Source organism: Phyllostomus discolor, chromosome 5, assembly GCF_004126475.2.
Source record: "Phyllostomus discolor isolate MPI-MPIP mPhyDis1 chromosome 5, mPhyDis1.pri.v3, whole genome shotgun sequence".
Classification (NCBI taxonomy): Eukaryota; Metazoa; Chordata; class Mammalia; order Chiroptera; family Phyllostomidae; genus Phyllostomus; species Phyllostomus discolor.
Genome location: NC_040907.2, coordinates 17,945,416 through 18,467,221, shown reverse-complemented (window position 1 = coordinate 18,467,221; position 521,806 = coordinate 17,945,416). Strand labels below are relative to the sequence as shown.

At 44.0% G+C, this 521,806-nt stretch overlaps 13 protein-coding genes, 3 long non-coding RNA genes, 9 other non-coding genes and 1 pseudogene across 48 annotated transcripts; 9 read left to right on the top strand and 17 right to left on the bottom strand.

Moving 5' to 3' along the window:
* Nucleotides 1-14,679: 14,679 nt before the first annotated feature.
* Nucleotides 14,680-46,556, bottom strand: OPRD1 (opioid receptor delta 1). Of its 2 annotated transcripts, none has more exons than XM_028513180.2 (3): nt 46,146-46,556; nt 18,167-18,516; nt 14,680-15,711 (listed from the first exon to the last, which is right to left on the bottom strand). In XM_028513180.2, exons 1-3 carry the CDS (start codon nt 46,370-46,372, stop codon nt 15,173-15,175), a joined length of 1,116 nt encoding a protein of 371 aa, XP_028368981.1. In that variant the 5' UTR covers nt 46,373-46,556; the 3' UTR covers nt 14,680-15,172. The 2 variants fall into 2 exon arrangements, with proteins under 2 accessions (XP_028368981.1, XP_035881518.1); XM_036025625.1 differs by lacking the exon at nt 46,146-46,556 and adding an exon at nt 20,055-20,166 and having other exon boundaries at nt 14,683-15,711.
* Nucleotides 46,557-78,780: 32,224 nt separating this feature from the next.
* YTHDF2 (YTH N6-methyladenosine RNA binding protein 2) lies at nt 78,781-107,712 on the bottom strand. Of its 2 annotated transcripts, XM_028511243.2 has the most exons (5): nt 107,433-107,695; nt 106,909-106,933; nt 106,282-106,361; nt 101,660-103,246; nt 78,781-79,893 (listed from the first exon to the last, which is right to left on the bottom strand). In XM_028511243.2, exons 1-5 carry the CDS (start codon nt 107,457-107,459, stop codon nt 79,870-79,872), a joined length of 1,743 nt encoding a protein of 580 aa, XP_028367044.1. In that variant the 5' UTR covers nt 107,460-107,695; the 3' UTR covers nt 78,781-79,869. The 2 variants fall into 2 exon arrangements, with proteins under 2 accessions (XP_028367044.1, XP_028367043.1); XM_028511242.2 differs by lacking the exon at nt 78,781-79,893 and having other exon boundaries at nt 101,594-103,246; nt 107,433-107,712.
* A 14,969-nt stretch (nt 107,713-122,681) lies between these two features.
* Nucleotides 122,682-150,801, bottom strand: GMEB1 (glucocorticoid modulatory element binding protein 1). 4 transcript variants are annotated; one of them, XM_036025623.1, is made up of 10 exons: nt 150,693-150,801; nt 142,724-142,878; nt 138,080-138,192; nt 137,268-137,392; nt 136,287-136,390; nt 133,321-133,478; nt 131,022-131,153; nt 129,895-130,032; nt 129,288-129,410; nt 122,682-126,061 (listed from the first exon to the last, which is right to left on the bottom strand). In XM_036025623.1, exons 2-10 carry the CDS (start codon nt 142,849-142,851, stop codon nt 125,361-125,363), a joined length of 1,722 nt encoding a protein of 573 aa, XP_035881516.1. In that variant the 5' UTR covers nt 142,852-142,878; nt 150,693-150,801; the 3' UTR covers nt 122,682-125,360. The 4 variants fall into 4 exon arrangements, with proteins under 4 accessions (XP_035881516.1, XP_035881515.1, XP_028367476.1 ...); XM_036025622.1 differs by having other exon boundaries at nt 142,724-142,881; nt 150,693-150,800; XM_028511675.2 differs by having other exon boundaries at nt 138,080-138,162; nt 142,724-142,881; nt 150,693-150,800.
* Nucleotides 150,802-156,961: 6,160 nt separating this feature from the next.
* Nucleotides 156,962-170,217, bottom strand: LOC118500551. The gene is made up of 3 exons (XR_004903117.1): nt 170,027-170,217; nt 158,023-158,143; nt 156,962-157,405 (listed from the first exon to the last, which is right to left on the bottom strand). It is a non-coding gene; the product is annotated as an uncharacterized LOC118500551 (long non-coding RNA).
* LOC114498332 lies at nt 167,288-167,421 on the bottom strand. Its single transcript, XR_003684760.1, has one exon. It is a non-coding gene; the product is annotated as a U11 spliceosomal RNA (small nuclear RNA).
* A 50-nt stretch (nt 170,218-170,267) lies between the features above and the next one.
* TAF12 (TATA-box binding protein associated factor 12) lies at nt 170,268-197,028 on the top strand. Of its 5 annotated transcripts, none has more exons than XM_028513357.1 (6): nt 170,268-170,385; nt 184,119-184,370; nt 186,344-186,421; nt 189,036-189,150; nt 194,527-194,615; nt 196,557-197,028. In XM_028513357.1, exons 2-6 carry the CDS (start codon nt 184,203-184,205, stop codon nt 196,590-196,592), a joined length of 486 nt encoding a protein of 161 aa, XP_028369158.1. In that variant the 5' UTR covers nt 170,268-170,385; nt 184,119-184,202; the 3' UTR covers nt 196,593-197,028. The 5 variants fall into 5 exon arrangements, with proteins under 5 accessions (XP_028369158.1, XP_035881512.1, XP_035881513.1 ...); XM_036025619.1 differs by having other exon boundaries at nt 170,273-170,385; nt 184,081-184,370; XM_036025620.1 differs by lacking the exon at nt 170,268-170,385 and adding an exon at nt 170,595-170,716.
* Nucleotides 197,029-201,007: 3,979 nt separating this feature from the next.
* Nucleotides 201,008-202,791, bottom strand: RAB42 (RAB42, member RAS oncogene family). 3 transcript variants are annotated; one of them, XM_036025618.1, is made up of 3 exons: nt 202,300-202,316; nt 201,950-202,022; nt 201,008-201,557 (listed from the first exon to the last, which is right to left on the bottom strand). In XM_036025618.1, coding segments are annotated over exons 2-3 (426 nt in total). In that variant the 5' UTR covers nt 201,952-202,022; nt 202,300-202,316; the 3' UTR covers nt 201,008-201,133. The 3 variants fall into 3 exon arrangements, with proteins under 3 accessions (XP_035881511.1, XP_028369175.1, XP_035881510.1); XM_028513374.2 differs by lacking the exon at nt 201,950-202,022 and having other exon boundaries at nt 202,300-202,791; XM_036025617.1 differs by lacking the exon at nt 202,300-202,316 and having other exon boundaries at nt 201,950-202,029.
* Nucleotides 202,792-208,997: 6,206 nt separating this feature from the next.
* On the top strand, nt 208,998-212,155 carry LOC118500550. The gene is made up of 5 exons (XR_004903116.1): nt 208,998-209,280; nt 210,621-210,718; nt 211,019-211,101; nt 211,426-211,475; nt 211,928-212,155. It is a non-coding gene; the product is annotated as an uncharacterized LOC118500550 (long non-coding RNA).
* On the top strand, nt 209,679-209,813 carry LOC114498291. Its single transcript, XR_003684727.1, has one exon. It is a non-coding gene; the product is annotated as a small nucleolar RNA SNORA16B/SNORA16A family (small nucleolar RNA).
* LOC114498306 lies at nt 210,772-210,902 on the top strand. The gene has a single exon (XR_003684739.1). It is a non-coding gene; the product is annotated as a small nucleolar RNA SNORA44 (small nucleolar RNA).
* LOC114498316 lies at nt 211,129-211,248 on the top strand. Its single transcript, XR_003684746.1, has one exon. It is a non-coding gene; the product is annotated as a small nucleolar RNA SNORA61 (small nucleolar RNA).
* Nucleotides 211,780-211,854, top strand: LOC114498345. Its single transcript, XR_003684769.1, has one exon. It is a non-coding gene; the product is annotated as a small nucleolar RNA SNORD99 (small nucleolar RNA).
* A 749-nt stretch (nt 212,156-212,904) lies between the features above and the next one.
* Nucleotides 212,905-233,364, bottom strand: LOC114496544 (tRNA selenocysteine 1 associated protein 1). 3 transcript variants are annotated; one of them, XM_028512099.2, is made up of 9 exons: nt 233,221-233,364; nt 232,582-232,679; nt 227,577-227,676; nt 226,853-226,905; nt 225,298-225,429; nt 224,175-224,294; nt 220,847-221,009; nt 220,595-220,628; nt 212,905-213,043 (listed from the first exon to the last, which is right to left on the bottom strand). In XM_028512099.2, the coding sequence occupies exons 1-9, from the start codon at nt 233,245-233,247 to the stop codon at nt 212,907-212,909; spliced, it is 864 nt and encodes a 287-aa protein (XP_028367900.1). In that variant the 5' UTR covers nt 233,248-233,364; the 3' UTR covers nt 212,905-212,906. The 3 variants fall into 3 exon arrangements, with proteins under 3 accessions (XP_028367900.1, XP_035881508.1, XP_035881509.1); XM_036025615.1 differs by lacking the exon at nt 224,175-224,294; XM_036025616.1 differs by lacking the exon at nt 225,298-225,429.
* A 2,073-nt stretch (nt 233,365-235,437) lies between these two features.
* RCC1 (regulator of chromosome condensation 1) lies at nt 235,438-249,861 on the bottom strand. Of its 3 annotated transcripts, none has more exons than XM_036025613.1 (11): nt 249,757-249,861; nt 243,322-243,403; nt 242,652-242,762; nt 241,622-241,809; nt 241,271-241,450; nt 239,976-240,072; nt 239,741-239,863; nt 239,098-239,253; nt 238,764-238,883; nt 238,276-238,428; nt 235,438-237,334 (listed from the first exon to the last, which is right to left on the bottom strand). In XM_036025613.1, exons 2-11 carry the CDS (start codon nt 243,392-243,394, stop codon nt 237,159-237,161), a joined length of 1,377 nt encoding a protein of 458 aa, XP_035881506.1. In that variant the 5' UTR covers nt 243,395-243,403; nt 249,757-249,861; the 3' UTR covers nt 235,438-237,158. The 3 variants fall into 3 exon arrangements, with proteins under 3 accessions (XP_035881506.1, XP_035881507.1, XP_028368630.1); XM_036025614.1 differs by having other exon boundaries at nt 242,694-242,762; XM_028512829.2 differs by lacking the exon at nt 242,652-242,762.
* A 5,142-nt stretch (nt 249,862-255,003) lies between these two features.
* Nucleotides 255,004-261,318, bottom strand: LOC118500549. The gene is made up of 5 exons (XR_004903115.1): nt 261,181-261,318; nt 260,086-260,119; nt 259,021-259,054; nt 257,680-257,712; nt 255,004-256,762 (listed from the first exon to the last, which is right to left on the bottom strand). It is a non-coding gene; the product is annotated as an uncharacterized LOC118500549 (long non-coding RNA).
* LOC114498275 lies at nt 256,798-257,002 on the bottom strand. The gene has a single exon (XR_003684713.1). It is a non-coding gene; the product is annotated as a small nucleolar RNA SNORA73 family (small nucleolar RNA).
* On the bottom strand, nt 258,108-258,311 carry LOC114498274. Its single transcript, XR_003684712.1, has one exon. It is a non-coding gene; the product is annotated as a small nucleolar RNA SNORA73 family (small nucleolar RNA).
* LOC114498273 lies at nt 259,206-259,409 on the bottom strand. Its single transcript, XR_003684711.1, has one exon. It is a non-coding gene; the product is annotated as a small nucleolar RNA SNORA73 family (small nucleolar RNA).
* On the bottom strand, nt 260,270-260,473 carry LOC114498272. Its single transcript, XR_003684710.1, has one exon. It is a non-coding gene; the product is annotated as a small nucleolar RNA SNORA73 family (small nucleolar RNA).
* A 4,954-nt stretch (nt 261,319-266,272) lies between the features above and the next one.
* On the bottom strand, nt 266,273-348,144 carry PHACTR4 (phosphatase and actin regulator 4). 5 transcript variants are annotated; one of them, XM_036025610.1, is made up of 14 exons: nt 347,983-348,144; nt 328,007-328,060; nt 291,072-291,248; nt 290,374-290,454; nt 288,373-288,537; nt 284,909-285,307; nt 280,741-281,326; nt 279,136-279,323; nt 278,243-278,396; nt 274,260-274,315; nt 273,061-273,122; nt 271,635-271,772; nt 270,719-270,795; nt 266,273-268,461 (listed from the first exon to the last, which is right to left on the bottom strand). In XM_036025610.1, the coding sequence occupies exons 2-14, from the start codon at nt 328,020-328,022 to the stop codon at nt 268,446-268,448; spliced, it is 2,115 nt and encodes a 704-aa protein (XP_035881503.1). In that variant the 5' UTR covers nt 328,023-328,060; nt 347,983-348,144; the 3' UTR covers nt 266,273-268,445. The 5 variants fall into 5 exon arrangements, with proteins under 5 accessions (XP_035881503.1, XP_035881501.1, XP_035881502.1 ...); XM_036025608.1 differs by lacking the exon at nt 347,983-348,144 and adding an exon at nt 304,966-305,266 and having other exon boundaries at nt 291,072-291,251; XM_036025609.1 differs by lacking the exon at nt 347,983-348,144 and adding an exon at nt 304,966-305,266.
* LOC114497214 lies at nt 331,999-332,857 on the top strand (annotated as a pseudogene).
* A 26,955-nt stretch (nt 348,145-375,099) lies between the features above and the next one.
* On the bottom strand, nt 375,100-380,254 carry MED18 (mediator complex subunit 18). Of its 3 annotated transcripts, none has more exons than XM_036025607.1 (3): nt 380,124-380,254; nt 379,264-379,404; nt 375,100-376,304 (listed from the first exon to the last, which is right to left on the bottom strand). In XM_036025607.1, exons 2-3 carry the CDS (start codon nt 379,334-379,336, stop codon nt 375,751-375,753), a joined length of 627 nt encoding a protein of 208 aa, XP_035881500.1. In that variant the 5' UTR covers nt 379,337-379,404; nt 380,124-380,254; the 3' UTR covers nt 375,100-375,750. The 3 variants fall into 3 exon arrangements, with proteins under 3 accessions (XP_035881500.1, XP_028368162.1, XP_035881499.1); XM_028512361.2 differs by having other exon boundaries at nt 379,264-379,405; nt 380,001-380,125; XM_036025606.1 differs by lacking the exon at nt 380,124-380,254 and adding an exon at nt 379,988-380,115 and having other exon boundaries at nt 379,264-379,405.
* Nucleotides 380,255-400,848: 20,594 nt separating this feature from the next.
* Nucleotides 400,849-419,094, bottom strand: SESN2 (sestrin 2). The gene is made up of 10 exons (XM_028513303.1): nt 418,616-419,094; nt 411,570-411,635; nt 409,276-409,473; nt 408,708-408,890; nt 408,386-408,598; nt 407,732-407,882; nt 407,097-407,215; nt 406,626-406,816; nt 403,282-403,426; nt 400,849-402,659 (listed from the first exon to the last, which is right to left on the bottom strand). The coding sequence occupies exons 1-10, from the start codon at nt 418,703-418,705 to the stop codon at nt 402,573-402,575; spliced, it is 1,443 nt and encodes a 480-aa protein (XP_028369104.1). The 5' UTR covers nt 418,706-419,094; the 3' UTR covers nt 400,849-402,572.
* Nucleotides 419,095-435,039: 15,945 nt separating this feature from the next.
* Nucleotides 435,040-437,072, bottom strand: ATP5IF1 (ATP synthase inhibitory factor subunit 1). Of its 3 annotated transcripts, none has more exons than XM_028513074.2 (3): nt 436,912-437,072; nt 436,741-436,820; nt 435,040-435,303 (listed from the first exon to the last, which is right to left on the bottom strand). In XM_028513074.2, the coding sequence occupies exons 1-3, from the start codon at nt 436,996-436,998 to the stop codon at nt 435,156-435,158; spliced, it is 315 nt and encodes a 104-aa protein (XP_028368875.1). In that variant the 5' UTR covers nt 436,999-437,072; the 3' UTR covers nt 435,040-435,155. The 3 variants fall into 3 exon arrangements, with proteins under 3 accessions (XP_028368875.1, XP_035881498.1, XP_028368876.1); XM_036025605.1 differs by having other exon boundaries at nt 436,741-436,815; nt 436,889-437,063; XM_028513075.2 differs by having other exon boundaries at nt 436,741-436,815; nt 436,904-437,062.
* A 2,146-nt stretch (nt 437,073-439,218) lies between these two features.
* On the top strand, nt 439,219-461,634 carry DNAJC8 (DnaJ heat shock protein family (Hsp40) member C8). The gene is made up of 9 exons (XM_028512252.2): nt 439,219-439,341; nt 441,758-441,859; nt 451,348-451,404; nt 453,824-453,890; nt 454,403-454,497; nt 456,051-456,122; nt 458,773-458,864; nt 459,743-459,818; nt 460,822-461,634. Exons 1-9 carry the CDS (start codon nt 439,264-439,266, stop codon nt 460,942-460,944), a joined length of 762 nt encoding a protein of 253 aa, XP_028368053.1. The 5' UTR covers nt 439,219-439,263; the 3' UTR covers nt 460,945-461,634.
* Nucleotides 461,635-476,048: 14,414 nt separating this feature from the next.
* On the top strand, nt 476,049-502,950 carry PTAFR (platelet activating factor receptor). Its single transcript, XM_036025604.1, has 2 exons — nt 476,049-476,393; nt 497,938-502,950. The coding sequence occupies exon 2, from the start codon at nt 497,986-497,988 to the stop codon at nt 499,012-499,014; it is 1,029 nt and encodes a 342-aa protein (XP_035881497.1). The 5' UTR covers nt 476,049-476,393; nt 497,938-497,985; the 3' UTR covers nt 499,015-502,950.
* The last annotated feature ends 18,856 nt before the right edge of the window (nt 502,951-521,806 follow it).

The following is a 521,806-nucleotide window of genomic DNA, read 5'->3' as shown; positions in this document are numbered from 1 at the left end:
AGAGAAGATTTAGCTCCTTTAACCAGAAATATGGACAGTTGAAACCCTGTCAGTTCCCAGCGCTGTGGACCCTGGGGAAAGCTGACATACACACCCAGGCTCCCAAGCATAGTGACACACCTTCCACCTGTCCACATTTTCACTTGCCCACCAGGTGACATTGCCCTGTGGTTAATTAAGGGCTTGGGATTTGGTGGCAGCTGAGTTTGGGCTCTCTGTTTTACCACCTTTGTGCCTTTGGGCAAGTCACTTCCTCTCTGGGGTAAAAGGACCAATAATAGCCTCAACTCCACATAGAGCTGTTGCATGAGAGTTATGTGAAAATACATATGCAAATACCCAGTAGTGGATCTATTACTATTTTTAATTGCTCCCATACGTATTCATGCACCCAGGAGAGAATGCCTCGATTTAGCCTCTGTAAACAGGGGTTTCCTCTCCAGCTCCCTGCATTCTGATTCTGGTCTTCAATCGAAGGGACGGGGCGGGGCGCGGAGAATCCCCGCAGGGGCCGGGATTACTACACTGAGGAGCACCGCAGGCCCCGCCCCCTCCCTGATTGGGGTGGGCTAGTGGCTCGGGCTGCGTTGGGCCGAGCTGCCTGTGGGTGACTCAGCAGGGCCAGCGCCTGCCCTGCCTGATAAGGATGTGTGCCTGCAAATATGTGTGCATGTTGAGGACGGCCAGGAAGGGCTCTGTCTCTGAGTTTGTGAGTGAGAAGCACATGTAGGAGTGTGTTTGTGATCTTGATGTGTGTATCTGTCATCTCTGTGTATTTGTGTGGATGGGAGTGCATCTGTGTGTGTGTGAAGGTGTGTCCATGTGTTGGTGAGTTTGCATACAGGGTGTGACTCTATTTGTGTCTGTCTCTGTGTGTCATATAAAAAGGTTTCCCCCAACCGTGATCCAGGCCCAGGGGACCCAGAGAGCTCTGCCCTGCCCCAGGGGCCTCTATGTCCAGGCAGCCTGTCTGTGTTTCTTGTGGAGGTGCCCTGTGTACTTGTAAGGGTGAATGTGGCCTTGTTGGCCACTGGAGAGGTGGGGGTGGGGGTCTGTCACCCCTGCCCCACTGCCTCTGCCTATGAAATCTCCACCTCCCTCCCCTGAATATTGGAGGCAATTTGCTACCTGAGATGCTCCCGGTGAAGGGAGACCTCCGGAGGATTTAGCGATCACTATTTTACATGCATTCTCTCATTTGATCCCATTGAATCCTTACGGCCAAAAAAAAAAAAAAAATTCTGAAGGAAGTGAGACTCAGAGCAGAAGTGACAGCAGGCCAAGGTCACAGAGCCCTTAAGTAATGGACGGCATGAAGATGGCAGGCAGATCTTCCCCTTGAGCTGCGCACCCAGTTTGCCTGCGGCCTGTGGGGGGCCTGATAAGCTTGGGGGGCAGGGAAAGGTGCCTGTTTGCGTCTCCCCCTCCTTCTCCTCTGAGTTGCCTGGGCCTTCAGCCAAATCCTTATCCTTCCAGAGCCTAGACACTGCCACCAGCTTCGACTGGGTGACTGAGTCTTGAGTTGGGTGATAAAGAGGCCAGGAGAGTGGCTGGGGTGGCGGGAGGAAAGGAATGAAATGGGACCATCTGTTCCTTCAATGAATCTTCATTTATCATGCAATTAAAAACCGACCACTACCCTGCTCAGTCTGAGGGGAGAAGAGTCACACGACCAGGCCACAAGGAATGGTAGAGACTGAGGGGGAGGCTCAGGCCTGAGGCTGGGGGTGTGGCTGGAATCTGTTACTGGTTTGAATCCTGATTTCATCATCTACAGGGCCTGTGACCTGGCCAGTCATATAATTCTCTCCCAGTCTCATCAGTCAAATGAGGTAACGGCGCTCATCCTGCCTGCCTTTCCTGACTCCAGGGCACCAGCAGGGAAAGTCATTTGTAAACCGAGAGCTGCTCTCCATGCTTAATGGACATTTCTGTTGTGGGAAGGCCCTAAAGCAGCGGTCTACCCAGAGCCCAGAGGGAGGAAATGATCCCCCGTGAGGGATGCGGGAAGGGTGAGTGCCTGGAGAAGGTGACCTTCAGCTAGACTACTTTTTAAATATAAAAATATGATATTCATTCTCAATTCTTATGTGTAACCCAGCTAGACCTTTAAGGATGAATTCACTATATGAAGAAGGAAGACGGTGTTCCAGGTGGAGGCGTGGCCTGCACACGGGCCCGGAAGTGGAATAGCGAGGATGGGGTCCCGCAGCAGACCGTGGACTGGAGCATCGTGAGACCAAATTGCAGAAGACTGACACTTGGGGGTAACCAGGGAGTCTTTGAGGCAGAGACAGCCGTGTTCTGGCTGGGGTGTAGCAGTCATGGGGGGTGGGAGGTATGGAAGAGGAGAGAGAGAATGGGTGGGCAGTTCCGAGAGCCCCCCCCCCCCCCGGAAGGATGTATCTGAAGCCTGGGGCAGGTCTGAGGGGTAACATTCAGGTGGGCAAGAGGCTGCAGAGCCCCCTTCAAGGGAGAGATGGGTGTTGGCAGGGGTGGAGAAAAGGCTGAGCCAGATGTCCCATTCCAAGGAGGGACCCATGCATGGGCACAGAGGGGGCTCACCAGTGAACATTTAAAGGCTCAGAAAGACCCCACCGTCCGGGAGTTCCTCTGGGTTTGCCTCTCCGTGCGGAGAGGTGGCCAGTCCCACAGGAGAACTCCTTCCCAGGGAAAGGGTCATCTCCAGAAGCCCCTGTTGAAACAGCAACGAGTGTCAATGACTGGCTCACTATGTATCTGTCGGTACCACTAATCGTTCCTATCAAATACCCCTATTTTATGAATGAGTAAAACGAGGCTGCGAGGGGCAGTGATTTGCTGGCCATCGCACAGCTAGTAAATCACAAGGCCAGGACTTGAAGGCAGAGCTCCGTATTTCCTGAGAGGGCAGGAGGTGCTGGGAAAGCTAAGATTCTGGCTGTATGGGGCCAGGAAACCGGGGAGGAACAGGCTCCGGGAGAAGGCCAGAAGGTGTCTGCCGCCACCTTGTGGTCATAGAGCCACAGAGCCCAAACGTTCTACCCCGGGAAGAGAGGTGCTGCCTTGAGTGCCTGTGTGCTGGCTCCGAGGCAGGGGGCAGTAACGAAAAGGGGGGCTGTCCGTGGGACTGTCTGTGAGACTGCAATCCCTGTGTGTGGGATTGCAGCTCCAACTCACCACAATATGTGAGACCCCAGGCAAGCCTCCTAATCTTGTTCCTCGTCTCTTCCCTTGGGACCTCTGGGAGGATTGAAAGAGGTAGTCTTTACTCCGGGCAAAGGACCTTCAGAGCCTTGATGCAAACTTCGCAGTTGGGAAAACCAAGGGCCCCCTGGTAAATTCCAGGATTGTGGCCCTGGAAGCTTATTTGGGGGCCTCTCTAAGAAAAAGAAAGCTAAGTATACAAAACACCTGTAGCCACTCAAGCTGGAATTTGTGGAAATCAGAGTGGAAAGAGACAGTGGTCTTAACGAACTGATGTGAACGTATTTTATTTTCACAAATTTCACAGAAACACATGACCTTGTGAACACAAGGCCAGGGTCTCTCTTGGGTCTATGCAAGTGCGAGGCTTTGGTTGACACATAAGCCTCATAGCGAGTTCACCAACAGGCTTGGTGGCATCAAGTATGAGGTCCCCCATGGGAGGTTTAGAGATTCTGGAGCCAGAGCCAGATCTGGATTCCAGTCTCCCAACCCCCCCAACCCCCCCCCCCCCCCCCCCCGCCAGGCATGCCTTTCACTCAGGACTCCCAGGGCTTCCTACCTAGAACTGAGTCCACACTCACCAATTCACCACACCATCTGTGTGGCCACCTCCTAACAGCGGGGCTGCTCCAGCCCAGGCCACTCAGGGATCCTCTGTTCCATCCAGTCGAACTCTTCTTTGCTTTCTAGGCTTCCAGCCCCATATCAGCCCCAGGAAGCCTTCTCTGCCTGCCTTTGCCTCCCCAGGCGGCGCCAGCATGCTACTTGGCACAGAGGCCTTTGGTCGGACAAGGCTGTTGTCTGGGCCCCTGCAGTGCTATCCGTCTGGCATTGCCTACATGTGGTCAGGCCAGAGGGACACATTCGGAGCCCCTTCTCTTGCAGCCAGACCTGGGGGCTGGGCAGTGGGACAGAGCACTCTGACCTAATCCCAGCCCTCTTCTAGCTCACAGTCTGGTGGTCAGATAATACAGGGACCAGATCTTAAAGCTTTTAGGGCCAGTAATAACATAGAGATCAAACTCTTCAAGAAGCCCGGGGTGGGAAACCAAGAGTAGTGAGCGTGCCAGGTGTGGGCAGGTCCGTGTGCTTGGCCTCTCCCAGCCCTTCTAAGGAACTAGGAGCTGGAAGCACTGTCCCATTTCATGCCCTTTGCTTTAACAGAGGCCAGCAAGGATAAGAGATGTGACCCAGGTCACAAAACACGTTAGTGGCTGAGGCTGGATTCAAACCTGGGTCTACCTGACTCCAGGTCTGAGGCTGTCTGCTCAACCTCAAGCATGAAGAGTTGGGGTGAACCATCCCTTCCCACCCTTGATTCCCAACTCTCTGCTCTCACTCCGGATCCACCATCCACTCAGCACAGCCAGAATGGCAAAGCGAAGTTCAGCGGGGTCCCAGGGGACCATGAGAGTTGGACTACAAGGAAGGGGCACTTTTGGAGCCCCCTGACCAAGATGAGGGCAGAGAATGGACTTTCGTCTGCCGCTTCACCTCCGTCCTCAATGTGAGCATCTAGCCTGCCGCACTATTTTCAGTATGTTCGGTAGTTGAATGAGTGACTTTGAAGTAGCAACTTAGGGCAAGGAACCTTCCTGGCTGGGGAAATCATCCCTCTGGTTTGACCTCATCCGCCTCTGGGTGCTGCTCCTGGCCCCCTGGGGGTGGGGACCAGGGCTGGGGACTGGGGCTGGGCTTCCTGTGAGTCCTATTAAGGATTTTCAGTTTCGCTGTATCTCCCCCCCCCTCCAGAACAACGTCCTGACTATCAGAGGAAGCTGTTTTGTGACTCTGGGAAAGTCACTTCCCCTATCGGAGCCTCTGCTTCCTCGTTTGTTAAAAATACTCCCTTTGTGGTGTTTTTAATTATTCAAATGAAATAGTTATTAGGACTTTTCATGCGCTGGGCGCTGCATAAGGCACATCGAGCTGAGGAATTGAATGAGGTGGTAGCTGTAAAGCACCACACTGCCTGACACGGAAGGGTGGTCAGTGAGCGGCGGGTCCCCACCCCCTCCAGCCCACACTCACCGAGTGTCTCCCAGCCGAATGCTTCCCTCATTCAAGACCCTCCTTCAGGAACCAGCTCCAGTCCACAGCTTCCAGGGATGCGGAGAGAGTGGGGCAGGTGGAGGGGCTAGGGACACTGGTCTAGGAGGAGTAGGGACTAAATAAGGGTGCTGGTGCCAGGTACAGCCAGTAGGTGGTAGAAGCGTCTGTGAAATGAGCTTGTCCTCAGGCAGCATCTGCTAAATTTCTCGTAGAGCCTCCTAAACTTTTGGGTGCTGGACCCAGGCCCCTGGCACCTCCAGCGCACCCCGCACCAAGGCACCTACGGACACACAGTGCATATCCTATTTCAGAGGGCTCTGGGATCACCTGTGGACCCCCTAGCGATGCCCCCGGGTACGGGAGCACACTCAGTGTTAACAGAATGGGGAACTATCGGTGATGTTTTCCCCTGCTTTTCAAGTTTATTGGGTTTCCCAGATTCTACATTGAGCATTCTATAATAACCATAAATGTTACTGAAGAAAACCCCTGCTCCTTCCTGGCAGTCTTTCCCTATCCCTTTAGGGTATGGTGCGGTTCCCATGCGTCTGGTGATGCTGTGGGGGCCGGCAACCAGCTGAGAGAGAGCAGGTCTTGCTCAGTGTGGGGGAGCAGCTGTGGGGGGGTCCAGCCAGGGCAAAGGGTCAGTACAGAGCAATCAGAGAAGGCTTCCTGGAGGCAGAGGAAGCCGAGCTGACCTGGAAGGGCAATGAAGGTGGCACATGACAGGAGTCTGCCCCGTCTACTCCAGGTGTCTGAAAATTGCCTGCCCTTGGGCGGCCCCCTTCCTGGAGAGGGTTCCCCCCTCCCACTGTGGGAACTTGAGGTTGCAGGAAGACAAGACTGAATTTAGAATCCGAGAATTCGCCACTGGGAATTGGGGCATGAGGGAAGGTCGTCTGTATTTTTCAAGCAGCTGCAGGCAGAAGGCAGAGTGTGTTTCCCTGAGGACAACAATGTCCCCTCGTTACCACACAAAACTGTCGTCTTGTTGGGTCCCCGGGAGAGCCCTGGAAAGTTGGTTACAATCATTGTCATCCAGTTTCACAAAAGAGGAAAGGGATGCCCAGGGAGATCGAACGGATACGCCTTTCCTCTGGGAACAAGAAGACGCCCCTGTGCTCACACGCTCTCGTTAACACGCAGGGGCCCGCCAGCATGCTGTGTGAACACCGTCCCTGACCTTCGGAGGTGTTCTTCCAGCCTCAGGGGGAGCGGGCCCTGGGCGGAGCGGCCAGGCCTCTGTGGGGTCTCCTTGGCCTGAGTCCCTCTCTGTGAGCAGCATCAGGCCGAGCAGTCAAGCCCACCCTGGGAACCTGCAGCCCTGCCCAGGCTGCGGCCCACACAATTCACAGCTGAGCGGGACTGGGGTTCCAGGCTGGGCAGCCCGTCACCTTGGTGCTCATCCCCTGGACGCAGCAGCGCCAGGGGGCAGCCCTGGGCCGAGGTTCTGGTTCTCTGAAGCAAGGTGGCCCTGGAAAGGGAAGGGGAGCTCTGTGCCCTGGTGCCCTCTCAAGGACCTGGTCACACGTGGTGCGGAGGCAGCCGCCAGACCAGGATGTTTTCCTTCCAGAGAGTTACTTATTAACCATCAGGACCAACAACTATTTGAGAAGGAGAACACGGAGGAGGTGGAGAAGGTTTCTTAGGACAACGGCCTCTAATTCCCACCCCCAGAGCAGCCTTGAGGGCACAGAGGTTTGGGACTTCTCTAGCCAAAGGCAAGGTCAGTGTGGGGTGGGCAGGGCTCTGGAGGACAAGGGACTTAGATGGGGGGCGGGGCCCACAGGGAAGAGAAGAACCAATTTGGAGGTGGGGGGAGGGGAAGGAGGCCCAGAGGCCGGGTGTGGTCTGGGGCAAACTCCAGAAGGAGCCACAGCTGCCTGGTGTTCCGTCTCTCCCATCAGATGGGGTTCTTAGGGACGGTGCTGTATTTACCTTCAAGGCAGGTCCTCAGGGGAGAGCCACACTTTTCCCTCAGTGTGAGCAGGAGGTCTATGTCACCTCCCAAACTGCCCCCCACACACGCAGACACGCACAGGGAGTCCCAGAAGGTGAGCAAAAGCAACAGCCAGAGATGTGGACACCGGGAACAGAGCTCACTTTATTGGGGAAACAGAAGGGTGGATCCTTGCTACCGAGATGGGACCTGGGATTGGCCGAAAGCTGGGTGTTTGAGTCCAGCTTCCTCTGTGACATGCCCGCTTCCTGCATCCCAAAGTGAAGCAGCTCCAGTACAAATTCTGGACCCCCAGGCATCCTTTTTCCTGCCTCCGGGCAGATGCCCAGGGGATTTTACCAGTAGGTGAATGTTTCTGGGGTCAAGGAACAAGAAGGAAACGTCCTTGTTCTCTCCCAGGATGGTAGAACCCCCAGAACCCATCAACTGCTGCCTCTATCCCTCCACTGTGTAGAAGCCCAGAGAGGGACAGAGACCTGCCCAAAGTCACACAGCAAGGAAGTGGAGGACAGAGAGTCAAACCCATATTCCCCGTCTCCTGGCTTGGGACCCACACCAAGAGAAGATTCTAGAAGATAAGCCCATCAGATGGATGTCACCTGCACTGATACCCCCCAGGGACTCCATCCCCATGACTCAAGTGTTCAGGCCACGAGGTCCAGGCCAGCGCCACCCAGGGACCTTTCTGCCCTCACAGGCTGTGCCCACCTCTTGGGTCCCTGGGAGGGCAGCACCGGTGAGGACACAAGGGCGCAGCCATGTACAAGGTACTTGGAGAGAAGAAAGCCTCTCAAAGATTTCTTCTCTGTTGCATTCTGTCCATCTCCTGGAGCTCGAGGAGATGGTTAAAAGGGGAAGTCCTTTGCTCCTGACCTACGGCACTGAGAGACCTGGCTCGGAGCGTGTGTGACCTGAAGCATAATATAAAACATTAAACTGCACAATATTAAATAGCTCCACGCGCTGAGCGCCTGCTATGCCCTGGGCACTTCGTCCATCCGCTGGGTGGACCACGACCGGGTGCAGCGCCACTGGCCGGGAACTCTTTCTTGACCGAAAACAGACAAGGTCCTTCACTCACAGCCTCTTTCTTAATCTTCACTACTTCCTACCAGGTAAGAGTTGTCACCATGGGTGAGGAAGCGGCCTCAGGGTGAAGTGGCGTGCCCAAAGTCGTGGCGGGCAGTCACAACACGACAGAACGGGCAGGTCTCCTGAGGCCGGGAGCCGTGGAAGGGCAGGGGAACCCGCCAAGGTCTCGGCGGTTTCTCGGGCAGCCTGCACGTGGCTCTGCTGCCCAGGTGACGAGACATGGAACCTGGCACTGAGAAGGCTCAGCTCATGCGTGTGAGCTGGACACAAGGTCTCCCCAGTGTCCCCTGAGCTGTCACTGAGTTCCCTCCTGGGACGCAGCAGGAGGAAAGCAGAGGAAGAGGACTCGGCAGGCCCAAGGTGGATCCTCAATGGCCTAGCTACCGACAGGCCGCGTGGCCTTGGACACATCACTCCCCTCTTTGGGCCTCAGTTTCCTCATCTGTAAAATCGGGGTAATAGTTCCTCCCTTACAGTCAACTGTGAAGATTAAATAAGTTACCCCACGTAAAGTGGCCAGAGCAATGATGAGCACTGCGTGCTGTGTGTTCCCTGTCGCGATCAGTCACACGGGTCTCCTTCTCACTGAGGTGGCTGCGCAGCAGCGCTCTGCACTCTGGGAAGAGCAGGGCCTCGGCTGGGGCTCATGGCCGCTGGAGATGACGGAGCTAGCACCCGGGCAAGCCCCCAGCCCCTGCTCCAGCAGGAGGTCCCTCTTGAAGGCCCCCACCGGCCCCATTTGCATCCCCAAGCTGCCCGCAGCCAGAACCACACGGCCAGCTGTCCTCATCGTCCGTCTTCTAACATCTGCCAGCTTGGAGTGGAGGGCCCAGGGCTGACTCCCTCCCATTACCACCCCTGGTTCCTAGCACTATGTGCTCACTGCCCAAAATGAAAGAAAGGAATAAATAATAATGAGTAAATCCATGACGAGAGAGGTATGTGTCTGTGTTCTGTGTGTGAGTGCGGGACCACCACCCAGGGGCTTCACTTCCTAGGGGCTTCCACGCTTCTGGAGCTGGTTCCAGGTGGATGTGCCGTGGCTGCCAAGCAGGGAAGGCGATCAGAGGCCAGGCCCTTGGCTAGGGAGCTGCCGCTGCAAACGGAGAGGGCAGGTCTCTGGTGTGAGATCTCCCAGGTGCCCAGCCTCGTCTGTGGCTCCTTCAAATTCTCTCAGGACGCTGGTGGCCCCTTTTCACCTTGAAGATCATTTTAAATTCCAACCCAGGCAAACCTCCTCAGATCGCTGCCTCTGGCACCCCCCACCCATGGTGGCAGAATACCCCTGTCTTGGGGTCTGCTCTGTGCCAGGCTCTCTGGTCAGCACCTCACTTGCATGATGCCTAGTCCTCAGAGGGGGATCTTAGCAGTAAACTGACTCGCCTAAGATCACACTGCCAGCAAGTGGCCGAGAACCCAGCAAAATTGGGACACTATGAGATTGAGGATCCTGTTAGAGACTGGCCCATTCCTTGGACCTAGGAAGACACAGAAGCCCAGAGAGGGCACATCCCTTGCCTAGGTCACATAGCCAGTTAGCTTCAGCGCTGAGCCTTGAATGCAGATTTGGGGCTGCCCAGGCCTTGCAGGAGACTGACCTTGAGGACTCTGGTTGATTCCCATCACCCTCCCACCCCGCTCACCCCCAACCTTTCTTATATGACGTTTGACAGTCTCCTTCACTCCCTCCCCCTGGGTACGCCCTCCTCCTCCAGTTTCCATGGCAGCACATCTCCCCATCCTCCTCCAGCTTCCTGGCAACTTCTCACTCTCCACAGTGGCTCCTGGGCCTAGAGGGATCCCCAAGCTGGGTGCTCAGCCTCCCCTCTCTCATGACTACCCCCTGGAAGCTCAGCTACTTTCCTTCGAGGTCTCAAGCTCTGACCTTGCACTGCAGCCCCACTGTTAAATAGTAACAGCGACTTACCACATGCTAAGAGCTTAGTTATGAGCCGGGCCCTATACAGCAGGTCCCTGAATAACGCTGTTGCGTTCAACATTGTTTCATTACGTTGATAAGGAAGAAAAGGATCCGCAGCTGGGGCCACTGTCTGTGTGGGGTTTGCACATTCTCCCACGTCTGTGTGGTTTTTTCTGGGTACTCTGACTTCCTCCCACATTCCAAAGATGAGCGTGTGAGGTGAACTGGCGTATCTCCATTGTCTCGGTCTGTGTGTGTGTGTGATATACGACCTGTGATAGAAGAACATCCTGTTCAGAGTGGGTCCCACCTTGCTCCCCCAGCTGCCTGGAGAGGCTCTGGGCACCTGCGACCCTGAACTGGAATAAGCGAGTTAGAAAATAATGATCTTATTTGGTTTTATTACTCTTTCTTAAATGTTTGTTAGCTCACATTGGTTTCAGTGTTTAATATTAGAACCATGCTGGGTCTCTATTTAGAAGCTGTGTGATGCTTTTGTGGCTAGAAATACCCCGCAGGAACTTAACTCTTGCTGACGTCAATTGGCCTGCGTAAAGTGCCTTCGTTATATATACATCGTGCCACTTAAAGTTGCACTGTCCGAGGAACTATAGATAATGTCAAGGGAGGACCGGCTGTGCATTAACTCAGCAAATCCTCACAGTCCCATGAAGGAAGTTCCTTCTAAATTTTTTTTATCCTCACCAAGGACATTTTTTCATTGCTGAGAGAGAGCGAGAGAGAGAGAGAGAGTGAGAGAGAGCGAGAGAGAGAGAGCGAGAGAGTGAGAGAGAGAGAAACATCGATTGAGAGAGAAGCATCAACTGGCTGCCTCCCACAAGTGCTGGGACTAGCCACTGTACGCACCCACACGGGGTATCGAAACCACAACCCAGGTATGTGCCCTGACCAGGAATCAAACCCGCAAACTTTCGGCTATGGGACAACATTCCAACCAACTGGCTAGGGTGGGAGTTCATTCTACAGATGAGGAAACCAAGGCACAGAAAGGAAAAGCCCAGATCTGACTCTAGCCTCCACCACTACTTCTATTGCAAGAGATATGAAATGGTAGGATATTTTGAAACCAGAGGCCAAAACTTCCTTCCCTCCCACCTTCTGAAGAGAGAGAAATGGAAATTTTAAAGGAAATCAGACATGCTCTAGGTCTGAGAGCCCTGTGATGCCCTGGAGCACCGGTGGCAAACACAAGGCCCGCGGGCCAAATCCAGCCTCCACCTTGTTGTATCCCGCCCGGCACCTTGTCTCGACTCAGCAGCAGCGCCGAGCTCTCGCTTAACTCTTAAGGAGTAGTTACATGTATATGGTCCTAAAGTTACATTCGGCCCTTTAAAAGCAACCAAGAGGCTGACGTGGCCCCCGGTGACAATGAGTCTGACACCACTCGCTGCTCTGGACTACACTGTCCATCTGGAGAACTAAAGCACACCGTGTGCAGCACATTTTAAAATGTGGAGAGTTAGAGAGTGCCAGGAGGAACAGAAGTCCCTGGAAAGTTTCCCTTTTCCTTCAGGTTTTTCCATTTGGTTGCGAGTCTCCAGAAGCCCCACCCCAGGGCTCCAGCTGCCCCGGCTCTCCCACGTCCCCGGGGCCTGGTGTTCATCACAGAGTTCCTGGAAACCGGGGTCCTGGTGTCCCACGGCCCCGAGTTCTGCCACCATGAATAAGTTCTGTGACTTAGGGGTGAGTGGCTGGACCTTTCCGAGCCTGACTTCTTGTCCAAAATAAGGGTAAAAGTACTACCTTTACCCCCCCCCCGCCCACCCCCCACACCATGTCCCTCCAGGAACGTCGTCAGAAGCGCTAAGTCCCGCGCTCCAGCTGCACACGACTTCTCAGGTTTGCCAAACGCTTGCACATTTCCCTGCTTTTGCACACGCCGTTCCCTCTTTTTGGCAGCCAACTCCTAGTCATCCATTAAGGCTCCCTGACCCTTTCCACCTCTTCCAGAATTGTCACAAATGCTTCAGTAAAAAGCTGGAAAAGGCATTTCCCTGTGACACCTTCCCTGGGGCTACTCATCACTGCACACATCACAGGGAGACGCAATGCTCTGTTCATGCTTTGTCTCCGAAAACAGGCTCCAGTGTTCTGAGGGCAGGGCTGTCCCTGACTCACTTCCAAGTCCCAGTGACCAGCGTGCACACAGCATGGCATAAAGTAGATTCCAATACAAACTTGCTTTACCTTAGCCCTGGCTGGTGTAGCTCAGTGTATTGAGCACAGGCCTACAAACCAAAAGGTTCCTGGTTCAAGTCCCAGTCAGGGCACATGCCTGGGTTGCAGGCCAGGTCCCCAGAGGAGGGTTCATGAGAGGCAACCACATATTGATGTTTCTCTCCCTCCCTTTCTCCTTCCCTTCCCTCTCTCTAAAAATAAGTAAAATCTTCTTTCAGAAATTTTCTTTACCTTAAAGACATGTGGTCTGGACCCAGCCACTGCTGACCCCAGGACAAATTCATGTATGAGAAGGGGTAAAAGGAAGCCAGTCCATTAAAGCCACAGAGCATGGCAGCAAGAGGACTTGGAGCAGCCTGGAGATAGACCTGCTCTAGGAGGGGTCGAAGGGGACACAGTTCTTGTAGGGAAAATAAATAGACCTGGTTCCAATGTCACCTCCTTCAGGAGCCTTCCTTGATTCCTCAACTGTCTGCTTCCTCTGACATCTCCCCAAGGCATCTGCAGAAGGGGTCCCAAGTGATGAGGAGTGCACAGGAGTGTTCCCGCCTTGCTGATGCTCACCCCCATTCAGACACAGAGATCTCTATGGTCACAGGCCCCATTTGGGTGGGGAAGGTGATCTAGGTGCGCTGGGGCTCCAGCAGGCTGCATCTGGGTGCTGGGCACAACCCTACGTCTTCCCAGGCCACTAGGGGGGCCTTTCCTGGAGGAGGAAAATTCCCAGGTCCACAGCTTCCAGGGGCCTCACCCTCTGAGGGGGACTGTGCTTTGCCTACTAAGAGAAGGCACCCAAAGCCCATCTCGGTGCCTAAGCCTCCACCCATCTCAGCCCCTGCTGGAGCGACAGCCTCCCAGGGAGAGGAAAGGCTTTTGTTCCCAGGAAACAGACTGTCAGAGGAAGAAGAGGCACATTGTTTCTTTTTCTTTTTCTTTTTGCTTCAGACAAAGACGTCAATTTCTTTCCATCTGTCCCGAAGAGGGAAGATTAAATTTGTTTTCACAGGGATGTCAGAACACTGCTTCAATAGGGAATCAGGCTGTAAGACAGGCTGTGTCTGTGGTGAGGAGGGGGGCGGGGTGAGAGATGAAACAAGGGGACGCACAGGGGACAAGGGCAGGCCCTAGCTTTGAGGGAGCAAAGGTCTGGGCTTGCCTGGATAAAATGACAAGCTAATGAGAAGTACTTCTCTGCCTAGCTCTGGGTGGACCTCCCCTCCCCAGCAGTTTGAAGGGGACAGCTGGAGCAGGTGCAGGGAAAAGGGGGATATGCACTGACGTTAGCATTGCAGCTACAGAAGCTTTCTCCCCTCCCACCCCCCAACAGTCCCTCCAGAGCCAGGCCCCTGTGTGGGCAGGCCCAGCTCACTGGGAACTGGACACAGTGCACGCGGCCAGATGTTGGGTGAAGGGAAGGAGGATTTCTTAGAGGTTCCTCTCAGAAAGCCTGCCCTGGTGCTTCAAACAGATGCCCCCCCCACCCCCACCCCGCAGTCGCTGGGGCACTTACCCCCCACTGCGCTCTAACCCATGGTTCTCTGTCCTCCAGCACCTGCGCCAGAAAAGCCAGGGTCCTAGAGACGCCCCCTCTGCCGTCAAAAAAAAGCTTCTGCCCTCTGGCTTCGGGATCTAACCTCAAAGCACAACTGACCCCCCCCCCCCCACACACACACACACACGCACACGCACACTTCCTGCCTCCTCAGCCCACCCACCATCACCTCTTGGTACAGAGGCCGACCTGCGGTTAGATTTGGGAACGGAAGTCCCCAGACCTTCTTAGGTCTTTTGAGCCCCGTTTGGGACTGGCAACTGAGGAGTCTGCCCCAGCTGCAGCCCCTTCCGCTGTCCTGTCCTGGAGCCACCCGCCTGCCCCAGTGTCCTGTCCCAACCCCCACTGAGATGCAGTGCTGGGGACACTGATTCGCTGCTGAGGGCACATGCCTGTCAAGGAGTGAAAAGGTATGTATGTAAATATATTTCTCTCTATATTTTATTTTCTTTTTATTTATAAAGATGGCAAGTTGGACCAGGACCTCGGCAAGTCCGGCCTTGAGCCCCACCTCCTGCTAGAGCTCAGGGCTGGGACTCTATCCCAAAGTTGAGGCCGCTAGCCCCTGCACAGGGGCCCTACCTACCTCTGGGGCCCAACCTTGAGCAGTAGCCACATCTCACTGTCCAGTCCTTGCAACTCGCCCGAGGAGAGGCCCCTCCTCACTACACAGAGACCCAACCTTGCAGCTCAGTTCCCAAGCCACCTTCCCCTCCACTGTCCCCCGTCCCCACCCCCCAGCCCGCCCCCCGGGGCCTGGGCCTGGAATCTTCAGGCCTCAGTAGGTAGGTATCTCCACTGACACGACCGGCTCAGGGTTCGAACTTGAAGCTGTCCCAAGGTGGAGCCCCTGCCCTACTGTAGAGGCCCTGTTTATCCGACCAGTTCTAGAGCCACTCACTGGTCCTACTCCCTGGGAGTCGCTAGCTCCTCCTCCCTCCCCCCAGCCCAGAGCCCTTCCCCACTTGGGCCAAAGGCACCGCCCCACCGTCTTGCCCTCCTCCCTGCCCCAGAGGTCCACCCACAGCTGGGGCCCCATCTCTTGGACCCCCGCCTGATCTCAAGCCCAACAAGTTTTCCAAAATAGAGGCTCTCTTATGCCCCCCTCCTTTTGCCCCACTACGCGTCACGGCCCCCACCCCCATTAGAACTCGGTCTGACGGCCAGGTCACTCCAGAGGGGTGCGCAGTGGGCCAGCCGAGCCTGGTCAGGCGGCAGCGCCGCCAGGACCTTCGGACGGGGTGCAGGCGGTGACCCGTTCGCGGACCGTCGCTTCGCGGGCGCGGCTGAAGCTGCCGGGCTCGGGGCGGCCGCAGGGCGAGCGGCAGAGCTGGCGGAAGCAGCGCTTGAAGTTCTCGTCGAGGAAGGCGTAGAGCAGGGGGTTGAGACTGCTGTTGGCATAGCCGAGCGCGATGCACAGGTGCAGCGCGGCCACCACGAGCGGGTCGCGGCGGTTGATGTCCACCAGCGTCCAGACGATGACGAAGATGTGGATGGGCGCCCAGCACACCACGAAGGCACCCACCACCACCAGCACCATGCGCGTGATGCGCCGCAGACTGCGGTCCTTCTCCTTGGAGCCTGAGAGCAGGCGCACACTGCGCAGGCGCAGCAGCATGAGGCCGTAGCACACCGTGATGATGAGGATGGGCACCACGAAGGCGAAGAGGAACACGCAGATCTTGGTGACCGTGTCCCAGTACCAGCTGGGGCTGGGGAACTGGAGCATGCACACCACTGCCCCGTCTGGGTCGAGGAAACAAAGAAAGACAGAGGGGGTAAGGGGCTTGGGGGCCTACGGGGCTCTGCCTGCCTGTTCACCGCACCCCCACTCCTGCCCTCCTCCAACTTGGGCAAGTCCCACTGCTCCTTCTGGCCTTTGCTCAAGGTGATTCCTCTCTCTGGAAAGTCCTCCTTCTCTTCTGCACTTGATGAACTCCTACTTATCCTTCAGTACCCCAGTAGGATTAGCCCGAAGGCATTCCTATATTCTCTCCCAAGTCCCTCCCTTCGTAAGACTCCAGTCCATGGGCAACAATAATAAAATTTAGCCCAAGACCACTAAATGCCAGTCGTTGTGATAACTCAAAACAGCTCACCATTTCCAAAGTGGCTTCAGTGGGCACAATATTGCTGACAGAGAGCCTGAGTTAAGAGTAGGACTCTGGGCCAACTAACTGTGTGGTGTGGCCTTGGGCAAATTATTCCAACTCCAAGAGCTTCCCTAAAGTGGGACTAATAACAGTACCTAAGCCTCACAGGGTTGTCGTGAGGATTAAACAGGCCAAGGCACATAAACCCTTTAGCACAGTGGGGTTTGAGCTCTTGGTGCATTCACAGGGCGGAGGGCAGATACATGTGGGAGTCCGGAGGTCAGGGCTGGGGCGGCAAATCTCAGCTTCTTAGCAAAAACTTTCTGACTGTCAGACTCGTCCCGAGATAAGAGGAGCTCCCAGGATGGAATGAGCTCCCTGTTCCTAGGCTGTGGGCTGGGGCAGCGCAAGCACCTCACGGAATGCTGTGAGGTACAAACACAGGGCTGGGCTGGCCCAAGCAACTCCCCTGGTCTTTGGGAATTCTGGGGTTTGAGGAGCTACTCAGTGGACTTGGAGCCTGAGAATTGTGAGGAGGGGCTGGGGACCACAGACAGCAAGCCCAGGCCATCAGTCTGTCAGGATCTACAGACACAGCAGAGGCTGAGGACTTCAGTGTACAGATGGTAGAACCGGGCCCACGAAAGAACAGCACTTGTCCAAGGTCACACAGCGAGTGGCATACAAGTGCTGATGGCACGCACTGGGGAAGTGAGTGAGTGTGTGTGTGTGTGTGTGTGTGTGTGGAGTGAGTTAGCCCATCTGGCCCAGCCCCCAGCAGGGCTGCAGCTAATGGCCTGTAAACTGAAGGCTGACAATGAGGAATGGGGCCCAGCTGCTGAGTCAAGACCAACAGCTCAGAGACTTTGTGAGGCCTCTACCCTTGTGCGTCAATGGAGGCCAAGAAGCCTCCCACCAAGCCTGTTCCCCTCTCCCAGGCCAGCACTCATGATCTGCAACCCTTCACAGCAGGGGCCAGAAGGAGCAACAGATATGGGGACAGGAGCCTTGGTTTCTAGGCCAAATTCCAGCAGATGTCTGGCTGCGTGAGCCTAAGTAAATCATCTCTCTGACTTCTGTGGTTCTCGGCTTTCTGAAAGTCCAATGGAAGTAGGAGTCCCTGCCTTGTCTCTCTCACAGGCTTAACCGTCCTAGTAGCTGCTACTTACTGGGCCTTGGCCATGAGTCAGGACCTGTCCTGGGTATTTAACACGTACAGCCTCATTTAGTTTTCTCCATGCCCCATGACAATATAGTGTGGCTCAGAGAGGTTAGTGACTAGCGGCTTTGGTGCCCTGCTGAACTACTTTTCCCACTGCTTCACATCAAGCTGGGGCCATGTGACCAGCTATCACTCAGAAGAGATGGGCCATAACATTTAAAAGTGGTTGTGCTTTCTCATCGTTCCCTCCCCACATCCATCTGTTGGCCAGATGCCAGCAGTGGAAGATTCCAAAACCATCCTGTGGAGCCTGGGTCCCTGAATGATCGTGTAGCATAGAGACCCTCTTCTTCTTGCCCATATTGAACTGTCATGTGAGTGAGAAATAAGCTTCTTCTGTGTTAAACCACTGAGCAGCTACCCTAACTGATATAGCTGGCTACTGTACCAATAATTACCATTTTACTCTGAGGAAATGCACCGATCTGTAATTCTCTGAAGGCCAGTCTCTAGGCCTTGCTTTGGTCACATGGGCCAATGATTTCAAATTGGGGCGGAAGGGAGTTGGGATAGGACTGAAGATCTTGTGGCCTCCACTGCTCACTGATCAGTTGACACCCTCACCCCACTGGCCATCCAGCTATCTCCTTACAGGTCAGTCGTTCACACACTTCTGGCCAGCGGCAACGTGCTCACAGATCAGCCATCCATAATCCCATTCATAATTTCTTCTGGCTAGCAACCCACAAGACCAGTCATTCATCCTCACTACAGTCAATCATTCACATTCCTAGTTGGCCAGCCATTCCCATTCCCATTGGTTGACTATCCATACTCTCCCTGGCCAGTCACCCACACTTTCATTGATCAGCAACCCACACCTCCACCCTGGTAAGTGACCTGCATACCCACAGAGGCCCGTGTGCTGCCTCCTGTGGTCACTCACCCCGGGGACGGGTCACGGCCATGATCATGATGGGGACACCGACGCCCGAGGCCAGGACCCAGATGCAGATGTTGATCAGCTTGGCCTTGGCGGGTGTGCGGAAGTCCAGGGCCTTGACAGGGTGGCAGACGGCAATGTAGCGGTCGACACTCATCATGGTGAGTGTGAAGATGCTCGTGAACATATTGTAGTAGTCAATGGAGAGCACAGCCTTGCAGAGCAGCTCTCCAAAGGGCCACGTCTCCATCAGGTACTTGGCGCTCTGGAAGGGCAGCGTGCTGGTGGCCAGTGCATCTGCCAAGGCCAGGTTGAAGATGTAGATGTTGGTGGCTGTCTTCATCTTAGTGTACCTTAAAAGGAAGTGCATGTATAACTGTTCCATTGCGCAGACTTCGGTTTCACGTGAAATTCAGGGGAGGTGAAATGACTGGTCCAAGGTCACACAAAAGGTCAGGGGCAGAGACGGGACTGGAACCCTGAGCTATCTGAGTGAGCAGCATTCCTTTCCGCTATAACAGAAGGGTGTTTCTCTGGCTGGGGGTAACTTTGGCAGAGAGTATTTTAGGGAAAACCCTTACCTTTTAAAAAGAAAGCTAAGCTCCAGAAGAAGATACCTGAGTGATTCTGGGCCAGTAACTTGAACTCTCTAAGCCTTGGTGTTCACAGATGTACAAAGAAGGAGACAGACACTCTTCCCAGCCTCATTGGGTTGTTATGAAATTTAATGAAATGATACAGCACTTAGCCCAGGGCCCAAAGCATGGTAAGTGCTCGTATATGAGAGCTGTTCTTACTCTTCATATACAAAGAATGAAGCTGGGGGCTTGACCAGAGTGACCTGTCCCTCTGCCACTGACCTGGCCTTTTGGGGATGTGATTGGGCAGCTTTGAGAGAGGGAGGGACTCTGCCTAGTGGCATGACTGGGGCCTGAGACCACCGGGGATGTCCTCCCTGGTAGACCGGGGCTGCCAGTCTTTCCTGCGGACCGTCCAGACCATCTTGCTCCCGTGAAGCTGGACTCGCCCAGCTGTAGGGAAGGGAAGCAGGGGGCAGTGTCAGACGTGTCAGAGCATGTGCCCAGGTGTCCGAGCCAGATGTCTGCAACCAAGCCCTGCACCTGAAACTCTGCACGCCCCTCCACGCTCCATGCTGCCGCACAGCTGCTTGCACCACAGCTGGCCCCTTGTCTGGCCGACACTCAGAGTCACGGCCCCTTCGGCACCAGGGCCTGGGCTGGGTACCAAGTAGCCTGGGGGAGGCCGCCGGCACTGAGACAGTCCCAGTGCCGTGTGATCACTGCCGAAACACATAGGTACACCAGCAGGGGGTGAGGACTGGCCTGGAGGGATCGGAGAAACCCAGACAAGAGCTGTATGAATGGCTGCTCCAAGTTCAGAGCAGAAGAGCCCTGAGAGGCTGAGGGGAAGTGATTTTACGAAAGGGTGGTCCACGGGCTGTCCTCAGAATCATTGGAAGAACCTGTAAGAAATGCAGATTCTTGGACGTAACCCCAGCCCTGCTAGATCTTAATCCCTGGAAATCATCTTTGACAAGAACTGCCCCCTGCACGTGATTCTTACAGACCCTGAAGCTTGAAAAGCACTATGTGTAGCCTAAAGCCCATATCCTGAAGAGATGGCGAAACTGAGCCAAGGCCGCACAGCCACAGCGGCAAAGCCAAGTCAAGAAACTGAATGCCTTCTCCCCACTCTACCCCTCTAGGCTAGCAACCCACGAGACCCCCCAAGCCCCACACACCATGCAGCGCCCCAGGCACCCAGGAGGAGCGCTCTCACCTGTTTTGAATGACTGAACAAACTATCAGTTAAGGCTGCTCCTTCATGAAGTCACCGATTTGTTTGTTAAAAAAAAAAGATTTTGACTCACTCATTGTCCTCCAGGGCCAGCATCTGTCCCACTCCCTCTCAAAATAGCTGTCATTTGCCCTGCGGCTGGAGAAACAAAAAGTTTTGCTCGGAGATAGCAGAACTGCTCGGGAAGTCTGTCTTCAGCGGGGCGGGCACGGGTTCACAGCTGTGTGGGAGGCAGGCTCAACCCCACAGCTGACTCGTCTAATTTTGCTTCTTTACGCAGAACAATTAGAGGCTGTTCTTTGCCTGCTATTTTGATTTGTGAAGGATCCTTCAATTCCCAGAGGGGGCTGGGATGCTGGGAAGTGGGTGATGAAGCTGCTGTAGTTGATCCAGGCAGGGCTGGGAAGCCCCGCGCCGACGGCCAGCCAGAGCCCCAGGAGCCCCCTCCTCACGGCCCCCCACCCCACAGCTACCCGGTGCCAAGCCCTGCCTTGTCGGCCTCCTCAGACAAATCACACTTCTCACCTGCCCTCAAGGCCCCAGTGGCTTCCCAAAGTTTCTCCACATTTTGCAAACTGGCCCCAGCCCCCTCTAGGGCCTCAGCTACCAGAACCTTCCCCCGATGGCTGTCCCCCACCCCCTGGCCTCTCCCCAGTTCCTTGGACACAACCAGCCCACTTCCTCCTCAGGGCCCCTGGGCTGCTTGCCGCTCTGTCTTCCCCGTGGTCTTGGTCCCACCCCCCAATTTTGTATGGTTTGCTCCTTCACTTAACTCAGGATTCTATTCAAATGTCACCTCCTCAGAGAGGCTGCCCTGGCCTCCCTACCTAAGGTACCCCTGCCCACTCCCCGTCACTCGAACTCCTAACACTGCCTCGCACTTTTTTAAAAAGATTTTATTTATTTATTTTTAAAGAGAGGGGAAGGGAGAGAGAAAAGAGAGGGAGAGAAATGACACCTCTACTGCCTCCCACACACCCCCAACTGGGGGCCTGGCCCCCCAACCCAGGCATGTCCCCTGACCAGGAGTTGAACGGGCAACCTTTCGGTTCACAGGCCGGCGCTCAATCCACTGAGCCACGCCAGCCAGGGCTCATTTTTCTTTACAGCATGAACTTCTGCCTGACTTTATATTTATCTTCTTTTCCCTCCGCCTGCTTCTCTCACTCATGTAAACTCCCCGAAGACAGGACTTGGTCCATTTTGTTCCCTGCTGTGTCTTTGGCCCTACTGGTAGTCCCTGGTAAACAGCAAGCTTTCCACAGCCGTTTGCTGTGTAGTTCAGGTCCTATGAGCTGTCTCGGGGACCGCCACAGCATCCTCCCCACCCTACAATTCATCATCCATAAGTTGGGGTGCTCACAATAAAAGGCAGATTCCCTCAGGGCACTCTCCTGCTTACAAGTCTTCTGTGGCTCCCCATGGCCACCTAGACCAAATCCAAACTCCTCAGACCGACGCCCCTTCTGCGTGGGCTCCTTCCCCACGGTGCCTTCCAGCCACATCTGTGGTTCCGCAGACATTCGGTCTCGCATACCCTCCCTCCTCAGAGGCAGCCACTGTGATGGTTTAGCGGGAACCCTTCCAAAGCACATACATGCATATAGCTTTTTATAAAACTTTATTTCTGCCAACACAATACCAGTACATAGTATAAAAAGTCACATAGTACTATAATCACAATAGGTGCCCCTCTGCCCCAGCCTTCTCCATTCCTCTGTCCTGCTCTCCAGAGGCCACCACTTTTCATGTTTTTAGTTATTCTTCTAAAGATTATCTCCATAACTCTAAACAATATGTTTAAATGGCTATTTATTCACTATTTGTGTATCTATTTTAGAGGAGGGAAGGGAGAGAGAAAAAGGAGAGAAACATCGATCCATTGCCTCTCACACGCCCCCAACCGAGCACCTGGCCCACAACCCAGGCACATGCCCTGACTGGCAATTGAACTGGCAGCGTTTCATTTTGCAGGATGACGCCCAACCCACTGAACCACTCCAGTCAGGGCTTAACTGGCCATTTCTTGATGTAGCAATTTTAGACAGTATTTGTTGAAGTTTGTATTCAATTAAACCAGACTATGCAGCAGTAACAATCGGAAAATCTCAGGGTTTAATACAACAAAGGTTTCTTTCTCACCCTTGTCGACTCCATTCAGTGCCTCAGGGACTAAACTCCAGGAGGCAGCTGGAGCCTGCTGCAATCCTGTGGCTCTGCCCCAGGCCTTCTCGATCACCGTGAGGGAGAAGAGGCTGCGGCAGGGTCAGCGAAGCTCCCTCCGGTCAAGCTGCAACACAGCCCTTCCACCCACAGCTCATGTGGAGAACTAGTCATGTGGCCCCGACCAGCAGCAAGGGACTGAGAAGTAGTCTTGTCTGTACCCAGAGGCAGGGACAACCAGGTATCACTGAACACTAGTAATGTCCCCACATTCTCCCCCACTACCCAACTCCACACCCCTTCTCCATCCTCCCAATATACTTTTACCACAATTCTTTAATTTCTAGTTAAAGTGATAATCAGGGTTTATACCCTTTATGGGGGGGGGGGGTTACATCCTTATGACTCTACATATTGTCTACTGCTGAGCCAAATGGTATGCTATAATTAGACTTATATTCTGGTACACATTTCCTGGAATTAATAACTGCCTCCTTTTTTTTTTTCATTTGCTGTGTACATATTGCTAACTTTCCTCAAACACCCCAGGCTTTTCCATGCAGTCACATAATCTTCCAGTTCCTTTTGTTTTCCTAGTGAACCCCCTCCCGGAGCCTCCCTTCTCCCCTTTTGGACGGGGTGTGGCTGGTTTCTAGAGCAGCTGTACGCCTGTCCTCCTGTGTCACAGCCCGTTTCATGGCTTGAGAGTCTGTCCTCTCTCGGTGCACGCCCTCATTTTAGCGGAGCACGTCCTTTAGTCACTTTCTGAGAAAGGACACAGAAAATAAAATGTTTACTCTCGCATGTCTGAAACTGCCTTTCCTCTATCCTCACTTCTGATTTCTTTGACTGTGTAAGGAATAGTAGGTTGGAAATAATTTTCCATCAGAATTTTTGAAGGTCTGGTTCCCTCATCTTCTGACTTGCATGTTGCCACTGAGGTATCTGAGCCATTCTGATTCCTGGTGATTTATATGTAAGTTGTCCTCCCCACCCCCAAAACTTTTAGTATTGCCTCTTGATCCCTAGCTTTCTGACATGTGTGATGATGTCCCTTCGGGTGGTTCTTTTTCATTTGTATAGGGCCCCCTCAGTCTGGAGGTTCACATCCTTCCCTACGAAATGTCCCCGTGTCATTTATGTAGTCACACCCCGGCTCTGTGTTGTCTGGGGCCCCGGACAATCCATCAGGCAGACATTGGGCCTCCTGGACTGACCTCTAATTTTACCTTCTCTCCATCTCTTTGTCTTTCTGGGACACCCTCTGAGAACTTTCCTTTTCATTATCTCTTACCCTTTTTATTGACTCTTTAAAAGTTAATGGCTCTTGTGTTTTATTTTCTCAGTACCCTTTCTTCTTATTGCTTTTTATACAACATCTTATTTCACAGATACGATGTCTTCTCTTACCTCTCTGAGGGTATAATAGTTTGGGGGTTTTGTATTTTCTTCTGCTCTCTGCATTGTCTTTTTGCTTCCAATGTTTGCATTTATTTGTCTGTTCTGGCCTTTCTCTTCTGTCCTGGAGACATCCTTTAAATGTCTGGTGATCTGTGACTACAGGTGGGTCTTCCAGTGACGCACTCAGTAACGGATTGGCAGGGAGTGGGGGGGCCTTCTGAACTGGTGGTCTGCACTGTAGGGGGACTGAGCAAAGACCTGGCTTTTCACTGGGCAACATCATCTAAATATCAGGGTCTGCGGTTCCCTTCTCTGGGGGCTTCAGAAAAGAACCCTCCCATCTCCCGTCTGGCTGTCAGCATTCCAGTGGCAGAGATAGAAAAGGTACCTGGGGATCCCTCCATTTTTCATTTGGTATCACACTCGGGCCCTTTCTGTGTCTGAGGGCCCTGAGATCCGAGTTTCTCCAGGTTAATGTCTCAGGAAAACCCTGACCTCCTGCAGAGGGGGGTAGGCACTTGGCTGTGCAGGGTCCAAGAGCGGGAGGCCTAAGCGCCTCACTGCTCCCTCTAGAGCCAATCAATCCCCTGCTGCTGTGTGCAGCCCCGCACCTCACCCCTACTCAGCCTGTTACTGCTTTTCCAATTGCTTTTCATCATTTGAATACACGTTGACATGTCTTAGGGAACACAAACTGAGGCATAAGAGGTAAAGGGACTTGGCCAAGTCACATGACCAGCAAGTGGCAGAACCAGTATTGAACTGAGACAGTCTAGTGCCAACACATCTGGTAATAACTTTGCAGTAATCACTCCCTCTTTCTCTCCTTCTCCCTTTCTCTCCCTCTCCCCTTGCCACGTGAGGACACAGTGAGACGGCAGCCATCTGCAAGCCAGGAAGACAGCTCCCGTCAGAAATGACCATGCTGACACCTTGATCTTGGACTGTGGCCTCCAAAACTAGGAGAAAAATAAATTTCCGTTGTTTAAGCCACCCAGTTTATGGTATTTTGTTATGGCAGTTCGAGCTAAGACAAAATTACATTCCTGCCAGGTTGGAAAGAACAAGGAGGAGTCAGCCGTGTGAAGACAGAGGGGTAGGCTGCCTCAGGCGGAGGGAACATGTGCAAAGACCCTGTGGCAGGAAAGAGCTTGATGAGCTGCAGGAATAGACAAAAATCCAGTGTGTTTAAAGGGTAGCGAACCAGACAGGGACCAGGGTTAGAACCAGACAGCAGAAGATACAGCAGGAGAAGTCAGCAGGGGTCAAATCATGCAGAGCCTCTGGGCCTGAGCAAGAAGTTTGGATTTCATTCTGAGTTCCAGGGGAAGTCATTGGAGATTTGAAGCAGTGGTGTGATACGGTCTGATTTACATGTGTTTCTTTCTCTTTTTTTTAATAAATGCATTTTGATTTTTTTAAAGGTTTTTATTTATTTATTTTTAGAGAGGGAAGGGAGGAAGAGAGAGAGAGAGAGAGAAACATCAATGTGCGGTTGCTGGGGGTCATGGCCTGCAACCCAGGCATGGACCCTGACTGGGAATCGAACCTGCGACACTACGTATGTTTCTTAAAAGATCACTCTGACTCCTTCCTGTACGGAGGCTGGATGGAGCACAGAACAAGAGTCCTGCCATTGGTCTCTAATTCTTTTTTTTCATTTTCCCCAGAAAGTTGCAGGTATGGCATTGGACTCCTGCTTTATACCACACTGAGTAATTAACTCAAGATGAATGGCAGACCGAAATGTAAGAGCTGAAACTATAAAACTCTTAGAAGAAAACAGGGGGAAAGCCTCGTGACACTGGATTTGGCCACGATTACTTGCATGTGACATCAAAAGTGTAGGCGACAAAAAACAAAAGAGACAAACTGAATCACAACAGAATTAAAAATGTTTGTGCCTCGAAGGGCACTGTTAATAGAGTGAAAAGGCCAACCACGGAATGGGGGTAAATACCCGCAAGTCACGGATCTGTTAAGGGACTGATATCCAAAACATACAAAGAACTCCTAGAACTCAACACTTTAAAAACAAGCAAAGGACCTGAGGAGACATTTCTCTAAAAAAAATACGAATGGCCGATAAGCACATGAAAAGATGCTCAACATCAGGGATCGGATCACTGGGGAAATGCAAATCAGAACCACAATGAGATACCCCCTCACAATGAGATACTGCCTACCAGGAGGGCTACTAGCAAAAAAATAAAAACAGAAAATAACTGGCATGGGAGAGGATGAGGAAGAGCGGAAACCCCTGAGCAGCGCTGACGGGAATGTAAAGTGTCCAGATGCTGCCGAGAACAGCGTGGCGATTCCTCAAGAAACTGACAGCAGAATTACCATCCGATCCCGCAATCCCACTGCTGGGTGTCCGCCCGAAACAACCAAAGTAGGACCTCAGATCTCTGTGCACCCATGTCCGCGGCAGCATTGTTCACAACAGCCAGTCCGAGGGTCCAAGGACAGGAGAGCGGGTAAATGAAAGGTGGTCTCTCCACTCAGTGGAATATTATTCAGCCTTAAAAAGGAAGGAGATTCTGACCCATGTTGCAACATGGATGCACCTTAAGGACATTGTGCCAAGTGAAATAGGCCAGACACAAAGACACAAAAAGACAAATACCATATGGCTCCACTTGCAGGAGGTCCCTAGAGTGGCCAGATTCATAGAGGCAGAGAGTCAAATGGCAGTTTCCAGGGCTGGGGTGGAGCTGGGGGGCGTTTGTTCATGAGGAGCGGGTTTAGGTTTGGGAGGGTGAGGAGAGTTCTGGAGACGGATGGGGCTGACATCCGCGTGACGATGGGAATGCACTTCATGTCGCTGAACCGGACGCTTAAACACTGACTAATATGGTACATGTTCTGTTATATGCATTTTATCACAATTTAAAAAAGGTCATGGATCATCAAGAGCTGTCACGGTCTGTTTTCTAAGCAGGAGAATGCGGTGAAGGGCCCCTCAGAGCCATGCAGATCTTGGCTCCTCCATACACGTAGCTGTGTGACCTTGGGTAAATTACTTCACCTCTCTGAGCCTATTTTCTTATTCATAATGTCAATGTAAATCATGTTTTTTAGAGGCCAAAACGTGCGAACATGTCTAGCTCACTAGGCAGCATGTAGACCAGAACTGGCAGCCCTTTCGGTTTGCTTTTTCCTCTGATATTTTTCTGCTTTTTTCTCATCAGTTCAGTTCTCATTCTCATCATTGGACCCAACCCTGGGGGTGAGAACATTAAGATCCAACAGAACCTCTGTTGACTCTGAGATGCATTGGGAAACCCTTTGCTTTCTTTCTAAGTCCAAATCCCCAAGAGCTCACCTGGAATGATGCAGCTGCTAGAGAATTTGCTCCCAAACATCTCCGTCTGGGGCAAGGCTGCCTTTATCTGAAGCACTGAGTTTCAGAGCTCTCAACCCATCCCGTCTTCTGTCACACAGCCCCATTTGTCAGGGAAGATCGTCACCACCTCTGTTAATTCTCCTTCAGTTTGAAGGAGATTGGCGTGCTCTGCGACTGCAGCGCAGCCAGGGCCCCATTAAATCCACACCCCCTACCTCCGGAGGCTCTGAAGGGCTGGGCTTCCCGGATGACAAGCAAGCTCCTTGTCAGAACTGTCTCCCCCAGGCGCACAGGGGCAGTCGGTTAGACTGGCTGGTGTCAGAGTGCCCGGCGCTCAGAAGAAAGTCAACACATTCCCTCCTCCGTGCAAGGCCTCGGAGGGACCGGTCTGACGGCTTCGGTCGGTTGTTCGTTTCCTTTCAGCAATGTCCTCTGAGCGTCTGTTCTTCGTGTGCCAGGCACTCCTCCAGAAGCAGCAAATGCACGATTTCACCGCATCCTCGCTGCAGCCCTGGTGTTAACACCGTCCTCACTCTACAAAGGAGGTGTTAGAGGGCTAGCCCAAAGGCATGCAGCTAGGAGGTGACAGTGACAGGAGCAACCTTAGCTTCACGCTTGTAACCCCTCGGGCCTGTGCTTTGTTGCTCGCTGTCCCCCAGCCTCCGCGCCACCTGCACTGCCTTATCAAACACTGGCCGTGGCGAGGAGCCCATTCCGGAGGCCAGAGGTAGGCTGACTCCACAACATCCATCTGGTTTCCACACAGTCCTCGCCCCTGCTGCGTCCGGGGGCCTGGAGACAACCTGCTCACAGTCCAGGTGGAGTTGGGAGGGGCAGACCCACACGCTTCAGAACAATGTCACAGGCACAAGGACAGGGCCTGATGGGGCAAGGAGGAGAGGCCAATGCAGCACTGGTCACGAGGGGGCTTTGTTTTTTTTTTAAGATATATTTATTTAGACAGAGGGGAAGAAAGGGAGATAGAGAGAGAGAGAAACATCAGTGTGTGGCTGCCTCTTGCACGACCCATATTGGAGACCTGGCCCACAACCCAGGCATGTGCCCTGACTGGCAATCGAACTGGTGACTCTTTGGTTCACAAGCCAGCACTCGATCCACTGAAACATACCAGCCAGGGCACAAACAGTATTTATAAACAACTATGTGCAAGCTGTTCTCAGGCATGATTGTATGCACTCCTTACACTGGGGTTCTTTTGTTCTTTAATAGATAATAAACACTGGTTGGATGCTGACTATGTGCCAGGCACTGGGGGAGCAATCTGCATCGTTCAACCCTCCCAGAGCCCCCTAAAGGGTAGACAGTGTTTATTATTCCCAATCTACACAGAACTTGCCCAAGGCTGCAGTCAGAAAGAGGCTGAGCAGAGAGTCGGTCCCAGGGCTCTTCCCTGAAACCCCTGTGCCTTCCTTTGACTTCGGTTTCAGCTTCTCTCCTGTGGACCCGAAGCACTCCGCGTGCCCCTCACACACTCTCTCTGACGGTTAAAGTGTGAGCTCCCCGAAAGCATGGTGTTTGTCTTGGTCACCACTTTGCACCTAGAACTTAGAGCAGTGCCTCTCACCAAGCAGGTGCTCCAGACACGTTTGGTGAATGAATGAAGGTCAGTGAGTCAGTCTTCCTCCAGACTGGGACGTCCTTCAGGCAGCCACCGCGTCCCCTTCGTGCTATACTGAGGGGACACGGTGTCTGCTGGAGGACTCCCTGTGGACAGAAGCCAGTAGCAAGGCACAGAGCGAAGAGTTCAAACTGGGACAGCCCTCCCCCTCCCTGCCCCTCCTCTGTCTTCCTTTACCCCCCCTCCCTCCTCTCCTCAGCTTGGACCGACCCAGGGCCCCTGAAGGACATCTGGGCCCGAGCCCGTCTGCCCTGCATCTGAAGTGACTCAGCTCTGCAGCCGCAGAGAGAAATATTGTCAGATCATTTATCCAAAGTAGCTCATTTGCTTTCAACTAAACTAAGGGGAATTTTTTTCCCCATTTATGCACAAAAGCCCGTGTGGGTCAAAGTCAGGGTAAGAGACCTAAAAACCCAAACAATAACAGCAACAGCAGCCAGCTGAGAGCACCAACCCCCTGTCCAACCGGCACTGGGACGGACACCTGAGCAACCCAGTCAAACCACACAGCTGCGGCCGAGACCAAAACTCATTTGGTCCCGAACAGCGTGGATCGCTGGAGTATTTAGAATTCATTTTATTCCCAAATGCTGTTGAGATCTCAAAATAACAGCTGCTCATTATAAAATGTTCTAACGACACAGAAACATTTGATGAAGAAAGCTTAAAAACAATCACTAATATTGCAGACCATCATTACAGATAACACACACACACACACACACACACACACACTGTTTCATGTCCCCGGGATCTTGCTCTAATGCTGGTACACAGCCTGCTTCTTCCAAGAGTAAGCTGTGTCCACCTTTTGATAACCATAGATACAGATTAATATAATTTTTGGTGACTGAACTAATTGTTATTCTCGTCCAGAGGACAAAAACCCTTTTTTTCTGTCGAGTCCGAGAGTAAACATTTTGGGCTTTCTGGGCCATGTAAGGTCTCTGCTGTGTATTCTTTGTTCTTTTTTTAATCCTCACCCAAGGACATGGTTGATTTTAGAGGGAAGGGAGGGAGAGGGGGAGGGAGAGAAACTTTGATGTCAGAGACAAACATCAACCGGTTGCCTCTCACACACATGGACTGGGGACAGAATCCGCACCCTGGGCTTGTGCCCTGACCGGGAATCGAACCCGCAACCATTCAATTTATGGGATGATGTTCCAACCAACTGAGCCACACCAGCCAGGGCTATTCTTTTTCTCCTTTCTAACAACCCTTTGAAAGTATAAAAACGGTTTTTCTCTCAAGGACCACACAAAAACAGACTTCGGGCTAAATCAAGTCTCACTCACAGATACGGAGACCCCTGAATATAGTTACTTAATAAATCCCCTGTTGAAACGTATATAGATTATTTCTGCTTTTGTTATCATAAATAACGCCGTCATAAACATCTTCATGCACACAGCTATCTGATGGGCTCCTAGAGAAAACTGTCCCCTGGAATCTGAGCAGAAGGAAACTTCATAGTGAGGGCCCTCCCTCCACGGCACTCCCTCCAAATGGCTGCGCGATTCTACTTGAGTGCGTGGGAGACAGGGAGCTCCCCACCTGCGGGCACAATCCATCCCATTGTTGGGGCAACTCACTGGATAGGCAAGTTCTTTTCTTTATTTTTCTTCTCTTTTTTTCCTTCCTTCATTCCTTCCTTTCTCTCTCCCCCTGCCCCCTCTCTCTTTTTGAGCTTGAGACCGCCTCCTTCTTACCTGGCACTGTTTTTCCTGGTTCTGCCCACGAAAACACAGAATCTAAAACTAACCCTGCTCCCTGCCATGTGTTGGAAAATGGAAATGTAACAGGACACAGCCCCATCCAGCTGTGGTGAGACCCTAGTCATACAAGTGCGCACTCGGTGCATGTTAGCTGTTACGGCTTTCTGGTTAGCTGCCTTCCCAGCACTGTGTGGCCATTCTCCGAGCCCCTCTTGATTTGTCCTCATGGATTAATTAATGTCACTATCTGAGAGACGATGACACCACCTCTTAGGTCAGAGGAGGCCCGGAGGTGATGCAGGTAAATCATGTCACGGGCACACAGAGGGTGCTCAGGCCTGGCCTTCTCCCATCTCGCCAGGCAAGTACTGAGACCAAATCCGTTTTCTGTGGGATCTGCAACCTCACTCACATGGACACACACCCCAGCCAGCACAGACGGCTTCCGAGGACAGGTTTCCAGGTTTCTGCCCCGTGGCTGGCCGCATCCTCCCATAACCAGATGTGGTTTCCATGTACTTCTCACCTGACTGGCCTCACCGCTGGTAGAACATCAGCCGAAGTTCCCTCCATCTCTTTCTCCCTCCCATCCCCATTCTCTAAACATAAATTTTAAAATATTTTATTTTTTTAAAGATACATCCGCATCCGAACCACCAATACCTATGAATGTGACCTTTTGGGAAAAAAGGGTCTTTACAGATGTAATTACATTCAGAATCCCCAGAGGACACGCCTCCCGGGCTATCTGGGTGGGTCTGGGCAGGCCCTAACGCCAATGACAGGTGTGCGTGTAAGAGAAACACAGGGAGAAGAGACAGCCGTTTGGAGACAGAAGCAGAGACCAGAGCGATGCAGCCGCAAACTGAGGGATGGAGCCACCAGCAGCTGGAAGGGGCGGGGAAGGGTTCTTCTCCCCAAGAGCCGTCAGAGGGCTGCAGCCCCGCAGACATGGTTTAGGCTTCTGGCCTCCAGACTGTGAGGGAACACACCCCTGCTGTCCTAGGCCATCGAGTGTGTGGTAATGGGTCAGAGCAGCCCTTAACCTAGAGAAGGTGTAAACCGGGGAGAAGCGCAGAGCTTGGCACGGGACACACCAGATTTAAGCCCCGGCTCGGCCCCTAACTAACAGTCTGATCTTGGGCGGGTTCTAACACCTCCGAGCCTCCGTTTGCTCCTCTGTGAAACAAACTGAGCATCATTTACAATCCCACATATTGAATGAGTTCACGCCTATGATGTCCTAGCACACTGCCAGGCACGCTCATAGGACCGCAGCCTCTCCCCTTGCCCAGATGAGGAAAACGGGCCCCGAGTGAACCTGCCGAGCTGCTCTGGAAACCCTAGGACCCCGGCTCCCCTGCTGGCCCTGGGTAACCTGCCACCGCTGGGGTGGCACACGGAGCCCTGTGCTGGAACTTCAGAAGCGGAAGATGCTCTCACCTGTAACAATGAATTCAAAACCTCTCTCCCACTTTACAGATGGGAAAACTGAGGCCTGGGGAGGGGAAGACGTAAGGTACAAGGTTACATAGAGCACTGGTTCTCCCGATGTCTGGGAGGCCAGGTTCTACCTCTCCAGGCTGCTCTCCCAAGAGCTAAGGCCCAGATGAGGGCTGAGATAGCCGAGGCCAGAGGAAGAGGGAGCTCCCGTCCCGTCCAAGGCTTCGGAGTCCCTGCCGTGGCCCTGGGCCCTGCGTAGATGCCTATATTCTAGGCCCCGTGTCCGGTGATGACCAAGGAAGGGCAGGTCCATGGGTGGAACCGTCTCCATCACTGTCACCATCTCTGCCACCATCTCCGTCACAGCAGCTACACAGACCCAGGGCTTAGACCGTCTGACATCTTCTCCTGAACTCGAGCATAACACTCCCACAGATGATCTCATTCCGTCCCCCCAACAACCCTACGAAATTGCTACCACCACCGTCCTCGCACACAGGAGAAAAGTGAGCCCTAAGAGGGTACTGGGTTGAATAGGTGCCCCCAAAACTCACGTCCACCCGGCACCTCACAATGTGACCTTCATTTGGAAACAGGGTCTCTGCAGACGAAATGCATTAAGATGAAGCCAGACTAGGTTCGGGTGGGCCCTGACTCCAGTCTGACCGGTGTCCTCACAAAAGGGAACACACAGACAGAGGAGCACGGGGCCATGCGAAGACAGAGGCAAACACCGGAGCGACGCAGCCGCGAGCCCAGGGAGGCCAAGCGCTGCCAGTGCGCACAGCCGCTGGGAAGGAGGGGCTCCTCCCAGGAGCCCCGGAGGGAGCATGGCCCTGCCTGGTGTCAGACCTCTAGCCTCCTCAGCTGTGAAGAATCCATTTCTTTAAGCCTCTCAGTGTACGTAACTTGTCGTGGCAGCCCGAGGAAGCTCCTATAGGGTGCTCACCATCTGGCCAGCCGAGGCCTAAAACACAGAAGCGATGTCTGTTAACACTGCTCCACTCCCCAGCTGTCCCAGCAAAAGGACTTTGGTCGTCAGGAACACAGACTGTTAGCACTGAAGGGAAAGGTGGCCACTGAGAGTGTTTACTGAGCACTTACCAGGTGCCCGCTGCCCCGCACAGCAAGTGCCACATGTGCGTTCTTCATGCCACTGGGTCTGCACGGCCACCATGGAGGGGACCGTTATAAACCCACTGTACAGGTGAGGAACACTGAGGCTGAGAGGGGTGAAGTAGCTCACCAAAAGTCCCTTGGCGGCGAGGAGTGGCAGGGCCTGGGTGGGGCCTCGGGTCCTCTGACTCCTAACTTCCACCACACCTTCTCTGCCCTGTATGTCAAGTTCAACCCCTTTGTTTTACAAATAAGAAAGTTGAGGCACCACTGGAGCAGCGATCACAAAGGCTCTGCCCACTGTGGGGAGCAGCTTAAATAGGGCAGCTGCCAGGCGGCCGGGGTTCAGGGCAGGGTTCCCCCTATTTGCAGACAAACGGTGGCTGCTCTTCGGACCGGCAAAAACGAGGCAGCCGGGCAGCACGGGCTGCGGGCTCCGTCCCCGCCCACCATTCAACAGGAGTGGCAAGTGGCCAGAAATTAATTAGCTGTCTCAGTTTTGGCAAAACCCGAGGAAGGAAAAGTGGTTAATTATAATGAGACCCAGTGAGTATGTCACTGGAGAAGATTAACAGCTGGACCACGGAAACACAGGGCCCCTGAGCGGAACAGGAGCAGGGAGGCCGCCAAGGTCAGCAGTAAACAGGGCAGACTCCTCATTCAAAAGCCACAATATGCTCGCGGAAGCAGGGAAGAGAAGCTCTTCTCCGTCACCCTGGCTCTGCTTCTGGCTTAAAGGGTGGCTGGACCGAGGGATGGGGCAGCCAGACATAGGAGAGGCCCCAAGAAAGCAGAGTTCCTCAAGTGTGACTTGTCACCCCATGGGTCTCTGGATTGAGGACATGCCCCCCCACCCCACAAACACCTACTGACGTGATGTCTTAAGTGTCAGCCCCCAGGGTGGGGCTCCAGCTATGAACAAAGGATTCTCCCCCAGCCCCACATGTACCCATTTCGGGGGGAGAGAGCCAGAGGAACAACCACGTATTTGAAAATGTGTGTGGTCCCTGCTCTGATGGGGGCCACATAGGGCACCGTGGGGACACAGAGGAGAAGGCTCAGAGAAGGCCCCTGGTGGAAAGATTCCCTAAGCTGAGAAGGGGTTGTTCTAGAGAGAACAGAGGCCTGACGTCCCTGCACATTTTATTTCCCTCTTGTCTGGTAGTTGGGGGATTTTTATTATAGATCCCAACTCAACAGAGCGAATCTCATGAATAACGTGTCAACCAGATATTTAAGAAATACTTAGTAATAACTCCTTAGGGCCAGCTGCTGAGCCGGAAAACAGGACAGAAGATGAATGGGACACAGTTCCTGCCCTCCAGGAGCAGCCAGTGCGAAAGGGAAGGCAATCGCAGGAACAAACAATTGTGCTGCAATTAGAAAACATGCCCTGGCTGATGTAGCTCAGTGGGTTGAGTGCCAGCCTGGGAATCAAAGGGTCACTGGTTCAATTCCCACTCAGGGCACATGCCTGGGTTGCGGGCCAGGCCCCCAGTAGGGGGCACACAAGAGGCACCCATACATTGATGTTTCTCTCCCTCTCTCCCTCCCTTCCCCTCTCTAAAAATAAAGAAAGAAAATCTTTAGAAAAAAGATATTCCCATAAAGAAAAGTTAAAAAAAGAAAACATTATTTCATAACCATGTACTTTTGTGTGCGTCTCCACTCTTTCTATGTAACAGGCGCTGGACAAACACACTGGATTTACATCATTTATTTAATCCTCGTAACAAATGCCTGTGGTAAGCGCTCTCACAGCATGTGGTGGGGGCCCGGGGGTCAGGGAGGCAGAGAGACTTGCCCAAGGTCACACAGCCTGCAGGTGGCAGTACCAGGACTGGAGCTGGGTCCCCCTGACCCTGTGATGGTTACTTTTATGCATCAATTTGGTGAGGCTACAGTAGCTGGTTATTTAGTCAAACACGAACCTAGGTGTTGCTGGGAAGATATTCTATAGATGAGGTTAAGATCTACAGTCAGCTGACTTCAAGTAAAGGAGAGTACCCTTGACAAAGAAGGTTGGCCTCTAGGACAAAAATGCGGTTTCCAAAGCCCTGGCTGGTGTAGCTCAGTGGATTGAGTTTGGGCTGCGAACCAAAGTGTCGCAGGTTCAATTCCCAGTCAGGGTACATGCCTGGGTTGCAGGCCATGACCCCCAGCAACTGCACACTGATGTTTCTCTCTCTCTCTATCTCCCTCCTTTCCCTCTCTAAAAATAAATAAATAAAATCTTAAAAAAGAGAGAAAGGATACTTTTTTAGAAATGCGATTTCCAGTGTAATTCAAAATAAAATTAAAATTACTGTGATTAACATGTTAAAAAAACCAAAACCTGAGGTCCCTAAGGAAAAAGAAATTCTGCCTGGGGACCACAGCCTCATTGCCACCCGAGGGTCCCAGGCCTGCCAGCCTGCCCTGCGGATTTCAGACCTGCGGAGCCAGACCCCACAGTCACACGAGCCGATTCCCCGAAACACACCCTAGTGGTTCTCGTCCTCTGGGAGGACCCTGACGGGCACAGACCCGAAGGCCCAGGCTCTCGGCTTAGGCTGCTGGTGCCACACGGTCCCCTCGCCTGGAGAAGGGCAGTGCCAACCACCGCCAGCTTGGGTCGTGGCTGGGGTCCAATGTGATGAGAGGCAGCGAGACAAAGCGGAGAGAAGGCAGACTCCTCTGCGGACAGACACTCACGCGGGTGTCCTTGGGCAAAAGTCTGACATCTCTGAGCCTCCGCTTCTTCGTCTGTAAAACAAGCACACTAAATTCTTCCCGCCGCCCAGTGTGTTGTAGGGACTAAACGAGATTTTCATGTCGGGTCTCCCGAGCGAAGTCTTGTGACATTATCACCAGAACGCATGCGCGTGCTGGCCATATTTCTAGTCCTTACCCTCGCCAAGGAAAGGCTCCAATCCCACAGTCCCATATAAAAACATTGCCCACAAGTTCATCATTTATAATGACCCTGTGTGGATGCTACCCGTGGCCTAACCTGTCCCCCAGCCCCAGGCACACTCTGAGGACAAAGGGGCCAAGCAGGCCCCCTGCAGAGCACTTCACACACATTCTCCACCCCCACACCCCCACCCCACCCCCACCGCTGACTCAACATCCTCCCTGGGAGTAGCTGTCAATCAATGCACACCCGATTTGTTCACAGAAGGAAGCTGACCCCAAGGGGAGAGGGGCCCGTCCGGGAGTGTAGAAAGGACAGGACCAGGATCCAAAGTCAGCTGTTCCGAAAAGCCCAGGTGTCCCACCCCTGGGCCTTTGGCCAGGCTGTGCATTACCCATCACTTCTCCCGCTGCCTGACACACCGCACAGCTTCGCTTTTGTTTTATTTATTAACAATTGATTATTTTAATAACTTTATAAACCAGTCTCCCTGCTCCATGGCCTCTCCCAATCTCTGGCTGTACGAAAAAGTCCTTTTGCTGCTGTTGGAATCAGAGGGTATCATGAGTTCGACCTTCTTCTCGGACATCGCTCCGTGGACACTTGGCTCGCGTGGATTCTGGGAGTCGAGGGGCCCTCGGAGCAAAGGCTGACTGCCTCTGCCCACTGTGGCCCTCGGCCAGTGAACCACCATCTCTGAGCCTCGGGGTCCTCATCTGCCAGGGGGAGAGGAGGATGGTGCCAACCTCCCAGAGTAGGGAGAATTAAGTGAGATCGTATACGAGGCACCCCACAGAGCTCCTACCACCTCGTCAGCACTCGGGAAAGGTCAGGGGTTCTGATTTGGTTGTGAAGTCTCGTGGAGTGAACATGCTATGCTTTGCTGTTGCACCCTCTCTTATCTGGGAGGACAAGGCAGAGCAGGTGGAGGGAGTGTCTGGGGGCTACCTGCCCCACCCCCGGCTCTGGGCAGGACAACCACCCCCCCACCCCCACCCCCACAGGAAGGAATGGAAAATCACTAGATGAGGGGCATTTCCTAGCACTTCAGGAGGATAAGCTCTTGTAACCAAGGGAAAGAGATATACCTCCATCTGTCCTGCAGGGGTATCTGGGCTGACCTGGAGAAGCGGCCTTTCTCCCCTGGTTTAACTCCTCTCCCCGGTGCCCCAGTGCTAGGCAACCGGCCAAAGGGCTTCATCATCACCAACAATTTCCTGTTACTGGCCCGGCCCTGCACTAAGGCCATATAGCTTCCCTCTTAACCTTTGACCTCACGGTACCCTCTACCAAAAACACTCCCCCCTCCCGCCCCGCCCCCGGCAACAGGCCTCCGCTTAGTGCCCCCTTCTCCTCAGCCCCACCGTGTGCACCCGCAGCCCCGCCGGGCTCTGTCCCCAGGCCTGTTTCAGTTGGCTTCACTGCCCACAGCCTTCACCTCACGTCTGGTTTGTCATCGTCTATCTCTTCCCCACGAGAACGTCACCTCCGTGAGGGCAGGGATGGGCCTTGCTCACCGCTGCCCGCCCCTCGCCTGGAAGTGTGCCTGGTACTTAGAGGGGCCGCGGCGTGGATGCTCACCACGACCCTGCCGTACAGGTGCTTTTATTTCCAATAAGTACCATTTTATTTTTTTAATTATATTATTTTTTCCATTACCATTCAGTCCCCTCATACCTCCCCCCAACCCCCTGCAATAGCCACCTGTTGTCCATGTCCATGAGTCCTTTCTCCTCTTTGTTCAATAGGTGTTTCTCTGTCGCCTCCGTTTCACAGATGAGAAAACGGGCTCAGGGAGGTGAGCCCAAGGGCGGACAGCTAGGAAGCAGCAGACCTGGATTTGAACCCCAGTCTCTCTGCCTCTGAAGAGTGTGGCTGCCGCGCCAGCTGCAGGCCCTGCGCCAGGAAACCCGGGGTTCTTTGGGGCCTATCAGGTGTTGTTGGTGGCCCTTAGGCCAGACCGCCTGTGCAGGAACCCACTTCTCCCGCTCCCGGGTACCACAATCTCCAGCCACCCTTGGCTCTCCCTTAGCCCAGGTAATTCCAAGCGTGGAAAGAGATGCAAGAAGAGGGGGCAAGGGGTTAGGAAAGGCAGGTTCCAGGCCTGACTTGGCCTCTAACTCAAAAGACACAGAACATCCCCAGGCCCCAAGGATTTCCTCCCTTGTAAATCAGATGGGCTGAACGTAACACACAAGGCAGCAGAAGCCAGGGCAGTGGTTGTGAGCGTGGGCTCTAAGGTCAGCCTGGCCTGACTTCAACCCGACTCTGAGACTTGGAGCATGTCACATCTCTTCTCTGAACCTCACCTTTCCCCATCTGTAAAATGGGGGTCACTTCACACAGGTATGAGGATTAAATAAAATACTCTAGGCAGGGCACGTGGCATAAAACAAGTGTTCAATAAAGAGAAGCATCATCCGTGATTCAAAATGCTATGCCTTGGTGAACGGCTGCTCCCGCAGAGAGAAATGTGAGGCTGTTTCCACCTCTTTTTGTGTGATGTTCGTTGAATAGGGCTCCGAGGACTCTGAAGTTTGAGTTCTTGCCATTTACCAAGAAAGATTCGGCAAGTGACAAAAGACACAATTCTTCCTCATACACCCACCCAGGCCAGAGACAAAGCTACTGATTTCTGCAGCTGCGCTGGGAGCTATAAATCAACAGAGCACAACCCAGACACCCCATCCCACCCCATGTCCCCCAGCTGGTAATAGGGCCGCTGAAGCCTGCATGATGTGCAATTACTCATTTAAGCCAGGCTTTCTGTCCTGCCCACCTCACGATTAGCCCTCTTCCTGGCATGTTATGATGTTCTGGGTAGCCAATTGGATTTAGAGGTCCCAGGACTCTGAGCTTAATGAAATCATGCCTTGCCCTTGCACGGCCCCCTTCCTCTCAAAGTCCAGGCATCATCTGCCAGGCAGGGAAGAAAAAGGATCTGAGATCACAGCGTCCCAGAAGCATTCTTCAAATCTCAGCCATAGTGAGAGGAGCCTGAAATTGTCTTATCTTTCCTCCACGCAAAGCTGCCCCCAGTGGTGGGCCAGTGTCCCCTCACATACCTCAGTGATGGGAAGCTCCCTATATTACACAGCGCCCATACCTTCTTGGACATCTTTGACAGTTGCAAAATTCCTTATAGAAATCATGAGATGTGCGCCCTGGCTGGTGTGGCTCAGTGGGCTGAGTGCTGGCCTGCAAACTAAAGGGTCACCGGTTCAATTCCCAGTCAAGGCATATGCCTGGGTTGCGGGCCAGGTCCCCAGTAGGGGGTGCTCGAGAGGCTACCACACATTGCTGTTTCTCTCCCTCTCTTTCTCCCTCCCACCCCCTCTGTCTAAAAATAAAATAAATTAAAAAAATTTTTAAAGAAATTATGAGATGTGTACAAACATAAGTGTTCAAGAATGTTCACAGATGCATTATTTAGACTGGCATAGTACTGGAAATAACATAAGTCCCCCCAAATAGAACACATTCATAAATATTGCAGCCATCAAAAAATCATGTTTTCAGAGAATGTTTGCTAACATAAGAATGTGCTCATGACATAATGTTAAGCAAAATGGCAGCTTACAAAATATATTTTATAAGATGCAACCATTATTTATAGTGTGATCCTCACATCATTAAAACACAAAGGGGCCTAAAAGAGAAAGAGAGAGAGAAGGAAATACACCAAAAAGACAAAGCTTTTCTCTGAAATAACTACTGTGTTACCTTTATAGTAAAGGGATGTTTCTAATATTGAACGGATAAAGTTTCCCTACAGTTTCCACCCAATAATTCTACTTCCTATGGGGCTCCATAAATATCGATCAGATGAATGAGAAGCAAGTCTCACTCCTCTTCTAATAGAAATAATAGGAAATGTTGATTGAATGCTCACTAAATGCCTGGCTCTGTGCCGAAGTCCTTCACGTCATGCCTCTCGAACTTCTCATAACCACCCTACATGGGTCTACTGCTACTCCCATTTCACAGATAAGAAAACTGAGGCTTAGAAAGGTTGTTGTATGTATGGCCCCACTTCATTCTTTTAGCAAGTGGCACAGCTGGGGATGCGATCCCAGGTCAGTCTGACTCCAACATGCAGGCTCTCAACAGCTGTGACCCCACGCAGAGGCCTCAGAGGTCTGCAGTCTGCCCTGTTCCTGCCTTCTCCAACGGATGCCCCCGCTCTCACCCCCATCCCCCTTGTGCCTTGTGGACGGCAGTAGCAGAGTCCAAGTGGAGTGGTTTTGGCATCGGGAAGACCTGGGTTTGCACCTGTCGGGCCTGAGTGGCACCTACACCCTCATCTGTACATGAGCATCTACAGCCCCAGTGGCAGAGCCGCCGTGAGGCTTGGACAAGCCTCTGGCATGTGGCAGAAGCTCAGGAGATGCTCCTCGGTGCCCTCTGTGACTCCTCTGGCCTCAGTCTCTGGTGTCTGAGTCACACACTCCTCAGGGAATGAACCCAAGGCCTGGGGAGTGTTGGCTCCGGGTCAAGGCCAGGAGACAGAGCAGGAACACCAGCCAGGGCTGCCGCTTGCTGTCCCTGCTCCTCCTCACCAGGGGTCATCTGGCCTAGCCTCCTGCCTTCTTACAAATCCAACAGCGTCTCAGGGGACAACAGAGGCCAGGGCCTCGGTGACCAGTCCAAGGTCACACGGCTCTCTTCCATCACCCTGAGCTGGCCTGTCTGGTTTCCCCACACCGGAGGCCCTCCCCATCCAATGCTCCTCACAGCCACCCACACCAAACTCATCCTCTCGAACCCCATTCGGGACAGACTGACGGCTCCAAAGTCCTTTCCCCCATGGCCTGTGACCCAAAGCTCCCCCATTTCCCAGCATGGCCACCTTACCGTGGGCCCCGAGGGCCTGTCCAGCCCATGCTCCCACTGTCCGGACTTGAAAGTGGAGCCTCAGTACAACCTCTGGCCCCTGACACAGCCCCACCAGACCGTCTCCTTCCTCAGTCCTCCCTCCAACTACCTGGGGCTGGTCCACGGAGTTCCTCTAACACGTGCGCCTCACCGGGAGTTTTGGGAGGCAGAGGCTATAGCTGGTGGATTCATCCCTGGCTCCAGAGCCCGGTCAAAGCTAAGCTCACAGCAGGCACCATGACAGCCGCAGTGAGGAGGACACCTGCTGGCAAGGCCTTTGCTGCTTTTGTCCCTGCACCCTCTCCCCTGTCACAGCCACCCAGCCCTGATACTCTCATCTCAGCCACAGTGAACCTTCCCACTCTCTGCAACTCTGGAACATCCACTGAACCTTTCTTTGCTCATGCTGTTCCCTGTGTGTGGAATGCTCCACCCCATGTAACTACCCAGGGGCTCCTGATGGGCACGGCTGGGTTAGGAGCCAGAGGCCACGCTGAGGCTTAAGGTGAGAGGCTGGGGGTGGGAGCTGGGGCTGGACAGGTCTGGCAGGGGTCAGCATCAGCAAATGCTTGTTGAGTGAGTAAATGTGCAGACGATGCAGGAAGAGCAGAGGGCCTGAGGTGGAGAACACAGTCAGGCCTCAGGGCCACCCGCTCTGCATGCCTGGAGCAGCTGCAGGGGTGCCGGCTCCCCGAGGGCTCACAGCGCCAGGTGCTGGGGCCTTTCACATGCATGAGGTCCCCAACCCTCCTGGTAATCTGCAACGATTACCCCAATTTTACCTTGAGGCTCAGGCAGTCAGGCTGTTTGCCCAGGACGTGACTGAACTGGGATTGAGATGGGGCACTACCTGAACTCCAGCTGTGACCTTTAGGACTGCACTGTGTCACCTCCCTGGGTGAGATCCCACACAGAGGCACTGGGGCACCGGGTCTGTGGACCCCGACCCAGGCCACAAGAGAGGGGAGGGAGACAAAAGGGAAGGAGTTTATGCTGGGCCCCCAAAATCAAGATGGGGACTCAGAGCCCCCAATTTAGAAATGTTGACACCTGAGCACCTCCCAGCAACCCGTGACACCTGGGTAGTAGACAGAGGGGACACCTGAACCTGTCACAATCTGCCCCAGCCCACGGTGCCTGGCTCAACCCTAACCCTCCCAGCTCTGAGCTGCAGTCGCCTGGGTTGGGAGGGAAAATATGATGCTTTACCAACATCATCTTATTTTTAGGGCAAAGGGCCTAGGAGGCAGGCACTAGAATCTACATTTTGTGGTTGAAGAAACTGGGGTACAGAGTGGCCATCCGACTTGCTCAAAGATGGCAGAGCCAGCGTTTGGTCCAGAGAGTCCTGAGCTGCGGGAGAGATGGAGGGGCAAAGAAGCCCAGAGCCTAACACAGAGAATCAGGAGGGATGCGGCAGGCGGGGGGGGGGGGGGGGGGGGGGCGGGGGGGCAGTGTTGGAGTGGTAAGAGAAATGAGAAATAGCGGGGTGCCAACCTGCCGAAACCAGGAGCAGGGAGAGGCGGAGGCCGGGAAACAGAGCAGGCCGCGGCACAGACAAGAGGCCAAGTGGAGAAGCACAGGCTCGGTTTACCCACCTGGACGCTGGGGCAGGCAGACCAGGAAGATCTGGGCCAGGCAGAGGGAAGACGGGGTGACCTGTCAGAAATGGGGGGTAAGCTCTTCACGCCCCATCTTGCCCAGAGGGCTGCCAAAGGGAACTCTGCAACGCCAGCCCCGTGCAGGGCACTGACAGGGGTTGCCCAGCATCTGTTCTGAGGACCCACAGGGTCACCGGCCGGCCGAACTCTGGTCACGGGACTAGGGAGTGACGCTCTGCTTGGGGAGCAGATGTCACCCCGAAAAATCCTGCTCACTCTTCAGGAACCACGGGCCGTTTCCCCAGAGGCCCCTGTCTGCATCCCGGAGGAGGAGTGGGCCCCTCAGGCAGGCCCCTGAGGTGGGGAAAGACGCGGCACACGGGAGGAAAAGGAGTGGAGGTGCTTCGTGAGGTCCGATTCCGAGAGCCCTGAGTTCCTGTCTTTCAGCACCTCGTCCACGTCCTCTTCCCACCAGAAGCCCCTCCCTCAGCTGTTCACTCAGTTACCCCTTCCCCATCCATCAGCCCCTCCGAGGCCTCCTCTGAGCTCCCCACCCGGGGGGGAGACCCCCATCGTGGGCTCCCAAGCCCCTGCAGACTCTTCCACAGCTACAAATTTAAGCTTGTTGGGTGCCTAGGCAATGAATGCGACCCTCCCACCAGACTCAAAGCTCCATAAGGGCAGCGGGTGTTTTTTTCCCCCATCTCCTCATCTCAGCACCCAGCACAGAGCAGCCATAGGATTTTCTCGAATTAGTTAACTCTCTCCATTCCTTCGCACAGACACCCTCCCTGTTCTCAAAGAGCTTGAAAGGCTCAGAGACAACATGCTATCATATTTAATGCTCACAACACAGGATGCGTTGCATTCCCACTTCACAGGCAAAGAAACGGGCTTCGGAGGTGAAGTCGCTAGCCCCAGTACACAGCGAGCATGTGGCTTCAAGCTCAGGATTTGAACTTAGAAGTCTGGCTTCAGAGCCCCAGCTGTGACACTATACCGCCCTGCTGTCCTGCCCCCAGGGTCCGCCAGATCTTCCCTCGCAAACCTTCCCTTCCCTTCCTCCACCCCCCAAACTGCCTAAGCTCAAGATTGACAAGCAGAATTCATTCATTCATTCATTCAGTCATCCGACCAATCAACTGACTCCCTTACTGGTTGTGCCAGGCCCCACATGCGGGGCCAGAGAGACAGATAGGGCAGAGGCTTCTCTCTGTCCTGGGCTCCCCTCTTCCCACTGCTCTTGGGACTTTGCCCGCAGACGCCGAGCCCCAGGCAGCCGCCCTGTCCCTAGTCTCCCAGTCAGTGGGGAAGGACTAACTTCGAGCCTCCCTCATCCCCCCCCACAAGGACAGCAGCCTAAAATACATGGGGCCAAACAATGTATAGGCTCACCATCCTCTGTCCCCATCACTCTCTGAGGGTTGGTTCTAGGACAAGAGGAGGGACAGGTTCGGCCTCCTCCTTCCATGCATTTCTTTGACTGTCCCCTATCCCAGGCAGCTCTGAGGAAAGTTCCGGACTTGGAGTCACAAGACCAGGGTTCAACCCCACATCTAGCTGGCGGTGGGCCTTTAGAACAAGTCACCCTGCCTCTCCCCGAACCACAGACTCCTCATCTGTAAAACAGGGACGATGACAAGGATTCTAATGCTTACCTGACAGGGAGGTAGGTGAGGACTGAGTCATCCAGACCCAGATATACGGTTATCACACAGACGGTCGGCCAGGGAAACGCCTTAGCAAAGTGGGCGCCCGGGGGTGCTTAGCTGCACTGCCGGCAAGATGCATTTGATGAGGCGATTTGGGGAAGGTCATTTGGGGGTACCCCGAGCAGGCTGAGCCCAGGGCCTTCCCTGAGCAGACCCTTGGAAATGAGAAGCCTCCCCCTAGTTCAAGGGCAGTGGGGGCGCTGAGCTCATCAGCCCACCAGCCACAGGCCCTGGGACTGGGGCTGCACACACTGACGCTCAGCTTTTCCCAGGCTAGAGCACCAAGGGCCCCCCAAGAGAGGGTATATGCCAGGACCCTGGAGCCCTCAGAACAGTAGCTACTGTCGGGCCCACCTTAGGGTGAGTGTCTCCCTCACTCTGGAAAACCCCTCCTCTTCATCACACAGACAGCTCCCCTGTGGGGTCCGGGCACCCGGCCAGCTGCATTATATATGCTCTTCCATCGACGCCGCACAAAAGCCCTGTTGAAGAAGGTCCTATTATTACCCCGTTCTACAGATGAAGACAGTGAGGCTCGAAGAGACTAAGTGACTTACCCAAGTCCCAAAGCCAGTGCACGGCAGAGCCGGGATTAATGCATTCACCGACTGGCCCAACTCTAACCCCTATACTATCCCCAAAGGCAAAGTGGAGAGAATCACTGACAGGAACACAAAGCAGAGATCGGCGCTGCCTGTGTTGGGGGAATTTGCCCACGGTAGCTGGGGATGAGTCACGGAAAACACAGGAAATTCTTGCATCTTCCACTCTTCCTGGGGGAGCAAAGATCCCCCAGAGATCACGGATGTCAAAGCCCCCTCAACACCCACACCCCCCTCCCCATACTGTACTCCAGCACTCTGTGCTCCGTCCTGCGGAGACGCTGTGCTTCCCAGCGGGGGAGACCAGTGTCTGTCCTTCAGGCAGAGAAACAGGGGCTGGTGGGAGGTGGGGCAGGGCGCGTTGCCCTCGCTCGGATGGGCAGCAGCGACTGCGCCGAGACTACAGTTCACATCTCCCACTTCTGGGTCCACAATCTCCCCCTGCCCTGCCCGGGGGCACCACGGCCCAGAGAGGTTTAGGGCTGTGCCCTCGATCACCCAGCACAGAGGACCCATCTTCAACGAGTGGTAAATACCAGGACATCTTTGTAGTTATAGGACTAGGAGTTTCCTTTCAATCCTTTTGACCTGGTCTGAACTAGCAGAGCTGGGTTGGGTGGGGGTGGGGGCTGCTTGTGGGGCAAGCCAATGGTGTTTCAGACTCCCCGAGAGGTTCACGGATACCGAGGAGAGAGCCTCACTTTCTGATGTGAAAGTACAAACTCCAGCCCAAGCAAACTGCTGCTGCCTTTGGTAAAAAAAAAAAAAAAAAAAAAAAAAAAAAAAAAAACCCTATGAGAGGAGAAAATGGGAAGGGCATGTGTGAAGAGGATCTGAGGCCTCTCGAAATCACATTCAGAGCTCCTGACCAGATGGCCACTGGAGACAGGAGTAAAAGCCAGACTGGCTGACCCCGAGCGGATGCCCTCTGTGCCCAGGAACCATGGGCTCTCCCTCCCCAAACACACACGAGTGCACAAACGTAAGTGTCCAAGGCCACTCTGGATGTCCCCCTCCCTCTAGGGTGTCAGGGGTTTGACAAGAAACCACACATAGTCACCTTCTCGTACAGAGAGAATCACAAACTGACAGTGTGGGACAAGCACACACCGGCACAGGGACCACCACAGATGATCACCAAGTGTGATTTGGTGAGCGCCCCTACAGCATGGAGCAGACACACACACACACACACACACACACACACTCCTGTCGCCCCAGCTGCAGAGACAGCCTGTACACAGCTGTCTCCCCAGAGGCCCGGGGCACCTCGGGCATCTCTGCCCACCCCTATGGGTTTCAGAGGTCCAAGCAAACAGAGTATTTGTACTGTCACAAACACAGATTCACCCACTCACAAACTGGCAGACACACAAACTGTTGCCAAAAAGTCCCACATAGCCTGATGCAGAGGCAAGGGAATGCCAACAGATGATCAAATGTTATTTAAACACACACACACACACAGCAAATTTCAGCGTTCTCCTTTCAATGGAAGTGGTCTTCGCGCTTGGCCCCCATGCGCCCCCTGCAGGAGGTACGGAGGCCCGGGAGGTGTTGGGGTCTGGGGTCCGAGGTCAGGGTCCCAAGTGTGCAGTCCCTACACTACCCCTGTCCAGGCCCGCGGCACCACTCGGCAGCGGACTCACCGGACGATGCCGAACATGACGAGCACGTTGCCCAGCAGCCCCACGGCGCACACCGCTGAGTACAACGCGGTGATGGCGATAGCCAGGGCGAGGGACGAGGCGCTGCGGGCGCCCGGCGGCCCCGACGCATTGGTGCCAGCGCTGGGCAAGGCGCTGGGGAAGGCGTCCGAAGCTGTGGCGAGGAGCGGGGACTGCAGCTCGGTGTCAGTGGAAGTGGCCGACTCCATGGCGGGCGGGCGGGCGGGCGGCCAGCGCCGTGTTCCTCTCCACCGTGCGCCCAGGGCGCAGAGACCAGGCGCGAAGAGAGCTCCAAGGGCCGAGGCAGAGGCCACGACGTCGCCGGCTGCAGCGCCCTGGCCGCTTCGCTCCCTCCGCGCCTCCTTAGCCCGCCTTGCCGCCCGCACCAAACCTTCCCCGGAGCTCTCCCGCCCGCTCTCCTCGCCCGGAGCGCTCTGAGCTGAGAGCCGGTGCGGGCTCCTCGGACGCGCCCGCCGCGCGCACCACGTGGCCCGGAGGCGGCCTCCAGTCTGCGCCCGAGACCGGGGGCGGGCGCTGCACCACCGGCTTGGAGCTGGGCCGAGGAAGCTCCCTAATCCCTCCCTAGAGACACTCCGCGGGCTCGGGTGTACCCCACCCCGGCCCTAACTCACCCCCCACTGTACCTCCGCCACCCTCACCCCACACACCACTTTAACGGCTGCTTTGGAGTCAGGAGGACCTGAAGGTGAATCACGCCTCTCACCCCAGCACTGACCAATAATGACCTTGAGTGAGTCACTTAACCTCTCTCAACTTCATTAGCTTCAACTGTAAAAGGGTAATCACACCACCTGGCTCAGAGGGTTGTTGGGGAGATTAAGATGATGCGAGTCAGGAACTGGCTCAGTGCCAGCACACAGTAAGTGCTTCGTGAATAAGCATTATTTCCCGGGGTTTTCTTGCACCCGATTCCTTCACTCAACAGATTTTGGAGGGGATGCTGAGTGTAAGAGCCAGGTACTATTGGGGATCTGCTAGTGCACAAAACCAGGTGTGGCCCCTGCCTCATGGGGCTCACAGCCCAGGAGGGGAGAGACAACAATCCTACAATCACACCAACGAAGATATAGTTACAAGCTGAAGAGAGTGAAGGAAAGCAAGGCTTTCCTGTGGGAGGGGGAAAAAAAAGCCAGAGATCCGGATGGCTTCCCAGAGGAAATGACACTCAGGGTGAGAGGTGAAGTGTGGGGAGCAACCGACTTAGAGAAGAAGTCAGGAAAGAGCATTCCAGACAAAGCAGCCACACGTCCACATGTGCAGAGACACGGTGGGCAGAGGGAGTGAGCGGAGGCCAGGAAGAGGGGAAGGGGGCAGGGAGCCGATGTGGAGAGAACGGGATGAGGTGGTGGACGGCGGCTCCACAGCCACTGGCAGAGGGTCATTGTGCATACTCCTCCCTTAATGCTGCCTGCCCACACCCAAAGCCATCCTCTGTCTTGGGGCTCCCGTCCTTGCCCAAACATTCTCTCCACTAACCATTTCTCTGTTCTGGGCACTGTGATAAGCACTTTATCCGTGCACCAGCACTTCGAAGTAGGTTCTGTGACGTGTCCCCATTTAACAGATGAGAAAACTAGACTAGACAATAAGTGATCCCATATGGCAATTATTTCTATCTGAGTTTGCTTCCTCCTTGGGGAAATGAGGCCTGGTTGATCCCTGCACCCAGTAAAGGGCTGGGGTCACAGGAGACGCTCAGAAAATGATGGTTAGAGGAATAAAGGTGGGTGATGGTTAGGCGAATGAAGGTGGATGCATGGAGTGGGACCGCACCGGGGTTCCTGAGCTCTCTCTAGGCTTCAGGGTGATGCTCTCGGCCCTGAGAGTGGCTGGGCAAGGACCCCTCACCCATGTCACTCTCTGGCTGGAGTCATCCATCCACGTGCAAGGCTCTTACCCTTTCCCAGAAAAAACAAAGGATTCCCAAGTTCACCCTCCCCTCCATTCTCTCTGCCCCCCCCCACCAGCTGCTGCCCAAGCCCCTTGATCAGCCGCAGTAGACTCCTCCCCGCAAGGCTTTCCCGTTTATCACCTAAGGACTCATCAGAGAGGTGGTTTTTGCTCTGTGGTCAGATGTGCTGCCGAATCTCTCTCCCCTGTACCGAAGGACTTGTACTCAGAGACTTTTCTGGTGCCAGGGGAAAGGAACTGGAACAGGAAAGAGGAGGGCGATGTTATAAGAGTTTGGCCCCCTCCCAACCCTCGCAACAAGCCGCATTTTCCCCTCCCTCAGGACAGTGGCGCACTCTATTTCTTCTGCTCGGAAGGCTCAGCCACGTCCCCAGGTCAGTGCTACTGTCCTTCAGGTTTCAGCTTAAATGTCACTTTGCTCACTGCCCCTCACCCCTCCAACCGGACCAGGGACTCTTGTCATTTGTTCTCATAGCATTGTGCGCCTCTTCTTCACAGAATGTCCCACGTATCACTTGGGTGGTCCCTGGGTTTCTGTGCGTCACCTTTACAACAGGTCCTGTGCATGCCTGTGCCCCCACCTTCGTACAGTGCTGGCACTCAGTGAGTGAGTGATTGACTAGGAAGCTCAATGTCAGCTTTGGTGAGCTCCCATTTTGGTGAAGGAGACAGAACAGGTACAGCTTCCTACAGACCTAGGAATTCTTCTAAGGAGCTAAACCCCTTTGCGTAAACTCTGCAATCACGTCTTCCTTGGAACTGAAATACCAGATCCCAGCTCCAGGCCTGCGCTTGGCTTTTGGCCATCACTGAGCGAGGCTATCCTCACTCCTTGGCCTTGCATTTGGGGCCCTCCAAGAGTGGTCCCGACCAGGGTTTATTTCTGTCCTCTTCCGACTCCGTACCCTATTCCCAACCCCAAAGGCATGCTCCAGCCACACTGGGCTGAAAGGAATTTTTTAAAACTGCATTTCACAATGTTTTGTGAGTCCCTCCTGGGTACAGAGATGCTATGTTGGAAACCTGTAGCTATGGGGGAGGCAAAAGGCAGAGAAAGATTCGCTTCACTTCCCTAAGCCTCAGGCGTCTCATGTATCAGGTAGAGAGAGGGGCGGGACCGGGTGAGGGGCGGGGGGAAGAGCCCATGCTCTGCCAACTGAGAAAGGCTGCCTCAGCATCATTGTCAAACCATGAGGACGAGTGACACCGCTGCTCTCTTAAAGGGGCTCACCATCAAGAAGCTGTGAAAGATATGGAAATGACCAAGTACATGAATGAAATATCATAATTGCCAAAAAACATGTATGTTGTTATGGACAGCCCCTTTTAAGAGTCTGCTCTGAAAAGAAGAAGGAGTCAGCCATCTGCAACCCAGAACAGAGCCCTCACTGGGACCCATCTATACTGGCGCCCTGATCCTGGCCTTTCAGGGTCCAGAACTGTGAGAAATAAATTTCTGTTGTGTATAAGCCACTCAGTGTATGGCGCTTCGTTATGCAGCCCAAGCTAAGACACATGCCAAGTGCATGTCCATTGCCCCCATTAGGACATTTCGGAAGAATGAGTGGAAACTTGAAGGGCATCTAAAGGGGATTCCGCCCTGACTGGTGTTGGCTCAGTGGACTGAGTGCAGGCCTGTGAACCAAAGGGTCACTGGTTCCATTCCCAGTCAGGGCGGGCCAGGTCCCCAGTAGGGGGTGTACTAGGGCAACCACACATTCATGTTTCCCTCTCTTTCTCTCTCCCTTCCCCTCTGTCTAAAAACAAATAAAATCTTTTTTTTTTTAAGATTTTATTTATTTATTTTTAGAGAGGGAAGGGAGGGAGAGAGAGAGAGAGAGAGAGAGAGAAACATCAATGTGCGGTTGCTGGGGGTTATGGCCTGCAACCCAGGAATGTACCCTGGCTGGGAATTGAACCTGGGACACTTTGGTTCCCAGCCCGCGCTCAATCCACTGAGCTACTCCAGCCAGGACAAAACAAATAAAATCTTTTAAAAACTAAATAAAATAAAGGGGATTCCCCAGTAGCCTCCCAAAGTGAGTACCTTGAAGAAATCAACCCTCGGATGTGAGCATTCTAGTCTATTTGGCTTTAAAAGACAGTCTCATTTTTGTGGTCACAACTCATAACGATCCTTTGGCTACCATCTATAGAGAGCTTGCTATGTACCAGGCACTGCGCCCAGCGCTTTGTGGGTTGTCTCCTTTAATCCTCATTGGTCCTAGAGGTGTAAGGACCTACTACTATTGTTCCGTTTTGCAGAGGTTACCTGCCCAAGCCACCGCTGCGATGCCACTCCAAAAGCCAGTCTCCCAACTACTGCACCATGTTGCCTCTCAGAGCAAAGACTAGGGAGTCACCCCCACAAAACACAAGAACTCATTGTTTCTGCTTCTGCTTCTGCTTCTGCTTGGCAGAGTTTTCCCCTTGAGTTCGCCCCTGCACCTGGCCAAGCACAGAGCAGACACAGCCCTTCACAGCTGGGTGACTGAATGGTAACCCAGGCTTGGCGTGGGGCTCGTCCTCATCCTTGATTTCAGGGGAAAAAACAAACACATGCACACATGGGAAATCCCGAGCCAACCAGGGGCATCAGAAGATGTCAGCGGTGGAGAAACAGAAATCGCAGAAGGAGTCGGAGCAGAAAGGAACTCCCTGGGGAAGCTATTAACAATTTAGTACGTGGGAACGTGGCTCCCACCTGCCAAAGAGACAGATCCGCCTGATGGAAAATACAGCAACTCCTCCGAGCGAGAGGGCAGCTCCCCTGGGTTGCCTTGCAGTCTGGCTCCATCTGCAAGCCCCAAGAGGGGGAGGACCTTAACAATAACCATAAAATAATAACCACTTACATTTGCAAAGCACTTTTGACTTTCCAAAGCACTTCCAGATTGATGACTTCATCCTAACTTGACGCCATCAGGATACACGGGGAGGTCGGGTTTCATTATCTTCCTACAGCTGGGAAGACAGGCATCTAGAGAGCCTGGCCGAGATCCCCGAGGACACACAGCAAACCGGGGAAAGAAATAGGGTTGATACCGTCCATCTAGTTCTGAAGCCAGAAATCTGAGAAACATTCTCGACTCCCCTCTAACTTTCCCCCTAATCCCTCACCTCTCACCAATCAGTAAGTCCTGTCCATTCTTCTTCCTAGATGACCCCCAAATCCTGCCACTGTCCTTTATTCTTACTGCTGTCTTCCAGAATAGCTACTGAAAGTGCCCTGAAGTGATCTCCCTGCGGCCAGGCTTGCCGCCTTCAAGCAGTGACGATGGCTGCGGGGTGCTCCACGCTGTATCTCTTTCTACCTCGCTAGCCCCTGGTACCAACTTTCCCTTCACACACTATGTTCCAACCAAAATAAACTGCTCATGGGTCTCCAGATAGCCTGCTTCCCTCACCTCCAGGTTAATCTAAGTGGTTCAGAGGGGGACTTTGGTATCAGACTGGTTGAATCTGAAATCCCAGCTCAGTCACTTACTGGTTGCATGTTACTCCTCTGAGTTTCATAAAATGGTGACAACAAAAGTATTTGCTTTATAGTGCCTGGCATACAGGTGGTGCTCAATATGTGTCAGTGGCCACTGTGATGATGGTTCCTCTCTGCCTGGAGCATGGCCCTGCAGGCTCCCCGGCCCCTTTGTCACCTGACCCACCCCTGTGCCCCCACCCTGTCCCAGATACGTCCTTGCCTCCTCCCCCAGATTAGCCCAGATGAGCTTCTATCACGCACCATCTGTTCCCTTAGAGTGTGTCTCCTTCCTGGAAGCACAGTCAGGTGCCCAGCTCCTGGAAAACCACCCCAACCGGATGCTGCTGGGAAACCTGAGTCTGTCAGGAGGAGGGAATGGAGCTGAAGAGGAAAGGTGGCCGAGGCAGGAGAGAGTTGGACTCCCAGAGAAGGGGAGGCCAGAGAAGGTTGCAAGTTCTTTGAGTGAAGACTTGGATGGGTAAGAAGAGCCTGAAATGTTCTGCAACAAGTTCAGGATCAAAGGAGCAAAGCTAGTTTCCCACTTTCTAATGGACCCTTGGGGTTTAGACAAAAACACCTCAGAGGTGACCTTGATGGGCCACGTGCCAAAGGTCTTTGCCCCATGTTTCCTGGATCATGCAAACCTCAGGGAGGAGGATCAGACCACCCTGCCCAGCCCCAGCCCCAGCCCCAGCCCCAGTGACTGTCACCGGATTCCCCAACCCTGGCAGATAGGGGCAGAGGCAGAGTTTATTTAATTTACTTATTTATTTTTAAGTTGCCTTTGCATCTTAGTTGCGTGGAGGAAATGCATGTACCCGCTGGAGGAGACGTCACAAGGCCCAGACCAGGCATCGAGTAAAGACAAATGAAAAAGGAAGGTGACCTGGGGAAACCGAAGCTGCCAAACCGCTCTCCCCCTCCCCGCGCCTGGGTCAGCCCGCTGCCCAGACACTGTCAGCCGTCTGCCCGACAACCACATCTTTGCCTTGTTCCATGTGGCTGTACCCCAGTCAGGGGTAGGGGTAGTCCCTTGATTTTGGGGGAAGGAAGCCTGTTCTCTACTTCAGGGGATGAGTTGGCCTAAATAACTCATGGTGATCTGTGGCAAAATAGTCACAGTTCTTCATCATTTTCTTTTTTATATATATTTTATTGATTATGCTATTGCAGTTGTCCCATTACCCCCCCTTCACTCCCCTCCTCCCTGTACACCCTCTCCCACCCACATTCCCCCCCTTTAGTTCATGTCCATGGGTCATAAGTTCTTTAGCTTCTACATTTCCCATACTATTCTTGCCCTCCCCGTGTCTATTTTCTACCTACCATCTATGCTACTTATTCTCTGTACTTTTCCCCCTCTCTCCTCCTCCCACTCCCCGGTTGCTAACCCTCCATGTGATCTCCATTTCTGTGGTTCTGTTCCTGTTCTAGTTGTTTGCTTGGTTTGCTTTTGTTTTTGTTTTAGGTGTGGTTGTTAATAATTGTGAGTTTGCTGTCATTTTACTATACATGTTTTTTATCTTCTTTTTCTTAGATAAGTCCCTTTAACATTTCATATAATAAGGGCTTGGTGATGACGAACTCCTTTAACTTGACCTTATCTGAGAAGCACTTTACCTGCCCTTCCATTCTAAATGAAAGCTTTGCTGGATAGAGCCATCTTGGATGTAGGTCCTTACTTTTCAGGACTTGGAATATTTCTTTCCAGCCCCTTCTTGCTTGTAGGGTCTCTTTTGAGAAATCAGCTGACAGTCTAATGGGAACTCCTTTGTAGGTTACTATCTCCTTATCTCTTGCTGCTTCTAGGGTTCGCTCCTTCATTTTTGCCTTGGCTAATGTAATTACGATGTGCCTTGGTGTGTTCCTTCTTGGGTCCAGCTTGTTTGGGACTCTCTGAGCTTCCTGGACTTCCTGGAAGTCTATTTCCTTTGCCAGATTGGGGAAGTTCTCCTTTATTACTTGTTCAAATAACTTTTCCACTTGTTGTTTTTCCTCTTCTCCTTCTGGTACCCCTATAATTCAGATGTTGGAACATTTAAAGATGTCCTGGAGGTTCCTAAGCCTCTCCTCATTTTTCTGAATTCTTATTTCTTCATTCTTTTCTGATTGTATGTTTTTTTCTTTCTTCTGATCCACTCCATTGATCTGAGACCCAATTTTCTTCTCATCAGTATTGGTTCCCTGTGCATTTTTTTTCATTTCACTTAGTGTAACCTTCATTTTTTCATCTAATTTGCAACCAAAATCAACCAATTCTGTGAGCATCCTGATCACCAGTGCTTTGAACTATGCATCTGATAGGTTGGCTGTCTCTTGGTTGATTAAAAGTATTGGCTCTGGGACATTGATTTGTTCTTCCATTTGAGCCATTTTTTGGGGGGAAGGGGGTCTGGTCATACCTGTTACATAGGAGGGGCGGAACCTTAGGTGTTCACCAGGGTGGGGCAATCGCATCACTGGGTTGTGACGCTGTATGTGGGGGTGGGGTCCGAGGGAGAATAATGGCACTTGCTCTGCTCTCCGTTGGACCTCAGTCCCTTTTGCTGCTTCCCCCAAGCAAAGGGGGTCCCTCTGGTGCCATTTCCCGAGTCGGTGGGCTTGTGCACATTCTAGGACCCTGTGGGTCTTTTCAACGACCTCTCCTGTGAGGTTGGGAATCTCTCCCTGAGCCTCAACCCCCACAGGTGTTTTCAGTCAGTGCCCCAAGGCTCTATTTCCCAGCACTGGGACCCTGGGTTGCACACAGTGCCTTGCTTCACAGTCACCACCTGGCTGGGTCTGCTGGTTGCTACCCTTTGGCCAGGGTCTGCCAGCTGCCACTTGCACACCCCAGATGCCTTACACTCCTGGTCCCAACCCTCTCTGCTCTCTGCGCTGAGACCCGTGCCCGGCTGCCCAACTCTGCCCCTCCTACTGGTCTGGATGAACATGTCTATTTTAACTCCTTGGTTGTATGACTTCCATACAATTCAATTTTCTGTCAGTTATGGTCGTTATTCTGTTTCTAAATTATTGTTGTCCCTATCTTGGTTGCGCAAGGAGGCAGAGGTTGTGTCTACCTATGCCTCCATCTTGGCCGGAAGTAAAGAGCTCTTCATTACTTTCTGCATCTACATCCTTCACAATATGACTTTGCAGCTTTTCCCATCAAGCAGTGGAGTCTATTTTCCCACCCCTCATACCTGGGTTGGCCTTGTGACTTGCTCAGGGATGGAAATGACAGTACCAGTTCAGAGTCCGGGCCTCAAGGGGCCTTGCATTCTTCCACCCAATCTCTTGGAACCCTGTCGCTGCCATGGAAATGAGTTTGGCCTAGCCTGCTGAATTAGAGACCCAATTACCTGGCATCCCAGTTGACAACCAGGCAACACCAGACATGTGAATGAGTGAGGCCATCCTAGAGCAGGCAACCGCCAACAGACCCAACAGCTGACCACAGGTGCATGAGCAAGCCCAGCCAAGATCAGCCAGGCCTGGCTCACATCACAGAACTACTCAGCTATCCATAGACAGCTGTCGTTTCAAGCCACTAGGTTTTGAGATGATTTAGTAAGCAGGAGCCATCATAATACATACTTTCCTACATCAGTGATTGGTCTGAGGGGATATGCAGCCAATGAAGTATAAAGAGAAATCTGCTGGCAGACTTTTTTTCTGTTATAAAAAGCAAAGTCCCATCAGAGGAAAGCTGTCTGACCAAACCCCTTGGGACACTGGTATGATGCCTAGAGCTGTAGCAGCCATCCTGAAATCAAGAAGCAATAAGCACGAGGATGAAAAACTAATGTGGTGCCCTGACTGGTGTGGCTCAGTGGGTTGGGCACCATCCTGCAAACCGAAAGATCACTGGTTCGATTCCCTCGCACACCCCTGGGTTGTGTGCAAGGTCCCCAACTGGAGGCATATGAGAGGCAATAGGGTGATGTTGCTCTCTCTCTCTCTCCCTCCCTTCCCATCTCTCTAAAAATAAATAAATAAATAAATTTTTTTAAAGAAAAACTGCCCTTGCTGGTGTAGCTCAGTGGATTGAGCTTGGGCTGAGAACCAAAGTGTCACAGGTTTGATTCCCAGTCAGGGCACATGCCTGGGTTGCAGGCCATGACCCCCAGCAACCGCACATTGATGTTTCTCTCTCTATCTCTTTCTCCCTCCCTTCCCTCTCTAAAAATAAATAAATAAGATCTTTAAAAAAAGAAAGAAAGAAAAACTAATGTGGTGAGGTTTTCTATAAAAAGACACAAAAGTCCTGAGTCTTTGGTGATGATGCTGAGCTCTTAGTGCACCAGCTCCGGACTGCCTGCTTCAAGACTTCTTGTTTAAGCCACTCCTTAATGGCTTGTCATTTTTTGTTGTTGTCATCACTTGCAGCTTAAAGGGCGTACCAGTGTCTGGGTAACATCCCAATAAGAGGGACCCAGGAATAAACACACATGGTTTATTGGCATGAATATGTCTTTGTTTTGAGACTGGGAGGTGGAATCTTGTGACTAAGAATATGGACCCTGGCCCCGGCCAGTGTGGCTCAGTTGGTGGAACATCGTCTCACAAACCAAAAGCTCATGGGTTCAATTCCCAGTCTGGGTACACGTCTGTGTTGGGAGTTCAGTCCCTGACTGGGATGTGTACAGGGGGCAACCAGTTATTATTTCTATGTCACAATGATGTTTCTCTCCCTCTGTTTCTCCCTCTTTCCCTCTCTGGAATCAATAAAAGAAAAATAATTGAGAGTATGGGCCCTGGGTTCGAGCACTGGGTCTGTCACATGCTAGTTATGTGACTCTGGATAAGTGTATCAACTTCACCAAGCTTCAGTTCCCTTACCTGCTAAGAGGACATGATAATAATACATATTTTATAGGATTGTGAAAGAGATGAATGAGGTGATGCAAATACAGAATTTGTTGTGCTGCCTGACCCGTTAGAAGCATTCAGTGAGCTCTTGTCTTAGCTGTTACTATTATTGCAATAACCATGTTTGTATCAACCTTTCTTCCTCCATCTTGTGAGGCAAAGTGATCCCAGATTTAGAGGAATCCACCCCTGGGATTTAGCCCATGCGGGGTATATGTACTGAATAGTGGTCTGGGTCCTGCCTGGAGGTAATTCACAAGGGTCAAATTGTAGGATTCGTTTGTTTGTTCCGAGTGGAAGGTAACAAGGGAGGAATTAGAAGGGACTTGAAACATGAGTGAGCAGCAGCAGGGGAGGGACAGTGGCTAGGAGGAGAGTGTGGGGCAGGCTCAAAGTTCCCCAGCCCAGTGCCAACTAGACCTGCATGAATAGAGGCCTAGGTGTCCAGGGAGAAAGCCAGGGGCCTCCGAGACGTGGGCCCCAGCAGCCCAGGTGGCCAAGGGTGACCCAGTGGGAGAAGGCCCTCTCCAGTGCTCCACTCTGAGTACCATGCACAGGGCGCCCCCCCGCACCAGCCTCCGGGAGGGCAGCGAGCCAACCACACAATGGCACAAGTGAACTCACTGCGCTCTGTCTCCTGTCTTTAATCAAGCTGTCATTTTCCTTAGACAAAGTTCAGTTCTTCCCTTTCCTCTCCCTCCTTTTTTTTTCTCTGTTTATTTCCTTCAGCTTCTCACTCCCTCCCCAACCTCCTCCTCCTCCTCCCCATTTGGAGTTCCCATTCCCTCCACTGGAGTCCCTAAGGCCGCCCACTTCCTTCTCTCCTCCTCCTTCCCCCTCAGTGATTACTCTCAGGAGCATGGCTACTGCCCATCTCTCATCTCCACACTCGGATGCAGAGGGTGTTAAAATTGCTTTCAGTTGACCTTGTCAGATGAGTACAGCCCCCTTCTTCAAGGTATCCTTCTCTCCTTGCCCATCCCTGTCCTCCCCAGCCCGTCCCCACGAAGCCTGGGCAGGACCCTGAACCAGAGGTGGGTGCTGGGAACACAGCCTCAGTGCTGCCAGCCCCACCCTCGTGGACCAGTCTGCCCTCAGAGGTCGGAGGCATCTCTCACTCTCTCCCTCTCCGGCAAAGGGCCATCAGGTTTGGCATGCTGGCTTCCTGGCTGGGTCTAGAGCCATTCTGGCAGGGTGGTCGGAGCCCTAGGACAGCAATCTGTCACCAACTGCACAGAATTCAGACCTGGGAAAGAAATTAGGCACCATCTCCTTTCAGTTACAGAAAAAGATGCTGAGAGCTAACGTGGTAAAGCCCGTTGGCAGCAGAGTCAAGGCCAGAACCCATGCCTCCTGAATCCGGCAACGATGCGCTGTCCCCCACATCGGGCAGGGCGACCTCAGGCAACTGCACCTCTTCAAATGACAGGCACTTCTGGAAGCACTTTTATGTGTGTGATTTGATTTGATCCTTCACCTAATTCTTTCAGGGAAGGAGGGTCATGATCCCCAGTTTACAGGTGAGGAATCCCGGTCTCAGAGCAGTTCAGGAGCTTGCCGCCTGTCATGCAGGGGCTGGCCTGGAACGCAGGTCTCTCTGACTCCAGAGACCCTCCTGACCAAGGCACAAAACCTCCTTGTCAAACACTAAGCACCTTGGGCCTCAGTTTCCTTGCCTGTGAAATGGAGGGATTGGGCTCCAAGGTCCCAAGACCCACCTGGGAGGCACTGAAAGGAATTTGGAGGAGAGGCAGGCTGTTTGAAAGTTGCCTGCATTATTGGGAGGATTTCTCTGTTTTCCCCGTTTGCTTCAAAACAGCTCGCCCCCAGGTTTACACTGAGAGGAGCCTAGGGAAGGTGCCATGGTAACCACAGCGGCTCCAGGCGAGAGCGGAATTCGCCTGACTTACCCAGACTGGCAAACCCGGTGACCTTAAGCCTGCTGTCCCCAAGGGAGTCAGGGCAGAGCCAGGGCCTGCCCAGAGGACCTGAATCAGACCACGGGGCACCCAGGGAGGGTTGAGCAGCCTGCACTCTGCCCCTGGGATCCTGCTGCTCAGGCAAAGAGCATGGGTTCGCGGCCTGGAAACAAGCCCCTGTGGCCGGATCTGCGGCATGTAGATTTGGGGATCTTGGGCAAATCACTTACTCTCTCTGCACCTGAAGAGCCTTTTTCTTCTTCTCACCTCGTATATAGAATATGTACAAAATAAATAGCAGCTGCTATTGTTGTTATTAGCATGACTAATATCTAAATTCTGAAGAGTTGGATGCCCAGCAGAAAATGAACTTGAGAATGCTTTCTGTACTGCAGCACCCCACAAGTGCAAGAGGTTATTGTCACCCACTAAGAATATTCACACTCCCCTGGTTGTCTAGAACCCTCCGTTACATGTAATAATCGAACCAAGCACTTTCCGTACAAAAGACATGTGTTTGGGGAGAAGTACAAAGACAAACTGTCCACGAATCTTTACAATCCAGAAGGAAACATGCCAGGTAGACGGGAGGAGGCAAAAAGTGTCGTAGGAGAGGGTCAGATGAAGTTGTTGGGAGTTGAGAGATAGAACCCGCATACCGAGCTGGGGAAGGGTTTCCTGGGGGCACAGCCAAGTGGGCAGGTCACATCCTCAGGTGCCCCTGCTGCACGCAGGACTGCAGACACCTCTGAGTGCACGCAGTTCCTGGGTCACCGTTATTGACAGGCATTGTCTCTATCAATTGGGACTCGCTGCAAGTAACAGAAACCCTCTGCAGCTCATGTAAGTGGACGAAGGGGATTTATTGCAAGGAAATGGGTGTCTGAGAATCCACACCAGTCAGGGGTGTAGTAGGTTGGCTTTGGGAAGGCCCCGGGGCCAAGATGAGAATCAGTCCCGGCACTCACTCTCTGTTCCCCAGCTCTCCTCCATTCTCCTCTCTGCAGACCAGCCTCCTCTTCTGCTGTAGCCACAGCAATGGGTCTGACCACCCGCAGCGACTAAATTCTCATCTTTAACACTCAGCCTGGCACATAGCACATAGTGCGACCACTACCCTGGTTTGCCTGGGACTCTTCTAGTTTCACCTCGTACACCTCTCAACTCTGGGACAATCGGGAGGGTTGGACACCCTAACACCAGCTGCTCAAACTACATTTGAGTTAATGTTCTAGCGCCAGCCGCAAGCAGGCATAGGGTTTGAATCCACACTCAGTGGCCCCGGGAGAAGGAAACGTGATTGGCCCTGCTTAAGTCACATGACCCTCCTGGTCCAAAGCGCCATGGCAGGATACTTGGCTCGAAGAGTACAAACACGCTTCCAGGGACCAGCAGCCCTGGAGGGCGCAAGTTCCTGGAGAAAGTAGGGATGGAGTCATTGGTTCGTGGTCCAGGTAGATTCCCCCAAAAGGGTGTCAGCTATAATTTCTGCCTCCCCCCAAAACAATGAACTCTTCAGGGGAAAGGACTATCCCTATTTATCTTTGTAGCCCCAGAACCTAGTGTATGCCTAACAGAATGTGCCTTGGCATTGCTGTTGCCTCTGCCTAGAAGGTTCTTCCCCGAGTCCCCATGTGTCTGGCTCCTCTAACCCGTTCAGGTCCCTCTTCAAACGCCGGCACTGAGCTCCAGTCTAAATTACGTCTCTCCCCCACCCCGGCACTATCTTTCACATCTGCCTATTTGCAACCTGTTATTACTTCCTGGCTTTCTTCCCAGCGCTTACCACCACCTGAAATTATCTTGTTCACGTACTGGCTTGAGTTGTATCTGTTTTCCCAATACTAGAATGTGAGATCCAGAAGGGCAGGCACCTTAACTCTCTTGCTCATCACGGTGTCCTCAATGCGAAGACAGTACCTGCCACCTCCTAGGTGCTTAAGAAATATTTGTCGAATAAAAAAGAAGAATGAAATGTAGAAGAGGGGGCGGTGCATCTCAGGTGTGATAACAGCACCAGGTGCAATGCGGAGGAGGGAATTAATTGCAGGGTCTGTGCTGGGAAGAGGAAGGAGCTCAGCGTGGCTGGAGCTGGAGGGGAGAGAGCACAAAGGGAACTGGACGAGGATGTGATGTGTAGATTAGTGGGTTAGGGCCTCATCTCCACACCAGAGTGCCCGGCCCTCAGCTGATTCATGCCTGCAAGGAGAAGGTTTTAGGTGAGGCTCCCCTTTTTGTAAAAGAGTAAATGTTCAGTTGGTTCAGGTCACACGGGAAGAGAACATTTCTGTCCAAAGACATACCCTTTAATAATGCCTGGCAGAAGCATTTTGTAATGACCCCAGGCATGCACGTAGACCTTTGCGGAATATAACGTGTGTGCAGGAGACTGTCTCCTGTGCTCTGACAACAGCCCCGGGGGCCGCACAGGGCTGGCTCTGGCCCCCATTCCAAGAAGGCGTGTGGTGGGGTGGAAAGAATAGCGGCCTGCACCGCCTTCAGAAGACCGGGCCTTGTGTTTGTCAGCCGTGTGATGGGGGCGAGACTCTCACCCTCCGAAAGTCCATTCATTTGTTCAGACGCTCCTTCCACAGAGAGTCTCCGTGCGACTGTTGTGACGGTTAAATTACATGTCATGGGCCACGGTGCATAGATATTCAGTCAAACATTGTTCTGGAGGTTTCTGGGAGCGTGATTTGGGGTGAGATTAGCATTTAATTTGGTGGACTTTGGGGAAAGCAGATTGCCCTCCAGAATGTGGGTGGGCCTCAGCCAATCCGCTGAAGAACCGAATAGAACAAAAGCCTGACCTCCCACAAGCAAGAGGGAACTCTCCAGCTTGACCCCCTTCGACTCGGATCACGTCAGCTCTTCCCCACAGATTTTGGACTTGTCAGCCTCCATAACCACATGAGCCAATTCTTAAAATAAATCTTTCCCTCTACATACACATATCCTATTGGCCCAGTTTCTCTGGAGAGCCCTGGCTAAGACAGCCTACTATGTGATTAATGCTGAAGACAGAGCAGTGAGCAAAACTGACATGGTCTGTGGCTTCGCTGAGTCCCCATTCTAGTGGGAGAAGGAGGCAACAAATAAAAAACAAATGCGACATAAAACACATTAATTAGAGACGTCTGCCAGGGCGTAGAACCCCAGGGGGTAGCTCCGACCGACCTGGAGGCCTGGCCAAGTGAACAGTGGGGCAGAGCAGCTTCAGGCCAGCGCCACAGCTGTCACTTCAGTTCCCTCTCCTGTAAAACGGGGAAGAGTATCAGCTCTGCTGTCACAGAGATTGTGTAGCATGAGCTCATTTTTGTTTAAGAAAAAAAAAAGAAAGAAAAGAAAAATGATGGATGCATCTAGCAGGATGGAAGGAGTTGTCTGTCCCCTTAACAGATGGCAGCAGGCTCCTTAGGGAGAGGACTGTCTCTCTTTAAGACAACACTCTGATGAACCACCTGAGACAGGCAATGCGCATGCTCTTCCCAGGGCATTTGCTCTCAGACCAGCCTATAAGAGAGATGCACGAGGAGAACCCGGGAGGCAGCCACAAGACAGAGAGGACAGGAAGCAAGGCAGGAGGTGCGGGCGAAGGACCCAGAGACTTTTCTTAACAGCGTGTCAACACTCAATGCTAAATGCTTTGTACTCTGGTCCCGTAACCCCATACTTTGTCCCTCCTACCTTAGGGGTGTTTGGAATACACACGTGACTTCCTGTGCATGGGGATGCTTCTGGAAATGGAGGAAAGGAGATAGATTCCAGGTCTCAGTTACCACCAGGCGTGTCGCTCCAGGCATTAGACACCAGAACAGCCACAGGATGCGGAGCAGAGACTAAGAATTCCACGGAGTCAGGAAGGAGGAGCCAGAGGTGACTGTGCCCACTTGCGCCCCCTGGACAAACTTCGTTTTGAGAAGGGAATTAGAATTTCCACTGGGCACAGACTAAAGCGTTCAAGACATTCTATCTCAACCTTCGGACTCCGGTTGAGTTCCAGGTGACCTGGATATGAATGCAGAAGAAAACAAAGTGAGGAAATCTCGACCCCAAAATGCTAACAGGAGCTATTTCTGGATGATGGAATAATGTGATTTTGTTTACTTTATATATATATTATATACATATATATATACTCTCTCACACACACATATATATATCCTTATGCAACTATAAATCCCTTACAATAAGCAGAAAAAACAATAACACTTCTTTCTTATAAATAAATAAATCTCCTGCTGCCAATCCTGCCGAAGTGGCCAAGACAGCAGGTCTCTCCTCGCCGGGAGGGGCCGTGGAGAGGGGCTGGGAAGGGCCAGCCAAGTCTCTGTCTTCCACTGCAGTTGGAAACGTGACTCATCTCCTCTTCAGACTTGCACGTTGCCCACCTCCCCACCTCTCTCCTCCATGAGACTGAGAGGCACCCAACTGTCCTGTTCTTCTCTCCAGAGAGCTCATTCCAGGCCACTTGCCTGCCAGACCCCGAGCTGCCTCCCACTCCCTGCAAGGCTAGGCAGGTTAACAAGGTGGGTGTTCATTTCCATCTCTCTCCTCCCAGCTGCATACCCAGGCCTGGGTTCCGGAGAAGGCTTCATCTCTCTGCAGCCTCCAGGGCCCCCTGAAGCCTCCAGCCTCTGCTGCCCACAGGCCCTGACGTCAGAGACGGCTGCAGGCCTCCCGGGAAGCCAGGGCTCCCCTCGCTCCCCGCTCCCGCTCCCGCTCCTGGAGGCCCCGCTCTAAGCCTGCAGCCTGGCAGCCCAGGTCACAGAGACTCCTCCTCACCTGCTCCCACAGGGCCAGCCTCCTCCAATGATGGTCCAGGCGAAATCGGGTTACGAAGAGCATTTGGGGAGGGGCAGGGTTGAGATAAAGGTAAGAAAAACAGAGTTAAATGCAGGAGTATTTTAGTAAGTGGTCCAAGTGACAAAAACTATTATCAAGATGAGAACAGTTGTAACCTGGCTCCCCCTTCCGCTGAACATCAGAACCACGCAGCTCGATCTCTCCCTCTGAGTGGGTGCAGGGAGGCTAGTCTTCCTGCCAACACTTCTGAGGGCTCCCGGAGGAGAGGGACTTTAATAATAATAATAATAATGATGATGATGATGATAATACCAACAGCAATAATAAAAGTAATAATGTTCTGTATTTACTGGTTCCTTATTAGGTTATACATGAATTTGCCTCTTTTAACCCTATTTGAACGCAAAACGGCAGTTTCAGGTGGTTGAACCGAAGTCTACGAGACAGGCTCTATACTGAGCGATATACAGACAGTATCTCGTCCCATCTGCATGGCAGCCCCATGAGGTAGAGACTGTTCTGCTCACGCACGGAACCGAGAGTAGAAGTGAGGCTCAGGGAGGGTGAGGTCACACAGCTTATAAGGTAGAGCCAGGAACCAAAACGAGACTGTCTAAACCCGAAACTCGTAGCTTACCCACAGTCACGCACCTCGTGTGCACGGCATCTGAACAGCTGCTTGGTGTCCTTCCTGGTGGCTCCTGGCTGCCCTGTGAGCACGTTCTCAGGCTGCTGTCACACTCCCGGTCACCTCCCGTCCCGAGAGGACAGGACCACTCGTCCTCTCTTCAGTGCCCCGGCAGCACCAGCCCCAGGCTGCCCCCCAGTTGTGGCAGCTAACGAGTGTTGCTCACAACTTGGGTAAGCCACGAAGAAATTGCAATTCGGTAAAGAAAACTCAAAATTGATGTCCCACCAGAACACACAAGCATAGACATCTTAAAGCCCTATGGTCGTGGCTCTCCGGCCCCTCGGGCTTCCCACAGTCCCACCACAGCCCCTGCCACCTCAGGGGGCCTTCCCTGTTCAGATCAGGCCTCCTGTCCCTGCTTTCTTCTTTGTGACCAAACCAGGCCCCCCAAAGAAAGGAAACAAGGACAGCATTTATAACCAAACGAAAGGAACAACAGCAACACAAAACAAGAAGCTACCCACCTTGTCACCCAAAGAAGACGTCCCCTTTGTCTCGGGTGCAAAGTGCTCAGTCAGCTCTCCTGGCCTCAGCTGTCCCTCCACATTCATTCCCAGACTCACTCTGCATCACCGGAAGCCAAGTAGGTGCGGTGGTCAGAAAACCGAAGTCTCCCACCAACATGAGGTCTGCCCGAGCACACGAAATGCTACCAGGCTACACTTATTGTTCTTATATATTTTTTAATTTTATTTATTTATTTTTAGGGAGGGGGAGGGAAGGAGAAAGAGAGGGAGAGAAACATCGATCCCTTGCCTCTCGCACACACCCAACAGGAGATGGAACTCCCACCCCAGGCATGTGCCCTGCCCGGCAATCCAACCGGCAACCTTTCCCTTTTCAGGATGACGCCCAACCAACTGAGCCACGCCGGCCAGGGCTCCGGTTTTCCTTCAGTTTCTATGAGCTATTTGATAGCCTCCCAGTCCATTCCTTGTCTGCTTAAGCTACCCAGAATTGGTTTCTGTTGCTTGCGATCAATAACCGTGACTGATACCCCCGCCTCCCTCCTAGATTGCTATCGAAGGAGAGGCTGTGTACACGGTGCTTTGTGAACAGCGAAGCCCGGCAGAAATGTGATTTATCATTCCACTCCGTAGGCCCCACCCGCCTCCTCCCCTCACCCAGCTGCCTCGGACAGAAAAGAACCAGCGAAACAACTCGCAATCACATTAGCCAAAAGGAATGAAGGGCCAGAAGAGCTAGCGAGGAGGCCCAAAAATAGATCACTCATGTTACACTTGATAATTACCTCCCCGAATATGACTTTTGCAATTATATAATTCCAAACGTTTTTTTTTTTTTGCACTGTAAACAGATGGCAAATAATCTCCAAAACCACTTACTGATGATTCCTGATTCCATTAAGGAAGTTTAAGTACTTTGTTTAGATCCTCCGTTACTGAGCCACCAAGAGAGAGAAAGTAGCCATTTCCTCCTGCAGTTCCCTCTCCAGGCCGGGCGGCCTCCGCTGTCCACTTAGCTAGAAGAAATCACTCCATCCTCTAAAGTCCTCTGACGCAATTCTTTTCCAATATAATTTACATACAGTAAAGTACACAAATCTTAAGTGAACTTTTGGATGAATTTTTATATATTTCGCCTGTGCCCAGGGGTCCATTACCCAGATTAAGACAGAGAACATTCCTAAAATCTCCCCCACGCCTCCTCTTAGCCAATGCCCCAGCAGAACCGTTGTTTTGATCTTTATCACCTTAGATTGGCAGTTCTAGGACTTTGTAAAAATGGAATCATGTCGTATGTACTCTTTTGCTTTTAGCTTCTTTCATTTAACAAGATTTTGAGTCCCCTGATTTTTTTCCCACTCATCTTTATCACATGGCACACGAAAGCTTCCTTCCTTATGTACATGCCCTTGTTGGACAGCTCCTCCCCCAGAGCCCTGCACAAATCAGATGCTCAATAAGTCCCCAAGTGAATTCGCCAGTGAGGATCAGAACCGCAGACCCAGTTTCTCTGTCCCTCCTATCGTCTCTGTCACGAGGCTGTGCATGTCACTGACAGCTGACTGTGTGCCAGGCTCCAGGCTAAGCTCTAGACGCACGTCAGCATCACATAGGTGCTCACAACCCTAGGTGCAGGTATGACTTTGTCCCCATTTTCCACTTGAGGAAGCTGAAGCTCAGAGATGTTACATCACTTCCACCAAGGTCAGCTGACTAAGAAGTGACAAAGTCAGGACTCAGACCTTGACCTGTCCGACCCAGAACCCAGGCCGCTAACCACTAACCCACAGTGCCTCGTGGTTAGCAAGGAAGCTAACATTCATGGTCCCTGTGTCCTTTGTGACAGCTTGTCACCCCTCCCATTAACCCAGCAGCGCACATATTTGTATGCCTGTCTTTCTTACAGATAGGAAGGCCGAGGGTCAGAAACGTTGAGTGACTTGTTCATGCAACTAACAAGTGGCCAAGGCTGGAAACTAGGATCCCTTTCAACACAAAGCCCCTGTTCTTTGTGGGACAGCACGGGCCGCCTTTCTGTAAGATGAGCGGGCTGCCTGAAAGGGCTCTAGCAGCAAGTCTCTGCAGCTTGGGTGTTTGCTTTATCTCAAACTAGGGAGCTGTTGCAATCAACAGTCTCCTTAAAAGCACAGTCCTGCAGCACGGTGGACTTGCCTGTGCAAGGCTATTACTAGGGTGGCTATGTCTGTGGCAGCATTCAAGACGTCATCCTCAAATGTTCTAAAAACAGATCCAAATGAAAATGACATGTCCTTTTATTCAACCAACACGAATTGAGTTAACGATATGAGTAATGCACGGTGCTGAGCATTGGGGAACAAAGTGGATCTGGTTTTCCACCTCTTGGAGCCTTGGGTCCAGCAAGGGGAACAGACATGAGTGATGAGGAGCAAGTTCAGGAGCATGAGAATCTATCACAGAGGATTTTATTTATTTACTTTTAGAGAGAGGGGAAGGGAAGGAGAAAGAGAGGGAAAGAAACATTAGTGTATGTGAGAGATACATCGATTGGTTGCTTCTCACACCCCCCCCCACTGGGGACTTGGCCAGCAACCCAGGCATGTGCCCTGACTGAGAATCGAACCAGCAGTCTTTCGGTTCACAGGCTGGTGCTCAATCCACTGAGCCACACCAGCCAGGTATCATGAAGTTTTCTAACTGAGCCTGAGAGGCATGGGAAAGCCTGAGAGAGGAAGTGAGATGTAATTTTGACCTGAATGATGACCCAGAATTAATAGTTGAGGGGAGTTGAATGTGTGTCTCAGGGCAGGGAGTTCAGGCAGAGGGAACAGATGTGAAAAGAGCCTGAATCGGGAAGAGAAAAGCCTAGAGAGGGGGCTTCATGAGGACAGAGGCATTCACATCATTCATACCAGGCACCCAGTGCTACCACACCTGGACAAACGAGGCACTCCACACACATCCAGTTGCCTGAATGAATGAATGAATGAATGAACGCTTCACTCAAATTCAAATCCAAACGCCCTAGCTGACGTAGGGTGGGGAAAAGAACAGCATGAGATGGAGCCTGAGAAGCGGGCATTAGCCAGATCATACAGGGTCTTAAAGATCAGAGTTAAAGGAATTGGATTTTATATAAGGGAAATGGGAGGGTATTTGAAGAATTTTCAGACATGTCACGAATACTTGCATTTGAGGAGAGAATGGCCTGCAGAAGGGGCAGCTCATGATGAAGGCAGGATGAAGGCAGGGGTGGGGAGGGAGAGCAGTGGAAAAATCCAGGAGACACTGGTGGAATGGAATGGTCAGGACATGAGTCAAAGATGACTCACACAGGCTTCTGGCTGAAAGTTGAGGGACATGGCCATTCGCCACCATAGGGACCCTGGAGGGAAAGCAGGTTCTGTGGAGGAAGATGAGCAGTTTTTATACATGTTGAGATTAAGATGCCCAAGAAACATCCAAGTGAAAACGTCAAGTAGGCTCTCGTTAGCTGTGGAGCCTGGAGCTCAGAGAGGGAGAACTATGGAGAGGACCCTTGGCACCCAGATGGTAACTGAAACCATGGGAAAGATTACCCAGAGAGAGACTAAAACAAGGAGAGGCTAGGGCCAAGGACTCAACCTTTCATGGCTCCGGAGAGCAATGAGAGAAGCTGGCAAATGAAACCAAGAAGAGGAGAGAGGCAGGTGGCAAACTGGGGAGCACAGGGTCACGCAAGTAGGAGGGAGAATGTTTCAAAAAGAAGCAGTTCTCAATTAAGTAAAAATGAGGGCTGAAATGTTTCCATTGGACTTGGCAATATTAAAGTGATGGATGACATCAGTTGCTATGAAAATGTAAGTTGTGATTTCTATTGTCTCAGCCCCAAGGAAGGAGGCCATGTGCTAGGTAGGGAGAGGAATCGGGAATTCTCTAATAAGGCTCTGGGTGTCAGGGACCTCACAGGTTACTACAATTCTTTCCCTTTTGGTGTCAGGATTTCCTGTCTTTGGGGAAAAGAAAAGCTGTCTGTGAAGATCTCCAGCCCTGGCTGGTGTGGCTCACTGGACTGAGCCCTGGCCTGGGAACCGAAGGGTCCCTGGTTCGGTTCTTAGTCACAGCACACGCCTGGGCTTCCAGCCAGGTCCCCAGTTGGGGGGCAGCCGATCATTGTTTTGCACATTGAGGTTTTTCTCCCTCCCTTCCCCTCGCTCTAGAAACGAATAAATAAAATCTTAAAAAAAAAAAAAAAAAAAAGATCTTCAGACACAGGGGGGAAAGAATCCTGGGAAACACATTTTTAAAAAATAATTTTATTTTTAGAGAGAGAGGAAGAGAGGGAGAAAGGGAGAGAAACATTGATGTGTGAAACACCGATGGGCCACCTCTCGTGCACCCCCAACTGGGAACTGCGACCCAGGCATGTGCCCTGACCGGGAATCGAACCTGTGACCTCTCGGTTCATAGGCTGGCGCTCAATCCCCTGAGCCACACCAGTCAGGGCAAAAAGCACATTTTAAAGCATCAGAAAGGACATGTGATTTGACAAAGAAATCATCTGGAGTTCTACGATTCATTCGTCTGACAACACATTTATTAAGCCTCTACTATTCACCCGATGTATAAATCTCAATCCATTAACTAGTTTTTGAGCCTCTGCTGTATGCGCTGCATTAGTTAATTTCCTAAACCCTTTGTCCCTTCATCAAAAATGTAAACTCTCAGAAAGCAACTTTTTTTTTTACCCTTTTATCTCCCACCAAACTGGGATAACCCAACCCCTTGGCAATTCACCATTCTCCCAATTTCCCATGAGTCCATTCCTTGTACCTAGAACATCCTCCAACTGCATAAATCTTCCTCATCTTCAAGGACCACTTCAAATGTCACTTCCTCTGTGATCTTTTCCCAAATGCCTCAAACTTAAAGCTCCCTTTTCAGGGTTCCTAAGGGTCAGAATGGCACCTGTCTTCCTATGTTCCCAACCTTTTGGGCACCAGGGACCGGTTTCATGGAAGACAATTTTCCCATGGACTTGGGTTGGGGGCTAGTTTCGGGATGATTTAAGTACATTACATTCAAGCTTACCTCTTGCTGTGCACAGCACAGTTCTTAACAGGTCCGGACCCACACAGGTCTGCAGCCAGGAGGTCGGAGACCCCTAGTGTTGATTTCCATGTGGGGTTGCTGTCTCCCTGGACTAACTGTGCCTCATCTTATAATCCCTGGTCCCTAAACCTGGAATACTTAGTTAAATTTGTCAAAAATCAGCTACTCCTCCCCTGGTCAAAACGGTTGAGCCCCAGACTGTGATCTGGATGAGTTGACAACTCAGGAAACGCTCTAGTGCCACCTCCTGGCTGTAAGGGGTATGACAGTCCCTGATTCGGGGCTTTCGTTGTTCTTGGAGTCCCTTCGCCTCAATGTACTCACCAGGCTCTGAGTATACTGGAGAGCAAGGCAGATTCAGGTCTTGGGAAGGTTAGTGCAGAAGACAGTCTCAGAACTGAAGTGTGATAGCAGCTGTGATATGAAAGGTTTTTAGGCCACAGGAAAGGGGATTTCTTTGCCTGTCCCGAAGGCTGCCATCCCCACAGGCCGTAACTGGCGCATGGCCTGAGTAGGAGGTTGCCCTCTTGTGGCTACTAGACTCTCACTGGGCAAGCACATCTGTGTCCAGAAGGTCCTCCACATTTCACCCTCTCACACGCTTCCCATCGCTTTTTGCTTTTTAAGCTTATTGATAACAACAAAGACAAACAGTACACCGCAACTACCAAACAAATCAGTGTCTCTCTCAGTGCCTACAAATGGCTGCGTCCTGGAATCCATCCTACGTTCTTGAAACCCTAACATTAGAACCACAGTGTTAGAGCTGGAAGAGACCTTCGTTCTTTCATTCATTCAGTCAGTCAATTATTGAGCACTACTAGGTCCAGGCATTGAGCGGTGAGATCGAGAAGGGTCATGGTACACATTCTCATGACGTTTATGTTCTCTCCGGGGAGAGGGGAAACAAAGCAAGTAAACAACTTTTAAATATTTACTTATTTATTTTTAATAGGTGGTACATTATGGGATTCAAAATACAAAAAGGTGCACAGTAAAAAACCTCCCACTCTTGCCACTACCTACCTAGTCCCCTCCATAGAGGCAAGGAATGTTACCAGTTTCTCCTGTACCCACCAGGAGACAGCATATGCGTGTGCATATACGAGCGGGTATATCACACACCCTCCCCCCAACACGCGAATGGCAGTATTCTACACGCTGTACTGCACCCTGGGTTTTTTTCACTTAACAATATATCTTAAGAAATTACTCTATAGCAATACATAGATTTCTATTCTTTTAACAGTTATATGGTGTCCCATTGTGTGAGTAGTGCATGATTTAAAATAATGTTATTGTGATGTTATGATGCAAACAGAAAATAAGTAGGGAGTTGGATTTTAAACTAAGGGAGATCTGGCTTTAGATAAGGTGGTTGGGAAAGGAAGTTCACACTCAGGAAATGACACTGAAGCTGAGTCCTAAAAAATAAGAAGGAATCCACCAGGGGAACACAAGGAGGAAGGGCGTTCGAGCAAAACAAAGGATTGCCAAGGCAGACGTGAACTTAACATGTTGGAGGGGCTGGAACCCACCATTGGCTGGAACCAGATGAGGCGGAGGAAGCGCAGAGCCAGATGGTGAGGGGCCTATCACCCAGGGTGAGGAGCACAGGGGTGATTCTGAGTGCAACGGGAAACACTGGAGTTCATGGGCACGCTCTGATTTACCACTTTTTTCTTTTTAAACTTCACTTGGGCAGCCATGTGGAGGGGGATTAAATGACTAGAGTGAAAGATCAGTAAGGAGGGTGATGCAGTAGCCTGAGCAAGAGAGAACAGCATGGAGAGCGGGTGGTGGCAGCTGGGATGAGAAACACTGTCAGCGCTGGGGTTTATTCTGGAAGTAGAGATGACAGGATCGCATGGACCATTCAGCCCAGTCCCCTCACTTCCCAAGCTGACCAAGCCGAGAGACTTGCTTGCCTCTGCCGCAGGTCATAGAGCTCCTTAGTGGTAGATCCAGGCCTACACTCCAAGGTTTCTGACTCCCAGGTCAATGGTCTATCACTCTAGGAAAGCAGGAGTTGGAATTCAAGAACAGAAACTGTATTTTTACAATTCTGTTAAGCAGTCATTACTGATATACTCAATATTGAAATTGTTTGACAACTTTCTATTAGCTTTCTTGACTCCCTACCTCAGAGTATAGACAGAACGGAATCTCAAGCCCACCACTGCCCACTGCAGGCGGGGAGCAAAGGGCACCGGCAGTGTGGGAGACAGGGATAGTGAATGTAAACCGGACAATCATGAGACCTCACAATAAAGTAACTCCAGCTGAAAAAACCTGGAGGCGGTGGCTTGAATGGGCCTTGCAGATACATGACAGAAGGATACTCCAGGTGGAAGACACTCCTGACATGTCTGAAGGCCTTCTCGAATGCCAAGGTGAGCGGAGTAGACAAGAACAGTGGAGAGGTGAGCAGAGAGAACAGTAAGATGACAGTGGGAACCGGGAGCAGGGTCAGGGGTCATATGGCATAAGGCTTTGTGAGCCATAGAAGGGACTGATTAGCCTTTACTGTGTGAGAAGGGAGCCAGGAGACGGTGTGAGCTAAGTGACAGGATTTGTACATTTTCAAGGATCCCTCTACTGTTGTCTAGAGCTCAGACTGTAGGAAGCAAAAGTGGAAGTAAAGACCAGCTGAAAGATCACTGCAGTCAACTAAGTGACAAGATGACTTGGCCCATAGATACGGCGAAAAGTGGTCAACCATTAAGATCTTCTGACAAATATGTGAGAGAAAGAGTCAAGCGTTACTCCCAGGATTGGGCCTGAGAAATGGGGAAGATAAATTTGTTAAGATGGGGCAGATGAGGAAGGAAGGGGTCTGGGTTTGAAAGGACTGGATTTGAGATGTTGGTGAGACATCCAGTGGAGAGGCTCAGCAGGCTGTTGAGCCTACCAGAGGTTGGGAGACAGATCTGGACTGGTTCTACATTTGGAAACCACTGGCACATGGACAGTGATTAAAGCCACAGGGCCAGATGAAATCTAGCATGTAGAGGGTCAAGACTGTGCCCTGGCTCACTTTGGGCATCAAGAGGACTAAGTAGAAAGAACCAGTGAAATAAGGGAAAAATCAAGAGGTGTGCTGTGCTAGAATCCAAGTGAAAAAAAAAATTGTACCAAGGAGGAAACAACAATGCCACATACTGTTTATAGGTCAAATAAGTTAAAACTGAGAATTAAAAATGTGTTATCAGCAGACCTTGACAGGACCAGTTCCACTGGAACTGAGAGGATGAAAGCTTGATTGGAGCGGGTTGGAGAGAATGGAAGAAGTGGGACCAGTAAATAACAGCTTCCTTCTTTGGAGTTGCATGCATGTTCAGATGGTGACAGAAATGACCCAAGAGCAGTAAAACTGGGGTGTGGAAGACAGGGATGGGGTCATGTTCTTGAGTTGGTGAGAGACTGAGATCTGCAGCACAAGTGGAGGGATTCCTTCTAGACGGAACCATGCAGTCTACAGACATGGTTTTTCAAGCTCTAGGGTTCATAGAATCACATGAAACTTACTAAAGCAGACTGCTGCCCACCCCTGGACCCATGTCCTTCACTAAGTCTGAAGTGGGTCCTAATCATTTGCATTTCTGACAAGCTCCTCAGTGGTGCTGATGCCACTGGCCAGGAGAAGCTTCAAAAAACACTGATCTACAATTATGTGAAGTGAGCAGACGTAGTGGAGGGTGTCCGTGATGTTTCTAATTGCTTCAATTTTCTCAGTCGAGTAGGAAATCAAGTCATTACCTGAAAGTAAAGATGGAATACGAGATGTTGGGGTTTTGGGAAAAGGGAACAGGGAAGAAATACTTGTCTCGAGAGCAGGAGAATGAATAGATGAAGGAAATGTTGATGATTTCCCTCCTGAGGCTAATGACCATTAATTTAAAATGAGACACTGGCTTAATGTTTTTCTCCAAGAGCCCAGATGCAAGTAGCTGATTTGCATGTAACCAGGATTGTGTTTTGTCAATTACACTAAGTGAAGTTAAGAGAAGGGGGAAAGGAAGATGAGGAGCAACACCAGGTGGGGAGGAGGATTATGGTACATCACAAAATTTAAGCTGGAAAAGGAGAGATATGAGGAATGGTGAAATAAAATGAAAAGGTGACACACTTCTCTCAAAAGCGGGTGCTCTTCTCAAAGCCTTACCCAACTTTGTCTTCATCTCTCACCTCTCTGGACCTGGCAGCACGACTCCCTTCCAGTCTCAAACCCTTGTTACTTTTCTCTATCGCATTCATTACTACCCAACAAACTTATTTCTCTCCCCACGAGTATTAGTCCCCTTGAAGGCAAGGGCTTTTAGTTTTCTGCTGCTGTGTGCCCGGGACTCTCGTCTGGATTGTAGCAGCCCTCCCCCACACTATCCACCCTGTCTACTCCTTGCCAGTTTACTTTTCAACCACAGGCCCAGGACATGGCCTATACTTCTGCAACAAAATGCCTTGACTTGGAATGGCATGCATCTAAAAACTGAGTGCCCAACTCTTCAAGCGGGGAGGCTTTGGGGAAGCAGAAATCTGGAAAAGTTTATGTTTCCATGCTTAAGAGGACAAGATCAGGACAGGCTTCTGCCAAACTACTTTTGATGACAAAGACCCAGGCCCTTGGGGCTCTCACTCCTCACACCAAAATCTTAAAAAGCCACCCATGTAAGATTGTCACAGAAGACCCAGGCCCTTCTTTGGCAAACCAAAATTTAAAATTCATGGAATCAGCCCTGGCTGGTGTGACTCAGTGGGCTGAGTGTCAGCCTGCAAACTAAAATTCATAGAATTGCAAGAAGGGGGCAGGGAACAAACACTTTGCAGATTATTTGGTATTATTCCACTTTTAAAAAATAGTTTTAAATTATGTGAATGTGTATTCAGGAATATACATATGCTATATACACTGACTTTACATATAGAACATAAAGCAAATCTTTAAAAAATGTTTAAAAGGATAGTAAACTTTTATCAAAGTGGAGACATTTTATATTCTATATGTTACTGTTTTGCTTTTCATTAGAAAAGCACTACTAGTTAAAATGAATTTAAATCCCTGTAAAAGTCACACAAATGGCTTCAGGGGTTATTTTCACTTTCCAATCAGCAGATATGTTACAGAGCAATCCCCAGACTTGCCCAACATTACACAACTCATTAATGATGGAGCAGAACTGCCTAGGAGAGCTGAAGCTGTAAGAGAGAGGAAAAGGTTAGGGGCTCACGTGGTTTCCATCAAGATAAGGAAATGCCAGGAGAAAAATCCAGTATCAAGAGGGCAATCTTGAGTTGATGCCCCTCTTCTCTTCTTATAAGCACCTTGTGTGTATCTCTGACAACTCCAAACTGGTTGACAGTGTAATCCTTAAACTGAATTCTGAAAGCACAAGCATCTTATTTCCTTTTCTTCGAGTGCCCAACAGCACCAACAGGGACTCACAAAATGCAGGCTAAATGACTAGACAGATAAGTACACTCTCATGCAAAACTGAACAAAGCAGCAAAATTGGGAGTTTCAGGCAATTTCCCCCAAAAGGGTAATTTTTTTTTTAGGACAATTCTTAACTTTTTCTTGGCACAAGAGCAGCGCCTATGGCCAGCAGATGGCGCCAGGGTAATCGCTTTCCAAACTTCAAGCAAGACACACGTGAGCATCAAAAAGTAGACTGAAAGCAGTAAGCCATACATGGCACAAATGACACTTTTGCCCCCCTAGATTAGTGCAAAATCCCATTTCCTACCTAGCTCACCTGTGAAGGTAAGGGGTTTGGCCCAAGGGAGGTTTTTTGTACAGGTGCAAAAGCAATGGTAGACACCATCTTGAACCCAGTGTTTCTCTCAGTGAAAGTATCCACCTGATTGGGACAGGAAAGAAGCATACTAAAATGAAATGATAAGCAGAGCAGGCCTGCAGGCTGCCAACAGCTAGAGCTGGCAGGGCTGCGTAAGTATGGAGAGAATCAGGTTAGCAGGAGAGTTCTGACCTCCAGCAAGCTCGAAGGTGCAGCCTGAACATGCAGCACCAACTGGACAGCATGTGCAGCTGTCCAGTTGGTGCTGGAAAGTGAAAGGGCAACCCTATGCTCCATATAGCCCATCCCCAACCCACAGGCGGGGCTACAGAACCAGTGCTGGAAATCTGGAAGCAGAGGCCTGCAGGCTTGTGGGACCTCCAGTGCACTTAATCTGGCTGTAGGTGGCTTATCTGCCTAGGAGAGCTGAAGCTATAAAGCTTTTGATGTGCAGAACCAGCGGCTGTAGTTAAGTATTACAGTTCCAAAGAAAGGCTTCTCAGGGGTAAGGAGTTTCACCAGCTGCCCAAACATCACTAGCAATGAGTTATAAGAAATTGGGTACTTCCTAAAGCTAAGAATAAGGACTATAAAATGACCTTATCAAATCTGAATCCTAGGGACACTTTAACTCATTTTCAGAAAGAAAGGTCCTATGTTCATGAGACCATATTTCACATAAATGATTTTTAAAACAAAGGTCAAAATAAGTGGCACTATTCTAGTGCTATATATTTCTTCCATAATGACCATTTACCTTCTCACAGATAGAAAAAGCTCTGAACCCTTAAAATAGTTTTGATGGGGTAGAAACCAGGGCTTTCAACATTTTGAGTTTCTATCTACCAGACTACAGCTAAGAATTACAAAATGGTACAAGCCAAAGCACACTCAGTGGGCCTCACTCTCGGTGAAGTATTATGCTAAGTTAAAGCTCTCTCCATAACTCCAGAAGATTCATATATAATAATGCTGTAAAAGAAAGAAAGCAGTTAGGTGTTTGGGTTAAGCTAAATAACCCTACCTCTATTAGTAATGAAACTCTACTTTAGTAATCTTGCAATTTACAGAATTGCTTTTAAAGAAAAATCAAGGAATGGTGCCTAAATATTTTCCAATAAAAGGAACCTTTGTTCCTTGGAGAAGTGAAGCTGGAGCAGGGAAAATACAGAACTATCCAAGAACATCTTGTAGTACCAGAAAAGGGCTCCAAAAAATGTTGGAGCAGTCAAAAAGAGAGCCAACTTGAAGGAACTCCCAATGGCCAAAGCTGAACAATTTGAGCAACAAAATAAATGGCAGCACTGACCCATGGAGTAAAAATATCCCTGAGTCCATACTGATACAACAACTGAATAAAATGGGAAGAGAGGACAGCTTCTCCTTACAAAATTCTAATTATATGAATATGGAGGGAATAATAGACAGTGAACTAACATTTGGCAAATGCCACTTGCTGTAAGTAATAACAATCCAAAGATGTCAAAATAGTGAACCAACGATTGATAGTTTTAAAGTATATGCTCCATGAGTTACTCATTATTTACAAAGGGAAAACCAGTAACTTTACAATGGAGAGACCCAGCAGTCACTACCTTAACCAAGTGACCAAAGTTAATATCACCAGTAATGAGACATAGACATCACGTATCCTCATATAATGCACTGAGAAAAGCACATGACTTTTGTGTAGTCTTCCCCCAAAATAACCTCAATCTAATAATGAAAAAATATCAGACAAATCCAAGGAGCATTCCATAAAAAAAAAAACTGGCCAGTACTCACTAAAATTGTCAAAATCACAAAAGGGGGCCATTAAAGAACTCACAGGCCAGAGGCCTGGGACAACTAAATGCATGTGGGATCTTGGATTGGATGCTGAGTTTAAAAAAAAACATTCCTTAGACAACTGGCACAATACAAATAAAATCTGTAGATTAGTAGTACTGTTTTTTGTAATTGTACTATGGTTATGTAAAATATTAACATTTGGAAGAAGCTGAGTAAAAGGTTGAGAAACTTTACATATTCTTTTTGCAAAAGTCTAAAATTATTCCAAAGAAAGATTTTACAAAACAGCCCTGGCCAGGTAGCTCAGTTGGTTAGTGTCGTCCCAATACGTCAAGGTTGCGGATTCAATCCCTGGTCAGGGCACATGCAAGAATCAACCAATGAATGCGTAACTCGTGAAACAACAAATTAATGTTTCTCTCTTCCTTCCTCTCTAAAATTGGTAATTTTTTAAAATTTTGAAAATTTTCAAAAAACGGAACATGCTGGGAAGATAGCCAATTAAATGTAACTAAGGTGAAATTCAGTGAATGTATAATACATTTTGTTTATATTAAAGGTCAAAATTCTTTGAATTGACACAGATCAAATATGGTGAGATTATTCAATTTTCCCTCATCTTACACGAAGAAAAGTAAACAAGCATGGCTATTCAAAGTTTTACATTCACAAATGACAACAGAACAAACCACTGAGGACAAATAGTCAAAAGTTAACAATTTCCACTGGCAAAAATTGTGGTTAGCAAGTTAAGAGCTGTGTTTGGAGTCTTCACCAAATCAATTTTTGGGCCAAACTCTTAAGAGTGAACAACATAGTCTTAACTTTTTACACTACAGAAAATGCCAGTATGGTTTTGGGTTTTTTTTTTTTCAAATACACAATCCAACATCCTGACGCACACCCTTGTCCCCCTCCCCCACAACCCAAACACTCAGGAAGAGCTGGGTAAGCAGCTTTGTTAGGGGCTCCAAATTCCTTTCAGTTTGCACCCAAAGCCATACTAGTTCTATGTGACATGAAAACAAAGACTGGGAAGCAATCAACTTGAATACAAGGTAGGGAAATCTAGGTAAAATTGCTTTTGTATTTGTTTTTCTCAGGATATTTTCCTTTTGAAGGTGAAATAGTAAGCCATGGGAGTCCTCTAAAAGCCACAAAAATAAGAACTAAAATTGATAATGCTGTTACATTTCTCATTTGGAGACTGGGCATCTTCAAACTGATGAAAGCACAAATGACTCCCCAGTTTCGGGGAAACTATTTCAAAAAACTTGGAAAAAGAGGATATGTAAGTATATTGTACTGTGCCTTAGATAGGCAGAGAAAAGTTCTCAACCTCAAGTGTCAACTGTAATGCTAATGACACACCTGCAGTTAATAATTTTATCACACCCCTGATCTAGGAGCCTGGACTGTGTACACTAGGGTGAGCAAATCATCTGAAAGCAAAACACAATCCAACAGTATTAAAACCCATTTTCAGAACCCTTTCTTATTATAGAAGTTTTCACACATTTAACTCCCCAACACAGGGATAGTATAAGGGCTAAAAATCTTTAAGGCAGAGAGGCCCCAACTCTTAGAAAATGTATAGGGGTACATCAAATATCATTAAGATTATATGGTTCACAAAGATCTAAACCCACTGAAATTTCTTATTCTTGGACCTGCATCCATGCGGAATGCTGTCTAAATAAGCCACATTTCAGATTAAACACTTACATCCTTGACACCAGGACTCAGTCTATTTCTCATGCAATTATCTGGCCAGGTGTCTACAGAGTAAGCACAGTGACTGGCACCTAATAAGCACTTACAATCAAATATTTATTGAATGACTTAGCAGTGGTTCTACCTTCTCTGGGAATTACGCAGAAACAAAGCATTATAAATTTTGGCCCAACTTGCTTTGCAGAGGTCATGGTTATCTAGCCCTGGGCACAAAAGCAAACCTGAACTATTTCATCTCAGCAGACTTTCTTAAAATAGTTGCCGTTTCATTTCTTCAAACTCCTTACACTCCAAATCTTTCACAAAATATACCAGACTCAAATAATACTAATAAATGGTACTAAAAGTGATGCTCAACAGGATCTCACGTTTATTGAGAAGTGATTAATGGTAAAAAGAAAGGCAATGCCCTTTCCTCATTGGCTGAACAAGAAACTGAAGAAACATTCACTACACGTTTTACAATATTTTTCTCTTCCAAAATGCATTTCTGTAAACAAGTTTTTACCACTGTTCTTAGCTGTGAAATGAAATTAATCCTGACTTAATCAGTTATAATGTACAATAACAGAACATTTCTTAGGACTCCTAGTATTTTACTCTGAGTAACAAAGGGTCAGAGAAAATGAACCACCCTTAAAGACACAACCTTGGGATAACACTGTTAAATTCTCCAAGGCAAAAATTCTTCATAAAAATGTTCTTCCAGTTCGGAAGGGAAAAACCAAATTTCCACTTTCTGGGTTGGAGGCCCATGCCTTTGAAACTCAGGTGTTCTCCAAGTGCAAATGTCAAAATGGGGGGAGGAAAGGGTTTAAAAATTAGAGAAAACTGTATGCACTTACGGACTTTAAAATCCGAAAAACATAGTAAAAAGACAAAAAAACCAAAGCATTATGCTCTGAAATCACAACCAAAGCCAAAATAAAAGGGACATTTTTCACCTAAACTACCTAGAGGGATTTTTTTAGTTTTTTCTTTTTCTTTTTTTTTCATTTTCCAGTTAAGTCCTATGTCTTTTGTGAAATTCCAATACTTAAACTGCAAGTCTGCAATCGTCTCTGAAGTCAATGAAATTAAGAAAAAAGTCCTAATTCTCTTGAAGGTCATTTTTTTCCTCTTAGGATATGCAGATGCAACCGTTGCTGTGGTCTGTGCAGAACTGCCTTTTATTTTCCACGACCTTGACGTTCCTAAAGGTTAAAAATAAATCAAAATGGTTAGTTAAAACTTATCTGAGTATGCTTAAGAATTAAAACTTCACACAATAACTCAATAAAAACTTAGTAACTTGTGCTAGATAGAATATTCTCCACCAATAAAAATTGACTTCTACTTCTTCCCCCCAAAATATGAGCCTAACAGAAACAATACACGTAAGTATAGTATAATAAAAAAGACCAAACAGTTCTAGAGTCATCCCATTCTAGGCCCAGAGCCTTAGATATATTTATAAGGCTCAATTTCCTTTTTTTTTTTTGTACAGTGAGGATATATATCTGTCACAGAGCTGTGGGGGAATTAATGAACCGACTTACAGAAGGCTCTTAGTTCACAAGATACGAGAAAATTATCCTCTTCTCCTAGAGTGACTAAAATCCAATTAAGAAATGGAGTTTGAAAACTGACTACGATACTGAAGTTTCCCCTAAAACAGCTCATTTTTTTTTAAGACTTATAAATTCTTAAAGAGAGGGGAAGAAAGGGAGAGAAACATCAATGTGTGAGAGAAACATCGAATCACTGCCTCTCACATGCCCCCAACTGGGGACCTAGCCTGCAACTCAGGCATGTGTCCTGACTGGTAACAGAATCTGCAACTTTTCAATTCACTGGCTAGTACTCAATCCACTGAGCCACACCAGTCATGGAAAAACGCTCATTTCTTATTAAGAATCATTCTTTATAAGCCTTTCATTAATCTATTCTAGACTGTTTTCCATGTCACATATTCATGTATTGAAATTTTTAAAAATATGACTCAAAAAAAAAAAAAGTGTTGCAGGCTCAATTCCCAGTCAGGGTACATGCCTGGGTTGCAGGCCATGACCCCCAGCAACCACACATTGATGTTTCTCTCCCTCCCTCCCTCTCCCTCCCTCTCTCCCTCCCTCTCTCTCTCTCTCTCTCCCCCTCCCCTCTCTAAAAATAAATAAAATCTTTAAAAAATATATATGACTCAATTCACATGCCTTTTAACAGCAAAAGCCTTAACTGGTTAAGAGCACAAGCCGACCTTACACTTGATTCCTCAATCTAACTTGGGTAGAGCTACTGGTTCCCTTTATGCTATGCTAATTATGGTTCTAAAGTTGAATATGATTCCTACTAAAGTGCCCAGCAACTAGCACTTATGGGCTTCCATGTTCTAGGCACTAAATAATGATATTCGTAACACCCCACAAAGATTATGTTATTCCTGCTTCAGAGGTCAGAAAACAAAAGCTCAGAAAAAAATACTTAACCAAGGTTACCGAACTAAGACCTCAGATTCAAACCTAGGGCTATATGGCTTTTTATATACTGTGTTATTACAAATATTTATGTTAAAGTCATAGTCAACAAAGCTAAGTGAGGCTTTGTGGTGAAATGACTCCCCTAAAACAAAAATGCTCCATGGATAAAAAAAAAAAAAACAGTAAAGCCCTGGCTGATGTGGCTCAGTGGATTGAGCGCCAGCTTCGGCACTCAAACCAGAAGATCACCGGTTCGATTCCCAGTCAGGGGGCACATGCCTGGGTTGCCAGCCAGCACCCCAGTTGGGAGCATGTGAGAGGCAACCAGTCAATCTCTCTCTCACACATTGATGTTCCTCTCCCTCTTCTTCTCCCTTTCCTTCTCTCTAAAACTAAGTAAACAAAGTCTTAAAAAAAAAACCAACAGTAAATTATTCAGAAAGAGTTCTCTTTTTTCATGTCTCACTTCACAAGGATAAACTCACCAACGTACCTCAATATGGAATATTGTTTTTTTAAATAAATTTTGAAACTTCAAATTCAATAAAATTTAAGAGCTCACCCACACACTGTCTCTCTGGAAATCAACCTCCATTCAATAAGAAGAAAAAAAGGTTCAGTCACACATAAGAGATTTCAAAAAAAAAATTTAAGATTTTATTTATATTTAGAGAGAGGGGAAGGGCGGAAGACAGGGAGAGAAACATCAATGTTTGGCGTGATCAATGTGTGGCAATCAATGTGTGGTTGCCTCTCATGTGCCCCCTTACTGGGAGCCTGGCCTGCAACCCAGGCATGTGCCCTGACTGGGAATCAAATCAGTGACCCCTTGGTTCGTAGGCTGGCACTCAACCCACTGAGCCACACCAGCCAGAGCAAATTTTTTTAATTTGTTGATTTTTAGTGGGGAAGTGGGGAGGGGGAGGGAAAGAGAGAGAAAAAGAAACACAAACAAACAAAAAAACATACACTTGTTGCTCCACCTATCCCATGCATGCACTGGTTGATTCCTTTATGTGCCCCAACAGGGGATCAGATCTGCAGCCCTGCTGCGTGGGAACAACGCTCCAATTAAATGAGCTTCCTGGCCGGGGCTCAAAAGTTTTAATATTCCTGGACTACAGTATTAGACGCTTTTCCCCCTTTCTATATGTTCACCCAAAGTTTTGATAATATATTATTAACAATAGAAAAATTACAATTTAAAAAGATCTCTAGAGTTGACCAAACTCAAACTTTCAATAGCACCTTGCTTCTCACATAAATTTTAAACTCATATACCTTGGGTTTTGTTGTTCATAACTTGGAGGGACACCATTCTCACCTCTCTTCTATTAATGATCAATATCTACCTGTGGCTTTAGGAAATCTAGATTCCGGTGTGTTTCTTGATTAAATTTTGTTCCTATGCTTTTATTACTCTTCAAGTCAAGAATGTCTGGCCTTCTGTCCTTCAATGTAAAGTTCAAAACATTCCCTTCTTTGAGACCTTCTTAACCCCTGAAGCTTTCAATGTCCTTTCAAATCTGCATCCACAATTGAAAATTAAATTGCATTGTCTTGTTTCGTGTAAAATTAGTCCCAATTCAATCAAAAGCTTCTTGAAAGCAAAGAACAGGTCTTCAACTAACCTCACTCACAAACTACTTATGAAATTAACAATGAATAATAGGCTACAATCAACTTTTAAATAAACTCTAGTTCCTATATATATAATATATATATATAATATATATATAATATATATATTATATATATATTATATATACATATAATATATATAATCATTATGTTGTGTACCTTAAATTAATACAATGTTATATATGTCAATTACATTCCAACAAAACTGGAAAAATAGTTTGCCTATTATCTTTTAATGTAATATAACCCCAGGGGTACCAATTAAATGTATATGCCCCAAACTGTACAGATAAAAAAAAGAAAACCCAGGCTCTGCCAAATCTGTTCCTACCTAAGAAACATGCTTATATTTTAAGATCAGCAAGATTAATAACAGCCATTGAGAACAGCTGGAAGAAATTCGAAAGAGCCTTGTGTAGTAATAACACATACTGCATTGACTCGTTTTAAAACAAAAATTTGTTCCTCTTTAGGGGCTACCAAGTCTACAACTACCTGTATTCATTTTGCCTCAAACATAACAATCATAAAACTATTTCTGAATCTTAACTACACAATGATACCATAAAGGCAGGTACAACCTGTGCCCTAATGTAAACTTGTATGCCAGACGTTTATTTTAAATTACGCAAATTACATACAAACAAATGGCATCAGCCACCTTAATCTCTTGCTCAACATCAAGAAAACATCACACTGGTACAATTCAGCAAGCTGACTAAACTGCTCTTCAAACCCTATGTATACTATATACTCTTCTAATACATAGGTACTTTTCACTCAAAGGAAGCATTTTATGGCTTCTCTTTGACATATCCAAATTGCCAACATCACTGTTCTTGCACTTTCGAGCCACTATTAAGTAAAATAAGGGTGACTTGAACGCAAGCACTGTGATACCGTGACGGCCGACTGTCTTGATCTTTTTTTAAACTTTATTTTTCTATTACAGTTAACATTCAATATTATTTTGTATTAGTTTTAGGTGTATGACACAGTGATAACATAATCATATACTTTACAAAGTGCTGCCCCCCAATTATTTCTAGTACGCACCTGGCACCATACTGTTATTCCCTATGCTGTACCTCCTCTGTGACTATTCCATAACTAGCAACCTGTACTTAATTCCTTTATCATTTTCACCGAGTCTTCCAGTCTCCTCTCCCCTCTGGCAACCATCAGTCTGTTCAATTTTGTTTTTATTTTGTTCTTTAGATTCCACATATAAGTGAAATCACATGGTATTTGTCTTTCTCTGACTGACTTACTTCACTTAGCATACACAATACCTCTGGGATCATCCATGCTGTGACAGTCAATTTTATAACCAAGTCAGCTATTAAGTGGCTAATGTGTGTGTTGGGTCTTAGCATACACAGTATGGATACCCTGAACAAAGGGATGATTCATATGCCCTCCAGGAAAGAGTGGAACAGCATGAGATTTCATCACACTACTCAGAACAGTGTTACGCAATCTGAAACATATATTTTTGTTTCTGGAATTTTCCATTTAATATTTTTGGACTGTAGCTGACTGCAGATAATGGAAACTATGGAAAAACAAAACCATAGCTATGAGGGGCTACTGTACAGTTTTGATGTATACACAAAATAAACTTCATTTAGAAAAAATAAATGTAACATTCATCTCAGAGATTATAAAGATACTTAAGTATTCACATCATACTATCTTGAAAGTAATATTTAGCACCCTTTAAAAAATGTACATGATTCACAAGATTTTAAATACTAGATTAAATTTATAAACATTTATTTTCATTCAAAAATATAAACTGGAAACAGGAATCAATAGGACCTGCTTGAAAGGCCTCCCACTGCCCAAATCTGTGACAATTTGAGCATTATATAACCCTTAATGATAAGTATACAACTATTATAGTGATATATGAAACAGGTAAGAATTAGCAATGGATGCTAAAACTAAAGGGTGAAAATGTGATAAGGAATGAGGCATTTATATATATAGTCTCGAACTATTTTCCTACTTGTTAAAAAATAGCTTCACAGTGAAGAACCTGGTGAACCCCTTAACCAAGAGATCAAAGTTAGTATTACCAATAATGGTGTAAACACATCTTAAACCTCCCTAGTGTGATTCACTGAGGAAAAAGTTACTTATGTATAGTATCCCTGCCAGAGAAGCGTATTCTGAATATACCTAATAAGAAAACCTTAGACAAATCGAAGGACATTCTACAAAAATAAATAGCATATACTCTACAGAAATTTCAATGTCAGAAACAAAAGAGGGCAGGATGTGGGTAATGTGTATAACCACTGCAAATTAAGAAACTAAAAAGACATGAAAACTAAAAAATCCTGTACTGGAACCTGGACCATGAAAATAACTGCTATCAAAAACATTAAGTCTACTGGTAAAATATGAACAAGATCTATTGGCTAGATAATAGTATTGTGTCAGTGATGAATGTTCTGATTTTAATAACTGCACTATGGTTATTATGTAGCATGTTCTTAGAAACACAGCAACATGTTTAGGAGAAAAGGGCATAATGTCTGGAACTTACTCTCGGATGGTTCAGAAAAAATTACACACACACATCCAAAAAGCAAATGTGGAAAACATTACTTTAGTAAATCTGGATGAAGACTACATGGAAGTTCTTTGCACTATTCTTGAAATTTCTGTTTAAAATTATTTCAAAACAGAAAGTTAATAAAATGGGGTATAACAGTTTTCAATTAATTCTTCTGCAAAAGCTGACTGTATTAAAAAGTTACCTTAGCCTTGGCTGGTGTGGCTCAGTGGATTAAGTGTTGGCCTGGGAACCAAAGGGTCGCTGGTTTGATTCCCAGTCAGGGCACATGCCTGGGTTGCAGGCCAGGTCCCCAGTAGGGGGCATGCGAGAAGCAACACACAATGACGTTTCTCTCCCCCTCTCTCTCCCTCCCTTCCCTTCTCCCTAAAAAAATGAATAAGTAAAATCTTTTTTAAAAAGTTATCTTTAAAGACAAGTTATTGGCCCTGGTTGGGTAGCTCAATTGGTTCGTACATCATCCCCATACACCAAGGTTGACAGTTCAATCCCTAGTTGGGACAAATCAACCAATGAATGCACAAGATAAGTGAAACAACAAATCAACATTGATTCACCCCATCCTTTCCTCACTCTCTAAAAATCAATAAAAATGTTAAGACATGAAAAGAGTTATCTTAAACAATTCATAAAACCTTAAAATGTGTTATTTCCTCAGACCTACATTAGAAGTCATAAAACACAAGGATGTTTTAGCAAAATAATTAAAGTACCTAGTAATGATTTCTTACAAGTCTTTTAGAATGAGAAAAGAATACAGAGAAGGTTCTAACACAAGGATCATTATTTTTAACCACTTTTGGACATTAAAACCTTGTAGATTTCTATGAAAGACTTACCTTATGGCAGATTTTCTTTCACAAAATTCCTGTTACCACTGGGAACAATTCTACTAAATACTTTGACAATTTATGGTCAGAGGGCTTCACCTATATAGGTCAGCTGTATGACATTTCTAATCAACCAGTCATATTTTGGTAAAATTTAATAAACAAAATGCGGGAAAGTGGAGGGAAGGGGAGAGGGAATGAGAATGATGATGAATATACAGTAAAGGGAAAAGAGCAGAATGACACATAAAAATAAACTTGGATCATTAATGGGTCCAAGTCCCAGCCAGAACTGCCATAAGCACAACATAATGTGTGTCTGTTGGACACTCCAGCTTTTATACATGAAGATGCTACTGACTCATCATCGTAGCAAGGGAAATAGTATGGCAAGCTGGACTCCCCTATAGTGTTGTCATGTGGAGCCCGCCTACCACTTTTTAACTAGTACTCCTAGAACCGTGTGCAAGGCAACTACAGTGAGGTCCGCAGTAGGAACAGGCAGAGTAGCCAGTCCAGGTTAAGCTCCTGCCACAGACTGGCTACTCACAGGTGCAAAGAGGTAAGCATAAGATCTTCAAGAGCAAACACAAAAACTGTAAGTCTTATTTGTTAACCAAAAAAACAGCCCAAATGCTAAAAAGAAGGGAAGATGTATGCATTCCTAAGGCTTGAGGATGTAATGGCATAAACAAAGAGGGGGAAATAGCAGAGCAAGACTTTACTCTCACATCCCATTCTAAAATTTCTAGTAGGACACTCATCCTAACCTTGAAATCAGCCCACGACCTCAAAAAGAACAGTAGAGAGATTAAATAAACAATCTTAAGAAATAAATATTTTAAGATATAAGAAACTATAAACAGGGGAGTTTCTAGCCCTCAATATGTGGTCCTCAGAGGTTAATACCTACACTATCCACCCACCCCGCCTCCCCATTTTATATCTGTAATTATAAAATACAAAACTTCTGTCTCTAGAGGAAATACCCTAAAAGCCACAAGGTGGCAATGTTACTCAGAAGTCTGCACATTTGAAATCTCTTCCTGTAATATGTACGCTGCTGGCCCTTGAACACAGGTGATTAGGGGAACCAACCCCCAACCCCAGTCAGTCAGCTGAAGATCAACCTAACTTTTTTATGTATGTATGACTTTATTTTTTTTATTGACCTGAGAGAAAGAAACATCAATTTGTTATTCCATTTATTCATATATTCACTGGTTGCTTCTCCTATGTGCCCTGGCTGGGGATGAAACCAACAACATTGGTATATTCAATGTATAATTTCTGACTCCCCCAAAACTTTATAGCCAAAAGAGTCAACACGTGTTATAGATTTTTCCTATTTAGCTTAATATATTCTTTCTCATTTCTACTACCACTCCTCCTCCCTCCACTAAGTGGGCCATAAAACACAACTGAGGCATATTTCTATTTATTTTGGGGGTATAATTTTATCAGCTTTACTGCTGATAAATCTGCTGTTAATCCCCTCATCCCCAAATTTACTTATATGGCCCTCAACTAATTTTTCCTATGTCCTCATGAACCTTGATAGAAAAGAACACAAGTTTCAGCACCCCTGGCTAAAAAATAAGAATGTTTAGATATGCTAATATGAAAAAAAATGGATTACATTAAAATCACTTTCATTGCTTTACTTGCTTTGTATGGCTTATGCAATCAATATTTATAGTCTCTGATGCTATAAACAGAAGTTAAATGAGTCAAAGAGCAGAAAGACAGAGTTATATATAATATTCTGCTTTCCACAGGCAGAATATTTTGTGAAGGAACAAAAATACTTTCCATCAGTTCTTCAATTTAAAGCAGGGCTATAATAGTTTATAAAAATTTCTTCTCATCCCTTTTGAATTTTTCTAGGTGCAGAAATGGACAGTTAGTTGGAATGAAGTTCTGGGAACTGAAGTAGGAGCACCAAGATGAAGTAAATGCATTAATTAATAACCTTTCCTACTATCCAATCCTTTTCCAAAACTGTTAATTAGTAGCTGAGCTTCTATATACATTTCACTAAAATAGTAAGAAGTAAAAACCCTGCATAAACCACTATTTTCAGTACTTAAATAATCTGACTAGTCACAGAACTAAGGATAAGACAGATACACATAGCCTTGACCAGTGTGGCTCACTTCGTTGGCTGTCTTCCCAAAAATCGAAAGGTCACTAATTCAATTTCCAGTCAGGGCATGTGCCTGGATGGTGGGTTCAGTCCCCAGGTGGAGGCAAATGGATCAATGTTTCTCTCACATCAATGTCTCTCTTTCTCCCCCCCTTCTCCTCTCTCTAAAAATAAGTAAAAGATGGGAAGGGAGGGAGAAAGAGAGGGAGGGAAACATCAATATGTGGTTGCCTCTCACACACCTGCTACTGGGGACCTGGCCTGCAACCCACACATGTGCCCTAACTGGGAATCGATCCAGAGACCCCTTGGTTCGCAGGCTGGCACTCAATCCACTGAGCCACATGAGCCAAGGCTAAATAAAATCTTGAAAAGAAAAGAAGATGCATTAACATTTTTTGGCTTAACTAAAAGTAAATTAGAAAACATTAGTTGTCAAACCATTTTATTTGGTTTGAAAGTTTGATTATTCTCTGAATCACTCCTTGGCTCTCCAGTAAGAACTACATTTAAACTAAACTAATTTCACAATAAAACCAATTTCTCAAAACACTTCAGTATACAATTAAACAAATATGGTTTTTAATAGCCTGTCAAGTCCCACCTACTCCCAGCATGAAGATTCTACATTTGTGCCCTGTTAAGTTTGTGCTAAGGGCTGGACCCAAAAATGGAAAACCAGCAGCACAATTAAGTACCAGGCCAAAAGTTATTGAAGAATTTGATGACTAATGACATACATAATGATCTAGGAGTTCTCAAACTTTAAATACAAGTGAATCATCACCTACAGAGCTGACAGAATGCAGATTCCAAGGCCTCACCTCCAAAGACCCTCATTCACTCGACAGGTGAGAGAGGACAAGACTGCAGAGTAAGTACTCCAAGATGATAACTTGTACAAACTGAGTTAACTTCTCTTCAGTCACTTCTAATCATGTTAAGAAATACCTAGGGAATTTACTAAATAAAATTTCTAGTTTAGTAAGTCTGGGGGCAGAGTCCAGTTATCAGTGTTTTTATAAATACATTTCAGATGACTCAAAGTTTGTTTTAAATCGTTGTTACCATTTTCTGCAGTATATACTATGAAGTGTTCCACCCTGTTCCCCTCCCCATCCCTTTGCAGGCTTAAGGAACTACAAGTAACATGGCATAAATGACTGAATTACCCAAGAATGTGCTTGGGTTCCAGTTCTAGTTCTGCCACTAAAGTGAGATAATCTTTGCAGTTTGTGTAAAAAAGTGAGAGTAGGGTAGACAAAGTCCTTCCCGCTCAATTGTATAACATTATCCAGAACCATTCGAGTTCCTCCTTACTCCTGCTGCCTTAACAGCAACTTTCACAAGGTTGGGTAGAATAGACCTAATTCACTCCATTTTGATACTTGTGATGAGGGCCTAGGATTAGACCTGAGTGATCAATTAATTATGTTCTCCTCATATATCCACAAATAGGTGACTGGCTACCAGCATCAGTAGGTAATAGAACATTGTTAACTATTGTAAATGATAAATGTGAAGATTCAGCAAGGTTTAACAACAAAAAAAGCTTTGAGGCAAAATAAATTTCAGCTCTTCTATAACCTATGTCTTGAAAAAGTTATTCCTTTTTGAATAACTCTAAACTGCTGTTCATACCACAGTCCTTATTCCTCAGTTCCCTACCTGTAAAATAAAAATAATCTTACTATTCTACAGAATTATAAGGGATTAAAGAAAAGTGCCTAATATACAGACGTCCAAAAATGGCTAAGTATGTGTAAATACCCGAAAAAGGAGAAAAGAGCAGGATAAAATACCTGCAAAATGTAATAACTGTATAAACCACTTGTGTAGATAAAGAAGAAAAATGCCAAAATGAGTAGAAAAATTATAGGTGACTTTTCTTTCATTTTCTACATGTTTTATAATTTGGTTGTATTTTATAATGAAAAACAAATGCAAAGACAAAATTTGAAATACAAAATTTAGAGTGCAAATAAACTTACAAGCAAGTACTTTAGAAGTTTTATGTGTTATCCATACTGATTACCAAAAAAGTTCACATGCAGCCAAAAGCTTATGTAAGTCCACCTTTTCTAAACGGCTTCATGATTACACAAGTGATACAGCCAAATGTTTAACTCTGACATATGTATAAGAGTACTAATTACCTCATAAGAACCACCAGATATTACAACAGCAGTTAAGTGCAAATGAGTTATAAAGAGCAACTGCCTACCTCTTCCCTTCCCCCTTCATAGCTAATAGTTCAAACTTGAGTTAGCCATTTTCTTCATTTTTCCACTATCTTTTCCTATCCATCCTTCGGACCCAACTCAAACTTAAACCCAGTCTTCCATAAAAGTATCTTGATTCCATCCAAACTGGTCTTGCTATTCTTCCTCTGCACTTCAGTCTCATACTGTAAAATTAGCACCTCAATACACACCAACCTATAATGTTTAATTTATGATATCATCTCATGAACTTGGTATCCTCTCCCTATGGCTAACTGGACTTAGTTCAATGAAGAACTTTTTATTCAGCAAGGGACAAAAACCATCAGGGCACTACTTATTAAGCTAGCTGTTATAACTACAAGAATTCGGTCCAGGAGAAGTGGTAGCAACATGCAAGTTTAAACTCTATTACCTGCTTCTGTGGAGAAAGGCAGAAGAAATAATCTGTGCTAACTACCACACTCAAGAGCCTTTCTCCTTGCTCATTTAAAGACACGCAGGATTCAATGGTAAAAGAGATCATTTTTGTTCATCTTAATTCAAGAAGCAGCTTTTTCTCCTCTGTATGAAACTCCTGAGCAGCTACAGGTTAAGAGTCCCTCATCATTATGTCCCTTAAACTAGGGCAGTCAAAGCCAATGCTATAGGCTCCCCACCTCCTGTAAGATGTATGTCTTCCTCACCCCTCTCCCTCCAGACTAAGTAAACCAACACATCTACATGAGATGCTGAGGCTGCAGGATCTCTACATTTCTTCAATTTCAAAAACAGATTTCCCATCCCTACTTGCATTTACCACTGCTCTATTTTAAAAAACATGTCATTGAGTAAGTTCCAAATTATGCTGCATAGGAAGAAGCTTGGGGGATCTTCCAGGGAGGAAAGGAGGCTAAGCATATAAAATCAACCATTCATTTGCTTCTGAGTAACATTTTGTTTGGGTGGGGTAGGGGAGAGGGGGAATTCCACTGCTCAAGTTTGAAGACTGTTAGAGGACTAATCTTAACTTCTGGCATGTAAGCAGAATGGCTTATTTCTGAGTAATTCTTGGTTTTAAACTATTCAAAGTAGACACTAAATGATTCTAGAGTTGCTAACTAACCCATCTCAAAATATTGACCTGTGGAAAAACAGCAAACATCCTGGATCAATTTTTAACCATATCAAAAACAGAATACTGCCACTTTTCATATCTAATTGTATTTCAGACATTTTTATATGGTCTAATTTACCAAAACAGCCCAGACTAAATAAATAAAAGCTGGTCGTCACTAAATCTCTTTAAGGCTCGGAATGGAACAGACAGCCTGAAAGACTATGGGTAGGGTGAGGTTGAAACAATAGAACAACAAATGCAGACTATTAACTGATGAGTGGCGACTACAACTTCAAACACTAAAAACAAAGCACTCTCATGTTACTTTTATTCAACAGATAGCCACAGGCATTTGCAGTCATCATCTATCTCTCCAGTTTGAATAAACTGATTATACCACTCCACTGCTTGAAATTCCATTCAAGATATAACCTTTTCCTTATTCTTTTTTTATTTTTTTAAGGATTTTATTTATTTTTAGAGACGGGAAGGGAGGGAAAAAGAGAAGGAAACATCAATGTATGGTTGCCTCCCACACACCCCTCACTGAGGACCTGACCTGCAACCCAGGGCATGTGCCCTGACTGGGAATCAAACCCGTGACCCTTTGGTTCACAGGCTGGCCCTCAATCCACTAAGCCACACCAACCAGGGCTTACTCTGTGTTTTTTTTTTTATGGAATTTACTGGAATGACATTGATTCATAAAATTAAATAGGTTTCATGCATACAATTCTATGATACATCATCTGTATATTGTATTATGTTCACCACCCCAAGTCAAGTCTTCACCCTTTATCCCCTCTTTATCCTCTTCTACCTCTTACTCTTTCTAAAGCTCAGACTACTCCATCTCAATCTTTCACTTGCTGCCTCTTTAACCATCCTTTAAATTTTGTGATTTCTGGGAGCTCTTTCTTTGGTCCTCCTCCTCTCAATGCATGCTGGCTCTAGAACAACACTGCAGAAGTAGAAACACCAGCTCTGCTTTCTTAGCTTGTGTGACTTTGCAAAGTTATTTCCTCTTTTCTGAGCTTGGGCTTCAGTGTCTTTATCTGTAAAGCTGAGAGATACTTGCATCTACCTGGCCATGATATGAGAAGTAAATGAAAACTTACATATGTATTCAGGACAGCTGTATGCTAAAACATGTAGAAAGTATTCAATAATTACAGCCATTATTTTTATTACCAGTATTCTTGAATAATCTTAAACTCTTACATGCCTTTACCTATATACTGAGGGCTGAAAACTCCCTAATTTCTATCAACACTCTTTCCTGAGCTCCAGATCCTAATTATCACCACACTGCCCCCAGGCACCTCAAACACTATTTCCAAAAGCCAACAAATGTCCAATCCTTATCTGCTAGCTCATCCCATATTATTTAATTTTTTAAAATAAGATATGGAAAATACATCTACCACATTCTTCAAATCCAACTTCCCCTTCTTCACTGTCTTGGTTCAGGGCCTCATTGGCCTTTTCTCCCAGACTATGGGTAAAAGCATCTCATTTGATCTTTGGTCACTTACACCTATCTCTCTTCATTTACTACATGAGTTTAAGTAAGTTGCTAACCTGAGTTTCCATTCCCCTATCTGTTAATATGGGATATTGCCTCCCAGGATTGATGTGAGGACTGAAGACTGTGCAAGTAACTAACAAAGTCAACGCCAGGTAAAGTATTTCATCCTTCCTATCCTCCAAACTGCCACTCCACATTAACTACCTTCCCTCTACAATCCAACCAAAACAAAAGTATAGGACAAAATCCAAGGTCCTTTATGTACTGGGCCCAACCAACCTGGTTCAGCTTTATCACTTACTTTTCCACATTCAACTTCTTATTCTGAAAACATAACCTAAGCATTCACCAGACCATGTTTTTGAACCTGCTGTCTCCTCTTCCTAGAATGTCCTCACTTTTCTATCTAACAAACTCCATATATCATACAGTGGTCCATGCCTTTGGGGCAAAACAGACTCTCTGGCACTTACAGTGTGGTTCCAAGCACATCTGTCTATTTTAAGTCAAAAGTGAAAAAAAAAACAGATGTGTCAGAACTTCACTGATTCATCAATGATGCTTTTAAATTTCCTTAAATTTTCCTGTTTTTCAAAATATATCAGAGCTACAGACATGACACATTTCAGTTCAATCTGCATAGTTAGTTTCTCCATCACTGTTAAGTCTAGACCACAGGTGGCGAACACAAAGCCCTTGGACCAGATTTGGCCTAGCACCTTGTTTCTACCGAGGACGCCAAGCTCCTGCTTAACTGTTATGGAGTAGTTACATTTATACAGTCCTAAAATTACAATCAGCCCTTTGAAGCCAACCGAAAGGCTGATGTGACCCCTGGTCTAGACAATCAACAAAAATCAAATCCTGATAGGTATATAGCGTTTGCCAATTTCCATGGTGTAAATAACATGGCTGGTTTCAAATACCAATTGTGGTATCACTGAATGTGGGGTTAAGAGGTGCATGTCAGTTTTACCTACTGTACTGAATGTAATAGATATAAATTATTTCAAATTTACCTTTAGTGATAACAATAATAATGGTATTTTAAGTTTATATAGCTTAATTGTAATTTATATTACAAATAATTTAGAATGTAATTTAATGTAACACCTTTTTAAAAAAAGATTTTTCTTTATTTATTTTTAGAGAGAGGGGAAGGGAGAGAAACACCTATGTGTGGTTGCTTCTCCCGCGCCCCCTACTGAGGACCTGGCCTGCAACCCTGGCATGTGCCCTGACTGGGAATTGAACTGGCAACCCTTTGGGTTCACAGGCCAGCACTCAATCCACTGGCCACACCAGCCAGGGCTAATGTAACACCTTTTAATACAATGTATTTAATATTAAGTTTATGTTTCATAATGACCTATTTAACAATCAGCTTGCTATTTTTTTATTATTATTTTTTTACTGATTCCAGAGAGAGGGAGAAAGGAAGGAGAAAGAAAGGGAGAGAAACATTGACATGAGACAGAAACATCAGTTGCTTCTTGCATGCACCCCAACTGGGAACCAAACCTGCAACCCGGGCAAGTGCCCTCACTGAGAACCCAACCTACCACCTTTTGGTTTGCAGAACAATGTCCAACCAACTGAGGTATACCAGCCAGGGGCAGAAAGAAACATTGACGTGAGAGAGAAACAGGTTGCCTCCCACATGTGACTTGACTGGGGATCAAACCTGAAACCTAGGCCTATGTGTATGCCCTGAGTGGGGAGTGAACCCACAACATATTGGTGTTCAGGATGAAGTTCCAACTGATCCTAAAATTCTTAAAAGCCAAACAGCTGGCCCACAGTTAGCCAGCTTCAGCACATGATCAAACTTCCACTGAAATACCAACTCCCCCACTTATTAGCTATGAGACCTCATATAAATAACTCTTTGAGCCCGCTTCCTCATCTGAAATATGAGAATGATATATTAGATGAGATAGCTAAACTTTAATGTGCACTATGTGCCAAGCACTTATTACATGTCAAACACGGTGCTATCATTTGTATGATTACTCATTCTATTTGACATGGTTCAAGTGTTATTTCCTCCATAAAGCTTTTCTTAATGTCCCCAAATTTATCACTCTTCTCCAGAAAGCCAAAACATTTCTTAATTCTCTACTACAATTCTTATCCCATATTTTATTCATTCTGTTGTTGCCCTAACAACACTGTCTGGTCTTAAGGCAAAGATGGTGTCTTGTTTATTTGTTCTAATCCAGCAATTAATAAAAACACTTATTGAAATATGGATACAAAAAAGGACATGATTCATAAAGATCCAAATTCAGTGTCATCTATTTTCTAGACCTCCTTTAGGAGGGTGGAGGCATTTTATCAGCCACAAAGCAAGGAAAGTAATGAGTAATACAAATAGAATTTCCTCAACCTTTTTGGCAATGAGACAAGCAAATTTATCTGCAAGACAGAAGTAGACAGACAGTCCTAGAATTTTACAAAGTTCATGTTTGTCATCCCAATTTAAACAGGATGTCCACTAACTAGTTGTGAAGAGGCAATTTAAAACAACAGTGGAGTAGCGAAATGCTAAATGGAAAGAAACAATACCCATGGTTATTTATTTCCTAAGGACTTAATAAGAAAACAATATAATTGGCTAAAGCGATGTTTTCTTCCTCTCTGACTTTTGTATCACTAAAACTTGGCTATTTTTAAATATTTTCTAAAGTAAAAATATGGGACCAAGGTGATTACTTCAAATGTTTCTCAGCAAGAGGCAAAATAACCAAGTTAAAGGGTTAGGGGGCAGAGAAATGGCTGTAAGAAAAAAAACATACTTCCTCAGAAGAAAAATTTTACTTGTACTAACACTATAGGAAAGCTGGATTTTAAAAAAAGAAAACATATCTCTGCAATAATCATGTTCAGCCTTGGCTGGTGTGGCTCAGTGGATTGAGCGCTGGCCTGCAAACTCACGGGTCGGCCGGTTTGATTCCCAGTCAGGGCACATGCCTGGGTTGCAGGCCAGGTCCCCAGTGTGGGGTGCCCAAGAGGCAACCACACACTGATGTTTCTCTCCCTCTCTTTCTCCCTCCCTTCCTCTAAAACTAAATAAAATCTTTAAAAAAATAATCACATTTAAATTCTTTTAATGTGTCTTTAGTATATTCTAGGTAAAAATTTTTTTAATACTTAGACAGTAAATGTATTAAAAATAACTACCCATATACCTAATTGGTACTAAGATTCACTGGGAATCAACCAATGCTTTTTGTCATCCATATCCTCTAGCCTTAAGTCCTTATTTTTTATATGTAGTAAGTATTTGGGTCAGAAATTATAGAACAGAAACAATGACTTTCCAAAATACTCATTTAGTGGCATCAATTCCTCTTCTATGAACCTCAAATGTTTTCTGGGATCAGCTAACCCTCTTATCCTAGGTTTCTCTGATCTAGATTAACCCATGTATTAATCTTCCCTACAAGATATCTAATAAAAGATCTGTTAGCCTCTTCTTGAAACCCTCCTGTGACCAAGAACTCCAATTTTAGAAAATTCTCCCTTTTATTTACAAAAATCTTCCTCCCTATAACTTCTATCCATTGGTTCTAGAGCTATGTTTGGTATAGAGAATAAACCTGCCAGAATTTTAAAAGCAGCTGATAACAGCTATTATGTTCCTCTTCTAAATTACTTCTTGTAAGCTGAACATTCCACCAAACACTATGATGACAAATAAGATAACATATATGAAACATATTATGGGAAGAAGTGAGAGATGCATTCAGTAATGATACCTATTATTATCATATACTGGTACACCTTAACTTCTGACAAGAGTCCCCATCTACCTTCTGTGCAAGGATCACATGAAGGAGCTCCTTTGCCACTGATTAAAATTAGACTTTACTCCTCATTCTTTTAAGTTCGAATAGTTTTTATTATCTATCTACCTATTTATTCTTAGAGAGAATGAAAGGGAGACAGAGAGAGAGAGAGAAACACTGACACACACCCCAACCGGGGACTGAACCCACAACCCAGGCATGTGCCCTGACCAGGAATCAAATCAGCAAACTTTAGCTTTGTAGGACAGCACCCAACCACTGAACCACACCCATCAGGGGTTAAGCTCTAACACTTTTTAAAGCCAACTTTGTACCTGTTTTAGTGGATTCCTTCTGTATCAAACTAATTGCATACACAATTCATTCAACTCCTTTTCACTAATTTAATCTCCAAACTTCCCTCTTGGGAAACATATTCCACAAATACCAATTAACCTTTCTTGAACTATACAGAAATTCCTGTTCAAATTATTACCTACACAGTGTCCCAGACTTTGTGCTGCGCTGAACCTATGTTCACTCTTCCCAAAACACCTAATTTCTATACATCTTTCAAGGTTCAGCTGAGAGATCACTTCTTCCAGGATTTTTTCTATGACCAATCCACCCACACCCCAGGCTGGGTTAGGCAATCTTTAAGCTTCCAAATTGGCACCCTGTGCATACCTTGAAAAAACACTTTCTGTTTTATGCTGTTACCTATCACTAATGTAAGGCTCCTTCACAGACACACTAGAGAAATTCATGGTCTAGCACACAGTCAAGTTGTTCAAAGAAAAAAGCTTCATTTCAATTCTTAAACAACATAATAAAATTTAAGTATATCTGAACACCCTCCAAGTCACCATTCTTAGGTATTCTGCTTGAAAATGTGAGAGGTTTTATGAAATCCTGCTATTCTCACCAAACAGCAAGGAATTTTTTAAAAACACACACCTTGAGCCCTGGCAGGTTGGAACATCATCCTATACACCAAATGTTATGGGTTTGAACTCCAGTCAGGGCAACCAATGTTTCTCCCTCTCCCCCCATTCCTCTCTAAATCAATAAACATATTTTTAAAATATACATATCACACAACACACACCTTGAGTTGTCACTAATCGTATCTTCTCTAGATCTTTCTCCCCACTCTGCCATTATTCAAAAAAATATTACGTACCCAAGTGCCTGGTTAACATTGGGCTAGGTTTTAAGAGAATTATGCAGTTCCCACTATTCTTATTTTTACCTACAGTCAAAAAGCTAGAAATTTAAGACAAAAACTAAACCAACTATTATGTTTACTAAAAAATTATCATTATTCCAAATAATGCCAGACTATTCCAAAATTGAGACAAAGGGAGTTAACTCACTGTTATCTTCATGTTATCAGCTAACAGTAATTCTCTCAACTTTTTCAGAAGGAAAAAGGCTCACATGGATATATCATGGCCAAACCTTCAAAAAGCATACATCCTTTGACTCAGTAGTAACACTAAAAGGCATATGTGAAGCAATCTTTACATCAAAGATTGTTCACTACAATGCTATTTTAGCTGGAAAAAAATTAAAAAGCTGACATATTCAACAATCAGGAATTGATAAATTACAATGTATCTATGATAAAATACTATGAAGTCATCAAAACTAATGTCACTGGAGAATATTTAACAATTAAGGAATGGTTCTAAGCAAATGCAGGCTACAAATTGTATCTGGAGCATACAACAAAGTAGAACATATATCTCCGATGTCAGAAGTTTCAAGACAGATAGCTCCAATGCATGAAGGATCTATGATACCGAATTACATCATACGACAGAACAAGTCAGTAATAATGGTAGGCAAAAACAGCTATAATTCTGCTTCAGCGTGTTCTGCCAAGATACATGCCTAATCTCAAAACTCTGCAACAGCTGTGACATCATTTTCAGGATGAAGTTTAAGTATTTCCCTATGTACTGAGTTACTGTGCCCATTTGGCATAAAAATTTTTTGCAGTCTTGTAAATACAAAAGTGCACACACAAACACCCAACCTAAGGAGGTCTCTCTACTGCCTCAACAAGCTATCGCTCCCATTCTCATAAAACTTGTTTTGTCTTGGAAGCCTAATAAAGACTGGAAGTTTACAGTCACTTATGTAAGGATATTAAGGATAACAGTGGGAAACAGAAGAGTAAGGTAATATACTGACTGAAATGGTAACTGAGTTTAGAAGTAATCACAGGGATCTTCCTGAAAGCCCAGCAAGCATTTCTTACAGAAGGTAAACTAAAAAGTAATCTGACAAAAGTATAATTGAAGCTTTTCTTTTCCGCTTGGTGGTTTTGTTACCTGCCTGAGAACAATTAAAATACTCAAAGATCTTTACAGAATAGTTTTAAGAAAGATCCATCAGTTAACAAAGACCAAAATATTATTTAAATCCACTTTATGAAAACATCATAGGACTAGTCAATTCCAAAATATAAATCTTATACCTACTTATGAAGTTCAATTATCATACACTAAACCACTCAAGTGACTTTAATACAAATACATACTTGACTAAAAGTTTACATAAATTAATAGTCCTCAAATTTGCTACTTCATTTTTAAACCAAAGTTTCCCCATGATTTCTAACACATACCAGTTTATCATAGCATCTACAGTTGTGCATCCCTAAAAATACTGCTGTCTCTTCCTTTCTGCTTTTAATCACAAGATGTAAGACAGAACTTTGCAGATGAAAGAAAGCATACTGATGATATGAGAGATTATCAAGCACCTGGACACCCTCCCACATATTAAAAATCTGCTATGCCACTACATGGTACCTAAAAGGTCATGTCTACCTTCCTTGTACTTCTAGTAACAGGAGCCTGTGAAGACATCTTTAGTGTGTTTGAGATGTATGGCAAAAATGACCAGTAAACAGTCTTTTTCTACAAGATTACAGAAGAATTTACATTAAACTGTTAAAACTTGGAGGAAGACGGGCGTTTCAAGGACTAAAAAAGGGGAAAATTTCTAACAGCCAACTTTTCAGTAATCTAGCTCTATATCCCCAATACTTTTGGCATCACTGACAAGTGTATCTCCATTTATTTGTCTGTACACACTAGAATATAAGGCTAAAACTATCCTACTTTAGTTGAACAACTATGCACCTCTGGTTCTGTGTTATGGAGGTGAAAAATCAACCAAAGACCCTCCTCTCACTGCTCAAAGGAGTAAGTTTTTATAGAGCCATAACAAACATCTCAGATTCTAGATCAAATATATAAGCTCTCTATGAATTCATAACAAATCTAACGAAAACATATTTACATAAACTTTTTAGGTTTGTTTGTTTTTTATTAAATTTATCAGGGGTGACATCGATTAATAAAATTGTATAGGTTTCAGGTACACAATTCTATTATACATCTTCAGTATACTGTATTATGTATTTACCACCCCAAGTCAAATCTCCTCACATCACCATTTACCCCTGCATTCCTCTTCTACCTTCCCACCACTGGGTTTGATTTTTATTTTACATTCAAGACTAACCATTCAGGGTTCTCTCAAATCATTTACAGATTTTTCTTTAATTTCCTCCTTGCCCATAATCGTTCCCCCTAATTCCTACATTTAAATATGTCTAAGTCCATCCCTGGCTGGTATGGCTCAGTGGACTGAGCGCCAGCCTGTGAACCAAAGGGCCATCAGTTTGATTCCCAGTCAGGGCACATGTCTGGATTTTGGGCCAGGTTCCCCCGGGGGCACTTGAGAGGCAACCACACATTTCTCTCTCTCTCTCTCTCTCTCTCTTCCCCCCTCTCAAAAAATAAAATCTTTGAAATCAAATAAGTACATCTAAGTCCTAGATAAAATATGATCTGCCCCAACTAGTATTTTATTGTTCTCTTATGGTTCTAAAGTTTATATTCACTCCACACACACAAGGATCAAGCATTACCAACTCTCAAATAAATTCAACTCTACCCAAGATCCCCACTTGGTGCAAAGAGAAAGCGACTCTTCAGGAATACAATAAAATACTAAGAGCAAGAGGTCAGCCTTTTCTTCTGATGATCCATTTTCTAAGTTTTATTTAATAAACATTTTACTTTTCCAATGGGAAAAAGGTTTTGAAAAAAAGAAAGAATACTAAGGATAGGAGCAAGAAAGTTCTTAAAAACATCCTTTTAACACTGCCAGTTGTCAAAAAGCAGGCTAAAAGATCATGTCAGAGCTTGGTGACATACCAACTCTTGGGAAAAAAACACAGTACCCATTAGGCCAAAAATTAATTCCTAACAAACTTGTATCTTTTCTCTCTGCCTTACTACAGCCTCAAACTTTTCCTACTTTAATTTCCCTGGTATTATCACTTCAATCATTCCCTTTCAATTTCTTTCAGACTCATTCTTCACCTCTTTCTGCATCATGTAAATTCATTTTCTCTACTTTTCCTTTAAGCCTACATTTGTATCCTCCATTAATGTTCCCACATTCTTTCACACTAAGGTTCATACAGTAGATCAATCACACTCCCACATAAAGGATTGAACTAATTCAGTGATATTTGTGTTATTTACAGAGCTTTTATTATTCAAAATAATACCTCTCCTGTTCTCTCTAGTTCCTTCCCCTCTTCCCCACTAAAAGTCTTAATGGTAAGCTGGTTACCTTTTTAACACTTTCTTCTTCCTCTTGGCGTTTCTCATAGTGTGAGAAGTCATCAAAAATGGACGTGGTGTGCTTGTAGCTGGCTATGATTTTCAACACCTGCTTAGCCTTTTCCAGAGGCACTTCCTGAGTGTCCCTGGAGTTGGTCACTGGTTTATTCTCGTTGTTCTCTAGGCGAATGTGTCGCAGCTGGCTATTGGGAACGTCCTTCACAAAAATCCACCGGACATCAAAACGCCCCTTCCACTTGTCCTGGGACCATACACCTGCACACGTGTTGTAGTCCACAGCTGATTTCATTTCTGCAACGCCACAGAAGTGTCCACTGCCGTTGACACTGAAAAGTAAGTAAACGGGGCCTTTCCCGTTCATGGAGCGATAGGCAGCATCCAGTCTCTTGTTACCATGCTCTGTGCTGCACCAGATATTATACTTAATGGAACGGTGGATATCGTCCTCAGAGTAGCTCTTAATGATGAAAACCCGGCCATGTTTCAGATTCCAGTCAAAATCCTTGGGGTTATAGTTATTAATGGACCGTAGCTTCTCCAACACTGGGTGAGGTTCTGAAGGAGTAGATCCAGATCCAGCCTGAGACTGTCCTACTCCATTACCATCCACCCCATTATGACCGAACCCACTGCCACGGTTCCGAGGTGCTACCCAGCGGGTTGGCTGAGCTGCCTGTTGCTGGACTGAGAGCTGGGCAGGCTGTGGTGGAGGTGGGGGCAATGGCTGTGTCTGTTGCCCTACTGATGCCTGAGCCACTGGTGGGCTAGTGTTAGCCTGCTGACCTACAGGTTGGGGAGACCCCTGGGTTGGCTGCTGACCTATGTTCTGAACCAAAGCCTGTGAGGGGGCTTTTGCCACAGGACCCTTGTTATCCCAAGTTCCAATATCCATGTTATGCTTTATTGGGGGTGGTGGAAGACTTGACCCTGCAATGCCATTCTTGGTCTTCAACTTAGGTTGTTGTTTAGCAGGCTTGCTAGCTATATCAGCCCAAGATGCTGGTTTTGGAGGAGCAATGGTAGCTGGAGGCAAACTATTAGAAGCCACGATGTTACTAGTAATGGACCCACTACCAACAGCAGAGCCTACAACTTTTGGAACACTGCTTGCAACTTCTGTGCTACCCAACTTCAGTGCTGCCATCCCTTGGTCTATAGTATTCATGCCAGGAGCTTTATTGAGGGTATCACTGGCAAAAGCTGACTGTCCATCAATCATGGCTCCACCTAAGGAGCTAGGTGCATAAGCATAATTGCTACTGTATCCAGAGCTCTGAGTAGACTGTCCCTGAGAACTGTTATTTCCCCAAGCTGAGAAGTCAATGCCACTGGGAAAGAAATTAAAACCATGCTGACCAAGAAATGGAGTGCTACCAAGGGCTCCTGGTTGTCCAAACATTGCATCTGGTAGGAAGTGAGGCTCTCCGTTGCTCAGTTGTCCATAAGATGTTAGATAGGGCATCGCTGTGTCACCCCCTGTAGACCAAGCAGCTTCACCCAAAGAATAGGAGAAGCCAATGGAGGGACTGTAGTAACTGGGTAAGTAGGAATCTGACATAGCAGTATATGCATTATTCTGTGGAAGGAAAAAAAAAAAGCAAATAAACACTACACATAAAAATAAATAAAACAATCAGGACATTTCTTCTCTCAATTATTCAAACAATTCAAATGCTTCATCCATTATTATAAAAAAGTAGAGTGACCATTTCAGATGGTCTTGTCCCATAAACTTGCTTCTTCTTTTAAGAAATTTTGGTTTAATTGTAATGTTTAAACATTTAAAGTTTAACTTACACATAGTTAATGTGGGCCTTAACTTTAGCACCACAATTCAGAAAAGGGAAAAATCCAGCACCTTGACAACAGTCTTGCTTTGTAAGTGTTGAGATGATGCTTTTATGAAAACCACTATCTTTGGACTTGAGAGGGAATTTTGGCAAAACAAAGGAGTGTTCAAGAAAGTTTCCTATTAAAACCATACTATAATAGATACAACAATAAAACAAACAAAACTGGAAATTTCAAATTATATCCCAAAAATCTGTGTAGCCGTCAACCATAAACCAAAAAGCCAAGTTCTACCACTGTATTTAAAGAACATAGCGTCTGTGTGTCAAGAAAACTTCTTAAATCTTATTATAGTTAACATTTATATGGCATGATTTTATGTATGTTCATAAATCTTTGCTATGTTAAAATACTGGTGTGTGAATTTATTTTCAATTATCAAAATATAAAAATACACAAAGACATTTTAGTATATGTCAAATATGATTATGTAAAAAAAAAAAACAAGGTTCACTACATCTAGTTTACAGTGGTAGCCTCTTGGCAAACTATCTGGGAACATCAACAGATGTCACTATTTAATTATAACCTAGAAAGGAAATATACAGTAGCCTCGAGAGGATTTAAAACTAGAAAAAATGTTGCTACCTGTTCTGCTTCTCCTATAAAACAAATGGCTACAAGCTAAAATGCACAACTAACTTTTCCATTAAAAACAGGACTATAATTCTAAAGACACCACACAGTCCATTACCTTTAAAAAAGGAATCATCGTGAAGAGTAACCAGAATTATAAACTCATATACAACTATTCTTCATGTTAAAAGGGAGATTACGCAGCAAAAATCCTCAATCATTCTTGACCTTACATTAGTTTGTGCTGAAGGTATTTTCACTTTTTTAATAAATCCTATAGCTCACAATATAGTCCCTTAAAATGAGAAGTTAGAGATATACAAAATTGGTCTCTATAGGTGTAGATGCAGCTCAACTTAACAGAATACTTTACCCTAACTTCAAAATAGCTCTGATATATAAGAAGCCATTAAAACTAATCAAAATACAGAATTTTATTTTTAAGAGACTTGGATGACCACCATTATCTTAGGCCTTAAATTTGTATTACCAAAGTTCAGTGCCTCTCCCTAGCCACTAAAACACATCTCGAAGATTAAATGTTTCCACTAATGTGATCTGAATAGCAGAGCTTTTCTCTGCCAATCTGAATTTTCCTTAAAACAAAACAAAAAAAAAACCTGTCTTTTCAAAGACTTCTCTTAAAATTAAGAGTATCTCTCAAAGACAGTGTTAATACCTTAACAAACCCAAATCCATTATGTATAAAAAATTCAATCTATAATGACTGGGTTAAGCCTGAAGGATTACTCCAACATAAAATGATGAAAAACTGATTAAAAAGTAGATGAATTACTCTTGAAGATAAAGTACCATGGACAAAGATTCTCAGGTTTTCTATTCAACCAGATTTCTATCCCCCCAATATTTTAAAAATAAAGACATTTAAGCTTTAGCTTATTTAAGAAAAAAATAAGCACTTAATACCACAGGTTATGCCATTATATAGCTGAATTCTACACCTGAATCAGCAGGTTCCCACATGCCTCTGAGCTCAAAAATCTCAATTACACAATGTTTCACAAGAACTACTTAGAATTATATTTCCAAATGCTCCAACTCTCCCTGTTATAAAGATTATGTAAGCAAACTACTTCAATAGCAGGAACCTATTAATAGTTCATTCCTCTACTTCCTTCCCTACTTTTCCTGATTAACTGGTTGTTTTCTGCAAAAACTTTTTTCCAATCATTGGTTTAAGTGGTTTCTATATATTCAATACAGAAAATTTTACACAAAGAATCTAAAAGTTTTATGTGAGAATTACATCCAAATATGGACATATACTAATACATCAAGTTATCCTACGCTGTTACACCTATCCTACAGCATCTGTTCAGAATTTATGTAAGTGTTCCATAAGCTGCTGCTTTTAGAAAATTTTGGTTGAGTTATTGCCTATTTTCCTTTTGGTTTATTAATCTGAGAGCTTTGCTGGCTACAACTTTGTAACTATGTCTTTGAGAAAGAAAATATTTATACAAAAGAACTGCCACATTAAAGTAGTTTCATATGTACCTCTAAGCAACTATCTTCACATTACAAGATAGACTACATTGCAAAAACCTCAATCATTCTGGATGTTAACCTGTGGTAAACAGTATTTTATTTTCTTTTAACTCCATTTTGTAAATCATATAGCTCCCTTACGTGAGAATCCAAAGGTTAACTACAAAGCTGGTCTCTATAAATGTAGATATAGTTCAACTTAAAAAACAAGTATATAACTCCAAAATAGTTCTAAGACTCCACTAACTTTAGTGACCACAAAGGAAGAATACCCAGTTCTGCAGTACTGAGTCCAGTTAAGGTGATTTTTTAATTAGTTTTTTCCATGACATGTGAAACCAATTTTCAGGGAGGGGGAAAAAAAGGTTTGGAGGATGAAAATTCAGAATATTTAAACTGGAAAGGATTAAGTTTGGCATTGTATATTCTTGGTAAAACAGAATTACTCAAACAGGTGTTAACACTAATGCACTGTAAAATGTCATCAGAACTAGTCTCAGAGCACAAATGTCTGCTGACAAAAGACGGAAATCTGAACAGTCTATTAACACTTGTAACAACTTTTTATAACACCCTACTAGAAGAAAGTCACCCCTGAAAATGCAACTTATTCATAGGGAAGAGAAAGAATGGTATATACCCTTTGATCAGGAATGTAAATGGTTAAGTACTCACGGGTCTTGCCTGTGGACTTAAGTAAGGTTCAAAATCATCATCATTTAATCCATCCTTTTGATGTACAGATCCATTTTGTACTAAAGGGAAAAATTAAAATTATGAGTGTCTCAATCATACAATCTCCCTCCCAAATTAATCAAATATATCATAACCAGAGAAACTAAGTTTGAATTTCGAAAGAGTAAGGATAAGAGTCAACAGTGTGCAGTATTAGTAAAAATGTCTCCCTCGCGCAGAGCAAGTTGGTCCAAAAAGGTCATTTTACTGGCTCCTCTAGATCTCAACGTCCTCCCGCTCCCCCCCAACCCCGGTCACATGTGAGTACTTCCAGAGTGTGATCCACGAGGATGAAAAACAAAGGCCTTCTAAGACATACAGGAAACTAAGGACCTGAGACATTTCAAAACAGAATCCACCCCCACCCTTAATGAATTACTCCTTGTTCGCTAAAAAGCTGATCGCCAGCTGCAAGAACACGCCGAAAGGGTCAAATACTTAAGTGTGAGGCACCTGCGAACCAAGGGCTTCCCAAAGATCCGCGCCTCCGGGCGCTTCCCGGAGACCCCGCCCCCACGGCTCGGCGCCCCCCGCCCGGCCCGGGGCCACCGGCCAAGCTGAGCTCACCTTTGTTTCCTTGACCTTTTGGTCTCTGCGGGCACAGGGAACGTCGCCGAGCAGCAATTGTCCGAGGAAGAAATGGGAAAGGGAAGACAAATTAAAGCCGGACCGAGAAGGGAATAAAGGAGCAGGCCCGAGGGTAGGCGTCAGGAATGGCAGTGAGAGGGGGAGACTGTAAACGGGAGGCGGGGAAGAGCGCTAGGCCGGCGGGGCTCGCGGGGAGAAAGCGGGGGGACGCGCCGGAGGCAACGCGAGGGCACCAGGGCTTCAAGGAAGGGGAAGGGAACAAGGGGAAAAACGAGGCCCGCCGAGAAGGACAGCCGGAGCGGGCGTTGGGCGCCGAGGGCCGGGAAGAAGCGGGAAGAGCGGGCTGAGGGCGAGGCGCAGGGCGCGGCCGGCCTGAGAGGCCCGAAACCTGGCCCGCGAGAGGCGCCGCCTCGGCTCGGCCCGACCGGGGGTGGCGGGCCCGGGCCTAGTCGGGCTCCCTCTCTCCTCACACAATGGCCGAGGCATGCGGGCCGGGCCTGTACCTGCTCCAAGAGGCTGCTAGCCGACATGGCTCTCGGATCCTCACAGGTAGCGACGGCGGCGGACTCTCTTCAGAGTGTCGGCGGCGGCGGATAAGCTCCGGCGGCGGGAGCAGGCGGCGCGACGGCGGCTTTTGTCCCTGACACTCGGGGGCCTCGGCGGACGCAGCGGAGACACAGCGCGCGGCTCGGGCTCCGGCTCCGACTCGGCGACGCTCTAGCCCCAGAACGCAACGCCCGTCTCTATGCCTTTACGCGCGCGCGCGCCCGCCCCTCGCAGCCGAAATAAGGGCGCGGAGCGGCGGCGGCGCACGGCGAGCGCGGCGCGACGCTGACTCTCACATTCACTCATCCACGCGGAAGGGTCCCGGCGCAAAGCACCTCGAGAAGGACGAGGCGGGGCCGCAGCGCCCTCTGGCGGGCTGGAGGAGCGGAAGCGGCTCCCACCCGCTCCCCGCCCCCACCGCCTCGGGGTTGGGGCCTAGGAAGGTGGGGACGGCTGGGTTGCACCACGAGGTTTTTAACTAACACCTGGAGAGAGTGACTTTAACTTCAGAAAATCCGCAGAAACTAGTCTTTCAAGTGAGGAAGAGACCCCTGAAGCCTGAGAGACCATAAAATAAACCTGCTTCCCAGCTGCAGATGGCACCCCACCCCCATCTAGGGAGGAACCCGAAAAGGGTCACAGAGCCTCCAGGAAAACTTCATGGGGGACATACCTCGGAAAGACACCCCCTCCCCAGGTGCCTGGTTATCCTCCTCTGTTAGCAGACTGCAAAAAAAATGTAATAATACTCAGAGAACAAAAACATCCACAAAAATTTGGTCACCTGCAAAAGATAGTCAACCTTTAGCATTGCAGGGAAAAGAATCTACAATTTTTTAGGTTAGCCACTGGCCCCCATAATACTCTGTTAAACTGTGGCCTTTATTTCCAAGAAGGACACACTCACACATCTAAACAAAATTTTTCATGTACTTTCAACAAGTCCAGAGAATCTATAAGTCTATGGACTTCAAAAGGAAATGTCCTTACCTGAGGAAGAAAGGAAATTAATGCTACTTGAACACCTGCTCTGTGTTAAGTTCTGTGTTTTCAAAGCCCTATTAAAGGTTTCCAGCATCTTCAAAATACCTGTTAGTTGCTACATTTTACAACCCAGGAAACAGAACTTAAGTACTGTGTCCAAGGTCACAAAGTTGTTAAATGTATCTGACACACACAAATGTCATAGTGTCGCTTGGCCCCCAAGAGAAAACCTGTTTTCAAGAACCAGAATCCAGAGGTGATTAAAGGACAGGCAAAGGCATTTTTAATCAGAGACAAACCAACTCAAGCAGGGATATTTGATCCTAGGACAGCCTATCTCCTAATAGCTTTTGGTATTGCAAATAGTAGTAAACAGATAAATAATGCACTGTTAAGTATCAGCCTGACCATCCACTCCCTGGATACAGGATGCTTTGGTGGACTCAGTAGTAAAATAAATGATAACACAACATACTGGGTTTTGCATCATAAATATGTATCGAGTGCTCGATTCATTTTTTTCTTCCCATAATTGCATTTAAGGTTGGAACGAATAAAGTCAGGCACCAAATGTGACGGGCTTCTGGAAAAGACAGTAAAATGTCAAGTCACAGACCACAGAGCCCACCACAGGAATAAAAGAAATCTAGTAAGCCTTCTTTTTTTTTTAATTTTATTTATTTATTTTAGAGAGGGAAGGGAAGGAGAGAGAGAGAGAGAGAGAAACATCAATGTGTGGTTGCTGGGGGCTGTGGCCTGCAACCCAGGCATGTGCCCTGACTGGGAATCGAACCTGCGATGCTTTGGTTCGCAGCCCTCACTCAATCTACTGAACTACACCAGCCAGGGCGTAAGCCTTCTTTATAGATACTCAGCCTGGCCCTGGTGAGGTGTCTCAGTTGATAGAAGGAGCATTGTTCCATGCACCAAAAGGGTGCAGGTTCGATTCCCAGTCAGGGCACATATCTAGGTTGCATGTTCAATCCCCAATCAGTACAGAAGGCAACCTATCAATGTTTCTCCTCTCCTCTCTCTGTAAAAATCAATAAATATATCCTTGGGTGAGGATTAATAATAAAAATGATAGCCAGTTAACCCATGTCCTACATTTATGTATAAACTAAACAGTTGCCTACACTTACTACAGGAAGCAGCATGAGATGATAAACAGAGGACTGACCTGGGAAGGGGTGGGACTAAGTACTGGTCTCCCCACCAGATTTGCAATGTTAAGTAAATTACTAAACTTGCCATTTGATAAGTAAGTAGCAAAGGGAATAATATCTTCTTAAAAGGCTTGTTGTGAAGATAAAGTTTTGGGTGTTTTTTTTTAAGATATTAAATAGCCCTGGTCAGCTAGCTTGGTTGGAACGTCATCCTGATATGCCAAGGTTGTGGGGTTCCATTCCTGGTCAGGGCATTTACAAGAAGCAACCAATCAGTGCATAAATAAGTGGGACAACAAATTGATGTCTCTATCTATATATCTATCAATAGATAAAAATTTAAAATAAATAACAAAAGGAAGATACTAAAGCAAGTCCAGTACATTGTAGATTCCTTCCCTACAATTCCATTAAGGCATGGTAGTGAAAATTCCATCCCTCCAATGATGAAATTTTTATTAGTTCCTTTGGGATTACTTTCTGTCATCTGGGAGTTGCTATTCTTAGGGGGAAAGGTAATCTCTAAACCTGGATTTTAGTTCACCAGAGTGGCTTTAATAGGCCCCTGAGCAGAACACAGAAGAGTGATGTATTTACACTGGAAAGAGGGAGAGGAAGTCTGGAGTGTGGGGTGTCATCTTATGTGACCCTCGTGGGTTGAGAAAACAAAACTGTGCTAGCAATGGGTCTGTGTTCTAGTTTCAGCTCTGCAACTGGGTAGATCAAGGATTCAATCCGTCTTTCAACCAGTATTTAGTGAGGGCCAGGCAATGTGCTGGAGAGAACATCTTAAGAGTTTACTTTCCCCTGAAGCTTATAGACTAGTCAGGGAAACCGACTGTAAGCAAATAATAATTCAATTACAGTTGTGCCAAGTACAGTGAGAAAGCACAGAGGGACCTGTCCTGGGGGATCCAGGGGGCAAAGGAAGTTTTCCCTGAGGTGGTGACCTTCAGCTAAAGCCTGAAGAATAACAAGAAGGTGAGGGTAAGGAGTGAGGAAACAGTAGGTGCAAAGGCCCCAAGCAGAGAAAGAGCCTGGCACTGGTGAGGAACTAAAAGAAAGCCAGCATGACTGGCACATCCTGAGAGAGATGGTGGCACCAGATAAGACTGGAGAGTTGGGCAGAAAGGAGAAGAATAGGAACCTTAGATTTAACTACAAACGATGATCGGCCAGTAAAGGGTTAATAGGATCATAGCATTCTCAGATTTATATTTAAGACATTGTTGTTCATTTGTTAACTCTGATTGCAGTGTGGGAAACAGATTTAGGGAGAAAAGAGAAGATTAGGAATTAGAAGAGTATTGCAGTAAGCCAAGGCAAAAGGTAATGGTCTAATATAGTAGTGGCAATGATGACAGTGAGAAATGGACATTTTAGGAGGTAAAATGAGGGGTCTTAGTGATCCACTGATTGATTGATTGGATTGGGGGGCACTAAAAAAAACCATTATCAAGGATGATACCTGGTTTGACCTGAGCAATTGTGTGAATGAGGTGCCATTTTCTAATGTGGGGAAAACTGGAAGAGATTTGTAGGGGTGGGGAAAAATTATAAATTTATCTTTGGCCCTGACTGGTGGGGCTCAGTGGTTTGGGCTTTGTCCCACAAAGCAAAAAGTCACCAGTTCAATTCCCAGGCAGGGCACATGCACAGGTTGCAGGCCAGGTCCCAGGTTAGGAAGCGTGCATGGGAGAGGCCATGGATCAATGTGTCTCATACATCAATGTTTCTCTCTCATTCTCCCTCCTTTCCCTTGTCCCTAAAAATAAATAAAATCCTTTAGAAAATGTATCTTTGGACATGCTGGGTTTCAGAAGATAAAACGTCAGATAGAAGTGTTCTGTAGACAATTAAAGGTTTTGGGGGTGTAAACAGAATGACAGGGCTGAGAATACAAGTCATGGATATAAGGATGTTGGGTGAAGCCAGAGGAGTCCATAAGCTTGCCTCAGAAGAGAGGGAGAAGAACAAAAGGCCCAGCACCAAACTGGAGAGGTAGAAGGGGAAACATGGAAAGTGAATCATTTCCTCGTTCAGGCTATTTCCAAGACTGTAAAATAAGGAAGTTAAACCAAAGTAACTTCTAAGTTTCCTTCTAGTTCCACAATTTTAGACTTCTGGAAGGTGGAAACCAAAAAGCTCTTTCTAGGGGCAGTGGGAATAAGAGAGAGAAAGGAGGACAGATTTTATGTACTCTTTTTTTCTTTTAAGATTTTATTTCTTTATTTAGAGAATGGGGATGGGAGGGAGAGAGAAAAAAAGAAAGGTCAATGTGTGGTTGCCTCTCTCATGCCCCTCCACTGGGGACCTGGCCCACAACCCAGGCATGTGCCCTGATTGGGAACTGAACCAGCAACCCTTTGATTCACAGGCCCGAGCTCACTCCACTGAGCTACACCTGGCCTGCAACCCAGGAATGTGCCCTGACTGGGAATTGAACCGACAACCCTTTGTTTCACAGGCTGGTGCTCAATTCACTAAACCACACCAGCCAAGGCAGGTTTTATGTACTCTTCAGGAACAGTAGATCTCATTGCCCATCACCCTCTTAGTAAGGCAGGGATAGGAGAGACCTTCTTGGAGAAATACTTATACACTTCACACAACTGATGGTGTAAAAACTTATTTTTTAAAGATTTCTCCCGGCTCTCTCTAGTCCATACAATGTACAAAGCTTGCCATCTCTGGCCCTGTATATTTCTCACTGTGTACTTTGTGCTCCAGCCACAATGAATTTTTTTCCCCCAAATACACATTTTTTTATGGAACCCATAATTTAGTATATGCCATTCTTTCTGCCTCAAATATCCTTGGCAATCTCTCCTACCCAACTTCTGATCACAAGACTATGATCAGTGAACGTTTATTCTACCCCCAAGCAGAAGGCGGGTGCTTGATTTTTTTGTTTGCCCATGATATTGGCATTATAGTAATTTATTTTGGTATATTAAATGTATTTGTTTACATCAATATTTCTTTTTGTTTTGCACACCTTGGACTCAGTTGAGACTCTAATGAGAGTAGTAATGAATCTTCTCAGAGAAATGCATATACACCCCAATGTTTCCTTACAATCTTATTAAACACCCCTGCCCCAAACCCATCCATCCCATGGACCCAGCTTAAGATAATCAACCCCTAGATTATATATTGCCTTTCCAATAAATCTATGACTGCTTAAGGGCAAGAATATTTTTATTATTAATTGTTGTAATCCAATACTAAGTAAATGTTTGTTGAATTAATTTAAATATCTCATTCATTTTCAAAATTCTCCCTAGTAATATGAAACCCCATTTTACTATTGAAAACCTGGTGGGCCCATTAGTGTTAAAAAGTTAAATGTGTAGACTTAACTAGCTTAATTGAATGCTAAAAGAAAATGTGAAAATCCCAAGATAAATTAATTATCAACTTTTTTAAAGTGCAGATGTTTGCCCTGGCCAGGTAGCTCAGTTAGTTGGAGCATCGTCTCGATACACCAAGGTTGTAGGTTCAATCCCTGGTCAGATCACATACAGAGAGCAACCAATGAATGCGTAAATAAGTGAAACAACAAATCGATCTCTCTCCCTCTCTCTCTCTCTCTCTCATCAATAAATAAAGTGCAGATGTGTTTTATGAATCACTGAATGGAGATGTGAAAAGAGCAACATGAGAATAGACTAAAGGAAGAAAAGACAGCTGGGCTAGGTGTCCTTAAAACACTAGTAATTCACAGCTGTGTATATCCAAGAGCAGCTGTTAGAGACATCAATGGCAGAAGAGAGTAAGAACCAAGAAAGAGCCAGCAGTAAAGGAAACTTGAAGATTCAACTTAGAGTCTAAGAGGTGAGAGCAGAATTTTTTAGGAGTCCTCGAGGGAGTGAGAAAGGTAATAATAGTGTAATTTGTTTTTCATAAAGCTAAACTTATTCAATGTAGAGAACTCTTCTTTATTCTAAGATTATTTCTCCCCTACCTTTTTGATGTAAAAATGCCCTTTCTTGCCCTGGCCAGGTAGTTCAGTTAGTTAGAGTGTCGTCTTGATATGCCAAGGTTGCAAGTGTGATCTCCAGTCAGGACACATAGAAGAATCAAACACTGAATGCATAAATAAGTGGAACATCAAATCAATATTTCTCTCTCTCAAAAATCAATATATTTTTTAAAATGCCCTTTCTGCTCTGGCTGGTGTGGCTCAGTGGATTGGGCACCAACCTGCGAACTGGAAGGTCATGGATTCGGTTCCCGGTCAGGGCACATGCCTGGGTTGCAGGCCAGGCCCCAGTTGTGGGTGTGTGGGAAGCAACTGATAGATGATTCTCTCCCATATGCTTCTCTCCCTCTCTTTCTCCTTCCCTTCCCCTCTCTTTAGAAATAAGTAAATTAAGTATTTTTTTATTTTTTCAATCATTGTTCAAGTACAGTTTTCTCCCTTTTACTCCCAATCCAGCCCACCTGTCCTAAATTAAATATTTTTTAAATGCCCTTTCTCTTCAAAGATGCTAATAAGGGTTGGTCATTAAAAATATATATACTGCCCTGGCTGGCGTAGCTCAGTGGATTGAGTGTGGGCTGGGAATTAAAGTGTCCCAGGTTCGATTTCCAGCCAGGGTACATTCCTGGGTTGCAGGCCATAACCCCCAGCAACCGCACATTGATGTCTCTCTCTCTCGCTCTCTCTCTCTCCCACTCCCTTCCCTCCCTAAAAATGGATGAATAAAAAAAAAAAAATATATATATATATATATATATATATATATATATACTTATTTGGTAAAATATAATATTGGGGATCTCATGTGGTTACTAAGACTTTGCGGGCAAGTCATTTCTTTTATTGATACGTGGATTCTAAAAGTCCAACTAGCACCGTGCAAAGGAACAGTTTACATTATGGTCTCAATCTAAGAAAACAGGAAGGGAAGGGAAAATGAAGCATAAATAAGATTTCTGGAAATAGTGCCAAAGGGAATTGCAGTTAGGGAATCCTGGAAGGCCTGGTGCAATTTTAATCTGTGCCAAGAAAAATAGTTAAACTGATGAATGCCAAACTATTTGTGACAATTTTTACAGATAAGTCCTTCCCTTTTGTTCCCAGGGTGGTTGCTACAGAGAACTTAAATAAGGCAAGAATATGAGAGGCCATGTCCAATTTTCTCTGAATGTCTCAGTCAATGGAAGTGTTAACATAGCATTTCTGAGACATAGTAGTTCCATTTTTGTTCCTGGAGCTAGAGAACGTTTGCTTTTTGCTCAGTTGGCAAAGGCTCTTTAATACTATCAATGTTCTACGGAGTAGGTTCCCTATGTAACAACTGGCACATGGGGTTGGGTTTAGCAAAGAAATTAAGGAGTTCTGCTCTTCCAGAAAGTGGCCAGAGGTGACCTCTGAAAATGCTTTGCTATTCAATTGACTCGGAAAACCCCACAAACATGCAAATCGAGAGGTTCAAATCTCCGTGTTCATTTTAAGAACACTGGTGAAACTGCCCAGGCCATCAAGGGTATGCATATTCAAAAAGCCACCAAGTTTCTGAAGAATGTCACTTTACAGAAGCAAGGCGTGCCACTCTGTCGTTACAATGGTGGGGTTGGTAGGTGTGCCCAGGCCAAACAGCAGGACTGGACACAGGGTCAGTTGCCCAAAAAGAGTGCTGAATTTTTGCTGCACGTGCTTAAATATGCAGAGAGTAAAGCCCTGGCCACGTAGCTCCATTTGTCACCAAGTTTGTGTCAATCCCTGGTCAGGGCACATATAAGAATCAACCAATGAATGCATAAATAAGTGGAACAACAAATCAGTCAGTCTCTCATCAATAAATTTTTTTAAAATGCAGAGAGTAATGCCGAACTTCAGGGTTTAGATGTAAATCCTTTGGTCATTGAGCACATCCAGGTGAACAAAGCTCCCAAGATGCATCACAGAAGTTACAGAGCTCATGGGTGGATTAACCCATACATGAGCTCTCCCTACCATGCTGAGATGATCCCTACTAAAAAAGAACAAGTTGTTCCTAAACTGAAAGAGGAGGTTGCACAGAAGAAAAAGATATTCTAAAAGAAACTGAAAAAAAAACCTTAAAATAAATTTAGCATAAAATAAATACTAATAAAAGTAAAAGCAGAAAAAAAATGGAATTCTAACCAGGGACATTGACATTATCTCAAACAGGGCCATTAACAGAGTGATAAATCAGTACTTTGTGTGACAGGCAGACAGATGATCTAGCTTCTAAAATCCTTCATCAGGTAAGTGGACTTTCCCAAGCTCCAGTACTGCCTCTCCAGCACTCCTGGGAGATGGTGAACGGGACTTCTTGCCCATCAGATAGCAAAATCTGATCAGCTTCCACTGCCCCAGATCTCTGAAATTCCAACTAATTGTATCATGATCTAAGCCCAGTCCTGAAACTAAAAAATTTAATATGCTAGAAGTTGAATATAAAGAAAACAACTTAAGGAGCAACTAAACATATTATCAAATAAAACATCATCATTAAACAATGATTTGTTGAAGGGTTCCTTTTAGTATTAAGCTTCTCTAGTATGTTTAAAGACTAATTAATTTGATGGGTACACTGTGCTTCAAATGTATCTATTATTTTGAGTAGAAGATAAATATATTCGTTTCCTCCTTGTAAAATGAAGTAAAATAATGCTGCCCATCACATGGAATTGCTGTGAGAACCAAATGGATTAATATATGCAAAGTGCTTAGAACAATGCTTGCTTGGTACATAGTTTCCCTTCAGTAAGTATTGGTTGTTGTTATTATTACTATGATTACTATTGCACCAAATATCTATCAAGTTCTACTACATGCCAGGCACTGTTCCAGGGACTGAAGAAACAGCAGTGACTAAGAAATAAGAAAGGTCCCTGTTCTCATGGAACTTCATTCTAGTTGGGGGAGAAAATATAAACTTATGCCAGGTGATAAGTAAAACGGAGAAAAATAAAGCAGGGTAAGGGAAAACAGGAAACATAGTTCAGGGGAAAGTTGTCATTTTTTATAGTGTGAGTGAGTGGTCAGGAAAGTCCTCTCTGACAAGGTAATGTGTGAGGAAATAAGCTTTGCAGTTATCTATGAATAGAATGTCCTAAGAGATTACTGAACTAAAAAAAAAAAGCTACTAAAATAAGTAGGCCTAAGTTTGTAATACATAATACGATACGGAGGCACAGGGTCTGTAAAGAAGCTACACCCCACCTAAAATAGGCCCTGATTCCAGTCTAGTGTTGGTATGAGGAAATGTTATCAGATCTTATCTTTTTTTCCTTCTCTTTCTTTTTCTGTTTTTTAAATCCTCACCCAAGGATATGTTTATTGATTTTTAGAAAGAAAGGAAGGGAGAAAGAGAAAAAGAGAAAAAAAGGGAGAGAGAAAAACACACATAAATGTGAGAGAGAAGTTATCGATCAGTTGCCTCCCATGCCTGTCCTGAGGATCAAACCCGAAACTGGGTTTGGTATACGGGACAACACCCCAACCAACTGAGCCACCTAGTCAGAGCTTTAATTTTTATTTGTTGATTTTAGAGAGAAGAGGGGGAGAGAGAGAAACATTGATTTGTTGTTTCATTGTTTATGCATTCATTGGTTGATTCTTGTATGTGCCGTGACTGGGGATCAAACCCACAACCTTGCCATAGAGGATGACCCTCTAACTAACTGAGCTACCTGGCTAGGGTCTGTATGTATGTGTATGTGTTTAAATTGTATCTTGTATTTTTCATGCGAATTGTCCTAATTTTAAAAGTCTACATAGGCATAAATACATATATATGTTCATCAAAAGACATGTGCAAGAGCCCTGGCCAGATGGCTCAGTTGATTAGAGCATCATCTCATACACCAAAGGATTGTGGGTTCGATTCCCAGTAAAAGCACATACTTAGGTTTGGATTTAATTCCCCAACAGGGTACAAGGCAAGAGAGCGATGCTTCTCTCTCACATTGATGTTTCTCTTCCTCTCTAACAATAAACATATCCTCAGGTGAGGATTAAAAAAAAAGACATGTGCAATAATGTTTTACAGTAGCCCTGAGTTGGAAACTACCCAGGTGCCCATCATTAGAATGGACCAGCTATCACTGGCTCAGTAGTTCAATTGCTTAGAGCGTCATCTGGATGTGTCAAGGTTTGGGGTTGAATCCTTGGTACACAGAAGAATCAATCAATGAATGCATCAATTGGTGGAACAAATCAATGTTCTCTCTCTCTTCCTCCCTCTAAAATCAATAAGAAAACAAAGTGGATCAGCTGTGGCATACTAACAGTTTCTACAGAGCAATGAGAAGGAACCAACTACAATTTCACATTACAGGTGAATCTCACAATATAAATGTTGAGTGAAAAAAAGGCAGTCACAAAAGAGTTCAAAAACAGGTAAAACTAAGCTATGGTGTTAGAGAGCTAGATAGTGGTTACTCTGGCTGGGTGACGTAGTGGTAAATTTTTTTTTCTTGATCTAGAAGCTGATTTTTATGGGTGTGTTCAGTTCGTTAAGTGTATCAAATTGCACGGTGATTTGTGACTTTCCTGTACGCATTTATACTTCAATTAAAAGTTAAAACAAACAAAAACATAAGCCAACCAAAATAAATCTTCAGGCTGAGCCACGACTGTGGAATTCTAGTTTGTTCTATAATGCATAGACTTCTTTAGAGAAAACATGACAGAAGTTTACCAAAAAACAAAACAAAACAAAAAAAAAACCTTACACTTTGAAATGCAGATATACCTCCCCTGGGCATGCTTTCCTTAGGGAGAAGCTCCTACAAAGCACAGTGAGGAACTTTATCTTCTGGGTCATTACCCAGCCTCACACTTACCCTTATATGTAATCCAATACAATTATTTATTCTTGTCCTCAAACTAGAAAAATAAATCCATGTATACCACATCACAAGCCATAACTATCAGTAAAGTACAGAAAGTGGAAAGCCTAGAATCAATTTCAAAAAAGGGTCTGGTCTACTTTAGGTTGAGAGAACACCAAATGTCTTTAGACTGAGAGGTTCATAAGACATAGCAAGAATAGGCAGTAGGAATCATAATGGGCTTAAAGAATTTAACCAGGCCCCGGTCAGGTAGCTCAGTTGGTTAGAGCATTGTCCTGATATGCCTAGATTGTGAGTTTGATATCCAACCAGGGCATATACAATACAAAAAGCAACAAATGAATGCATATATAAATAGAACAACAGGACCTGCTTGGAAGAATGGCACTGCCGGATGAGGATAAGACTTTCAGCCTTGACTGGTGTAGCTCAGTGGATTGAGCACAGGCTGCAAACCAAAGGGTCACCAGTTTGATTCCCAGTCAGGGCACATGCCTAGGTTGTGGGCCAGGTCCCCAGTGGGAGCCAGTGAGAGGCAACCACACATTGATGTTTCTCTCCCTCTCTTTTTCCCTCCCTTCCTATCTCTCTAAAAATAAATAAATAAAATCTTAAAAAAAAATACCTTGCCTCCTTGCACAACTACAGCAAAAATTATAACTAGACTACAAAACAAGTATTAGCCAGAAAAATCAGAAAATCAAGCTGTATGGAAGTCTGACAACCAAGGATTTAAAGAAGCCACGTTCATCCAGGCAGGTATTTTTCTATCATAGGCCATACTACTAAGACAGGGAGTCAAAGCAGCTCTGCCTAATATATGGAAACAAATACAGGGGGCAGCTAAAATGAGGAGACAAAGAAATATGGCTCAAATGAAAGAACAAAACTCCAGAAAAAGAACTAAACAAAATGGAGATAAGCAATCTATCATGTAGAGTTCAAAACACTGGTTATCAGGATGCTCAAGGAACTCACTGGGTACTTCAACAACAGAAAGACCCAGGCATAAATGAAGGTTACATAAGTGAAATAAAGAAAAATCTACAGAGAACCAACAGTGGAGGGGATGAAACTGACTATCAGTGATTTAGAACACAAGGAAGAAATAAAACATTCAATCAGTATAGCAAGGAGAAAAATGAATTCAAAAAACAAGGATAGGCTAAGGAGCCTCTGGGACATCGACAAATATACCAACATCTGAATCATAGGGGCGCCAGAAGGAGAAGAGAAAGAGCAAGAAATTGGAAATCTATTTGAAAAAATAATGAAAGAAAACTTCCCTAATTTGGTGAAGGAAACACACATACAAGTCCAGGAAGCACACAGAGTCCCAAACAAGATGGAGTCAAAGAGGACCACACCAAGACACACCATAATTAAAATGTCAAAGGTTAAAGATAAAGAGAGAATCTTAAAAGCAGCAAGAGAAAAGCAGATAGTTACCAACAAAGGATTTCCCATAAGACTATCAGCTGATTTCTCGAAAGAAACTTTGCAGGCTAGAAGGGACTGGCAAGAAGTATTCAAAGTGATGAAAAGCAAGGACCTACAACCTAGATTACTCTATCCAGCAAAGCTATCAATTTAGAATTGAAGGGCAGATAAAGTGCTTCCCATACAAGGTAAAACTAAAGTTTATCACCACTAAACCATTATTATATAAAATGTTAAAGGGAATTATATAAGAAAAAGAAGATCAAAACTACAAATATTAAATGGCAATAAATTTACAACTACCAACAACTTAATCTAAAAAACTAAGCAAACAAGCAGAACAGAAACAGAATCATAAATATGGAGATCATGTGGAGGGTTATCAGTTGGGAGGAAGGAGGGAAAGAATGGGGAAAAGGTGCAAGGATTAAGAAGTAAAAAATGAAAGGTACAGAATAGATAGGAGGAAGTATAGAACAGTATAGGAAATGGAGTAGCCAAAGAACTTATATGCATGACCCATGGACATTAACTAAGGAAGGGGAGAATGCTGGAGGGAATGGGGGTACTGGGTGGAAGGGGGCAAAGGGGGAAAAATTGGGACAACTGTATAGTATAATCAATAAAATATATTTTAAAAAGTAAAAAAGTAAGTGGAACAACTGATATTTCTCTGAAAAATCAAGGGAGGGAGAGGGGGAGAAGGGAGGGAGGGAGAGAACTTATCCAGGAAACAGGCATGACTTAGCCTGGGTCACCATAGGTAGAAAATCAATCAGGTATAAAAGACAGGTTTTAGATCTATGTGTGCTGGGGATCTTACCTACAGTCACTGCACATGTACATCCCAAAGGTGCTTCAATTCAGGTGATTGATGGAGTGAAGAAGGCTGTTTTAGGTAGTAAAGACAGCCGTGTCTGAATGTATGCCGAGTTTGGGTTCTTGGGGTGCCATGAGAAACGATGATCTAAAGCTGAGTTACTGACATGGCAGAATTGGGAACCAAATGTGTTTTAGTTAGGGCAACAGGAATATGAATAAGGAAGTTGTAGGAAAGTAGAACCTTCCAGAGGAAGTCAGATTGCATAGCTCAGGACAAAGAAAGATGTTCCAAAATTGAGGAGGAAACCTGGAAAGGACTCAGTTAGGGCTACCTAAGAAGAGAAATCCCAAGGACAAAGAGAGTCCAAATCCAGCAGAACTGATCCTGTGCAGTCCCTTATATAGCATAGCCACCTTGGTGGTTATTGTGGTACATTGCAGACCACATAAGAATTTCCCAGGAAGGAGGTATCCTAAGTGTGAGGGAACTGTACTAGATATTTGAAAATGCAGGGACAGGACTAGCATCTGAGTTTTTTCTCAGAAAGGACTATTTCCTCAGGAGTATGGCCCAAAATGAATCACCACCTCATGCCTATTTTCAGAATTCAACCTTTTCTTTATCCTTCCTACTTCCTTGACCTGGACCAGTTATAACTCAATAAACTAGTAATGTCATAGTTTATGCTTGATTTGCTATTTTTATAATCAAATGTTACCAATACAAATACTTCCTACCATACAAACTTACCTTTCATGCCTTTTATGAAAATGGGATAAAATGCCTCCACTAAAGAGTATCATTATTAACTGAACACAGTATTAACTTCCAAGGTATTGGGATTAACATTGCTTTTCCTTCCCTAACATGGACAAAGGTGTAAAAAGAAACAAACCCAAAACTGCAGTGAAGTGGCTTTGGATCCTAAAGTATTGTCCATTTTATACTTTAGAAAAACTGGGAGACTTTTTTGTTTTGTTTTGTGGGGTTTGGGTCAGGGAAGGAGGCTGAAATGGGGAAAAGAACAAGGTGAGGGCCAAACATGGACTTGGCCAAGGTGAGACAGTTGTAGAGCTCACTCTGAGGCCCTTGCAGATTCCGCATGACAGGAAGGTTTGGACATTTACTGCCCATCAGCTAAACTCCAGTCCTACATTGGATTCATCTCACTGAAACTCAAGAGAAGCTGACACACGATTTGGCTTTCTCCAGTAGGGTACTCTTAGGAGAAACTGCCTGTGCTACTGACTGCCTGGCTCTGGAGGCAAAAGCAGCAAGGCTAAGGACTTTTTTCCTCTTGTATAAATAAACACAACTACTTGAAAATAGAGTACAAAATAACCCTGCAAAACCTAGCTAAAATTGGTGTCTCCTAAAACAGTTTAAGGTCACACCTTCAGGAAGTACTCCCATATTTGCTGACCCCTGCCCCCAAACTGGAGGTGCTTGATCCTTTGTTTTCTTTTATTCCCCTTCACTTATTTTTTTTTAAGATTTTATTTTTTAGAGAGGGGAAGGGAGAGAGAGAAACATCAATGTGGTTACCTCTTGCACACCCCCTACTGGGGGCCAGGCCCACAACCCAGGAATGTGCCCTAGACTGGGAATCAAACCGGCGACCATTGATTTGTAGGCTGGCACTCAACCACTGAACCACGCCAGCCAGAGCCCCCCTAACTTATTTATTGATTGACTTGAGAGAGAGAGAGTGACATCAATTTGTTGTTCCACATTACTTTTATGCATTCATTGGTTGATTCTTGTATGTGCCCTGACCAGAGGTTGAACCCACAACCTTGGCATATGAGGACAATGCTCTAACCAACTGGGCTATCCAGCCAGGGCCCTTTGTTTTCTTAGCTCCCAGCCAAGAGCTCTATCATTGCATTTATTCCAATATGATGGTCTGTTTCAGTATCTCACTAGAAAAGGGTTTAACCTTTTTGTACCTGTGGTAGACCACTGACACCTATGGATCAATTCTCAGAATGATGCTTTTCAATGCATGAAATAAAATACATAGGATTACAAAGGAAACCAATTATATTCATATACAAATTCTAGACAGTCTCTAGAGTATGAACTTTTTGACGGCAGGGAATGTGTTTTCACCTCTGTACTGCCAGTGCCTAGCACAAAGCCTGGCACATAGATCATACTTATAAATGTTTATTGAATGGATGAACAGAAAGATGGCTACTGCCAAGTCAGCCTGAGGAATGATTCATTGCAAATGCTTCTGCACAGACAAATGGCTTGCATATATTTCCCCCATCTGAGATCATCTGGACTGGACCTGAAAGGGAACCCCCCAACTCAACAATGGGTGCCATAGCATGTAGCAATAATGACAGGCTATTGGAAGACCAGGAAAACAACAAAGCTTGTGTATTTCCACCAGCTGGAATATTCAGAAAGTAAAAGTAAACAGGCTCTGTCCTTAGGAGGAGATCTCTTGACTTCGGAAGCACGATGCTCATACTACATTAAAATACTACCAACAGCTCTGATGGAGGGGAGAAAGGAACCTAGCGTGTAGGTATTTTCCTCCTCTGTTCTGCATTGGGCCTCTTGTCTCTGGGAAAGAGAAAAGTGTCCCTAAAAACCACATTAGGAATGATATGCCTTTTTAGCTTCAAGTAACAGTTTTAGCCTTAGAGAGAAATACTGGTTTTGTTTATGTACCAACAGGAAACCTAAAAAAGCAAGAAATAAAAGCCACTTTCCTCACTAAAGATATATAAAGAGCCAAAGGTTTGTTTTAAGCTTACCACTATGTCTCTGAAATGTTTTGAAAAGAAAAATAAAGCCCCAATTTTAAAGCTGAAAATCACAACTCTATGGGGTTCAGAAATCTCACCCTTTAAGGCTTTTATGATTGACCCTCCAAGTTAGAGGGCTTCTCCAGCTATATACAGCTATCTGAGGGACAGAACTGTTTTCACTTGCTTGACAACAGGGTTTCCAACATCCGTTGGAAAAACATGGCTTCAAGTGGGTGGCTTCTTGAAAAAAAAAAAAAAAAAAGGAAACTACAGGTCAAAGTTTTGCTTTTAATTAAAAAACAAAACAAAAACTCCCACTCCTAAGGTATGTGCTTTCTTTTTTACCTATTTTTCCTTTAAACTGTCTGCGGTTTCCCTATATTTTTCCTAGTGCAGTAAACAATACAACCAAAAGAAAGAAAAAACAGGGTCCACTCTTGCCCCAAACACTGAAGATGGTCAAAGAGAAGGAATCACAACATAGAAAATGGCCCAGCTCTAAATATACAAACAGTAAAAAAAAAAAAGAAAGAAAGAAAGATACACCCTCCCACCCCAAAGACATTATTGTTGACATTCTTGGTACATTTCCTATAATATAATGTTGCAGACAATGCTTCTTTCCCAGGGAGTCCAGCTTGCTCAGGAGGAGACATCCACTCAGTGCCTCAGGATAGGCTGGGGGTATTTAGTCTTCCTCCCAAGCTAAGGGTTTGTTTTTTTTTTTTTTAATGAGTTCAATCTCACAGAAACATCTGTGGTACAAATGAACCTAAAAGGGGATGAAGGCAGGCACCTGTCACTGTTCTCCAAATCAGCCAAAGAGCTGAAGAGCGTGGGATCCAGGAGGAAGATGTCATTAACAGTTGAGAAACAGAGGGTAGAACAAGAGGAAGCACCAAATGAGTGGATGCTTTTGGTTTCAAAGCCAAAAAAGAGCCCCACCAAAAAGGGCAGCTGGTCTGGATGAGGAACTCCCCTGCTCCTGGAGTTATGCAATAAAAATGACGGCCTTGGAGGCCCAACCACCACAACAGCCATAGTCCAAGAGCAATTTACACCACATCACAGTTCACAAATAAATGGACTGATCCTAGTTTAGAAAGGTAAGTGCTTTGACAAAGTTGGGGCCAGGTAGGCTTGAATCCCAAAGCACGGCTGTGACATCCCTGGATTTCTATTTCTCCTGATGCTACTTGCTCCATGGCAATGTACCCTTCCACTTATCAGTGGCCTCCCCTCAGAATAGCACCCATAGTGGTAACCCTCAGAAATATCAAGAGGTATCAGTTGCACTTCGGGAAATAAGATAATTTCTTTGCCCCATCCTGGCCAAAGCACTTCCCTTTTTAAGCTGCTGCTCCAAGCAACAGAGTTCCCCTTCAAGCAGAATTCAACTTCCTTTGTTTCAGAGTTTTGCACTGGCCTCTGAGGGCCCATTCCAGGATACAAAATGAACTATCCTTCTGTATCCGTGTGTGAGTGGGTTGCCTTCCAGTATCAGGTCTGTGTTCCAGAGTTTGGTCAATGCATCTTTACAAGAATAAAACCACATGCATACACAGGTAGACTAGCCTGGAAAGGGTTTTCAGGATAGGGTTTCTGGTTATCTTGATGCCTCTCCTGAAAGAAATAACTTTCTTGGTGTAAGAGGATGAGGACATTGAGTAACCTACTCTCAACTTCTGGAAGGGCAGCTTGTTTTTGTCCATTCTTTCAATGAGGGGGTGGGAGGTACCCAACATTTTCAGTTACAGCAACAAGATTTTTTTTTTAAAGGATCCTATGTGGAAATGAGTGGGACAATGATAAAAGTAAACAAATAATTAAAATTTAAAACTGAAACATATCTCCTGGCCCCGATCTCCCCAGTTAATCCTCTAAGACCACAATTTCCACATTGTGGACTTGATGCTGATGTTCTTCCATCTCGGCCACAACTTTATCCTCAGTCCTCAGCTCTGTCTCCAAAATGACTGCTTTGCCCTCAGTGTCCTCAGCCTCTGGGTCTGGGGCTGGGTCAATCTCAATGATGGTCTGCCCATCCTCTGAGGTGCTTTCAACAGCCTGTATTGTCGAGGTCAGGCCGGACTCCATGGCCACCAACTCCACAGGGCTCACCATTGTGGTCATGTTGCCCAGGGTACTCCCATCCTGCATAGCAGTAGAGCTCAGCAGTGTCAAGCTAGATGAAGGGTGAATGGTCACTGTGTCTGGTGAGCTGCTCTTGGCAGAGGAGACCACTGTGGCATAGCGGAAGAGCTGAGGGCCAGAAGGCAGTGTGTGGACAGTCACAGGGCTGGAGCCCTGGCTGAGAGTAGCCACTGGAATATTGCCCATGGAAAATGACTGACCCACTGGGGTGATAGTAATAGGTGAGATGACTGTGAACTGAGGCTGCTGGACAGGAGGAGAAGGGCTCAGGACGGTGGTGGAGGCTGGCCGCTGGAGCCGGGGCCTTTTTGGAGGCTTAGGCGTGCTCACAGGCATCAATACCACATTTTGAACTGTCTGGGATTTCAGCCTGTGATCCTGAGCTTGCTTCTTCTGCTCTTCCAACTGGCGTTCCAAGTCTGTGAAAAGAAAAAAAGAAAGATTGTGTGAAGGGAACTATAATCTTGGGAATAGTGAATAGGTCTTATTCTGGTCTTGCCACTATGTAGTCTCAGGAAAGTCACTTCATTGTTTTTAAGAAGAAACCAGATTGGATGACTTTTTTTATCCTCACCCGAGGACATGCTCACTGATTTTAGAGAGGGGAAGGGAGGGAGAGAGAGAGGGAGAGAAACATCAATGTGAGAGAAACATTGATCTCATATGCATCCCAACCACAACCAAATGTGCAACCTAGGCACTTCCCTGACCAAGAATTGAACCCTCAGCGTTTTGGTTTATGGGACAACATTTAACCAACTGAGTCACACTGTCCAGGAATTTCTGAAATGTTAAGTCAGGTACTATTATAAATGCCCAATGTTGGTGAGTTCAAACTGGCGACATAAATTGGTATAATCTTGGAAATTTGACAGTAATCCACAGAAACACATAAAACAAATTATAAATACTATTTAACCTTAAGCTTAGTCCTGGGAAATAGTTTAATAGGACATAAAAAGAAAAAGTTAGGGTCTGGTTGGGTACTCAGGTGACTAGAGAGTCATACCCATATGCCAAGGTTGTAGGTTTGACTTCCAGTCAGGGTACATTTTAGAATCAATCAATGAATACATAAATAAGTGAAACAATAAATTGATGTTTCTCTCTCCCCCCACCCCTTTTCTCTTTCCAAAATAAATAAAAATAATTTTTAAAAACTATATGCACATAAGTCCAATGTCACAAAATAAGCTACTGAAGAAGAGTTTGAAAATTTAAATATCTAACCCTGGCTGGTGTGGCTCAGTGGACTGAGTGCTGGCCTTCAAACTGAGAGGTTGCTGGTTCAGTTCCCAGTCAGGACACATGCCTGGTTTGCAGACCAGGTCCCCAGTTGGGGGCATGCAAAATGCAAACTGATTGATGTGTCTATTGATGTTTCTCTCACACACTGATATTTCTCTCCCTCTTTTCCTCCCTCCTTTCTTCTCTCTCTAGATCTTTTTTTTTTTTTTTAAGATTTCATTTATTTTTAGAGGGGAAGGGAGAGAGAAAGAGAGGGAGAGAAACATCAATGTGTGGCTGCCTCTCGTGCACCCCCTACTGGGGACCTGGTCTGCCACTCAGGCATGTGTCTTGAGTGGGAATCAAACTGGTGACCCTTTGGTTTGCAGGCCAGCACTCAATCCACTGAGCCACACCAGCCAGGGCTAAAAGTAAATTAAAAAAAAAATTTTTTAAATGTTTTGGTAGGAGAATGTCTAGGTAAAGTACTATGTAGCAACCTGGAAAAAGATTAATGTCATAGTGAAAAATCGGAAAACAAAACTTGATGTTCACTACAATTAAAACTACCTAAAAAATAATATGGACAAGGAACCAGAAGCCTACCATCCTAACAAAAACTATTTTTCAGATGGTATAAAGTTTCAAGGTAGAAGCTGGATTAGGAATAAGAAGACAGAATTCTACTTTCAGCTTCACTTTTGTGGCCCTAGGCAAATAATGTATCCTCTCTGTTCCTCTACTGGGTCATCAGTAGAATAGGGATAACAGTCCTGGGGGGGATCAAATGGCAAAGGGTATCTCTAACAGTACTTGGTAAACAGAGTTTAAAATACAAACTGGGTATAAAAATAACTTTAAAACAACCCAAATTGTTCTTTTCTTATCAAATATCTTCCTTGCCTTTGGGCTTTATGACCGACTATAACATATTCTACTGGGTTGGCCAAAAAGTTCACTTGGTTTTTTTATATAAGATGGCTCTAGTAGTGCTTAGTCATCTTTAACTTCATTCAAACCATATTGTTAGATTGTATTGTGAGAGTTGTCATATCAGCATACATTAAAAAAAAAACATCAGGGCCCTGGCTGGCATAGCTCAGTAGATTGAGCATGGGCTGCGAACCAGGCATTGCAGGTTCGATTCCCAGTCAGGGCACAGGTTGCCTAGGTTGCAGGCCATGGCCCCCAGCAACCGCACATTGATGTTTCTCTCTCTCTCTCTCTCTTTCTCCCTCCCTTCCCTCTCTCAAAATAAATAAATAAAATCTAAAAAAAAAGAAAAAGAAATTCCTTAAAAAAAATCAAAATTGTTGAATTTTTGTATAGCTGTTTTAATATTGAGGATGGAAGAAAATATACAACATTTTTAGCATATTATACTTTATTATTTCAAGAAAGGTAAAAACGCAACTGAAATGCAAAACAAGATTTGTGCAGTGTATAGAAAAGATGCTGTGACTAATCAAACATGTTGCAAGTGGTAAGTTTCTTGCTGGACAATGCTCCACAGTCAGGTAGCCCAGTTGAAGTTGATAGCAATCAATGAGACATTAATTGAGAACAATCAACGTTATACCATGCAGGAGATAGCTGACATATTCATAATATCCAAATCAATAGTTATTAGTGAAAATGAAAAATGTGTCTATTATTTTGCAGAAAAAAACATATGAACCTTTTGGCCAACCCAAAACATTATTCAAACGCTGATGACACTCCATACCTCTGACCTGTTTTGTATCCTTCACCTGCTTTACCTCCTTCAAAAACCTCTCTTGATTCTTTCTAGGTATAAGTGATAACTCCCTTTGCTTCTCCATCATACCTGCTATATGCCTGTCACAAAACTGATTACTCTATTTCAATGTCTGCTTTCCCTTGAATTCCTTGAAGGCCCTCAATATTCAACACTGTATTTCTAAAACCTAGTGTAGACACCAGCACGAAGTACTTGATAAAAAGAGTTAAATTATCCCTGTACCATAATTTATTACCACAAATAATGGAGAATATGCTAAATGTACATCTCTCAAAAGACAGTAGTAATAATGTAAAAAAGACAAAGACCAATTTGTTTCTTCTGCCATCAATATTTCTGGATTAACAGAGCATTCTAGCAGACATCCTAATTCTCCAAAAGTTATAGAAGGAGTACTGGGGTGCTGGCTTCTTTCTCTTTTCCTTTGTGCCTCATCTGTTTCCCACCACTTCACCCCACCTGGGGCTTTGTATAAGAAAAAGCCAAATAGGATACTATGTGCACTGAAAGAAAGAAAAAGAAAGAGAAAGAGAGCAAGTTGGGGTAGGGGGAGAAAGAAGAAAAAAGCAAGCTAGTTCCAACAGAATTCAACAAAGAAATGGTAAGACTTGAGGATATTAGTATATCACCTAAGAAGAGACATAAATTATACATACCTGTCAGAGTATAGAGAAACTGCTCTTCTCCTTGCTCTATTTGGTTCCTTCTGTTGTCCAAAACCTTCTTGACTGTGTCCATTAGGCCAAACGTATGCGCCACATTGTTGAGAACAGCGGCATCTATTTGAAACAAAAGACATGTCTGTCGAGTTAAAACAGAAAGGTTCCACCATCTCCCTGTTGTGCTATATATAAATATGGAACAATTAGAAAATGATGGGACTATTCTAATTGCACTTTTAATAATTTTAACCAAGACTGATCACATGCATAACTAATTTTGATTTGCTATATCTATATTGACATATTTAAATATATATACTCATATATATATGAGTGAGAGAAAATTGAGAGAATTACTTTTCTGACACATTGATAAAGGCAAAAATTACCTGTGGAGAAAGCATAGCCAGACCTAAGTTCAAAACCCAGTTATGAACTTTGGACAAGTAACTTAACTTTTATGAGCCCTAGTTTATTAATCTGTAAAATGGGGATAATAATACCTATCCCTTAGTGTTTACATGAGGGTAATAGGATCTGCCTACCTGCAGTTGTTAGTGTTTAATAAATTACTTGATATTACTAGGATTAATGCACTTACCTGTGACCTGGAAGGGGGCCTGGATGAGCCGCTGCTGAACCCCCCTGAGTAGCTCCTCTATTTCCTTCTGTATATTGCATACAACCTCTTCCATCAGCCCTACATCAGCTATCCCCTTCCAGAACATCAAAGTGTCCTCTGGTACAAAAGAGATAAGAGAGGGTAAGCAAGGGATGCTACATATACTTAGGCACATCTTTACAATGTATTAAATTCAAAATCATTTCAATTTGAAAGGATTCCTTGTCAGGCCATTTCTGGACAGAGGGAAGAAGCTTTTGGAATAGTGGCTGCCTCTCTAAGTTGGTACTAATTATTTGGCCTCTTTAGCAAACTAGGGACTTGGGATAATTGCCTCAATTTGTCATGCCCATAATTTGTCATGGCTCTGGCTACAAGGAACAGGTACCTTCCTCTAATAAACATATTATATTAAATACTAGATATTATTTAAATAATTTAATTTTAAAAGTAATAAAGATGTTAAATTAAAGATATACTAAAAAAATAAAGCTATATTTGCCCTAGTCATATAGTTAAAAAAATAAAGCAAAATGGTTGCACAGGCATTGTTATAAGCTCCCTGAAATCAGAGGCTATGTCTTTTCATTTACCTGTCTGGCATCTAGCAAGAGTACCAATTGAAAATATGCAGCATAAATATTTGTTAAATGAATAAATGACTGGAGGATGATGTGAAGTTTCTCCTGGTCCCCTCTAAGTGATCATCATTAATCACCATCTTCTACACCACCTGCTACCTAATTTTTTCTTCTAACACCTTGCAGCTTGGTTTATCTAACAAATTTACCAAAGTTGAAGGCAGTATGAGAGGATAAAAAGCATAAGCTACAGAGTCAAACTCAGCTGAATTCAGCTCTAATAGTTATAGGTTGTATGACTGGTATTAGACAAGTTATTGAACCTTTCTGAACCTCAATTTCTTCATGTATAAAACATGACTTTGCAGGGCTGTTGCATGGATAAAGGAAGTTTACAGCTATAGTTAGTATTAATATGAACAAGAAAAAACAGAAAAAGTCATTAAGAGGTCTTTTGTGTCCATAATCATAGTGGTGATAAGGTCATAAAACCCTGAAAAATGTCTGAGCACCAGAAAAAAGTACCTGAAATTTCTTCTGAGTCTTTCTTCACTCCCTCCTCTGTGGCCATAGTGACAGCAGCAGTGAGAGCTGAGTTCCATTCTAGCCCTGCTTCTTCCATGCTCTCTTCTGAAATGGCAATCTGTGTGATGTTACCTAAAAGCAGTCCATTAGAGGTAAGGCCAGTGAATTTTATGAAAGTCGTAGCTATCCTCCATCTCATATTCATAGCCAAAGAGATCCTGTTATTTTATTTAACATTCTGGCTTTTTGCCTGAAGAGCCCTATATTAAAAGCTAGAACCCTAGGGAAGCCAGCATGAATATTGGATTTTCTAAAGAAAACCTACCCTACAAAAGAAAATGTTTTCTTCTTAATCTGAACAGAAAGTGAAGATATCTTCCCTCTGTCCTTATAAAATCACAAAAGAGCGATCTGGCCCTGGCTGGTGTGGGTCAGTGAATTGAGGGCCAGCCTGAAAACTAAAAGGTCACTTGTTCGATTCCCTGTCAGGGCATATGCCTGGGTTGCAGGGTGGGTCCCCAGTTGGGGGAGTGTGAGAGGCAACTGATTGATGTATCTCTTACACATCAATGTTTCTCTCTCTTTCTTCCTCCCTTCCCCTCTCTCTAAAAATAAATAAATACCTATCTGGTGTAGCTCAGTGGATTGAGCACAGGCCTGCGAACCAAAGGGTTGCTGGTTTGATTCCCAGGCAGAGCACATGCCTGGGGTTGCTGGCCAGGTCCTTAGTAGGGGGTATGTGAAAGGCAACCATACACTGATGTTTCTCTCCCTCTCTCCTTCCCTTCCCCTGTCTCTAAAAATAAATAAATATGGGAGAAAACTGTACTTGAACAATGATTGAAATAAATAAATAAATAAATAAATAAATAAATAAATAAATAAAATCTTTTAAAAAATAAAAATAAATACAATTTTTTAAAAAACAGCAATCTGCTTCCTGAGCAGGTATATTTTTGAAAGAGACTTAAAGTGGGCATAACTGCCAGGCTGCCTGCCCCAGACTTAGTGAGGATGAGAAGGACCAGAAATAATTTAAGAGAAAAGTATGGTGTTTGGCCAACAGCCCTGCTAAATACAGGTCTGTTTGATACTACCCATCTATACTATGTGAAGTTGCTGTAACTTATTTATCAGTTTATGTAAGAGAAAGCAAGAGAAATAACACCTCAAAAAATCAGATGAGACCACAAATAGTAGATGCACAGAAGAAAAAAACTTTTGCTGTCAGTTGTAAACAAAGAGACCTGAAAAAAATCAAACTGACTGAGACAGAAGTAAAGACAAGTGTGAATTCTACAAGCTGGAGGATATCAATAATCAAGTAAAGAAGTAGTATCAATATTGGTAATCAATTAAATAAAGAAGTTTTGGCCAAATAAAAAGGATTATGTAATTTCACAGCATTTTTTCACTTTTCAAGTGAAAGAGTCACACCAACAAAAATTCAAACTGCTAAATATTTTATACTTTCCTGAAAATGATTTGGCTTCTACTCATCCAGTTGTTACTGACAGAATATTAGGTCTGACCAAAAGAAACCTTAAGATGCATTTTTAAAGCACATTACTTCCCTTACATCTTTTATCATTCTTGCTACTCTGTCAGGCATATTTGTAAGTTTTCTAGAAATAGCTGATACATATTCTAAGAATTTTAGCTGTACTAAGTCTCCAGCTGGACTAACTGAATCCTTAATAATCTCACATGGCTGTATCTGTCCTGGAGATGGACAGGGAGCCCTAGTCCCAAACTCAACAATACTGAAGTTAAGTGTCTGCCCATCCTGTCTCATTTGTGAGGAAGCCTCAGCTTGGTTTTCTGGATCCCTTCCAGGCAGAGCTCTTTGTTCCTTATATCAGAGTCATCCAGAGTCCATCCCAGCCAAAGATAAATTGTCTTTGATACATCTCAGTTTATCAATTAAAAGCCATTCACCATTCCAATCTAACTTCCTGCTTTGAGCACTAGTAGAGCAAAGGATTTTCAAAACAATCTAATTTCAAAAGAATACCAAGTGGCACCCAAGCAAGATCACTGAATACACACTATGGCTACTAAACCACCTTTCTAATGTTTACCATGCATTGCAAGAAAGAAATAAGGGAGGTAGTCAATAGTAATCATTTGGGAGAAAACAAAGATCTGTTTGTAAAGCATGGAACCCCACCCATGATTACTATATCTTTCAGAGACATCACCACTCATGAGAATTGAAATTAAGAAACACAAAGGAGAAATGAGGGGAAAGTGCTACTGAAAAATACAATGGGTTTTCAGGTGGTTTCCTACCCCCTACCATCGGCCGAAGTGGGTGTCTGCACCACACTTGTCTGCTGTCCTGGCACTGGAGCTCTTGCACTGCTGATAAGAAGATCAAATTTGGTGCTTCTGCAGGTATTGGAGCAAACCTTATCATGTTGGTAAAAATCAATTTGTCCAGAATCCATCATTTTCCTGCACAAAGGGAGACAAGAAGTTCCGGCTTAGCCTGTATTTCATCTAGAGGGAACTAGGCCTCAGGGACAAATAGAGACAAGTTGCTGGGTCTACTTTGTAGATTAGTGAAACCTAATAGTTTTAGGAGTCATTAGGCTGCAAAAATTCTAATTGGGACTATAAAATTTTCATTGGTCCTGCCCACATTTACAAGGACTCCTCTTCCCTCCCTAGTCTACACAAGAATACTCTCTTTTATATCCCGTTATCACTAAGCTTTAGTTATATACTCTTGACAATAGCTAAGTTTCCCCATAGAATCTCATTAAAACCAAATCCAAAAAGGGAAAAAAAGACTACCTCAAATCCCAGCACAACTGAGAAATGCCACAAAGGAATTAGAATTTTGTGATGGCATTCTGATGTATTAGTATCCCTAGACCATCAAGATCTGTTGTCACTTTTGGAGACATAAAACTTCAGCATGTTTCTTTCCTTAAAAGAAAAATTGATAACAACCCTTGAATAAATACAGAGCAAGGCTGATTAAACTAAACCCCTACTATAAGATGTCCTTAGAAGAGGATTCACAAGACATTAATATGATAGGCCATGAGCAAAACCATGCAGTATTTTAATTATAGTAAGCTGTGTTATATTACTTGTCTTTATCTAAAGATGTTTTTAGGTATTCTTGTTCCATTTTACATTTGAGGAAAGTTTGCATATGCTTGTTTTTCTGGCAAATAAAATAGGCCAAGAACAACAAAATAAAAGTTAGAAGTGTTCCCATTTCAATCAACTACTAATTTCTTCCTACAAACCATCTGGAATGAATATATTTTTTTAAGTTTTTCTTTTTTTTTAAGGGTTTTATTTATTTATTTATTTATTTATTTATTTATTTTTAGAGAAGGGCGGAAAGGAGAGATAAAGAGGGGGGAGAAACATCAATGTGTGGTTGCTTCTCAGGTGGCCCCCACTGGGGATCTGGCCTGCAACCCAGGCATGTGCCTTGACTTGGAATCGAACCGGTGACCCTTTGGTTCACAGCCCATGCTCAATCCACTGAGCCACACCAGCCAGGGCTGGAATGAATATTTTTTAATTATGTGTCTCTGACTATAAAAATAGTATGTGAAGAAAAAAAATAACATTTTTATGAAAAATACAGAAAACTATAAAGAAAACAACTGCCCTTAAAAAAACCCCTACAACACAGAGATAACATCAACATTTTGGCATATTTTTTGCCTATTCTTTTTAAAGATTTTAATTATTTATTTTTAGAGAGAAGAGAAGGAAGGGAGAAAGAAAAGGACAGAAACATAGATGTGTGAGAAAAACATAGATTGGTCGCATCTTGCACACCCCCAACTGGGGACCTGGCCCACAACCCAAGTATGTTCGCTAGCTGGAAACTGAACTGCAGCCCTTCAGTCTGTAGACCAGCACTCAATTCACTGAGCCACACCAGCCAGCACTGCTTGTGAATTTAGCACAAGTAAAATCACACTGTTCAATTGATTTATATTTTACTTTCTTTCTTGCATTATATTATAATCATTTTTTCATATATAAGCTTTTTAGAAATATTTTAATTATCGCATTATATCTCATAGTATATACTTATATATATTTAGGTGAACCATAATTTACTTTAGATATACCTTGACTGTATATTAAAGTAGACTAATTTTTAGCCCTGGACGGTGTAGCCCAGTGGATTGAGTGCTGGACTGCAAACCAAAGGGTCACCAGTTCAATTCCCGGTCAGGGTGCATGCCTGGGTTCCAGGTCAGGTCCCCAGTAGGGAGAACTTAAGAGGCAACCACACATTAATGTTTCTTTCCCTCTCTCTCTCTCTACCCCTCTCTCTAAAAAAATTAAATAAAATCTTAAAAAAAAGAAGACAAAGGATGAGATGTTTTTAAGACTCTCAGAACATGTTCTGTATGGAACTTTTAATTCCTGACCACATTTAAAAATTTTATATCAAGCCCTGACTGGTGTGGCTCAGTTGGTTAGACACCATCCTGTAAAGCAAAAGGTCACTGGTTCGATTCCCGGTGATAATACATGCCTCACTTGTGGGTTCAGCCCCCCATTAGTATGTGTATAAGACACAACCCACTGATGTTTCTCTCTCACATTTATGCTTCTGTCCCTCACTGTCTCCTTCCCTTCCCCTCTCTTAAAAAAAAAGTCAAAAATTTTCTATTATTAGGTGAGAGCTCAAAGAATGAATATGAATTTAATCAACTAATGTTACTTCTCAGAGGGGAAAAATTACAATAGTAAACTTGTTGCATAAAGAGAGGGAATTGGGGGTATTATACATTTTGAATTTTATTTCTGTAGTACAGTGATGGCAAAGACTGCATTTACTGTGCATCATTGATACTTATTAACAGCACCCTCTACTTTTACCAGATTATCCCAGGATTTGTCAGTCAGCCTACACTTCTCTGTGGCCGTCATGCTTCCTCAGCATCAGGCTTAGCTCTGCCTATGATTGATGATCTCAACCAGGACTATCATCTGCTCTTGAGTTTCTCTGCCCAGAGAAGATCCTATCCAACATTCTAACATTTGCCCTAGATGCTGGGAAGAGTGAATTTGATTCATTCTTCTTTCTCTAAGAGTTTTTTAAAGAACAAGTTAATGAAGGTCAAATAATACATGGATTTCTTAAGCTAATCCTTCAGACAGAATAAAAATTTCAAACTAAAGAGCAAAGACTGAATTCTCTGAATTCTACCATGATTAAGTGCCAGAATCAGTTGAAAATCAGTTGAAAGGTATGTTCTTAGTATTAGAGCTCACCTGAGCATAATTCCACCCAAACGAATGGCTCTCTTCCAGTCCTTTAGGGTGGACTTGCCAGCCAGATGAACAAAATGCTTGGGGCTGATCAACTGATCATTGAACTAAAGTAAAAAGAAAAGTCCAAAATAATACAATGTCAACTTAAGCAGGCAGAGGGAAACAAAGAGATAACTCTACTTGCTATATACAAAAAATACCCAGATGGCATCTTAAGTCATAGTCTTTTATTACCCAGCCTTTTGCCCTATTGTGCCAGGGAAGATGATCCTTCTCTGAGCAGTGCCCTATCCTGGGAGAAAGCTACAGATGACATGGGGAAGATCAGAGATTAATATACTAATTAGCATTTAAAATCCATTTATGCTCTGAATCAGGTGGTTGGATTCAATGTTACAAAGGCTGTTTAAATAAACTGAAACAATCTGTCCAGCCTTAATGATAAGATTCAGGATATGGTAGAAGGATTAAGTACAGTAAGAACCAATAGCACTGCAGAGTGTCAAAACTGCATAATCTTAAATGATTCTAGGATGATGCCACTGATAGTGACTACTATCTATGGGTATAGTTGTGGCTAACAATGGGGACATTTATGATTATTCACCATTTTAATATATGAGGTTCTGAAATATTGAATAACTTGCTCAAGGTTACCCACCTAATCAGTAATAAAGATAGGACTCCATTCATTCATTCAACAAATATTTTTTGATAAATACACCAAGTACCAATCTAAGTGCTGGAGATACACTGGGGAACAAGATTGACAGGTTCTCAGCTCTCGTGAAACTTCTATTCTGGTGGGACTTGAATCCAGGTCAGTTTCACTCCAAAGTTGTCTTTGTCTACTGTGACGCAATAGGACTATAGCCACAAAATAAAAAATACTGATACAGTAGAAGAGAGAGGTACTGGAACCATGCCCTTCAAAATCAAGGAGCCCCAAAGTAGGTTCCAGCAAGCAGAAAAGACAATTACCTTGACACACTTTACATTTATTCCTGGACATACAAACTTCTTCCAAAGAAGAATGGCTTTGCTTTCCCCACAAGTTATGGGGTAAGCAATTTCCATATCTTCATTTGCTTCTATAGTGCTTGCATCTGAAAATGAAAAAACAAACACCAGTTATTTATCGAACAGTCTTCCCCAAAGCTTAATTCAAAATCTTTAGTCTCCTGGTTCCTTTCAAGAGCTAACAGTTTACACTGGCTGGTGTTGTTTAGAAATCCTCTGGAAGAAGTTAAGCATGACAGCTCTTTTACTGAGCTCCCACTGTGCATTAGACACTGTGTTATATGCTTTGATGCATTTAATCTTATTTTGTTCTTGCAATAATCCTGGGAGGCAGCAATTGTTTTCTATGTTTTCCATGTTGTATGTGGGACTCCAAATGGTAAAGTAACACCCCGAAGGACACACAGCTAAGTGGGAAAGTAGGCTTTAAACTCAAGTTTGTCTAATTTCGAAGTTTCCACTGACTATCTATCAATGAACACCTTATCAGTTTTCATCAACTTTCCTAATGACAAGAATCAACCTTGAGGATCTAATTTCTTTGTGGGACTTTTACAGATGAAAAATCTTTTCAACAACCCTAGCAAACTGATGTTCAACAACCAACTGACAGCCCTAGCACCTTAATAAGTGGTGTCTCTAGATGTGCCACCATCAAATCGATGGCTGCAGTACTGACAGGTCATACTAAATAGGATAAAAAAGGCACAAAGGCAAGAAATCCCAACTAAGGAAGTTAAGGTCAAATGTACTAGAATATCAAAAAAACTTACCAATCCCTTCTTCAATTTTGTGTATCGTGTGAGTTTCTACTGCCACAACTGCTGTGTTGTTCTCAGACCCAGCTTCATAAATCCTGTTGTAAAAGTGTCCATCGATAAACAAACTACATAAATCATGAAAAAATTAATATTCACAGCAGGGTGGTTAAGAATTCTTTTAATCTATCTCAAAGGAATAAAACAAATATACTTCACAACTCTATGTTAGTGCTTTGAGTAGTTCCCCATTATTTTTAAACTCTAAGTTGCCCATAACTGCTTAGCAGCTATTACCATGGAAATGAATTAACAACTTTCCTCACCTCAACAGAAAGTTCCTCTTGCTACTGTATTTTACACCAGACATTTCCCCTTCATATCTTTAAAAGCTCATGACATAAAGTATTGCTTCAAGCATAAGATTAAGTCATATTATAGAATTACCTTATCAAGACTACAAAGTAATACTGTTGGACAGTTCAAGATAAGAAGCAATGCTGACCAGAGAAGTTGATGACCCTTGTTGGAATCTAGACACTGAAGCATTTTTCAGCACTTTAGCATTTTTTATTTTTTCATCCTCACCCCAAGGATATGCTCATTTTAGAGAGAGAGAAAAGACATCAATGTGAGAGAGAAACATCGATCAGCCACCTCCCACATATACCTTGACCACTGATATTGAACCTACAACCCAGGTATGTGCCCTGACTAGGATAATCAAACCTGCAACCCTTTTGATGTATGGGACAACACCCCAACAAGCTGGCCAGGGCAAGCACTTTAGTATTAAAAAAAAAAAAATTAGCCGACTGGTATGGCTCAGTGGATTAAGTGCTGGCCTGTGAACTAAAGGGTCACTGGTTCAGTTCCCATCAGGGCACATGCCTGGGTTTCGGGCCAGGTCCCCAGTAGGGGGCGTGCAAGAGGCGACCACACATTGATGTTTCTCTCTCTTTCTCCCTTCCTTCCCCTCTCTCTAAAAATAAATAAAAAATCTTTTTAAAAAGTAGGTTTACAGTTGTAAAAACAATATTTTTAAATTTGTTGATTCTATAGAGAGAGAGGAAGGGAGAAAGAGAGAAACATGTATGTGAGAGAAACATCAATCAGCTGCCTCCTGGAAGCACACCAATCAGGGATTGAACCTGTAACCTTGGCATGTGCCCTTACCAGGAATTGAACCTGCAATCTTTGGTTTATGGGATGATGCTCCAACCAACTGAGCCACACCAGCCAGTGCTTTAGTTTTTTTTAATCATTTTTAAACATTTTTCAATTACAGTCAACACACATTATGATATAGCATTTTTAAGGCACCATAACCAAAATGTTGACATAAGCAGAGCCTACTAAAAAATTAAGAGACAGACTATGCCCAAAGTAACTAGCAGTAACTAGAGGTACCATTTCATGAAGGTGTCTTTCTAAAATATTTCTACCTTCTAAGAAATGGACTCAGGTAACCTAACATGATACAGTGATGTCCTTTAATCCCTATAATAAATCTAATGTGTTCATTATTGCATCTTGTTATTTGAAAGCACTGCTTAAACAATCTCCTTTGCATCAGTGGTTATTTGCCCCTATAGTGACACCTCTAGCACTGACCTCCTTTCTGAATTTCACACCAAGACAGTTAACTGCTAAATAAATAAAGATATTTGGATGCCCCATAGGACATTGTTCAATTCATTATTTCTAAGTTAAGCAAGTTGTCTTCCTTTCTTACCTCCCAAACTATGCCTTTTTCTTTACTCCACATCCTTGTTGATGGCACCACCCAGGACATTGAAGCATAAGACAGAAGCCTGGGAATTACATTAGACCCCCAACTTTGGTATATTGGGATGATGTTTGAGGCTCAAACCAACTTACCAACATGGCCAGGGCCTATTTCTTGCCTTTTGCATATAATCTTTACCAATATAGTCCCAACAATTCATACAAGTTCTTTGATTGTTTCTTTCCTTCATATTTGAACCTGAAGCCAATTAGGTTAAGTGTGACTGAGACTCAAGACTGACACCTGATGATTTCCATCTTTGTCTCAAGTGTATGAAACTTACAAGACCTAGCCCTGGCTGGGTAACTCAGTTGATTAGGGTGTCATTAGGACACACCAAGGCTGCAGGTTCGATCCCTGATCATAGGACATACAAGAATAAACCAAAGAATGCATAAAAAGGAGGACACATTGGTGTCTCTCTCTGTCTCTGCCTATCTCTCACTCTCCTTCCCTAAATAAATAAATAAATAAAACTTATGAGACCTGTACTTCACTAGTATCAAATTTTTTCTTCCCTACTCAGTTTTATAATATGAGGCTAAAGCACAGTAAAATATTCAAATAATTAAAAAACAATTACAGAAATCAACTCAGCACCAATAGACAGGTATCTCAAAAGGCAGTACCTCAAAATGTTCATTCACAAGTTCATATATTAAATTCAGTGTAAACAGTGGATTAGAGAGTCAATATATGTTGTACAAAGATGCCTATCTCTGATCAAGTAATGAGAAGTTTCCAGAAAAGGCAATATCATTTGGAAAATAAGAGACAGGAAAAAGAAAAACAAATGGAACAAAATCTTCAAAAAAATTAACTCTTTAAGCAACAGAGAAGCTTTTTCTGTCTTTGCTAGGGACAAGGCAAATGACAACTGGAGCAGTTTTTAAAAAAATTTTATAAGCCCTGGCTGGTGTAGCTCAGTGGATTGAGCACGGGCTGGGAACCAAAATGTCCCAGGTTTGATTCCCAGCCAGGGTACATTCTTAGGTTGCAGGCCAGAACCCCCAGCAACCACACATTGATGTTTCTCTCTCTCTCTCTCCCCCCCTCCCTTCCCTCTCTAAAAATAAATAAATAAAATCTTAAAAAAAAAAAAAATTTTTATAAGATTTTAGCATGGCTAGAAAGGAGGCTGCCCCCTTGTAGAACCTGGCACTAAACCATTGATACACAACCTGCTTCTGGGCTGGGATTTCATACGTAACAGAGCACTTCCCTCACTGCAATCTACTGAAAGTCAGTTCTCAAGACAAGGGTTTGAGAAAAGTAAATTTAAAATATTCTAAAAATAAATAAATAAATAATAAAAAGAAGGGGAAAAAATAAAATAAAATAAAATAAAATAAAATAAAATAAAAATAACTTAATTGAGCCAAATTGACAGCATGCTAGGGAGCAAGATCTCAAAAGCTCCTTGGAGCACTTTGGAAAGGTAGAAGAAATAATGACTCCATGAGAAAAATAAAGCTGGCAACAACTAAAAGACCTATTCTTTAATTCTTCTTCATGTACCAAAGGATAACAACTACAAGTATGTGTGTGTGTGTAACAAATGAAACTCCCACACAAGTGAATTTGAATAAGCATGCATAATCTTTTGGTGTCAATAAAAATTTAAATCACTCTATTAACTCTATGTCAGGATTTATCATATATTACCTTTCCCTTATAAATCTTAAAACATTTTCTTATGCTCTACAATACTCAGAAATATCAGCAAACTGTGGTTATATTTTTAAAGCTAAAGAGTCCTTACCTTACAGATACATACTAATGTCTAAGATTTGCCTCAAAAAAATTCAGGAGTAGGTAGATGTGAGATGAATAAGACTGGCCATGTGTTGATAATTGTTGAAGCTGGGTGACGGGTGCTTACATAATTTTCTGTATTTATGTGTAAATTTGAAATTTTCTATACTAAAATGTTTTTAAAATTACCAAGAAAAGTTGACTGTGTTTTTCCAGAAGTGTTTAGACAAGGTACATTATTTAGTAGATTGGGATTGGATTATATGTTTGCCCAAGACCATTTCTAATCCTATGAAGACTCATACATTCCCCAAGGTAAAATAACTATCCCTCTGTTCTCTTTGTAGATGCAATTCTTACTTAACCTTTAAGACCACAGACCATTTTTTAAAACTTATCTCTTTTTTCAAATTCATAGTGGTCCCCTGAATTGAAAGCACTTCCTAATCATGTCATTCAGCACTTGTTAGGTTTTGCCATGTAAATGATCTCTCTCTCTCTGTATATATATATTATATATATAATATATATATTATATATATACAAAAATTATATATATATAATAATTATATATATATAATTTTTTCTCAGTTTGCACAGCTAGACTGCAAGTTCCATGATAGTGGGAACCATGTGCTATATTTCTTCCAACATCTTTATAATACATTGTATAATAGTAGGTAGTTTATGTTTATTTTTGATCGACCAAGGTTGATAATTTGTGTACCCATGACAGTCCAGAGAGCTTCTTGTAGGAATACATTTATAGTTGCCTTGCCTAATCTCCTCTGACTCTAACTACACTGTCTTTTGGCAAACACTTACGAAGACTCCATGCTAAATATTGTGTATAAATAAAATCAGGGAGCCATGTAACTTACCCTCAAGGAGCTCACAGTGAAGAAGAGGAGAAGATATAAGAAAACAGCTAATTGTTGTAATAAGTATTGAAATGACAAATATAGCACTAAACACGTTGTTATAGAGATGAAAACTTGGCTGGCTCTGAGATGAATGTTGCATGTTTCATTGTGATAAACAGCCATCAAGTTATAATTTCCCCACTCTTTAAACCTCCCAAGCTTTTTAGAATATCCATATCTTTAGTCACTTACCCTTGTTGCACAGGCTGTAACTGCAAGATCACTTGGGTTTTAGTGTCTTCAGGGTTCTCCCCTTCATTTCCTTCAGTGGGTACCACAACCACATCCCCCACTGGGACACTCACTTCCGCATTAGCCATCTTTCACATGAAGTCAGATAGCTGAAACTGCTGTCAGAAACAAGAAGCACCAGTAACTTCATCTGGTTTGAAAAGATAGCAACCACAGGAGAGGAACTCCAGGATAATAACTACCCAAATCCAAGGGCACCCTGAAGATCATGGTCCTCTGAAAAGGATGGGAATGTGAAATGGTGCTAACACAGGCTCTGATCTTTCCAGAAATGCCTCAGTATTCACTTGCTATTGTAGGTTTTCTTAGTATGAGTGATTCATCCAATGGTGTGCTTTACCAGCTCTACCAGCTCCTAAGAACCAATTGTGTACGTCATTTTCCAACTCCAAGTTTAGCAACATCAAGTTACTAGCTGAAAATCATTGATGCTGGGAGTATATACACCACGGCAATTGGCAAGCACTACAAATCAGGGTATTTTTTCCCTAGAGAGCTGGTTTATATCACACCACTAGTTCCATCCCAAAGAATAAGCTCCTAGAGAGTAGGAATCCATTTTCCTTGCAACCAGCTATTACATCTCATTAACTGCTCTGTCCTTGGTGAGTACTTAATAAATATCTGCTGACTAACTGAACTTAGCTGGTTGGGAAGAAAAAGATGACTTGCACTGCATAGTTGTTTAACAAATGCTGAATCCAATTGTTTGACCTCTAGATTAAATACCTTTCTGCTTCCGACTGAATGGAGAAATGACTTCACCTGACATCTCCCTTGCAGAGCTGGTGAGGAAACCAGTGTCCAGCACTACATGCTCTTCAACTCTAAAGTAACTCAAAGTGCCCTGGCTGGCGGCTCAGTGGATTGTGCACTGGCTTGCAAACCAAAAGGTTGCTAGTTCGGTTCCCAGGCAGGGGCACGTGCCTGGGTTGCAGGTCGGGTCCCCAGTTGGGGGTGCACCAGAGGCAACCGCACATTGATGTTTCTTACCCTCTCTTTCTCCCTGACTTCTCCTTTCTCTAAAAATAAATAAATATAGCCCCGGCTGACGTAGCTCAGTGGATTGAGTGCGGGCTTCGAACCAAAGCATCGCAGGTTCGATTCCCAGTCAGGGCACATGCCTGGGTTGCAGGCCACGGCCCCCAGCAACTGCACAGTGATGTTTCTCTCTGTCTCTCTTTCTCCCTCCCTTCCCTCTCTAAAAAATAAATAAATAAAATCTTAAAAATAAATAAATAAATAAATATAATCTCTAAAAAAATTAAAGTAACTCAAAGCATTGTCCCAATCTCAGTGAAAACTCAGAAGGTCACAGGATATTCTGCAGTGTGTTACTCTTCACAATTGAAAAGGAAGGAGGGAGTCACTAGAGAGACTAGAAATAAGAGCACTGTATTTACTTAGATAAGAATGTGAAAATGACTAGGCCTATGCTGAATGGAATAAGTATACAACTGATGCAAATATGAACATGTAACTGGCAGTCAGATGACTGAAACTGTATCTCAGCTCTGCCACAGCACTCATTTGCCTTTAATACACATACTTAAGCATAACATTCCAGGGTTAAGCCATAACCCTGTTTGGCCCCAAAATACTTTTCCAGTCTTATCTGTAACTATAATAACCCAAGAATCTTAAACTGCAGCCACACCAACCAACCACTGTATTCTTTTTTTTAATTTTATTTTAATTATTGTTTCAGTACAATTTTCTATCTTTTACTCACCCACTGTATTCTGACCATACAATATGTACTTTCAGGTTTCTGTATGTTGTTATTCCTTAAGCCTAAAACTCCTTTCTCCCTCATCTCCTCTCTTCAGGCACAGTTCAAAGCCCACTCCTCCACATAGCCATTGCCGAAGCATTTACCATTTTCTTTTCTGCATTACCCCAATACTTGGTTTGTAGCTGTCCTCCAGAGTTTATCACACTGAGCTCTGCACTGCAGTTAACTGAACAAATATCTATCCTCATTACTACACTATACTCTCGGTCAGGACAAGTGGTGCTTATCCAAAAATCGTTTTATCTGTCACAGACCTGCTCATCACAGGCAGTGACATAGCTCAGTTCAATCAATTTTTGTATTTGACCTACTTAAAATTCCTTATGTCTGACTTATACTCTGCCCTTTATGATTCTCACAAGCTTTACACCTGAATTTACACTTTCTATATCCAAGAGTCTCTTAAAATATCTTATAGGCATCTTAAAAGGAACTCATGTTCCCTCTCAGCCTGTTGCTATTTCCTGCCTCAGCAAATGGCACTAGCCTCCACCCATTTTCTCAAGCCAGAAATGGAGTTATTATTTATTTGTTTATGTTTAAAGGCTTTATTTATTTATTTTTAGAGAGAGGGGAAGGGAAGGAGAAAGAGAAAGAGAGGGAGAGAAACATCAATGTGTGGTTGCCTCTTACACATCCCCTACTGGAGACCTGGCCCACAACCCAAGAATGTACCCTGACTGGGAATTGAACCAGCGACCCTTTGGTTCCTGGGCCTACTCTCAATCCACTGAGCTACACCAGCCAGGGCTGGAGTTATTATTTTTTTAAAGATTTTTAAAAAGATTTTATTTATTTATTTTCAGAGAGGGAAGGGAGGGAGAAAGAGAGAGAGAGAGAGAGAGAGGGAGAGAGGGAGAGAAACATCAATGTGCGGTTGCTGGGGGTCATGGCCTGCAACCCAGGCATGTACCCTAACTGGGAATTGAACCTGCGACACTTTGGTTCACAGCCCACACTCAATCCACTGAGCTACGCCAGCCAGGGCTTAAAGATTTTTATTTATTTATTTGTATTGAGAACGTAAGGAAGGGAGAAAGGGACAGAAACATCAAAGTTAGAAACCTTGATTGGTTGCCTCTCATACATGCACCTACCAGGGGCCAAACCTGCAACCCAAGCATGTGCCCTCACCAGGAATCCAATGGGTAACCTTTTGCTTTGGGACAATGCCCAACCAACTGAACCTCACTAGTCCGAGCAGAAGTTATTTTTGACTCCTTTTTTCTCTTTCTAAAGCCAATCAACTACCAGATTCTATCCATACTATTACCTATATATCTCTTAACCATCTCCTTTCTCCATTTGTGCTGTCACACCATATTCTGAGCCACCAGTTACCTGTATTTTTCCAGGTGCATCTCATTAGTATCCTAAACTCTGGTCTTGCTCTCCAAATTACCTACAAAGTGATCTTACTAAAGGTCACAAGCCATTTCCATTTAAATATCCCTCAGTGGATTACCTTTGCTGTTAGAATGACGTACAAATACCTTAACATGGCTTACAAAATCCTCCAAAACTGTCCCCTGCCCATCCTGCTAGCCTCATTTCTCGTAGTTCTTCTTCTCACAATGTGGGCTGCTATCACTGAATTTCTCCCAATTTCTCAAACACACCACCATTTTCTCACCTGAGCCTTCACACTTATTTCCTCTACCTGAAATTCTTTTTCTTTCTCTGGCTAGTTACTGCTAAGTTTTTGTAACTTATTTAAAACATCACTTCCTTGGGGAGGCTTTTGGTGACTTCCTTGACTAGATTTGAGTTTATGTCCTTGCTCCTTCAGCGCCTGCAACACCCTTGTCACAATGATCATCTCATTTTGTCAGCCTCTCCCCACCAGACAACATCATGGGAAAGCAAAGATTGCTTTTCTTTTTCAACAACTTCCCTGTGCCTAGCTTACTGCCCAGGACACAGGAGTATAATAGCTTTCAAATATCAGACTTCCATCTATCTAGACTTTTTAAGGCAATCTGGCAAATAGAAGAAAGGTAATAAATTCTTGTGCAATTAATGATTTAGCTTACCCTAAAAGGCTGCTAGAATTTTCTACATTTCCAACTTAGGGGATGCATTTGCTTAGGTAGCTAGGCTAAGCTGCCTGGCTTATTGTCCATCAGTATGGCTAGTTCAACAAATATTTACTGAGTTTCTACTCCATATCGGGGAGAGTTAGGCTCCTTGGATATAAAAAAGGACAGTATCTACTCTTAAGGAACTACAGAAGAGAAAGAGATGCATGGCACTGTCACATAATAGAGGGGAAAAGTAACTGCAAGATAAAACAGTATACAATTCAAACTTCTGAAAATTAAGGGTTTATTTTTTAAATATTTTTATTTATGTTTGAATACAGTTGTCTCCATTTTCCCACCACCACTTTCCCCTGCCCCACCCACCCTCATCTCCCACCCTCAATCCTACCCCCGAGTAAATCAAAGGTTTAAAACTAGAAAGATAAAAATAAGAGAATCACCTGTACGAAGGACCCAAGGACAACAGGGTGGGGATTGACTGTGGAAGTGGTGGGGTGGGGTGGGCAGGGCAGGGGAGAGTAATGGGGTTGGGGGGGAATTGGGACAACTGTAATTGAACAATTTTTTTAAAACAAGAGAATCAATGGCCTGGTTTGGCTGGCTTCTGGCAGTAGACCAAAAAAAATTAGGTCCTGTGAGTCCAGAAAAAGCCAAAAAGGGATATGATGAAGCGTACATATACCATCAAGTCCTTGAATAATTGAACTAATAGATATCATTAAAGTTTAAACTATAAAAATGTAGGGTAAATTAAAATAATAACTAGCATTTGTTGGACACTTTTTTTCAAGCACTATTCTGTTACTATTACATATTTAATAAATCTAAAAGATGTAATACCTGCCTTGATTGGTGTGGCTCAGTGGGTTGGGCATTGCCTGCAAACGGAAAGGTCAACGGTTCGATTTCTGATCAGAGCACATGCCTGGGTTACAGGCCAGGCCCCCGGTTGGGAGCTTGAGGGCTTTTGAGAGGCAACCTATCCATGTTTTTCTCACACACAGATGTTTCTCTCCCTTTCTCCCTTCCTTCCTCTCTCTCTAAAAATAAAATAAGATTTTATTTTTAAAAAAATAAAATCTTTTTAAAAAGATGAGATACCTTAGCATGTATCAAGCTTACAGAATTTATTATCCCAAAAAGGGAGTTTAAATGTTTAAAAATTAATAGTTTAGGTGAATTAATGGGTTAGAGAAGCAGAATTAGAAGGATGCTTCTAGTTTCAACCTTCTACTCTGTGGTTGAGTCCTCTAGAACACTCTGAATAAGTGGCTGACTAACAACTTGATTAATACTTTCCTCAATAGAAACTCATATTTTATTCCTTACCCCTCCCACATCTTGGCACCCAAGAGGAATGTTCTGGCTGTTTCTCTAACTTTCTGAGAGTTTATCAAAGAGGATAATTATAATTATCCACAATATGTCTCTCAGTGTCAGAGACACAGGTCTGATTCAGTCAACTTGGAAAAGAATGCCATGTTGACATTCTTTAGAGAAGCCAGTTTGGATTGAATCTCTTATTACCCTAAATACCATATTCCTAGCAAGTAACCCGAAACCACCTCTTCAGACTACACTGGCTAACTGCAAGGTCATCTCTTTGAGCTGAGTGCAAACTGAAAAGTGGCTCTTGTTTATATCAACAAAAACTCCTGAGGCAATAGTTGATCCTTTGGGTATTTTTATAAAAAGGGTCTCAGAGTATTGATTGTGGAATCACACAACACTCCCTGTAATTCTAAAGGAATACATTAAAAAAAGATGCCAAATTTATATGAAAAGTTAAAATAATTTTGTAGTTATTTTCGAAGATAAAAAAGACACCTTGAAAGCCAATTCATGACTTACAAATGCTATTGAAATACTAAAGATATGATATCTAACCTACTCTGGATTAAATTCATTTTTTTGTCCTGAAAACCAATTTTTAAAACAAGGCAAAGTGTAAGTGTGAGTGCACAAGATCACAGGGACATGACAGTTGGAAGTCAATGAGGAATGACAAAAAATACCAGATATCCTGCCCTGGCCCAGAAGCTCAGTTGGTGGGAGCATCATCCTGATACACCAAGGTTGAGGGGTTCAATCCTCAGTCAGGACACATGCAAGAGTCAACCAATGAATGCATGAGTAAGTGAAAGGAAAAAAAAAATCAGTGTTTCTCTGCCCCTGCTTCCTCTTTCTCTTAAAACTATTTTTTTAAAAATAGCAGATACCCTGAACTTTTCTAACCCTAAAATGTATTTGTGTATTGCACACTGTAGTGTAATTTTTGTTGACTGTGTAGTCTATTCTTAAGACATTTCTAAATTAAAACTTGAGGTCAAAACTCCTTGATTGTTTTCCTTCCTTATTCCTTCTCACGTATTTAGTAGGTGATCCAGAGTGCTACCGAATGTAGCTGAAGCCAACAGAAGGCTACACAGCACCACTGCGAGGCAAAGAGCCAGAGCAAATGAAGTTCAGAAGTCACTACTGGAGATCGCTAGGCAGAAGTTTGGGGAAGCAACAGAATAAAAGCATGCTTTGAAGAGTCGTCCTATTACAGTGTAGGGGACTTCTGTTTAGGACAAGACCAAAATAGCGCCCAAAGTAAAGCAAGGGAGGTGTGTACAAGTTTGCTTTTGGATATGTTTGTTGAACATAAAGTTGATTAATGAAATAGTCATCTCCTCAGTAGACATTAAATACATACACAGAAAAGGCTAATAAATTAGGGGATTATCCAAACATTTAATGAAAAAGTCCCCCCAAAAGCACCTCAGTAACCATTAGCAAACCCACGGAGTGGGGAGGGGGAATCCCTGTAAGACTAGAATGATCTGTTCGTGCCTTTTTGTGATCGTCCAGGTTGAGAAACACCCCACTTCCGAGTCCTCCCAAACAGACCCCAACCACAGCCCCTCCAGTATCCGCTACATAGAGTGGTTTTGAGATTTCCAACACGCCTTCATCTGGTGGGCTCCTCTCCAGGCCGCCTCAGGTCGGGTTCTGCCCTCATCCACCCGGCCCCTCGGTCAGCAGACAGCTGGAGAACGCCCCGACATTTCAGAATGAGGAGTGTTCTGGGCTTCTTCCCCTCAAACAGCTTCTCTCCGGGCCTCAGAAACGTGGGGCTCCCCACCCCCGACACGCCCGATTCCCTCGTCCTCTCCCTTTCTGTCAGGAGGCACTCGACGCCTCGCGTTTCCTCGCAGTCCGGACCTCTCTCACTCCCACCTCAGGCGGCTCTGCGGTGCGCCCCCGCCGCCCCTCACCCACCGGAGGGCAGGGGCCTGCGGGCGTTCCCCGGAGCGCTCCCCTGTCCCCTGCCTGCTCCCACCACCCAGGCCTGTCACCACGCCTTTGGAAAAGCCCCTGCCTCTTTCCCCTGGGCCGAACGACCGAGGCCTTTCCTCAGGTGAAGCTTGGGCCCTCCTCTCCTCAGCAGAACCCCCTCTCTGCTCTTGCTCTCCCGCCAAGGTTCCCAGGGTCGGCATCCGGGCTCCCCTCACCTCTCGCCCCCTCCCGCACCGCCCCCCCCAACCCAGCACGACCCAGGCCTCGCCCCGGCTCTTCATTGATGGGCCTGGCACTCCCCAGACCCCGCCTCTGGGGATACCCCAGGATCCCTGGACCCCTCGCCAGGGTCCTGGGCGTCAGGGCCTCGTCAGTCAGGAGTCGCTCCGGCCCCTCCTGGCCCCTCCTGGCCCCTCAGCCGAGGACTTCCGGGCCCCTCGGTCCGGGGGCGCCGGGGCCCCCCCAGTGCCAGGCTCGTCGGCCCCCGCCGCCCTCGGCCGGGGGCCGAGGTCGGGCGGCGCAGCCGGCCGCGCTGGGGGCGGCCCGGCTGCTCGGGCGGACCCAGCGGCAGCGTCCCCCCCACCCCCCCGCGGCGCCGCGACGTCCGCTCGCTCCCCGGCGGCGGCGGCGGCACGCACAGGGCGTGGGGAGGCGCCCGCGGAGGCAACAGCCCCCCGCCCCCTGTGCGCCCGCCCGCCCTCGCCGGCCGCCGCGCGGCCCCCGCGTCCGCCCCCCCGCCCCCACCCCACCCCGCGCCCGCGTTCGCGCGCCCACCCCTCCCCCTCCTCACCGTCTCCGTCGGGCGGGCGGCGAGCGGCCAGGGCGGGCGGGCTACGGAGCATGCGCAGAGGCCGCCACGGCTGCTACCGCCACCGTCGCCGCCAGGCCGGACTTCAACACTTCCGGCCGCCGCCGCTGGCGAGCTGGTGCCTTAAAGGGGACGCGTCCTTATTGTCGACCCCGCGGAGGATGAAGCTCAGCCGGAGGGCTTTGAGTAAATATTTACCTGGGCAGCTCTTCTGCTCTGGAATGTCAGTGTTGGGAAGGACGCTAGGGACTAATAACTCTTCTCCCTATATTTCATGGATGAGGAAATTAAGCCTAAATTAAAGAATCACCTCATCCACATGCGCGGGCATAGGCATGTCTCTCGACTCCTCTGGAGGACTCTGCCCCCTTTACATTCCAAATCCTGTTTTCTAAAGCTTACATCTTACTAGACCTCCAAAAGTTATGAGCCAATTATTAATGTGGAATCAGATCTGGTTGAGTATAGAACAGTAGCTGGTCACCAGTCCTTGGAGCAAGCTGCTTACATTCTCTGACCTATGCATGGTTGCTAAGCTTTACTGGTTGTGATGATCTAGGTTCAAGTGTTAACTTCTTTGTGGGAGTTATTTAACAGCTCTAAACCTTTATTTCACGTAAAGGATAAATGATGATGTGAGTTTTAAAAGAGATGCGTGAAAAGTGATCAAGAGAATTCCTGGGGCCAGTAATAATAATTAGCAAGTATTAAGATCTTTCTGTATGACCGGGTCTTGGGGAAGATGCTTTTGTCTCATAATCCTTATGGAAACTCTACTGAGTAGCCAGTTTTCATTCAGTTTTACAGATAAATAGGAAGCCGAAAGAAGTTAACTAATCCCTCAAGGTCATATAACCTGTAAGTGACACAAAGAGGATTTAAATTTGGCCCTTTGTGTCTCCAGAATCCGTGTTTATAACCACTAAGATGGTTGCAGTGGTTATAAGAACAAATGAGGTGGTGGTGTGCAGACACTTTTGAGGGGGGAGGAGAATTGCTTCCCCATTTTGCCTCCAGTGAATCATATCCCTGCTTTCTATTCCCTCTGTCTTGAGGTCACAGGGAGTTTTACAAGTTCTTGATTCAAGGACAAGTGAGGCAGCCCAGGAGTAAACAATAGAACTGAATGGGGGGCGGGGGGGGGGGGGAGGGGGGATCAGACAAGCTGGACTCCAGACTTAGCTTTAGCAGCTGTGGATATCTTGGCCAAGCCACACCTCCCTTAAGTCTTGATTTCTTCACCTGTCAAATAGAGATGATTTTCCCACTGTGCCCACCTCTCAGGGCTGTTTCCAGGATCCAGTGAGGAGGCTTAGTACCCATGCTAGTGTTCCTTATGATCAAGGACTCACACATTAGTAGATGATTCTGAATATAATGGGGGCTGGTCATGACTGGACTCTTGACCCATGCAAACTGTTCCTAAAGGGGCCATTTGTATCTTTTGTAGATGATTCTGAATATAATGGGGGCTGGTCACGACTGGACTCTTGACCCATGCAAACTGTTCCTAAAGGGGCCATTTGTATCTTTTGATCATGCATTGAACATTTACCCAACCTTATCTTTCATAAGCTCTTAGTCTACCTTCTGCAGAGACAGAATTATAAACCTATAGGACAGCACTGTGTGACAGGTGTTATCCTAGAGTTATAAACAAAGGGAGGTTTAAGTCCTCTCTGACTGCACTGCCAACACCCAGCCCCAGCTCACAGGACTTGCCTGGACCACTGCAGTAGTGTCCCAGTACTGAGCAACCCTATCCACCCCACCCCCAAATGCTATTCACCTTAGGCACTAAGAGTAATCTCTTAAAGAGATAAAGTTAGCTCTGGCTGGCGTAGCTCAGTGGATTGCGCGCTAGCTCTGGCTGGCGTAGCTCAGTGGATTGCGCGCGGGCTGCGAACCAAAGCGTCACAGGTTCCATTCCCAGCCAGGGTACATGCCTGGGTTGCAGGCCATAACCCCCAGCAACCACACATTGATGTTTCTCTCTCTCTCTCTCTCCCTCCCTCCCTCCCCCCCCCCCCCCCCCCCCCCCCCCCGCCTTCCCTCTCTATAAATAAAGAAAATCTTAAAAAAAAGAGAGAGAGATAAAGTTAAATGTGACTTCCCTGTTAGAAACCCTTTAGAAACCTCCCATTGCACTTAGAATAAAACCCAAACTCCCCTCTAGGGCCCCACACTTGATCTGCCGGTCCTCCTTTGCGCCCCCCCCCCCACCCCTCACTGCCTTCCCTGATTCCCAACTGAAAGCAGGGTCCCCAGCCACATTCTTCTCTATCATTGCTGCCCCTGGTTCCATCAGGGCACCTGTTATGTTCATTTGGGAGACTGCTTCAGGGCAAAGACCACATCTGAGAGAACTTCCCTCCCATGCCCTAGTTATTTTCTTTTAATCCCCCTGCTTTCCTTCATAGACATTGCCACAATTTGAAATCCCCTGAATGATTTATTTATGTATTTTGTGTCTTTATCATTTACCCCACATAGTATTTGGAGCAGAGTTTGGTGCACAGCTAATGTTTGTTGATTGAATGAATGAATGATCAGAAAAATTACAAGATATGGACTAGAGAGGAGAAAGACCAGGGAAAGAAAGCTTTGGGGGAAACTGCTATGATCAGCCAGGCAAAAGAGAGAAAGGGCCTCATGTAGGGCGGAGCCAGAACACATAGCAGTGTTGGTGTACTCTAGACACAGTTCTAAATTTGAAGCAGCCGGTGTCAGTGATCAACCAAATGTGGGGGGTGAGAAAGAGAAAGGGACAAGGATCCCCCAATCCAGTGAAAGAACGAGGCAAGAAGAGTTGGTTGGGATTGAGGGAAAGTAGAAAGGTGAGTCCGTTTGGACTTAAGTCTGAGGTGTTTGAGGGACATCCAAATGAAGGTGTTCAGAAGGATGTTGGATTGACCTGTATCCAGCAAGAGGCCAGCACTGGAATTTGGGATGGAACCACAGAGGTCAAGAGTAGATGAGGCCATCCAAGATAAGTGTACAGAGGGAGGGGGCTAGAGGCCCAAACTTGGGGAACATTAAGACTTGAGGAACCTGCAGAGACCAAACAAAAGTCAGAAAGGTTAGGTCCCTGAATAGAGTGGAGAGAAGATACCCAGAGAGCAGTCAGGGAGCTTCCAGATGAAGCGGATGGTACCAACAATGTCAGATATTGCAAAGATCTGGCAAGGAAAAACAAGCTACTGAATTTGGCAACAAGGGTCATTCCTGATCTTTCCAGGGTGGGGTCCCCTCTGAGGTTGAGGAGGAAGCCAGATTGTGATGGATGAAGTAGTAAAAGAGAAAGGAAGTGATAGAGACAGCAAATGGAGACAGTTCTTTAAATTTTTTTGACAGTAAGGAGGAACTAAGACAAAGCAATAAGGTGATTATTTTAAGAGGAGAAAAGTCATGTGAAGGCTTTCCTTTTTAATTTTTTTCACTTAATTGTTTTCTCTGTTAACTACATGTTGAGTGTAGAAAATTATAAAGTGCATAAAAGGATGGAGAAGCAGAGGGAAAAAACACTTTTATTTAACATCTACCATATTTCCTTTTAATCTTTTTCCTATGCATTTTTTCCTTTACCTAGATGAATTATCTTGACAGTGCAATTATGTGTTGTACTTTTTTTTCCTACTAAACACTGTGTCCTAAACACTGAAGAGAATTCTAGTTCTTTGTTTCTTTTCTTCGTTGTTTTTTTTTTTTTTTTTTTAAATATGAGAGACAGATGAATGGGCAGTCTGGTTCTGTCTTCCCCTCTAGAATTCTTAGAGTCTCTCTGATATCTGAGCAGACAAATTTTGTTTGGAAGATAATTCTGTTCGTTTTGGGTGAATAAAAAAGCCGAACAGTGGAAGGGCCGAATATAATTTTGGCAGCTGACAGGGTTAAGAGAGGCCCCAGTGTGTTCAAGGCATCCAAGTCCTCTTTTGGGTCTCAGCTGGGCATAGGCCCACAGTGGCTGCAGTGGGTTTGGAAATGGCAGGGAAACTGAAGGGTAGTGACACATAGGCCTGCTGAGGGCTTGCTAGCTGCCAGACATTGCTCTAAGTACTTTAGTGAACTATAGAAATGATCCCTGGAAGTATAGTCTTTAAGCACTTTAAATTTATACAATGTCCCAAGTCCTATTATTAACCCAGTTTAATATGAGAAGTTGAGAACTTTCCCAAGTTCATGCATCTATGTGTTGGCTTGGATGGATTTGAACAAAGGCAATTGCACTTAGAGTCCAAGCTCCTAATGACCCTTACACTGTGGATCTTATATCCCTGGCTATATAGAATCACTTGGGGAGATTTTATAAAACACCCATACCAGGATCCCATCCCAGCTGAAGTCAGGTGGGATCTCTGAGGGTAGAGCCCAGACATGATATTTTCTAAAACTCTCCTAGATGACTCTAATGGCCAGCCAGGTACAAGAACCGTGGCTCTGTTGGCTCTTGAGCATATTTATTCCATGCTAAGTGATAGCAACAGCAGCAACGATAATGGCTAATACATACTAAGTGCCATGCCATTTTAAACACTTTATATTAACTTTATTAACTTATTTACTCCCCACAAGTTATGGCACTACCAGTGCCAGTGGCAACTGGCACTACCAGTGGCAATACTAACAGTGTTCCCATCTCATATAGAGGAAAACTGTGCTTGCACAGTTGGTAAGTGGTCAAGCCAGTACTAACCACTCTGATTTTTTCTTCGGATTAAAGGGAAAAGAAACTAGCATTGCTCGAGCCCCTTCTCCGTGTCTGCCACTTGGAACTTTCCCATAGCTGGAATTCCAAGTAGGGAGGGCTATCCCCATTTTCCAGAAGACGCAGGGCAGGCTCAGAGAAATTAAGTGGCACCTGGTTACATGGCTGAAAAGTCGCAGAGCTGCTGCTCCCAATGGTCTGTCCACAGTCCAGGCTCTGGGCCAGGTCAGTTTTTTCCTCTTCCAGGGTGCCACCTTCTGCCCATTCCGGAGTTTGAAACTCTAGTGCTGCTATGTCCAGGCCTTGAGTGGAATCTGCAGCAGTCCTGCTGGGGGCCGACCAGTCCATCTGGAGGGGCAGCAGCTCCTTTATCAGCCTGCCATGGCCTTCCCAGGACCTTGGCCCTGTGTGGCCAGACTATCCAATTTGGAAGAGGAGGTAGAAATCCTGAGTTTGTTTGATATCTCTGAATTTATAAATATTGATAACCAATTTAAAAAACCCTTCAAACATTATCCATCTGTGAAGAAGTATGGCCTATGGGTTCCCAGGTGGCAGCCCCTAGTTTCTCCTGCCAGGTATCTGCTTCTAACCTGGAACAGTGTTGCCTAGCCAGCCACTGACTCTACAGACTCGACATGTCCACAACCAAATTCATAATTGCTGTCCCTACCTTTCCTTAGACTGCCCTCTGCCCCCAACACTAAGCCAGCTTCTCCTCTTGTCCTCCTCCTTCACCGCCAAGACTGTCACCCTCATCACTCAGTCATCTCCCAAGCTCCCTCTAATACCACCTCTCTGAATCCCAACTGGTCTGGACCACCATCATCACCTGCCTTTGTTACATTACAGCCAAAATGTCCTAATTGGTCTCCCCACTTGCTGTCCTGCTGCCTTCTAGTCTTCATTCTTTTTTTTTTTCCTTCTTTTTACTGAATTTATTGGGATGACACTGGTTAACAAAATTTATAGGTTTCAGGTGCGCAGTTCGATAACACATAATCTGTACACTATATTGTGTGTTCACCACCCCACAGTCTTCATTCTTGATTCCTCCAATGGCCTCCTTCTCCTTAGAATTAACCTTGAACTCCTCATCGTGGTCTACAAGACCCTACATGAGCTGGCACTGGGATTGTCTCTTGACTCCTTTTGTTTCTGTCACTCTGCCACAGCCTCTCCAGACTTCTCCAGTTTCCTCTAAAACACACATTTCATGGCCTTTGCCCTCGCCATTTCCCCATGGAATCCTGGAATGCTCTTCCAGATCTTCAGCTGGCTCTTTCTCATCCTTTAGGTCTTAGCTCCTGAGCCAGGCCTTTTCTGTTCTCGCTGTCTTAGGTGTGTCCCCTGTCAGCTACTCTCCCACATTTCCTTTATAATCCTATGACACCTGACCTATCTTGTTCCTGGTTTGTATTCACTTTCCTCTCCTCCCCCATATCCCTTCCTTTCTACCCTGTCCTCCTCTCTACCCCTCACTCTGCACCCCCCCAACACCAACACACACACACATGTACACTCTGCAATGAAACATCCCTGAGAACAGGTACAAGATATATTTTATTCATGACAGGACTACAGCCTCTAAACATTGCCTGGCATATAGAGAGCAATAAAAAAATTTGTTTATTAAGGACTGCCTGCACTTGTGGGTCTACCTCCCCACCCCCACGGCCTACCCCACCCTCTGGCATCACATTCTCAGGAGCCAACAGCCACTAACGGAGAGTGAATCTGAAAAGGAGGCAAAGACAGAAAAGGAGGAAGTTCCGCCAGTGGGTGCAAGGAAAAAAGTCTGGAATGAATCTAGATACAGTCAAGTGAATCCACCTCCTCCTCAAACTCAGCTCCTTCCTTACCCACTGTGCACCACCAGGACCAAAATGAAAGTCTGGCTTTCTGGTTTTGGAGTCAGAGAGGACAAGATTCAAGTCCTGATGGCTCTGTGACCTTGGATCAGTCTCCGTCTTGGCCTCAGTTTCTTCATCTGTAAAAGGGAGATGGTAATGATACTTCACTCACAGGGGTTTATGAAGGTAAACGAGAACTTAGAATACACAAAAGGACTTAGAATAATGTCTGGAATGTAGTAAGCACTCAAGAAATGCCAGCTGGAGGCCCTAGTTTCTCGTAGCTCAGTTAAGAGTATCAGCTGAGTATATCAAGGTTGCCCATTCAATCTCTGGTCAGGGCACATACAAGAAGCAACCAATGAATGCATAAATAAGTGGAACAACAAATTGATATTTCTTCCTTCCCTCCATCCCTCCAAAAATCAATAAATAACCCTGGCTGATGTGGCTCAATGTATTGGGCGCCAGCCTAAGAACCAAAGGGTCTCTGGTTCGATTCCTAGTCAGGGCACATGCCTGGGTTGGGGGCCAGGTCCCCAGTAGGGGGTGTTCGAGAGGCAACCATACATTGATGTTTCCCTCTCTTTCTCCCTCCTTTCCCCTCTCTAAAATTAAATTTTTAAAAATCTTTAAATTTTTTTTAAATAAAAATAATTTTTTAAAAATCTGATGTCAGAGTTTATTTCTGGGCTCTATTCTATCATTAATCTACATGTCTGTATTTATACTACTACCACAATGTTTTACTTACTGTAACTTTCTAGTAAGTTTTGAAATCAGGAAGAGTATTCTTGCAACTTTGTTCTTTTTCAAGAGTGTTTCAGCTTTTCCGGGTTCCTTGAGATTCAATTTTAGAATGGGTTTTTCTATTTCTGTAAAAAAAGTGTTTTAAAAAAGGATTTTTATAGAGATTGCATTGAATCCACCAATTACTTTGGCTAGTATTGACATCTTAATGATACTAAGTCTTCTGATTGATGAACATGGAACATCTTCCCATTTATTTGTGTCTTTCTTTCAGCAATGTTTTTATAGTTTTCAGTATACAACTTACACTCCTCCTCGGTTAAGTTTCACCTCCTTGATTAAATTTATTCCTAAATATTTTATTCTTTTTGATATTACTATAAATGGAATTATCTTAAAATCTTTTTTGGATTGTAGGTGTATAGAAACACAATTTTTATGTGATCATCATTTCCTGTCTGTGGTCACTGATCCCAATATCCCAGATAGGGACCAAAAGGAGAGCTCAGTAGCCAGGTTTGGTTGGTTTTAAGAGAGGAGCCATACATACCCAGTCATCTGAAGGATGGAAACTTCCTCTTGTCCTCTGACAAACTGGCATCCTCTTCCCTCCACCCTTCAAATGCCAAAGCTTCATGGCCTCTCAAAATCCATCTCCCTGAACCACCTCCCCTCCTCTCACCCACCTGCAGTAAACCCATCCTGTCGGCAGTCTATGATCTTATCAGGAGGAGTTTCATTTCAGTTTCAGAAGGTTCTACTTCTTCCTTACAAGTGATATAAGCTTAGACTGCCTGTAAAATAGGAAGATTATCCTTGTCCTACTTAGGAGAGTACAGTCACCTCTAGAATGGACAGGAGCAGGCTGTTTCATTTACTCCTATTTGCATATCCAAGGACACAGTAGGTGCTTAATAAATAGTAGCCAGTGTAATTGTATATACACAAGTACTTCATAAATTGTGAAGTGCCTTACAAATATGGATTGAATGCCTACTATGTGTTAGGTACTATACTGGATATCAAGTATGCAAATGGTATACAAGATTCAGACAGGTTTCTTGCCTTCACATATATGACATTCTGGCTGGGGAATATAAATATTGGACAACTAAGTTTACAACTCACTCATTAATAATGATTATGACGTTTTGCAGAGAAGTACACATGCTATGAAAGAGTATAATAGTGTGAGGAGCTAACCTAGTGAGGTTAGGGGGTGAGGGGTGGGGAGGTCAAGGAGGGCCTACCTGAGGAAGTGACATCTGAACTGAGATATGGAGAATGAGGAGTTAGCCACTTGGGAGAGGGGAATGGGGGAGATGCTGTTGAGAAACAGCATTTCCAGGCAGAGGAAAGAACTTCCTGGAGGCCCTGAGGCAAGACAAGTAGTGACTTTAAAGATACAGAGAGAAGACTAGTGTGGCAGGAGCCCTGAGAACAACCATGGTGGTAGATCCATTGAGACTTATAGGATGCTAACTCAAGCTAGTTAGGAGCCGTTGAAGGGTTTTGAATGAGGGAGTCACTGACATGATCAGCTAACACATAGAAGCACAGCCTGCAGGAAATCTGCTAAGGTCAAATTCCTAAATTAGAGAACTTATTCCATAAATTGATTTTATATTCTCAGGCTCCTAATTAGGTAAACTTTTCTCCTTCCAGCTTTTGATTTTTAAAAATTTTCCACTCTTGCTCTGGCTGGTGTAGCTCAGTGGATTGAGCGCAGGCCTGTGAACCAAAGCATCACCGGTTTGATTCCCAGTCTGGGTTGCAGGCCATATCCCCAGTATGGGGTGTGCTACAGGCAACCATACATTGATGTTTCATTCCCTCTCTTTCTCCCTCCCTTCCCAATCTCTCTAAAATAAATAAAATCTTTAAAAAATATATTTCTTTATAAAAAATAAAAAATTTCCACTCTTGATTTTTTTAAAAAAGCTTTATTAAAGTATAATTTACATGCTATAAAATTCACCCATTTTAAGTACACAATTCTCACCATAATCTAGTTTTAGAACATTATCTTTGCCCCCAAAATATTCCTCATGCCCATTTGTGGTCAGTCCCTGCCCCCACCTCCAGCCCCAGACAACCAGTAATCCTACTTTCTGTCTCTATAGATACAGCTTCTGGACATTTCCTATAAAAGGAATCATATAATATGTGGCCTTCTGAGTATGATTTTATTTTCCATTGTTTGTATCCAGTGACTATATGTCCTCATAATTTCTCTAACCTGTTCATGTACATTTTTAATAAGAAAATATGGATAAACAAAAAGAAAAAAACTTCACTTTCCCAATAAATCTTCCCTCACTAACAGATTTCACTATAATTGACATTTTTCTTAGGCACCCTGTGCAGTCAGAGCAACTCATTCCTGTCAGAAGACCTGGTCTCGTTCCTTGATACCTTCTAGTTATGTGATCTGGACCACCCAGAGCTTCTGTTTTCTTACCTGTAAAGTTAACACACTACCACCTATCTCACTGGTTTATAGGAACTAATGCATCTAAGTGCTTAATACAGGGCTTGGCACTTGATAAGTGCTCCATAGAAGTGACCCATTATCATAAATTCTTCTGTTTCAACATTTATTTATTTATTTATTTATTTATTGTGGTTGTAAAATAATCTTTAATTGAAATATTTTCCTTTGCAGTTCTTTTTTTAAACACCATTATAGTTGTTGTTTTTTTAAGATTTTTTATTTATTTATTTTTAGAGAGGGGAGGGAGAGAGAGAAACATCAATGTGCAGTTGCTGGGGGCTGTGGCCTGTAATCCAGGCATGTGCCCTGACTGGGAATCGAACCTGGGATGCTTTGGTTCGCAGCCCGCACTCAATCCACTGAGCTACGCCAGCCAGGGCTCCTTTGCAGTTCTTAACTAGCTGGGCATTCCACTGTACCACTGCTGATGTCATGTATGGTGTCATGAGGGTGGCAGCCATCAACATTGCAGCCCACAGACTGGGCCGTCTCCAGAATCTCTTCAATGATTCCAGAGAGTTCTCTAGCTAAAGATCAGTGACACATATATTGGGCAATGTTGACAATCTCATCATAAGTGATATTTCCATTGTGCTTAATGTTGGGTTTTTTGTTTTTTTTTTTGCTTCTCTTTGTCTCATGGTGGTCTTGTGAGGGCTTTGATGATCAGGACAGAGGCAGAAGGCACTGCCTTAATCTGAGCCTGTCTGTTCTGAATGGTCAGTTCCACTGTAATCCTCAGACCCTTCCAGTCACTGGTTGTTTTGGCGATGTCATCACCAACCTTTTTTAGAGACGGCCCAGGGGGCTGATCTTGGGGGCCAGGGCAGATGTGGCACTGACCTCCTCACCAGTGCACTTCAGGTATATGACTTTGATGTCACTGGGGTGGAACTGAGGCAGTATGGTGGAGACAGCTGGTGTCTGATAAGCCAGATTCAGGAAGACTGAAGAAAGTTGCACCTACACCTCCTTTAAGCCTAAAGCTGAAAGCTGTTTCAACATTTTATTTTTTTAATATATTTCTTAAAAAAGAGATTTTATTTACTTTCAGAGAGAGGGGGAGGGAGGGAGGAAGGGAGACAAACATTGATGCGTTAGAGAAACAGTGATTAGCTGCCTCTCGCACACCCCCAACTGGGGCCCAGGCATGTGCCCTGACTGGGAATTGAGCCAGCAACCTTTCCATTTGCAGGACAATTCGCAACCCACTGAGCCACACCAGCCTGTTTCAACATTTTAATGAGTACATAGTATTCCATTGTGTGGATATCCAATAGTTTGACCAGGCTCTTCTTGCTCTTGAATTTGTAGTCCAGGGGCCAGTAAACTATAGCTCCCTGGCTGTTGCCTGAGAACCCAAGGATGGTTTTCACATTTTTTTAATTAATTTATTTTTTTAGAGAGAGGGGAAAGGAGGAAGAAAGGGAGAAAAACATCAATGTGTGGTTGCTTCTCGCATGCCTCCAACTGGGGACCTGGCCCGCAACCTTGGCATGTGCCCTGACTGGGAATTGAACTGGTGACCCCTTGGTTTACAGGCCAGCACTCAATCCATTGAGCAATACCAGCCAGGGCAGTTTTCACATTTTAAAAGGTTTGTGGGGAAAAACAAAGTGAAAAGAAGAGTACTTTTTCCTTCTGGGTCAGGAGACTGAAGTGTAGAGACCTCCTGCAGCCCTAGAATTAGATCCTCAGCCATGTCCCAAATGCTTGTGGAAAAAAGAATTCAAAGGAAACAAATAGGGAGGTCCTAAAATTTGATGACCTGAGGCCCAATGCCCTGACGTCAGCAAAGCCCTGGGGCTAGCCTGGTCCCCCATGGTGTTGGGATGTGAGTAAACAGGTACTGCCGGCTTGGTAGGAACATTTTTCTCATCTTTTGCTCTGCCTGCATCCCCAGAGAAGGCCCCACATTCCATACCACCCAGATGCAAGTAGGATTTGCAGTGAGGAGGGAAATCACAGAGAATAAGAGGCCCCCCCACCTTGGCTCAGACTCAGATGTGGAGAGTGCACAACTCACTGCTTGACCTCACCATACTACCACTCTCCCATCACTTGGACTGACTCTATGTAAAGTGGAGACAGATAGGCAGGGCAAGTGTCATAACCCTTGTGGCAGTTGCTACCAGCTTTGTTACCCATCCTCCCAAAAAGAAGACCTCAGACATCTAGGTGCCTACAGGGATCCAAGGAAAAGTGGGAAATCTCTAAATCAACACTGGACTTTGCATAGCTTCTCTCTATACACCACTTTTGCTATTCTGGTCTCTCTGCATGGAACAAGCCTAAGTGTTACGATTCAAGGTACATGTTACCAATGTTTCAAAGACCAATATTCAAAATGTCAGAGTTTAGAGTAAAGAAAAGTTTATTGATCAAAAAGGTGCCAGCTCAGGAAGTTGGGGGGCCTTAGGGCTTTTTCAAATCCATCTTAAGAGAGCAGAGAATTCAGGCTTCTTTTATGTCAAGGAGAGGGAGAATAGATAGGGCAAGAGGTGTGTGAAGGTCTCAGACATCTAAGTGCCTACAGGGGTCCCAAGAAAGAGTTGTGGGGGGATTTCTAAATCTCATAGTTTCCATTCCATTTTCCCCTGCTAATTTGGGTCCTACAAATCTTTGCCAAAAGCTCAAGCCTCAAGTTGAATTTCTCTAGCAATTAGTATATCTATAGCAGGAACTATTTGCCTGCAGGCCAGAGGGAAAATACAGGCTAGAATTAAGATAGAGTCAAAAGAGCAAATATTTCACTCTGTTACAGTTTTCCTTTCCCATACAATTGCTGTTCTTGCCTGACAGGGCCCACCTAGCTTGGCATCCCTGCACCTCACCCCCTCTACTTCCAGCCACTAGTTGGCGCTGCTGAGCCAGGCCCTGCTTTCCTGGTGCCAGCAGGCTAGTGTCTCCCTTAACTTCTGGTCCCCAACAGGTACCAGCAGTATCTGAAAGAACAGATTTCCATCAAGACCAACATCCCTTTGATCCTTCACAGGAGGTGGGACTGATGAATGAAATAAAACTGGCAGAATAAAGGTATTGTAGAAACATGTGCCCTACCTATAAAGAAATTCTGTTCCAAATGACATACATTATACAGACACTATTTCTAATGAGAGGAGGGACTTATTCTCATCATCATTTTAATGTGTTTTCTTACATGTTTATAATTTTGCTTTTTTCCTATTTGGGTGAAAGAAATAATTTTGATTATATCAGCTGAATTCAGCCTGTGAAAAGTATGTTAACTTACGGGTAAAATATACAAATAAAGAGAAATATATTGCACAAGTTCTCTATTAAAAGGTAAAAGAATACTATTTCATGGTATATACTGATTATCCTGAAATCCAAATTTCAAGCCCTGGCCAGGTAGCTCAGTTGGTTAGAGCCTCATCCCGATACTCCAAAGTTGTAGGTTTGATCCCTGGTCAGGACACACACAGGAATCAACCAATGGATATATAAATAAGTGAAACAACAATGTTTCTCTCTCTCCCCCCCCACTTCTTTCTCTAAAAAATCAATAAATAAAAATTTAAAAAAGAAATAACAAGACTTCCGGCCAAGATAGAGGCATAGGTAGTCACACTGTGCCTCCTCACACAACCAAAACTAAGGACAACAAAAATTTACAAACAAAAAACAACCAGGAGAGAGAGAAGTGAAGTGAACAGAAGTCTGACTACCATAAATCCACACTGGTAAGGAGGGGCGGAGTTGGAGGCCTACGGAGAGGGGTCGAGGGGTCCTGGCAGGAAAAAGTGGTGGCTGGCACATGCAGGTGCACAGGGTGCAGACAACAGTTGGCGGACCCCAGAAGTGCAGGGGCAGCTGACGGACTGGTGGCAGACCCTGGGCGCTGGAGGCAACGAGCAGACCCAGTGAGGTGTGCAAAAGGCAGCTGGTTATCCACAGCCTCACATTCACGCGCAAACTAAGCGAAAACGGGCAGCGACACAGCGCAACCCAGGGACCCAGCACCCGGAAACAAAGCCTAAAGGCACCAACTGAAAACACCTGTGGGAGTTGAGGCCGGGAGATTCTCTCAGCCTCACAGGAGGCTCCTTGGGGAAACCTACAGAGTCTGAGAAAGTACACAAGCCTACCCTCCCGGGAGCCAGCACCAGAAGGGCCCAATTTGCTTGTGGGAAGCGGCAAAGGGGACTGAAGTCCTAGAGAGAGCGGACCAGGCGCCATTGTTCCCTCTCGGACCCTGCCCCCACATATAACGTCACAACCCAGTGACTGAGGTGCCCCGCCCTGGTGAACACCTAAGGCTCCACCCCTCATACGTAACAGGTGCAACCAGACCAAAGGAATAAAATAAAATAAAATAAAAAAGATGGCTCAAACAGAGTTAAAAGCCCCAGAGCCAGTTTTTTAAAGCGACCTAAAGATAGCCAACCTATCAGATGCACAGTTCAAAGCACTGGTGATCAGGATGCTCACAGAATTAGTTGACTTTGGTCATAAATTAGATGAACAAATGCAGTCTACAGTAAGAGAAATGAAGGAAAATGCACAGGGAACCAATAGTGATGGAAAGAAAATTGGGTTTCAAATCAATGGAAGGGACCAGAAGGAAGAAAGGAACAACCAAACAGAAAAGAATGAAGAAACAAGAATTCAAAAAAATGAGAGGCTTATGGACCTCCAGGACATATTTAAACGTTCCAACATCTGAATTATAGGGGTACCAGAAGGAGAAGAGGAAAAACAACAAGTGGAAAAGTTATTTGAACAAATAATAAAAGAGAACTTCCCCAATCTGGCAAGGGAACTAGACTTCCAGGAAGTCCAGGAAGCTCAGAGTCCCAAAGAGTTTGGACCCAAGGAGGAACACGCCAAGGCATGTCATAATTACATTACCCAACGTAAAAATGAAGGGGAGAATTCTAGAAGCTGCAAGAGATAAGGGAACAGTTACCTACAAAGGAGTTCCCATCAGAATGTCAGCTGATTTCTCAAAAGAGATCTTGAAGGCAAGAAGGGGCTGGAAAGAAGCATTCCAAGTCATGAAAGGCAAGGACCTACATTCAAGGTTACTCTATCCAGCAAAGCTTTCATTTAGAATGGAAGGGCAGATAAAGTGCTTCTCAGATAAGGTCAAGTTAAAGGAGTTTGTCATCACAAGCCCTTATTATATGAAATGTTAAAGGGACTTATCTAAGAAAAAGAAGATAAAAAAATATGAAGAGTAAAAAAAAAAAAATCAAACTCAGTAACAACCATACCTAAAACAGGAGCAAACTAAGCAAACAAATAGAACAGGAAAAGAACCACAGAAATGGAGATCACATGGAGGGTTAGCAACAGGGAAGTGGGAGGAGGAGAGAGGGGGAAAAGATATAGAGAATAAGTAGCACAGGCAATAGGTAGAAAATAAACAGGGCAAGAATAGTATGGGAAATGCAGAAGCTAAAGAACTTATGACACATGGACATGAACTAAAGGGGGGGAATGTGGGTGGGAGGGGGAGGGCAGGGTGGAGGGAAGTGAAGGGGGAAAATGGGACAACTGTAATAGCATAATCAATAAAATATATTTTTAAAAAAGAAATAACAAATTTTGGTGTCTGTAAATAAAGTTTTATTGAAACACAGCTATGCCCAATTGTTAATATATCATCTTTTGCTGCTTTGCAACAGAGTTGAGTGCCTACCAAACATGATATGGCCACAAACCTTAAAGATATACTATCTGGTCTTTTACAGAAAAAGTTTGCTTATCTCTGCTGTAGGTAATTTTTCATTTCTGCTTTACAAAAAGCACTGCATGAACATCCCAGCCTCAGTGGAGTCTTCTGGCTTCCCTGTGTCCTGCCAAGTGGATGGTTTCACTCTGGCCATCTTGGCCTTTTTTATTACAGCACGTTGTCCACTCTCAAGGCTTTGCCTTTACGTAAACAGTCCTTCCCTTCCACTTTGCCTGGTTGTCTCCTCTGTAAGTTTTAGCTTCAAATTCTTTGCCTCAGGAAAGCTTTCCCAGACATCCCACTTCTAGCTTATTTCATGCTGTCTTCCTTTTGTCTTTGCCTTCACTAAACTTAAGCCTTGTGAAGTCAGGCACTGGGTCTATTGGAGTACACTATATATTTACTGTTAGATTGAATGCACCCTTATTACTAAATATCTTAAACATTAACTTCACATAGGAGGATACATACTTAAGAGATGGAATATCTGTTGTTGAATTGCTGTCTAAAAAGGTTGTTGGTACCAGCAGTTAAGAGTGCTACCTAACTGGAGTTTTAAACTACTGCCTCTGTTTTTAAAGGACAAAAGTCATAGTAAAACAACTCAGCTTTAGGAATGTGTGTCTGGTAAAAAAGAAAATTTCAAAATCCACGTTTCACGTGGCAATTACAAATGTTGCTCCTCATTGCATAAAACAGTGATCCCTTAGATGAAGCTACAGATTAATTTACTTAAACCTAATTTCCTTAATTTTAACAGGGGAAAGCTACAGAATTTATCTTTAAAAACAGAACAAAACAAAACAAAACAGGCCCTGGCTGGCGTAGCTCAGTGTATTGAGGGGCGGCTGCAGATTCAATTCCCAGTCAGTGCACAAGCCTGGGTTGCAAGTCACGGTCCCCCAGCAACCGTATATTGACGTTCCCCTCCGTTCCCCTCCCCAAAATTAAAAAAAAAAACTCCCATAAACACTGGTGAAAAACAAAAAAAACCAGGCATATTAATAATACACAAAACATAGTTTCACACAAAAGTCACCTGGTTTTTGTTTTTTTTTTTTCTTTTGACAGTATGTCAAGGGCGCCAGGACCAACGATCACTAGCTGCCCAAGTACCAAAAAATTATGCTTCCGAAATCTCTTGATGTCGATTCCGCACGTAGAGCAATCAAGCTGCCCTACGTGTGCCACTCACGACAGAAGCCCTTTTTGCCTTAAAAGAACTGAGAGCAGGGTGGCAGTCTTGGCGAATACCTATTTTGGTATAAGTGAATTAAAAAAAAAAAAAAGTATGGAGGTCCCTTCCCCGTGCTCTAGAAATTGAGGAGGAAAGTTCCAGTCCTCCTGAGTCAGAGGGAAATCTTTATGGAGAGAGTATGATTTGACTTTTGATTTTTATTTAGAAGCAAAGGCAAAACGCTGAGTTGATATGCAAATAGCGCAGTGCTTGCTGGGAAGGTGCCGGCGAGCTCAGCGGGGAGGGGGAGGAAGGAAAGGTTACCGGAGGGAATCGAGCTCTACACTGCAGTGAGCCGCTCCTCTCGTCCGATGCATAGGAAAACCTGATTCTTAGGGGGTATGGGTGCCTATGTGAGGAGAATTCCCCCAACCCCATTAACACTGAAAATGCACTAACTTGTACCACTTCTTGAAGCTGCCCCGGCACGCGAGCACTGGAGGTAAAGATCATTGTAAGAGCCAGCGAAGCTGCCCAGCCTTCACCGTCACAACTGATTAGCAGTATGTGTGTGTGTTCATAAGGTGGAATGCTATCCGCAGCACTTTCAAGGATTTAGACTGCAAAAAAAAAAAACCCTGCTAAAAGGTGCTTAATAAGGTGCAGTATGATACCATTAACGAAGGAAAAAAGCAATACTGAGCTTGGAATGATGTAGATCTTTATCAACATATAAAAATAACAGTGAAAAAAGTGTTGAATAGGTAGTACCACATGACATCAGTAATTAATAAAGCACACACGTGTGTACCTAAGACCCTGTGTTACACATTTTCTATGGCCCCATATTTGTATGCATTAACTTAAAACAAAAAAGCCCTCGCTGGTGTAACTCAGTGGATTGAGAGCTGGCCAGTGAACTGAAAGTTCATGGGTGGGGTTCCCCCACCCCCCTCCCACAACAGGGGTCGTGGGATAGGTCCCCAGTTGGGGATGAGTTGAGGCAACCAATCCATGTTTCTCTACCTCTCTCTCACCCTTCCTTCTCCTCTAAAACCAATAAGCAAGTCCTTGTGTGAAGATTAAACATATGTATATATATATAGACTGTTAGGCATTTTACTTTCCTTAATATAATAATATGTGGAGGTCCCTGACCTCTACAAAGTAGAAGCTGCAAGAGAAGGAGTCATATAAACAGCTTACACTATAATAGGAAGCAGATGTGTAATATAAACTGGTGGAAGCCTAGATATGTGCTCTGTCAACTGTGTCTTTTGGGGACTGCACCAGTCAGTTCCTAAAAAATCATTTCACCTCTGCTCCACCCTCCAATGCCTTCCCATTGCACAATAAAGAAAATTCTGTGTCCTCACATAGCCCTGCCTGAGCTAACTCCTGCATGCCTATCCAACCTCACTGCCTGCCACTCTTCCCATCACCTATTAAGCTCTAGTCAACCTGGCTATCTTGGTCCTTGAATAAGCTGTTTCCTACCTCAGGGCCCTCCATCACCCAGCTACCTATATCTAGCTTATTCTGATATTCTTTCCCTTTACACTTTTGTGTACTTGCTAAGTAATCCGTTTCCCACTTCAGATTGCAAACTCTCTAAGGAAGAATATTGTCTGTCTTATCTACTAATAGATACCCAGTACCCAGCAAAAAGCTTGGTGCACAATGAGCCATCTATTCGTTGAATGAATGTACATTTAAACTGGGTCTTAAAGAGATGGGAGTGCAAAAACTAAAAAATGCTACGCCAGACTATTGAGAGAGTAAAGACAGCAGTGGCAGGGAATTAAGACTAGAAAGATGGGGGGGAGGGTGGGTGGAGGTGGAAGAGGGTAGAAGGGGATAAATGCTAATGGAAAAAATAAACAAACAAATAAAAAAGACTAGGAAGATGGCTTGGAGCCTAATGGTGAGGAGCTTCCATTCTGTGAATTTGGATGAATGACAGTACAAGGGTGGATTGGGAATTTGGTGGGATGAGGACGGGAAGATAAGAAGACTGGGAGGGCAGGTTGCTGCCCTAATCCAGGTGAGGCAGCTCTTGATTCCTGCAGGCAGTTACCATCACTTGCTTTGGACTGTCACAGACCTTTTTACATTTCTTTATGTTTCATCATCTTAGTGTGGGGACCTGGGCTCCAGAAGGGACTTAGACTGGAAGCAGGTCTTGTTTCTAGCTTGTTACCTAGCATCTGGTAAATGCAGCAGTTCTAAGTATTTTATGGACGAAATAATGGAAAGAATCAGTGTAACAGTTAGAGGACAGGTTCAAGGTTTGGAGTGAGAATTCTAAGTTCGAGATGAGACTCAGAAGTTATTAGCTAAAACCTTGCTTTATCGCTCACAGGTTTCCTTTAAAACCATAAAGTGATTTACCGGAGGTGAGGAGCTTGACGAAATTCCTGATAGATACTAAGCGCTCAATTACTACTATTATTAATTACCAATTCACAAGTACAACCGGTCTCTCTTGCCCCTAGCTTCTTGTGCTGCCAACTCCACTGTTGGTTCCAAAAGGACGCGTAAGGGTGCTGCTGTCCCAGGTGATTATCCTTGTCCTGCTATCACAACAAAGGCACTAGCCAAAAATGGCGACCTCTAACCCGTAAGAGGACGTCAATTACCGGTCATGGTGAAGATAGACACGACAGGCGGAGTCGGGAAGAAACAGCTAGGGCAGAATTCGCAAAGCTCGGGTGGAAGGCGCTGAGCCCGCCCATGTTCCCAGTCAACATCAACAGGAAAAAGCTCCACCGGGCGAGCTCGGCAGCAACCCAGGACAGCGACCACGTGTCAAAAGGCAATCTGCGTCTGCGCAACTCAGGCGCGCGCCCGCAGGCCGGAAGAGCCGCGCGTTTCCGGGTTGGAGGCGGGGAGCGGTGCCGGAAGGACTCGGGGAGGGCCGAGCAGTCTGACCGGCTGCCGAGACGATCGCTTCACTGAGGCAGTCTCTGCATATCATGGGGAGATAGACCTGCTGCCTGTGAGTCTTGGGCCCTGGCAGTTGAGGAAAAAGAGTGGGAGGAGGGAGTCAGGACCCAGACCCACAGTGGGTCAGTGTTTGAAGAGGCAGATTGTTGAGACAGGACTGCGAGGAATCAGGCTCTTGGGACGGGACTGAGGGGATCGGGGTTAGGAGAAGACGCGGCTGTGGGGACCCGGGCTCCAGACCGGACTTAGGGAACAGGGATAGATGTGAGTTCCCTGGCACCTGAGAGAAAGCGGGCTGAGAGGGACAGGATTGTGAGGACCCGGGCTCCTAAGAGGAGAGTGGTCGGAACGGAACGGGGCGTGAAGACACCGGCTCCTGAGAGGTAAAAGCGGAGCTGTGAGGACTTGGGCTCTTAAGAGGCAGAAGTGGGACAGTGAAGACCCGGGCTGCTAAAGATTCAGAAACAGCAGGAAGACTTAGATTCTTGAGGGGCAGAAACAGTAAGGGAACTTTTGGGTTTGGGAGGAACAGGAGCGGGCAGTTAAGACGGGCTTCTATGGGGACGAGATCGGGGCTTGGAGGCTCCGAAGTACCTGAGGGAACAGGGCTGTGAGGACCCGAACTCCTAAAAGCAAAGAGTTTCAGGGGCCGTGGCTGTGAGATTAGCCTCTAAGGGAAAGGAAGAGAATTCGGAAAACTATGGTGATCCGTGTGTTTCCCCCGCCCCCCCTCATATTCTCTGAACCCAGAGTGGTAAAGGATGTATTCAGGAGAAGACTTCGTTCTGCCTCCTTGGCTTTTGGCAGCTTTTCTTGCGTCAGATACTTACTCTAGGAAGGCCACATGCATTATTCTTGCGAAACTGATGTGAAGTTGAAGCAGTTTGAACTCAGTTATGTACTTGACAAGTGCTTTAAATTCCATTCCACTCAACCCTGGCTGAGTACAAATCTCTACATCGCATATAAAAGAATGTCAGAGATGGAACGGCCCGATAGATAATCTTTTTAAAATTCCTGTTTTACGTGCAAAGAGGGCTTAGGATCACAGTGGAGCAATGCTGATTAGATCATGAGTTTGGTGCCGTACCCTGCTGTACACAGCAAATAGAAGATGCTTGGTTAAAAAAAAATGCTTGGCTAATGTCCCTGAAAACATGCTTCTGGAATCTGCTCTAACTTCAAACCTAAGAGGGAATTTTCACAGATTCTACTACTTAATTTTTAGTCTTGCCGCTGTATTCACATTGATACAGTGAATGTCACTACCAGTTAAGAAACCTTTCAATGAAGCCCGTCCCTCCCTCAAAAGATGTAGTAAGCCATTTAAAAGTTGCAGATAAGTACACTGTATCCTGTAGTTTTAGCATAAGCTTTCACTGGAGATGGCTGCTTTTAGATCGGGTTGGCAGAGAGACATGGACCAGGCACTTCTCTTCTTCAGTAATATCTTGTCCTGAACCTGCTCAGGCTAACCAGACAACATCATAAGCACTCTCAAGTATTTTTAAATTTTCATTGATTTTATTGGAGTGACATTGGTTGATAAAATACAGTTCTCAGGTGTACACTTCTGTAATACATCATCTGTATATTGTATTGTGTGTCCACCACCTGAGTATTAGATCTTAGATCCTTGAATCACCACTTACAGCCCCTCAAATTAGATATTAGTCCCATTGTACAGATAAGGACATTGGTTCAGAGATTACTTTAAGTACTTTGTCTAAAATCACATGGTATTAAGTGGCCCAGCCCAAGTCAAACCCAGTTTTGTATTTGATTAATTTTTTTCTACTTTTCTATGTGGATTCTTCTTCATGTTTGTTTGCCCATCAGCAAAATGGAAGTAGTAGTTTTACAAAGCATATCATTGAATGAACTCACTCCTCCTCCTTAAGACTCAATACCAAGTACTATAACTTATTAGGGTACTTATGTAGTGTGGTATTTGAGGAGAACTAAATTCCTATGTTTTTATTTTTATTACTATTTTTCTTTTTAAATTTCTGTGTTTTTAAAGAAACATAGATATTCAAGATAGAAAAAAAACAGGACCTGAACAGAACTTTTTAGGAGGCCAAGAAAGGCCAGTTTGACATAAGGGCTTAAATTAGATTTTTACAAGTGTAACATAACTAGATGATTGAGGAAATTGGGGTAACTTAGTTGAAACTGTTTTTTCCCAATGAGTTAGCCTATGCTATTTGCAGGTGCCTATACTGTATACAAGTGATCAAAACTTACACCAAATTATGAGGTTAATAAGTATGTCCATGCCACCATTTCAGAGTACTTAATGGTTCAATGATAATTTATTACTGGATTAATAGCCTCACCTTCATCTACAGAATGTACTTATTTCACTCCTTGGTGGCTCTAACATTGATTGAATCATTATAATAGGATTTCAAAGTACCTGATCAGAAAATCATTGTGTTAGAGTAGAAATGAACATGGAACATCCTACTTTTGACCCGAGGTCTTTGGGGAAAGCTCCAAAATACTATGGACGCAGCATGACAGCAGTGCTTATAATCTGCAATGTGAAACTGGTGTGTTAGAGACAGGAGACAAACTTTGAACTCTGTACATATGAATTTAAAATCTTACCCTAATTATTAGAGCTGGAAGGGAATTTGCCTTTAGAATTTGCCTGGTCCTGCTATGGAAACACTGGTCACAGGGAGCTCAGTTAACTCAGTGGCAGAAGTAGGATGGTACCCAACCCTCCTGAGTTGGGTCTTCTCCAGTCTCCTGCTGACCTTTTGCCATTAATGTTTTATTTCAATCCACTTTTTTTTCTAATGTCTACAGTCATGAGAATGGTTATAGGACACCACCGACACATATCAGAATGGGTGAAACCTTTTAGTTTTAAAACACTTAAGTTTATAACTAACATTTAGAAGAGGAGAGCATATATATTAGCGAACATTGAAAACATGTTCTCCTTTGTGCTTACTGTGTACCACTCACTCTTTAAGTGCTTTAGATACATAAATTTTGTAAATTGCCACAACAGTCCCATGAGATATACTTTATGATTAACTCCATTTTACGGATGAGGAAATTGAGGCATAAAGAGATTAGGCAACTTGCTCAAGGACATAAGTTAATAAATAGGTGGCAGAATTGGTACTTGAACCCAGATACTGTCACCAGAGTCCATGATCTTGGCCACTGTATTGTACTGCCATTGTATTAAGTCAAAACCACCTAAATACGCTCCAATTACTTCAAAAACGAGTGGAGAAAACTAATATTTCTCTTGCTTTCAAGTCTCACACACTGCAATTAATTGATTCTTTTTGGTTCATTTAGGCTGGGAAGTGAAGCCAGCGAGGAGATAAACAATCAGATAGAAAACCCAGCCATCAAGTCAAATCATGTACCACAGTGGCCTTTATGCCATCAGGCTGGTAGTCCCCTTGTCTCCGCATTTTGTGTAGATAATAAGTTCCTAAATGTTTTAAAGATAAAAGGGTGTTAAAGATAATCTGATCTTCTAGTCTCTTATTTGCTTCATTAAAAAAAAAATCTGTTAATGGAACAGATGCCCAGAGAAGGCCAGGTCTTGTAACTACTGCAAGGTCTCCACTGATTTCTTACCTTCTGAAAAATCAGATCCTTTTAATACAATAATAGCATTGCAACTGGATTTATGTTTGAGGAACAAAGTTGCTAAAAGCAAAAGCAGGGCTTGTCATCCTCAGCCTTTCAACCACAGTTTGAATGTGATAGGCTGTGGGGAGGGAGAATATACTTGGCTATTTAATTGAACTTGCAGCCGTACAATATTGATTACTGGGGCATAGACTTTCTGGACTTTGGGGATCTCATCATGGCACATGATTTCCACGTAATAGGTGCTAGTCAGGATTTACTATTATAATTGTTCTCTCAAACTGTCCCATAGTTAATGCCTCTGTTTTTTATATAACAGTACATCTCTATCTTTTGGCATTTTAAGGATGCTAGAGTTAGAAATTTGAGTAGCCCAGATGCAACCATGCTAAGTGACATAATGGAATTCAGGTTATTTACAGTCACTTCATTCCACTGTGCTTTGTCAGCCTCATCCACAATAGGGCTTGATGAAAGTTGTCAGTAAACAGGTCATTTGAATGGAAAGTCATTAACCATCCTGATCAAGCTGTGATATTTTGATTTTTACATTTTCACATAATAAAATTCTCCTTTTGTGGGGTATGGATCCATGAGTTGTAACAAGTGCATACAAGGGGGGACCCAAAAAAACCCAGAATTATCTCCTGGAGGGTGGGCCCCTTGGAATACAGGGTTCCCCTGCTAGGCGAGTGTTCTAGGAAACCATCTGTATCTGTACCAGCTGGTGTTGTTGTGAGAGGTTGCATTTGGTTTCAGTGATTTTTTTTTTTTTTGAAGTTCAGTGTGGTTAACCATTTCATGATGGGTGATTTACAACTATACCTGCCCACACAGCACTGAGTGATCAGCAGTTTTTGACCAAAAATGGCATGATCCCTATGCCCCAACCACTCACTCTGTTCCCCCTAGCTCATGCTGAGCAACTTTTTTTTTTGTTTCCCTGGGTGAAAAAAGTCCTCAGATGGAAATGTTTTGCTGATGTGGAAGAGATGAGACAAAAAACAACAGAAACCCTGAAAGTCATCAAAATCAACAAGTTCAAAAACTGTCTTAAGCAGTGAAAAAAACCTCAATAGGTATTTTGAATATGTTGAAGGTGACTGAAGTTGAAACATGTTAGAATAAATACACAATTTTTTATAAATAAATTCCAGGGCTTTTTGGGTCCCCCCCCCCCTCATACTGTGATGTAAGCACCGTAACACTCAGGCTACCTAACAATTCCACCACTCCCAAAATCTCCCTCATACTGCTCCTTTGTAGACAAACCCTCCCCCAACCAAACCCCTGACAACTGATCTGTTCTCCATCCATATAGCTTCACCTTTTCCAGAGTGTCATATAAATGGAATCATACAGTAAGTAACCTTTTGAGTCTTGTGTCTTTCACTTAGCGTAACACATTTGGGATTATCCATGTTGTTGCATGTATCAGTTCTTCCTTTCTGTTGCTGAGTTGTGTAGATAAACCTAGTTTGTGTATCCATTCACCAGTTAAAGGGCATCTATCTGGATTGTTTCCAGTTTTTGGCAGTTATAAATAATGTTGCTATGAACATTTACATACTGATTTTTGTGTAAATACAAGTTTTCATTTCTGTAGGGTAAATACTTGAGAGTGGGATTATTGAGTCACATAAGCACATATTTAACTTTATCAGAAACTGCCAAACTTTTCCAGAGAGACTGCATCATTTTACATTCACATCATAAATATGCCTATTTCAGTTGCTCCACATCCTCTCCAAAACACTTGTTTATTTTATTTTATTTTTTAATTTTAGCTCTTCTAATAGGGATTTAGTGGTGCCTCATTGTGGCCTTAATTTGCATTTCCCTAATGACTAATGAATATTGAGCATCATTTCATGTGTTTATTTGCCATCTATATATCTTCTTTGGTGAAGGATCTCTTCATACATTTGCCCATTTTTTATTAGTTTTTGTCGTCTTTTTAAATTTTTATTTATTGATTTTTAGAGAGAGAGGAAGGGGGAGAGAGAGAAACATCAATTTGTTGCTCCACATATTTATGCATTCATGTGGTGGATTCTTGTATATGCACTGACCTGGGACTGAACCTGCAACCTTGGCGTATTGGGAAGATGGTCTAACCAACTGTGCTACCCAGCCAGGGTGGGTTTTTTGTTTTCTTATTGTTGGATTTTAAGAGTTCTTTGTATATCCTGGATACAAGTTTCTTGTCAGATATATGATTTCTAAATATTTTCTCTTAGTCTGTGACTTACCTTTTTATTTTCCTTTGCAGAATAGAAGTTTTACATTTTGGGTTAAGTCCACTTTATTAATTTATTTCTTTTGTGAATTGTGTTTTTGGTGGTGTGTCTAAAAACTCTGCCTGACCCAAAGTCATGATAATTTCCTCCTAAGGTTTCTTCTAAAAATTTTATACTTCTACATTCTTATATCTATGATCAGTTTTGAATTTATTTTTGTATAAAGTGTGAGATGTAGGTCAAGATTCACTTTTGTGGTTACCACTATACTCTGTTATACTTAAAAACAGAGATCGGTATTACCTGTTTCTTCAGAGGAAACAAACCACATAATAGTTTAAAAAACTTTTTTTTAAAGGTTTTATTTATTTATTTTTAGAGAAAAGGGAAGGGAGAAAGAGAGGGAGAGAAACATCAGTGTGTGGTTGCCTCTTGAGTGCCTCATACTGGGGGCCTGGCCAGCAACCCAGACATGTGCCCTGACTGGGAATTGAACAGGCGATCCTTCAGTTCACAGCCCACACTCAATCCACTGAGCTACACCAGCCAGGGAAGTTTTTAAAATTTTTTATAGGTAACTTATATGCAGATAGTACAGAATTTCGGGTATACAATAAAAAGTAAGTATAGTAGAAAATTTGGGGTATACAATGAAAAGTAAGTTTTCTCCCACCTTGGTTCCATAAACCACCCAGATACTACACTACCATTCTCCCACCTCCCAAGGCAACCATTGTTATTAGTTTCTTATATATCTTTCCAGGAAGAATTTATGCATTTACAATTGTGTATTTGTGTGTTTTAATAAATGATAGCAAATTATTCTCACTATTCTATACCTTATATTTTTACTGAACAGTGTTTCTTGGAGATAATGTCATGAGTTTCCTCTCATTTAAAAAAAAATGGCTTTATCAAGATACCTTTCACATGTACAATTCACTCATTTAAGTGTATAATTCAGTGTTTTTTTGGTACATTCAGGACTGTGCCACCATCACCACAATCTAATTTTTGAGTATTTTGTTCCCCCTAAAAAAAAAAAAAAACAAGCCCTGGCTGGCGTAGCTCAGTGGATTGAGCTCGGGCTGGGAACCAAAGTGTCCCAGGTTCAATTCCCAGCCAGGGTACATGCTTGGGTTGCAGGCCATAACCCCCAGCAACTGCACACTGATGTTTCTCTCTCTCTCTCTCTATCTCCCTCCCTTCCCTCTCTAAAAATAAGTAAATAAAATCTTTTAAAAAAACAACAACACCATACTATTAGCAGTCAATGTCTATTCTTCTCCCCCACCTCTCAGCCCTAAGCAACCACCAATCTAGTTTGTGCCTTTATATATCTGTCTATTCTGGACATTTCATATAAATGGAATCATATATCATACAATATGTGGTCTTCTGTTACTGGTTTCTTTCAGCATAATATTTATTTTATTTATTTATTTTAGAGGGGGGAAGGGAGGGAGAAAGAGAGGGAGAGAAACATCAATGTGTGATGCAGATACTGGCCCGCGTGTCCACAGTGTTCACATGGACTCCGAGTCCTCTGGGGGAAAAGGGACAGCGCGGCCACTCTCTCAAGGGGAGAGCACCCCGACCCTTGCCTTGACAGACTTTTATTGGCTTCATTTGCATAGGAATACAAGGTGTGTATATATACACATAAAGCTCATCAGTCATTGTCAGGCAGTAATGGTCAAACAATAGATAACATTCAAAGAACTCTGAGGGCTAATTATGAGTCAGGGTCAGAGGGCCATAAAACTTTGGGGAACAAACTCATTTCATGCTTGGACCCTTATCATTTAAATTGAGGGTATTAGCAAAGTAGGTTTCATAGGATTTTATGCATCCTTTCTTAGGCTTGATTGCCCTAGGGAACCCACCCTTTCCAGAACAGGGCCCCACCCACCTCAGGCATTGTTTCAGGCTTAAGTCAGGCAAGGGATGTAAGGCAGCCAAGAGATTAGGAGACTTCTTGCAGACAGAATGAGGACTCAGGCTATGTCAAAGCCGAGGGGCAAGGGTTCATCACCCCCTTTATAGCTCCCCCAAGTCCTTCCCTGAGGGCCCCTTTGTTACCGTGCCTGTCTTAAGTTGTCCCTCCTTTGAGGAATCTTACCCATCATTGGCTAACCAGTCATCAGCCTGGGGGCAAGCAGGGGACCTCAGTAAAAGGGGGCAGAGGCGGTGCCCCTACAAGGAAGATAAGCTTTGTCTTCTAAGTGCCTTATGGTCCCAAGGTCTTCTTACTCAGCCACGAGGGGCTGCAGTTTCTGAAACCAGGGCCAGGGCGCTTCCCAACAAATGTGGGGTTGCCTCTCAAGTGCCCCTCACTGGGGACCTGGCCCACAACCCAGGCATGTGGGAATTGAACCTGCAACCCTTTGGTTCGCAGACCAGCGCTCAATCCACTAAGCCACTCCAGCCAGGGCTCAGCATAATATTTTTATGGCTCTCGTTCTTTCTCAGTGTGTTCCATTATATAGTTATACCCTACTTAGTTTAACAATACCACTTTTGATTAGGTTGACATTTCTTGTATGTGTAGTATTCTATCACATACAAGTTGCAAATATAAATAGCTAAAAATGAAAGTATGGGATCAAAACAGTAGATACTTTTAAAATTTGGGTAGATACTACTATCTACCCAAGTAGCCCTTTATAGTGACCTGTAGCTAACTTATATTCTCTTCACCCCCCAAAAATACAAAATGACTTTCTCCATGAAGTTTTTAAACACAGTATATATAAAACTTTTTCATCATTGTCAAATGGGGAATAAGAGGTAGCTCGTAGTTTAAATTTGCATTTCTATTATGAACTAGAATAAGAATTACTTTATTATTTTAACAGCTATTTGAATTTCTTTTTCTTGTGTTGTCATATTTTTTGTAATTTTGGGGGGTAGTTGGGTGTTTATTGATTTGTAGATAATTTTTGATAGTTTGTCTTTTGTCATTTGACTTTATTTATTATGTTTGTTGCCATGTAGACATTTTTTATTTTTATGTAATTTAACATATCAGTCTTTTCTTTTATGGCTCCTGAGTTTTAGGTCATCTTAAGAAGGATTACAGTTACTCTTGAAAATATAGTTTTCTAATTTTTAAAAATCAAGCCCTGGCTGGTGTGGCTCAGTGGACTGAGCGCCAGCCTGAGAATCAAAGGGTCTCCAGTTTAATTCCCAGTCAGGGCACATGCCTGGGTTGCAAGCCATGTCCCCAGTGGGGGGCACCTGAGAGGCAACTACACATTGATGTTAGTCTCCCTCTCTTTCTCCCTTCCTTCCCCTCTCTAAAAAATAAAGAAAATCTATTTTTTAAAAATTGAGACAATTTTAGATTTATGTGCAGTTGCAAGAAATAATAAAGAGGGATCCCTGTACACTTTGCCCAGTTTTCCCCACTGGTCACATTTTGCAAAACTGTTGTGTAATACAACAACCAGGATATTGACATTGATACAACCTACCGATCTTAACTCACACTTCCCCAGTTTTTGTTTGTGTGTGTGTACACAACTTAATCGCTTTTTTCATTTAATCCATCACTATAGTCAAGATACTACACACCTCCATTACCACAAGGGTCCCTGGTATTGCCCTTTTATAACCCACCATCCCCTCATACAACCTCTGATAACCTTAGTAATTTGTCCCCTATTTCTAAAATTATGTCATTTTAAAAATGTTATATATAAATAGAATCATACAATATGTGTTCTTTTTGGATTGGCTTTTGTTCCATATAATTCTCTAGAGGTTTATCCAAGTTGTGCGGTTAGTGTGTTTCTTTCTATTGCTAAGTAACACACATATTCTGTGGCATGATGGACTACAGTTTGTTTAACCATTTACCTGTTGAGAGACATCTGAGCTGAATCCAGTTTTTGACTATTACAAATAAAGCTACTCTGAACATTTCATGCACAAGTTTTTTTGTGTAAGTATAAGTTTTCGTTTCTCTAGGATAAAGCCTAGGACTACAATTGCTGGGTCATATGTTAGTTGCATGTTTAGTGTTTTTTTAAATCAATTTTACTAAGGTATAATTTGCCTACAGTACAATGTAGATATTGTAATTTCATGGTTCTATGAATTTTTTAAAAATCCTCACTCGAGGATATGTTTGATTTTAAAGAGAGAGGAAGAGAGAGAGAGACAGAGGAACAACCTCCCACACGCACCCCAACCAGAGATCAAGCCCGCCACCTTTTGGTATACGGGATGACTCTCCAACCAACTGAGCTGCCTGGCCAGGCCCGGTTCTATGAGTTTCGATAAATGGGTACAGCTATGTAGGTATCACCCCACTGAAGATACAGAACTTTTATATTACCGTAGAAACTTCCCTCATGCCTCTCTGCAGTCAGTCTCTGCCCTATCAGGAGGGATTAGTTTTACTGGTGATAGAATTTCATGCAAATGGAATTGCCTTTTCCCCCCCTACTTAAATATTTTAAAATTCATCCCTGTTTTGTGTTTTAGTATTATTTGTTTCTTCCTCTTTTTTAATCTATTTCTTAAAACAGTTTTAGATTTACAGAAAAATTGCAAAAATAGTACAGAGTTCCCACATACCCTATACCCAGTTTCTTCATTACTAACATCTTGTGTTAACACGGTACATTTGCTGTAATTAATGAACCAATATTGAAACATTACTGTTAACTAAAGTGTATAATTTATTCAGATCCTGGTTTTCGCCTAATGTCCCTATTCTGTTCTAGGTTCCCATCCAGGACACTACAGTACATTTAGTGTTCGTGTGTACTTAGGTTACTCTGAGAGTGCATGCTTAGGTTTTCAAGAAGCTGCACACTGTTTTACAGAGTGGTATACCATTTACATTCCCACAGGCAGTATATAAGTGATCAGGTTTTCTACATCCTTGCCAGCATTTGGTGTTGTCATTGTTTTTTATTTTAGGCATTCTGATAAGTATGTAGTTATATCTCATTGTAGTTTTAATTTGCCTTTCTTTATTTTTAAAAAGATTTTATTTATTTTTAGAGAGGGAGAGAAGAGGGAGGGATGAAGAAAGAGAAGGAGAGATACACTGATGGGTTGCCTCTCACATGCCCGCACGTAGGGACCTGGCCTGCAACCCAGGCATGTGCCCTGACTGGGAATCGAGCCAGCAACCTGGGTCACAGGCCAGCATTCAGTCCACTCAGCCACACCAGCAAGGGCTAATTTGCCTTTTTTTTTTTTAAGATTTTTATTTATTTATTTTTAGAGAGAAGGAAGGGAGGGAGAAAGAGGGAGAGAAACATCAATGTATGGTTGCCTCTCACATGGCCCTCACTGGGGATCTGGCCTGCAACCCAAGCATGTGCCCTGACTGGGAATCAAACCGGTGACCCCTTGGTTCACAGCCTGCACTCAATCCATTGAGCTATACTAGGGCTAATTTGCCTTTTTTTAATGATTAATGATGTTGAACATCTTTTCATGTACTTATTTGTCAACTATATATATTCTTTGGTGAAATATCTGGTCATCGCTTTTGTCCATTTTTTAGTCAAATTACCTTTCTTTTAAACTGTTGAGTTTTGAGAGTTCTTTACACATTCCAGGCATTAATTGGAAATGTAGTTTGTCAGCATTTTCTCCTAGTCTGTAGCAGATAGTACTAAACCCTATACATATCATGTTATTTCCTACACATACTTTCCTATGATAAGGTTTAATTTATAATTTAGGCACAGTAAAAGATTAACAACAATAACTAATAAAATAGGACAATTATAATAATATAGTGTAATAAAAGTTGTGTGAATGTGGTCACTCTCCCAAAATATCTTTTTGTACTGTACTCATCTTCTTTGATGATGTGAGATGAGATGGTGACAAATGAAGTGAGGTGAATGGCGTGAGCATTGTGGCATAGCATTAGGTTGCTCTAAGGGTAGCTTGGACATGAGCGCTGTGATACCAGAACAGTTGATCTGGTAGCCCAGATGGCTACCAAGTGACAAACTGCAGGCAGCATATACAGGGTGGATATGCTGGATAAAGGGATGATTCCTGACCTGGGCACAAGTGGGTGGAGCAGCATGAGATTCCATCATGCTGTGGAGAAGGGCATGTAATTTAAAACTTATGAATTGCTTATTTCTGGAATTTTCCACTTAATGCTTTCAGACTGTGGTTAACTGAAGCTGGAAAGTGAAACCTGGGATGAGGGGTGGGGAGCGGACTACTGTATTTCTATGTCAGCAGTCTTTTGCTGTCCTGATTCTTGCAGTGGTAGCATTCGTGGGCAAGGAAGAAAGCATAGAACTTATGTGGTTAAAAAAACAAACAAGCGGTCCTGAGACCCTGCTGTCCCCCTCAGCCAGCTCCTGGCCAACAAGTTTCTCTTGGTAATGCAACCAGTGCACATAGTTGCTTTTATTAGGGTAAGCCAGGGGAAGATGTCCTATTAGAAAGTTAGAAGGTATGTTGGGGAGGAACTCAGCAATCGGGGCAAGAGTAGAGCAGATGCAGATACCCATTCTGGTTGCTAAGCTTTACGAAGTTCTGAAAACCATTGCTTTGAGTTCTGCAAGTTAAAATTCCACAATTTTGCCTGGTCAGTGTGGCTTGATTTGTTGGAACATCGTCCCATGCACCAAAAGGTCCTGGGTCTGATTCCTGGTCAGGGCACGTTACCTACATTGTGGGTTTGTGCCTGATTTGTGCCCGCGTTGACTGACATGCGGGAGACAGTCAATGTTTCCCTCCCATCTTTCCCTCTCTCTCCCCTCACCACCCTTCCTTTCTCTCTCTTGGAAATATTTATATATATATATAAAATAAAATTCAAAATAAAATATAAAATTCCACTGTTTTGGCCAGTTATAGTATTTCATATGCTGCCAGTTTATCCCCAACAATAGAATATTAATTTTATAGGAAGAGAGTCTGTTATTATAATCATGAAATAATTTTAAAAGTTATATATGGAAAAGATGATGTTTTTCATGGTGCCCAGTAGGGATATGGTGATACGCTTCTCCGCATTCCGTTTGCCTGGATCCTGGTTGGCGAAGGTGTACCAGGCCGTGGAGCTGAAGTGGTTCTGTGGCAAGGGTGGTTCTTGATGCCAGTTGTTCATTTACAGGTAGCTTTTGAAAATGGCTGCCTCTCATTTCACCGGGCTCACAGCCGTTGCTGACGTAATTAAAGATCTAGACACTCAGATAGCTGTAAGTAAGCGCTTTGAGGCCAGTGTGGGAGGAACTTGGCGAATGTGCTTCTGATTTGTTGTGACACCAGAGCTGATGTCACGAATTCAAGCTCATGTCTCTAAAACTCAGCAATCTCAGCTACTCCAGGCTAGGGACTCTGCATGCACTTAAAGATTGCTAACACTCAGAGAAAATTTGCTCTTGATGGCAAAAAAAGACTTTCACGATTGCTAAAAATTGTGTTTATTAGGCGTAGCCCTGACATAGAGTTAAGCATGTTTTGAAATGTCAAAGTGAACTAATCTGTCTTCTGAAGTTTTGTGATTGGATTTTAGGAATGTGACTGTGCCATAATTTCTTTGAATTTAACATTATTTGATGTTCAATAATAGTGCATGTAGTACTTAACCATGTATTCTCTTTTTACAAAGTCTCCAAAAATGGCTTGCTCATTCTAGTTTATTTTTGTACAAAAGATTCCACATTTCATTTACTTACTTATTTCACTTTGGTGGACTGTGTCATTCAGCTTTTGGAGAAGAGGTGGTTTCTAAACATCAGGTGAAAGCAATGAATATTCTTCATTCCCTCCATTTTTAGTGTGCAGGTAGCAAATGGTTACCATCTTTTATATACTAAAGACCTTTCAAAGTCTGATAGACCACATAGAATTTTACTTTCAAAACTTATCCTTTATTACAGGTGCCTCTGGGGCTCATTTTCCTGTTTTCCTCCCACAGTTGATTGGCCTCGGTCCTCATACCTCCAGAAAGAAACAGGATCTCGATAAGCTCTATGAGCTGAAGTCCAAAGCTCGGCAGATTATGAACCAGTTTGGCCCCTCAGCCCTAATCAACCTCTCCAATTTCTCATCCATAAAACCGGAACCAGCCAACACCCCTCCGCAAGGCTCCATGGCCAATAGCACTACAGTGGTTAAGATACCAGGCACTCCTGGCTCAGGAGGGCGTCTCAGCCCCGAAAACAATCAGGTATCATCCTTTTGCTTTTTGCTCTCTGTGGTCACCTCTCATTTGTTTCTTGAACCAGTGGCACTTTGAGATGTGTCCATCTCAGATGCTGCCTCTTCCCCTCAGTCAAAAAAGGTCTTTTCCCCTCCTTGGACTTCTAAAATTCTAAATTGAATGATCATGTGCAACATTTATCAATTTTTACTTGTAGTATTTGTGTGTGTCTACCTGCTTATATATACACACATATCCATACACACATTAATACAATACCTTACCTATGACAAGTTTTTATATGTTTGTATGTAAATATGTGTGCATATGATTATTTGATAAAATAAGTGAAATAATAAAATAATGGATTCAGTATTCATTATTCTTATAATAAAAGTACTCTTGCTTTCAGTCTTTTCTGCTTCTAGTTCCTCTAGCTGCTGCCATTATTAATTCTCTGCAGTGATTCTAAAGTCTTCTGCCCTCTTGCTGTTCTTGGTCCTGATTCTGTCCTGCAGAGCCATAAGAAATAAATATAATCTCTTGACTTGGGCCTCCTAGGCTGGGTAGACTAGGATGAAAGGACATTTCAAGAGAGTGGGAGGAAGGCCTAGCAAGGGTGAATGGGGAGGGTTGGGCAGATAGTCAGACCAACCTGTGTGAATGTGGAGTTTACCGCAGAACAGGAGATAAAGTTATGTGGATAGGATTACGGCAAAACATGCTGGGCCTATACTAATCAGTTTCCTTTGGAACTTTTAGTCAAAAAGCCTTTGCAAATATTAAATAGAAGAGTAAGTAATATAATCAAAACAGTATATCTTTGGAGGGTAAACTTGGCAGTAAAGAGACCAGAGAGCTAGGAAAGGGGTCGACTGGCAGAAGACCAAGTCCAAGACTTTTACAGTAAATCAACACATGTGTTGAAGGCTTGAATTAAGTGCTAATGGTAGAATGGAGAAGAATGGATAGATCTGAGACATCATTAACAAATGTTTATTTTTTTTAAAGATTTTTTTTTATTTATTCGCTTTTAGGGAGGGAGGGGGAGAGAGAGAGAGAGTGCGAGAGAGAAACATCAATGTGCGGTTGCTGGGGGTCATGGCCTGGAACCCAAGCATGTACTCTAAGTGGGAATCAAACCTGCGACACTTTGGTTCACAGCCCGCGCTCGATCCACTGAGCTACGCCAGCCAGGGCAACAAATGTTTATTTTAAAAAATATTCTATTTTTCCTTATTTCTAAGTTATTCATGTTTATCACAGAAACTTTAGAAAAACACAAAGAATAAATAGCCAATAATTCTACTACCTCTCAAAAATAACTATGGCTAGCATTCCAGTGTGTGTCTTCGATCATTTTTAATCGTGTATATATGTGACATGACATTTCCCCGTGAAAGAGAGATAGTTGTACGTACTTATGCAAAGATTTAGTTATACAAAGATGAACACATGTTCCCTGCCCTCAGGGAGCTTTCAGCCTATTAAGTCAGAAACAGGTTAGTTTATAAATGTACATAATGATAGAAGAGTATACAGGGTACAGTAGAGGCCAAAGGAGGAAGTGACTGCTTTTACCTGGGCAGGCTAGAAAAAGCATCAGAAAGGAGGCACCATGAGCCAAACAAGTAGGAAGAAGGATGGATGAGCATGTCCAAAGGCAGCAGAGGCACTGTACGATCTGTGGTGGTCAGAAAATTGTAAATTATTTAATGTGGAGGGAAACTGAGGCACGGTGAGAAAAAGAGATGAGACGGAAACTGCCTGATAGGCGTTGGCCTCTCTTCCAGACTGCTCTTCCCGCCTTGCCCTAGGCTGTTTCAGCCTTGAGAGTACAGTCGTAGCAATGCCAGCAGGCAGGCCAGACTGTTAACTCCTTGGAAAGCAGAAACTGAAGCCAACAAATTGACAGTCTTTCTTCATCATCAGGTAATGAGTTTTTGGTTTGTTTGTTTCCTTGATACTTGGCTGAAAAATCTTCTCTCAATTAACTCTAGGTATTAACTAAGAAGAAATTACAAGACTTAGTGAGAGAAGTGGATCCTAATGAGCAACTAGATGAAGACGTGGAGGAGGTAAGGTGGTCGGGTACCCCGAGACTGTCCCTGAGAGCCAGAAAAGAGTAGTGGTTACGAGCACAGACTTTAGAGCCAGACAGACCTGACTTCGCAGCTTGGCTCTGCCACTTAACAGCTTTGTAGCTATGGACGAGCCACTTAAGCTTCCTGATACTCAGTTTCCTCCTGTGTTGGTAGGGCATGACATCATTTATCTATGGGGTTACTGTGAGGGTCCCATGGAATAGCTTAAACAAGTCACTTTGTACCTAACAGCTGCTACTTTTACCTGGCAAAAAGAACATGTCTGCTGTTATAGGCAATCACTTTCAACAATCTTAGTTGCTCCTAGAATATTCCTCCATGTTTAAGTATATTACTCAAAGTAATATACTTAACAGATATTCTTATTTTCATTATTTTTCGTTTTTTAAAAAGATATTCTTTCATTCATTCAAAAAATATAAATTTATTTTTAGAGAGAGGTGAAGGGAGGGAGAAAGAGAAGGAGAGAAACATCAATGTGTAAGACAAACACACATAAATCGGTTGCCTGTCCCATCTGGGGACCAGCTGACAACCCAGGCATTCGCTCTGACTGGGAATCAGACCAGTGACCTTTTGGCTAGCAGACCCCGTGCTCAATCCACAGAGCCTCACCAGCCAGGGCTGATTCATTAATTTTGTAATAGTCTATTGACTTCCTTTTATGATAGATGATAATTTTGTTAAACCATTCACATACACGCCATACACTCTCTCCTTTCCCTCATTTTTTCAATAAAATTTTATCACAATTATTTAATGACTCAAAAATCAGTATTTACATTAGTCTTACTGTACAAATTATCGGTTTACGTCATCCCCCATGTCCCCGCCCCAAGATTTCAATCCCAGAAGACGCCATCCTCCTGTGGTCTGATTGATGTTAGCCCACTTGCATCAGTCCCTCCCAGGTCCTCTTTGTCGTCTTGGGACCTCTTGTTTTCAGATCACACATCCTGTTTTTACATTATTCCCTTTTTTTGTTAAAGCACTTTTTAAAAAATTTTCTACAGAAGGATAGATGAAAGGTAAATGTCTTAAATTGTCTACATTCTAACCTGACACTTGATTTTTAGTTTGGCTGTATTTAGAATTCTATTTTGGAAATGTTTTTTTTCCTTTCAGCTGTGAAGGGATTGCTCTATTATCTTCTAAAAATCACGTATTAAGAAGTCTTAAGCTATTCTGATTCTGACCCTGTTGGGATCTTATCTTTCTCCTGTTCTGAATTTTCATATGAGCCTTAGTATGTTTATTTTTTCATTTGTTGTACTGAGTTTTTGAAGGCTTCTTTTATTTTAGCAACTCGTGTGCCTCAATTCTGGGATGATTTTGTGTGTTTTGCTTTGATTTTGCCTTTGCTGAGGCATATGTAATGATAGGGAAAGAAAATACAGGTTATAAAAACAGTATAACTCCATTTTTTTGTTTTATTTTAACCAGAGGGAGAATATTTGACCTTTTTGTATAAATGGGGGGGGGGGGTTGAAGCAGCACCTTTATTAAGATATAATTCATGTACCTATGAAATACACAGTTTGTTGGGTTTTACTATATTCAGAGTCATGCAATTGTTGACACAATCGACTTGAAAACATTTTCATCTTCCCTAAAAGAAACCCATGCTCATTAGTATTCACTTCCCATTTTCTCCAGGCCCCACAGCCCTGGCTACTAATATATTTTCTATCTATAGATTTGCCTATTCTAGACATTTCAAATACATGGAATCATAATATTTGGTCTTTTGTGACTGCCTTCTTTTACTTAGAATAATGTTTTGTTTTGTTTTAAGATTTTATTTACTTTAGAGAGAGGGGAAGGGAGTGAGAAAAAGAGGGAGAGAAACATCGATGTGAGATAGAAACATCGATCCGTTGCTTCTTGTACTGCACCCCCCGACTGCGCCCTTGACCAGGATTCAAACCGGCAACCTTTTGCTTTGAGGACTGATACTTACCAACTGAGCCACAACAGTCAGGACCGTAGCGTGATGTTTTTAGCTTCAGAATTCTGATTTTGCTCATCACACAGTCCAGGATTAATTTATAATGAAGTGGAAAGAACCCAGAATTTGGACTCAGAACCTCGAGGTTGCACCCTGGTTCCACTGCTTAGCAGTTGCATGGCCACGAGCAAGGTAGCCTCCTGAAGTCCTAGCGTCCTCTACTGTAGAATGAGGACACAATTCACGCCCCATTTCTTTTCACAGGATTATTATAAGGACTAGGTAAGATCATGGAAATAAAGCTGCTTTAAGGGACTGTGAGTGAGGAATAATGATGACTCACTTTGGTTTTCCCACCTAATTCAGAAGACAGTGTAGGGAGAGGGATCGGGCTGGTTGATGCCTGCTGGGTAGAAAGTGTAGAAAGCTCATCCTCAGGAAGGTGTGAACTGCACTCCGCCTGCTTAATGAGTTAATGTGTTTCTATTGCCATTGCCACTCCTCCTCCTCCGCACCTTAAGCCAAAGGCTGATGATAGGCCTTCCAATAGAAAGCCTGACTAAACCTGCGGTTGTCCCAGCTCCAGGCACTGACCTGACCAAGGACGCGGTTACTCTCCCATACTTTTGTCTTCCCCAGATGCTGCTGCAGATTGCTGATGATTTCATCGAGAGTGTGGTGACAGCGGCCTGCCAGCTTGCTCGGCATCGCAAGTCCAGCACCCTGGAGGTGAAGGACGTCCAGCTGCACCTAGGTACGCGGTCTCATTTCCCCCTGAGGTGTCCACGCTACTGCCCCTTCAGGACCGTCAGGAGCAATGTAGTCAGAGGAACCTTCGTGCCAGGATTCGACCTTTGGGCTCTGAGATTTGTGTGTTCCCTGGCATGGGGTTTGCCAGTTTCCAGTTATGTCACCTTATCCTTCTCCCTTAATTTCTCTTAGAGCCCATTTCCTCACTGGTAAAGTGGAGCTCATAATATCCTCCTTACATGGTAATTGTGAGAACTATGGATTTGGTTTGTGAAATGACTGGCACAGGACCTGGCCCAAAGTAAGCGCTTAGTACATGTAGCTACTGTATCTCTACCATTCAAGTAATGGTGTTTCCCTTCCAGTTTTTGCCTTATATGGATTTTTCCCAAGAAAATGATAATTGTAATGCAAATATCATTTTGTTTTCTGCTTTCCTACTTAGGAGACACTAAATTAGAGCTTGGGTTTTTCTAGAAGATACTCATCTAACATTGATAACCATAATCTCTTCAAAATGAATAAGCCCCCCTCTGCATTGGTTATAGTGTGATCAAAAGGAAGCAAACCGTTGCCGCGACTGGTGTGGCTCAGTGGGTTGGGCATCACTCCACAAAGGAAAGGTCGCTGGTTCCTTTCCCAGTCAGGGCACATGCCTAGGTGGTGGGCCAGGCCTACAGTTGATGACATGTGAGAGGCAACTGACCCTGTTTTTCTCATACATCAATGTTTCTTTCCCTTTGTTTCTCCCGTCCTTCCCCTCTCTCTAAAAAATAAATAATTTGTTTTTAAAAAAAGAAAGAAAGCAGTCTGTAACTACAGAGACAGTCAGGCCCAGTGAATGAGGCAGAAGATTTTAAGGGACTGAGTACGGATCAGCCCATGACTGATACTGAAGGCTTACTCCCCAGTATCAAGAAGATATCTGGGGAGGTGCTGGCAGTCCAGGTAGTGTAAATGACACACTTCTGGTTAATGTTGCTAGTTTTAATAGCAGAGCACAGATAGTTTGATGATCTATTATTATGTAACACATCCCCCAAACAGCAGCTTAAAACAATAACAGTTGTTTTGGTTCATATATCTGGGTGTTGGCTGGACTTAGCTAGACAGCTCTGCTAAGGGCCTTCCTATGATTAAAGTCAGAGGGTGGGCGAGGCTCAGATTGTTTTGAAGGAAGGCGTATTAATCTCCAAGGCTGACGTAATAAAGGACCACAAACTAGGTGGCTTAAAACAACAAAATGTATTTCCTCACAGTTCTGGAGGCCCAGAGTGTACAAGCAGGGTGTCACCAGGGTGTAGTTTCTTCAGTGCCTCTGTTGAAGAGTCTTTCCTTGCCTCGTCTTAACTTCTGGTGGTAGCCGGTATCCTTGGCGTTCTCTGGCTTATAGCTGCATCCTCCAGTCTGCACCTACATAGCTCCAGTCTGTGCCTCCGGCTTCGCATGGCCTCTCGTGTGTGTGTGTGTGTGTGTGTGTGTGTGTGTGTGTGTGTGTGTGTGTTTGTTCTCCTCTTCTCCTGAGATACCAGTCAGGTTGGATTAAGGGTCCATCATACTCCACTCTGACCTCATCTTAACTAATGACAGTTGATCCTTGAACAACATGGGTTTGAACTGCGTGGGTCCATTTATATGCAGGATTTTTGCAGAAATACACAGTCAGCCCTTTGTATTCTCCATTTTCATGCTGCAGATTTAGCCAGGCACAGATTAAAAACGGCATTTTTCTATCCAAGGTTGGGAATCACGTATGCAGAGGGCAGATACGTTATACGTGGATTTTCAAGTACCCCTAACGCCCGTGTTGTTCAGGGTTTAACAGTACATCCTGCAACAGCTCTATTTGTATTTCATTCTGAGGTACTAGGGGTTACCTAGGACCTCAGACTTCAGTATATCTTTTGAGGATCAGTTCAGCCCGTAACAGAGCTTCATCACGTCCATGTCTGATGCTTGAGCTAGAAACTCTCAAAAAGCTGGGACTGTGCAGGTTTCTCTTCGTCTCTGCCTCTGTCATCTCTCTGCATGGGCTCCTCATATGCAGCCCCAGGATGGCTGGACTTCGTACACGGCAACTGAGGGCTCCCAGAATGAGTGTCCCGGAATCACCTGGCAGAAACTTCACGGTACTTTCCAACCCATTCTCTGAAGTGACACAGCATCACTTCTGCTAAATTCTGTCCTCTGAGGCCATCGCAGAGGTCTGTCTAGGTTCAGGGGAAGGGAAGGTGAACTCTTGATGGGAGGAGTGTAAAGGAATTTGTAGACATGTTTTAAAACCACAATAGTACAAATTCATAGAAACATAAAGTAGAATGGTAGTCACCAGGCACTGAGAGAGGGGAAGGAATGGTAAGTTACTGTTTAATAGGTACAGAGTTTTGATGAAAAAATTTTGGAGGTGGGGAGTGGTAATGGTTGTACAACAGTGTGAGTAAGCTTAATGCCACTGAACTAACTATACACTTAAAAGTATTTAAAATGGTCAATTTTATGTATATTTTACACACAAAACCATAACATTGAGAGTTTAGCATTGCTATTTTTAAAACTATTTTGTATTTTAATTATTGAAAATAAAATTGGAATGCCAGTTTATTCATTAAGGGTAAGAAATAATTATCACAGAGACTAGAAAACTCTACACGACCAGACAACATCTGTAGCAAGTCTTGAGGAGGCTGAATCATAATCAAAAGATTGCTTGCAGAGCGTGGGGAACTCGGGAACCTGGAATGAAATACACCAGGCCTGCTGCACACGCCCTCACACCTCTCAACAAAGATAGTCTTTGCCAGTGGGGCTGCAAATTCTTTTTTTTTTTTTTTTTAAGTGATATTAGAGAGAGGAGAAGGGAGGGAGAGGGAGAGAAACACTGGTTTGTTCCACTCATCCATGGACTCTTTGGTTGAATCTTGTATGTGTCCTGACCCTGGAATTGACCCTATAACCTTGGCCTAGTGGGACGACACTCTAACCCACTGAACTACCCAGCCAGGGTGGGGCTGTAAATTTGTGACTCCACTCTTCCAGATGGACTGGGCTGCCAGTGTCTGCTTCTGACCGGGTTTTCTGTATTTTCATAGTTGAATAACCTCCTCTTTGACAGAGTCTTTCTTTAGAAATGTGAATGTTAAATGAGATAATGTATGTAGAATGGTTTGCACAATGCTGCTTTGTACCAGGCATTTTACTACGTCTTATCCACTAACATGATTGTTGTTATTAAATTAATATCATATGAACTATAAATACACACAATTTTAAATATATTGCTACATGTCCTGGCTGGTGTGGCTCAGTGGATTGAGTGCCCACCTGCAAACCAAAGGGTCTCCAGTTTGATTCCTAGTCAGGGCACATGCCTGGGTTGCGGGCCAGGTCCCCAGCAGGGGGCGTGCAAGAAGTAACCACACATTGATGTTTCCCTCTCTCCTTTCCTTCCCCTCTTTCTAAAATGTATAAATAAAATAAATATATTGCTACACATCCTTACATATATGCACTCACGCCAGGTGACTACTCTCCTTCTTTAAAGTGACTTTGCAAATCCACATTTTGATTCACTTTGTGTCGATTATAAAATTTAATTCCCAGAGAATAAACTTAGTGCCCATTTCAAGTACTGACAACAAATAATATTAGCAGAAGACTTCAGACACTTTTATTTTCAAAAAATATTAGAAGAGAGCTCTATATAAAATTATTCTAGAACCAAATATGAATCATTCACTGACTCAATATTTAATGTGCATTAGACACAAATTTTAGCTATGAAACCACTTCTATACAATTTGATTTGAGTAAGTGGCTGCCTGGGGCAAAACAAATTTGTAAAACAAATGTTTGAAGTACTCTAGGGAAGTGTGATAAAGAAGTCCCCTTGTAACTCTTTTAAACAGACATTCATTCTGTAAAAAAATCTTGTGTGAGTGCAGTTGACCCTTGAATGACACAGGCTTGAACTGTGCAGGTCCACTTATATGCAGATTTTTCTCAGTTACTGCCTACAGTACTGGAAATGTATTTTTTCTTCCTTATGATTGTAAGAGCCAGAAACCGCCGTTCTGCCCACCCGTGACCTGCTACCTAAGAACTCATCAAACAGGCAACAGCCTGCAGTTAGCTGGGCTTCCTGTGCTCCCAAAACTCCTGCCCCCTATTTACTGTCTTAGCCTGCAGCCACCGTTCTTGCTCACCCACTGTACCTGGCCACAGAACATTCCCTGCTAAACAATAGGCTCGTGAATAATCTAGCATTGTGCAGAAGCTAGTCAACTCTAACCCTCTGCCTAGGCAGCTTACCTCATGCTTCACCTCTGACCCATATCTTAAGACTCAGCCCTAAACTCAGAAAACACCCACCCTTGTACCCTCGCTGCTGCAGTCTGCTCAGACTCGGCCCGCTTGTTTAGCAGTTTACTGAGTAAATCCGAGAAACTCGGTGCCTGTTCTCCTGTCATCTCTCCCCTCACTCGCCAAACCTAACAATTATTTTCTTAACATTTCCTTTCTTGAGCTTACTCTATTGTAACAATACAGTATGTAATACATAATAACATACAAAATTAGGTTAAGCAACTGTTTATGCCATTGGTAAGGCTTCCGGTCAACAGTAAGCTATTACTAAAGTTTTGGGGAAGTCAAAAGTTATATGCAGCCCTGACCAGTGTGGCTCAGTGGGTTGGACATGGTCCCACGAAGCAGAAGGTCACCTGTCCGACTCCTGGTCAGGGCACTTGCCTGGGTTGAGGGTTCGGTCCTCGGTCGGGGCATACACAGAAGGCAACTGATCAATGTTTCTCTTTCACATCATTGTTTTTCTCCCTCTCTTTTCTCTCCCTTCTCCGCTCTCATATAAATAAAAAATAAATATATAATAAGGACTTTCAAAAAAAGTTATATGCAGATGTTCACTGGGGGTGCTGAGACCCAACGTCACACAGCCCCACGGTGAAGCAGCAGAGCTGAGACTTGGCTCCCTGCTCCAGAGCACTGGGAACGCTTTTCTGTCCCTACTGTTCCTTTGGGGTTGGTGGGAGGGGTTACTTTGAGCAGAGGAGTAAGACAACTGAAGAAACAAATCACTTTTGTTTTCTGTGGAGCTTCATGGAGACTCTAGGACTCAGCACCCACAGCTTTGACTCATTTACCCCTTTTGTCCCTGCAAGAAGGTCAGATGGTGTGGTGGGACACCTTGGAGACACGACATGGGATTCCCCCGTTTGTATTCCACAGAGTCCTTCTGCAGGGTTCCTGTTCCTTAGTCTAGTTGATTGCTTAGATTCATCCTCCCTGACCCTTGTCTGAGGATCACACTGCACCCTGGCATCGCCTTCCCAGTCTCCTTATCTCTGTGCCGGCCTTTTCCTTGCAGAACGCCAGTGGAACATGTGGATCCCAGGATTTGGCTCTGAAGAAATCCGACCCTACAAAAAAGCTTGCACCACAGAAGCTCACAAACAGGTGAGGAGCCGGCAGAGCCCCGGGGCAGCCACAGCTGACCCTCGAGCTGTGTCTCAGGGGCATGCGCACAGCTCCCATCACTGCAGCTGCCACTCCCCCTCACAGCCCGCTCCACTCTGGACCACAGGGCGGAGAGGTCAGAGGCAGTGGGGCTCCGTGGGAGATCAGTCACGTATTTCCTTGGTGTTTGACTATTCCCACAGTGGGGTCTCTGTTTGTTCTGTTAACTCCGATGGGCATCGCTTAAAGCTGTGGAATCTAGGTTCTTCTAATATGGATGGAACTCGTCCCTGCCCAACTCCTTAATGAAGTCTTCCGTCATTGTCGGTGACTTGAACATTACTTTTGGCCCTGTGACTGAGGACAGGTTAAGGGATGCAGAAGTGTGCTGTACTTGGGGTGGGAGGCAGCGCCCAGACCGCTCTGCCAGGCATTCTGGGTTCTGTCCCAGCTTAACCTTCGTCCTCTGTCTCTCTCACCAAGGAACAGAGAAGTCAGTCTGAGAACCTAACGCCGCTTCTGCTATGGAGCACATTGTCCCTGTCATTGGTCAGTCTAGTGGCAGTGGTGGCCTCCCTTGACAAGGCTATTGTCTTTTCTGTCTTAATTTAACTGGCCACTCTGATTTGAGAAGTGAGCTTACTCTAAGCTTGGCAGGCATAACTGGGCCGTCTTGGCCAAGCGTCCCTTGCTTTCCATAGCACGGGATCTCTGGAGCGGGGGTGTCTCCCGAGCTCACAGAGGCAGCCCTGTGAGGAAGCCTCAGTAGCCCGGATCAAAGGACCGCAGTGTTCTTCAGAAGGGAGTCCTTCCAGATAAGAGATGGTCACTTTGTCTCTGCTCCCAGACTATCCACTTTTTAGCCGTGTGTGGATAAACAAACATAATGTTGCCACAGTCCTTGGTCCAAAACAGCAAGCAAAGCAATTCAGCAATTTGGGCGGGGCTGGTAATAGTCAAATTTGAACTCTGTGATCTGACTCCTTCCCTGATGGGCTGTGGTACAAGTCGTTGGTGTGAGTACCCTTTGTGCAGGTCATCTGGTGTGAAATGGCACAGGCTTGAAACGAAGGCCCTTCTCCTGTTGTCTGCATCGGCAGGGAAGAGAGTGGGTGTGGCTGGGGGCCTCAGAAACATGCGCTGATGTCCTTTCCCTAAGTCCCCAAAAGGCAAGAGCTGTCACCTTCTGCTTTTTTTTACAATGAAATAATTTATTACAATTTTGAAAGGCCTGTCTTAAATAAAAGCAGTTATTAAAGGAATAGTTACTGTTCCAGCTAAAAAAAATAAGTAAATTCCTAGAAGTGACAGCTGTTGTAGCCAATTGTGAACCTGGAAAAAGATCACGTGACAACACCCACAAGAGCACGACAAGAGAGGTAAAGGTGCACTGTTAGTGTACATCTCTTGAGTGATGATCAGATTTATAGAATGGTTTATTTAATCAAGACATTTTAAAAATACTAATTTCCTTGATATGCTTTCAAAGGAAAATCTTTCTACAGCTGCAATTTGTTAGAAAAAGGAACGTATTTTCATTCCCTTCATCCAAGTAGGACTAAACTACTTATGAGCCAGTAGCAATCTAAGGAAGTAAAGGAAGGCAGACCTTGAGAATCAGACCTAGAAATAGACACCTTGCACATCGATGTGAGAAATAATCTTATGTGTCACCTGCTTTTAACTTTTTTGCCATCCTGCTAGCCTAGAGCAGTTTGTCCTTTGGTGAAGGGAATGGATCCGCTGTCCTGAGTAAGCATTGCTGCAGCCCTGCAGACCGTCCTCGGGTTAGACGGAGCCTGCTGAGCTGGCCTGTGCCTGTTGGTTCCACGGGTCTCAGCCTGTGACGTAGACTATGCACGCCAGGCCACCTGCTGGCTATGCGGGATGTCCCAGAAAGTTCCTGACCCTAACCTGTGTGTTGCTTATTTCTCCTTTCAGAGAATGGCACTGATCCGGAAGACAACCAAGAAATAACACATGGAAAGGTCAGGGAATGGACAACAATGTATTTGGAGATACTTGAGCTGAGACCTCAGCCATCTCATCCTTGGATTTTTTTTTTAATGCTTTACAGAGAAGCATATATTTTTTATTAACAGTGCAGCAATATCTATAATGACTGAGAGGATCTGCCAAAAGAATAAAGCCTCCTTCCCTCACTTTGGCCCCTTTTCCCTGCCGTCTCAAAGAGGAGCAATGTATCTTCCAGAGAAGATTTTATTTGTGGTTTATTATATAAGTGATTGAATATGGGACAAAGCCGTATGGTCTTGTTTGGTGAGACAGTATTAGCAGGATTTGTAGAGGTTTCTGTTTCCTTCTCCCTTCCCTTTTTCCCTGTACTTTGTAATGTCAGTGTTTATATGAATATGACTTTCATTTGCTTTTCCAGAATAAAGAAGTTATTAATGGAAAGACACAGGGTGCATGGCCTACAGCCTTTGAAATCCCGGAGGGAGTTGGGAGCAGCAGCGAGGCTGGACACAGCCCCCTAGTCAGCAGGTGGCAGCAGTGTTACTCGCTTCTCCGCCTAAGAAAAGACCCCGGGGATTTTCCAAGACTTGACTCCAAGGAAGGCTGGACCTTCCGTAGAAGTTTGAGTGCACTTTCTCTGCCATAGAAGTGGGTCGAGTGACCTTGTCTCGTGAGCCCAAACTGAAGAGGCATCCTGGTTTTGACAAAGCCTTCACTGACCTGCGCTTCCGGAATTCCTAGAGAAAGCTGTGCTCATCCTGGGCCCGAAGAAGGGATGGCAGTAGCCTTGAGGAAAGCCTGTCTGGTTGCTGGTATCTCTGACCCTGGTATTTTCACCATCCTGCAGAGGAAGCCAAGCCCCCTGAGGCCTCAGGGTCATGACCTTCAGTGGCACCTAGCATCTTTCTGTCCTGTGCCCAGCGTAGTCCTTGTGGATCATGAAGGCTCCACGGGCTTCATGGGCCATAGCTGTTCCACCCAGGGGTCACCAGCACATCCACCTTGCCCTGCTTTGCTTCTCTGTGCTTTTCACTGCCTCCCACTCAATTTGGCCCCATGACCCCTCTCTTCACAGCCTCATAGATCCCTTGAGTGGGCAGCTCAAAGGATGTGCTGATGTTACTGTTGCTCTTGTCTGAGGTCTCAACATAGTGAGCACCCAAAGAAGAGGCAGCCAGCTTGTCCCCTTCATCCAGCATCGCCTGTCACTCAACCACCAGGTCACTCTTGTGGCCTACCACCAGGAAGATGTTGGAGGGTTTCACTTTCTCCAGAACCTCTTGGTGGCACTGGGCGCTGCTCTCAAAAGCTGTTCTGTTGGTGATATCAAACAACAGAAGGCCTCCTGCCAAGTTCTCATAGTAGGGGCCGGTCACTGACCTCAGCAGCCAAGAAGAAATCCAGAATTAGTTTGGAATCCTCCACTGAGAACAGAAGGGGGTGAGGGAATTCGAGCCGTTTAATGGAAAAAGCTAGGGTAGAGTCAAGACATCAATTCTTGATCAGCTGTGTGACATGTAAATAGCTTCTGAGTCCCATCCTATCTGCAGATGGAAGAGACGTGATCATTCAGCAAGAATTTTTGAGCTGGACCTGGGCCCGCCAGCGGGTCCTCATGATGAACACAAACACAGGGAGCGAGCCCTGGCCAGGCAGCTCGGTTGGTTGGAGCGCTGTCCTGTTATGCCAAGGTTGCGGGTTCAGTCCGGGTCAGGGCACATACAAGAGTCAACCAATGATGCATAAATAAGTGGAACAACAAATCATCTCTTTCTCTCTCAGAGATCTCTCTCAAATCAAATAATTAAAAAATAACGGGGCAATCCTATGATTGGATAAATATAAAACTGCTACTGTGACGGGCTGGCTGCAAAGGAGAGATTCGCAGCACCTCTGGGGGAGAGGGTCTGGCCAGCTGGGCCATAGTTGGAAGGACTATGAAGTGAAGGGGTGGGGATCTCTTTCAAGGAGCAAGAACTGCATGTGTGCCTGCCCCGAGGCAGTGTGGTGAGGAGACTCAGGCCAAGTCGTGCAGTGTCTTGGCCCCTCAAATGAGGGGGCTTTACCCAAAAAGTAACAAGAGCCTTTGCCAGTGTGGCTCAGTGGTTGGAACATCCATTGTCCCTGTGACCAAGTTGTAGGTTCAGTTCCTGGTCAGGGCACATACCTGGGTTGCTGGCTGGTTCCCCGGTCTGGGCATGTACAAACCCTGGTCTGGGAGGCGATCAATTGATGCTTCTCTCTCTCTCTAATGTTTCTCTCTCCCATTGATATTTACTGGCTTCGTAACCTCTCTGGGCCTTGGTCCCCATATCAGTAAAATGTAAAATTAAAGTACCTGCCTTATTACAGCACATAAGAAGAGCTCAGTTAGTGCTAAGAGCTGTTCCTTCTGCCCAAATACCTGCTTTTAGCTTGACTCCTCCAGGTCCCAGCTCAAAAGTCTTCTCAGTGAGGCCCTCCTCACCTACCTGCTCTGCTCCAAAGGACCCCTGTCACTCTCAGTCCCATCTCCCTTATCTGTGGTCTTCAGAGATTTTATTTATTTACTTTTAGAGAGAGAGGAGGGAGGGAGAAAGAAAGGGAGAGAAACATCAATGTGTGAGAGACACATCAACTGGTTGCCTCTTGCACGCCCCAGCTGGGGACTTGGCCTGCAACCCAGGCATGTGCCCTGACCAAGAATCGAACCGGCAGACTTTCAGTTCACAGGTGGATGCTCAGTCCAAGTCCCACCAGCCAGGGCTTATCTGTGGTCTTTATAGCACTTACCACAACCAGTAGTTTGCTTCACTTATTTATTCATTTTTCTCTCCCTCTTCCACTAGCATGTCAGCCCCAGGAGGGCAATTCTGTAACCCCAGAGCCCAGAACAGAGCACTGGCTCATGTTTAAGAATCTGATGAAGGAATAATAATATGTCATAAAGCAAACAATTCCCTCTCCTGGCCCAAACTTTCCTGTCTGTGAAATGGGAATAATCATGCCAACCTTGTATGGTTGTCATAACGATGAGCGAAGACTTCTTTAAAAGAGGAGGCAGGAGACGGCAGTGCACAGGGTGACCCCAACTGGCCCAGCTGCCATGGGGAGGAAGCTAAAAAACTCACCCTGATTGAAAACTTCGCAAGAACTCTAGGATGGGGGCATTGTCAGCACCTGTTATTGAGAAAGAATCCGATGCTCAAAGGGGTAGAGTGACTGGCTCCAGATCACAAAGTATCAAGTAGTCATGCTCCTTTTGCTGTGGCATCTGCCCATGCTCTTCCCATGCCCACTGGCACAATGACATCTTCAAGACACCTGCTCTACACCTACTGAGATTCTTCCCTACATAAGCACCGTCTCCTCCAGGAAGCCTTTGATTGAGCCAGGACATTCCCTGTTGAGGAGTTTCTGTTGCAAATTAGGTTCCCCAGAAGGCACTTACAGTTGACTGTGAACAACTCCGGGGTTAGAGGTGCTGACCTGCGCAGTAGAGGCTCCCCACACATGCATACACAGGGATTCCCCACCATGCAGTTCACCCTTGAATAACATGGATTTGAACTGTGTGGGTCATTGGAAAAGTCCAGGTATAAGTGGACTTACACAGTTCAAATAGGTCAAAACCATGCTGTTCAAGGGCCAACTATATTAAGGCATTATTGAGATCAATACCTGGTTGGGGGAGGAAAGGAAGGAAGCAGGATTGAGCAGAGGGAGGGAGGGTTTATCTGTGATATAACAGCAGTGGCTTCAGGGGACCCCAAAATGAATAATAAAGCAGGGGTTTGAACTTCACATTTGTCCATAGTTGGGAGAAGAAGGCCAGGCCTTTGATTACTCTTCTCCCATTAGATTGACATTGGATGTGGGCCGCACCTGAGGGGTCGGGCGTTCCCAGGGAGCGAGGCTCCTCATCCCATAGCACTCCCAGCAGCTGGGGGATGTGGGGTGGGAAGGGTGGTGAAGAGGAGGCTATAAACTCTTCAGTCCTGCCTCTGAGATCCAAATCCAGACCAGAGGTGCTGCGCAGCAACAACCACACCTAAGTCACACTCAGACTCATCCAACCAAGACAGCATCTAAGGAGGCTCCGAGCCGGGCTCCCCCTGAAATTCCCCACAGCCATCCTCACCTGTGCAGGGGTGCATAGACTCAGCGTCTCAGCGTCCCAGCCCAGGAATGCTGCTGGAAACGGCCACATCTCAGCCAAGAGAATGTGGTGATGACAGTTCATGTCATTCAGTTCTCAGTGTGTGATAGGTCCTGGCTGAGCATATCCCCCCATTATCTCATTCATGCACCCCCCACCCTCTTGAGGTAGGGTGTTTTACAAGGAAACAGGCTCAAGAACAGCAAGCTGCACACCCGCATCTGAACCTTTCTAGTGGGAAGCAGCTGAGCCTGAAATCAAAATCCAGGAGCCATGATTGTGCCAGAATACTGTTTATATGAACGCTTAGGGTATACTCTGCCATTTGCCCTTTGGAGAGATACTCTCTCCATCCCACCAGCCTTCTGGGGTTGGCACTGCTTCAACCCTTTCCCTTCCCGAGTCAGCACTGGCATGGGCCTGCCTGTTGCTGCCTGCTGGGGTGCTGAGGGGTTTGAGTCTTCTTGATGAGCCGAATGCCCCCCCAGTCCTCCTCCAACTTGATGTTCCCTTGCTGCAGGGCTTGCTGGATGGTGTCGGCCAGTGTGTCGAAGGCCAGGTCCACATTGCAGTTATTTTTGGCTGAGGTCTCCATGAAGGCCATGCCCAGGGAGGCAGCCAGCTCCTCTGCCTCCTGGGCTGAGACACAACGGGTGTTCTGTAGGTCACTCTTGTGGCCAACCAGCAGGAAGATTGCCTTGTCGGGGCCCTGAGTGGCCACGACCTCCTGGTGCCAATGTGGAATGTGTTCAAAGGACTTCCTGTTTGTCACATCAAAAACCAGCAGGACACCCACCACATTCCGGTAAAAAGACCTGGTGATGCACCTGATGGGATTGGGGAGTAAGTTGAAAGGTTTATGTCTTCAGGACACCCCCAGAGGCAGAACCTCCCCTGCATCCACTGAACACCTCCCCCACTTCCCCACCGCCCGTTATAGCTCATTTCACACTGCCTTGTGCTTCCGTTCCTGGGTTCTGTCTCTCTCCCAAGATACCGGGTGCTTCTCAGTTAAGGAGTGAGTTTGATTCACGTACTGCTCTCCTGACCAGTCCTCCATTCCTGGAGGAGGCCTAGTATTTTCCTGTGTGAAGGTCTGCTTCCCCACTCTCTGTCTGGCAAGATCCTATGCCTTGTTCAAGGCCAACACACATCTTTCCTCCTTTCCCATCTCCTTGACCTCCCGCCCTGTGCTCCTGTGGGCTGTTCCAGCACCCACATCCCTCATGCCTCCAGGGTTCAATGTCGGGTCTTTCTCCCTTGCCCCCAAGGCCTGAATGTTCCTCTGTGGTGGGAGGGACGACCAGGTCTCAAGCATCTGGCTCAGGGGCTTGGCCCACCCAGCTGTATTTGTCAGGTGAATGACTCAAGAGGGAAGGACTCCAACCCCAGGGCTGGGACACCCAGACCTCTACTTTTGGGCCACCGGGGCTGACCCCTCGGAGGGATCTCCACGGCCAGGGAGTCCGGCATTGATTCCCGAACTGAGGTTCCTCACCTACTTATTTCTCCCCTTCTCTTTCCTCCTCCACCCACTTCGTATCCACAGCACACCGCCCCGTCCCGCACCTGAAACGCTCCTGGCCCGCGGTGTCCCAGAGCTGCAGCTTGACCCACCGCCCGGCCCCCAGCTGCAGGAGGCGGCTGTAGAACTCGACGCCCACCGTGGGCTCGGACTGGAGCTCTGCCTCCGGCGCGGGCGCCAGGGTCCCGAGCGCGCCCCCCACGTAGCGCCGCAGCAGCGACGTCTTGCCCACAGCCGCGTCCCCCAGCAGCAGGATCCGAAACTGGTAGCGGCAGCCTCCCGCCTCCATCGCCGGAGTCTCGCCTCCACCCGGTCCGGCAGTCATTGTCCAGCCCCGCCCTGCCGAGTGGCCGGGAAGAGTGGCCCTGACCCCGCCCCTCACTGCTGCTAAGCGACCCGTCACCAGCACGTGGGGGACTGTGGAGCCTGGGTTGTTTTCAGCCCAGGGGGCCTGGCCCGGGGGAGGCTGGCTGGTGGAAACACTTAAGTCACTTACTCTCTGAGCCTCAGTTTTCTCTGTAAAATGAGGATAATGGTACCCCCTACTTCACGGGTTGAAAAGATTAAACTGAAGTCGGGAGGAGGACTGGGGAGGAATGATAGCCAAAAAGGAACTGCCTAGAGAGAGGAGCCGCTCTAACAGTGCCAGAGCGGTCACATCATTCACTTACCTGCTGTGCTGGTTTCTCTCTCCAACGTCACTCTCCTGTTAGTTCACCCAGCTGGGCCCCCTGCTGCTGGACCTGGGGGACACCGCTCTGCAAAGCTGATGGCTTATAGGTGCCCCTTTTCTGCCCGGTGCCCTTTCCTGGGGGCCCACATAAGCTGGCCTGGGGCTTTCTTCTCAATGTTCAGGTTCTATGTTCGACAGCCCCCCGCTGCTTCCTCCTGTCTGCCCGTGCAGGGCCCCACGGCCCAGGGAGAGGATGGGACACAGTCTAGTAGAAGAGGCAGGACAGACACAGACAACTGTGATCACAGAGGGAGTGCATGTGGCCTGTGGACTGGGCAGCTAACATTTATGAGGCCAGATGGTCCATTCTTTATGCTTTGTGGGCAGCAACCCTTTGAGAAGGGGCTCAGACATGTGGCTTGTCTCAGGTCTGGGACTCACATCCGGGTTTGTCTTCTTTTAAAAATTTACTTATTGCTTTTATAGGGAGAGGAAGGGAGAGACAGAAACATTCATTTGATGTTTCACTTCTTTATGCATTCATTGGTTGGTTCTTGTATGTGCCCTGTCCGGGGATTGAACCCACAACCTTGGGGTATTAGGATGATGCTCTAACCAACTGAGCTACCCACCCAGGGCTGTCTCACTCTTTATTACCCCCTTGATATGCCACAAAAGGGGACTGCAAAGTAAGTCCCAAGAGGACAAGGACATGGTGGTCAGTTCTGCTTCCGAGATCCACTGCACCTTTTCCAGTCGGGCCTTCTGGCGACCCAGGGCATCAAGGCTAGACTCCTGGCTAGTCCCAAACAGGTAGATTTTTACCAGTTTAACTTGTTTTGGCAAATTGGTGGGGTGGGGTGGGGGTCCTCACTATTTCAACCATCACGTCATCACATTTCCTCCTCACACAACCTTGTGAGTAGGTGTTGTTATCCTGTCCATTTTTACAGATGAGGAAACTGAGGCTCAGAGAAGTTAAATAACCAGCCCAAGATCACTCAGCAAGGAAGGATGAGACTACCTTCTAAGTCCGCCAAAGGTCAAGGCCTGTTTGCTACCATGTTTGCTACTTTTGTTTCTGACTGAACAGGTTGGGGATCTGAAAAGGCCCAGGTTTTCTTCTGGCTAACTCTAAACAAACCAGTGAGAAGCCACCTGCATGGCAGAGCCTGAGGGAACCCAGCTCTGCCTGCCCCTTCCTCCAGCAGCTGGAGAGAAACCTGACGGCCTAGGAACCACGAGGCACCCAAAAGAAGGTTGTGTGTGTTGGCGGGATCCTCGCCACCAGCTCTGCCCAAATCAAGAGACTCTGCCCACTCCTTCCTGCCTCGCCTACTCCTCCATCAGGGTGTTCTCCCCACCTCGCTCTATTAGGCTGGAAAATATTTTTGGTGTCAGGTTCTTGCAGATGCCCCCAGTCCCTCTTTACCTACCACTGGGGCTCTGAGCTCCAGCCAAGCTGAGCATCTTTCCTTTTCCCAGCCCTCAGCCAGAACATTCCCCTTCCGCTCTTCAGAGGGCTAACGCCGCAGCCTAGATCCCTGCCCTTGAGAAGCTCTTCCCAGACCGGCCAATGAGGTCACATGCCCCTTTAGTCTGCGTGAAGTCTGTCCCCCTTCTAGGTGTGAGCCCCTTTGGGGCAAGGACCAATGGTTGTATCCTCAATGCATGATACAAATAGAAACTCAGTAAATATGTATGGTTGAATGAAAGTGGAGAAGTGCTATTCATGCATGCATTCATTCATTCCTTCTGTCAGTCAGTCAGACACCATAATAGAGCAAGGCTTGAGGAGGTCCAGGTCAGAGAAGACCTCTTACAGGAGGTGATGGGTCTCCAAGGACAATGGGAGCTGGGGAGGTCAGGGAGGAAGGGCTGCTGGGCAAAGGCAGAGAGGCATGAAATAGCTTGAAATGCAGTTTGAGCCCAGCCTTCCCAGAGAGCTTTATGGTCAGCACACATGGGCAAGTGCACTGTCAGGATCAGCTTCCTTAACTTCCTCTCCCAGACACTGTGGGTTGGGGTCATGTGCCTGCCTCTGGCTGCACCTAGCACTTGAATCTGGATGTCAGCTGAACTATGTGACTTGGAGACAAGTCTTCTCCCCTCCCTACCCCTGCTTCCCCTTCTGTTAAGTGAGGCAAATTGTGGTGCCCACCTCACAGGACAGTTCTGGTAAAAAGTGTTGAGAAGTCAGTGATTTGAAGGCAGGTGAATTACATCATCTAAATGTTTTCTCGCTTACTTAAAAAATATTTTTATTGGGGTAAAATTGGTACAATAAACTGCACATATGAAAAATGTACAATATAAGGCATGTGACATAAGTGTACACCCACAAAGTCATGCCACAATCGAGATAACGAACATTAATCACCCTAAAAAGTTTCCCCATGTGCTTTTTACATCCTTCTCTCCTGACTCCCACTCCCAGGCAACCACTGATTTGCTTTCTGCCACTAGAGAGTACTTCACATTCTCTCGAAGTGTGTATAGATGAAATCACACAGTATGCGTGTTTGCCTGGCTCCCTTCACTCAGCAACGCGAAGATTCATCCATGTTGATGCACACGTCAAGTCCGTTCCTTTTTATAACTGAGTAGCATTCCAGTGCATAAATATACCACAATTTGTTTACCCAATCCTTTGTTGAAGGACATTTGGGTGATTTCCCGCCTTTGGGCATTACAAATAAGATTTCTGTGAACATTTATATTCAAGTCGTTGTGTAGACCTGTGCTTTCATTTCTCTTGGGAAATACCTTGTAGTGCAGAGATCGCCTAATATGGTAGGTGCACGTTTCACTTTTTTTAGGAACTGACATTGTTTTCCAAAGTGGCTGCACTATTTTACAATCTTGAACACTGTCTGAGAGTCCCAGTTGCTCTACCTTCTTGATGTCACTTAATATTGACATTTAATTTTCAGCCATTCCAGCGGGTCTGTGGTGTTATCTCATTACAGTTTTAATTTGCATTTCCCTGATGACTGATGTTGAGCATCATTCATATGTTTGTTTGCCATCTGTTTATCTTTTTTGGCAAGATGCAAATTTTGTGGCCATTTAAAAAAATTGAGTAGTTTGACTTTAGTGTTGCATTTTAAGCATTCTTTATGTTCTAGGTAGAAGTCCCTTGTTGGATTATATGTTTTGAAAATACTTTTCCCTGGTCTGTCTCTTGCTTTTTATTTACTTAACAGTGTCACTTGAAGATCACGAGTTTTAAATTTTGTTGAAATGTAACTTAATAGTTCACTATTGTACTGGAGGTCCCAGAAAAAGAAATAAGAAGCATCCAGATTGGGAAGGAAGAAGTAAACCTGTCTTTATTTATTCATAGATGTGTAAAAAATCCTAAGAAACTTACAAAAAAATTGCTAGAATTAGTGAGCGAGTTTAACAAGGTTGCAAGATACCAGTCAATATGCAAAAACTAATCCTATATCTATATACTAGCAATGACTATTTGGGATTTGAAGGTGACAAGAATAATACTATTTACAATAGCATCCAAATATGAAAAACTTTGGGATAAATTTACCAAAAGGTATACAAGATGCAAGACCTATACACTGAAAATTACAAAACACTGTTGAGAGAAAGATGATCTAAAAAAATGGAAAGATATACACCAGCCTCATGGATTGGATGACTCAATATCATTAAGATGTCAACTCTCCCCAAATTAATCCATAGATTCAATGCAATACCAGCCTGATCCCAGTAGGCTTAAAAATAAAAATAGAAATTAGCTGATACTAAAATATATATGGAATTTCAAAGGGCTCTGAACAGTTAAAATAATCTGAAAAAGTAGAATGAAGTTGGATGACTTATCCTGCTCTATTTCAAGACTCATTAAAGAGCTACAGCAATCAAGGCGGTGTAGGACTGAGCCCAGAAACAGACCGGTACGTATGGTCAACAGATTTTTAACGAAGTGCCAAAGCAATTAGGTGGAAACAGAATCTTTTCAACAAATAAAGATGAAACAATTGGATGCCATATGTAATACAATACCTTGCCTCTTACACCATGCACAAATATTAACTCAAAGTGAATCAGAGATCTAAATGTACAAGCTAAAACTATTAAACTCCTAGAAGAAAACATAAAAATCTTTAATGTCTTCGAGTTAGGCAAACATTTTATTTTATTATTTATTTATTTTAAAAGTTTTTTTTAAAGGGCACTAAGAGCACAAACTACAAATGAGAAAAATCAATATACTGGACTTAATCAAAATGAAGAACTTTTGCTCTTTCGACACTCTGGCTGGTGCGTTAAGACCACGGTGCAGGGACCAATGGCAGGTTCGGGGAGAGCAGTGAGGAAACTACTGCTTTCTTGTGGGTCAGCAGGAATGATAATGTCAGCGCGGGTAGTAAGAACCGTGATTCTTGAAGTATCTCAAAGATGGAGACCACAAGGGTGAAAAAGGTGAAGGGGCTTAAGCAAAACAAACAAACAAAATAACCTCATGTATAACAGTATGATGATTACCAGAGGGAAAGGGGGCTGGGGGGGGGTAGAAGAGAGTAAAAGGGGCATAAATGGTGATGGAAGGAGACTTGACTTGGGGCGATAAACACACAATACACTACACAGGTGATGTACTATATAAAACTGTACCCCTGAAACCTACATAATTTTATTAATGAATATCACCCCATAAATTCAATAAAGAAAAAAAAAGATGGAGAACACAGGATCTGCTGATGAGATGTTAAGGAACCTGAGATGTTAAGAGAAAGAGGAGACCAGGGTTGTTCCAAGGACTTACTGAGAAAGGGAAGAGGAAGTGTGGAGGAGGCAAGGCTGTGTCCAGGGAAGCCTGTTTACTGAACATGCCAGTGTAGAGGTCAAGGGAGCAGCAGGATATAAGGTCTGGAGCTCAGGAGAAAAGTGGGGTTGAAGACACCCATTTGGAAGTCATTAGAAAGCTTCTTACACTCTTAATCTGTTGCTTTCTCCATAAAATGGGAAAAACAGTAGTACCAACCTTTTAAAGTGCATGTACACATAAAGATAAGTAGATTGAGCACAGAATAGGAGCTTCTTTTTTTAATTCTTTAAAAAAATTATTTAGAGAGAGAGAGAGAGAGAGAGAGGGAAAGAGAAACATCAACTTGTTGTTCCACTTATTTATGAATTCATTGATTGCTTCTTGTACGTGCCCTGACCCAAGGTGGAACCAGCAACCTTGGTGTATCTGGAGGATGCTCTAGCCAACGGAGCTACCTGGCCTGGGCTGGGGCACTTAATTCTTGACAGCTACTATTTGTATATTGACGCTTATTCATTAGATGGACGAAATACGCAAATGGCACAATGGCTGTGAGTGTGGTCACTGGGGTGGACTCCCGGATTCGGATACCAGCCCCTCACTTGCTAGCTGTGTGATACATGCCTGTTTCCTATCTGAGTAGAAAAGGGCATAATTATAATGCCTGTACATAGAGTTATTATGCAAAGTCACTGAGGTAACCGAGTACAGTTTACCGGTACTTAGCACTCAGAAAAGATACTTACCTATTAGCGGAAAAGACAACCTTGAACAAATTATACATTCATCCCCTGAGCAATCAGTCGCCTTTTCCTAACTCGCCCTCCCAAGACTCCTCTACAAGACCTTAGACCGCGAAACGCACTCAGACGCTGCCCCCCACCAGGCAGGCCCACGGTGGTCCGGCCGGAGCCCTTTCTTTTCCCAGCCCTGAGAACCTGCGCAGACTAAACTCGAGGGCGCGGGATGTTCGACTCTTGCGTAGGCCCAGCGCCCTCCGCAGGCCGTTCAGGAGTGCTGGGCAGACGCGAACGAGGTTCCTCCGCCACTGAGCACACCCTCTGCTTCGTTCCTCCACCCACTGCGAAAAGGCGCCCGCCCCGCACGCACCTGGGTCTGGGAGCCCGAAGCGCCGCCGGAGCCGGAAGGCAAAGGGCCCGAAGGAACTACCACTCCCAGCGGTCCCTGCGGTGCGCGGCTCCAATCCTCGCGCGCGGCCGCCAGAGGCGGAGTCTATATATACTGCCGCGCCGCACCAGCCTGTCCTTTCTCCCGACCGCGGCGTTCGTGATTGTGCGTGAAAAGTTGGGTCTGCTGCTCTTCATGCCCATCCCCTACCAGCAGCCCCCTCCTTCCCTGCCCTTATCCTTACCTCCATCGGCCTCCCGAGGCTGCAGGATGATGAGTGTGGCAATGAGGAACCAGGCCTCTCCGCCCGCCGGGGCCGAGGTCCAGAGGGGCACGTGGGCCGCCTGCGCAGAGAGGAGGGCCGGGGCCCTTGAGGGCCGCGCCCTTCCCCCCTTCCCTCGGCCCGCGCAGCCTGGCGCTCGAGTATGACGGGTAAGTAGCGAGGGCGGGCGGTGGTGTGCACAGCAACTCGGGGCTTTAAGTGGCTTAATTTGCGGGAGGCCGCGTGTTGGTGTGAGCCAGACCTTGAATCGGAATCTGCTTTTATATCCCACAGCTATCTGCTGGGTTACCCTGGGCAAGTGACTTCCCTTTTATTATCTGGCTGCACAACACACGTTAAGAAGGTCGCCCTGGTGAATATGAGGGCAAGGTTTTCTGGAGGATGGGTTTTAGGGTCATTCAGGTATTAAGTGGTAATTGGAGTCTATAGGATATCTGTTTCCTTTTGGTCTTCAGAATGATGAGTTTCAGTAGGCGATAATGATCTGCAGGATTTAGGTGAGTTTTAGGGCAGAGCAGAGCTTGGGCTATCCTGTGACACAGTGCCCTGTGGCCCTTATCGAAGCTGCTGCTGCTTCCACATAGCTGCTGCAGTCAAAAAGGAGCCCAGAGTGACAGTTTTCCTTGACGGTCGCCGTTCTGTTTGCTGTAACTGATCTGCAACATTTCGGGAAAAGACAGTTTCGATTGTACCTGCTGTTTCTCAGGTATAAACAGATCTTGTTTAACATTGATATGTTTCCATAGACTAGCAAAAAATGTTGATAGGGTGGTGATTTTCAACCAGTGTGCCACAAGGATTTTTAAAACGTGCAATTCCTGCCAGGGCTGATGTGGTCAGTGGATTGAATGTTGGCCTGTGAACCAGGGCTCAATTCCCTGTTAGGGCACGTGCCTGGGTTGCTGCCGGGTTCCCGGTTGGTGTGTGAGAGGCAACCTATGGATGCATCTCTCGCGCACTGGTGTTTCTGTCCCTCTTTTTCTCCCTGCCTTCCCCTAGGTACAAGTAAATAAAATCTTTTTAAAACGTTAAAAAAAATTCGTAATACCTGTAGGGGCACTGACCTCTTTTTCCCTTAGATTGCAAATATAATGGCAACAGCCAATGCAACAATAGCCATCCAGTGTGAATGAATCAAAATCATACCTATTTTTTTGTCATCTCGGCAAGAAATACATTTTTTGGTGTGCTGCATTTTAGTACTTGTGTGTACTGTGAGATGGAAGGGGTTGAAAATCACTGTGATATGGGGTCTTTCATAGCTTTTGAAGAGTGGCGTGTTGAGGCCAAGATAGTATGGAGGAGCAGATGGGAGTGGGTTAGACACCTTCATGGGGAAATCCAGTGGTAAGTGGCACAGATCTTGGTGATGCTTTGGATCATTGCCCTTGAAAGCTTAAGGCCTCAGTATCAGGATCAAAGGCCAGTTAAGCCTTTATGATTCTGAAGACCAAATAGAGCATTCAGGACAATTGTGTTCTCATCTTAGCTGTTCCAGGTGAAGATGGCTGGATGGCTCAGATTGCTTTCTGGTGAGTGAGGACCCAAGCCATGGCAGTGATTGAAACACAAGCACTTCAGGACATGGTAGGTTGGTTTCTTGTGGGGACTCGATTTGGGAGCTACCTGGTGGTTCAGTAAAGCATGTTTCCAAGGGCTGTGGCTGGTCGTAGCCATGGGATCTCCAACTGCATGCAAGAGCAACCTGGAGAGACTTTGACAGCTCAGGTCAGCATAATACCTGCAGCTGCCACTCGCCTTTCCTATAGTATCTCAGGACCTGGGCTTGAGAGCCTGCCGCCTGAGTCCAGGTGTTTCCATCAGTTTCCACGCAGATGGATATATTGCATCAACTTTGGTTTTAGAGCTCTTACACTTTTTCTGCAGGCTGTCACCACATTTCCTGGCTGTGTCTGGTACTGAAAAAGCTAAGACGTCAGCTTGTTGCTGTCCCTGTGCTTTAAAATAAGGTAAAGTTAGATGTTGAAGATAGCCTGACCCTCCGGTTCCCTTTCCCATCGGATCTGAACTCCGGTCTTGGTGGTCGTAAAAGGAGGGAAAGTAACACTGAAGCTGGCGTCACAGCTCTGTAGCTTGTGGGCTGGTTTCAAACAAGGTTGAATTCTCTTTGAACTTGTTTCTTTTTTCTCTGTCAAATCAGAGAAAGGGAAGAACAATGTGTGTGACTCTCTGGGCATTGGTATAGTGATGGCTGACTGATAGTTCTGTTTTTGGAAGGAAGGGATTTGTCATTGGCTTTATTGCCTCTTGACTGAGCGTGTCCTTTTTTTTAGATGTCATCAGTGAGCTGTCTTCATCTGTGATTGATGATCTATGGAGTTGGGTAAGTGGGGCAGTTGTCTGCCTTGTGTGCTATATTTGTTAGCTGCCAGAGAGCAAAAATCAGTGTTTACAGTACGATTCGGTGTGTTAGGTTTGCCCATCCTGAAGTCCAAGAGCACACTCTGCTGTGAGTGGAATGTAGCAGAGGGGACAGCCCTGCACCTTGGGCAGCACAGGCTGCTGTGAACACGCTGTACAGGAGCTTGAGCTCATGCTCCTTTGGGGTAACTTTGAACAACGGGAGGTGGATTTGGTAGAAACAAGTAATACTGTCTAGTTTGGGGCATTTGTTTTATTCTAGGGTGACTGGTCTGGGATGAAACCTAATCTTAAGTGGACATCTGTGGATGATAAATGCGGATATGGGACTGAGACCAGCTCTTAGGATAAGTGCCTGGGCAGCACTGATGAATTGGGGCAGCATTAACACACTGGCTTATACTTCCTTTTCAGGAGAGAAGCTGTGTAGGAAGAAGCTAAAAGACCAGTTTGTGGGGGCCAAGAACAGAGACCAAGTAACAGTAAATCCCCCTCAGACCACCCCTCCACCCACCCCCCATGCTCCACCGCCTGCTGCTGGTTCTTGAAACGCCTATGCTCACCCCTTATCTGGGGCTGGTCCCCTGTCCACCCTGCCCTGTAGCATGGAGGACTGTCTTAATAAACTCTTAATGTAATGAAGTTGTCAGCCTCTTTCTTTGGGCTTAGTCCCAGCAAACTTTCCCAACAGGTTAACTGTAGGTGAAAACAGTGACCGTGGTCGTTTTGTGAGTGCTGGTACTCTATCTAAGTACTATGTAGACCCAGACTAAATCATAGCCTCAATTTCTTGATAAAAAAGTCTGACCTCTCAGGACAATAGGATTAGTTCCATAATTGCAGTTAGACATGGTTCTCCTTTGCTGAGCCTAAGATTAGATCTTTGAAGGCTTTTGTGGTATGGCCACTTTAACTCAAGTTGTATTTCCCCTGCCCCCCCTGTCCCCCACACAACTGGAGCACAAAAGGAAATTTTGTTGCAGATTCTAGCAGACTCAGACTATGGAGGAAGAGGGTCCTGGGTGTCGGAGATGACAACATGTGGGCCTTCCCGATCTGTTGACTTTCCAGGCTGAAATTGCTTGCTACATCGAGAAGGCTGCAGTGTTGCAGTAGTCATCAAATCTCGGGAAACTATTAAAATTTTTGTACAAAAGGTTTTACAGAGAGGGCAAGGGAGGGAGAGGGAAACGATGTGCAATTGGTCGCCTCACACACTCCCCCAAGGACGGGCTTTTAGGTTTGCAGGCCAGAGTTCAATCCATTAAGTCACACCAGCCAGGGCTTATTAAAATCTAAAACATTTCCAAAAGAGTTAAAAGTTCTTGAGCTTTTTTTTTAAAAGGAGTCTCTTTTCCCTCATATAGTCCATTGTGGCTATCCTTTGTCCCGGCTACATCATGGCGGGGATCTCTGAAGACACTGTGTCCAGGGGCTGCCAGTGACAGTCCATCAGTGCGTCGTACAGCTCCTCACTCTGCTCCATGAACTCCTTGTTGGCCTCGGTCACATCCAGCTGTGGCATGGGGTCTGAAACAAACAAGGACACATTTAGGGAGCACCAAGGGGAGAAGCACTCAGCAGCCACAAGACCTCACTCAAGAGACTTGGGTTCAGCCCCTATCCAGGACTTCCTGTTTTCTAGGGCAAGTTCCCTAACTCTGGGCGGATACAACTGCCTTGCAGGGTTCCTGTGAGGGTGGAAATAGGATAATAAAATGTGTAGTTAGTACTCAAATAATGGCCACTATTAATTTACACTTACTGAAAGTTACACTTAATACCTAGCCATCACGTGCCCTGGATTTTCTGGTGTATTTATATTAATTTTGGGCTTGGGAAACCTGATCCAAATGACTAAACCCAAACCACTATTATTAAAAGAGTATTAATATAGCATTGCCCTGCTGGGTGTGGCTCAGTGGGTTGGGCACTGTCCTACAAACTGAAAGGTCAGGACAATGATTCCCAGCCTGGTCAGGGTATATGCATAGGTTGTGGGCCAGGTCCCTAGTTAGGGGAATGGGAGAGGCAACCAATCTATGTTTCTCTCCCTAGAAATAAATGAAATTTTTAAAGAAAGACTAATAAAGAGCACTGAAAATGAACTTCAGCTGTACACAATTTGAATTTCCAATTGATGAATGTTGAATGAAGGAAGACACTATAGTCAGAGTGACTGCATTATATAAAGGCCAAACGGGCAAAAATACACCACATTGTTAAGGCATACACATCCAAGTGATAACAGCTACAAAGAGAAGGAAGAAACTGGTTGCCACAAGAAGCTGTGGTTGGGGGAAGGATGGCTTCTGGAGGCTGGCAATATTCTACTTGACCTGAATGCAGGTTTCACGGACAACTGCTTTATAATTTCATGTTAATCTATACATTTGTTTTATGTACTTTTCCACATGTGTTATCTTTCACAAAAGTTTAAACTGATCACTATGATAACATTTTACACTTTCAGTCTTAGTTTGGTATAAAATGCACACACACCCATTCATTAAAACACATTTTAAAACTAACAGGAAAATTAAAGACCTAAATAAACAGAAAGACATACCATGCACTTGGACTGGAGGACAATTTTGTTAAGATGGCAAAATTCCCCAAATTAATCTACAGATTCAGTGCAATTCCTATCAAAACTGCATTTGCCTTTTTGGTTTTTATTGTTTATTTTTGCAGAAAATAACAACCTGATCATAAAATTTATATGGAAATGCAAGGGATCCAGAACAGCCAAAACGATCTTTAAAAAGAACAAAATTCAAGGACTAACAGTTCCCCATTTCAAAACGTACGGTGAAGCTGCAATAAGAGAGACCAGCAGTGGTCTGCAGACAGGGGCACAGGTCAGTGACTAGGAAAGACCTATGGAGTGACAGTAAACTGCTCTTCCACAGAGTTACCAAGGCAATTCAATGGGTAAATAACAGACTTTTCAACGAATGGCGCTGGGTTAACTAATTATACAGGGTAGGGGTAAAATTAGGCTTATAGTTTTGAATACACAAAGCAGTTTATTCTTATATTATTTATTATTGCATTGTTTTCCATATAAACAACTATAAACCTATCTGTGCCCCAGCCTGTACTGTATATGGTGACTATTTTAACTAGATTTGTGGTGGTAATTTTGCAATATATACAAATATTGAATCATGTACATCTGAAACCAATACATTATGCAAATAAAACACTAATATATTATACAAATATAATGTATGTCAATTATGCCTCAATTTTAAAAAGACTGCCATTATTTGTTTGACAAATCCTCTATTGGATATCTGTACTAATGATTATCATTAGAAAAAAAAAAACCTTTCAAGTAAAATTGCTGATTCAAAGTATATCAACATAATAAGAACTTTTAACAGTATATTTATATATATTTCTAAAGATTTTATTTACTTATTTTTAGAGGGAAGGGGAGGGAGACAAACATCAACGTGTGGTTGCCTCTTGTGTGCCCCCACAGGGAACCTGGCCCACAACCCAGGCATGTGCCCTGACTGGGAATTGAACCAGTGACTCTGGTTCACAGGCTGGCACTCAATCCACCGAGCCACACCAGCCAGGACAGTATATTCTTTTTTTAAAAAATGTTCTATTTATTTATTTTAGAGAGGGGAAGGGATGGAGAAAGAGAGGGAGAGAAATATCCACGTACGGTTGCCTCTCGAGTGCCCCCCACTAGGGACCTGACCCACAACCCAGGCATGTGCCCTGATTGGGAATCAAACTGGCGACCCTTCGCTTTGCAGTCCAGCACTCAATCCACTGAGCCACACCAGCCAGGGCTACAGTATATTCTAATTTCGATTTGATTATCAATAGTGTGATGGTTGACTTGTGTGTGAATTTGGGGAGGCTATGGTGCCCAGTTGTCTGGTCAACCACCAGTCCAGCTGTTGCTGTAAAGGTATTTTGTATATATGATTAACACCTGCAATCAGCGACTTTAAATAAACACTATCCTCAATAATGAGGTCGGGCCTATTCAATCAACTGAAGGCCTTAAGGCCTTAAACTGGTTTCCCAGAGATATTCTGCCGTAATACTGCAGACACAGAAATCCTGCCTGAGTTCCAGTCTGTTGTCTGGCTTTATATGTGGATAAATATATCCTATTGGTTATTTGTCTGGAGAACCTTGACTGACACAAGAGTATGTTTACATTTTTCTCGAGGTTTATCAGCCGTTTGTGTTTCTTTTGTAAATTACTTCCAGCTTTCTCACCTACTGTTAAGTCTCTGCATCCATCCTCAAACCAGTGAGTGAGGAACCTCCTCACATAGGTACTATGCCCATTGCTGCAACCAGAGGGTCTGTCTTTCTCTATGAGTTGGAGATCTGAGCGCTGACAGAGGCTCCCTGTGGAAAACGCTAACAGAAAGCAGGACCAGCCTGATCCTGTGTAGGTAACAGCCATGGGAACAGAGTAAAGGGCTCAACCAAGGGCAGGCCTTTGCATGTGCTGACTTCCAAGGACAAAGAATAAAAGCACCCTTCCTCATTCCAAAGACAGTCTGGAAGATGGCCTATTGAAACCAAGAACGAGGCAGAGAAGGGTAACAATCCTTGTTGGGCACCCCCTTCACTGTGTGGTTATATTAGGTTAAAGTGGGAGGCATTATAATTCAGTGATAAAGAGCAGGAAGTCTCGGGCAAGACTGCGGAGGTTCCAAGACTGACCCTGCCTCTTGTACTAAGTTGCAACTTACGACTATGTTGATGTCGAACAAGTAATCTAACTTCTCCGCCTCAGTTTTCTTTCTTTTTTTTTTTAAGATTTATTTATTTTTAGAGAGAGGGGAAGGGAAGGAGAAAGGGAGAGAAACATCAATGTGTGGTTGCCTCTCATGTGCCCCCTACTGGGGACCTGGCCTACAACCCAGGCATGTGCCCTAGACTGGGAATCGAACTGGCAGCCCTTCGGTTCGCAGGCCCACACTCAATCCACTGAGCTATTCCAGCCAGGGCTCAGTTTTCTATTCTATAAAAGTCAGGATAATTGTGGTACTTACCTAAAAACTGTTGTGAAGGATAATGTAGTTAATACATGTAAAGTGCTTGGAACAGGTGCCCTGAATGAAGTAAAAACTTCAGTAACAGCTATTATTAAGCCTCGGTTTTTTGTAGAAGAATGAAGGTTATGAGGGTACCTACCCGTCACAGTGCTGACAGGGAGCAGTGCGTAGCTCAAAATATGCTGGTTATTATTATGTTACTAATAGATGAGAAAGAGATTGGAAAGTCTCCAGTGCTAAACAAATATTATCATAATCAGGTTTATTACCGCTAAAAGGAAGGCATTTCCTGGAGGGACGAGCCAGAGATGAGTACAGAAAGACAGGGACTCCAGGCCTGACTTTGTCCTTACATCACTCTGTGACCCTGAGCAGAACACTTGGGCCCCAGTTCCCCATCTGGCAACTGGAACTCCCCTGTTCTGCCCAGCCTGCTCTCCAAGGTCACTGCTATTAAAATCAGATGAGAGCACATAAGGAAAGTGTTTTAAAATGCTACAAAGTGGACAAGTTTGTTCTCTGCCTGAAGGTGATGTTTCCAATATTTTGCTGAGAGTTTGATCACCTTTTCCCTATGACTCTCTCTTTAAAGACAGTCTTTAAAAGTCTGAGACTTCTGGCCAAGATGGAGGCGTAGGTAGACACACTGCCTCCTCCTACAACCAAAAGGACAACAAATTTAAAGACAAAAAACAACCAGAACTGCTAGAAAATAGAACTGTATGGAAGTCCCGACAACCAAAGAGTTAAAGAAGAAACATCCATCTAGACCGGTAGGAGAGGCAGAGATGGGCAGCTGGGCAGAGAGGCTCATGGCAAAGCAGCAGATTGGGGAGCAGGTGGTCCCGCATTCATGTGTTCTTAAACCTGGAGAAACAACTGGGGGCGGGATGAACCGCGCAACCCAGGGCCCCAGTGCGGGGGAATAAAGCCTCAAAACACCGACTGAAAACACCTGTGGGGGCTAACGTGGCAGTGGGAGGAGAAACTCCCAGCCTCACAGGAGAGTTCACTGGAGATACCCACAGGGTCCTAGAATATACACAAGCCCACCCACCCAGGAATCAGCACCAGAAGGGCCCACTTTGCACGTGGGAAGCGGGGAAAGTAACTGAAATCCAGCAGAGAGCAGAGCAAGCACCATTGTTCCCTCTAGGACCCCTCCCCCACATACTGGGTCACAGCACAGCAACATGGGTTAGGCTGCCCTGGTGAACACCTAAGGCTCCATCCCTCAGTGCGTAATAGGTACATCCAGACCAAAAAAAATAAAAATAAAAATAAAAAAAGCCCTGGCTGGCGTAGCTCAGTGGATTGAGCGCGGGCTGGGAACCAAAGTGTCCCAGGTTCGATTCCCAGCCATGGTACATTCCTAGGTTGCAGGCCATAACCCCCAGCAACCACACATTGATGTTTCTCTCCCTCTCTCTCTCTCTCTCTCTCTCTCTCTCTCTCTCTCTCTCTCTCTCTCTCTCCTTCCCTTCCCTCTCTAAAAAATAAATAAATAAAATATTTCTTTAAAAAAAGGGCCCAAATGAAAGAACAGATCAAAGTTCCAGAAAAAATACAACTAAGTGATGAAGAGATAGCCAACCTATCCTATACACAGTTCAAAACACTGGTAATCAGGATGCTCACAGAATTGGTTGAATTTGGTTGCGAATTAGATGAAAAAATGAAGGCTATGCTAAGTGAAATAAAGGAAAATGTACAGGGAACCAATAGTGATAGGAAGGAAACTGGAACTCAAATCAACAGTGTGGACCACAAGGCAGAAAGAAACATTCAACCAGAAAAGAATGAAGAAACAAGAATTCAAAAAAATGAGAAGAGGCTTAGGAACCTTCAGGACATCTTTAAATGTTCCAACATCTGAATCATAGGAGTGCCAGAAGGAGAAGAGAAATCCACAAATTGAAAACTTATTTGAACAAGTAACGAAGAAGAACTTCCCCAATCTGACAAAGAAAACAGACTTTCAGGAAGTCCAGGAAGCTCAGAGAGTCCCAAAGAAGTTGAACCCAAGAAGGAACACACCAAGGCACATCATAATTACATTACCCAACATTAAAGATAAGGAGAGAATCTTAGAAGCAGCAAGAGAAGACAGTTATCTACAAAGGAGTTCCCATAAGACTGTCAGCTGATTTCTCAAGAGACCTTACAGGCAAGAAGGGGCTGGAAAGAAGTATTCCAAGTCATGAAAGGCAAAGACCTACATCCAAGATTGCTCTGTCCAGCAAAGCTATCATTTAGAATGGAAGGGCAGATAAAGTGCTTCTCAGATAAGGTCAAGTTCAAGGAGTTCATCATCACCAAGCCCTTATTTTATGAAACATTAAAGTGATTTATCTAAGAAAAAGATTAAAAATATAACCAGTAAAATGACAGCAAACTCAGTTATTAACAACCACACCTAAAACAAAAGCAAACTAAGCAAACAACTAGAACAGGAACAGAATCACAGAAATGGAGATCACATGGAGGGTTAGCAACAGGGAAGTGGGAGGGGGAGAGAGGGGGGAAAAGGTACAGAGAATAAGTAGCATAAATGGTAGGTAGCCATAGTATAGGAAATGTAGAAGCCAAAGAACTTGTATGTATGACCCATGGACATGAACTAAAGGTGGAGGGGATGTGGGTAGGAGGGGGTGTGCAGGGCAGAGGGTAATAAAGGGGGGAAATGGGACAACTGTAATAGCATAATCAATAAAATATATTTAAAAAATAGTCCTTAGGTTTTAATCTTTGAGTCTTTCTGTACATTAAAAATTTTTATTTACTTAGAAATTAATTTTTATTTTATGACAACTATACTTATTTAAAACTTAATATCTGTTCAGAAACATGTTGAAAAAAACCTAATTGTTTTTCATAATTTTTCAACCTTTAGAGAATCCTTTAAGTATTAATATCACATTAAAAAATCATTTGTTTGGCCCTGGCTGGTGTGGCTTAGTGGACTGTGTGCCAGCCAGTTCAATTCCCAGTCGGGGCACATGCCTGGGTTGCGGGCCGGGTCCCCAGTGAGGGGCTTGCAAGAGGCAACCACACATTAATGTTTTTCTCCCCCTCTCTCCCTGCCTTCCCCTGTCTAAAAATAAATACATAAAATATTTTAAAAACTATTTGTGGCCCTGGCTGGCGTAGCTTAGTGGATTGAGCTCAGGCTGCGAACCAAAGTGTCGCAGGTTCGATTCCCAGCCAGGGTACATGCCTAGGTTGCAGGCCATAACCCCTAGTAACCGCACATTGATGTTTCTCTATCTCTCTCTCTTCCCTCTCTAAAAATAAATAAAATCTTAAAAAAAAAAAAACTTTGTACATTAGTAATTCCTTCTGTTTTTGTTAAGATTCAATAAAATTATAATCCTTTTAATAAAAAATTAATAGCTATTACTATGCAGCAAGATTAGGGGTGATTTTCAGTTATTTCATAATATTTTACTAATTTTCCAAAATTTCAATTGTAACTATTACTTGAAAATGAGAAACAGGCAATTTTATATGGGAAAAAAATATGAAATAAAAAATGGTTTTTACAAACTGTCGAGTGCAAGGCAACAGTACTTTTTGCTGGAGACCTACATCCCAGGGTAGAATACCATTCATTCAGGGAGTGACTGGCTACCTTCCTCCCCATAGAGCTGCTTTCCCTGGGATCTCTGGGACCTGCCCTCACACTTCTGGGTGACATACACACTTCTTACTGCACTTACGCACTGACTCTCTCATTAGAATGTAAGTTCCTCCAGCCCTGGCCGGGTAGCTCAGTTGGTTAGAGTATCGTCCCAATATACCAAGGTTGCAGATTCAATCCTTGGTTAGGGCACATACAAGAATCAACCACACGAATGCATAAATAAATGGAATAAATCAATGTTTCTCTATCTCAAAAAATTTTTTTAAAAAGTTAAGTTTCTCCAGGCAGAATTCACCGTGCATTCCTTCGGCATCCAGCTGGAGGCACAGTGCCAGACACAAAGCAACCACCGCATAACAGTGGGCAGAGGGAGTGAGCGAAGGGCTCCTTTCTTACCTTCCAATGCATCATCTCCGACTTCTTCATATGTCTGTCAAGAGACCAGAGAGGTGGGTGAGAAGGACGGGGAAATCCTGGCCCATTACCGGGATGGCCTATTTTTAATGAGAGGAACAGGGTTGCTCCATCTTCCCCAATTTTTTTTCTGAAGCCCGACATCCTGTCCTGATCAGTCCCACCCTGGAGAATAAGCCGTGTCTCTGAAGGACGACATCACCCAAGGCGGCAGGCTTGCCAAGCCGCGGTTACCTGCATGGTGCTCTGCGTGTAGCCATACTGGGGATAGCTGTAGCTGTAGCTGCCTGTGTTCTGGTCATAGCCCCACTGGGCATAGTAGTTCTGGTACTGCTGGTAATACTGGTTGTAGCTGTAACTGTACATCTGACTGTATTCCACTGGTTTCACACGACTCCTTAAATGAAGAAAAGCAGCAAAAATAAATAGATGTGAGCAAACATCTCCACAACACTTATTAATCAAACAGGGGCTGGTCTAAGTGCTTTACACTGATTAACTTCATTTAATCCCCACAACAATCTTGTGCAATAAATACACATTAACCTATTTTACAGATGAGAAAACTGAGGTACAGAGAGGTTATACAGGAGCAGTGCCAAGTATTCTTTATGTGTGGTCTCCTGTGTTAAGTCCTGCACAACCCTATGACGGAGAGATTATGCATTATTCCCATGCTCAGATGAGAATGCCGAGTGTCTAAAAGGTGATTTACCCAAGACCACACTGTTGACTGGAGCCAGATGTAACTCCAAGGCTCATGCTCCTAACCCTGCACCATTACCTACAGCACCCGGCCTGACAGAAGACACGTTTGCAGTGTCCTACGTCCTGTACTTGCCCATCAGGGCTGAGGCCCAGGGCCAGTTGAAAGCTTTCTTATCCTGAGTGCACATCTGTCCCAACTACTAACCGAAGACAATGTCGTGTCTGCAAAGGAGCCACTGCTCTCAAAACCATAGAAAACGGCACATGCAAGTAGGGTTTTGAAACTGGCCTGGGGTATGACCAGCAGTCCCAGCTGACGGGAATCAAAGAATGTAACTCAAGACACGACAATGCTCTTTCCAAGTCATTGTACTCCATGGGCCAGGGTCTGGCATAAGGGCACGCCAAACACGCGCAGCTGGTTTATAAGGAGAATTGTAAGTCACACAGTTGGGATGCAGGATGTTCTCACGACTGGCGGTGCATTCTCTCTCCCAGTGAAACCAAAGAGGGAACCGAGCCACAAGCAGATTTCCATGAACGTCCACACACATCCCCATCACAGGCACCACAAAATGCTCCCAGTCCAAATGAGCTCTTCTGAAGTTCCTTGCAAGCACAATGTCTGCTTGGTGAGCAGGGCTCAGCCAGAGCAGTCAGACTCCGCATCTGACTACCTCCCGACGGGGTGGATCGACGCTGTCAAACAGCAGGCTCCCTCTTCCTGCCCCGCGCCAGGCTGAAAACTGACAAGATTTTGCCTCCGCCAGCCCCCTTCCATGCATGCTTCCGAGGACGTCCACCCTGCTCCTGCCCTGTTCACGCAATCAAAGGTGCAGGCAGGGTCTGGACCTTCCTGTTGTTTCTCCACGCTCAGCTCTCACAGCCTAGCTCTCAGGGAACTCTTACCTCCCTCAGTTCCTAGTGCCCGACAGCACCTCCCCAGAAACAGCCACCAAACGCTGACGATATTCTAGGAAGAACTCATAGATGTAGCAATATAACCTCTCTGCTGAAAGGACTTTGTCAGAATATACAACAGAAAGAATTACCCGAGGCTGTTAAAAATATTATAATAATGATTGTGCAACTATATAGAAAAGTAAGTGTGTATAATGAGTAAACTGGGGGGAAAAGACCATGGTTATTATAAAATGAATAAAGAAATAAATCTATCCCTGACTGGTGTAGCTCAGTGGACTAAATGCCAGCCTGCAAACCAAAAGGTCATGGGTTCAAATTCCCAGCCAGGGCAGAGACCTGGGTTGCAGGCCAGGTCCCCAGTTGGAGGCGTGCAAAAGGCAACTGACTGATATATCTTTTGCACATCAATGTTTCCCTCCCTTTCTTTTTCCTTCCCTTCCCCTCTCTCTAAAACTAAATAAATAAAGTAAAAAAAAAGCAGTTTATAGCATGCAAACTCAGCCACATGTAGTGTATGAATGGATATGGATATGTATATATCATTAATAGCTATGGGGAAGCCTGGAAGCCTAAAATAGTCATTTTAGGCTAATGAGGAAATCTTTCTTTAAAATAGTTTCTTTAATATTACATATATCATATATATGTATTTATAATAGAGTGAAAATAATATATATTAAATAGTTAGAAAAAATAGTACTTTGGTGCAGGGAAATCACTCAGGCTGATCTTCCATGTATTAAAAACAGCTAAACCATAAAGAACCCCCAGCCCTGGCTGGTGTAGCTCAGTGGATTTAGTGCCGGGCTGCAAACCAAAAGGTCACAGGTTCAATTTCCAGTCAGGGCACATGCCTGAGATGCAGACCAGGTTCCCCAGATGGGGCTATGTGAGAGGCAACCAAATGACGTATCTCTCACACATTGATCTTTCTCTTTCTCTTTCTCCCTCCCTTCCCCTGTCTAAAAGAAATAAATAAATAAAATCTTAAAAACAAAACCAAACAACAAAAAAACCTCCAAATCTTTTGTCGCTTTAAAAAACAAGGCCATTTGGAAGTTCTGCCCTGAGAATGAAGACGATCTTACACTCCTGCCACGATGTTTCTCAGTCTGGACATTATTGACTTTGGCGCAGGCAGGTGAGCAGGCCTGTCCACAGGGCTGTCCTGGGCATTGCAGGGTGTCTAGCAGCATCTCTGGCCTTCACTCATTAGATGCCAGGAGCACCTCCCCCACCCCAAGTTATAACAACCAAAATTGTCTCCAGATGTTGCCAATGGCCCCTGGTGGACAAAAATCATCCCTAGTTGAGAACTACTGCTTTGGCCAAAGGGCAGAGGACTCTATGGAGAGAAGGGCGGTCTTACGTCTGAGAGAGATACCTGCCTGGAGTTACCTGCCTGGCACGAAAGGTACAATAGTGACGTATATACTCTCCTGTGGGGTGTTTGGATCAATAATTCTTAGCTCTCCCCACAGCATGGAACATTCACAGGCTCCCAGGATTAAATGACATAAATATGGCTGAAGTTGGGTGTTGTTTTTTTCCTTCCGTTCAATCCTCACTAACTCTGGATAAATGTCTAACAGCAGCACTACTGGGTAGAGAGCAGGGGCATCATGTGTGTGTCGCCAAACTGCTTTTCCAGCACTGCTATCAGCAATGTCTGAATGTATCTGTCTCCCCGGGTCACAGCTCTGTCCCCAGCCATAAGCTTCTGGATGGGCCGGGTTATGCTTGTTCACCTCTGATACCCAGCAAACAGCCTGGCTGATATCGGGCATTCTGTATTTGTGAGCTGAACTGAACCTCCCTGTAGCCTTCCATCCAGCACATGGGCACTCTGATTATCAACAAACAGGTGAGGGGTGCCTAGGTGGGGGTTGGTCAGGGGGCCCTCCGCCTTCCCTGCCGGCGCAGGACTCACGCTTTAGGGATCGCCACACTCAGCCGCACCGGCTTAGACCCCAGTCCCACTGCGCCCTGGCACTCTGTCAGGGCTCGCTTCTGTTCCAGTTCGTCTGTGAACTTCACAAAACCATAGCCCCTGCAGGAAAAAAACAACCAAACACAACACACTCTATATAGATCACAGAGGGGATAAAGGTAAAGTCTAAGAATGGGACAGGGGCTGAAGGGGCAGGAAGAGTGCATGGAGCCCTGCGGGTGGGCGTGCCACAGAGCAGTGCGAGGTTCAAGCACCAGAGGGTCCTGAGGTCTGTAGGAACTGCCCCTCTCAGCTCACCGTTCTCTCTACACCTTCAATGACAGGGCTTCTGCCCAAACACTAGCTTCCCCTAAATCCACTAGAAAATATTATCATTATGGCAACAGCAGTAGTAATGAGTTGTAAAAAGTTCCTACAGCAAATATTTACTGAGCTTGCCTGTATGCCAGGGGTTGTGCTGGGCATGGAACTCAGCAGTCGTAAGCAGACAAGGTTCTTGATCTCCTGAAGCCATAGTCTACTTGGGGGAATAAATGAATGGTAGCTAACATTTAATGAGCACCTCTCCTTTCCCAGACACTGCTGCTGAGCATTTCCTCCAGGGTTACCTCACTGAATGGCCCCACAATCTAATGCAGTATCCCACTTTACTGAAGAGGGAACCGAAGTTCAGAGAGGTTTACTAATTTGCCCAAAGTCATAGCAGAAGCAGGACTGAGGTCCAGGTCTGTCAGACTCCCAAAGAATGAGCTGTTTGACGTCTCTCCCCTTTTGAATGAACAATAATAAATAAAATAGCAAACATTTACAGTGCATTTCCTATTGCTTTATTTATATCACATCACTTAACCCCTGTAGAGCCCCCTCGAGCAGACACTGTGAGTCAGACCTGTCTCACGGATGAGGAACCAGGGTCAGGGGTTCAGTAACTTGTCTCCTGCCCTGTCTCTGGCCAGTACCGCAGCCAGGATTCAACCCATGAGGTCTGGCTCCAGGACCTGCACTCTTTACTGCCACGCTGCACGGCCTATCTGTACCACCGAGATCTATGAGGAAAACGGTGAAACTAACAGGGTGGGCATCAATAGCAGTAAGGCCTTACTTAGACACGCCTGTCTGGTCCAACACCACCTTGCCTCCCCGACAGGATGGGTAGACTTTGACGAAGAATTCATACAGCATGCCATCATCCACATCTGGGGTCAGGTCCCCCACAAAGAGGGAGTACTCAGGGCTGAGGAGAGAGAGTAAGATTCAGAGACAAGACCTTCGTTATGACGAGCTCTTTGGCCCATTCTAGGGAAACTTTATCTGCGCCTTCTTCGGGAATGACACATTCGAAGGGTCTTTAACCAGGTCCTGATCCGTGTCGTTCGGCAGTCCCGGCGGAAGAGGTGTGCGGGCAGTCCCCCGATCCCCCAGGTCCTTCGCCCACTGCACACGGCCCGCCTGGCTTCAAGGGTTACATGAGAGCAGATGGGGGCCGAGGTCAGAGGTACTCAAAACATAACACTAGATGTTCTGTGGTCACTGCTTATTTGTAATTTAAATGGTGAAAGAGAGCGAGAGAATGAGAATTGGACTTTATCTACAGAAGACCTACAACCTAGCTAAAATGCAATCCCAGAAATTTTGGGACAGGGGTCATCAAGCTTCGTCTGTGAAGGGCCAGGGGACCTATGGTCTCTGCCATTTTTTCTTTGTCTGTTTTTACAATCCTTTAAAAATATGGAAACCATTTTTAGTTTACAGGTGACACAAAGCAGGCCACAGTTTGCCAACCCTTGTTCTAAAACAATCCTTTAAAAATGTTTATTAAATAAAAAAAAAGGACGAGCAAATTCCTTTTTCTTATTTCAAGTGTGATACACATTCCTTGTGTAAAATCAGAATACACGAAAGGACAAAGAAAAATAAAATCACTAATAACTCAACCACTCAAAGGTAAACAGCAAACATTCCGACACTTTTCCTCCTGTCGTCTTCTTTTGAATTTACAAAAGCTGGCTATGATTTGTTGTGTTTCTAGCATTTTTTTTCACTTTTAACAGCCAGCATCTCGAAATGTCCCTATTCTGCTTCTGCATGACTTGTTAATGGAATCATTGCATTCCTATTAATTAACATACTGCAATTTAAACCACTTCCCTATTATTAGATTATTTGGTTTTCCCCCAATTTTGCCCACTGTACACAACCTTTCAACAAACACCTTCGAGGCAAATCTTGCACATATCCTGAATAAATTCGGAGAAGCAGAATTATGGGGTCAGTGGGTATGTATCTTTCTAAAGCTTTTCATATATTGTTTTAAAGTTTTCAAAGGCAACTTGAAACGCTGAATCAAATTACCAGTATCCCACTACAAGTCGATTGTTACGGAATAAAGCCTCAATGCTGTGGGGGGCAATGGGGCAGAAGGCTAGAGAGAGCAAACAGGGAGAAGCCCCGGGCCTCGCCACGAAGCACAACGGGAAGCCCCGCCGGTGGGGAGCCAGTGGGGAACGGGACGGTGCTGTCCCTCAGGAGGGAGGCAGAGTGAGCCGAGCCCCACTCCCTACCCTTCCGTCGGGGGGTGGCCTGCACAGGGATGCATGCTGTTTCTATCTAGACACTTCCTGGGGCTTGAAGCTACCTTGGGGCGACTCCGTACTTACCTGTTATCTGGTTGTTTCCCATAAGTGGCATAATTCAGTTTAAAACGTTTTGCCTGGAAATTTAAAAACAAACAAACTAAACCAGAGAAAGGTGTTTTAAGAGTCAAACAATATTTGAAAAAAACTGAAATAAATTACCTTGGCCAAAACATCTCCCCCTCTCTAAGCCTCAGCTCTTTCTCCTGTATAAAGTGAGGGGGTTGCACAGATGACCGCTAAGGGCACTGCCAGCTCCATGGTTCTATGGCCCAGGGGTGCCAGCCTGGTGCCGCTGTAAGCTAAGTAACTGTGGGAAGAGCAGAATGTAACTCTCTTGAAATGTGTCCTCACTACTGCCAGCCTGTTCCACTCTCTCAGTTGGGCAAGAGGTGCAGTTTCAAGTCGTCCATTACGGGAGGGGGCGGGGCGGAGTGGGAAGGGCATGGACTTCAGGGTAGACCAATCTTCAGTTTGCATCCTGGTTTTGCCACTTACTACCTGTTTGCCTTGGGTAGTTATTCCACTCCCCTAAGCTTCAGGTTCCCAGTCTGTCGAAGACAACAATGCCTACTCGGCAGGGCTGTTATAGAACTAAATAAAATAATATAGCCCTGGCAGGGTAGCTCAGTTGGTTAGAGCATCGTCCCCATAAAAAAATAATAGAAATATACAGCAGGGATTCAATAAATGATAGTTATTGATAACAATAAAAATGGCAACATCATCATTATCTAAGTGTCCTTACAGGTGTGGCTCCTGGAAGGGGTTTCCCATTAATTTTATGCAAACACTTCTCAGCTGTGGCCAAATCTGCGAATTCTACAAAACAGTAGCCAGCTGGGATCCTGGAAAGAAAACAGAGAAAGAGAACAGTTTAAGACGTGGTTCCCAGATGAGAGTCTTGGCCTGAAGGGAGGGAAATATGTTTTTCTAATCAGAGCTCATACTGTTTTTGTTCCCCGACAAATTCCAATTCAGAACTAATTTACAAACGTAAGACTGTCACCTGGCCAGTGTGGCTCAGTGGATTAAGCATTGGCCTGCGAACCAAAGGGTCACTGGTCTGATTCCCAGTCAGGGCAAGTGCCTGGGCTGCGGGCCAGGTCCCCCCTAGTGTGGGGTGCGCGAGAGGCAACCACACGTTGATGTTTCTCTCCCTTTCTCTCTCCCTTCCCCTCTGTCTAAAAATAAATAAATAAAATCCTAAAAAAAGTTGAAATGTCGACTGGCCATTCTATGGTATATCACTGATAATGTTGTCACTGTGACATGAGCGCTGTGGTTAAGCGAAAGCATGTCCAGTTTGGGGCAATGTATTTAAAAGTGAAGGGTCACAATGCCCGTAACTGACTCTCATATGGTTCAGCAAAGAAAAAAAAAAATCACCTACCTACCTGTATCTATCCTCCTAAAGATAGACTTAGGTAAATAGGGAAAATATGGCAATATGTTAACAACTGTTGAAATTAGGTGGTGGCTGTATGATTATTCATTGTACTATTCTTTATAGTTCTGTTTTAAAATTTTCATATTCAAACTTTTTTTTCAGTCACCTCCACAGGCAAGGCTGATACAGAGCTGGAGAACATGGTTCCTGCCCTCACGAAACGTACCATCTAGTTAGACAGACAAAGCAAACCCACGGACCTTAGCTACCAGGGGTATCTGTCAGATTTCTGGCATTCTAACTTTGACATCCTCACAAGAGACATAAGGAGGAAGACCTGGCTATATCCTCTGACATCCTTTCATACTCTGAGATACTGAAAACTGTTACTCCCTTAACACCAACCTCAAAGCTATTACTAGTGAAAGAATCCAAACCTTTCTGGATATACTACTTTAGATCTTCAGTTCAAACAACCATATAGACACAAAACCGAGGGAATGGGCAAGGGCAGTACCTGAGCCCAGGGATCACAGAGCAGCCTGTGAGCTCTATGAATGTTTACTGATGCTAAGAACAGTGGTGGGCCAGGTCTGTCTTGTGCGTGCTGGAATCTCAGGGCTGACAGATGTGAAGACCACCGCCCGTACGGACACTCCCTCACTGTGGGCCAGGCACTGTGTCAGCCCCTTCACAAGCACCACCTCACCCCACCCTCGAGTAGCTCTAGGAGGCGAAGGAAAGCTGAAAACATCACATCCATGCAGATGAGAGGACTGACCTCTAGCAGGATTATACGATATGCCTTAAAGCAGACAGCGGGTATGCGCCAAAGGTTGGATCTGAATTCAGGACAGTGTGATACACCCTTTCGCCAAACATAAAAACTGAAACAACAACACAGCACTCATGTATGCATACCCTACAGTGAATGTTTTATTATATTTTCATTATTTTTTTAAAGATTTTAAATTTATTTTTAGAGAGAGGGGGAGGGAGGAAGAGGACAGAAACATCCATGGGAGAGAGAAACATCAGTTGCCTCTCTAAGTGCCCTGAACAGGGTCTGAATCTGCAACTCAGACAAGTGCCCTGACCAGGAATTGAACCAGCGACCTTTCACTGGGCAGGATGATGCCCAACCACCTGAGCCTGGTCAGGGTGTTCTACTATTTTATCCAACTATCCATCCTTCTACCCACTTATTATCCTTATTTTCTGATTCACTTCAAAGTAAGTTGCAGATATTGGTATACTTCCCTCAATTACTTTTACATAATTATTAACAAAGTTCAATGAGTGTTTCCAGTTTTTTCTCTTTTGGTTTACATGCAATGAAATGCACAACTCTAAACAGAGAGAAAAAACTCATGGATGCAGGCCCTGGCTGGTATAGCTCAGTGTACTGAGTGCCAGCCTGCAAGGCGAAAGGTCTCCAGTTAGATTCCCAGTCAGGGCACAGGCCTAGGTTGCTGGGCCAGGTCCCCAGTTGGGGGAGTGTAAGAGGCAACTGATCAATGTATCTCTCACACATTGCTGTTTCTCTCTTTCTTTCTCCCTTCCTTCCTCTCTCTCTAAAAGTAAATAAATAAAATCTTAAAAAAAAAAAACCCTCACGAACACAGACAACAGTGTGGGGATTGCCGAGGGGGATTGCTGGGGGTGGCTGGAGGAGACAGGAGGTGGAGGACGGTGTGGGGAAATAAATGTTGATGGAAGGAGACTTGACTTAGCTTGGGGTGGTGAATACAGGGTGCAGATGATGTGTTGTGGAACTGTTCACCTGAGACCTGTATACTTGGGTTAACTAGTGTCACCTGAATAAATTCAATAAAAAAAAATAGAAACACACAAATCTTCTAGATGCTCAGTTCATTTCTACCCAGATTAATTTTGTCCATTCTACAGTTTTAAATGAATGAAATCATATAGTGAGGCTTTCATGTATAATGCTTTTGAGATTCATTCATGTTGTTAATACATAAGTAGTTCCTTTTTGTTGCTAAATGGTATCCTATTGTATGACTACACCAGTACCTATTCATGGATACTGGACTGCTTGCAGTTTTCGGCCACCATCACAAAGCCGCTCTGAACATTCTTTTACCAGTCTTTTTTTGGTGCATATAGCTTCATCTCTCTTGGTTCCAAAGGACCAAACTTGCCCCTATTGGTTGTACCACCAACCACTGGTGGCAGTGTCACCAGGGATGAATGACAGATGTGGTTGCACCATATCTAACTGCGCTCTTTTAATTCTTTTCCAAAATTTTTTTTATTGTCATCCGAGGACATTTATTCATTTGTTTTTTGAGAAAGGAAAGGAAAGAGAAACACTGATGCAAGAGAAGCATCGACTCCTTGCCTTGGTACCCACTCAGACTAGGGATCTGTGCCAGGACCAGGAATCGTATGCATCGGGATGGGGGAGGAACCCGCAACCTAGGCATGACCAGGAATCAAACCCGCAGCCTTTTGGTTACAGTACGACACTCCAAACACTGAGCCTCACTGGCCAGGGCTCTTTTTGAACTTTAAAAATTGTGGTTAAATATACAAAACATAAAATCTATAATTTTGGCCATTTAAAGTGTACATTTCTGTAGTATTAAGTACAACAACTTGTACAACCACTGACTGTTTAAATTTTGTTGTTAAAAAATTTCTTCTTGCCCTGGCTGGCGTAGCTCAGTGGATTGAGCACAGGCTGCGAACCAAAGCATCACAGGTTCGATTCCCAGTCAGGGCACATGCCTGGGTTGCAGGCCACAGCCCCCAGCAACCACACATTGATGTTTCTCTCCCTCTCTCTTTCTCCCTCCCTTCCCTCTCTAAAAATAAATAAATAAAATCTTTTAAAAAATGTTTTAAAAAAAGAAACATTTCTTAAAAAAAAATTCTTTATTTTTCTTTTGACTGATTGCAATTTTTTTTTTTAAAGCACAATGCTCTGTTGCATGTTATTTTTTTCTTGGGCCATATCTTTTTCCCTTATTTTCTCTGGTCTTGGTTTTTAAATTCACATTGATTTATTTTATACAATTCTTTCTTAAAATTGAATCTTTATTGTATTTTTCCCCATTACCATTTAGTCCCCTTATGCCCCACTCCCCCCATTTTATACAATTCTTGTAAGCCACTTCACTCTCTGCCAGATAAAGCAAGATGTAAATGCAATGTGTCTGTAAGTACCATAAGAGACAGCAGAGTTTGGTAATCATGGGTAGAAAAGGATAGTTTCACATCTTATTTCAATAAAGATTAAAATGTGAGAGCTATGTCAATGCTTAAAATCATGGAAAGCATCACAGAATAAATTTTCATACTAGGAGCTCATTATCTGGGGTTTTCTGTTTACAGGAGCAGGAAAAACAGTTACACCAGCATGATCCACCCGTCAGAAAATCAGTCCCTGGCTCCTGGGGTTCTGAATACACAAAGCACCCGTCAACCCAACAGTCAGAATTGGTGATACTTCCTATCTCTCATCTGTATGTTCAATCATTTGATGTTTGAGCGAGTTGCTTTAGTAGAGCAACTGACACAGAGTAGATGCTAAATAACCACCGTCAAATTGATAAAGGAATCCTCCCGTCTCTAACTAGAACCTCAAAGAAAACTGACCCCCAAAGAGAAAGAAGAAACTGGAGGCAATAGAGCACCACTATCTGAAAATATTCTCTGCACTGTTTTGCTTAACTATTTGTCTTATTCCCCCATTAGAATGTAAACTCCATGAGAGGAAAGACTATGTCTGGCTTGTTTCATGGGAATCTAGAGCAGATAAATAAGTTTTTAAATGAATAGCATAAGAGTTAAAGGCACTCACGGCTTTGAGGGCGGAACTGAATTGGAGTCCTGGCTCATCATCTAATGGCTGTGTAACTTTAAGACAGTTATTAAGTTTGTCTAATAACAGTACTTCGCACAGTTTCTGTGATTTTAAAAAGTGATTTTAAAGTGTTTATTACCTACCAGACCATAACCTGTTTATATTTACAGAGAATATACCATATGCAGACACTCTTCTAAGTGCTGAATATGAATTAACTCATTTAATCGTCACCATAATTCTACGAGGTAGGTGCTATAATCATTTCCATTTTTATAAACAAAGTGAACTAGACAGAGAGGTTAAGTAACTTACCAAAGGTCACACAGCAGACATAATTTTCAAATACAGGCTGCCTCCAGGGTGCATATGCTATACTTCCTCTCAATAAGCCCCCAAAAGTCAGGTTTTATAACATAATCACTATTATTAGGAGTGAGAGGCCCTGATTCTGTGATTTTTACCTTCACCTGAAAGACACTTGCAGAATAATTGAGGGAGAACTGAGAGGGTGGAAGGAGAGAACCGTACCCAGTGAGGCGGTTTCGGATAATTTTGACGCTCATCACGGTCTCCCCCATGGTGGCAAAGGCTCTGGAGATGAAATTCTCATCCATGTAGGGCTCCAGCTGCGTAAATACAAGAGCAGAGAGGTTCAGGCCAATAGGCAGGCTCTGCTTGCCCGGCTCCAGAGCCCATTCCCCTCAGTCCTGGGTTGGTCCAACCGCTAGGGGATGGGGTGAGGGGGTGTGGCCAGGTTTTCAAATGCTGAGTAATCTGAATGAACCCCGGCTCCCGCTTTCCCAATTCCTTGCATCCCTTCTCTTTAAACTTGCTCCCTTTAGGGAGCCTCTCCTTGGATTTAGGCACCCAACCCCTCCAGTTTTAAAACCACAGAGTCCTTCAAAATCCCTGGGATTCCTCCCATGCTCTGTCCCCAAAGAACCCCCCTTTCCCCTCCATGAACCCAGGCGGGGCCCCAGGATCCTTTCCCCCTCACTCGGCCCCTACCCTTGGATGCTGGGACCCGCTGCTGTGTCACCCAAAAGAACTCCCCTTCCCATTCACTTTCATCTTTTTGTAACTGGAGGACGCCCATCTCTTCACACCCTCCCTCCCTGCTGACACTACGATTCCTCCTGCTCGGACCCCGACCGCCCTCTCACTCACGTCACCCATCCACAGGCTGGCCGCCATGCCAGCAGCGGGACCCGGACTTAGCGGGCTGCGCCGCGCTGGCGCGCCAGTCCTCCCGGCCGGGACGCCCACGGAGCATGCGCCTACGACGCCTTCTGCGCACGCTCCGAAACTAGGCGCCCTGGGCTGCGCCGGCTGCTGCGACTCCGGGTTCTTCCGGCGACTGGGCTACTGGGCGGGAAGCAGAGCTTCCGGATTCCTGCAGGCGAATTCTGATCAGACCCAGCGGCACGGTGCCGCGGTAACTGGCTTTCTCGGGTTTCTTTCTGACTTTATGTATTTAAGCACACATGCGTACCTACGTTATGAAAGTAATATATGCTCATTGTAGAAACTTGCAAATATAGACATTTTTGAAAGATGAAAGGTACCCTTTAGGAGCCTGGATGATCCCCTTCCACTGAACATGACCTGTCAGCCACCCAGTTCGCAAGATTTTTGTTCAAGCTGTAACGAGATTCCTGTGTACAGTCCGGAGGGTTAAAGGGTGTAAATTGGGGCAACCCTGCCATCTCAACCAGTCCATCCCCAAGTCTTTTCACTCTACGTTTTTGAGCCCCACCTGCCTCAAAACAGTGACATGCCCATAGAAGGCCCTCGGTTTTGACAGTGTCCCAGGTCATTGCCTCACTTTAGTGCCCATTTCTGAGTGGGACGTTTCTGTTGGTGATGATTGTCGTCTCTAACAGTGAAGCCACCCCAAATGTTTGAGGATCCCTTTCTGGGACTTGTTCCCACTGAGCTGATAGGCCACTGAGGCCCTTATATAACCTAAGCTTGGGGTGTTGGGCCCTTAAGTAAATCACTCATTGATCTGCAAACTTGAGATCCAACCATGAGTTGCAAACTTTCCAGCTTTACCCTACTCACTGCAATAGTAGCGTTGTGGTTGGGTACCCTGGCTGTAGATTGAACAAATGGAGCACCAATCCCAACCCCTTCTCCGTTATTGTGGCAAGTTTTTGAACCTCTGAGATTAATGTGAATGACACTAGTGCTTACTCATAGGGTGTTGAGGACTTAGAATTACAACTTACAGCTATATATTCAGTACTGTTTGCTAGTCCCTGTGTTGCACTCTGCTTACTGTTTTTAAAATATGGAAAATGTAAAACTATTCTTAATTTAGAATATAAGCTTCATGGGACAGGGATCTTTGTACATTTGTTTCTAATCAAATTCCTACAATGTTTCGGATAGATATACACTGAAAGAAGCATTTGCTGAATTTCTGTCAGAAACAGCAGTCCCTTACCCATCTAGCCACTCTAGTGGGGCAGTGATTTCCAAATCTATTCCCTAGAATCTATCTGTGTATTTCTAAATAACATACTTTCACTTATAGTTTCAGATATTTTAAGCAACTATCCTTCCTACATACATACTTCTCCATCTTCTGATAAATTTTTTGTTAAAGCAGTATTGAACATTTACATTATTACTTTGTCAGTATTACTTACAGCTGAGCTACATGGGGTACTATGATTACAATTGTTTTGGGGTAACCAATCCGAACTGAAGGAGGAAGGGGCAAGATAAAATTGAGAGTGCTGGGTATGTATGACTAAAAAAACTAAACACTTGAAAGACAAGGCAATTCATTATTAACTCCAGGAAATAAAAACATGTACAATCGTCATAACAGCCAAGACTTACAGAGAACACACTGTGTGCCTGATGCTATTCCAATGTAAGGCACGACACACAGCTTTCTACCTCTTACCAGCATTACAAGGCAAAGTGATCGAGTGCCAGGCTTGGGTGCAGGCTGATTTAGATTCCAGTCTAGCCTGTGTACTCGCCTGACTTCAGGCAAGTCACTTGAACTCTCAGGGACTGTTTCCTGAGGGACCGCAATTACTACTTTGAAGAGCTGATGTGAGGATTAAATAAATTTTATTGCCTATAAAGGGCTCAGCACAATGCCTGGTTCATTCTAAGTCCCAATTCACAAGAGCTATTACTAAGAATGGTACTTTCAACCTGCTATACTGTCAAAAGGGAAGAAATTCCTGTAACTCTAACCCAATTGGAGTTTGGCAAGGGGTGGAGGGAGTAGCAAACACACAAGTGCTTCTTTACAAAGAAAATATAATAAAAAATGTGATTTTCCTAAGAAGTCAATTTCTAATCAGTATAGCACCTGCATCAAAACCACAAGTTCAAAGGGGGTAAAAATCACAGAATACATTTTAAGTTATTTTACATCATATTCATTTTTCCAAGAGTCACTTACATCCAAGAAGAATCTTTCTGGCACTGATAAAACTTTCCAGTTATACACATACAGACCTCCCATATCAACATTGTCCTTTGTAACTTTCTGCAATTATAGAAATGTTCTATATATTTCTACATTTACATAGCCCAATGCCATCACACTAGCCACATGTAATTATTGAGGACTCAAAATGTAGCCAGTGCAACAGAATTTAAAATTTTTACAAATTGTAATTGATTTAAATGAAAATGGCCACCTAAAGCTAGTGACCACCATACTGGACAGATCAGCTGTATGTTTTGTTTGTTCTATTGCCTGTGAAAACCTACGTTAATGTACTTAAGTTGCCTTAAGCGTTACTGTGTAATCAATCATGTTTGATCAGTTACATCCGCTGTTGAAAATGATACAACAGCAGGCTCAGTTTAAGTATTTCTAGAGATGTACTGTTCTGGTTTGGGACTAAGACGCTGAAGAACCATTCCATGTCTCATATTATGCAGCATAATCTTCTTTAAAAATACAATGATTCCTGGAACATAAATACCTAAACAAAAATCGATTTTTTTTGATTTGTATGGAACAGTTTACATCAATAGCTGACAGGCACGTATCAGGACACCTTGACATCGCCTTAAGTCCTAGTCTTGGCCAAGTTCACAGGTGTGGGTCTATCCTGCCCTTCCCAGCACAGCAGATGCTCCCTTAAAAAAGCAGGGAGTGTGTAGAAAACAAGTGGCCTGTTTTATAAAACTCTAAATTTATTCAAAATGTTAAAAGATTTCACTCTCCCTTCTAAAATACTTTACATTAAAAAAATTAAACTGCTTGCTATTTTTCAGACACTGTACAAGCTGCTGCTTCACTTTCTGGGGACCAGCCTCTGCCCATCCAAACCTCTTCCCTGCCCTCCCTTCACTCTTGATATTGCTATGTTTGTTTCGAAAACCCTCCTTTCCCTCTCCCTCCATGTCCTGCTCTGCAGGCGTAGCTTCCTTTCCAGATTTCAGGCCCTCGGCTACAGGTGAGGCGGGCTGGGTCGGCAGTGCGGGGCAGAATGCTTTGTGCTTCTGGGAGAAAGGCTAATTGGTTTTAATCAAGCGGAGGATCGTCGTTTGTTTTTTTTTTTTTTTTTTTGTCTGCCCCACGGACACCTGTTCAGAGCCAAATATTTGGCTTGGGCTTGCCCATGGCTGGTAGCCCTGCCCCTTCTCTAGTTTCCCCCAGGCGCGGGTCCATGACAGCTGGGTCTAACAACTGTACCGTTTGTCTGCATGTGGATCATCAAGGGCAGGCAGAGTGGCACATGACTAGAGTAGGGCTTGATGGGGCCCTGACTTCTCAGGGTGTGGGAACCAAGCCCCCCGAGAGGAAGTTTTGGTTTTTGGTAGACAAAACCAGGGTCCGCTGGGACCATGGGAGGTAGGGAGGAGGAGGAACGGTCTAATCACATAGTTCTGGGGTGAGCAACATCCCCACAAAACCCGCTCCCCTCCCTTCATCCTGTAGGTTCCAGGACAATTCCAGAAAGGAGGAAGAAAAAGACGATTCTGTTCTGTGGATGGAGAAAAGGCAGGAGATGACAAAGTACTTGGGGCTAGGGGAAGCCTGCTGGAGCCGCAGTCATCACGGCTTCCGTGTTCCGGGAGGGAGGGTGCAGGGGCTGGGAGCCAGGCCCTCCGAGGCTTCATCAGCTCTGTTCCTTGTTCTTCACCAGTAAGACTGTGTGCTGGCCCCCGCTGGACACAGATAAAACCATTCGGTTCTCCAGCTGTTTGCCTGTCATCTCCACGGGGCTCCAGGAGTCCTCCTCTTGCCCTGTGCCCAGCTGGTAGTTTGTGCCCATGCCCCAGGCAAAAACACGACCTATGAGAGAGAGAGAAACAGGGGCAGTTGTCTTCAGGACCCAGAGCCTCGTCTCTCTGTAGTGAGAGAAGCGTGAGACATAAGGGTGAATTTTATTCAGCCTTGGCCTACTGGAATGTCCCAGCCTCTGGGAGTTCAGGGAAACTGGGAAACGTCACAGAGATGATGGATAAAAGCTTTGTCATCCTGGTACCACAGTCCTTACACATTGCCAGAGATCCCCCTGCTCCTAAGCATGACGTTCAAGGCCACTCCCCAGACCTCTACACCACCCTGCACTCCCAGGACCGGCCACCTGAGATGGCTCTCTATGTCCTTGTGCCCAGCATGCCCTCCTTTGATTATCATAAACCTTCAAGGTGCAGGACAAGCCCCAGTCTGTCGGGAACGCTGCCCAGGTAATCCCAGATGGAGCAGCTGCACCAGCCTGACCTCTCACGGTTTCCGCGGCTGTGACACTCACCCGCTCAGGCTTCGGTGGCTGCCTGCTCACACCCTGCTCTGCTGTGCTTGTCAGAACCCCGACTACGACGCCTTCTTCTCCTAATACAATTCTAAGTGTAACTCCCTGGGAAGTTGGCATGTACTAGGTTGTAAATAAAAGGGTCACCATGGAGGAAAATGTAAAGAAAAGCCTGAATTAGGAGTCTGAAGACTTCGGTTCAAGTCCTGCTGCCTGGCTAGGTTTTGGTTCTATTTCTCCTTTGCTGTTTTTCTCCTCTACAGAACAAAATCACCTTTATGAAAATTCATTTATTCACGTTAAGTTCATCAAAGCCAGAGCTTTTGACAGGAAGGAGGAAAATGATGTTATCATAAACACTGCCCTCTGCATCTCAGCTGTACCTGCCGGTGGCCACCAGGGCCTCCCAGCCAGCTTGGCAGGAATCACACACAACTCCCAGGCCCCAACCAGACCAACCGCGGGCAGCCCCACTCACCATCCTTGGTCACAGCATAGCCCACAGAGGCCCCACAAGCCACCGAGGAGACGGCAGGCAGCCTGGAGATGAGGGTGGGTACACTCTTCTCCTCGGCACCCTCCCCGAGGCCCAGACGCCCGTACTCAGCCCGGCCCAGGCTGTATGCTTTTCCTGTGGGAGGAAGGGGAGAGATGAGGGGTCACAGAGGGTGCGTCCCAGGTCAGCCAGGGCAGTTCCCCTATCTATGGGAGCTGCTCCCCATTCCCAGGGTGATGAAGAGGGGGTTTGCAATGTCTCTTCCAATTTGGGGGGAGGCCTGGGAGAACCTCCCCCACTGAATTCATACTTGGAAGAGCACCAGGACTCCGGGGGCAGGTGAGACCCTCATGGGCCCACACCTGGCCCAATCCATGGAGCAAGCCCAGGTTCTAAGGGCTGTGGTCTCGGGGGTCAGGCCAGGCCCGTGCGGAGGAGGCACGGCACTCCGGATCCAACAAAGGGCCCACCTTCCGAATCCATGCAGACTGTATGGTGCTGGCCACCAGAGAAGCCCACCCAGGACTTGGTAGAGTTCTTAAAGGAGGTCAGGTTCTGGGGTACAAAGCAGGATTCTGTGCCTGAGGTTCCTGGGAAACAAGGCCAAGATAGAGTTGTCAGGCGTGAAGGTGTCCAAGGAGCTGTCCTTCATCCCCTCCCACAGAGACCACCCAAAACCCACCAGCGTGTGGACATTCTCAATTCACAGACGACAGAACGGCGGCTCTGAGGGGGACCCCACCGAGGGTGCAGACAAATGAGTAGTGGACCAGGACTGGGGCCCAGGTCACTCTGGGGACTCACCGAGCTGATGGTAGTTTGAAAGGCCAAAGCCATACACATGGCCCTCGAGGGAGATGGCAAAAGTGAAGTAGGCGCCACAGAAGGCATCCTGGAATCGCACGTGGCCCCGGCTTCCCCTGCATTTCAACATCACACGCCTGGGGACCAGGAGTCGTTCTGCAGGCAGAGAAAAGCCAGGGTCAGTGGCGGGCACACACGGCCTCTCCTCTCTGGCCTGTGTCGGTTTCTCCACGTCACTAAACCCTCACGGGGAGGCTGAGCAGCGACTTCTCTCCTTATGCAGAGATGAGGTAACCAAGGCCAAGAAAGTGCCTTACTCAGACTCCCGAGGCCCCAAGAGATGATGTTAACACAGAACTTACCAGGTGCCAGCCATTCTGCTATGTTAGCTCGGTTAACCTCACAGCACCCCGGTGAGGTAGGTAGGTTTGGTGACGAGGAAACTATGCCCAGGGTCCCACAGTAGGTGGAAGAACCAGGATTCAAACCCAGGGTAGCCTGGCTCTACAGTGCCAGGTGTTAACTACCTCTGCAAGTCTAGCTGATGTAAGTCTAAACACACACAGGGAATCCCTCCTGCCTATGGCCTTCATCAGCGGCTGGACTGCCAGATTGCCCTGCCAGAGGGACCCAAGCCACCTACCAAGGCCCTGCCGGCCACCACGATTGGCAAATAATTCAGGCACACGGCCCAGCTGGCCCTGCTCCCCGCAGCCCAAAGTGTAGAGGTCACCATCAGCTGTGAGCATCACCAAGTGGTCGTTTCCTGAGGATGAGAGGAAGGCAGGATGCAGGGCTTGTCTGTGAAGCCCAAGGCGGGGCCAGCACCAGAACAAGGTTCTCCGAGTCCTGCCCGGAACAAGGAACCCCAGACTCACCTGAGGCCACCTTCACCACGGGCACGCTCAGCTGCACTTGCACGGGAACCATGCTCTTCTTCATGGGCTCCAAGAGCCCGATCACGCCATTATTGTCCTGGAAGGAAGGGGCACAGCACTTATCAGAAGCCCTGCAGGCCCCATACGACGATGGAGAGGTGCGCAGGAGCCAGGCCACGTAGTAAAATACGTATGAATGAAATCAAGCACAGTCTGGGAGTTGCACTAAAATAACAAAGGAGTTGGGGAGTGCATGGGAGCAGAAAGGAAACAAGTTTGCCCAAAAGTTGATAATTGTTAAGGTGAGTAGATGGGCATTCCATATATTATTCTGATTACTTTTACGTGTTTGAAATGCTCCGTAAAATTTAAAAATAGCGCCCTGGCTGGCGTAGCTCAGTGGATTGAGCGCGGGCTGCGAACCAAAGTGTCGCAGGTTTGATCCCCAGTCAGGGCACATGCCTGGGTTGCAGGCCATGACCCCAGCAACCGTACATTGATGTTTCTCTCTCTCTCTCTCTCTCTCTCTCCCCCTTCCCTCTCTAAAAATTAAATAAATAAATATTAAAAAAAAAAAAGAAAAAAAATTTTAAAATAGCCCTGGCTGGTGTGGCTCAGTGGATTGAGTACAGGCCTGCGAATCAAAGGGTCTCTGGTTCCATTCCCAATCAGGGCACATGCCTGGGTTGCGGGCCAGGTCCTCAGTAGGGGGTGTGTGAGACACAACTACACACTGATATCTCTCTCCCTCTCTTTCTCCCTCTCTTCCCCTAAAATAAATAAAATCTTTAAAAATTTTTTTAAAATAGCCCTGATGAGGAAACACCTCATCAGATTTTTTGATATTTTAAAGTAAATACCAAAGTACTAAAATAATTTTAATGATGAATTTGCTTTTTAAACTGCACTCCTGTGCCTTGAAAACTCTGATACGTGACGATTTCCCCCCAGACCTGCTGGGAAGTGTGGGAGAAGGCTGGGAGGGGAGAGGAGAGGTTGAAGGCGGGGAGATGGGTGAGGGTAACAGGCTTCCTGCATCAGCCTCAGCTCAAAAACATCCTAGACTCACCTCTTCCTAAGACACACAGTTCATGACACTGGACTCAAGAAAACAGCCAGTGCTGTGGACAGGCCTGAATGAAGAAGCCACAGACCTGGGTCGAGGCCCAGGCTCCATCTCTGGGACTTGATTCCCTCAACAGTCAGCACAACAGGGGTGCAGAGATGGGTCCTCCGTGGGGCCCCACCAGTTAACCTGCCTGCCAGCCCCCGGGCAGGCTTCCAGACCAGCTTACCCGGAAGGAGCCCCAGAGGAAGACACGGCCATCCTCGGTGAGGGCTGCTGTGTGACTGTCTCCTGCTGACACTTGTACCACCTTCTCTTGCAGTTCCACTTTCCCAGGAACCATCTCTGAGCCTTCCACTGACGTGTCCCTTCCCAGGGCACCCTCGTCGTTGCAGCCAAAGGAGTAGACCTGTGTGCGGGGTGCCCCATTAGTGCAAGGTCTGGCCTTTCAGTCCACTCTTGTTCCGACCACCCCCTGCTCAGCTAGCCAGCTCCATTTCCATAGAGAAGTGGTGTGCTGGCTCGAAGCTCCTTCTCCAAACCCCAGACCCTGTCCAATCCCATGCCGCCCCCCACCTACCTGGCCGCTTTTGCTTAGACACACGGTGTGCATGCCCCCAGCCTCAGCCTGTACGATGTCTTCAGGAATGGGAACGAGGGCTGGCTTCTTCCTCTCCATCACATTCTCGCCCAGCCCCAGCTGGCCCACATCTCCCTGGCCCAGTGTCAGCACCAGACCCGGTTCTGTGCGGTGGGACCTATGAGAGACTGAGGGGTGAAGAAGACAGCCCCTGAGTGAATAGGATGACTGGAGAGAGGAGGTCCCTGCATGGGCTCCGGGATCACACAGACCTGGGTTCAAGCCGCTGCTCTGCCACAGACCATTAGTATGACCTCTCTGAGCTATCCCCATTTGTAAAGTGGGGATAGCATTGGTACCTATCTCATAGGGTGCATAAAACTGAGTACATTATTGTGACAGGAAGGAAATGGAAACAAGGAGCCACTCCATATTATGAAATGAATCTTCACGGGGAGAACAGTGAGTACACAAGACAGTTTTCCTGATTAGTTGTAAGTTCGTAACCAGGTGCCATGGTGCTGACAGTGAGGGCTCATTGAGGTAATAAGGTCCACCCCCTACTGACTGCTTACTACTACTGTTCGATTGCTTTGTAGTCCCCCACCTGCTACAGATCTCTCATATTTAAGATCCCACATTACAGGAAAGGGGACAGAGCCTCAGAGAGGATAACAGCTAATTAGGTAGCAGTGTTTGCCCTGAAACTAAGGGAGCCACCATGGGTCTGAGCACAGTCCCCAGCCTCCATCCGGGTGTGCCCTAAATCCTGAACAAATTCACACTGACACCCTGCGTTCACATTGGTCCTCCAGGCAGCAGAGGCAGAGCAGTTGCAGAGGGAGGGAAACAGTAAGAGCTGACACAGGTATTTACTGGAGGTAAGCACCAACCAGTAGGCGACCCAGGGCCATCTGCTGGCCAGTGATAATCGCCTGTGGCCCCAGACAGCCAATGGTGCCCAGCCCCTCCCCTGGAGGTGTGGCCACAACTGCCAGGGCCTCAGAGGGTGTGCAGGGCTGGGAGCCACCTGGTTGGGTTTCCTGGTCAGGAGTGCTTGGCCTGCAGGCACCTCGGAAGTAGCGGGTGCCTGGAGTGCGGTGGGATGCAACGAGGGAACTCACTGCCTGGTTGCGAGGGTCTGCAAAAGACAGACAGACACCTGTCTGAGTGTGAGTTCACACTTCTCCTGCACAGGTTGGGGGCGGAGCTCTCCTACCTGCCTCCCTCTAGGAAAGAGACCACAGCCACCTCCCTCAAAGGGTACCAGGACATTATCTAATTTTCCTTACAACAGCCTAGTAAGGTTCCTACTGTTCTTGTCCTTTATTTTGTGATGGGGTAATCCAAGCTCAGTGAGATTAATATACTTGCCCAAAGCCACAGACCTAGGGAGTGGCAAAGCCAGGCCTTGAACCCACACCTGGAAGTCAGTGGTCTAAACCATAACCCATCACTGCCTGGGGCAAAGCCTTAGGATCTTTTTTTTTTTTTGCTAGTTCTACCTGAGTGCTTGACAAGTCTCTGTACCTTTTTGATTCCCAGAGGATGGGATTCAATGACCTACAGGAGATTTTCCACCTGGGTAGAGTTCCTGGACTTCCGGGCCCTTCAGCTTTCTATGTCAGGGGGAAGGAGCTCAGTCCCAGATTTGGGGGGCTTCGAGAGGCCACCCAACACCAAGATAGTGGCCAGCTTACTCTTTGCCTTCTTGCTTTTGAGGAGGGCATCTTCTGGGGGCGACGTTCTCTTAGCCATACGCTTGGGTGGCATCCTTCTGTCCTGAAAAACCCGAATAAATACTCCATGTCAGATATGGTAATTATTTTCCTCCTCTAATCAGGCAACATTAAAAAAAAAAAAGAAAACCTTGAAAAAAGGCGAGAGGAACTGCCCAGCAATTCCACTTCTCAGAATCTGTCTGAGAAGAACAAGAACAGAATACACCCCAAGATTAAGTTCCACAAATATTCTCTATTGTATTCTTCAAAACATGTTTTAAAAACACAGCAACCTATGTGCTCGATAGTAGGGGAACTGCTGGATAATATAGGGTGTATTCATGATGAAACAGTATGAAGCCACTGAAAGTGATGCTTTCAGAGATTTATTTATTGAAATAGGAAGATGTTTACCATTGCCAAATAATGTAAGCAAATTTTAAAAAGTCTATCCCAGTTTTTGAAATATAAAGGCAGTGGATTGAGCGCTGACTTGAGAATTGAAAGGTTGCTGGTTCAGCTCCCAGTCAGGGCACATGCCTGGGTTGTGGGTTTGATCCCCAGTTGGGGCATGTATGGGAAGCACCCAACTGACACTTCTCTCTCACATCAATGTTTGTCTCTTTCTCTCTCTCTGTGAAATCAATAAATAAACATCCTTGGGTGAGGATTAGAGAGAGAGAGAGAGAGAGAGCGTGAGCCTGAGAGGCTCCAGAGCCCTAATCCGGCCCGGCTACTTTCTAGCTGTTTGACCTGGAGTCAAGTTATTTAATCTCTTCTTGATTGAGTTTCCTCTTCAGTAAAGTGGGAATAATAGTATCTACACCTCTATGATGCACAGGATTAAATGAGCTAATACTGTACAAGTAATTACATAATAAGTGCTCAGTAAATCCATACTGGTGTTGTCATCATGTCTAGAGCCTGCCCCAGGCAATGCTCAGGCGGAGCTCTGAACTGACCTAACCTCCCTCCCCCACTTCACAGATGAGGGGCAGGGGCTCTACCTAAGAGTCTTCTGAGGCTCAGTGTGGGTCTACCCAGCAGCCAACGCCCTCTGGCCCCTCTCCCTTCCTTCCTGCCAGTGGGTCCTAGAGCCTCAGCCTCTTTAGCTCTCACTCCACAGTGTACGAACATAGTAGACGGCCTCTAAGTTTTGGGGCACACCCTGCTGACTGCGCTGAGGGAGGAGAACAGAGTACTGGAGATAGGGAAGTGGCCGTGCAGGTTGAGCTTCTACAGGTTGTGACCGGCCCGGTTCTGACTCTGATGAGGTGGCAGTTCTGAGCTTCACCCAAGTTTTATTCTCCCAGGATGGGAATCCTCCCTCCAACCCGCCTCTTTGGGACCCCTCTTCCCTCACTAAAAATGCACGTTCTTTGGGATCAGAGACAACTGGCTTCATCAGCCAGAGCTGCGGCTGGTTCACCCAGCCTTTGTGATGCCGTGACTACTTCTCAGGGCTGCTGTCAAGACTGAACAAATGTGCCACTGCACATCTATTAGAACGGCCAAAATCCGGAACACTGACAGTGCCAAATGCTGGTGAGGATGTGGAAAAACAGGCACTCTCTCTCTCTCTGTCTTTAAGATTTTATTTATTTATTTTTAGAGAGAAAGGAAGGGAGGAAGAAAGACAGGGAGGGAAACATCCATGTGAGAGAAACATTGATCGGTGGCCTCTCGTACACACCCCACCCCACCCAGGGACAGGCATGTGCCCTGATGGGGAATCAGAACAGAGGCCTTTCGCTTTGCAGGACCACAACGCCCAACCAACCGAGCCACACTGGTCAGGGCCGGGCACTTTCACTCACTGCTGGTGGGAATGCAAAGTGGTACAGCCACTTTGGAAAACTGTTTGGCAGTTTCTTACAAACCTAAATACAGCTAAAAAGATAAAAAAAGAACAAAGAAAAAAAAGATCAACAACTAAAATTTCAAAAAAGGAAAGAAAAACTACATACAGTTGACCCTAAACAACACAGGTTTGAAATGCCCAGGTCCACTTCCGTGTGGGTTTTTTCATAAATATGTGCAATACTGTAAATGAATTTCCTATTCCTTATGATTGTCTTAATAATACTTTCTTTTCTCTGGCTTACTTTTTTTAGGTATGAATATACAATGTAATACATAAAACATACAAAATGAAAGACTAAATGAAATGTTTGTAAAGAACTTTGAAGTGCCACCTTGGCCTGGCAGCTCAGTCAGTCAGAGTCGTTGCCTCCGATATGCCAAGGTTGCAGGTTCAATCCCCAGTCACGGCACATACAAGAAGCAACCAATGAATGCAGAAATAAGCAGAACAACAAACTGATGTTTCTCTCTCTCTCAAATCAACTTTTACAAATTAAAAAAAAAGACTTTGAAATGCCAAGCACACAATAACTACATTAACTCCACATTTAATATCGTCCATAGGTCCTGTGACTTTACGTGAACTGACTACAGTGTCTCATCAGCATTATAACGAAACAATGTTGAATGAAACACCATTATTCCATGACCTGCTGTATTCGATACATGGAAGCATTCATTCATTCCAAAATATTGAGTGTCTATTACCACTGATTGGCTTTGGACTAGGGGTAGCAAGAAAAAAGAACACTGACCCTCTCCCTGTTCTCATGGAGCTTATGTTCTAGTGGGAAAGAAAAAATTCACTACAGACGGTGCTGTGCGAAGGATAGACAAGGCACTACATGAGAGAGTAACTTGGGAATCACACAACAATGTACATGTACTTGATGCTGTACATCTACACAAACTGCACACTTATAAATGGCTAAAATGATAAATTTTATGTTATGTATACTTTGCCATAGTGAAAAAAGAGAGAGAATAACTGGAAAAAGGGAGGAGAGTGGTCAGGGAGCTGACATGTAAGCTAAGACCTGAAACAGGAGAGAAAGCCAGACCGGGACAACAGCGCCCAGCACAGTGCGCTGGGTCTAGGGGCCTGGGAGTGCCAGAAAGGCTGCAGCTGGAGAAAGTAGTCAGAAGGCACAAGGGAACCAGGGCTGGGTTGAGGGAAACAGGAAGGTTTTAAGAAGAATGCCTTCATCAGATTTGCATTTTTAAACACTGTAAGTTCCTCTGGTAAATCACCTCGGATTCCTCTCCCAATCCTAAGGTGATCACTCTCTCCCAGAGAAATCAGGACAAATTTTGGGACCATAATGACTTTATTTACATGTCTATCCACCATACAAATCTACTCCTTAAAATATAAGCCTCTCTGGGCACTGGCCACTCCTGTCTTCTACACACAAACAACATTTTACTTCTCGCAACAAGCTGAAGAAGGCACTCTCACTCCCACTTCACTGTTGAGAGAACTGAGGCTCAGAAAGTAAATTCGCCAGCCAAAGTTCACACAGCCAGTAAAGGAGAGCGCCAGGAATAGAACCCAGACATATCTGATGGATTGAAAAATAAATAAGACAAAACAACATGCTGGCTAAAGGTAGGCTGTGATGTGGGCAGGGGTGGAGGCAGCCTGGGCAGGCCTCCCCAGGGTTCCCTCCTGAGCTTGGCCAAACACCAGGAGCAGAGGGCAGAAGGCAGTTGAGAAGCAGAGGACAGTGAGAGCAGAGAAGAGCCACTGGGACAGCTGGGCCTAAGGGGGAGGGCGGGACGAGTGAAGAATCCGAAGGGCCCTGGCTGGTGTAGCTCAGTGGATTGAGCGCAGGCTGCAAACCAAAGCATCGCAGGTTCGATTCCCAGTCAGGACACATGCCTGGTTGCAGGCCACGGCCCCCAGTAACCATACATTGATGTTTCTCTCTCTCTCTTTCTCCCTCCCTTCCCTCTCTAAAAATAGATAGAATCTTAAAAAAATTTCTTAAAAAAAAAAAAAAAAAGAATCTGAAGGGTGTGGGGAAGGACAATGGGTGTAACTGCCTGCTGCGGTGGGGTTGAGTGCTGGCTGTCGAGTCCAACAGACCTGACTTCTCCGAACCTGAGAATCCTCATCTCTCAGATGGAGGTCTCTGGGCACTGCAGTGCTGCTGTGAGCAACCCTAGGGGCAGGGCAGGGGACGAGAGGGCATTTCCTCAAAGGTGGAGCCTTACACCCATTCCCCACCTGCATCCTCTGGTGCACAAACAGTCCTTCGTGCACACTCCCTCTCTAACTGCTCTGGGTGTGTTTTCTGAGTCAGACAGTGAGCATCTGGTCTGGGAATAAGTATAGTCTTTTGTCTCCCACCATCACTGCCCGACAGACAAACGCAGCTTCCATCTTCAAGGAGCTCACAGTCTGGGAGAACAGTGAGACACAGTCCCAAATAATTAAAAGTCACACACAGAGTCAACTCTCCTAGAGTGCTCACACCTGCCTTCTGAGGTGTGATCACCCTGGCGTCACAGATAAGAAAGCCGAGGTTCAGGGTAAGGCACCCCAGGCCACACAGGGGTGGGATGAAATGGTAGTCTCCTGCCCACTCCCCACCAGGGCCAGAGCTCCCCTTCCCACTCCTCCCTGAGCCTTGGTTTCTTCATGTGATGAATGCAGGCACACCAGACTAGACAGTCTACCAGGGGCCTGGCATTTCTGCTGTGCCCCCTCCAGACCCCGTGACTTCACCAGTTTCATTTCTGTAAAGGAAGACAAAAGTCCTGTCTGACCACAGCAGCTGTCCCTACCACCACTTCCTGATCCCCAGTGTCAGCAGGCAGACACCTGCCTGACCCAACCAGAGTCTGAAGAATCTCTTTGTGAGAAAGATCCCTAGGGAAGGGAGGATAGAGGCTCATATGTTAACAAACATTTGCTGCTGGACTCCTGCTGTGTGCCAAGCACAGTGCTGGGGTACGTCACCCCAAGAGTTCTTCATCAGGGGATCCCCCTTGTATACAGAGCTGTGCCTGGGTTTATGTTTTTTTCTGCAGAAGGAAAGGGGCTACATCTTCCACCAGATGTTAGAACCGCTGCTTTGTAAAAATTATAGGATATTAGTAATTCACACCGCATGCCTCTTATCTTCATTTTACACATAAAGAAACTGGTAACTGGGGGATTGGGTGAGTGGCCCATGGGGGTTCAACTAGTAAGTTGCAAAGCTAAACAGGATACCTGCTCTTGAGATGCGTTGGAAACAGGAGCATGAAATCCTTAATTCATTGTTCCAGACTCCATTCCAATGCCCTTCTTGCATGAAACCATCCCTGCCTCTTCCACTCCTACCCAGTGTTCCTTGGTCTTGCACCCGAGACCTTTCAAGACCCACCACCTTGTTACTCCCCTCACAGTACCCTGTGTTCCAGTCAGACTCAAACACCTGTGGGATCCCTGACTGCAACACTCACCTGGGCCTTCATGCTTTTGCATGTGCCGTTCCCTCCACTTGGGTCACCCTCCACTTGGGCTCCACCCTCAGTGTGCCTGAATAACTCCACAGGTCCATTAAAAGCCGGTTCAAGCATCACCTCACCTGGAAAGCCATCCCTGACCCTCCTGGGCAGGGTTGGGTGACACCCTCTGAGTTCCTGTGTAACACTCCATACACTCAACTTCTGCTGGGACACCCGAGTCACACTTGGTTGGAGCACCTCAATTACTCTTTGATGAATGAATGACTTGCCAGCAGCAGTGCCCCTGGCTCCGCGGCATACATCAATGATCACACTGGCCCTTATGTAATTGTGGCCCCACATGGGTCTCCCCAAGGAGACCGGGAGCTCCTTAAAGGCCACACAGGGCCTTTGTTCACCAGCCCTGCAAGTGCGGCACGGGGCAGACAGCCAGTAAATAATCTGTTGACAGATGAGTTGATACGGAGTTCAGAGCACACCTCCCCAACTAGCCAACAGTAGTCTCGGTGCCTGCTGATGCTGGGATTTCCTGTCCTGCAGCTGACCCTCACAAGCCTACCATCCAGCTCCTAAAGTAGATCCGTGCCGGTCAGGATTCCTTCCCTAATCTGCAAACTGAATTCTCTAAACGAAGGCTGAACAAAATCAGTTTTCCCGCCTTGGAAATGCACTCCACCCCCCACCCCCCCAGCGCAACCGGCTCGAGTCAGCAAGGCAAGCAGGTCCACGCGCCCGCACCGAGGTCATCGCGGCCACGCGCACCCCGGCCAGTCGCGCTTGGGCCGTTTGAATCTCCCGCCTGCGCAGGCGAGCGGGCCCGGAATGAGAGGCGCGGCGGCAAAGGGGCCACTTGGCCTTCGCTCAAGCGAGGTGGGGCCCGGCCCGCTCCCTGACGCCCCGGTGGGACCGGAGACACGCGCACCCACACCCTTGCCTTCCTTCCGCCTGGCTTCACGTGGAGTCGTCGCCAAGAGACCCGGTGCCCGCAAACAACGGCCCCGGCCCTCCGAGGAGCCCCGTGCTCCAGCTTTGGTCACTCAGGGACAGCCGTCCTCCAGGACCCTTCTCCTGGGAGGCGCGCGCGCGACCTACCTCCGTGCAGGTCAAGCTACAAGGAACTCCTCGGCTCACTGGCTGGGCCGCGAACTGCCCCAGAGCATGCGCTCTGCAGGCCTCTGGCCCTGACCCGGGCCAAAAAGGAAAACAAAGAGCCCAGCGACCCCTGGCGGCTTCCAGTGGAAGTGCAAGTGACAGGCTCCCCATAGGGAGCTCTAGTCCAACCTCTCCACGGCACTCCGCTGGTACAGTGGGTCTATATTTTGGAGACCCCCATATCAGGACAAGTGGACTGACAACCAGAAATACCACTTGAAAAGTGTTTTTCTTTTTGGAGGAAAATCTGGTGTGGAAGGGACTGTACAGAGAAAAGAGATACTGATCTTCCCTGACCATTAACAGAAAGATGAGAAATCAGATTATCTACAAGGAGGAGCTATGACAAGGGTACGCCCAGGGGCATCCGGTTCAGCCGGGACTTAGGAAAGGCTTCCCAAGTTAACTGGAAGAAGCCAGGAAACGGCTAAGGTCCGATTGGAGCAGAGTGCGTGCGGCGATGGGAGAGGCTGGAGCAGGGGAGCAGGGCAGTGGACGCACAGTCGTGTGTGCCTCAAAAGTGCAGCCTCAGGCCTGAGGCAACAGGGCACTATAGAAGGGGTTTGACCGTGGGAGTGACATGAATAGGTTTTTGCTTTAGAACAGAATGGAGAATGGATGTGCGGGAAGGGGAAACCAAGAGTTGGGGGTCGGGGGAGGAGTGAGGGAGGAAGACTAGAAAGAAGAAGAGGGTGTGACTTGGGGTGGGGGTCTGGAGAAGGAAAATGGGCACCAAGCGCATGACCCTCTCTGGTTAGCACAAGGCCCTCTCGTTCTTCAGGATGGACACAAACCGTTTGTGAAGATTTCAGTTGTTCCCTGAGGTGACCTCTGTGGCCATTTGATTGTTTGGGTGGTTTCCCAGGTCAGGGCAGTGACCACTGCAGTTTGTGCTTTCTCCATTTCATGTTGATTCTGACTCTGAAAGTCATTCTATCATACCCAAACAGATGGACACCTTTGATGAATATTTACCAACTGAATTTCTTTTACTCTGCAGAGCCCACCCCAAAATACTCCCCATCTTGAGGATCTCTTACCTCTTCAAGTTTACCTCTGCCTCCATCACGACCTCCTCCTTTGGATGATATAGTACCGTGACATTTCTCCAAGTTTAAGCCCTGGGATTTCTGATCTCTTTGCTGTCTTCCTCCAAGAGCTTACTCATTCACATGGCTTAATGTAATTATAAAAATGATATTTGTCACCTATTTTGTAAAAACCTTTAACTACAAAAACATGTCCACCCACATTCTTTAGCGCATTTGTTCCTTTCAAAAACCTCTTAACAGTTGAAAAATGAGAAAAATGAGGTTCAGAGAGGTTAAAGATGTTCTCTGGAGTCATCATGTAAGTGGCAGGAGGGGCCAGAGCTCTTGTTCGGAGCTGAGCCGCCACTTTTTAAATGAGAGGGCAGCATCCAATCTGGTTCTGAGCTCCATATTAAGTTGTATCCCTACATCCCTACACAGATGACCCAGCACCCATGGATCTAGACCCCCTTCCCAATCATCTTCATCCTTCCAACCAAAGTTAGGGTTCTCTGAGAAGCATAGATTCAAACCTTCTTTTCTGTTTCCTCTCTCCCCTCTCTTTCGTGTTTCCGTCTGCCCTTCTGGTTGGAAGCACCACTTTCCTGGCCTCAGCTCCCACCTCTCATTTCTTCCCCTCCATTTCATTTCACCATTATCTCCAAGTTAGTCTCCCTAAGTCATGGCTGTGAGACCTTGCCCTGTTCAGAAATCTCCGAGAGCCTAGAAATTTCTTTGGTACTGTGCTTGCAGTATCAGGTGGCAAAAGGCCCCCTCACCCTCAGCACCATACTCTGAAGGTACCCATTATCATCCCCACCTTCTCACTTTTACCTGGGCTGTTCTCCTACCAGGTGCCTTTCTTCCTACCTAGCTGAATTCTTGACACATTTTAAGGTTCAGTGCAGTTCCCATCTCCATGAAGATTTCCTTGGCCCCACTTAGCTTTTCCTTCTTCGAACCCAAACATCAATTTTTATTTTAAACATATATACAGCTAATAACAGAGCTTCAAAATACATGAAGCTAAAACTGATAGAACATCCAGGAGAAATAGACAAATCCACTGCTATAGCTGGAAATGTCAGTACCCCATTCTCAAGAGTTGATAGAAAATGTAGGCAGAAAAACAGCAAGGGTATAGTAGACTTGAAGCAACCAATTTGAACCTACTGACATTTATAGAACCCTTTACCTTTCTTCATACTCCACCTTGCTTTCTTCAAACAACAATCAATTACATGTGCTTTCCAAGTGCATGGGAAACATTTACCAAGGTAGAGCATATTCTGGGTCATAGAACAAGTCTTGGTAAATTCAAAAGGATTCAAGTAATACAAAACATCACAATGGAATTAAAGTAGAAACCAATCACAGAAAGATCTTCAGAAAACGCCTAAATATTTAAAAACTAACATACTTCTAAGTAAAACAGCACAGAAAAACAACAATCGACCAGCGTTTGCTATGTGCACATTATTAAGTACCGAGCTTACATATCTGGTCCTATTCCTTGAGGATGTCCCAACTATTAGGTTAGATGGACATCAATTGAAAATAATCACATCAGAATGCTAATGATCATGATGGAAAGCTGCTCAAGGTGCCAGGTGCTTGTGGAAGGGGAAGTGCAGATGGCAGTTGAGAGTTCAGGCTCCAGAGCAGGGGTCCCCAACCTCTGGGCTGTGGACCAGTGGCAGTTTGGGCCCGTTAGGGAATGGGGCACACAGCAGTAGGTGGGCTTGAACGTAATGTGCTTGAATCATCCTTAAACCATCCCCCCACCCCAGGTCTGTGGAAAAATTGTTTTCCATGAAACCAGTCCCTGGTGCCCAAAACGTTGGGGACCGCTGCTCTAAAGGCTCTGACCTTGAAGTCCATTCTGTGTGGCCTTTGGCAAATAATCTTTGTCTTCCTTTTCTATAACGCGGACTTAATAAAAGCTCCTGTGCCACATAGAGCTGTTATGACTAAAGAATGCCTAGCACATGCAAGTACTCATCAAATGTCAGGTAGTCATGAAGTGGGTTCCGTCACAAGAAAAGACACACACAAAGGCAAAAAGGGGTGAAAGAGGGAGACCTGGCCAGGGGAGGGCTCTCGATGCCCAGGAAACTGTACTCATCTTCTTCAGTTTAGTACTTTCCAGTCAAGTAAATCTGAGCACATCATAGGCTTGTAATTCATTAAGCTGAGTTTTTATGGTATAGTGGTTACTACATTAGGTTAGGGCAAAAAAGTTGTGGTTTAAACTAGGTGGGAGGTTTTCTGAGGTGTGATGTAGGTTAAATGCAAGTATTGTAGTCAATTGCCTTATTCACGCTCTGCCACTTGCTGGCTGCATAACCTGGGTAAGTCCCTCAGATCCTCCAACTTCAGTTTCCTCATCTGCAAAACGGGCACAAAAAGCATACCTGCTTTACAGAGGCTCATGGAGTATTAGATGAAATGCTGTGCATATGATCTTACCACACTGCCTTAACGCTGTATTATAAGGTTTTGGAGTTTGGTTCAAATCTGGTTTTCCTACTTACTAGTTAGGTGATCCTGGTTAAGTTACTAATTACAATTCTTTCTTACCTCTCCTGGAAAGGTACAGTGGCTCTGAGTGATACAAGCCTGGCTTAGTAGAAAATGAGTGGTGGTCTTCATTCAACAAAATTTTGGATACTGTATCCTTAGTTGTTTGTTCCAGAAGTCAAAGAATGTTATTTGACATTGTACTTACTATGAGACTCTCAGTAAGCTTTTTACAAATATTAACTCATTTCTCGTTATAATCCCAGGTAGGTACTTTTAATCATCCCCATTTGATGGGTGAGGGAAACAGGCAAAGATTAAATAGCTGGCCCAAGGTCACCTGGACAGGTGGTGGCATCGCAATTCACACCTAGGCAATATGACTCCTAGGTCTGGCAACCCTGACTTGCTGACATACAGGATAAGGTCAGAAAAACCTGTTCAGAAAGTCTATAGACAGGTATGTTGCAAGATAAATTTCAGCAGGTAGGGTGGGACCTAGACTACCTGCTGACAGTTTTGCTTCAGCTGTACTTGGACATCAGAAAGAGAAATGTGTATTTCCTGCCCAGCACTAGTTACAGAGCTCTGCTAAGTATTTGTACTAAGCATTTAGATCATCTCTAGTTGTAGACACACGAACACTACCGCTGAGCACTCCAAAGACAGTGTACGGTGATACCAAAATGAGCTGCACACAAGGCTGGTCCTGCAGGTAAACAGAATCCTACCTCGTCAAACCCTTGCAAGCCTCCTAGCAAGTCTGCAGGGATTTGATGCCTTTGTGTAAAAGTTCCACTTTCTACTTGTGGATTTGAGGAACTTCAGTCTTTTTGTTCATTCTCATTTGACACTGGCTTAGATTAATATACACTTTACAGTTGTAGGGATTAATATTCAGATGCTTATAACTAAGTAATGCAAGTGCTGCTTGTTTAGGCAGACAACCTACATACTTAAAAACCTAAGAAAGCTCTCCTAGCTTGTCCTCCGTAATTATGGCTGTTATGAAATTGCTCCCACTCCAGAAATCCTCTGGCCCTGAACACCAACTGTAAATCTCCCCATCAGTTTGGGCCATGACCTACCACTCAGACCCCAAATTCACCCACTTCGCTCAAACCTGACCCCAATTCTCTCATAGCTGTTCTACCTCCACACACCATGTTCACTCAGCCCCACTAGGGTCTAGACTCTACCTTCCAGGTGGTTCCCTGCTAGCCCCCATCCTGCAGCGCCTATCACTCCCCCACAGTGCCAGCAGACTGTGCAAGGGTTTGACCAGGTTTCCATTGTGACTCATCCCCACATCACTAGTTGGCAGTTTTCTTCCAGGCTCTCGGGTGTCTGCCACTCAGATGCCGAAACAGGTTTAACTGATCTAACAGCTGTGTGACTACCACTTACACCCAATCTTCTAGTTGCCTGTACATCAAGGGAAACTGAAAGGACTGGTCTAACTGAAATCTTCCCTATGGTCAAGTGCCAATATCAAGTTAAACGCGAAGAGCACAAGAGGATACACAGGGCAGACAAGAGCTAAGGAGACTTTAGGCATTAACTGCTATACCACTCCTTTCATTGGTTTCTTTTGGTTGACGTCCATCACACATCCACACAAAAACCCACACTAATATGCATAATGTATAGTCACCTTTATTGTAATTTGTAAGTACATTAAAAATGGATCTTTAATTAAGACACCTAGGTTCCCATGGGCTCCTGCTTTCTGTTCAGCAGTGCAGTTAGAAAACCAACTTGAAGGATTTAAAAAGGCCAAGTATCATCTGTTTTCCATTTTTTACCTCAGGTATTCTGAAAAATTCTGAGGTGTCTAGGCCCATGGACCATACTGTTTTAATAAACCTTCTCACATTAAAGTGCATCCTGCAATTCCTTATAAACTTAAATGGGCCACCTGGCCACTGGAACGTTCTATCGGTCTGTTAGTTAATATAGATCTGAAGCCATGCCCGAGAATTTGCAGCTCTGTCCTCCTCTTTCCCCTTTACGCCAAAGGGCATTAATCTTCCAAAAATAACACCACTTTACAAACTTTCCCCCTCAAATAAAGGACTCAAAAAGCATTGCCAGCTGCCAAAAATTAAGGTGAGGCTCCTCTTCTCTCCTGAATGAAAACAGAAAAAAATATTAGACGCATATTTATGAGGTCTGTCCAGAAAGTATCCAGCCATTCACTACGGGAAAAATGGAGACTTTTTTGGGGGGTGAAGACACAAGAAATTCTGTACATAGGACAATGATGCTCAGTCCCCTTCAAAGTAGAACCCTTAGGACCTCAGTTAATCCAGCATCTCTTCCACTGTTCAAAACACTCTGCAAAATCCATTGTTGGAATTGCCATTAGCTGCCCCATCATTATTTTCCTGAATCTCATCAATGGCCTGAAATTTCTTCCCTTTCGAAGGTGATTTCAGTTTTGAGAAAAGCCAAAAGTCACAGGGTCCCAAATGCGGGCTGTAGAAGGGCTGAGTCGATGTTTCACCAAAAAACATCGACTCAACCCTCTGAGAGCAGGCACATCATCACAAAGAAGCTGCCAACCACCAGTTGCCCAGAGCTGTGGCTGTTTTCATCATTATTGCTTCTCTCAACAAAAAACACTAAGATAGTACTCCTTACCCTTTGCCCTGGAAGAGCAACTTGTGATGGCCAACACCTTCCACTGAAAGATCTGGCCTTTGTTTCCAGATCAGAGACCTAGACCCACAATTCATCTCTGGTCATGACTTCCAGAAGAAATCTGGTACGTTGGTAGTGGTTTGAGTCGAGTCGTTTGCAACCGCAGCACTACGTTCCTTCTGCTCTGGTAGTGGAGGCCATGGAATGAATTATGCCACAAGACGTTTCATGCGAAGATCACGTGTCAAAATCTCAGACACGGTAGTTTTGGGAATTCCCAGATCAGCTCCTAGTTCTCGCACTGTCAGATGTAGGTCTTTGCTGATTGCAGCCCGCACACGTTCAACATTCTCAGGCGTTCTGCTCGTTGCAGGCCTTCCAGAACGCGGATCACTTTCAACAGATTCTCGACCATCTTTGAAGCGTTTGTGCCACACTTTTATCTGTGCTGCACTCATTGCATCATCCCCAAAAGCCTTCTGAATCATTCGAATAGTTTCCGCTGAGGAATGTTCAAGCTTAACACAAAATTTGATGCAGATTCGTTGCTCTACTCGCTCAGTCATTTTGAATATGATGGCCACAGAACACAGACACTCACTCAACAGTGTCTACTGCCCATGGACTAGTACAGTGAAGTCTTCATTGTTCACACATGTGCATTCCAATCCACTCTCCCTGGCTGCCAGGTAATAATCAGTTCTTGTTATATTAACAACGACGGGACTTTTTCCAGACAGACCTTGTAGAATCTAAAATTTAAAAGAATTTTAAATCTTAGCATACTAAATGTTTCCTGCATGGTTTGTCCCCTCAGTAATTGTCCAAAGGACTCTGAGAAACTGTAGGAATATGCAGGCACAGACTCAAGGCCCGGCTTTCTCTCCAACATCGTGGAAAGGGACTGTACATCACAGGGCAGAACCCTATGCTCCCTTATGCCACCTGGACAGAGCCCAGGGAGAGTAACCTCCTGGGGTTATTCACGTTGGTTACATAATCTAACTCACAGACCACTGTACTAGAATTTCATCCAGAGCACAGCAACTTCCCAGGGATATCCACACTACCTTATTAACCATAAACTGGAGTAAGACAATACTGCTAACCAGCATTACCCCTTAATACCTTTGAAAAAAATGTCCACTAAAAAAAAAAAAAAAAAAAAAAAAAAAGTTTCTTTTTCATCTCATACTACACATGTAGGCATGGAAAGGCTTGCTGGTTAATAGCTAGGTTAATCAATTCCCAACCAGTCATTACTATGGACTATTTCATGATTTACCTACTTAATCACTGTTATTCAAGTTATAGCTGGAGGAGAATCCAGGGGCACATGCCCAGCAACAACTCTGGCACCAGGAGGAGGGGCTGTGCATGAGACCAAATCCTCATCTGCTCTGGAGTCAAATGACTCACGTGTCAGTTTGGGTGTGACTGGTCAGGTCAATCCAAGCTATCACAATTTTTTCATCTGCTAAGTAGAAATTTCTCCTCTATCAAATGAGAGTTAATGTGAATATCTTAGTAGTTTTATTGGGGGCGGGGGGGAAGGCATCTCCCCCAAACAAGACCATAGAACTAAAACATCAGTGTCTATCTGGATACATTAACCAGCAACAGCACCTTCCTGTAAAGCCAAAACCAATTTATAGATTGATTTACTTACCCTAATCAAGTTAATTGGAATCTTGACTGAAGGCTGCAAAACAAGGTAGTAGAGAGCTTATTTTCATTCATTTGCACTTAACAGGTACTGTGTTGGCTGTTGTCATTTTTTTATTTTTTTATTTTATTTTTTAAGACGGGAAGGGAAAAAGAGAGGGAGAGGAACATCCATGCCTAAAAGATAGAACACCGATCAGCTGCCTCTCACTCACACCCAACTGGGGGCTTGAGCCCATAACCCTGCATGTGCCCTGAGTAGGAATTGAATCAGCGACCTTTTGGTTCTCAGGCCAGCACTCAGTCCATTGAGCCACACCAGCCAGGGCTAAAATTAGACAATCTTAAGGGAAAAGAGGCCAGTGCCTAAAGTCAAGTTCTGAATATTTTAAAAACTCTAGTGGCTATACCAGCTGAAAACTGCTATTCTACAGATGTTTCCTGCATGGTTTGTCCCCTCAGTCATTGTCCAAAGGACTCTGAGAAGCTGTAGGAATATGCAGGTGCAGACTCAAGGCCCGGCTTTCTCTCCAACGTTGTGGAAAGGGACTGTACATCACAGGGCAGAACCCTATGCTCCCGTACGCCACCTGGACAGAGCCCGGGGAGAGTGACCTCCCGGGGTATCCACGTTGGTTACGTAATCTAACTCACAGACCACTGTGCTAGAAGTTAATTTCATCCAGACCGCAGCAACTTCCCAGGGATATTCACGCTATCTGATTAATCATCAACTGGAGTTAAGACAGTACTGCTAGCCAGCATTACCCCCCAATACCTTTGGAAAAAAAAAAAAAGTCCATTAAAAAAAAAAAGTTTCTTCTTCATCTCACACTACACACATGTATGGGAAGGCTTGCTGGTTTAGTAGCTCAGCTTAATCAATTCCAAACCAGGCATTACTATGGATTACTTCATGGTTTACCTACTTAATCACTGTTATTCAAGTCACTGCTGGAGGAGAATGCACGGGCACATGCCCAGCAACAACTCTGGCACCAGGAGGAGGGGCTGTGCATGAGACCAAACCCTCATCTGCCGTGGATGGGCTTTGAGGGGCATGCACATCAAATGACTCGTGTCAATTTGGATGTGACTGGCTAGGTCAATCCAAGCTATCACAATTTTTTCATTTGCTAAGCAGAAATTTCCCCTCTATCAAATGAGTTAACATGAAAATCTTAGCAGTTTTACTGGGGGGAGAAAAAGGGCATCTCCCCAAAACATTAATATACCTCTAAACCACTGTCAACATGTCCACAAAAATGTAGCAGTTTCTATTTGGATGCATGGACTAGCAACAGCACTTCCATGAAAAGCCAAATCTAATTCATAAATTACTTACCCCAAATCAAGGTATTTGGAATCCTGACTGAACCCTGCAAAACAAGGTAGGCAAAGAGCTTATTTTCATTCATTCACAGTGAAGGGCTATTGCATTGTTTGTTGTTTTTCATATTTGACAATCTAAGGAGATCAGTGCCTGACTCAAGTTAGGTACTGCACACCGGTTGAAAACTGCTGCTCTAGAAATGTTTCCTGCATGGTTTGTCCCCTCAGTCATTGTCCAAAGGACTCTGAGAAGCTGTAGGAATATGCAGGTGCAGACTCAAGGCCCGGCTTTCTCTCCAACGTTGTGGAAAGGGACTGTACATCACAGGGCAGAACCCTATGCTCCCGTACGCCACCTGGACAGAGCCCGGGGAGAGTGACCTCCCGGGGTATCCACGTTGGTTACGTAATCTAATTCACAGACCACTGTGCTAGAAGTTAATTTCATCCAGATCACAGCAACTTCCCAGGTGTATCCACGTTGCCTGATTAATCATCAACTGGAGTTAAGACAATACTGCTAACCAGCATTACCCCTCAATACCTTTGAAAAAATATCCATGAAAAAAAAAAGTTTCTTCTTCATCTCACACTACCCATGTAGCTGTGGGAAGGCTTGCTGGTTAATAGCTCAGGTTAATCAATTCCAAACCAGTCATTACTATGGACTACTTCATGATTTACCTACTTAACCACTGTTATTCAAGTCACTGCTGGAGGAGAATGCAGGGGCACATGCCCAGCAACAACTCTGGCACCAGGAGGAGGGGCTGTGCATGAGACCAAATCCTCATCTGCTCTGGAGTCAAATGACTCACGTGTCAGTTTGGGTGTGACTGGTCAGGTCAATCCAAGCTATCACAATTTTTTCACCTGCTAAGTAGAAATTTCTCCTCTATCAAATGAGTTAACATGAAAATCTTAGCAGTTTTACTAGGGGGAAAAGATCATCTCCCCAAAACACGAACGTGCATCTAAGCCATCGACAACATACCTACAAAAACTAGCACTATCTGGACACATTAACCAGCAACAGCACCTTCATGAGAAGCCAAATTCAATTCATAAATTTACTTACCCCAAATCAAGGTATTTGGAATTTTGACTGAAGGCTGCAAAACAAGGTAGGTAAAGAGCTTATTTTCATTCACTCACAGTGAAGGGCTATTGCATTGGCTGTTGACATTTTTTCAAATTTGACAATCTAAGATCAGTGCCCCCGACTCTAGGTACTGCACACCGGTTGAAAACTGCTGCTCTAGAAATGTTTCCTGCATGGTTTGTCCCCTCAGTCATTGTCCAAAGGACTCTGAGAAGCTGTAGGAATATGCAGGCGCAGACTCAAGGCCCGGCTTTCTCTCCAACGTTGTGGAAAGGGACTGTACATCACAGGGCAGAACCCTATGCTCCCGTACGCCACCTGGACAGAGCCCGGGGAGAGTGACCTCCCGGGGTATCCACGTTGGTTATGCATTCTAATTCAGACTACTGTGTTAGGAATTAATTTCATGCAGACCTCGGCGACTTCCCAGAGATATCCAGTTTGTGGGGCATCCTGAACTCCCCAAAGGTACCAAAACTCGAGTTCAAGACTGACCAGCAGTCTTGTAACCTTAACTTTCAGACAAGCACCACAAACACGCCTAGAAGCTACAATATGCGATTAGCGTGCTGCCCAAGAAATGGTAAATGCAGAGCGGTTTAGGCAACAATCTCATCTTTAAAACGATCTTCTGGAGCCCTGAAATTACCGCTATATGGCGAAAGTTGGCGGAAAAACTGAGAGCCCCCCGTTTCGGAATCAGGCCTCACACGCGGATGGGGGTCGGGAATAAAATGGCCTGCGTGCAACTCCACGGAGAACGACGAGACTCAGAGGAAGCAGAGTAACCACTTAACAACGCGGCGAGAGTGAGGTGGAGCTGCGTTTTCAGCGTCTCGGAAAATAGAGCGGCAGGTCGGCGCTCGCGCCCGTTGGTTACCGCCGTCACCCGCGGAACGCGAGACCTCCACGGCCCACATCCGAGCCAGGCCCCCTGCACAAGTTAAGAGCCGTGAACACGGACGGCGCTACAGGACATCCTTCTAAATAGTAACGCCGCCACAGGAAAGGTCGGTTGGCAGGTTCAGGCTACTGGACCGGGAATTGAAACTAGGCGGACAAACCACTCACCAAACACCACAGACACCCAAGAACAATCTTCTCCGAAAAGACCGAGTGTGCCAAGTCACCCTTATTTATACCTTTTGGAGCGTGCGTATATGCCTATTGCGCTTGCGCCACGTCATGCGCAGTTAGGGAATTAGAGATTCGCTAAGGATGCTGGACAGCCGGCTAAGCTCCACCCCTACCGGGCACAGAGAATTCTCGCGACAGCAGAGCCTTCCCTCAAGGGTTTGCTGGGGAACGTAAATTACAGCGACTGAATTAAGTACGTAGGCGGATAGGTACTGTTTAATACCGAATTTTCTTCTCTACACTTCATCCAATCTGGAGAATGTGCCATTAAACTAGCTCGCCAAAAATAACTTAGGCGTAAGAAGTAAGCAAAATAGACAAAGACATCTAGAGAAATGCGAAAAGTCTAAAAAGGGATTGAATCTGCACTGTCACATATGAAGTAAACATTTGTTAAATCCGTAGGTAAATAAGACAAGCGCTTCTATGCGAATTGACTAAAATTAAAAGCCTCCTGTGCACAACAATGTGAATGTACAATACTGTTGAACTGTAAACGTAAGAATGGTTAAAATGATCAAATTTGCCCTGGCTGGTGTAGCTCAGTGGATTGAGCGCGGGCTGGGAACTAAAGTGTCCCAGGTTCGATTCCCAGCCAGGGTACATTCCTGGGTTGCAGGCCATAACCCCCAGCAACCGCACATTGATGATTCTCTCTCTCTCTCTCTCCCTTCCCTCTCTAAAAATAAATAAAATCTTTAAAAAAAAAATGGTCAAATTTATGTTAAGTATATTTTAACACACACACTCCTAATATAAAGAATTAGACAAAGTAAAGATTTCTAAAGATATGTATTACAAATGTGATACAATTTTGAGTATGGTGTTAGGTGAATAAATGTTAGATAAATTGACAGAGCTATCACAGCTGGACTAGACTGAGTAGAAAAATTGATGGTATTCTATAAGAGTTTGTGCTTAGTGTTTTACCTACATTATTTTCTATCACAGCACTTCTTTTTTTTTTTTTTTTTTTTTTTTTAAATGCATTTCCCATACAATTTACTTTATTTATTTATTTATTTATTTTTAGGGAGGGAGGGAAGGAAGGGGGGGAGAGAGAGAGAGAGAGAGACATCAATGTGCAGTTGCTGGGGGTTATGGCCTGCAACCCAGGAATGTACCCTGGCTGGGAATCGAACCTGGGACACTTTGGTTCCCAGCCCGTGCTCAATCCACTGAGCTACGCCAGCCAGGGCTAGCACTTCTTAAACAATGGTATTTTTACCCAGATTCTAAGATGCAAACAGGCCCGGGGCAATGGTTCTCAAAGTGTAATTGGCAGACCTTGGGGTCCCTGGGATTCTTTTGGGGGTCCACGAGGTCAAAACTGTTTCATAATAATACTTTCTTTGCCCCTTTCACGGTTTTGACTCTGCACTCATGTAAAATGAAATCGTGGGTAAATTTGCTGGTACCTGAGTATGTCTCCAGGTCCTGTAACCAAACTGTACTTGTAGTAGTGTTTTTTCATCATCAATTTATTTTTTATAAAAGTCACATTCATCTAGGAATGTCCTTGATGAAGTAATAATCATTAATTTTATTCTTGACTTTTGAATATCCAACTTTTTAATTTTCTGAGTGACAAAGTGAGAAATATATATAAAGCACTTTTGCTGCATACCAACGTACAGGGGTTACCCCCCAAAAAGGACTTATGTGATTGCATTATGAGCTGAAATAGCCACATTTTTCTTCATGGAATACCATTTTACTTGAAAGAACAGCTAACATCTTTACCAACTGTATATCTGTGTGAGACTGGACTTTCTTCATTTACTTAAACCAAAACAGCATATAGTAACAGACTAGATGCAGAAGTGGATATGAAAATTGAGCTGTCTTCTATTAAACCAGACATTTAAGAGATTTTCAAAAAATATATAAAACACTGCCACTCTTCACTATTTTGGGAAAATAGACATTTTTTCACAAAAATGTATTATTAATGTGTAATGTGTTATTTTGAAAGATATTGTAAATATTTTTGAAATGTCTCGGTTTTAATTTTAGTGTAGTATCAATAAGTATCACCCATAGATATAAAATTTCTTTGGGGTTCTGAATAATTTTTAAAGTTCTGAAGGGGGCTGCAAAACCAAAATGTTTGAGAACCGGTAGTTTAGAGGAAGAAAGGCAAATAATTCTGCTACTTCTCTGGTGGATATTACCAGCATTCAGTTATCTTTCGAATACTCATTCAACATTTATTAGTGGATATGACTTATTTATTTAGAATGATAAACTTAGACTTATTTAGAACCCCATTATTTAGGGATTCTAAAACTTATTTAGAATCCCTGCCACTTCAGGGATTCTAGATGAAATACCGTTTTCTATCCTTGAGAGCTCATGGTAGGGAAATAGTCACGGCAGCAAAATATACCACGACTTGATATGTGCTATCTGGCCCAAATACAGTAGTCTGAGAATGTAGACAAAAGAGCAACTGAACAATATGCTAAAGGCTAAGGGGGTTTTCCTGGGAAGTTAAAATTTGAACTAAAACTCAAAGGAATTGTACAGGTGTGGTGGGCTGACGGTGGGGTGTGTCTGAGGACAGCATTCCAGGTGGAGGAACCAGCAGAGCTGTGGTCTCCCAGAAAGGGTGAGAAGTCAGCGTGATGAGGCAGATTAACAGAAGTGCCTGGATTTTTCATGAGACTGGAAAGTTGGCAAGAGCTGAATTACAAAATATCTTGTAGTCCAGGCTGAGTTTCAATTTTATCTAGGTAACTAGAGGCCGATCAGTTGTGAAGTAAAGGGTTGCCGTGACTGCCTTTGCATTTTAGAAAGGTAACTCTAGTGGCAATTTGAAGGATAGATCAGAGAGGCTGGAGATTATAAAGTCCTCCAGACTTTGGATTTGGATAGTAAACAAGAGGAGATAAATAAATCAAGAGACATACCAGGTGGAAAATCCACAGAAATTGTTGTCCTACTGGACCTTTGAGGTAAGAGAGAAACTTGCAGACAATACCAAAATTTTAGGCTTGGGAGGCTGAACATACGGTGGTGGTCTCTAATTGAGAAAGTAGGCTGTGGGGGGAAGAGAGGGAGAGAGAAAGCATCCATGTAAGAAACACTGATCAGTTACCTCCTGTACAAGTCTAGAACGAGGATCGAACCCAAAACCTAGGCATGCGCCCTGACCGGAATCAAACCAACTTTTCGTCCTTTTCGTGCATGGGACTATGCTCCAAATCAACTGAGCCACCTAGCCAGGGAGAGACTTCGATTTTAATGAGTTGAGTGAACATGGCTTTAGAAATGGAAAACAGTGTGTACAGACCACAGGTCAAGAAGCCTGTTCAGTTTACTATCAGGTCTTTCACTTCCACTTGTCACTCCTTTAGCTCAACTGCTTAGAGTGTACAGAAATTTAAGTTGTTAAAATAGGTTATGTGAAGGGAGTATAGGAAAAGCAGGAGATAGGGCAGTAAGTTGAAGAGAAAATAGGATCCAAGGAAGACTGCGGGTGGAGGGGAGGGGTGTAGGAAGGAGATGAACATTAAACAAATTAGTGAATAAATAAATAGTGGTGTGTGTCTCTTCAGCACCAGATGAAAGGAAATTGAGGGTGTTTGTTCCTGTCAGACGACCTCTGTCTTATGAAGGAGGCAAAAATTCTTGGGGGGGAAGACATTACTAGTATCCACACAAAAGAGATGTAAGAAGTGGTCCAGGTTGCTGGCGGTTCCTGCTTTTCTCTTCAGACCTCCTAGAGCTGGCATTAAATCAGCAATTGAGTGTTTTGGTTTCTGGGCTTGGCTGTTCCCTGTAGTACATTCTCATCTTTTCTCAGTACACTTCCTATCTCATCCCCTCCCACTTAGTATCCACTGACTTCCCCTTTTTGATAGTGGTTTTCCAAACTTCGAACTCTACACCAGTCCTCCCTCTCCTGGGGTACAGTAATCTGCATCCTTAAGGGTGGCAAACTCACCGTTTCAGCCAACATTGGGCAACATAAAACACCCTTCTGGAGACAAAGTTTAACCTCAAAAGGGTAATGGCAATTTGAGGCATCTTTGGAGGACTAATAGAAGGAAAATCTGGGAGTAGGTAGAACACAATGACAGGAGTTCTGACTCATGGTTTCTTTAAACCCTTAGTAAAGGGCTGCGCACTAATCAACACCAGTCTCCAAAGTGACAAGTAGAAAGTGAGTCACTAGTGAGGCCACAAGGAATGAAACTGGGCTGCTAGCCAGGGAGCAGACTAGGCATGAACTGTCTTATTGCGATGTCAGCCTGAGGTCTAATTATGTGTGGTCCACACAAGTAATCCTTGTAGGGATGGCTGGGGTGTAACTGCTTGTCCTTGAATATATGCAGAGTGATTCCACAATCTAATTTGACCTTGGGGAAGCAACTTCCCCTCTTAGGTTCTTCACTGGTGAAACAAGTGTACCGTATTTTGCCATGTATAATGTGCGTTTTTTTGCCCAAAATTTTTGAGGGAAAAACAAGGATGTACATTTTACATGGGTAATACAAATTCTGTATCTATAAATGTTTTTAATTCTTTTATTTATGCTTATGCATTAAAAGTATAACTCTAGAAAGTATGCAAAATACTGTCCTGGAATATGATAAATGGTTTTGTTTCTAAATATAAAGAAAATTAAAAAATTAAAACAAAAAAATCTTTTTCCTGAAAGTTTGGGCCAAAAACATGGATATGCATTGTATATACCACAAAATACCTATTCCTACTTACCTGCCTGTCGAGGGTAAACGGGTTAAAGGGCGGAGTACAGTTACCTGGTACCTACCAAGGGATTCGTGTTGGCTCTCCTCTCTGAAGCCTATTCTTTCTCCACACGTGTGCACTGTCAGCCACCAACATGACCAGCCTTCATCTCTGACCACCTCAATGTTCTGACTGTTATTTCCTCCCCGCCCCTTCCCATCGACTTCTCACTGAGGATGTCTTGCACTATTTTAGGTATCATTTTTAAGCTGGCTTAAATCTTTTGGGATAAAGTAGCACATAAAATAAACACTGTATACCCGAGTAGTATAGTTTTTAAAAATTCTAAAATACTTTAATAATTAATGTTGGTAGGAAGACTGATATACAATGCAATCACTTATTTTACAAGGAGATTCTGTACATGAGGGAAGCATTTTGAAGTACAATACATCAGGCTTTTATTTATTCTATACAGCATGATTGAGAATTGTTACTTACACAGAAAGGACACAAAATCCTTTATTTTATATATATATATATATAACACCTGAAAAGACTTGACCCCCAAAGTATCTTGTTCCAAAGGAACATGAATGAGATGAAAGATTGACTAGATTCATTGGTGGCACATCGAAAACAGACAAGTAACTCAGGAAATCAAATCCCATTTTAAGCTTGGCACATTAAGGGAAAGAAAGGCAGTGAAGGAAGAGTCTGAAAATGTCACTGTAAGCCACAGAGGATTCTGGCACAGGCCGAGTACTCTCCAAACGAACAGGACAGAAAGGTTAAAAGAAGTCAAATTAGCAGTGAATGTGAGGCCACCTTATACACAGACCTCTAACAACTTCTACGGTCTCCACTTATCTTGCCGTCAGTCCTACCAAATGTCAGTTTCAAGGAGATGTGAACCCAGTATATCTGTCTCTACAGCCATAGAGCATTTGACAGTAACTGCGAAATCCAATACCCCCATTCCCCACACTGACAGAAGACACTGCTCTTTAAGGTTGCTTGAGTTTTTTTGTTTTGACATGACATTTTGATTCTTCAGCAAATAATAATGGACATGAAAGGAGAAGAACAAGAATCTACTGAAATTACATAAAGAACAATGGGGACTACAGAACTCTATAAAACAGCCCCAATTTTCTGAACACAAAAGAAAAAAAAGCCACATTCATCAGTTAAATAGAAACTATTTTTTTCTTCCCTTTAGTGTGGACAGGAATTAGAGGGAAATAGGGAAGCTGTGAGGCTTTCAACAAAAATTCAAAGAAAGCAACTGAATCATGTTTTAGGAAATCATATTAGTAAATATCCCAAAAAGCAGGGTGGGGTTGAGCCAACGCCAGGCTGGAAGAGTAGGGACGAGCGGGGCGGAGGCTGCCAGAGAGGGGCAGCAGGACAGGGCAAACATTTGTGCTGAGGAAGACAGGAGCGGTGGGTCATGGCTGTTCTCCTCCTAACTGTTTCTCCAAGCACCTGTCCTACCTAGCACCCAATGTAACATCCCTAGGGCCTTGCTGTGATTCTGCCTGAAAGTGTGGGGGCTGGCAGCACACAAGTGCTCCCACAGACTTGCTACAACTCTGCTTTATGGAGGGGAATGTATCTACTGGTCAAAATGATTTACAGTATCATTTGGAACAATGTAAGTACAACAGCTTTTAACATTTAAGCCATGGGTCAGTTTTACACCAAGTTGGCATTAACATAAAGGCTTTTCTGGTTTTGTATATAGAAAACATAGATGCTTTTGCATTTTTCCAAATTGAAATCTGGTTGCAGGTCAGAGTGAACATAAGTTCCCATTACTTCTTCAAGACTTTTAAAAAATCATAAAAATCAGGATAAGCTGTGTCAAAAAGGAAGCAAGCACTTGTCAGATCCTGAGCTTCTTTCAGGCTGGACGTCCTGAAAAGGACTATATTGCTGTGTTACAAGAGGTATAGTGCAACGTTGACACGCCGGTGTGGTCTGAAGGCTTCCCCTGGAAGTGGGGGCCCCTTAGCCAGAAGGTTGGGGCCCTCTTGGTTCCCCCCGCACCAACTGGACTCAACGGCTGGAATTCAGTGTCTCCACAATGGGGCTCACAACCAGGACAGAGCAGGTGAGGCTAACCGTGTGAACTATGCCTCAGCACAGGCTGGCAGTCCGTCACCTTGGGGTGAGGGTGTGGTGCAGCCGATAAAAACTGGAAACTGCGAGTGGCCCAGACTGTTTGTGGCTGGTGAGGGGAGACGCCTCAAATCTGCTACAACATTAAAAAGTTCAATACACTGGCAGTGTTCAGTTTTGCTCGAGGCAGCACTTGAGAATCCATTCCAGTGAAACGCTACATTCACAGAAGTGCTGTTCAGCCCAGAAGCCCATCCCAGAGGACGCGATCCCGGCTGTGCTGGTGAGTGCTCGCGTGCCCGCCGTCATTCTGGAGACTGAAGCAGCAAAGTGCCCTGTGTTGGAGGGTTGTTTAGTTCCTTTCTCAAACTCCAGCATCATGGACGATGGTAGCTAAAAGAGAAGATCAAACAGAGCCGAGGTAACAGATACCATACACCGCTGTGCTATTATTACATTAATATTAATGAAATATTACATTTTAATATTTTAAAATATGCCTCTCCTCCACTCTGATTCTTTCTGACCTTTCTGTAGCATCTGATAGACCTGACCCTCTTCCTTCCTTCCTTCCTCCCTCACAACTCTCTTCTTAGGCTTCTGTAACACTCTTTCCCCTAACCTTCCTTTATCTTCAATATGCTTTCCTGGACTATTTTCCTCAATACACTCTTTAAAACAAGTTTCCTACCCTGGCTGGCGTAGCTCAGTGGATTGAGCGTGGGCTGCGAACCAAAGTGTTGCAGGTTCGATTTCCAGTCAAGGTACATGCCTGGGTTGCAGGCCATGACCCCCAGCAACTGCACATTGATGTTTCTCTCTCTCTCTCTCTTTCTCCCTCCCTTCCCTCTCTAAAAATAAATAAATAAAATCTAAAAAAAACAAAACAAAAACAAAAACAAGTTTCCTGTTAAGAAGCACCTTCTTTTCTCATAAATGTGCTCCCTTTAGACCTCGCTTTCTCCTTGCACTCCAGACTAAATATCCAACTGTATTCTAGGCCTCTCTACCTTCCATGTGGCACAGGCTTGTCAAACTCAACACGGTTAATTTGTTTTCCAGTTTGTTTATTGTCTGCCTTCCTCTTTTGTATTTTTAAAAGATTCTATTTATTTATTTAAAAATATTTTATTTATTTTTTAGAGAGATGGGAAAAGGAGGAGAGAGGGAGAGAAACATCCATGTGCAAGAGATACATTGATTGGTTGCCTCTTGCATGCCCCCAAATGGCCTGCAACCCAGGCATGTGCCCTGACTATGAATTGAGCTGGCGACCTTTTGGTTTGTGGACGATGCCCAACCCAGTGAGCCACAGCAGTCAGGACTCAACATTGGGTCTTTAAGATTTATCCTTAGTGATAATTAAACTCTTAATTAAAATAGCCATTTGCTTGTACTGTGATTAAAAAATGTTTAACAATATTTCCTTTTCCAACTTTGCTTATTCCTTTTTTTTAAAGCAAACTGGAATTGGCATTATATTTTCTTTATTTAACTTCTTTTTATAATGTTCTGAGAGTCACCTAGATATGTTCAGTATTTTTATTTTTGGCTAGCTGATTATTTAGATACTGGGTGGGTGGGTCCTTACTCACAACAGTAATTCCAAATCAAAATATTTCTTGGCTGTTTCGTGAAGACAGCTGATTAAAAAAAAGTTTATATATGAAATTGGTAACATCATTGTGCTACAAAGATCTGAAACTGGAAAGGGTAAGAAAGATCTTGTCTAACTCAGCAACAATTTCCTCATATATAACCTGGGACAGTGAGGCACAGGGAAGAGAGAAGTTAGTGGCTTTTTAAAAAAATTACTTACTTAATAATTGATTTGAGAGAAGGGAAAAGGGAGGAATAGGGAGGGATGGGGAGAGAGGGGGGGGAGGGAGTGGGGGAGGGAGAGAGAGAGAAGCATTAATTTGTTGTTTCACTTATTTATGCTTTCATTGGTTGTTTTTTGTATGTGCCCTGACCGAGGACCAAACCTACAACCTTGGTGTATTGGGACAGCGCACTAACCAACTGAGTCACCCAGCCACGGCTCCAGTGCCTTTTAATCATTTATTCCTTTCCCTAAATCCTGGTTCTGCAACTTACTAGCATGTCAAGCTAGTCAACATTCCTGAGCTTGTTTCTTTATCAATAAAATGAGGATATTATCACCCTGAAAGTTTATTGCACTGATTAAATAAAAGGATAAACATTAAAATGCTACATTCAGTATAGGCATTCACAATTGATTCTAAATTGCCATCCCTTTTTCTTAATGCAGTCTTAATGTCCTAAAAGGACAATCAACAATGAATGTCCTTTTAAGATTTTATTTATTTATTTTTAGAGAGAGGGGAAGGGAGGGTGAAAAAGAGAGGGAAGGAAACATCAATGTGCAAGAGAGACATAGATTGGTTGCCTCTTGCACACCGCCAACTGGGGACCTGGCCTGCAACCCAGGCATGCGCCCTGCCCGGGAATCTAACCGGCGACTTTCGGATTCACAGGCTGGCACTCAGTCCGCTGCACCACACCAGCCAGGACCTGAATGTCCTTTTAAACAATGTGATTAGCATCCTTCCCATCTAAACAACTCTGCTGGTATGTTTGCTTTTTGGTGGAACGATAGTTTACAGTATTTGGGTCTTGTGGCTCTTACCGTGTAAAATGTTTGCTCTCTTCATGAACCTCCATCTCTGAGCTTTTAAATTCATTCAGTTCTTTTCTTATGGCAGCCTGTGGAGTAAAAACGAAAATGTTTCAGCACTCTCTGTCTGCCATCATACAGCAGCGTGATTTGCCATCTATTCTCTGTTGTGCTTAACTTGGTGAGTCGCTGTAACCTGCGGTAGGCAACCCAGGGGGAAGAAAGGAGCCAGGTCGGCAGCACACTGGGCGAAGCCCTGAGCCAGGACACACCGCCTGCCCTGACGCCATTCTTCTCACAGTAAACCTACAATCTCCAGTTGAATCGGAACACCTGAAGAGCTTAAAAGAGATACTGTACATTTTACAGTTTCCACAGCTTGTAAAACTCCTTTTCCCATTTATAAAGTGTCATACAGTAATTACTAAAGTATACCACCCAAGCTCCCTCCAAACGACACAACCATCATTCAAAGGGTGTTTTATTTCCTTCCAGGTTTTTGTTCTGTGATGTAGCAGGGACTTTCTTTTCTTCTAGTTTGTTTTTTTTTTTTTTTGATTTCATTCATTTATTTTTAGAGAGAGGGGAAGGGAGGGAGAAAGGGAGGAAGAGAGGGAGAGAAACATTAATGTGTGGTTGCCTCCTGCACGCCCCCTACTGGGGACCTGGCACACAACCGAGGCATGTGCCTTGACTGGGACTCGACCAGGGCCCCTTTGGTTCCCAGGCCTGTGCTCAATCCACTGAGCCACACCAGCCAGGGCAACTTTTCTTCCAGTTTTGTGCTGGTGGTTTGTCAAGTTTTGGTTTGTAAGTCTGACATTTTGTGTCTTGATTACAAATTTAACATTATATCAAATGTAGAAATTTTGTGTGTGGCTGTCCTTTCTAGTTAGTGTCTTGCAGAGAGAGAGAAAGACAGACAGACCTTATCGGCAGGGGTCAGTTTGGTCCACGGTTTGTCGGCTCGCCGGTCGTAATCTTGAGCATCTGTTACCTCCACATACTCATTAAACCTCAGAATCTTCCTGGCAAGTAGCTCTGCCACAGTTGGCCTTTGACTGAGCTAAAAGAAATGGAACCTCTCAGTTGACTATGCCAGGAATCAGCATCAATCATGCATTCAAACTGCCTCTAACCCAGTGTTCAACTTCGCTGGCGCTGGAATCATGAGGGGACCTTCAAATGCCACTGATGCCTAGGTCCCTCCCAAGGTTCTAGGTATTGAGAGCTGTCTTTTTTTTTTAAGCTTCTGAATGTACTATAAACCACTGTAACCAGTATTACCAGTGTTTCTCAAACTTTAACATGCGTACAAGACATTTAGAAATCTGGTTAAAATGGAGATTCTAATTAAGATGGTCTGGGGTAGGGTCTTAAGATTCTGCCTCTCTTACAAGCTCCTAGGTAATGCCAATGCTGCTGGTCCATGAGCCACACTCTGAGTAGCAAAAGGATTAGGACTATAAACTCACATATAATACATTAGAAATTGAATACATTTAGTATGAAAACACTGTCCAGTGTGTAATATTAAGGATGAATTTCAACACGAACAATGTCCATGACGGCAGACTGTGCAGTAAGTTATGGTTTAAGATCGCATCATCAGGCAACCTGCTCAATCTGCAGGCATCAAGTCCAGCTGAGGCCTCTAGCTACTCTTATCCTAACAAGGATAATTCCTCTGGTTCTGGGGAAGGGGAGAAGTGGGGGAAATCAGGAAGAAAATGTCTAGATGCCCTCACTCTCCTGGGTATTCTTCTGTTTTAAGGAACACCTAGAGAACTCAGAACAAATAAGAATCTACAGCAAGCAATTACAAACTATTATGGTGAGAAGGAAAGAAAAAAGGCACTAACCTCAGAGCTTAAAAGCTAAAACATGTCTTGTACAAAAAATATTTTACCTTAACTGATCTAAGACCAAGGGAAAAATCCTAGTTGGTCTTTCATATTTCTCAGATATTAGTAAGGGCCAGTTCAGTTCCTTCCCTGACAAGAAAACAACCAGTTTGCCTCGCAGAACTGAATGTTACACACTCGTCCTGCTCCCGCCTCTATACTCCAACAGGCTCTACAGTCTGCACCAAGACCCCAGGTCCACCAAAGAAAAGGTAAAATTTTACATATTTATTGAGCATCTTCTTGTGCCAGGCTTTTATTAAACAGTAAAAATGAAAAAGAGAAGTTCTTGACAAAGCTGTGTTATTTTCTGTATTTGCATCATGTACTCTATTTTCATAGCAATCTCTGGTGATTTCAGTCAAACTGTTTCTTTCCAATCAGCCAGGCCATTCAAATATAAGACATGCACTCAGGAGACAGACGAAACCAAAGACTGGGGCCATTTACCTTTCTCGTGAGCCGCCGTTTAATCTCGCGTTTTTCTGCCTGACGATCAGCTTCATTTTTAGCTGCAGTTGACAGCCAGAAACAAAAAACTATTACTTCACAGTGGCAACCTGCATATCGAACTTTTCACTAATTACAGTACATCCATACTTACAGGCTCCAAATCAGAATAAAGCATGAACTTGGGGGATGGCTAACCAAGATGATTTTGTCGTCAAGTGGTATAGTCAGACACTCAAGAGCAAGGGGGGCAAACCATGGTGCCAAACCCAGCTAGCTGCCTGTGAGCTAAGACTGTTTTTTATACTTTTAAATGGCTACATTTTGAATGGTCTGATAAATACCTAAATAACAGCACTCTTTTGCTTTTGGCCTACAAAGCTAAAAATATTTACTATGTGTCCTTTAAAAAACCTTTGCAGATTCATGCTCAAAGATAATTTTCTGTGGTATGTCTAAAGACTCCCACACTTCAAAGTGCACTGAGTGGTTAAGCTGCATATACACAAACAGTGAGGAGAGAACGGGGGCGGGGGGTGGCTGGGGGGGAGCGGGGTCGGAGTAGTGGTCAAAGTGAGCATGCCCACAAGTAACCTATGATGTTTCACCTTCTCCGATGTGCAGAGTTTTAGGGTCAAATTTCACCCTACATTCTGAAAAAGTAAATCTGTACTACATCAGAGTGCTGTTTCAGGAAGTTAATTATGTGCACAGACAGAAAATGAATACATGGTCCTGTTTCGTGACTTTAGAGGTATGAAAGTCCTAAGAGATGAAAAAGGCAGGAGGTCTGCTGGTTTGGGACGTGCTTTGGGGCCCAGCCCCCAGACTCCACTAGGACCAGGAGGGTCCCCTCCAGGTGCACAGCCACTATCTTACTTCCCTGAGGAAAGAGAAGAGTGGGGCAGAGTCTACCATACACTGGGAGATACTCCCAAACGCCCAAGGCAGTCTCAAGATACCGTGAGAACATTAAAACTAAATTTCCTGCAGTACCCCAGTACGCTAAACAATGCCATAATGGTGTCTTATAAAGAAAGTTGGGGGGAACTTGTTCCTTCAGAGGAAGAGCTATGAACAGTCCTTCCTTGGCTAGAATACTCTCCTCGACCATTGCAGAAAATGCTTCTCTTCTCTATATTAAAGTCAGAAATAAAGGGAGAAAATCTGTACAACTTTATTTCCATAGCTGGACTCACGCTGTAGTATATTTCGTTGTTCAAGTTCTTCTGGCGTTGGTCTTTGACTTAGTCGTCTAAAAAGAGATAAATAAGATTATTGTCTATTTTAAACCTCCTAGTCCTGTTTATGAAGACTTGTGATTGTCTTAATTTATACTAGTCCTTATACTAGCAAGAAATCAATATAATTTCAAACTGTTTGGATATTCATTTGTTTATCTGACTTAATGTTTATGAAATAATTTTCATGTTGAGAGTGTTCATACAGATGTTACAATATAAAAAGGAATTGTACGTGTAAACAGGAGGCCAGGATATTGCTTCTAGCTCTGATGCCTACAAACCCTATCACCACAAAAAAAGCTCACTCAGACCCTGAGGGTACTCATAGTAAAATGAAGGTTTGGACTGGACTGGCAGCTCCCAGACAGATTTGCTCCTTCAGGAAATCTGTTAAAAAACACAGATCCTCAAGGCACATTAAGAAATTCTGATTCAGGAAACCAAGATGGGGAATAAGATTTTAAATTCGGTCTCCTCTGTCAAACATTTAATGAAATTTCTCATCTCCTTCATAGTTCTGAGATGTTATCAAGAACGTGTCATTTTTGGAATCAGAGAGTTAATTCACTTCTTACCTTTATACTTCTCAGACAGTATTAGAACCACATGCTGATTACTCTTTAATTATCTGCATAGGAAACTCCCAGTCCCATTTTATATACAACATAAAATTTTATCTATGTCAAAGTTATTCTTTTCTTTCTGAATAAGATCTTCTTTTGAAAATGTTCATTAAGAAAAAAACAAAACAAAACAAAACAGCCCTGGCTGGTGTGGCTCAGTGGATTGAGCACTGGCCTGTGAACCAAAGGGTTGCTGGTTCGATTCCCAGTCAGGGCACATGTCTGGGTTGTGGGTGAGGTCCCCAATTGAGGGTGTGCAAGAGGCAACCAATCAATGTTTCCCTCTCTTTCTCCTTCCCCTCCCCTCTCTCTAAAAATAAATAAATACAATCTTTTTTTAAAAAGAACGAAACCATTAGCAGGATCCATCACCCTAGTATTGGTTTCCTACAGCTGCTGTAATAAATTACCACACAAACTGGATGGCTTAAAAGAACATAAATTTATCTCTCATGTTCTGAAGGCCAGAAGTCCAAAATCAAGGTGTTGGGGAAGACTAGGTCCTTCTAAAGGCCCCGAGGGGAATTTTGTTCCCTGCCTCTCTCCTAGCTGACGGCTGCCAGCAATCTTTGGCATTCTTTGGCTTACCGATGCATTACTCCAGCCTCTGCCTCCGCAGTCACACAGCATCTTCCCTGTGTGTGTGTGTGTGTGTGTGCGCGCGTGTGTGTCTCTGTGTCCAAATATCTCTCTTCTTAAGAGGACATCAGTCATTGGATTATAACATACCCTAATCCAATATGATCTCATCTTAGCTTGATTATATCTGCACAGATCCTTCTTCCAAATAAGGTTACATTCATAGGTACCAGACATTAGGACTTTTTGGGGAGGCACAACTCTACCTACTACAATCTCCTCCACAAAATCTCCTCATTTTTTTAGTTAGTTAGTCAGTTAATTAATTAATTAATTAATTTTCCACCAATGTGTAGTTGCCTCTTGTGCATTCCCTACTGGGGACCTGGCCCGCAACCCAGGCACGTGCTGGGAATCAAACCAGCAACCCTTTGGTTCACAGGCCAGCACTCAATCCACTGAGCCACACCAGCCAGGGCCCTTTTTAGTTTATTTGAATTTACTGATTTGAGAGAGAAAAGAGACAGAGACAGAGACAGAGAGAGAGACAATGATTTGTTGTTCTACTGATTTACCCATTCGCTGATTGTTTCTTATACATGCCCTGACCAGGGACCAAATCCGTAACCTCAGAGTATCAAACAATGCCCTACCCAGCTGCGCTACCTGGTCAGAGCTCCTCATTTTCTTTGTAATCTCCACTTCCCTGCCCCCAGGCAAACACTGATCTGCTTTACACCACTATATATCAGTTTTCATTTCCTAAAATTTTATATAATCATATGGTATGTACTCTCTTTTGGTTGAGCTTGTTTCTCTTAGCATAATTATTGAAATCCACCCAATCTGTGGCATTATAAACAGTTCATTACTTTTTATTGCTGTGTAGTATTTCATTGCATGACTATACTACAGTTTTTTCATTCGTCTTTTGATGGGTATTTCTATTTTTATTTTTGGCTATTATAAATGGTTATGGAATGACTGGATCATATGTAGGTATATGTTTGATTCTTTTAAAAAGGTTTTATTTATTTACTTTTAGAGAGAGGGGGAGGGAGAAAGAAAGGGACAGAAACATTGATGTATGACAGAAACATCGATTGGTTACCTCTCGTGAGGCCCCAGATGAGGGCCTGGCCCACAACTCAGGCATGCACCCTGACTGGGAATTGAACCAGGGACCTTTCAGTTTGTGGGATGACACCAAACCCACTGAGGCACACCAGTCAGGGCTATGTTTGATTTTTTAAAAATAAACTTACAAGTTGTTTTCCAAAGTAGGTCTACTATCTTACATTCCCATCACCAGTGTATGAGAATCCAGCTGACTCCTCATTCTCAGCAACTCTTGGTATTTTCAGTCTTAAATTGTGTAAGTTTAGCCAGCTTAGTGGTCTTGTAGTGGTATCTCATTGTGGTTGTAATTTGCATTTTCCTAGTGACTCCGGATGTTGATTGAGCATCTTTGCATATGCTTATGTGCCTTATGTATATCCTCTTTGGTGGTATGTCTATTGAAATCTTCTGCTCCTCCCTCCTGTTAAAATTGGGCTGTTTTCTTACTGAGTTTGGAGAGTACTTCATATATTCCCCTAAATGTTCTTACATTTTCTTAACAGTGTCTTTCAAAGAATAAAATTTTAAAATTTTGATTAAGTGCAATTTATCAATGTTTTTGAGATCATATCTGAGACTCTTTGGTCCATATTGTTCTGGATGTTTTATAGTTTTAGCTTTCATACTTAAGTCTAGGACCATTTTGAGTTAATTTTTACATATGGTACAAAGCACGAATTGGTTATTTTTGTACCAGCACCATTTGTGGGAAAAGCCATCCTTTCTCAATGAAATTCTTTGTATCTTGTTAATAATGAGTTGTACATATATGAGTGGGTCTATTTCTGTGTTCTGTCTTTTGTTCCCTTGATTTATTTGTTTATCTTCATGTCAGTACCATACTGTTTAGGTTACTCTAGCTTCATAATATATCTTAAAATAAGATTATCAAAGACCTCCATCTTTAACTAATTCCTAATTTTGAGGGCCTCTTGCTGACAATCAGGGGGCCACAGTTTTGCATTAAGATTGTCATCCTGGCCAACAGCAAAGCCAGGTGTCTAAGACAGGAGAGGAGAATACATTTTAGTTAGTGGACATCCTTATTACTTTATAAGTAATATGTCAAGCGTTCCACCTCCTCTTCCTCATTCCACTAAGAGACACATCACAGTTGGGAAACACCTGCCTGTACACTTGTGCAACTCTTAAGTGTACTGTATGCGCAGGAAGTTGGCCTACACTCAACTGTGTTTTTCTCTGTGCTTTTGTGTCCAGCTGACGTGAAAAATATGCTAACACTTTCAAAGGAGGCAGTTACATGGAACATGTGCAACAGATATAATAAAAATGTGGGTGTGATCTTTAATTGGGCTGTCATCTCATGCTTGAGCAACTGGATAAATAACAGAGGAGTCTTACTGTCCTGGGAACCACTTGAATTCTCTACAACTTCAAGAATTTATGCCTATCTTATGGTTTAATTTCCAAATTCTTAGACAATACCCAACTGGGCACAATATATATTCTTAAAAATTATGTCATTTCTAAAATTAAAAATACAACAGCATAAGATAAATGAATGCTCCACCACAAAATAAAAATAAATCTCCAACATACACACTGTCACAATGAAATCAAACCAATGTATTTCAGTGTATTCTAATCAAGGCCTACCGGATCAGTGTGTTCCCAATCTGGTGCCGTATTTCATTCCACTCCTCTTTGCTTTTTCGAGGCCAAGAGTTCAAGTTCAACTCTGGTTCACTTGGTCTGGGGTTCAACTTCATTGCTAGTGTGTCTTTCCTCTTCACTTTGTTGGCCAGAGCACCTTTGCACAAGGAAAAGAAAAAAAATGTTGAAGCTTAAGGCTGAACTTCACATGATTGAGATTTAGGCAAGAGTCTGAATGAACAATATTGTATTTCCCAGCTTCCAGCTAACACAAAGGTGGGAGTGAATCTAAAGACACCTAAAAATCTCCTCTGTCGGATGGACCCAGATGGGCTAAAAATAACTTCTCCCTTCTACCAGGCATCTGTATTTTTCTCCTAAGAATTGCTACAGGAGAGAATCTAAGCATGGGATAGCTCTCTGAATTATAGTAAAAAGTTATTTGCACTAACACACCTCATAAAATTCCTATTCTTAAGGCTGTTTTCCCACTTTTAGGAATTAGAATTCCACTGTTCCTAGATTTGTGCATATGCGCATATTTTTTCCTTTGCCCCATGGACACAGTACATTCACTAGACTGGAGGAGAGCATCACTTTCACCTTTTCAAGATGGTCCAAATACTGACTTCCTCTCCTCCACATTCTTTCATACCATCAAGATAAATAATTCTTTAATTAAAAACCCTGAATGACTCAATCTACATGGCTCCCTTTCATTGGCTTGCTGTAACAGTGGGAACACCAAATTTCAGAGTCAAGAGTCCTTCACAGTCCAACATCAGCTGACTCGATGGGAGAAGGTGCCCGTTTCCACTCATCTTTCACTTGCTATGACCAACAAGTGGCTTTATCTGTAAAAGAGGTTTCTCCTTTGATTTCCCCTCCTTTCTTACTGTTCTGGCTTTCATCTTCATCCTCTTCATCTCGGTACTGAACAGGACCTTCTGAGTCTGAGTCACTCTCCTTCTCTTCCTCTTCCTCCTGCAGACACTGTGGTAGTTTAGGAATGACTGAGGTAGGTGGCAAGTCTTCACTGAATGCAGATGGGTGGGTTTGCTCCTCTTCTTCTTCATCGTCTGGACTAACAAATTAACAGAATTATATTTTCCTTTCAGAAACATAAAGGACAACTGATTTGCAAGGCAAAATAGTGATTATCTATGGAAAAGTCCATGAATAAAATAATTTAGGATTCATTCCTTTAACTTTAAAAATCTCGCTAAGAAACTCTTCTAGCAGATATTTATCTAAAACCTCTGGGTTCAAATCCTAGCTCTATAACTTATTTATTAGCTTGTAAATTACTTTACATGGAGTAACTTACATTTCTGTAAATGGGAATGATACCTACCTCACTGGCTTGTTGGGAGGATGAAACAGACGGATTCTAGAACGCACCCGTGTCTGGCACATAGGGCCCTAATGACCTAACGGCACGTGCAAGTTTGCTTTGGACTGATTAAATGAGAAGACTCACAGCGCCTAATGCTGTTCCTGGTTCACGGAGGATATTTAATACAAATATTTAATCCATTTCCCTTTGGTTTAACAATGCAGTAGGACAAAATGATGATTTAATCCCAGGAAACAAGAGAAGTAAAGATGAAAACTAACCTCTCCCCTTTATACTCTGGAGGCATAAAACCATGACTTAGTATATCTTCAAACTCCGACCTAAACAGTCTGTTTCCAGGATATGGAATAAATATAACAGCAAATACAAAGTGATGGCAAAACAAATAACAAGTAGGAAGCTGCAACGGCTCTATAATAATTCTTTTAGTTAGTAAGGCACATCTCCAACTTGCCAAAAGGTGTTAATCTTCAGTTGCAATTTGTTGGAATTGTAAAAAGACAGAGCAGGTGTTAGACCAATGCTGGTGTGAACAGATGCAGTGTTTGGGGACAGATGAGGGTGAGAATAAGAGGACCAGCTCCAGTCTGTGGGGCTGGAATGCTAAGCTCTCTTTCAGACCTCCTGTCTTTTTCTCTAGACCTCTCTCTGTCCCCTGTCTACACAGCTTATGTGTCAAGCATTAGTGCTTCCAGATTTGTAGAACTTCCTTTTCACACAGCTATGTAAATATATATATTATTCCTGTTTAGAGATTAGGCAACTAAAGGGCAGAAAGGTTAAGTAACACACACTATTACAAGCTAGTAAATAAGTAGAGCTGGGATTTGAACCCAGAGCTATCTTACTCTAAAGTCAATGCTTTTAAGCACCAAGTATCAAAAAATAAAGTGGTTTTAGTTTTCAAGTACAAAAGTTTATAATTTTGGTATCATCATGAAATTGTCTTCCATAGAAACAATGTTACAGAAATCAGCAGGGTAAACAAAGTCCAAATTCTAGAACACGTCTTATTTGTTGAGTATTCTTCTTACTTTAAATTTGTTCACATTTTCTTTTTTAAGTAATTTTTTTTTCCAAGAAGGGTTAACTAGAAAAGGAAAGTAAAGCGGAGGAAACAGAGACAAGCTTTAAAGGCACTCACACTTTCAGCATCTCAATAGTGATGGGAAGTGACCTGGTACGACCCAGGGTATTGCTGTCCTCAGAAAAGCTGTCACTGTTCTCGAAGAGCAACGAGTGAGCCCTGTGGGAGCCCTCCAAGGAAGGGATCACGGGCAGTGGGCTGGTGAGGGCTTGCTGGATTCGGATATGCAGCGGGAGTGGGGGCAACCTAGAGGGCACGTGGGGCTCCCCAAAGCTGTGATCCAGCACCCTCTTGGGTACTTCCTTTTTCTGGTCCTCCTGCTGCAGAACCTCCTGGGGTAGATCTAAGGAAGGTGCAAACTCAATTTCTGGCACAACTTGAAAAGTCTTAGCGGGGACTGGAGGGGACCGTGGGGGTTCCGGAGGTATATGAGTAGGCAGTGGCGGGGATGGAGAGCGAGGTGGGATCATCATCAGCTGTTCGGAACCCACAGAACATGTGCTCTTCTCTCTGTGATCACTTGGTGCTTTTGTGGTGATGGTGGTGGTGGCAGACTCCGAGGTGGGTACCGAGGTTGACGGAATGCCCCTCTTAGGTGGTAAGGGTGGGGATGGTTTTGGTAACACTGTACCGCTGTTTATTGCTGGAAAAGAAGAGGAACACCTTAATTTAAGATGGCTTTACAATGCTTTGAGGGGCCAGTCCAGAGCCTAGAATTAGAGTTGAGCTCAGTCTAAATGTTTAAGGTAAAATACCACATGTCATGGCTTTGCCATTTCCTAGATATCTCATTCTAAAACAAAATTTCTATTTAAGTATCTCTGAGGCCTAATAAATGTATAGAGGTATAGGAAGACCACTACTCTAATACTCTGACAAAAATGTCATACTTCTTAGATAAGAGATATGACAACTTTTATATATTGTCATTGGCAACCCCAATATATATAATTTATTTATTTTTGGAGAGAGGGGAAGAGAGGGAGAAAGGAAGAAAAACAATGTGTGGTTGCCTCTCATGCATCCCCTACTGGAGACCCAGCCTGCAACCCAGGCCATGTGCCCTGGCTGGGAATTGAACCTGTGACCTTTTGGTTTACAGACAGGCACTCAATCCACTGAGCCACACCAGCCAGGGCTATATTTGATTTTTATTAGTGTCCACTCCTCTTGTTGTCCTATATGCCCAGCCCCCCTTTCCCCTCCCTACTACATTGTGGGATCCTGGAAGACAGGGCAACCCTCATCTCCATCAGCATATCCACAGAGCTGAGCACAGTGCCTGGCACATAGTGGGTCCTCATACATGTTTATTAGATAGGGCCCCTACCCTATATATCACCACAGTATATAATCTCCCACAGCCCAGAGTGACTCAGGTGTTGATTCAGCAGAGTTTCTTTGAGTGTTCCAAATGGCCTTTAAGAAGTAGAGCATCATATCACACAGGGGCCAACCTTGCAAAATAATTAAATAGTAGCTCTCCTGACCACCAACTTCTAATCCTTTACACAACTTCTTATTTTGGCCCCACTAATTGTTCACATGAGTCTATGTCCCATGTTTCCCTGAGATAAAAATTTACTTGCCTTAAATCCCATTCCATGGGCAGCAAAAAAAAAGGCTAGATAATCTGATGTTTTAATGTTACTCACCATAAGTATATTTTTATTTTTTAAAGATTTTTAAAACATTTATTTATTTATTTTTTAGAGAGAGAGGTAGGGAGAGAGAAAGAGGGGGAGTAAGACATCAATGTGTGGTTGTCTCTAGCACACCTTCTACTGGGGACATGGACTGTAACCCAGGCATGTGCCCTGACTGGGAATCGAACTGGCGATGCTCTGGTTCGCAGGTCTATGCTCAATCCACTGAGCTACACCAACCAGGGCCTATTTTTAAAAGGACTTTCTAGCCCTGGCTGGTCCGGGCCCAGTTGGGGGTGTGTGAGAGGCAACCGACTGATGTTTCTCTTGCTCTCTTTCTCCCTCCCTTCTCCTTTTTCTGAAAAGAAATAAATCTTAAAAAAAAATAAAAGGGCTTTCTAGAAAAACATTTCATATAGATAAAAAAGTTAAAAATGTGAATTTTAGGATCAATGAAAAAGATACTTTTGGGTAGACTGGACTTTTGCTGCCTCTCTAAAAAATAGCAGTTAGCTGTTCCAACAATAACAAAACTCTCCTCTGACAAGACCAAATTTGGCTGCTTTAACATCTGAGTTGATAAGGTAAATTACCTTTAGTAATTTAAGGAAAACATACACATGAAGATGTTAATTAAGGAAGTCACCTCATGGTACATAAACCCTGACAAAGGGATTTGGCCGTAGTTCTGTATGAAACATGCCTAGAATGTTTGTTGGAGGGGTAATACAGTTTCTTTTTCTGTTCAGCTACTTATGATGTGATATTCTTTCCTTAGACCTAATACTCCTATTAGTCCCAGTCTTAAAAATGTTATGCCCATTGGTAGATGCAGCAATGTCTGCAGCAGTGGTTTTCAGATGTTTAGATTTCATGGACTAATACAATTAAAAAGAAATTCTCAATCAACCTCAGGCTGTCATTTTTAATATTTCCAACTAAGGCCTAATATTAAATATACCATTTACAAACACAATCCTTTTGTGAAAGAAATGACCTTTTAACACCAAAGAATAAGGCCATAATTTCAAAATAAAGGACAGTCCTTTAAATGAAATCTATTTAACCTCACGAAAAAACTCTGTGAACTGTCTCATTTCTGTCCTGCTGCTGCAGACCACTCATGGACTAATAGTGATTCCTCAGTCACAGGGCCTGGGGCTTCGGGCTCTTCACCTTAGGCCAAGAGTGCGTGGCCCCTGCAGTTTCTCCCAGGATACAGTGCATATCACACCACTTTCTATGTTGTTTCCCTGAAAAGAGTGGCGCACACTACTGGTTTAGAGCAGTGGTTCCCAACGTATGGTCTCTGTGTATGCAGCATCAGCATCACCTGGGAGCGTATCAGAAATGCAGATTCCCAGGACCTACCCAGACTTACTGAATCAGAAACCCTATGGGCAGGGCCCAGCAAAATGTGTTTTAACAAGCCTCCCGGGTGACTGTGACGAGAACACCCGTGTATACAACCGCTTCCGAACACAGGTGTACAGAACAGAGGTCTGTACTCCAGGGTTGGAAAGCCTATGTTTGGTTTCTATCTTTCATCAACTGCAGCCTTGAGGAGTCACAACTTCTTTATGTTCTAACTGCCCTAACCATTTAATAGATAAAATCAGTTCCTTACTTGACAAGGAGATTTTGAAAATAAGTATATGTGAAAGCTCAAGTTCCTCAGAGATAAGTCATGTGGCAATACCTATCCAAGGTGGTGATAACAATAATAACCTTCATCCTGTTTTTATCAAGCTACTCCAACCTGTCATACTCACAATGAATTCTCAGCTTGTTTTTCAAGGTTCCAGTCACCCCACACAACTAGATGGTATTAGTCACCTAACAACCACACTTTTCCTTCCTCCCATCATTAACAAGAACTGAAGCAGTACTAAGCCTAGTATCATTTTTCCTGAAAAACTACCTTCCTTTCTCTCCTCCCTTTCTTGGAAATTTCTCTAAGAAGGTATGCATTTATGTAAAGAAAACAGACCTAAAAAGGACTTCAAGTAAATATAAAAAGTCTACTAAAACTTTCCTCTTTTCCCTTTCTCTTTCTCTCTTCTACCAGTAATTTTACAAAGAGCATCATTCTTAGCTCTCCCAAGAGAAAATATGACTTTATCAGGACAATCTGAATAATATCTTTTGCAGTTCCCCTTGAGGACATTATGGCAGACACCGAGTCACAAGTTATGCAGCATCTACACAACCATCTTTTCATCTGCTGGGCTTGTGCTGAAGAATGCACTGGCAGTTTAAAGTAGGTTAGAAGAAACCTCTTCTTCATGCGGGTCAAACCTGTCTTCCCACGACCAGCCCCCCAACTATAGACGGCATTTCAGAAACACCGTTTTAGGTAAACAGAAATTCCCCCCTACATGAACCTCATTTCAGTGGTATCTGATCCCAGCCTGTTTCATTCACAGTCACCTGCCTCATTTTCAAGACTTTTCTCTATATTGAGTGCATTCAAAAGGACAAGATATGAAAACCAAACCATTATTGGCCCAATTATCCAAAAAAACACCATGCAAAACTCAATCCAACCCAACCCAATGGAAACCTAAAAACTTACTTACCAATGACAGGGTTGCTATTTCTGTTTGTTGGTTTAGGGGGAGGGATGGGGGGCTGCTTGGCAGGGACCGGATGAGGGAGGCTCGGGGGAGCAGTAGTGTTAGTGCTGGCAGGAGCAGGAGGCAGAGTCCTGGGCGCTGGGGAAGGGGGGACAGAGGAGTTCATAACAGTTTTTGGTAGGTTTGTGGCGGCGGCAGTGGCAGCAGGGGCGGTGGTCGTGGCAGCGATGCAGGTGGAGGAGATGGGCCTGGCTGTGCTGCCAGAGGAAGAGGCATCCTTTGCTTGCCCTTCATTTGCTTCATGAGAAGAGGACAACGGTCTTTTAGGGGGAAGTAAAGGCTGTTTGGGTGCATTCTCAGGAATGGACTCTGCTTCAGAACTAGGCTGGCTTCCAGTTGACCCTGTGTGATAAGAGACATGACTTAAAAAGGGAAGATGGTAATAAGACAATCAAAAAGCTAATACATTTACTGACTTATAGTCAATTTCATCCATTATTTAATTTATACATTAGTTTTCAGGCAAAAGATCCTCACCCATCCTCAACATACTTAATGTGTTTGACAGTTTTTCAATCAGTAAAAGAGACTTGTTATCGTAGTGATTCTTCACACAAGAGCTAGGAGGCACATCAGAATCCCTTGGGTGGAGGATGAAAAATGTGTAGCTAAAAAAGTCCTACAAGTCCTGACTGGTGTGGCTCAGCGGGCTGGGCATTGTCCTGAAAGCCGAAAAGTTGCTGATTTGCTCCCCAAAGAAGCAACTGATGGATGCTTTTCTCTCTCCCTCCCTTCCCCTCTCTCTAAAAATAAAGATATAAATAAGCAACGTTACAAAAGAAGTCCTACAGGTATCTGATATTTAACATCCTCTGCCATCCTTGTGAATCACAAATTGTATATACTTTGTGAATGAAATAATGGGGTGGAGGGTTCTACTTAAAGTTATAATTAGTTGAGAAATTCATAGAGAACAGCATTCCCTCTGGATTTTAATTTTTATTTTTTAAAATAAATTTATTTATTTTTTTGATTTTTGATTAAAAAAAGATTTATTTTTAGAGAGAGGGGAAGGGAAAGCAAAAGAGATGGAGACAAACATCAGTGTGTGTTTGCTTCTAGTACTCCCCCGACTGGGGACCTGGCTAGCACCCAGGCAGTCCCCTAGACTGGGAATTGAACTGGTAACCCTTTGGTTCGCAGGCCAGCACTTAATCCACTGAGCCACACCAGCTAGGGCTTTTTTTTTGATTTTTTAAAACATATTTTATTGACCCTGGCTGGTGTGGCTCAGTGGATTGAGTGCAGGTCTGCAAACCAAAGGGTCGCTGGTTTGATTCCCTGTTGGGGCACATGCCTGGGTTGTGGGCCAGGTCCCCAGTTGGGGGCATATGAGGGGCAACCACAAATTGATGTTTCTCTTCCTCTCTTCCTCTTTAAAACAAATAAAAACAAACAAACAAATATTGTTGATTATGCTATCAGAGTTGTATCATAGTTGCTAATTTTTTCTCCCCTTTATTCCCCTCCACCCTGACCTACCTGTCCCACCAGCATTCCCTTCCCACCTTAGTTCATGTCCATGGGTCATACATATAAATTCTTTGGCTTCTCCATTTCCCATACTATTCTTAACCTTCCCCTGCCTATTTTGTACCTACCATTTATGCTTCTTATTCCCTGTAACTTTCCCCCCTTCATCCCCGTTCTCCTTCCCACTGATAACCCTCCATGTGATCTCCATTTCTGTGATTGTGTTCCTGTTCTAGCTGTTTGCTTAGTTTTTGTTTTTTTTGGTTCGGTTGATAATTATGAGTTTGTTGTCATTTTATTGTTCATATTTTTTATCACATTCTTTTTCTTAGATAAGTCCCTCTAATATTTCATATAACAAGGGCTTGGTGATGATGAATTCCTTTAACTTGACCTTATCTAGGAAACGCTTTATCTGCCCTTCCGTTCTAATGAAAGCTTTGCTGGATAGAGTGATCTTGGATGTAGGTTCTTGCCTTTCATGACTTGGAATACTTCTTTCCAGCCCTTTCTTGCCTGTAAAGCTTCTTTTGAGAAATCAGCTGATAGTCTTATGGGAATTCCTTTGTAGATAACTCTCCTTTTCTCTTGCTGCTTTTAAGATTCTCTCATCTATAATCTTAGGTAATGTACTTATAATGTGTCTTGGTGTATGCTTCCTTGCATCCAACTTCTTTGGGACTCTGAGCTTCCTAGACTTCCTGGAAGTCTATTTCCTTTGCCAGATTAGGGAAGTTCTCCTTCATTATTTGTTCAAATAAGTTTTCAATTTGTTGCTCTTCCTCTTCTCCTTCTGGCACCTGTATGATTTGGATGTTGGAATGTTTAAAATTGTTCTGGAGGTTCGTAAGCATCTCATCACTTTTTTGAATTTGTTTCTTTATTCTGTTCTGGTTGAACGTTTATTTCTTCCTTCTGGTTCAAACCGTTGATTTGAGTCCTGGTTTCCTTCCCGTCACTGTTGGTTACTTGTACATTTTCCTTTATTTCATTTTTCATAGCCTTCATTTCTTCCTGTATTTTGTGACCAGACTCAATCATTTTTGTGAGCATCCTGATTACCAGTGTTTTGAACTCTGTGTTTGATAGGCTGGCTACCTCTTCATTACTTAGTTGTATTTTTTCTGGTGCTTTGATCTGTTCTTTCATTTGGGCCATATATATATATATATTTTGTCTCGGTGTGCCTGTTACATTGTAAGGCGTGGAGCCTTAGGTATTCACCTGGGTGGGGCAACCCATGTTGCTGTGTTGTGGCACTGTATGTGGGGGAGGGGTCGGAGAGGGAACAGTGCCACTTGTTCAGCTCTCCGCAGGCTTTCAGATACCTCCCCCACTACCCACAAGCCCAAATTGGACCCTTCTGGTGCTGATTCCCGGGTGGGTGGGCTTGTGTATGTTCTAGGACCCTGTGGATCTCTCCAATGAACTCTCCCATGAGGCTAGGAGTTTCTCCTGCCACCACAAACCCCACAGGTTTTTACAGTCAGACAATTTGAGGCTTTATTTCCCTGCACTGGAACCCTGGGCTTCGCAGTCTGTCTCAGTCCCCAGTTGTTCCTCCCAGTTTATCTGCACCCAAACACGGGACCACCCAGTCCACTAGCCACTGCCTTGTCATCTCCGCCCCTTTCCACCTCAGTTGTCCATCTCTGTCCCTCCTTCTGGTCTGGATGAAAGTTTCTTCTTTAACTCCTTGGTTGTCAGACTTCCATAGAGTTCAATTTCCTGGCAGTTCCAGTTATTTTTTGTTTTTAATTTTGTTGTTGTCCCTCTTTTGGTTGTGTGAGGAGGCAAAGTGTATCTACCTAGGCCTCCCTCTTAGCTGGAAGTCCCCTCTGGGTTTTATTTCTCTGCTTGCCCTCACAAACCTCTTGGGTAAATAAGAATGACCAATCCATGGCTCATAAAGTAAAAAAAATCCAGTTTCTTACCTAGGCGCTTCTTTGGGTCCTCTTCTGGAACAGGTTTCCGAAGACCTGCTATTCTTCCTGGCTCTCCGTCTACTTGGACTGGACTAGAAGGCCTGGCACTCCCTATGGGGGTGGTATGGCCGTTCTCCAGCAGGGCATGGTTTAGCTTCCCTGGATCCTCATCCTCTGCAGGGTCCAAAAGAAAAGAAGCAAACTGACAAAACTGTTATCCCATTTCCCCCTCTTCTTTTTAGCTTTTATTTAGATCTAGGTGATGATGATGATGATGATGATGATGATGATTTGGATCTTTATAGTATTGGAAATGAAATAATTTCTTTTTATGATACATATTTGATTGCCTATTATGTGTCAGGTGCCTTGCTACACGAATAAGACAGATTTATTATACATAAGTAATTACAATGCTAAATGTTAAGAGCTATAAAGGATGAAGTGGTAGGAATAAAGAAGAAATAATTATCTTGAGGTGAGAATGGGGTTAGAAAAGCTTTAGAGAAAGTGGTAGCTAAACTGAGCCTTGTCCTGACTGGTGTGGCTCATTGGGTTGGGCATCATCCTGCAAACCTAAAGGCTGCCAGTTGCATTCCTGGTCAGGGCACATGCCTAGGTGTGGGTGTGGGTTCGTCCCCAGTAGAGGTGCATGTGAGGCAGGTGACAGATGTTTCTCTTTCATGTTAATGTTTTCTCTCCTTCTCTCTCTCTTCCTTTTTCCCCCCTCTCTAAAAAATGAGAATGTCCTTGGGTGAGGAGAAGAGAAAAGAAAACGAGAGGAGAGGAGGAAGGGAAGAGGGGAGAAGAAAGAGAGGAGAACAGAAGAGGAAGAGAAGGACAGGAAAACAAAAGGAAGGAAGTTTCCAGGCCCCAGAAGCCTCCTTTTCTCCCTAATAACATACCTTTCCTTCTTTCACAAAGCAATCGCTCTCCTAACTCTTGTGATGATCCTTTGTTTTTTTTAAATTATAGGTTAACACTAAAGCATGTACCTCCAAAAACTGTAGTTTTAATTTAATTAAATAATTATTAGAAAGAGGGGAAGGAAAGGAGAAAGAGAGAGAGAGAGACATCAATATGTGGTTGGCTCTCATGAGTCCCCCGCCAGGGACCTGGCCTGCAACCCAGGCATGTGCCGTGACTGGGAATCAAATCTGCAACCTTTTTGTTTGCAGGCTGCAGTCAATCCACTGAGCTACACCAGCCAGGGCCAAAAACTGTAGTTTAATATTGCCTAGTTTTTCTTTACATTTATAGAAATGATACAATATATATTCTTTCATAAATGACTTAATTGCTCAATATTACTTATGAGATTCATATTATAGCAGGTAGGTGTAGTCTGTTTTCATTGCTGTGTATTTCATTTTATAAATGCATCATAAGATGGGCTTTTCGTTGTTATCAATTCTGCTCTACTGTTAGTAAATACTGCTGCTACAGATACAATGGTACATGTCTCAATCTACATGTATACGCATTTTTGTTGGATATATGCCAAGTGCTGTAATTATTCTATTTTAACACTTCGACCAGCAGTTCTATGTGAATTCCACCTATTTCATACCTTCACCAACTCTTGCTCTTGGTCATTTGATTAATTTTAGGTTTTCTATCTTATATGTAGAATTATTTTATTTTTATTTAAATTCATATTTCTTTTTAAATTTTTAATTTTTAACACTTTTAATTTTTTTTAGAGAGGGGAAAGGGAGAAAGAAAGAGAGGGAGAAAAACACCAATGTGTGGCTGCTTCTTGCACACCCCTAACTGGGGACCTGGCCTGCAACCCAGGCACATGCCCTGATTGGGAATCGAACTGGCAACCCTTTGATTCACAGGCCCACACTCAATCCATTGACATACACCAGCCAGGGCCAATTTTTTTTTTGCTTAAAGCAGCCCCCCAACCCACAACAACAGCAATAATAAAAGAAAGAAAAGTTACGTACCTCATCAGAACCAAAAACCAACTATACAGAGACAGAGATATGTTTGCAAACTCACCCGGTGCAGAGTCTTCCAACAGAACCCCTCTTTTAACCAGCTCTTCTCTCGGCTTTCGCATAGATATTTTTCGCTCTAAAACTAATATTAAATTATAAAATAGCACTCAGAAATGTGGCAGTTAAAGGTCAACTTTAAGCATTCTAACTCCATAGCTAATAGTATAAAGTGGTTTAGTTTTCTAGTCCCTGGAAAAAAGGAACAGGAAAACGAACCTTTTTTTTAGGGAAAGAAACATCAATGTGTGGTTGCCTCTTACTCACCCTCCTACTGGGGACCTGACCTACAACCCAGGTATGTGCCCTTGACTGGGAATTGAACCAACAACCCTTTGGTTTGTAAACCACAGCTCAATGCACTGAGCCACACCAGCCAGGGCCAAGAAAACTAACTTTTAATTAAGATTTTAATAGTAAGGTATTTATAAATGAACTTTCTCTGGGAGAACATGGCCAGGGCCTTAGATTTGCTACAATTTAGGAACCCCACTTACCACGTGATAAACATCAATCCCACTGAAATGTCAACTTGGGCATGAGGCTATAGTATATAAGGCTTAGTGAGTGACCACTTGGTTTTTAATTCTAAAAGATTCAATACCCCCTTCAAATAGGGGGTTATCAAAGCTTGAGAAAAAGGTACTTCCAAAACAGGGAACTCTTTAACTCAGAACATATATTTAAATCTTAATAGGTCACCTTCTGATGTCTCTTTGAATTTATCACTACTTTTCTTTTTCCTCCATTTCCAGGGCTTGAAGATCTTGCCAAAGCCTGAGAACTTGCTCTTCCTTTTGGTGGGAGGCGTCGAGTCTCCTCCTGCTTCCACACTGTCCATGACCATGCCTGGGTCGGCAGGGGGCTGGCCTGCGTCTTCTGTTGCATGGGGAGAGGGAGAGAGGGAAGGGAATAACCAATTTATTATTTCAGCATAATCTCGAAAACGTCCCTGCCCCTCGCTTCCTGAGGTAGGTGGAAAGGATCAGAGCAATGATAAACAGTCATGCAGACAGCCAGACTCCTGGACATCACATGGACACCAAATATCAAAATCCATAACAGAGAAGTGACTAAGAAATAAAAGGAACCAAACCAAGCTGACATTATTTTAGGACAAAAATTCAATGAGATGATCATAACCAGCTCAAAATCTCTTAAAGGAACACACGCAAATGTGGATATCCTCCCAATATGCATGAGATCTTGCCCCATACAGCCTATTACTGCTGCCGTTCTCACCCTTTGGACATGGGGGAATGCCTTTCTCAGCTAACACGACTATCGACCATGTCACCGAAACAGGGAATTCCACCATTTGTGAATGAGTCATTACTCTTTGTTAAACACTGCCCTCTCCAACCTCCTCTTTCAGGATATAAATAGTTCATAGAGGGGGTGACACATCAAGTGTTAACACCTTTCTTGCATCAGTTTTTCAGATTATTTTTTGCCTTCAAAAATCCATAGGGAGTTCTGGAGCACTGGAAGGGGGTTGGGGTAGAGGGCAGGGGTATAGAAAGAGAGTGGTTTAAAATGGAAAGAAATTTTTTTGGAAAGTAGGGGTGACATTCCAGTTTGCTTATCACAATATTGTTTTAGGAACAATCCTGATTTTAAGGATTTCATGAGAAACATAACTGACGTGACAAATGTGCAGGGCTGAAATGAAAGGCCATAAACAAGTCCCTCATAATGACTATACATGCAGGGTTTAGTTCGTTAGCTTTAGTGGCAGAGAAAGGAGCAGCCAAGACTGGGCCAAGAATAATAATAATTTAAAAAAGCAGGAAGGCAACAAAAAAAGCAGGAAGGCAACACAATATAGCTTTGCACTCCACCTACTGTCTCAGGGTTCTCTGGAGAAGTCTAGAGGAGAAGAAAAAAAAGAGTCATGTGGAGTCACAGTCCCGGAATTGAAGCGGAACCTTTACTTCATAGAACTATAGCAAGGACCACATGCTGTATTATCACATGTAATAAGTGTATGTTTATCGTAAACAATTTCACATCTGTAGCAAATAATGCTTTTGGGGGGAATATAAAGGGATATAATAAATTCATTAAAAAATTTTTTTTAATACTCTCTATATATTTTCATAGGAGAAATATACAATCAACAAGTATTAACTTTTTTTTTTTTTACAAACACTATCAAAATCAACCTTTTTTCAGTTGATTAGATGTGAGTCTAGGAAAGTCTACTGACGAAGGTCAGATTTTCACAGATGTAATTATCAGAGTGACTGCAACAATGACTACTGATACATATCTTGATGTATACAGATGATTTAGGGCAAAACAGGGTCCTAGTTACTGAAGTATAACAGATCAAGAGGACAGAGGACAGTAACTCTTTTCTTCCTAGTTGTATGACTTAGTTAAAAGCATCCTGGGTCTCAACTATTTTAATTCTTTACCTGAAATGAAATGGAATCTGATTATAACAGTAGACCATATTTCAAAGAGTTTAACTGCCAGAGACATCAGGACTCCTATCATAACAATTTCCCCCAAGAGTGAACACAAGGTATTGCTTTGAAGAGTCAGTATTTTAACTACGACAGTATTACCTCGATTATGGAATGCCAGTCAGACCTAAGACATTTCAGAGTGTTTATAATATCACAGTATTTAACATATGTTAATGATAACCCTTTCGGAGATGGAGTTAAGTAACATAAGCTGCTCATTCTCAAATCATAGCCTTACTTGGAAGAGGCAAGGAAGGACTAAAACTTGAAATGTCCTGCTAATCCAACCACTGATTAAACTTTACTCCATTCTAAAAAACAGAGACAAATGTTTGTTTGGTTAAGAGTAATGGGGTAGATTAAAAAAAATTCCCAAAGCAAATAAACAGACTAATAATGTGAAAAAAGCTGTTTAAGTTTTAGGAATGTTAGATGGTAACATATTCACAAAAAATTCTCTGCAAAGTCCTTAAATGAAACAGCCAATTTGGCCTACTTCCACTATCTTCTCAGATTCATTTTTCTTTTTTTTTTAAATTTTATTTATTTATTTTTAGAGAGAGGGGAAAAGAGGAAGAAAGAGAGGGAGAGAAACATCAATGTGTAGTTGCCTCTCACACGCCCCCTACTGGGGACCTGGCCCACAACCCAGACATGTGTCCTGACTGGGAATCCAACTAGCAACGCTTTGCTTTGCAGTCCAGTGCTCAATCCACTGAACCACACCAGCCAGGGCAGATATCTATTCATTCTCTAAAGCAGAACTTAGTTCATCCCTTTTGAATTCTTCGTTATATTGAACAACATATTTATGTGTCCCTTTTCTCACATACATTCAAAACAACAAAATCATGATGTACTTTCAAATATATTTATGTCTACTAGCATATGAACCAAAACGAGTTCTATTTATATTAAAAAGTACAACGTGTGTGGAAAATAACAATCGATTATGATTTAAAAAATGAATGTATACACTGTTACAACCACTGCTAAGAACAGCCCACTCCTTTTTTATGTAAAAAAAAAAAAATCACAGAGCCCTGGCTGGTGAGCCTGCTTGCAAACTGAAAGATCACAGGTTTGATTCCTGGTCAGGGCACATGCCTGGGTTGCAGGCCAAGTCCCCAGTTGGGGACATGGAAGAGGCAACCAATTCATGTTTCTCTTGCACATCAATATTTCTCTCCCTCTCTTTCTCCCTCCCTTACCCTTTCTCTAAAATAAATACAAACAAAAATCTTTTTAAAAATTTTAAAGAAAGTCACAGAACACTTAGCAAAAAGAACAGTGTTTTTCTTTTCATGCTTTATACAAATTTGCTTAATTTTTAAAAAATCCTCACCCAAGAGTATGTTTACTGATTTTTAGGGGGGGGGGGGAGGGAGAGAAACATCAATGGGCTTCCTCCCATACATGCCCTGACTGGAGGTCAAATCTGCAACCCACGTATGTGCTCTGACAGAGAACGGAACTGGCAACATTTTGGTGTTCGGGACGACGTTCCCGCTAACTGATCCACCTGGCCAGGCAAATACGCTTAATTTTCACATTTATAAAACTTTTAGAAGTGGATATGCCTCTTGCCTCATCCAGTAGGGTTCAGGCACACCCAACCCTGACCTAGTTATTAGCCCAAATTTATTCATTCATATTCTTATATTCTCATATTCTTCCTCTTCCACTCCCTTCTCTCCATACCACAAACCAAACAGTATTTCAGTAACTCCCAAACCTGTTCAAATACTTTGGTATCAGCCCAGTCACCTTTTCAAAATACAGAGTCTCCAGGAGGTGGGACCTAGGAATCTGTTTTTAAAAATCTTCACAGGTGATTCCTCCGACAGACAGGTTTGTTAAACCCAGCCCCAGATTATTATCTGGAAACCTGATACCCTGGTACATGTTAGGAGATAGGGGCAGACATTCTCTGTATGCTTGTAACCTAACACTGTGTTGAAGGAAATTAAACCAGAAAACCATGGCATCATTCCAATGTTTCTTACTCAAACACAGAATTCCTACAGCAGAATTGTGGGGGTCTCCCTGTGTTTCTTTGTTTCAGATATAGTTTAAACTAAAAATAAATACAGAAGTTTGCAGTTATTTTTTTCAAGATTTATAATATATTATGTTCTATGTGCACTTGGACAGAAAGTGTATGGTGTAATTATTGAGTGTCGTGTTCTATATATACCAATCAGGTCAAGTTGGGTAATCATATTGTATAAATCGGTACCATTCCTTCTGATCTCACTTATTGAGATAGGCATGTTAACATCTCTAGCAATGAAAGTCGATTTCTCTTTCTCTTTTTAGTCCTATTAATTTTTGCTTGATATACTTTAAAGCTATGTTATTAGGTATATACAAATTTAGAGTTATATCTTCCTGTTGAATTGATCTTTTTAGTATGAAATGCCCTATATCACTCTAATAACACTTTTGCCTTTATTTAAAAAATATTTTATTTACTTATTTTTTAGAGAGGGGCAAGGGATGGAGAGAGAAACATCGATGTGTGAGAGACGTATCAATCAGTTGCCTCTCACATACCCCCAACAGGGGACCTGGCCCACAACCCAGGCATATGCCCTGACTGGGAATCAAACGGTGACCCTGTGGTTCGCAGGCCAGCACTCAACACACTGAGCCACACCAGCCAGGGCTTGACTTTATTTTTTCTATTTAGTTTGACAATTGTTGTCTTTTAGTGTGTAGGCCATTTACAGTTAATGTTTTTACTGACACAGTTGGGTTCAGGTCTACCATTTTGCTATTATTTTCTATTTGTCTTGTTCTGTGCATTCTTGACTTATTATAATCTACATTAAGTTAGTACTTTTAGTATTTACTAAACAATGCAAGAATTTTATAATATTTCATCTCTATCTTCTGTTATTGTCATATTTTTCTACACGTACATAACAATAAACCACAGAAGACATTATTGTTGTTTTAATAAATAATATTATTTTATATTTGGTATATATTTGCTTTTCAGGTACTCTTCATTTCCTTCTGCAACTCTACGCTTCAACTTGGATAATTTTATTTCATCATTTTTGAAGGATGTTTGCACTTGGCATAGTATTTTCAGTTGGGAGTTGAGGGTTTTTTGTATTTAATTTCAGGACTTTATAAATGTGATTTGATTGGCTTTTCCCCCCACTTGGACTACTTTTCTTTGCATATTTCATTCTTTGGATGCTTTCTACTTGCACATGGCATAACTGGTATCAGTAGGATATAAATCTTTATGCTGTTGATGACATACATGGGAGAGAACTCTGAAGTCATATTATGAGACATTTTTGGTGGAGACTTGTCTGGGAGTGCTCCGGAAACTCAACTTTTAGCTATTATTCAAGAGCAACACCTATAACTGATTAAAATAAAGTGTTGATAAAATTCTTCCCACACATTCTTTGCTTAGGTAAGTGCTTCCTGAAAGAAATTCTAAATCAAGGGAGTATTTTCTTCATGCATGAAAGATATCAAAAAAAAAAAAAAAAAAAAAAAAGAGAGAGAGAGAGAAAGAAAGAAAAGAAAAAAGAGGAAGCAGATTAATCATTTCTAATGAAAAGGGAAAGAAGCAAATCATTTTCTCTGTTCCCCCACAATCCATTATGTTGACACCAGAGAGAAATCACAAAACCTTAGCTCCATCAAATGTCCTACACAGGAAGGGTGGGATCTTCAAATAATCAAATGACAGTGGGGAGGCAGCCAGTCAAGCCTTCCTCCCTACTTAAGTCCAAGGGTATTTTCAAGAAGGGAAAGTAACAGGCTGAAAACAGACAGATGGCAAATTCATAGGAAAGCCCTACTCGGCAGTCTGCCTAAATCCAACTTTGAAGAGTCTATGAAACAGGTCTCTCACTATCAAGTTCCATTTGGGCATATATTCTTTTATAATCTAACTAGGTATTATTTATAACTAGAATAGTGGCTAGGGCCACACATGTTTTTTCAAAATTTAACTTTAACTCTATATAAAATACATAAGACTATTTTCTCTAATAAAAGCCTAAGTTCTCATAATATTTACACAAAAGTCTAGAAAACTTAGCTTTAAAAGATGGAAGCTTCCCAAAGATGTTATTTCTTTTCTTTTTAATTTATTGATTTTTTTGAAAGTTTTTTTATTGTTGTTCAAGAACAGTTGTCTGCATTTACCTCCCACCACTCCCCCTTGGTTTTGTCCATGGGTCCTTTATAGTTGTTCCTGAAAATCCTTCCCCCCGTTACCCACTCCCCCACCTCCCCTCTGGTTACTGTCAAATTGTTCTTAATTTCAATTTACTGATTTAAAAAAAGAGAGAAGGGAAGGAGAGAAAGGAAGGGACACACACACACCAATTTGTTGATCCACTTATTTATGCACTCACTGGCTGTTTCTTATATGTGTCCTGACTAGAGACTGAACCTGCAACCTTGGTGTATGGGGACAATGCTATAACCAAATGAACCACCTGGCCAGGCAAGATGTTATTTCTTCTTCTTTTTTTGTTTTTAAGATTTTATTTATTTATTTTTAGAGGGAGGGGAAAGGAGGAAGAAAGAGAGGGAGAAAAACATCAATGTGTGTTTGCTTCCTGCACGCTCCCAACTGGGGACCTGGCCTACAACCCAAGCTTGTGCCCTGACTGGGAATTGAACCAGTGATCCTTTGGTTCACAGGTCGGTGCTCAATCCACTGAGCCACACTAGCCAGGACAAGATGTTATTTCTGTAAGTGTTATATAGGGTGGTAAATCGTTGGGAATGAGTTGAATGTACAACAATAGGTATATGAATAAATACACCAAAAATTTTATATAAAACAATATATAATCATTAAAATGAAGTTTCTAGAGTAATAATAATCCTAGATTAAAAGTAGACTATAAATACATGTAAATTATATACCACATTATTCAAACTATGCTAAAGTATATTAAAAAGAAGATCAGAAAAAACTAAACCAAAATGTAAGTATATTTTGATGGTAGGATTATGGAAGACTTGTGTTTCTTCTTTCTAGCTTCCTAATTTTTTTACGATAAACATGTATAACTTTTATAATTAGAAAAAAATTATTTTTTACAATGGGAAGTGGGAGCTTTCAAACTGTTACAGTTAATAAGTGAACTCCAGCATATACATAAGTACCCAAAAGAAAACAATTCTTTCTAAACATTAGGTTCTCATAATAGTGAATTATTTCCCACATGGCCATCACAGCCTGGAATAATAAGCAAATTAGACCACTCAGGGGCACACTGCTTGAGCACCTGTAGCAGTGACACTGGTTGCAGTGAATGGACTTAGATGACCCAAATGACACTCCCCGGCCCTGCGTTCTGCACGCACACCACCCCTGTTGGCCATGAGTATGCTCTGGTGCAAAAGGGCCAGAAACCAAACGTCATGGTGACCTACAGCCAGCAGGTGTGAACTTCCCAGCCGTAGAATGAAAGGTTTTACAGTATGCGTAAATCCTGGGGAGCAGTGGCTGACTAGGCCAAACCGAAGCCACCAATCTCTGGCACACTCTTGGACCCATTCAAACTAGTACCCTAGTTCGGGTTTCTTACTATACATTTTTGTCTGACAAGAAGAAAATTCAAGTCCATCATGTAGAAAACTGCAACAGAAAGAAAGATCAACTAACAAATGAATAATAATTCATTTTGTTGTATAATAATGAATTATACAACAAAAAGTATATTCGAGTTCCTAGAAATTACCCTTTCTTAAATTTTTAATGATACAATCACACCTCGGATTTGTTCTGTATTCACGAAGGACAGAGAGAGGAGTTTGAAGCTGTTCATAAGCACATCACAAGAACATCAACCGCTTGTTCTCAACAATTCTGATTTGATGGCCATCTCCCATTTCCAATTTGACAAGAAATAAAGGTTTGAAGTCGCATTTGGATATTCCATTGTTTCTGTTTAAACTAGTTATGAAATTTAAAATGGTCTTATAGTCCCTTGCTTCCTGTGAGAGCCAAAATAAGGCAGATTCCCTCTGACAGAAAACTGGGTATAGGATGCTGGCTTCAGCTTTATGGTTCTGTGTCCCAAAGAAAACACCTTTTTCTTTGAGTCATGCAGCTGTACCCACTAGGAAAGCAAGTCACACACAAGTTGGAGTCTTGATGTTTTGTGGAGGCGGGTGGAGGTTGGGAGAGAAAGGTAATTAACTACCAAGTTTGGAGTTTCCGCTCTGCTTCGTGTAGTAGCCTGAAACTATGCCCGGGTGTTTAAACTATTTACTCCCCCATTCAAGTTGTAGCCCTCACATTTCATAAGCTTGTGTATTGTTATCATGTATTATGCAAAGTTCTAGTAGTTTTTTCTTCAACCTCTAGGTTTTCTTGGCAAGCATTTACTTCAAGATTTTTAGTTCAAGTTTATTTGTTCCAGATGAATTCTTAGAGCGATTTTATTAAAATTTACTTAGTATTTTTCATTTTCAGATGAGGTTTTTATTGATTACTTGCTGTAGATAAATATTATACCTACGCTACCTCCTAGAGATAAGGGATAAAATAAGGTTCGACAATAAAGTCCCAGGTCAAAGATAGTGTTCATTTTAGAACCTGTATTAACAACCAATTTTTAATCATCCACGTTGAAGGCAAGGTAAGGCACAGGCAGTAAGAGTCAACAGGAAGCTTAGTTTCCATCGTAGCCATCACTACCCTCTCCCTTTCACTAAGTTTGGTGATGAGCAACAAAACTATTGTGCCTTAGTTCTACCTCTATTTCTTATACTTTATTGGGTTTAAGAAATGTTAGACTTAAAGTGTATAAAGTTCTCCCATTCTACCCATGAAATTTTTATTGTAATCAGTTGTCTAAATTTTTTTAAAGATTTTGTTTATTTGTTTATTTATTTATTAGAGAGTGGGATGGAGGGGGGAGAGAGGAAGAGAAACATCAGTGTGTGGTTGTCTCTCGTGAGCCCCCCACTGGGGACCTGGCCCACAATCCAGGCATGTGCCCTGACTGGGAATCAAACCTTTTGGTTCGAAGGCCAGCACCCCATCCATTGAGCCACACCAGCCAGGGCCAATTATCTGTTTTTTTAAGTTTAAGATGTACAGCGTAATGACTTGACTTACGTACACTGTGTTTCATTCTATTTATAATCTAATAGTTCTGTCTATTTATCTTTTATGTCCATCCAACTTGTAACAGATCTTACTTTTATATAAGCATTTTCATGGTATCAGAACTTTGTAAATGGAGAACATTATGGTACTCTCACCGTTGTACTTACTCATTTTTGCCTTCTTAAAAAAACAGTATTGGATTTAAAGAACTGTTTTAGAAAACTTCAACAAAATCACAGAAAGCAAAAGTTGCCACTAATGAACAAAGCAGGCTTTGTCTCCCGCAGGCCCGTAACTTCCCTTGGAAGCACTGCACAGTTCTGACCTTTTGGAAACAGAGTTGGGCAAAGCACGCGGGAAGACAGTCAGGGAGAAGGACACTTTCTGTAATGTACAATACTTGCAGGTACAATTAGGTCTGAGATTCACACTCTAGGAAAATACTGGTTTCTAACCAAGACTGTATCAGGAAGTGATGCTACTTTACCCTGGGCCACTTGATACATACACTTTTTAAATAAATATTCCAAGTGAAGAGTAAGACTTTTTTTAGTGAGGTGCCAGAATATAATATATTCTCTCATTAAAGCAATAAAATAAAACCCCTTAAACTGTGTAAAGTATACTTGCCAGTAGAAAGGTGGGATACACTGTTGTGACAACAGGCTATTCAAAAAACCCAATGGAGGAGAAAGAAGGGACAATGATTTCTGATTGGTATTCCACCTTTGAAAACAGAAAATCCTGTAAGGAGTCCATGACAGACTCCTATACCATCGCCTCCTCCGCATTCCTGGATTTTATGTGGAACATATGCCCGTTTCTTCTCCCTCAGAAGAAAGCATTTATTATTAGGCCTATACAGGTATGAGAAATGTCTCTGCTAACTCTGATGACTAAATAATGCCAAGTGTTTTTCTTTAAAGTCCTATGAAGTTTATTTTTAATTAACCCATCTATTATTTATTCCAATGTTAATGTTGTTATATAGCCACATTAAATTTTATTCAGACAGCAATCTCCTTACTAATTTTGCCTCCAAATGATGATAATATTTCTAAGTTGTCATTTCCAGAATTACTCCCATTATCATGTACATGAAATTTCAGAGCAAAATGAATCCAAAGACAGTAGAAAGAGAAATGTAGGTAAGATGAAATGCTACAATACGGTGCCTTTTAAAACAATAAATTCCTACATAAAAGAAAAACAGAAAAAAGAGGCTAATTATTGAATAAAAGGTATGTGAAGAGTCAAAAAAGAAGAAAAGAAAAAAGATAGAATGGGAAATGGAAAGGAAAAGAGAAGGTAGAGCTTATTTAAATTCTTTGGTCTTGTGCCTAATTTAAGGACATGTGCTAACGGAGCTGCTTATCTTAATATGATGCAAAGTATTCTGGTATATACAGAAACAACTTTCATGTGATTAAGAACTACAAAGTATTGCCCTGGCTGGTATAGCTCAGGGAATTGAGAGTGGGCTATGAACCAGATTCCCAGTGCGGGCCACATGAGAGGCAGCCACACATTGATGTTTCTCTCTTTCTTTCTCCCCTCCTCTCTTTCTAAATGAATAAATAAAATCTTTAAGAAAAAAAAAAACAACTACAAAGTATTGCCCTGCCCTGGCTGGTGTGGCTCAGTGGATTGAGTGCTGACCTGCAAATTGAAAGGTCATGGGTTCGATTCCCAGTCAGGGTACATACCTGGGTTTCGGCCAGGTCCCCCACATGTGGGCATGCGAGAAGCAACCGACTGATGTACCTCTCGCACACTGATGTTTCTTTCCCTCTCTTTCTCCTTCCTTCCCCCCTCTCTAAAAATAAAGAAATAAAATCTAAAAAGAAAAAAAAAAAAAGAACTACAAAGTATTGCCCCGACCAACATGGCTCACAGTTGGTTGAGCATCAATCAAAGTGAAAATGTGCAGGTTCAATTCCTGGTGGGGGCACATGCCTAGGTTGCAGGCCTGGCCCAGGGGCATGTGCAAGAGGCAACCTCTCACATATCAATGTTTCCCTCCCTCTCTTTCTCCCTTCCTTCCCCTCTATCTAAAAATAAATAAGTAAAATCTTTTTTAAAAAGGAAAAAAAACCTACAAAGTATTATTTTAAAGTTTTATCTGAGTAAATCTACAGGCTTTCTCTTATGGACATATTTCTGTAAAGGACAATTTTAAAAATATGAACTGTTGAGGATAACCACTTATTTCCTTGAATGGACACCACAGCATAAATTCCTACTCAGCTTTAGAATACTCAATTAGTTTACAAGTTATTGGAAAGATCCTCTAGTAAAAACTCCAGCTGGATACTGACACAACATCTCAAATATGCATAAGAGTCTCAGGCAAAGGTTATTTGTTTGAAAGCAGTCTCCTCTTGGTTAACAGCCCTGGACATCCATCACAAGTCAAGGGAGTTCACGAACTTACAAATTTATAAATATTTTGATTTTTCTCTTTTAATAGTTTAAATTCTCAACTAGAAAGTAAAATTAAGGATATAGATATGAGTTGTACCTATATAGTGCCTTGGAAATAATAAATCAATCCACTATATTCAGGAACTGATTTTACATCACTTGGCTTGCCCAAACTAGTACCATCAATTTTATATTATTCATTCATTCATTGATTTGTTCATTCATTTTTACTCCTCACTCAAGGACATGTTTATTGATATTAGGGAGAGAGGGAAACATCGATGTGAGAGAAACATCAGTCAGCTGCCTATCCCACGCACCTCAAACAGGGATGGAACTCGAAACCCAGATATGTGCCCTGACTGGTAATTGACCCCACAATCGTGTACAGGGTCGATTCTTCAATAGCTGAGCCACCCCACCAGGGCAGTAGTACCACTGGTTTTAAATCTCAAAACTAACTACTATCATATAGGCCTAGAACCATAAACAAATTACTCATGTTTTTTTTTTAATTACTCAGCAACTATTTATGTCTTAACTTACTTTGGACATATACTCTTCCAAAGAATTTGGTAAGACTTTTTGGACACTTTACCCACTGAGATGCTTTTTGAATTTCATTAAAAATTGTTATGTTTGATAGAAGCCTGTAAAACGATGGTGTAAGTCCTCAAAGCTGTCAACGTTAAAGCCTCCATGACCTACTCCTAATTTGCTCAAATACGTTACATCCTGAATTACAGATAATGGACAGAGTCTGTCCATTAAAATAGCTTATAGTCATCCAGAAATTTTCTAGGTAATAGGAAATAAAACCCTCAAATTAAATCTGGAGAAAACACAAAATTTTAGTTAGGTACCTGAGTGATTTCTATTTCTTCTTTATAAGTCTCTTATTATGGAATACTGGTAGTTAGAAAAATTGATGAATTTGATTCTGACTTTTTTTAAGAAGCATTAAGATAGCAAACTTCATTTACTCAGATGAAATTTTTTGTATAGTATATAGAGGTTAGATGGGCATTCTTTATAAATACCACCACTCATCATCAAGTTATACCTGCTTACCCATTTCTTGCTTTTCAAAGACCTCTCATTTCCACGTCATAGATAAATGCCCAGCATTATTTAGGTCCTTATTATACTTGTTAATAAAGAACTAATCTTTGGAGTAGATACCACTGGAGAATTTAGTGGCCCCAAATTAATTCTACCAAGTTCTGGAAAGTGGTTACGTCTGAGAGCAAAGCAGCAACATGTTATCATAAGGGAATGTGGACACAGAGAAAGGGGTAGGATGGGGTGGGACATGTTGGTTTTAAGTTCATTTCTAAAGCTGGATGCCTCTGGGCATCCTTTATATTTTTTCTACACCTTTACCCACAATATTTTAAAAACACTTTATTTAAAAAATAAACAGGGGGTCAGTAACTTGGTATGGACCCAGCCCTGGTGGTCAAGGAAGGCACAGTGAATTGAGCCCTGACGTCACTGTTAAAAGTCTGCTGAGAGTGATTCGCTCTGTGATGCGTGTGCCTCGGATTTGGCGAAACAGGAAAAAATGCTTTGTAGGAATTTCATCTGGCAAGTTCTCAGGAGAAAACATACCTTTAGAAAATAAATCTTATTAAATCATGAGACATTTGGAAGTGTGACCTGTGTTCCTACTCTTACATACTTTTCTTCAAAGTCACATTTTTCATTTCTGGGGGGGAAAAAAACAAACAAAAAAAAATAGTCTAGACTTGAGCATGTTTTCTGCTGCTCCCTAAGTCAAAGAAAAGGTATAAATCTTTTTAAAAATTAGATTCATGCCAAGAAATGATTCATAGGATTTCTCCCACTTTGCTTATATTTAACAATCCTTTAATGAACATCCATTTAAAACCATTTTTCCCATCTTTCCAACTTCATCTTATCCAAAAACCCAGAAGTTTAAGAAAATGAATCCTCAGTAACAATGGACTTCCTTTCCACTTAAAAGCTTTGAAACTCTGAGCTACACTTATAATTATCAGCCTGATCTCCAGCTATCTCTGAGATGACACTTCAAACGTAAAGCACTGACTTCAGAAATATTTATACCAAAGTGTTGCCTCATAAGCAATGGAAAACCACCACAATGGAAAAAGTCTGAGACTTATTTGGAAATTGTATAACTGAGTTGAAAAATTAAGTCAGTTATTTATAATGGTCCTGTTTAAAGAAGTCAACAGTTCTAGTTCTATACCACATATATCTATCAATTGTCCAAGCCCTGCCAAATACTAGTAAAACACCACTGAATTCTAAGTATGAGTTTCTGTAGCTGTTTTCTGCAAAGGCAAGAAATGAACAGATGGTTTCCTAGCAGTATTATATTAAAAAACTCCAAAGGAACCAAGTAAAACAAAACTATGTGTGGTACATGAATACAATTAAGTGAAATATAACTAATAATGTTTTCATTCATTCTTCACAAAGTTATAAACGTCCCAAAGTTATAAACATCAAAATCCTTACATTCAAATTCCTATAAAACATTCAACTTCACCTGTAGATCTGCCTTGTCTGTCAAGATTTTATTTCTTTGCCTTTTATTACTCACCAGTTGCATCTGGATTTACCGGTCTGGAGACATCAGCTTGCCCCATGATTATATTGTCTGATGTGTCTCACGACAACAAACTGTGCTGGACCAAAGCGAACTTTTCTTAAAAGATAAATCCACATAAGGAGGGGACGTGCACTCCTCTCTCAGTGTCACTGCCAAACACCAGGAAATGGCATGAGGTCAATCTGCTGGAGTTTCTCTTTCCCTGTCCCGGCCTGGGCACTTGTGGCTCTTACAAATACGTCTTCACGTCGGCTCTCTTCACACAGGAATGCCTGTCATTCCAGGGTGCACACTGTGAAGAGCAGAAGTGCAGGAAGGGGAGGAGACTGCCAACCACATTCTAGCTGCTGAGCGGCACAGCCTTGAAAGTCCACACCTACTTTTCCTGACATTGAGCTTGGTTCCTGCTCTCCAGAAGAAAGGGAGCTTGCTCAAGAGTCAACCAAACAACTTGTAAATTTATCACACAAAAACCCATCAGAGTTACGAGCAGCAGGCTAATGGGAGCAGACATCCACTCGAAGGTATGTTTTTGATACAGGCTTGCCTAAAATGTATCAGACTGTTCTCACATTTCCGATTGCTCTAAAATTGTATTTTCTACCTGTGAGTGGCATACCCGAAGCAGCATGAGATTTACATACCAGGAATTAATACCATTAGAATATTATTTTAGGATTGAGTATATCTTTTCTAAAAATAAAAAGAAATATTTCTGAAAATTTTGCTTACTAAGATACAAACTTGAAATATTTAGAAGGTATATTACAATATTTCTTTTTGCTAAAGCTCAATAACCACCACATGGCTTTGGGGACTACAAAGGAGTAGTCCCACGTGCTGGGTATAATACATGGAAACATCAGCTCACCACATGCAGCAACCAAAAATCCAGCTTGCTTATAATTTTTCACTTTTACTGAGATATAACTAATTTACATATAGGCAAATACATAAACATTAAGACTATAGCTTGATGAATTTTTATTTACACACATGCCTTTGGATACTAACACTAAATTTTCTATATGTAAAAAAGCTACACATACCATACTTATGAGTGTTTGGCCACATACTCTGGGTTATTTCACAAGCCCTTGAAGGTAAAATGGGGGACTAACAATTTCGGTGTTATATTAAGAAATTTTACACTGGTTGTTTCATTTAATCATCACCACAACTAACTGTGTGTTGTGAAGAATATATTACTTACCCTATTATCAGATAAGAAAACTGAGGCTAGTGAGGCCAAATCCCATGTCTTATATCACTGAGTTTTTAAGTGTGCCAAAGCCCTAATATTCCTTCAACAAATGACAGCTACCCAAAACGCAGAGCTTTTTGTTCAAATCTCTGTTTTCTAAACTAGATCACAAGAGCTCTAGTAGCTGGACTTTTTGCTTTTCCTTAGCACTTTCTCCTTTCTCCCCATTATCTTATCCCCATTATCTGCTTTGACACAAAATAGCCAAGATAACAAATAAAAAAATGATAATGCTAAGGCACCAGTAAGAAAGAAATGTGTAGAAATACTCAGGCAACATTTGTTAACGCTGGCAGTAGTCAGAAAAACATGACGATGCTGACCATTAAAATGGGAAAGAGCAAAAGGAAAAATACATTGAAAGAATGCTCCAACGTAAGAAGGCTGCCCAATACCATTTGAACCCTGGCACTTATATGATTTTTAACCTAAAAGTGGAGCACGTGTAATAGCAGTTTCCGCTACTATAAAATGGGGAGGCAAAAGGTGGCAAATACACTGCTCAGCACCCAGCAGGTATTCAACATATTACACTCATCATCATCACCACCATCATCATGAAGATAATACAGTGTATTGTTTAACAGAACGGGCTTTGGAGGTAACTGAAATTTTAATTTCAGATCTGTCACTCGGTGGTAAGACTGGGTAAGTTACTCTAACTCTCTGGGCCCTGGTTTTCTAGTTTGTAAAATGCGCAATACAACACTAACCAGTGCAGGGCAATGTAGGGATGAAATGACATGGACTTTAAAAAAGCCGTTTGTGTAATGTGCCTGGCATATGAAAAACTCTCAGTAAATGCAAGCAGTAATTATCATGGTTCTTACAGGGGAAAAAAAAGTCAAGAAAGGAGAGGCCAGTCAAGAGAGCCAGATATACATGACAAAAAACTTAGTCATTACAAAGAGGTTAGTCAGAAACGGAAGAGGATGACATTTCTGTTTCATGAGTCCAAAAAGCAAATTAGAAGATGCAGGCCAAGAAGGAAGTCCGGCTCGTGTACAGGCACAACACGCAGATAGAACAGTCCAGACAAAAGGACTACCGTCAATAAGTTTATTTATTTATTTTTAGACAGAGGGGAAGGAAGGGAGAAAGGGACAGAGAGAAACATCAATGTGTGGTTGCCTCTCACGGCCCCTACTGGGGACCTGGTCCACAACGCAGACATGTGCCCTGACTGGGAATCGAACTGGCGACCCTTTGGTTCGCAGGCCAGCACTCAGTCCACTGAACCACACCAGCCAGGGCCTGTCAGTAAGTTTAAATCAGGGAACACGCACGCGTGCGCGCGCACACACACACACACACAGAAACAGTACTACAAAATCTATGTTGACAGGACTACACGAGAGTAGAACAGATAGATGTATGGACCCTGGCAAAGCTGCTGTTTATTATCAAATGTAAATGCGCATCACAGCTTGGCTCAAGATTAACTTTAGGTTATTGTGAAGGTGGCAATAACACTTAAAGATAAAAGAATGACAAGATTCTTAGTGATCATCTGGCTCAATCTTCTCTTTACAGAAAAAGGAAATTGATGGTCAAAGAGGCCAAATGCCTTGCTCAGAGCCAGGACTAAAACCCAAGTCTCCTGATTCTAACTCTAGGTCTCACTTCAGCTTTTGTATAAAATGGTCAAGGAAATACCTGCTTCCTAAAGATATATTCATTTCCCAAGGAGTCCATACCCTGCAACTTAAATCTCTTAGAAATGCTAATTCTGTTGCCTGTGCACCAAGCCAATAAATGTTCCTTGACCAACAATATTTACTTTATGACAACTAGTAAAAGCAGACAAGCAGGGAGAGAGGAAGATACTGGGCCACTGATGGCTTTAAAATGTAACAATCAAAGCCTTGAATTCATTCTAGTTTTCTTTTTTTCTTTTTTTTTTAAGATTTTATTTATTTATCTTGAGAGAGGGAAGGGAGGGAGAAAGAGAGAGAGAGAGAGAGAAGCATCAATGTGTGGTTGCTGGGGGGTCATGGCACGTACCCTGACTGGGAATCGAACCTGCGACACTTTGGTTCACAGCCCACGCTCGATCCACTGAGCTACGCCAGCCAGGGCCATTCTAAGTTTTCCATGCATTATATTTTAGAAATGCAAAGGAAAGTCTCACTTTAACTTTATAAGAAGTACACACTATTCTTAATTGTCACCCAATAAAAGATACTCTTTTTTTAAGAGTATTTTTCCTCCACAGATTATTGCTTCAAGGAGTGGGGGAGGTTACATAAAAACTTATGAATTTCTTCCTATGTATTTAGGGAAAAGCAAGCAAGGCCTTATAAAAAGACAGCGAAGAGCTCAGCACTCAGAACCTTTAGTGACATTTACAACTCCAAAACTTTCCGTTGGCAAGCACATCATATCGTATGCTAACATGAAAATATGTTTAGTGTTTTCAGTGAACAGGTTACAAGATCAATCAGGAGAGTATGAGGCTTTCATTTAAATGTGATTTATGCTTGAAGTACCAATATAAACTGGATTACCTAGAAGAGTAAGCTCTTAGCTATTTTAATCACATTTCTCTAAGCTTAATTCAGCATACTACTTTCTTGTGGCCTGAGTGTCTCGAGGAGGGTGAACTCTAGTGGGAGGTTACGAAAAAGTGACTTTCCTCCAGAAGAGGCTGACCAACAGAAATTACTAATAGGTCACACATTCAAATAAAAACTAATTTTCAACTTCTGAATTTACAGCTGGGGGAAGGAGCAGTTTCCCCTTCTTTACCCCATGATGAAATTCTAATCTAATCTAGTGGGCTCTGGAGAGTTACAGGCAATGACATCCCAGAACTAATAATCTGTGTCTAAACATACTTACCTGTGCAAAGTAGAAAGCCTTGCTAGTCACTTGGAACTCTTCATTGTTTCATCTGTTTGTATATATTTTTCCCTTGGCCTGAAATTTCTTTCCCAGACCCATCTAGGCCACTCCTACTTGTCCTTTAAGAACTGGTTCAAATGTTGCTTCCATCGTTATAGGCCTCTCACCCAAGCAGAATTCCAATGAAGATTTACTGATGCTGGTCATGTGCCCATCAATGTGTTGGTGCTAAAAACAACAGTTTCTGCCCTTAACATGCTCCCAGTCTAAGCAAATAGGATCTACAACACAGTGCGATAAGTACTTAGGCACTACAAGAACACAGATTGCCAGGGTGTGGCTGTCGAGCTTTGTCCTGAGAATCAGAGAAAATATTTTGAAAGAAGTGAGATCAAAACTGAAAGAGCCAGTCATGTGATGAGAGTGGTGAGAAAAAGCAACAAGCATCAAGAGGCATGACTGGGGAGATAAAGAGCTGGTCACGACTGATCGTACCCGACATACCTTCCCTGAATTACAGTGATCTTCAGACTTTCCCAACAGGCTAGAAATGGCTCCTGGGCAGGGCCATGTGTTATTCATCATTAAACTCTCAGCTCTCGGCACAACTTAGTGCACAGCGGGCATGCAACAAGTATTTATGAACCTTGAGTAGACAGGTGGGCAGAAACAGCATTCTTCAATTTTAAGCTTTGCTCACAGAATCTAGTAAAAGACCATTAGGACAAAAAGTGCTACAAATGGAGGCTAAAGAAAATGTAGAGACCGTGGACTATTCCATCATTCCAAACAATCCTAAGATTGCTGTGAGGTCTCTCTTTTGTGGATAAAATGGCATGCTCAGGATTGTTTTTGAGAATCTACTGCTTTGCAAGTAGTAATTTTCAAAGGAGACAAATTTGTCGGGTGAATATTTACATAAAACTTCACATAATCACTACTGTTACGCTCAAGATACTCAGCAGAAAACATTTGTACTTCATGTGAACTAGCCTGAAAAACAGGCTGTAAAAGACAGTGAAGGTTAAAGTTAATGCAGGGCTACTGGTATCACCAGATAATCATCCACTTCACCCAAGCAACACTGGTTTCTTTCTGTGGCTGGCTCACTGAGTGCACAAAACCAAACACACCTGCCTCCTATTATAAATCGAATACTGTAACTCTTGTTCCCGCCCACCCCCACTTATGAAGGCAGCATGGCTTACCAATGGAAGAAAGCAGCGGCTTTGTAGTCACATATAACTATGTAAAATTTTAGCTTTCACATTTACTGATTAAGTGACCCTGAACAAGTTACTTAAGTGAGCCTCAGTTTCTACATCTGTAAAATGGAGATAATTACTCATACAGTTGTTGTGAGGATTAAATAAGAGACTCTAAATGTTTTTTTAAGACAATCTTTTCTTAAAAGATTTTATTTATTTATTTTTAGAGAGGGAAGGGAGGGAGAAAGACAGAGAGAGAGAAACATCAATGTGCGGTTGCTGGGGGCTGTGGCCTGTAACCCAGGCATGTGCCCTGACTGGGAATCAAACCTGCAATGCTTTGGTTTGCAGCCCGCGCTCAATCCACTGAGCTACGCCAGCCAGGGTGAGACCCTAAAGGTTTTGATGACTGAAGGTGCTTAATGTATTTGGCTCCCTCTCACCCCAATTAGATTTTTTTTTCATTTTTAAAAGATTTTATTTATTTTACTTTTAAAGAGAGGAGAAGAGAGGGGGAAAGAGGGGGAGAGAAACAGCACTGTGTAAGAGATACATCAATCGGTTGTCTCCCACATGCCCTGCACTGGGGACCTGGCCTGAGACCCAGGCATGTGCCCCACTTTGGGAATCAAACCAACGACCTTTCGGTTCATAGGCTGGCGCTCAATCCATGAGCCACACCAGCTAGGGCCCGCTTAGATTCTTTACATAAATGAATGTTTAAGTTTAAAGATTTTATTTAGTTTTAGAGAGAGGAGAAGGGGGAGAGAAACCTTTTGCACATCCCCATCTGGGGACCTACCTGGCCCCCACACACCTCAGGCATGTGCCCTGACTGGGAATCGAACTAAGCAACCTTTCAGTTTGTAGGATGAAGCCTAACCCACTGAACCACACCAGTGAGGGCATGAGTGTTTAAGTTTAAACACCACACTTTTTAAGAAAAAAGGGTGGTTCTGATATGCTTTTATGTCACAGCGGCTACAGATATACATGACAGCATGGAATCATGTGTCTGTTCAGAAGCCCGCAATCTATTAGACTGTGTCTATGGGCGAAAGAAACTGAAATTATGCCGGTCGGGCTGCTGATTTCAGCTTCATGGGATGAACGAAGTTAGGGTGGAAAACTGGCACTGCGTTTTTTTACTTTCTTTTACAAGGTTTTGTTCTGAAGACAGTAAGTTTTCATGGATGCCCTAGAGGTTAGTTAGGAGATACTTCTAGAAATGAGGAGAGAGTTCTAAGAAATTATATTAAACAGGAAAGCTTCAGTTAAGAAAGACAAAAGGGTATTTTTATGAGATTTGGGAAGCTACTTAGAGTGCAGGAGAGTCCGTGGGAAAAGCAGGCCTAGATGACAGTGAGAATGAGCTGAATGGAAATGAGGATATGAAACAAATAATTGAGGGAAAAGATTCCTAGTTTGTGGGGATGAAGGAAAAAGCGGGGGGAGAGGAAGACAGAAATGATATTGACGGAGCTTCAAAGCACTATATAATATCGGGCAGTTTTATCGGATTATTGTTAAGCTCCCTCTGGTTATGAAATTCTATGGCAGAGCCAAACCAATAATTCAATCACAATCAATAATGTTCTATGTCAAATAATGATGCCAAGGAGTGTTTTATTATGGAAAAGAAAAGTGGTCATGATGCACTTTACATAACTAATCTGACTCAATACTTGTCATATAATGCCAAATAGACGTTTAATGAACTGGATTACTATTATCAGGAGACCACGAACTTCATTTATTCATTGCACAAATATTTCCTGAACGCCTCTAAAGCATCAGGTATTGTTCCAGTGTCGGGGACACAGCAGTGACTGTAATGAGGGGAAATCCACGCCTTCTTTCTGGTATGTTAGACGGGGGCGAGTGCATGGAAAACAATGACTCGGGACAGGGAAACAGGGTGGGCTGAGACAGTGCTGCATCACAAACTGTGTGAGCAGAAGGGCCTCACTGGGAAGATGACTATATGTAAAGACCTGAAGCTCCTCAATTAACTTTCTCTGTCATTTTCCTAATACTATAGTTCCTTCAGTTCTAAACTGATGTGAAATAAAAAGCAACATTTCCAAATGTACTAAAAATAAATAATTACACTACAGTATATTTTTAATGACATGGTTATCAAATGTGCTGCTCAGTTCTCAACTATGTAAGGATGTGTAATACTATGGTCAGTACTATCCAATCCTATGGTCACTAGCTAATATGGTTATTTACATTTATATTAATATTTATTGTCTACATTAAGTACAGTGTGCAATTCCATTTCTCAGTTGTGCCAGCCACACTGCAGGTGCTCAACTGCTACACTGGGCAGTGCGGATATAGGGCCTTCCATCACTGCAAAATGTTCTATCGGACATGCTGAACCTAACGGATTTTTACAGCATGCAGAGGTCTTTCAGTAAAACAAAACAGTGTTTCAAAGCACTAACCCTGCATTTCGTCAGCACTCGCGGTATCTATTTTCCATGGCACCAACCACTGAAGGCAGTGTGCTCTGTAGGAACCTTGACCGCTAAAAAACTTTCCTTTTATTCAGTAGAAACTGCTGAGCTATTTATACTCTCTCTTCAGTAACTGAGTTACTACTTCTTTGTCAGTTAGTCTTTGACTATCAATGACAATTCAAAGTCTATAGAAGAAAAATGGTTTTACTTCAGCTTACAGATCTACTGAGAATTATATCCATTTGTTATCAAACAACTTCCACCTTACATTTAATAATATTTTTTCTACTCAAAATTGTACTTTTTCATGAGCTGAAGGGAGGTTTTATGTAGTTACAGTGAAAGTGACTGGTCTTAGTTTAAAGGAAAACATATTTTATAAAATCATAATACATTCATAAAAACTAAACCCTAATTGGCCTCTATTAAGGAACCAGAAGGTATCGATGATATGTAGAAACTAACCAGTCAGAAATCAAGTGCTGTTCCCCAGTAAAGCGGCATTCATTGCCGGTGAGTCAGAGAGATGACTCTGAGCCACTGCCATTTGTCTCCTTCCTCCTCTCTTGCATAACCCCTTCTAGCTCACCTGGCCCTTCACTTCACATTAAGTGAATGAGAAAGAAATATAAATATTTCCAACACTCAGCCACATACCCAGTGGGAATAAAATAAATGTCTGATAATAGCTATAATGTTTGTAAACATTATTCAAAAATTTCTAACAAAGAATGTCCTTGTTAGAAACATTCTTTTCCAGTACATGTGAAGGAGAATATAACCACCTTCTACTAAATAAGAATTCTCAATAATTAACACCTGGTTACACTATGAGTCAACAGTAATTCCTCCAAAAGAATCAAGAATGCCCTGGCTGGTGTGGCTCAGTGGATTGAGTGCCCTCCAGCAAATCAAAAGGTCACTGGTTCAATTCCTATTCAGGGGACATGCGTGGGTTGTAGGCCAGGCCCCTGGTTGGGGGCGTGTCAGAGGTAACTGATCTCACACAAAGATGTTTCTTTTCCCTCCCTCTCTATCTCCTTCCCTTCCCCTCTCTCCAAAAGTAAATAAAAATCTTAAAAAAGAAAAAGGGCACCAAGGATACTATGTGAAGGGTGTTTCTATTAAACTTGCTCTAGCCATTAATTCAAATGTAAATTATTCTTTGTTTTCCATGTATGAAATATCCATCTCTTTTGTACCATTCCCTTCTCTCAAAACCCTCAGTTTTTTACACTGAGGAGATGAAGCAAATGAAAAAAAAAAAGCTATGTGTAATATTTCTACATTCCAAGAGAAATTATGTTTTGGATTATATATACCCTTGCTCATCTGACTATGCTCAAGTCACTAACTAGCTCAAGTCCCAGTTTCACCTTTCCGAAAAGCTCATCTTTATTAGTGCTACTGAGACTGTAAAGGGTGCAGTCACCAAATAAAACCCTCCACACAAATTTGATTTTTTTCAGCCTAAAAATAATTTCACTTACTGAAAAGCCCTAAACTGAACAGTATCTAATTAGCGATTAGACACTGTATCCATACTCACCTTGTTTCTAGGCCTAGGCACCAAAGGCCTTCAGAATACCACCTATTATAAAATTCGAGGAAGAGGTGACTACCAGTTTGTAGTGTTGTTTTGAAAAGAAAAAAGAAAAGGACTGAAACGATTCTTCTGGGATTTATTCACTTGGGGCATGAAGTCTCTTTATCTTTAAACAGTTTTTTCTAAATCTTGCTGGTCTGACAGAACCTGTTTGGGGAACACAGTTTTCAAACCTGACATCCTCCTGTGTGTGCATAGAGCAGCACAGTTTCTTCCCGCCTGTCTCCAGCTCGTCCCTTTCTAATTAATCTATTCTCAACAGTGGTGCCTCAGTGATCTTTGTAACACAAATTTAAGTGTCTTTCATCTTACAAAACACATCCTTCAAGACCTGACCCAATGCCTACCTCCCTATCGGGCCTCTTCTCTCACCATTCTCCCATGCCTGCCGTGTTTCGTCTCAGCACTTGTCTTCGGTCCCACTGAATGAACCACTCGGAGTTCCTAAACTGCAGCATATTCTCCCAGGTTGACCAACCTCGTCACCTGCTGTTCCAGCTCCCTGGAACGCACACACGTACCCTAACCCAGCGAACTCGTGCCCCTTTGAAATTCGGTTTGCGTGTCACTTCATCTAGGAAGTCTTCTTTGACCATCTACTTTTCTACACTTAAGACTGCGTTAGGCCCTGGCTGGCATAGCTCAGTGGATTGAGCATGGGCTGCGAACCAAAGTGTGGCAGGTTCGATTCCCAGTCAGGGTACATGCCTGGGTTGCAGGCCATGACCCCCAGCAACCGCACATTGATGTGTGTGTGTGTGTCTCTCTCTCCCCCCTCCCTTCCCTCTCTAAATACATTTTTTAAAAAAGGGGTACATATCACTCTTATTATTATCTATTTACTTTCATTGTAATTATCTGTCTCTCCTACATTCTTTGAAAGCAGAAATTTTCTTTATATCCTTAGCAAATAACACACTGCTCAACATACAGTGGATATTCAATAAATATTTGAAAAAATGGAAGAAGGCAAAGGGAGAATGAAGCCATTCACTAATTTAGCGTATAGGTGTTCCTTTTAGATTATTTAGTATTTGTGGTGGGAAAAAGACCCAGGCCTGTAAATAATGAACACATTATAATAAATCACTGAACAGTATGATGACAAAAAAAGAAAAAAAACAAAGGCCTAATAGAGACTATCTTGCAAACTAGTAGCTATATGTGAACAATACCATCTTTTAATAATAGTTGCTTTTAGATTTATAAAAAGCCTATTTTTAAAAAGTAGCCCTGCTTTTCTTCTAGCTTCTGAGAGAAACACAAGGTCTAAAGTAGCACCACCAGTTTTTAATCTCTCAAAGCTGATTTCTGGTCTGTTTCTTCTCCCCTTCATTTCCTGTTTCTTGGTTTCTGATCATTTCACTAAGTGATAAAAGTTTCCATCAGAAAAATCAGAACACAATGAAATAAAATACTAAATTCAAAATCATCTACTCTGTTATATATGAACATCTCTAACAAAAGATATAATGAGGAAGAAAGCTAAAACTTAGAAAAAATAAACTAAGTTCCATTTTCCATCCGTTCCTTCTCCTCATTCTCTATGAATAATAGCTAGACATGACTGAGCGTGCACTGTAATGCCAGGAATCATTCTAAGTGTTTTACATGTATCAACTCACCTAATTCTTATGACAGACATATAAGAAGGATATCCTTTATTATCCTAATTGATGAGAAAACTGGGTTACACAGCAGTTAACTTATCCAAGTGGTTCAGAGCTAATAAATGGCAAAGGTAGAATTCATATCTAAGTCATCTAGATGTGAATCTCCACTCCTAACTACTACACTATAGATCTAAATATACAATGGATTCACACAATACTTCCTAGATGCTTAAATAAGGACACTTATTTTTAACCTTATAAAAACTCTGGGAGGTATTCCAATATTACTTAAATAAAGGTAAAATTCAGACACAGAGCAGTTATGCATATTGCCAAAAATTACCATGCTAAAATTAAAAAGCAAACATTTGTTCTCTTAGCTCACCTGACATTTCCGGTATAAAAAATTTCAGAAAATTTCCAGTATGATCATCAACAAGAATGATGCTTCTATCTCAAAATCAATTTTAAAATGAATTTCTTAGAAAATAAATAAAAGGTCTAAAATCAAAAAGAGTTGGCCAGTTGGGTCAGATACATTTCTACTGTTCCTCAAACTAAATCTACAATATACTCCAGCCTCAGTGTTTCATGAGAAACCACATTTACTGAAATGCAGGTTTACAACACCTTTACCCCACATTACAACTGGAGGCATTATTATTAGCAACGCACAAGTATGTTTCAACACCAAGTATTTTCTACCTATACTCCCCAAGGCAGTTAGGAAGCCCCTAGTTTCCCCCATTTGCCCACGTTCACCCAAATCTCCTGTTAGATTCACAACAAAAACAATGAGACAAAAAACTCTCCTGAAAGAAATTACCACTGAACTGTTCAAAGAACACAGATATAGAAAAGGAAGTACTAAATGCTATACAAGCAAATTTTGTTTTAATAATTTCCTTAAGCACAAGTCATGTTGAATAACACAGCATGAAATCCCAACAACACAACTAGTTTTATCAGTATGAAAGCATTGATTCATTCTGCCTAGCATTAGTAATAGTTCTTAACCTCTTTGAGAGCTGAAACTGTTTTATTCTTTTTTTTTTTTTGTATTCATGACAGCTACAGTGGTATGCCCACAACAATTTATTGAGCGATTTAATAAATCAATCACCTATCCGTCCATCCATCCACCTTTTCACCTTTTGGTTGGGGTTAGAGTATGCAGTTAAGTATGAAATAAATATTCAAGCAAAATTAAATAAGCTTCATTGTAACCAATGTTAAGCCATTGCCCTGGATACATTATAAGATTATAACCAGAACTAAATAAGCACACACCTTTAGTACTAAGCCAAGCTTCTCATCCTAGCAAGAATGTCTTTTCTTTGGTACCACCTTCTTTTACTATTTAAGACATATTTTTTACAGTTCTTCTTATTCTAGCCTTTTGATTATCAACTTCTAAACTGAAAGGGAAAAGACTGACTCTGGGGGAAAAATGGGCAAAAGAAAGCAGTCAGACTCACCTGTTTTACAGCATTTAAATCATATTGGGAGATCAAAGAAGAAAAACAAAAGATATAAAATCAAAACTTAAATACAAAAATTTACACATATAAAATGTTTAAATGGTCAGGTCAAATGTAATATTTAGTCTTTTATGCAATAAAAAAAGTAAGCTGTAGCTATAGATTGTTATGCAATTTATGGCTATAGCTGTAAATTGTTCTTTTTTTCAATTAGTGTATCCTTTGTTTCTGATTGGACCGTTTTAATGCTGCTGAGGTCCTCACTAAGTTCCTTGAGCATACTTATAACCAGTGTTTTGCACTCCATATCTGATAGATTTCTTATTTCCATTCTGTTTAGCTTTTTTTTCTGGTATCACCTTCTTTTAATGGAAGCCTCCATTATGGGGTGCACGGGTGTGTGAACATACACATGTGTTTTGTACTCAACTGATGTTTCACACTGCAATCTTATAAAAACTACCTTGCCTTTGAGTCAAGTCAAAGCTCTATCATGAAAGGTAGCTGACATTATAGAACTCTGAACAAATGCAAGAAGCCAACCACTGAGGCTGTTTTGAAACTAACAAATCCCTGCCTAATGGGAAATGTATTACCAACTTTTTAAAAAAATATTTTTTATTTACTTATTTTTAGAGAGAGGAAAGGAGGGAGAAGGAGGGGAGAGAAACATGGATGTGTGATTGACTTTTGTGCACCCCCTACTGGGGACCTGGTCTGAAACACAAGCATGTGCCCTGACTGGGAATCAAACCCAAGACCCCTTGCTTCTCAGGCTGGCACCCAGTCCACTGAGCCACACCAGACAGGGCTGTATTACTAACTTTTAAACCCTACTGACCATACTTAAACTGAATTTTAAGCAATGTTGAGGAAAAACACCTTTTAATTAAAGGAATTAACTTATGACTTAATATTAAAACATAAACATTTCAAAAATTTTAATGCTTTTTATATTAAAAAGAAAAACATCAACTGGTTTCCTTTCATGTGTGTCCCAAATGGGGACTGAACCTGCAACCCAGGCATGTGTCCTGAACAGAAATTGAACCCCTAAACCTTCAGTCATAGACTTTCTATGACTATATTGAAATAGAACAAATGTCAATTTTATTTTGTACTATTTTTGTCAGCTTTTAGTTACTAAGATTTTGCTAATTTATAAAATAAATGGGTATACTTTATTTTTCTCTGATCTACTGTGTTTGATATAGCATTATAATTATGTGCTTCTTCAGACTATGAATGAAATTGCCCATAAAGCCCACTGGGCTTAGATGAGTTTTAACTTTTCTTCCATGACTATTAGTCTATATGGAATTTTTATTTCTTGAGTCACTCTGGTAAATTATATTTTTCTAGAAAATTACTTATTTCACCAGGAACTCAACAAAGGTGCTATAGTAACTGAGTGGACAACAGAAAATACTTTCAACTTCATACCATATCCAAAAATTAAGTCAAAATGAATCACTGACCTAAGCCCTGGCTGGTGTGGCTCAGTGGAATGAGTGCTGGCCTGTGAACCAAAGAGTCACTGGTTTGATTCCCAGTCAGGGCACATGCCTGGGTTGCCAGCCAGGTCCCCAGTAGGGTGTGCGCGAGAGGCAACCACACACTGATGTTTCTCTCCCTCTCTTTCTCCATCCCTTCCTCTTTCTCTAAAAATAAATAGATAAATAGATAAATAAATAAACAAACCTATTTAAAAAACTTGTATGTGGCTATGTAAAAAAAAAAAAAAACCACCTCTCACAAATAAGAAAATTTGCTAGAAAAACGAGCTAGTTTTTAAAAATAATAAGTGAGCTGAACATTTCATCAACGAAAAGCTATGGATGGCAAATAAACACATGAAAAGTTACTCAACATCATTAGTCATTAGGGAACTGCATATTGAAACCAGAATGAGATACTACTACACACCTATTAAGCATGGCCAAAATCCAAAACAATGACAAAACCAAATGGAGAGTAACAGGAACTCTCATCATTACTGTGGGAATGCAAAATAGAAGATTATCTGGTAGTTCCTGACAAAACTAAACTTACTCTTACCACATGGTCTAATAATTGCACTCCTTGATATTTACCCAAATGCCTAAAAGCATGTCCACACAAAAGCCTGCACACAGATGTTCACAGTAGTTTCATTCATAACTGTCATAATTTGGAAGCAACTAAGATGACCATCTGGTAAATGAATAAACTGTATTACATCCAATTAATGGAACATTATTCAGTGCTAAAAGAAAGGAGCTATGAAGCTACAAAAAGACATGAAGGAACCCTAAATGCAATACGATTCTAACTATATGAAATTCTAGAAAAGGTATGAAAGGAATGAACCAGTGAAGCATGCAACAGCATGTATGAATCCCAACAGCAGTATGCTAAGTAAAAAACCAGATGCAGCCCTGACTAGTGTGGCTCAGTGGGTTGGGCTTCGTCTCAACAGAAAGATCTCTGGTTTGATTCCTGGTCAGGGCACGTGCCTGGGTCCAGGGCTAGGTAGCCACTAGAGGCATGGGAGAGGCAACCAATCACTGTTTCTCTCCCTCTTTTTCTCCCTTCCTTTCCTTCTTTCTAAAAACAAATAAATAAAATCTTAAAAAAAACAGATGCAAAAGCCTACATATCATTTAGTTCTGCTCATATAACATTACGGAAAAAAGTACAGAACCTAGATAAGTGGTTTCCAGGAGTGGGGGGGAAGAGGGAGGAAATTGATTATATAAGGTAGGTAGTGAACTTCTGGAGATGAAGGAAATACTCCATATCTTGAGTATGGTAGTGGTCATTCAACCTTATATGTTTGTGAAAAACAAAATTATATACATAAAAAGGATAAATTTTATTGTATATACATTATATCTCAATTAATCTGAATTTTTAAAAAAAAGAATCCTAGGGAGCACCTTGTAACTGCTTGAAGCAGACTGAAAGCTCCATAAGACCAGGAGTCCTGTCTTATTCATGTTCATACCCTTAGTGCCCAGGAGAGAGTATTATAGCTACTGTATGTTTACTATGTGCTTGTAAGCACATTGCAAGCATTAATTCATTTCATTTTTACAGCCACCTTGTGACAAAGGCAAAATTCATATCCTATTTTACAGATAAATTGAAGATCAGAGAGTAAACATCTTACCCAAAAGAACACAGCCAAGAATAGGAGAATTGGAACCTTAACTCATGTTTGTCTGACTCCAGAGCCTTGCTGATTTGTCTGTGTTTAGTGAACAAATGAATGAATGGGGAGTAAGTCAACTGTGTTAGTTTGGTAGGGTAGGCGGAATCTCATAGGAAGAGTAAAGTATGAATTATATTTGAAAAGGACGCATTATTAAATAAAGATGTAAAAGGCATAGTAGGTAAGCTGTACATACAGAATGACCATTAGTGTATTTAATACCCTTTAACTGTGGCTTTTTATTCTCTTCCTTTAAGAAGTTACTTTAATTTTATTTATTTTTTAAAGATTTTTTTTTTTAATTTACTCTTAGGGGAAGGTAGGAAAAGAGGGAAAGAAACATTGACTGGTTGCCTCCTGCACATACCTTGACAGAGGACTGGGCCGCAACCCAGGCTTGTGCCCTGACAGGGAACTGAACTGGCAGACTTTCACTTTGGGGGATGATGCCCAACCCACTGAGCCACACTGGTCAAGGCAAGAAGTTAGTTTTTATATATTTCATTTTTAACACTGAGAAATATAATGAAGAAACAAAAATGCCCCTAACGCTATATAATCCAGACAAAATTCCTGTTCGCATTTTGAAAAATAAAAGTAATACACTGGATAGTCCGAAAATGCAAAACATACAAAATGATAAGTGAAAGCCATCCATCCCTCCTTATTCTCCTAATTTTAATTTTTATAATCATTGCCTATGAAGCAGCCATGACACACTGGTAAGGGCTCAGATGAAAACCAGTCTACATATGCAGTCACCATATCACACTTGCTTCGGCTTTCTAGGCAGGGAGTAGTAGTAGGAGTGATAAAAAGTGTTGAGAGGACATGGGAGACAGCCCAGAATGTTAGCACAACTGCCTGTCACGCTTGCTTTACTAGTACTATGGCTCATCTGTTCCCACTGGCAGAAAAAAAAATTGTATTGACATCTGTGTTATTCAAGCTCACAGAAACAAGGGTTTTATGTACTCTACTTCTCTTAAGATGGGTAGTTCTACCCTATGTGAAAATTTTAAAACCACAGTAAGAAATACATACAAATAAGCATTGTGTGCTTCCTAGTGGGGCAGGGGGACACAACAGGAAAAAGATCTTGCCCTCCCTAAGTTCACAATCTTATCAGGAAGTAAGATGACTGAAGATATTTTTGTTCATAACAAAGCTATATTAAATCCCTACTCAAAACCACAGGGAAAAAATAGAACTAACATCATTTCTGGCATTGTTTAATTCCAGAGGAATTTTTCTCCCACATCCCAAGGATCTCAAAACTAATTAAGTTCATATTTTGTCCTTCGTTCTTAAAGAGGAGGGAGGGAAGGACTGTTATTAGCACATTTGAGCTTCAGGCGGTAGCAACATAACATCACAAAATATTTTTTCCCATGAAGGTTGAAGTCAAACTCTGAGTATGGCTCCTTAACATATGTCCTTGAATAGGTAGGAAAAACTCCTTTATAATATACTGATGATTTATACATTGAGATACAGAGTATAAAGAAAATAACTGACTTTCTCTGTTTAGGATACAGCTTCTGTTTTTCACCTCAACAAACTTTTCTCCCATTTCCTATGTGATATAAATTCTAATCGACAAGAGAAGTTACCTTGTAAATCTGTTCCCAGAACACCATGCACATAAATAATCTAGTTTCAAATTCGAGATTCACATTAATAATCTATTTCATTAAATATTTCATCAAACACATACCAAATTTTTTAAACAAATTGTGTTCACGTCTGTGGACAGGAGGATAATACAGAAACTTAATGAAGTTTCAGAAGATGTAAAACATTTTGGGAAGGCAATCTAGTATACATACAGATGCTGTCCCACACCAAAAAACCCTCATGGGTTTCCGTAGGCCGAGGTTTCAGAACCTTTTCCTCAGGTGTGCTATGGGGAGAGTGGCTGTTAACCCACAAACAGTTGATAAGGGAGGAAGAAACAAGTCAAAGGGGGAATGAGCGATTTTTGAAACTGGTGAGGTGAGGTGAGGTGGGGTGCAATGGGTAAAGGGATTCAAAAGTGCAAACTTCCAATTATGAAATAACTAAGTCATGGCGATGTAATGAGCAGCATGGTGACTGTAGTTAATAACACCGTATTAGGCATCTGAAAGTCGCTAAGAGACTAGATCATAAAAGTTCTCATCACAAGAAAAAAAATCCTGTAACTGTGTATGATGACAAATGTTAACTAGACTTACTGTGATCATTTAAATCTATAAATATCAAATCATGTTATCCACCTAAAACTAACGCAACGTATGTCAATTAGTGAGGTACAAGGTATCACCGTAGTGTAGTTGTATACACATTTTCTCCGAAACCCTCCTTCCCCTAACACTTATGTACAGCGTAGTCATTACTTAAAAACAACAACACCTGGATGCATATATCAATGGAGTTTAATGATACTTTTACGGCATTCTACCACTGTATTCTTTGAAGCTGGGGATGAAAGGGAAGGGAAGAAAATAAGGAGATTCAGGGTAAGAGCTGCTTGATCCCTTTACCATCTTCTCCACTTCATGACCTTGAATGTTTGCTCCACACCCACCCAGGCAGAATTTTGGAGGTCTGCTTTCTAGAAGGGACAAAACAAATGTTCTCTGGACTGGGGGACACTAAAGGCAGTTGTTGGTGGGAATATAGTACTGAAAACTGAAGGGAATTAAGTGAATATATGCACAATTAATGTTGAATGCAGCAACCCCCACCAACGCTCTTCACTCCTTCACCCCATCTAAGCAGTGATGGGAAGACTCTGCTTCTTGGTCCATGAGACTGGTAGGGAGAAGTTAATCAACAACAGGGACAAAAAGTTCACCCTATAGTAAGGTCCCAAGGCAACAGCCTATGCATTTAAAGCTTCTAATTTAAAGCTTCCCACTCTTAATCACGAGCAGACATCTATTACTAGACATCAGAGGAAAACTCTAATGTAAAAAAGGTCAAAACAGGGAAAAGTAACTTTAGGGGAAAAGAGACAAAGCAACAAAGAAAATCTGTTGAAACTAAAAGAATATTATGAAAGAAACATTCAAATAATATAAAAAAAGACCTTCTAGAAAGTAAAACATAATAGTAAAAAATATTAATAGACTATAAAGATAAAGAAATCTTCCAGGATGTAGTGCTAAAGAAAAAAGACAAAAATTAGAGAACTATTCCAGGAAGCCCAACATCAAGAGACTGTGGACAATCATGAAGGAGGAAGACCTAAGACTCAGGAAACAAAAGAGGAAACACAGGAGAGAAGCAGAGTTGCCAGGCAACCAGGAAGATCCCAGGACGACAGCTGTGTATCACGCATAGAGGGGCACCTATCCAGATAGGAGCAGTGTAACTCAAGAGACTTACGAAAGGCCATCACCACCAAAATCTCTGCTGCCATTTATCCTCTTTTCAAAGATAAGAACATAGTGCCAAGGTAAGCCTGGCCATCAGCCTGTCTTGACTGAATGCCAGTGAATTTATTCTCAAAATACTCACCTGCCTAATGAGCTCAGAACACTCATTTTACCCCACAGAAGTATTCTTTATGCTACAACTGTAGGCAGGTCACAGTCAACTTAGAAAAAGCCACAGAACTGCTCACTCCCTGTGACCATATTTTTGCCAAATGTCCCAAGTCTGGTCCACACGGAAGCCCTGCCCAATACAATTTCCAAGACTAAGTCCTGACTTTGCTCATGACTTCTACCTACTCTACGAATCTCAGGAAGCTGAAGAAAGTATGGTTCATTGATCCCTGGGGATCCCTGAGATCCTTTCAGGAGTCCAAGAGGTACAACTATATACTTAATAATACTGAAGAGTTATTTGCCTTTTTCACCATTTTGACACTTGCTCTGATGATCCAAAAGCAATGGTGAGCAAAACCGCTGGTACTGAACACAAATTAAGGCAGTGGCACCAAATTGTAACAGGCCTCATATTCTTTACCATTATATAACTGAAGGTAAAAATAATGCCAGCTTTTTTTTTTAGTCTTCACCCCAGGGCATGCTTACTGATTTTAGAGAGAAGAGGGGAGATAAGAGGGAAACATCGATGTGAAAAAGATCGATTGGTCACCTCCCATATGCATCCTGACCAGGGACCAACCTAGGCAAATGCCCAGACTGGGAAGCAAACCCACAACCCCTTGGTTTACTGGATCACGCACCAACCAAATGAGCCACACCAGCCAGGGCATAATGCCAGCTTTAAGAATGTCCTTGGAGAAAAAAAAATTAATAGCCCTGGCCGGTGTGGCTCAGTGGATTGAGTGCCGACCTATGAACGAAAGGGTCACTGGTTTGATTCCCCATCAGGGCACTTGCCTGGGTTGCAAGCCAGGTCTCCACTAGGGGGCGCACGAGAGGCAACCACACATTGGTGTTTTTCTTCCTCCCTTCCCCTCTCTAAAAATAAATAAATAAAATCTTAAAAAAAACAAAAAGAATATCCTTGATAAAAACACAAAAGTTATTAGCTTTAATAACACAACCGTTCGGTATGTCTTTTTAAACATACATGCAATAGTTACCTTCAAGAAAGGCACTTGTGTGACCGAGTTGCAAGATGAACTAGCCAGCTTTTGTCATAAAATACCATTTTCACTTGGAAGATTGAATGACAGATTATGTTATTCATGCTCAGATATCAGACAGATTATTTTCTCAAAATTGAATAAAGTGAGTCTGTTACTAAAAACAAAACAAAACATGACAGTATGCATTGTCGGTGATATTAAGTCAAGCTTCCAAAAGAAAATAGAAAACTTGGAAACCATATTAGAGTGAGCCTGACAACTTTGAAAATTTAAAGACTTTTCCAATGAGATCAGCAGTGGTATTAACAAGTGTTAACACTAACAAAATTAATGAATTTTAATATACAACAAAATGTGCAAACACCTGCCCATGTAGGAAAAGTCCTAGAAGCCTTGGGTAAGTCCCACTGGAACTTGATGGATAAAGATCCCTCAGTTTTATTTTTTGAATAAAAAAATTCATTCTCGATATCTCTCTCTACATAACTGTTAGCTAAGCTAACAAAACCCTCACCCCATCTTATGTAGACTCCATCTTCTTAAAAACAAACTCATCTGCCCTGGCTGGCGTAGCTCAGTGGATTGAGTGCGGGCTGGGAACCAAAGTGTCCCAGGTTCGATTCCCAGCCAGGGTACATTCCTGGGTTGCAGGCCATAACCCTCAGCAACTGCACATTGATGTTTCTCTCTCTCTATCTATCTCCCTCCCTTCCCTCTCTAAAAATAAATAAATAAAATCAAAAAAAAAAAGAACAATGAACTGGGAGCTGTTCTTTAAAAAAACAAACAAACAAAAAAAAAAACAAACTCATTTTACATTCAGAATCTTTATTTTGTCAAATGGGATTGTGTGGACCATAGCTCAAACCAAATTCTCATCATATGTATGTTTTGCAGGCAACTAAGAAACAAAATCAGTATAATGTCTGTAGAAGGAATGGATGAGACAGAATGAGATTGTGTGTTAAATATATAACTGAATCATTTCCATTTTTCTAAAATCCACATTATGAATGTAAACGTTAACTAATTCACAAATTCCAAGATTTGACGTATTAGAGGAAAAATCTCACTAGCACAGAACACAAATGTTTTTCCCATATTAGTGATCAGAGCACATTTCGATTCATGTTTCAGCTGAGTGCTGGTCAACTACAACTTCCACAGCAACTCTCGCTTCGGTATCCTCCAGTAAATCTAAGTTATACTTCATCGAAGTTAAATTTAATTAGCTCAATGATAAATTTAATTAACTGGATTAAATCAAATTTAAGTTATGCCTGAGTTAGGTGATGTTGGGGGTCAGCAGGAAAAATGTTTCCAGTGAAGACCTTTGGAGTTATTATACATTACTCTCGCTGGCCATATGGACATGTTCTTTAGGATCTGTCACAAGGCAACTACAATCAAATTGTTAATAAATAATCCCCTCAAGAATTAACTTGATAATAAAACTACACCTTTATAAATAAAGTACTAACTGCCCTCTGGTGTTCAAACTAAGGATTTCATTGATGAACTAGACACAGTGTAAAGTACCCTTCAGAGGACAAAAACGCCAAGGTCATAAAAAAGCCATTTAGGATCATTAAAATCAAAGGAGAAATTCTGATTTTGCAAGGTTTTTAAGAAGTCTTCTCAAACCCAAGACAACAGCTATTAATCTGAGCTATCTGATATTTTTGTACAGGTAGGCCAGAGTGCCTACTCACTGTCATCAATGGCAGGTGGGCGTGAACAGAATATAAACTTGGTAACATTTTTACTATATGTCTTCAGATTACACTAACATAAAAAGAGACTCAGACTTTTCCCATTTGGTAAAAAATCACCAAATGCTTGAATCAAAATCTTCCTCCAGCATGCATGCCAAGGTTAAATAAGGAAAACTGTCTCTGGCTCCCTTTTCACTGACACATATTTTAAGTGGGAAGTACTTTCTAACTATACTTTCTAGTCTATAATTTTTTAATAATTGGATATCCTAGACTGTATTTCTCTTTGAAATTAGAGTCTATAGGAAAATAGGGTTCAATACACAATAACTGCCATTTTAGTCAAAAAGGTAGATACTAAACCTCTGTGTATTGAGATTTATATTCCCTTAACTGTGTTGTCAGACAGAGAATTTAGATTTCCTTATTTTAATTTGCCAAATAGTTCTCGTTTTACTTGAATTCATTAACATTCTAGAGAAGCAGCTCTCAAAGTGTGGTCTAAGTAGGTACCACTGGGGAATCCCTACTAGCAAGGTTAGAATTATTTCTTATAATAATATAGGGAAGCTATTTGTCTTTTCATTCTCATTATCTTCCAACTATCCAGTCAATTTCCCAGAGACTACATGGAATGTGGTAACACACAAGAATGAATGCAGAAGCAGATATGTAAATCCAGCTGTCTTCTCTTAATACCAGACATTAAAAAGATTTGCAAAAATATAAAACAATGCCACTCCTCCCAGTAATTTATTTTGGGAGTTTTTTCATTAAAAAATGTTACTTATATAATACGTAATAGATTTACTGATGTTATTTTAGATGAATTAATATTTTTAAAATTTCTGAGTTTTAACTTGTAATACTATAAATGCCAACAAATACAAGTCATACAAATAAAGCTCTTTGGGGCCCTCAACTATAGTGAAGAGTATAAAGGGACCCTGAGATCTAAAGTTTTGAGAACCACTAATTTGGAGAGAGTAGCATAATGAACATGAAAAAAATTAATTTACTCTCAAAGCTTTAATGGAGGTGAAGATAAAACACAAATATCATTTACTAAGAAAAATGTAGGTGATACTCACCAAGTGGATCTTCCATGTCAGTATTAACCAGTTTATGGAGGTAGGATATAGTTTCTAAAAAGAGAAAAGAATAAATATTATGCTTAAAACATGGAATACATCATCTAAAAAAAAATAAACCCAGTTCAGTAACAGTGATTACAGTTTAAAAGTACAACACTATAGAAATGTACAACTTATAAAGTAAGAACGCTGACAACTGAGATTTATTTTTAAGGGTGTGAAAATCAGATTTATAATATAAAAATTTCACAAAAATTTAAGGATAATTTTCTCTTTAAAATATATTATTGTTTTCCATGAACATCTTGGCTGAGAACTAAACTGTTTGAGATGGCAGACATTTGAGAACTGAGGTTTGAATGAGTAACAATCCCCTAAGAAACCTATGGCTGTAAGACCCCATATGCCATAGGTCTCACAGACTCCACACTCAGAAGTCATCTCACTTACAAGTTGTTGGTTTTTTTTTTAAGATTTATTTATTTTTAGAGAGAGGGGAAGGGAAGGGAGAAACAGAGGGAGAGAAACATCAATGTGCAAGAGAAACACTGATCATTGCCTCTCGCACACCCCCAAACTAGGGAGGTGGCCCACAACCCAGGCATGTGCTCTGACTGGGAATCAAATCAGCGCCCCTTCAGTTAGTGGAGTGATGCCCAACCCACTGCACTGCACCAATCAGAGCTGCACTTGCAATTTAATGCTGTGCAGTTGCTGTCTTAAAATTCTTGGTAATTTTATTTGAAAATTTGTGTTCTTTAAGTGAAGCCTGATGGGGCAAATGATAAACATGCTGAGAGCTTGAAGCCTCAGCTCACACACATGATCAATCTACTGCCTCCTGTTCTCCCAGGAAGAGGCTCTTTGCCACACACTCGGGCACCCCCTGGCCATCCTATCCCTGTCTGGACTAGGAGAACCATGGCACTTTTGGCGGACAGTTTCTCTTGCTCACTCTCAATCCAGGAATACAAGGCATATAGCTAATATAGTTGGCCCTGCTTATGGCCATTCATTCAGGTAACAGTAAACTGGGGACACAGTAAGCTGGGGAAACTGGGGGGTAATAGTAAACGGGAACACTAACATTTTGAGGACAGGTTGACATTGACATCTGGAGTATGGAAGTGTCATCATGGACTTATGTGGACCAGGAAATAAACTGAGTCCTGGCCCCATACCCAGTTGACAATGGACCCACTGGGTCTGTGGACCTCCCGGTGATCGCTTCCCTGGTCCTTGAATATATAATTAAAATAGACATACTTGGAAATTAGTGCAACCTCTATTTTGAGTCCTTAGCATGTAGGATACATGTGATCATCCTGGGAAAGGCCAAGTGGAAGGAAACCACTAAGAGCTGCCCTATACCACATGCCAAGATAATAAATACAAAAACAGACAAACCAGTATTGTATCCTGGGGGTGAAGGAGGGAAGATGAGAAAATTAGAGCTATATTCTTTTTTTGTAAAGATTTTATGTATTTTTAGACAGAGGGGAAGGGAGGGAGAAAGAAAGAAGGAAATGTCAATGTGTGGTCACCTCCCATGAGCCCACTACTGGGGACCAGGCTAGCAACTCAGGTATGTGCCCTGACTGGGAATCGAATCTTTCACCCTTTGATTCACAGGCTAGTGCTCAATCCACTGAGCCAAACTAGACAGGGCTAGGGCTGTACTCTTAAAAGAGGGCGCAGGATTCACCGCTGTGTTTGCTGCGAAAACCAAACAGATCCTGAAGGAAGGTGGCAGATACCACAAACTCAATCTAACAGTTGTCACAAGGTAGCTGCCAGTTTGGTGATCATGGAACACCAAAGATGCCAGATGTGGTACCTTTTCTAGAGAAGATTAACACAGAAATTGGAGGAATAAACTTTTTCTTTTATCCCTATAAGCTCTGGCCAGGTAGCTCAGTTGTTAGGGCCTTATTCTGATACACCAAGGTTGTGGGTTCGACCCCCGGTCAGGGCACATATAAGAATTACCCAAGAATATACCAATGAGTAGAACAACAAATTGGTGTTTCTCTCCCTGGCTGGCGTAGCTCAGTGGATTCAGCGCGGGCTGCGAGCCAAAGTGTCGTAGGTTCGATTCCCAGTCAGGGCACATGCCTGGGTTGCAGGCCATGACCCCCAGCAACCACACATTGATGTTTCTCTCTCTCTCTCTCTTTCTCCCTCCCTTTCCTCTCTAAAAATAAATAAATAAAATCTTTAAAAAAAATTGGTGTTTCTCTCTCTCTTTCTTTCTCTCTCCCTTCCTCTCTCTCTCTCAAATCAATTAAATTTTAAAATTTTTTTAAAAAGAAAGAAAATACACTGAAATAGAGGACAGGCTGACAGTGACCAGAGGGGAGAGAAGAGGGAATTTCAGGGGAGAATGGGAAGGGTTTACAGGAACAAATTTAAAGGACACATGGACAAAAACTAGGGAGAGGGTGGGTGGGTAATGGGAGGGAAGTGGGGAGGGATGGGTGGGTGAGCTGGAATGGGAGTAAAAGGGAGAAAACTGTACTTGAACAATGATTAAAATAAAATTTTTGAAAAAAGGAAGAAAGAAAATAGCATCAGAAACAAATCATATTCACAGAGAATGGATTACAACATGCATTTACAGGACTACATCAATTTTGGCACCCTTTCACTAATGTAGTCCTAAGAGGTATGTACCATCTGGACTTCCTGCAGAAAATCACAGTAAATCACTAAATTAACAACATCATACTAACTGAGCTAGGTAAGTGAAAGACTGAGAGCACGTTAAAGGCCTTGTCAGGACACATGGACTCCAAGGGTGAGAGATAAATGCTACGAAGATTCAGATACCAATTACATCAGTAAAATTTTCATAGGCCCAGTCACCAGGGATTTGATAAGACATGCCATTCGAGCAAAGGCATCCAAATAAATAACTGAATCTTGTGTGTCCCACCATTAAGAAGGAAGCACGACACCCGAGAATACTGCTCTTTTATACTGGGCGACACAAAAAGTTGCCGCTTTCGAGAGTAGCCAGAACACAGAAGGACTCTACAGGCCTAGGTGGTGATGCAAATAACCTGGCAGGCAGATCCTGTGGTATCATGGCAAGCCCCAGTGGGAGAATCGTTACCCTGGGGTTCTAGAGCAAGGCCATCCACTTGCAGCAGAAAATTGTATGCTTTCTGCAAAACAACTTCTGGTATGCTGCTGGGTCCTTGTAGATAGGGAACGCCTGCCCATGGTATGCCACATGACCATTTACCCACCATCATGACACAGTTCTATGAGACCCACCAACTCATAATGTTGGGTGGACCCAGCAAGAATCCAGCTTAATGAAAGTGATACATCCAGTTTCAAGCACAAGCAGTACCAGAAGTCACAAGCATTAGCAGACAGCCCAAACCTCACATCATCTGCCACTATTGCACAAGCACCATTCCCTCAGCATATACCTTTGGTCATATGAGGGCCTAAACAGCCGGCTGACAAAGAAAAAACCTCACCTTTTCTACAGATGGTTGTATGTGGGCACAAATAAAAAATGGAGTAGCTGCCAATGGCACTGAAAGACAGTGGTAATGGAAACCCCTCCCAAAGAGCAGAGCTTTGGGCAGTACACCTGACTGCCTACTTTGTGTGGTTTGCAGTTAGAACATAGACAACTCACAGGCAAGTATCCTGATAAATTGTTCAGGGGGCTATAAAAGGAGAAAAATTGGAAAACTGGGCAAGGAGGTCTTAAGACAGAGGGATGTAGAAGGACATAAGAATAGACACACTTGATGCCCTGGCTGGTGGGGCTTGGTGGACTGGGCACTGGCCTGTGAACCACAAGGTCACTGGTTTGATTCCCAGGCAGGACACATACCTGGGTTGTGGGCCAGGTCCCCAACGGGGGGGTGGGGGGTGGGATGTGAGAGTCAACCACACATTGATGTTTGTCCCTCTTTTTCTCCCTCCCTAACCCTCTGTCTAAACATAAAATAAATAATCTTAAAAAAAAAGAACAGACACATTTGAAGGTCTTTGTAACCTATGTTAACAGTCATCTGAGAACATCTACCATGAAAAAGGCACTAAACAAACAAGTAGGCAACGACCCAACCAGTTTCCATCACCCATCTCTTGTCATGGCCGAGTGCTGACGATGGGCTCGTGAAAGAAGGTGAACACGGCAGTGAGCATGTGCTTCTTCCCGCTCCCTGGCCAGCAGCCTACCGCTCTCCCTGTCCTGTGTCCCAGGTCTAACCCGTGTTCTTCCTTCACCTCAGGTGGAATCACTGCCAAGATGCAGATTTTCATGACCATCACTCTCGAGGCTGAGCCTCTGGACACAACAGAAAACGTAAAGGCCAAGACCAGGGTAAGGAATGAACTCCTCCTGATAAACAAAGACTGATCTTTGCTGGCAAGCCACAGCAAGATGGATGTACTTTGTCTGACTACAACACTCAAAAGGAGTCCACACTTCATCCTGTGTTGAGACTTCGTGCTAGTGCTACGAAAGGAGAAGTCTTACACCCCTCCCAAAAAGAACACGCATGACAGAAAGAAGGTTAAGCTGGCTGTACTGAAATACTACAAAGTGGGTGAGAGTGGAAAAATCAGCTGCCTTCGTCGGGAGTGCCCGTCAGATGAGTGCAGTGCTGGAGTTTTTACGACCAGCTGCTTTGACAGACATTACTGTGGCAAATGCTGTCTGACCTATTGCTCCAACAAACTGGAAGACAAATAATTGTATGTGGGTTAATGCAAGACATGCATTTAAAAGAAAAAGAAAAAGGTGACCATGGTGGCAGAGATATACACTACGCATGGATTAAACAGTTGCCTATGAACTACATATGAATCCCACTTCCCGTTAAAGCTTAAGTTACTGATGCCACCAAAAGTCCAATGGCCAACAACAGAGACCTACACTAAGCTCCCAATATGGCATACATTTTTTAATGCTCAACCAAGAATATTTTTATTAATTTTAGAGACAGAGGAAGGGGAGAGAGAGAGAGAAAAAAAAACACATCAATATAAGAGAAAAACATCAATCCACTGCCTCCCGTAGATGCCCTGAGGATCGAACCTACAACCTTTTGGTGCACGGGACAATGTTCCAAATAACTAAGCACATAGTCAGGGCTGGCACCATCTTTTAAGGAAACCAACCAGCTACTTGATGGCAAGTTGATTTTATATATATATATATTGCACCCTGGAGGACAGCATTATTTTGCCATAAAATACTACACTGAGTTGGTGCTTCAGCTGTGCCTTCATCAGGCCATTCCAGTCCTCTTTTAAGTTAGCAGCTTCCAGAGATGATTCTATCTACCATGCCACCACTAGATCACACGGGCTGGTCCCTCTCCTGCACTTATTACAAAGTTAAGTCCCCCGTCATGAAATGATGTTATGTGAGAAGATGCTTACTGGTAGATTAAACATTTCCCAATGTCACACACAGTGTTTACTCCACAGCCACAAGGGTGAGAAAGACAAACCTACACCTAGAATATGTCCCTATTCCTTTAGAAATAAATTATTCACCCTTCCAGGGTTCGAGGGGCCAAATACAGTCGACCCTTCAACAACTCAGGGATTTGGGACACCAACCACTTGAGCAGTTGAAAATCCATGTAAAACTAAGTCACAGCCCTTACTATACACGAAGTCCCAACCTTGGACTAAAATGTTTTAAAACCAAAAAAAGTATAGCCACTAGTCTTATATGTTCTTAGGTTTTTCACCATTTAAACTGCCAAATGGTTTTTTAAGACCACATAAAATTTCAACTAGATTATAAACAAATGGATGCTGACAGCAGGGCATTCCTAGAAAAAGCAGCAAACCCAATAGGTGAAGGGGTGCATCTCAGTGTGCAAACACCTGAAAGTTGCTGCCACCACAAAAAAATGGCAGGGCAAGGAAGAAAAGGCAGTCAAGTCCTCGGACACTGCCCCTCTTTTCCTCACTCCCATATGCTCTCCACCCTCTTCCCAGCACTGTTCTATACACTCCGCCACCACCTCCGAGTTCTAACAGATCTCTCCGAAGTTCCCTTCTGGCTCTGTAAACTCAGAAAAAGGTAAGGAAATATACTGGTCATTTTCTTATTCCATGAAAGCACTCATTAGATGTAAAACTAGCCAAACCACAAATTAGCTAAGTTACTTAATCAAATGTTAAAAAATCTTGTTTTGTATAAATACAAGATTTGAACTAAACATGACATTCATAAATACAAGGATGTCTTGGGCCACAAAACATAAGCAAAAGAGGACTGAACAGGACAACTGACTATGTTTTTACTGCCGAACCAAAAGCATCTGCTTTTTTAATATCAAGCAGATTTTTAAATGGAATTTTAGAGGCATATAAAACATTTGCCAGTCTGGTTTGCATTTAACTGGTAGCTGTGATAATGTCCATACAATCTAAGGCAAATAAGAAAAATCACTTCAGTTTTATTTTATATAAGTACTACTGAAAGTCTTGGTCTCAAGTTTACCTAACAGGTATTGAATGCTCCTGTTGCTAATGGTATCTGTAGTTCTGGTAGTATTAATAGTAGTGTATAAGAATTGTGAAATACATCTATGCCCTCCTTAGCTTTAGCAAAATCCTTTATATGTATTAGTTCCTCAACTTATTAAATAACTGTGGCTAGGTCAACCCAGTTAAAGAAATGCAGAACCATGCACTACAGGCTAATAACTTCTTATATTAAAAGCAAAAATGCACCCTGGCTGGTGTGGCTCAGTGGACTGAGTGCTGGCCTGCGAACCAAAGGGTCACCAGTTCAATTCCCAGTCAGGGCAGATGCCTGGGTTGTAGGCCAGGTCCCCGGTGGGGGACCACATAAGAAGCAACCACACACTGATGTTTCCCTCTCTTCTCCCTCCCTTCCCCTCTGTCTTAAAGTCTTAAAAAAAAATCAGAAGTTTCTAGGGCAAAAAAATACATCTGCAGGGTTTGGATGAAATCAGGAGTTGATGGTTTGGTATCTCAAGCCCAGAAAAACGAGTTAATTCTTGAAGGGAATGACACTGAACCTGGCTTGCTGAATCAAAGCAGCTGAATACTGCTTTGATTCAGCAAGCCACAACAAGCCACAAGAGTTAAAAACAAGGGTATCAGAAATTACTGGATAGTATCTATGTTTCTGGAAAAAAACAAAAAATAGTTCAGCAGGCTGACGAATAAGATCTAAATTGTCCAGCTACAGAAACAAGATGCCAGATGACTCCTCAGACTTATTTCTGATATTTTAAAGATGTGATAAAAGCCATGTGTTGGAGGGAGTAAAGAGCCAATTACAAGCCAAGCACCATTGTTAGGTAGCATAGAAAGATGATTAAGTTTATAGCTTTTAGCCTTAAGAAGAAATACTTAGTAGAGAAGAAGAAAGGGTCATGTCAACAAATGGGTATTAGTCCTGGCCAGTGTGGTTCAGCGGATTGAGTGCCAGCCTGCAAACCGCAAGGGTCACTGGTTGGATTCCCAGTCAGGGCACATGCCTGGGTTGCAGGTAAGGTCCCCAGTATTACTATTAAGGAAAGTGCAAGAGACAACCACACATTGATGTTTTTCTCCCTCTTTCTCCTTCTCTTCCCCTTTTTCTAAAAATAAAGAAAATCTTTTAAGAAAAAAACCAAATGGGTATTAGTACAATATGATATGTATAAATAATGGAAATACAGGTAGCAAAAAAAAGAGTTCTCTCTTTGGTTTTAACCATATGAGAAGTAGGGCTGGCCTGTTAGGTATTGTTAAAGCCCACCCCACTCCCTGATTTTAGCTCCAAAACAAAACTCAGCAGATTTTGCTTCCATCATGATTCTGCACTTGATCAAAATACATAATATCTAAAAAACATTATCAGCCCTGGCTGACGTAGCACAGTGGACTGAGCGGAGGCTGCAAACCAAAGGATCTCTGGTTCGATTCCCAGTCAGGGCACATACCTGGGTTGTGGGCCAGGTCCCCAGTGGAGGCCGTGTGAGAAGCAACTACACATTGATGTCTCTCTCTCTCTCTCTCTCTCTTTCACCCTCCCTTAAAAATAAATAAATAAAATAAAATAAACCATTATCAAGATAATGAGCCCTGACTGGTGTGGCTCAGAGGGCTGGGAGTTGCTCTGCAAAGCGAAAGGTCACTGGTTCCATTTGTGTTCAGGGCACATGCCTGAGTTGCAGGCCAGTCCCTGGAGAGACAACTGATCTCTCCCTTTCTTTCTCCCTCCTTTCCCCTCTCTCTAAAAATAAGTAAAATCTTTAAAAAAAAAAAGATAATGAAGCCAACTGACATTGACAGAGAAGGGACAATAAAAATATTTCCATTTATTCCTTGGACTTGACTTACAAGTATATCATCAGAGAAATAAACACAATTAAACAGACAATGTATCATCTGCTCTTCCAGAGACCTGCTATTGTTCGCAGGTGCTACCACCTTAATATAAGGGTAATTGCTGTAATCTACATGTATGTTTTTATGTCACTAAATCATCCACCATTTTGAATGGAAGCTGGAGAACCATAGAAAACCTCTTCAGTTTCCTAAAATGACTTTTTTTTTTTTTGCTATTTCTGAACTACTTTTGTTAATACTCTGCACAGACATTTGATAGCTACAAATAGAATGAATTCATGGCTTCATTTGTTTTTGTCTTATCACAAAGGATCACAAAGGAAATGAAGCCTTATAAAGAGATTTACAATCATGCTCTTAGTAAAGTTTTACAAATGTCTTTTTAAAAAGTCTGTTCAAAAAAAGTTACACTCAAAAACGGTTTACTTTGAAGTACAAGTAATTGATATGTAACATATTAAGAGTAAAGACATAAAAATGGCACTAATTTTCCTTTCAAGGAAAACTGTGATCTCCTCCTTCTAGTTAAACATGGTCCTCTGTGACTACTAAGGGGCATGAGTCATCTCTTCAAAACAGAGGTGTGGCTCATCGATAAACAGAAGTTCTCTCGGGAAACACCACCAGTGTGTTAGAAAGAACACTGCTTTCAGGAAAAATCCTTACAGATCTCAGCAAGGGCAACTCCTCACCAGTGAGAATGACAAAACCTGCACCCAGAATAATGTAACAGCTGTTTCTTTCTGGCATTATTTACATCACATTCTGAGAAACTGCTCCAAAATAAACATACCTTTTAAAAGCTACGGTATTCAGTAATGTAGCAAATCTTTTTAAAAAACAAATTTGGCAGCAAATATTAATTATGATAATACTACTTGTTAAATCTCCAAATATAATTCTATCCCATCTAAAAATGTAAAGAAACAAAATTCATATTTGTTGTCAACTTGACCTTTTAAAATAGTTATGTGATTAAGACACATGAACAGATAAATGGGAATGATAACAGGGAATTCACTGAAGAAGTACAAATGTCTAATAAACACGAACATATGTTCAACCTGATTGCTAATAAGTAAAATGCCAATGTAAAATTAGTTGTTTTGGTTTTTCCTGCTTATCAGAATAGCTAAAAGTGTGAAGATTTAAAATATCAATATGCGGGAAGAAATGGGAAAAAAGAGATATTGATAAAAAAGTATAAGATGAATAAATTCTGGAGACTGAATGAACAGCATAGTAACTATAGTTAATAATATACGGTATACATGAAATTTGCTGACAGTAGGGCTCCCATGTTCTCAACACACACAAATAGTAACTGTGTGAGGTGACAGTTGTTAATTAGCTCGATTGTGTTAATCATTTCACTATATATATATATATATATATATATATATATATATCAAAACATCACATTGTATATCTTAAATACATACAACTTTTATTTATCAATTAAAGCTCAATAAAGCTGGAAAAAATAAAAACAAAAATAAAATATCCAGTATTTGTGGTATTTAATAAACAAATAAATAAATGATGCTAATGTACAGAAAAGTATACTCTCATAAATTGAATCAAAATGTTATTCACCCCAGACTGGTGTGTCTCAGTGAATTGAGCACTGGCCTGTGAACCAAAGGGTCACTGGTTCAATTCCCCATCAGGGCACATGCCTGGGTTGCAGGCCAGATCTCTGCTTGGGGGCGTGTGAGACGCAACTGGTCTATGTATCTCTCACACATCCATGTTTCTCCATTCCTTCTCCCTCCCTTCCTGTCTAACGACAAAAACATAACAACAAAAAAACACACACTAGCATATACTAAAGCTTTTTGTTTACCAAATCATTAAACCTTTTGTTATTAATTCCTAAAGTACCCTGAAGAGAGTTAAATGCTGCTCTTCTACTTCAGAGAGCTCCTAATTTTCTACAAAATAAAACAAATAAAAGTACAAAGAAGAGATAGTTTTAAAAAATAAAGTAGAATAGCAGTTACCAGGTACGGCGGGAAGAGGACAATGCAGATTTACTATTTAGTGGGCACAGAGTTTCTGTTTGGAATGATGAAAATGTTCTGGAAATGGTCAGTGGTGATGGCTGCACAAACTGTGAATGTACTTAATGCCACTGAACTATATACACTTTAAAAAGGTCAAAACGGTAAGCTTTACCACAAGAAAATATAAAGTGTGCAAAGATTAATGCAAAGAAACAGACTTCTCATTTACAGCCTGTCACAGTATGTATGCAAAGATACGTTCATTTAACAGAACGGTCCTAAGTGGTCTGTGGCTACGGTGGAAGGATGGTGTGCCCCTCTCCCAATCACACAAAGATGTCCCACACACCAGCTATCTTCTACCTAATTTTATGGAAGCACAAAGACTACGTAAGAGACTGTTAGTATAACTCCCAGTCTTATTGTTAACCCCAAGAAGTGAGAGGCTTGTATCACCTTTTAATACATAGCAGCAAAAATGTACTCAATTTATCCCAGGTCATAATGCTCTCCCTCAAACTTAAATTCAAGGGAAGGGACAGGAGGTAAATTTGGGTGTGTGCAAGTAAAAGGAAATGGAAAATACTCTTCATACCTATGCCTGGTTCTGTACAGTTAACTCTTCAGTATCTACTGGCAGCATTTTTAATTGGTATCCATGAGGGAGGGGGGAAGAAAAAGGGTAAGGTTGTTAGACCTTGGGAATCCTGCCCCTGTCTACCTGTCACTCACTGAATGTGAGGAAAAGTGTTTCAGTCTCCACTTTTTAACCTTGTTTAATTAAAAAAAAAAATCAACACCCAAAGAAAACAACCATTTCTCTATAAACCCTATTCTAAGGTATGAAATACATCATCAACACTAATGTGAGAAAAATACTTTATTATTTTTTAATATCCTTGATCTCTTATAAAGTGAAGATTTTAAAATTTCTAATAACCCAGGTGGATAGTAGCATCTCAAGATGAATAAGAACACTTTTAATTCAGTGTCCTCTGAGCCCTGACTGGTGTGACTCAGCTGCTTGGGTGTCTGCCTGCAAAGTGAAAGGTCGGCAGTTGATTCCTGGTCAGGGCACATGCCTGGGTCGTGGGTTCGATCCAGTTGGTGGTGCACACAAGAGGCAACTGATCGATGTGTTTCTCTCCCTCTCCTTCTACTTCCCTCCCTCTCTCTAAAAATAAATAAATACAACAAAAGTTGAAAAATAAAACATTTACTCCAGCTATGGGGAAACATTTTTTCTAATGATGGAAGAAATACAAGAGCTTACAAAGAAAAGAATGAATAGCTATGGCATCAAATATTTAGGTTTCTGTACAAACCAAAAATAAAAATAAACTTGAAAATAAATTAATATTTATAATAAAAGGATTACAAAAGTATCTAAGATCACAAAGACCCAAACAAATAAATTATCAAAAAGCAAAAACAGACCTGGCTGGTACAGCTCAGTGGATTGAGCGTGGGCTACGAACCAAAGCATCGCAGGTTCGATTCCCAGTCAGGTCACATGCCTGGGTTGCAGGCCACGGCCCTCAGCAACTGAACATTGATGTTTCTTTCTCTCTTTCTCCCTCCCTTCCCTCTCTAAAAATGGATGAATAAGTCCTAGCTGGCATAGCTCAGTGGATTGAGCGCGGGCTGGGAACCAAAGTGTCCCAGGTTCGAGTCCCAGCCACGGTACATGCCTGGGTTGCAGGCCATAACCCCCAGCAACCGCACATTGATGTTTCTCTTTCTTTCTCTCCCTCTCTCTCTCTCTCTCTCTCTCTCTCTCTCTCTCTCTCTCTCCCTCCCTCCCCTCTCTAAAAATAAATAAAATCTTTTAAAAAATGGATGAATAAAATCTTTAAAAAAAAAGCAAAAGCAGAATTTACAGTCATATAAAAAATGTTTGACTTTCTTAATAATTAAAATGTTAAAACAATAAGTATGCAACATTTATAACTATTAAACTGGAAATATATTTATTTTAAAATATTAAAATCTATTATTAGTAAGGTTGGTTGTGAATAAACAAGTAATGTAAACTGTTAGTTGCACTGAAAATTAGAGTATTAATGTTGGCAAACAATTCGGTACACCAATAAAGCAATATATAAATGTTAACAGCTGCTAATCCAGTAACTTCATATTCTCAAAAGCATTACATGCACAAAGATCTATGTGCAGCATTATTCGTAATGACTATTTACCATTTGTAACAGTTACATAAATTGAAAGCAACGACACAGGAATCTTAAACTCAGTTTATTTTCATGCACAGGTACTGTTTAGTAGGGAGAATAAAGAGGTGAACAAACTATACAGGGAATGGTGCCCTGCAGAGATACCGACAAAGTACTTTGAGATCACTCAGGGTAAGGATGAATCATTAATCCTTTACACCAATTTTTGACACTGTGTTGCCAACCCAAGTGCACAAAAGAGAGTAAGCAGCTGGGTCCCGAAAATCAAGAAAATCAAGCGTACTGGTTATCAACTAGATGGCATGCAAGCGCAGGGTACAAGCAGGGCACGGAGTCCTGCGTGAGAGAGAACCGGCTCCATCAGTGTTAGCCATCCGCAGGGAAACAAGCCAAGCAATGCACTGTTCTGTCAACAACCATAAAATTGCTATCTACTCTTCTATTCTTCAATAAAAGAGTTGACATCTATCCAAAAAATACTCCTGGAAATCTGGCTAACAAGTGCACATTTGGGAAAATAAATGTAGAGAATCTTTAACAATGGAGGGGTTTTTTGTTTTTTAGATTTTATTTATGTATTTTCAGAGAGAGGGGAAGGGAGGGAGAAAGAGAAGGAAATATCAATGTGTGAGAGAAACCTTAAATGGTTGACAAGCGGGCAGCCCGGGTATGTACCCTGACCAGGAACAGAACCAGCCAGACCAATCAGGGGAACAGTGGAGTTTTTTTTAAGGCACAGATTTGATTCAAGATTAGATTCCATTTTAAATATATATCTGAAAAAACACCCAGCAATATCACATACCACAAATACCTTTCTAACTTCAGTGCACTTGACAGTTCACACCCGAGAGACTTCCCTTACCACTCCGTGCTCCAGCAGCAGAGCGTACACTTCAAACCCGGGCTCCGTTCCTCCCTGTGCAGCACTGACCACAGTACTGCCCCCTTTCCTTTGCCAGAGATACTAACTTTCCTCACGCTTATTACCACCCAACAGTTTACACAGGCCTCTTCGCCCATTATCTCATCTGACCCCTCTGAAGAAATTGTTACTATCCCTACCTAATATACGAGGAAACTGAAGCGTAAAAGATTAGCTGACTTGGACATTCTCAGCTAGGAAGTGATAAAGCTGGACCTAAAACCCAGGTATTCAGACTCCAAATATAGTAAATGCATTATACTGCGGAGATATGTCAGAATTTTCAAATTGTCCAAAAAAAATACACTCCTTGTGCTTTAAACATAATAGAGAAATTAAACTAAAACCAAGCTTGAATCTGAAAGCTGTACAGTTTCAACCATCTCTTCCTTAAAAACATTGAACAGCCACTAAACACATTTCCCCTCCTAAAACCCCCTGGAATATTTTTGGTTGTAAATCATGAAAATCCTAGAAATGGAGAGATCAACTAATGCAGACCCTTTTAGACATGAGGAGACTGAAGCACAGGACTTGTGACTCGCTTGTGTCCATGATGGTGCCAGTGCCTTCCACTGCAGTACAATGGGTCTTCTAAGGCCTGCATCACCAGTATTCGAGCAATGGGGTCTTACTGAGAATGTGTGAGACAGAATGGGCGAACTACTGGGTAAACTGTGTCTGACCGCAGCCAGGCACTAACTGCTGTCCAGCAGCCCTTCTGCTCATCTCTGGTTGGTCCCCTTACCTTTTCCACAACTGCTATTCCAGACTTCTAACACTCACTGAGGTCCCCTAGCCCACTCTTTCTAACATGCTGCAGATAACATAACCCATTCTATCAGAAAGGAAGATTTAAAAAAAAAAACGTCATCTGCCCTGGCCTGATACCTCATTTGGTTAGTGTGTCATCCCAACAAGCCAAGGTTGCAGGTTTGATCCCCAGATCAGGGCACATACAAGAATCAATCAATGAATCCATAAATAAATGGAACAACAAATCGATGTCTGTCTTGTCTGTGTCTCTCAAATCAATTAAAAAAAAGAAAAAGAGGTCATCAGACATTAAAAGATCCTATAATGCAGAAATTACGATCTGAGTTTTAGAGTGGAAATATACCTTAATTCCAGATCTCTTCCATTACTTATCTGGTACCTTTGGGCATTTAATTAATCTCTCTCAGCCATAATTTTTCCAACTGTAAAATGGGAATGACCACAAACTCTATAGAACTTTTATAAAATTAAATGAAATAACATATGTAAAGGTACATAGATCAGTGTCTGAATCCAAAGCTGGTGACTACTCGGATTTCAACTTACATTTGCAAGCTTCCAAATGTGTCTTCTATCCTGTCTCCATGTTTCCTTTTCAAGGCTCACCTCTCCATGAGCTTTAGATTCTATTTCCTCCCACAGCTTCCTATTATCTCCCTTTTCTCTTGTGCACACCTCCAACATCTGCCTCTGCTGGCTCCCTTTCCTTTACCTTCAAACAAGTCAAATTTCTCCCATCCTTTAAAAATCAAAAAGAAAATAAAAATAGGCCCTCAGTCTTGTTTTAGCATTTACTTTCTAAACATCTCTCCTAAACCCTCTATCTAACCCATGGAGGATAGCAAGTAATTACCTTTCAAAACAGATCAGATCATGTCAATTACTTGCTTAAAAACCTTTAATGGCTATCAATTCCCTAATCAAAAGCCTAAACTTTTTAATATTTTGAGTCCTTCTTAGCACCTAGCCATCAACCTTTCCTTTCACCAGCCACTATAACTCTTCAGCTACTCAACTCCAAGGATTCAGAGACACCTAAGTATTCTGTAACTTTCTAAAATTATATGTACATTTGCTTATTCAGTTTTTCTGGGCTGAAATCTACTGCTCCTCTCAAATTTTCTAGAGGCGAGTATCTGAACCAAAATGTGTTAAAAACCAACTGCAATATCCTCTGGCCATAAAAGACTACTCACCCCTCCCCAGACACATACCTTACACTTTCACATATCCATTCCTATGCTCCAGCTGCTCCCTCTGGCTGGAATAGCCTTAATTGTAACTGGTCTCCCTAATGAATTCTTATTCATCCCCCAAAAACAAGTTCCAAAATCACTTCCTCTGTAATAATCCCTTTCTTCACTGTCCACTGAAAAAGAATCATTCGGTCCCTTACCTCACCACACAGCTAGGTGTTGTCATGTTGTAAGCTTTTCAAGGCAGATTCCATGTGCCCTGACTGGGAATGGAACCGGTGACCCCTTCCTTCGCATGCTGGCACTCAATCCACTGAGCCACACCAGCCAGGGCCCAATTCAAAAGAACCTATGCACCCTAATGTTCATAGCAGCATAATTTACAATACCAAGTGCTGGAAACAGCCTAAGTGCCCATCAGTAAATGAGTGGATCAAAAAGCTGTGGTACATTTACGCAATGGAATACCATGCAGCAGAAAGAACTCCTACCCTTCATGACAACATGGATGGAAGTGGAGAGTATTATGCTAAGTGAAATAAACCAGGAGGTAAAAAACAAAATACCATATGGTCTCACCTATAAGTGGAACCTAATCAACAAAACAAACAAGTGAGCAAAATAGAACCAAAGACATGGAAATAAAGAACAAACTGACAGTAACCAGAGGGGAGGGGGGAGGGGGATAATGGGGGAAAGAAGGGGAAGGCTCAAGTCAAGAAATATGTATGAAGGACCCATGGACAAAGACAAGGGGGGAGGGGTGGACTGAATGTGGGAGGTGGAAGGTGGGTAGGGCAGGGAAGGGTAATAGGGGAGAGAGATGGGGACAATTGTAATCAAACAACAATAATTTTTTTTAAAGATCTACAGAGAGTTATGGTAGCCCATGTGAAGTCGTGACTATTAGTCACAAAACAGTTTATAATGGAACACCAGACTCTCTTACACCAGGGAATCCATCCATTCTGTTTTTTTATAAATAACCTTCTCTCAATACTCCTTTTCCTTTTATAATAATAGTAACAGTGACTGACTACAAGAACTTGAAGGGTATAATACAACCACTCACTCACTCGACTTGCTCCTGGAAACAATTCCACAAGCTAGGTAGAGAGGAATTATCCCCATGTTAAAGATGAAAAAAAGTTCATAAAGGTTACCCTTAAAAGTTGCACAATAAATAGGATAGAATTTTATTTTAGCACTTATTTCCTCTCTGATTCCTCTGTCTTTCCACCCCACCCCTAATCAGTCCATAAGCCCCCAAACGGAAAAGACTTATTTTTGTTTTCACTGCTTTATCCTCAAGGTTGATCTACAACAGCACTTCAAACACAACAGGCCTTCACTAAATGTTTGTTGACTGAATAAATGAACTGCTTTGGAAATAAAACAGACCAACAGCAAAAAAACACAAAGGAAGACAGTTCCTTCCAGCCCTGGCCAGGTCGCTCACTTAGTTAGATCATCATCCAGACTCACCAAGGTCGTGGGTTCCATCCCCAGCCAGGGCACATAATCAACCAATGAATGCATACATACATAGAATAACAAATCAACGTTTGTTTCTTTCTTTTCTTTCTCTCTCTCTCTCCCCACCCTTGCCCCCACTCTTCCTCTCTTTCTCTCAAATCAATAAATTTAAAAAAATTTTAAGTTCTTTCTATTATTATGGCTTAGTAAGAGATTTGAAACAGGCTTCTACTAGTTAAAAAGGCTAGGCTAATTTTGACTCAATTGCATTGGCATGTTATACATTTTATCTAAAAAGAATCTAAGCAAGGGAGGGGAAGTACTTTTCTGTTTCTGATGTCACATTCACAGCATGTTCTGACATAAATCTAAGACTTAAACTGCAGGTTTGAAACTGATTAAAAGGTTTTACTAAAAGCAAAAAACTAAAGAAAACATTTTCTTGATTCTTCACTCTGGGGCTAGAAAAGTATCTGAATTTCAGTTCTTTCTTCAAGGTTAGTTCCAGCAGCCAAAGTTGCTGTATATGGTATCTTCTCTAGTATATTTCTTAATAAACCTTTAAGTAAAGATTATTCAAAACCTTTTAGTAAATAAACCTTTTAATAACAATTAGTCAAAACCTCAGCCTAGTAACTGGCCACCCTTCCCCACCCCTAGGGATATATAAAATTGCCATTCTGCCTAGGTACAAGGTAATCATAGCACACCATAGGACAAAGTAATGGCACCAATGTTCAGTATGACTTCCATTCAGTATAACATTGTCCATAACTCTAGAAACCAGTTCCTTATAAATCAATTTGTTCTGATTGGAAAATATTTCCATTATTTTTTCCAATATTTAAATTTCAGTAAATCACAAGATGGTGTTGGTGGTATGATGTGTAACTGCAATCGATGTGAGGTAATGGAAAGACTACTTGACTTAAGTACGGTTCATTCTACTCTTTCCTATCTAGGTGAACTCTTTGACTTTGGACAAGTTACAGAACATTTTAGAGGCTGTAAATTTAACATTGGTCAGCATAAAATGAGAAAACAACCACCTCACAGAATTGTAACAAAAGTTAAATTACATAATGAAAAGAGGCCATGGCTGGGTCACTCAGTTGGTTAGAGCATTGACCCCATATGCCAAGGTTGCAGGTTCAATTCCCAGTGAAGAATCAACCAATGAATGCATAAATAAATGGAACAACAAATCAATGTTTCTTTCTCCCTTCTGCTCTTTCTCTAAAAATATGTAAATAATAATAAATTCTGAATAAAAGCTTTGGGAAATAAGACTGGGGGCTGGGAAAAGACTAATACTTCTCTCATTTTATACCTTTTTTTTTTACTACTGTACTCTAAAGATCAATTATTTTATTTCTATGTAGGCACAGACATACTTCTCCCAAGTATATTCACTATACAATTAATCAATGAATGCATAAATAAGTGGAACAAATCGACATTTTTCTCTCAATCAATAAATAATGATAATGTACATGAGCTGTTTTCAAAAAAATATCATCACTGGCATGTTTGAAGATATACAGAACAGTCAATCATTACCAACTGCTGTTCCTCAGATTATTTTTCAAACTACTAAAACAAGTCTGTGAGTGCTTCTTCAAAGCACAGCCAGGAAAACACAATCCCACCCGTTACCAGATTAAAAATTGAAGAACTGCATTAAAGACCTCTATCCCTACACAGTATCACCGACAATCCGGAATTCTCAGAGTAAATCACTGCTATTAGGAAATAGGTAAGTAATAAAGCACAAAGGGCTTTGTTTGCCTACACGGCTAAGGTTGGAATTTAACCTATATAACTTAAATGACCTTCCCTGATTCGTGTAAAGGAGTCCCGGTTGTCCTCATTTCAGACACTTAAAACACTAAATCTGTTTTTCAAAAGGAGTATTTGCAATGGCGCTTATAAAGCATTATCTTAAACTGAATATCTACCAATTCAGTCTTCCAACAGGACATACATAAAGTTACCACTAACAAAGTTTGACCAAATCCACAACATTCACGTGTTGCACTAAAGAAATCTACTACCTCTCCTCCCGCAAACTGGTTTCATCCCTATTACCTGGTAAAATAGTCTCCTTCCGCTTTCTAGAAACCACTAAGTTTCTGTGTTCTCTATAAAGCACAACCTATTTATGGACGTTTTTCTTTCGAATTTTTAAAGCAGAATAGGTAAGAAAAGGATTTAAGGGGCGAGGAGCTGGGAGGCTGGATGAAGTACTGTAATCTTTTTCTGCATGCAATGAATGAAAAGGCTGCTCGCTGCTATAAATCACTTTTTCTCCTCCGAGATTCTAGAGGTGTTCTACCATTGAGCCCATCCGCTTTGGTTCTTTGGTTCCCGGATTGGAACGGCGCCCCAAACCGACATCGCAGCAAATTCTATCCCTTCCCAGTTTCCCCGGGAGTGGGGCTCACTTGTCTCCCAAAGGCCAGTCCCCTTACGGAAAAAAACTCCTGGAGATTCGTGTCTGGAAGCCGCCCCGGGCTGACGTTTAAGAGTTAGACAATAACCTCGAGGTTTTCAAAAGAAACTCCGTCTGCCTCTCCCTGGCTCCGATGCTTCCGCTCTGCCCAGCCGGGATGCAGAGGTCTGAGGCTGGACGAGTTTGTAAAATGGACTTTGACCCGATCCAGTTACAGTAACCGGATCCCCAGGGACAGGTCCCAGTCTGGGACTGGCCCCAAGGACGCCCCGGAGGAGGCAACTCCACACACGGGCACAAAGGCGCACAGCAGCGCAGACAAAAGGGCCCGGGCAAGTAGCCTGGGGCGGAGAGGGAAAGCCTGCGCAAGGCGCGCTCCCGCAGAGGCCACGGCGGGACCGTTGTGGGAGGGCGGAGGAGCGGCGGCCCCGGCCCGCCCCGTCCGCCGCCGAAGCGACCACAGCTTGAGCCATTTCCCTCCCCCGAACCGCGACCCGCTGGTGGAGCAAAGAATGTGGCCGGAGCCTAAAAGTCAGCCGCAGCCCAACCCCAGGCACTTCCCGCTCACTTTCCTTTGCTTGCAAAACTCACCCGGGTTGCCGCCGCCACCGCCTACTTAGCGTCCACAGTAGTTTCCCCCGGAAATCCTACTTAGCCTGCCGGCCGCCAGCGGCAGCCTGAGCCTTTGGCCCCCGGGAGGGGGGAAAAAGGGAGCAGGCCGGACAGTGAGAGTTAGGAGGTGTCGCCGCGGGGGTTCACGGGACTTGTAGTCTCCAGCCGGACAGCCGTCCGGGCTGACAAAATGGTGGAGATCTGTATCGGTTTGCTCTCCAGGCACTCGGCTTCACAGGCCATCTCTGGGCATGCGCCACGCTCTGGAGCCCCGCTGGAAAAGAATTTGGTCACCTTTCCTGGTACTGAGAGGGACAAAGGTCTTTTGGACTTGGAAGGACAGAGTTCAATATACTGAGCTCCAGGCAGTGCCTCAGGTGGGAGACAGTGTAAGTGTGCTGTTTCAGAAAACTGTGCAGCGTGATTCAAGTATAATCACCCCAAAAGGAAAAAAACAACAAACTATTGAGGGCCTATTGTAAGTGCAAAAAATTTTGAAGCAGGTTCCCTCACTTTTATGCATGAGGAAATAACTCATAAATCATTCTTGACACCTCCTCCGGCCCATTAAATCCGTTTATTCTATATTCCAAATATTTCAGTTCCTTTCCATTTTCTCCACTACCATCAGCTAGAGGAAACACCACCATCTCTCTCCCAGTCTTGTTATGGGAAAAACTTGGTTCTTCTTGCTGACACAGTAAAGAGTTACGGATCAGCGAGTCTATTAGCCCGTGTTCCGGCAAGGTTTATAAGTGACAATGTTCATGGAAGAGATGGGGCCTTGCAGAAGTGGCGGTGAAAGGCATAGTCCTGGGTGGCAGAAAGCAAAGGCAGCAAGAGCAAGGGTGGGAAGAGCAACAGGTCCTTTGTCGTGAGGACTTATGGTGGTGGGGGGTTGAGAGAGTTACATATAGATTGGTGAGTAAAGGTGGTGCCAGCTTCCCTGGGGTGTGGGGGGGAGGGGCTGGGGGGGTTGGAATCTGGGGGGGGACTACGTGGGGGACTACCCAAATGTAGGTATGTATGGGGGTCTGTTAGCCGGAATCCTTATCTTGCTGCAGACCCATTTGTTCATCTTGTTGTAAAACAGATATGTGACAGGAGGCAGTTAATTAAAGTTGAGGCAGTTACCCAAAATTATTTATTGGCTCTTTCTGTAAGCACTAGGGACCCTCTCTTAAAACAGATAGTGACCAGAGGTAGGCAATTAACCAAAGTTGTTTTACGGGCTTCTTCTTTGGTCACTGTGGACCCCCTCCACTTCCTCCTCCCCCCAGACCTTGGGATGAATACACAGTTTCAAAGGCTTTCTCCCAGATAGTGGAAATCATACATAGAATTTCAAGGGCTCCCCTCCTGTGCTAGCTAGCAGGGTGTTTCTTGTGATGTTGGAACACCTGGCAATATTCTCCCGCCAGGCTCAGGATGCTAAGTTAGTGGGTGAGACATGTCTCCCTCCTCCTCCCTGCCTTGGTTTACTGTCTATCCTGCCTAACAGTCTCACTAGTTTCAGGCATTCAGGAGGAAGCAACGCAGGGATATCTCTATGGATTGGGAAATAGTGAACAAGATTATGTGCTCCCTTGAGGGTGGGTATGCTTCCCAGGGGTCTGAAAAAGAGGCATTTCAAAGGTGTGTTAATCTAGATGCACAATAACAATGGACAGGGCTTGCTCACAGCAAAGATACCTTCATGGGGAGAGTGACAGGCCTGAGGCCTGACTACCCTTCATGACCTGCCCAGTTAGAATTTTCTGCCCCGTTAGAATTTATGATCAAGACATCCTGTCCAAGACATCCTATGAGATTACTGTCAGTCAGATTTATTATAAAGCCCCTTTTCCGTCCACGTGGATATACTCAGGTTTGTGGAAATTCATCAATTGGATATGTGTACTTTTCTATACTTATCTATACTTTCCTGCACGTATATTATACCCCATCGTTTAAAGCCTTTATTTATTTATTTCTTAGAGAGAGGGGAAAGGAAGGAGAAAGAGAGGGAGAGAAACACGATGTGTGAGAGAATCAGCAATCCATTGCCTCTCTCATGCCCCCAACTGGGGACCTGGCCTGCCAACCAGGAATGTGCCCTGACTGGGAATCAAACTTGTGACCTTTTGGCTTGCAGGCCGGCACTCAGTCCACTAAGGACTACACCAGGCAGTCCTACACCAGGCAGGGCACTCCTGATACAATTTTTCAAATGGAAAGTGGCCTGAGCCAGACCTCTCTTGTTTCTGGGAGACCAATTAAGAGTAAAGACTATTTCTAACCATTATTATTTCTGGATTTGGGGCTTATGGGCACTGTTGGAGCATAATGTTAAGAGCAGAGGCTTTAGCAACAGAAATTTGTTCTGCCACTTCCTATCTGAGTGCCTTTGGCTAAGTTATTTAAGCTCATTAAGATTCCGTTTTCTCCTTGCACAATAACAACATAAAAGTACCAAATATATAGGTGTAAGAATTCAAAAAGTAATGCACATAAGGTGCCCAACACTATACCTGATCAATGTCAAGTGCTCAATAAACAATAACTTATGGTGGGTAATATTAGTTTTCATCTTCCTATTTTTTTTTAAGATTTTATTTATTTATTTTTAGAGAGGGAAGTGGGGGGGGGGGAGAGAGAGAGAAACATCAATGTGCGGTTGCTGGGAGTTACGGCCCGCAACCCAGGAATGTACCCTGGCTGGGAATTGAACCTAGGACACTGGTTCCCAGCCTGCGCTCAATCCACTGAGCTACGCCAGCCAGGGTTCATCTTCCTATTTTTTTAGGCTTCCAAGTTTTCAACAATGAACATAGAGTCTATGTCAGAGACACGGGCTGCAGGAATAAGAATGTTCATCATAGCACTATTTGAAATAGCAAACAATAATGATAACATAATAATAATGGAGGCAATCTAAATATCCATCTACTGGAGAATATCAGCTATGATATTCATAATATCATAATATAAAATACTACAAAAATAGTTAAAGTGAATGAACCAAAGCTACAGGTATCAGCATGAATAAAACAAAACATTGAGAAAACTTGCAGAAGGTTATATATACAACTTGATACGATGTTTGTACAATTTTAAAATCCGACAGACAACACTATATACCATTTAAGGATTCATACATATACAGTAAAGAAAAATTCTGAGGAACTAAAACCTCAGGCAAGCAATTACTTCTAAGGAGAAACGAAAAGAAATGGGTGAGAAGAGGGATACATTGGGGCTTAAAGCATATCTCTGATATTTTATTTCTTGAAAAAAATTTTTAAAAATAAGGTGAAATGTGAAGAGTTGATAACGTTGGTGTAAGATACTTAGGAATTTGTTATAACAAAACTCTATTTTTCTACATTTGAAATAATTCTCTATTTAAAAGAAAGTATGGGACTTCCGGCCAAGATGGAGGCGTAGGTAGACACACTGTGCCTCTTCGCACAACCAAAATAAGGTCAGCAACAATTTAGAAACAAGATAACAACCAGATTGCCAGAAAATTGAACTGTATGGAAGTTGGACAACCAAGGAGTTAAAAACTGCACATTCATCCAGACCGGTAGGAAGGGCAGAGTCGGGCACCCAGGCAGAGAGGGGTTGAGGCACAAAAAGCGGTGGCACCAGGTGTGTGAGGCATCCCAGGCCCCTGAGGCATCCCAGGCCCCTAAGGCATCATGAGCACGAGACCGCAGTGGGCGGACCCTGGGCGTGCAGATGGCTGGCAGACCCAGCAAGGTGGGGACTGTGAAGCAAGGCACTGCACATCAGACATCTTGCTGTCTGGGCGGTCCCACATTTGTGCGCAGATAAACCAAGCAAAATTGGGCAGTGAGACAGACTGCGCAACCCAGGGTTTTAGTGCCGGGAAATAGAGCCTCTGGGAACTGACTGAAAACACCTGTGGGGGCTGAGGCATAGGGAGAGACTCCCAGCCTTACAGGAGAGTGCGTTGGAGAGACCCATGGGGCCCTAGAATGTACACAAGCCCACCCACACGGGAATCAGCACCAGAAGGGCCCAGTTAACTCGGGGGAAGCAGTGGAAGGGACTGAAATCCAACGGAGAGAGGAGCAAGCACCATTGTTCCCTCTCTGACCCCTGCCCCACAAACACCGTCACAATCCAGTGACTAGGTTGCCCCACCCTGGTGAACACCTAAGGCTCCGCCCCTCATACGTAACAGGCACAAGAAAAAAAAAAAATGGCCCAAATGGAAGAACAGATCAAAGCTCCACAGCAAATACAACTAAGCGACCAAGAGATAGCCAACCTATCAGATGCACAGTTCAAAGCACCGGTAATCAGGATGCTCACAGAATTGGTTGAATTTGGTCACAAATTAGATGAAAAAAATGAAGGCTATGCTAAGTGAAATGAAGGAAAATGCACAGGGAACCAATAGTGATGGGAAGGAAACTGGGACTCAAGTGGACTAGAAGGAAAAAAGAAACAACCAAACAGAAAAGAATGGAGAAATGAGAATTCAGAAAAATGAGGAGAGGCTTAGAAACCTCCAGGACATCTTTAAATGTTCCAACATCCAAATTATAGGGGTACCAGAAGGGGAAAAGGGAGAGCAACAAATGGAAAAGTTATTTGAACAAATAATAAAGGAGAACTTCCCCATACTGGCAAAGGAAATAGACTTCCTGAAGCTTAGGAAGCTCAGAAACTCCCAAAGAAGTTGGACCCAAGGAGGAACACACCAAGGCACATCATCATTACATTACCCAAGATTAAAATGAAGGAGAGAATTCTAGAAGCAGCAAGAGATTAGGGGACAGTAACCTTCAAAGGAGTTCCTATCAGGCTGTCAGCTGATTTCTCAAAAGAGACCTTGCAGGCAGGAAGGTCCTGGAAAGAAGTATTCCCAGTCATGAAAGGCAAGGACCCGCATCCAAGATTGCTCTGTCCAGCAAAGCTTTCATTTAGAATGGAAGGGCAGACAAAGTATTTCTCAGATAAGGTCAAGTTAAAGGAGTTCATCATCACCAAGCCCTTGTTTTATGAAATGTTAAAGGGACTTATCTAAGGAAAAGAAGATAAAAAACATGTATAGTAAAATTACAACAAACTCACAATTATTAACAACCACACCTAAAACAAAAAACAAACTAAGCAATCAACTAGAACAGGAACAGAACCACAGAAATGGAGATCACATGGAGAGTTAGCAACAGGGAAGTGGGAGGAGAAGAGAAGGGGAAAAGTACAGAGAATAAGTAGCATAGATGGTAGGTAGAAAATAGACAGGGGGAGGATAAGAATAGTATGGGAAATGTAGAAGCCAAAGAACTTATAATACATGGACATGAACTAAAGGTGGGGAATGTGGGTGGGAGAGGGTGTGCAGGGTGGAGGGGAGTGAAGGGGGGGAATGGGACAACTGTAATAGCATAACCAATAAAATATATTTAAAAAATAAAATAAAATCAGCACGGTGAAAAAAAAGAAAGTATGGAGCAGAGCAGTATACGAAACATGCTACCTTTTTTTTCGGTTAAGGATAAATAGTAATTTATTTGTATCAACCACTGCTGTTATGCCAACCTGAAATCAATGTCTTTCACAGTGGTGGTGGTGGGGGGAAGTATTGGGTTTTTGTTTTTTAAACAGTTTTTTTTAATGTACAGTAAATTTCATTCTTTTTGTATAAACATAAGCTTTAATTTCTCTTAGGTAAACACATGGGAGTGGGATTGTTGTGTTATATGGTATGTATACATCTAACTTTATTTTTAAAAACCCAAATTCTTTTCTAAAATGGCTACACCATTTTGAACTTTCATCTGCAAGAATAGCACGAATGAAAGCTCCAGTTGCTCTGTATGTTTATCAGAATTTGATATTAGATTTTTGAAAAATTATTGTTTGTAGCCACTCCAATATGTGTTTAGTGGTACATCAATAAAACCAACATTCCTTGCCTTGGCTGGTGTGGCTCAGTGGATTAAGTACCAGCCTGCAAACAGAAAGGTCGCCAGTTTGATTCCCAGTCACGTCACATGCCTGGGTTGTGGTCCAAGTTCCCAGCTGGAGGCAAGCAAGGGGCAACCAATCAATGTTTCTCTCCCTCTCTTTCTCCCTCCCTTCTCTCTCTAAAAATAAATAAATTAATTAAAAAAAATAAAACCAACATTTCTCTAATGACTGATTATATCTGGCCTCTTTTCGTGTGCTCACTTGCCATCTATATATCTTTTTTAGTGAATTATCTGTATTAGTCATGTGCCCATTCTTACAGGGTTGTTTTCTTTTTATTGATGAGTTGTGAGAATTCTTTACATATTCTAGATAGTTGACCTTTATCAGATATGTGATTTGAAAGTGTTTTCTCTGGCTCTCTGGTTTGTCAGAGTTTAAAAATTTTGATTAAGTACGATTTGTCTTTTTTCTCTTGTGAATAATGTCATATCTAAGAAATCTTTGCCTAATCCAAGATCACAAAAATTTTCCCCTCTATTTTCTTCTTCCTTTTTTTTTTGTTTTGCTAATTATTTTATAACCATAACAAATGAGTACAGAGAATACCCCGTACAAAATAACACAATAAAGGTTCAAGATCAAGGTGTTCCTTAGGCAAAGCTGAAGATTTCAGTCTCTTATATTTGGAATTTAGGCTGCAATCCTTATTTTTGGGTGGATCACTGGAAGTGTGGTGAATGTCCACTTGGCCCAGGTAGAAGTAGATGAGGTGTTCGGCTTCATGCCTCAGGTACCTGCCTACCTTAGTTCCTCCCCACCATGCAGTGCCAGGTGGGGTTGTACTTCTTGTCAAACTCCTTCTTATTATGGGCTGCAATATCCTTCTGTATGTTGTATTTCTCCAACACCTGAGTAGCACATTCCACGGATTGCTGTTGCATGTCCTCTGACATATTGGCACTTCTGATCACCACCTTTAAGTCACACACGGTTACAGTAGAGCATGGGGCTGGCTGACTGCGACAGTCTCCTGGGGGAGGCTCAGACCTGGAAGGAGATGCCTCCCCCTATATTTTTTTATAGAAGTTTATAGTATTAGGTTATCATTTATTTCTTTAGAAGGCTATATGCATATACTTTTATGTCTATACCTGAAAGGATACACACGCTTTCCTCTAGGGTGGGAACACAGCATGACTTGGGGTAAGCATGATAGAGAGACTAATTTTACACTGTGTACCCTTTTGTGCTATTAAGGAATTTTTCCTTAAATGTGTATCTTACAGTACCTCAAAAACAACAACAAAATAAGGAGTATTTGTTTTAAAGACTGAAAACTCAAAAAGCATTGGGGGACTACCAAAACATGGTTCCACCCAACACCGTCGAAAATCATCAGGATGGTTGTTGGACTGGAAGACTTCGCCCTCCTTTAAAACCCTTTGGACTGTCTTCTTTCACAGCTGTGGACGGCTCTACAAGCCTGGCAGTTCGCAACGGGCTAAGAACCAAGTCCAAAGAACAGGCAAAGAATTAGTTGAGCCAATCAGAGAGCAATATGCAAATAATTAAATCTGTTTAAAGCTTAATCTCTGTGGCTTTGAACTTTTCAAATTTAGAGACTTGGTGTTGCTGCCACCTGCAGGCCACATCTCCCAATAACAGGTTCATGGAAACAGCTGCAGGGAGTGGGTGGAGACTTCCTCTTGGAAATTACACACAACAGTCCAGTGGAAAGACCTTTAGCACCTGGCTCCACCACTTAAGGCTTGTGACCTTGGGCAAGTGTCTTAACCTCTCGGAACCTTACTTGACCTCACAGGTGGTTTTGAGTATGATACAAAATCATCTGTGTAAAGCACCAAGTACAGTGCCTGGCATGGAGTGGACAGTTAGTAAGTGGCATGATTATTAACACAGCAGTAAATGCCAAGTACAGCCAAAGGTTGGACAACTCAGGCTGCAAACAGGCTGGTCACAGGTGGTCATTAACCTACAGCTATTTTGGTTCAGCCTCAGTATTTACAATTTTTAAATTACCTCTCACCATTAAAAACAGAAATTTCGCATTTAGCCCAGATTCTTAATTTCTATTTTAAAATGTGAAGCTCTGATAGTGTACCACATCAAATCTGCAAGGAAGATGGCATGCAACAGGGAAAACTAATTTCTGCCAAGAGAGCCACGTAATGCTCTCTGAAGAACTGATGTTAAAGCTGAGACACAAAGGCTGAGTAGGGGGAACAGTGCTCCAAGCAAAGACTGGTGGGTCCAAAGGCCCAGAATTAGGAAGATTAGTGCCACCAGGCAACTTCAGAAAAATCTGGTGGCTAAGGCACAATGAGCAAGGAGAAGGTGGGAAGGAGATAAGGTTCCAGTCAGCATCTTAAGGATTTTGGACTTCATTGTAAGAACAAATGTAGTTCAAGGCTAGAGGCTAAGAGATAGCCAATTGCTGTAACAAACTGAGAAGCCAGACAAGGTCAGAATGGAGAAGGTTCAGGGGCCAACAATTAATGGCTGAGAAAGCAGAGGGGTACTGGGGCAATACAGGGACTAGATCTAGAGACTCTGGGCATACGCAGGACTGCCTGACGGGTGTGGTCTGGCAAAGGGCAGACTTTATAAGAACCAAGTTAAGTTGGACACCAGGGTAAATATTTTATGCTCATTTTAACAGTGGAAAAATGAGAAGAACAAAGATTTGGCCAAGGACACACAACAAAGGAGATACGGAGCCAGATTCACTATACCTACCTCTAACTTGTTGCCCTGCTCCTCTACTGTGTTAGTTTTCTCAAGGTGAATAAACTCAACGCTGCTACTGTGTTGTTAATATAATATCTGCCATTTATTGGGAGCTTGCTAAATTTAGTCTCTGTGTTTATGTGCACTGTTACTTCATTATTTCACTCAGTTAACAAATACACTACTGTTCATCCACTAAGCACCAAGGGACTAAGCACCAAGGGACTGTTAGGCACTGCAGACACAGAAGTAAGTTAGACGCTCACCATCCCTGACCTGTGGGAGTTCACAATCCGGAAAGGAAGTGAGTAGTTGAAGAAGTAATTACAAAGGGTAATTGGCAGGTACTATAGGGAGAGTACAACAGTGAACCCAGCCTGCCATGGGCAGCAGGGAGCTTGCTGAAAGAAGTGGCTGTTTTCACAATAACCTGATAAGATAGATGCTATGAGTATACCCTTTTCATGGATGAGAAAACTAGGATGTCAGGCAGATTAAGTAACTAGCCCACTGGCAGTGCTGGGATGAATATATAAGCCTGGGTCTATACCTAAGCCAAAGCTCATCCTCTTAGCTGCTAAGATATTTCGTAGCAGATGTTTCTGTTAGTTTGTCCTTTCCTTCTAAGGGTCACGTGAGTGGAATGGGGTATTAAATGAAATGTCTGCAATGCAGGAAGTTGAAATCATGGCTGACGAACTGTGGAAGCATGTCTATGTCATGGTTGGCTGTCAAACTTGGTATGACAGCTATTTAGTGACACAGCTCTTGTGCTAATGTCTGAGTAGATGTTCAGGTCAATTGACTATGATTCAACAGCTATGTAGTGAGTGCCTACTACGTGCCAGGAATGGTGCCAGACACTATCAGGGTTACAGTGATGCTAAAACAAGTCCCTAAATACTAGGCTAAAGATTGTCTGAATCGCTAACAAATAAAAAATTAAATAACAAAGCCATAATCCTGGCAGTTAGAATCTGTAGGTAACTTATTGTAATAGCTACCAGGTTTTGAGCATCAACCATGTGCCAAGCATTGCCTGAGGTACCTTAATGGAAATAACCATGATCATGAACATAAGTAAAAACTAGAAACACATACTGGGAGACTGTGCTGAGCACTTTACATGTATTATCTGTTTTAACCCCATTCGTTTAATCCATGGTCATTCTACAATGCTAATATAATAGTATTAACAATACTAATATTGCCCATTTCACAGATGAGAAAGTTGAACTTCAGGGATTTGTGCCTGAGATCCCAGAGCTAGTAAATAGAAGAGCTAGAATTCAAACCCAGGTCAGCCTGACTCCAAAACTTGGGCTCTAGACCACTGCACCACACTATATCTGCAAGGAGAATTAGCTTGTAAAAACCAGGGAAATGTGGTATGATCTGCATAGCCAGATGCACATCCATGCAGGAGAAATGAACATTGGTGCTTTAAAAACCCGCCAGGGAAGTAAAAAAACAAGGGAGAAAATCCCAACAACGTATCTAGTAATTAGATGCTGGTTAAGCCCTAAAACAGATTCCAACCAAAATATTTATAGTTATTTCTATCATTTAACTCTGCTCAAGTTTGCCTCTAGAATTATATTTAAATTTAATTAGTCCAAAAGCTCAGAATTTTTTGCATTAAGATACACATCCTTTAAATTTTGTTTTATATCTATGTGGGGAAGAAAAGAAACTATATAGCCCTGGCTGGCGTAGCTCAGTAGATTGAGCGCAGGCTGAGAACCAAAGTGTCCCAGGTTCGATTCCCAGCCAGGGTATATTCCTGGGTTGCAGACCATAACCCCCAGCAACCACACATTGATGTCTCTCTCCCTCTCTCTCTCTCCCCCTCTCTCTCTCCCCCTCCCCCCCTTCCCTCCCTAAAAGTAAATAAAATCTTAAAAAAAAAACCTATATAACAAAAGTCAGTGTCAAGCAAGTAAGTGACCCCATTAAGGACAGAGTACAGGCTGTGCTTAGTAAACTGGGAGAAAAACAAGTTCCCTGCAAAAGATAGTCATTAGCCCCGGGCCATATGAGCATCTTGTTTCCATGATTACCTGTGGTTGTGGGCAGGGAGGTATGCGCCTCATTCCAGATGTTCAGATATGGCCAGAGGGATATCTGTGTAGCTCAGGAAGTGCCCAGAACTAGCTCTGTGACTCGTGGACCAGGAAGATCACTGTTGCCTGAAAACATATGGTGTGTGTGTTTTCACCTGCTCATTTACCCTTTGTCTCAACAGAAAAATGCAAGAAAAGATGCTAGTACTTATTATTGTCTCCACAATTCACTTAATACTGTAGAAAGAGTTCAGAAAGGTAGACCTTCTATCACAGCAACAAAAGTTATAATAACTTATAAATTATAAATACTTATAATTATCCTATTAGTAAAACAATAATGATAGCTTCCGATCATTGAGTGCATTCTATGTGCCAGGCACTGTGAGGGCACTTCTCACACATCATTTCATTTAATCTTCATGACAACTATTACCTATTTCACAGAAAAAGAGACAGGTGTTCAGGAGGTTAGGCAACTTCCCAAGGAACAGAGTGAGCAGGTAACATCTGTTTACATGTCCGTCTCCCCACCAATTACTGTCAATTTCTGGAGAGCAAGGGCTGTGTCTTACTTATCTCTGCATTCCTAGTCTGTAACACTGTGCCTGGCACAGAATAGGCAGAATTTAGCACTGTTTTTGAATAAATGAAAGAACAAACCATATTTCCCAAGGTAAGTGGTAGAGCCACCGCCGGCTGCTGGCGTTTAGGTCTCCTGCCTTCGAATCTAGTGTGCTTTCTGTAATTACATATTGCCTGCCTACATCAGGGTTAACCACTCACATACCTCTTTCACTCTGAAAATTCCTACTAGACACATAGCAAGTGTGATACAGTGATTCCACTTCTCCATCTTTGTCTTAATAAAAATGCTAGAACTAGTGCATAAGAATGTATTACCAGCCATCCACTACTGATATTTCAGAAAAAATTTTGAAAAAAAGAGTCCATCAATGGAGTGATGATTAAAGGTAAATCCATTCAATAGAATATCATATAACTTTAAACAGAGTAAGGTAGACCTACATCTACTGATGGAGAATATTAAGTAGAATAAGCAGGTTTCAGAATATTAAGAATGATTTAGCCCTGACTGGCATGGCTCAGTTGGTTGGGCATCATTTGCCAAAGCAAAGGGTCACTGGTTCAATTCTTGATCAGGGCACGTGCCTGCGCTGCAGGTTTGGTCCCAGGTCTGGGGGTTGCCAGAGGCAACTGATTGATATTTCTCTCTCATATCAATGTTTCTCTCCCTTTCTTTCTCCCTCCCTTTCCCTCTTTGTAAATAAATAAAATCTTTAAAACAAAAAGAATGGTTTAGTATGCATAGTAATAATAATCCTGTCTTCAACATTTATTGCACACCTTGTATCAGGCACTCTTCCATGTGTATTACATGTATTACCGCATTTCACGGAACCTACAATATTGTTTATTGAATGTTCATAACATACTTGGACCTGTTAAACATTCTTATTTCAGAAACAGAAAAATGTACAGAAAATGTGTTTCTTTGAAACAATTAAATATGGTGTTTTGCTTACTCCTCACTACAGCATGAAGTAGGTACCATTTCTTTTTTTTTTAATATATATATTTTTTAAAGATTTTATTTATTTATTTTTAGAGAGGGAAGGGAGGGAGGGGGAGAGGGAGAGAGAGAGAGAGAGAAACATCAATGTGCGGTTGCTGGGGGTCATGGCCTGCAACCCAGGAATGTACCCTGGCTGGGAATCGAACCTGGGACACTTTGGTTCCCAGCCCGCGCTCAATCCACTGAGCTATGCCAGCCAGGGCGGTACCATCATTTCTGTGATTTTGTTGATGAGAAAGTTAAGGCACAGAGAAATCCAAGTAATTTGCCTGTGAGTAATAGAATATGTCCTGTAAGATTCCATAAAAAAACAACTGAAGAGTTCTGGATAAAGACAATGACTGTGATTTCTCATGCATCTAAATCTCCTATTCACCCCCTCCTCTCCCAATCCCACTAAAACTGCACTAGAAGATTGATTTAAAGCATAGGAGAGAGTGGGGAGTAAACATAACAGAATTTTGCAGATGGAAAAGCAAATGAATGAGTAACAATAGGCCTGGCAAACCTAAAAACACTGAATCTTAGACCGGAAACTGGAGAAAGCTGAGAAACAGTCTGATATATTCAGGAATTAACAAACCAGTGGTGTCCCTGGAAGTGGGGATGAAGAGCAGCTAATAGGGACAGGTGGAAGGACTAGTTCCCTTCCTCATTGTGCCCTCCAGGTAACTGTCCCTCCTCCACCTCAGCAGAAGTATGGAGGTTTATTCTCTTGAGGGAGTAAAACAGACAACCTCTGGAGTAAGGGTCACCACGTACAGTCCAGAGCATCATACTGATCCTGGCCAGGTAGCTCAGTTTGTTAGAGCATTGTCCGCATACGACCTCCAGTCAGGGCCCATTCAAGAAGCAACCAATGAATGCATAAACAAGTAGAACAACAAATTGATGCCTCTCTATTTCCCCCTCTCTCCATACCTCCCTCTCTCTCTCCCTTCCTCTCTCTAAAATTAGTTTTTAAAAAATTAAGGGCATTATACAAAAAAAAAAAAAAAAGGGAGCCCTGGCTGGTGTGGCTCAGTGGATTGAGTGCTAGCCTGAAAATCAAAGGGTGGCTGGTTCGATTCCCAGTCTAGGGCACATGGTTAGGTTGCTGGGCCAGGTCCCCAGTGGGGGACGCACAAGAGGCAACCACACATTGATGTTTCCCTCCCTTCCCCTCTCTAATAATAAATAAATAAAATCTTTTCTTAAAAAGGGTGGGGGGGGGAATCAGTAGACTTTTCCCAAACTCTGTTCCTAGAATGTTGGTATCTAACCTTTACCCTCTGGGCAGATGAGTCTTCCTCCTTGGGGAAAATGAAACCCAACATGAAAATTTTACAGTAATGGTATTGAGATGGTGCTATCAGGGTGGGGCCCCCTGGACAGGGCAAGGAAGCTCTGTATTCCCTCTTGTATACATCTCTTCCATTTGGCTGTTCCTAACTTAAATTCTGTTGAATGTATTGAATAATATATTACATTTTTTAAAAATCACTGGTGTCTACTTTATTTTTTTCAATATTTTATTTATTTCTTTTTAGAGAGGGAAGGGAGGGAGAAAGAGAGAGAGAGAGAAACATCAATGTATGGTTGCTGGGGGTCATGGCCTGCAACCCAGGCATGTACCCTGACTGGGAATCGAACCTGCGACACTTTGGTTCACAGCCCGCGCTCAATCCACTGAGCTACACCAGCCAGGGCTACTGGTGTCTACATAAAAAAAAAAATTTATTGATTGATTTCAGAGAGAGAGAGAGGAAAGGAGAGAGACATTGATCTGCCATTCCACCTATTTATGCATTCATTGGTTGACTCCTGTATGTGCCCTCACAGAGATCAAACCCATAACCTTGGTGTATCAGGACAATGCTCCAACCAACTGAGCTATCCAGCCAGGGCTGCTCTCTTCTGTTTTTGCATGTTGTATTTAAAAACAATATAGATAAAACCAGAAAGCCATAAAATTTTAGAACTGGAAAAAAAAAAGATAATAGCATTGAGGTCTCCCAGCTGATGGTTCCTCATGGTCATTGGCTCACAGACAATTGACATCATGTCAATGGCTCCCATATTTAGGCACAGAGCTTCCAATCAGCTTTTAGCCCCCAACTTTTATTCATGAGCAGAAAGACACAGATTCCCAGACAGGAGGCTTTTCTTTAAAAGGAGAGAAAGAGACCAAAACAAACAGAAGGAAGAAACTTGGAAGAAACTAAGACAATGAAGAGAAAACAAAACTTTAAAGTACTAAAGAGAAGTTCCTAAAAGAAAAGAAAAAATACTTGCACATATGGAACAATAGGAGGAAACTATAATAAGGAATATTTGGAAGGGAAAACAATTTTTTTGAACTGGAAAAACATGAAAGCAGAGGTAATAGCCTGATAGAAAGACTGGAAGATAAAGTTGAGGAAATGTCCTAAAAAGGATAGCAAAAAGACACAGATGTGGAAAATAGGAGGGAAAAAAGAAGATAAAATTAGAGGCCCAGTCAAGGAAGGGCAGCAGCTGAAGACAATTTCCACTGAGAGAGTGTTAAAGGTTGAAGAAATCATAAAACAATTCTAGGGCATTTCCATAAGTTTCCAGATTGAAAGGGTCCACTGTGTACCCAGCACAATGAATGAGAAGTGACCCACATCAAGACTGGCTACTGTGAAACGTGAGAACACTGAAGCCCTCTCTCTGCAGGACTCAGACACAGGTCCCCCAGGCTGGGCAGTAGAACTACTATCAGCTACAGATATCAGGCTTTTCTCTTCCTCCTCACCAACATAAGCAACCCCCAATAAATGTATGAAAATGGTATGCAGTACAGCACAGCAGTTGAATCTTCTTTTTAAATCCTCACCCAAGGACATGTTTAATGATTTTAGAGAGAGGGGAGGGGAGAGAGAGGAGAGAAACATCAATGTGAGAGAGAAATATTAATCAGTTGACTCTCATATGCACACTAACCAGGGACCGAACCCGCAACCTAGGCACATGCCCTGACTAGTAATTGAACCAGTGACCTTTTGCTTTGCGGGAAGATGCCCCACCAACGGAACCACACTGGTCAGGGCTTAATATACTGTTTTTAAAAAGAGTAGGGATAACTGTGGCTGGTATAGCTCAGTGGATTGAGCACAGGCCTATGAACTAAAGGGTCACCAGTTTAATTCCCAGTCAGGGCACATGCGTGGGTTGCAGGCCAGGTCCCCAGTGGGGGAGCGTGAGAGGCAACCACACATTGATGTTTCTCTCCCTCTCTTTCTCCTTCCTTTCCCCTCTCCCTAAAAATAAATAAATAAAATCTTTTTAAAAAGTGGGAATAGTGTACAAATAATTTGTAACATGTTAACCTAATTTCATATATTGTAAGCATATTTTCGTGTCTTTATGGAGTCCTCATAGTAATAATTTTAATGGATGTGCCAGAATTTACTTAACCACTAATATCTAATTCTTTTCCTGAATAGTTAGGTTGTTTCAGGTTTCTTTTTTTTAATTGAGAAATAATTGAAATATAACATTATATTAGTTTCAGTTGTTCAACACAATGATTTAATATTTGTATGTATTGCAAAATGATCATCACAATAAGTCTAGTTAATATCTGTCACCATACAGTTAAATTTTTATTTCTAGTAATGAGAACTCTTAACAGCTACTCTCTCAGCAACTTCCAAGTATGCAACACAGTATTATTGACTTCAAGTGTTTTATTATATGAAATGTGTAGATTTTTCCATACTTTAGCTTATTTCTTCAGCCTGGATTACCAGATGGGGAAGATTGGATCAAAGGGGATAAGAATTGGGGAAAAAAAAAGTCCTGGCTAGGCCACTCAATTGGTTAAAGTGTTGTCCTTATACACTAAGGTTGTGGGTTCGATCCCCAGTCAGGGTGCATACAAGAATCAACCAATGAATGCATGAGTAAGTGGAGCAACTAATCGATATTTCCCTCTCTCTCTCTCAATTCAATAAATTTTTTAAAAATTTAATGGGTATAAGGATTTGATGATTCTAGATATTTACTTACAAATTGCTTTCAAATATGTTTTAACTAACTTAAAATGTCACTAAAAGCATTAGAATACCCATTTGAAAAAAAAACCACATCGAATACCACATCGAAAAAAACACTTGGTATCACAATACATTAGGAGCTAGATAACTATTTCATACAAACTGACTTTGAATCAATAGGCTTGACTTCCCTCCCCCACCAAAATAAAACAATTATTTGAACAAATAGTAAAATTTGTAAATAAGTGTGTGAGTTCTCAAAATAATACTTTGAAAGGAACTACTTGTTTAGATGCTTATCTTCTGATGTATTTGTTTTTTTAAAAAATTTAATGTCATCACTTCACATTCACACCTCCAGGGAGAAACACAGAAACAATTACAGTCAACTTGACAAAAACCGCCAAGGTGATGACTCACATCCTGTCTACCTGCAGAGATCAGCCTTGGCTCCACATTGCTGGGCCCCATGCAGCTCAGAAGCGGCCACTGTCTCAGCGCATCCTGGGCGTGGGAGCTTCTCAACTTTGAAAGAGGTGGGCTCACTTTTTAAAGGAAATTGAGAAGACTGACCCCTCCTTCACATCTTACACCAACCACACTGCTAAAAATCAGGGCACGGGCAGAGTGGGAAAGCAACAGTCTTCTTCTGGTTTTTTTTTAGTTATTATTTTTAAATTATACCTAAACTACACTGGTATAGTCATCATAAAAAAGATAGTCAAAAACAACAGAAAGTACAGCATATTTCCAGTACCAAGCAATAACTATCAACATTTTTGAAGTATTTACTTTCTCTTTTTTGATTTAATTCCTAATTAATTAGGTTTTTATTGATTGAGTACAGTTGTCTCCATTTTCTACTTTCTTTTTTTTTAAGATTTTATTTTTATAGAGAGGGGAAGGGAGGGAGAAAGAAAGGGAGAGAAACATCAAAGTGTGAGAGATACATTGATCAGTTGCCTTTCACATGCCCCCAACTGGGGACCCAGCCTGCAACTCAGACATGTCCCCTAACTGGGAATTGAACCAGTGACCTTTTGGTTTGCAGGCCGGTGCTCAATCCACTAAGCTATACCATCCAGGGTGAAGTATTTACTTTCATACCATTTTCTCTATGTACATGTTTTATAAAAAGTAGCATAACATATATGTTTTTGACACTTTCTTTTTCATATAATAATAATTATAGTTTATGTCTCTATAATGTTTACCATGGGCCAGGTAGGATTCTAAGAATTTTTACACATAATAACTCATTTAATCCTCACACTAACTCTATAAGGAAGGCAGTATTAGTATTCCCATTTAATGATAAGGAAACTGATGCAGAGAAGTTAACTAATTTGTCTAAGGTCAGAAAGTTAATAAATTAACTATCTGGAATGTCTTTCCATGTCATTAAGTTTACTTCTAAAATATAAAAAGTCCCCCTTCCCATTATCTCCTCCAGCTTTTTACAGCTGCTGAATCTCATGACTCACACACTGACTCATCACAGAGGAATGAGGAATGTTAACCTGGGACAAACCAGTGTACACAGGCAAGATTCCTGTGGTCTACAACTCAGCATTCACTAATTCAGTCACTCATTCATTCAATGAATATGTGAAAGATTATTATATGAGTAGCACTAAGGTGGCCAAGGGTTATGAGGTTCACAGAAATAAAATATTTAGAACAATGTTAAATAAAACATTTAATACATTATCTGGCACATAACAGTTTATCAATAAACCAATATTTAATCCAGGCACTGTGCTAAATGCTAAATGAGTGGATTATCTCAATGACCTCCAGGAACTGGGTTCTATTATTGTCCCCATTTTGTAGATAAGAAAACTAAGGCCTAGAAAGGCTTACCAGGCTTGCACAACATACCTGTAATTGAGTTCAGTTTGAACTGAAGACTCCAGGGGCCTTTGCTCTTATGTTATAGTACTACAAAGACAAACACAATTCCTTTCCTTAAGAAGCATACAATCTTGTTAATAATACTGAAGTTGAAACCAGCTAGTAAGTAGTAAGCACGTCAAGCACTCTGCTAGGTCTCTATGTATATTGATCATTTAACTCATACCACAGCTCTGTGACGTAAGTATTGTAATTATGATTGTTTGACAGATAAGAAAATAGACATTTTGAGGGTTTAAATAATTTTTTCAAGACACAAATAACTATTAAATTGTTTAGCTACTAGAAGTCAAGATATAAAGAACTACTGTTTAGGGAACATGATGAAATATGAAACAAGTCATGCTACTTAGCTGCCATCAAGTATCAGAAGTCAAAGGGAAGAGACTTTGTGACCTTCTTGTGGTCCAGGATTAATTGCAGGAGAGAAAGGGACATTCCTGGCAACTTGTCAGGCCCTGTGTCGAAAGCCTTCACACAGGTTAATTAATTGTATCCTCTATGTGGTGAAGGTATTAATTATTATTCTCCATTTGACTGACAAGGAAATGGATTCTTCGGAAGGTAATGCAATATGTCCAAAGTCATATAGCTAGTAAACGATATGGCTAGGATTGGAACCTATTTGTCTCTCAAGCCTGAGCCCTTAACCATGATATCACGTGTTTTCCATTGTTGGATCTTGCTCTTTGGTTACGTAGGAGTCACACAGGCAGAGATGAGTGGAAAAGGCAATGGTGAAAGGGGGTCAAGAAAGATAACACGTAAGCAGGAGTACTGAGGTCTGTCCATGGAAAAGGAAGCAGACCTGCTTGGTCAGTGCTAAAGATTTATTTGTTTTGGGAAAGAGCCTTTTCTTCACATAACTTTTATGACTATACCAATTGTATAAATGTCTGTTCCTGCCCTTATAATGGGAGCTGTTAAAAATAAAGACTATCTTAGCTATTGCTGTACCCCAGCATCTAGTACAGCACATAAATTGCAGTTCCAGCAAAGAGGTTGGAAAAATAGGGAGTAGTCACACTGCATAGATCTCTGGATGGCAATTAAAGTAGTCCTCAATGCAAATATCCTAAACAAAATAATAGGTACTCAAATCTAACAGTGTACTGACAAGATAATATCATGATGCATAGGAATTATCCCAGGAGTACAAGGATGGCCCATCAACAAAAAATCTGTCAATATAACTTACCACATTAATGGGCCAAAGGATAAAAATCACATTATTTTTTCCATACTTAATAGAGAAACTTGATGCAATAACATTAAGATCAGAACTAAGTCATGAATGCCCATTATTATTACCAGTGTTATCTAGAGTATTGGAGAATCTGCCCAATTGTTTTAGCCAACAAAAAGGTGAAAGATATGCAAGTCTTTCTGCTTTTTACTATTTTTTAAAGATAGGATTTTATTTATTTTTAGAGAGAGGGGAAAGGAAGGAGAAAGAGAGGGAGAGAAACATCAATGTGAGAGAGAAACATCAATCTATTGCCTCTTGCATACTCCCAGCTGGGGACCTGCCTCGCAACCCAGGCATGTGCCCTGACTGGATATCAAACCAGCAATCTTTGGGGTGCAGGATGATGCCTAACCCACCAAGTCACACCAGTTAGGGCTGTTTGTCACTCTTGCCAATGATATGATATTCTATATGGAAAATACAATATTATCAGCAGGCAAACCTATCAGAATATAAAAGTTATTAATCAAGTTTGCAAGAATAGAAATCATCTTACGAAATCCAATAGTGTCCTTCTATACCAGGAATAACTACCTTGAAATGTAATGAAACTATAGCACAATCTACAATAGCAACTAAATGACAGTCTACAGTAAGGATCAGCAAACTTTCTGTGAAGTTTCCAAATGGTCTCCTTTGCAGCCATTCAACTCTGTCGTTATAGTACAAAAGAAGCCATACACAATTTTTTAATAAATGCATATGGATGCTCCAATAAAACCTTATTTATGAAAACAGCAGACTCACATATGTGCACAGGTATAATTTGCCGACGTCTGACCTATAGTCATTGGCCTAAAAGCAATGCCCTTCAAGAGGTTTGTCGAGAAAAAAATTAAATTTAAAAAAGAAGACCAGAATAAATGTCATAATTAGGATAACCTCAGCAGTGTAAAGAATATACTTATTTGTTTAACAAATATTCAGAATGCCATAAGCCAGGTGTTGTTTTGGGTACTTAGGATACAGCAGAGAACAAAACAAAGTAACTACCATCATGAATTTTGGTAGAGAAGCAGTGAATAAATAATCTAGTCATTTAATAACAAATGCTATGAAAAGGATTAAATAAGATAAGGAGAGGGAGTGAGTGTGCTGCTTAGTGTAGGATAGTCAGGAAAAGCTTCTCTGACATGTTAGCAGGGACCTGAAAGAGGTGCAGGGAGCCTACCACACTGAACTCTGGGGAGGGAGCGTTCCAGTCAAAGACGTCAGTTCTTCCCCAAATTAATCTATACCTTTTTAATGAAATTCCAGTGAAAATTCCTGTAGTAAAGTTGAGAAACTAAAACTCTAAAATGAATAGGAAAGAATGAAAGGCCTATGAAAGCACAGTCTATTTTGAGGGGAAAATAGAAGTAGGGATACCGGTCCTACTGGTGGAACTGGCTCTACCACAAAGCCGCAGTAATAAAAAACATTGTGCTGCTGGCGCGGAGACAAAGAGAAAGACCAATGGAAAAAATGCAGAATTTAGGAATAAAGTATATACATGGGAACCTAACATGTGATAAAGGTGGCATCACAAAGCATGGAGAAGACTGTTGTTCAGGTGATGAGAGAAAAATGAATTCACCATATGGAGAAAAAAAGCTGTATTTTCACTTGATACTATGTTAAAGGTGGACTCCAGATGGACTAAAGACCTAACTGTGAAAGTTACATAAACCTAATATAGGATTATCTGTGCTACCTAGGAGTAAATAAAGACTTCCTAAACAAGACTCTAAACTATAAGGCCAAAATTTAGGACATCTGCTTAATTAATGACATCACAAAGTTAACAGGAAGGTGACAAAATGGGAGAAGGTATTTGCAATGTTTAAAACAAACAACGAATGATGTCTAGAAAACACACAATTCCTACAAACCAACAGAAAAGCAATCAAGTAGGAAAAAATAGGCAAAGGATATAGATAGACACTGGAAGAAAGTTATTTGCAGTGTTTAAAACTAACCAAGGATTAATGTCTACAATATAGAAGATTCCTACAAATCAACAAGACCGGAAGGCAACTAGAAAAATAGGGAAAGGTTGTAGATACCTTAGTTTTACATACTAAGTAGTCTATACAATATCATATTTAAAAAAGTATACGAATAAAGGGCTCAAATGTAATTATAATCAGAAAAATGCAAATCAAAACAACTAAGACCTTTGGGGGTGGCTGGAATGGGAGAAGGGGATGAAGAGGTACAAATTTCCAGTTTAAAATAAGTAAGTCACAGGGATGTAATGTACATCATGGGGACTATAGTCAATATTACATTAATGACCGGGCTGGGTGGCTCAGGTGGTTGGAGCATTGCCCTGTACACTTAAAAAAAGAAAAGGTTGTGGGTTTGATTCCCAGTCAGGGCACATACCTAGGTTGGGGGTTCAATCTCTGGTCAGGGCACATATGGGGGACAACTGAACAATGTTTCCCTCTCACATTGATGTTTCTCTCTCTTGTCTTCTCTCTGGAATCAATAAAAATATCCTTGAGTGAGGATTTAAAAGTAAATAATTAAAATTAGTTAAAAAACAATAATATAACCCCTGGCTGGCATAGCTCAGTGGATTGAGCTTGGGCTGCAAACCAAAGTGTCGCAGGTGCGATTCCCAGCCAGGGCACATGCCTAGGTTGCAGGCCATAGCCACCAGCAACCGCACATTGATGTTTCTCTCTCTCTCTTTCTCCCTCTATTCCCTCTCTAAAAAAATAAATAAATAAAATATCTTTAAAAAAATTACTACTTGCTGTGGACAAAACACTTTAAAAAAACTCAATAATATATTAACTTTGTCTAATGACAGGGGGTAACTAGACCTATGGTGATGACTATTGTGCAAGGTATAGAAATGTCTAATCATGATGCTGTACACCCAAAACTGACACGGACTCCGGCCCACAGTGTCTGTGGCATTATGGCTCAGACAAGACAAATTCACATGGACTACCAAGTCCTGTGCAGGAAAGGGGATGACATGGCCATTCTCTTGAGAGGAGAGCATGCTGACCCTTGCCTTGACAAGCTTTTATTGGCTTTAATTTGCATAGGAATACAGGGCATATATGGAAAGCTCATCAATCATTGCTAGGCAGTAATGATCAAATAGGTAACATTTGAAGAACTCTGAGAGCCTATTTTGAGTCAGGGTCAAATAGCTAAAGGGCCATAAAACTTTGGGGAAACAAACTCATTTCACGCTTGGACCCTTATCATTTGAATTGAGGGTATTAGCAAAGCAGGTTTTACAGGATTTTATGCATCCTTTCTTAGGCCTAATCAACCCAGGGAACCCGCCCTTTCTAGCAGAGGGCTGCATCCACCTCCAGCATTGTTTCAGGCTTAGACTGAGCAGGGGAAGTAAGGCAGCCAAGAGATTAGGAGACTTCTTGCAGAGAGAATGAGGACTCAGGCTATGTCAAAGCCAAGGGGCAAGGGTCCATCACCCCCTTTCTCCATAGCCCCCCAAGTCCTTCCCTGAGGGCCCTCCTGTGACTGTGCCTGTCTTAGGTCATCCATCCCTCGAGGAATCTTACCTGTCATTGGCTAACCAGTCATGCACTGGGGGCCAGGCAGGGTGAAGTAAAGTGGGCAGAGGTGGTGCTCCTGCCAGGGAGATAAGCTTGTCTCCTTAGTGGCTTAGGGTCCCATGGTCTCTCACTCATCGTTAGCCATGGGGGGGGTTATAGCTTTTGAAACCACGCAGGATGATTCCCAACAGGAAGCCAATATAATATTATATGTCAATTATACTTTCAATTAAAAACAAACACATAGCAGCACAACTTACAATAGCCAAGTGCTGGAAGCAACCTAGGTGCCCATCAGTAAATGAATGGATCAAAGAACTATGGTACATTTACACAATGGAATTCTATGCAGCAGAAAGAAAGAAGGAGATCCTACCCTTTGTCACAGAATGGATGTAACTGGAAAACATTATGCTAAGCAAAATAAGCCAGGTGGTGAAAGACAAATACCGTATGATCTCATCTTTAACAGGAACCTAAACAACAAAACAAACAAACAAACAAAATATAACCAAAGACATTGAAATAGAGAACAGGCTGACAGTGACCAGAGGGGAGAGGGGAGGGAATTTCAGGGGAAAAGGGGAAGGGTCTACAGGAACAAGTTAAAGGACACATGGACAAAAACTAGGGGGGGGTGGAAATGGGAGGGAGGTGGGGAGGGCTGGGGGGGTGGGCCGGGATGGGAGTAAAAGACAGAAAACTGTATTTGAACAAAAATAAAATAAAATAAAATAAAATAAAATAAAATAAAAAAATAAAAAACAATGAAATCTTATGTGAAATACTTAAGATTTGTAACACTTAAGACAAATAAAAGCACAAATTCACTAGAAACAAACAAACAAAACAAAACAAGAGCACCACTTTCCAACCACCAAACTGGCAAAACTTAGAAAGGTGGGTAACACCAAAGATTGGTGAGGATGTGAATGAGTGCATATGCACTGGCATTAGAAATTTAAATAGTACAGCCATTCTCAAAAGTAACCTGGCAATATTTGGCAAAAACTGAACATGCCCATTGATATATGGCTCAGAGAAATATTCACATCAATTTACAAATTTGCTTATTTTAGCATTTTTTTAACGGTAACAAGAGAGGTGAAGGCAATCTAGGTTTCTATCACCAAGTGACTGAATGAGTAAAACTCGTCAGACACGCAGTGGCTGTGTGCCTGGATTCTGGAGCTCAGTTGCCTGAGTTGAAGTTCAGGCTCCACCACTTACTGGTTCTGACTTTGGAGAATGGAAGTAGGTAATTTTATTAACCAATGTCACCAATACATTCAATTAAAAAGTGAAAGTAGAAAATTTGAAAGTGAAAGTAGAAAATCTGTGTGTCTCACTCTCATTTATAATATGGGACTTACAATACCTACCTCATATGGTGGTTGTGAGAAGTACAGAAGTTAAAACATTTAAAGTACCTGCCACAGAGTTAAGATTATTTAAGTATTAATATTATTGTTACTATGAAAGCATATGCAATATGGAAGTTAGCATATCACAAAAGCAATGTTAATTTTAAAAAGAAAAGGAACATTTATAGCACAATATTGCTTATGTGAACTGAACATATTCTTAGAACTCTAACACACTTTATAAGCCAGGCACCAAAGACATATACTGAACATATCAAAATGGGTGAGTATAAGATACAAGAAATGAAAAGAGTTTAGGAATTAAGGAGAAGACTACAAAACAAGAAAGGGGCTTTTCCTGAATCATTTATGTTAATCTACTGTGAAAGGAGGAACAAGATTTATCCACATAGGCAATCTGCAGCTGAAGGGGGGAAAAAGCTACGTTTCTTTAAAACATTCACAGAAAGCCAGAAAAGGATCCCAGAGCCAGAGAAATAAGCAACTAACCAACTTGGCAGGCACCTCATCTTAGAAATTAGGTGAGATAATATTATTGGGTTGGCCAAAAAGTCCATATTGTTTTTTCCATAAAATAAGATATTTTTCATGTTCACCAATATCTTTATTGATTTGGATATTATGAGTATGTTAGCTATTTCCTGAATGGTAGAACGTTGATTGTTCTCAATGTCTCAACTTGATCACTGTCAACTTCAACTGGTCTACTCAACTGTGGAGCATCATCCAGCAACAAATCTCCAGCATGGAGCTTCACACACCACTTTTAACATATTCAATTAGTCAGAGCACCTTCTCCATACCCTGCACATTTTTTTTTGCATTTCAGTTGTTTTTACCTTTCTTGAAACAATAAAGCATTATGCTGAGAATGTTGTGTATTTTCTTCCATCTTCAATATTAAAATGGCTACACAAAAATTCACCAATTTTGATTTTTTTAACCAGATTTTCTTTTTTAGATTTTATTTATTTATTTTTAGAGAGGGAAGGGAGGGAGAGAGAAAGAAACATCAATGTGCGGTTGCTGGGGGCCGTGGTCTGCAACCCAGGTATGTGGCCTGACTGGGAATCGAACCTGCGATGCTTTGGTTCACAGCCCTGAATTTTTGGATGCATGCTAATATGACAGCTGTCACAATACAATCTAACAAAGTTGTTTCAAATGAATTTAAAGACAACTAAGCACTACTAGAGCCATCTTACAGAAAGAACCAAACAAACCTTTTGGCCAACCCAACACAATCTCTACTGTTTAAGGCAGGGATAGGTTTTCTATTACCTGTAACCCAAAGCATCCTAACAGAGTATTCATGTAACCTTTTGAGTGGCAAACTGAGGTATAAAGAGAATTATGACTTATCCCAATGTAGCTCAAATGGGGTGTTGTCTAAATGGAGGTTCCAGAAGAAAATTAAAGGTTTGAGTAACTTGCTATTTTTAGCAAGCCAAACTCTCTCCAGTGTAATAAAAAACATCTTAAGTATCAAAATGATCAACATTTATCCAACTAAGAACTTAAAAAATCCATTAAAAGCCCTGACTGGAATGGCTCAGTTGGTTGGTTGTTATCCTGTGAAAGGGTCACTGGCTTGATTCCCAGTCAAGGCACCTGCCGGGGTTGTGGGTTCAGTCCAGGTCAGGGCACATGCGAGAGGCAGCTGGCCTGTTTCTGTTCCTTATCCCACCTCTCTAAAAATAAATAAATAGAATAGTTTTTGAAAAATCCATTAAAAGTCAAATGACAAATGGAAAAAATTATATAAAAGCTCCTTATAAATTAACAAAGAAAGATGGCCCTGGCCAGGTAGCTCAGTTGGTTGGAGTGTCTTGCTGATGCGCCAGGGTTATAGGTTCAATTTCTGGTCCAGGTTCAAGCAGGAGTCAACCGGTAAATGCATGGATAGGTAGAGCAACAAATCGATGTTTCTCTCTCCCTTCCTTTCAATTTAAAAATCAGTGGTTAAATTTTTTTTAATTTAAAAAGATGAACAATGAAGAACATGTCTGATACAAAAAAATTTTAAACCTCACTGAATACTTTGAAAATTAATCACTATTTATCATCAAATGGAAAAACAAGATTTCATGGTTACACCCAGTTTTGGCAGCTGTGTTGGAAACCTCATTTATAGCTGGTAGGAGAGAAAACCAGAACATTTCTGGAAGGCATCTGGCAATGCATGCCAGAATTCTTACAATAGTGCAAATAGTACATACTCTTTGATGCAGCAGTTCCCTAGAATTTATTCTAAAGAATTACCATAGATGTCAACATATATTTAATTAGAAGTACTAGCATTGCGGGATTGTTTAGAAAAGCATGAGAAAGCCCACAGGATTAAACTAAAAATACCAAAGTAGGAGAACCAATTAAGTTATGGAAAATCCATATGATGGGATACAAACAGCAATTCAAATTCAGTATTTAAATACCAGGTCTACTAATTAGTATCCGTATAGCTCAGGGAAAGCTAATTAATCTCTTTGTACTTTAGTTTCCCTACTTATAAAATGGGTCTGTTGTGAAGATTCATTAACGCACTTAGGATAGCACTGACACATGTAAGAACTCAATAAACGAATGTTTTGTTTTCACAGGACACTATAGCCTAATGCCCTAGAAAGATGTTAATAAATTAAACAAAAAAAAGGTTAGAAACCAGGATACACAGAACATTTTTATAAAATAAGTATATCTCATATACATAAATGTACAAAAATAAAGACCAGGAGGACACAGACCAAAATAGAAATAGTACATTTCTTTGAATAATAGGATTACAGGTTATTTTTCTTACTTTTGTATTTGAATTTCCAACAACACACACATGTTGCTTTTATGAGGTAAAAACTACCATCTCTACCAAAACTAAAACCAAAGCCTGTCGTTTTTTCTTTTTGTTCTAATGGGTAATGAATGAATTCCAAATTAGCAGAGTAATGGGGTAGCATCAGAAACACAGACATTTCCCTTCATAGCCTTTACTACCACACAGCATGAGCTCAGTCTTATTTTACAAACCTTGTACACAAATGGCAAAACAAGTAAGAGATTTTTCTTTCTAAAAGCTCATTTATACCCATTTCCCCTTTTTGTGCAGAAGAATTAAGTAGATTCTCCATGTTTTCCTGAGCCTTTAATTTAGAAAGGCTGTCACAAAAGTGAACGTGTCACATGAGGAAAACAGAAAAGAACAAAGAACCAATTAAGGTTTTACTACCCTCCTTCCTAAGGGAAGAAAGCCTGGCTGGCAGTGCTGAAATGGGGCATGTACAATGTCTTCTTTGTAACAGGTGAAGACAAGTCCCAACGTGGACAGACTGTCTCAGTCACATGAGCCGTTTAGGGTCTATTTTCTCTAGGTGAACTAGAGGTTTCAGCTGCTCTGCAAAGTTCCTCATGTCATCAGAGACCATGTCCTGCCCAGCTGGGGCAACAACACTTAGTTCCACAAGGTAGGAGAGTGACAAGGCCTCAATGCTCTCTGTGTTCCCCGGCACCAGGATACGGTAGATTTTGTACACCATAATCTTCATGATGCCCTTACGGAACAAGTGTCCCTTAGCTACGAACTCGTGGTCCATGCGGAAGCCCATTTCCATCAGGAAGTCGGTGAGGTTCTCAGATGTTGCAATGTCCACGCAGTTTCGCACCAGGGCGTGACGGTTCTTGTCTCCCACCTCAGGCTGTCCCAGGTAGCGCAGATGCCACGGTGCTCCTGCCCTATCCATAGAGCGCCGGGCCCTTAGAACAAAGGGACTGGCCTGCTGGCCTTTAAGGAGGAATACCATCTCATGATCAAGGAAAGTCTCAAGTTCCATGTTGTCACACAAACCACGAAGGCGATGGATAAGGCTTTCCAAGCTGTGATCTAAAACACTTCCTGCAGAAGGGAAAAGCACTGTTGAGTCCCATCTTTCATTCTGGGTAGTGAAATTAGTAAAAGACTGAAAAAACTTAAATGAACCAAGTGTCTAATATATGATATTTTAGGGGGCTTATACTGCCAAGGTACTGCATAACATTGTGAGAAAGTTAATCCCTTTTCAATGTTTTGCACTGTCTTATTTGGTACTAGAAAGTCTTTAGGCCTTCTCTCACAATGCTGAATGCCAGCAGGTGTGGCGCTCAGAACCTTTAACAGGCAACAGTATCTGGAATGTAGAATTACTGTTTTGTTGTCATTTGTTTTAAGAATGATCTTCTATTTCCAGCAAACAAAAGTTTCCCATCTATAGAATACAACATTTCCTTTTGATGTAATATATATATTTAAGTAAAAGAGACTGTACTGCTTCACAGAAATACACCAATCTTTGTTCTCATTTTATTCATCCTCCTAGCAGCACTTGACATAGTTGTCAGAGATCACACCCATTTTTCATTTTTTTAAGGTTTTAATTTATTTTATTTTTAGAGAGAAAGGGAAGGAGAAAGAGGGAGAGAAACACCAGTGTGTCATTGCGTCTCAAGTGCCCCCTACCAGGGACCTGGCCCACAACCCAGCCATGTGCCCTGAGTGGGGATCCAACCAGCAACCCTTCAGTTTGCAGGCCGGAATTCAATCCACTGAGCCATAACAGCCAGGGCAGAAATTGTTTTTTAAAGGTTAAACTTTTTTTTTTTTAGATTTTATTTATTTATTTTTCGAGAGGGAAGGGAGGGAGGGGGAGGGAGGGAGAGGGAGAGAGAGGGAGAGGGAGAGAGAGAGAGAGAGAGAGAGAGAGAAACATCAATGCGCGGTTGCTGGGGGCCATGGCCTGTAACCCAGGCATGTACCCTGACTGGGAATCGAACCTGTGATGCTTTGGTTCGTAGCCCGTGCTCAATCCACTGAGTTACGCCAGCCAGGGGTGAATTTTTAATAATAAAACAATTTTGGCACTCTCCCTCTAAGGAGCACATCTGTGCCTTTCCCATCTCTCTCCTAAGCTCCAAGGACCCCATCTTTTGCCTCTGTAACTTGTTTCCTGAGCCCATTCCTTCTACAGCTCACTTCTTCTACCTCTGTGACTTTCTAAACTTTCTCTTACAGCTGAAAGAAAAATAATGAAACAAAAATTTTTTTTAATCCTTACCTGAGGACATGACCACTGATTTTAGAGAGGGGGAAAGGAGGAAGAGAGGGAGGGAAACATCAATGTGAGAGAGAAACATTGATGGTTTGCCTCTCGCACGCACAACCACCAGGGACTGAACCTGCAACCTAGCACCCTGACCAGTGTGGCTGTTGGTTGGGCGTCGTCCTGCAAAGCAAAAAGTTACCAGTTCAATTCCCAGTCAGGGTCCATGCCTGGATTGCAGGTTCAGTCTCAGTCGCAGAAGGAACAGAATGTTTCTTTCCCCCTATTTCTCTCTCTCTTCCCCTCTCTCTAAAAATACAATCTTAAAAAAAAAAAAAAAACATGACTACCTGTTCTATAAGAAGAGACATGACTAGAAGTGGAAGCAATGTAAGAGGTTGCTAAAGTAGTTCAGTCAAGAGACATAGGATGTGGTACTGCAGGTGAAGAAAAGACATACTTAAAATATATTATGGAAGTAAAATGAATAGTACTCAGAGGTGGTCTGGATATGGGGTAAAGTAAAAAATGGAGCTTGACCCCTGAATGCTTGGCTTGAGCAACTGGTGAATGACACTGGCAATTACTGAAATGATGAAGGAATGAAGGATGTTTTGTTCACTTGAAGTTACTAAATGAGTGATCTGAATTAAAGCCTATACTCTTCCACTAAACATCCTATGACCCCCTGAAAATCATTACCCTCTTTAGGTCTTGAGTTTTCTTATTTGGGCAATTTAGTTTATCTCTGTCTCCTGATCCATAAGATGGAGCTAAAAACAGTATCATAGAATTACTGTATGATCCAGTAACCACACTTCTGGGTACACATCCAAAAAAATTCAAAGCAGGATCTTGAAGAGATATTTGCATATCCATGTTGAACCAAGAAGTGGAGGCAACCCAAATGTGCATCACCAGAAGAATGGATAGAGAAAAATGGTCCATGGATATGAACAACGGTGTGGTGATTGCTGAGGGGAGGAAGGGTATAAGGGGATTACATGGTCATGAAATAAAATACAATAAAGACTACATTAAAAAAAAGAAATACGGTAAGTACATATCATAGAATATTACTCAGGTTTAAATAAGGAGATTCTGTCATGTTACAATATTGATGAGCCTCGAGTACATTAAACAAAGTGAAATAAGCCAGTCATAAAAAGACAAAAGTTATGATTCCACTTACATGGGGTATCTATCCCAAGTGTTAAAATCAGAAACAGAAAGTAGAAAGGTGGTTGCCAAGGGCTGGCAGAAGTAAGGGGAATTGCTGTTTAATAGGTATAGAGTTTCAGTTTTGCAAGATGAAAACATTCTAGAGCTATACAACAATGTGAATATACCTAATACTACTTTAAAATGTTTAAGATGGTAAATTTAATTTTGTGTTGGTGACCACAATTAAGAATAAAAAAATTTTTTTAAGTTGTTGTCCAGCCCTCGTTGGTGTGGCTCAGTGGATTGATTAAGCACCTGCCTGCAGATGGAAAGGTTGCTGGTTGATTCCCTCCCACTCAGGGCACATGTCTAGATTGTGGGCCAGGTCCCCAGTTGGGGGCATGCAAGAGGCAACCAATCAATATTTCTCTCCCTCTCTCTCTCCCTCCTCCCCACCCTCTAAAAGTAAATAAATAAAATCTTTAAAAAAAAGTGGTTATCTATTGGAGGCCAGAAATTATGCAGGCTGCCTTTGTATAACAACAGCCTCTCATCTCCACAGAAGCTGAACAAAAAAGGGAAAAACGGGTAATCAAAGCTCTCTGGTTCACTTACCCTGCAGCAGGTACTCCATCATGTTAATGGTGCCCCCAGTGACAGGCATCATGGTGACGGGAGGTGCCTCCATTGTGTCTGATTAAGCTCAAGAACTTAGACTGGATTCAGAGTCCCCAAGAAAGTAAAGTACAGGATACACCTGGAAACGTTGTACTTGTTAATACATCGGAGAGGTGGAGACACCAAATCTGCTTGTCATTGGCCCTGACAGCAAAAGATTCATTCGCCCACTGAAAACATTTTAAGTAACTGCTATAGGCCAGTTTCACAAACTGGTGATACAAAAATATACAAAGGAGACGTGATCGTGCAGTTACAATATAATCCAGTCTTAAGGTCCAAAACACCTCTAAAACTTTTCCGTGCACTCTTGAGGAAGTCATCAGACTTCTCACTCAGGGACTCAATGTCTTCCTTATAAAACAGGGCCAATGATATTTAAAAACCCTCAAGATTTTAGCATTCAGATGACATAAATTTAACATGCAGAAGAACTGAATGGTGACTTAAGGGGCTTGTCCACTTATAGATAAGGATATTGAGACCCGGAGAGGTACTCAGGGACACACAGCAAGACGGTGGCAGATGCTGCACAAGACGAAAATCTAGGCCTTCCGCTTCTCTAATAACGCCTTTTAAAGCGAGCCAGGCGGAAGGGTGAAATTCTTTTACACTGGTTTGCGTCTTCCTAAGCCAGCATGGAGAACACGTGCCCACTTACACCAGAAACACACCTCCGCGCGCGTTCTTGCCTGTTTTCGCAAAGCGGGGCGTTATATCCACCCAACCACCTCCGAGATTTGGAGAGACAATTAGCCCACAGTTCTAAGGTTAAAAGCCCCTGTACAGGGGAACACCTCCTCCTTTTCCAGCTTCCGGCAGGAGCCGGATGTCGCCCACACCTCCACACAGCCGCCCCGCAATGTAAGGATGCCGAGAGGGCTTAAAAATCGTCCTTTGCCTGGCTCTCAGGAACGCATGCGCGTTGCTGCCTCAAGGAAGATGGCGGCCTCCCTCTAAGTGTTTTTCTGGGAGTTGGCGGCGGGGCGGGGCGGGGCGGGGCGGGGCATTAACGTCATAGGCTGTCCTCCAGGAAAATATTTGTTTCCAAGTTCGGGGACCCAGAGGTGTTTTTGTCTAGGAGATCTCTTGGACCTGATGGGGAAAAAGAGTCTGGGACAGGGAGCTGCAGAAAAAAAGAGGAGAGACTGTTATAAAACATTTTTTGTTGGGTACCTGAAGGTAAAAATGAAAGACCCCCTTTACTGCTTACAGTAATATTTTGAACAATTAGAGAGCTCAGCAATATGTGCAATCTTTGTTCACTTTGCTGTGGATGTTTTGCTTCAATTTCAAAATACGGAGAGAGACCTGACTGGTGTGGTTCAGTGGGCTGGACGCTGTCCTGCGAAGGGAAATGTTCCCGTTTGATGCTCCTTCATGTCACAAGCCCGAGTTGCAGGCCGGGTCTCCGGTTGGGGGCGTGTGAGAGGCAACCAATCTATGTTTGTCTTACACATCAGAATTTCTCTTCCTCTCTCTTTTCTCCCTCCCTTCCCTTCTATATAAAAATAAATGAGAATTTAATCTTAAAAATAAAAATAAAAACACAGGGAGAACCCCAGCTGGGTAGCTCAGAGCAACATCTCCATAAGCCAAGGTTACAGGTTCGATCCCTGGGACACATACAAGAATCAACCAATGAATACATAAATAAGTGGAACAACAAATCAATGTTTTTCTCGCTCTCTCTCTGAAATCAATAATAAAAATATAGGGGTAAGTAAATGCAAGGACTTTATGGAATGCTGCTTATCTGTCAAGCATATAAGATGCAGACAAAGTGGGCACTAGAGTTAGGTGAATGAGGCACACTCCTGGAAGGAAAAATGTAAGGGAACAGCAAAAATATCGGTAACTAAGATAAATAATACATTTTACAAACTTAATACAAGAGAATCCTTAATCAACAATATATCAAAAATTTAAAATTGATCTTGACAACAGCCCTATGAGCCAAGTGTAATGATTACTATAATTTTAAAGATGGGAAAATGTAGGCAACAAAAACTTAAATAACATGCAAGGGAGTGGATAGGCAGGGAAATGGCTAACTAAGCTGCTGACTCCAGAGCCCACCTCTTCATTACTACACAAAACTGTCACTCTGACTCGAGTTCCCCCACTGTAACCTATACTATTTTCCATTCATTCACTTTTAAAAATTGAACATTTCTTGAAAAGTTATTGTGCTTTAGACATTTCTGTTAATTGTTGACTTTGTTTCTGCCCTCAAAAGAGATATAGGCAAGATGTGGCGATCAGAGAAACAAAACAGTACCACGCGATTCGATTCAATGAGACTTAAAAAACGAGTCAACTGCTTTGCAAGCAATCAGGACACTTGATCTGCTTTGAGGGCATCAGAGAAGGATCCCCAGAAAAGGTAATTAACGCCCAAAGTAACTTGAAGGAACACTAGATGTCAGCCAGATAAAGAAATGTAGAAAGGGAATTCCAGGTACTGGAACAACATGTACAAAAGGTCATTGAGTTAAATAGAATTAAGATCTAGAATTTGAGATTGGGAGCGGTAAGAAATGTCTGGAGATGGGGTCAATTCCAGGTCCTGGAGGACTTTGCATGTCAGACTAAGGCACAGACGTGGGCTTTAAAAAGACCACTCTGGCTGAAATGTGAAGAAAAGTGTGGGAAAGGAGGGCCTGGAGAAAGAAGACCAGTTAGGAACTTTGGCATAACTCCAGCTGAGAGATAATTGCAGGAGAAAAGACAGATTTTAAAATATGAAAGAGTAACCAAAGATAAAGACAGGGAGAGGGAGGCAAACATATCTAGATTCCTCCCATAGGTGACCACGGTAGTGCTCTTTTCTGTGCTAGGAAACACAGTATAGGTGAGGCAGGTAAGATGAGTTCACATGTAGACACACTGAGCATGAGGTTTTTATGGGAAAACCAATGGCAATGTCCAGCCAGAGTTGAAAGCAGAGAGAGCTGGGCTAGAGGTATAAATTTCATAGTCAGAGCTTCACAGATGGTAGCTGAAGGCACAAGAATAAATGAGATCACCCTGAAAGAGTACAGAATAGGAAGGTTATGATTTCCTAATTCATAGAGATACCTAGCCTTATTAATTCTTCACCTTTGGATTTTTTTTTCTATTGTGAAAACAACAGCATCATTATTAATAGTAATCACCAACAGCAAACACCCAGTGACAAATAATAAATGATACAATTCTTACTCTTAAAGAGTTTGGTTTGCTGAGAGACAGGTAAGACATCCCAGGTTACTTGGGCCCAGTAGTCTTCATTGGCTGCTGACTCAAGAGTTTGCCTCCCTACCTCTGTATGACAGGCAGTATCAGTCATTTCATCCTCTTATTAATCTTAAGGCGGGGACCTAAGAAAGTCTGTTTGCTGCAGAATGGTAATCGACCTATTTACTTGCTCCTTTCCACTTAGCCCAGAGAACCCAACCCCAGCCTCTGGCTGACCAGGTGTTGAGGTGCCTCAAGGGGAATAGGCTATAATAGTTAATGTATTACACATATCCATAAAAGATTAACAATTAGCTCTGTTTTAGCTGAACTGTAACTGTCTGTTTGGGTTTTTCCCCTCCCAGGTCTGTCTGAGGACCTGAGGACGTCAGTGTTGTTTTCTGTCTGAAGATAATTAACCCATTGGTTCTTGAATTTCCTAGATGGAGGCCCTTTGGCAGCTCCCCTTTAGTGTGTGCGTACTGGGTACCAAAACAGCCCTGGGGTAAGCAGTTTCTGGGAATCTGGATCACTGATTTACTCCTCATACCAGCCTTCTGAAGCATGTGGTATTCTTTTAGTCTCATAGATGCAAGAATTTTGTCTGTCACTCAGTATCTTTGGAAGTTTCTGGACCCTTTCATCACCATTAGCCCCTTTCTTGGGCCATCGTCTGTGCTGTCAACTCAGACATTTCCAGAGGAGACTCTTTGTACGGCCCACAGGAGAAGAAGACCAAGGAGACTCCATGGAGAAGCAGAAGAGCACGGTTTAACATGCTTGTGCTTAGTGTTTAAGATGGGCATGGAGGCAGGCTGATTGGGTTAAAGTTCTATCACTGTCTAGCCATGTAAGCGTGGCAAGTTACTTTGCATCTGTCAGTCTCATGTTCTCATCTATCTGATGCAGAGAATAGTACTTCCCTCTAAGACTGTTATGAGGATTTGACTAATACACTTGGCGCATAGCAAGTATCAATAAAAATTCAAACTATTCCAAATATTGGGGAATTGGGACTCTACTAAATATGGGTTAAAAATAAACAAACAAACAACCCTGGCTGGGGTGGCTTGGTTGTTGAGTGCTAGCCTGCAAATCAAAGGGTTGCTGGTTCGATTCCCAGTCAGGGCACATGTCTGGGTTGTGGACCAGGTCCCCAGTAGAGGGTGCGCAAGAGGCAACCACACATTGATATTTCTCTCCTTCTTTCTCCCTCCCTTGTCCTCTCTAAAAAATAAATTTTAAAAAGATTAAAAAAGAGCAAACAAATAGTGATGAGCCATGTCTGGACTCAGCTACATACTGGTGTGTGGCCTTGATCTAGTCACTTGATTTCCTGAAATCTGCTTCTCACTATGTAAAACAGGAAGGTTTTCTACTTAACAGAAATGCTGTGAAGAGTGTAGATGATATACACGTGTTTAGCATTAATAGATGTTTTTAGACACTGCCCTCAAGTAGCTTGGTTGAAGAGGCAGGACATAAATATTAAAGAGAGAACTAAGGAAAAGAAAGTTTTAAGGAGAAGTGGCATGTCTTTATATGAACATAGCAAGGTAAACTGTGGAATACAGTTCAGTCAACACTTATTGTGTGTCCTCTGTAGTCCAGACATTGTTCTGGGCTCTTGAACTCTAAGAATAATCAAGACAGCCTAAATCCCTCCCTTGACAGATCCTATAATTAGTAATAAAATGTTATATAGCATTGGAAATGGTTACAAGAGAAATAATGTGAAAAAACTTACAATGTCAACTAAAAAAGCCTGTTACAAAGTCATATGTGCAAGATGGTTTTAACTATATAGAGTCTTCAAAACATCTGAGCACAGAGAAAGAAAACAAAACATTATAATGCTAATAATAATGTTCTTTGTTTGTTTAATGAAGCCAGATATTACTTTTCCTCCACTTATCTGTGTTTTCCAAATTTCTGATGAGCATATGTTATTTAAAAAAAAAACTTAAAATGAACCGAATGTTCATTTACAGGTAAATGGATAAACAAATTATAATATATTTGCACAGTGGAATATTATTCAGCGATAAAAAGGAACAAACTAATAACAGATGCAACAAGATAGGTGAGTCTGATGTTCTAAGTGAAAGAAGACAGACACAAAAGAGTGTATAATTTGTGGTCTCATTTATATGATGTTCCAAAGCAAACAAAGCTGACCTGTAGGGAAAGCACCTAGAGCTCCGCGTGCCTGGAGTGAGGACTGGGAAGAATCAATTGCAAAGGGACACAGAAAGCTTGTTGGGAAGATAGAAATAGTCTATATTTTGATTGTAGTGTTGGTTATTCAGGTGTGTATTTGTCAAAACTCATAAGATGTACACATAAATTGGTGCATTTTAACTATGTAAATGAAATTGAAATAATGAAAAAATTTATAGTTGTTTTCTGGTTACAAGAGCATTACATGCTCATTGTGAGAAATTCTTACTTTTTAGAAAAAAATTTATAATATTTAGGAAAAAATTAGTTTATCCATTCTGAAAAAGCAGGAAGCCACTCTAAGCATAGGGTTTGGTACACAATAAGCATCAGTAAACCGTGAAACAGAGTGAGGGAGAGAATTAGCTCCACTGGGAAACAGAGAAGAGTGAAGAGAGTGGACAGCAGAATCTGTAAGTCCAGGAGGAACCCTGCTGGGGGGTGAGGCTGTCAGGGGTGACAGGGCAGGTATGTGACCTCTATGAGACCCGAACAGGTGGGAAAGAAGTGAGAGCAAAGGCCAGAGTAGGGGAACTGATAAGGAATTGTGTTTGATTGTCTTTTCTGCTTGTTCTTAGGGTTCTCTCTTCCCATTTCATTGGGGAAAGAGTGAGAATGTGGCCATGACAAAAATCACAGTGGCAAGAAAGGCAGAGAATATATGAAGGAAGAAATGGATATAGGGTCCTCGGTAATGACCGAGTCATCCATGAAGTTAACTCCCAACATTGCTGTCTTTCCTGCTTGGCCCAAGTATCATAGACTGATCCCACCTATTTGTTCTTGTGAGTAGAACTGTATCAGTAAGCAATTATGCACCAAAACCCCACAGAAAGTCCCATCTTGGCATAATTTGCAGATGCAGTAATGGTTGAAGACTTAGAACCCAGCTTCCACCAGAGTGAGGAAAACAGAACTAATAATAATTCTTAATAGTTCACAAGTGCACAGCAATCTACAGTTCACCCAGTACTTTCCATTTATTTCAGTCCATTCTCCCACCATCAGGAGTAAGAGATTAGAGGAGGGGCAACGTGGCACAGGATAAAGCAGCAGACACACTTCGTCTAGGCTGAGGTGCGAACTCCATCTCCTACAAACCAGATGACCTCAAGTGGTGACATCCTCCCCTACAGCCATTATGAATATAAAAGGAAATGTATATGTCACACCTAGCCCAGTGGAATGTTCTGCAGCTGGATTGCTGGTGTTAGAGTCATCCCAATTTTATGGATGCGAACATGGCTCAGTGCAAGTCATGAAAAAATTGCAAGCAAGAGCTGAGACTTTCTGAGAAATCTCCAAGTTAGAAGAAGACTTCATCACTGTTGTCTGCTCTTGACTCAGAAGAAGCCAGAATGGGGGGCTGTGTAGGGAATAGAGACCATGCCTAGTGGGTGACTTAAGGGAAGACCTGACATGAAATTATAGGATCAGGAACTTAAAAGTGAGCTTTCAGCCTCTTAGTCTAGCTCTTTCTCCTCCACCTCATAGAATATATGGAGAAACCAAGGTTCAAGGAGCAGAAGGAACTTACCTAAATGACTCAGCATAGAGTGGAAAGCCCTTAACAGAATTTTTCTTGCTATTTCCTTCTGTGCCCAAGCTCTTTGCTCACACAGACCTGGGGTAGAGTCTTGATCCTGCACTAACTAGCTGATATGACATCTCTGACGCTCAGGATCTGCATTTGTAAAATGAAATAATTGCATCTACCTCACTGGTTTGCTGTAACTATTAAATTACATAGTGCACATAGAGGGCACAATAATTTAAATGGATATACATTTCCCATTTTACAGACAAGGAACTGAGACTTGTTGAAACTTCCCTTGGTTCCAGATTGCACCTAAGGTCAAAAAAAGAGCCTCGAAAAAGCTGAAGAAACCTCTGGGTGGGAATTGGGTGGGCACAGGGCAAGCCAAACTCACCTTGTATCTGTCACTGGGAGCCACCCAGAAGCTCAGGAAGACACTAGCCACAGTGACCTTCCCTGCCTCTGCCACCTAAGTGCACAAACAGGTTGTGAAACACCCTCGCAGTGACTCAGCCTGCGGGCCTGTTCTGCTGGTCAGTGAGGGCAGGCTGGGGCTGTTTGGATGAGCCTTGCAAGGACATCATGTCTAACAAACACATTGCTTGTCAAAGACCCAACTGGGGTACCAAGCACAAACTGTGAACTCTGGTCTCTAGGGCGTCACAGATGACTGAACTGGGGTGCCTAAGTCGTATATATCTCTCGGTTGTTATTCCAGTCTAAAAACTGTCCAAGGTCATTGTTGGAAATAGGGCAATGTGTTAGAGGCTGGGGAACTCCTATTTCTCAAGAGGCTGCTTGATATGGTGACCAGGGCCTGGACTTTTGATGTCCATATTATGCAACCTGAGTTCAGATCCTGGCTGTGCTGCTTATTGTACTTGCAACCTTAGGCAGATAGCTTACCCTTGCTGAGTTTCAATTTCCTTATTTTATAAAATGCCCACCTTGCACAATTGTCTTTTGGACATAAAAGATATAACTTTCATGGAACATAGAAAATTCTTCACAAATTGTCTTGAGGATCCTGTGCTAATATCTTCCTCTTTTTCCACTCCAAATTGAAATTGCACCTCCCTAGGTAAGGATTTATGTTGCAGTGGCACTTTGACACTTAGCTAGAAGTGGTGGAAACAACTAATACAGTCCTGGCCGGTGGTTCAGTTGATTGTAGCATCATCCCACACAACAAAAGTCTGCGGGTTCAATTCCCGGTCAGGACACATACCTAGGTTTCAGGTTTGATCCCTATTTGGGGCATGTACGGCAGGCAACCAACTGATGTTTTTCTCTCCCATCAATGTTTCTCTCTCTTTTTCCTCCTTTCCTCTCTCTTTAAAATCAATAAGCATATCCTCAGGTGAGGATTTAAAAAAATATCCTGACCTCTGTACTCAACAGTTCGATACTTTCTTAAAAACTAAACATGCAACTACCATACAAACCAGCAATTGCAAACCTGTACATTTATCCCAGAGAAGTGACATGCTAAGACAAAAACTTGTACGTGAATGTTTAGAGTGGTTTTGTTGGTAGTAGCTAAATCCTGGAAACAATCCAAATGTTCTTAAATAGATGAATAGTTAAACCATGATATATTGATGGACTACACCTCAGCATGGAATACTATTCAAAAATTTAAAAGAATGATATATGGATACACACAATAATCTTAATGAATTTCCAGAGAATTGTGCTAAGTGGAAAAAAAATAATCTCAAAAGGTTACTCTTGGTACAATTCATTTTTGTAACATATCTCTCCAGAGCCTGTGCAGAATTTCTTAAAATGACATTTGAGATCCCTCATAACCGTATTAGTCAGAAGTCTTCTAGTTGCAAGTGACAAACATCCAACCTCCTGTAACTACGGAGGCGAGGTGGAGACTTCAGGCCTATCTGGATCCAGAGACTCAAATAATCATAAGGAATTGCAACCTCTCTCTTTCTCTCTCTCTTTCTCATTATCTCTGTCTTTTCGTCTCTCTCTCTCTGTCTTTGTCTCTTTAATCTCTAAACCTGACTGCCCTTTCTCTTAGTTTTCCTGGTGAAGCAGAGATTCTTTTTTTCCCAAAAGTTCCAACAAATATACTGGGGAGGATTCTCACTGGCCTAGCTTGGGTTGTATGTACATCTTTACATCAGTCAGTGTTGTGTTCTAATGGGGCAGGACTTGGTTGTGTGCCCACATCTGGAACCATACAGGTGGGGTCAGGCCTACCAGAAAGCAGAACGAGAACAGGGTAAGTGGATCTTTAAAGCAAAACAGGAGTAGGTGCCCTGGCTTGTGTGGCTCAGTGGACTGAGCACTGGCCTGTGAACCAAAAGGTCGCTGGTTCGATTCCCAGTCAGGGCACATGCCTAGGTTGTGGGCCAGGTTCCCAGTGCCAGGTGTATGAGAGGCAGCGACACATTGATGTTTCTCTCCCTCTTCCACTCTGTCTATAAATAAATAAATATATAAATCTTTAAAAAAATAAAATAAAACAGGAGTAGGCTATTTCCAAAAGCTATAGAGGAGGCTGGGTGGGTAGATGTTAATATCCTCTCCAGGATATTTAGGTGGGATTCAGTCTGTCCTTGCCATGGCCCAGCATGGCTCTGGGGGTTGTTTACAACTCGGCGTCCATTCTGATCCATTGGTGCCTATGCCCTTCTGGTTTTTAAATATTTTAAAAAATATTTTACTGGCCTGGCTGGCGTAGCTCAGTGGATTGAGTGCTGGCCTGAGAACCAAAGTGTCGCAGGTTCGATTCCCAGCCAGGGCACATGCCTGGGTTGCAGGCCATAACCCCCAGCAACCGCACACTGATGCCTCTCTCTCTCTCTCTCTCTCTCTGTCTCCCTCCCTTCCCTTTCTAAAAAATAAATAAATAAATCTTAAAAAAAAAGATTCTTTAAAAAAAATATTTTACTTATTTATTTATTTATTGTAGAAAGAGGGGAAGGGAGGGAGAAAGACAGGAAGAGAAATATTGATTCATTGCCTCTTACACGCCTCCAGCTGGGGACCTGGCCCACAACCCAGGCACAGGACCTGCTCAGGAATCGAACTGGCGACCTTTCGGTCTGCAGGAAGATGCCCAACCCACTGAACCACACCAGTCAGGGCTGGTTTATAACTGTTTCAAACATTACCCCCTCTTCATTTCCACCAAACGAATAGTCTTGCCCCAATTTTTTAACTTTCTCAGCCAGATCATTTGTTCTTGTCCCCCCCGCCCCACAGTCATACACTTTATGGCCCGATCCCCTTGCTTAGGACATCACTCCGAAGGAGGAGGCCACCGGCCTCCTTTCAAGCCTGCCCCGTCTTCAGAGACCGCCAGCTGAACTCCCATTTCCTGCACTGGCTGCCCCCGCCTGGAGCTGACCTCCAGCCTTCCCTACCGCACCTGCATGGTCTTTGGTAGCGCTTCTCCCACGGCCTCTTTCCTCAGAACTAGACTTTGACCTGTCTTTGCCGCTCCTATGGGACTCGAAGTTGTTGGAAGATGAGGACTGCACCTTATTCATCCTTCTATTTCCAAAAGTCTGTCACAGCGCTCCTCTCCACTTACTTAGTCCTGTTACACTGGGCAAACCCTCTCACCTGTTGGAGCCTTGGTTTATTCTTTTGTAAAATAGGGGTGATAATGTCCCTTACCTCAGTTTTTTGTGTGTGTGAGGATTGAAACATACACACATACATGATTTATTGAGCTCATATGTACCGTGTGTCAGAGACATGACGTGCCTTATGAAGGGCAAATACCTAGTGCTGGCAAACCTGGGCTTTAAATGTCCCTTTTTAAGTAGACTGTGCTCCTAACCACTATTCCAAACGGCCTCCCTCATAGGAGAGGGACATTGGCACAAGGCGGGAACACAATAAATGCTGCTAAATACTTAACTCTGTTGAACTGAATCAAATTCTGCTTTGGCTGTACTTTCCCCTGGACTGTGGTTTGTCCCTGTCCAGTTCATCCCGCCTGTGTCACCAGCCCACGTGACACTCCCCCCCACCCCGGGGCCCCACTTAATTCCTGCTGACCTGGAATGTGTCTTCGCAGCACTCCTGTAAACTGGGAGGGGCTCATGGGTGATAAATTCTGAATCTGGGAGCAGCCCAAAGGTCTTTGTTTGCACTAACCCCGACACCAGCTGGAACTCTGGCCAAGGGAGATGCTGTCTGCTAGGGGAGGGGGAATGTGTGAGCCTTCCCATCCTCCCCCATCCAGAGGAGGCCAAGGTCTAGGGCTGCAGGTTTCCCATCTTGAAGGTATTGCTCACCCTTTGGTGATAAAAGCACTTCATTGCGAGCCTCCTCACTGCATAACAGCCTTACGGTTAGATATTTGGGAAAAGCGCCAGGGAGGTCTGGATCCACCAAACTCACATTCCTGCTCCCAGAAACATTTTTTCCCCGAAGTTACTTGTTTTCCTTTTACCGAGCAATCGATACGTGCCAAGTGTTGTACTGAACGTGTTATGTGCATTGTTTAATTCAGGATTTCTCAGCCTGGCGACTGTTGAGTCTTTGGACCGCGTGATTCTTTGCTGTGAGGGACTGTCCCCTGCACCGCAGGATGCCCAGCATCACCGAGGCCTCTACTAGATGCTGGCAGCACCCTCTCTTTTACACTGACCAAAAAATGTCACCAGACTTTCCCAAATGTCAGGTGGGGCAAAATCACCGCAGGGTGAGAACCACCCGTTTAATTGCATATACCCCACAATACACTGCGGCTGGGGAAAACAGACTGTGAGACAGACTGTTTACCATGTTGCTACTTTGTTAGCATACTTAAGCATAGAAGGGAGATCTAGAAGAGAAATTCTACAAAACACAAAAAACAGTGGTACTCTGGAGGGGTGAATAATTAGCAACTTTTATTTTTCTTATTTCTGCTTATTTGTATTTTTTAAAAAGATTTATTTATTTATTTTTAGAGAGGGAAGGGAGGGAGAAAGAGAGAGAGAGAGAGAAACATCAATGTGCAGTTGCTGGGGGCCGTGGCCTGCAACCCTGGCATGTGCCCTGGCTGGGAATCGAAACTGCGACACTTTGGTTCGCACGCAGCCCGCGCTCAATCCACTGAGCTACGCCAGTCAGGCGCTTATTTGTATTTTTAAAAGGATAATGAATAGAAAACCTCTTTTTTTCCCCTTTCTGATTCCCCAAAGGAGTGAAATTCACTTACAGGAAATATATGTAATAAAATAGTGAACAATACATTAAAATTTTAAATATTAGGGCCAGTGTTGGCACATAAATCACTAAAACTGGTTAAAGAAATCAGAAATAGACTCACACTGTTTAGTTGATTGATTTTCAACAAAGGTAACTATATAGTTGAATGGAGAAAGGATAGTTTTTTCAAGAGATGGTGCTGGAACAACTGGATATTTGAAGGAAAATAATGAACCTCTACCATTACCTTACACCATACACAAAAATTAACATGAAGTGAACCATGAATCTAAATGTTAAGGTTAAAATTTCTGGGAAAAGAAACCCACAGGAGGACGTATCTATGACCTTGGATTAGGCAAGGTTTTTTAGAACACAAAACTCCAGAAACACAAAAAGAGAAAAAACTGATATATTGAGATCCATCAAAATGACAATCTTCTGCTCTTCCAGAGAATGAAAAGGCAACCCATAAGTTGGGAGAAAATATTTGCAATTCCTATATCTACAACATACAAAGAACTCTTACTATTTAAAAATAAGAAAACAAACAGCCCAATATAAAAAGTCAGCAAAAGATTTAAAGAGACATTTCAACATATACAACATATAAAAATGGCCAGTAAGTACATGAAAAGCTTAACATCATTAATCATCACAGAAATACAAATTAAAAAATCATGAGATACCATTATACACCCACATGAATGGCTAAAATTAAAAAGGCTGACAATGTCAAATGTTGACAAGTATTCAGAGCAACTGGAACTCTCCTATATGTTGGTGGTAGGAATACAAAATGGTACGCCACTTTGGAAAATGATTTGGAAATTTCTTTCTTCTTTTAAATTTTTAAAATTGTTGTTCAAGTACAGTTTTATGCCTCCCCCCCACCTGGAAATTTCTTATAAAATTAAATATATGCTTACCATATGTCACAACAATTTCACTTCTATGTTTTTACCCAAGAGAAATGAAAGCTTATGCCCACACAAATAGCAGCTTTATTCATAATGGCCAAAATCGCAAACACTCAAATGCCAATCAGCTGGTGAGTGGGTAAACAAACTGTGATGTATCCACATAATAGTATCCTACTCAGCAATAAAAAGGAATGAATGACTGATACACACAACATGATGAATCTCAAGCATTAAGCTGAGAGCCAGCCACAGAAGATTATACAGTGAATGCTTCCATTTATGAAATTCTAGAAAAGTTAAAACTACAGTGGCAGATCAGTCAGTGCTGAGGGATGGGGTTGGGGGAAGAAGCTAACATTCTGAGAGGAGGGGAGATTAAAATATTCAATATCATGGTTGTGGCTCATGATTATGGTGATGGTTATATAACTGTGTACATTGCTCAAACTTCAATGAAATGTACACTTAAAATGGGGGAATTCTACTGCATGCAAATTATACTTCCATAGGACTCACTTAAAAGTTTTCAATGCCAGGACAAACCTATTGGAATGACTAAAATGAAAAAGACCAACCCATATCAAATGTGGAAGATATGGAACTACCAATACTCTCAAACGTTGCTGGTGAGTGTAAAATGTTACAACCACTTTAGGAAACTGTTTAGCAGTTTTTTTGGTGACTTTACATATACATTTGTTATACGACCTGGAAATTCCACTATTAGGTGTTTAACAAGAGAAAAGCAAATATATGTCCTCAAAAACACTTATAACTGAATATTCATAGCATCTTCATTTAAATAGCCCCAAAATAGAAACAAGCCAAATATCAACTAACGGGAACAGAGGAACAGCTTGTGGTGTATTCATACAATGAAATAACACTCAGCTACAAAAAGGGAAGACCTACTGATGCGGGAAACTCATGAATAAACTTTAAAAACATTATGCTGAGTGAAAGAAACCATACAAAAAAGCACCTACTTTGTAATTCCATTTATATGAATGTATAGAACAAGCCAACTAATCTGTATCGAATGCAAAACTGAAAGGAATGGTAAAATAGGTCCACTGAAGATATTCGAGCAGGAGAATTACAGATACAAGACTGCATTTGAGGAGATGACTTAAGACTTGTTTGATGGGATTAAAACAATAAAACTCATTGGTTTTCTTTCTCATATAATTTGTTGATTTTTTTTTTGGCATTTTAAAACACGTTAAGAAGTATTTTTAAAAAGTTGCTATAATTTATCCTGATACCATGGTCCAGGCATTGTTTCAGCATTAATCATCTTAGATTTAGAGAAAACACTTCTGCTTATTTTCTATTTCTTTCTTTGATATAATAATTGTCTTTCTATTCAACAGGAGACCCCAAAACAGAACTTGATCATTTCTCCCCATTTACTCCTTAAGGCGACATCTCTTTGAAATTTCAGAATCATTCTTAATTTGTGTATCATGAAATTAAAAGAAGAAACCAGAAAAACTGAATAAAGCCTATTGATCCCTAATTCTTTTCAAATGCCTTTTCTTCAGAAATGTTTAAATTACAATAACTTAAAAATATTGCCTTATGCTCATATATAAGTCATCGTCTCTCAAGAAGCAATCAGGCTATCCAAAGTAAGTCTTCTAACTTTGTAGGTATAGTTTTAACCAATGGCCAAACACTTTATTAAATGGACAAATTATGATGATCACTAATTCTTTTCTCCAATTAGTTGTCAGTTTATCTGATGGCTACTGTAATCATTAGGCAATGTACTTCTAGCGTGAAAACAGTGTCTTAAGCCTAGTGAAGTGATTCATTTTGTTACATTTGCTTTTGTTCTAATTTTTGAATGCACAACTTTGTGGTTTGCTAATAAAGAAATGAGTGATTAGCAACAACAACAAACTGACCTGTCGTGACAGAAAGCAGAGAGTGCTTGTCTGGGGGATGCAGGGAGGGGGTCCGGGGGCTCATCTGGGTGGTGGTTGCATAGGTGTGCACTTCTATCAAAACTCATTGAGCTGTATGCACTTAAAATGTGTGCATGTATTGCATGCAAATTATATTTCCATAAGTTTGATTTGAAAGGAAATATAAATCAAGGTAGGAAAATGCCCCTTAGAGGAGAGTAGAGAGTAAAACTCAGAGAGGTTGGAGGGTCCTGCTGTGTGGTTGGCTTGTGACTTTGACTCTTAGCTTTATTTCTAACTGATTCCCAAAATCGAACTGATTTTTAAGGCTTATCTGAGATACCACAGCTTCTAGGAGACTTCCCAGCTTCCCCAGCCCACAGAGATTTACCTTTGAAGTCAGTGTTAATTCTGCACATTGATATTAAAAATCCTCCATAAACAAGTACAGTGCTTTCAGTGTATTAAGTGTTTTCAGCCCATTATCTCAGCTGATTCTCACCTTAACCACCAACCAGTCAGGACAAGGATTATGCTTCCCACTTTAGAAATGGGGAAAGTAAGGCTCAGGAAGGAATGTAACTTACCTCTTACAGCCACAAGTGGGAACAGAGCCCAGGCTAGTACCTGAGCCTCTGAAGCTCCTTCCCCTGCACTGCAGTGGAGTGGTGGGTGGAGACAGCACTAGCCAAAATTCTAGAACTTCTGCTAATTTGCTTGGGAAATTCCTGGGCAATATTGATATTGCTAGACCTCGGCGGCCACAGCTGTAAAAGGGGTAAATCCCTGCCCTGCCCATGTACCAGGGTGGTGATCAGGATTGCCTAGAATAGTCCCTGGACGTTACGTTATCAATGAACATTTATTGCTATTAACAAGCACTTACTGAGCACTTACTCTAGGACTGCGGTAGACACCGGGGATACAGCAGTGGACAAGGAGACAGGCAAGAAACAATAACGGTCACAGCAGGTGCTAAAGAGAAGAGACGTGGACGGGAGTGGAGCCAGGCTGGGAATACAAGGGTCTGGCCCCGACTCTGAGGAGACGATATTCAAGGTGAGGACTTGAGGTTTGGAACAGCTCATCCCACGCAGATCTGGGAGAAGAGCACTCCAGGTTGTGGGAATTCAATATTATCTTGCATTTCACAACTTGGCTTTCACAGATGTGGGAACTGAGGCCATTAGTCTAAGAAGATGACATCGACCCAACCCCTGTTTTCCACCAAAGGGAGGAACTGAGTTAACTAAGCAGGCTCTCTGTAAGCACATTCTCATTTGACCCTGACAATAATAATTTTTATGGTAATGTTCTCATTTTATTGATGAGGAAATTAAAGAAGGCTGTCCAAGATCATGTACTTGGCTCTGTTTGTTTATACTGTGCCTCATTCCAGATGGACCTGCACTCAGATTTGAGCCTCATCTGTCTGGTTCCAAAGTCCAAGCTCTTTCCCCGACAGCCGACTGACACTTGAGTGTCTGAGAGAGAGCTGGCAGCAGAGCAGCCAGCCAACCACGAAGCGACTGAGCGGAGGCTCAGTCCAAAACACGGGGAGACTGTTGTTTCGGGAGCACCGCCGCCAGGACATAGCCCTAGACCAGGCACCCTAGAGGATGCAAGCGTATATTCCGCACCTATTGTATTTATTCGGCCCCCGAGACATGCCAGCTCCTGCTCTAGGCCCTGGAGATAAAGCAGTGAACACGCTAGACGAAAACCTCTGCCTTCACGAAGGGGCTTGCTATCAAGTGGGGAGATGAGCAAGCCACATGAATGATTATAATATTAGACAGGACAAAAATGCTGGAAAAACAGAAGCAGCCCTGAGCAGTGTGGCTCAGTTAGTTGGGCATTGTCCCGCAAAGTGAAAGGCAGCACATTTGATTCCCGGTCAAGACACATCCCTGGGTCGCAGACTCGGACCCTGTTTGAGGTGTGTATGAGAAGCAGCCGGTCGAAGTTTCTCCCTCTCTCTCTCTCTTTCTCTCTTTTTCCCTCCCTTCCACTCTCTCTAAAAATAAATAAATAAAATCTTTAGAAAAAAGCAGAAGCAGCCCTGGCTGGTGTGGCTCAGTGGATTGAGTGCTGGCCTGAGAACCAAACGGTCACAGGTTCGATTCCCAGTCCGGGCACATGCCTGGGTTGCAGGCCAGGTCTCCGATGGGGGGCCTGTGAGAGGCAATTACACATTAATGTTTCTTTCCCTCTCTCCCTCCCTTCCTCTGTATCTAAAAATAAATAAATAAAATCTTAAAAAAAAAGAAAGAAAAAAGCAGAAGCAATTAATAAGCTTAGGTCAAAGGAGGAAGATGTGTGCCCTGGGTGGGAATGGGAGTTTGAGGGACCATTTGGATGAGAGGACTTGGAATCCAGGTTCAATTTTTCCCATCTGCAAAATGAAGATAATAGGCAATACTAGGCTTGACTATACAGGGCTATTGTGAGGGTTAAATGAGGTCGTGAGGTCATGCCTGAGAAGTACCTAGTGGAGTACCTGAAGACTAGGAAGTCCTCAATAAATCCCTCTATTTTGTCCACTTCTCCTACTATCTGTGGTCATGGTCAGTTAGGTCTGCTATAACAAAAATACCTTAGACTGAGTGGCTTAAACAGCAGAAACTTATTTCTCACAGTTCTGTAGGCTGGGAAGTCTAAGAACAAGGTATTAGCCAGTCTGGTTCCTGATGAGAGCCTTTGTCTTTGTTATGTCCTTACATGGCCGAGAAGGAGAGGGAGGGAGCTCTCTTCTCTCCCTTCTTATAAGGGCCGCATTCCCATTGTGAGGGCTTCACAGTCATGACCTCATTACCTCCCAAAGGCCCCATTTCCAAAATAACCATCACACTGGGAATTAGGGTTTCAACTTATAAACAGGAGGGGGCCATGAACATTCAGTCCATTACATCTGTTTTGTAATAAACAATAAAATCTCCTTTGAAGACTTCTCATTGCCTGCAGGATAAAGTCCAAAATTCTTAACACACCCTGCCAGGCCAAGCCAGATCTACCTCAGGCTTCCTTCTCAGCCTCACCCTTCCGTGCATCCTCGCTGCTCTCTCTGTCCTCGTCAGGCAGGGGAGCTCGCATCTCCTCCCAGGCTGTCTCCTCTGCCGGAAATCTTTGTTCCACACTCCTTTCTTCCCTCCCATCCTTGGCCCGTCTTTTCTTATCGTTCACGTCCGGGGTACTTCTCTGGGAACTCCCACTCTGAAGGCGGGGGTTCCCCTGCTGTACTCTCTCATTCTCCCTGTGCCTTTTATTCGCCCGGGACTCATCACAAGTTTTTGTGTGATGTTAGTCTTTTCCACCGGACTTCCAGGGCCGGCACTATGTCTGGCTCCTTCCCTGCTGTACTGGCAGCACCTGGCAGTGTCTGGGACCAAATAAGCACTTGAGGATGTTGGCATGAACAAAGAAAAGGGGTTCCTTCTGGACATGTGAGTTGAGCTACTCAGAATTGGGACAGGTCAAGACTCCCCGCAACTGGAACCAACAGTGAGGTCAGAGGTGACTCAGACCTGAAGGGAAGAATTTCTCTGCTGTAACCATGGTTACATGACATGGGTTGAGACGTGGGTTTTTGCAGGACCTGGGGATCACACACAGGCTGACTTGAGAGAAGATGAAGCGCTCAGGCAGTGTATTTAACCTTCTCCCCAGAGAGGGGAAGTGACTTGCCCACAGTCTCCAGCCCTGGGAGTGAGAAGTTATTTTGGCCCTTTGACCATTGCAGCTGTTGCCTCTGACCTCAGGAAGAGAAAGTCAGGACTCTGACCCAGAGTGGTGACCAACCATGAAGAGGATCTGAAAGTCCAGGCTTGTGAGACCTCAAGCAAGTCATTTTGCCTCTCTGGTCTTGATTTCACCATCTGTAATAAGTGTCTTAGGCCAAGTATCTGGGTAAGCAGACTCCGAGGTGGAGATCTGCATGCAGGGGGTTGGTTTATGGGGGATCGATATCATAGGACAGTGCGAAGCAGGGCTGAACGGGAGAAATCGGGCTGCATCACCAGCCTCGGCTGATCCTGAAGGGAGCGCTAGAGCTGGGATAATGCTTTAGAGTTGTTTCAGATGGAGCTAAAGGGGCCACGCCTTGGTACACCCACATCTCTTCAACCAGTCATTGCAGGCAGACTGCCTGGAGGCGGCATAGCCATGAGCTAGGTAGCTCCGTTTGATCCAGGCCAGTTCCCAGAGAGGGACTGAGTTGAGGTCGTTCCTGGTGGAGTGGGAGCGTGGGAAGGAATGAGAGCCACAGTCTGGGTTGCGCACCACAGCATCCGTTACAGAGGAATGTAGGTGCGTGGTTTTCTAACTGCTCCATGGAGCCCTCGGGTTCCAAGGAGGTGCTTCAATGGATGGGTAGGAAATTGCCCTTCCTGGGTATGTTTTAGTTTCTGCAAAAATCTGACATATTTCCTTGGAGGAAAAAGCTCTGCTGCTAGATTGTAAATACTCTTAAGGCACCTCATATTTCTGCTCTGAGGAACTGATCACAATTATAATTTCTGTAATTAGTTGTGTAATGATCTAATGTGTGTCTCCTGCACTAGACAGTAAATGCCAAGAGGGCAGGAGCCATGCCTGCTTTGTCCACTGCTCGATGTCCAGAGCATTTACATATTTTGTGCACAACGCCAATCGAATGGAAGCATGGCTTGGGTATCAGAACCCCAGGGAAGCTGTTAAAGATGCAAATTTCTGAGCTCCACCTCCAACCACCGGTCCTCTAGGAGAGTCTGAGGCACAAAAAGCTTGTGAATCACGTCTTCATCCCACTCTTCCTAGGGCTCCGATGAATGTTTGAAACCTGCTGGAGGAGACTCACCCAAATCCTTTCTACTCCCTCTCAGCTGTTCTCAGTCCGAGCGTGACTTCAAACACCGAACAAACAATCAAGCCACCAGCAACCTTCTACCAACTCCAACCTGGGTAGATGGTGCCCAGGTCCCCGGATTGCAGGTTGCAGAGGTCTAAAATGAATTCATTAGATCCAGTCTGGGATCAAGAGTTTTCAATGCCTCATGCAAAATGCCTTGAATGTGATTTTTTTTTAAAAGCAGATTGAGGGTACAGGGAGTTTGGGGACAAAAGTGATGCTTTGGAATCAGACACTGGTTCAAATCCTTCCTCAGCTGTGTGACGTTGGGCAGGTACCTGAATACTAAATGGCTCACTAGTGCTGCGTGCTGGTCCCCTGAACTGTGGTTGGTGGCTCTCACGCGTGATTAAATTCACACAGCCCTCCTGACTCGAGGTATGAGTTCCAGCGCACGGATAAGGAGATCGAGGAGGGAGAACAGAAGTAACTTGCTTCTGGTCAGACAGACATCCCACGTCGAAGCTGGAATCTGAGCCCAGGTGGGTCTGTCAGGTTGCTGTTCCCTAGACTCTCACTTGAGGTTCCTTTTCTACATCTAGGAAATGGAACACCACTCCTTTCTCCCAGGGTTGTTGTAAAGAGTGAGATTCAATTTGGAAACATCTGGCAACACCCGGTAATGCTAGCTGGAAAAGAAATGTGAGCGTTTTGTGCCCGTTTTCGTGGGAGAGGGAACTGGAGGCGCAGTGAAATTACCCCCTGCCACGGCCCCCACATCCGCCCGCCCCCCTTGCCACTGGGTAAGTGACTGAGTCTGGACCGGAATCCAGGCTTTATACTCCAAGTCTGATGTACTGTCTTTCACATCCTCTTAATGACTGTAGAAGGAAGACCGAATGTACTGGGAACAGAAAAAATGAAGAGGGTAGAGGGAAAGGGACATGAAGTCAGTAGGGGGGGGGTGGGGGGGCTTCCTGGAAGAGGCCTTTTCACTTTATGAAGTGGGGAAAACCGCAGGAGAGGGCTTAACTCTTAGTTACCATGTGGGTTTTCTGAGCTTATTCAAGTTCCTGGTGCCCAGAGCAGCTCAGAAGCTTGACCACTGGCACTGGCATCACTTGGGGCAGGGGGCGGGGTCACATCTAACTCATTAGGCCTGGTTTGTCCTTGGAGCTAGAGAAGGAAGGATGAAAAGCAGGTAACCATAATGTGGTGGGGCAGGGCACAGAAGTGGGTCCCCAGAGATTCTCAAATAGCCTCCCTCTGCCACAGGGGGAGCCCAGTAGTGGAAAAAACAGCAATGTGAAATGCCCAGGGTCAAGCAGGCCCTAGTTGGAATCCTGGCTCCACCACTGACTAGCTCTGTGGTCTCAGCCATGTCACTTTACCTCTGAATCTCAATTCTCTCCAAGAGTTGCTGCAAATGAGAAAAATGGCCCCCGAGTACCCAGTCAAGGACCAGGCTTAGTGAGAAAAATAACTTGGCCATTATTTTCCCATAGTGCCTGACCTGCCACTGATGGGTGAAAGGGCTAGATACCACAGGTACAGAAGCAGAGTTTCAATGCCAACCACTCCCAGTCTGCAGTGGCCGGGCACAAGTGACCAGGAGGGTTGGGGCTAGCAGGTCAGGCCCATGATGCAATCATAGCTTCCTGCTAACAGGTGAACCATGACCCTTAGGAAATGGAAAAACAACTCATTAACAAGGAGTACAAAACAAAACCTTGGTGAACATTTATTTCTCATCATACAGAACTGGTAGCAAAGCCAAAGACTTCTGTTCTTGAACACTGAATAGCCCTCCCCACCCACCTACAGGACATTTACAGAGTCATCGTGTCCCCTCTCAAACCCGAACCCCAGGGCTGAGGCACCTTCCCTCCAGCCCAGCTTCACTGCAGGGCGGGCCGTGAGGCCTGCAGGGGTGCCAGTCACGTCCCCACGCCTGCACGGGGAAGAAATGCGGCAACCCACCAGGCCCCTCCCCTGCCCCAGCCCAGAGAGGAGCGCAGAAGCCAGCAGCATCTTGGCCTTTGGCTTCTTTCAGTCACCTCCAAACTGGTCAGAGAGGAGTCACATACTACCGAAAAAAGGGCAAGGGAAGTCATAATTCACAGCTTATTTGCTACAAAAAGTGCCTGGGATCAGTCCTTGGCTGCTTCTGCCTCCAAGTAATCCACCTAAAATTGAGGAGAGGGGACAGAAACTGGATGGTCCTTGGAAGGTAGCCAGGAGACTGACTGCAAGAGTGGGGGGCTCCCAGGGGCCCTCAAAATCCTTCAAGATTGGTGGCTCACTGCTGGCAGGGTGGCCTGAGAAACCTGGACACGGAACTTAGCCCCACCTCTCGGTCGGCAATGCAGCTTTGGAGATAGAGGTCAAGGAGTTTTGGCAATATCGCCATGGTCACCTGGCCACTGGCAGGGTCCAAACAAGAACCGGGGGATCTCCTGCCTCTCCCTTTGGACCATGTGCCACCTAGAAAGGATCAAGATTTTGGCAAACGTCTGCAGCAGAGCCACAGGAGACAGGAGGGCAGGGTGCTGGGCAAGTACAGCTCTGGAGAGAGCAGACTGCCCCGCCCTCCGCCTCCTTCTGTTGCCACTGACTGTGGCTTCGGAGGCGAGCCGCTGAAGAGGTTTGAATTTCACCCATAAAGGACCAAAATACAGAGAACTTAGACTCTAATACTTCCTACTCTTCAGAAGGCAGTGACCAACAGAGCTACCAATTCTCTAGTGATGACCTACTGGTTTGAAGTACTTGGTCGCTCTCGTGGGGCACCAGGTGTGGGAGAGGAGGGCAGGAGGGCAAAGGACGTCAAAGGAAGTGAAGTAGGGCTGGGGCAGTCAGGAAACAGGGGGCCTTCAGGTTGACCGATAGAACGGGTTTTTGGGGAGCTGGATGCACAGACCAGCTGTGACCCTGACTTTCACATTGATGGGTGAATGGCAGGTGAGAGGTAAATGAGAAAGGAATGAGGGAGGAGGAAAATAAAAGCTGCTTGGAGTGTCAGTTTCTGGACCTGTTTGCCTCTCTCCCTGGGGGCCGGCAAGGGACCTTCCTGGTCCAGGAAGGTCACAGTACTTGCGGAGCCTGGGGCCCACCCCAGGGGCGCACGGTCCAAACTCAGCCCATTTTACTTCCTGTGCCCTCTGCCTCTGGGTGTAGGGGCAGGAGAAGGGGCATAGCCCCTGGGGATCTGCTAGTCCTCTTCCAGCTGCCGGGGACAAAGCCGAGATCCCAGAGATCCTGTCCATTCCAGTGAGAAAACAAAGGGCGTGGCTGCACGGCACACAAAAGCCCACCCCCCAGAGCGTGGTGGGCGGGCGTGGGACAGAAAGGGATCGGGTCTGTCTCCAGACACAGAAGTTCTTGCTGGGACGATGATGTCCCCAGGGTCAGCTGCTCCAGGCCCAGGTCTTGGGCAGGAGTCAGGTCATGTACCGAGTGATGGCTCGGAGGGCGTAGAGCAGGGCGGCCTGCATGCGGGCCTCCAGGAGCAGCAAGTTCACATGGACCTGGGGCACAGACGAGGGCTTGTCAGCGACAGATGTCCATTCTCCCCACCCCCATCCCTCCCACATCGCTACTGTCCCTGACCACCCACCTCATCCTTCCCTTTTCTAAGGCTAGGAACCGCTGGGGTCAATGACTGCTGAGACATTTCAACAATCGCCCCTATTGTGACTGATCTCTTTATCCCCTGAAGCTAAAAATAAGAACTGCCACTGAGCACCTCTTTGGGATTGGACATTTACATTCATTTTCTCATTGCATCCTCTCAGCAGTCTTGAAATGCAGGTTGTATGTATTCCCATTGTAAAGACAAAAAAGCTCAGGGAGGCAGAGTGACTTGCCCAAGGTCACACTGCTACTGAGTTACAGTGTTACAATTTCACCCCAGGTCCCCCTGGCTGCCACTGAGGACCCTGTGGGGCACATTCCCATCTCACAGGTGAGTAAATGGAGTCTGAAAGCACAAGTGGAGTGGGGCTTACGCCCAGGCCAATATGCTCAGGTATCCCACCAGCAGTACTGACTCAGACTGGGGTACCTCGCTGGGTCCTGACCCCCGGGCCCCCTCCATTGACCAGGCTGACCTAGTCCCACCCTGTCACTCCCCCATGGCCACACCCTCACCTTCTCTGAGTGGCGGAAGTGCCTCCAGAAGAGGCTGTACATTCTTCGGGTAGTCTTCTCTGGGTAGCAGGCCACTGTCTTGATATAGATCTTGAGGTTCCGCTCCAGGAGCTGGTTCACCTCCCCGTAGTCATAGTCATCATACCTGGAGGAAAAGGCCCCAGTAGCATCACTCACCCTTGGCTCCAGAACTAGCTCCTCTCCCCTAGCCCCACCCTGTGAAAGTAGGAACAGAGTGTGGGGAAAAGGCAGAAGGGCGCCTCTCCCTTCTCTCTCTCAGGCACACCACCCCCTGCCTTTCTCTCTCCTACGGTCCAAGGGCCCTTCTTTTGCTTCTTGCTTCCTGAGCCTACATGGTCCAGCTGACTCTCTTCTTCTCCCTCTGTAACTTTCTCTTATAACTTGGGAAGGAAGGGAGGGAGGGAGGGAGGGAGGGAGGAAGCAATTGGGAGTTTGGTTCCTCTTGGAAAAATAGCTCATGCTGTATATCACAGGCCAATGAATGCATAGAGAATAAGCATACTTTATTTGGTACCAACTTTGTACCATGTGAACATATACTCATGGAATCCTCAACAACTGCTGTATACTACTGTATACAATACTACTAGATACAACACACTGCAGTCATCAACCTCGTTTTATAGATGAAACTGAAGTTCAGAGAAAGTAATGTCACTTGCCCTAGGTCACACAGCCAGGAACAGGATTGGAACCTAGCTCTGCCTGGCTCCAGGGTCATATTCACTACTCTACTGTGAAGGCTATGGAAGATGGGCTGGGAAGTCATTGCGAGTATTTCCCCTGGAGAAGGAAAGGGCAAAAAGGAGCTGGTACCCATTTTACAGAGGAGCAAAGTGAGGCTCGGAGAAGGCAATTAACTTGTTCGATGTCAAAAAGTAAGTCGGTGACCAGTCTAGAAGCTGCTTTGCCATTCCCCTGCCCTGTGAGCCAGTGAGTCATCTCTAATCAGCAAGGGTGGGAAAGACTGGTTGAAAACTGTTGGACAGATTCAGAAGACAAAGGTATAGGATCAAAGATCATCTGGAGAATGGAGGAGCCTGGACCTGAGAGCCGGGCAGGAATTAGCCTGTACCCCTCCATCTTTGATCCCCCTGGTGAGAAACCTGCCAGTGGCCAGCAGGGTGTCAGCCAAGTAAGTAAGCTCAACCCACCAAGCAAAATCTGATTAAGATAGTAATACACAGAAATACACATCTGTGCCTTTTTAAACATTGGGGCAATTTTCAAAAATAGATTTTTTTTAAGATTTTATTTATTTATTTTTAGGGAGGGAAGGGAGGGAGATAGAGAGAGAGAGAGAGAGAGAGAGAGACACACACACACACACATCAATGTGCGGTTGCTGGGGGTTATGGCCTGCAACCCAGGAATGTACCCTGGCTGGGAATCGAACTGGGACACTTTGGTTCCCAGCTCGCGCTCAATCCACTGAGCTATGCCAGCCAGGGCCTCAAAAATAGATTTTTAAAGTTGTTCTTTTTCTTTCTCCCATATCTGAGTGTATATAAGACTATACTGTGATATTTCATTTTAATTGATTTTAGAGAGAGGAAGGGGAAGAGAGAGAAACATCAATTTGTTGTTCCACTTATTTATGCATTCACTGGTTGATTCTTGTATGTGCCCTGACCAGGGATTGAACTAGTAACCATGGGGTATCGGAATGATACTCTAAGCAACTGATTTTTGTTTTTTTATGTTTGGAATTGAAATGTTAAATGAGAAAAGGAAAAAATCATGTGTTCACTAAAATATACTCCTGTTTGAGTGAAATTCATAGGCAAGAAAATCTTGTTTTCATAAACTTATATACATTTTGGTTATTTGTGTATGGAAAAAAAGACAGGAAGGAAATACTTGACAGTAATAAGAGTGGGTGGTATCATGGATAGCTTTTATTTTCTCCTTTTTGTTATCTGTTTTCTAAATTTACTAAAAATCCAAGCTGTTTCTCTTTACTAACATCAGATATATATATGTATATATATATTTTAATGAAATTACCATAATAATTTCAACTATATAAAAAGCAACTACATTAAAAAAGCAATGTAGAAAAATGTCACATGGTGCAAATGTGGTTATAGAGTAGAATTTTTGGAAATTGTTTTTTCCTTAATTCTCTGAATTTCCCACAAAGTTATCAGAGTGTGACTTAAAAAAAAAAAAAGATTTTCTTTATTTATTTTTAGAGAGAGGGGAAGGGAGAAAGAAAGAGAGGAAGAAAAGCATTAATGTGTGGTTGCCTCTCACGTGCCCCCAACTGGGGACCTGGCCCACAACCCAGGGCGTGTGCCTTGACTGGGAATCGAACCAGCGACCCCTGGGCTCACAGGCTGGCACTGAATCCACTGAGCCACACCAGCCAGGGCAGAGTGTGATTTTTAAAAGAAAAAAAAATAGTAACAATTGTTCTGGCTATATCCTTAACAAGTAACCTCACATCTAGGGTTTACCTGTGAGGAGTTAGGTATAAGACTAGTTAGGCAGTGTGCATGGTGTTTGTGTGGTGAAAAACTGCAAACTACATAAACATCCAAAACCAGAAAAATGGTTGCATAATTATATTATATCCAAAACAGAACACCATGCAGTAGATTCAGTGGTAACAAACATAAAAGATCTACCTATACTGACAAAAGAGGCAGTAGATCACTAAGTAAAAAAACCCACTTGTAGAATATTTCAAATATGATCCCATCATTTTTTTAAAGATACTAAAAAAATTAGAAGTATTTAGGTAACAAGATGAGAATACAATTCATCACTCATCACATACTCTACAGAGACAACACGAGCGAATAACAATTTGGGGTACAGACTTCCACAAGTTTTCACGCATGCACACACTTTTATTAAAAAAAATAGAAAAGAAAATGATGATTCTGGATGGTGACCAGCTTTCTTTTTTCTCAATACGCTTTGAACATTTTCCCATGACACTATAAACAGACCATTGTTGTAATTTTTAATAGCTGCATAGTATTTCATTGACTGGATACATCATCTAAAGGACCCTACTGATGGGCACTTATGTTGTTCATATTTATTATGAGAGAACTGCTACTTGGGACGGAAATGCAAGCATAACTCTCTCTCTCTGATATACAGTTATCTCTAGGGGGTGGGCCTAAAGAGTTTCATTTACAAGGCTTGGACAATAGTGAGCACATCTATTATGTTTTAAAATCAGCAAAGAAATAAATGTGCTCTGACAAACAGTCTAGGCAGGAAGAAAGGAGAAGAGAAAAAAGAAACGACTGTGAGTGCAGACAGGACCCGCAGTGCACGCACAGCCTGGATGCGGGGCCGCTACTTACCTGATGCCGAAGACGCAGTGGATGTAGTTCCAGATGGCCCTGCGGAGCATGGAGGTGTCCACGCCGCTGTGCATGGCCATGGTGTTGTAGGTGAGGCTATAGGCCGCCTGGAACTTCTCATCCAGCAGCTGCCCTCCTTCAGGGTAGAGCCGCTGGATCAGTGAGTATCCATGGTCCTCCCAGGTATAGTCCTGAGAAACATGGCAAGGGGTGAGTAAGTGGAATCTTGGAGCCCAAGAGAGACCCCATCCTCTGGAGCACACCTCCCCACCCCACGAATCTAACCTACTGCTCGGTCTGGGCCTGAGGAGCCGAGAGGGACGCAGATAGGCCCCTTCACGACCCAGGGTCTCCCACTTCCCTCGTGGAATCTCAAGGGAGAGAAGGTGCCCAACTCTAATGACTCAAACCATCTCCCCCACCCCCGACTGTAAATCCAGAGCAATGCCAAGATTAGTTGGGAGAGCCCACCTGGGCACGGAAGGTGGGGGGAGCCTGAGCCCCTCGCCGGGTGAAGTCCTCATATCCGAAAGTGGGGTCTTCTACAAAGCATAGCATGTCTGGGTGTGGAGAAGGCTCCAGAATGTCAGCTGGGGACATGAGAGAGAGGTCACAGTGAGGCCGAGGCATGGAGCACAGAGGTCTCCACTCCTGACCGATCATCGATATGGGGCCGGGCAACACAGAGGAGAAGGCCAGAGAAAGCCCCTTGCTACAGTGAGCAGAACCAGGACTCCAGCTGGAGCCAGGCCTGGGGGAGGAGGTGAATCAGGCCCATGGACCTGGGGATGAGACTAGGTAATAGTAGCAGCAGTCGTAACAACAGCAGTTATTTATGGAGCCATTTACCCTGGGCCAGGCTCTGTGCTAAGAGCTTTGCTTTTCTTGTTCCATTTGCCCTACACATCAGTTTTTCATGTGGGAGGAGACTGAGGCCGGAAGTGATTTATCAGTGGTCACACTGCCAGAAAGGCTAACAGGCCAGATTCAAACCCAGGTCTGACCCCAACATACAAGAGATGCAGTGCATGGAGGCGCCTACTCCACAGCAGAGATGGCAAAGGATGCAGGGCAGCCCCTGGAACCCGATGTCTGTGATCCTGTACCTGAGGGGGTCACCAGCAGGCTCTCCGACTTCTCCAGCTCAAAGCGGCTCTCCATCTCCTCCTGGGACGCTCCCTCGTCCCGCAGCAGGCTCTCCTGAAGCTGCCTCATGCGTTCCATCAGAGCCTCCACGTCTCGGGCGGCCTCGAAGCCCTAAAGGGGGGACTCAGTGATGACCACCTGCTCCTCCTCCCCCGGCCGCCCCGGAAACTCCACACGTCTTTCCCACATGCCAGCCCTTCCTGAATGGGCGGTTCCCACGGGCTGTGCTCCCCGAAATGAAGTTTGAGAAGCTACAGAACAGATGTGTCTTCTCTGAGCATCGACTATCCTCCCAGGTAAGGGTTTTTAAATATCTGTACCATCATATTAAAACAAACAAGGCCATCTTATAGAGGATGAGGCAAAGTTTGTATTTTAGAAGTGCTAGAAACCAGGAGACTTGAAGTCTATGGCGCTACATGTTGAGAAGCCAGTCACCTGGTTATATTATTTAATCCTCAAAACCCGCTATGAAGTAGCAGTCTTTATCCTCATTTACAGATGAGGAAATGGAACTTCAAAGTCAAGTAACTTTTCTAAGGCTTCTCACTGTGCAACAGGACGACAGGCCACGCCAGCTTCCTCTCCCACCATGTCCCAGGCCAGTGACTTACCCCAGAACTGTTCAGTGAGTCCCTGCTCGGGGGGCTGCTTTGCTCGTTGGGGGGCGAAGGTGCCTGGAGGGCAGGGCTGCCCTCCGAGTCCCCCTCAGGCAGGATGCCACAGCCAAACACAAAGGAGGTCAGTGAGTGACAGTGAGTGAGCAGGACCAGGGCCTGGATGAGCTCAGCCAGGGACCAGCTATGCTCGCCTGTCTTCAGCAAGGCCTGGAGAGGGAAGAAGGCCAGACTTGCTCAGTGCTTGCCCCTGGGCTGCCTGCCATGGCCCAGCCCAGCCCTGTGCTGTCTCGGGGTCCTGCCTCCCTGCCCACTGCACCTGGATATGCTCCTTGGTGATAAGCCATGGCCGATGTGCCAGCAACTTGTTGATCTCGTTAAGCTTGCGCAGCTTCTCAGGGGCACGGTGGAGGCCAAGCAGCCATTCGGGGTCACCACCAGTCTGCAGAAACTCGGCCATGTGGGAGCCCACCAGGTAGGAACACTGGTGGCGGGCGGCAGCCTGTGGAGGTGAGTAGACAGAGCCTTAGGTCACGCTCTTCTTTCTGCACCCTGCTCAGGGTGAGGACCCCACGGAGGGTGACATCACAGGCCTCGCTGTTGCCTGCGAGGCAGGAAATTTGGGTTCTAACCCCACTCTGCCACTGGTCTGTTGTCCTACCACAGGCAGGTCATCTACTCCTTTATGCCTCAGTTTCCCGAGCTGTAGAGCAGGCACTAAAGATGCCTCTCTTCAAAATCTAAAATTCTATGGTCAGATAAAGGCAGGGCTCTCCCCTGCTTCTCCTCATAAATGGAATCGGTTCAGGAAGTCCCCAGCCAAAGATGTAGAGACTGAACCCCCCAGTACAGCCACCTCCCTGACAGTCAGGCTTGGACAGACTCACCATGATGGCGATGTAGTGGCGCCAGGAGCTGGCCAGGGGCCCATCTGTGTGCAGCAGCAGGTAGTGCAGGCGCCAGAATCTGATAAGGTAGTCGGGGTGCAGGCCCATCACCACGGCCAGGTTGTCCACCCGCCCTGAGGACATCAGCGCCTCCAGTCCCAGGTTCTGCTCGGGGCTCTCAGCTCCCTCCTGAAGGACCTGCCAAGCAAAGGTGAGAAGATGGGTCCCCGCCCATCTTTCCCACCAAGACCGACAGATTCCTTGCAGTGGGATTTTAACAGCAAGAAACCGAAAACAACTACCATGTCCCAAAAGAGAATGTGAGAGTAAAAGATATTTCATTAAGTGATGAAATACTTGTTAGATACCCACTATAATATATAACAACAGCCAATACTTCAGATAAATAATGCTTCAGATGTGCCAGGCACTGTTTGAGCACTTTATATGCATTTACCCTTTTAATTCTTAACAACTAAGAAATAAGAACTCTATTTTCTCCATTTTTAAATAGAAAAACTCAGGCCCAGAGATTAAAATACAGTTTCTCCTGCCTTCACGGCACCTCTGTGCTAACACTGCAAATCTGCACAGCCGTGGGAAGGGGGTGCAAACCAGTGAGCACTTTCTGGGTGACTCTTCTCCAGGCCAGGGCTGGGCCTGGGGCTCCCCCAGCATCACTTCACTGAATTTTCCCATTTATGTTGTGAGGTGGACACTACTTTCCCCACGGATGGATGAGGACGGCAAGGCCCAGAGAGGCTTCATTCCCTTTGCAAGGTTCCAGAGCTGGTGAATGACAGAACCAGCACTCAGATCTAGATGAATCCCGAAGCTTATTTCTTTTCTTTTTAATTTTTAAAATATGTTTATTGATTTTAGAGAGAGAGGAAAGGAAAGAGAGAAACAATGACTGGTTGCCTCCCATACACACCCCGACCAGGGATCGAACCTGCAGCCCTTTGGTGTACAGGTTTACGTTCCAACTAACTAAGCCACCTGGCGGGGGCAGCAATCCTCTTTTTTAATAAAGGAAAGAAATAGGATTTGGCTCTGGCCAGTGTGGCTCAGTTGGTAGGAGCATCGTCCCATACACCAAAAGGTTGCAGGTTCGATTCCTGGTCAGGGCACATACCTAGGTTACAGGCTTGACCCCCAGTCAGGTTCCTACAGGAGGCAAATAATGGATGTTTCTCTCTCTCTCCCTTCCTCTCTCTCTGATATCAATAAACATACCTTTAGGTGAGGCTTAAAAAACATTAAGTAAATAAATAAAAGGCGAGTGGTTATTTCTAAATGAAAAAATAAAATGCAAGAACAATACCTGAGTTTAAGATTCTGGGCTATGGACAAGAATAATCAGCAACAAGGCTGTTTACCTTCCACTTACAAAGGGTGGAGGGAACTGAGGGCTTAACCATTTGTTAACAGCTAATTAACTACTTAGCCTACAAGTTTAGGAGGGAAGAAAGAACACGGAAACAAAATATCTTTGTTCATTCAAGGCCAAAGAAAAAGAAGAAAACTATTTTTAAAACCTTTCTGAGCACACACAGGCATCCCCACCCCCACACCAACCCTGCCCTGGAATGTCAGCTCTTTGAGGGCAAGGACTTGTTCTTCCCTGTTGTATCCGCAGCACCTAGAACAGTGCCTGACTCAGAGGAATCATTCAATAGACAGCTGCTACATGAATGAATGCTCCGACTCAGGAAATGAAAGAGGTCTCTGTTGTATTAAGTGGAAAAAACAAAACAAAACAAAAAAACAAAAAACAAAAAAACAAAACAATAACCTGCCCCTACAACAAGCTGTAAACTATGACCTTGGTTCTGTATGAAAAAAGTCTGGGAAACAATGGTTACCTCTGGGTTGGGGGGTGGTAGGAATTACAAGAGACTGCAGTTTTCTAAAACACTGGAAAATTTTTTAAATAATGAACATACACTTTAGAAGTAAAAAAAAAATTTTGTGATGTATGCACAGTCAACAAGGATGAGAAGACAAACACAGACGGCTCTGACCTCTTGAGGAAAAGCGGGACTTGTTCTGGGAATCAAACCTTTGTTCATTACTTTGGTCACTATCACTTTATCATCTCTTTGAGCCTGTTTCTTTCCAGCAAAATAAGGTTGATTCACCTGCTTCACGGAGCTGTTTTGTGGATGGAATGAGTCAGGAACCTGAAGGGGTAGTTTCAAAACTGCTATTTCGAGAGATGGGAAAAGGCCCTCACCCACTCCTGTGTCCCTTCCTCCCAGCGACCAACGATTCCTAACCCCTTGCAGGCTTACCTCCTCCACTGGGATGAAGGCGCTGGGCCCCCGAGGGCCGCCCCGCACCCGCCTCTCCCTCTGCTCCTAGAAGGAAACACACCAGGCTCAGTTGGAGGTAAAAGGGAGGACTGGAAGGGCAGTTCTCTCTCCAGTTTTCTCCTCCTACCCGAGGGGCCACACTGAGGTTTAAAACCCCCTTTTGGGTGCACTCTGCATGGAGGAGTCAGGCGGGAGATAAGACACCTGTTCGGTGGGCGGAGACGGGGTAGACAAAGAGAGGGTCCCCGCCACAGGCTTAGTCCAGTATGGGGGAAGGGTCTGAGGAAGGGAAATATACAGCCACCGTGTTGCCGTATCCACATGACCACCTTCTGGGCAGCCCTGGAGAATCCATATGAGAATCTCCCTCATTCACATCCCGAAGCCAAGTTGCCAAGCACCCTCAAACTGTTGTTTCTTCACCCCTCCCACCATCAGCACCTCACAGAACACTCTGTCTCTTTTCTGGACAACCAACCACAGCCTCACCAGTGGTCTCCCTGCCCTATCCTACCATCCTCTACTAACTTAACAAAACAAATGAATAAATAAGCCCCACTCCACTTCTAGGACTAGGAGATTTATTGAGTACATGACCCTGGTGGTTTCTGAAGAGGGCAAACTTTCTGCAGCCAGAGTAAACCTTAAGTGCAAATCTGATCAACTGGCTTAAAACCCTGCCTCTATGCCCATAGCCTTTGAGATAAATAAGAGTTACTCTGGTCCACCACCCTCCCACCAGTCACTCCTTCTGCAGAGCTAACTTAGTCTTCCAGGGTCTGGGAAATGTCTTTCAGACCCTCATCTGTGACCCCCACAAGTCTCAGTGCCTTGCTTCTGAAAACACTGTCTTCTAACTGTCTGAATTAGGTCTCCCTACTACTAGATCACAGTTTGTGGAGAGTAGGGCCGGGCCATTCACAGTAGCCCCTGAATGAAGAACACAGAGAAAGCAGAGAGGCATCAAGGGAAGCAAGGCAGGGCGTACACTGCTGACAGGAGCAGCTATTCTGACGTGCACGTATTAGAGCCTATTGGGCAACCATCAATTACATACTCACTAGATCTGCTCCTATGTCCAGAGGTGAGGTTCACAAAGGATGTTTTATTTAGTTGTTTTGATAACTGGAAAGGGGGTTCTCAGCACTGGCCCTAGAGGTGACCCAATGCAGAGTTATACCCTCACTGGACAGAAATAATGTTCCCCTAACTCTCTCCTTTTATTAAGATCCAGACTTATTACCAATAAACCCAGGTGTCCAGGAACTAAAGATTGTAACTGAACCCTCCTTCTCAGATGGCCAAAAGCGCCCTGAGGGAGGCAGAGGTCTGGGGCTCTGGAAGAGGGCAAAGGAAAGAACAACGGGACCTGGAAGTCCCCGGTGTGAGTAACAATTCTGCCACTAACTTGCTGTGTGACTCTGAGAAAGTAACCTAAACTCTCTGGGCCGTAACCCTGGACAATGGAAGGTGGTTGGGCTGACTGCTCAGGTGACTTCTAGGAGTCACCAGGCTAGGCTCGACCAAGTCCAGCACAGAAACCACCGTAAGCCCCAGGCACGCACTTTTTAACTTCCCTCCTCCCTCACCAAAGAGAAAAAGCCTAACAGCTCTGTGTGGGAGATAAGAACTGCTGACTCCACAAAAGAGGCCTCCCCCTCAGGGGATCTGAGGACAGAAAAAACCACAGCCAGGTGGGGTGGGGAAGGGCAGGGTGGAAGGGGGGTTTGGGGGTTGGGGGAGCCAGGAGGGCCCACCAGGGTGCTAGCAAAGTACAGGAAACAGTCTTGGGTGCCCCTCTCATTCTAAAATCTGTCTCATGCACTGTCAAGGAGGAAACCTGTGGGTCTTTAAGTGACAGATCTGGATCCACCGACATTTTCAGCCCTGATGATGTAACAGAGCACAGTAGAAGACAGGGGCTCTTGACAACCACTGCCCATGCTCAGAGGACACCTCCACCACCATCTACTACCCATGTGAGCCTCAGTTTCCTCACCAAATAACTGGGCTAACAGGCCCTACTTTCACTGGGTAGTCATAAGGATTTAATCAGACAAGGCCCCTACCTCAGTACATCTATCACAGTAAGCACTTAATACAAGTTAGCTATTATTAACCTCAGTGTTGGCTCAAACCATGGCTTTTCAACCCAAGCAGTGCTTCAGAATCCCTTTGAAAGCTTTCTTAAGAATACCAATGCCAAGGCCCCATCTCCAGCAATTCTAATTTAACTGGGTGGGCATAGCACAGTTTATAGTCAGGGTGCATAAGGCATTGTGCTCAGTGCTTTCCAGCTGGAACCCAAATTAATCTGTTTATTCAACAAATGTTTTTGATGACCACATTTCAGGCAACAACAGTACAGGAGGAAAAAGACAAAGTCTCAGCCTCCGTAGAATTTATCATCTAATAGAGAAAGACAAATAAACAAATGATGAACAGGATTTCAAAACACAGATTATATAAAGTAAGTAAAACAGAGCAATGAGAGAGTTTATGATGGAAGGGGGTGTGTCCAATCCTGTAGTCTGAGTACACAGGGCAAGCCACTGAGGAGGGAACTTTGAGTTGGTATCTAAACATCTAAATGAGTTTATTGGGCAGCAGGGCCTGTAAAGATGTGGTGGACCAGCATTCCAGCCAGACAATAGAAACTTCAAAGCTTTGAAGGCAAGACCAGGGAGATTCTAATCCAGAACTCCAATGCCCTGAAGGCTCCCCTAACCCTGACACCCAGAACTTCGTGGGAAGCAGACAGGGAACGGTCCCAACTGCCAAGAGATGCCACCTCCAAAGCAGCCCTCCACTATTCCTTGGCGTCAATAATAATAACAACCGTAAGTCAATAATAATTGTAGGTGACAACCGTGATTACCACTGGCTAAGCATTTATTTCACATGCACTTTAAGGCAGGGACTGCTACCGGAGCTCCTGTATTACAGATGAGGAATAAAGCTCAGAGGGATCAAGTCACTTCTGGCCACTGAGCCAGGAAGGAGAGAGCAGAGTTGTGATACAAACCGACTATTCCCATTCTCTAAACTTCTCAAGGTTTCAATAGCTCCAACACTTTGCATCTGGGGTTCACCAGGATTGAGAAGCTCCTTCTGCCTGCCACGGCCCCGGAAACCCACGGCCCCCAATCACAGAACCTGTCCTATTGTGTTGTTTCTTACTTTGAGGGTACACCCTAGTTCCCTGTTGTTAACCCCCAGTGTCTAGCACAGTGCAGTCTGATAGAACTTTCCGCAGCGATGGAATAGTCTTCATCCAATAAAGATGGTAGTCCCTAGCCACCGTGGCTGAGCAGCTGGAATGTCACTAGTGCAACTAAAAAACTGAATTTTAAATTAAAAAAAAAATGAGCCCTGGCTGGCGTAGCTCAGTGGATTGAGTGCGGGCTGCAAACCAAAGTATCACAGGCTCGATTCCCAGTCAGGGCACATGCCTGGGTTGCAGGCCACGGCCCCCAGCAACCGCACATTGATCTCTCTCTCTCTCTCTCTCTCTCTCTCCCCTCCCTTCCCTCTCTAAAAATAAATAAAAAATATTTTTAAAAATTTTAAAAAATTATCAAAATTTTAATAGCCACCTGTGGCTAAGGGCTACTGTATTGGACAATGCAGTTTCAGCACACCTAATAAAGGCAAGGTCCCTACCCCACTTTACAGATGAAAGAGACGGAAGACTGAGGGGGCAGGAGACCTAGCCAAGGTAACCCAGCTAGCATGGGCAGAGGGAAGACCAATGGCAACAGTTCCAGCTGAGGGGTCCCACGGGACAGCAGGAACACTATTCAGACAGCCCTCTGGGTGGCCAGTCAACAGGGAGGGCTTCAGGCAAGTTGTAAAAAGAGGATAATCACCTCAGAGTTCAGTACTTGGCTCCTAACTTAAGCACTTGCTAAATGTTAACTTTTACATTAGCTCAGGCACTTGTATACAGTTTCTATCTAATCTTCATCAGTTTGGGGGTAGGGGTGGGGGTCTCTATGTTGCACTAAAGGAAAGATTAAGGTTCCAAAGGTTAAGTACCAGATGACAAGTGGCCAATCTGAGATTTGAACTCAGCTTAGTCTAGCTTCCAAGGGTTCTGTCCCCTCGACACACCAGGTTCTTGGAATGGCTCCAGCTTTATTCCTGGTATCCTACTCACAGCCTGCAAACTCCAGGACTCAGACAGACACCTGCGAAGTCAGTCTGCCACCTGGGAAAACGCAGAGGCTACCCCACACCCATCCTGTGGGCGGCTGTGGTCTGCTGCACTCAGATACCTGCCTGGGCTCACACCTGAGAGGGAGACATAGAGCAAACAGCCTCTGACCAGCCTTGGGGGAGGGGTGTGTTAGTGGTGCCACAACTCTCCGTGAGCTGGGCACTAAGCTAAGCGCTTTACACATCTGATCTAACTGATTGCTCGAAAACACGTGGAGGGTAAGAGGTCGTATTACCCCTTCTTCAGAGACAGCTCATTGAGGCTCTTTCTGAGTCCTCCTCCAGACCCACACACTTCAGACCTGACATCAAAGCCTGCAGAGTTCACAAAGGTCAGCTAAGCCAACAGGAGTAAACAGTTACAAGCACTTATTAAGTGCTAAGAACAGTGCTGGGATGTGGCCTACAGAATGTTTCTAGTCCAGCAAGGGAGACAGACAAGAAATGCCTGATTATACAATTGTTACATTATAATTAGGATAAAAGCTCATACAAAGGAGAAAGGAGACAGGAGAAGGATATGCAGAAGGGACCTATCTGGTGGGGGAGGAAAGGCTTCCTGAGGAAATCATGTTTGAGGAAGTGATTCTAGACCCTAATAGGACTCTGAAAACACACTACCAATACCAAGGTGTCTGAAAGCCTTGACCCCTTGAAAGGGCGTGTGATGAAGTGATGGGAGTTGAAGGGACTGTACATGTGAGTCTTGCCTTGGTCCTTGGGCTACCAGCCTTGTAAGTTCGGCACCCTACCATCTTCCAAGGAATTCACTTAAAGCAGACCTCTTCCCAAGGTCCTCCTTTCTTGAGAGAGAATATATACAGAAAGGGTTCAGACATCCCCTACTTTCCCCCTTGCAGATAGGTGTCTTCTGTCTGAAGGCCACTCCCTCAGAGCTTGCCCAGACCACTTCCCAGGCAGTGTCCCAGAGAGGAATGGACCAACTCCCACCTCAGGCAGGAGGGACAGGCTCAGGCACACCCAGTTAAGACACTCTGGGGCAAAGAGAAATGTGTGATGGTCACATGCTGACAAGAACTAGCATGTTTGACACAGTTACTATGTTCCAGGCACTGTGCTTTGGCCTTTGCTTATATTCTCAGCCAATTCTCCCAATGGTCCCTCAGAGGTACTACTATCAAATCTCCAAGGGAGAAAGGTGCAGAGCAGAGAAGTGATCACATCACTTGGCCGAGGTCACACAGCAAGTGAGTGGGAGAACTGGTACATAAACCTGGAGCTCTGCCCAGGTGCTCTTAATAAAAAATATTACAGCAGATCCTTAAATAACATTGTTTCATTCAACATTGTTTATATCAATTAGTCTATAGTTAAGACTGGTTTCCTTACACATCATTTGGCTTAAAGTTACAGAACCTATCTATAGACAATGTTAAGTGAGGCCTTACTGTATTTCTCTTTTGCCCCCCACAAAGTAGGAAACAGACTCGGGGTAAAGTGACTTGGTCAAAGTGACACAGCTGAGAATTGGCAGAAGCAGGTTTTGTTACTTCACGTGGGGCTCCTAAACCATGGTGGGAAGGCAAAAAAAACCAACAGAAAACCCAGGACATAAACCATCCACTGATGAAGGGAAGATCTCCTGAGAAACCATACTGCTCCAAGAAGCCAAGCGATTTTCCCAGGGTTGCCATTTAGGACTACCCACGGCCCGGCTCCCAACCCCAGTAATACAACTCGCGCCACTCTCCAGGTCTGGAAACTAAAGAAACACGCAAAACTCCCTGCACTGCCAAGTTCATTTGGAAACCTAGACATCCAGGCCAAAAACTGAGCTACTCTGTGGGGTTAGTGAAGGAAGCTTCTCCAAAGTCCCTCCAGGACCTCAATTTTGTCAACCTGTGAAATGGGACTTAGCAATATAGTTCGTATTTTGCTAGTTTAGCCCTGAGGACTCAAAGAAAAGGCAAAAACCGAGGCTGACTTCTAATAGATGCTTTATAAATAAGATATTCATTATCGATGGTGGTGGAGATGGAGCGGGGGAAGGCGAATTGCCAGATTAGGCCCAGCCTTGTTCCCAGTCTCACTGCAAAAGGAGTCCCTGCTAAACAAACTTGTGACACCTCTGACCACTTAGTAGGGCACAGCCTAATCCGCGCTTGGTTCTGGAGCGGTGGCCAGGGTTTTCGCCCTCTCCCCAGAGCTTTGGCCGCCGCCGCCGCGTACCCGGCAGTCAGCTAAGGCCCGGAACCCGAACCCCCTTTCCAAATCGGGGTGCAGGTGGGGGTGGAGGACGAGGTCAACCTTTGTTGGTCAGTCCCAGGTGCCTCATTCCCCGCGCTGGGGGTGCTGGAGAGGGGACGTATCCTACCTAGAAAGAGTGTTCTGAGCGCCAGCCCCAGCCCAGAGGCAGGAAATCTGCAGAAGGGGGCGGAGAGGAGGAGTGGTTGGGCCGCCGCGGCCGGGATTTGCCTGGACTTGACGACTCTCTCCACCAGAGCCCAAACCTAAGGAAACCTCCAGCAGACTCTCCTCTCATTGGCCAGGAGTCCGAGGGAGCCCAGGAGGGCTCCACAGCCCTGGGGGGAGGGGAGGGGAGGGGAGGGGAGGGGAGGGGAGGGGAGGGGAGGGGAGGGGAGGGGAGGGGAGGGGAGGGGGCGGAGAGGGCCGAGGCTTCCAGTTGATGCAACCCCACTCCTGGTTTACGCGGTCCACTGTCCCTCCCCGAGCCGAGGGTGGGGGGGAGGGGGAGTGGCGGCGCACCGACTCGGCTCAGGCTAGCCCGAAGCTCGGACGCAGCTTGGGGTTCAACGTAAAAGTGGCGTGGCTCGGCTGCTGCTTACCTCTCCGGCCCCAGGGCCGCCGCCGCTGCCCCGGGAGAACGGCAGGTAGCCCTTAAGCTCCGCGCGGCATTCAGAGTCCGCAACGATCATGGTGTGCGCCAGGACCCAGCCGCGGCTCGCCGATGACCAGTGCACCGGAGGGTGTTGTGGACGGACGCACGCAGGAAGCCGGGACTGGGGGCCGCTGGGGAGGTTCTAGAACCCCGGGCTCTCTCTCAAGGTTCCAGAACGCTCCGAGAGCCCAGAATCCGGGAACGGCCGCTGCCTCGCTGGACTCTCCTCTCGTCCAGCTTCTGGAGCGATGAATGCCCTCAGAAGCCTGGGATCGGCTGCGGCGCACGGGTTTTCACGGCCCAGGGTGCTTCTGAAGTCCGCAGTGGCGACGGCTGCTCGCGGACCCACCGCTCCTCAGCATCCCCGCCGCGGAACTGCCGGCGCTCACCCAGGTCTGACACCGGCAGCACAGCTCAGCTCACTGCGTTCCCGTAGGGAGGGCGGGGACACAAAAGCCCCACGCCGCAGCCAATCAGATGTCTGTTTCCTGGGGAGGCGGGGCGACACCCCCTCAGGAGCCGCGGCTTAGCCAATCCACACCGAGAAGCGCCCCGGAACTCTGGGAGCTGTAGTCATGCCCCGACGAATGCTGCAAACTTTTGCAAAAGGGTTTTGTCACTGTTGGCAATACCGGACGAGAGTGACAGCCCCGAGAGTCATTACAGCTGCGTGATGCAGCGGGACTTCACCGGGCTGGGCCTGAGAGCCGGGTGTGAAATCCCTCCTAATTACGTTCTTTAACTTTTCAGTTCCTGGAGGGACTGGTTAGGGTTAGAAGAGGTGGTGCTAATTACAGAGGCCGACCCTGGCACAGCCCAGTTCCCCTGGCCTCTGGGGGACCTCCACCTTAAAATGTATCAAACACAGAGAATCCACCTTATTCGTAGAGTCTCTGGAAAAGCCTTCAATTCATTGAATTACTCTCGGCAACTCCCAGTCTAACCTCAATCCCTACTGCGGCAGGCAGTTGTCCCCCTCTGCTCTCTTGGGCCTCAGGTCTTTTGTTCCGTCCCTGCTACCCCTTTCTAGAAACTTTGTAACAAGACAGTCTCCAGGTTCTTTCCTCACTTCTTCCTCCCGCCACTCCTTCTCTGACTCCTCTTTCTCCTCCCACCCCCTGGAACGTGGGTGTTACCCTAGTTTCTGTTTTTATCCCTCATCTTTCCAGACATACTCTCCCTCCCTGATCTCATCCATTTCGTGGCCTTCAACTCTCCATTTGCCCTCGCAAATGGTTGCATCCACCAGGTCCTCAGCACCTGTAAGCGGAATTCATCTTCTATCCCCTTCCCACAGATCCTCTTCCTTCACAGGTTTTCTTCAGAGCTCCACTTTTTTTGTTTCAATTTTAAAGTCATAGTTGATTTGGGGTAGAGAATCATGGCTGGTTTGTGGGTGGACTCAATGACCTTCAAGGTCCCCCTCTGAGTCTAGGCTTACAATTAGAAAGATGAACCTGTGACTTGGTCTCCTGCCTTCAACAGAGGGAAATTAATCTCACCCTCTGCTGAGCTCCCAAGGTACTTGAGCTGGGTCTCCTTTATAACACCGACCACTATCTACCTGGTATTGTCATTTTTTTTGTGTATATGTCTTATCTCACGCTTTTGATTTATGAGCTCCTTGAAGGCAGGGTCCATACCTTGATATCTTTGTCTTCTGCCATATGCCACCTAGCACAATGTTGTGGTCTTCAAGCCTTTCTTCCAGTAGTTCCCTCTGCAATCCTCTGTCCATTGAAATTCTACCAAGCATTCAATGCCTTTATTTGTATTTGTGGCCTGAATGAAGGCTTCAAAATGACACTTCCTACAGAAAACATTGCTTCTTCAGCTCAGCTGAAAGTCCTCTCACCTACTCCTCAACATATTGTTTCTGCCTCTTTATACTACTGGTCTTCAAGTTGGTGCACACTTGTTATGTCTACATTCCCTACTGCTTCCCTCGTAACAAACAATGGAATATGTTATTGACCACTTTTTTTTATCTTTATTGCATTTTTCCAATTACCATTTAGTCCCCTTATACCCTTCTCCCCCCAGCAATTGCCACACTGTTGTGCATGTCCATGAATCCTTTTTGCTTTTTGCTCAATCCGTCCACGCCCTAACCCCTCTCCCTTCACTAGCTGTCAAAGGGAAGAAACTTGAGCTTGGTTAGAAGGGTAGCCCTGGCTGGGTAGCTCAGTTGGTTAGAGCATCATCCCAATACATCAAGGTTGCAGGTTCAACTCCAGGTCAGGGCATATACAAGAATCAACCCTTGAATGCATAAATAAGTGGAACAAGTAATTGATGTTTCTCTCTTTTTCCCCCATCCCATTTCTCTAAAATCAGTTTTTAATAAAAAGTAAAACTTTGTATCAGGGTCATATAATATCTTCTTTTGATTGCACCAGGCTGTGTCAGAGCTCCTTTAAAGCAGGGATTGTGTCTGGTTGTCTCTGTATTCCCCACTATCATATAGTGATTCCTCGGCAAATACAATATTTTTGAGTGAATGAATATGAATACTCTCCTCTGTAGAATAACCCATTAGATTCTAAAGGGTTAGATTCTAAAGGGTTAGATTCTAAAGTTTAGAATCTTCAAGGAAGTGACTAAATATCATTTCCAAGGCTTTACTTACAAAGTTAGTGATTTTGTGAAAAGGAAAAGCAATACTGACATTCTAAATTGGATAAGCTTTTGTGACCCAGTCTCCAAGAAAGTAGAGCTCAAAAGAGGCACAGATACTGCATTTGCTGATCTCTACCAATAGTTCAGGGTACATCTGTTATTCATGTAACTCTCGCCCCAACCTCGTGAAGTAGGCATCATGCCCCTACTTGACATATGAGGAAACGGAGGCTCAAGAGGTATCTTGGCCATGGTCAGACAGCTTAGTAATATGCTGAGTAAAGATTCAAACTCAGGCAGCAATAACTCTAAAACAGAAACTCCACTGCACCACTGATGAGAGAAAGCGCTGAATATGTAAGAAGCAGGCTGACACAAGGAACTAATGTGTAAAGCAGAATTCCAATATATTCATCAGGAGTGAGAAACACAACTGTCAATTGCTTATAATTGATGGGCCGGAACATGCCTTTTTATAGGAGAATCTCCATAAAGAGCCAAGTTATCATCCAAAGGTGGTTAGGGTAGCTAGAATCTGAGCAGAATGAACCAATAAAAAGGCAAATCATTGAACTGGCTCCATGCAGAGCAAACCTGCTGGTCAGTGCTCCGGATTCTTCCTTTTCCCTTTCATTCAGTAAATATTTATTGACCATCTAGTACGTACCTGGACTCTGGAAATCCAGCCAGTAAAGTTTCCAGCCCAGTGGGTCTCGATGCAGTGACACTGCCTGAGTTTACTCCTCCCCTCTCCTATGCCTAGTATTTTTGGCTCAGTAAAGATCTCCACCTTCTGTTGCCATACTCTCTTGCATCAGCCATGCTGAGGCTACTGATTGGTCAAAGCCTTTATTATCCCTCAATCACATTCCTGTTCCGACTATACATCTAGATTAGATTTGAAATGTTTTTAGTTTCCTCAGTTTCAGACCCTCTCTCAGATTTGAACCCTAATGGAGGTCTCATCTGTTTTGTTTGTTCTTTCTGAATCAATTTTCTAATTGCAAATTACGGGATCACCTTGCTATAATGCCTTTGTCTCTGACTGTACCTGGGGCTGTGATTTATCACCCAGATGTAATTTTCTGAGCTCTTCTTATTTTTCTCACCACACTCTCCCCCTACCATCTCAGGGTACCACTCTTGCCTTGGGGGAGCTCTCAGGAAAGAAGCCCAACTCCAACAGGTTTAATAAAGCCAAAGCAGATTCACCCTCTGTGGCTCATTCACACATCCTTCCACTCAATCACTCATTAAGCAGGCATTGTGCTAGGTGCTGAGGAAAGTCCTCCAGAGCTGACAGGTGCTGAGCTGTGGAGCTACACAATTAAAATTGAAATTGCCCCCTGGAATTGTTCATCAGGGAGCAGAACAACCACAGACTCTCAGAAAGAGAGCCAGCTATCTCTTAAGAGCATTACCCAGGAGTGCTAGTTTTTAGCTATGTTTTTAGCTGAGAGATTTTTTTTTCAGCCCTTAGAATCTGTTTTCTCATCTGTAAAACAAAGGATTAGGAAATTAGCTCTAACCCTCTAGAGCCACTGTGGAGAGGATGGTGTTGGGCAATATATATAATTCGGTTTCATCAATTGTATATGAGGACAGAAATCAGGTTTCAAAAAGCTCACCCCTCTTAAAAAAATAAATCAAATACAAAAACTGACCAGCTTAGTGCTTTTGAACAATTCACTAAGATTCCCTATTTGGCTTTGTTGCTGAGTGTGCCCTCAGCGCCCCCTACAGGCAGGACCATGCTACAGTTCAGAACAGACTGGGAACAAGCATGGATTTAGGGCCGCCGCAAGCCGTTTTGAGTGTACAGGATTTTCAGGTCCCATGTCGCAGACTGAAGGTCTTGAAAAGAGGCCAGGCAATAGCTAAGTAAAGATCGTGTGGTTGCTGTTGCTGAAGATTCTCCTGCTGCCAACATGGACCAGACTCCCCCAAAACTCTCAGCATGAATGCACTTCCCATTGTTTTGGCTTACTACTGCCTTTTAAGGACAGGAAGCCTGAGATCCAGAGAGTTGGTCACAGAACGGAGACTTGAACCCTGGGGTCCAGACCCTCAGTCCAGGGCCACTTGTATCAAAAGAGGCTGCTCCAGGAGTTACACATTTCCAGGAAGAACAACTGCCTTTGTTCTGGTGTTTTCCTCTCTATTTCTCCTCTCCACTTCTAGGGGCCCTACCCCGCGATGTCAAACACCCTGAGGCTGTCCCTGGAGCAAAGCACCTGACCCTTGCTACCATCCTGACCTACCTGTTCCTAACTTTAAGATTTCCCCACCCCTCCCCTCAAAAAAGTTGTACTTGGGATAGGATATCAAAGTGTAAGGTTCCAGTTTTAAGCTTTTCTAGCTGCGTGAACCTGGTCAAGTCACAACTCCATTCTGAACATCTGAACGTTCCCTGCTGTGTAAAATGGGGCAATAAAGTTTACCTCCACTGGGGCTGTTGTGAGGATGAGAGAACAAGGCTTGATGCAGATTAAGTGCTCAAAAGCCTGTAATTATAATTTATAGTGTTACTGTTGTTAAAGTACCTAACAGTGCAGGAAGAGGTGGAGGTGTACAAGAAAGGTGGTTGTATCCATTAATTTAAAAGCTTGAAGACGGAGCCTAGCATTCAGCTGAAACTGAATACGTAAATGGGTGTTGTACTCTTCATTTTTTGACCCAAAGTCTCCCCGTACCTTCGCAGTGCTAACGGCTCTTTTGAGGCGAAGCTACATCACTTATTTTTTTGCTCAGCAACAGGCTCCTCTTACGTAAACCGCTGCGGCCAGTGAGTAGGAAGATGGGCGGGGTTATCTGGCAGCCAATGGCAGCCCGTAGCGGAGCGAAGGCCTGACGCGGGTTTCCAGGCTGGTTAGAAAAGTTAACCCCCGGGGCGGCTTTCGGGGTGGGGAGTGTCTCCAAACCAGGCTCTGAGTGGTGCGGACCTCCGTGGCACACTCCTCTTTCTCCAGGCCCTGCCTTCGTGGGGGGCGGGCGGAACTAACCGGTCTGCTTTTCATTTCTTTTTTTCCTCCCTTTCCTGTTCTTTTTAATGAACCTTTGAGTATAGCTTAGTTTTTCCTTTCCAAATTTTAAGTGACATGTATTATTTCAGAAAATTTGGGATATACTGTATATAAAAGTATAAATGTGTAAAAGAAATGCCCCGAAATGATATTTTTCCCCTTTGGGTTTTTTTAATGTGTCTCAGACTTTCAGACTTAAGTCGTTCTGTTGTTGTGAAAACATAAAACAGAACGACCAAAATGCCCATTGAAAAGGACTGGTTCAAGTCATAAGCAGATTGGTCCTCAAGGTGAAACATCATGAAGCAGAGAAAAAGGAAGTAGCTATACATGCTCTACATGAAATGAAGAGGTGTGCAGGATTTAATGTTGGGTTAAAACAAAAAACAATTTGCACAATGATATGAATGATCTCAAAAATATACGAGTATATGTACATGACTATACGGAGGCAACAAAAGTCTGGAATTACAGGCAGTTTGCAGCAAATTGTTAGCATCAGGTTATCTCTGGGATGGAGGGGGATAGAGAAATTATAAGACTATATGTTTCTTTAGCATTTGTGTTTTTTAAATGCTAAACTGTATTATGCTGTACCTTTAAAAAAGGTCCTTTTAAAGAGAAAGGGGGAAAACAAAAATTCAAAATCCTAACCCCATGACCAAGAGAGAAACAATGATAACATGTTGGTGTTTATTCTTTGTATATGTATATTTATTTATTATGTGTTATATATTACTATTATATATTTATTCTTTCTTGAGTTTATTATATTTATGGCATATAAATAATATATAGTTGTGTAGCCTTTTTCAACTTACATTTCATGGTAGTTTTCATAATATTAAATATTCCTTAAATATAATATTTAGTGGTCACAAAATGTTCATTTGGTGTAATTTGCTTATTAATCTTTATTGCTGGAAATTTAGGGTTTTCCTCCAAATTTTTCATTATAATGTATCAAGATGAGATAAAACTCTTACAGAAAGAATACTGCATTATATCTTTGATTATTTTCTTAAGTTAAATTTCTAGATACAAATTTATGAATTGAGGACTATCAACAAATATATTTAAAACTCCAGATGCTAATTGTAAAAACTTTTTAAAAGTTTGTTTTTGTGAACATTATCAAAGCTAGGCTTAGCTTCAGCTACCATAATAGAATACCATAGACTGGGCAGCCTAAACAACAGAAATTTATTTTGTCACAGTTATGGAGGCTGTGAAGCCAGAGATCAGGAAGCCAGCATGGTCGGGTTCTGGTGAGAGCTCTCTTCCTGGTTTGAAGGTGGCTGCCATCTGGCTGTGCCCTCACACGGCAGAGAGCTGACAAACAAGTTCTCTGGAGTCTTTCTTATAAGGATACTAAGCCGGTGATAAGGGCCCCACTTTCATGTCCTTATCTCAACCTAATTAGTTCCCAAATACCTTATCTCCAATACCTTGACATTGGGAGTTAAGGATTCAACACACAAATTTTGGGGGACACAATTCAATTCACAGCAATGCCTAAGGTGGGCCTGGTGCTGTGCTTGGGTGGAATACAGGCTGAATACCACCCCAAATCTGGCTGCCAGGATCAAATAGGTGAGAAAGGTAGAAGCAAATATAAGTAGCTCAGATTAGCAGAGATACCTGAAAATAGTCTGACCAAGTCACTAGTGGCCATAAAACTCTTCTTGGCTTCTATTGTCCAGGTTGTTTGGTCACCCAATGGCTCACTATTGGTCTGCTGATATATACCATTCAGTCCTCAGTGTTTAACAAAAAAATTTGAATAAATTGCTAACATTTTAAAATTAGGAGATTTCACATAAAATTCCCAATTTATGAATTTTCTTAGGAAAAAAGGAAGATGTATTAACACTGGCCGTGCATTCCTGGGGTCATTGGTAGGACTAAGTAGCTGGGCTTCTCTTTTCCAGTTCTTAGTTCCCATAACAATAACAGACCACTTGACTCGTTTACATCACCTGCCTGGCTTCTGTAGGCACCTGAGTTCGAAAGCCCCAGATGGGGTCGAGATTCTTTGACATGGTATTCATAGCCCCAGGATTGTCCTGTGCCTTCCCTTGCACCTCTGCTTTCTTCTACTCTGATCAAACACACCCTTGCTCAAGATCAAAGTATAAGGCAGCGTCAGAATGGAGATTAGAGAGTTTCTTATCTCACTATCCAGGCGTTTAACTATATCATTTAGTTCTTCACTCATTAACTTGAGGTGTTTATTTTTGTTGATAAGACTAGGCCAAAGTCAGCCAATTTGAGTAAAACCAAATGGAACGTCCAGAGGTGGGAATTTTGCTACCATGTGCAGTCTCGTATATGGCTCTTATCGGCTTCTCACTCCCCTTGCTCAGTGTGTACCAGCTTTATGGCCACTTTGCTGTTCTTTGACCGTGTTAAGCCACTTGTCTCAGGGCCTTCACCTTTACTGTTAGACTTACGTTTGGAATACTCTGTATCTTTGTAGCTCGTGTTATTCTTTTTTTTTTTTTTTATTTCAATCATTGGCTCGTGTTATTCTTTAGGCCTCTCCCTATCAGTTCACTCTATAAAGTGACCACCTTTTCAGATTACTTTACATAAAATAGTTCACTGCCAGCCATTTTATGTCCCTTTACCCAGTCTTATTTTTTCTTTCACCTAGCTGTTTGTTTTGTGTTTTTTTGCCTTCCTCACATTATGGAAGCTGTTTGAGGACAAGTCTCTGTTTTTTTGTTGTATTCCTGGCACCTAGCACAATCCTGACACGTAATTGGCATTCAGTAAGTATATATCAAATGGGCTGTGGCCAATGGTTTGGCTGGCTGGTCAGGGACTTGGAAGGAAGATGTTCAGCAAATTGGTGACAAGAAAATGTCTCTAATGGGAAAGAGGGGGAAGAAAAGAAAAAGTATTTATATACTGATAGGTGTGGCTCAGTTTGTTGGGCATCATTCTGCAAAGCAAAAGATTGCCGGTTTGATTCCTGGTCAGGTCACATGTCCAGGGGTTTGCGGGTTCAGTCCCCAGTTGAGGCATGTGGGAGAGGCAAGCGATGGATGTTTCTCACATCAATGTTTCTCTTTCTCCTTCCCTTCCCCTCTCTCTAAAAAGAAATAAAATCTCTTAAAAACAGAAAAGAAAAAGAAAGTGGTTGTGTCCAATGTGAACATTCACCAAAGAGTGAACTCAGCAGGGGAAATGTTAATGATCAAGTGGTCAGGATGACCTGCTAAGTGAATACCAGTTAACCTCTTTTCCCAACCACCCTTGTCATCTCCGATGGTGGTGTTCATGGGCTCAAAAACAAAGTAGCCATAGTGGCAGGAAGGGAGGTTATGCCTTGTCTCAGCAACATGGACTTCCACTCACCAAGGCCAATTTGGCAATGGCTACTGCCGAGTGCCCAATCTGCCAGTGATAAAGACCAACACTGATCTCCTGATATGGCACCATTCCCCAGGATGATCAGCCAACTACCTGGTGGTAGGTTGATTACATTGGACCTCTTCCATCATGAAAGGGGCAGTATTTGGTTATGACTGGAATGGGCACCCTGGATACAAATTTGCCTTCCTTGCATGCAATGCTTTTGTCAAAACCATCACTGTGGATTGCAGAATGCATTATATACCATTGTAGTATTCCACACAGCACTGCTTCTGATCAAGGAACTCACTTCACAGCAAATGGAGTGCAGCAATGGGCCCATGGTTATGGAGTTTGCTGGTCTTACCGTGTTCCTCACCATCCCGAAGCAGCTAGCTTGATACAATAATGAAATGGTCTTTTGAAGACTCAATTACAATGCTAGCTGGATGCCCGTACCTTGCAGGGCTGGGGCATGGTTCTTCAGAAGGTCGTATATGCTCTGAATCACCATCTAATGTATGGTGCTATTTCTCTCATAGCTAGGATTCACAGGGCCAGGAATCAAGAGGTGGAAATGGGAATGACACCACACACTATTACCCCTAGTGACTCACTAGCAAAATTTTGCTTCCTCTTCCTGAGTACTTATGCTCTGCTGGCCTAGAGATCTTAGTTCCAAAGGGAAGAATGCTTCTATTGGGAAACACAGTAACTCCACTGAAATGGGAGCTAAGGCTGATGCCTGACCATTGTCGACTTCTCATGTGTCTGAATCAACAGGCAAAGAAGGGAGTACTGTGCTGGCTTGGGTGATTGATCTCGACTCTCAAGTGAAAATTGCACCATTACACCACAATGAAAGTAAGGAAGAATGTGTCTGGAATACAGGAAATCCCTTAGGGTATCTCTTAGTATTTTCACACCTTGTATTAAGGTCAACGTAAAACTACAACTCAATTAGTAGTCCATGTAGGACTACTAATGGCCCAAACCCTTTAAGGATGAAGGTTTGGGTCACCCCACCAAGCAAAGAACCATAGCCAGCTGGGATGCTTGAATGCTTCCCTTTGAAAGCAAAGAAAATAGAGAATGGGTAGTGAAAGAAGGTAGTTATAAATACCCGTTACAACCATGTGACCAGTCATAGAATTAGGACTATAATTAGCATGAGTATTTCCTTGTTATTGTTATGAATGTGTGTGTGTGTCTGGATATATACAGATACACACATATATTTACAATATATGTAGCAAATATCTTTGTGTAGATATATAGCAAATATCAATATATGTAGCAAATTTCATATATATGTAGTAATATATATAATAACTAATATTATCCTGCAGTTTCTGGACAACACAGAGGCTGGGTCTGCAGACAGATATAATGCCCAGAACATAAAAAAATTCTTAAAACATGCCCTGGCTGGTGTGGCTCAGTGGAATGAGTGCTGGCCTGTGAACCAAAAGGTCGCTGGTTCAATTCCCGGTCAGGGCACATGCCTGGGTTGCAGGCAAGGTCCCCAGTTGGGGCATATACAAGAGGCAACTGATTGATGTTTCTCTCCCTCTCTCCCTCCCTTCTCCTCTCTCTAAAATCAATAAGCTTGTCCTTGGATGAGGATAAAGATAAAAACATAAGGAGATGCCACTTCACGGCCACTATGATAGTGAGTGTCATCACCAGCAAGAGCCTGGGATGGAGGCGGGTTAGCCCTGGCACAGTCTGAAATGTGTGGGTTCTTGACTTTGTGCAGGAAAGATTTCATTGCATGAGTCCAGGTGATTTCGAGAGTACATTATTTAAAGCTGGGGACAGTAAAACAAAGGAAGAGATTAAGATAAAAGACTCAAGATCTCAGCAACAGGAGTGAGTCTAGGCTGAGCTGCCTAGACTCCAGAAAGGAAGTCACAGAGGCAGAAGTGAGCCACTCTGGGATGCGTGGATTCAGAAAAGGAGGTAGAAGTGACCCATGCTAGGTTTCATGGACTCAGGAAACAAGTTACAGACGCAATAGGAGGGCCCTTGGAGACAGGTTCAGGGGGTTAGCCTGGGACAAGCGGCCCCTGCCCACTGCTTCCCTGGTTGTAAGTCTTGTGGGAGCTCTTAAAACTTAGGAGAAAATACACGCCTGAGGAAAGAAGGGCTGGGGCATGCTTGAGGTGGAGTGGGCACTGGCATCCTTAGTCTTAAGGGCTTGTATCTGTTTTTGAAGGTGGGAGTTTTAGGGGAGGTCTAAGGCGAAGGTTTCAACAGAATATGCAACAGCTTTCCAGGTGTGTCCTTTTAAAAAGATGATGCATCAGAGTGAGCATATAGGGAGGTGGAATTATTCTCTGGTCAGCTTCACTGCTTTACTTTTATCTTGGATTTGTCTGGCTCTAATTTTGTACTTGTTATTGTCATTTATTCCCCTGACTTCATCCATTCTAGGGTTTGGCTGGCACTAATGGCACTAACTGGGTCTCTGTGATTTGTCTCCCTGACTAGGGTGATCTAAGTTACTCACTTTCTGGTTGGTGAGGAGGGGTGTAAATCATTTGCTCCTTAATGGCCTTGGTTAAGGAAGATAAGATCTTTTGGTTTATTAGCAGGCTGTTAATTGCTAAGCTTTGTTTAACTATTTGTCTGTTTCCCTCATTCCACTTGCCAAGGAATTTTTCTAGCTTCTTACTATCCTCACTCAGTATCAAAAAGTCAGGTACAACAAGTATTGGTGAGGATGTAGACGAACTGGAACTCTTATAAATACATTGCTGATGGGAATACAAAATGCTGTAGCTGCCATAAAAAAAAAAAAACTCTGGCAGTTCATCAATAAGTTAAACATAGAATAAACACATGACTCAGCAATTGCACTCCTAGGCATGTATCCAACAGAACTAAAAACAGATGTCCAAACAAATACTTGTACATGAATGTTTTTGGCAGCACTATTCACAAGAGACAAAAGGTGGAAACAAGCCAAATGTCTATCAACTAATGAATGGATAACCAAAAGTTGTATATCCATGCAATAGAATATTAGTCTGCCATAAACAAGGAATGAAGTACTAAAACATGCTATGTGGATAAACCTTGAAAACACAGCACTAATCGAAAGAAGCTAGATACAAAAGGGCACATTTTATATGATTCCATTTATATGCAATATTCAGAACAGGCAAGTCTGTAGAGACAGACAGCAGAATAGTAGCTGGGTGAAGAGAGGAATGGAGAGCCACTATTTAATCGTTATGGAATTTGAAGGATGATCAAAATATCTCAACCTGCTAGGGGTGATGTTTGCACAAGACTTAAATTTTTCTATTATTGATTTTAGAGAGAGAGGAGAGCAAGCGAGAGAAACATCGATTTGTTGTGCTACTTATTTATGCATTCACTGGTTGCTTCTTGTATGTGCCCTGACTGAGGAGTGAACCTGCAACCTTGGCGTATCAGACAACACTCTAACTAACTGAGCTGCCTGGCCAGGGCCTTGCACATTTCGATATACTAAATACCACCGAATTTTATGCTTTGAATGGTTAACGATTAATTTTATGTTAATTTTACCTCAATTAAAAAAGAGTGATGAACAAGGAGACATCTGTGGAATCTGCTAATTGTGAGGCTGTGCCAGGTGGCACCAAGTGAAGCAGTGGTATATGTTTCTCCATGCTTCATTCTTCCTTTGCCACTCCCAAGGTTTTTTTATTCCTTTCCAGTGCTTGAAGTTAAAGATTACTTAAGTAGTGTACAAGTGGTTTAGGTGTTTCCTGCTCTACTAAAGGACTATACCTTGAAAGAAGAGGGAAGTGAGGGAGGGAGAGAGGTTGGAAAGAAAGGAAGGACAGTGATTAAGCTCACTAATGGCCAACCCAGCCCTTGGAAGAGTGGTAGGCCTTCCAACCACATTACCTCCTCCTTCCCTATCATTCCCCTCCATGCTCCAGATGCACAGGCTGATCTATCGTTAATCCCCCGATAACCCATTCTTCAAATGCTGTCACGCAGCCTTGAATATTACCCCCTCCCTTTTACCTAGCTGCTGTTATACCTCTTTCACCGTGAGGTCCCTTTAAGCCCCAGCTCTGGCTGGTGCCTGTCCAGTACTCCCCAGCCTCCCCGCACCCCACCACTCCCCCAGCCAGCATTCTGCACTCACTACCATGAGAATACTTCCCACATTGTTGTTTAGCCACTTGTCTTTCCCGAACAGCTGTGGGTTCCACAAGGAGAGGAGCTGATTATTTCATAGTTGTAATCCTAGTGTATGTCAAGTGTCCAGCATATAGTAGATGCTAAATATAAATTTTAATGAATATTTAAAAAAATCTGAAAATGGAATATGCATATTCTAGAATAGTGGAATGACCAAGAGTCCTTTTTGTGGAAATTAGACGAGGAAAGGTGAGTCTTTTTCAGCACAAATATCACCCTAAATTAGAGTACAGTTTGGTGAGCAGAATGTGGGCTGAGTTTCAGTCCTCCCTGGCCCCTTCAATTAGGTGTCCTTATGCAGTGAACAACCTGCAGCCCATACCTTATGCAGCAGATCTGGAAGGATCCTTTATACCAGTGGTTTTAACACCAGTCACATACTGGAAAAACCTGGAGCTTTTTGGAAATACTCATGCTGTGGCCCCAGTTTCACGGTTTTGGATTTAATCAGTGCTGAGGCGTTAGGTTAATTTTAAAGCTCCCTAATTATTTCAGTGTGTAGCCTGGGTTGAGAATTACAACTTGGTACTTACTGATGTGAAAATCTCAAACTGAGCTCTATTGCAAATAAATGTGTTTGCACCATATAGGCATGCACTGACAAGGCAACTGGGTTCATGTCACAGCTCATGCAATGCCAACTACTGGCATTTCTACTTTTACTGCCAGGAACCTCTCCCTTTACCACCCACATCCAGATGTCCAGGCAAGTCCCCTGACATGCCTCAGATCAAGGAAAGAGCTAATGGGCAGCTGAACCACTATAATGGAACTGCGACTCGAGATTGTAGGACCAGGAGTTCTAAAGTAAAGTCCTTGCTCAGCACAAGCCTGGTTGTGTGACCTTGAAAAAGTTACTTCGTAGTTCCCTGCTTCAGTTACTTTGGTTATAAAATTAAACTAATGGTATGGGCATATTTGCCAGAAATATGAGATTTAATGAGCAAAACAATTATAGAGAGCTCCATAAATATAAATTATTGTATAATTGTTAAGTAACTTCATGGTATGAAATTCCATTGAAATCTTGTTTAAAAAGTGTCCCTAATGATTCTGACATAGGTGGTTAGGAAGCTGTTTAGACAGATCTCATGCAGTTCTCTGGCCCCTGCCTTTTCCAAGTTTTGTTTGTTCAAATCAATTCTGAGACAATAATAGCTCTGTTCTTTTTTAGGGGTTTTATTTATTTTTTAGAGAGAGGGGAAGGAAGGGAGAGAGACAGAAAGAAATGTCAATGTGCAAGACATACATGGGTCAGTTGCCTCTTGCATGCCCCCCACTGGGGACCTGGCCCAGAACTCAGGCATGGGTTGACTGGGAATCGAAACAGAGACCTTTGGGTTCACAGGCCAGCACTCAATCCACTGAGCCACACCAGCCAGGGCTGCCCCTGTTCTTTTAATAAATTACTCTTTCTCCTCCTTAAGCCAGCCAGTGCTGGTTTCTGTTACTTGGAAACAAAAAAGAATTTTAACTAATGCCATAAATCAGTGCAGTCTTTTCCAAATTGAATTCTGGAAAATGTTGTTCTAAAATGTTAATTCTTAACATACTTTAATTTTTAAGCTGTCAAATAGCATTCACATTAAGAACTGTATTAAATATGTATCATTATTTTACTTAATAAATGCTTTTACAAAAATGTTCTATGCCCAAGACGGCCAGTACATTTCCTAAGAAACTATTGTACTTGTAGTACAGCAGTCCCCCAACGTCAATGCACATCAGAACCATCTGGGGTGCTTGTTAAAACAGATTGCTGGGTCCCATCATCAGATTCAGCTAGTCTATGCTGGGGCCTGAGAATTTCCATTTGTAACAGGTTCCTAGATGCTGCTGAATTATGGGTACTTGGTAGTCTTAAATTAGGCTGCTCCAAAAATTATTCATTTTGCCTTTTTAAGAATTCAAGCTGCCCTGACCAGTGTAGCACAGTTGGTTGGGTGTTGTCCCACAAAGCAAATGATTGTTGGTTAAACTCCTAGTCAGGGCACATGCCTGGGTTGTGGGTTCAGTCTCAGGCTGGGGTGCATACAAGAGGCAATGATCAATGTTTCTCTCCCTCTCTTTCTCTCTCCCTTACCCTCTCTAAAAATAAACAAACAAAATCTTTAAAAAATAATTCAAGCTTATGATTCTTCATTTTTATTAATTCTTTGAAAACACTTACCTAAGGACATGCTTATTGATTTTTAGAGAGAGGGGAAGGGAGGGAGTGAGAAAGAAACATCAACTGGTTGCTTGTTTGGGGACCAAACCCACAGTCGGAAATCAAACCCACGACCTTCTGGTCTACAGGATGATGCTCTAACCAACTGAGCCACACTGACCAGGGCTTCATGTTCATTTTAAAGTTTCAACTTTTTTGCTTGCTTTATTCAATTATCATTAGACGTTTATTAAAAATAAAATGTCGCCCTGGCTTGCGAACTGAATGGTCACTGGTTTGATTCCCAGTCAGGGCACCTGCCTGGGTTCTGGGCCACATCCACAGTTGGGGGTGTACTAGAGGCAACCACACATTGATGTTTCTCTCCCTCTCTCCCTTCCCCTTTCTCTGAAAATAAAATAAAATCTTAAGAAAAAGTAATTTAGTTAAACAAGGCCTTGAAGCCTAATTTGAACAACAGCACACTTGGTAAAGCAAAATATAACCTAAGATATAATTCTGGATCTTTGGTATTAATAGACTTGGATAAGAGTCAAAAAACCAAGATGCCAAATCTCAACTCCAATTTACTGAGTAACCTTTGGCAATACCTAATTTCTAATTCCAGTTCTCTCAATCTGTACAAAGATAATTAGAACAAGGATAACTAATTCACATGAAAAATTCTCTAAACCATTTTATAAATGCAGTGTGGACTGATGATGCCTTAAATAGTATCTTTTAGGCAATCGTTCATTTTCCAGGCTGCTCTTGACCTTGAATTGGGGTTTACCCTTCCAGAATCTGTCTCTGAATCTCTGATTAATATCAGACAAGGAAAGGGGCCGTTCCCTATGTCACACCTGCCTCCTTCCAACCCTCCGTGTGGCATAACATTTATCATATTGTGCTCTGTCTTTAAGCTCCCTAATGCAGGTACCCCGTCTGACTCAGTTTCGCAGTCCAGTACTGTGTACCCCTTCCCCTCTCCAGATGGTAGAAGGAATTACACAGTTCACTGATGACAATTTATTATAATCTGTTGGCAGCACAGATAGATATTAATTACCAGAATTATGTCTTCATAGAAGTGGGCAATATGTAGCCATTCTATAGGGAACTGTGTGCACTTAATCATCATCATGGGCTTTTAGTTTCTTGATGGTGCTCTTGTGCCGCTCAATTTCTTTCTGCAGACGCTCAATCTCCCTTTTATGATGACCGATCTCATCTTCATGGTGTTTCTTCAAGGCTGCCAGTTGTTCTCTAGTCTTTGCTCTACAAGTACACAATGGCTCTGGGTTTAATCCTAATTTGTCACCCCAAAAAGATCTCTAAGCGTAACCTGCAATACCTAAGGCAAAGGAGTCCCAATCTCACGGCATTCTGGCTGGCCATCCTCTTCTACCAGTTCAAGCCCCACTAGTGAAAGAATAATCCATCTTTAGGAGATGACCAAAATGATTTCATTTTTCTGGTGCTAGTGCTTGAAATTTCACCATTCGTGAACTATTCCTTTTAGATTCCTCTTTAGAGCAGAAAACCCCAGAGAGGTGTGACTAAAGTCCCCAATACCTTATTAGAGGACTAACCAAGAGAACAGAATCCCTTTTTGGGGAAATGAAGGGAGAATAGACAAAGGAGTCTAGTTAAAGGACCATTGTCTGCAATCTCACCTAATTCATCTAGGGTTGTTTTTGCCTAGAGAAATTCAAGGCCCATTGTAAAGGCCAAAAAGAAGAGAGGGGGGGGGGGGGGGGGAGATGGGACTATTGCTAGGGCAGTGTTTGGCAGTCCAATTCAGATCCTAATAAGAAACGATTCAAATGTTGGTTTGGAACCTCAGTTTTCCTTAACTATGAAATGTAGGGGCCTATTTAGATGGTCCCAAAGGCTGTCCTTTGTGGTGTTCTGGTGCGGCAGGTGCCATGGTGATAATTCTTAAGAGTAAGCAAGGAAGGGCAGAAGTGAAAAGATAGGCCAAAGCAGAAGCAGAAACGAGATTAGTTCTGTGCTATTCCCCAGTGTGCAGAGAAGCCAGCAAAAGATAACTCAGGGTTGGTAGAAATGTATATAGAAGTCAGGCCCACTCCATGCTCTTAACAGTGAGAGTCTACCCAGCTGGGCGGGGCTGGGCAAAAGTCTCCAGGCTGCGGGGGAGGAAGTTCCAACCAGGAGCACTCAATTACCCTAACCCACTTTCTCTGGCCGAGTCGGAGACCTTTGGAGGTCTAGGAACGGCGGAGAGGGCCTTGAGAGTCAGGGGATCAATTCACTGGGGGCTAGTAAAGCTATAAGGCATGTGGTGGAGAAAACATTCAACAGGGGCCGTGGATGGTGTCCTAGGGTGTCAGGCTCAAAGGGTTTGCAAGCATCGGGCAGTCGGATCCAGATAATGCAAAGAACCTGGGGGTCGTTTTGCAAGACCCGGGAAGAACGCCTTGGGTGGGGGTGGTAAATAATTCTGGAAGAGTTGGGCTGTGGTTTAAGAACCTTGGAGACATGCAGGTGAAAATGGGTTGGCCTGGGTGCCCTGGGACTATTCAGCAGAGCATTAGGGGCAAGGGTGTAATGGGTTCCGGGACCCGGGAGTTCTGTTGGGGGTTGGGGCGCCCCCTGGCACCGGAGTGGGGTGGGCAAGACGGTTAGACGTTTAAGAAGGCCTGGAACGCTCTGAGAGAGCTAGGGCTAGACTCCGGAACCCACGGGCCTCACCGGAAGTATCGTTCCTCTTCAGCCTGCTCTCTTTTACTGAAGGCCCCACCGGCGTCCCTCACCGAGCCCGCACCGCTAGTCTGCGGAGAGACAAGGACATGGGTAAAAGTGTGGAGGGAGATTCAGCATCCCCGCTCTGGGCTGGGGCAGCAGACACTGCCACGGGCATACCTCTTCGGAGCCGAAGCCACGGACTTGCATTGCCCTCACGCCCCACACACCGAGCCGCGCCCGCGCCACCTGCGCCGTGACTGCCATGGTTGACAGTGAAACCCAGTTCCTGTCGCAGACCGTGCGGACTCCCGGTAGGCCCTAACGGCCTTACGGATCAGGCAGCCAATCTTTTCGATGGAGAGCCGGGATGAAGCCATGAGGAGCGAATCGGGAAAGGGAGAAGGAGGGGCTCCTGTAATTCACAGCGAATCCTGACAGGGAGGCGGGCCTATTCTTAGCCAACCCCGAGCAAGGTCTCTGGGGCCAGAGGATTAGAAAATAATAATGGAGGAGGTTGGAGGGGCGGGGCAAGAGGGGTCAGAGTTTATCAGGATGAAACATGGCGTCCTCCTTTACCCCATGATTACAATCCTAAAGTTGTTATTAAACACTCAAAGGAAGCCTTCTCTCTCCTGCACCACTAGAGTCAATAAGATGCTATAAGAATAAAATACAAATGTCAATAAGATGCTGTAGGCCAGGGTTGGGGCAGGGGATATCTATGTTCAGGATACGCGGATTTGGTTGGGTTGTGGGTAGAAACATTGTATACGTACGTGTATATGGTTTCTTATGAGGTATCAGTGTCCTTTTCTTGCACTGCCATTTTACTCTCAAGTCTCAGCTTAAATAACGCCTCAAAGAAACCATCCCTGACCTTAGTCATTCTATCATAGCTCCCTGTTTTGTTCTCTTTCTCTTTGCACTTTCACCTTTTGAAATTATCAGAGCCTTGATCAATCGGGTACTGAATTAATATTTGTAAAGTGAATTAATATGTTATCAAATGGGCACGATAACTGGACTTTTGGCAATGTGGTGCAGTGAAGTGAAGAGCATAAGTAGGAGGCTAGGTAAAGTTTTGCCTTGACCTTCCTTCAGTCATCTAACAAACGTTAACAGGACAATAGTAATTTATAGTCTTTGCTTAGTCAAAGTAGAACTGCTTTTATTAATCATCTTTTAGTTGGAAAAATGCCAGCCCTCGTTTGTATGACTTAGATGGGAAAAAATGCCTGTGGAGCACATTTTCAAATCTTTATTGCAAAAAACTTGGAAAAACACAAAAGCTTGGTAGATATAATAATCACAAGCCCACTACCTAGGGATAATAATTTGTTGGGTGTCTAGATCATCTTTAAGTACCATTCCATTTTCAGAAATTCTATTTCTACTTCTCAGATTCTGCGGTTTTTGGAGGCTCAACATCCAGTGGAGGGTCTTAGTAAGTATGTACAAAAGACCCCTCTACTCACTAAGATTGCTGTAATTAAAAAAATGGAAAGTCGCAAGTGTTGATGAGGGTGTGGAGAAATTGTAACCCTTGTACATTGCTGGTGGAATGTAAAATATTACGGCTGCTGTGGAAAACAGCTTGGCAGTTGCTCAAAAAGTTAAATATAGAATTCCCATATGATTAGCAGGTTCACTTTAGGTATTTGGTATACACTACCCCCGCCCCTACAAATAAAAACTGATAAACAAATACAGTTACCACGTATTCAAAGCAGCACTATTATCACAATAGTCAAAAGATGTAAAAAACCCAAATGCCCGTCAACTAATGAATGAATAAACAAATTGTAGTATATACACACAGGACAACCATAAAAAATAACGACGCAATTATATACGCAGTACTTTAGATCAACCATGAAAACATGTTAGCTGAAAGAAGGCAGACACAAAAAGTCACATATTGTATGGCTGTGAAATGTCCAGAACAGGGACAGGGACACAGAGCGGTTGTCAGGGGTTGGGAAGTAGGGGGAATGGGAAGGGTTTAGATGGTGCCAGATATCCTTTTGGGATGAAGAGACTGTTTTTTAAGTAGACCAAGGTTGTGGTTGCACAACAATGTAAATGTACTAAATGATAATGAGTTATTCATTGTAAAGTGGTTAATTGTATGTCATATGTGTTTCACTTCAATTTAAAACACAACAAAAAACCCAAAACTAGAAGCCTGGCTGTGTGACTCCGTTGGTTGGCGCTGCAACGTCGTTCCAGTGCGCAGAAGGGGTGCAGATTGGACGACCTGCGTAGGTCGCAGGTTCCATCCCTGGTTGGACACATGCGAGAAGCAACCGTCAGATGTTTCTGCCTCTCCGCCCTTTTCCCTCTAAAATCAATGAAAACATGTTCTCCGGTGAGGATTAAAAAAAAAAAAAAAAATCCTTCCAATTTCCGACTGGGATCTCGGCCCTTTAAGGGTCCTAAGGAAGGAGGCGGGGCTAGAGAGGCGGGCCTGAACGAGTCACGTGAGCCAGCGCCTGCGCAGGAGAGTCACGTGGTGGCTGGCCCAGGGAAATGGAGGCTTCAGGCGAGAGCGGGGCTTCTGGCGGCGGAGGCAGCACAGAGGAGGCGTTTATGACCTTCTACAGTGAGGTGAACCACGAGGGATGAATGGTGGCATCGGGGCGACCCCGCCTGGATCTCCTCTCCCGGCGGGCGAAAGCAGTGGTCATCCTGGCCTGGACCGTTGGGCGGCTCCTCCAGCCTGGCCTTCCGGGCGGCGTGGGGGCCAGGGGTGTGTGTGCGCGTCTCTCCCTGACAGCTGCTGGGGACTCCCATGAGCAACCACAAAGGAGCCGGGGACCGAAGTCTGCGGGTAGACGGCGAGTCTGCCCAACGTAGTACCGGGCGCGCGCAGAGCTCCCCAACTCCGCGGAGTCGGGGCTGGTTGGGGGCTGACAGAAGTTGGCCTTCCTGGGGGCGACTTAGCCGCCCTGGCCCCCGTTTTTATTTTAACCGGAACCGCTCTCTACTTAGTCCTAGTTCTCTGTAATGAATTGCGTCTGTGGTTATTTCTCACGTTCGCGAATGCCTGGCTCTGTGCATCAAGCCAGGTAGACATTATCTCCCCTTTACATATGACAAACCTGAGGTTTAGGGAGGTTAAATAATTTGTTCTGGGTCTTAACAGCAGGTAACAGCTTGGTCTTATGTTAGGACAGCAGTCCGTTTGGTCTGAGCCTCGGTTACTATCGTTTTTCCAGCGCTTACTACATATGGTTACTCAGTAAATATTTGTTGAGTACATTAATGACTAAATAAATGAAAGAAAAGTATACCATTTGGAATCAGAGGACCTCATTGGATTCGTGGGTGGTAGTTTACTGTGATTGAAATTCTGGTCTTGATTGGTTAGACCTTGTTTTCATGCCTGTAAAATGAGCTAATATTAAAACGAGTTTTTATGGGGGGTGTCATGGAGTTCATGTATAAGAAAGGGTTTCATAAGCAGAAGCATCTTTGTAAGACTTAAGGCTGAAGGTGGAGCTCTTTAAGTTGGCATGGATTTGAGGAATGCAGTTGCTCCTCATCAGATGTGATCTACTCAGAGTGAAGCACCAGATAATGTTTATCTTTTACCTCTGGTGTCTTTACGGATGTGTGTTACATAGTAGTTTCTCCAAAGTACTTCATTTAAAAATGGAAATGAGCACATCTTTTGTAGTCTGTCCTTTTGAAATCCCACATTCACTTGAAAGTGTTCAGCAATTATAGTGGAACTTGATTCACTTTCCAACTCTTAGTTTAAAAAGAAGGGGGAAAAAAGCAACCCTAGTTTGTTTGACGTGGATGAGAGAAGGCACCTAAGGAGGACCCTTCAATCATCATTCAACCAGTGTTTACTGAGGACCTGACATGTACTAGTATACTATTTATGTGCTGCAGTTATGGCAGTGAGTTGCAGAGAGAAAAATCTGGTCTTCATTTCATAGAGCTTGCCTTCTATAGAGAAAGATTAAACAGGAAACGAGATGTACAACACAGTGTCAGGTAGTGATTTAAGTGCTATGAGGAAAAATAAGCCAGGGAAAGAAGATTGGGTGGGTGGGTGGGATGGTATGTTAAAGAGAGTGAAGAGGGAAGATGCTGAGAAGGAATGGCTTTTTATGTTATTGAAAATCTTTCCAAACTCATTTGGCCAGAGGAATAATGGTGGTAAGTAACCTACCAAACATTTATTCCAGCTGGCATTCCATCTCTGATAGTGGCACCAAGGATATTTTCCTGGGACTACCTAGTGCCTGTTTTCCTTCACGTTGTCTTCAAGACAGGAATTTTTCTAACTCTGTCACAGAGTTAGGTAGGCAGAAGATTTTGCTCCCTCCCACATACTTTTTAAATGCTGCTTTTAATATATATTTCAGCGTAATTGCATTTTTTCTTTTAAGATCTTATTTATTTATGTTTAGAGAGGGGGGAGGGAGAGAGAAAGAGAAGGAGGGAAACATCAATGTTTGGTTGCCTCTCACATGCCCCACACTGGGGACCTGGCCTGCAACCCAGGCATGCATCCTGACTGGGAATCGAACCCATGACCCTTTGGTTTGCAGGCTGGTGCTCAATCCACACCATCCAGGACGTGTTTTTTCTTTAAAGAATTGTAAATTAAGTGTGAAAACACCCGAGTACATCTTCTGCCATTAGAGTGGAAACTCTTTGAAGATGGTGGATGGGACTTTGAATTCTCTCGATGGTTGCTCTGGCATCAAATTGTTGAGATTAAAATTCTTGTTTACAAGTTGGGTAATTGGGAGCAAGTTCGGTAACCTCTCTAAGTCTCAGTTATCTGTGAATTGAGGGTAATAGAATCTACTGAATAGGATTGTTGAGTGGAATAAACATGTACAAAGTTTTCGTGTTATTAAAATTCAGCAAATGGCAGCTGTTGTAATTATTCCTCAAAGTGGTTAGCTAAATAGCTTGTACACGTAGATACACAAATGTTTGCTGAACGTAAGATGACAACTCTATTTTTAACTAAATGAACTTTTTATCCTTTTTATTTTAGGTGAAACAAATAGAGAAGAGAGATTCAGTTCTGACATCCAAAAATCAGATTGAAAGATTGACCCGTCCTGGTTCCTCCTACTTCAATTTGAACCCATTTGAGGTGAGCTGTCTGACGTTGCTGTGGCATCATGATGGGGAGATTTGCATAGTTGCAGGCAGACTTACATTAGAACACACACTTAATTTGTATTGTATTGAATAGTTGGAATTGAACTTAGGTAGTTTTATTGTGAGCAGAACCTGAGAGCCAGCATGTTAGGGAAAATCAGATGATATTTGCCCGATAAATATTCTCCATCGTATTTTAAGTACCCAAGTATATATGGATTTATTTTCAGATGTGAAGGGATAGCTAGCTTTGAGAAATTTAGAATCTTTGTTTACTTGTTAAAATTTTCTGTTTTACCACACACACACACACACACACACACACGGAAAATCCCCAAAACAAAAAAATGATCTCAAGATTTTAGACAAGCCAATATACTTTTTGGGTTTCCTTAGTGTTACAGCTTTAAACTTTTCCTCCTTATAAAAGTAAGTCATATTTCTTTTTAAAATTTGAAACATAAAGCAAGAATGAATAATCAAGTATAATTCTAAGAGAAATTGCTACTCTTAACTGTTTATATTCAAACTTTTAAGTTTTATTAAAAAACATGGAGGGCTCTGTCTGGTGTGGCTCAGTGGAATGAGTGCCAGCCTTCGAACTGAAAGGTTGTTGGTTCAATTCCCAGTCACAGCACATGCTTGGGTTGTGAGCCACGTCTGCAGTTGGGGCTTATGAGAGGCAGCTGATTGGTGTTTCTTTCCTCTCTCTCTAAAAATAAATAAATAAAATCTTTTAAAAAACCTATGAAGGATCATATGTATACTTCATGCTATTTTAATTTTTTTAAAGTTATATTTTATTGATTATGCTATTTCAGTTTTCTTGATTTTTTCCCCCATTGCCCCTTGTTCTACCTACCCAGCACCCCCCATTCCCCTCAGGGAACCCCCCTCCCCCCATTTTTCATGTCTATGGGTCATGCATGTAAGTTCTTTGGCTACTCCATTTCCTATGTTTTACACTCCCATTGCTATTCTGTAACTATCTATTTGTACTTCTTAGTTCCCTTACCCTTCACCCATTCCCTTACCCTTCACCCATTCCCTTACACCCCACTCCTGTCTTGCAACCATCACAGTGCTCTTTATATCCATTAACCTGTCTCTGTTTTTCTTGTTTGCTTAGTTTGTTTTTTAGATTCATGTTGATAGATTGGTATTTTTTGCCATTTTATTGTTCCTAGTTTTGATCTTTATTTTTTAAATAAGTCCCTTTAACATTCATTATAATAATGGTTTGATGATGATGAACTCCTTTAGTTTTTTCTTGTCTGGGAAATTCTTTATCTGCCCTTTTATTCTAAATGATCTTGGCTGTAGTTCCTGCTCTTTTCATGAGTTTGAATATTTCTTGCCAATCCCTTCTTGCCTGCAAAGCTTCTTTTGAAAAATCAGCTGACAGTCTTACGGGAACCCTCCTGTAGTAATAACTAACTTCTTTTCTCTTGTTGAATTTAAGATTCTCTCTTTATCTTTAACCTTTGGCATTTTAACTATAGTGTGTCTTGGAGCAGGCCTCTTTGCATCTATCTTGTTTGGGATTCTCTGTGCTTCCTGTATTTGCATGTCTATTTCCTTCACCAAATTAGGGAAGTTTTCCTTCATTATTTTTTCAAATAGATTTCCAATTTCTTGCTTTTTCTCTATTCCTTCTGGCACCCCTATGATGCAAATGTCGGACCTGTTGAAGTTGTCCCAGAGGCTGCTTATACTATCCTCATTTTTTTGGATTCTGTTTTCTTCTCGTTGTTCTGTTTGGTTGTTTTTTGCTTCCTTATGTTCCAAATCATTGATTTGATTCTTGACTTCATCCACTCTACTGTTGTTTCCCTGAAAATTGTTCTTTATTTCAATTAGTGTATCCTTCACTTCTGACTGGATGTTGTTTATGCTGCTGAGGTCCTCGCTAAGTTCCTTGAGCATCCTTATAACCAGTGTTCTTAACTCTGCATCTGATAGATTACTTATCTCCCTTTGGTTTAGTTCTTTTTCTGGAGTTTTGATCTCCCTTCATTTGGGCCATGTTCCTTTGTCTCCTCGTTTTGGCAGCCTCCCTGTGTTTGTTTCTATGCATGAGATAGAGCTTCTATGACCCCTGTCTTGATAGCATGGCCTAATGTAGTAGGTGTCCTATAGGGTCTGTTGGCACAGCCTTCCCTATAGCCTAAGCTGGGTATTTGAGGTATGCCCTTCATGTGGGCTGAGTACACCTTCCTCTTGTAGTTGAGCCTGTTGCTGTTGGCTTATCAATGGGAGGGATTTACCCAGGCCAGACACCTGCAAGGATTGGCTGTGACCACTGACTATGAAAATCTGCGCTCCATGGAGGATCAGCTATGCAGGGTCAAGGTGGTGGTGCTCCAGTGTGGTCTGTAGCTGTCCACTGGGTGCATTGGCCCTGGGATTCCTCATTGGTGCAGACCAAGGTCAGTCCCCAGCTGTGTTTTGCCAGGGCCATTCTGCCTGAACTATAAAGCTATCTGAGATGGCTGCTACTTGCGGTGGGCTTGGAGATTTCCAGAAGCCAAGCTATGAATCTTGGCTGGCTGCTACTAGTGCTGGGCCTGGGGCTCACCGAAGCAATGTGTTGCTTGTTTATAGGGTTTAGAGCAGGGTGCAAACTCATTTTCACTGGGGGCCACATCAACCTAGTGGTTGCCTTCAAAGGGCCAAAATAATTTTAAGATTTTAGAAGTGTAACTGCTCCTTAACTGTTAAGGAGTTGAAATTACATTCGGCCTTTTGAAGGCAACCTCAAGACTGATGTGGCCCCCAGTGAAAATGAGTTTGACACCCCTGGTTTAGGAAGTTGTGAAGCATAGACCAAGAGCAGCCGTTCACGTGGAAAAGCTGCTTGGGTGGGTCTGTAAGTTGGGCAGGGTCTCTGGGGATCTCCAGGATGGGTCAAACAGAGTTATGTTGATGGAGTCTCAGGAGAACATCGAACCAGCTTGCTGGCTCTGTGGAGGCAGGGTTTAGAAAAGGGACAATGGCCTGTGCTCACTTTGATGCCAGAAACTTCAGTTCCTCCTCATCTGCCACTGGTGCCTTTCAACCTGCTATTCCAGTGCTGGAGCTCAGAGGGAGTGAGTCTAAGTAGGTGAGTTCGTACGTGGGCTCTTTAAGAGGAACTGCTTGGGGCTCCAGCAGTTTCTTACACAAACTCAATCTCCAGTGGTTTTTGCAGCCAGAAGTTTTGGGGACTTACCTTCTTGGCACTGGAACCCTGGACTGGGGGTCCTGGTGTGGGGCTGGACCCCTTACTTGGGAGATATCCCTCCTGAACTTTTATCTACCATGCGTGGATGAGGGATCGGTCCATTCCAGCCTGTGAGCCCCTGCCAGTCCGAATGGATGTAGTTTCTTTAATTCCATAGTGGTCAGACTTCTATTTAAGTAGATTTCTGACAGTTCTGCATGATGGTTGTTTTATATTTTAGCTGTAACTTTGATGTGGTTGTGGGAAGAGGCTAACCATGTCTTCCTATATCGTCATCTTGACTGGAAGACCCTACTTCATGCTATTTTAAATGCATCGTTACATAAACTATATTTATACAACCTTTTAAAGTTCCTATAATTATTATTGAAACGATGCCTTTATTGTAGGGTTTTGAAATTAGCTTCTAATTGTTCACAACTATAAATAATTTTGTTAATTATCTATAAATTATAAATAAATATCGTTAACATCTTATAAAAATAACATGTATTACACTTATTAAAAAGACTTTTAGCCCTGGTTGGTGTAGCTCAGTGGATTGAGTGCGGGCTGCGAACCAAAGCATCACAGGTTCGATTCCCAGTCAGGGCACATGCCTGGGTTGCAGGCCACAGCTCCCAGCAACCGCACATTGATGTTTCTCTCTCTTTCTCCCTCCCTTCCCTCTCTAAAAATAAATAAAATCTTTTTATCGATTGATTTTAGAGAGAGGAGGGGAGAAACATCAATTTGTTGTTCTACTTATTTATGCACTTGTTTGTTGATTCTTATATGTGCCCTGACCAGGGATTGAACTACAACCTTGTTGCATTGGGATGATATTCTAACCAACTGAGCTACCTGACCAGGGCAAACGCCTTTTTGTTAGTGTGGTAAAATATACGTAACATAAAATTAGCCCTGGCTGGTGTAGCTCAGTGGATTGAGTACCAGACTGTGAACCAAAGGGTCACCATTTCAATTCCCAGTTAGGACACATGCTTGGGTTGTGGGCCAGGACCCCAGTAGGGGGCGCTTCAGAGGCAACCACACGTTAATGTTTCTCTCTCTCTTTCCCTCCCTCCCTTCTCCTCTCTACAAATAGATACAATCTTTAAAAAAATATAAAAAAACATTAAATTAACCATTTCAACCAGTTGTAGGTATAGAATGACAGTGGCATTAAGTACATTTACAGTGTTGTACAGCCATCATCACCATCCATTTCTAGATCTTTTTCATCGTTTCAGACAGACACTCCAAACCCATTAAACAATAAATCCTGATTCTTCCTATCCCCAGCCACTGGTGACTGCTGTTTTTCTTTGTGTCCATGAATTTGCCTATTCTAGGTGCCTCATGTAAGTGGAATCAAACAATATTGTCCTATTTTCTTTTTTCTTTTTAATTTTATTTATTTATTTTTAGAGAGGGAAGGAAGGGAGATAGAGAGAGAGAAACATCAATGTGCGGTTGCTGGGGGGTCATGGCCTGCAACCCAGGCATGTACCCTGACTGGGATCGAACCTGCGACACTTTGGTTTGCAGCCTGCGCTCAATCCACTGAGCTATGCCAGCCAGGGCTCCTATTTTCACTTTGCATGATATTTTCAAGTTTTATCCATTGTTTCTGTTTTTTGAAGAGTAATTTTTCAAGAATTTTTTATCTTAACATAATTTCAGATTTGCAGAAAGGTTACAAGTACACTATCAAGACTTTCTTGAACTATTTGAAACTAAGTTACTGATATGTTGCCCTATTGCCCTGAAATACTTTGTGTCCTTCCTGCACATATCATTTTCTACTGAACCACAATATAACCATCAAAATCAGGACATAAAACATCGTATACTGTATAATCCTCAGACCCCATTTAAATTTGTTAATTGTATCAGTAATGACCTTTAGAACAAAAGGATCCAATTCAGAATCTTCTATTATGTTTAGTTGTCATGTCTCTTCAGTCTTCAGTTTGGAACAGCTCCTTAGTCTTTCCTTGACTTCTGTGACCTTAACATTTCTGCGGATTACCAGCTAGTTATTTTGTAGCATATCTCTCAACTTGAGTTTATCTAATGTTTTTTCATGTTAGAATCGTTTTTATGCAATGTTGGCAGCAATAGCACAGAAGTGATGCTGTACTCTTGTCTTTCCCACCTATAAAGTGGTACTTGATCTCAATTTATCCCATTACTGATCACATCAACTTGATCACTTAGAAGAGTTGCCTGTTAGATTTGTTCATGAAGTTACTTTTTCCTTCCTTTGTAATTAATAAGTATTTTATGGAGAGGTACTTTGAGACTAAGTAAATATCCTCTCCTTATCAGAGTTTCGACTTATTTATTTGTCATTATGGACTTGTGGTTTCCTATATTATTCAGTGGGTCATATTTGCAATAGGTATCATTTACTCTGATGCTCAAATTGTCCCAAATCTGCCCAGTAGGTTACCTTTCAAGTGAACTCCTGTCTTCTTTATATGTCTTCGTCATTCTTTGATTACTAGGCACTCTTGTACTTTTCCTGACCCAGCCTGGAATTAACCACTTCATGGGGGAGTCCTGGTTCCTTTTAGTGAAGAAGCGTATTTAAAGTCAAGATTTGAGTGTTTGGTGTACTCATTACCAATGGGATGTCACTCTTCCCAGATTTTGGGAGGGAGGGAGGAAGAGAGGGAGGAAATGTATGTATATGTACATACGCATTTACAGCCAATTTTAATTCAACACCACAGGGTTTATTCTAGTTTTTTTCCCTTTTCTAGTTAGACCTCTTTAATATATATGTATTTACTTGATTGACCCTCCTGTATACAGCTGATCTCCTGTTGCCATTCTTTTTCCCCTGTGAATGCTCTCACCCTGCTTTACTCTGACAGTGACACCAGCCTGCTTCACTGCGAAGTCCCTTCTCTCCACAACTGAGCTTAAAACCCCCATGCCCGGTCACCTTTCCCTGTGGTATGGCTCTGGTTCCTTGTGCCCACCCTTCACCCCCTGGGAGCTCTTTTCATTCCTCTTGGGCTATAGCATCCTCCCCACCAAACAGGTACCCTTTCTACCCTCTTCATCTTACTTGGGCTTTGATTTACTTGGGCCTGAGTCCACACTCCTGCATGGAGGCCCTCTTCACTTTGCTCAGCTTCCACCTCTCTTTGCCAACTATACTTTACATAAATTCTCTCTACATCTTGCTGGAGCTCCAGCATCTTGCATTGGGCTGCCCTTTTACATCGGGTGCCCTCCTGCATGGTCACCCCCCTTACCATGGACAAGCCAAGTTCCGCACTCCATGCTAGACTACTCCTTTGTGGAGATGGCCTTGCTTGGACTCCTTTACCTGGTGCCGGGCTACCTTTCCTTGTGGGCACTCTCCTTACCCTGCTTGGTCTCCAACACCCTGTGTTGGGCTCTACATCAATGAGGATGCCTTCTTCTGTCCTCTTGGTCTCTCACACCCTGCACTGGGCCACCCTCCCATGTTGACAGTCTAACCCTGCTTGGGTTCTGACACCCTGTGCCAGGCTGCCTGTGTAACACCCTATGCTAGGATGCCCTCATCAGCCTACTTTGGCATTGCGGTGCCCTTCTGTGCTCTTCTCATTCCGTTTGGGCTCTAACACCGTGTGACTGGCTGCCACTCCCTGTGTGGTCACTGTCTTCTTTATTCCAGATGGGCTTTGACCTTCTGCTCTGGGCCATTTTGACTCCCCGACTATAGTAGATGTCCACTCTGCCTGGCGCTGTGTATTTGGAATGCATTGCTCAGAAAGGGAAGGGAAGGACCAAACGCTTAAAGAGTACTTTTGATACGATTTTGGTAGGGCAGCCATAGGGGGAGATAATTTTTTTGAGATGTAATAAAGAAGTTGATGGTATGTTCTTTCTATTAAGTCACACTTTTCTTTTTTTTTTGTTGTTGTCATACTTTTAAATTGAGCATAGTACCATGAAAAGGGATCAAGCAATCATGTAAATTAGCTATTTTTTTTTGAAATATAATTAGTGTTTCTGTGGAGCTCTGATTGATGAGAAGTGACATACCATTGGGACCACTATGAAAACTAGAATTTTAATGCCCTATTTGTTAATGTGGTTCTGGAAGTGGAACTCGCTACCCCATAGCTCCTGTCTGACTATAGGAAGTATATTCGGACGCGTAAAGATCTGGGGAGGTTGGCAAATTCAGGAAGGCTTGAGATTGTTTGAGTGTATGGGACTCCATTAGAGCTTTTGTCTTTTTCTATTTCTTTTTTTTTTTTTAAGATTTTATTTATTTTTAGAGAGGGAAGGGAGGGAGAAAGAGAGAGAGAAACATCAATGTGGGGTTGCTGGGGGTCATGGCCTGCAACCCAGGCATGTACCCTGACTGGGAATCGAACCTGCGACACTTTGGTTCGCAGCCCGTGCTCAATCCACTGAGCTACGCCAGCCAGGGCTGTCTTTTTCTATTTCATACAAGTGTGCTGGCCACTCTATAGGATGGACAAAGTAAAAGTTGCTTTTTTTTTTTTTTCCTAGTAAGGAGAAGTAATGCAGTATATAGCTGTCATCTTGGCCATCAGTTGAAATGTGAATAGTCATCTTATATACTACTTTACTGAGCAGCAGATAGAAAAGGGAGAAATTAGTCTGGGAATTGGAGGGGTTTTATTACAGGAATCCTTTTCCAGGGAGCACTTTTTTCCCTCCTGCCATCTCAACAGCCATTTATTTAGACACATTTCTAACCTTTAGCCATTATGTAGTCATCTTTCTCATGAATAATTCTACAGTTATTCTTAGGTGAAGGGCCCTCCCCTAATTCCTTCCGTAAGCTTTGATGAACTTGTGCCCCTGTTCAGTCCTGCCCTCCTCATGATCCTTTTTTTGTTTGTTTTTATGTAAGTTTAAGGCCCCAGCAGGCAGTATACCATAGACTTTATTTTTTGTTTAACTTGTTCAGCACCTTGGAATACAAGGTTTATTTATTTATTTATTCATTCATTTATTTATTTATAATGTATTTTTAGAGCAAGGGGGAGGGAGGGAGAAAGAGAGGGAGAGAAACATCAATGTGCGGTTGCCTCTCATGTGCCCCCTTACTGGGGACCTAGCCTGCAACCCAGGCATGTGCCCTGACTGGGAATCCAGCCTGTGACTTTTCACTTTGTGGGATGATGTTCAACCCACTGAGCAACACCAGTCAGGGCCATTGTCATTTCTTATCGGTGCTTCTTAAACTTTTAATAAGATTCAGATCACCAGGGGATCTGCTGAAATGTTGATTTCTGATGCAGACCTACTGAAGTAGGGCCTGTTCTTCCGAATATCTAATAAACTCTTCTTATTCTCTGCCCTTTCAGGGCCTTAAATACCAAGTAAATATAATACATGATGCTGTGTTGCATCCATGGACTACAGTATGAAATCATCTGCTTTAATTGTATATCTGGTAACATATTATTCCTAAAAAAAAGCACTCACCATATGGTAATTAAAAAATGTTTCCTTGCCTGTTTATCTTTGCATTTCTAGTGTATAGCAGTGTATTCAGCAGGTAGTAGCCACTATATGAAATGTTTGAATGAATGTATGTATTTGTGGTGATGAGATTAGAATCCTTGATGAGAAATGTCAATACAAGGATACCTAGGCTTGGAGAAGAATGAATAAATTTATTTTTTAAGACAATATTGCTCAAAAAAGTACAGATGTTTCTGCCATTTGGAGTCAGACTTTCCTGGGGGGTGGGCGGCCCAGGCATTCTGAGGTCTCAGGTTTCTACAAATGACTGTAACGTTCACTTTGGGTTGAGAACCATCCAGCCATATAAATGGTAGATCTAAAGTGGAGCCAAGTGGGCATTTCCTAACTGAGGTAGAAATCAGGTAGCCTGCCTCATTTTTTTCCCTGATGAGCTCTATGCCTTCTCCACATTTGCAAAAGTAAGTAGGGGGTAGGGGTAGGCACCGTCTGTGATGAATGAAGGAGAAGTGCAGCATTTTCTCACAGTTTGGAAATATGTCTCTGGATATAGGGTAAATTATTTTTTTGATAGAGTGAAAGTAACTACTATGTTAATTGCAAATCTGAAACAGTATAGCTATTATTCTATTTTTGATTTGCTCATTTGTATTTCTTGAGCATTTTTAGAACTGTGTGCCTGCCACAGTTCTAGAAAGCTGAGTTCTATTCTAGATAATTGATTATCATATGTATAATTATTGGGCATCTCTTAAATGTATGAATTCTTTGAATTTCTTTTACAGTTTTGATTTTGATTCTTTCAGGTTCTTCAGATAGATCCTGAAGTGACAGATGAAGAAATAAAAAAGAGGTTTCGGCAGGTATGGTACTATTTCCCTGTAATGGATGGAGTTTGAACATTTTGAAAATGTAAGCATGTGATGATTTTCTTATTTGCATTGTGATTTTGGGGCCAGCATAGGCAAAACGTATATTTTTTGGTGTGCTGCAGAATTTTAGTAATTAGTTTATGTGTCATGAGATGAAAAGGTTGAAAATTGATGTACTGTGTACTGAAAAGAGCCTGACCACTGCCAAGTATTATTCTCAGCTCCTGCATGACATACTTGTTAACATCCAGTGTTATGCTTGCTTCTGGAGCACAGTGACAGCCCCCACATCGCTGACTCATAATCATCTTGTGATCTACTCTTAAGCCAAGATGTGTTTTATCTTTGCCTACTCAATCATTTCCCATTATATAACTTTACAGTTTCTTTCTTCCTTAGAGTCTGCACTTATGTGTATTCAGCTTTTTGCGTTTTTCTTTTTTCTAAAAGTTCAAGTTTCCTTATTTCTGCATTAGTCTTTCCTAATTTTATAAGCAAGCATTCAAATCTATAGTCAACAACTTTTATGTAGCTATAACAAAGAACTCAATAAGAGTTCTTAGTTAGTCATTTCTTCTTTTTTTAAATATTTTATTGATTTATTTTTAGAGGGAGGGTGAAGGAGAGGGAGGGAAACATTGATGTGTGAGAGATATATTGATAACTTGCTTTTCACACATCCCCAGCTGGGGACCTGGCCTGCAACCCAGGAGTACACCCTGACTGAGAACTGAACCAGCAACTCGTTGGTTTGCAGCCTGGCACCTAATCCACTGAACCATGCCAGCCAGGGCTTATTTAGTCATTTCTAATAGTTAATATGACCTGGAGCTATGACTTGAGTTTCAGTCTTGGCTGTACCTCTTACAAGCAGTTTGAACTTGGGAACATTACTTTCGACCTTCCTGTGCCTGTTACCTTAATTGTGAAATGCATATAATAATGGTGTCTACCCCTTGGGCTTATGAGGATTTAAATGAGGAAATGCATATGAAGCACTTAGAATAGGTCTTGGCATATGGTATGTCCTCTATATGCTAACGGTTGTCAGTGTGTATTAGTATTCTAAGTTCTTTACTTGCATTATTTCATTTCATCCTTAAAACAACACAGTGGATGAAAGTTGAAGCAGAGATAGGTTAAGTGAGTTTTTCAAGGTCTCACGGCTAATAGGTGATTGACATTGGCATTAGATCCCAGGATTCTGTCTCCAGTGACGTGGGATTTAGCATTAGATCTCACTTGCCATCGTCTTTCGACACAGTCCCTGTGTTCCAACTCATTGGTTTCTGCCTGTCAATGACAGCAGGTCAGTGGTTCTTAATTGTGGCTATCTAAAAGGATCTCCTCTGAAGATTTTTGTTTTTATTTTGACATAAACTTAAAAATTATATGTGCTTTTAAAAAGAAAGCATAGAGCAGTCAATACCCATATACTCACCATCTATTTGGAACAGTTTGCTTCATTAACCATATGTTTTTGGCTGAATTGTTGATAAGTACTGTATTTTTCAGACCATAAGATGCACCTAAGTTTTAGAGGAAAATAGGGAAAAAAATTGGAAGCAAAAAATGTGGTAAAATATTTAATAACATAAATAACATAATATTTCACCAATGTAAATGTAAACAGAACTCAACAGCAGCATTAACAACCATTGTTCCTCCCAAATTTGGGAGGGGAGAGAAAGAAAGGAAAGAGGGAAAAAAAATTAAATTTAAAAAAAAAAAAAGAAAAGAAAAGGTGTGTCTTATAGTCCGAAAAATATGGTACATTGCAGGTGCCATGATACTTTACCCCTGGGTACTTCAGGATGGGTCCCCCCAAATAAAAAAGGACATTTGTTTGCCTAACTACTTGTTACAACTAACAAAATTAACTCATTCCTAAGTATTGTCTGATACCCAGTCTAGTAGAGGTTTAATAAGTACAGACTCCAGGGACTGATTCAGAAGTTCTGAGGGTGGAAAACAGACATCTGTATTTTTTAACAGCTTCACAGGATTAGAGTACAGCCAGAACTGAGAAACACACTTTATGTTGGGAAAGAGAAGATGTCTCATACCTGTTATATCCTCTTTAGTGTCCAGGATAAGGAGCCTCACAGGGACTTGGTAGCTTTCATCATCGCTGTCTCCCCAAAGTGATCCTAACACCCTCATAATGCTGGCCCTGTTCTCAGCATTGTGATTATAACCCTAAGTGTTTCCCAGTTGTGCATTTCACTTTTGGTGCTTGAATTTTGTTAAAGACCAGTGTTTCTGGGTCTTTTATATGATAATTATAATTTTTAAAAAATGCTTCTGGCAAACAGTCTTTTGCCATAGTACCTTGGAGCTTTTGGTTTAAGGAGTGCAGGCAAAGCATCAGTGTTCCTTTTTGACAAACTGCACCTTTCTCTTATTCCAGCTGTCCATCCTGGTGCATCCTGACAAAAATCAAGATGATGCTGACAGAGCACAAAAGGCTTTTGAAGGTATTTGTAAATTTACCTGCTTCTGAATCATATATTGTCATGGTTAGGGACAAACTGATCCTTATCCTGAATCAAGAAAAGAATGTAATAGTTTTGTCTTCTGGTCGTGAAGAAGCTGGTTTTCAGTAGAAAGTTGTTGTTCCAAAGCAAAATGTTGTTTAAGAAGTAGACCTTAAGTTTACTTTGTTAAAATTTCTATGTGCCAACAAGACTGTTATTGCATAGGATCCTTTTTTTTCTGTGAACATAAAAAGTAATTGGTAGTGTTTTATCACTGAGTTAAACCTAGATGTGGAGTATTTCGCCTTGAGTGTATATTTAATTTTTTTTCCAGGCTCTCAAGGAAAGTCATTGCTTTAGTTATATGTTTTTTAATTAGTTTAACAACAGTAAATAATTTAAGAAAGTAGGGAATGCTTTTAGATGGCACAAGTCCATTTACACTGCCTGAGTATAGTTCAGACTTGCAGAGGGTGTTTGCAGAAACAGTTAACTTCAATGTTTTGCATTAGCTGTGGACAAAGCTTACAAGTTGCTACTGGATCAGGAACAAAAGAAGAGGGCCCTGGATGTAATTCAGGCAGGAAAAGAATACGTGGAACACACTGTAAGTATTTATAGTGCTGCTGTGTTTACAGGAAGTATTAGCAAGTCTTGGGCACCTTGTAGGAGGGTTAATGTTAACATAGCAACGCCTACTGGCGTAATTGTGACTGCTTATGTGGTGTCCGCCACTTTGCTTGGTGGTCAGGAATTGTGTGTGCCTAAAGCTGTATTCCACCCCCTAGAGCTCAGGATGAGGAATGGCTAGGACACTGCTCCAACCTCTTTCCTTTACTTGGTCTTAGCCAAAAGGCTCAGCAGCGATCCAGCCTCTTTCTTTATCAGTCCTGTGTTGTGGAGAGAGGGCTTTTCTAGTCCTCTCTTTACATGTCACATTACTCCATTTTGAGAGTGGGAAAGTATGGGGACACTTGACCCTTGATTTTTATGCTTGTCCATGTGAGTGGGTTGGAACATGAGCTTGAGATAGGCTGGCAAGGGGATGTGAATAAATTTTTTGTTAAAAAATAGAAGGAGTTACATGTCTGTATTAACAACAAGGAAGGGCTCAATTAAAATAAATTTAGTTGGAGCTGGTGTTTTTTTTGCATTACCAAAATCTCCTGAGTGGTGGGAAATGTTAAGGTGGCTTGCTTTGGGTAGGAAAGGTCTTTGCTCTAATTTGTCCTTGCTGGGGCAAGAATCTTGAGGCCATTTATAAGGTATATGTCAGTTGGGAGTGAATATGCATGTTATCTTTTCTTTGAAGAGCTTTGGAATTGAAAACAGAACTTTATAACCAATAATAATGATGACTGTAAATTTAGGCAAGGAGAATGAGTTAGAGGAGATGGACGACCATAATTATGTCCTGCTGGTCATGTGTTGGAAACGGCATATGTAGGCCTAATTCTGGTAAAAATCAGAAAAGCGCCTGACAGTTGGTGCTTGAGTCGTTGTGAACACCCTTCACCTGTTTTGCTTGCGAGGGAGCGTCCTCAATCTTTCTGACCACAAGGTGGCAGTGCGGCCTTTCTGAGCTTCGTACAACACTGAATGATTGTGTAATGGAGTAATGTCATTCTTGCGTGAATGAGTATATTTAATTATTTTGGATCACAATGGCTGTCTAGGTGGTAAAAACACCAATTGACACGATGTGAAAATGATTGGTTTAAGGGGGTTAACAGTGAAAATCATTAAGAATGCAGTTGTAGAAATGCCAGAAAAACAATACTTACCATTCTGTAGCTTCTTCTAAAACCTGACAAATACATAGATTTTTACTATACACACATAACTACAGACTGTGAAAGATAAACGGGTAATGTGTTGACTTTATCAAAGGCTCTTTCAGTTGGGCCTAGGATTTAATGAGTCGGGGACAGCTCCCTTGCTGGTCCCCTTTCATCCCTCCAGGAGATTGGATTTTAGGTTAGATTAGAGAAAGAACCTCTGGTTCCTAGTTTTCCTTGCTGTTTTGGATGGGAGGGGGAAGGCTCATCTTTTTCCAGTGCATTGTTATACGTATAGAAAAGTATGCACATCACCTGTGCAAGCTTAATGGATATCCTCAAAGTGTGAGTGCTCATTTTTGATGAAAATATTTTTTTTTAGGTGAAAGAGCGAAAAAAGCAATTAAAGAAGGAAGGAAAACCAACGAATGTGGAGGAGGATGATCCAGAACTGGTGAGTTAAAGATGGGAAAAGCCACCTTGTCTCGTGTACTTGGGCTCACCGATTGGTGGGCTAGCGAGAGGGGAGCCTAAAGAACGCTGTGTACGTGCTATAAACATTTAATTTTAACTTAAAATACCAAGTGTACGTTTGTTCACCCTTTTAAAAAATTCACCTCTTTTTTTTTGACATAGGGCTGTGGCCTTTTTCTTTGAGTGTGTATTAGCCCTCTGGAGTTTGTAGTTGAATTTATTTTATGAAACATACACACAAAGCATTATCCATAGTTTCTAGTACTTTTTTAGTTTCTTTTGGAGTACATGAAAAACTTAGGTACTTGTGAAACAAACCAAGAGCAAAATCCTAGATATTTATGATTTTTTTCTAGTCTTTTCCAGGTGTCTCACCTGTACCTCATTCAACAGCAGTTATTTTTAGGGACTTATGTTTCCTGAATTTTTCTAAAGCATTATACTTACTTTTTAAAAGAAACAGCAAACATTTTTATAACCATATTCATTACTTTCTATGATATTTAAATCACACAAGCATATTTTAATGGTAACTGGCATAGACAGCTTTGGGAGCAATCACAAACGACTCTTAAATAGCTGTCTACTAGCTGTGAGTTCTCCTTGTGCACTAGGTAATAATTTACAGAGATGTGGAGAACATTGGGTAATCCAGGATGTCATTTAGTAGAGATTGGTTAAGAGACAGATTATCCTTAAATATTTATGTCTTTTTGCCTCTAGCCCAGGGGTGTCAAACTCATTGTCACCAGGGGCCACATCAGCCTCATGGTTGCCTTTAAAGGGCCGGATATAATTTTAGGGCTCTATAGATGTAACTACTCCTTAACTGTTAAGTGAGAGCTTGGTGCTGCCTCCAGGTAGAACCCAGGTGCTGGGCCAGATAAAACAACATGGAGGGCTGGATTTGGCCCATAGGCATTGTGTTTGCCACCTATGCTCTAGCCTGAAAATTTAAAGTCATCTTAATCTTGCCTCAATTTAGGTCAGCATGTAACTTATCTATATACCTGTTTTGTTTTTAAAGATTTATGGAGGAGATGCTGTCTTGCTAGGGACAATTTTCCTTGCAACTCCTCTTGCAGCAGTGATTTTGCTAACAGTGACTCGTCCATCTGCTGTATGGTAACATTGCTTGCGAACTGCTAGTCCGTATTTTCCACCAGCCGCCTGTTTTGGGTTTACTCTGTTCCACTATTTTAGTTCTTTTTCTCTTCAGTCGTATTCTCTCTTTCCTGTAGTTATCCTCTCTAGTCTTTTCTGAAGACCCTCTTATAAATACTTCTTGGTTCTTCTAAGTAGTTAAGAACCCTAATTGTTTTTAGTTGCCTTTTTCTTTTTTGACTATAAAGGAACACAATGATAGAAAATGCTAATGATAGGAAATTTGGAAAAAGCAAAAAATACAAAATGTTGATAATCACCAGTAACTTCATCCAGGAGAGTTTAGAGCTTTTAAAGATATTAAAGTACTCATTACAGCCTCTCACTCCCTTAGGGACTGGAGTCCGTCCACATCGTTCTCATTGTGGACAGGTAACAGCATTAAAAGAAATGAGAGATCTTGGGGCTTCTTTACTTCTCCCCCCATATATTACTGTCTGCTTCAGTGTCTCTGATTTTAGAATATAGGACCTATGAAATCTGAATGATGGATTATGGATTATTATTCTATATTTCTTTGTATATTTAAAATACTTTGTATATGGAGGAAAGTTTTAAAGATAAAGACCTATTTCCTATCTAATGTGTTAACTGTTTATGTCAGTGTATTAGTTAGAATATAAGTTCAGCTGCATACAGCTGAGACCCAAAATAGTGGTGATTGGAACAACATAGCCATTTGTTTTCTCACCTGTATAAGATCGTCTTTGGGAAGATGGCCGTTGGTAGGGCAGCCCTGGGATACGTGTTGTCCAAGGACTCTCTCTTGTGACTCTGCCAACAGTGATGCTGCTCCCATCCTCAGAGTTCAGAATAGAGAAAATGGGCCAGAGGGATAAGCCTGCTCCTTTTAAAAACATCCGGGAAGTTGCTACATCACTTTTCTTCGTATCCCATGGGCTAAAGCTTAAGGCACGGGACCACACCTAGTGACTGTACAAGGAAACCTAGGAAACCTTAAGGCGTGGGACTTTAAATGGAGGGAGAATAGACAGTGAGGTGGGGGAGGTGGCAACTAGTAGCCCTGCCTGTCGGTAGGCAGGTCTGACAGCTGGTCTGCTTGGTAGCAGCTTCGTATCTCTGGTACGCACTTCATGTCTAACACAGAGTCGTCATAAAATATCTGTTAAAAGAAAAAAATGAAAGTTATTTTTAGAAGGTCTTTGGAGGAGAAGGCCCTCCAAAATCTCAAATGGTTGTGATGAGTAGGTAGACTTTTTTCCTTATTGTTGATTTTTACTAGAGCAAGTTTTCCGTGTATTATCTGAATGGCGAGAGTGGGGGAAGTATCTCCCAGGCAGACGTGTTATATATCTCCCGAGAGTGCATCAGTGAGTGGTTCTCTTTGAGGATTCTTTTTCTTTGCTGAGTTCTAATCAGCTTTTGTCTTGGGCTCCATCTGAAAGTACTCAATTCAAGTAGCTGGTGAAATACTTAACTTTGTTTTGTTTTGTTCTTTCTTGCAGTTCAAACAAGCAGTGTACAAGCAGACCATGAAACTCTTTGCTGAGCTGGAAATTAAAAGGAAGGAGAGAGAAGCCAAAGAGATGCATGAAAGGTATATATCAGTATGTTCATTTCAACCGTATCTAAATACCTAGATTAACCAGCATTGCTCTTTGGGGATTTTCCTCATGAAGGAATAATGTAGTATGTCATTTAAGAGATTGTCTAAAATAGTTTATTGAAACAGTCAAAGTTTTGAATCACCGGGTTAAGAAATTCTGGCTTTGGGAAATACTAAATAGATGTGTCCTTAGGGAGTTTATAATCAAGAGTGCTGGGTCTTTTTTTCCTGATTTCCCGGAGTGAAATAGGCAGTTATGGGGGCCATTGTTATTGAGGACAGAGCCTTTTGTGTGACTAGTGGCTGCAGGTTTGGTGAGTACTACTGTGTGGTCACTTACACGATGTTTATTGTCCTTATGGTTTCCCTGGCTCATCAGAAACCTTGAGGTTAATTAGTTTATGTATTTTGTGGCGTTGGTTGGTGTTTAGCAATGACTAGGCTGTGCTAGTTGAGGTTGTATGCAATGTCCTTATTGAGGGATGGGGCTCTGTGCAGAGACCCTCTTGAGTAAGAACCTCTGCTACTGTAATGGTCACTGTGCTGAAGTAAGGTAGCCTGGGTTCTCGAGATAGTTCTATCAGCGGCTGAGCCCAGAACCTCTGATTAGGGTTGGCTGAGCTTTGATGATCTTGTCTTGTCTGTCTGCGCAAGGGGAATTCACCTCATGCCCCACAGCCTCATCCGCATGTTTTAGAATGAGACATTCACGGAACTGCTGGGAGCCCCTTCCAGACAGCCAGTTTTGTGGAGCCCTAGGGAACTGAATTGCTGGGTATGCTTGCTTCTGTGGGGAGCTGCCTTAATTTGTGCGGTTAACACCGTCTCTAAACTATCATGTAAATACTGTGGTCTGGTTTCCCTCCTAGGAAGCGACAAAGGGAAGAAGAGATTGAAGCGCAAGAAAAAGCCAAACGGGAAAGGGAGTGGCAGAAAAACTTTGAGGTAAATTTCCAAGATGACCACGAATTCTTATTCAGAGTAACAGAACTTCCCAGTGTAGAAACTGGTTCCTGGAGCATTCCAGGACTGCCTGGGGCCGATGGGGAAATGGGACACTTTGTAAAGTGAGTCTTCTTCTGCCTCGGCCATCTATAAGCTGTGTAGCCTCCGCAAGGGCAGTGAGTGTCCCTGAATGGTGGTTGAGAGATTGTGGTAGGCACAAGCTGCCCAGGGGGCTCAAGAAAAATGGCCTGCACCTTTAATTTAGGGGGCAGACGTGGAATTTGTAGAGAGACTTGCGGCTTTTGCACCTGACTTCTCTTTGACAGCCTAGTTACATCCTTCAGGTGCTCGGCTAGTAGTGTGTGACACTGAGCAACATTTGGTCTTCTGTAACATTTGGCTGTCAGGGAAGGGACTGACTTTGTGTCTGTGCCACTGCATGTATGAATAAGGAGAAAATGACTAGGTCCCTTGTTAAAGAGGAGGAGATCCCAGAGGACTTCCCAGCACAACTGGGGTTGGCTTGGAGCCTCCATCAAGGTTTTGGTGGGGAGTAGGAAAGGCGCAGTGGAAAGAGTGGCTGGGTTATTGGCTACCCATATGGCTTTGAGAACATGCTTTAATCTCTCTGAGCCTTGGTGTTGTCGTTTGTGAAATGGCGGTGGCACCACACACACCATAGTCAGCTCGTTGAGGATTAGAAATAGCGTATACTAAATGTCTAGCCCAGAGGTCCCCAACAAATGGTGGCCTCATTGTTGAGGTGAGTATTACTCATTTTGTTCTCCTCCAACCTGCGACTGGCTTATCCCGCCTTCTAGAGGTGCTATGACACTTTCCTGGGTCCAGGGAAGTGGGAGGAAAGCTCTGCTCTGCTGTACTCTTGGGCGGTGCCCGACGGCCGAGCTGGGTTACTGGGGGAGCGGGGACGGGATGGCAGAGCAGCTTCAGGCCCTTCCTCTTATTAACTACTTTCCTTCCCTCAAACCTCTTTTGTGTTTAGGAAAGTCGAGATGGTCGTGTGGACAGCTGGCGAAACTTCCAAGCAAATACAAAAGGAAAGAAAGAGAAGAAAAACCGGACCTTCCTGAGACCACCAAAAGTAAAAATGGAGCAGCGTGAGTGACCACCCGGGTCACAGCCACAGACCCTTCCCCAGCTGTCTCCCCTCCTGCTCTGAAGGACTCATTCTTTCCTCCCATTTCCACCCCACATAGAATAGTATTTGCTTTTTAGTCCATTTTGTTTTCAATACAATTTAATATCAATCAGAATAATTCTTTTGTACATTGAAATAAGGGGCTCGGTTTAAAAAGAAACCTCCCTCTCCCCAGGTCAACCAAGACTGGAAGGTGCCACCCCTGGTGCTGCCTTCTCTCCCCCGCCTGTAACTTAATGTTTTGTACTTCACTGAATTGTCATGGTTAGAGACTCCGTGTGTAGTGTGTGGAAATCATCCAATTAAACATATTGCTTAAAATGGTGTTGCTGTGACTTCAGAGACAAGCCTGAGCCACCTTGGGAAGCCCCTTTGCTTCACTGTTTTGCTCCTGGATCTGGCATCCTTCCGAGCCCCAGACCAGACGGGGAAGGCGGTGGGCGCACAGCGGCGGCTCGCTGCCCGACGCCCCGCGGTGTTCGGCATGTGCCCTCCCGTCTGCCCGGCCAGTCGTGTGGCATGAGGCTCCGAGCCGCCCGCACCCGTTCACTTTCCAAAGAGCTGGCTGTCCTCCGCCCAGCACCACTGTGTCCTCGCCTGTCTGTGTCCGTTAGTGGTAATACTCTGTATGTAATAAATTTTTATACCCTAACCATGGATGTAGTCTTCTTCAGGTATTATTCCGAGAGGTGGGTCCCTTGTCTGGCTTGGTCCAGCCCTGAAGTCCTTTGGAGTTACCACTTATTTGCTAAACCTCTTTTTTTTTTTTTTTAATCTACAAAATGGGAACATAGGTTACTGTGGCAGATTTTAGGGAGGAGTAGCCATGGCATATGTGAGGAAACTCCACAGTGCTCAATGGGTGTTGCCAGTGTTTTTTGTGTTCGATGAAGATGCTGATTATTTTGAGAGTTAAATGAAATAATGTGTGAAAGCACACAGCTTATTGTATATACTGAGGTGAGGGACATATGGTGAGAAATAGATGACACCTAAAATGAGAGGATATGAGAAATGGGGTGACTTGAAATTAGAGTTTTTATAATGTTTTGTAGGTGGGTAAAAAGGCATAATCATAAGGGACAGTGTCTTGTAGTATCAAGAGATACTGCAGCTTTGGCCCTGGCTGGTGTGGCTCAGTGGATTGAGTGCCAGCCTGTGAACCAAAAAACTAGTTGATACCCAGTCAGGGCACATACCTGGGTTGCAGGCCAGGTCCCCAGTTGGAGGTGTGTGAGAGGCAACCAATCGATGTATCTCTTAACACATCGATGTTTCTCTCCCTCTCTTTTTCCCTTCCTTCCCCTCTCTCTAAAAATAAATAAAATCTACCTGGCTGGCATAGCTCAGTGGATTGAGCGTGGGCTGCGAACCAAAGCATCGCAGGTTTGATTCTCAGTCAGGGCACATGCCTGGGTTGCAGGCCACGGCCCCCAGCAACCACACATTGATGTTTCTCTCTCTCTCTTTCTCCTTCCCTTCCCTCTCTAAAAGTAAATAAATAAAATCTTAGAAAAAAAAAAAGAAGTCAAGAGGTCTTTAAAAAAATAAATAAAAATAAAATCTTGAGAAGAAAAGAGATACTGCAACTTTGACTTGCTTCTCTGTGGGAGGGGACAGAAGCTTGGGTGTCCTACTGTGTTCCCAGGCGCAGCTGAGTGCATCCGAGCTGCCGATGAATGAGAGCCTCAGGGTGGGTGAGGGCGGTTAAAGCTGGACCAAGGCAGAGAGGGAACTGTTTTGTCAGGCGACACACGTCATGAAGTCACTCAGACTGTCTTGTGTCAGGAGCAACATTTGTCTCTTCTATCAGGCAAGGTGACACCACCTCACTCCAGCATGTGTGTGCACGCGCCACCTCTTCCTTAGAGGTTATGTGGTTGCCATGGTTTGACTGTCTGCAAGCCCGTGCGCGCTGGGCCCAGGCTTCACCTACGAGGTTGTGCCAGCAGCCAGCTGTGGGTGTGCTTATTCAACGAATGTGCCAGTTTAGGAGGAAAATGGTGGACGCCACAGGACCCCTGCTCCCGGCCTCACTGCAGAGTGCACCATGAAGAAACAGTGAGAGACCAGGAAAGGCACCGTGCTCCCGCTGCTCTGAGGAGAGCGCCCTTCCTCCCATTCTTAGCAGTTAGTATTTCCTAAAGGAAGTGATCTTTTTAAAGTTGGAGCCCAGAGGCCAGTGCATCAGTTAGGAATTTTTTCAGCTGCCAGGAATATCTAGCATAAACGGGAATATTTGCTTACAGAATAAGTCTGGTGGCAAGCACTTCCAGGTGTCTGTCATGGGCTCAAGAGTACCACCAGGGGACCAGGCTCCTCCTGCCCCCCCCCCCCCACCCCGTCCCCCTGAAGGCCGTGTCATCTCATTGTCACACAGTTCCGTGGGAGGTGGTGGCAGCACCACACATCACACCAATTGCCAAGCGGGAAGAATTCATCTGCGAGGCCAAACTTTTCCCCAAAGACCTCACTGGCCAGAAATGGCCATGTGGCCACGTCTAACCGTAAATTTGGGAAAACTGCAAAGAAGAATGGGCAGGTTATAGACCAGGACTTGTCCTTGTGGCTGGCATCTGCTGTTTCCACATAAGATTTGTTGGCAAGGAAGGAAGACAGGGAGATTGACTGCTGGGGAAGACTTAAGTGTCTGGCGCAGGTAGGGTAGGACTTGAGGGAGAGATGTTTCAGTCAGAGGGAATAGCATGTGCGATGGCTCAGAGGCAAGGGCACAGCCCACTCATGACACTGAAAGTCCTTTGCCTTTCCCTGGAGCCGAGAAGCAGGTTGAGAGGGGACCAGGTGAATCAGGTCATGTTTAGGAATTTGGGTTTCAGCATGACATCCTATTTTCCCATAAGAATCAAAGCCTTCCCATTTCCTTTCTGGCACGTTTTAGCTGCAGACTCACTCAGAAGATCAGCAGTAGTTTCCAGCCCATTTTCAACCCTGCTCAGAGCAATATATTTAGCGACCACTGGGCCAGGGAGAAGGGTGCTCACTGGGCTTGGAATAGAGGAAGCATTAGCGAACATGCCTCCAGGGTGGGCCTGTCGCCATGGCAGCTTCTCCAGCTCCTTCATCTGTGACTAGGTCGAGGGGCTCTCTGGGCAGGAAAGGCTTGCTGGAGGGGTGCAGGGGCCCAGAGAGACCGAAAGGCTGGGTGAGCCACTTCACTCCTCTTCCTGTGGTTTGTTGTGAATAATGCAGCAGATAGCCAGCACCCCCACCCCCAGGCCCCCTGGGCACCCAACTGCTTCCTGTGAGGCTACTGCAGGCAGAGAAGTGGAAGGAGTCAGACAGGTATTGTTAGAATCCTGGCATTTGGGCCAGAGACTTCAATGCTTGAGCTTCTGCTTCCTTATATGTAAATTGAGAATTAACCACCTAAAGCATCAGTCATGGCCTTTGGCAATCCAGTCACCTCAACCTCTCCACCCTCAACCTCCCACCCTCTGGGCTGTGGTCTCTCAGCAGCTGGCTGGGGCTCCACCTTCTGGCCCCTTGTTTCCTTGAAGCCCTGGTGGAAAGTGGAGTAAGTGCGCGGGAGGCTGCAGCTGAGTCTGGGCCTGCCGGTGAGGGTGGAACCTCAATGAAGCAGGATTTACCTCTCTCCATTTCCTCTCCCTGTCCTCCACCCCCATAGCCATCCTAGCACACCTGGTTCACCTGCCCCCTTGCTGGAGGTTATCAAGCGCTTCTCACCACCACCAGAACTGGGAGGCGGGATGCCTGATCCTGAGTATTGCGGAACGGTGCAGAATGGCCTCGGAGCAAGAATTCCTTACTGAGGATCTGCTCCACCGCTTACTACCTTTGTCGTTCTGGTGAGTCATTTCCCCTCCCTGGGTTTTAGCTTCCTCCTCTTTGGTAAGTCAAGGGTGAAGTACCTGTTCCACGAATTCTAATGATATTCTGTTGATTGTGAAAAGAACAAACCTTGCAAATGGAGGCAACAGGCCTGCGTTTGAGGTCAGGCAGACTGAAGTCTTGAAACTTTTCTGAGCCTCAGCTTCCTCATCTCTTCATTATTTTTGTCCTGTGTGTAAAGGAGGTCAGAAAAGCAGCTGGGCTCACAGTGAGTACTTCTCCCTGCCCCCTCTTCCAGCACGGTGGTCCCAGTTCCAAGAACTGGGTGAAAGAGCAGAGGACTGAGGACATCTGGGAAATGTTAAAAAGACATTCTCTGCTGTCCCTGAAGATTCAGAATCAGGGTTCAGGGTGGGGGGTGGGGAGACAGCTGGAATTTTAACAACCTCCCAGGTTAACTCGGCCTGTGCTGGAGCATCAGGTGGGCGGAGCTCAGGGTTTTGTCAGAGATGCCAATATCCTCACCCCACACCGTGTGGCTCAGTGGGCAGCCCTCATTTAAGGCGAGGATATAGGTAAGCATAGCTGGAAAGAGCCCTTAGGTAACTGAACCCTCCCTCCCCAGTCCCTGGTTTCTTCTGGGGTCCCTCCAAGCCTCCTCTGCTCTATGGGCCCACCTGCCTTGGTGCTTGTTAAAAATTCATTTACTGGTAGCCCCACCATCAGCACTGCTGGATCTGACTCTCTCAAAATGAAATATGAGAAATTGCCTTTTTTAAACTCTCATTTTTAACAAATTCTCCAACTGATGTGGAGAAAGGATTTGATCCCCTAATTCTGGGACACAAGGCAGGAGCTTGGGCAAATAAAGTGATTTCAATTACTGAGTTCCTGTTTTGCACCAGGCATCTCACTGGGTGTAATACAGAGTAAGTGTTAGCGGTACTGACCCAGGAACCTCAGGCTCAGAGACAGTGGGGGGCTCGAGCTGAAGCCTAGAGGCAGCAGTCAAATCCCGGCCCGGTGGATTCTCAGAGTTGCTATTTGAGGATGTCTGCTTATGCCTTGGCCCGGTTTCCTTTTCTCTGTAGCCTAACACCTGTGCTTCCTGCTCAGCCCAATCAGGTGTGGTGGTGGTGATGGTGGTGCGAGCAGGTGATAGAGGTGGGGATAAGGAGTAACTTGCAGCTCAGAACACCCAAAGCTGGAGCTCCGGGTACAGTCCTAGGCTTCGGGCAGAAGTATTGCCCTTTGGCTTGGCCACACAACGGGCCTCCTCAGAGCAAGGACTGGTCTTCTCCCTCCGACTGGGGTTTCAGGGGAGGGGTGGTTGCGTTTCCCCATCAGATAGGGGTAGCTTCAGAAGGCAGGTTTTCTGTTTCCCAGCAGATTGGGCATCCCTGAAGGCAGGGCTGTCTCTTCCCTTGGTTGGGGGCACCTGTGGGTAGGTTGTGTCACTGTGTCATACCCATTGGATGGTGATCGCCTGTCGGCAAGATTGGCTGTGTGTCCCCCTCATTTAGGGGTATCTTCTGAAAGCAGTTTGGGGTCTTTTTCCATCAGCTTGGGGTTCACTGTAGATGTCACTGTATCCATTGAAGCTTGGGCTCTGGGGACAGGGCTGGGAACTTTCCCAGATCAGAGCCTGCCTCCCCCTCCAGCAAGGGACCCAGTTTCTCCCTCCTCTGCCAGCTCAGGCCCAGCTCTTCCTCCCGGAGAGGACACTCTCATTAGAGGGGGCCGGTCCTGGGGTGTTGGCTGAGCTGATACGCAGAGAGAGAGACTCCCTGGCTCGAGGTGAATATTCCTGACGACCTTGGGTTGGGGCCGCACGTAAGCAGCTGGCTTCTTGGACTTGGGCCATGATCATCCAGCAGAGCCGGCAGGCAGGCCTCCCCTAATTCTTTATCCTGCCGCTGCTGAACTGGGATTGGGACAGAGAGGAAAGTGAGTCACACACACCTAGGCCTGGACCTGCCTTCTGCCTCCCCCTCATTCCCTGCCCAGCTTCCTGAGTTCCCTCAGAAGCCTTCCAGGAAACATGCTCTCAGAGGTCCCCCCAGCCCCTCAGCCTTTTTGTCACGTCCTAGACTGCTACTCTCCCCGCTGTTTCTCAGGTAAGAGGCTGGTGGCTTGGATGAGAGGGTTGGGTTTGGCTGTTTTGTCTAGCGGCTTCTCAGAAGTCTTGAGGTTAGTCAGGCTCTAGAGGGGCCTGGAGCTGGGTTAGATCTGACTCCTGTGCCACCAGCAGCCACTCAGGGACACACAGTCCCCCTCATTACTCACAGACACAGCACCTATTCTTCCACTCCTCGGAGACATTCAGCATACACAACCCCAACAGGCACAGCATGCCCTCACATCACACAAAGCACAGCCTCCTTACCCACACACACAGTTCCTGGCTCTCCACAAACACGCGACACACAACAGACTCTTCGGCATCCATGGATACAACCCATGACCCTTCACTACACATAATATACAAACTGTCACAACTGACACAGTCCCCTCATGTGATGCCTATTATATACCACAAGATGAAACACACATCCTCACAGACACACAACCTGGGCAATAGTGCTGACAGACACCGAGAGGCACAGAAGTCCCTTCACTCACTGCAGACAAACCCTCACACACACACACACACACACCCATGCAGCCATCTGTACATATCCCAGAAACTCCCTTCACCCCCAAACAGGTCCCCAGTGTCCTGGGGTGCTACTGCTTAGCTGGGGCAAGGACTGGGTCCAGTTATCTACACCCATCCCCAAGTCTCACCCCTCTTCCACACCCCAGCCCTGATGTCCATCGCGGGGCATCCAGGAGCAGAGCCAGCGGTCCTGGCCACATCCTGGAGCATGGCAGGAGGGACTCCGTGCCGCTTCCTATGCCCTGGGACTGAGCACGAGCTGTTAATATAAAAAGCTTGCTGGCATTCATCACATGCCTACTGTGGGTTAGATATCATGCTCAATGCTTTTCATGTATTACCTTATTTGATTATGTACTACCTTTGTGAAGTAGATACTCAGCCTCATTTTATAGCTGTGTTTCCGTTTCGGCTCAGAGGGGTTAAGACACCTTCCCAATGCGCCCTGGCTAAGAAGCAGCAATGGGATTTAGACATAGATAAGTCTGACACCAGAGTCCACCTCTTTAATTTATTATTATTATTATTATTATTGTTATTGTTATTACTGTTTACTTTTTAGAGGTAACACATGTGCAGAATTTACAGTTCAATAGATCTAAAGGAATACACAGTGAAAAGATGCCCTCTGATCCTTGTTCTCCAGCCACCCAATTCCATACTCTGGAGGAAACCTGAGTTACCTCTAAGAGACCTCTCTTTCTTTTTTCATATGTTTTTAAATTAATTAATTAATTTATTTTTTAGAGAGAGCAGAGGGAGTGAGAATGAGAGGGAGAGAAACATCGACTGGTTGCCTCTTGCACAGCCCCCAACCAGGGATCTGGCCTGCCACCCAGCCCAGGAATGTGCTCGGACCTGGAATCGAACTGTGACCTTTTGGTTTGCAGGCCGATGCTCAGTCCACTGAGCCACACCAGCCAGGGTGAGACTTCTTTCTTTAACAACTGTTATAGGGGTGTTGTAGCGGTAATGGCTTCAAGAACAGTGCCCAGACTTGGGGGCTCTCCCATACCCTCCCCCTGCCCAGGCACCCAGGCAGCTGCCCCTATTTGCTCCGAGGGCTCCTTCCATCCAACCGTCTTCTGTCCTAAGTCCTTGGGGAGGACTGTCCCTGCCTCTGAGCTCCTGGGCCTGGATGCCTGGATCTTCTCCCTGTTACCTCACCCTGTGGGCTTTGGCCACACCCCTGAGGTTACCTTTTATGTGACTCCTCTCACAAGCTGGGGCTTCTCCCCTGAGCAGTGCTCACTTTGTCATAGAAAGTGTGCTCAGGCTGGAGCCGGAGAGTAGGTAAGACTCAGCCCTGGGCAAAGGAACAGAATTCAGGAGAAGAAGAGGAAAAGGAGGGAGGAGACTGAGGACTAGCTGCCAGACACTGTCCTTTACAGACCTAATCCTCCTGTGAGGTGAGGCTGCCACCCCCACCTACCAGATGAAGGGCCTGAGGCCCTGGTGGTCCAGTTGTTAAGTGGCAGAGTGGGAATTTAAGCTCCCCAAGTCTGCAAGAGGATGAGTAAGTGAGAGAGAGGGAGGGAAAGCGAGAGAGAAAGAGAGAGAGAGAGAGAGAGAGAGAGAGAGGGAGAGGGAGAGAGGGGAGGGGGTCTGAGAGAGAAACAGGTTATAACGGTGAGAACAAAGAGGACTCGAGGCTGTCAGGCATCTGGGCTGGCCATCCAAGAAAGGGGTCTCAGGTTTTATAGGAACCCCTTCCTCTCTAGTGACTCTTAATTCCTGTTCATTTGCACCATTTGTGCTTATATTGTCCTAAGTGCTGTAATTTATAAAAGCTTGGCATGATGTGGTATGTTTTTTGACTTCTCACTCTCCAAACTGTTTTGGCTAATTCCAGACTCATGTTTACACACATGTGTGCACACACCAACCCACACATAAAACAAATGCCCGTGTGCCCACTGCCAAATTAAATAGCATATTAGACATATGATAGAAGCCTCTTTGTACCTCACTAACCCTGCCTCTTCTCTTTCTCCCCAGAGGTAGTTACGTCCTGAATTTATCTTTATATATTGATGCATATGCATTGTGTCCATGACAGTAATAACATCGTAAAGTTTTAAGAATAGTATCATACTCCATTTGTCCTTCCGCAACTTGCATTTTTAGTTTAGCATTGTGTTTACTGTCTATGTTATGTGTAGTTCTGTTCATTTTAACATATTTACAGAATTACACTGTAGACACACACAAATATATATTAATATTACAACTGTACCTAGGAAGGATGTGCATATTTTCAACTTTATTTTGAAATTTATTTCCAAAATGATGGTGCCATTTGTAATCTCGTCTTAGCAGTGTCCTGAGAGTTTCTATTGCTCTACATCCTCTGCAGCCCCTGAAGTTGGCAGACTTTGATTTTTCCAGTCTAGTGGTTGCTTGTTTTAATATGAATGGCTGATTTCCTGAAACATCGATTATATTTTTATCTTACTCAGCCTTAAGGCGTTTCCCTTCTGTGAATTGTCTGCTCCTTTTTTGACCCATTTTAAAAAAATGGGCTTGTCTTTAGGTTATTAACTTGTAGGAATTTACATCACATTATGCCTGAAAATTCTTTGATACATATCTTGCAAGTATCTTCCCCTAGCCTGTGACTTGCCTCTTTACTATTTTTGCAGCCTCTTTTGAAATACACGGTTTTAAACTTTACGTGGTCAGACTTATCCAACTTCTCTTTGTCGTTTGTAATTTCTGTGTCTTCAGAAAAATTTTCCTACCCTTAGATCATTAAATATATTCACCCTTGTTTTCTTCCAAAACTTTACATTTTGCTTTTCATGGTTAGGTCTCAATGCCAGTTGGAATATGATTCTGAATACGGTGTGAGGATGGGATCTAGATTTAGGAATATTTTTCCCTAATGGATAGCCAGTGGTTTGCACCCATATCCACTCGTCTCCTATTGGTCCGTAATGACAGCTCTGTCCAGGCACCAAGTTTCCATATGTGTGCCCTTTACTCCTGGGGCCTCTGTGCGGTTGCCTTGGATTGTTTGCTGTGCCTTTGTTAATATCGCCCTGTCTTAACACTGCCACTCTATAATAAGACTTAATATATGATAGGGGAAAATCCTGTGGTGTGCCCTGATTGTTCACGTATCCTGTTGTTTCCAAAGTGTCTTGGCTAGTTTTGGACCTTTGACTTTTCATTTAGAATTTTGGGATCGGCTTACTAAATTCCCTTGAATAACCTATTGGGTTTTTTTTTCAAGTACTCTATTTAATGTTTTATTAACATCTGTTGGGATTTAGATTGGACTGGCACTGAACTCAGATTAAATTGGGAGGAACTTACAGTTTTATGGTATTGATGGTCTCATGTATGAATGTATTGCATTATCTATTGTAGTTTTTCTTTAATTATTTTTCAACAATTTTTACTGAATTTTCAACAATAATTTACTGAATCAAGAGGAAATTGCACATCTTGGCTTCCAAAAAATTATTCACCCAGATACTTCCCTTGCTATTATAAATTGTATCTTCTTAAAAAATGCCATTTTCTATTTATTGATTATGTTTAGGAACATCATTGATTTTTATATGTTGATTTTATTTATTTATTTAGCTTATAAACAACAGATATTTATTTCTCACAGTTTTGGAGACTGGAAGTGATTTTATATCTAGAAATCTTGTTGAAGTTTTTGTTAGTTCTAATAATTTGTCCATGAAATTGCTTTAAGTTTTCTACGTAAACAATTTATTGCCTGTGAAAATGAGAGTTTTGCTGGTGTTTTCTGATCTTTGTAACCGTTTTTGTTCTCATATTCTTCGCAACACAGTGAGGCACTTACGATTGTTCCCAGTTTGCAGATTAAAAAGCTGAGACTCAGAGGAGTAAACTGCCTTTTCCCAAGTGCACACAGGGAGTTGGTGGTGGTCTGAATTTGAATTCAAGTCTCTGATCCTAAAGCCCGTGCTCTTTTCCTGTGGTGTTCTTCCTCCCACCTTGTCCCCACCTCTCGGCGTGAAGGACAGATGGAGAGGGCAGAAAGAGGTTAGCAAAGCCTGGAAAAGAGTTGTTCAAGGCTGATCTGGGGTTTAGGGTGTTGGGCTCCGAATTCCAGTTCTGCCACCTACCAGCTGTGTTACCTTGGATGACTCCTCTCCTCTCCTTTAACTTCATTCATTCATTCATTCATTCATTCAATAACTTCTATGGAGGAGCACCTGCGGTGTGCAGGCAGTGTTGCAGAGCAGATAACGGAATGCAGTGATAAGCAAACAAATAATCCCTGCTCTCAAGGACCTTAACAATTGAGTTGGGGAGACAGATAATGAACAAAGTAAAGCAGCAAAATATATGGTATGTGAGATGTGATAAATGCTGTAGAGAAAAATAAAACAGTGTAAGGGCCTAGGACTTGTCAGAGAAGGGGTTATTAAGAAAGTCCTCACTGAGAAGGTGACATTTGAGTCAAGACCTGGGAAAAGCTTGAGACAGGAGCGCGCCTGGTATGTCAAAGAAAACAAGAAGCCAATGCGAGTAGAGAGTGCAGGGAGCTTTACGCAGGAGATGAGGTCAGGTTTTGTGGGAATTCTGAAGGACCTGGGAGTTTTTGCTAAGTGAGATGGAAGCCACTAGAGAGTTTTGAGTGGAAGAATGATGAGATTTGATGTTTAAGAGGCTCAATTCACTGCTGTGCTGAGAACAGACTGAGAGAGTGTGCAAGGGTGGAAGCAAGGGGAACAGTAAGGACCACACATCCAGGTGACAGATGATAGTGGCTAGAACCAGGGCCACAGCGGTGAACATTGTGAAAGTGTCTGACTCTCTCTCATCATTTGAAGTTGAAAGTGAAATTACAAATTTAGTTTAAAATTAAAAATAAGGTCTTGCCTGGGTGGCTCAGTTATTTGGAGCATCATCCTATACACCAAAAATGTTGCACGTATGATACCCTCTCAGGGCACATAATAACTAGGTTGCAGGTTCAATCCCTGGTCGGGGCTTGTATGGGAGGCAACCAATGTTTCTCTGTCACCTTGATATTTCTTTATTTCTCTCTCCCTTCCTCTCTCTCTAAAGCCAATCCACCCTGGCTGGTGTGGCTCAGTGGATTGAGTGCCTGTCTATGAACCAAAGGGTCGCCAGTTCAATTCCCAGTTGGGCACATGCCTGGGTTGCAGGTCAGGTCCCCAGTAGGAAACACACAAGAGGCAACCACACAATGATGTTTCTCTCCCTCTCTCCCTCCTTTCTCTCTCTCTAAAAAGAAATAAATAAAACCTTAAAACAGAACATATCCTTTTAAAAATTTTATTGGAAGGCTTTTTTTCCCCACTCTTGAATTTCATGAAACCATTTGATTACACTGTTGACGCGCATCTTTGATGTCAGCATCTTCGTTGGTATGGCTCTTTTTTTTTTTATCATTTAGCAGAGTTTTCCAGGTTACATCATTCTGGTTTCCTTGCCCATTGTGTGAGGTACGGCACCTAACATCATAGACGCTGTTACATAATAAAAGGCTGTCCCAGGAAAATGGCGTCCCAAGACAGAATTATCCATTGTAGAACATTAGGACAGTCTCCTTTTTCATCATCATTCTGAGCTCTGAAATCTAAACAAGAGCTAAATTACTTTAAAAACCAAACAACAAAAAACTCTTTTCTTATTATAAAAAATTGAAAACACATGCGAGAGTGCACTTACTGGTATAATGGATCCCCGTACGCCATCAGTCAGTTTCAACAATTATCAGCCCATTTTCTAGAATTGAGGCCTGCCTCATATTATTTGGAAGCAAATATATTATTTTTATCTGCAAATATTTTGTATGTATCTCAAAAAGACAAAAATTCTTTTTTAACATAACTGTGAAACCATTAAATTAACAATTAACATCAATTTCTTAATATAACTGAATATCCAATGTGTTCAAACTTCTAATTAGCTCATAAATTTCTCCTTCCCCTGTCCCTCCCTCCCTGTCTCCCTCCTCTGTCCATTCCTTTCTTCCTTCCTGTTTGAATCAGGATCCAAAGAGGCTCACCGGTAACAATGTGTTGCTATGTCCCCTGCTTCTCATTTGATCTGTAGGTTCTCCCGTCATCTTTTTTATCCCTTATCACTTACTTGTTTGTTCTGCGCATTCACTGTGTACCGAGTTTGCTGAGTGTACCCTCTGATCTGTTTGTTCCTCTTTTATATTTCTGTAAACTGGTGGTTGAACTTGCTGATTCTGTTTTTCTTTCCTTGGCAGGACTATTTCATAGGCAGTGTTGTGAACTGGGCGTGCACAAACACAACTTTATCAGAAAACTTTTCAAACACACACAAAAAGAGAGGGAAGAGTAAAATACATCCCTATATGCCTGTATTAGTTTCCTATAGCTACTCTAACAAATTACTGCAAATTTGGCGGCTTAACACAATGCACGTTTATTCTCTGACAGCTCTGGAGGCCAGAAACCCCAAATCAGAGCGTGCCATCTCTTTCCGGGACCCTGACTGGTACGTATGTCTTTTCTTGACATATTTTATTTGATTCGATTTTAACAAAGTCAATGTGGTTGATCCGGATTTCAAACAAGATCCACAGGTTGGATTTCATTTTTATGTCTCTTCAGTGTCTTTCAATCTAGAATAGTCTCCTCCCCATTGCCCTCTTGTGGTTGGCCTGTCGAAGGAACTGGATCAGCTGCCCCGTAGCATGTCCTTGTCCCACATTCTGGGTTTGACTGCCTCCTTGCAAGTTTCTTTAATTCATTCCTCTGTCCCCCTGTCCTCAGTTTCCTACAACTGAAAGTTAGATCTAAAGGCTTGATTAGCTACAGAGTTGAAGATATTTGAAAGTAGAACTGATGGAGTTTGCTAACAGAATGGATGTGGGTACGAGAGGAAGGAGGAGTCGGCGTTGGTTTGCTCATTTGTTAATAATGACAGTAATTTCTGCCTGCCCACCCGGCTTATTGCTGATCCATAAGAGGTAGTGCTGCGCCTCTGCTGCACGGACACGTGTGAGAGACTATTGACAAACAGGCCGAGCTCAACAGGCCTGGTTCGGAGTCAGGTGTCTTTGTGATGGCGGCCATCTGGGGGCTGGCTGATCCTGGAGGTCCCTCCTTGGTTTGATGTCCCTCCTGGAGTGTGGCGGCTGGAAGATGGCTGAGAAGGTGAAGCCCGTTTTGGGAAAGAAGTTCTGGGTTGGGGGGCAGCATGAGGGCCTTGGATTTCAGGTGGACACTTTGCACGAAGGTCGAACTCCGTGACCAGATCAGGTCCTCTTGTGTCTCGGGGCACTCAAGGCCCAGAAGGCCTCTAAGGGAGAGGAGGAGATGGCCAAACAGGCCTTTTCAAAGTCCCCAGCAGGAGGTCTAGGGAGATTTGAGGAGAGGGTGGGTGGTGGGGGTTGCGGAGCGGTTGCGGGTGAATGAACTGAGGAAGGAAGTGACTCTGGGCAGGTGTGAGAGTGTGATAGATGTGGGCCCCTGCGTGTGCATACGGGTGGAGGGAGGTAATAATGAGCGCCTTCGCGCGATACTATGTACTGAGAGTATGTGTGCGTGCAAGGATTATATGCACAAGTGGTTTGAGTGTGTCTGCCTGTGGGGGACAGGGGCAGAGCTGTCAGGGGGAGAGGGAACAGATTTCTGGCTCTAGGTCTTAGGGCTGAGGCACACATGGGGGTGTTTTGTCCTTTGAGATTTATTTTTGGCTTTGATAAGGGAACACAATGGGTGTCCGGTTAGCCAGAGGAGGCTCGCCCAGACACCCAGGGTGGACGGAGGCTGTGCCAATGGCGGGGAGTCGCAGCCTGCATTTCTGGTTCTGCTTTGCACCTGCCTCGCCGTGGGCCTCAGGCCTTGACGAGACCTGCTTCCCTCTCTGTGTAGGGGGCTGCTGGAGCGACTGAGGGGCTAGCTTCCCTAGACGGTTCCCCCTACAGCGCCCAGTGCCCGAGGATGTGCAATCAATGCTGATTGAAAAATGAGTGCATAAATGGATTAAAAACCGAGGCAGGAAGCTCCGGCCCATCCTTTACTTATGTGCACACAAAGCCTCCGCCCAGCTGACTTTCTACTCACACACACGCACACGCACACTCCCAAACTCACCTCGCTGGCCCACGTCTGTTCATCCTCACTCCGCTCCCACTCACTCCTGCTCAGGTTACTGTGACACCCCCCTCTCCTCCCCCAGGTCTGTAGGCTCTGTCAACAGGAGTTCTTCTGTCAACAGGAGTTCTTCGGGCCCCTGCGTCTAGGTCACCAGGGATGCCCAGCCCAGTCGGTCCCGCCTCTGACACAGCGGCTCTTCTGAGCGCCTCCCTTCGCGTCCTTTCTGTGTTTGAGCTGTCTCACCCTTTCCTCCTCCTCTCCCTTTCTTGCATGTGTTTTCTCTCACACTCACACAGACACACAGAGACACGTGTACGCACACACAGGCACGCGCTGTCTGTCTTATCTTTTCCTCTTTGAACTCCCTTGGTTTTTGTCCTTGTGTCTCCTCACCCCCTGTGAGTTTACATTTTTCTGCCTTTCTCCCTCCCTCTTCCGAGTCATCCCGACTCCCTCTCACTCTGTTTCCTCGGTCATTCAGTTACTCCTGTCTCCTCTTCTTCCCCGCTGTCATGCTCCGTTTCTCTTTCTTGAGCACGCTCGCCCGTTTCTTGCTTTCTCTCTCTTGCATTTTCTGTCTCTCACCCCAGCTCCCCGGCACAGCGGCTGCTGCCCCCACCCATGCTGCCCCTGCTCTGTGAGACACTTTCCACCAGTGTCCGGGACCTGGGTGACCCAACTTGGAGGTTCCGGTGGCATCTGCCAGAGGGGCCTTAGGGTCACAGCGTTTCCTCCCAGAGGTGACGGGGCAGTGACATGCTGTTTCCTCACTTCTGCAATTTCCACAAAGCATAGAGCCTGGGTCTGCAGACAGAGACACTCAGATCCCGCAGTTGCAGCTGCTGTTCCTCGTCCAGGTAAGGGGGGGGGGGGTTCCAGCCCTGGCTGGCAAGGGGGAGGCATATGGAAATGTCCTCAGGAATCCAAGGTCATGCCCCTAGACTGCACCAAAGCAAATGGTGGTTCTGTTTTTAAGGAACTGTTTTGGCATCTTCATCAGGCACAGAGTCTCATGTTTACAAAGAATTCCTCGTGGGCAAAGTTTCCCAGGGAATCCAGCTCCCCTCTCCCAGGCCAAGGCAGTGCTGAAGGGACCTCAGAGACCCCCTGGGAGGTGATGAGGGCGATGACAGTGGGGCTACCTTGATCTCAGGGAGCTGAGTGCCCGGCGCTTTACTAGCTGTGTGACTGTGGCTGAGTTGCAACCCCTCCCTGCATCTCTGTTTCCTAAGTTGTCAAATGAGGGTAAATCCATCTCCCCAGCAGGATTGTTGGGAGAGGTAGAGGATCTGGTATGGAGCTGGGGACTTAGGAACTCAGGAGATACCGCGTCTCCCGGGGGTGGGGGGTGGGCGATGGAGACCACCAGTGATTGGTGCAGAGGGCCCAGCCCACAACCAGTTTCCCCATCAGGTGCCAGGTGGTGGGGACAGGGCACAGGCTGGTACCCGCCCTCTCCCCATCTTTCTCTGGCAGGAGGTGAACCAGGGCTGCTGCCCAGACACTCACTTTCCTGAGAAGAAGAAGGGAAACAACAGTTTCTCTCCAGGCATTTGGGCAGCTCTCATTTAGCTCTGACTGAATACGTAGCTGTGTTTCAGGTGCTTGGACTGTGTGTGTGTGTGTGTGTGTGTGTGTGTGTGTGTGTGTTGTGGGGGTGAGTGCTAGGGAAGGAAAAAAAAAAAGCAAATGGCCCTGCCTCTAGGTCCTGAAAACATAGCCAAGGAAAGACGTCCACTCTGGAGGTGAAGAAATGGCCCTGGGCCTGAGCGGGATGCTAGGGTGTGGGTTTCAGCTTCTGCTCACAAGCTGGGACCTTGGGCAATGTAGGAGCCTCATTTACTCCTTCGCAGATTGGGGTTTAAAGTGAGTAAACCCTTGTGGGTTTATGGGGAGGATGCAGTAAGAGGCTGGGTGGGGAAGTGCATTGTTAAATCGTAGGATGCTGTACCAACACGAACCCCGGGGTTACTACTGATCCCTACCCCGTAATTCCTACTGTCAGTGCCTTAAGGGTGAGGAATTTGTTCTGTTCATTGTTTTATCCTCACCCTCAGCACTGAGTTTGGCGCCTCATTTAGTCTTAACATATGAATTGAGTAGATGAATGGTAAAGCAGGATGCTGTACTTGGAGGAAAATGGACAGCAAGCCAGAGGCCCATCCTCTGGTCCCAGCTCTGCTCCTGACACTGTTGTCATCTTGGGCAGGTCCTTTCTCTTCTCAGCACAGATGGGGACTTCTGCCCAAAGAAGGTTTGGGTAAGGAATTGACAGTCTATGGCATTAATGACAAAACGTGCCTCTGGGACTGAGTTTCTGCTCCTGAAACGTACTGGAGTGGGGTTTGGGTGTGATGAGAGGCTGGGGTCCCATCTGCTTGTGCTTTCATAGGGAGACCTTTACAGAGAGACCTGCTCCTCTCCAGGCCTGTGAACAAGGCCTTGTCGAGGAGAAGGCGGTGATCCTCCTTTATCAGTGGCAGCTCTGCCTCCCCAGACTGGTCCCCCCTCCTTGCCCCGGTGGTGGGCCACAAGAGCTGAGCTAGAGCCCAGAAGCACGCCCTGACTCTCCTGGGGGCGTGTGGCTTAGGAGTGGAGCCAGTCCCCGGAAGGGCAAATGCCGGGTGCCCGGCACAGCCACCTCTCTCAGCAGCCACTGTTGGCCTCGGCAGCATGGTGGGAGGGGAAAGGAGCCTCTGGTATACGCGTGTGTGTCGGTGGTGGTGTGGGTTGCACTGGGGAGGTGCTCTGGCTATATCCACCTGTGCCTGGAGCACATTCAACCTGCAAGTGGGCCTGGGACAGCCCAGTGGTTCACAGATGCAGGGTCATCAACGTAACAAGCTGAGAAGTTAATAGCCGTCTGTCTTCTCCTTTCTTCCCTTGTGTCTTCAGCCAAGGGGAATCCAGAGCCAGGCTGTGTGTGCATGTGTGTGCGTGTGTGTGCACATGTGCATGTGTGTGCACACATGCGTGCATGCACCAGAGAGAGAAAGGGAGAGAGAGAAAGGGAGAATGGGCCGGGGAGGACCACCACTCAGCAGCCCTTCTGTATCCCCTTAGATCAACAAGAGGCAGCCCCTCAGGGCCTGGGTTTGGATTTGAGCTCAGCCGGCTGATGGGAGAAGCATGCCAAAGATTTATGCAGTTCTCTTCACAGTTTATAAAGTCCACTTCAGATCACCAAGAGCTTCACAGTTTGCCAAACCCTTTATCATCCCCCAAATCTCACTTCCTTTTTACAATACTTGGGGTGGGTGTGACACCCCATTTTGTAGATAATGATCCCTAGGCTCAGAGCCTGAGCAGAGCCTCACTCAGGGTGGTGAGTGGCTGGCACTGCTGAGGCCACCGCCCAGGCCCCCAGGTCCCAGTTCCTGCCATTTCTCCTCCTCTACCCCTGGTGGCTGTTTCCAAAGGAAGAGATGGGGCTGGTTTGGTGCATGGCTGGTTCGTTTGCTTATTTATTCTCTTATTCATTCGACAAACATTTTTTGAGGTGGGGAAAAGGGGAGAGGAACTCACAGCTATTGAACAACAGCCATGGGCACAAATTGCTTCATTCCCTGTTACAACTACCTGGTGAAGAACCTTTTATTTTCACTACTTTGCAAGTTAAGAAAGAGAGGCTTTGAGAGCCAAACATCAGCTGGGAGAGAGCAGAGCCGGGTGCAGATGTGGGCCTGTGCGGTCCCACTTGGGCCAGGCCCTCTGGACCTCTGTACCAGCAGGACTTGGAAACTTCTAGGCTACAAAGACGTCAGTGTGATTCCTGGTACCACAGAGGGTGTGCCCTGTGCTGGGGAAGCCCAGAAGAGGAAGTGTGCCTGACTTCCAGGAAGCAAGGAGCAGCGAGGCTGACTTAGATAGATGCCATCTGAGTATCTGGGAGCTAGAAGGAGAGACTCAGGACAGGCTTAGGACCCCCCAGCTCCACAAGACTGTCCTGGTCGAGCTGAGTGAAGACTGCATCTTATCAATGTAATAACATACCCAGGGTCAGAGTGGGCCCCAGTGAAAAGGAAAATTAGGAAATTCTGATACCCCACCACCCCTACCTCTGGGACCCCAGACCCTGTCCCTGGCCTCTTTCCAGGCAAGGAGCTCCATTTACATATACCTGGCATAGTCCTAGACTCCTTGTACTGGACACGGTGGGGAGCCCAGTGCAGAGTTCCCCGGAGGTCAGTATACTTGCTCCCTTAACTTGGCCCTCAAAGCCCTCTGCTTCTTGGAGAACTTGTAATGAAACCACTCCATGAGGGGAATCTTTAGACGGTATGGCCAGCATGGCCAGGCCAGGGCACAAATGTCAAGCAACAGAGGAGGTCAGAATAGGAGGTAACTCATTTATTGAGCACCTACTGTATGCCAAGTACTTTAGAGGTTTACCTGCCTGTAACCTAGGGGCTATCCTGTGAGGTTTGTGTTGGTAGTATTCCTGTTTGTACAGGTGAGAAAACTTGGACTCGCAGAAGGGCAGTGATTAAACTGTGGTGTTTTAGTGGCTCCAGGGACTCTGGAGGCTGGAGCAGCTGGGTGTGTGTGAGGGTTTGGAAGTGAAGGACGAGGGACAGTATGACTGTTTGTGTGTGAGTGTGTATGTATTTAGCAACTATTTCTTGAGGTTTTGCTGCGTAGGAGGCCCTGCACTGTTGAAATGCCAGAAGCCTTGCACCCAGGGAAATCCCAGCCCAGAAGGAGAGAGAAATCAACAGCCGTGTATACTTTGTATTATGGGAACCAGAGGTAGCACCTTGAACTCTGTCCGGGGTAGAGAAGTAAAACTAACAATAACCAAGAATTCTCTGAGCTCTTATTATGAATCAGCCATTTCCTATTTAATCCTTACAACGACCCTACGAGGTAGGTAATATTATTACCATTATTATTCTTATTGTTTTTACAGATGAGTAAACAGAGGCTCATGGAGGTTAAATTAGTTTTCTCTGGCAAGAATCGGCTGACAGAGCGTTGTCAGTAGTCCCAGATGCCATAGAAAGTTGTCACTGGTTCCCAGAAGCTTTTAGGGTTGATGACACAGCTGGAAGCCCAGTATAGGCGGCTTCGAGCTGGGTGAGCTTGGTGTGAGGCGTCGCAATGGCAGCGGCATGTGATTTTGAAAACTTTCGATCTCATCTAATCAGAAGGTTGTCTGAGTTTCCTGTAGATACAGCTTTTTACAGCTGTTGATCACAAATTACTTCAGCTGTGCTAAGTACTTTGCATACGTTGCTCATCAGCTCTTCATACCACTCTGGGGAGATATGTGCCTGGAATATTATCAGCTCCATTTACAGGGGAAGGGCCCGAAGCTCCGAGAGTGATGTGCTTGACTGTGGTTATTAAGCTAGGATGGGACAGAGGCAGGATTTGAACCCAGATTTGTCTGGCTACAGAGTCTGTGGTCTTAACCACTGTCCCTTCCAAATACTTCTTATCTCCCTTGGGTGCTCACAAAAGCTCTGTAAGGCAGATGTGTTATTGTCTCCATTTGCAGATAAGGCTCAGAGAGGGGAAGCAGTTTTACCAAATGTCACACAGCTATGAAATCATGAAGCTGAGCCATAGAATTGCAAGTTAAAAAGACACAATGTACTTGCAAATCTGCCATCTCTGGGGCCTGCTTTTAAAACTGATTTATTTTATTGTGCTAAAAAACACACAAGATAAATTGATTCTCTTAGCAATCTTTATTTTAGTTATATTTTATTGATTGTGCTAATACAATTATCCTGATTTTCCCCCCTCTGCCCCGCTCCATCCAGCACCCCACACTCCCTCAGGCAATGCCCCCACCATTGTTCATGTTGATGGGTCATGCGTATAAGTTCTTCGGCTTCTCCATTTCCTGTGCTGTACTTTACATCCCCATGGCTATTCTGTAACTACCTATTTGTACTTCTTAATCCCCTCATGTCTTCGCCCTTTCTCTCACACCCCCCTCCCATCTGGTAACCTTCTGGTAATTAACTTTCCTCTTGCTTTAAAAAAATATTTTATTTATTTATTTTTAGAAAGATGGGAAAGGCAGGAGAAAGGAAGGGAGAGAAAGAAACATCGATGTGTGAGAGATACACTGACTGGTTGCCTCTCACGCACACCTGCAACTAGGGACCTGACCTGGAATCAAGACATGTGCCTGACTGGGAATTGAACCAGTGACTCTTTGGTTCACAGGCCAGCACTCAAAGCACTGAGACACACCAGCCAGGGCTCTTTTGCTTTTAAGAGTCTCTTTAACTTTTGGCCTTTTAATAATGATGTGTCTTGGAGTGGGCCTCTTTGCATCCATCATAATTGGGACTCTCTGTGCTTCCTGGATTTGCATGTCTATTTCCTTCACCAAATTAGGAAAGTTTTCTTTCACTATTTTTTCAGATAGTTTCCCAATTTCTTGCTCTTTCTTTTCTCCTTTTGGCCCCCCCTATGATGTGAATGTTGGACCTGTTGAAGTTGTCCCAGAGACTGCTTATACTATCCTCATTTTTTTTGGATTCTTTTTTCTTCTTGTTCTAATGGGTTGTTTTTTGCTTCCTTATGTTCCAAATCATTGATTTGATTCTTGGCTTCATCCACTCTACTGTTGTTTTCCTGTAAATTGTTCTTTATTTCAATTAGTGTATCCTTCGTTTCTGACTGGGTCTTTTTTGTGCTGCTGAGGTCCTCACTAAATGCCTTGAGCATTCTTATAACCAGTGTTTTGATCTCTGCATCTGGTAGATTGCTTATCTCCATTCCTTTAGCTCTTTTTTTTGGAGTTTTGGTCTATGCTTTCATTTGGGCCATGTTTCTTTGTCTCCTCATTTTAGCAGCCTCCCTGTGTTTGTTCTGTGTTTTGACTCTAGTGTGGCCTAATGTAGTAGGTGTCCTGTAGGGTCCAGTGGCACAGCCTTCCCTATCACCCAAGCTGAGTACTCGAGGTGTGCCCTTCATGTGGGCTGATACACCTTCCTCTTGTAGTTGAGCCTTGTTGCTGTTGGCAAATCAATGGGAGGGATTTTCCCAGGCCAGTCAGCTGTAAGGACTGGCTGTGACCACTGACCACCAACCTCCGCCCTGCATGGAGGATCAGCTGTACAGGGGCAGGGTGGTGGTGCTCCGACATGGTCTGTAGCTGTCCACTGGGTGCACTGGCCCTGGGGTTTTCCTGGGTGGTGTAGGCCAGTATCAGCCCCCAGCTGTGTTTTGCCCAGGGCACCCTGCCTGAGCTGTAAAGCAGTCTGAGATGACTGCTGCTTGTGCTGAGTTTAGAGATTCCCAGATGCAGCCAAGCTGTGACTCTAATCTGACTGCCACGAGGGCTCACTGGCGTCAGCTGTTGCTTGTTTGATAGGATTTAGGAGCTAAGATCAGCCATTCTAATGGAAAAGCAGCTTGGGTGGGCCTGTAAATTAGGTTGGGTAGAGTTTCTATGGATCTCCACTGTGTGGGTCACATAGTGTTAGGTGGATGGAGTCTCAGATATGGCACCAGCCTATCGACTTTGTTGGGGGGAGGGCTCAGCAAAGGAACAATGGCTCTGCTTGCCCCGATGCCAGACACTTCAGCCTCCCCCTGTGTACCACTGGTGCCCTTCGAGCTGCCACCTCACTGCTGGAGCTCAGACAGAGAGAGTCTGAGTAGGTGAGTCTGTGTGTGGGTTCCTCAGGAGGAACTGCTCAGGGCTCCAGCAGCTTCCTTCATCGCCTCAATCCCCATTGGTTTTTGCAGCCAGAGGTTGTGGGGACTTATCTTCCTGGCAGTGGAATCCTGGGCTGGGGGGCCTGGTGTGGGCCTAGGATTCCTCACTTCCAAGATACCTCTCCTGAATTTTTATCCACATGGGTGTGGGACCATCCCATTCTGCGCTGGCACCCTTCCTACCAGTCTGGATGGATGTGATTTTTTAATTCCATAGTTGTTGTCAGACTTTCCTTCAGCTCAATTTCTGATGTTCCTGAGTGATGGTTGTTCTATATTTTAGTTGTAATTTTGACGTGGTTGTGCAAAGAGGCAAGCCACGTCTGACTATGTTGCCATCTTGACCAGAAGCCTTAACAAACTTTAAATGTATATTACAACATTATTAACTATATGCACATTGTTGTACAATGGGTCTCTAAAATATCTTGTCCTAGCTGGTGGTGCTCAGTGGATTGAGCGCTGGCCTGTGAATCAAAGGGTCACTGGTTCGAGTCCCAGTCAGGGCACATATCTGGGTTGCGTGCCAGGTCCCCAGTGGGAGACTGGTGAGAGGCAACCACATGTTGATGCTTCTCTCCCTCTTTCTCCCTTTCTTCCCTGCTCTCTAAAATAGTAAATAAACAAATAATGTAAAAAATAATAAAATATCTTTATCTTGCATGACTAAAACTCTGCACCCATTGAACAACAACTCCCTGTTTCCTCCTCTCCCCAGCCCTGACAACAACCATTTTACTTTCTGTTTCTATGAGCTAGATTACTTTAGACACCTCATAAAAGTGTGATCATTCAGTATTTGTCTTTTTGTAATTGGCTTCTTTTACTTAATAATATTTTCAAGTTTTATCCATGTTGTAGAACACTAGTGGATATCCTTCCTTTTCAAGGCTGCATGGTATTCTACGTTACATTTATACCACCTTTTGTTTATCCTTTTGTTCATCTGTTGATGGACATTTGGGTTGCTTTCACCTCTTGACTGCTGTGAATATGCTGCTATGAACATGCGCGTGCAAATATCCCCTCAAGATCCTATTTTCGGTTCTTTTGGATATATACCCAGAAGTGAGATTTCTGGGTTATAAGGTAGTTAGTTCTATTTTTAATTTTTTTTTTTGAGGAATCTCCATACTGTTTTCCATAGTGGCTATATCATTTTGTATTGCTACCAAGTCTGCACAAGTGTTCCAGTTTATCCACATCCTCACCAGTGCTTGTTGTTTTCTGCTTTTTAAAGTTTTTCTCTTCTTGTTTTAATTGAACTTATTGGGGTAACATTGGTTAATAAAATTATAAAGGTTTCAGGAGTATAAGTCTACAATACATCGTCTGTATATTGTATTGTGTGTTCACCACCCCAAGTCAAGTTTCCTTCTATCATCCCTCTTTTTCTCCCAGTTTATCCTCTCCTAACTCCCCCTCCCCCACATTTTACTTCTGATGATCACCATACTGTTGTCTGTCTATGAGTTTTGGGATTTTTTTTTTTTTTTGCTTAATCCCTTTACCTTTTTTACTCAATCCCCCATCCTCCTCCCCTCTGACAGCTGTCAGTCTGTGCTCTGTACCTCTGTGGATGTTGCTATTTTGTTGGTTAGTTTATTTTGTTCATTAGATTCCACATATAAGTGAAATCATATAGTATTTGTCTTTCCCTGACTGGCTTATTTCACTTAGCATAATAGTCTCCAGGTCCATCCATGCAGTCCCAAAAGGTGAGATTGTTTTTTTACTGTTGTGTAGTATTCCATTGTGTAAATGTACCACAGCTTTTTTCTCCACTCACCTACTGATGGGCCCTTGGGCTGCTTCCGTATCTTGGCTATTGGAAATAACCCTGCAATGAACATAAGCATGTATATGCTCTTTCAAATCAGTGTTTCAGGTTTCTTTGGATGTATTCCTGGAAGAGGAATTGCTGAATCATAAGGCAGTTCCATTTGTAATTTTTTTTGAGGTAACTCCGTACCGCTTTTCACAGTGGCTGCACCAGTCTGCATTCCCACCAATAGTGCACTAGGGTTCCCTTTTCTCCACATCCTCGCCAGCACTTGTTTGTTGATTTATTGATAATAGCCATTCTGATAGGTGTGATGTAGTCTCTCATCGTGGTTTTACTTTCTATTTTTATGATAATTAGTGATGTTGAACATCTTTTCATATGTCTATTGACTATCTCTATGTCCTTTTTGGAGAAATGTCTATTCAGGTCCTTTGCCCATTTTTTAATTGGATTGTTTGATTTTGGGGCATTGAGTTTTATAAGTTCTTCATAAATTTTGAATATGAACCCCTTATCAGATGTATCATTGACAAATATGTTCTCCCAGTTAGTGGGTTGTCTTTTCATTTTATTGATGGTTTCCTTTGCTGTGCAAAACCTTTTTAGTTTGATGTAGTCCCATTTGTTTATTTTCTCTTTTGTTTCCCTTGCCCAAGGAGATAGAGCAGAAAAAAAAGATTGCTATGAGAAATGTCTGAGATTTTACTGCTCTGTCGTTTGGATCATGGTCATCCTAATGGGTGTGAGGTGATATGTATGTCATTGTCGTTTTGATTTGAATTTTCCTATTGATTAGTGATGGTTAGGCATCTTTTTTATATAGTTGTTGGCTCTGTATATCTTTGATTATTGTATATCTTTGGGAAACAGTCTATTCATGTCCTTTGCCTATTTTTAAATTGTTTATTTATTGTCACTGAGTTATAGGAGTTCTTACACATTGTAGATATGAACCTCTTATCCAATGTATGGTTTGCAGATATTTTCTTCCATTCTGTAGTTTGCCTTTTTGCACTGTTGATTGTCGCCTTTGCTACACAGAAATTTTTAAGTTTGACGTAGTCCCTATGCCTGTTTTTACTTTTGTTACTTGTGCTTTGATGTCATACCCGCGTAATCATTGCCCATTCCAATGTCGTCAAGATTTACCCCTCTTTCCTTCTAGGAGTTTTAGAGTTTCCAGTCTTATGTTGTGTTTAAGTCTTTAATTCATTTTGAGTTCATTTTTCTAATATGGTGTAAGATAAGATCCATCTTCACTATTTTCCATGTGAATATCCAATTTTGCCATCACCATTTGTTGAATAGATTATCTTTTTTCCCATCGTGTAGTCTTGGTAACCTTGTCAAAGGTCATTTGACTATTTTTGTGAAGATTTATTTCTGAGTTTTCTGTTTTGTTCCACTGAGCTCTATGTCTGTCTTTATGCCAATAAAAGACTGTTTTATTTATTGTACTTTGTTGTATGCTTTGAAATCAGAAAGTGAGAGTCCTCCAGCTTTTCTTTCTTGAGATTCTTTTGGCTGTTCGGGGCTTTTGAGATAAGAATTCACATGAATTTTGGAAATTTTTTTTTCTATTTCTGCAAAATGCTATTGGGATTTTTATAGGGCATTGAATCTATAGATTATTTTAGGTAGTATGGACATTTTAACAATACCAGGTCTTCCAGCCCATGAACACGGCACATCTTTCCATTTATTCGTGTTTTCTTTAATTCCTGTCATCAATATTTCTTAACTTCCAGTGTGCAAGTCTTTTGCTACTTGGTTAAGTTTATTCCTGTGTATGTTATTTTTTTCTGATGCTATTGTAAATGGGATTGTTTTCACAATTTCATTTTCTCTTACACTCATTTCAAATCTTCATTTTACAAATGAGAAAACAGACTCAGAGTCATGGGGTGAGTTTGGTGTCTGCACCAGGATTTGGCTTCAGCTCCAGCAGTGCCCAGCAGTAGTGAGATGGATGCAGAGCAGACCCCCTTGCCCTTTGCCCCATTCAATTCCTGACTTGGGGAGCAAAGGTAAAAGCAGGGCCCTAGGTCAAAGGAGTCTTTTCCTGGGGCCTCACAGCATGTAAAGCTCCTGATCTCAGGTCTGTGAGTGGCTCAGCTGGCCAAGGAGTGGTTGGCTACAGCTTGGCCTAGGAGAGATTGGATGGCTCTTGGAGTTCAAAATCCCATCTGCTACTATTCTGCTGTGTGACTGTGGACAAGTCTGTTTCCCTCTCTGACTTTACTTTCTTCAGTGGGAACATGGGCATTTTGCAAAGCTTCTCTCCCAAGGGCTGATTCAAGGAGGAAATGTGATCACGGATGAGAGTGTCTGTACACTTAACTGGTAAGTCACACCCAGTGCCCTGAGCTGAGGTGCGTTGGCTCTGGCTCCTCTCCAGTCTCGCCTTCCGCACAGAGCAAGGACTCCTTGGATCCAAGTGGGACTTGGAATCTGTGTCCCTCCGACACTCCCTTTCTTGCCCATAATCTGCTGGCGAATGCACCCCCAGGCTTGCTGGTCTGCGAGGAGCTGCCAGTGCGTGCATGAACTTGGAAGTGACTGATTTATAGCTTATAAATATTTAAACATTTGCACTTTTGACCACATATGCCCCCACAAATGTTAGGGGCCAGTCTGATTGGTAAACCCAACTTCCCAACCCACAGTCCACACTGGGGAAGTAACCAGCCTGTTCTTCCTTCTGCCTAGATCCTGGTAGTCCCTCCCCTCTGACTGCCCAGCTTTCTCAGGTTCCCTAGGAACTGGGAATATTAAACAGGATGGGAATGGGAGACAGAGTGGGGGTTGGGGCTGAATGCTCGGCGGGGCAGAGGATGGGAGATCCAGATGGCGGAATTCTTTTTGTCTCTAAGAATTTAATGACCTACCTGGCCCACCCACAGCTGAGTGCTGGGCCTGGGCCTGCTGCCCTGCCTTGACCCATCAGGGAGTTGTACCCACATATTGATTGGTTTGAGCTGCCTCCTCTTTCTCCCTCCAAATGCTCCTTCCCTTCCTGAGCCGTGGAAAGCTTTGTTGACATTAGCCTAAAGCCCTGTCTAGAGTTGGCAGGAAAGCCAGAGATGAGTTAAAGCCCCTGGGGTTGGTGGTGACCCATAGTTCTCTCCCTGAATTCCAAGGAGCTGGGCCAGTGGGGGGAGTATGGCCTGGCTATTTGTGGCCACTTTGCATACTTATCTTTGGAACTACTATTAGAATTGTAAGATTTTGCCAATGAAGAAACTGAGGTTCAGAGAGGTGAAATCACTTGTGCATAGTCACACAGCAAGTAAATGGCAGAGCCAGGTATAAACCCAGCTCTTTCTGCCTCCAGGGGCCTTGTTCTTCCCATGCTACTATACCTCCTCCAGAGAAACTAGACACCTTTCCTTCACACCTGCTTCCTCTGACTAGTCATCTGGGGCTTGGCCATTCATTCAATCTTTCAGTCCCCGTGTCAGATAGGAGGACAAAGAGGTAAAAAAGATCTAATCTCTGCCCTTAGGGAGCTCCCAGCCTGGTGAGAAGATGGCCACAGAAATCAATACCACGTACTGTGCATGCTCTACACTGAGCAATGTGCTCAGTACTAAGGTGACTCAGAGAGGGGGAAAAGTCATTCTGCCTGGGGCTATCAGGGAAGGCGGCCCAGAGAAAGCACTTTCGATTAGGTCTTAAAGGATGAGTAAGAGCTTGCTAGATAAAGCAACAGGCAAAAGCCATGCTCAGTAGGGACCACAGCATGTGCACAGCCCAGAGGTTTGAGGAGAAATCGAGTTCTTAAGAGAAGCAGCAAGAAGTTCAGTGTGGCTGAAGCAGAGGGTGAGTAGCAATAGAGGCTGGTGGAAGATGAGGTGGGAAAGGAGCTTGGACTTGATCCTGGGCAGTGGGGAGCCATGGAAGGTGTTAGATCAGGCAGGTATGTGGCTGGCAGTAGGTTGAGACACAGTGCTTCCCAACCTTCAGTGTGCACATGAATCACCTGGAAATCTTGTTAAAAGACAGACCATTACAACAGGTCCGGGGTGGCACTGGAGATTCTGCTGGTCTAACAAGCTCACAGGTGATGCTGGTGCTTCTGGTCCAAGGGCCACAGTTTGAGGTTTGGAGGACTCACTCTGCCTTGTGTGGATGCTGCTGTGGGGAACAGGCAGCCACTTGTGTCTTTTTTTTTTAATATATTTTATTGATTATGCTATTACAGTTGTCCCATTTCCCCCTTCACTCCCCTCCACCCTGTACCCCCTCTCCCACCCACGTTCCCCCCCTTTAGTTCATGTCCATGTGTCATACTTGTGAGTTCTTTAGCTTCTACATTTCCCGTACTATTCTTGCCCTCCCCCTATCTGTTTTCAACCTACCATCTATGCTACTTATTCTCTGTACCTTTTCCCCCTCTCTCCTCCTCCCACCCCCCTACTGCTAGCCCTCCATGTGCCCTCCATTTCTGTGGTTCTGTTCCTGTTCTAGTTGTTTACTTAGTTTCTTTTGGTTTTGCTTTAGGTGTGGTGGTTAATGATTGTGAGTTTGCTGTCCTTTTACTATACATGTCTTTTCTTTATTTTCTTTTCTTAGATAAGTCCCTTTAGCATTTCATAAAATAAGGGCTTGGTGATGATGAACTCCTTTAACTTGACCTTATCTGAAAAGCACTTTATCTGCCCTCCCATTCTAAATGAGAGCTTTGCTGGATAGAGCAATCTGGGATGTAGGTCTTTGTCTTTCATGACTTGGAATATTTCTTTCCAGCCCCTTCTTGCCTGTAAGGTTTCTTTGGAGAAATCAGCTGACAGTCTGATGGGATCTCCTTTGTAGGTGACTGTCCCCTTACCTCTTGCTGCTTCTAGGATTCTCTCCTTCATTTTTACCTTGGCTAATGTAATTATGATGTGCCTTGGTGTGTTTCTTCTTGGGTCCAACTTCTTTGGGGCTCTCTGAGCTTCTTGGATTTCTTGGAAGACTGTTCCCTTTGCCAGATTGGGGAAGTTCTCCTTTATTATTTGTTCAAATACGTGCTCAATCTGTTGCTTTTCCCCTTCTGATTCTGGTACCCCTGTAATTTGGATATTGGAACGTTTAAAGGTGTCCTGGATGCTCTTAAGCTTTTGCTTGATTTTTTGAATTCTTATTTCGTCATGCTTTCCTGCTTGGTTGATTCTATCTTCCTTCTGGTCCACTGTATTGTTTTGAGACTCAGATTCCTTCCTTTCACTATTGGCTCTCCTCCACGTATCTTCCTGCATCTCTTTTATGGTAACCTTCATCCTTTCTTCTAAATTGTGCCCAAAGTCAATCAATTCCGTGAGCTTTCTGATCATCAGTGTTTAGAAGTGTGCATCTGATAGATTGGCTATTTCTTGGTGACTCAAAAGGATGAGTCCTGGGGGACTGATCTGTTCTGCTGGAAACGTGTCTTATGTCTTTCCCTATCTCTCCTATTATTATTATTATTATTTTTTTCTTTTCTGGTCTGGTCGCTCTTGTTTCGGTGGGGGGCGGAGCCTTAGGTGTTCACCGGGGCTGGGCACCCCAGTCGCTAGATTGTGACGTTATATGTGGGGGCGGGGGCAGGGGTGGGAGCGGGGACGGGAGAGAATGATGGCGGCAGTTCCGTTTTCCTGGGCTCAGACACTTCCTTTCTTGGGATCCTGGGCTGTGAGCTCTGCCCTGGTCCACAATCGCTGCCCCACTGGTTCCCCCAGCCGCTGCTTGCGTACTCAGGGATCACCGCTGTGTTCTTGTGCCCCAGATGGCCGTCGCACCGATTTTGTGCCAAATTTCCCCCGACCTCTGCGCACCACCGACCTGCGCCGGCCACGCACCCGCCCGGCTCTTCATCCCCTACCAGTCTGGATGTACGGGTCTACGTCAACTTCTTGGCTGTCCGACTTCCATTCAGATAAATCCTCTGTCAGTTCTGAGTGAAATTATATCTGTAAATTGTTGTTCTATTCTTGGTTGTGCGAGGAGGTACGGTGCGTCCACCTGTTTCTCCATCTTGCTGGAAGTTCTCCCCACTTGTGTCTTATGTCACTGGATAGATCAGTTCTCTACCATCTTCTTGGGTGAGCCCTCTTGCAGTTCTCACGAAGGGGTCAGTCTCGTCGGTTGTTAGATATTTTTTCCCTCGACAAATGTTTACCAAGCTCCTGCTCTGGCTGAGCTTGTGCTGCATGCTGGGGATAAAGAGAAAACTTGAAAATGCCAATTTCTGATCCATATCACTACCATCTCTTGCCTCCAAAATGGTCTCTTTGCTTCCACTCTTGTCCCTACCATCTACTCTCCGCCCAGCATCCAGGGTAAGTTGGATCATGTTTTTCACCTGCGTGACATACTCCAGTGGCTCTTTGATGCTCAAAGAACGAAATCTGAACGCCTTCTCGTGGCGATCGGGGTCTGCTGCTCTCTGACCTCATTTCACCCTTTCCAATTGTCACACCTCTGGGGCCGTGCTGATCTTCCGGTTCCTTGAACATGACCATTTATTCCTGTTTCAGAATATGATGGACTTGTTCCTACTGCAGGCCCTTTTTACACGTGATATGCTTTGCCGGGAATAATTCCAGGTTTTCTCTTGACTTATTTCTCCCCACTTTTTAAGATTTCAGACAGGGAAAGATATAAGTTTTGCAGGACCACAAAGCTTATCCAGTTTGGGGGATAAGCTTTATAGATAAAGAAAAGACACCAAATTACAAATACACAATTAGATACAAGGCCTAGGAGTGGGACTTGAAGGTCAAACTTTATTGGCTTCATGGCAAATTGGCGTATGGTTTTGTTTATGTCACCTCCTCTGAGAAGCCTGTCCTGGTCACTCTAATAAAGAGTCCTGCCCACTCTTCATCACATCACTACCTCTGTTTATCTTATTGAATTCATCACAATTTGACATTGTATGTATTTATATCTCTACTTACTTCTACTTATTTCAAGTTATTAAGCTTCTTGAACGAGAATTTGACAGCTCACCTCCTTGCTTCTCGTTCACCCTTCAGCTCATGCTTAGGAAACAGCTCTCCCTCTAACCACGTGACATAGGTTCCCATGTCGCCATATCCAATATTTGCTTTTTGGTCTGCATTGTGTTGGGTTGGCCAAAAAGTGCATTTGTTTTTTTTCCATAAGATGGCCCTCGTAGCACTTAGTTGCCTTTAACTTTATTCAAAATAATTTTGTTAGATTGCATTGTGACAGCTGTCATCTCAGCGTGCATTTAAAAAAACTTATCAAAACTGATGAATTTTTGTGTACACATTTTAATATTGAAGGTGGAAGAAAATATACAACACTTTTGCCATATTATGGTTTATTATTTCAAGAAAGGGAAAAACACAACTGAAACACAAAAAAAGATGTGTGCAGCGTATGGAGAAGGTGCAGTGACTGATTGAATGTGTCAAAAGTGGTTTGTGAAGTTTCATGCTGGAGACTTGTTGCTGGACGATGCTCCAAGGTCGGGTAGGCCAGTTGAAGTTAATAGCAATCAAGTTGAGACACTAATTGAGAACAATCAATGTTATACCCCACGGGAGATAGCCGACATACTCAAAATATCGAAATCAGTAAAGTTATTGGTGAACATGGAAAATGTGACTTTTTGGCCAACCCAATACTTGATTTTCCTGCGACTTTCTTTCACACCGCACTTGCTCCCACGTTCTTGGAATTTTCCTCATTAGGTCCCCAGCATGGCACCCCTCCCCACCCCCGCTCTTTTCCTACCTCTCTGACCATTCTGTCCTTGACTCCTTCCTAGGCTTCTCCTCCTCCTCCGGCTTGTCCTTTCATGGTGGATTCTTCAGGACTTAACCTTGGATCCTCCTGAATGTTTCACAGGCACTCTGAATGAGATATGTCCCCAACTGAATTCATCCTCCCCACTCCCACTGTGGTCTCCTCAGGTCCTCTCCATGAAGATAGACAGCACCCCATCCCCAATCATCTGGGCCAGAAACCTGGCAGTCCTTCCCCCCCTCCCTTTCTACCAACCAGCATCCCATCCATCACTGAGTCCTGTGCATTTCACCTCCCAAACAGCTCTCACAACGATGAACAATTTCCCTCCATCAGCTCTGCCGTGGCTCAGGCCTCTGCTGGCCCTGCATACAATTGCAGTTGCTGTCTCCTTGCATCAGGGCCGAAGCCTCTCCAGTCAATTTGTACTTCTTTTCCTTCAGCAGTCAGAGCCATCTTCCCCAGACCCAGATCCAGCCCTGTCCTTTCCAAGCTCAGTATCCTTCCATGACTTCCCATTTTCTGCAGAATCAAGTTCAGACTCCTTAGCCTAATAGGCAAGACCCTCCTTAAGTTGACTGATGTTGACTTTGTAGATGTTGACCTATCTCTCCTCAGCACCCCTCCCCTACCCCCACCCCCACACACATGAAGTTGTAGCCAAACTGAATGTCTCTATTTCCCTGAGAACAAGGTAGCTGCTGTCCAATTCTCCCAGGTCCTGTATGTGCTGTCCTCCCTGCTTGGTGTCCGCATCAGGGCAATTCCTTCTTTTCCTTCAGCAGAGACAGAAGGTCATTCCTGACCCTCAAGTCAGGGCTAGAAGCACCATCTCAAAATTACCCTGGCATCTGGAACCTCTCCTACCATAACATTTGTCCCTTGTCTATTTCTGAATCTCCCTCTTGCAAAAGGGTCTGTGAGCCACTGAAGGGCAGGAACTGGTCTATTCTCCGAGGCCTTTAGACTGCCCAGGGCCTGCAGCGGTGAGTGCTTGTCCAATGAATGAGTGTCTGGGTGAGAGTTGGGCCCTCCTGTGTATGTGCCCTATTCACACGGTGACAAGACTTTTTTTAAAAAACAATTAATGCAAAAAAGTGCATGAACAAAATACTATGTTTTAAAATCGAGGTAACATAGGTTAATAACATTATATAAGTTTCAGGTGCACAACATTATAATTTGATAGCTGTTACACTATAGTGTGCACACCACCAAAAATCTAGTTTCCATCTGTCACCGTACCTTTGACCCCCTTTACCCACTTCATCCTCCCCCGTCCCCTTTCCTTCTGGTAGCTGTCAATTTGTTGTCTGTATCTATGAGTTTGTCAAAATAGCAAAATTTTATTTTATTTTATTTTGTTTTTTTTGGGAGGGCAGGGGCTTTGAGCTTTTATTGGATTATCATTGGATTAAAAAAGGGTGGGGGGTGCTGTCGTGGGGCCCCTGGTCTGTGGGGGTGCTGTAGCACGAGGCTGCAGTTTGCTCCGTTGTTGTCTGCTGCCTGTGGCTGTAGGGTACAGTTCGTTCTGTTCTTGCTTTCCAGTAATTCCCAGTCCTGCAAAGACTGCTCTGAACCACTTGACAAAGCAAGGTACCAGGCCTTTCTCCCCAGGGGCTCTTTTTGGCTTTGAAAGTCAACCTTAATTCCTTAAGGCTTGCTGGTTACATTCCAAAGTCCTGGCATGACTTCATTAAGAGTTGCTGAATTCTGGAGCAAGTAGGCAGGGAGGGAAATATAAATGTTTCAGTATTCCTTGTGAGGGTATAATTTACAAATTGTTGTAGAGAAAAACAAGTTTTGTTATATCGATTGCTGGCTGTGAAGATGGGTGAGGAGGAGGCTGTCCCCATAGTCTGGATAGATGGAGAAGCATCACAACCCTCCCTCCGAACCTCACAGACACAGGGCTGGGGGGCCAGCCCAGGGTGAGCTTCCACTGCCCACTGCTCGCTCCCCTAGTCACAAGTCTCAGGAGGCTGGAGGGGAGGGAGAAATAGAGAATGCCCCCGTATGAGCCACCAAAATGTTAGGGTGGTCGGTGACATGGGCTGTGAAAGAACTCACAAAGAGAAGAGGTGTAGAGAGTAGTTTGTATTCACTCTCCAAGAAAGGAGAGGGGTGTGGAGTGGAGATATACAGCAACGTACCAAAATTTTAAGTGTAGACAGGAACATGATAGTGCCAGGTAGAGCCATATTATAGTCGGAGGCAAAAGGAAGAATCAATAATACTGCTTTTGACTTTTTAAAATATTGCATCAAATTTTTATTTGATTACTGAATTGTTTGGTGACCCCTTACATTTAGTACCTAAGTGAGTGCCTCACAAGACCTACCCTCCCTGGTCCTGGCGGGAACTCAACAAACCTGGGCAGGCTTGGCCCAGGGGGCCGGACTCAGAAGGATGTCTTGCGTTGAGTTTTCTGGCTGGAGAGGGGCAGTTTCTGGAGGAGACTTTCCCCTAACCCACTGAGCTGGAGCCTAAACCCAGGGAGAGGAAGGGACTGACTTGGGGGTGGAGGTGGGTGTGGAGTGGGGGATGGGTAGGGATGTGACTTCCTCAAAAGCTCCTATGGAGGAGCACCATGCACTCCCAGCTACGGGTTGCCTCCTCGCCTCTCTCAGGCCCCAGGAACAAGGTCCGTGCAGGCAGGAGGGTCCATCAGGGGAAAGAAACAAAGCCAGTCTCAAATGAATGGGCATCTTGGGCTGAAGAGAGAGAGAGGGGAGGACCTGACTGAGGTTGTGGAGCAGCGATTTTCAGATCCTCTGGTCTCGGGATCTCTTTATGTCCTTAACAATTTTTCAGGGCCCCAGCCAGCTTTTGTTTATATGGGTCATATCTATCAATGTTTGCCATATTCAAAATTAAGACATTCTAAAAATTTTTACATATAGAAACCAATAATAAAGTCATTCCATGTTAACATAAATAACATTCTTAGTGAAAAATAACTAAAATTTTCAAAACAAACATTTCAGGGAGAAAAGTAGCAGTTATTTACATTTTTTGCAAATCACTTCAATGTTAGGTTTGATAGAACACAGCTGGATTTTTATATCCGCTTCTGTATTCAATCTGTGGTGATATGTCATTTTGGCCAAAATATGTGAAGAAAACTTGGCCTCACACAGACAAGTATTTGTAAAGGGAGGAATATTTTAGTATCTTCTTCAGGTCATTGGTGACACTCTTCTCTGATACTACATCAGAGCTTCACAAATGGTAGTTTCTTAAAGGTTAGTTGCAATGTGGAACCTGGACCATATCATGCAACATTTTGTAATTTGTTACCCTCTGAGGCACTGGAGTACCTGACTCTTTGAATCTTTTACCTATGCAGAATTTTGAAATATGATGTCTTCCTCATTGGGAAAATATCGGTTCACTGAGTTATGCAGTTCTTTCAAATATTGACCTTTCATTATAAAATATAAAAAATTGCATTTATTAATATCAGCACCAATCTCATCAGAAAATTCTTTAAGTGTGGGAAAGCTGTCAGGCCCCTGCTGGCACATACAATTTTTCCAAAAATTCTAATGTCCCTTGAAAGCTTGAATTTTATCACTGGCAATAAATAGTTTGTTTTCCTTGAAGCAACAGCTTCACTCCCTCATATCCGAGAAAATGTCTGCTAGATACTCAAGTCTGAAAAAACACAGTTGGCCATTTTTTCAAATGATAATGGCGATCCTCAAAAAAGTTCATCTCATAGCTCAATCACATAAGTGCTTTCCCGAAGACAAACAATTTATCTCAGTTCTCGGCAGAAGTGTTTCATGTGGCTTTCCCATGATGCAGAATATTAAAAAAGAGGGGAGGAGGAAGGGGGCTGGGTGAGAAGGGTGAAGGGATTAAGCAAAGAAAAAAAAGAGTCAGGGACACAGACAACAGTATGGTGACTGCCAGAGGGAAGAGGATGGGGGAGGTAGGAGAAGGGAAAGAGGGGAAAATGGTGGTGGAAGGAGACTGGACTTCGGGTGGTGAACACACAGTACAATATACAGATGATACATGGTAGGATTACATACCTGAAATCTGTATAATTTTTAACCAATCTCACCCCAATAAATTCAAGAAAAAAAATAACAAATGTGTACTCATCTCTTTACAAAATATGTGTACTCACCCTGGTTGGTGTGGCTCAGTGGACTGAGCGCCAGTCTGTGAACCAAAGGGTCACCAGTTTGATTCCCAGTCCGGGCACATGCCTGGGTTGCGGGGCTGGGTCCCCAGTGGAGAGCACATGAGAGGCAACCACACATTTATGTTTCTCTCCCTCTCTTTCTCCCTCCCTCCCCCCTCTCTAAAAATAAATAAAAATTTTTAAAAAGATGCGTACTCAAGATTTAACAAAATTAATAATTTCCTTGCTTTACCAAGGACATTTTAATGTGATTTAAAGAGAAAAATGGCTTAAAAAAACAAAACAAAACACTGAGTGTATGGCTACAAAGAATCTGACTCCTACTACAGCCTGGTGCTGCCGCCTTGATTTATGCCAAGGAGTAAGCTGTTTTGCAACATCAGAGCAAATGTCAGCATAGTGAAAAAGGCATATAAATGTATTTTTATGGCAATAGTTTTGACTTCATAGATCCCCTAAAGATCTCAGAAATATTCCTCCCTCCTCATTCTATAGGCCCACTTTAAAAACTATTAACCTAGAGCTCTGGAATCAGACGGCAGAGCTCCCTGCAGTGGTGGAAAAGGTCCCACAGCATAAAACTATGTGATTCAAATCAACTGTGTAATTCACAGTGTGCCTTGAGGGTGCCTTTAGTTTCTAAAGAAATCACACTGAATTCTTAGAATAATGGAAACTACCTTTATTTAACTTAATGCAGACAAACCACAACCACAGTAAATGGAGCAAAGCACAAAAATTTTCTCAATCAACAAAATTCGTATTAAAGCCAGTTGTTTCTTTAAACTCACCTGTTCAGGTATCTATGAGCTTCTTTAAATGTTTCCACTGCCGAAACGGAGCTGCCATTGATTTTGTTAAATGTCAGGTGTAGTTCCTTAAAAAACACAACATTTTGTTTAGAAAGAAAATTAATTGGAAGAGGCCATTGATTTTAGAGTTTTAAAAACATACACAATAGGATTCTTGGAACTGATGAAATAAGATAGTCCCTTGCTGGCCCTTCATTAACCAGAGTTCCTATGTGGTCTTCCAGGCACAGACAAGCAGGACCGTGACCATCTGTCTTTTCCAGTCCAGAGCGATGGAGACAAATGAGCAGGTTCACGTGGACTCTGAGTTCCGATACACCCTCTTCCCGATTTTCTACAGCATCGTCTTTGTGCTGGGGGTCATCGCCAACAGCTACGTGCTGTGGGTCTTTGTCTACCTGTACCCTTCCAAGAAACTCAATGAGATAAAGATCTTCATGGTGAACCTCACCGTGGCTGACCTGCTCTTCTTGGTCACCCTGCCCCTGTGGATCATCTATTACTACCACCAGGGCGACTGGGTTCTTCCTAAGTACCTGTGCAACCTGGCTGGCTGCTTCTTCTTCATCAACACGTACTGCTCGGTGGCTTTCCTGGCCGTCATCACTTACAACCGCTACCAGGCGGTGACGCAGCCCATCAAGACCGCTCAGGCCACCACCCGCAAGCGTGGCATCTGTTTGTCCCTGGTCATCTGGGTGTCCATTGTGGCCGCTGCAGCCTACTTCTTCGTCCTGGACTCCACCAACGTAGTGTCCAACAAGGCCGGCACAGCCAACGTCACCCGCTGCTTTGAACACTACGAGCCGCGCAGCATCCCAGTCCTCCTCATTCACATCTTCCTCGTGTTCGGCTTTCTCCTTGTCTTCCTCCTCATCCTCTTCTGCAACCTGGTCATCATCCGCACACTGCTCACGCAACCCATGCCGATGCAGCGCAACGCAGAAGTCAAGCAGCGGGCGCTGTGGATGGTCTGCACGGTGCTGGCTGTGTTCATCATATGCTTCGTGCCTCACCACATGGTGCAGCTGCCCTGGACCCTGGCCGAGCTGGACTTCCAGACCAATGAATTCCACCAGGCTATTAATGATGCACATCAGGTCACTCTCTGCCTCCTGAGCACCAACTGTGTCTTAGACCCCGTCATCTACTGTTTCCTCACCAAGAAGTTCCGCAAGCACTTAACGGAGCGGTTCCACAGCATGCGCAGCAGCCGGAAGTGCCCCCTGGCCACCATGGAGTCGGGCACCGAGGTGGTCTTGCCACTCAGCCAGGCCCCTGTCAATTCCCTCAAAAATTAGCCCGGAGACTTCTGCTTCATGGACATCATGACTGACATGGGGGAAGGAGGGATATTTGCTGTGGTCTGGGCACCTCCTCCCTGGGCACCTGACGGCCCATTAGATATGGGGGCTACCTCCCCAAGGTGGGATGGTAAAGAGCCAGACTGCTGAAAATCCCGAATTGGAATGAGTCCCTTGAGCCACCTTTGGGCACCTGCCATAGTAACCTTGCCTGGTGACCTCCTCCCGGGTGCCTGCATCTGAGAGCTCTGGGAGGAAAGTCAGAGCTGGGGCAGGACTTGGGGGCTGAGCCACCCAGTTCACCCTACAGGACAGCAGCCCAAGCAAGTGTGGGCAACCACTCCCTTCATCACTGGAAAGGCAGAGAAAGGGGTTTCGGGAAAGGGACACTCCCATGGTGCTGTGGCAGTATCTCTGGGACAGAATTTTGAGATAAGATGGCGCCACCCTGTCTCCGCCCACAGGCAGAAGGTCTTTGTAACCCTTCCTTGGGAAGTGGCTCGGTGGAAACTTCTCCCAACTCACCCAACAACATGCTGAATGGTGACTAGAGAAGAAAAAAATGTGCAGAGACCAAACTCTAGGATGGGGAGCTTGTTGCCTGAGGCAGATGTGTCTCCCTGCACAGGTCACATTTCAGGCCTGGGTTGGCTCTGGGGCCATGGGAGAGACACAATTGCCAAATCCATCTGTCTGTCTCAATAATGGACTTTGATGAAGTACCTGCTGTTGAGCAACCACCCACTGTAGGAGGGCAAAAGCCTCTTAAGGCTGAACTCTGGCCATCCAGGGTGCTGAGCTGCCCAGAGGCTTCCACACAAACAGGAGCTTTGGCTGGGAAGTGCCTGTGTGTGGGAGGGGCCTTGGCGTGGAAGGAGCATGCCAGGTCTCCTCCCTGCCTCAATTTCTAGGGGATCCCTCCTAATTTAGCTTCTAGGAGGTGGGAGGAGCAGTTACGGTCCCAAGGGCCAGCAGGCACTTTGATTTTCGGTGTGTATATCCAAACGAGCCTCCTCTTGCACCCTGAGCTGAATACCCGCAGTATGAATCTAGCAGCCTCAGACCCAGGGCTTGGAAGAGCCTTCTCTGGTTTCCAGAGCCTTGTGGGCCTTCTAAGAAATCTTCCCTTCCCGATAGTGTCCCCATAAGGTTGGGATCCTTGTTTTTTGTCTACTGGGCAAGCACTGGATCGATGATATTGATAACTGCCTCCCAAAGGGCCAGGAAACCACTTGTGTTCCCAATGGTAGCTGTGGGCTGGACTTAGCTGATGGCGACCAGGTAGATGGTGCAGCTTACTAGAGCTTTGGTATCACGTAGACCCAGGTTCAAGTCTTGCCTTTGTCACTTCCTGCTGAGGGACCGGGAGCTGAATTTCCTGCCTTATGGGGTTGTTCTGAACAGTGAATTAAGTTGCTGAGGCAGATACCTCTTGATCTGAGTGCCTGCTCATCTCAGATTCTCCCTTTTTCTGAGAATTTATTCCCCTCAGTCTTCCTGTAGGAGTTGAATGGATGAAAGGTGAGCTAGTCAAGTTCTCTTAGGAACAAGTAGCAAGATTCAGGGATGCTCTTTCAGGCTCTGCAGGTCACTCACCCGAAGAGAGTAAACTCGGGAGCTATGAGTGTGTGCATCTACACGTGCATGTCTGCCTGTGCATCTGTGCCGGGGTTGGGAGGGTGGCGGCGGGTAGCCACCTACATGCGTGTACTAGAGAAGGAGATGCACAGAGCAAAGCAGAGACCAGAGGGCGACCCCGAAAGCCTGGGTGGGGGTGGCGGTGTTACCAGGGCCCTGCGGCTCTCCTCCTCCAGGCCAAGGCCTTCTGAGGCACAACTGCACTTTTTCCTTTGGGGCCTGTGAGAGTTCTTGGCCATGGCACCTTCTCTTACTTTGCTTAAGCTGATTTGAGTTATCTGTTACTTGCAACCAAAAGTGCTCGGAATTAGATAAACGCTTCTATGCTAAAAAGCACAGTGTTTCTCGAATGTCAGGGTTTGTGTACCCACTTTGCAATTTTTGCAATATCTATGTACCAGCTATATGTTTGCTTAATAAACATTTTTCTTTAAATTGGGTCACTTTTTAAAACTTAAATTATTCAAAAGGATGTTTTATAACTAAATTGTAAACAAAAATAAATGCCACCTGCCACACGCAGGAGGTAAATTTCAAGTGTAATTATTAAAATTAAAATATTCTTGGGGTCCTGTCTAAAGTCACCTCATATGCCCCCAGGGACTTGCATAGTACACCTCAGGAAACACTGCTATAATGTGTATGAAGTGCAGGGGGTCTGTATTCAGTAAGTGCTCAATTAAGAGGAAGTTGACAGTCCAACTCCCTTGCTTCTTCCAGAATGCTGCCTCAAAACACAGGACAGGGTCTCATTCCTCCCCAGGGCCCATGGAGGACTATTTCGGTCTGGCCCATGCTGGTCTCCGTACCATCTGAGTACAGCCACGTTTACTCCCCCTGTGGTCTCTGCTTGTTTGTGGCCTCAGATGCTCTCTCTTCTTTTTGCCCAGAATATTCCCTATAGACAACTTTCCCGAAGGCCTCCAGGCAGGGTCATTACCTTTCTCCTAGCAGCATTTTAGGGCTGGAAGGGTCTAACATTTTTGTACCTTAGTTACTGCGGTCATTGAAGTTTATGCATTTCAACGTCTGTCTTCCCTTTCCAGGGGCAGGAACGGAATCTTACTCATCGAAGTATTGATGTATTGGCAGTTCCTCGAAAAAGGCCTGGAATTGAGATCAGCCTGTCTCCAAAGCTCACTGATTTCCCAGGGTGTAGCATCAATGGACATAATGACATTTATACACACTTATTTTGGAAGGGTTTAAGAGACTCTTCTGGGACAGGTAGAAAAGGAACTTAATAATACATTTCCTTCCAAAGTTGTATGTTCATACTTAAGGGGAGATGTTGGGGATTTTCAGAGGATCAGAACATTTTGGAGCTGGACGGGTCCAACCCATTTATCTTACTAAGGGGATCTTGGGACTCAGAATGGCCAAGTGATTGTAGAAATTACACAGCATGGAACTGCAGCGAACACAGAACTGGTTGCTAAGCTCTGTGTCTCACTTCTTGCAATGGTGACAGATATGATAGGAAAAGCTGATTTGTAATTATTTCGAAGAAACAAAATCACCAGTCAGGATTTCCAAGCCATCTTGTAAGTCAAGAAGGCCTTACCCTGTATTTCCTCCTTATCTCAGCTTTCCCCTCAGGCCATTTCCCCAGTGATTTCAGCTGGGGAATGTCGGTACAGGCAAGACCTGCCCCACCCAGAAAGATGAGGAATAGGCTTGATGGTGCTGAGAGTAAGTGTGGTGCTTGGGAAACCCCAAAAGCCTAAATTTAGGAGTGATTCCCAAGAACTGACACATAGCCTTATTCAAATTCCTAAGAACTTCAATAGGAGAAACTCACATATATGGGCAAAGCAGCTGTCTGCTCCCAGTGGTGGCCGGCCGGGGGAAAAAACCCACACCCTCCTAGAACAGGGTCTCTTTTCTATAGGGGATTAATAGTAAAACCACATGGTGGGTAGTCATGCAGACCACCAGAAAGAACAATGCATTTCTAAGTTAACAAATAACATCAGGCAGCTTTCCACATTCTATGTATTCATGAACCTCCTTCCTGGGGGCATGACATTTATTTTTGGGCAGCATTCCAGCTTTCTGGGTAATCAGTCAAGACAGGCCACAGAGCGTTAAACAGTCACAGAAGTTTAAACAGAGAGCCCAACATTTCCCAGACACCTTTACCATTGGAGATACATTGCACCTCTGACTTCCCCTGCAGTTGGTCACGGTTGACTAGAACTGGGCGTGTTTATGCTGCTTTTTACTCCTCTGTGTTATATCTGTGCTTGAGACCTGTGGCTAAAAATAGGTACAATAAAATCTTGTAAAATATAACTGTCTTTTTTGTGCAGACTTGTATTTTTGTAGTACTAATTGTGTTTCCCCTGACATTCTGCCAGCAAGCCATCCCCCCACCTACCCATTCATTCATTCATCAGTCTGTCCATCCATCCATCCATCCATCCATCAGGTATCCAACAAACACCTATGGAGTACATATTTTGGTCCAGTGACTTTGCCAAGCACAGTTTTTATTTGGTGTCTCACATCTTCCATGACAGGTAGGTCATTCCATCCCCATAGAAATGAATGAAATAAATAAGGACCTGAGCTGGCTGAATATGACAATGGCAGCCTCCCAGGTACTTGGGTACAGAGGAAAGGGGACTACTTTTTGTTAAGCCCCAGATATTTGCTTGCCACCTTTATAAATCTTATCCCATGAATCCTCACAACCACTACAGAATTGATGTTTTCATACTATTTTACAGATGGGAAAGTTGAGGCTTGGAGGGAGATTTTATTTATTTTTAGACAGAGGGGAAGGGAGGAAGAAAGAGAGGGAGAGAAACATCAATGTTTGCCTCTCGCATGCCCCCTACTGGGGACCTGGCCCCCCGCAACCCAGGCGTGTGCCCTGACTGGGAATCGAACCTCCACCCTTTGGTTCACAGGCCAGCACTCAATCCACGAGCCACACCAGCCAGGGCAGTTTCATGATTTGTAATGGTAAAAGAACTAGTAAGTGGCAGAATAATATTTAAACCCAGATCCGTCTTAGTAAATGCGGGTCCCTTTTCTTCTCTCTTACCCCCATGTGACTGTGATTTTGCTCAAGCCCCTCTAGGCACTGTCCTAGCTTTGGTGTGTGCTGGGGTAGGAGTCTCTTGAGGAGCACAGCAGCTGGCAAGGGGCCCTGCCCCGCTGCTTCTGGCTCCCTGTCTGAGTTGAGGGCTCTGGCATCCAGCAGCAATGACCCCTTCCCCAGAGTGGTTCCTGTGGTCAGTGAGGAAAGCACTCCTGCAGGTGGATGGTGGATGCGAATGCAGTGCTTCAAAAAACTTTCAAAGCCAGAAAGTCGTTGTCACTGAAGCTAGAAGGTGCATTAAGTGGTCACCTGGATCTCGACATCTCTGTCAAGAGGAGGGGAGGAGGTGAACCCCCAGTGGTTACGGACCGCTTATTGTGTCCAGGGCACTGTGAGGGGAACTTCACCTGAGGGCAGAACTGACTCTTCCCTCTGTCTGAATCACTCCGCTCCCCCCCCCCCCCCCCCCCCCCCCCTCAGATATCTGTGTGGCTTACTCCTTGACTTCTTCAAGGCGTTACTCAAATGTCCCCCTCTCAGTGAGGTCTGCCTTGACCACCTTATTTAAAGCAGAAGCTTAGAATGAAATGATTCCCCAAGGCCACACAGTGAACGGCTGGGTCTGTGTGGCTCCTTGCTTCCTATCTTACACTGGCTTCCTCTGTCCACATCCTTCACGATGTCTACACGTGAAGGTCCATATCTTTTACCTTCCAGACAAGAAAAGCAAGCATCAAAAAGGGGAAATGACTTAACAAGGTGACTTGATAAAAGAGGGATGCATAGATCTTCTACTACTTCCGTTTTGCAAGACACTTCTCTTACACACTTCTCTGTCTGAATGCATGTTGTTTTCTTGAATCTTCTCTGGCCTTTTCCCTAACAGTTCTAGGGTTCCATATCCTTGACTTCTTTTGTATCCTTTTCTGTGTGTATTAATTTCACATTGACATAAAGGGCATAATACATATATTGGGCTATGGACCTCATTCCAGGTCTCATTCTCCCACCCCTAATTCCATTCGGCATTGTTTTTACAATTTAACTATGTTGTAGTGCATTCATCTGGTTCACTGATGCTAACCTCTGCTCCACCATCCTCCACTGTGTGCATTTACGTCTTACTTACCTGTTTCCCTGGTAATGGACACTTAGGTTGCCCTCACCTCCTTCAAGGAGATGCTTCCCCATGTTCTCCTAAGAATGAATGTAAGAATATCCCTGGGATGTATACCCAGGAGTGACATTCCCAGGTCATAGGCTACACCCATACTTAATGGAATGAAGAATTGCCGAGTAAGTCACTTTTTGAATGGGTGCACCAGCCTACGCTCACTCCCATGAGTAGTCACATGAGAGTTCCTATTTCCCCAACCCCCCACCCACCCTTGGCATTGCCCAACTTTCACATTGTTGGTGGTGTGAAGTGAAATTTTGTTTTCAGTTTGAATTTCTCTCTGGTTACTAGTGGGTCTGTAATCCGTACTCTTGAGTCCTTTGAGTTTGAATTCTGACTCCAAAGCCTGCGGGGTGTCACACAGTGATCAGTAAAGGGGCCCCTGGGGCCATGTGACCAGGCCAATTTCTGGCTCTGCCTAGTCTGTGCTTTGGAGCAGACTGTTTGGCTCTCTGGGCTTCTGTTTCTCCATCTCTAAAATGCGAATAGTTTCACTGTTGACATAATAACAGAGTTTTGAGGATTTAAAATTCCTTAGTGCCTGGCAACAAATGAATACTTAGTGCTTGTTAGGTTCTGTCTGGATAGATGGTGGTGTTCTCTCCACAGCCTCCCTTTTCACTCTGGCCCACAGCCCCATCCCCTTTGCCCCTCTTCAAAAAGTTTATATTGTGTAACTCCAAATTTTCCTTCGAAATGTGAAACTGTAAAAGAGAGGAACAGAGTGTGACTAGTCTGGCTTTGTTTTTATTTAACTTCCTAGGTCACTCTAAAATACATGTGGCGAGTGTTTCAAGAATTGCCACATGTGAGAACCTGGGGATTTTTGACTTTTGGAAGGAAGTAATGAATCAGTTCCTTAAAAGAAATTATGGGGTATCCAAGAACACCCAGAGTAAAAAGGTAACCCACTGAACAAGAGAAATTTTTTACAAATCATGCAGAATAGATAAAGAACTCCAAAAACTCCAAGTAAAAAAGCAACTCAATTAAAAAATGGTTAAAGGACATGAAGAGACATTTCTCCAAAGCAGATATACAAATGGCCAAGAGACACATGAAAAGATGCTCAATACCACTAATCATTAGGGATATGCAAATCAAAATCACAAAGAGATAAAACCAGAAAACAAGTGTTGACAAGTGGAGAAATTAAAACACTGTATTGCTGGCGGGAATGTAAAATGGTGCAGCTGCAGTGGAAAACAGTATACAGTTCCTCAAAAACTTAAAATAGAGTTACCATATGACCCAGTAATCCCACTTCTGGATATACAAGCAAAAGAATTGAAAGCAGGGGCTTGAACACCAAGGCTTATAGAAGCAATATTCACATTAGTTAAAGGTGGAAGCAACCTGCACCCATCAAGGGATAGATGGATAAACAAAATGTGGTATAGACATACAACGGAATACAACACATCCCTAAAAGGAAGGAAATTCTGACACACGCTAGAACATGGATGAACCTTGAAGACATTCTGCTAAATAAAATAAGCCAGACAAAGGACAAATATTGTATGGTTCCACTTATATAAGATTGCCTGGACTAGTCAAATTCTTGGAGACAGACAGTAAAACCTGTGGTTGCCACGTGTTGGGGAGAGGGACATGGGCATGGGTAGTTTAATGGGTATGGAGTTTCATTTTGGGGGGATGAAAATTTCTGGAGGTGGTTGGTGGTGATGTTTGTACACTAGTGTGAATGTACTTAATGTTGATAAACTGTACATTTAAAAAATGGTTAAAATGGCAATTTTATGTTACCACACACACACACAAACTTTTTAAAAAGAGAGAAGATAGGGTAGAAAGAAATGAGGTGAGAAGGGAGAAATCAAGGCTCCCAAATGAGCCTTTTTTACAGTTGGCCCACCGTGTTCAAGGCGGTGCTACCTGTCATTGATTCACTAAACTCTGCTTGAGTTACTGGGTGTGAAAGAGCTTGGTTAATAAAATTCTTTCTTTTTTTAATTATTTTTATTGATTTTGTTATTACAGATGTCCCAATTTTTTTCCCCTTTGCACCCTTCCACCCAGCACTCCCCACTCCCTCAGGCAATCCCCACACCATTGTTCATATTCATGGGTTATTCGTATAAGTTCTTTGGCTTCTCCATTTCCTATAGTGTACTTTACATCCCCATGGCTATTCTGTAACTACCAGCTTGTACTTCTTAATCCCATCACCTCTTCACCCATTCCTCCACTCCCCACTCCCATCTGGCAACCACCAAAACCCTCTCCATATCTGTGATTCTGTCTCTGTTCTTGTTTGCTTAGTCTGTTCTTTAATTTCAGTTGTTAATAGATATGTATTTATTGCCATTTTATTGTTCCTAGGTTTGATCTTCTTTTGCTCAAGTAAGTCCCTTTGACATTTCATACAATAATGGTTTGATGATGATGAACTCCTTTAGTTTTTTCTCATCTGAGAAACTCTTCACCTGTCTTTTGATCCTAAATGATAGCTTCACTGGGTAGAGCAATCTTGCCTGTAGGTCCCTGCTTTTCATGATTTTGAATATTTCTTGCCAATCCCATCTAGGCTGCAAAGTTTCTTTTGAGAAATCATCTGACAGTCTTATGGGAACTCCCCTGTGGGTAACTAACTGCTTTTCTCTTGCTGCATTTAAGATTCTCTCTTTATCTTTAACCTTTGGCATTTTAATTATGATGTATCTTGGAGTGGGCCTCTTTTCATCCACCTTGTTTGGGACTCTCTGAGTATTCCATTGTAGATGTTACAGAATGTGTATTTAACCTAGGTAGTACTGAAACAATTCTAATTTTCCTTTTGCTTGTGTACTCATTTGATTAATGCTTTTCTCCCCAACACAACCACTGCTAGCCTACAAACTCCAGGGGAGCAAGGGCTTTGTCTGTGTCTGTTCACCATTAAATCCCCAGTACCTTGTTCTATAGGCACTAAACGTCTCTTAAAAACACGAACATACATGCTCATTTTCAGATCAGGACACTGAGGTTTGTTCCAAAGTCACAGAGCCAGGAGTAGATAAAACCCCTAAATCTGGTGCCCAAACCTACCCTTCTTCTTTTCACTCTGCTGTCCTCTGAAATGGGGAGTGGTTGGATTCTTGGTGTGCAGTTCTAGAAACTTCATCTGCTTCCTAAAGACTTTGGAAATGGATCTGAAAAGGCTGATGGTTTGCTCGAACTTTTAGGAGTGGGAAGAAGTTCTCCTTTTCCTTTCTTTCCTATCATATCTCTTTTTCCTCCCTCCCTCTGTCTTTCTCCATACTTTGTTACTCCTTCCTACTTTCCAAAACATGTACAAAGTTCTTGCCCATTGCCAGACTTTTTTTCTGGAGATGGTGACATGGAGATCAATCAAAACCTAGTCTGTTAGAGGTCTAGGTTAGTAAATAAATTCCATTCCAGTATGGTTTTCTCCTCTAAAAAGATGAACATTGGGCCCTGGCTGGTATGGCTCAGGGGACTGAGTGCTGACCTGAGAGCCAAAGGGTCACTGTTTTGATTCTCAGTCAGGGCACATGCCTGGGTTGTGGGCCAGGTCCCTAGTACGGGGTGCACAGAGGCAACCACACATTGGTGTTTCTCTCCCTTTCTTTCTCCTTCCGTTCCCCTCTGTCTAAAAATAAAAACAAATATATAAAGTCTTTTAAAAAAAACATTGGCTCTGGCTGGTGTGGGTCAGTGGATTGAGTGCTGGCCTGCAAACCAAAGCATTGCTGGTTCAATTCCCAGTCAGGGCACATGCCTGGGTTGCGGGCCAGGTCCCCAGTAGGGGCAGGTGACAGGCAACCACACATTGTTGTTTCTCTCCCTCTCTTTCTCCCTCCCTTCCCCCCTCTCTAAAAACAAACAAACAAACAAACAAACAAACAAACATCATCCTTACTATATCAGTCAAAGTTTTTGGATACAAAACTGGAACTGTCTCTGGAATGGAGTTTATTAGAAGGACATCAAATGGAACCCAGCCTCAGGAAACAGCAGGGTGGGGAAATAATGGAGCCAAATTCACATTCTAAGAGCTGCGTTGTAAGGACATTATTGCCACTGCCCTTCTAAGAGTGTCCCTTAAGATTCTCAGACCAGATGGGAGCATCTCATGAACCAAACATGGCTCCCCTTGCCAGACTCAGTTGCCTAGATGCAGGGAGAGGAGATAACCACCCCATTTCAGGGCAAAATGGGAGTTGGCACTGAGAACCCTTAACACTGTTGCCCTCATTTCCTTGTGTTTCTTGAGAGGCATCAGGGCCAAAGAACCTCATGGGAGGTTGTCTATCCATCAATCCTGGGACAATGATCAGCTGTTGAGTAGCAAGACTGGAACTTGAATTCGCTTCTACAGTGGCAGTTAGGGTTCTTGGTTGCAAGTCACAGACACAACCTCCGCCAATTTTCAGCAAAAGAGAATGTATTGGAAGGATGTGGATGGGGCTCGAAGAATTAATGGGTAGCCGGAGAAGCAAGTCTGGAAACAGACAAGAACCAAGGAGAGACGGAGGGCCTAGGATCAGGTTGCAGGCATACATTTGCTTGAGTGCCGCCCCCACCACTATGAAGAATGACCTCCAACAAGATCTTCTGTCTTGGCTGCACTATCTCAAAATTCAAATTCTCAGGAGAAGGTTTAGCTTTGATGAGATTAGCTTTCATTATAGCTCTATTATAGGGAACGATCAGTGTGGCATGGCAAATGTAGCCCAGCATTGATCCAGAAAATCAGTCAAACTCGAGGCGGTACACAGAAGCCAGGTGAGCATTGGCTTTCCCATGGGGAACCAGGCCGGCATTGTACCTGGGCTGCTATGGACTTGCTTTTGCTAAAACTCCCTCACCCTGAGTTAGGGCTGCAGATGTTGAATGTATATCTCTGAAGCAACTCTCTAAAGTCTGTGCTAAGATGTCCCAAGGACAAAATGTAACCAAACAATCATTTTTATCATTCTCTTGCATTTGCAACTTTTTTTTTCTTTTTTTGTTATCTGTAAAAAGTAATCACTTAACGTAAATCTAAGGACAATGAATGAGAACCCTCTTTGATGCAATGCAACTGGAAAGCAATAAAAGCATGTCCAGGCAAGGGTTGAGGTGCTCTCCCCTTGAGAGAGTGGCCATGCTGTCCCTTTTTCTCCACAGGACTTCTGTAGTCTATGTGAATTTATTTACTGCAACCACAACACACAGACTCTGGTGGGCTGGAGTCTGCATCACTCTATCCTCCAGGGTAAGAAGGATGTGGTGTCTTCAATGGGATGGGTCTTTTGGAGTTATTTTTCCATCAAGGCTGCAAAGCAAATTACAGTAGTCCCCCCTTTATCTCTGGGGAATATGTTCCAAGACTCCCATCGGATGCCTGAAACCTCAGATATGCCAAACCCCATATATAGAGGTATCGTTTTTTCCTTTACATACATTCTTTTTTTTATATAAGATTTTGTTTATTTCTAGAGAGAAGAAGGGAGGGAGAAATAGAGGGAGAGAAACATCAATGTGTGGTTGCCTCTCACCCGCCCTCTATGGGGGACCTGGCCTACAGCCCAGGCATGTGCCCTAGACTGGGAATCAAACTAGCAACCCTTTGGTTTGCAGGCTGGCACTCAATCCACTGAGCCACACCAGCCAGGGCCCTTTAAGTACATGCCTACGATAAAGTTTAATTTATAGATTAGGCACATACGAGATTAACAACTAATAATAAATTCTAACAATTATAACAATGTACTGTGATATGTTATGTGAAAGTGACATTATTAAGTAAAATAAGGGTTACTTGGGCACCAGAATACCGTGACAATCGATTTGATAACTGAGTGACTAATGGATAACTGAGTGGCTACTAAGTGACTAATGGGCAGGGAGCTTACAGGGCATGGATATGCTGGACAAAGGGATTGCTCACATCCTGGGCGGGATGGAGTAGGATGGAGCCAGACTTCATCATGCTCCTCAGAATGGTGTGCAATGTAAAACCTATGAATTGTCTATTTCTTGGATTTTTCCGTTTGATATTTTTAGACTGTAGTTGACCCTGGGTAACTGAAGTAGCAGAGCGAAACCAAGCATAAGGGGGTATTACTGTAATATGGAAATATCAGTTATCTATTGCCACAATAACGGTGCTTAGCAAAAAATCACATGCTTCAGAAGTATGCAACAATGAGCTTATACATCTGCCGGTCAGCTAGGCAGCTCCGTAGATCTCGGTTGGACTTACTCACATGTTTGGAAGTTGTGGGCTGTGGGCTGATCTTGTCTGACCTTGGCTAGAAAGACTAAGGCCTCTAGTTCTGCTCCTCCACTAGGGTAGCTCTGACACATTCTTATGTGTAATGGCAGAGGCCAAAGAGTGCTTTTTAAGCCCTCTTGCATCACATTTGCTAATGTCCTATCGGCTGAAGCAAGTTACATGACTAAGACCAGCATCAGAGACAGCACTGTGAAATTTCATGGCAAAGGGTGTCCATAAAGGGAAAGGTGAAGAGTCGGTACCATGTTTGCAATCCACAGGGGGAATGGCGCATGCTCCTACAAGGAGCTAGTGTTTATGAGAGCCATCCAAGTCCAAGTTCTTTTCATGGTCCACACTACCTGCATCCCCAGCCAAAGGAGCATTTCTCCAGGATGGATCTCTGTCCTCATCCAGTGGAATCACTAAAATGTCAGCTGTACCAGAGCAGGGAATTTTGCCAATCTTGCTACTACGTAAGCTCACTGCCTTGAACAGGGCTTGACAAAGAGTGGTTGAATGAAAATTACATTGTGAACTTTATGCATCTAACCAAGGTTTTTCACTTTTGTGGGGACATCGTATGCTATGGAGGAAAGGACTTAGATTTGAAGAAAAACCAACCTTGATTAGAATCAGGGCATCATCATTTACTACTGAGTGATCTTGGGCAAATTATCCAGTCTTCTTGGGCCTCAGTTTCCTGCAGTGGAAATCTTTTGGGGTGACTTCTTAGTGCTACCTCCCCATTTTCTGGTAATTGCCCTTCCAATCTTCATACATTTAATGTGATAGGGCTTCTCCTATATTGTTACCCTGTCCCCCTTTCTCAACTGATTGGACCAGGAGTGTGGATCTGATCCAAAATGGGCCAATCAGAGCCTCCAGTCTTAGTCTGGTTGACCTTTTAAATGGAGGAGATAGGAACTCGGGAGCTGGCTATAGCCATTATCTGTGGGATAGAGCTGGTCTGCAGCAGGAGAGAGGACAAAGCTCTCATTCCAGAGCACTTCTTAGGCCCACATACCTGTCAAACAGCCAGGTAGGTAGCTAGATAATCATTGGTGCAATGAGTAAGGTCATAGTCTCTGATTCCAAACCACCTTGGTGACTCAGCCAGGGTCATACTTACCTATGTGACCCTGGCTGCATCATTTTACTTTCTGTGCCCTCGTTCTCATCTGTAAAGAGGGAATGACATTGCTACCTACTTCATGGGGTTGCCTAATGATGAATAAAAGCACAAATAACAATATCTAATATGTGGTGAGTACTAAGTAAACACTACCTGTTATTATCATCCATGCCCTTGGGTTCCAGACCACATTTGATCCTTAAAATGAATCCCCCTTCCCCACCCCACTCCCCATCCCCCCCTTTTAAGGAAAAGCTCACTTCAATGAATTGTTGATTCCCATGGGAAGAATCTGAACTCTTGACACACTGTAAGAATTCAGTGTTTGCATGCTGCCCATCCTTTTTACCCTGCCTTCCTCAGACTTCAACTATTTTCTCTCACCTTAGCCAGGCTGGGGCCCAATGAGGAAGATGGGGCTTCTGGTGTGGATGGCCTCACCCACAGCTTGGTTTGGCCCCTTTCCGAGATGGGTCTAATCTTTTCTGATAAGGTTGTTAGAACAACACACTTGGATACCTCGTTCTGCATTCAGAGGAGTGAGACATAGATGCTGAGGTGCCTTCCCCCAGGAAGACTCTCATCTCTGGATGTACTCTGGATTTCTCACTGTTGGGGACATGACTCAGGGCAAAGCAGCCCTGGGCAGTAGGGTGGGGGTAGATGGTAGCAGAAGACTAAACCCAAATTTCCTCCTTTGTCCTCTGCCGGCACAGTCTTTTCCCTGGTCCTTGGGAGCTACGTAAGAAGGGAGGAACTAGCTTAAGAGGACTGGGGCAAGAGGCTTGGACATGTGGCCTGAGCTTCTTGATTCATGTGATAATATTCCAGCGTGAAGACCGAGTGCATGATGGGGAGGTTTCCTTCCTCTGGGCTGGCTTCCTCAGCCTCCCAGGCTCTGCTATTTGAGGCTCCTCCCCTAGGCCCACACAGCCCAGCCCCTGGGACTATCCCAGCAAAAACAGGAGGTATGTGCAAGTGGGGTGGGAGGTTCCAGAATCAGTTTTGTCCCCTGCATCCATTTGTTTCTGGGTGTGGCAAGCAGGAAGATGATCCCCAGAGGTGAGTCAGCTGTTGTCATTGTCCCTGCCCCTTCTCTCCTGTGGGGAAAACAGTTATGGACTCAGAGAAGAAGTATCGGCGGATGCTTCTGTGGACTCATCAGTCCATGAGGCAGCAGCCTTCTCCTTCTGATAGGTTGACCCAGTTCTTGACTGGGATTCTGCCTCAGTTTCCCTATCTAGTTCTCCAGTTGCACCCAAACATAGCTTCAGATTTTTCTTGTTATTTTTGTGAATGAAAATGGGGCTATGTATTGAATAACAAACTTGACAACCTCAGGGGCCACACAGCAGGTCTAACAAGCTTAGTGACCAAAAGTAACCACACAGGATGGTCTGACTGCAAATTCCTAATTGGGCAGGTCTTTGTGGGTAGTCACATCCCAGGCCTATAGCCTCCTTAGGAAAAGGAGGTCAATCTTTACTTTAAGTTAGCTCTGTCCTTATGCATCGAGGATAACATATGTTTGAAATGTCACAGTAATTTTCTTTTCCTCCTCCTTGAAGGCATACAAACCTAAGGAGCATAAGACCAGTGGGGCACAAGACCACACAATCCCCATTGTCATCTTTTTTCCCAAATGGCGTCTCCATGAGCTGCAAATGCTAATTGTTAACTATCCTCTACCCACTGATGTAAAAAAGGTATGTGTTTCTCCATGGTGCCTTTTTGCCAGTCCTAGAGACTTCCCAGCTTGGCTTTCTCCTGCCTCCTTAATCTATCACCAATGGATTTATTTCATGCACCTTCCTTACATCTTCTCCTTTGAGTCTAATGTATAAAATAAGCTGCGAAACTGCCATTCTCCTGAGTATTTGAGGTCTTGCTCCCCGGCATATGTCATCAGTTTGGCTCAAACAGACTCATAAAAATTCTCTTTAGGTTTGGATATTTCTTACCTCAACACCTTCCTCTTGGTCACACCAACCAAGCACCTGCCAAGGTCACACCAAGTTCCTCACCCCCTCCTTGCATCCCAAACGGGACTGCCTGACTTCCCCTACAGGAGGTGCCACTAGAGCTGGGTCGGAGTGCCTAGACCCATCCACCAAACGTCCTCCCTGCCCAGCCCATCAGTCCCTGTGCCGAGCCAACTACAGTAATTATATTGAGTCTTTGTCAAAGAGCCAGCCTGGGGAAGGGGCATGGCCCTAGAATTGGACACTCCAGGCTAGGATTCTGGGACTGTTATCGCTGACTTGTTGTGTAACCTTGAGCCAGTTACCTCCCCACTCCGAGTCTCAGTTTCCACACCTGTCAAAGAGGCTAAATAATCCTCTACCTTGGAGCTGGGAGGATTTACTGCGATGACCTACCTGTGGTTCCTCACACATTGCCCTCTCTTCACACACCACTGTAGAAGGGAAAAGAGTTCCGTACCAGCATTCTTCCTCAACTATTTAAATTGTCCTTTGCCCTGAAGCTTTCCATAGCCCACTATCAGATCAAGATCTCAGCTCAGTGCTGAGGGGCCAGGTCTGGGAACAGGAAACAGCACACTGGAGCAGCCTCACTGGGGACACAGGCAGCCAGACACAGTGGTGGGGGGCGTGACCCTGGAGGCAGACTGCTGGGGTTCAAATCCCAGGTTTAACTCTATTGAGTTATTAGCAAACTAAGGTATTTCCTGTAGCGTCAGTTTTTCTATTTGGTTTATGAGGGGTAAAATAGCAGCATATATTGCATAGAATTTTCTTGAGGATTAAATGAAATAATCTGTCAGGTATAAAACATGGAAACTTCCACAAAGCATACACTCAAAACACCTTTGGTACATAGGCCATTTCTAAGGTTTTGCTACTTTACTTTTATATATATATATATATAACTTAATTAGGGTAATGCTCCAGAGAGAAATTGCCGCTCCTGAAATATTTTACCAAATTGCTTTTTAAAGGACTGTGCCGGTTACCACGTCACAAGCACACTGTGTAAGCACTGGTTTTATCATATCTCCACTAGCACTGACCTTTATAACTATTATAAGTTTTTACGAATCTTTAGGTGTCTCATGGTTGCCTTAGTTTTTGTCTCTTTAATAGAAAAGGTGAACAAGGTAGGCCACTATGTTTTTTGGAACTGGGGAGGTATAATTTCCTTGAAGAGGGAACTCAGAAAGGAGAAAACATACACACACTTTGTAAATATCTTGAAAATTGAGGATGTTGTTCTTCCTCTCAACTGCTGCCACTTCTCTTTTCTGAGACACCCATTTCTATGTATCTCACTCAGTTCCCTTGGCTTTACCACTTGTAGCTCAGGAATGTAGAAGTGTCCCCAAATGGTGACAATTTAGAAGCCCGAGATAAACTTTTGATGAAACTTCAGACTGACTTCTACGTTTCCTTGAACATGCATTTGATTATGACAACTTTCAAACTCAGAGGAGAAATGTAAATTTCTCTAGAAAATTAGTGAAGAAGATGAAACTCAGTTTATCTGTCTGTAAAATGGGTGGGGGGAGGCTGGGATGAGGCAATCTCCAAAGGGCTCAGCATTTGAAAGGGGACAGCTTCATGGGCCTACAAAAACCTGCAAGGACTTGATTGGCTAAACATGTCTTGGGAGGAGGAGGAATTAAGCCAAGACCAAGCAGCATTGTGATTCTCAATGTCCTTGCTTGTTCATCCCAGGCTCCCGAGAGTTAAGAATCCAAGAAAAGAAGCCCTGGCTGGTGTAGCTCAGTGGATTGAGCACGGGCTGCGAACCAAAGTGTCGCAGGTTCAATTCCCAGTCAGGGTACATGCCTGGGTTGCAGGCCATGACCCCCAGCAACCGCACATTGATGTTTCTCTCTCTCTTTCTATCTCCCTCCCTTCCTTCTCTAAAAAGAAATAAATAAAATCTTAAAAAAAAAAAAAAGAACCCAAGAAAAGGGAATTGGAGCCCGAGTAGATCAGAAACCATAGACTCACAGTCCCCCTCCCCCCACCATATCCTTAGAGATATTGGGAGGGACTCTGGGTTTCCCACTCCCCAGGGTCTGAAAGTCCAAGACAGTTTTATTAAACTTTTTCCTTCTTAGCAGCCCCTGGCTTTCCCCCCTTTAATGGAAATTACATTTGCATTCTTCTTCTTTGGCACTTTTACTTGTTACTGTCTGTCTCCCTTACTAGAATATAAACTCTAAGAAGGCAGGGAATGAACATATGTTTCATTTCATTGTTGCATCTCCAGTCTCTGGAAGATGCTAGATGTTCAAGAAACATTACTGAATTAAAGGCGACCCTGGTGGGCTAGAGATAGAGGGATCATCCAGCCTGCCAATCCTTGGGTTACATACATACATTTCTTTTATTAAAATGGCCCTGTAAAATATATAATTGGTTGAGACAGGATTGAAAAAGGCAGTCTGACTCCAGAGTCCATGTGTGTAACTGTGAAGCTTTACAGCTGTGCAGAGGAAGACAGTGCAGCCAAGTTCAATCCACGTGGCAGAACAATATTTATTGATATGGAAGGATGCTTACGTCAGTGAATGAGGACATTAGGCTTCAATAGACAGCACTTACTAACCAGGGTTATTGGGAGAATTAAATGAGTCAGTGCGTGAAAAGCACATAGGACAGGGGCTAGCGCATGGGAAGTTCTTGATATGTGTTGCCAAAAAGTTGGTGAGCTATCTCTCATCTTCAGGATATCTCAGGGGGGAGTCAACCCCAGGGCCACAGTGTGGAGAGACAGCCTGTCATTGAAGAACTGCCTCCTTGGGCTTGAAATAACATAGGATACACCTCCCCACATCACTCCCCTCCCATCCTGGGGGATGGGAACAGTGTACAGATAATGGCTGTCTGCAAAGATGTCTCTTCACCAAATCCTCTTCCTTCTCCATATTCTCACCACCTTTTGACATCCGTGATCTACTTGAGAGGTCCAAGAGTGGTAAAACCGCTTCTCCCTTTTCCTTTGTAACTTTTGCATGGGAGGGGGCCTCACTTTCACTTTGGGGTAAGATATCCATGTTATTGGCATCTCTTTAGAAACGGAAGGAAGGGAGGTCCCATTGCCACCTTCTATTTCATGGTTGTAATTATTGCCTTGGATTCCATGAGACCCCTGGGCTATTTCATGGTTGCAATTATTGCCTTGGGTTCTATGAGACCCCTGGGTTTTCATAACAAATGCTTCCCTTTCACCAGTGGGAGTGGGTTTCTTCTACTAGCAAACAAGTGACTGCTGACTAAGGCACACATCCTGACGACTTGAGCTAGGATGGGGAGTTCCTCCTGACGTGGGCGGGAGTAAGAGGTTCCTCCAGTGCACAGAGTTTGAGTCAGAATCCCTCACGAGTTCAAAACCCGAAATAGGGCAGAACATGGAAGACAGAGGGAAGGGGCAGGGCCCCACAGCTGAACTTCAGTTGAAGAGAAGGTTGAGTTGGGAGTGAGGTGATGGATGGCCCACTACTCTTTTCACGGCATTGCTTTCTGGACTCCACAGCCTATGAGGTGCAGTTGGCTTGAAGGGACAAGGTCAGAGAGTGCAGGCCCTGCTATCTCCAGCCCTCTGGCCTTTTGTTGAATCCGTTTTGAAGTGGGATTATATAGCCAGAAGATTCAACCCTTGGTTTTATCAGCTACCACTGGCTGTGTCCGAAACGGTGCCAGTTAGCCTTGCCATTAGCCACATGTGAGCCCATCTGAGCCTTCGAAGGTGCGGAGTTTCAGGCAAAGGCCTGTCTAGGCTGTCCCAGGCAGCCTTATGCCTTTAAGGGGAGGAACAGTTGCAGGGGGAGGAGCCAACAAGGCACTTATCCAGCGGTCCTGCATTCTTGACATTTTTTTTACTTTACTGTGGTGTGGATTCCCGAGTCCAATTTCTTGATTATCCCCAGTTCCTGGGCTGTGACCTTTACAGGTTAGGCTTTTTCTAGTCCCATCTCCTTTCCCCCCTCACCTGTTGGTTGGTTTCACAGAAGGAAAGGGTCACTGGTTCCCACCTGTCTTTGCCTTTTCAGACCGGATTGGCTCCCTTGAGCTCCCCAGCCGCTCTGAAAGACCTGCTGGACTCTACTTAAAGGTGCCCTTCGGCCAGGGCGTTCCATACTTTCATCGAGTCTCTTAACTCACAGTGAGGTAGGACAGCAGAGTAGTTAAAAGCACAGGACCTGGCGTCAGAGTGCTTGGGTTCTAACGCCTACTCCCCTGGTTAGGAGCTGGGTCCTGCAGGGCAAGCTGCCCTGGGTCCCAGTTTCCTATTCCGGAAAATGGGGATGAGAATAGCAATGCCTAACTGGTAGGGCTATGGAGAGGACTAACCTGAGTTCATGTATATAAAGCCGTGGATACCAAACTCACTACAATGGGTGGGATGGACAGTCCTGTACAATAAAAAGCTGTCTCACCCAAAATGCCATTAGTGCTCCTGGCCGAGAAACACCGGCTGAGAGTATGCAGCCTGAATGCCGAGATGCGTCAGAGACCCACCACTTACTGGTGTCGTGACTGTAGACACAACTGTTCTGTGCCTCAGTTTTCTGACATAGGAGTGAAAATAAGAGCAATGATAGCCTGCCCGCCTCACAGGGTTGCCTTGCGGCTTCAGTGAGTTAATATATGGTATATGTTATAATCTACATATTTTTTATGTGTTTGTGTATACTAAATGTTTGAAATGTCTTAAATATGTCTTAGGACAAGCTCTGGCACACATAGCTAGCTACATATGTTAGCAGCGGTTTCTATCATCTATTCTTTTTATCTGATGCCACAGGCATGTGCCATTTCAAACCTGGAAGTGGTATATGACAATCGTAAGTATTCTTCCCACATCATAAAATAAATCCTCTTCGACTGCTTCCTTGGAAAGTTCTCCACAGGAAAGTTTCCCTCAGGAGGTTGATAGTCCCTATATCTACGACTCAGAAGAGTAATAAGAGAAGACACTCTCCGTAACTCGGGCAAGGGGAGCTGGTCATGTCCTGGAGAGGGATGAGCCGGACCAGGCTGAAGAGCCAAGGCGTCTTAGTCAGAGAGGGCCCAGCGCAGACAGCGGGTCCCTTCTCACACAGCTAGCCCAGGCGATGCGGACGTTTTGGGGGAGGGAGAAGGGGGAAATCTAGGTGAACTCAGGGGCAGGAAGTGGACAGGTCTCATGAGGAACTAGAACCAAGAACTGGAAACTTCAGAATGGATGCGGACTCCCACTCGCCCTCACCGCTCCCTCTCTAGTCCTAGTCAGCACCCTAGTCCTAGCCATCGCCGCCTCCTGCCTGCATGTTGTGACATTCTCTGCTTCTCTCCTCGTCCCCCACAGCCCATTCTCCAAGCAGCCAGAGTGACTGTGTACAACGTAATACGATTGTGTTGTTTTTCTGCACAAAATCTTCCAGGGGTTTCCCGTTGTACCCGAGGGCAGGAATTCACTGCTGTATCCCTGGGACTGGCACATAGTAGGTACTCAATAAATGTATTGAATGACTGAATGGAAATGCACCACAGTTTAGAGTAGAATGCTTCTCTCCTTCTCCCTCTGAGGCTACAGGGTCCCTTGCATTCTTCTCGAGGCCACCATTCACGTGGTACAAAACGGCCCACCGGAAGCTGTGTCACCTCCCAGCTCCAGCACCACCTGCCAACACATCTCAGAGCCCTAATTCGAAATTTTTAGGAAAGAGAATTTGACTGGTCCAGCTTGGGGGAGGGGTCCACCCCGTCCATTCTGTTTTGGCTGGGGGCGGTTGAAGCCCACTCCCGGAGGAAAGGCATTTTCAGGGAAGAGGACCGTGGCTGGCAGGCCACCCCCGCGACTGGGGGCTGGGCTCAGGTGTGGGGAATCCTCAGTTCTCGGGGAGTCCAGGAGTAGGTTTGTGGGTGGGCAGTTACACCCTGTCAAGAAGATCCCAAATAGAATCCAGGAAATGGAATAGATATAATAAGTTAGCTACTCTTTTAATTGAACTATTGAACCACGTGCCAGGAACAGTTCTCAGAACTTTATGGGTATCAACTCAGCCTTCCCAACAGTGCTATGAAGTGGACGCTATTATCCCCATGGAAGAGACGAGGAAGGGGAGGCGCAGAGAGATTGTCAGTTGCAGAGCCAGAATTCTACCTTAGCATCCCAACTCCAGACCGAACTTGTTCCTTAACCATCGAACCAAGATGAGGGTTCCCCTTTTATAGTGAGGAAAATGAGGTTCGGAGAGATAAAGTGAAAAATAAAATAGTACCAAGGTCACCTGGCTACAAAGTAGCAAAGCCTTGATTGCAACAGCCCTGTCGCCCTTAGGCCAAACTTCCCCATCACCTAGCTCACTACTATTTTTATTTTAAGCTTCATTCAGATATAATTCACATACCACACAATTCACCTCTTTAAAGTGCACAATTCAGTGGTTCCTGGTACAGTCACAGATGTGCACAACCGTCACAGTCAAGTTGCCCCTACAGTTTGGTGGGTAACTCCATCCCAAAGAGGGGAAGTGATTGGCAAATAGTCACACAGAGAGTAGGTGGCAGGGCGCAGGCCACTGTCCTGACCACTGTGAGAGTGTTTCTGGAAACCCCACAAGCAAACAACTGTGTCAGAAATGTGATGGCTTGTTATGGTGCAATCTTGTGGAGCAGAGGTAGGAGGAGGCAGGACAAGAAAGTCCCCACGCCATGGAGACAGTGACTGTCCAAAAATGAAACTCTGGTCTTCATGGCCTCCCCTGCCAACACAGACAACTGCTTTTCTTGCTTCTCTCCTTTACTCCTTTGACAAAATATCATAGTCCTTTAAACCTCAGTTTGAATATCTCCTCTTCCAGCCCTAGCCAGGTAGCTCATTTGATAAGAGCATATGCCAAGTTTGAGAGTTCGATCCCCGATTAGGGCACATACGAGAATCAACCAATGAATGCATAAATAAGTGGAACAACAAATCGATGTTTCTCTCTCTCTCCCTTCCTCTCTCTTTCTAAAATCAATAAGCAAACATCTCTTCCTCCAGAAAGCCTTTCCTGGTTCACACTCTCAGGCTGGGCCAAGTGCTCTCCTGTGGTACCTGCTGGGCCCCTTTCTCTATCACAATGATATGCTCCTCTCTGTCTTAGCCCCTGTACCTTTGCTCGCTTCCCCCAGTGCTAGGTGCATGCACTTTGGAACTAAAAAGGCATAAATTTAAATTCAGCTTCTGCCATGTCCTAGCTCTATGACCTTGGGCAAGCACAAAGTAGGCCTTCCAAACTTTCCAGTTTCTTTCACTCCTTCCTTTTGGCATAGTTCTAAGAAGGTGAGCCTCAGATTGCATGGGAATCCTGGGGCCCTGATGTCCTATAGCCTCCTGGGATGTAGCAGACACACTTTAGTTACTCAGCCTGCTTTCCTATGGGCAATCATTCCTCCTCCCCTCAATTCAGTTCAGTCTTTATGGTTTTGGTGGTTCTGACCTCAAGTCCCAGGGGTAAACAGAAGATCCAAGGTTGGCCAGTTCAAGTTCTATGTCCTTTGTTTTCAGTGATTAGTCCAGGGATGGTCCTGTGCCTTCATCAGAATCCCTTTGTGAATTTTGTCATTG

Coding starts and splice junctions, on each gene's coding strand:
- OPRD1 (XM_028513180.2), bottom strand. CDS start 46,372: ATGGAGTCGGCCACTTCCACTGACACCGAGCTGCAGTCCCCGCTCCTC. Junction 18,517..46,145: donor GTCATGTTCGGCATCGTCCG/GTGAGTCCGCTG, acceptor CTTCCTTTTAAG/GTACACTAAGATGAAGACAG. Junction 15,712..18,166: donor GGCCGTGACCCGTCCCCGGG/GTGAGTGACCAC, acceptor TCCTCGACCCAG/ACGGGGCAGTGGTGTGCATG.
- YTHDF2 (XM_028511242.2), bottom strand. CDS start 107,459: ATGTCGGCTAGCAGCCTCTTGGAGCAG. Junction 106,934..107,432: donor CTAGCAGCCTCTTGGAGCAG/GTACAGGCCCGG, acceptor CTGTGCCCGCAG/AGACCAAAAGGTCAAGGAAA. Junction 106,362..106,908: donor AAAAGGTCAAGGAAACAAAG/GTGAGCTCAGCT, acceptor TTTTCCCTTTAG/TACAAAATGGATCTGTACAT.
- GMEB1 (XM_036025623.1), bottom strand. CDS start 142,851: ATGGCTAATGCGGAAGTGAGTGTCCCAGTGGGGGATGTGGTTGTGGTA. Junction 137,393..138,079: donor CAAAATTGAAGAAGGGATTG/GTAAGTTTTTTT, acceptor TTTCATTTTCAG/ATGCAAGCACTATAGAAGCA. Junction 133,479..136,286: donor TTGGGTGGAATTATGCTCAG/GTGAGCTCTAAT, acceptor CCCTTTGTGCAG/GAAAATGATGGATTCTGGAC.
- TAF12 (XM_028513356.2), top strand. CDS start 183,325: ATGGCTGCCTCTCATTTCACCGGGCTCACAGCCGTTGCTGACGTAATT. Junction 184,371..186,343: donor TCAGCCCCGAAAACAATCAG/GTATCATCCTTT, acceptor AATTAACTCTAG/GTATTAACTAAGAAGAAATT. Junction 189,151..194,526: donor GGACGTCCAGCTGCACCTAG/GTACGCGGTCTC, acceptor TTTTCCTTGCAG/AACGCCAGTGGAACATGTGG.
- RAB42 (XM_028513374.2), bottom strand. CDS start 202,580: ATGACTGCCGGACCGGGTGGAGGCGAGACTCCGGCGATGGAGGCGGGA. Junction 201,558..202,299: donor GCGGGCCAGGAGCGTTTCAG/GTGCGGGACGGG, acceptor CAATCCCATCAG/GTGCATCACCAGGTCTTTTT.
- LOC114496544 (XM_028512099.2), bottom strand. CDS start 233,247: ATGGCGGCCAGCCTGTGGATGGGTGAC. Junction 232,680..233,220: donor CCAGCCTGTGGATGGGTGAC/GTGAGTGAGAGG, acceptor GTATTTACGCAG/CTGGAGCCCTACATGGATGA. Junction 225,430..226,852: donor GGGAAACAACCAGATAACAG/GTAAGTACGGAG, acceptor CTCTCTCCTCAG/CCCTGAGTACTCCCTCTTTG.
- RCC1 (XM_036025613.1), bottom strand. CDS start 243,394: ATGCCACCCAAGCGTATGGCTAAGAGAACGTCGCCCCCAGAAGATGCC. Junction 238,884..239,097: donor TTCAAACTACCATCAGCTCG/GTGAGTCCCCAG, acceptor CTTGTTTCCCAG/GAACCTCAGGCACAGAATCC. Junction 238,429..238,763: donor AGTCTGCATGGATTCGGAAG/GTGGGCCCTTTG, acceptor TTCCTCCCACAG/GAAAAGCATACAGCCTGGGC.
- PHACTR4 (XM_036025608.1), bottom strand. CDS start 305,011: ATGGGGCAAGCTGATGTCTCCAGACCGGTAAATCCAGATGCAACTG. Junction 290,455..291,071: donor ATTCAAAGAGACATCAGAAG/GTGACCTATTAA, acceptor ATTTAATATTAG/TTTTAGAGCGAAAAATATCT. Junction 281,327..284,908: donor AAATAGCAACCCTGTCATTG/GTAAGTAAGTTT, acceptor CTTCTTTTCCAG/CAATAAACAGCGGTACAGTG.
- MED18 (XM_036025607.1), bottom strand. CDS start 379,336: ATGGAGGCACCTCCCGTCACCATGATGCCTGTCACTGGGGGCACCATT. Junction 376,305..379,263: donor GATGGAGTACCTGCTGCAGG/GTAAGTGAACCA, acceptor TCCCTTCTGCAG/GAAGTGTTTTAGATCACAGC.
- SESN2 (XM_028513303.1), bottom strand. CDS start 418,705: ATGATCGTTGCGGACTCTGAATGCCGCGCGGAGCTTAAGGGCTACCTG. Junction 406,817..407,096: donor CCCCCACCTTCCGTGCCCAG/GTGGGCTCTCCC, acceptor CATGTTTCTCAG/GACTATACCTGGGAGGACCA. Junction 402,660..403,281: donor ACTTCCGCCACTCAGAGAAG/GTGAGGGTGTGG, acceptor TCTGTGCCCCAG/GTCCATGTGAACTTGCTGCT.
- ATP5IF1 (XM_036025605.1), bottom strand. CDS start 436,998: ATGGCAGTCACGGCGCAGGTGGCGCGGGCGCGGCTCGGTGTGTGGGGC. Junction 436,816..436,888: donor TGCCCGTGGCAGTGTCTGCT/GCCCCAGCCCAG, acceptor TCCGCAGACTAG/CGGTGCGGGCTCGGTGAGGG. Junction 435,304..436,740: donor GAAGAGGAACGATACTTCCG/GTGAGGCCCGTG, acceptor GTGTACTTGTAG/AGCAAAGACTAGAGAACAAC.
- DNAJC8 (XM_028512252.2), top strand. CDS start 439,264: ATGGAGGCTTCAGGCGAGAGCGGGGCTTCTGGCGGCGGAGGCAGCACA. Junction 451,405..453,823: donor TAAAAAAGAGGTTTCGGCAG/GTATGGTACTAT, acceptor CTCTTATTCCAG/CTGTCCATCCTGGTGCATCC. Junction 458,865..459,742: donor GCCAAAGAGATGCATGAAAG/GTATATATCAGT, acceptor TTTCCCTCCTAG/GAAGCGACAAAGGGAAGAAG.
- PTAFR (XM_036025604.1), top strand. CDS start 497,986: ATGGAGACAAATGAGCAGGTTCACGTGGACTCTGAGTTCCGATACACC.